At 41.6% G+C, this 459,628-nt stretch overlaps 12 protein-coding genes and 4 long non-coding RNA genes across 40 annotated transcripts; 9 read left to right on the top strand and 7 right to left on the bottom strand.

Annotated features, from left to right (window-relative positions):
• The first annotated feature begins 18,374 nt into the window (after window positions 1–18,374).
• CDKN2AIP (CDKN2A interacting protein) lies at window positions 18,375–24,103 on the top strand. The gene is made up of 3 exons (XM_053402702.1): window positions 18,375–19,226; window positions 20,551–20,678; window positions 21,146–24,103. Exons 1-3 carry the CDS (start codon window positions 18,940–18,942, stop codon window positions 22,282–22,284), a joined length of 1,554 nt encoding a protein of 517 aa, XP_053258677.1. The 5' UTR covers window positions 18,375–18,939; the 3' UTR covers window positions 22,285–24,103.
• A 5,140-nt stretch (window positions 24,104–29,243) lies between these two features.
• ING2 (inhibitor of growth family member 2) lies at window positions 29,244–32,757 on the top strand. 2 transcript variants are annotated; one of them, XM_053402587.1, is made up of 2 exons: window positions 29,244–29,693; window positions 31,465–32,757. In XM_053402587.1, the coding sequence occupies exons 1-2, from the start codon at window positions 29,429–29,431 to the stop codon at window positions 32,133–32,135; spliced, it is 936 nt and encodes a 311-aa protein (XP_053258562.1). In that variant the 5' UTR covers window positions 29,244–29,428; the 3' UTR covers window positions 32,136–32,757. The 2 variants fall into 2 exon arrangements, with proteins under 2 accessions (XP_053258562.1, XP_053258563.1); XM_053402588.1 differs by lacking the exon at window positions 29,244–29,693 and adding an exon at window positions 30,140–30,310.
• Window positions 32,758–33,468: 711 nt separating this feature from the next.
• Window positions 33,469–76,225, bottom strand: LOC128420733 (uncharacterized). 2 transcript variants are annotated; one of them, XM_053402585.1, is made up of 32 exons: window positions 75,684–76,225; window positions 74,122–74,184; window positions 73,195–73,314; window positions 71,524–71,601; window positions 71,348–71,443; window positions 70,014–70,575; window positions 69,187–69,386; window positions 67,871–68,283; window positions 65,845–65,999; window positions 65,534–65,742; window positions 61,833–61,972; window positions 60,353–60,463; window positions 57,912–58,070; window positions 57,365–57,488; window positions 56,098–56,307; window positions 53,663–54,534; window positions 52,443–52,582; window positions 51,365–51,493; window positions 49,366–49,697; window positions 48,729–48,862; window positions 47,199–47,327; window positions 46,163–46,410; window positions 45,635–45,803; window positions 44,865–45,066; window positions 44,568–44,698; window positions 42,319–42,479; window positions 41,591–41,748; window positions 39,902–40,108; window positions 39,338–39,432; window positions 37,119–37,240; window positions 36,443–36,700; window positions 33,469–34,877 (listed from the first exon to the last, which is right to left on the bottom strand). In XM_053402585.1, exons 1-31 carry the CDS (start codon window positions 75,732–75,734, stop codon window positions 36,462–36,464), a joined length of 6,159 nt encoding a protein of 2,052 aa, XP_053258560.1. In that variant the 5' UTR covers window positions 75,735–76,225; the 3' UTR covers window positions 33,469–34,877; window positions 36,443–36,461. The 2 variants fall into 2 exon arrangements, with proteins under 2 accessions (XP_053258560.1, XP_053258561.1); XM_053402586.1 differs by lacking the exon at window positions 33,469–34,877 and having other exon boundaries at window positions 35,801–36,700; window positions 41,591–41,745; window positions 75,684–76,223.
• LOC128420735 (uncharacterized) lies at window positions 51,949–74,332 on the top strand. The gene is made up of 3 exons (XR_008332107.1): window positions 51,949–52,065; window positions 56,752–56,841; window positions 74,191–74,332. It is a non-coding gene; the product is annotated as an uncharacterized LOC128420735 (long non-coding RNA).
• Window positions 76,226–80,361: 4,136 nt separating the features above from the next.
• RWDD4 (RWD domain containing 4) lies at window positions 80,362–87,895 on the bottom strand. Its single transcript, XM_053402826.1, has 7 exons — window positions 87,730–87,895; window positions 84,318–84,398; window positions 83,478–83,587; window positions 83,243–83,387; window positions 82,671–82,788; window positions 81,933–81,982; window positions 80,362–81,784 (listed from the first exon to the last, which is right to left on the bottom strand). Exons 1-7 carry the CDS (start codon window positions 87,751–87,753, stop codon window positions 81,671–81,673), a joined length of 642 nt encoding a protein of 213 aa, XP_053258801.1. The 5' UTR covers window positions 87,754–87,895; the 3' UTR covers window positions 80,362–81,670.
• Window positions 87,896–88,325: 430 nt separating this feature from the next.
• Window positions 88,326–162,008, top strand: TRAPPC11 (trafficking protein particle complex subunit 11). Of its 6 annotated transcripts, XR_008332086.1 has the most exons (31): window positions 88,470–88,759; window positions 88,970–89,198; window positions 90,748–90,917; window positions 91,811–91,881; window positions 92,618–92,732; window positions 93,498–93,597; window positions 94,338–94,411; window positions 94,789–94,885; window positions 101,361–101,494; window positions 102,307–102,454; window positions 103,735–103,828; window positions 105,014–105,093; window positions 105,169–105,247; window positions 105,331–105,385; window positions 106,778–106,923; window positions 107,861–107,922; window positions 108,013–108,145; window positions 108,969–109,099; window positions 110,047–110,199; window positions 110,837–111,024; window positions 111,881–112,029; window positions 112,572–112,693; window positions 113,178–113,297; window positions 114,912–114,977; window positions 115,066–115,222; window positions 115,892–116,003; window positions 117,569–117,660; window positions 118,701–118,834; window positions 119,845–120,012; window positions 154,701–154,827; window positions 161,904–161,983. XR_008332086.1 is itself a non-coding variant. In XM_053402506.1 (30 exons), the coding sequence occupies exons 2-30, from the start codon at window positions 88,995–88,997 to the stop codon at window positions 122,508–122,510; spliced, it is 3,399 nt and encodes a 1,132-aa protein (XP_053258481.1). In that variant the 5' UTR covers window positions 88,326–88,373; window positions 88,970–88,994; the 3' UTR covers window positions 122,511–122,622. The 6 variants fall into 6 exon arrangements, 5 of the variants coding, with proteins under 5 accessions (XP_053258481.1, XP_053258484.1, XP_053258483.1 ...); XM_053402506.1 differs by lacking the exons at window positions 88,470–88,759; window positions 154,701–154,827; window positions 161,904–161,983 and adding exons at window positions 88,326–88,373; window positions 122,466–122,622; XM_053402508.1 differs by lacking the exon at window positions 154,701–154,827 and having other exon boundaries at window positions 161,904–162,008.
• On the top strand, window positions 132,187–260,073 carry STOX2 (storkhead box 2). 5 transcript variants are annotated; one of them, XR_008332088.1, is made up of 5 exons: window positions 132,187–132,725; window positions 237,405–237,557; window positions 244,377–246,648; window positions 252,872–253,246; window positions 253,771–260,073. XR_008332088.1 is itself a non-coding variant. In XM_053402510.1 (4 exons), the coding sequence occupies exons 1-4, from the start codon at window positions 132,251–132,253 to the stop codon at window positions 253,065–253,067; spliced, it is 3,096 nt and encodes a 1,031-aa protein (XP_053258485.1). In that variant the 5' UTR covers window positions 132,187–132,250; the 3' UTR covers window positions 253,068–260,073. The 5 variants fall into 5 exon arrangements, 3 of the variants coding, with proteins under 3 accessions (XP_053258485.1, XP_053258486.1, XP_053258487.1); XR_008332087.1 differs by having other exon boundaries at window positions 252,872–253,645; XM_053402510.1 differs by having other exon boundaries at window positions 252,872–260,073.
• A 6,373-nt stretch (window positions 260,074–266,446) lies between these two features.
• On the top strand, window positions 266,447–269,053 carry LOC128420711 (uncharacterized). The gene is made up of 2 exons (XR_008332092.1): window positions 266,447–267,522; window positions 268,907–269,053. It is a non-coding gene; the product is annotated as an uncharacterized LOC128420711 (long non-coding RNA).
• ENPP6 (ectonucleotide pyrophosphatase/phosphodiesterase 6) lies at window positions 268,166–295,158 on the bottom strand. The gene is made up of 8 exons (XM_053402528.1): window positions 294,666–295,158; window positions 286,896–287,075; window positions 281,384–281,495; window positions 280,489–280,630; window positions 277,639–277,818; window positions 275,980–276,117; window positions 271,693–271,816; window positions 268,166–268,412 (listed from the first exon to the last, which is right to left on the bottom strand). The coding sequence occupies exons 1-8, from the start codon at window positions 294,904–294,906 to the stop codon at window positions 268,207–268,209; spliced, it is 1,323 nt and encodes a 440-aa protein (XP_053258503.1). The 5' UTR covers window positions 294,907–295,158; the 3' UTR covers window positions 268,166–268,206.
• LOC128420710 (uncharacterized) lies at window positions 293,359–312,703 on the top strand. 2 transcript variants are annotated; one of them, XR_008332091.1, is made up of 6 exons: window positions 293,359–293,579; window positions 300,175–300,361; window positions 307,688–307,831; window positions 309,350–309,514; window positions 311,099–311,149; window positions 312,220–312,703. It is a non-coding gene; the product is annotated as an uncharacterized LOC128420710 (long non-coding RNA). The 2 variants fall into 2 exon arrangements; XR_008332090.1 differs by lacking the exon at window positions 293,359–293,579 and having other exon boundaries at window positions 300,088–300,361.
• Window positions 312,704–312,796: 93 nt separating this feature from the next.
• On the bottom strand, window positions 312,797–347,804 carry IRF2 (interferon regulatory factor 2). The gene is made up of 10 exons (XM_053402523.1): window positions 347,459–347,804; window positions 334,559–334,644; window positions 323,830–323,922; window positions 321,165–321,264; window positions 319,743–319,919; window positions 319,055–319,092; window positions 317,903–318,017; window positions 316,910–317,074; window positions 315,481–315,527; window positions 312,797–313,222 (listed from the first exon to the last, which is right to left on the bottom strand). The coding sequence occupies exons 2-10, from the start codon at window positions 334,607–334,609 to the stop codon at window positions 312,899–312,901; spliced, it is 1,110 nt and encodes a 369-aa protein (XP_053258498.1). The 5' UTR covers window positions 334,610–334,644; window positions 347,459–347,804; the 3' UTR covers window positions 312,797–312,898.
• A 31-nt stretch (window positions 347,805–347,835) lies between these two features.
• On the top strand, window positions 347,836–351,581 carry LOC128420712 (uncharacterized). Its single transcript, XR_008332093.1, has 2 exons — window positions 347,836–348,740; window positions 349,763–351,581. It is a non-coding gene; the product is annotated as an uncharacterized LOC128420712 (long non-coding RNA).
• Window positions 351,582–357,649: 6,068 nt separating this feature from the next.
• On the bottom strand, window positions 357,650–373,760 carry CASP3 (caspase 3). 4 transcript variants are annotated; one of them, XM_053402525.1, is made up of 7 exons: window positions 373,661–373,760; window positions 370,189–370,270; window positions 367,474–367,598; window positions 366,398–366,526; window positions 363,069–363,244; window positions 361,895–362,012; window positions 357,650–360,863 (listed from the first exon to the last, which is right to left on the bottom strand). In XM_053402525.1, exons 2-7 carry the CDS (start codon window positions 370,260–370,262, stop codon window positions 360,637–360,639), a joined length of 849 nt encoding a protein of 282 aa, XP_053258500.1. In that variant the 5' UTR covers window positions 370,263–370,270; window positions 373,661–373,760; the 3' UTR covers window positions 357,650–360,636. The 4 variants fall into 4 exon arrangements, with proteins under 4 accessions (XP_053258500.1, XP_053258501.1, XP_053258502.1 ...); XM_053402526.1 differs by lacking the exon at window positions 373,661–373,760 and adding an exon at window positions 373,522–373,618; XM_053402527.1 differs by lacking the exon at window positions 373,661–373,760 and adding an exon at window positions 372,898–373,129.
• A 33-nt stretch (window positions 373,761–373,793) lies between these two features.
• Window positions 373,794–386,659, top strand: PRIMPOL (primase and DNA directed polymerase). Of its 2 annotated transcripts, XM_053402521.1 has the most exons (14): window positions 373,912–374,010; window positions 374,961–375,043; window positions 376,530–376,714; window positions 376,861–376,952; window positions 378,303–378,444; window positions 379,916–380,063; window positions 380,746–381,033; window positions 381,978–382,140; window positions 382,604–382,701; window positions 383,644–383,730; window positions 383,816–383,924; window positions 384,093–384,175; window positions 384,264–384,310; window positions 386,341–386,659. In XM_053402521.1, the coding sequence occupies exons 2-14, from the start codon at window positions 375,034–375,036 to the stop codon at window positions 386,641–386,643; spliced, it is 1,755 nt and encodes a 584-aa protein (XP_053258496.1). In that variant the 5' UTR covers window positions 373,912–374,010; window positions 374,961–375,033; the 3' UTR covers window positions 386,644–386,659. The 2 variants fall into 2 exon arrangements, with proteins under 2 accessions (XP_053258497.1, XP_053258496.1); XM_053402522.1 differs by lacking the exon at window positions 374,961–375,043 and having other exon boundaries at window positions 373,794–374,010.
• Window positions 386,660–387,069: 410 nt separating this feature from the next.
• Window positions 387,070–410,768, bottom strand: CENPU (centromere protein U). 7 transcript variants are annotated; one of them, XM_053402519.1, is made up of 12 exons: window positions 407,272–407,370; window positions 405,650–405,719; window positions 405,028–405,154; window positions 403,411–403,483; window positions 402,140–402,271; window positions 401,658–401,733; window positions 394,451–394,574; window positions 393,233–393,314; window positions 391,206–391,253; window positions 389,982–390,043; window positions 388,365–388,521; window positions 387,070–387,716 (listed from the first exon to the last, which is right to left on the bottom strand). In XM_053402519.1, the coding sequence occupies exons 1-12, from the start codon at window positions 407,353–407,355 to the stop codon at window positions 387,594–387,596; spliced, it is 1,158 nt and encodes a 385-aa protein (XP_053258494.1). In that variant the 5' UTR covers window positions 407,356–407,370; the 3' UTR covers window positions 387,070–387,593. The 7 variants fall into 7 exon arrangements, with proteins under 7 accessions (XP_053258494.1, XP_053258495.1, XP_053258490.1 ...); XM_053402520.1 differs by lacking the exon at window positions 402,140–402,271; XM_053402515.1 differs by lacking the exons at window positions 387,070–387,716; window positions 388,365–388,521; window positions 389,982–390,043; ... (1 more) ...; window positions 393,233–393,314; window positions 394,451–394,574 and adding exons at window positions 395,325–399,876; window positions 408,140–408,205; window positions 410,624–410,768 and having other exon boundaries at window positions 407,272–407,323.
• A 6,520-nt stretch (window positions 410,769–417,288) lies between these two features.
• Window positions 417,289–458,779, bottom strand: ACSL1 (acyl-CoA synthetase long chain family member 1). 3 transcript variants are annotated; one of them, XM_053402502.1, is made up of 21 exons: window positions 458,696–458,779; window positions 446,831–447,065; window positions 439,354–439,468; window positions 438,923–438,987; window positions 437,823–437,924; window positions 435,354–435,453; window positions 434,685–434,863; window positions 431,769–431,801; window positions 431,595–431,646; window positions 431,128–431,201; window positions 429,548–429,625; window positions 428,275–428,409; window positions 427,913–428,047; window positions 427,238–427,333; window positions 426,305–426,377; window positions 424,708–424,796; window positions 422,937–423,053; window positions 420,607–420,750; window positions 419,956–420,057; window positions 419,371–419,442; window positions 417,289–418,604 (listed from the first exon to the last, which is right to left on the bottom strand). In XM_053402502.1, the coding sequence occupies exons 2-21, from the start codon at window positions 447,023–447,025 to the stop codon at window positions 418,464–418,466; spliced, it is 2,097 nt and encodes a 698-aa protein (XP_053258477.1). In that variant the 5' UTR covers window positions 447,026–447,065; window positions 458,696–458,779; the 3' UTR covers window positions 417,289–418,463. The 3 variants fall into 3 exon arrangements, with proteins under 3 accessions (XP_053258477.1, XP_053258479.1, XP_053258478.1); XM_053402504.1 differs by having other exon boundaries at window positions 458,692–458,771; XM_053402503.1 differs by lacking the exon at window positions 458,696–458,779 and adding an exon at window positions 458,347–458,426.
• Between the last annotated feature and the right edge of the window lie 849 nt (window positions 458,780–459,628).

Genomic DNA, 459,628 nt, shown 5'->3' with positions numbered 1-459,628 from the left:
GTGGGTAAAACCTCAGCGCCTAGGACTTGCCGATCGCATGGTCGGCGGTTCGAATCCCCGCGGCGGGGTGCGCTCCCGTCGTTCGGTCTCAGCGCCTGCCAACCTAGCAGTTCGAAAGCACCCCCGGGTGCAAGTAGATAAATAGGGACCGCTTACCAGCGGGAAGGTAAACGGCGTTCCGTGTGCTGTGCTGGCTCGCCAGATGCAGCTTGTCACGCTGGCCACGTGACCCGGAAGTGTCTGCGGACAGCGCTGGCTCCCGGCCTATAGAGTGAGATGAGCGCACAACCATAGAGTCTGGCAAGACTGGCCCGTACGGGCAGGGGTACCTTTACCTTTTTATTATATTGCCTACTTCATACTCTTCAACATTTCTCCAACGCAAATAGAGAAATGCTACCATACCCTCCTGGGACATGGGTGGCGCTGTGGGTTAAACCACAGAGCCTAGGACTTGCTGATCAGAAGGTTGGCGGTTCGAATCCCTGCGACGGGGTGAACTCCCGTTGCTCAGTCCCTGCTCCTGCCAACCTAGCAGTTTGAAAGCATGTCAAAGTGCAAGTAGATAAATAGGTACCGCTCCGGCGGGAAGGTAAACGGCGTTTCCGTGCACTGCTCTGGTTTGCCAGAAGTGGCTTAGTCATGCTGGCCACATGACCCGGAAGCTGTACGCCAGCTCCCTCGGCCTATAGAGCTAGATGAGCGCTGCAATCCCAGAGTCGGCCATGACTGGACCTAATGGTCAGGCGTCCCTTTACTTTTACCATCCCCTCCAGGATTTCTCAAATGAAAATAGGGACGTCTTAAACTACTTTCTATGCCTTTTAAGAACAGATGTGTTGAGATGTTTGTGTGTGAAGCAGGGTCGTGCTACTAGCCCAACCACCAATGCTATGTGCCTCCCGGCTGTTCATGCATTAAGTATGGATGCCTGATTAAGTGGAGCCTTTGCGCATAGAGCTCTACCCATGTAGGCTTCCAGTTTATCTGAACGCCTGATTGTGCAATGTTCCAGATTCCCTTCTTCAGACATCAGGTGGCCAGCAAAGAGGCATGAAACATCAAGATCAAGGACAGCTGGGCAGCCCCACTCCCCCTTTCTACTTTTGGAGTACTCTTTCAGTGCTATTTCTCTAGAGAAAGAGGTTCCGGAACTCACCATGAATACCTCCCTTGTTCTCTTATAATGGCAATGGCACCCATCTGTTCTAACCAACAGTCAAGACAAGAAGTTGCTAAGAACTGGGGTTCAAATTCTCTAAACTCAACTGCGGAGTCAGCGCTCCATGCAAAAATCATATGATTTGCTGGTATAAAGTCATAGGTTTAATCTCAGCCATATCTATCTAAATATTCTCTGGTAATCAGGTTAGGGAACCAAATGGGTTAAGACCTGTACATGTGCTACTATCCCAATCTCCTTGGAAGATGGATGGGATTCAAGTGTGGTATGTATATATACAGACATATATCTGTTTATCTATAATACCCAAGCTATATAATACAAGTAATCCCTGGTCAGCTTTTCTGTGGGAGTAACAAAGTAGTATTAATCAGATGTTTCATGTCACGCTAAGGGGGGGGGAGCTAAGCTAGATACTATCACTGGCTGACTGCCTTGAAATCATTCATGGTTATTTAGTTCAGTATGTTTTTTATTTCAAGTCAAAGGTGCCATACATTGTAGCATTTACCCTGGGTTCTATAATGTTGTTTTGTGCTACTTTTATGAGAACGCCATTACCTATTCATTCCTATCCATGCTTTTTTAGAACAGCCTTTTTGTGGGGGGAGGGGACACGGACGGGAGGGGACTGATAACAAATAGTGTGGGAAATGTTTTAATTGCTTTGTGTCTGAAAAAGCCTTACTTATAGGAGGGGGGGGGCAAAATACTTCCTTGAAATATAATAAACTGGAAAGCATGATAACACACATGCTTAGAGATAACCCTCGAAAAACCCCTCTTATAAACACAGCTCTCTTATTGTTAGAGATTTTTTTTTAAGTGGAAGTAATGGAGCACTAGGCATCAACTTGTATGAATTCCAAAATCCATGACCAAGAAGGAAAGCTGATATATACTGCCTATCTATAGGAAAGGTAATCCCTTCCTCTAAACAAAAAAAAAACCCAAAAACCCACCCAGCCCTTGTTAATTGCTCTCAGAAGAGAGAACAGCCTTTTCTCTTTAATGCTGTCCTTGGCGGGGTGGGCATGTGTACATAGTAGTCCTGTCTGAATCATTAGAGATTAGATCAGCAAGATGAAACTCAGCCACGTGTCCCTCTCTAACTCACATCCACACCACACGTTGAAGCATGTTTAAAGCACATGGCTTCCTCCAAGAATCGTGGGAATTGTAGTTTACCCATCAAAGCGCTAAAATTCCTAGCACTGTTAATGAACTACAATTCCTTCACTTGCCGAGTCCACTTCCACACTGACACACACGCTGTAAAACAGTGAACATTAATTTCTGCTCTTAGGTGTTGAAAAATAAATACTGTTGTAGGAACAAAATATGACCAACAAATACATGGCCTGATTTTTCTTTATAATTAATAAATGACTTCATGCGATTCGCCACCCCATATCAGTGGTGTTATGTACTGAAGTTCTCACCCTGGGCCAGCAGGGGATACTGTAGATAGTTATGCAAATAAAGGATCAAAAGTGACGTTCAGTGATTGGATAGTTTGTATGCAAACGAAGGATCGAAAGTGACGTTCAGTGATTGGCTAGTTACAGAAAATGGTTATTGTTGCATTCTAGTGGAGCTCTATATAAGCAGGCTGACTGAGCTCCTCAGTTCAGTTCTGTTCCAGCTTACAAATAAAGAGCTGCTTTGGAAGAATCGCTGTGTCGTCTGATATGTTCGCCCACAACTTAACAAGTAACAATAGCCCGTTCCTGCCGGAAGTGACATCACATGAAACCTATACAGTGGTACCTCAGGTTAAGAACTTAATTCGTTCCAGAGGCCCGTTCTTAACCTGAAGCACCACTTTAGCTAATGGGACCTCCTGCTGCTGCCGCGCCGGCAGAGCACGATTTCTGTTCTCACCCTGAAGCAAAGTTCTTAACCCGAGGTAGTATTTCTGGGTTAGTGGAGTCTGTAACCTGAAGCATATGTAACCCGAGGTACCACTGTATTCACTTGATTTCAGAGCTCTGGACTGTCACTTCCGTGCTTAATGTGTCATCATGACCATTGGACACGCTGGCTTGGGCTGATGGAAGTTGTAGTCCCAAACTTCCAGAGAGCATCATCAAGTTGGAAAAGGCTGTTCTAGACCACTGACCGGCAAAATCGCAGAAGAGAAAGGTGATTCTCCCAAACTGTCATTGATTGTAGTCTAGGAGAAGAAATGGGTTGTCATTAGTACAGTGTTGTTGCATTGTATTGAGGGTTTTCCTGTGTGGTTGCTTGAGGATTTATTTGGGCATGTTGTTGTGAGTAAATTAAGACATTGCACAGTGAATTTGGAAATTTCACTGCATCTATCAAAGTTAAGCTTCTTTTAATGATGCAATTCAATATTTTAGCATTGTTGGTGTCTTGCTGCTTGCCTAGCAGATACAACCCAATACATTTTGGACCCTGAGGGAGAAGGTCAAAATGATGTCCCCAATAGTGTAAAAATGATAGCAAAATAAAAGTAAGTCATAATTTTTCTCCCCAATTAATAGCACCCCAAAAACTTGCCAGCTGACACTATCTACCTCACTGTGCCTAACTATAGAGCTGGCCCTGTAGGTGATTACAGGATAATGACCAGCTTGGAATCATATGAAGAAGGCCATAGTGTCAGCCATTTTAACTGGACAAGAGGAACAGACTGTGAGGAGCCAACTTTGAAAAAACATTGTTGTGTATCTAGTATTAGAATGCAGCAAACACTGAAGGAGACAAGGGAATTAATTTGTGTGTCTGTATGTGTGTGTGTGAACAGACACACAGTTTACCCAAACTTTATTATTATTATTATCCTCTGAAAACCCAGACAGTAGTTAAGGTAAAGCTAGGGTTTTTGTTCAAGAACACTGCTCTACCATAAATATTTTGTTTCACCTACATCATATAAAAAGAGCTCTTGTCCAAGCTGTCTAGATAGCCAGGCATACACAATTAATAATCCAAACACAGAGAAGCCTTATCTGACTGTAAAACAGACAACTTTATTTGCCTTTCATTGAAGACTCACAGGGACTACAATTTATAAGGCCACAAATTTACTACAAGACAGCCCTAATTGCTTGGTACATGTGGGAGAAGATCATACACTATGAAAAGGACTTTGCATAAAATCTGTTTTATTGTCATCAATCAGAACTTTTCATTTTCTTGAAAGTCTCTTTTTGGCTTTCCCAGTCAGTGAACAGAGCTGGGATAGAATCCCTCTTTCTTCTGACTTTATTAAACTTGGGGCCCACAGTTGACAACCATAAATTACCCAGCCATGGTTTGTTCTATACAACAAAACTGAATGAATTCAACTTAGGCCATTTTCTTGCTTATAATCAACTGACCATTCCTTAATTAACAAAGGAAAATAGTTCCCATTGTGCATTAATATTGTTGTTGCTGTTAATGAAAAGTTTGCAATCTACGTTTTTAGACATGTTTGTTCAATTAGTGTTATCAGTAATATCATAGATTTAAAACAGAAGATGCCACTGTGAGAGCGTTTGAAGGATAGAATACTGGCTTTATAGACTTCATAGAGTGATTGTATATCCTTTGATATCCTTCCTGTCTGCAGTGGCTCCAGAACATGACCAACAGATGTTCTTTCTTCTCAGTTATCCTTATCTGACTTTGTCCTTTGAACTGCTGTGGAGCAGGACATACGGTTAAAGACGGATTGGCTGCATTCTGCCTGTGCTAGAGATGCTTGCCTTCTAGAAGCAAGCTATAGCACCCAAGTGTCATGTGAAGGTGCTCTAACTGTAAAGCTTTGAAGAGTCATCAGCTTGCATAAGTATACTAAGACCTCTCGATTTGAGGATCTTCCACCCAGACAGATTCTGGTCCCTCCAGAATGTTCTGGCGCACACCAAAATGTATAGGGGTATACTTGCTATGTATTCATTGATACATTCTTGATTGAAGATGAAGTCACAGAGCTATTAGTTATGGCTGTGTACGCACTATGCATTTAAAGAACATTTAAAAGCACTCCCCCCTAAAAATAACCTGGGAACTAAAGTTTGTTAAGAGTGCTGGGAACTGTAGCTCTGTGGAGGATAAACTACAGTTCCCAGGGTTCTTAAGGGTAGGGTGTGTGCTTTAAATGTATTCTATGCACACCGCCCATGATTTCACTCAGAGGTATTAAGAGACAAACTGAAACTACCTTGTGAAAAGTTATGAAATCTAAGATGGGGGGTGGTACAAGAGTTTGGTGCAAATATTGTTTTTGACACAGAAACCCAAATTCCATTTTAAGGTAAAGGTACCCCTGACCATTAGGCCCAGTCGTGGACGACTCTGGGGTTGCGCTTTCATCTCACTCTATAGGCCGAGGGAGCCGGCGTTTGTCCGCAGACAGCTTCCAGGTCATGTGGCCAGCATGACTATGCCGCTTCTGGCGAACCAGAGCAGCACACGGAGACGCCTTTTACCTTCCTGCCAGAGCGGTACCTATTTATCTACTTGCACTTGACGTGCTTTCGAACTGCTAGGTGGGCAGGAGTTGGGACCGAGCAAAGGGTGCTCACCCCGTGGCAGGGATTCGAACCGCCAACCTTCCGATCAGCAAGACCAAGCAGCACAGTGGTTAAACCCACAGCACCATCCACATCCCAATTCCATTTTACAAAGGCATAAATATATTTCGTCAGGAGTGGGGTATGGAAAGGTGTCAATCTTTATGGAAAACAGGGTTTGCATGCCTTTGTTTGTGCAGTTTGATTTCTAAACCATGCAGGCAAAGAAAAGCGGGTAACCTGATGTCATTGTGATAAATGGCTGGCGCATGGTGACGCCCACCTGTGAAAGTTGGCCTGTGAAACAGGTGTGCTTTTGTGAGGTGAGGATTCAGCCTCTTGGCTGGATCCAACTGCCCACAGCTGTTACTGGACCCACCCCCTTTTTGCCATGTGTCGTTCCAGTAAAGGGTGTTAATGAGCCTAGGTAGAGCTTGCCTACATGTTGTAATTTCCTTTCTTCATATTGCAAAACTTCTTTTGCTCCTTTGTCTCACCCTTCCCATGTTTGTTATGGTGACTCATGTGGGTCCCCACTTGCCCTGAGAAAAAGAAAAAGGGGCTTCTGAAATGCCATGGTTAATTTCCTGGTAACAGACATTCCACTCGCTAATCACATCATATTTTTTTTCAGAGTCACAGAAGTGCCCTAGGTTGATCTACAAGCAGGTACTCAAATTTCTTTATTGGGATTTGTCTTGAATTGGGTATTGAATATACAGACCAGCTTTATAACAATCTGCAGTTTGGAGCACATGGAGGAAAAAGAATGGCTGCTGGTTCACAAAGCAATAGCAATTTTAAATTAATAAACCATAGTAGGCATGTGGAGAATCTTCTCTGCAGCAAAATAACAGTCTTTATAATTCTTTTCACAGTGCTGTTTATGTGGTGCCAATGACATTAAAGTTTGCCTTTTCTATGTTTTTATTATACAAATGCAGAAAACCAAACGTACCCTTTAAGCCTTGGGATGCTATTCCATTTTCGCAGCAATGTTGTACTTTGGGTTCATAGCTGAAGTAATTAATTATTTCCTGGCTTCCAGGCCTTTCCTGTATTGCTGTTTTCTAAACAACAACCTCCCATTTTTGTATCCTTGTTGATTATTATTTTTTCCCAGGTGTATTACCTTACATTTATCTATATTAAATCTTATTTCATTTACTTCCATCCATCTCGCTCAAAGTTTGCCCTTAGCACTATTCTTCAGACAGAAGAGATGGTTAGACAGAACTGGTTTGCTTTTGGGATACGTTGCTAGAAGGAGAGTTAACAGCTAAATTAATTGTTTTGCTCTTTAATTTTTTTTCCTTTATAAAGATTAACATGTAGGCTCTACTGCGTATGCATTTCAGCTTGTCATTGCCTTTGCTGAGCATGTAAATAAAGGCATTTCCAGAGCTTTCCCATTTTCTGCCCACCGCTGTTGTTCCACAGATTTCACCTGAACCATTGTTTGGATTAAATGTCACATTCTTCTCTCAACACAGGTGGAAGGTGTAGATAAGGGAATAAGCTGTGTCTTATAACACCCCGAACTTGCAAAAGGGCATAATTCCACATCAGGATTTCCAACTTGTTCCACTTGGATCTATTTCATTTTGAGTCAGACCAAATCTTTTGTTTAAATGCCTTGTTGCATTCATTGGCACATTGTTCAGTACTGCAGAACATCAATTTCACATACTGATCTCTCTAATCAAGTAGGATAGGACACTTTTCTTCCTTTGTTGTTGTTAGTAAAAATAAAGAAGCAGCAGTTTATATTTTGGATTTTGGAAAAGGTTTTGCTATTCTGGGATTTGCTTGAAATCCTGCTATTGGCAGTCAGTGCATGAGACATTGCAATATGAAAAATCCTTGGTTTCTTTGGAGAAAGATACTTTAACCATAGCATTTTCTCTCCATGGCAATGTCAAATCACAGATTTGCCTGTGTATACCACTAAGGCTTTATGCACAACCACACCAATGGCTGACTCCTTACATCCAAACTGGCACAAATCCCAAATCTAGACAAGACCAAAAGCCTGGCCAAATAGATTATTAAGGGAAATCACTAGCCATGGAGACAGAGGAAAAGCTATGTAATTAATCTGAAAATAGCTAAGCATTGGGTTGTAGCAAATGATCAATTTTCAAGAGATCAGCAGAACTGTGTTGACTGGAGATTTGACAAAAGAAAAAGATCAACGGGTGTTGATGAAATCTAAAAATCAGTTTCTACCTGCCTACCCTTGGAGGATCTGGAAGGGGTAAAAAGTATCCTAAACCCAATCAACAAAACAATTTTGAAACACACTCATTTTAATATATTATACTTAGCAAAATGCAACATTAAAATCCCTTCCACATACATACCCTACATTATCCATTTAGGCTGTTTTCACATCAGTTTGTGCTCAACAGCACAGAAAATCCCTCTCAGTCTTTCTCTGTGCTATTAATGCAGGACACGATGCAGAAATGAAATCGAATGTCCATTTTGGGCAAGGCAGATCTTACATTCACATTAAAGACCATTTTAAGCAGAAATCAGTGTCATCTTCATAGGTAAAAATATACTTCAGCCTAGCTGCCAAATGCCAAACCAAATAAAAAGCTATTCTGACTTCCAGTATAAATTTAATCCTTTGTAGGCTGAAGGAGCACCACAACCGTAGAGCACCAACCCCAAACTTAGCATACTTTTTGGTATGGAGGTTGGTGCACAGATAGGCAATGATTTAGCAGATCAGAATAAAAGCATAAGAGCTACTGTAGCACTTCATGCTGCCTGGGCCCTCTAGACATTGTTGGACTACAACTCCCATCATCCCTGGCCATGCTGAGGCTGATGGGAGTTGGAGTCCAGCAACACTTGGAGGTCTACAAGTTCCCCTTTCTTGTTTTAAGGAAATGCAGTTTTGAAACCGTCAATGCAAAATAACTGCAGTAGGTGGGTTACCTTTAACTATTTTGTACCACTACAGATACCATAACCTATATATCCTTAAACTAAATGAATAGACACAGCTAGGATACAAACTGAGCTGTGGCGACTCAGAACCCCTAATAAGCAGATAAAGAGATCCCACGCTGCTCTTTTTTAAATTCAAATATACATTTTAATTCAAATATAAATTTGAAAACCCAAAGGCAAGCGATAATTGTCAGGATGTTGGAGGTGGTACGGAACAAGCCTTCGCTGCTTCTGATGGAACTGATTCCAGCTGCATTTCAAATGCCAAAACAAGCAGGCACCATGTATAAAAAGGTGTTTTAAAATCAATCCTGTATCTCCTGAAAGTTTCTAACACATTAATTTTAAGTAGAAGTAAGGCACATACATAACATGCTTATAGATTGTGTTTAAAATTCCTCTTGTAATAGCCAGGCATGAATTTTCCTGGCAGATGCAATGGAAAATAACTAGCTGAAGATACCATCAATAAGGACCGAAGGAAAGAGATGCAAAATATCAAACTTCAGTTTCTTTGCTGAGCAGTTGTGGCTTTAAAAAACAAAACAAAACCTTCTGTTGTGTATTGTTTTTGACATACACCAAGTAGACAATTTACAGAAAAAGAGGAACAGCCATCGCAATACCAGGAAGCTATTAATTTTCATTATTTTCATAATTTCACAGGTGTCAAGCCTTAATCTGCTATGCCCAGGCATATTACATTGCACAGTTCTTTGCTGACTTGCCACAAGCTAATTATTGATGGTTCACTTCCTTCTAATAAAATCTCTATCTCATCTGCCTATCAAACGGAAGTGAAGGGTTGGAGAGGAGCTGCCAGAAGGGCTACTTGAGTTCCTTTCAAAAATAATAAAGAAGAGGAAACCTTGTTGTCGACCGTCACCCCTCCAACACAGTTCGTGCCGTCAGTACATTTCTTTTCCCTTTGTTCCTCTGTTTACTAATGTGCTGGCTGTTCCCTGAAGGAATTACAAATTCTACATAAATGCCACACTGATTATAAAGGCTACAGCTATGGTGGGGAGGGGATTTCATTTATTTAAAACATGTATGTACTGCCTTTCATCCGTTATTTCAAGGCAGTTTATCAAAATTAAAACGGCGATGAATACATAGGACTGGAGTGTCAGTGGAAGAGGGTTGACAGAAGGTGACTTTAGTTCCACCAGTGAAAAAAGATCAGTAGAAGTCTTCTTCATGCTAGAAGCACAAAGTCAGGGTGTGTGTGGTTGCAGGCATGGAAGAAAAGCCCCAGTGTGGACCACGGTATAATTTTAGAAATGTAGAAAATGTCATCTTAAAGATAGAACAGACACTTCTATTTCAGTGCTTGTGAAATTATATGTATGGGACTGGATCACTATGTTGGGCAGGGTGGAGAGGTATATTACAAGTTTGCACTGGACCCAAAAATGGTGCTTGGGTCCTGATTCTATTCTGTGTCTTTGGAAGACTTGGAGCACATCTACACTCGTGGTTTATAACATTAAAATTGTGTTATTAAAATGTGACACCAGAGGGTGCTACAGAGCAGCCACCCACCAGCGAAGGAAAACTGCCATTATAAATGTTATAGAACATTATTTTTTAATACCGTTTAGAAGATCAATGTAGATCCAGCCATAGGCAGTCACTGGAATAAGTTCTAACCTAAGGATACTCCTGTTTCAAGTAATCAAGTTTCACAAAATGTGTGTGTGATAGTCAGACAGAGACACATGTGTTTATCTCAATTTTCTCCTTCCTTGGACGCTTTGCTCCTGTGTCCCTGCTTTTGCATTTGGAGTTTGATAAAGTTGTGGGAGGATCACACTGCAGCAGAACTTCTCTTCATACCTGTATTAGGCTTCAGTCTGAGCTAAGGCTCCAATGTATCTAAGAGAAGTAGAGCTTGTTTCATTGGGAATTCTGCCTCCTACTATTATGGTTGAGAAAGCTAAATGGGCAACACAGGAAGAATAAGAAGAGACATGAGGCTGTAAGATACGCGCATGATTGGCCCACAGAGGCCTTTCCTAGGGCAGTGGAACACCACCATCAAAGTGCTGAGTTCTTGGCTGCTTCTATATTTCCAGCCTCATGCTGCTTCTGCTGCAGAGGCAATCTGCAACAGTGAATTTATTGACAATTTAGCCACAGGCCATTTCACAGTGAGAAGAAAAGGAAAGCAATTCATGAGAGGAAGTGAATATGAGAGGGATTTCTTTTCCCCAAGTAGTCCCCGGCAGGATTTCAGCACACAAAGCAATTGAAGATGTGGTGGATACTTTCCTTCATAATAGCATCCCATTATATTAGAAATAAACTTCCAGGGTATCAAACAATTGTTCCTCAAAAATGCAGGTGAAAGCTTGGTTTGTATCAACATTTGCCCCAGAGGCATTTGCCCCAAAGAGGCAAAAACTTACAAAGCAACAAGCTTTTAAAGTGAAGGATTGTTTGTCATTGCCAAAGGAAGAGTTTTTTTTTAAAGTTTACTGATATTCCAATCAGCTGTGATAGGTTGTATGACTGTGACGCTGTCATAACAGTGCTGCAGTGCCAATACAATACAATGTCTTTCAATGTTGCACTGACTGGGGGTAGCTTTTGATGCATCCCATCTTATGCATCCCATCTTATGACTGTTACTCTGGCTCTAGCACGCTCTCACTCCTGATGTTTGAAGCTGTACACGTGTTATTAGACACAGTCCATCCCGTGGCTTATTGAGAAATACGCCTGTTTGATGGACTTTCGCTCAAACCAGCTGCCATCCAATTAGAAAACAGAAGCTGGGGTTAAGCTGAGATGTGAACACTGGCGACAGCTGTTCCACATGCACAGATGACAACTTCAGTGGAGTTTCAGCATGAGAAATAAATCAGGTAATGCACATCAAGCAATCGCATCCCTCAGATGCTGATAGGTGGCAGACCTGCAAGCTATGGCTATCTTGGTTGATGGCAACTGAAACAGTGGAAATGCACAAATGTATGATGTGGTACAAAAAAAGTGGCCCAAGCTCCATCCTGTGCTTCGTTGTTTGGCACTGTGAACAGCTGCAAAAGTCGCTCTGACCAAGTCAAGGGTCCCCAAATTAAGGCCCGCGGGCCGGATAAAGCCCAAAGGACTCGTTTATCTGGCCCACGGTGACCGCCGCTGCCCGCTCTTACACTGCGCTGCATGGCTGCTCACTTCTGGGTCAGAGGAGCACCAGAAATAGCTTGTGCGCATGCGCGTTATTTGTGCATGTGCAAGCGTTGTTTCCGGTGCACATCCGGGTCGGGGGAGGGCCGTGCACACGCACACAAGCTATTTCCGGTGCTCCTCCGACCCAGAAGTGTGCCAGAAATAGCGTGTGCACACGCATATGGGCACACACACCCCCCCGCCGTCCGCGTGATCAGTGCTAGAGACACCGGTCCGAGGCGCAGTAAGTTTGCTGACCCCTGCAGTAAATAAACTGTTGTCACCATTTTTCCTCTCAACCTGGGAAGAAGAGTGGTCTGTCAAACTGCAGATGACTCAATAAAGAACCTAAAGTTTCCTAATGTGATATGTGAGTAATAAAAGTCTCATTGTGTGCTTCTATCTGCCACAGCAGTGAGTGTGGTGGATCGAAAAGTGTGGTGGATTTTGCCTATATGTCTTATGAGTACACACACACACACACACACACACACAGAGTGAAATGCTAATTGTGCTGCTGACAGAAATTCCTTGCCTTAGCGACAACATCATTCACACTTAACCTTTCCCAATTGCTTTTCAAAAGCCCTTCCCTTTATAGTTCAATGACTTTTCAGCTATTCTTTGGTTCTGAAGCCATTGATGCTCTTTCCTAATAGCTGAGCTCTCTCTGTACAAAGGTGGGACTCAAATCTCTGAAAAACTTCAGTTTCTCCTTTTATCCTAATATCAAGGAGTTGGACTCTCGGATTTTATAAATGCACTCACAGAATGAGCCTTCCCTGCTCCTGCTAACAGAAAAGGGAGGCAACTTGAGTTAATCACCACTTCCCCTGCTGCAGTCCTCCCAAATCTGCTGCAGGGGGTTGGGGGACCCTCCGCAGAAGGTGAGATTGGGAGATACAGAGGGAAAGCGAATCAACTAAATCTCTTCCCTCTGCTTCAATTCCCAAGAAGTGTCACATAGGGCACTTCCAAATGACCTGTTTATTGAGCATCATCCTGTTTTGTTTGCTGGAAGATTAGACGATGTTGGTTATCTATTAAATGCAGTTACTTTCCTTGTCGCAAAAAAAGTCTGACCTTTGGGAGAAATGGGGTTGTTGTTTTTTGCACCAATCTCCCAATCAACTATAATTGTACAATGTGAATTTGCTGGTGTGTCGTTGAACCAAGAGTCTGCAAGGGCTCACAAGCTACCAGGAGTTGGCAGAATCTAAGTAACCTATGTTAGGGACGCGGGTGGTGCTGTGGGTTAAACCACAGAGCCTAGGACTTGCTGATCAGAAGGTCGGCGGTTCGAATCCCCGCGACAGGGTGAGCTGCCGTTGCTCGGTCCCTGCTCCTGCCAACCTAGCAGTTCAAAAGCACGTCAAAGTGCACGTAGATAAATAGGTACCGCTCCGGCGGGAAGGTAAACAGTGGTTCCGTGTGCTGCTCTGGTTCGCCAGAAGCGGCTTAGTCATGCTGGCCACATGACCCGGAAGCTGGACACAGGCTCCCTCGGCCAAGAAAGCGAGATGAGTGCCACAACCCCAGAGTCGGTCACGACTGGACCTAATAGTCAGGGGTCCCTTTACCTTTACCTTTAAGTAACCTACCTTTAAGTTACTTCTGAAAACTTTTTCAATGGCTTGATATAAAGGAATTTCTTGGGATCGTGTCAGTTTGGGATACCTAACATCCCAGCTTTGTCAGGCGATGCAAAAAGATGTTTACCAAGGAATCTTGCTTGCATTTACTTACTTATTACATTTGTATACTGCCTTTCATCCAAATATCCTAGGGTGGTTTACAGCATAAAAATACAAAAATTTGTATGCATTGTTCCAGCTTTACAAGTATTTCCTGAAAACATACACTCACCAATATGGCAACATTGTCCGTGACTCTCCCACTGGCCTGCTTGTGCTAACTGCTACGATTATGCTATTAAACATGACAACACAATGATTGGGACTTTGGGTGGAGGGTGGAGAAAAATAAGACATCTCTGACAGCAGGGTCAGTTTTCGAAGTGAAGGCAGAGACATGCATCTTTTTGTAAGTGTTGGACCTTTGGGGTGGTAGGGGAGGCAGTCTGGAGCAAAGTGAAAAAGCTGGAGATGTTTCTGTGATGCATGGAGAGTATTTCTAGAAGTTCTAAGAGGAAGAGAGAGAATTCATTATAGGGGTGTCGTTTTTCTGCAGCATCCCATGGGCAGGCTAGGCATAATGTATAGGCTGGCGCTGAGGAATGGACTCTAAAGTTTCTGACAGATATTTGAGCTTTCAATGCAGCATGGAATTACTACACAATATTAGGCAATGCTCTACTAATCTTTAAACATGAATCTAGGCATTCTGCCAAAACTAAATCCCAAAACTCGGCACTACACATTCTTTGATATACTGGAGGCACACAGTCACATAATGCTCCATAATACTGCTTCAGTTATGTTTATGATTACAAATCTAACAGAATTACAAATCAGGTAGCATTTGCCTGATATTTGAGCAGTGATGCAAATCAAGTATAACCCCTGAATTCACTTTCAAAATTATATTAGGCTTGTAGAGCTATTTACATGTGATCTAGCCTCCTTCGGTGCCATCCAGTGGAATTAATGTGAATATCACAGCTATACAAGGGGAAGTTATAAATTATGTAGCATACAAAGCATCTTTTTATTTTCAGGATGCCAAAGTAAATAAAGGTTGTCAGGGTGACAGCTAAAACAACATTCAAAACCAGTAATTTTTTTTTATAGCAATGCATTCAAATTAATGCTTGCCTGGGGTACCAACCAAAATACACACACACACACACACACACACACACATATAAATATATATATATATATGCATACACAGAAAGAGAGAGATATGTAGCTCTCACTTCTGCAGGGTGATGACAAAAAATCAATGCCATTAATTTGTGTAAAGCAGATATTACCAATCAATGGCAATGTATTTCCTTCAGAAATATGGCTAAAATAATCCCTAAGATGATCCAGGACAATAAGGGAATGTTTTCACATTACCTTAGCAGAGCAATGATTGTTCCCCATAGTAACCTATGCTATGGGGAGATGATGTGAAAGCAGTGCATGACTTAGTTACCCCCGTCACATAATTCGGCCCTTTTCTGGGGGATGATAGCACTCATGTAGGGAGGTAGTTACTTTGGAGGTGTCATTAGATCATTGTATTGTGGGACTAACATTACACCCATACTTTCTCCAACACAGTGTGAGTATGCTAGTCCTTACGTATAAGACAGCTGCGCCTATGAGAAATGGAGGGATGAGCTATACAGTGGTACCTCGGGTTACATACACTTCAGGTTACAGATGCTTCAGGTTACAGACTCCGCTAACCCAGAAATAGTGCTTCAGGTTAAGAACTTTGCTTCAGGATGAGAACAGAAATCGTCCATTAGCTAAAGTGGTGCTTCAGGTTAAGAACAGCTTCAGGTTAAGAACGGACCTCCGGAAAGAATTACCAGTAAGTACTTAACCCGAGGTACCACTGTATTATAATACAGTCAGTGGGACTTAGTTGTATGTGACTAAAGTTCAGTTCATTTAAATGGGTATGGGAACCAAACAAGTAATTGGCAGCCAATGCAGTTAAGGCCAGGATTGGTGTAATATGCTTAAACCGTATTGCACCAGTGAGCAAAATGGCCGCTGAATTCTGCACCAGCTGAAATTTCCAAATTGTTTTCAGTGGAAGACCCACTGCAGTAATCTGACATAGAGGTTACCAGAGCATAGGTGACAGGAGTTAGGCTATCCCCGTCCAGATAGGGGCACAGCTGGGCCACCAGCTGAAGCTGATGGAAGGCACTCTGCACCACTGAGACCACCTCAAGTGACAGATAAGGTAAAGGATCCGTGGATGGTTAAATCCACTCAAACGCAACTATGGGGAGTGGTGCTCATCTCGCTTTTCAGGCTGAGGGAGCCAGCGTTTGTCTACAGACAGCTTTCCGGGTCATGTGGCCAGCATGACTAAACTGATACTGGTGCAACGGGACACCATGCCAAGTGCCAGAGCACACGGAAACGCTGTTTACTTTCCCACCGCAGCGGTACCTATTTATCTACTTGCACTGGTATGCTTTTGAACTGCGAGGTTGGCAGAAGCAGGGACAGAGCAATGGGAGCTCACTCCGTCGCACAGATTCAAACCGCCGACCTTCCAATCAGCAAGCCCAAGAAGCTCAGTGGTTTAGATCACAGCGCCAGAATTGTTAGAATCCAAAACTAAGAACTTGTCAAAAATGTATAACTTGCTGTTGGAATGGAATTCCTGTTGGAATGGAATACACAGGATGAAACAGTTAAATCAGCTATGATCAAGTGGGCACAAGATATTGGTCATAACATTATGTTTGAGGACTGGGAACGGTTGTGGACCACTGGTATAAAATTTACGGCATGTAATGCCTTAAAAGAAAATATTATGAAAATGATTTATAGGTGGTACATGACCCCAGTCAAGCTCGCAAAAATTTACCACTTGCCTGATAATAAGTGTTGGAAATGTAAAGAGACTGAAGGTACATTCTTTCACCTTTGGTGGACATGCCCAAGGATTAAGGCTTTCTGGGAAGTGATTTATAATGAAATGAAAAAGGTATTTAAATATACCTTTTTGAAGAAACCAGAGGCCTTTCTCCTGGGTATGGTCGGCCAATTGGTGTCAAAGAAGGACAGAACATTTTTTATGTATGCTACAACAGCAGCAAGAATACTCATCGCAAAGTATTGGAAGACAGAAGATCTACCCACCGTGGAAGAATGGCAGATGAAGGTAATAGATTATATGGGACTGGCAGAAATGACCGGCAGAATCCGAGACCAGGGAGAAGAGACGGTGGAAGAAGATTGGAAGAAATTTAAGGACTATCTTAAGAAACATTGTAAAATTATTGAATGTTAGAACGATGTTGATTTTGAAATTAAGTGGTTTTTAGCTGTAATGATTATGTAATTAAGAAAAGAAAGGTCAAAAATTATATAGAAATTAGGGGAAGGATTTGCTGAATTGAACTAATTAGAGATTGGAATACAGAAAGGGGAGGTATGAGGAGGTCGGGAAAGTAAGTTTTATGAATATAGGGGATTGAAATTATACTTGTTGTTGCATGTGTTTTGTATGTATTTTTATTGTTTCTGTTTGCTCTTTTGTTTTTTCTATTTTATATAAATCTTTAAAACCTTAATAAATATCTTATTAAAAAAAAAAAAAGATCACAGCGCCACAAGTGATAGCAAAGGATTCAAGAGCACCCCCCAAGCAATGTAGCAGCTCCTTCAGAGGGAATGTAACCTCCCATCTATCTGGTCTAGGGTACCAAGGCCAGACAACCTCCCATCTGTCTGGTCTAGGGTACCAAGGCCAGACAACGGTACAGCGTATCTACCACCACACCTACAGATGTAAAGAAGTAGAGCTGTGTCCCATCAGACAGAGTTGTTCCACCTGGCCTTTGGCTTGGAGCCAATTTGATTCCCTCCCTCTCTTTCTTTTTTCCTTTCCTTCTCCTCCTGTGATGAGGCTGCATTTTAATATTTTAATGTTTCAATATTTTAATGTTGTATTTTAATCTTGTTTTTAAGTTGTATTCCTTCAACTTGTTTTTATTATTGCTTGTTAGCTGCCCTGAGCCCGGCCTTGGCTGGGGTATAAATAAAAATTATTATTATTATCACTGTGTTCTAAAACTATGGATGGCACCACTCAGTGGTTTCATGTAGATGTTAAACAGCATGGGGGATAAAATTATACGTATTTTATGTTGCCAGCAGTCCTGAGATCTACTGATGAAGGGCAGTATACAAATTTAAAAAGTAAAATAATAATTATCTCAGTATTTCTTACAACAGTGCTCAAAGGTAAACCTTCACATTATTATCCTAATGTTACAAATGGGAGGAACGTCCTGCAAATCCATGATTGACAGCTTACGCTGTTTCGCTGTGTGCTGCTAGCCCCAACTCCAGCCTATCGAAGAACCCGTGTTCCCATGAGACTCTCAAGTAACGTTAGGATTGGACACATCTTCCTAGCGCAGGACCAGGATGGCTTCTGCAACTGAGGCTGGCTATGCTGCTGTAGCAGCGCTTTGGCGCTAAACGAAAAGCTCAGCACCGGCCAAGCGGCTGCACTTGGGATTTCAGTCTGAAGGCGACGGGTGCAGCCGCCGCGCGCCCGCTGGCTCCGTTGCTGCTGGGCTCCCGTGTACCACTAGACAGCAACGAGAGCGAAGAGCCTCCTCATTGGTGAGAAAATGGTCCAATGATATCTCGCGCCGGAATTCCGGAGGGCGAGAAGGGCAACGACGAACCAATCGCCGAGTGAAGGGGCGGGGCAAGCAGCCATGAAAGTATAGAGGCACGGCTCTCAGTTGAATGCGACACCTACGTGACACTCAACGCCTTTCTCTATCTCTGCGTGTGTGAGGAGCGCGTTGATGCAAAGAAAAGAAAAGAAAAGGCAAGGCACCCTAGAGACTTGGTAACGTGAGGCAGCCGTGTTTGTCACTTTAAGGCAGTGATGGCCAAACATGGCCCTCCAGCTGTTTTTTGGGACTACAACTCCCATCATCCCTAGCTAACAGGACCAGTGGTCAGGGATGATGGGAATTGTAGTCCCAAAACAGCTGGAGGGCCAAGTTTGGCCATTACTGCTTTAAGGGGATAAAGGAGCCCTTCCCAGTTTGTATTACGCTCCTGCCTTGCACGCAAGAAGTAGCCGTATGAAAGCCGGAAGTGGTGATAACACCCTTGCCTTCCCCACCCTCTTGGATCAGCAAAGGGCTATGGGAAAGAAGCGCAGCTTTTTATCATCATCCTCAGGGGCCGGCGGTCGGCGCGGGAAATGAAGTCATAATGGCTTGCCGGAACTGGGTCTTGTGGGCATGGCCTCTTCTGATACGATCATCTCCGGTGAGGGGATTTTGAGTGTCCGCCACAGGCGCCGCAAGCCAGTTCGGGCGGAAGCTGGGGCCTCGCCCAGCGCTACTTCCCGGGCCTGCCGTGAACAGTTCCCTGTCGCAGAGAGCGAGCAGCGGCAGTAGGCGACTTCCCGCCGAGCACCATGGCCGGCGGGGAGGCCGCCCCAGCGGCGGGGCCCGACTCCGAGCCCTGCCGAGGGGGCGAGGAAGCCGGCGACGCCGGGACGGGCTGGGTGGAGAAGCTACGCGCGGAGTGCGAGCCCGAGGGGCATTGGCAGCACCGCCGGGAGTTCTTGATTCGCAACGCGGAAGGCCTGCCCTTGTCGCCGGGCGGGAAAGACGGCGGTGCGGGGGACGGAGACAGCGTGGAATTACGGCGACTGACCTCCCTGTCTATGGTGTGGGCCAACCATGTATTTCTGGGATGCAGGTGAGTCGCTGGCAGGAGAAGTGAAACTTAAAAGCGTTTCGTTTGCGTGACATTTGTACGTTACTTTAAGGGTAATTAATTTCACAATGAGGAGGAGTTTCTTAAGATGTCATAAACCTAAGGAGGAAAATAAGGCATTCTCCGAATATTGTTGTAAGTCTTTTGTTTTTTCTTTACAAGCCAATGCACATATTTTTGCAGCTGGCTTATGTGCTAAAATAACATTACTCTTCCATTTTTGAGCAAAAACTGCAAGATCATTTTCTGCCTAATCATATTAACTGTATTATCATATTCATATCCCATGTTTCTTCTGTCATGAAGCTCAGGATGACATACATGGGATTCCCGGGTGATTTCTATTGAGGCACTGACCAGGACCAGACTTGTATACCTTTAGCAAGGTAGTTGCCTGGTGTACCTGTTGTAGTCCCACAACACCCTCATTATGTTGATCATGTCCTGATTTTACCATATAGGCCAATTGTGCTAAAGCCTGTAATTACTTTCATTTTGCTACCTGTTGTTCTTCAGAACTAGTCTTATAAGGCTTTGTAATAGCCAGCTAAACCAAACAAACATATCTTCTATTTTGACTGTTTCCCCCCTTTTTTGTTAATCTATATTCTGAGATGAGAGGCAAGCTTGTTACTCTCAATACACATTCTGTGACTAAACGGTGCTAAGACTCTAATAACCTTAGAGCGTTGAATTCCTCTTGTCTAGATCTCATTGTTCTGTCTTTCCTCAAGTCACCCTGAATGGCAGATAAATTGCTCTTTGCTTCTTGAAACATTTTTTGAGCAGAACATAAGAGGTCTCCAGTTTTACACAATCAACTGGATCCAGGTGGAGTTAGTCACATTTAGTTGACACTGAAATCAATAAGATTTAAGTTGAATCATTATCTTTTCACATTGGGCTTAATGAGGCCTAATTAGAAGTAATTTTGTATTGATCTGATCCATTCTTATATCAATGCATTGAAAAATGGAATTACTATTCCACAACACAGATATCTGGGGTTTGGAGAGTGCCTCAAACTCAGAGGCATCAAAAGTTTATTTAAAGTATTTTAATTGCTTTTTAGAGCCAAGCACCCATGCAGCCAGACCCATGTCTGAAAACATTCTGACCCTGAAAATAGCTACCCCCTTTTTCTTCTTCTCTTGAGTTCTTATAGCACTAATGCTTGGGGTGTGTGGAGGTGGAATTGGCAATATCTACAATCCAGACAACATGTGTTAGTAGCTGTCTTGAGGATCAGTGAATATGAACTAAACTTTTCCTCAAAATGCTAATTGCAGTTGCCTTTTCCCTTCAGGTATCCTCTGCAAGTGATGGAAAAGGTGATGGACATGGCTGCAGGCATCACAGTGACCAATGCTCCAACCCACACTCTGAGAGATGAACTGGTTGCCAAGGTGAAACGAGGCATATCCAGTAGCAATGGTTAGCAGATAATAGCTGTGCAAATACACATAGGAGCATAATAAATGAATACATGTTATCCTCTCAAAAATGTCAGCCAACATTCTTTAAATTGTCAGTTATGTTGATATTATTATTAATATTTGATCTAACTCATTTTGCTTTGGTAAATCTTACAATCAAATAAGTGTAAGGTGAATTTGATTTAATTCATGCAGAAGTGTTAACTGTCAATTTGCCTTCCTAGTAGTTTTATGGCAGTAGTGAGCAAGGAATTTGATCTAAACTATGATACTTTAAATGTACCTCTTCAAAGCAGACAGTTATTAATTCTATGCCTATAAAATTCCTGCAGAGGCCATTAATTGTAAGACTTTAAGGTAACTCAGTTTCCTTGACTCTGTTTCTAAAGTGTGTGTTTGATTGTGATAAGGACAGTTACATTTACTCTGAATTACAGACATAATTTGTTTTTAACTTTTTTTTAGAAGGGCCAGAAGAGCCCTGCAAGAAGCGTGCTGTTGGCACAGAAAAAGCTTCTGAAATTACTGGCAGTGATGCAGAGTCTGCAAAGCCAGAAGAGCCCATGGAAACAGATAGTAATCCTGTGAAGAACCCAGGAAAAGAGGCAGCAAAAAATGCAGAGAAGCCACTGTCTTCGACTGCAGCCGAAAAGGTAGCACCTGCAGCATCTTCGACTGTGGCTGAAAAGGAAGCACCTGCAGCAGCATCAGAAGTGGTTCAGAAGGTAACGCCTACAGCTCCAGTCTCTACAGCTCAGAAGGTAGCACCTGTAGCCTCTTCGACTGCACCTCAGATAGTAGCACCCACACCATCCTCAACTGCAGTCCAGAAGGTAGCATCTGCAGCGCCAGTCTCCGCAGCCCAGAAGGCAGCGTCTGCTGCATCTTCAACTGTAGCAAGAGTAGAAGCCAGAGTTGCTAATTATGAATCTACAGCAACCACCAGGCACAAATCAGCTGTGGCTTCTTCTTTGCCTGGCCCTGAATCAAAGCTGAATTACTGTTTAAATAAACCTTCAGAATCCAAATCTGAAAACACATTAGCATCTGAAAAGAAAGGCACATTGGAAGATACGGCAGCGTTAGCTTCAAAAAGCAGCTCACACACGAGTGTGGTTCCTGCCAAAGTGCCATGCAAATTATTAACAAGCGAAGATGCAAAAGAGAGGCAGCCATTTTTCAATAGACTATACAAAGCTGTTGCTTGGAAGTTGGTTGCTGTTGGAGGGTTTAGTCCCAATGTCAATCATGTCGAACTCTTAAACTCATCCATTCAGTCTGTAAAGGCAACATTAGATGTTGAATTTGTCCCACTGAAAGAGCTGGCGGATTTACCTCAGAATAAAAGCTCTCAGGAAAATGTGGTGTGTGAACTGAGATGTAAATCGGTGTATTTGGGAACTGGCTGTGGAAAAAGTAAGGAAAATGCCAAAGCAGTTGCTTCAAGAGAGGCACTGAAACTGTTTCTCAAGAAAAAGGTAATTGTGAAATTATGTAAAAGGAAGTACAAAGGAAGGGAGATTGAAGATTTGGTGCTTCTTGATGAAGAATCAAAACCATTAAATTTACCTCCAGCTTTAAGAAATCCTCAAGAAATATTATAAAACAGTGAAACAGTCACTGTTTATACTAGCAAATAATGTTCTATCGCAAATAACTCGATTACTTTTTTTACACTGTATTAGACTCCCATATATTTTGTATTTTTCAGTTTTGAGGAATTGTTCTTTTCACTCAGTAGCAAATGTAAATAATTTGTTATAGATGTAAAGCGTGCTGAGGTATGCCTTAACATATATAGCACATTAGTGTGCTGTTTTATTTGCTAAATAGTATACCAGGTCTTCTATTTTTTAAGGAACAATTAAGGTACAGTTTGCTGTTCAGTCTAATTTTCTAAATCCTACAATTTAGTATCAGTAATGCTCACTTCAGAACTCATCCTTTTTAGCTGTGAACAGATTTGTAGACAAGAACCATTGTATCTGGATTGTAGAAGGTTGTCTAAAAATTTCAATCAAACCTTTAATCACCTGCTTCATGTGTTGCTCAGAATGTTCAAAAGCCTGTTTTAAGAAAAGAAGATAGTTGATTTGACTCAAGATAGTTGATTTAAGTTTTTTAATGAAGTAGTAATATTTTAAATTTTAACTAAAATGATATGCTGGTCCTATTTAATATCATACTTGCAAATTGTCTGTCAATAATCACCAAATTACTTCTATCACTAAACACTTCTCTAAGCAGCTTTGACTTATATTTTGTGAGAAATACCATCTTTGCTTTTTTCTAATAAATGCAGCTTTCTATATTCAGCAATTATTTATGTCTGTGTAATTTGGGATTATTTTTAAAGATTTTATGAAATATTCTGCTACCATTTCATTTAATTAACGATATATGCTTATAACTTAGATATTTGCTCAGTCTTAACACACTAGTATTAATTTGTAAGTTCAACCACTCAAATTAAGTGCTAATTTTATTAAAACCTGCATTGCATTATGACTTGGAGTTGTCAACAAGTATTAACTAAAAGGTGTTGCATTCACACACTGAATCTCATCTAAAGTTCTGCACTGCTGTGATGTCTGCACATAGGTCTACATGTACAGGCATCCTTCTGTTACCTCCATGTTAGTAAATGCTCTCTGAACAGTGAAATGTTCTCACAGCACTGATGGAGCATTTCCCATCGTCTGTTAATTTTCTTCACACAGCACTGCTTTGAGTGTTGCTGTGCCATTTAATAAATATCCCAAGGCAACAACTAGCTATGCTAATTCCAGGATCTGGACCAAAGCTGTAAGATGGGAAGCAAGACAGCATTTCTTGCAGCTGAATGAAATACAAGTAGTAAATTACAACAGAGCCCTTCCTGAAGTTGCTTAAATAATTCCATTCACCTCAGCAACAGAACACACAATGGCTTAGTTTTAAGGAAACTTAAAGGAAATTTATGGAAGGAACATTTCTGTTCCTGCGGCCACCTGCCTCACCCTTTGCTAAGTCTCTGGAGAGTTGGAGAACCCATCCTGAACTGTGAGATGGGATACCAAGGAATGATAGGGGGAGGAAGAAAGGAAACACTCCTTTCACGAACTTCCTTACGTTGACTTAGGATCCAACTCATTCAAATTTTTGCAAATCGATTTCAAATGCATTTTAATAGAATATTGTGTAGTAGGGGTTGCTGACATCTTAGGGCCCATAACCACATTTGCAAACCTGAGAAATGAGTGTGGGTTCTGTTGAAGGGAAGGCCTTGTTGAGCACATCTGCACCTGCAGGTGCCATGTTGGTGACCCCTGTTCCTGAGCAAAAGTGGGTAAAAATGAATATGTGGCAGCTGATTGTTTGTTAAAGAAAGGTAGACTCCTTTGTAAGAAAAAAATACTCATTCAAATAAAGATATTTTCAGTTGTTTGGCTCCTGTTCAAATTTAATGGGTTAAACTTCTTGCAAAAAGCTATTGGGAAAACAATTTTGATTTCAGTTTTTATTTGTACAACATGGTAGATTGTACAATCCACAACACTCATGAGAAGAGTGACAGAAAAAGTAGCATCAAATGTGTATTTCTTTGTGCTTCTTTAATTTGGCCTTGTATAGTAATATGTGCTTGTTAAACAAAAAGCACATCTGCAGCCAGCATTTTGCTGGGGAGGTGAATAACCTTTTTCAGGTCACATCCCCTTGTGGCTACCATTCCTGTCCAAGGTCATCCTGCTGGATTCGGCCACTGATCCCTCCAATCCTGCAGCCTGTCCTTGCAGCAGCCAACCAGATACCTGTAGGAACCCTGCAAGCAGGACATGAGTGTAACAACACACAGCTCATCTGCAATTCCCAGCAGCTAGGGGGTTGGACTCGATGGCCCTTGTGGTCTCTTCCAACTCTATGATTCTAGTATTCAGAGGCATGCTGCCTCTTGTGAGTAGAAGTAAAACAGTGATTGTGGCTAGTAGCTATTGACAGCCTTATATTGCCAGCAGCAGGCACAGTCACCCCACACACTTCCTTACACACCCTTCTATTCTCTGACCAGGCATTCTCTTTCACTTGCATATGATCTAGCAGTTTCCACTTTTTAAAAAAAAGTTTTCGTTGGTGAGAACTGCAGTATCAACTTCAGGTAAAGCTTTGGCTACTTGCATCATTCTGCCCATAGAGATAGCAGTTTTAGACTAACACATTCCTTGACTTCCAATTTAATTCGGGGTCTCTGTTTTACACTGCTACAGAAAAGTGTAACGCATCTCTATGGAAGTGAGTGGAGCACAACCCTGTCCTCTGGCGGACTGAAGTAGCCAAGGTAGTTGGCAGTTTTAATTAAATTTATTGCTACAACCTGAGGTACTTTTTGTTCTGAATTGATTTTGCTGGAAATGCATAACCACCTTCAGCCAAGCAGAAGTAGTGAGGATGCATAATACCCACTATACATTTTTTAAAGTACAATGGTACCTCAGGTTACATATGCTTCAGGTTAGACTCTGCTAACCCAGAAATAGTGCTTCAGGTTAAGCACTTTGCTTCAGGATGAGAACAGAAATCGTGCTCCGGCAGCGCGGCAGCGGCAGGAGACCCCATTAGCTAAAGTGGTGCTTCAAGTTAAGAACAGTTTCAGGTTAAGTACGGACCTCCGGAACGAATTAAGTACTTAACCTGAGGTACCACTGTACTAGTTAACAATTCTGGTGGTTGTCCAGCTAGGGTGGTTGTACTGTGTTAAGAGCTACAGAATTATTGTAGCTCTTACTAGACGCATGAGGTGTGCCCCCACATCCAGGGTGGGTGATGTCCTTTTTACCTTTTTGGACATTTCGATTTTCATATATGCTGGACTAAACAAGCAGTGCAAGGGCATTGCTAGCAGATGGTGTATGATGTACAGGCAAATTACCTTTTGACCTTAAAGCTGGTGTTTGGTTCAGCAAGAAGTCAATACAAGACGCAGCTGGCTCCAGTGTTTGCTATGTGGGACATCTTCTGGGCTCCAGTGTCTGCTTCTGCTACCACATTTCAAGTAGAAAGTGAGGAAATAACTTACAATCACTCTTCACACTCAAGCAGTTTATGTTTAAGGGCAAGCATCTGGTCAACAGGTTGAGAGGGATTCACCTGCCAGGACAACATACACATACATCCTAGCTGTGCTGCCTCCCGGCCTTCCCTGAGCGCTACCACTAGCTGAGTGCTAGCAAGAGAAGGCAGCGGCTCCTCTTTGCTCCTCTTCGGTGCACTCTTGCCTGCACTCTCCCTTTGCTCCCCCCAAACCCACCCCTCCCATCCAATGCTGCTCAGTGGGTGGGCAACAAAAGTGACTGCTCCTTGCTGCTGCTCCACCAAAAGTTGCAAGGTAAGACTGCTGTTCTACTGCTGTTGCTTCAGATGGTTATCTAATACATTAAAGGTAAAGGGACCCCTGACCATTAGGTCCAATCGTAGCCGACTCTGGGGTTGCGGCGCTCATCTCGCTTTCTTGGCTGAGGGAGCCGGCGTACAGCTTCCGGGTCATGTGGCCAGCATGACTAAGCCACTTCTGGCGAACCAGAGCAGAACACGGAAAAGCCGTTTACCTTCCTGCCGGAGCGGTACCTATTTATCTACTTGCACTTTGACGTGCTTTCGAACTGCTAGGTTGGCAGGAGCAGGGACCGAGCAATGGGAGCTCACCCGTCACGGGGATTTGAACTGCAGACCTTCTGATCTGCAAGTCCTAGGCTCAGTGTTTTAACCCACAGCGCCACCCTCGTTCCTTATCTAATACACTGGAACAGTGGTAAATGGAATGTTCCATTTACAAACAAACGAGGGGTCCTCAAGCTTTTCTAGCACTTATGCTTTCTGAGTTCCCCTCCCTTTCCAGTAGTTTTGGGGGGTGACAATTATTTAATGAAGCATGAATGGCACTTTGCACATGCTCAGAGATTCTCTTTCTAATTTCCACAGCGATAATAGGTGTAATTTTTTATATGCAAAATAAGCAAAACCACCAGGATCTCGAACAATATAACCTTGTGAGCATGGATTCAAATAAGCCCTGCAATGGGAAAACAGCAGGACCAGCCCAATAAATTTTGGCACCGGATTGGCGCCGTCCAACCCGGCCCCTGCCAGGGGAAATGGGGTGAGGGAAGATGTGCCACAAGAACATCAGGATCAGGGGGGCGGTATCTGACGCCCCGTGGATCCTGCCGCCTGAGGCAGTGGCCGAACTTGCAGCGAGCTCATCTCAGTCTATACAGCCACAACCTAGAAGTTTTCAGCAGGCGGAATTCTTCCTCCGCTTCTTACAATTCCAGTTAGTCAGTAAAGGGCGGGGCGATGAGTTATATTTGCATACTATCTGCATGAACGTTTAGCATACGCACCCAGAACTTCTGTAGTAAAGAACTGCCGCCCCCCCACAATCCCGCACATAAAAAAGAGAGAGAACCTCCGCACTACGATTTTATATAAAATAGAAAAGGTTTTCATGCTCGCCATGACCTGGAAAAAAGGCGCTTCTTCAAGGCTTTATATACCCGCTGTCTGCGTCGTTTTTCGTAGGGTGTTCTAAAGACCTGCTCTCTAGGCTACGCGCGGAGAACGCTTGTTTCTCTTGGGCTCCTGAGCCCGCCTAGGGGAAAGTCCCCGGACCCTGGGCAGAGAGTGCCGCGTGCTTTGCAGCGCGCAACAACCCGTCTCGCGAGCCCACGTTGATTCCGCCAAGAAGCCCTCAGGGCCGAGCGGGTGGGCGCGGGAGGGGCCTCTCGTCACCTCCATAGTCACGCAGGTAGTGCGCATGTGCATCTTTCACAGAGATCGCCGCACCAACAGAACGGGGCTCATTCTCAGAACGCCTTTTTTATATATATAAATGTTAGACCTAGTCCAACGTATGGGGATCGAACCCGTGACCTTGGCGTTATCAGCACCACCAATAACAGCATCCGTATGTTACTCAGGAAAAAAGCCTTACTGAGTTCCGTAGGACTGACCGCCTGAGCCTCCCAACCATCAGCAGTAATTTGTCTCAATTCCTGCTCGATTGGGGCAGGCGAGCTGCAGCACGGCTGGTTTGATTTTGATTTTTTTAGTATGTTGTACTTTACTTGTTTGGTTTGGTGTGCTCTTTTGTGCAGTTTATAGTCGGTTCACTCGAGTTTACATGCCTGGACTCGCAACTGGAAACTTCCAAGTCCCACTCATTTCAGGTGCGGGGTAATTTCTAAGCCACCGTAGCTCACGTAGCAAGGCGAGCAGCACACTAGGACCAAGTTACTTTTCTCTCTGCATAAATCTGTGTCGAGAGCATAAAACGGGAAGTGGGGAAGAGTCCAGAGACCCTTGAAGCAAGTGCGATGGACAAATAGAAGGGGAAGAAAAGGAGGCAGTGAGAGATTTTTCTTGGGCTCCATGATCACTGCAGATGTTGACAGCAGCCACGAAATTAAAAGACGCCGGCTTCTTGGGAGAAAAGCAATGGCAAACCTAGACAGCATCTTAAAAAGCAGAGACATCACCTTGCCAACAAAGGTCCGTATAGTTAAAGCCATGGTTTTCCCAGTGGTGATGTATGGAAGTGAGAGCTGGACCATAAAGAAGGCTGATCACGGAAGAATTGATGCTTTTGAATTATGGTGCTGGAGAAGACTCCTGAGAGTCCCATGGACTGCAAGAAGATTAAACCTCTCCATTCTGAAGGAAATCAGCCCTGAGTGCTCACTGGAAGGACAGATCCTGAAGCTGAGGCTCCAATACTTTGGCCATCGCAAGAGAAAAGAAGACTCCCTGGAAAAGACCCTGATGTTGGGAAAGATGGAGGGCACAAGGAGAAGGGGACAGCAGAGGACGAGATGGGCGGACAGTGTTCTTGAAGCTACCAGCATGAGTCTGACCAAACTGCGGGAGGCAGTGGAAGACAGGAGTGCCTGGCGTGCTCTGGTCCATCGGGTCACGAAGAGTCGGACACGACTAAACAACAACAACGTTTGGGAGCACACTGTTATTGGCAAAGTGGTCCTGAAGCAGAACATTCCATCCCCCCCACAAGCCCCACGTGGGCGCTCCAGTGTCACTTTCCCTCCTCCCTCCCCCGCGCCAACTCCCTTTTGTTCCCCCAGCCCTTCTCTCCTCCCTTCCACGCGCCGCTGTCAACAGATTCAGACACAAGTGAAAGAGGGAGGCGGGGGGGGGAGCGTTCGGTTTCTCCGGCTTCATTTCCGTCCCTCTCGGCAGCGGATTGGCTGGAGGAAAAAAAGTAGGCGGGTTCCGATAAAGAGTGTGTGTGTGTGAGAGAGAGAGAGAGAGAGAGGGAGAGACTGATCGTTCCGTTGAGAACAGGCACCGGCAGGAAGGGAAGGAGGGGAAACCGTAATTCCACGGAGTGGTGTCTCTTTAAAGTTGAGACCCCGCCCTTCGTTTTCCGCGTTGGCCTCCTGACGTTCCATCCGTCCGGACCAATCGCGTCGGGTGTGAGGGGAAGGCGGGAGAATGCGAACCGGCCGCTCCTTATAAGGACAAGGCCTCGCGCATGCGTGCTCCGCGATACAAAAAAAAACCGAGGAGGAGAAGGAGGGGGGGCGCGGAAGGGAAAAAGAGGCGGGGAGTTCCAAGTGAGGGAGGAGGTTTTCTTTCGCCTCGGCTGCCCGCGCCGATTAACAGAAGCGGCCGGAGGGGCTTCCTTCCCCTCCCCCCTCCCCATCGCTCGAGGGCCCCGGGTCCGTCGAGGGGGAAGCGGAGTCGCTGTCACGTCGCGTAATGATGTTGGGGTCGCCGGGGCAACAGCCTGGGGGGGCGGGGTCTGGGGCGGCGGCGGCGGCGGCTGCCGGTTCTGCTGCCACTGCAGCCGGCGGGGCCGGCGGCGGCGGCGGAGTGTCCGGCTTCCCGTGCGGCGGAGGCGGCGGCGTGTCGGAGAGGATCCTGGCGCGCTACGTGCAGGACTACCTGGAGTGCGTCGAGTCGCTGCCGCTGGACATGCAGAGGCTGGCCTCGCTCCTGCGCGAGATGGACACGCGCTGCCGGGGTAAGCGGGGGGGGGGGGAGAGAAAGAGCGGGGAGGAGGGGGCGATGGCGGCGGAGGCAACGGCGCTGCTCCCACCCCCACCCCTCCAGTCCAACCGCCCTTGCTTTGAAAGGAGGAGGGGCGTCCACGCCTCACCAGGCGCCCGGAGGGGGAGGAAAATGGCCACGCTCCGCCAGCCCCCCACCCCCACCCGCCTTGGCCCTCGGGACGAACTTGAGGCGGTGGGCGCTGAGGAATGACCCCGGCACTGGGGCCCCGGCGGGGCTTGGACCACCCACCCCCGCCCTCATGACCCTGTGACGCGAACTGGGAGGGGGCGGCGGGCGGCGGGGCATGCCCTCTGCCACCTTTTTTTTTTAAGTCCAAGTTCACGAGGGAAGGGGGTTCAGTAGCAGGACCCCTGTGACGCCCGTGACGCCTCCGTAGTGGGGGGGAGGGTCTCCGGTGGGATGCATCGCCCGAAAAGTTCCGAGATGCGAACTTCGAAATTGTTTGTTTTTCCCTTGGTTGCACAGGGAGACGTCTCTGCAAAGTTGAGTTGTTGTTGTTTCAAATGCAGTGCAGTGATCACCCACGCATGCACGCACCTGCACAGTTGCACACCACCCGTTTCCCAGGTAGGGCTGACAGGGCTAGATTAGCTAGGTTTGGGGGCTATCATTTGTATCAACAGACTATACATGTGGTAGGTAAAGTGCTATTTTTCTTTTTAGTGTTTGTGGCAGATGGGTGAAGAGCATATATTCAAGGCCGTTTACTACTATTTGTTCTACTTGCAACCAAGGGATCCCCCCCCCATCTTTTTACATGGTTTTAGTCTAACACCTCCAGGCAAGTGAAGCAAACAAGATGATTTCTGCACTGCAGGGGGTTGGACTAGATGATACTCTTGGTCCCTTCCAACTCTACAATTCTATGATGTTTTGGTCTCTTGTGTATGATGTTAGAATGCGGATGGAGGTGTTTGGGGAATGGTGTATTTTCTTCAATATAATTTTTTCTCCAACTTCCCTGCAAAACGGAGCTGGGAAACCTGTTTTGTTGTGTTTTTTTAGCCTGAGGGCCACATTCTTTTGTAGGTAACCTTCCAGGGGACACACAGTGGGTAGGGCCAGAGGCACAAGTAGGTAAAGCAGTGGGCATGACTCTTGCCTTTGTACAGCAGGCTACATTCTAGCCATACAGACTCTGTATGTTTTACACAAGCGTTTCTCTATTCGCCATCCATGCAAGCAAAGAGGCATTGCCATAGTTCTAGAATGCATTCCCACTAGGCAAAAGCAGAACAAGGCTGATGAAGAGTGTGGCCTGGGGAGAGGTTTGAAGGGCCACATTTGGGCTCTAGACCTGAGATTCCCCACCTCTTGTAAATTGACAGAAATAGTATTTTTCAGTACTTAACATGTGAAAAATGCACCTTCCCATTTCAAGGTAGGATGTCGGGAGAGGAAAGTACTAGAAAAAACAAACCTGCTTTCCCACCTCCCCTATGATACACCAGATTTAATTATGTCACTTTATAATGCTGACATGCTAAATGACACATCTCTAGTTGCTTTTAAGAAACTTCCTTGTATTTTGGAAGAGGCCTTGGACAGATTTGTTTTTGCATCTTAATGTGTTACTATCCTTTGAAAGTATATGCTTTATTACATAGCCTCTGATATGTACTATTCACATTTTTAGTACAAGATTAGCATTTGTCAGCTTGAAAGGAGGGACTTGAAGGATTGTAGTTCATAATACATTTATTCTGACTTCTTTTTAACAGAAGCGTTAAAAGAAATCGACGAAGTCTATGAAAAATACAAGAGTGAAGATGATCCTGCTCAGAAAAAGCGTTTGCAGCAGCATCTTCAGCGAGCCCTGATCAACAGTCAAGAGCTTGGTGATGAGAAAATCCAAATAGTCACTCAGATGCTTGAGTTGGTAGAGAACAGAGCCCGGCAAATAGAGTCCCAGTCTCAGTGTTTCCAAGATCTGTCAGATACAGAGAAGCCCACCGAAAAGTCAAAAGTGGACCCTTGTCTACCAGAAAGATCTTCACGAAGACCACGTCGACAGCGCACCAGTGAAAGCCGTGATATATGCCATATAGCAAATGGAATTGATGAATATGATGACCAGCCCCCTAAAGAAAAGAGATCCAAATCCGCTAAGAAAAAGAAACGCTCTAAAGCTAAACAAGAAAGGGAAGCTTCACCAGTAGATTTTGCAGTAGACCCTAATGAACCAACTTACTGTCTCTGTGACCAAGTGTCTTACGGGGAAATGATAGGGTGTGACAATGAACTATGTCCCATTGAATGGTTTCATTTTTCATGTGTTGGACTTACTTACAAACCGAAGGGGAAATGGTATTGTCCTAAGTGCAGAGGAGACAATGAGAAGACTATGGATAAATGTACAGACAAATCCAAAAAAGATAGAAGATCGAGGTAGTCGATGCTCTGAATACATTGAGAGCTGCGTAGTTTTTATTAAAAACTGTTTAATAGGCAGACCCATATTTTAGAATAATGCATAAAACTATGCAATATTTTTTACAGTCTGTAGTACTAATGGAGTATTAATCGATGTTAGTACTTTTGTGCTTTTGAATATTCTGCACTAAAAAAACCAAATTCTTCGAACAGGGTCACATGGGAGTAGCACAAAGGGGATTCAAGAGTTCTTGGTCCCTCACTCTTTTTAATTGCAGAATTATGGTGATGCCTGATGAGGACGGACTGGAGGGATAATCATGTTAAGACTGGTATTTTAACATCTGTTGCAGTTGTAACTTTAGTCCATTATAGCTCATTCTGCTGAGAACACTTTCGTTCTATGACGCTTTTAGACTTCAGAGTCTTAAAAGATCATATTTAATTGGGGTTAATCTAGTGTTACATTTTAAGTCTTTCGGGGTGAAAAGCCAACATTCTTCTTTATTGCTTTCCTTGTGATTTCTGTATATGTCACTATGTTAATCTTGTGGTGATGAGGTTAGAAGCCTTTTTAGGGACGGTATATTAAACAATAAAATACGATGGCTAGAAGAGTTCTACTCAGCATTACAAAGACAGTCCTGAACTGAGGCTACTTGATTTTCCCATTCTGTTCCTTTCCATCTTTTAACTCATGTTGTGCCATCTTGCCACTGACTTCTTGGATGATGGCAGGAACATACAATCATGTTGAAAAGTTTACAGGTACAATGGATGCGTAAGTACTATAATATCTATAAGTCTTTGGACAAGTTATAAGAGTTTGACTGGACTAGTATGTTAACTGACTTTCATGCTTTCTAGGCTCTTGGAGCTGAGGAAAGTTCAGTAGTAGTAAAAAGCAACTGCCCTCTTATAGAAGAGGGATGCAATAGATGTAGATGTAGACAGAAGGAACTGTGTTCCTCAAAAGCGTAGTGCTTTTTGTAAAACCTTATACATAAGGAACCAGGACTTATTTTTGGAGCAGACAGTAACTGAAGGTGTTCCAAAACTAGATATTATTTCTTTAATTGAGTTCTACATGCCAAATTTGATGACAAACAGCTGTAACCTCTGTCTAGCTGTCTAACATAAACAAGGCTTTTTTTCTCTCTAGCATTTGAGAGGGATCTATTTGCATTTCACAGAGGTTATAACGTGCATGTGAGGCAATAGCAATGTGAATGAAATGGAATAAACAGCCCGATAATAAATTCACATATCTTCAAACTCTTGTTTCTGCAACAACAAACTGAAACATTTCTGTGGCAGTTAAAGTTTTTGTGGTTTAACTGGTCTTTGAAAAAGTTCTGGATACTTTCACACACACAAAAATGTTATCACAAACTCTGACCAGATACTTCACTTAAGGTGGACATTTTTCATTTTGTAAGGGTGAGTAGCAGCATCTCTGGGACCTTATATATTACCTACTTTAACTGGGAACTGCTGTTATTGTTAGGTGTCGGGTTTTATCAGCTGAATTGTTACTTCTGTATTCCATAGAGGAATGGGACACTTGTTTCAACTGATTCTGAAACAGTGTCTCACAATTTCATGGGGCAACATTGATTGTGAACTATCCCCCAGGGGAAGAGAAAGTCTTCTTCCATAAATAATATGTCTTCTGTTCAGGATTTTTGGGAAAAACAAAATGCAAGCACAGATATATGTATTTATTTTGGATGTCTAGTTGCTTCTCCCCAGTGTCCTGAACAAAATAATGCAACGATTAGGAAAATTTAAGTCCCAAGGTACTAGCATGTTGTTGAAATTCTAAGAAAGAGGACATATTTTGAACAGTGACTTGATCCCAGCTGATTGAAGGAGACTGGGAACTGGTTTTGGATGTATTCGCTCCTGTGTGCTTAACACCATATTCAACACCTTCCACTGATTGTAAAACTACTTGTGCATTTCAGATCTGTTTCTAGGCATGATAATTCTGCAACCAGGTAATGGTGTGCATTAAATATCTGCACTATTCCTACACTGGGAATGCCCAGACTAGCGTCTGCAATTCCTGTGTCTCCTCTGCTTCCAATTGACAACCTGACTCTTAGCCCTATCTTAGCAAAATGATAATGTTTCCCATTTTTAAGAAACTGTCATTGCTATGAACTTCTAATGATTTTAAAATAAGTTTGCTTGCTGTGGTTTGACAATCTCCCTCTTGGTTCTAAATTTTGTAAGCCTGGGCACATGCAAATAAGAACTGTGCCACTGAAGTGTATCAATTACTTGGATCTAATATTTTGCATGCTATGTTTTATGAATAAAAACCATTTTGGTTGTAAAAATGGAACAGAACATTTTTATATTGCCGCCTTTTTCAGTAATGCACACACAGGCTGGGATCCAAAGAAACATGTACATGTATAATAAAAGTTTTTGTGCATGTGGAAAGAAGTCAGTTTTCCCTTTCACACTGCATTCTCCATTTGCCTCACAAAATGTCACTCCAGGGGTACCTTGACACAGGGTGGAGTGAGACTGAAAGTCCCTAGTGCATGTCTGGAACACCCCACACAGCTCTTTAGCTCCTAGGTTTTGTAATATTCTTTTATTTGTATCTGACAAATGGTATTGAAATAAAGCTATAAAAGTACTGGAGTTCTGATGAAAACCATAATAAGTATGAATGCTGAGATTCCTTCTGACTTGCTTGGCTTATATGCTTGAGTAAGACAAGTAGTATTCTTCCCTTTGAGTGTCCCTAAATTTAGCAGCATATAATGACAGGAAAGAGGGAAGTGGGAACAGTAAGCAATAAACGTAATTTCATAATTGAAGGCATTCTATGCTGTATCATGTTGCACTTACCTCTTAAAACTGCATCTCAGAATAACTAGGGCATTGATGAAACAGGACATCTGAATGAATTCCTAAACAGGATGATTTTTTATCTCTGCCTGCTTGATGTTAAACCAATCTAGCATGTCCAGAAAGATGGGATCCCCACACCTCTCTGCTACATCACAACAAAATGAAGTTGATCGCCTGATTCAAAATGAGCTGGTAGCATATGCCATCAGAAATTGTTGTACCAATGCTTCCTTATAAACTGGTGTTCTTCCACACAAAGCTGACTTAAGTACAGTATGTGCCAAAGAGAGATGGTTGAGGCTAGTGTTTGTCAGTGCCTATATGTAAGGAATAAGCTGTGCCAACCCAATCACACAAAAGCCAAGCAGGGATGAGGACAAACACAGTCCTGTTTAAAACCATACTTTGAGATATTCAGATGGAGCAAAATCAGCTGGACCCAACTAAATTAGTTAACAGAATTCCTCATTGTTAGTAGCACTAAGACAAATGTATTGCTCTAGCTTATTTTAGCTTTAGATTAGTATGATATCAAATGCATATTCATAATGCAATAGCCATTACCCAGTATCATCCAAATGTTTGCTATCATTTTAATTTATCAGTAAATTTCACAACAGAACATCAATATTTCAATTGAAACATTCTGATTATATTTTTTACAAAATTGCTGAAATCCATTATCACTGTCATAACAATTGTTAAAGTTGATAGATAACCCCTTTCCTACCTTTATGAAACCTAATCAAACACATGAGCGTCACCATGTGTGTAGTATATATGTATCCAAATTACTTCTTGCTGCTCCTAAAGAAAGGGGAACCCCCTTCCTTCTACATATTCTGTTAAAATTTTCTGACATTTAGGGCACAAAATATCTTCTAAATCAGCCTTGAGACCACAGATATTGTTGGGCTGCAACTCTCACCAAACCTCAGCCAGCTTAGCCAATGGTCAGGGATGATGTGAGTTTTGGTCCAGCAACATTGGGAGCTCAAGGCTAAATAAAGCTGCTCTATATAACCCAACACAAATGGAACTAGTGACTTGGGTGTTTTATCCCTGATAATCTCTGTTTGGATCCTTAGACAATGCAACCAATATAAGTTCTCACTGATGCAGAAGGCCAGGAAACATCTTCCAATATCAAACTAAAAGTAGGTATTTTTGTTTGGGCAAGATTATAAACCAACTAAGTTACAGAGTAAGGTAAAAGGTAAAGGACCCTGGACTATTAAGTCCAGTCAAAGGATGGGGTTTGGCACTCATCTCGCTTAGAGTAGACCCATTAAAATCAACACAAGCTCATTGATTTCCTTGGGTCTACTCTGGGTGATGATCCAACATCACAGAAACTCAAAAGTATTTTGTACCAGTTCTCCCAAATCAATGGATATCTTGTAACATACTCTCTAAAAAAAAAACACTATTCAATTGTGAATGCTAGCTTCTTACTTGGTTAAAATTTTGGCTTTTAAATAACTTCAGGTTCTTCTTCACTGCTTGAGGATTCCTCTCCAAACAAATTTTTTCCTGTTGAACTTGCAGCGGTGTTGGTGCTCAGCATTTTCAAAGTAATGAGAGTAGGGTTGTCACTCAAACCCAAAAGAACGGTGTTTCTATCAAACGCAACTGTCATGCAGGAGATTTTGCTGTCTGGTGTAAAGACTGATATAACTGTACCACTTTCCAAATCCCAGATACTGACTTCACCTAATGGGAAAAAATACGCATAACATCACATTATGTCCTGCTAAGGCACAGCATTGTGCATTCTCCTTCCTTTTCCATCAATCATAATAGCAACCCATTCATGTTGGTTAAATCTGTGGATGCAGAATAGAAATCAATATTTCTTTCTGCTTTCCCCCTTGTTCAAAGGGTTAGGGTGGCTGAAAAGTTAAAAATCATGCCAACAATCAAAGGCTTTCCCCTTTTTCATTTATAAAGTACCCGTTTCAGAGACGGCTTTTACCTTTGCTTTGCCATTAAATGTTTAAACTAACCATTGTAAGCAAATAAAGCAAACCGTGGGAGAAAATTGCATTGAGTTGATTCCCAGCTTAATGTAACAAAAATATTCTAGCCCTACTGCCTCCAACAGCCTCCACAAAATAAATTTGTCACAAACCTGCAAGCAGAACAGCCTTTGCTCCATCTAATATGTGTAGTTTGCTGCACACAGTTAGATGAAGACCTTCGTAACCTTGAATTAGCTTGTGCTTATGCTTAAACGGATCCCAGATCTTTATCCTAGAAATCACAAAAAAAGAGATATCAGTTCTGTAGTACTGAGAGTGACAGACAGGGCAATAACTATTTGTATGTAAATGGTGAGCAAATGTTTTTTTGTTTTGTTTTTTAAAGGTGTTGAGCTTGCCCTGCAGTATATTGGATGTTTGTAAATTGGGACATCTGGAATACAGTGGTACCTCGGGTTAAGAACTTAATTCGTTCCGGAGGTCCGTTCTTAACCTGAAACTGTTCTTAACCTGAGACACCACTTTTGCTAATGGGGCCTCCCTTTGCTGCTGCTCCACCGCTGCACGATTTCTGTTCTCATCCTGAAGCAAAGATCTTAACCCAAGGTACTATTTCTGTAACCTGAAGCGTCTGTATCCCGAGTTACCACTGTACTGGACAACATATTCTAATATGTAGGACATAATGTTCAACAGTCCAGATGCAGATTAGATATTCTTTCACTAAAGACTACTGTACTTAAAAGGTACCTGCCCAAAGTAGTTCCAACCCTTACAGAAGGGATGAGAGACCTTGGGCTGAATAAAGGTTTCCAATCCATGACATACAGCTGTGGATCACTTCTTCATGCCCCCTTTGCTTCTTTCGTTGCACCATTTTAAATTTTTGTACAAAAGTATTTGGAACCTAAGCATCTCTGCTCCAGGAAATGCACATACAGTGGAAGCTTGGTTCCAAAACGCCTCTGATGTTGTATGTTTTGGCTCCTGAACATCGAAAACACAGAAGCAAATGTTTCTGTTTTCGAACATTTTTCAGAACCCAAACATGTGACGAGGTTTCTGCTGAGTGCAAGAAGCTCTTGCAACCAATGGGAAGCCGCACCTCGGTTTTCGAACATTTTGGAAGCCGAACGGGCTTTGGGAACGGATTTCATTTGAGAACCGAGGTACCACTGTATAGGTGTTACAATGTCATCTCACTATTTAGTTACCCAAGCTTACACAAAGTCATGCCAAGTAATGAAACCTGGCAAACGATTGCCCAGAAGTTTAGCTAGTTAACAGCTGTGCAGCTGAATGCTGGACAGTCAAGCCTTTTTTGAGCATGTAAATTAAATATATCTAGTCTCTAATACAATTTCTGATGTGATGTAGATACAAAGGATATACTAAAATTTTAGAAAACAAATAGGATTGGAACCAGGGTTAGTCATGCTTGGAACAGTAGAACCATTGGACTTATTTCTTCTCAAAATGAATAGTGGTCTATAAATTATTTTAATAATATTTCCCCCGTGGTACACACTTAAACTTTGTTGATAAGGGCTGTATGTGACAGGCCCTGCATGTTCATATGGAAGCTCCACCTTGTGTTCAGACAACAAGTGGAAAGCAGGAGAATTTCAACACTCTGTGAAGCACAACGGAGGAAGACAGCTTGAATTGGAAAGTTGTAATCCCTTGTACCTGCCCAAAGTACAGTAGTTTCCAATCTTAATGAAAAAATTCCTGTGTTACTAAATCAAGCATAGTGTCTCAGCAGATACAGTGGTACCTCAGGTTACATACGCTTCAGGTTACAGACTCCGCTAACCCAGAAATAGTGCTTCAGCTTAAGAACTTTGCTTCAGGATGAGAACAGAAATCGTGCTCCAGCGGCGCGGCAGCAGCAGGAGGCTCCATTAGCTAAAGTGGTGCTTCAGGTTAAGAACAGTTTCAGGTTAAGAACGGACCTCTGGAACGAATTAAGTACTTAACCTGAGGTACCACTGTACTAGTAATTATATGGAATAATAGAATTGTAGAGTTGGAATGGACCCCAAGGGTCATCTAGTCAATATACTATTGATATCTGAAGAAGGGCTATGTGGTACTTGCAATCTCTTCCACCAGGAGGGAGAGAGGTGAATCCAATGAAAAATAGGCCTCTGTGTGCTTAAATTTCGCTTCATTTAAAAAGGCTTGTCTGTGTGGGTCATGAGGTTTTGCTTCCAAAAGCCTGAAATCAGAACCTGTTACAGTTGTGTCCAGCTGTGACACTCTTGCCAAACTGTTCCAGAAAACAATTAAGAAGAACTGAGTGATTTGGGGAGGGGGCGGGACCTACTGTAGGAAAAAAACTACTAAACTTTGGCATTTTGCTTACCTGTTTTCCACCATCACTCCAAAAATTATCCTACTAGCATCAGCAGCAATGGCTGTACAGCAGACATTTGGCTCATTTTTCAGTCTTTTCCTAACCTGCATTTTTAGGGGAGAGATAATCCATTTTAAATACGTTGGTTATGTACTTACACTTACTTAGCACTTCCTAATGTGTAGCACTGCCCTTTCTCCCTTTAGGTGGCAGGCTGGAGTAGTGTTCCAGTACATTGATGGTGTTCTACTCTACAGCTTTGGAAGAATGAGGTGTGAAGATATAATGAAGAGCCAGCTGCATCAGGAAACAGAGAGCAGGAGTTGCAGGTCTAGCTTTGGGACAGGAGGGAGGGCAGACCAAGAGGACATCAAGCTCAGAAATCCTAGAACTGGGAATGTTTTCTATCATTAATTTTAAACTGCTATAAGGAGAGCAAAATCCCTTTAGTTTGCACACCATTTGTGAGGAAGCTGTGGCTGTTCATTGACCTCTTTTTGGGGGGAGGGGGGACATACTCCACAACTGCAAAGCTGGTTCTCTGCCACCTCAAAAGAATTTCAGAAAACATACCTTTCCCGTGGCTAAATTCCATAGTGTTACATAGCTGACTTTCTCCTTCTCGCTGTAATTGGAGAGCACCAGATAATGGCCGTTATAGGTCAAGGCGGCATTGTGTAAGAAAAGCATGGATTCTCTGCTCTCAAGGGTGTGGAGATGGGACATGCTTTCCAAGCTGAACACTGACAGGTGATGTGCATAGTAGGAACACACAGCAACCTAAGAGAAGATAATGGGATGTGTGGATTAATTTTTAGATATTGGGCCATAAATACTTGCGTGAAATAAAATGTTGGTGCATCTGTCCTCTCTTGCAACTAGCAGTCGTATGAAAGGCCTTTGGTATAAGACAGCTGCGCCTATGAGGAATGGAGGGATGAGCTATACAGTGGTACCTCGGGTTACATACACTTCAGGTTACAGACTCCACTAACCCGGAACTAGTACTTTGGGTTAAGAACTTTACCTCAGGATGAAAACAGAAATCACACGCCAGCGGCACGGCGACAGTGGGAGGCCCCATTAGCTAAAGGGGTACCTCAGGTTAAGAACCGTTTCAAGTTAAGAATGGACCTCCAGAATGAATTAAGTTCGTAACCAGAGGTACCACTGTAAATGTTTACTGCAGGGACTGGCAGAACTACCAACTCCTGTACTATATGCTGCCAATAAGGTACCTCTTCTGCAACGTGTGGAGAATCCCATTTCTTACAACTGGAGGAGTGCTCTTGAAGTAATTCTCTCCTTAAATATCTGGTGCTCCATTTCACTACAGGAAGACTATGATGACCCAGGGTGTATCAAAGCTACTTCAAGACTGAGTTATGGGCTGTGTACATGCCATGCATTTAAAGCACATCCCTCCCCTCCCACCTCCGAATCTTATGAAGTATAGTTTGTGTCCCCCCCCCAAGCTACAATTCCCTGGACTCTTAAACTACAACCCCCAGGATTCTTAGTGCTTTAAATGTATGGCATGCAGGCAGCCGAAGTCCACCCACAGTGGACTCTAGCTGCAGTGCAAGCTTCTTAAAGGTATTCTTTTGCAGGATGGTGAACAAGCCTACAGTGTTTGCTTGCTTTTTGTTCTTCCATTTAATCCACTGCCATTTCCTGTACATGCATAATTTGAGATGCAAGAGAGGTCCACGCATCCACTCAAAAGTATGTGCATGTTACACACACGCATTGTTCAAGCTATAATATCAATTTGAAAGCAATCATTTAAGCACCTAAAAGGGGGTATACATCATAAAACAATTAACAACAAAAATCCTGGGTTGTATCCAATTAAGTCCTACTCAGAGCAGTTCCGCTGAAATTAATGGGTCTACGTTAGTTGAATCCATTCCTTTCAAGGGTCTTCTCTGAGTAGGATTAATAGTATATTCAGTTATGTACAAAAAAGTACAGAATTAGCTGGGCTAGGCACAAGCAGAAATCCCTCCAGGAAATGTTTAATAAATAAAGTTCATAAGTTATGATGGAATTAAACATTCTCTAGGTTAAAGGACACAGCGTCTTAATTCTAACTCATATATTTTTGAGAAACCATAAAATGGCACAAGTTCATTTCTCAAGAGAGTTAACAATCTGGTATGGGTTAGAAAAAACAGGATTGTGAGGCACTAAAATAAATGCAAACTATTAGCACATTGGCACGAGATAAACATAGGGCGCTTAGGACACATTGCCTCTCACCTTCTCGTCTCCACTCAGGAGGAACTGGTCAATGGCATTGCTCTTTTCATCAGCAAGTTGCTGCAGCATTTCCCTCTCCATTTTCGCTGCCTTTTCCTTCTTCCGTCTCTTTCCTGTCATTGTTTCATTTCGCCTTTCCCATGGAAGCTGTAACACTGCTATAGAATGCAATGGTGTTGCAAATAACTTTTAAAATTGAGATTTTTAACATATGCGTGGGTGGATATCAACTGCTGTAAGCCACTTTGTGTGTTTTGGTGATACAACATCAGGCCATGATCCAAAACGCTCCTTCAAGGTCCCCCTAATGGCTGACCTATGCTCTGCTGAATTTTTCATTTTGAGCCAAAGGTCCTTAATGGCAGGCAGGCAGGCAGGCAGGCAGGCAGGCAGGCAGGCAGGCAGGCAAGCAAGCAAGCAAAGAAACAAACAAACAAATAAATATAAAAAGCAGTTTGCTCTGCAGCCATATGTATGTGTAGTGCTGAATGAGGAGCAGCAAATGTAAACACCTCTTGGCTATGCTAAACTTGATAATTTGGAACCTGGCTGTTTTTTTGGTCCTGCCTCACTGAAATAATTATCTAACACAACTGAGAACAAAACCTCTGATAAAAGGTTTTTGAGGCAACTGGGGTGTGGTGGTGGTTGAACAATATATGCACTGTAAGATTTAAGATCTTGTGTAAACTGAAAAATGGAATGAATTAGAACGAAAAGTTTGAAACCTGTTGTTCTGTTAGGCAAGACTCCTTTGCATTGTTTCATGTTTTCCCTGGACAAGGAACGGTTAGGTTTCGCAGCTTGCGATGAAAATTTGTCCTTGTATTCTGGCCTTAATCGATCCTTAATAAATCCAGTTTCCAAGTTCCAAGTAATAAAATGGTCTCTGAAAACAGGAACCAGAAAAGCAAACAGATAATAACTTTCTAGAACTTCAAGGTGACCAGTTGATGTCAGATGGGCACAAAATTGAGTAAAATCTCTGATTCAGTAACAGAGCAATTCAGGAGATAAAGGGTGGGGGGGTGAGAATCAAAGACAGACAAACCACCTTTTACTATGTATGTGCTGCTAAGCTCACTCTCTGCCCATCCATCTCATGTCGGAAGCTTGTAAAGAGCGCTTTTGTTGTTGTTGTTTAGTCGTTTAGTCGTGTCCGATTCTTCGTGACCCCATGGACCAGAGCACGCCAGGCACTCCTGTCTTCCACTGCCCAGTGGAGTAACGTGGGCTGTCAGCACCCGTGGCAAGGCAAGTAATTTGCGCCCCCTAACCCGCACGCCTGGCACCCCCCCCACACAGTGGGTGGCAACCCGGCGGCTCGGATCGGATTCGCACAGCCAGCACTGCAGTGAGAGAGAGTGAGTGAGCCAGGTAGGGGCAGAGAGCTGTGAGTGTGAGTGCGCCCCCCCAGATGTTGCAGCCGGTGCGGCCGGCCCCCCCTGCACCCCCACGCTACGCCACTGCCACTGCCTCCCACAGTTTGGTCAGACTCAGAGCGCTAGGCTTCAGAAAGAGTGCTAGGCTTCGGAAATGAAGCAATTCAGACTTCACTTTATGCATGAGCAGGACATTCTACCCCTTCCTGGTTCCATACTATCATAGATCTAGGGTAGAGTCTGCTAGTGAATGGTAGAAATTTTTAGATAATATTTGGGATATGAAGGGAGAATACAAGCTGCAGAATTGTACCAGACAAAAAAATCCTGGGTGAGTTTATGCAAATCTTCCTGGCCCTAAGTGCAGAGCCATTGATAAACAATGGGGAGCCAGGTAGTGGGCCATTAAGGGCCATTGGCAATGCAAAAAGCTACTGTATGTTTCCCCCTTTATCTGAGCAGGAGCCATGACTGACAGCTGCTTTGGACCCAAGCTTGCTGAAGCTATGATCCGGACAATCAGTATACTCTTGGAGTATACAGTTCTGCATCCTCTCCATTGAAGACGTTAGGTATAAATATGTGTAAAATAAACCATATTTCTTAAAGATATTAGCCTCCACTGTGCCTTGATTTTCCCAACAGAAAAATAACCCTGGAACCTCCTAGAATCTTTCGCTTTTTAATCTCAGTGTGTTGCTATAAGCATGACTTGGTTGAGTTTGGAAACTTACGAGACAGCCTTGTCCAGTGGTTCCCAATTAAGGGCAGCTGATTTCAAGGCACTGCTGATATTGCACAATGATCTCAGCTGATAATGCTGCTGAGCTGAGCTGCTTTTCCTCACTTTGAAGGAGACCAGGGCAGCCGATTACAAGGCACTGCCTTTTCCTCACGCTGATGGGGAACAGGGCAGCTGATCACCCTCACTTCAAGGGACCGTGGCACTACCTTCCCCTGACACTGAGGCATAGCAGCTTTTCTCAGTCAGCAGGAAAGCAGCAGCAGCAGCCACAGTGGACTGCATCTTCGCTGGCTGCCACCGCTGGCTGCCCCAATGACAGCAGCTTGATGTACCTCCCATCCCCATCCCCATCCCCATCCCATCCCACTCAAACCATGCAGTGGAGGTGACTCCACTTCCTCTCCTCCCCCCAACCATCCAATCTCCACAGCTGCTCCTTCCTTCATCCCCATGCCTGATCTGCATGCACCCCACCCGCCTGATTTCCAATTTCAGACATCGTGATATATCGGAATATCCCCATGTTTAGCTGCTGATATATCATGATTTTGAAGACTAGATAGTGCTCCACCCTAGTTTGTTTTTTTCATATACCTAAAATCATTTACTTATTTGGGGCTTATTTTGTTCAAAAAAATTGCTTTTCAGAGGTAATTATAAAATTTTTAAAAAGTAGGGAGTCCGTGGCTTGGCTTTTGAAAAAGAGGGGGTCCTCAGTAATTAGCTAATTGGGAACCACTGGTCTAGTCAATTCATGTCATACCAATATTAATAGCTGATGGTGACTATTCCGTTCGATTTGGCAAAAAGAAAACAGCCATATTATCTTCAATAGCTTTAAATATATTACCTGTTCTCTGAAAGTCCAAGTAGAAGTCCTCCTTCAAGGATCTTATACTCATTATTTGGGCAGGGAATGATGTAAAGGCCAGTCTGCTTCCTTATGTACTTTTTTTTCAGGAGGTCATAAACTAAAAGAGTCTGGAATGGCATAAAAACGTTTTTCGGTAAGCAAATATACTGTACGTGCAAATCATTTTCTTAACAGCTTTTTCTTACAAGGTTCTTTCTGAACAGCCTCAGCTTTAAATGCCAATCACTAAAAAACAAACAACCAGTATTTACAGGACAGAGGTGCCTTCAATACCTGGAAAATGGGTCTCGGAGGATCTGCAAAAGAGGCCATTCCTTTGTCTGTAAGGACATAAAGTTTCATGTCTCTGACCAGAACTATATCCGTATTCTCTAGCAATCCCCTCTCCACTCTCACAGCATTGTGTTTACACTTTGATTTCATGATGTTCCACACTGTTATGACCCCTGGACTTGTGTTTCTGCACATGGCATACCTTGGGAAATATTGAAATGAATAGCCTTGTTATTGATTTATAGCAAAGGTTGTGCAAATGTTGTTATTTCTGCGCTGGTAAAGAGTGTGGATAGGAATGATGGGGAAAGAAGGGTGTCCCTAGAGAAAGGAATTTTCCTATCCTCCATGGTACTTTTCTCTGTTCTTGGTCAGAAGTGCAAAAGAAACCAATATATACAGATTCTCTTTGTTTTGCTTTTCTTGATGGAGAACTGGAATTAATTTCACACAGAATTTCCCCATGTCGTCATGCCCCCCCCCCCCGCAGCCACTTTTTAGCATACAACAGCCCTGCCTATAGTAATGCACATATTTTGGAAGCTGTTCAGGGATCAAGTACCTTAGATGTCTGCTATCACTGAAACACAACAACTCTGTCTTTTGCATTTAAATCTCTGCATTTTCCTGACTACTTTTGAAAAATTGGCTACTTTCAAAACCTACTTTTGAAAAGTGCATAGCTAGAATTTTTAAAAATGATGTTTGTCAAGTACAATATTTAAAACAGCAACTAACACATTTTTAGGAGAGTCATGGGTCTTTCTTACCTAGGATAGTTCTCCATTGTTAGAATATCACGAATACCATTTGTTTTCTTGGCTTTACTTGCAGTGACTGTCAATGACTGGTCATTGATCTTGGAAGCTAAATTCCAAGATTGAAGATGATTGTCTCCATCACAGAATGTTAAACAGTACCGAAGGTCAGAGCATACACCTACATATTTATCATAATTTAAAAGAACCATTAGTCATAAAATCTCAACATTGCGTAATAAAACTCTAATCATGTTACTAGAAAAACATGGGTTGTCTAGAACTATGAAACTCACAGATGTTTCACTGAGCCACATGCTGTAGGTTCCCCACTTGTGGCATATATACTGGCTTCAATATACAGATACACTCTGTATTTAGAATTCCTGATAACCTTATTTGGAGTTATGTGCTGGTGAATGTCCTCACTGAGAATTCCTATATTTTTATATTTCCACCTTGTTTTCTTTGTACAAAACTGCATGTTTCTCTTGTGGCTTTTTCTATAGAGGTTTTGAACTTCCTATAAAAGTTACTCACCACCAGCTGGGACTGAAGGAAACTTCACCAAGTGCTTGTGGTCTTCAGATTCCAGGTTCCACGACACTATTTCAGTGGTATTGGTGTTTGGGATGGGGCTGAACGCCAGCAGGTGAGAGCCCAAATGATTCACAGCAAAAATGTGAATATAATCATTGCAGCATCCCTTCAGATTGTGAGCATAGGCAAAAGTGTGGACGTTGTAGAGCTCTATATGCACAATCTCACGCTGTTTCATGAAGGGACACCTGGAATGAAAAAGCTAATATGGGTGGGTTGTATGATGTACGTATTGTGATTTCTGGCTATCTAAAAAGCAGTAATGAATGAAGAGTGAAGGAAAACTTATGCTCAAGGACGGTAGTGTTGTGAAAAGTATGTTAATGTACCCGGTATCTATGATAAACAGAGAATCCAGGATGGCATTAAGCAAATTACTTACTTCTCTCACTTCGTGTAAAATAGAACCAATAGTTACCTACTTGAAAGGGCCAATAAACTATATCTTCAATGTTATAAATTAGAAGTGAGAATTAGTAGTGGTAGTACTAATTAAAAAAGTGAATTTTGCAAAGAGGCTGCAATGTGGCAGGTTTCAAACAGAGGTTTTCAAGCTTTGTCCCAATAAACCTCCTGAAGTTATAAATATATATATTCAAGGCTTTGCAAGATTAAGTTAAGGAAGAACTCTGTGATATTCACATTCATCTCAGGTATAATCAAAGGTAAATATTTTAAAAGGAGAGGCATCATAGGTTTGCAAAGAAGTATATTTGAAAATTAGACAGGGATGAGGCCACCCTAACCCTAACACTTTTTTTTTTGTCAATTGCCTCTGCTTTCCTCATCCTGAGGCTGAAATCCTATACTCATTTGGGAGCAAATCCCATTTAATTCAACAGGGCTTACTTCTGTGTAGACATGTAAAGTTTTGATGTGCGGGTGTGAGTGATTTTATGCCATATTACCGGAATGGTCAACTAATAGTCAGTTGGAAGAGGGTAGAAAAAGTTGTTCTTTCATTTCCAAGTACTACCTGAAGATCACTAGGAAATATTCCTTAGTTACAGCAACATCCTCAGCAGCTGCCACTGGTTCTTGGCTTTTCAGCTTAGCAACTACTTTCCCCTTTTTGCCACTAAAGACCATGGCTTCACTTCCACTCCTGCAAAAGAGAGGAGAGAGATTTACGGAAGCCACAATGTTACAGAATCAAGACCACACAGGCAATGATCATCCTCAAAGTCACATTTTGTTTACAATAATGACCATGTGACTCTCTAAAAGTGGCAATGTTGATTTTACATCCAAATCCACCAAGAAGAAAAGATAAAAATAAAACCCTAGTTTCTGAGGCATGTTGCTGCTCTCCTTTTCAGAAATTATTAAAGACAGGAAACATTAATTTTCTAAAGACATACATGCTTATCTTTCTCAAGTCTGACTGGGCCTAAAACCAGTGGGTTGTATCCAATGGGTGTTCCATTCATGCAAGATCTCCCCCTTGTGCAATGCAACTTCCCCTCCCCTGCACCATTTGTCTCCCCCCCAAAAAAACCCCTGTTCTGCAACCCTCTGGATTCGGGAGGCACATGAAGTGGGGAGAGGGAGACAGTTCCACCACAAAAGGGATGACTTTGCACAAAAGGAATGACTTTGTCAGCTACAACCCAGTTTCTCTACTAATGTATTCACAGGAAAATATTTCCCTACAACAGAGATCTTCCTTGTAATAGCCACATATCTATGGCAAAGCATAAGATCATTAAAAGAGCTTGCTGGAACAGGCCAATGGCCTACCTAGTCCAACATCCTGTTTTCCCAGTGGCCAACCAGATGCCTGTGAGAAATTGTATTGCTTAATTGCACAGGAAGATGCACCAGCTTGTGAATGTTCTTGCCCCAACTTCTGGGGACTTATGTTAATTTCTCTTTAGCCCCTGTTTCAGACCATTTCCAAAACTACTTTCCCCTGTTAAGTAATTAGGAATGTGGAGGGAGACATGTAGTTTGAGACTGAAACATTAAGGCAGCTGTTTAGGCCACAAACTCAGTCAGCATGTGCAATGGTCAGGAATGATAGGAGTTGTAGTCCAAAACTAGATGTGAGGGGTACCAGGTGGAAAGATTGCATGAAGGCATTGTGGTACTGATGGGGAGAAATAGCGAGAATATTGTGTTGGAGAGCATAGGGCTGGATTCCACCAAGCTAGTGCACTAGCAGAAGCCAGTGCAAGGACTTTGGATAGCACAATGTTTTCTTCTCCTAAATTCCCCCATGCCTTTCCCAAATCCACTCTGGAGAGTTTGGAGAATCCGCTGAACAGTGTGTGAAGAAGGAGAGGGGAGGTTCCATTTAGCAAACAGAAATGTCTTTGTTGCCTGAATTATTGTATTTGTGCGATGTTTAGTTCCACCCATATAGAATACATTAAAGTAGTGACTAAACAGTTTTGTAGTTGATCTGCAAGGCTTTTCTTTATGAAAGATTTCTCAAATGCATAGGGTCTTTCTATAGAGAGGAGTTTACTATTTATTTTAATACAGTAAATTACATTCTACTAACCTAAAGGCACAGAGAACATAATCTTTTACTGAATTTTTGGATACCAAAATGGAATTAGTCTTGCAGATAGGCTCTTCCTCTGTAGAAAGGTATACCTCATGGAGCAACTGACAGGAATGAGCAAGATCAAAAACCTGAAATATAATATAGTATGGAAATGAATTGGTTTGAGCTGGTTGCTGACCACTTTGTATCTATGTAAAGCCATGCTGCATGCCTTTCCTGCTCTCAGTACTGAGCCCAAATTGTAAAATCACCAAGAAAAGTAACTGTAAAAAGTGGTTATGTAAGGCCACTTGGAATACAATTAAAGGCTTGAATCCTGTATCTCTTTCTTCTGATCCCAGCATCAGTATCAAAATATCTATTAATGTCTGCTGATCTACATAAGATCTGATTCAAAGGTTAGTAATCCTTAAGTCTTGTTTGCTTTATTATCGATTACATTTATAGTTTCCCCATATCCAAGATTCACAGGGTGACTAACAGTTCCAAACAACTTAAAGACTTAAATTCAATACAATACCAATGAAATAACAGCACAAAAATCTAGCAAAACGCAACCAACCATGTCAGTGCACAGAACATAATTCTACCCACTGTCATAGATGTGATTTTTTTAAAAACAACACCTCACCTTAACCATGTGGCTGCCATTAAAAAACACCAGTAAGAGGTGCCCATTCATTGCAGATGTTAGTATTGGAGTACCAACAAACTCGCCAGTTGCATATACCACTTTTTCCAGGGAAAGATCCCAGATTTTAATGGTGCTTTTGTCAGACACAGCCACCAGTCTGTTCTCCAGACACACTGCAATTGCACTGATATTATTCCCAACTCCATGCAGAGTGAAGACAGCTTTGCCGACCCTCAAATCCCACAATTTCAGAGTGCCATCACTGGAGACTGTTGCAACAGTGAGTTCTTCCTGGGTTTCTCCAATTGCTACAATTCTGTCCAAGTGACCTATGGATCCATGGGAGTAAAATGTTAGAATTCACTCTGGGGGAAAGCAGCTTCTGTAAAATCAGTTAGAATTGTTTACCTTCCTCCGAAACTCAGATAAATGGGTAGCTGTTCATCATCATTTATTAATTTATACCACTTACTTGTCAAAATGGTTTCTTAGCGGTTTAGAAAACTGATTATAAGAAGTTTTTTAAGGCAGAGGCTGGATGGTCAGCTGTCATGGATGCTTTAGTTGAGATTCCTGCATTTCAGGGGGTTGGGCTAGATGACCCTTGAGGTCCCTTCCAACTCTACAATTCTATGATTCTATGATAATTAAAATGCACACTAAAACAAGTCCATCAAACCATTAAAATAAACATCCAGTTAATACAATAAAGAAACCCATTAAAACAACATAATAATTAAAAAGAGAACATAAACTATATTTAGGAATAATTACCATAATAATTTAAATGTAAGTACATATCACCATGATGGTGGGGGCTGGGGAAGACAGGGCCTAGGTTGATCATCATGCTTGCTTGCTCAGCCTACAGTCCAGGTCCTAACTGTTGATGGGCAATTTCAAGGGCTCTGTTTTCCCTTCTTTTAGATCTCTATTTTTAAATCTGACTTGGACTGGACAGACCTTCAAATAGAAGACATCCTTCAAACAGAGGACTGCCCTCTGTAGAATAGGACACATGACCACCCTACCCATTATCAAGCCCATAATCACTTAGCCCAGAATATGTCTCACGCCACCCGAGCACAATATCATGAAACATGATATTACTTGGCATTGTATTGCAGCAGCATAGAATAAAATAACACCTGCAATTGACAGCAACTGGGGTGCCTATTTAAAAATAACAGCAATGTTTTCAGCCCCCCAAAGTGTGTATTAGGAGTTTGTTCCGCTTTCAGAAACGCTTAAGTGTCTCAGTAGAGACTGTAGGTGGGATTCAACACATTTGTTATGTCAGTGCAAGGACTTTAGGCTGCACACACTGGAACTTCCCCTCCCTCTCCGCACAAATGTAGATATAGCTGTATTGCTTCTGGCCCAGTCACAAAGCTTGCCATGTTAGCAAAAATATTTTTAAGAAGACTAAGTGCCAATGACCAGGGGCAGTCTTCTCATCAGGAAAAGTGAGGCTCAGGCAACAGATGCTACAAGGCAGGGAGCAGCAGGAAGGTTTTGGAGTGTGTGTGTGCGTGCCCGTGTGTGCCCTGTGTCCTCTATGCCTGCATGCTGTCCTCAGGGGTGGTGGACAATGTTGTCCCATTGCCAGCACTGGCATGAGATTCAGCTGCTAGTCACTTTCTAAATGGGGATGGGCACCATCTTGTATTTTGCCTCAGGCAGCAAAATGTCAGCAAACAAGCAGAGCGGCCAAAACACAACTTATAAGAAACAATGTGATTATTTTCTCTCTCTATCCAAACCATAAAGAAAGGTCTGATTGCTTTTCTGGTGGTGCGGAAGGGACTGAATGGTAAGAATTATAGATGCAATGCTAAAATGATATACATAGGGAATAGACATCAAGCAAAAGTTGCTAGAAACTTCGTAACTTCCGGTCTTTAGCAAAATCTTGCAAAGGGCTTAGAAGGCTTAGAACTTCAGCTCAGATTCACCATTAAAAGGTTTCTAAAAGGTTAATATTATTCTCCCTTACCTCTCAGAAGGTCGCAGAGAAGTCTACCAGGTTCTATAAGGCAGGCTGTTGAAGGTAGAAGAACAGGAATAGAAGATTTCCGACACTGGGACAAAAGAGCTGGCAGATAGGGATATTTTTTGGGATCACCTGAACCAACACAAAATAATATATGTTAGTCATTCAATGAGCTGGTTTTAAAACAGTAATAAATATGAAATGGGTTTGTTTTTTTTACCCTGTTGCCTTGAATTCTGCATTATTTCAAATGTTTTTAAATGTATGCTTCCATCCCTACGGGTGGAGAACCTCAGGCCAAGGGGCTGAATAGGGGGCCATCCAGGTCTCTTTCTCTCTGATCCTCAGAAGTCTCCTCAGGCCACAATCCCCACTGTGTGTGTTTCACACCTCTAATGTTTTTTGCCTGACTGGAATGTGTCCTTGAACTCTGAAAATGAGTCAGTCTTCCCTGGATGGAGCACAGAGAGGAGTGTGTGTGTGTGTGTGTGTGTGTGTGTGTGTGTGTGTGTAGAATCTAGACTACAAAGGTAAAATTTACATTTGTTCTGCCCACTTTTACCTCTGGCCCCATCACTGGCCCCATTCCTCAGAAGGGAATGCAGTCCTTAGACTGAAAAAGGTCCCCAGCCCTCAATTACATCCTTACATTTGCTCCAGTATAACTTTCTGCCTCTGGTCATGACTAATCCTCCGGGAAACATGTAAGTATAGTTTGGTTCTGCCAGGGCCATTTCGCCGCTTGAGGCAAAACAGGAAGTGCCACCCTGTCCCGTGGAAAAGTGGCGCATGGAATCAGCGATGATTTTGGGTGAGATCTCATGTGCCCCCAAAGATTCTAGTGCAAATTTGGCTCCAGTGGCAGAGAAGGTGGGACGTTTGCAGAGGCACCACTTTAGGGGTTTCCACTGCCTGAGGCAGTGGCCTCACTCTGCCAAATGGCTGGGCTGGCCCTGGGTTCTGTCTTGGATGCTTAAGTCCCCGTAGTGACAAATAATGGTTGGAGCTCAAAACAAAATATCAAAAATATAGAAAATGCAAAATACTTGCTTAAAAATCTAAATCTCATAATTTTCAGTACCTGGGGCCACTGGTTTATCTGCTGCAACAATACGATGAAGGCGGCCTATAAGCTGTGAAGCCAACTGACAAGGGTCTTGTAGTAAAACTTTCTTGGATAACTTGAGCGCTTCACTTAATAAAGTTAAGTCACGTATAGTCCTGTGGAGGAGGCAAGGGGGCAGGAATCACATCCCATTTGAGTTTCCTTGCTCTAATATCAATAAAACACTAGAGGGGTTTTTACAGAGAAGTGGTTTTTACAGTGAAACACTGTGGGACTCATCTATTTATTGTTAAGAAATGAAAGGCCAGCTGAGGGGCAGGATGGAAACTAAACTCATAATAACTTGATTAGCATGTAACTAGAATCTTTATTTGAATGTAGCTTTGATTGTTAAACAAAATGGATTGCTGAACAGTGCTATAAACAATGAAAGTGGTTTGGAAGATAGAGCAATATGTGCCCACCTTTCAGCTAGCCTGCTGCCCTTAGGTGGCATGAAGATCAATTTACCTGTGTTAAAGTAAGGCCCCATCTGCACAACACGTTGAAAGCAAGATCATATCACTTTTAAGCAGTCCTGACTTCACTCAAAGAATACTTAGAACTAGTTTTTATAGTGCTGACAGTTGTTAGGAGACCCCTATTTTCCTGTCAGTTACAGTTCCCAGAGTTCAATGGGAAGAGGGATTGGCTGTAAACCATCCTGAAAATTATAGTTTTGTGAGGGGAAGAAGGGTCTCTTAACAACTCTCAGCACTCTTAACAAACTGTAGTTCTCAGAATTCTTTGTAGTTACCAGAATTCTTTGGGATAAGCTGTGGCTGGTGGAATCTACACACGTATTAAAAACTGCTGTGAAAATCCCTTTTAAAAAAAGTTTTTAAAAATACGTTGAATTTGGCATAGCTCACTGTTGCCATCTAGTGTCACATTTGTATATTGCACTTTACAACACATTTAAAGCGTTTTATTCGCAGCTGTATAGCTGGGTCCACTGTTAAAAATGGTATCAAACTGCTCTAAATGTATAGCGCAGATGAGGCCTAAGAGTCAATGGCCACCACATAGAAAAATGGAGTGCACCATTTTGTCTTTCACCTGAGGCAGCCAAATCTCTTGAGCAGGCCCTACTATCATACCAGATTAGTTGATGACAGGCTGTAAGTATGAGGGTTTGTGATTAAGTAAAACAAGCCCTAGACATTCACAGTTGTGTTCTACTGCTGTAAGCCTACCTGTCTGCATCGATAGCTGCTCTTAGATCCGCTTCAATGCTGATAACTGATGAAGCCCAGGCTTTGTATAAGAGAAACTCATAATTAAAGAGACATTCTTTGATTAAGGCAGTAATATTCTTAGATTTGATGAGGTGATACGGAGCCCCAAGGAGCTTACGAACGTTAAAGGTGTAGCTGATCTTGGACTCTTTTTCTAAAGTCCAGGCCAAAGGTTGAAATGCAGACATTTCAATGAGTTTATGTGGAATTCTGTTCAGGTAATAATCTGCAAAGATGGCATGCAGCGATGCCTGGGAATCCTGTGTTCTGAGATATCTGTCCATGCAAACATGTCTCAGAGATGTATGAGCCCAATTAAAAACATAAGTGTGGTCAGTTCTTTGCTCTTTCAGGTGGTCTCCAAAATCATCCAAAAGTTTCAACCACAGCACTAGCGGGAATGCTGAAATTGAGACTTTTTGGAATTTAGCTACTTCCTTAATAACCACATCATCCGTTGACATAAGGTGGAGCAGCTCTTCCTGAGTAATGCCATTTCTTGAAAGTGTGGTATAAGCTGCCATCTTTTTTACAACTTGTTCTCCGTGGGATTTTTCCAATCTGTTCAGTGTCCATGAATACAGATCAGGTATATTTTGAGGAAGACGCACCTCTCCCTCTGGTGTGAAAGATGTCCATAAACAGGTCTCCTTATAGGCACAGTATACATAAAGTGGTACTGGGCAGGCTGTGCATGCTTCCATTAGGCGATCATGCTGTTGCTGGGAAAGTCTTCGGCAATCCTTTTCTAACCAGGAGCTGACCATCTCACTGATTTCTCCAAATGTCAAAGGAGGTATTTGTAAAATATTCTCTTTCGCTGTTATTTTCTGGGGAAAAGAAGCATATCTCAGTTATCAGATCAGAGGCAGATTTAGGGCACTTGCAGCATTGAAACTATGATGTAGTGCATGCGCAAAAACAGTAGGCAAAAGATGGGGGAGGACCAAATTCTGGCCTCGCACAGGGTGCTGCTGAAATTTGAAAGACCAAAGTCTGCCCCTGATCACATTGTCTCCAGGCCTGATTGAGTTGGTGTCACTTTGCCAGCCTAATACAAGACAGCCTATTTACCGTAAAATATAAGAACCAAAAAAGGATTTAATATTTCTGGATTTCTGCACTTCTTCATCTAATAACCAGATTTGTGGGGCAGATAACTATACCTATAAATCTCTGCCAGGATTCCACAGGTTGGATCTTCAAGTTTTGAATCAAGACTCAGGGTTAATACTAAACACCTGTGTGGCAGTTTGACTATAAAAGATAGGTGGCATGTTCTCTTTTAGACTAGACAGATCAGAGAGGGACTGGAGCAAAATCTGACACTCTCCTGTGTCTTACCTTTCTTGACTCACATCTGATATCGGGAAAGGGCTGGGGTACAAAACACAGACGTAACTGACCTTGGAATTATGGCATAGACGTAGAATGGCTGCCTTAAATGCAGGGATTTTTGATCCTGGTCTTTGTTGGACTTTCCAAGGACAGGGGACAAAAAAACCCACATTTAAAGGGGGAAAGGTACAGGACGACACTGGGATGGGGGAAGTGTCATGTAGATGCCCCTTTGTTAATGTAGAGACAGGCTAATGCGAATCCACATTTTGCTCCAGTGTGGGAAAACCCATAGAGGAAAAAGTGTATACACACCAAGAAAGTGAAACAGAACAGTTTCTATATGGCCAAAGAAAGAAAGCTTTTACAAGCTAAAGTCCTCCCTTTTCAGGGTGCTGCTGTTGCTTTGGGGTGGGTGTTGTTATAAATCTAGCACTCTCTTACCTGTACTTTCCTATTTGCCCTGGGCTCCTTTGAGAGGAAAGGTAGAATATAAATTCAGTAAATAAATTACTCAAGCTTTAAATAAACAGATACCACAAAAGTACCATGGGCTTGATCCAATGGGTCACTGTGGGTACAGCAACACTCACATTTAGAAAGGTCTGCATAGTGCATAACAGAGTCAGGATGCACTCTGAGGCCTAAGCCCATGAGCACTCAATATGCTAGTCTATTATTACATGGAGTGGGAGGTCTGGGTACAAGTTTCATATCCCCATCCAACTTACCTCTTCCACTTCCTCAAGGAAAGCAAGATTAGGGCACGACTCTCACTTTTCCCTAAGGATATGGGATGGGGCACAATGTTCTAAGCCCTATGTGGGAATCCATAAGCATTTGTGCTCATGGTGGACTGGATCAAGGCCCTTAAGGTTGTAATCCTGTACACACCTATGTGGGACTTAGACCCATTGATTTCAACAGGACTTTCTTTCAAAGATAGGATTGTGCTGAAAGTGTCCAGTACTGACCCTACCAAACTGCCCTGGAATTTCCCACTGTTTGAGAAAGTGTGGAATAAGAAACAACAACTGAATAAGGTATCGCTTTACCTCCAGTTTTTTGAAGACTGAAAAACTTGATTCGGTGCATGTGGAAACAATAAAATACACATTCTTTGGTAATTCAGGAGGTATCCAAGGAAAATCTGCAACATGTTCCTCTGATAATTCATCTATGCCATCCAGACATATTAGAAGTGGTTTGTCTTGTGTGGCAGACTCCAGTAAAGAGAGAAACTCTTCCACCAATCCTTCAAAATCCTTTTTGAGAAAGATAGCAAACATTTTAGCCAGTCCCAAGTAGCTATTGATACTGTGTTGGGTCACAGGAACAGAGATGCCTGAAAATTTCGTTCAACGTTTTTCAGCTAATCAATTTGATTTGCATTCATTGTTATCCTTTAGCTGACATATCCCAGAAGGTTGTTACCTTTTCCAGATAAACCTTTTCCTTCAATAAATGTTGCAGAAGTACTTCATAGAGGAAAAGATGCTTCAAAATTACATGTTCCAATGAGCCAAGTGATATGTTTCCACAAAAGTTCATAGTCCTTATTCATTTTTGCTGCTATATCCAAATCAAGCACATCTTCAAATTTTCGCAACACTGTTTTCAGCTAAAAGCTATGTATAAAAATGTGTATATTTGTGAAAATATATGTGTGAAAACAATTTGAATTTTCATGCACTTAATAAAATTCACAGGTTGATGTGGAAATGTGACAAAACAGACTTACGAATGAACACATAAGAAACTGATATGGCGTGGAAATAAACCAATCTATTCATTCCTAGGTAAGAATGATTATTATTGTTAAAGACTATGATTGAGTAAAGAGCGGAAACGAAATGTCAGCTCAGCAAAAATAATGGATACCAAGGGATTCCTAATAGCTTGCAGAATATTAAAAAGGTGTTGGCAATAGAAATTGTGGGAAATCTGTCTTAACTTTGGAGATGTTCTCTGACATGAGTTGGCTGTAGACATGCAACACATTACAGTGTTTGATGATGCAGTGATGGAGATGTGCCTCAGGATCCCCTTTGCTTCCCCGTGTTGAACTGATTATAAGCACTGTCAGCTGTAACAGCACTGGTCATTTACTGAAAAGTGTTTCTTGGTTTCTGACCTTTCATTATCTGAGCAGCACTGTCAGCATTGTGCTTGAGCTGTTTTGTCATCTTCCACTCCTAACTTTTATTTCTTGCTGAATCATGTGGAGGGAAAAGTGTGTGCATGTAGGTGCTGCTGCTGTAAAAATGCAACAGTATAATTTTTTCTTTGAGCCTTAAAAAGAAGGAAAATTTAATTCATTACCTTGGATAAATTAACCGAGACCTTGTAGATAGAAGCTATCTGGTAGCAAAGGCTGAAGAGAGTCAGTCGGATATTTCTGCTTTCACCACTAACACCAATAAATCGAATTACAACTCTGAGGTTCCTGAATGAAAAGGGGGGGAAAGCAAATAAAATAAAATAGCTTTTTACCTTGCTTATGAAAATGTTTTCTTTTTAATACATGTGTTTAGCTGTTAAATCAATGTATGTGTGCTGTTACTGTATCATCTAGTTGAAGGTGGACTTAACGTTGTGAACAGTGAATGTTGGGCTCATTGTAAAATATGCAAATATAAAGGTATTAATTTAGTTTATATATTGTTATCAATATGGAATAATTTTACATTTCACAGAATTCACAGCACTCTGTGATACCAGCTAAGACAAATCAAAGGGGGCAAATATGGTAGCTAGTAAGCAGCAGTTGGGAGCTGGGTATGAGTGACACTGGGTTTATCTCTATTGTCTTTATTCAAGAACTTTTATCTATGTTACAAATATGTGTGAGGCTGCGAGAGGCCCTTACCCAGATATCCAGCTAGGAGCCAAAGAAGCGGCTTTTGCTATGACGGCAGTTTTCCCGCATCCAGCCTCTCCACAAATTACAACTAGCTTTCTGTTCGAGGATGCAACACGATTCTTCAGTTTGCACAAAAACATTTCTCTTCCTATTAGACATTTAACCCTGTTTTGAGAGGGGAAACAAAACACTATTTGTGTTTAGTCACCACTGTGTACTGGCTGATGCTGTGCACACACCATACCTTTAAAACACATTTAAAGCTCATATTCCCCCACAAAGAATCCTGGGAACTGCAGCTTCTTGAGGAAGCTGGGAATTGTAGCTCTGGGAGGGGTAAACTACATTTAATATGATTCTCGGGTGCGAGTGGGCAGGGGAATGTGCTTTGGATGTATCTGAGAGCTACAGGTAAGTGGCCCAGCACTCCTAGGAGATGCTTGGAGGACGACTTATTTTTATTCCTCCAACAAGGGGCAGAAAGTGAATTAGGGTTACCCATTTGTAGCAAAAAAATAAATAAATGTAGTTTTTCTCAATCTAGAATCATTCATGCTCTTCCACAACATGCTACTTTCAATCTAGATTTAGTCAATCCAGATAGATCCATCCTGCTGTTCACAAAGGATGGTATGATTACTTGATAACATGTTTGACAACTCTCTCCTTTGTTATCAGTGCCTTTTCCTTCCCTACATGTCCCAGGTGAATGAATAAGGAAGTGAGTGAACAGGTTTCTCAAGAAAGACAAGAGCTGAGCAGTAAGCTCTTGCAGTACTTTGGGATGCTGGCTTGGATAGTGATGCATGTGGTGGGGCTTAGTACCTCCTACTGACACCAAAGCCACAACAGTTTACCTGGACAGGGATGGGGCAGGATGGGACTGAGTTCAGGGCCACAGGGATGCACCAGCAGGAGAGCTGAACTGCTGCCAACCCCACAGGTGTACCCATGCAGACCTGATTTCCCTGCTGCCTGTCCCAACCCAGCCTGGTAGTTAAGTAGCAACAGCAGCAATGTCAGGAGAGTAACTCTGCCCTAACACACGTGCTGCTGCTGGCTGGCTGCCCCTGTAGATATGTAATGTGGGGCAGTAGATTTTGCTGCAGTGTTTTAACTATTTGGCTCCTCCTATGCTTAGCCTGCATGTTTCCAGACAATATACAAATACTCATAAAGAGAGATCTGCAATAGTGTGGTGAAAAAGAAATCTAAGATGAATTCAGTGTGCGCTACCCAAGTGTGTGCAAGACTGGCTTGCCATAGGTGACAAGAGGCTGACACAGGCCAACTGACAACCATGATTTCCAGGGGCTGAAATGAACCTGTGAATAGGCAGCCACCACAGCTAATGTAAAGTTTTATAGACTGGTTCTATAACTCCTTTCGCAAGGATGGAACAAAGCCCCAGACAATGAGGATCCAGGGGCCAACATGATGCTATATTTTGGGTATCATGCCAGACTGGTGTTAGGCTAGTTGCCACCACTGAGATTGCTGTGTTGTGGAGTAGTGCCATTCTAGGGATAGGGGACCAAGTGATGGCCGAGACCTTTTGGAGCCACGGCTTTGGTCCTGTATACCTTAAGGAGGATCTCCACCCCACCGTTCAGCCCAGACACTGAGATCCAGCTCTGAGGGCCTTCTGGAGGTTCACTCATTGAGAGAAGTGAGGTTACAAGGAACCAGGCAGAGGGGCTTCTTGGCAGCTGCGCCTGCCCTTTGGAATGCCTTCCCATCAGATGCCAAGGAAATAAACAACTATCTGACTTTTAAAAGACATATGAATGCTTCCACAGATAGGGAAGTTTTAAATGTTTGATATTTTACTGTGTTTAATGTTTTAATTAGCTGTAAGCCACTCAGAGTGGCTGGGGCAACCTAGTCAGATGGGCGGCATATAAATAAATTATTTGATGATGAAGATGATGATTGAAGAAAATCCAAATGGTGCCTTTTATGATGGTAAAATTTCAGTAGTAGAACTGAATATTTGATAATATGCTGTCCATTAATGGTACTTTTAAATCCACCTTCCCCAGAGTGGATTGTCTCACCTTGCCTAATGAGCCGGCCCTTCAAGGGCACTGGAAAACCTTATATTAGGTATCATCTAACGTCCAGAAAGCACTTTGGTGGCATGTTGGTAGCAGAGAAGAAGTGATTTACAAGAGTACAAATTTTATTTCTCAAACATGTCTATGCTCTGGTAAGAGGCAGGGGTGTGGATGTGAGTAGGAATTGGTATCATTTAATTTTCCTTCATATACGCTCTTATTGAATGACTAGAATGCTGCTCAAATAAATGGGTAGGTCAGATTTTCACTTCAACAGAGGCTGTTAATAAGATTGTTCTTAACTCACAACTATCATATCAACTCTTCAACTGTTCTCCATCATGAAGCCTGGCTAAAGTAAATTAAGCAACCAAACATCACCAAACTCACAAGGCCTGACAGTGCTGGATATGTTCCAGAACCTCATCGTCATTATGAGTTTCAAAAACTTGCTTTCTTTGCTTAGGTAGCATTTCTTGAATATTCTTCAAATGGATTGTTCTGGTCAAATGAAAACATGGAAGGGAAAAGTTTTAATCCACATTTCAACATTGTGTATAGGTTACAGTGACTTTTGGACAGTGTTATTTATTTTCTTCCATTCATATCCCAGCTAGATGCCACCACACATGTAGTTGTTGACAACCATGTGAGGATGTGGAAAAACCTAGTTCCTTTTATGAATGTCCAAATATGAGGATATACATGGAATAATGCTGGTGATTATTTAATCACAATTTCCAGCATTCAGAAGTGACAAACAAGGGAAAAGACTATCCTTGTAAAGACATGCACAAAATGTGTTTGTGGTGTCAACATTCTCATATGATTGTTGGCAACCACATGGCAAGGGTTAGCCAATGTGATGTCCTCCAGTCCTCGGCTGCAACTAGTTAGGACTGATGGCATTTATAATCCCCAGCCTCTGGAGTATGCCTTATTAGCAACCCCACAGCATAGGATCTATAAGTGCTCATATTTGAATCATTTTATTAATGCTATTAATCACAATATTCAAAAATCGTATGGCTTTTTAGCACCATCACAAGTGACTAAAACAGCTTTATTTTCTCAGCAGTGCCAAGAATTACCATTACCTCCTCCTGATTTAGACACACACACACTTCACATAGTATTAGGTGCCACTGGGTACCCATCTTCAAGCCCTTATGCCCACTTGCTAGAAATGGCATTTTGGAAAGACTTCACCTGAAGTCTAAAATGCAACTTTGGACCACTGGATCCTGCTCCCTAACCATTTCCACTGACCCTCCTAGCATTGTGCCTGCATGGGTAGCAATTCTTAGGGAAGGTCTGTCTGCACTGTTTTTTGACAAGGAAGCCAAACCATACTGTATTTCTTTATTTGTGAAAGTACAAGAGGGTTGGGGGGGTTTTTGTTTTGTTTTGTTTTGTTTTTGGCTTTCTTAAATCGTGCACATCCTGCCTCTACTAGAGACCAATCAGACAACTTTGGTAAGTTGTAAGTACTGTATGATGGAGAGAGTTACCCCCTGTAACTACAGGTCCTCCCAGGTATATTATCTCTGAAAATGAAGTTCTATTCTTAGCTATAATGTCTAATAGCCATACAGGCCTATCCTCATGAATCTGTCAAATCCTCTTTGAAGCCACCTAAGTTACTGTCCATCTCCTCCTCTTGTGGTAATTACTTCCGTAATTAACGTGAGGAAGTGAAACAGAGCAAACAATACATCAGAAATTTTCAACTGTCATATTTTTTAGGCTTTGATTATTTAAGGTGCCATGGGAAAACTACTTCTATATTGAAGTATAATGGAACGAACCTTTACTATTAAGTTATGTATACATTAAACTGTTTCACCAAAGAAGCAGTTATGTGGCTGACCTGTTGAAGTGATTGATGACAATTTTCTGAAAGTCATTGCAAAGGCACTCAAGGTAGTAAGCATGGGATCTGTTGGTGGTGGGGCTGATGCCATCTCTTCCCCAGTTAATGCTTTTTCTGTAGATATTTGTGTGACGAAGCTGTAAAGGCAAGCCTATAATGTTGGCATCATCAACCACCCAAGCAAGCAAACAGCTGACTGAACAATACTGAAGAGGATAACTGTCTGTATCAGAGAAGTTTTGAATCTTAAACTGAGTCTTTGTGCCAGAGTAAGATCAACTTAAGGGTGGCGCTGTGGGTTAAGCCACAGAGCCTAGGACTTGCCGATCAGAAGGTTGGCAGTTCGAATCCCCGCAACAGGGTGAGCTCCTGTTGCTCGGTCCCTGCTCCTGCCAACCTAGCAGTTTGAAAGCACGTCAAAGTGCATGTAGATAAATAGATACCACACCGGTGGGAAGGTAAACGGAGTTTCCGTGCACTGCTCTGGTTTGCCAGAAGCAGCTTAGTCATGCTGGCCACATGACCCGGAAGCTGTACGCCGGCTCCCTCGGCCAATAAAGTGAGATGAGCGCCGCAACCCCAGAGTCGGCTATAACTGGACCTAATGGTCAGGGGTCCCTTTACCTTTACCTTTAAGATCAACTTAAACCTGCTTAATCCTTTTGTAGTAAAAGTTCTTCATACTTATAGTTCAGACCCTCCAAGTGTCCCTATTTTCCAGGGAAGTCCCTGATTTAGAGAAGCTGTCTTGGTTTCTGATTTGATCCCAGAATGTCCCACATTTCCTTAGGATGTTCCTATTTTCATTGGAGATATGGTGGAGGGTATGGAATTATCTTTGTCAGGAAAGCATTGTTTAATGTTTGGATTAGATATAAGGATTTATTGGAAAATAAAACCCCAAGGTGGTTGTCACCAATGGAGGCTAAGGCTCAGAAAAAACTTAACATGGAGGCCAAATGGCCAAAATATTGGGAAATTTTGGAGCAAGAAGGGGACAGACTGAAATTGCAGAGTTTTGAGAAATTAAAAGATAAAGTGCGAGACTGGCTTCATTATTATCAGATAATGGAGGCTTACAATTTGGATAAGAAAGTTGGCTTCCAGGTGGAAAAATCCAAATTGGAAACAGAACTGTTAGAACCCAAAACTAAGACTTTGTCAAAAATGTATAATTTGCTGTTGAAATGGAATACTCAGGATGAGACGGTTAAATCTGCAATGATTAAATGGGCACAAGACATTATGTTTGCTGACTGGGAACAGTTATGGACCACAGATATGAAGTTTACGGCATGTAATGCCTTAAGAGAGAATATTATGAAAATGATATACAGGTGGTACATGACCCCAGTCAAGCTTGCAAAAATCTATCATTTGCCCGATAATAAATGTTGGAAATGTAAGGAAAACGAAGGTACATTCTTTCACCTTTGGTGGACGTGCCCTAGGATTAAGGCTTTCTGGGAAATGATATATAATGAATTGAAAAAGGTATTTAAATATACCTTCTTGAAGAAACCAGAGGCCTTTCTCTTGGGCATGGTCGGCCAATTGGTGCCAAAGAAGGACAGAACATTTTTTATGTATGCTACAACAGCAGTAAGCATACTTATTGCAAAGTATTGGAAGACGCAAGATTTACCCACTCTGGAAGAATGGCAGATGAAGATGATCGACTGTATGGGATTGGCAGAAATGACTGGCAGAATCTGTGACCAGGGAGAAGAGTCGGCGGAAGAAGACTGGAAGAAATTTAAGGACTATTTACAGAAATATTGTAAAATTAAAGAATGTTGAATGATGTTGGATTGAAATGAAGGGGTTTCCAGCTGTAATGTTTTGAGATAAGGATTTGCTGAGTAAATAATTTGAATTGGAATACAAGAAGGGGAGGTATGAGGAGGTCAGGGAAATATGTCATTGAAAATTAAGGATTGAGAACTGTATGTGTTTTTTTTCTTTTTTCTTTTTTCTTTTTGTTTGTATAAAATTGGAAACTCAATAAATATCTTTATATATAAAAAAAGAGGGTATGGAATTATCTGACCCCCAAGCCGTCTGAAAGCAATCCTGTACGGGGAATTTTTTTTTAAATGTTTCATGGTTTATTATGTTTTTATATATGTTGGAAGCTGCCTAGAGTGGCTGGGGCAACCCAGTAAGATGCGTGGGGTATAAATAGTAAAATTATCATTATGGAATGGGACACCCTTATTTTCATTGGAGAAATGTTGGAGGGTATGGTAGGTTATGTCCCCAGGCGTATTTTATAGGAATTAAGTTTCATTTAAACAGAACCGTTTCATTAGGAACATGGCCATCCAGTGTTTAGAATGCAGTATGAGATTTTGAGTAACACAGATCTAGCTGATGCTATTTCTTTAAGGATAAATTGAATGCAAAATAATAATACACGTTTCATTGACTATAGTTTATTTCAGCCTAGCAAATGAAGATGTTTCTTTCAAGCTTTATTATGTTGTAACAGTGCAATGTTCTGGTCTGACATCGCACAGAGACATGCTGGGAAAGGAATCAATGAAGACCTTTCCTTTGAAAATAGTAAGCCATTTCTGTCAATAGCATAGTTTGAAGCTCATGCTGAGAAATGCAAATAAATGAAAACGGTGCTTCCTATTCGGTTCCCTCAAGTGTGTGGGGGGTTAGAGTGTAGGTTTATACATAAAAGATGAAGCGATGATATTTATTTTGTCAGGTTTTACATGTTCATTAAAGGTTCTATTTTGCTTCCATCATTTTCAGGTCTAGAGCATGGCTTAAGAAAGTCAGTGACTAATGACAAGCAGAGGTAGCAATAAAGATAGGAAGAGGAACAAAGCTTTAAAAAGTGCATATTGTGGGATAACTGAGAAAGATTACAAATTCAGATAACAGGATTAAAATAAATTAAAATCAAGGCCAAAAGTGTCTGGTGGGGGGCAGGGTGAGGTGGTGAAAATGTATATAATAGTACTTAGAAATGGTTTCTGAGAAAGGTCTGAATTGGTTTACCGAAAGCAGGCAGAGTATACACTTGCAGATCATTATGTAGAATGCAGTGGTAGACAGAGTGGGAAATGTTTTCTTTATTTCCTCATGGATATTGTGGACAGCTTAAGAAAAAATATTTCTTAAGTGATGTTCAATACATTTTGCCCGAAGCCCCTGCACTGCACAGTTCAAGATAGAGACCCCAGGATCCCCTATGCTATGTTATAGAGCAGGGTGGGTAATCTCAGGCTCGGGGGCCAAATACAGCCCTCCAGGCTTATTGATCTGGCCCTAAGAAATTTCCCCAGGCCACACTTACTGGCTCTACTGCACCCCCCTACCCCCAATTGTTTTGCCTGGCTGGAATGTGCCTTTGCACTCTGGTGGTTCCTCTTGTATGTCTGGATGGAGGATAGAGAGAGATGTGTGTAGAAATTTGCCTACTGTACAAAGGTAAAATTTACATCTGTCGCCCTGGTCCCACCCACCACTGGCCTATGTCCCTAGAAGGGAATATTGCCCTTGCACTGGAAAGGGCTTTCCACCCTTGTTAAAGAGGATGATGTGGTACAAATCTCATATCCCATGATATGTCATCAGGGCATCTTGAGATATTTTCAACCAGAATATCCATTGAGATGCTTCTATAGGTAGCCCAGGCCCTATGTGGCTGACAACTACCAATGATGTTGTGAGCAACCTACCCTAGAGTGAATGCTTTTCACAAAGTTCTGATGTGCTTCATACGTTGTTTTGTTGATCTCTGGTCTTAGTGGGTGAACGTCAATATATTTTGGTGCATGGGGACTTGACAGACTGGACTGCAGATCTGTGATGTCTCTTCTGAAGCAGTGACAGTGATCCTCACACTTTCCCTGGACCTGGAATCCTTGATCCACTTCTTGTTGCAAAACTTGCAAAACAGAAATGATTCTATTTAAACTACTCAAATAAGCCACCACCCATATAATAAAGCAAAACAATATCCTGGTCATATATTGGATACCTTCCTCACCTGTTCTGAGCAGTGTGGTGGCAGCTTCTTGTCCAAGAGCAACTGCAGCATATTCTTGAAATATCTTATGCAGTTTCTGAAAAGACGCCATCCATTTGTTCTTCGCTTGTTGCCTGCGAGTAGGATCATTGCTGAGGATATCTTGGTACACTGTGCTGTGCAGACAACATGAAATGCATGAACCGTGAGAAACAGGCTAAAAACAAAGAAATATACAATTGCCCTTGCACTGGATGTACAAATGTACATCTTCAAAATGTACAATTCGCCAGCGCCGTGAAATGCTGAAGAGTAGCCCCACAGACATGTTCCATTCGCAAGTGAATTTTGGATGGTTGAAAGGAAGATGGGAGCACAAGTCAACAGATCAACGATACACACAGTGGCGTAGTGTGGGGGGTGCAGGGGGGCCGGTCGCACCGGGCGCAACATCTGGGGGTTAGGGGGCGCAAATCCACAGGTTAGGGGGCGCAAATCCAGGGGTTAGGGGGCGCAAATTACTTGCCTTGCCCCGGGTGCTGACAACCCACGCTACGCCACTGGATACACAAATGCCCATGATACACAGAGCATAGTGATTCATAGCACAGGACAGTGTCTCCATTTTATGGGAAGAAAGTTAGGAGAATCCTCAAATAAACACACAATCCAATGCCTAATTTCTCCTCATTTTAGCCATATATTATGGTCTCCATAAGCTTCCAAAAACAAATGGGGGAAAACAATGTGATTTTTCTAGAAAAAGAGGTGCTGGAACTTACCATGAGCACCTCCTTTGTTCTCTTATAATGGCAATGGCACCCACCTAAGAGGTGATGGAACTGAGTTCCTGCAAGTTCCGGCTGAGAAAAAGCCAGCACAATTAATAATAATAATAATAATAATAATAATAATAATTTATTTATACCCTGCCCATCTGGCTGAGTTTCCCCAGCCACTCTGGGCGGCTCCCAATCAGTGTTAAAAACAGTACAGCGTTACATATTAAAAACTTCCCTGAACAGGGCTGCCTTAAGATGTCTTCTGAATGTCAGGTAATTATTTATCTCTTTGACATCTGATGGGAGGGCGTTCCACAGGGCGGGCGCCACTACCGAGAAGGCCCTCTGTCTGGTTCCCTGTAGCCTCACTTCTCGCAATGAGGGAACCGCCAGAAGGCCCTCGGCGCTGGATCTCAGTGTCCGGGCTGAACGATGGGGGTGGAGACGCTCCTTCAGGTATACAGGACCGAGGCCGTTTAGGGCTTTAAAGGTCAGCAGAAAAGATGTCTCTGTCCCTCCATGATTCCCTCCTATGATTCAAGCACTGGCTTTTAGCAGATAAAACAGCAGATATTTCTGGCATAGAACAACTGTCTCTGGATGTAATATTCATGGAAGTAAGTGACGAGAATACGTATTTGCACGAGGAACTGTTTGGGTTCATTTTAATCTCAGACCAAACTGCAGTAGACATAGCCAACACATGCTTGTTCATGGACTAGAGCTCAATAAAGGCTCATCCATACTTTCTGTTAAATCCAGACCTAGTTCCATTTTCAATTTGGTCTCATGCTGGAGGTTCCGTCAAATTTTTGCCTCGGATTTTACTCCAGGACAGGCCCCTGAAAACCAGTTCTTTCCCATTCATTCTCGTAGTCTGCTGTTCAGATTGTCTCCACCTCCTGCTCTGCCCACTCATGGCAGCTGGGTTGAGCAATGACATTCATTCCCCCCCCCACAGGGGGGCATCTTTATACTAAACTCAAACATTCAGACCTGCACAAACACAAACAAAGCACCAGCATCTGTGAGGGGGAAATGAGTCTGCACATTGGTTTCCTTTTTCACGTTAAACTCCTTTTGCTGGCCAGCAATAGCCAATTGAAGTAAATGGCATGCAAACCTCTGATGCAGTACTAGAAAGGGAATTTGTTTACAAACAGAGCAAAATGGACAGCAAATGCCACAACAGTTGTCCCAACCCCTTTGGGTTTTTGCCAAGCTTCTGTAATTTAATAATGACAACAATAATGACAATAACTAACCAAATAGGTTGAAGTCTGTAAACTGCAGGGATGTAGTTTTCATCCAACCTGTACCAGCAATCCAGAAGTTGAAGTTCTCTCTCATATTCAGCTACAGTCTTTTGGGTGAGGAGAGAAGCATTAGAAAACTCCTGCCCATTTGAATTAATCATTTCATATTCCTTCTTGCTGTTTGTCTCAGCTTCAGGTTCTTCTGTTGAGACACTAGGGCTCAGGGCATGTTGATTAATATCACCTTGGATTTCATTCTTTTTATCTACTAGAGTTTCTTCCCTCAAACCACTAGACAAAGTATGCTTTGACTTTTTGGTACTCAGCTTCATTTGTTCAATTGTGGCTTTGATCGCCTCTAAATCTTCCTTGGCTATTACTGCTGGGAGAGAGGGGTCGTCATGCTTTTGCCCAATAAAAACCTGAAACAGAAAACCAAAGAAGAGAAAATTGGCTTACAATGGAACCAATAAAGCCTTGGTGCATTTAATGTTTTGTGAAGCCAGTGGCATTCCATACTGAGGCTGCATACACACATTCAAAGCACATCTGTTATCCCTTATAGAGTTAGAATACCCAAAAAATGACAGTGCCCAGAATTCTCTGAGAGTAAAAACATGCTTCAAATGTGCTGCAAAGATATACAGTGGTACCTCTGGATGCGAACGGGATCCGTTCCAGAGCCCCATTCGCATCCTGAAGTGAGTGTCTGCGCATACGCGAGCGGCGAAACCCAGAAGTAACGCACTCTGTTACTTCTGGGTCGCCGCGGAGCGCAACCCGAAAATATTCAACCCGAAGCTACTGCAACCCGAGGTATGACTGTAGTGCATAAGAATAACCTAATGAACTGAGGCAGCAGAACAGTAGCCTAATGAACTGACTGCTACTAGGGGTGATCCAGGTACAGGAGTGTAGCTAGCTGCTCTGGCACCCGGAGCGGTGGGGGTGGGGCAAGCTGTCCACGGAGTCCACCTGGCAGACGCAAGCCCCATACTGCCATTTCGATGCAACACGGGGCCCCCAGCCATCGCATCACTCCCAGGAGAGATGTGTGGCTTGGTTGCGCTGCAGGCCAGGCCCTGCGATAAGTGCTGCCCCCCGTGGTGTGCCATTTTGTCACCCCCTCAGGGATAACACGCAGGGTGAACTGCACCCCACACACCCCTTATACGTCCCTGTCCAGATATATCCATTTTTGTTTTGATATAGACTTCCCTCTCTCTTCCATCCAATGACTTACGAAATGGAAAAACCAAGCCCTGAAATGGCATTTTAAAAACTCTCTGTGTGCTTAACGTATTGCAAATTCCATCTGAACTTACAACAAAGGTTTGGAATCCCAACTGCTGGCATTTCCTTAATGTCTTCATATGGAGGGAAGCCATGTTGTGATTGTTAGTGATGCCATCTTTTATCCCCCACCTCAGGTCCACCATCTGGAAGTCGCAGCCTCTCTCTTTACAGTATTTGTACAGCCAAGGAAAGGACTTTTCCATTAATGCATTTCGTTCTACTTCTGAATCTGATTAAGATAATAAAGCAAGCATATTACCTAAACCAATTTGTTGATTAAAAGCAACATTTTTAGAGCCCGTGGAGATATAGAAGCAACTGGCAGACTTTCAGTATATGATTTATAGGCTCACTGCAATGTAAAAATAAGGTGCTTATTTGAATGGAAAGGGGACCAGGTTCTGGACTCTAGCACCACTAGTTATCATGACTTTTAGGAGCATAATTTATTTCACAGGCAATTGTAAATTCTCAGCACACACTTTTCAGATTAACTTGCTATGCAATATCTGGTGTATTTTTTTGTTATTTTGATCACTTACATTTGCAAAAAAAAAAAAAAAGCAGAAAACTGCACAAGCAAATTACATTAAAATTTTCTATAATGTGATTTGCTTGTGTTGTTTTCTGGTTTTGTGCAAATCTGAGGTATGAAACAAACGAACAAAAAAAGTATAGTTCAAGAGCACTCCAGAAATAGTTACCGGCATGGCTGGAAAAGGAATGAAAACACTGAGGAGATAGTAGGTGAGGAAAGTGACAATTTACCTATCCACCCCAAAACACCAGCTTATACCACAATAAATCTGTTAATCTTAAGATTTTTAACACAAAATTCTGGTGCTCTTGGTTGTACCTTGATAGGCTCCACAGATATAGATCATGAAGATTTTCCTTTTGGATAAACATGGAGAATTGATTTGTCCTCTAATGGCAGCTCTGTTTGTATCGCCATCTGAAGACTTGCATGGATAGCATTTGGTTTCATTAGTTATTCCCTGGTCTTGAAGCAAATGAGCACGAAAGGTTTTTACTTTTTCAGTCTGGGTTTTCAGGTGAGGTAGACTGGATGATGAGGATCCACAGACAGCAGCTCTGTCTGCTTTATCTTCTGAACTATTTACATCTGATAACATTAGAGAACCCGATAACACACTTCTCGATAAATCCATTATCCTTCTGTTAATTTTCTTTTCATCAGTTGTCTTGGTGTTTTCTGAATGGTGGGTTTCTTCACTTGTTTGCCTTTGGAGGAGCCATTTGTTTGTATACATTGATTTCTGGGTTTCTGTTTCTTTGTGTCTAGAAATTACAACTTTTTCAATCAATTCAGTAGTTTTATCCCCATCCGGTGACTCATTTGAACAAACACTAAAACTTGAATAGTGGCATTTCATCTGATTTATGTTTGCCTCCGGCTAAAAACAAATAAATGAACAAGCCCACAATTAGTTAGATAGCCTTTATAAACTGCCATTTTAATTGCATATATACTGTTGAGCATGCATTTCTCTTTATCTCATATACACACAAAATGAGCGTTGACTTCTGCAGTAGTAGTACATATAAGAGATGTAAGATTGGAAAAGGAGGCTTAAATCATGCTTTGTTGATTTTTAAACTACCTAAATTTGAAATGCTTCACATTACACCAGGGTTAGCAGACATGAAGCCCTTCAGATGTTTGACTCCAGCTCCCATCCGCCTCAGCCAGCATGAATAATGACCATGGATGATGAGAGTTGTAGGCCAACAACATTGTCCTCTGCAAGGATCTTGATCATACATGGACAGCAATGCATAGGGAGAGGGGAGACCAATACAATATCTGTTTTTGGAATCACCTGGCACTGCAGAATAATATAATTATAGAAACATCCTAGCGGAAGGCTGCAACAACCTACGCAGTGTTGGGGATGCTGCACAGGCCAGCACAACCTCACACCAGGCTGTGCTGGTCCCCACAGCGTCTCCTGACATGACACAGGAACACCCTCCCATCAGATGTCAAACAACTATTTGGCTTTTAGAAGATGCCTAAACAGCAGCCCTGTTCAGGGAAGTTTTATTGTGTTTTTATTTTGTTGGGAGCAGCCCAGACTGACTGGGGCAACCCAGTCAGCTGGGCGGCATATACATAACAAAATCCTTATCCGTATCATTATCATCATCTGGTGATTTGTGTCTTACCCTTAGAATAAACATCTCTGGGTTTCTCACATGTGTTTGACTTTTATCCTCTGATGTGTGTCTCAGGCTTTTCGCAAAATGGAAAGACGTGCAGTGCTAGGGACAAACAAAGCAAATGTTAGGGACATTTTGTTTTCCACCCCTTTCAAAAAATTTAAAGGCAAGTAATTACCTACCTTTAAGTGTTTCCTCACTTGCATGTCTGTTTCTTCAGTTATTTTCATATACGGTACATGCCAATGACATTTTTGTTTCTAGAAGTAATTTAATAATATAATATAAAAATGGTAAATGAGGGAATTTACTGATGGTGAGGTATTACTTTTAATGACTGCGCTTCCCCTTGCAGAGCTAATTTCTAGTGTAGTTTAACAATCAATGCCTATTCCCAAGGTACTTGGGGAATTGTAACTCTGTGAGGAGTTGGGGTCTCCTAAAACTCTCAGTACCCTTAACAAATTACACTTCCTGGAATCCTTTTGGGAAAGACATGGCTGCTTGAAGAGGTATGATACTGCTTTAAAGGTGCAGTACAGATGTGGCCAGAGAGATGTAAATGGGCCAAAATTTGTGAATCTTTCAAGAATGTTTTGACCCTACAAAAGTTTCTTTTTAATGCCCCAAGGGTCCACACGAGAACATTGCTGATGAATATATACATCATGTGAAATTTTACTTGTAGTATCATAGACTTGTAGAGTTGGAAGGGACCACAAGGGCCAACTAGTCTACACCCTCCAACATTTCTCCGATGAAAATAGGGACGTCCCATTCCATAATGATAATTTTACTGTTTATACCCCACACATCTTACTGGGTTGCCCAGCCGCCCTAGGCAGCTTCCAACATATATAAAAACATAATAAAACACTAAACATTAAAAAAAAACCAAAAACCTTCCCTATACAAGTTTGCCTTCAGACAATTCGGGGGTTTGATAACTCCATACCCTCCAACATTTCTCCAGTGAAAACAGGGACATCCTAGGAAAAGTGGGACATTCCAGGATCAAATCAGAAACCGGGATGGCTTCTCTAAATCAGGGGTGTCCCTGGGAAATTGGGACACTTGGAGGGTCTGCTAGGCCAACTCCCTGCTATGTAGGAATCTTTTTGTCCTACATTGGGCTCAAACCCATTAAGAGTCTCATGCTCTAGCGACTGAACTATAGTGACGGTTCTGTTCACATAAATGGGAAGAAATATATTTTCTAACAGTGATTCATAGCTTCCCTGGGATTAATGATACTCAAGCTGAAACCAGAGTTCCTACTAATTATGAGTACTTCTATTTAAAAAGCAGGAAAGTTATTGGTTCTCCTTTGTTTTCATCTTCCTTTAAACATATGTTTGTATCAGTGTATGACAACAAGGCTTTTTTTGCATGTCTTAAAGGTAAAGGGACCCCTGACCATTAGGTCCAGTCATGACCGACTCTGGGGTTGTGGCACTCATCTCGCTTTATTGGCCGAGGGAGCCAGCATACAGCTTCTGGGTCATGTGGCGAGCATGACTAAGCCGCTTCTGGCGAACCAGAGCGGTGCACGGAAACGCCGTTTACCTTCCCGCCGGAGCAGTACCTATTTATCTACTTGCCCTTTGGTGTGCTTTCGAACTGCTAGGTTGGCAGGAGCAGGGACTGAGCAACGGGAGCTCACCCCATCACGGGGATTCGAACCGCCGACCTTCTGATCGGCAAGCCCTAGGCTCTGTGGTTTAACCCACAGTGCCACCCGCGTCCCTTGCATGTCTTAGGATTAAGCTATTACTTAGGTTATTAAACCATTCATGCTTTGGGAATACACAGAACCTCATTAACCTCACCATCAATCCAGAGCAGTAACTCACCCCAGTCCATTTTGAGCAAATATCTTTGCACACATATTTCTGTGAATGTGACATCTGTGGGGAGAAGAACAATTCTTGGAGGCTTCTAGAGTGTCCTCGGCTATGCAAATTACCGGAAGGCTAAAAAGAAAAATAAATGCATGTGGCAGGTTTGGTATAATCCCTTTCATTTCATTAATTTATTACATTTCTATACAACACTTCATCCAAAGATCTCAGGGCAGTTCCCAACATAAAAATACAAAAATACAAAATAAAAACAAAAATACAAATTAAATAATTAAATTAAATTAAAGCACTACTGTATGTACTTTATTTGATTACCCAGCTATTCTTAATATTCCACAAGCTAACCGATGGTGTCTTCAGACTGACATTTTACTGTGGGAAGGGTTCAGTCGTATACTGGATGTTAGGTTGGTACAATTAAAGTGGATTTAAATGCTCTGTTGTCCTAGCACAACAAATCCACTTAAAAAGAAACCCAGATATTTTGCAATATGGAAAGTGATAAGGAAATGTATTTAAAAATGTGGGGTGTACGAAGGATGAGTGGAAATATGTGTAAAGGTCCTACAAAACAAATCAGGAAGAATGCTCATAATTACCCCCACAGAAACAAATCAAGAGGAATGCTTAATTAGATTGGGAAAAGTCTAACCACCACATATGCTTCGTGCAAGCAAGTCTGGATGAATGCTTAAATTTTTTTTTAAAAAAAAGTCTGGATGAATGCTGAATAAATAGGTTGTCTGGAGGAGCATCAACTTACATGCTAATCAACAGTGATAGAAATTTAGGTTGTGATTCCTAAAGGAACTTGATTAGGGAGTAAACCTCACTGACCACAGTGCAATTAATTTCAAGTCAGCAGGGCTAGAACTCCACCACACATAATGAAAAGTTAATTATTGTTAAAATACTTACAGTCACAATATTATCCAATCGTCTCTTATGAATTGAAGGTAAAACAATTGTTTCTTTTTCACCCTGTAGGAAATACAGCATAAAATTTTGCCGTGCCTCAATTTTGCAAACTACGCATTCAGCCAAAGCCAGATAAAAATAATGTCTGTTGTTGCAAGACTAGAAAAGTCTACATAGGCTCTGGAAATGGTGTGTACCAATTTTATAAAAATGAATCTGTATCTGTATACAAAATACATAACAAAATAATTTTTTATATAATTCTACGTAAAGTGTTTGGACCCCCCCCCCGAATCCAAAGGAAAGTGTTCAGAAACTTTAGCTGGCCCAGAATGCTGCAACCACATTTTTGAGTGGAGCAGGTTACAGGGAGAATTTTACTCTTTTGTTAAAACAACTTCGCAGGCTACTCGTCCATTTCCGAGCACAATTGAAAGTGCTGGCTATGACCTACAAAGCCCTATGTGGTTTGAGCCCAGGCCTTCTGAAAGATTGTATCTCCCTATAAAAGCTTGTGCAGATGCCAAGCTCCTTAGGGGAGCATCTTCTCTTGATCCTATCAACATAGGAACCATGGTTGGTGGTGACTCAAGAGAGAGCTTTTTCCATGGCTGCTTCCATACTGTGGAATTCCCCCACAAGAGAAGTTAGACTTGCTCCCCTCTTTGTTACCCTTCCCCCTGCAGGCTAAGATCTCCTTATTCAGGTAGGCCTTTGGAAATTAAGGTGCAGATGAGATCACTGGGCTGCTGGAAAGGCAAACTGATACCAGCAGATAAGTGAGAAGTGGCTGTGGTGCACAAAGGCCTCTGCATGATCTCACATGATCTTGCTGAAATCCAGAAGTTGCAGCCGTGCAACTCTGGTTAGCAAGGCCAGAGGCAAGGTCGTGTGTGTGGTACATGTGTCGGGCAGCCGCTTGCTATTTCACCTCAGGTGGCAAAATAGGCTGAGCCTGCTTCTGTGTCTGCAGGGGCCTAGGGCACATGCTCATTTTATGCTGGCTTCTAATGGTTTTATGTTGGCTGTATTGATATGTTCTTAATTGGTCCTGATGCTATTTGATGGTGATTCTGTATTTATTGATTCATAACTTTTGTAAACACCAAGATGACTTTGTTGATAAGCAGCATTAAAATGTTGTAAATAAGTAAATATGATATATTACATCTATTCTCCCTTTCTTAATCTCTGAGAATTTAACAGAAAGATTGGGCACTTTTAAACTGAAACAAAGTTACAGAGGAGGGAGTATAATATAAAAGCTAGCATAAAAATTCAACAGCAGATTTATTTTGAAGCAACAGTTTAGATAAGGGATCATAACCTTTCAATATTAATAATGTGTTGAAATCCGGTGACAGTTTTGAGTTGAAAATAATACAAGGGTTAGGTATCTTTCATCTATGCTTTTTAACACCGGGGTTCTTACACAGCCCAGATACCCCCTCCAGGAACGTGAGGGTGAAATACAAAGTTTTTGAACAGAAACCAACATAGTAAAACTAGTTTTAAATTACAGTTTTAATAAAATACCTAAGATTTACTCAAAAGGTACTTACTGTATGTAGAGGCTTCTGAGACAAAATTCCTTTTGTGTAAGCTGCCCACATGGTTTTTGCACAGATGTTTAAAGTCAGAAAATGTAGAAAGTCAGCTTAGAGGAAAGTTTTATTTCATTGCCTCTTGGGTATTGGCAGATTGTTTTAGCTCTCTCCTAAGAATCAGTTAGTTGTACTCCAAAACATATAACCGAACATCTTCTTATGCTTCCTTCCAAAGTTATAATTTTAGTAAGAAGAGAACAGATTTAGTAAGAAGACAGCAGGGCACAAATCTAATTACAGGTACTGCTGCATAACTGAAAGTATTACCAGCCAATTGCAAACTTATAATTTCACATTTCCTTCATTTGCCTTTGAGAAGTATAACACGTATTTACAAAACACCCATGACGTAGTAGGATTTTCTCTCCCACAGATGCTTCCAAATAGCAAACAAAAAACCCATCTCTCTTCCCAGCGCTATTTTTCTTCTCTGCCTCTTGGCGTATGGAAGTGAGTAAGTTTACTGATTCCCAGGCAGCGCTAACCCATAGCAACATGCAGTGGCAAAACCTGTTTGACTTGCCATTCAGATTTTAGCCTCCTTTAAGAGCTGTTGGCTAGAACAGTCAGCTCCAAAGCCAAATAAAAAAGTGGAAAGAGAAAAACAACCCCAATAGCTGAACATTATTAATGTGCTCATAAGAATGTGTTCAGCACTCGATATGAATCTCTACCTTTATTTATTATCTCACTTTATTACAATTACAAGTAGCTTAAAACAGATTCCTATACAAATTGTTGCGAAAAATAATTAAGCCAGTGTTGTCTGGAGTTTGTTAGGTGGCTGTTTTTTGCTGGTAAGTAACAATGAACGAATTTATTAATTATACAAAATCAATTGAGCTAGGTTGAGCGGCAACAATTGTTTCCCAATCAGTAGAGTTGAAATGACTCATCAGGATAGTTGACCCCTAAACCACAGCCTGCCTATCACACATGGTACAGCTTTATAGAAGACAATGATGCAACATGGGACCAACCACACAGAACCACTGTGAAATTATTTCAGTTGGTCTCAAGTTTGAGCAGTTTGGTGAGGATTGTTACAGTTGCCTTACTGAATGAGATAACTAAGTCTGTTGAAACCACAACACAGGGCAAATTCAGATAATTGTATTAGAAGTTATAATTGGAAGCGACTTCTGCCTGCACATTTTTTAAGCAAAAGAACACAGCTGGAAGACAGAGGTGGTTTTGCTGCAATATATTCTTAGGCAGCCTCCTGATGTTTTGGACTACAAAGTCCGCTTACCTTAAATGGTACAGCACCTCTTACCCCCACCATGATCCGGCAAGGGAAAGGGTATCAGAATTTCCACCCAGGCTGGTTGCAACCCCAAAATTGGTCCTCGCACCGTCCTGGGAAGTGGGACTACAACTCCCATTAGTCCCAGCTCGGATGACCATTGGGGTGGGCTATTTTAAGATATTTTAATTACAAGGAAAGTGCAGAAGCAGAGTGTGCCCTACAATGCAACAGGCAACTAAAGATCAACCAGTGTGTCTGAAGTATTCAGATATCCTACCTTTCAAGGTTTTCCTTCAAGATCCTACCAATTCTGACTTCATGTCAAGTGGCAGCAGAAAGGAGACAAGCAATTTCGGTTTGTTTGTTTCCCCCCCAACTGGTCTATTCAGATAAATTGTCATGGTAACTAAATTTCTACTCTGCATAAACTGAGTTTCCTCTCCCTTGGGGAGCTATTGAATGAAAGCACTCCATTTTCCATACCTGGCAGTCTCAAATGTTAGTCCCGTCCCCCCATCAGCAGAAATACAGGTGTTCACGACAAAGATGTTAAATGTTTAATATCTGGATTCCTTTCATAGAAATTACTTTTGTGTGAAAGGCGCAATAATTTATGTAGGTATTCACTGCCCTAAAAATCACATAGCCGAGTGCCTGCATATCCTGTTCATTTTTGTGATGGCTCTAATTAAATTTCAAAGAAGCGCAGATATAACATCTATTTGTAGAAAGGCGGGAGTTGTCAAAATATAACTTGGCCTGTGATCCAATCTGTTGATCATGCTATTTAATTTACTTATTTGGGAGGATATGTAGGTTTGGATTCTATATGGATTCCCCTGTGGAAGGGGGTGGGGGAGAACTCATGGAGCAGGCGAAACTGTTTCTGGAGCAGTCTTCCTCTGCTAAAATTATCCCGCTCTCATCAGTTTTCCTTGTTTGAAATTGTTATTTACAACAGAAACATTCCACTAGTTTGCTCACAGCCTCAACACTAGGACATCCCATGCATTTATTTTATTCTGTGTGCTACAAGCCAACTCACCCACTGTTGCTCTATCTTCCCCCTTCCATGACGGCTATGTTCTACCCACACTGTTTGAGGCAGCATGTTACTAGGAATCTCAGGTTGGTGGAGCTTTGTTGCCAGTGTTTTTTCTAGAAAAAGAGGTGCTCACCATGAACGCCTCCCTTGTTCTCTTATAGTGGCAATGGCGCCCACCAGAGAGGTGCTGGAACTGAGTTCTGGCGAGTTCCATCTGGGGGAAAACACACCCGACCCCAATCTTGTGCTCATGTCCTGCTTGCAGCCTTCCAGTTGGTCACTGTGAGAACAGGATCCTGTGCTAGATAGGCCTTTGGCCTGCTGCAACAGGGCTCTTCATGCGTCTTGTAGCCTATTGTTACAGAGACACATAATGCTGCCCAGCCAAATTGAAGCAGGTTGAAGTCACAAAGATTTTAACAGCAGACTGAAATATGTGCTGAACTCTGCAGTTGAAGTTTCTGCTTAACTTTGGCCCACTGTATGCACAAGGCCTAAATGCAAATAAACACACAACACAGCAGATAAATATATATTTATTTAAACCCCTCCCCTCCCACAATAAAAATTAGATGGCATTAAGGCATCTTATACTCTATTACTATTTAAACAGTAAAGAGAACTTTTAGATACAAGACGGCACATCTATGCAAAATTCCGTTTTATCTACCCATTTGGTGGTTATATCCATCTCTTTATTCATTAACATATACAAGAAAACATGACAACTCCTATTTTTCCAAAGGAAGAAAATAACGAACAGAAATAAATGGCACTCAACATTTAGGGCGGGTACTGTGCTACCTTTTGAGAGGAAAAATACAAACTACCATAAATCCATTTCCAAGAGAGAAAATGTACTGGTGGGTTAGTTCTAGTTATTTTTTCATCACAGTTTTTCTTACAGTGGAATTCTACGCAGGTTTACTCAGAAGTTCTGAGTTCAATGAAGTGTACTCCCCAGTGTTTTTTGGACTGCAGTCCTATCAGAATTCTAATTACCAATTAAAAAATAATAATTTATCAAAAGTGAAATTATATTTAGCCCATCAACTTTGTGGATGAGTGAGGAACAGTAACTTCATAGATAAAAGGTAAGATTCATTGCTGTGAAATAGCAGTGGCTCTGGATCGAATAGGATAGTTTCATTTGTATTGGGAAACAGCTTGGGATGTGTATCTTTCGTTATGCTTATAAAAGAGGTGGGATGATTTGGCTGAAACTGGAGGGAGTCAGCAAGTAAGCCTTGTGGATTTCAATATTCCCCCATAATTAATGACCTGACGAGGTCTGTGGCCACTAGAGTATTAGCTAGAGTAACAAAGTGTATCCCAACAATTCACTAGCTTTCTATGCTGTAGTAGTAGTAGTAGTATTTATTGAATTTATATACCAGCCACTTACCCTGGTTACATGTTGATGTAATAATAAATCAAATAGTAGAAGGGTGTGTACAGTAGCCTCTACAGTGGCTACCGGCAATCAACCAAAGGTTTATGGGAAAAGGTTCATGGCTGGGATGAAAGGAGCTGGGAGAAATGATGGCATTCTGGGGCATAACTTTATTTTATTTATTCAACCAAATTTGAAAACTGCTTGACTGTAGTAAAACCTCTAAGTAGCTCACAAGAACTATTAAAATTATCAACAAAAACAGTTAAAGTCATTAAACACATTTAAAGTTAATTAAAATCAACTGTAAAAAAGATTAAAATACCCCAACTTCTATGCAAGGCAAGCAAATATTTAAATGAGGCTATTGGCTCATGAACCGTTGACTCCCATTGGCTGTAGCACTGCCCTGCTTCAAGTATGTCTATACATGCAGCTCTTTTCCAGCCTCTTCTGCTAGGATATTTCATCCAGAGATTAAACTTGCAACCAAATGTCTATGGAGCTTCTGCTATCCCATTCCACCGAGTTCCAGCTCCAAATGCAACAGTCACACCTAGTCTATCCAGTTGTATCTAAACATGGTTTGGGGCAGTGATGGCCAAACTTGGCCCTCCAGCTGTTTTGGGAGTACAACTCCCATCATCCCTAGCTAACAGGACCAGTGGTTGATACCTTCTCTTTTGTACCTCATGATCCTGTTTTGCTTTCTAGGACTGTGACTATATTACAGCTGGGAAGCTGTGCTAGAGGGAGACCATGGGATTGGGTTGAAAAATGCATTTCAAGAATACCATGGTTCAGGAAGATCCAATATTTTTTCCAAAATTTAGCCTGTCATTGTAGATTTCATCTGAAAAGCTGGATCAGTAATGAATAGTATTTGAAATAACACTGAAGAAGCTATGCAAGAAAGAAATATAAAATAAGACTAGCAGCTAGAGCATTAGATGATTCGCTTTCAGTTTTGCATGATTTAGTACAGGGTCAAACAGTATAAAAGCAAATTACATATTGTTATATTCAGAGTCCTGATAGTTGACATCGAAATAGAAGCAGACAATCTTCAACCTAATTTCTTTAAAGGCAAACATGTGATATGAAGAAAGTGATTATGGATACCAAAAACATTTCCCTCTAGGTAAGCACACCGTTTCAGATTACAATGTGTGAGGAACTGTCATTTTATAAAATGTAAATGAAAAAAGAGAGAATATGGCAGTTGATTCCAAACAGTGTTGTAGTAAAAGCTGATGTTTTCCTATATCAGTGTCCTCCTATTCATCATCCTTGGAGCCAGTTTTGCTTAGCTGAAAAAAAGAATAAAAGATTCAGTAGCTACCATTTTTCTTGGCCCCAGTCTGCAGATTTTCTGTTAACTTTTTTCTTTCTTAAAGGCAGGTATCTGAGACTGGTACTGCTAGTATTTAGAATGTCACAAAATTCAGTAACGGGTGTAAAAACCGATTTACTGCCAAAATGAAGAGAGCTCCTTATATAAAAAGTTGCTGAAAGGGTTGGAGAGACATACAGTAAAAAAAGAAACCCTGAGAGTATGGACCTGGGACTATAGCATTGATCAGAATCTCAGTGCATGGAAACAAAAAGGTTTATCTTGGCCTGGGGCAGTTCATCAGATGCTTTGTGGCAACCTTAATGAAACTCAGAAGACATGTTTTACCACTTTATTAGACAGCCTGCCTGGACAGCCCTTAAAGTATTGTTTTTTTTAATTAACATTAAACTACTAAAAAGTTTTATTTGTTGTGATTCTTCTGTGATCATTCCTTCACACATGCAAACCATCACTTAGCACTATAGTCAATGGCCTTGTTTGCATATCACTTTATACCATGGTGAGCTTAGCTGTAGTTTAAAAGTGAATGTGCAGTGTGATGAAGTACAGGGGGGAAATTAGGCATTGGTTTAAGGTGATATGTGAAGCAGGCTAGTGTACAACATAATTACAACAATGGAGGAATGCAAGCATGCAGGGAGATGGCAATTCCACATGAGGGCATTGAACTTATTTGTAAACAGTTAACCTGTATTAATCACATATTTACAAACACTGGGAACATCACACAATATTTTGATTTCCACTTTCTTGCATATTCAGTATTATATATCAGATTTGGTTGAAAAGCTCTAACAATTACTATTCTTTTCATGAAAGTGGTAGGCTGGTTAGCCAGTACTTCTGAATTTGTTTAAAAAAATATGTGGACATAATTCAATAGGATTTCTTTTCATGTTTAGGATAAGTGCCCTAAAAACTTATCAAAAGGAGAAAGTATCCCAAATAACCTTGGAATTAAAGGTATCTCAAAACTAGTACAACAATTCAGGAAGACTGAAATACTTACATGCTACATAAGGACAAGAAGAGAATCCAAATGCCATCCATGTCCAAAATGGTTAACAAAAAGAAGAGAAAGGGAGAGAAACAGATTAAACACTGCTGAAGTCTCTTAAATATATATGTATTAAATAATTTTCAACTGCGATGTATGTTACCTTTATTACATCAACCCAATTCCATCCTCGAGGAAGCTCTCCTTTGTGATCTATTCAAAACACCACAAACAAGCTGTTAATTTTCAAATTTCAGATTTTAATTAACCACTTCCTGGTTTGCAGCAAACCACAGCTTGCTGCAAGATTCAAAATGCAAACTATTATTTGCAGCCACACACTAAATAATTAAATGGGGAGTGGGAAGGAAGGACAACGGGAACACAGGGATCATTCTCATAGTGCAGGGGTCAGCAATCTTTTTCAGCCGTGGGCCGGTCCACCATCCCTCAGACCATGTGATGGGCCGGACTATATTTTTGGGGGAGGAAATGAATGAATTCCTATGCCCCACAAATAACCCAGAGATGCATTTTAAATAAAAGGACACATTCTACTCATGTAAAAACACACTGATTTCCGGACCGTCTGTGATTGAGGAGGCGATTGGGCCGCATCCGGCCACCGGGCCTTCGGTTGCCTACCCCTGTCATAGTACCAAACCATGGCTTGATCTTTTTATGGGAGCCAACTCAATAACTACTGAAAGATTAACTGTAGTCACACACACACACACAGAGCTTTAATAAACATTATCCTGCACAAAAATATAAACTTAATATACAAACATTGGTAAAATCCTGTACTTTGACAAACATTTGTTAAATCTCCTAATTCATACAATAACAAAATGCATCTTTAAAAAAAATCTAAAAGAAACATGAACTACACCATACACACCTGTTTTATCTGCTAACTTTCGTTTTTGTGTTTTGGTCAATTGTTCCTTTTTCTCTTTTTTCTTACTAGTTTGTGCTGCATCTGGATGTCCTGTTGAGATGCAGTTGTTCAAAGCTGTCTAAAAAACGTAATTTGTTAATAAGATATTTCTGTAATTTATTGGCACTTTCTCTCATCCTTGGGTTCCCATTTAGTAAAGATCCAATTGCTTCAGATCTTCATCTATACTTTTCTACACTGGAAACTTTGCATTTACTGGCTGTGAAAGCTCATTATGAGATAAGTATATTTGTGTTGCGGCTTATCATAATCCTTGTTGACAATACATGGAGTTTTATATATTGTAGCCAGTGAACAATATACAATTCTAGGTATGATAATCAGCCATTTTTACTAACAACATCCAGAATACCGAATTGTACCTGAGGCAAACAGTTACTAGTTTACTATAGGAAAGTGAAGCTTTTCTAGAAATGTGAACTTATTCTTGCAGTGGCAGTTTGGCATTAACCTCTTAATATTTGGGGGAAAACACTAGTATTTTGAGATATATAAACAAGTTATCAGCTTACCGCAATATTAATGGGTTGGTTTTCCATAAACAGCTCTTTATTATCTTTGGCATATTCAAAAATTGTGTATGTCATAGAGGTACCAAGGTTAACTTCAACTTCTTCCATTAATTTGTTCAATATACTTTGCTTTATAGTGGAGGCTCTAGGAGAAATAATAGAACCTCTTTTAGGGATAGATGCAAAAGAAGGCTATTCCAGAAGGAATGCCACTATAAGAATCTGGAATACTTACATAGAGTTATTGAAGAATGCATCCATAGAGATGACTGGAGCAGTTTGAGGGTATGTTTCTGGCCATGATATTTCTATTAGGAAAGCTTTAGGGTCTCCATTTTCACCTATCTGGAAAATATTTATAAAGCATGGCAGTGTAAGAAGAATCCAGAAAATCCCCCCCCCCCAATTTTTAAACCAATGGAAGAAATACTGAAATATATTTGTTTTATAACAAGGATCCTTCACTGTTGATTTTTATTATTATCATCAACCATAGAATTGAGTCTTCAGATAAGACGACTGCAACACTAATCGATAGAAATGTAAAATATTACTTCACAGGAATCCATGCAGCTGCCATTAGAAAACAATAATAAAAAAGACATTTGCTCCATAGGTAACTTTCCTCATTCTGAATAAACACAGTATTATTACTGTTTAATTATAACTTCAAATTATTCTTAATTCAAATAATTATTGCTTAATTCAAATGAGATTGCTGGATAACAGCATGAATCTGAGCTCGACTTCACAAATTACATGCTGTCAATCCTATGAAAATAAATGTGGCTATTGAAGTTAAAAGTTAAATATTCTTTCATTCACAACTGTATTAGACAGGTGGTGTACTTTTTTCTTTAAAAAATTGTTACCCACTTTTCCTATAAAATAATCCCAAAGCAGAGTACAATAGCTAAATCACAGTAAATGCATGCAATTAATCAAGAAATCAATTTAAAAAAAACAGTAAAAACTATGAGCTACCTCAGATACATGCATATGTCTTGGAAGAATTGGGACTCAGTTCAAGTCAACATAGATTACTTTTCTGTAATAAAACCTCATGCAAACTCACCCTATATTGAAAGGAAATGGGGCTAAGTTCCCTAAAACACTCATCACCTTCATAAATAGAACGTAATGCTTCTAGCTCCATCTGAAGGAAAGAACAAGAAAACTATTAATATTTTTAAAAGCTAAAGAGAACATTTGCACAAATCTTTAAAACACAAAATAGTCCTAAGGGTAATGCTGCAGGAAAGGGCCAAAGATACTTAGCCAGTAGTGGTCTTGGTCTCCTATTTGCTTCTTAACCATTTAAATTGTGTACAATCTGTTTAAGTATTAATATTTGATATTAATTTCATCACCTTCAACCTTAGTTCAAAATAATTTTTAAAAAGAGAACATTAAATAAAAAAGGGTTTAATGCTACTACTACTGATGCGCTGTGGGTTAAATCACAGAGCCTAGGGCTTACTGATCAGAAGGTTAGCAGTTCAAATCCCCACGATGGGGTAAGCTCCCATTGCTCGGTCTAGCAAGCAATGTGGTCTAGCAAGTGGTTTAGCAAGGTCCCAGCTCCTGCCAACCTAGCAGTTCGAAAGCACGTCAAAGTGCAAGTAGATAAATAGGTACCGCTCCGGCGGGAAGGTAAACGGCATTTCTGTGCACTGCTCTGGCTTCACCAGAAGCGGCTTAGTCATACTGGCCACATGACCAGGAAGCTGTACGCCAGCTCCCTCGGCCAGTAAAGCGAGATGAGCGCCGCAACCCCAGAGTCATCCGCGACTGGACCTAATGGTCAGGGGTCCCTTTACCTTTACCTTACTAATGATAACACCAACCTAGCAGAGGTGTATTATGTTGGGTATGAAATAAAAGAAAGACGATAAACAATATGAATACTTTATAGGAACAAATGTTTTCAACTACAGGGATTATTATCCAAAGCGCACTACAGTCAATGATACAGGTGACTCCTAACTTACATGGGGGCTAGGTTCTGGCCACCTGCAAGCATAAATGAATTGTGTGTTAAGTGGGGAAGCACCCTGCTGCACTTCAAGCTTGCAAGGAGACCTGCCCCAAAGAGGATGTCCCCTTTGGGCTCTGGGGAGGGTCTCCTCGTGAGCTGGAGGCGCAGCAGGGCTTTATTGAGGCACTTCAGGTCTTTCCCCCTAATTCTGGTTTCCAGTGCCGTGCATATGCGCAGTCACACATCACTTGAATACACGTAACTGGGGTGGGTGGCTGTACTTTTTTCTGGACAGAACCAAAGCCCTATTTTATTTTGCATGTGCTTTTTTAAAAAAAAGCAGTTATGATTAATTTTCACTGTTTTGTACAAGACCTTAAAACGCATATACACATGGAGAAAGATTGTAGGAGTATTCTGTGCATGGTACTCCCTATACAGTGGTACCTCGGTTTACAAACTTAATCTGTTCCGGAAGTCCATTCTTAAACCAAAACCGTTCTTAAACTGAGGCGCGCTTTCCCTAATGAGGGCTCCAGCCGCCGGTGCCTTTCCACCGTTCAGATTCCATTCTTAGACCGAGGTAAAGTTCGCAAACCAGGACACTACAGTTTTGTGAAGTTCGTAAACCGAATAGTTCGTAAACAGGGCTATTCTTAAACTGAGGTACCACTGTAACTTTTTGATCCCCCCACTTATGGACAATAGTGCCTTGTGTCATACTTCAAGCTACAGTACTTTGAAAGTCTCCCCTATGTCCCTTGCTTTACAACCCATTTACTATGTGGCCTGGGAGACTGCTGTTTTGAGAAACAGAAGCCCAAAGTTCCATTAGGCATATGCTCTCGAATGCAGTTCTTTAAATCCAAGGCAAAGTTAAGAAAAGAAAACATGAAAATACATATTATATACAACAGATAAATTTGGATATTTGTATTTATCTATAGAATTGATAGAATTATTCAATATGAAGAATACAACAAAAATTATGATCCAAATCCAATGTTTACATCTTGTCGAAACTGAGTATGTAATGAACACCTAACTGCTGAGTTTTCTACTGTGTAGCAAAAGTAAAGATGGTAGCTTGTCTTTGTGAATGTAGATGTGGGGTCTGTGTGTCTGGTCTGCAGACTCTCCCACCAAGCTATGGTCCCACCAAGCTATGCTCCCTACCGGCTTTCAATCAGGGCAGAGGTTTTCAACCTTTTTGAGTCCACGGCTCCCTTGAGCAACTACATTCTTTCAGTGGTACCCCTGTGGGGCTCAAAAGCCCAGTTATGTCACCCCTTGCCTGCAGAGCAGGCAGACTCTCACCTTTTTGAACATTCTCCCTTGTGGAGTGTTCCCTCTGCTTCCTCTCCCCCTCTTCTTGGGAGTCCTCTGGGCAGCTAATACTGCTGCCTCTGCCCTCTGAGCTGCCCCTCCCTGCCCCAAAGAGGGGTGCCTCCACACACTGCCCCATAGGGGCCTGGGACTTGTCTGTCCATTCCCAACAGCAAGGGCTGGTGGACTGGCTAGCTGGTCTCCCTCACCCGCTTGCTTGCTTACTCTGAGGCTGCTTCAGCTCCTGGCAACCAGCACCCCCTGACCAGCCCCAGAGGCAGCATTCGCCTGCGGAGCTTGCAGCCAGGTCTGCCACAATTAACAGCTGTGCAAGCCTTTGGGAGGCTGAGACGCGAGAGGGCATCAGAGGATGAGGGAAGGAAAGAGGGATAGATGACAGTGTTGCACCCATGACCATCATTCAAGGCATCCCAGGGTGCCATGCCACACTAGTTGAAAAACCACTGAATCAGGGTATTGCCTACTTGGTGTTGACAACTGTAGTGAGTAAATTACCAAAATTATCCTGAGGTTTTTAAGCATGCTAACTTCTGTAATGTAGGGGTGGGCCCAAACAGATGGAGGTGCAAAACAGTGGTTTAGCAAGGCAAGTCTGTTCAGAATTAAGGAACAGGATGTCTCTGCACATAAGCTCTGCTCTAGCACTTGAGATCTGGATTTGAACCAAGCTCGCAAGACCCTTCTGCAAAGATGCCCACTCTTGCAACCCATCTCCCCCCGCCCCCAGCAGCCTAATTCTTGCTATTGTCAGGACACTTCAGAGTCAGGAAACCTTCCGGATCTTCTGCAAATTACCTAGATATCCATTAGTGAGTGCTAGTCTAAATTCTGCCCACCTCTGCTCTGTTCATAGAATTGGAGAGTTGGAAGGGACCACAAGGATCATCTAGTGCAACCCCCTGCCATGCATCTGTCTCATATGGGGATCGAAATTGCAACCTCTGCATTATCAGGACCGTTGCTCTAAGCAACTGAGCAATGCCCCATGTTGCCTGTACAAGCTTTTGGCTGCGGCAGGCAGAAGCTCAACAGGTGCAGCGCCTGCCCCCGAGAGGCAGAGCGGGGCGGGGGGAGAACTTCGCCTGTTGATTCTCTACTTGTGCAGCGGATGAAACTCTGCCCTTCTCCCCATCATCACTAAAACCTTTCAATCCTCACTCACCTCCTGGTCTTCGTTCGCCGTCATGGCGCGACACCGGAGGAAACAGGAGCGCCCCCCCCAACCCCTTTCACTGCCCACCGTCCCTCCTCCCAGGTGATCGCGACGCCCTCCTCTCCGCCAGGGCGAGATCCACGCAGCCCCGACTGATCCCGACAGCCGCCTACCCGTGCGCGTGCGCCGAAAATGACAAGGGGAGGCGGGGTCACGGCACCCGCGTCTTCACCGCCCTTCCTATTGGACGCGGGGGTCCACCCTTCCGCGTCTTGTTCCCGGCTGTCTATTGGCCACAGGCTCTTTCAGACACGCCCTCTGGCTCGCTTCGGTCCCTTATGCCAGTCCGGCCTCTTTCCTGGTCCTCATTGGCTCTTCGTCGAACTCTAACACCGCCCGCGCTCCAATGGTTTCGTCCCTTGATGAGTCTTGGCGCTCATTGGTCAGCTGGAGACGTCGCTCTCAGCTGGTTTCGCACCCCCACTCCCAACCCCCGGCTTGTTTGCTGGGCTCTTCAGTCAGGCCTTGGGCTGCTGCTGCTGGACCCTTTTCCCTTCTTTCCTCCGTGGTTCGGTAGGGCCTTTCCCATGGACTGCGCCGGCCGCCTGTGGCGCTGAGGGGAGCCGCTTCTTCCTCACCTTGCAGCGGCGCAGGTGCGGGTGGAGCGGGGCCGCGCAGGGCGTGGTGGGCTGCGAGGGGAAGGGGACGCGGGAGGGTCAGGCGCTGTCAGCTGTCGGGAGCGCCATGACTGGCTCCGGGAGGGGCTGCGGAGGAAAAGCGCCGGCCAGCGGCCTCGGGCGAGCAGGGACACCGCCGAGAAGCTCGGGGAAAGTTGGGCGAAACCTTCTAGGAAGCCGCTTGGTCATTCATGGCTAAGCCACAAATTTATTTCAGGCTGCGGAGTTTGCAAAGCTAAGCCGGGTCCGGTATGGTTTCAGATTGGTTGGGAACCGCGTGTTGAGATTCCTGGGTTGGACTGGATGACCCTTGGAGTTTTTTCCAGCTCTACAATTCTTTGATTCCATATACTGCTATTAAGGTGGGGGAAGCTACGCCTCTTTCAATCCTAAGATTTCATTTACTATTGCATGTCGTATCAGCTTGCATTTGGGAAGAATTTAGTCAGAAGTATTTTTATTTTTTTTAGCAGAGGTTTTTCTTTCTCTTTGACTATTGGTGTCCCAGCATAACGATAAATTTATCTGAGTAACAGACCAGTTCATTGAAAATGTATACTTACATGTTTCAGATTTCCCTGCAAACCAACCTTAACGATGAGCCCTTCACAATGGGATTTTCCTGTGGAACTATGCTGCCGTCCTATGGCCTTCGTTACACTCACGGGTTTGGATGTAGTGTATAATGCTGTTCATCGGGCAGTTTGGGACGCCTTTTGTGCAAACAGGAGAGCGGACAGAGTACCAATTTCTTTCAAAGTACTCCCTGGGGATCATGAATATCCTAAATGTAGGACAAAGGTATTGTTTTTTGTTTTATGTTTGGAAGTAAAGGATTATGTCTTGATTGTAAAATATATTTAATATGAATTACTTGCTATTTGCAGTGATTCTTGTAATTTTTTGTATAATCAGTTTTCCACTTGAAGGTTAATTGAATGCTGGAATCAGCTAAAGGGATACTTTCAAAAGGAAGCATATAATTGTAGCTTAAATCTAAAAACTGAGTTACTATATAGGCTAGAAGCCTTATTCTGTATCTGACACAAACCAAAGCATGCTTTGCAACTCTACTTGAGACTATTTTAGGAATAAATTGACAGTTCTCACAATGGAGGGATTTAGAAAGTGGAGTCACCCAAGAATCCATATTGAGACTTCTGTTTTTAACTTGTCCGTTTGAGTTAGGGGTGAACAGTGAAACAAACAAAAAAATTGTGAGGCGCTCCAAAACATTCTTTCCAGACTGGGTGAATGGGCAATAAAATGGCGAAAGCAATTCACTGTAAGTGAGTATAAAGTGATATACACTGAGGGACAGGAAGTCCTGATTTCTTATATATGCTAGTTGAGTCTGACCTGACTGACCTGGAACAAAGTCTTGGGGTTTTAGCGGATAGTTCTATGAAGATGTTGTTTCATTGTGCAGTAGCTGTTAAAACGGGAATATCACATTAGGAATCATTAGGAAACAGATTGGAAATTAAAAAACCAGTATTATAATACCATTGTACAAATCTTTGTTGAGGCCACACTTGGAACGCTATCCACAGTTCTGGTCCCCTCACCTCAAGAAGGAAATTGTAGAGTTGCAAAACAATTTGGAAAAGTGCTACCAAAATGATCAAGGGGTTTGAGCAATTCCCCTGTGAGGAAAAGTTACAACATTTGTGCCTTTCTAATTTAGGGGGGAAATGGGAATGATAGAGGTGTATAAGATTATGCATGGTTCAGAGAACGTGGATTGGGAGAATCTCCCTCCTTTATGGTACTAGAATCCAGGACCTTGGAAGTTTCAGAATGGGCAAAAGAAAGTGCTTTGCTCAAATGCATAGGAATATGCTCCCCAAGATGTGATGGGCACCTACTTTAAAGAGAGATTAGGCAAATTCATGGAGGATAGGATTATCAGCTTCTGGCCATAATGGCTATTCTCTGCCTCCAAAGTCGGAATCTTTTAATATCAGGTGCTGGGAGGTGTAAGTGGGTAGAACACAGTTGTGTTCATGTCCTGTTTGCAAGGCTTCCAAAGGCATCTGGTTGGCCATTGTGAGAACAAGATGCTAGAGTAGATTGTGATTCTTGCTTTCTTACAATGAAGCATGTTTACGTAAAAAGTCCTCCTAAGTATAATGAAACTTTCCCCCACGTGTATTCTGCTCTAGGCAGTAAGATTGGTGATTAGCGTAGAGAAGAGAAAGGTTTGATCCTTTATTGTACTTCTGGTAGCCATGATAGAGAAGGACATGGAATAAAGCAGAATGTTTTAAGTCCTGGCATAAATATATCAGTCACCCAAACTTGTGTAAGAACAGAGAGAACAGCTCACCTTGTTTGTCAATGCTTGCAGAGAACAACGTATGAATGGTACATTCCAAAAGGAATCTTGAAGACTGGCTGGATGAACAAACATCTGAACTTGGTGCCTGCACTTGTTGTGGTGTTTTATGAACTGGACTGGGATGAGCCACAGTGGAAAGAAAAACAGTCAGAGTGTGCTACTAGAGTTGAAATTGTCAGGTATAACTTCAAAAGATTTCTTAGGTATTAGCTTAGTAATGGCTTAATGCAAACATATTTGGGGAAAAGTCATCATTCACAAGCTCCTTTCTTCCTCTTTCAAGACAGATAAGCAGGGTGCAATTCTGAAGTCATTGGGGCTTACTTCTGAGTGTAGAATTGCACTGTAACTTACATATGTAAGGGTGCTTTTACAGCAGAAGTCTAACCATAGGCTGGATTTAACTTAATGAGTTCCACTAGTGCAGTGGTTCCCAAACTGTGCTCCGTGGAGCACTTGGTCTCCCTGAAACATCTCCAAGTGCTTAGCAAATAAATAAATGCACGCCTTTGGCATAAAGGCAACAGTAGTACTCTATGACGATTTTCTCTCCTGAAAAGTGCTCTGCAACTGAAAAAGTTTGGGAACTAGTGGAAGCCAGTGCAAGGACCTCTGGAAGGACAACAGGGTTTTCTCTTTCTCTTCCCCCTGCCTCCCCCCACCCAGTTGGTGAGATGAAAGGGGTCATCATTCTGACTGGCAAACTGAAATGCTTGTGCTGACAGAATGATTGCTGTTGTACTATGTTGAATTCATCCCCATGTTTGAAATGCTACTTTTTTAAAAAGCACACATACCATCTTAGTTTACTTAGTTTACACCTTTGGGAAATCTAATGTAAGTGGAAAGAGAGAAACCCTGCTGCTGAGCTCTATTGCTTTCTTTAAAACAAAAACAGAAAGCCTCCTTTTAGTTAAGATTGTACTAAACGTTTGGTTTGACTTTACCCCCAGAGGCACACTTCATTGTCTCTTGAGACAGGCAACATTTATTACTAAACGTATTTTGCAGTATGGTCTAAAGGCTTGCATGCTTACCATCCTCAGTTTGATGTTATTCATTGTTCTTACAGGCAGAGTTTGCAGGGAAGAAACACAAAAGTTGCTGTGGTTTTGATTCAGAAGAAAACTCCGTTACCTCCAGGTGAAGTACAATTGAAATCTAAAATAACCAGATTTGAAATAAATGAACACAGTAAACTGAAGTTGTGAAATACACCTGTTTTTCAATAGAAGGCAGAAATGTGTGCCATAAAGAAAGTGTGTGTGTGCGCGCGGGGGGGGGGGGGGACTTTGTATTACTATAGGTTGAAAGTTTTTCAGTAGCAGTTATTTTATTTATTTCTAAACATTTTCATATACCACTGTATCATAGAAATATATCACAGCGGTTTACAACAATATCAAAACACACAATAAAATAAAAACAAGTTAAAAGCAAAAGAATTAAAAGCATACAGTATATCTGTCTTAACCCTTCGCTGGAGACAGATGAGAGAGCTGAGACTGGTTTGAAAACCAGGTTTTCTAGGTTCCTTTTTATTTGTGTCAAAAGCCTTTCACGCTGTCCTTACGGTGCAGGTTGACGTGCTTTTAGGAATCTAGTGCACCACGGGTTCGGATATATTGTAATCAACTGCAACAGCAGTGTTGTTCCTGTAGGTCTCGCGGTCTTTGTCTTTTCTTCCAGCTCAGAAAAAAATTTACTCCACATTTGGTTCAAAGGGGAACAATTCACCTTATATGTTGTAGTGCACAATGAACTCATTTGCATGTCATGTAAACTATGGTTAATAGCGTACCGTGAATGTGACAATCTGTCGCCCTTTGACAGATTTTCAGAAAGTAGATGGTTCAGCATTTTTAAAATTTTATTTTAGGAGAAGACGTTATTGCATCTGAAAGGGCAGCGGCTTTATGCAATGCTTGTGACCTCTCTGGAAAGTCACTGTTCGTTTTGCCACATACTGATCACCTTGTAGGTTATATTATAAGGTAAGTAAATTATGTGAGAGGCAGGTTTTTCTTTAGTTATTTTTTTACCATGGCCGAAATCATCCTCATGCTTGCTTGAGAGTCACATTGCACTCAGTGGAACTTGCTTCTGAGCAGTGGTGACTGGTACCTTTTGAGACTGGTGGAGAAGAAGGCAGGGAACCCAACAGTAGATGGAGCCAGAGGCAATGAAACGCAGAGCAAATGCTTTTCAGTTTTGTCTGCATCCTCCCTGCTGAGTTCTGCAAGGGCAACACTGAGACTAAGGAGGAACTGTCAAGCAATGCTACCCTGTGGACTGGTTGCAGTTGAAAAGACAGACAAGTGAGGCTGGCTGAGGGCAGACTGAGTTTGGTGAGGTAGCGCCCAGTTTGCCCTAATAGAACGGCCTCTGCTGCTTCTGAGCAATTATAAGGCTAGTTTTTAGAAAATAAGCATTTTAAAAACCTCTCCACAATTTAACACATTTTCTTTCATGTGTATTAAATCTCTACCAAGTGTGGTTACATCGACATTTTATGGAACTCTTGAATACACCCATTACCTACATGTTACGTATTTCTGTTGAAACGTAATGAATCCACCACCATTTTTTTTCTGGAAAAGCTGTGTCCTCCTGTTCCATGCTGCTGATATACATAAACTTTAAGTTTTATGGGAGAGAAATTAGGGTGAACGTGTTTGAAGCAAGGCAGGTAGTTATTGATATAGTGAAGTATTAAGACTCTTACTTCATTTTTACGCAGTTAACCTTTTCTTTCATAGGTTAGAGAATGCCTTCTATGAACACGCACAGACATACTACTATACAGAAATCCGCAGGGTGAAATCTCATAAAGAATACCTGAACAAAACAACACATCAGGTATAACTAGCAACTTTATTAAACTAGTTGGGCTACCAGTGCTGAAGAATTTAGAAGCACCGTTGCTGCAAATCCTGTTTTTATTGGTAGTTTTAAGAATATTTTATTTATAAATATTTTATTTATAAATAAATAAGTTTATTTTAGAATAGACTTATACTTGCCAAGTCACTGTGGTATTGCTTTGTGCTATTATCATTCCTGTTAGACATTTGGACAATATTGCCATTACAACCTGTCACTTTGGGAACCTGTCTTTCACTCTATAGGCATGGAAAGCAGACGGTGGTGTTTTTGTGTGTGTGTGTGTGTGTGTGTGTGAGAGAGAGAGAGAGAGAGAGAGAGAGAGGGGTGGGGGTGGGGGTGGGGGGGTGGGAAATATTGTTATTTATTTATTTCTTAATCTTCTACTCTTCTATGGTATATGCAGTGGCATATACCATAATGTTACAACCATATATTCTATAAGAATACAGACCATTTCTAAAATCATACCAGAATTCAAAACAAATCAAAATGCAACTTTAGCAGTAGCAAGAATAAAGCAAGTTGTATGTTAAAATCAGCATTAATGACACTAGGTGCTACACATTTAAAAGCAAGCCAAATCAGTATCCTTAATTTATGATGAAATAAATTGATTTGGGATTCATCTGCATTAGTGTTGCCTAAAGCGTCATATTGATGGCTTTAAAACTAATACCACCTTTTAAAAATATTGTACGTTGGTTGTGTTGCAGCTTCTGTTTGTTAGACACCAGTTCAAAATAGGATTCTTCAGTGAATTGAAGCAAGACACACAGAATGCTCTAAAGTAAGTACTTGTATGCAGAGGCTGGAATCATGGGACCCTCCCACCTTCCCCAGTCTAGGAAGAGAGGCATATCTTCCATTTGTGGGTGGGATGGGAGACAAAGGAGTGGAGAGCACCTTTCTACTGCCATTCTTAAAACGATTTATTGCCATTCTCCATGAGTAAATATGCACTGAAGCATTTTATGAAGAATATTTAATATATTTCCTTTCAAGTAATTTTACTCAAGAGGAGAGGCAACAGTAAACCTCTTTAATTCCAAAAGGACTCTGGGCCTTGCTGTTGTGGTCCAAAGAAAAGAAAAGCAATACATTTGGGGCTCACTAATTTATTCTACAACAAGTGAACAACTTCTAACTTTAACATTTCTTACTTAGAAATTACAGAACTGCATATAATCTTGTACATGAACTGAGAGCTCATGAAACAAACATATTGGAAATCAAGACTATGGCAGGATTTATAAACTACAAGGTAATGACTATTGATTTAACTTGGCCCTTCTTAGGACATTTTGTAGCAAAAATTCCTGTTCTGAGTGATTTAAGGACAAGGAACACTTAGTTGAATATCCTGAATGGATGTGAGGAGGCAGTATAGGCAGAATGAGTAAGGTAAAGCAATGTTCCTACAGACCTTAATGACCTTTCTTCATGCTCTTTGTATAAAGTATAGAGGCATAGTGTAATTGGTCCTCAACATAGTCATAAAAAGTTATATCTAGTAAATGGACAGAGGGCGGGTATGTTGGGTCATGAAGGATGGCATTGAAATTACAGAGGGTACAGTTTGTGCAATGATGAATAAGTAACAAGACCAGAAATCATAATCCTTTCTTAAATTATTGCCTATGGTTTTGTGTTATCCTGGAGGCTAGAAACGCTAAAAATAGTGAAATCTTGTGTGTCAGGGAACTGCCATCTGAGGCGCAGGAGGTGAAAGGGCTCACGGAGGGTGAGAGAGACCATTCAGCTGAGGAGGGAACCAGCAGGGGGAGAAGCGGATTTCCAAGGGAAAGTGAGTCGGAGGGAGGGCTCAGAGACACTTCAAGCGAGAACAGTGGGGAGGTTTCAGGACCTCCTATAGGGACACCCACTCCTCGCCGGAAACTGTCACGCCGAGAGTCCAGAAGACGCGTTTCCGTTAAGGAGCTTTTATGCTGGAAGAAGTTCCGTAAACGCCCACTGTCCGATTCAACGAGCGACTGATGGAGCCATGCTTAAGGAGCTCCGTCACAGACAGAGGTTTGTGGACTTAGCCAAACTCTGAGGGACTAGGATTTTACGCACAAGCAGCTCACCATCCCATCACAGCAATCGGACAGTCCCTGAAAGCAGCTTGTGCAGAGAGGCATCATGAGCAACCCAGCCGGAGCCGGGGGAGCAGGAGGAGCTGGAGAGGGTCCAAGCCTGGAAGAAAGGTACAGGGTGTTTGAAGTCCAGCTAGCACTGCAAACGGCGAGGCTAGAGGAAAGGAGGGCGCAGGATGCAGAAAAGGCAAAAGGCGCTACACTAGCAAGAAAGATGCTAGGATTGGTGCTGAAGTTTGGGGGGGACCCCAGGAACTACCAAGCCTTTAGGACAGAGATGCAGTATGCTCTCGAGCTGCAGTTTAATGACTTTCCCGACGAGGCATCGCGAGTGGCGTTTGTGATTGGCCATCTTGAAGGGGGGGCGAGAGACTGGGTCAGACCCCTGATGGCAGGGAATAGTGAAATGCTGAAGGACACGAGGAAGTTTTTTCGCGCCATGGATTTGATGTTTTCCAGCGAGATTGAACAAGGACTGGTGCGCAGACAATTGATGGCTTGTAAACAGGGTAGCCGATCGGTTCGTGAGTACTGGACTGAGTTTACAATGTTGATACATAAATTGGGCTGGGACCTATCGGCGGAACCCATTCAAATGCTCTTTGAAGAGGGGCTTTCTTCGGCGGTGAAAGACGAACTTTCCTGGGCGCCCAGGGCGGAGTCTATGGACCAGCTGACCAAATCAGCGCTGACCATTGGAGCGCGCCAGGAGGCAAGAGCCTTGGAGAAGCGGGAGGGGAAAGGAGAGCGTTGGAGGGATTTCCGCATTCCAGAGATTCCGGAGCCAAATCTCCCGCCAGGAGAGCCGATGGAAGTTGGAACAGCGCGCGCGCGCAGTTTCAAATCTCAGTGAAGGGAGGAAGAAGGAGGGAAAGAGCGCCAAGAAATGTTATCTCTGCCAGCAGCCAGGTTACTTTGCCAGAGTCTGCCCGCAAAGAAAGGAATGGCAAGGGATGGCAGGAGCTGTTGGGGGGAAGGAGGAGGGAGTCCAGGAGCCAGTAAAAGCCAACGCCTGGCTGCCACCGTCAGGGCACTGCAGCCAGGCCAAGGAGCAGTAAAAGTGCCCACTCCAGAACCTCCAAGGCCAGCCCTGGTAATAGAGGTGTTGCTAGAGCTGGCAAACGGATACCCACTAAAGACAAAGGCGCTGTTGGACTCAGGCAGCTCCTGTAATTTTATGAGTAAGGAGTTTGCAGCTGAACACCAGATACAGATACTCCCTTTAAGCAACCCCCTGCAGGTGACCACGATCGATGGGAGGGAGCTGCTGGGAGGAGAAGTTAGCCTACAGACCGTCCCAATGGTTATGAGGGTGGCCAGGCACACAGAAAGGACAGCGTTCAATGTGGCCACCCTGGGAGGGGCTCCCGTCATTTTGGGAATGAGCTGGCTAGCGTTGCATGATCCGCTAGTGGGCTGGCATCAGAGAGTGGTTTCCTTTGGGTCAGCACATTGCCTGGAACACTGCAGGGAGGGAAAGGTCCCAGAAGGGGCAAAAGCCTTTCTAGCAGGGACGGAAGTGGCGGACAAAGGGAAGGTGCCCAAACAATACGCTGACCTGAGCAAAGTCTTCAGCGAAAGGGAAGCAGATAAACTACCACCGCATAGAGCCTTTGACTGCCAAATTAACCTGGTCCCTGGGGCCCAGCTCCCCGTGGGCAAGCTGCACGCCATGTCAGACAGGGAAATGCAGGAGTTAAGGGAGTTTATTGATAAAAACCTGAAGAGGGGCTTCATCAGAGAGTCCAGAGCGGTGGGGGGGAGCCCAGTGTTTTTTGTGGACAAAAAAAACACGGATAAACCCAGGCTTGTAGTGGACTACCGGAGGCTAAATGCCGTGTCAGAACCAGTGACTTTCCCCATGCCCAGGATTGATGACATTTTGACCAGGGTGAGGAAGGGAAAGATATTCACGAAATTGGACCTGAGAGGGGCATACAACCTGATACGAATAAGGAAAGGGGATGAATGGAAAACCACCATGTTCACCCCTTTGGGGGCTTTTGAATATCTCGTTATGCCATTCGGATTGCAATCAGGCTCCGCATGTTTTCAATCGCTCATGAACCATGTCCTGGGACCTCTGCTCTACAAGAATTGCGTGGCCTTCCTCGATGACGTGCTGATATATTCAGAGAATGAGGAGCAGCATGTAAAGGATGTCAGGGAAGTGCTGAGCCAACTGCAAGCAAACCAGCTGTGGGTGAAATTGGAGAAGTGTCAGTTTCACACCAAGGAGGTGGAATTCCTGGGGTACCGCTTATCAGACAAGGGATTAGCTATGGATCCAGGCAAGGTCCAGGCGGTGCTGGAATGGAAGCCACCGAAAACGAAAAAGGATGTGCAAAGGTTCTTAGGGTTTGGGAACTTTTACCGTAAATTCATCAAGAACTTTGCCCACTTAACGGCTCCCATCACGGACTGTCTAAGCAGCAAGAAGAAATTCGTTTGGACGGCGGAGGCGGAGCAAGCATTTGAGGAATTGAAAAGGGCATTCGCTTCGGAAGAACAGCTCCTGCATGTGGATTTACAAAAACCCATGAGAGTGGAAACTGATGCCTCAGACCGGGCGGTGGGGGCGGTGCTGCTTCAGCCAGGGAGTAATAAGTCGGAATGGAGACCGTGTGCCTTCTTTTCGCGTAAGCTGAACAAATCCGAGAGGAACTACACCGTATATGATCGAGAACTACTCGCCATTCACGAAGCGTTCCGGAGATGGAGACATTTACTAATTGGTGCACAGCATAAGGTGCAAGTGTGTACGGACCACAAGAATCTGGAGTATTGGAGAACGGCACGAGTGCTCAACCAACGACAAGTGAGGTGGGCCCAGGAGTTCTCCAAATTCCATTTTGAAATTTGCTATGTGCCAGGTCCAGAAAACATCAGAGCGGACGCTCTCTCGCGCAAACCTGAATATTTGGAGGGGGAGGGAGCGCCTGAAGAGAGACATATTATCCCAGAGGACCACTGGGTGTGTGGGGCAGCCTGGGTGGGGCAAAGGGAACTGGTAGAGGGAACGGTAAATGATGAATACGCCCAGAATAAGCTCAGAGGTTTAAGGGGAGAGGGAGAAGACCCCGGAGGTTTTGAAGAAAGAAACGGGGCATTGTATTACAAAGGGGCACTATATATACCCGAAGGGGAATTGAGGGGGAGAGTACTCAAACAGCTGCACGACAACCCCACAGCGGGGCATTTTGGGCAACACAAGACCATGTGGTTGGTGACCAGGGAGTTTTGGTGGCCCAAGGTGAGGGAGGATGTACGGGAGTATGTGAGAGGGTGTGACCAATGCCAGAGAGCCAAGGGAGAAAGGCGGGCGCCAGCGGGGTTATTAGAACCGTTACCAACACCAGAACGACCGTGGGAGGCGGTATCGATAGATTTTATGACTGATCTGCCTAAATCCCAGGGGAAAACCGCCATACTAGTCGTAGTAGACTTGTTAACTAAGATGGGTCACTTTGTAGCTTGCTCACATGCAGTCACGGCGGAAGAGACAGCGAAATTGTTTGTAGAACATATTTTTAGGCTGCATGGCGCCCCCTTGAGGGTGGTCTCCGACAGAGGGAAACAGTTCACGTCCAGATTCTGGAGGAAACTTATGAGCTTGTTGCACGTAGAGGTCAACTTTTCGACTGCCAGGCACCCTGAGACCAATGGGCAGGCGGAGAGGGCAAACGGTATCCTCCAACAATACCTGAGGTGTTATGTCAATGACAGAGAGAACGATTGGGTCGAAAAGTTGGCGCTAGCAGAATTTGCTTACAATAATGCGGAGAATGTGTCCACCGGGATGAGCCCCTTTTTGGCTAATTATGGGTGCCACCCCAGGGCGTTTCCAGGGGGAGGAGGGGAGAGATGGAGTGTCCCGGCCGCTGAACATTTTGTAGAAGAAATGGAAGCGATCCATCGTCAACTCCAACTCAACTTAGAAAGGGCCAAAGAAGAATATAAGAGGCAGGCAGACAAGAGCAGAAGGGAAGGTGAAACCATTAGGGTGGGGAGTCAGGTCTGGCTATCAACCCAAGGGTTGCCGTTCAAGGGGGGTTGCAAAAAATTGAGACCCAAAAGATTGGGACCATTTGAGGTCATCCAACAGGTCAACCCAGTGGCTTTCAGACTCCGGTTACCGAACCACATGAAACTGCACCCAGTATTTCACAGGTCATTACTGTCACCATATAGGGGGGAAGGTGCAGGGGTATCCACACGGGGGCCAGTCTTAGAAGAAAGGGAAAGCAGCAACCATGTGGCGGAAATCATCGACTCCAGGTGGAAGGGTAATCAGGTGGAGTATTTGGTCGCGTGGGAAGGGGAACCGGAGTCAGAAAACACCTGGGTGACGGCAGAGGAGGTCAGTGATGAGATCTTGATCGAAACGTTCCACCGAAGGTTCCCCAGGAAACCTCAGCCAGTAGCGAGGTTCAGGAGGGAGTACTTTGGCACCACCGATGATGAGGAGGAACTGGAAGGATTCAGGGAATCGGAGTTGGAAGTAGGAACAGACTCCGATGAGGAGGAGTACTTGGAAACCGGAAACAGCAACAGGTGGAGGGAAGTGTTCGAAACTTCGGAAGATGAGGGAGGTTCTTTCAGGGGTTTTGCTCCCTCGCCTCCCGCAGAGGAGGGGAGGGAAGGGGGTGAAGGGGGCCCTGGAGGGGAGGTGGATGTCAGGGAACTGCCATCTGAGGCGCAGGAGGTGAAAGGGCTCACGGAGGGTGAGAGAGACCATTCAGCTGAGGAGGGAACCAGCAGGGGGAGAAGCGGATTTCCAAGGGAAAGTGAGTCGGAGGGAGGGCTCAGAGACACTTCAAGCGAGAACAGTGGGGAGGTTTCAGGACCTCCTATAGGGACACCCACTCCTCGCCGGAAACTGTCACGCCGAGAGTCCAGAAGACGCGTTTCCGTTAAGGAGCTTTTATGCTGGAAGAAGTTCCGTAAACGCCCACTGTCCGATTCAACGAGCGACTGATGGAGCCATGCTTAAGGAGCTCCGTCACAGACAGAGGTTTGTGGACTTAGCCAAACTCTGAGGGACTAGGATTTTACGCACAAGCAGCTCACCATCCCATCACATTGTGTGTGTTTATTTGATTTTATTATATTGAATTCTTCTATACTGAATCACATGAAGTATATGGATTAAAACATCTTTCTACTTTTAACTTTTAAGTTCCATTCCCCCCCCCCCCCATTCAACTTATTCTTCTTTCAGATTCAAGTAAGTGAAAAGTTTTGGTAGAAATTATTCTTCCCAAGTTTTCATGTTAACATGGGAACGCACCCGTGAGAAGAGCATTCTCCTATAAATGCAGATAGGTTTCTCCTCATCAAATTTTTTCTGAGGGGGAGTCTGTTGCCCATTGCTGTCCTTGGCATCTTTGCGATGATTTGAGGTTACTTCCTGTGAATAACTGGAATTTGTGCTTCTATTACATTTTGACTTTTCATTTTGACTGTCTGTAGGAAAAAATGAAGTAGTCTGAAAGGGCAGAGAGGAACATAGTTAATATAAAACTAATGTGTATTGTACTGTTACTGTTCACCTACAACAACTATTCTGTTGTAGTTGTCAATCTGGTATACCATTGAAAAATATTTTAATCAAAGTGTTCTAATTTCAAATCTTTTCAGATTTGTCGCCTTTGTTTTCAACATAATACACCGCTGGATGCAATTGCACAGTTCAGAAAACACATAGATTTGTGCAAGAAAAAAATTGGGAGTGCTGAATTGGCTTTTGAGCATGCTGCCTGGATGTCAAAACAGTATGTTTTTACTTAGTAATTTTACTACTGTGATTAGTGAATTGGTGAGCTTATTCAAGCTGCACGGTGTTGCTTTTGGTTTGCAAGTTATTACATAAACCTTATGACATTCCACATCAGTTACAGCTGTAGCTCTGGGAGGAAGGTTGCCATTATACACATTCTACAAATGAAGAACCTGAGGCTTAAATGACTTGCCTCAAGCTACTGGGATGTGAACCAAAGTGACTGGTGCAAGCCTCAAATTCTTTTGTGCTTGTTACCTAGATTTCAGTGTTTTCTGTTCCAGATACGTTTCAGAGAAGAAATGGGGAACATATTCAGGGCTACACTAGAAATAAATATATAGTGAGCTAATCTATAGCGAGCCAGAGAATGTCCGCCAACTTGCATATTCTGTTAACAAGTTACCATCTGCATGCACCTATCGTACATGTAGTAGATAGTAAGCATTGCAGATGTTAATCACATGCATAATTCTGGGATCATTAGAAAGTTTGAAACAAATAATAGAAATCATGAGAGTTGAGACCTGTAGTGATATATTTGGTGGGTTCCTTTATTTTAAAATTATTTTGGTTTGAAGCAAAGGATGCCCTGGGTTTTCAGACTTTCTATTTCTCATGGCTATATAGGAAAGTTTTGGATTCTTTCCTTAAATTAAGATTCTTGGGGTCCTGGAAAGAGGTCAGGATTTTGTGTGGCCCATGAGTTAGTTGCCTGTTGCTACTCTGCTTAATCCTTCTGAAAAATCTGAAGTGTCTGGTTCTGAAGATGTGTGTGTGATTTCCCCCCCTTTTTGTTTTAAACAGATTCCAAGCTTTTGGAGATTTGTTTGATGAAGCTATTAAACTAGGACTGACAGCTATTCAAACTCAGAATCCTGGTTTCTATTACCAGCAGGCAGCATACTATGCACAAGAACGGAAGCAATTGGCCAATAGTCTCTGTAATCATGAGGTGAGTCATAGGCTGCCTTACATTTGTTTACCCTCCTTTCTGAGACCATATTCTTACAAGGTTTTCTGCAAGAAGTGTCTATAGCTTTTAGGGTTTTTCTAAATACTGACTTCTAGATAGCTGTGCTGACTCATTTGTGTGAATGGTGTTACCATGCACTGATCAGTTACAGTGGTGTACAAAAAGCTGATTCCTGTTCGTTCCTGTGTGTGATTCCAGTGCAGCAAAGAATCAACATGGGCTGCTATAAACCATACCTGCGGGACATAGGTTATAAAAATTAACCAAAAGTAAGGCTGAAAACAGAACTTATTTTGATTTATCAGTGAATTTCAGGTAAAGGTAACATGAATAATAAGATTTTTGGATTAGCAAGTTGGTATTTTTTAACTAATGAGTCTACACTCAGAGTCCTAAACTTGTAGAATTGGATCACCAGGATCATCTAGTCCAACCCCCTGTAATTCAGGAATCTTTTGCCCAACGTGGGGCTCAAGAGTCTTATGCTCTACTGACTGAGGTATCTCAGATCCTGTAATCTCTTCTGTAAGCTTACTTTTATAAGCCCATAACTTTTGGTCAAGAGGTTTATATGTTTACTTATAGACATATATACACACAGAGATTAAAAAAACTTGGTTTGTGTATGGTAAATTCATGTGTTGTATAGTCTAAATAATGCACACCTTTTAGAATCCTAGTGTATGTCGGCACTCTTACTCAGTTACAGGTTTCTAAGCAACTTTATTTGGGCACGGACTCTAATGATAGGTCATGCTACATTAGTATACTAGAATGCCCATAAAAGTGTTCATTTAAAAGTATGTGGGGAAAAATAAGAAAAAAGAACTTTAAATAGCAGTTTTGTAGTCTTCAAACATAATCCAGAATACCGGGGGTGTTCAGGTCTCCCTCTATTAGTTAGATCATGCAAAACATAAACATTTTTACTCTAATAGTTAGCTCTACAGAAGCCATAGTTAAGTGTACACGCATGCACAGTCCTGCGTCCAAATATATTTTCATGAATTTCATTGAATTCAAGAGTCTTAAGCAGGTATACGTAGGTTCAGTGTAATGCCTTTATGTACCAACAAGCATTTTTCTGTTTCCATCCTCTGTGCCAATACAGGTTTGGGTGTGGTTTTGCTTCTTCTATAAACACATACATTTTGGAAGTCTTCCCCTCCCCACCCCCAGCATTCAGTTGTGTGTTTTATTATCACACTGTGTCATAACCTTTAACAATATAGTTAAGGCTCTCTTTGCTTAATTTGCAGTCTTCCGTAATATATCCCAATCCAGATCCACTGGAAACTCAAACTGGAATGCTTGACTTCTACGGACAAAGACCATGGAGGCAGGGAATACTAAGTAAATATCTTTTCAGTTTCTTGCCTACAGAACATAAACAAAAAGCAATCTTAGTTAACAAACATTTATCCTAATGTGTGTATATTTCAAATTGTGTTCCTGAGAGCCTTATATATCCTGCCAAGCATATTGGGGAAACTTCTGTGACAGGAGTAAGGAACCTGTTACTCCCCAGGTGATGTTGGTTCATTCACCATTCTGGCTGCTACTGCTGGAAATCATAGTCCAACCACATCTGGAGGGTTTTCTACCTCTGCACTATGAGAAGACTGGTAATGCTAGCTGAGCTCCTCTGACTGACAGCTTCCCTGCTGCTACTGATCTTATCCTTCAGTGCCCAGGTGTGTACTTGCAGCTCATCCAGGGCAGTGATAAAGCCCAACAGACTTAACCTATGTCTCAAGTGAATCAAGTATGGCCTAAGACATATCGTATATACTGCAATACATGACAGACATGCTGAAGTTCATTAAGAGGCATATCAGTTCAGGAATGGTTCCGCAGAGTAGTAACATGTTCTGTGGAAGCTTGTACCATAATAAATTGGTTAATCTTTAAAGTGGCACAGGACTAGAGGAAACAGATGGGCTTGTATATTTCTGTTCATGTGGAGATCTACTACCTCTGTTGAAATGAATGAGGCAGCCTATGCTTGGAAAAGCAACTTCTGTTTGTTAGAGCCCATACAGAGATTTGGAACGGGATGACAGTGAACTAAGTCTGTGGTTTTAAACATTCCATTCAAAGGCTTAGAATGAGTTTACCAGATAAATGCAAACCCTCTCATTGTGTGATATAAGGCTTGTGTCATTATTAGTAGCTTCTATAATAGCAAAAATTAAATAAGTGTTGCTTTTCTGGAATCAGTCCTTTTATGGGCTGTTGCCAAGAAACCACAGATTGTGAGGTTTTGGCTTTGTTGCTAAGAGCAGTAATTTTCCTAGTAGGCTGACTTAGACCATAGCACTTAAAGGTGCTTTAGTTTTTAGTATGTTTAATTATTTCAGCCTATCTTTTTAAGCAGTCTACTTAAAAGAACAAAGAATACACCTGAGTTCTAAAACATTCCTTCTCCTACGATACAGAGCAGTGTTTAGAATCTGAACATTCTTGAACTGGAACTAGGCTTGTAACAAAAGAATGTACACTAGTTCATTAAGATGGATTTTTCATTGTCATATGCAGGCTTTGATCTCAATGATCCCGAAAAGGAGAAAGTGGGAATTTTGGCGCTGCAACTGAAAGAGAGAAAGGTTCTTCACTCTGTAAGTCACATTTCAATAGTATTTATAGTTTGTCATTGTAAGGGCAAATATAACTTTAACAATACTTTTTATTAGGAGCTAATAATCACCTTGCTGAGTAATGCAGTTGCCCAATTCAAGAAGTACAAATGTCCAAGAATGAAAAGTCACTTGAGTAAGTATAATATTCCTAACTAATGTTTAATAAAACACATTTTACAGTTTTTAATACTGTAAATAATATAATGTTCTTTTCAGTGGTTCAGATGGGTGAAGAGTATTACGATACTAAAGATTACACCAAAGCTTTGAAGTAAGTATGATTTTTATAAATGCCACTGCATGATTTTAGGTATTTATTTTTTAATTTTTGTTTAGTAATTTAAGTGAAAATTGGAAAACTTTTTTCAGCAGTGTATAGAAGAGGGTTGTGAATAGGTTGATTTGAAAGTTATTGAATCTATCATAAATTGTAACAGGACAGGTTATCCTGGCATAGCTTCAGTGAGTTCAGATATTGCAGGTGGTATGCAACTAGACAGTTCCACTAGTACAAGGACTTTTGGCTGTGCAGCAGAACTTTCTCTTTCCTCTGTGTGCCTCTTAAATATATTTGGGGGGGTTTCTCAAACCATCTGCAGATTTAGGGGGCATGTGGGGAGAGGAGTGGGAGGGAAAGTTCCTTTGCACAGTCAAAAGTCCTTCTGCTAATAAACTGTTTAGCTGGATGCCACCCTGTGGCTATAATTCAATATGTACAAATGTAATAGCTGATAAATTCTGTATTTTTTATAACTGTTTCTAGAGGAAATAACTTGGAAATATGAAGGTATAGGGGAAATACTCCGTTTCTAAAAATGCATTAACATAATGACAGTGCTAACCAAATTTGCTATTTTCATAGTGGTTTTCCCTAGGACACGTGTTTTTATTGCCTTAACTCAGTAGAGTGCTACTGAGTTGCAAATATTTTGTGACTGATATTTCAGTAACAATATTTGTCAAGTAGATTATTGAATTTCTTTTTGAGTATAGCATTTAATTCTTGTTAAAGGTGAAATCCTAGCGTGGGTATGCTGTGGAAGGTTTTAGAATTCAGCAACAGCCCTCTTGTTACCAGCATCTCTTGAGATACATCAGCCGGAAGTCAGAAATATATCAGTAGAATGGCCTACAGATGTATCATACCTAACTGCCAGAAAACACTGTTAGAGCAGGAAGAAAAATAGAGCATTGCTAGGGGAGAAATAGACTGATGCCATAGTCTGCACCCTCTCAGATACTGCTCCTAGACATTGCACTGCCATGATGGGTTTAGTTCCCCTATGCAGGGCTCACGTGTTTTTGACATACTCCCCTGTGGTTAGTGTGTGCCGGCAGTTTTCCCATGAGCACTGGAGGAGTAACCAGTGGGATTTCTTCATTCTGTTCAGCTATTAGAACAAACCTCCAAGTTACTTTTGCGGCATGTAAAATTAACCTTATGTACTACTTTAGCTTTGTTTGCTAAGTGGAAGTCAAAGATGTGAAATCGGATCCCAGTTGTCATAGGGAACTGAAAATGTTCAGATTAATTTCCCCCCTAGGAAACTCACATCACAAAGCTTATTTGATCAGGTGCATCTTCTATTTGGCTTCTGTGTTATTTTTATATGAACTGTCAGATTCATTTGCTTAGTTAAATTCTCTTTTAACCCTTTTCCAGGCTGCTAGATTATGTTTTATGTGACTATCGTAGTGAAGGATGGTGGACTCTTCTTACTTCTATACTGACCACAGCTCTAAAATGTTCCTATCTCATGGCGCAAATAAAAGATTACCTTACATACTCATTAGAGCTGCTGGGAAGGGGTAAGGAAGTGCACTTCATTTCTGTCTTCTTCTTTTTAACCATTTTGATTTGAATGTTTATTAGCACAAACCTGGGCAGATGAAAGGCATTTGTGGTGTATGGAACAGCCCTGCCTAAAAGGGTTGTTGTATCTTTAAGAGACCCCTTCTTTGTGGTTTTGCTTCAAATGTGGTTAGACAATCTAGGGCCAAGGAGTTCTATGTTCAAATCCCAACTACATTAAGAAATTCCCTGAGTTACCTTGGACTGTTCAGTAACTCTCAGCCTAACATATGTGTGTGTGGAAGGTGGGCACACATCTTGCTCTGAGATCTTTGTAGGATTGGGATAGAAATGCAGCAAATATGCTGAACCTTCTTTGGAGCTGGTTGCAAGAACTAGACCTTGATTTTGAGTATGAAGATAGCTGGGGAATGTTAAAGCATTTGCAGGTATTACAGGCAGTAACTCTTCATTATAAATTGAAGGTGGGGTATAAATATTATTCGGGACGCGGGTGGCGCTGTGGGCAAAAGCCTCAGCGCCTAGGGCTTGCCGATCGAAAGGTTGGCGGTTCGAATCCCCGCGGCGGGGTGCGCTCCTGTTGTTCGGTCCCAGCGCCTGCCAACCTAGCAGTTCGAAAGCACCCCCGGGTGCAAGTAGATAAATAGGGACCGCTTACTAGCGGGAAGGTAAACGGCGTTTCCGTGTGCGGCTCTGGCTCGCCAGATGCAGCTTGTCACGCTGGCCACGTGACCCGGAAGTGTCTGCGGACAGCGCTGGCCCCCGGCCTCTTAAGTGAGATGGGCGCACAACCCTAGAGTCTGTCAAGACTGGCCCGTACGGGCAGGGGTACCTTTACCTTTACCTTTTATAAATATTATTATTATTATTATTATTATTATTATTATTATTATTATTCCTTTTTTCCTAATTTGTTTTTGTATTTTCCATCAGCGTCTACTTTGAAAGAAGATCAAAAGTCTCGGATAGAAAAGAATCTGATCAAAGTTCTCATGGTCAGTAGGTAGAATCCAACTTCTCTGAGACAATCTCCAAAAATGTAAAATGTTTTTCATATAGAACTGATATTCTTGTTTTGGATTCAGAATGAGACTCCAGATCCAGAACCTGAATGTGATACTGCTTCTGTGAAAGCTGCCCAGAAGTTGTGGACTGACCGCGTTTCTCTGGCAGGAAGTAATATCTTTACAATAGAAGTGCAAGACTTTATTCCATTCGGTATGTATCAAAGCTATTGAAAATAAAAAAGTCACGTTTTGTGCACCTGATGGGTAAACATCCATATTTCATTTCTGAAAGTTTTATTTTTTATAGTTTACAGATTTTACTAGATTTGGAAGTAGGGACTTAATACAGTGCATTGATATATTTATGCAGAAATCTTCACTAAAAAGTTTAGCATATACACTTTAGATCTCGGGTAAAAATTTCAACTGCAAAATGTTTGTGTGGTATGTCACGTTCATTCCAGTTGCCACAGGGAACGGCATCAAATCATGTTTTAAAATCGCACAGATGCATAGCACACACAAAAAACTTGCACCTTGTCAAAACTTTTGCAGGCTTCATCTCATCAGAATGATTACTATTCCTGTAAATTTAATCCAGTGCTGCCAAAAAGAAACTTAAGTTAAATACATTTTCCTATTGTAGTCAAGGGAGAATCTATCCAATGCTTTGGGAAATATGGTGGTGTGAACCTCCACTTTGAATTCATGGTGAAACATGATGTTGGGCTGAGCTGAAGCATATTCTATTTTTTCTGTGCACACCCTAATATATAATAGATATATTATGATACATCTTGTACATATTGAAGATAAGTGAACGCAATAGAAAATCAGAAGCTGCTCTGCCTACTGCATATCTGCTTGGATTGCAGCTAGAGAATCTCACTTCAAGTGTTCCATGTCTTTAGCTAGGGCAAGAAAGAGAAGAAGACCCCACTTAACTGAACTACCATTGGTCTTCTGTGAAATATGACAGTCATACTTAATACTGTGTTTCTTGTCTTTTTTTTTTTTTTTGCTCCAAACTCTAGTGCAGTGCAAAGCCAAGTTTCTTGCTCCAAGTTTTCATGTTGATACACCAGTTCAGTTTGACATATGCTTGAAAGCTGATTGTCCACATCCTATCCGGTTTTCTAAGCTGTGTGTTAGCTTCAATAATCAGGTAATTTAAAAAACAAACAAACCTTGCATTGCCTTTGAGGAAGGTTAATACCTTCTTGATGGGCAGTGGATAAGATTTGCCTTCTGCTAACCATTTTAATACTACAAAATATCAGTACTTCCTTTTCCACTTATTTTTTTTTCTTTTTTAGAATCTGCAAATTTATTTCTGTATAGGTAGTGATCCTTGTAAGTACAGACCTGATTTAATGGTGGTTCCAACAATATCAGGAGGGCACCGTGTTGGCTATCCCAAGTAACCAGTTAAACTACTTGCAGTGCAATCCTGTTTGTCTGTACTTGGAAGCAAGCCCCATTGAGTTCACTGGGATTTACCCTCTAGTACAGTGGTACCTCGGGTCAAGTACTTAATTCATTCCGGAGGTACTTTCTTACCTGAAACTGTTCTTAACCTGAGGTACCACTTTAGCTAATGGGGCCTCCTGCTGCCGCCGTGCCGCCGGAGCACAATTTCTGTTCTCATCCTGAAGCAAAGTTCTTAACCCGAGGTACTATTTCTGGGTTAGCAGAATCTGTAACCTGAAGCGTCTGTAACCTGAAGCGTATGTAACCCGAGGTACCACTGTACCTAGGATTGCTGTATAAATTACAAATATTTCCTTGAACTTTTCTCATCTTAAATAGCTTCAAAATGCAATTGATAGTTCTTTTTCAACATACAGTCGTACCTTGGTTTTTGAACAGCTTAGTACTTCCAGAACAGATTCCGTTCGACTTCCAAGGTACGACTGTATACATCTGTGAGTATTTTCTGTTGCTGCTTTGACATGAAGTGCATAGTATGTGTAACTTTTATTTAGCTCTAAAAGGGTTGGGGGGCAAAACAGTAATCCCAGCAAATGAGATTTGGTACATTATTCTACTCTTGTAGTGGTGCTGTTTTTGAAAACCTGCCCACTAATTTTTTATTTTTTTTTTTGGCTATAGGAATACAACCAATATTGTGTGGTGGAAGAAGCCTATCAAAAAAGTGACATGGAACCACCCAGCCAGGGGACATTGTGTCTTATCCCTGGTAAGACAAAGAAGTTCACTTTCAAATTTGTGGCAAAAACTGAGGATGTGGGAAAGAAGATTGAGGTAAGCCCTTAACTGATATTCAAAACAATACATTAAAAAGCTCAGTGACAGGTTGATTATAATTCAGTAGTTTGTTAACACCAGCAGACTAATCCAAGGGAGTACTGTTTTAACAAACAGGAGATAGAATTAGATGCCCAAGGCCTTTGCACTAGAAGGACATTTTGAGCTGTGCTGCAGCACTGCACCAGATGGGACTCTGCAGGGCATTGCATTATTCAGAAGGCCAAAATTGCAGCATTGGTAGAAAGGGGACATGGCAGAGTTGAAGTATTTTCTAGAAAACCTAGGAATCCTAAGATCACAATCCTGCGCACATATAGATTGTTGTGGGACAAGTCCTTTTGAATTGACTTCTGAACAAAGTTTCCAGTAAAGGTGGCATATATTAAAAATAGATCCACACATAATAGGAAAATTCTGATGCTGGATATTTTTATGTCCAATGGGGCAGGCTGATTTATGCACAGACAGTTCAGAATATTGATTTGCCTCAGCATAATTTCATAGAGAAGGAGGTGGCACTGGTAATGTGAATTTTATATTAGTGTGGTTCTGGGTGAATATTGTATGTGTCATGGCATATGTTACATGGACTGGAGTGGAAAAGTCCCAATGGTATTTGTCTGTCTTCCAGATCACATCAGTGGATTTGATTCTGGGTGGTGAGAACGGCCGGTGTTTGATTTTGAACTGGCATGGAGGAGGGGGAGATGCAGCTTCTTCTCAAGAAGCACTGCTTGCAGCTCGTTCCTTCAAAAGGAGACCTAAACTTCCAGATAATGAGGTTCATTGGGATAGCCTTGCAGTTCAGACGAGCACCATGTAAGTGGAAATCGGCATGTGCAATGGCAAATTTTTAATGGATACATAGAATGGTCTGGTGTCTTAGAGGGAGTGTGTGTGTGTGTGTGTGTGTGTGTAAGGTAAAGGTAAAGGGACCCCTGACCATTAGGTCCAGTCGCGGCCGACTCTGGGTTTGCGGCGCTCATCTCACTTCACTGGCCAAGGGAGCCGGTGTACAGCTTCCAGGTCATGTGGCCAGCATGACAAAGCCACTTCTGGTGAACCAGAGCAGTGCATGGAAACACTGTTTACCTTCACGCCGGAGTGGTACCTATTTATCTACTTGCACTTTGACGTGCTTTCAAACTGCTATGTGGGCAGGAGCAGGGACCGAGCAACGGAAGCTCACCCTGTTGCGGAGATTCGAACCGCCGACCTTCTGATCAGCAAGTCCTAGGTTCTGTGGTTTAACCCACAGCACCACCCGCATCCTGTGTGTGTGTGTGTGTGTGTGTGTGTGTGTGTGTGTGTGTGTGTATATAAACTAGAAAAATGCCGAGTTTCCCTCTCTTCTTCCCATTTGTAAAATGGAAATGGTGGTAATGAAAATAGTATAGAGAAGTGCCTGAGTATGTGTTATGCTGGGCAGCTAATAGTAGTGCATTTAGCATTAGTCCACATTTGTGACATTGCAAAAGTATGTGGCGAGAAGAGAGGATATGAGGGGATTTGAAAGGCATGTGGAACAAAAGTCAACTGTTTGCCTTGCATAGAATGCTGCTGCTCTGTTGCAAGCAGAGGCTTGCGCTGCAGCAGCTAGAGGAGTGGATAAGACCAGGACGTAAGAATGTTGAGAGGTAGCAGGCAGTTGATCTTTCTCTTGTTTTTATTAAAGGGTCATTTCCAGAGTGCCAAACATTTCTGTACAGCTAAGTCACGAACCTCCTGCCCTGACAAATGAAATGTACTGTTTGGTTGTGACAATTCAGTCACACGAGAAGACTGTTGCCAAAGATGTAAAGCTCACAGCAGGCTTAAAACCAGGTATTTGTTACGTGCCATGGTACTTGCTCACATTTCCTATAGAGAGTGATGGACTTATTATGGAAAGGATTAAATCACTCCCTTCTCCTGTACTGTTATGACAAATAAATAGCTATAGACAATTTGGATTGGTGCTGGAAGACAACCAAACACAGGACTTTTTTAGCAAGGTGATTTCAAAGTGTAACTTAAGAAGCTTTCAGCAAACGATTGTTAATCTTAACCACAGTTTAGGATTCAGATGTAATGCTAAAATAGGATTAATCTAAAATGGAAGCAGAAGTTTCCATCCTCCTTGTAGTCTTGCTGGGAGGTGGGTTTGCGACAGGATGTTCAAGCTCAAGGTTCACAAATCAGCTCCACGACAATCTTTTATGTGAACTGGGCCAATGTGGTTCTGAAGAACTTAACTTTGCATGAGATCAGTGCTGCGTAAAGTTCATATTGACTGCAGTTTTGTAATACAAGTTACTTAAAAGCTTTCCTAGTTGTTGCTATTGTAAACCTAACAAATATGACAATCTACTACCCCCTTATTTTAGGTCAAGATGCAAACCTGACTCAAAAAACTCACGTGACTCTAAATGGAACAGAAATGTGTGATGATTCCTATCCTGCTTTGCTTACTGATATCCCTGTAGGAGACTTGCAACCAGGTGAAAAGGTAAATATGTCCCTTTATCAGTGTAACAAGTGTTAAAAAGCAGTGATGGAATTATGTTGCACATGAGTACCTCTGAGATACAGGCCCCAATCCAAAGAAGATTGATTACAGTTCAGTTCCCTTTTCACTCCAACAGAAGTTCAGGATTATGATATTTCTTTGGATCTGTGCCACGATACATGTGGGACAGTAAGCAGGGAAACTGTTTCAGAATTCAGAATTTGCTCAAGAATTATATTTGCACATAGTGCAAACCACAACTACTTGTTTTTCCAAAGTAAAACACGAAGCAACCTAGGAACACAAAATGTTTCTCTTGGTTTCATATGCACACATAGTTGAGATAGTCCTAGAAATGCTTTTGGATGTGATGATGCTTTAAAATAAGACTTCTGCATATTGTACTTAGAGGCCTTTGGTATTTGTTTTGTCTACTCACTTTTTCTCTCTCCCTCCCTCTTTCTCCCCCCTGATTGTTGTAAAGCTGGAGAAGACCTTATATATTCACTGTGGAACAGTTGGTGCTAGGATGTTTCTTGTATATGTTTCCTACCTAGTGAGTGCGACCATTGAGGGAAAAGAGATTATCTGCAAATGTCACAGGGTATGTTGGACTGGTTGGCAGTTGTTTTTTTCTTAGATTCTCCAAGTGTATCCCTGTGCACATGACTAGCTAAAGTCTAGGGTTTCCTAAGCATGCAGACTACATGCATAAGTTCTATTGGAATCCATTATGCATGGATGGTTCGACAAATGTCATCTTTTTAATTCTAATTTTTTTGTTTCTGTTGTTTATATTACAGCATCAATAAATTGAAATGAAGTAGGACATTATAAATGTATAAACAGTATCATGAAATGGAATATGTTTACAGTATAATATATAAATAAAAATAAATTGAGTGGCTTGTTTATAATGTGGTCAACCAGAAATGCATATTAAGAGAGACGTTTCTTCATTATCCACTTTGATAAGCTTGGCTATTAGTGATAAAAGTAGTAATTCCTCTGACAAGATGTTCAGAGGAAGAAGGGGTGTACCGTTCTATAACTGAAAGAAGGCAAACTTAAGAGGTGTCAGGAAATAGCTAGGATGGTCAGTGGCGTAGCGTGGCTTGTCAGCACCCGGGGCAAGGCAAGTAATTTGTGCCCCCTAACCCGTGGATTTGCGCCCCCTAACCCTAACCCCCAGATGTTGCGCCCGGTGCGGCCGGCCCCCCCTGCACCCCCCACGCTACGCCACTGAGGATGGTGAACACCCAGGTCCTCAACATGCAACAGTCTCCTTCAACTCAAGAGAATGTTTATATCCATGTAGCGCCAGTCTGCACGCCTTGTAACCAACTAAGCTGAATGTAGCCGCATGTGTCACTCAACTTTTGCATTCTGGCAGGCAGCGAAACCAGGAAGTGTATTTAGCCGCTAGTCAGCAGCCGCGCATGAGTTCAGCTTAGTGAGTGATGACTTGTGCAGACCTGAGCATAATTGGGGGGGGGGGGCTAAGGTGCCAAATGACTCTGGTGCTGAAATAATAGGACCAGTGGGATGAAAGACTATACAGTGGTACCTCGGGTTAAGTACTTAATTCGTTCCGGAGGTCCGTACTTAACCTGAAACTGTTCTTAACCTGAAGCACCACTTTAGCTAATGGGGCCTCCTGCTGCTGCTGCGCCGCCGGAGCACAATTTCTGTTCTCATCCTGAAGCAAAGTTCTTAACCTGAAGCACTATTTCTGGGTTAGCGGAGTCTGTAACCTGAAGCGTATGTAACCTGAAGCATATGTAACCCAAGGTACCACTGTAATTGGTTTTAATAATGTGTGTTTTAAGAATGCAACTAATTTGAGACAGTAGTTACTAGTATTGACCATGCGTCTTTTTTTGGTAAAAAATAAGATGCTGGTACTCGTTATCTTGATAAATGTGTCATTGGTGCTAGCACATGATGGCTTCCAGGGTTAACGAAAAAAGAGGTGGTGGTGCTGTGTACTGGTCAGTACCATTTTCCACACACCCACACCCTGAGTATGGATAAGATCAAGCTATATTTGGAAATTTTTCCTTCTCTGATATAGGAGGAGGTTTTTTAGAGTACCTATAGATGGAGGAGTTACTGTTTGCATGAGTTGCAGAGGAATGATAAAGCTTTTGCTACTTTTTGGATGTTGGCCCATGAAAATTGAAACTGGAAGATGATTTAGGGTTTCTTTTTTGTGCAGGATGAAACAGTTACTGTGGAGACAGTATTTCCATTTGAGGTAGCTGTTAAGTTTGTCTCAGCTAAGGTACGTTACTAAAACCTGATTGAAAACATTGCCTGGACAGACAGTATGAACGATAAAATGACCCACCTTTTGTTTCTCTTCCTGGCAGTTTGAGCATTTAGATAAAGTGTTTTTGGACATCCCATTTTTGTTGATGACAGACATCCTCAGTGCTTCTCCTTGGGCCCTCACTATTGTAACCAGCCAGCTGCAGCTTTCTCCTTCCATGATGCCTGTGGATCATCTAGAATCTTACGTGGAGAATGGTGAGAACCTTCCTGTGTATTCTTAAGCACCCTTCTGGGATGTTGTTTGGGAAGAAACCCATTGATTGTTACTGCATTATGCCAGGCATACAGTATGTGTTTTTATTTGAATAGGATTATTTTGATTTATATTGCATAGAATTAATAAACTTTTCTCAAAAAGCAAAATCTGGAGATTAATTTGACTCCCTTGCAAGTGTACCCTGTCTGCATTTCCTCCACCACAACCAACATTTTGACATAGTTGCTACACAGTGAAATGTCTGCACTTTTACAGTAAAGTAACTTGGCAGAGGTGGTGAAAGCCCACCAAGTCCTGTTTGACTCTGGAGATATTTGATAACATATAAGCCTATCTTTTGTCATTAAATGACTGCTCCTTCTGTCTTTATGTGATTTGGTTCCTCTGCTTTTGCTGGGGAACAGGAAAAAGTGAAACAATGCTCTGTACTGTACATATGCTTGTGTTCTTTATAGTCTTCATAGGTTAATGTTTGCTACACTTAAAGGGTAAAGGGGACCCCTGACCATTAGGTCCAGTCATGACTGACTCTGGGGTTGCGGCGCTCATCTCGCTTTATGTAAATAATATAGAGTATGTTCATATAAAACATTCATAATGATTTCTGTATCTGAGAAACTTTAGACTGAACCTGACTTTTCTGATAGTTGTTTTACAGACAGGTGAAAGTGCTAGTGAATGTTTTTGCCTTCGCTGTCCATCACTTCCTACTGGTCAAAGTGGAGTGGCTACTGGAAGTTACGTAATTTCCTGGAAAAGGTAAATATTCCCATCTGCCTCTTCAAAAGTCCCATAGGTTAGTCTTGTATATTTCTTCCTTATTGATGAATATCAATAAGCATTATCACAGTTCAAGCCTTCTGGCATACAATTTGGGCAGAACAGAGAGAAGCCTTGGCTATCTAATATTGTATTTTTTAGCCAGATCGAACAGTAGTCCATTAAAATAGCGGGGGGTGAAATAGACTGTGGAAAAACATTCACACAGATACCCCAGGCACAGGGCTGCTGAAGAAACCCATTCACACAAATTTTGAACACATGAATCTAGAGAGTTCAGATAAGGCAGATCAGCATTTCTCTGACTATTCAAGGCACACTCCCAGCCAAGGAGCTTGTTTTTTCATTATCAGCTCCTTAGTGAAACAAAGCATTCAGGGAACCAGTTCTTTAGCAGAATGCAGTAGGAACAACTTTCATAATATATTGCTGAAAAGAAGAGCTTGGAGTGAATGTTGCCCAAGGCAGAATTTTGTCTGGAGTCTTAAGTTTACATTGTGGACTCTACTTTGTAGTTTACCTAGGATGGGGGCTTGGAAAACTCTTCATCAGGTTTTTCTGGGCTTCTGAGGACCCACCTGGTGCCTTGAGGCCTCTGCAAAGGCTTTGGCCTGCCTGTCATGAATGGGGCTCTTCTCACTGCCCAACCTGTGTAGTTCTGTGTGTGAGTAACTAACAGCATGCAGACCAAAGCCTGCATATACGCCTCATATGCTTATGTGCTGAATCTGTGCCCATAATGCCAGGTGGCCATGAATGCTTCTGCTAGTGTGGTGAAGAGTCCACGGTGCAAACCTTCAGACCCAACACTTTAGAGGCTTCATGTAGCAGAGGTGGGGTTATGGATTCTAGCTAGGCTGTAGTTTTAGGCAGAATGCAAATACTTACCTGGTAGTAAGTGTTGCGGTTTGCAAACGTTTTTGGGAAGCTGAACATCCAATTTGGCTACCACTTGAGTGCAGGAAGCTCCTGTAGCCAATTGGAAGCCGCGCCTTATTTTGAATGGTTTCGGGAGTCAGAACAGATTAAGTTCGAGAACCGAGGTACCACTGTAGTATTTTATCAAATTCAGGAACATAGATCTTTCTGCAAAATTTATTTTATGTATTTCACTCATCCCTAAAATTTATGGCCATTGTATATTCTAAGTTCATATCTAGGTATTGCAACAACCTAAAAAACCTAAAACAAGCAAAAAGAATCTGAATTGAGTAGAAAGAGCCGTTGGCAAAATGAAAAGCTGAAAAACAAGGTCCCTATGCTTTTCTGTTCCCCTAACCATCTGCCCTTACTGTATTTTGGTGTTCATGTTTTATAACCTTTAATCATTCTTCACAATACTTACCTTGACTTATTATGCAAAGCACTGAATTGTGCAAATCTGTTTTTGTCACCTAGATCCCATATCCCTTTTTGTCCCATGCCTCTAATAATTAGATTTTCTTGTAGCTCTTTCCTCTTATCTTTTAAACTGAAAATTAAGAAGTCGTTTACTGCTGATTTTTTTGTAGTGTTAAAATATTTATCTCTGTTTTCTTTTAAAGGCGCACAGCTGAGAAGAGCATACCTGTTGTTAATACTGTGATCACACTCCCCCACGTTATTGCAGAAAGTATCCCACTCCATGTTAACGCAGGTAATGCAAATTTATGCATAAAGTCATGCTCGACCTCAGATGCTCTCAAACTCTTAATCGCAGTGCAAAATTAGATTCTGGTGTGTTGCAAAAGTGTTGCTTACTAACATAGTTTGTGGACAAAGTCATTTCCCCATTAAATGTAAAGGACTGGGTTGGGTCCACTTTGTCATACTTGGATTAGATCCACTAAAATCAATGCAATTTAAGTTAGTCATAAGTCCTATTGATTTCAGTAGGTCTGCTCTAAGTATGACTAAGTTTAGATCCAACCCTTTGTGCTGCCACAACTCGCTCCAGTTTCTAAAATATAAGAGGCAAAAAAAGATCACAGTTCACACAATTGATAGATGCAAATTCTGTTTGTCACCTGTTTCCATCTTTATAAAACTTCCACGAGAACACACACGATTTCTTGAACTTCTTTCCCCAGAAACATACAAAAGCAGACCGACTCCCAAACCTGTCCAATAAGTGTGACAGGCTGAACATCCTGGGTTCAAATCTTTGCTAGGCCATGAAACTGCTGGTGATATGGCGCATCTCACCCTAATTCAAGCAACCTCTCTTTGCCATTTCAAAGGCAAGATATAAAATGTAATAAATAAAAGTTTATTTGCTAAGTTGTTCCATCATTTTGTATGTTTCTGGGGAAAGAAGTGATGCTCCATTCGTTTGTTACAGATGTGAATTTTCATAAAAGCAAAAGACTGAAATAGGTTATTCTAGTTCCATTTTTTAAAAATCCAGACTGTAATGCACAATCTTCCCTTTTCACTTACTGCTGACAGATGGAATTTGCCTTGCAGCACTTCAGCAACTTAACAGTGTCTAAAAAGAGACTGGTATTTTCGTCAGTCCTACGTGAAGCTACAATGTTTTTATGGTTACTCCTGTGTTTAGTACATTTTTAATCTTCTTGGTTTCTGAGGTATATAACCCTAAATAGTGTTAATATATACTTGCAAAGTTGAGAAAGAAACAATAAATGCTATTTTTGCTGAAATACATGTAACTTCTGTTACACTTCCTTTACAAAGATTTGCCCTCGTTTGGTCGAGTCAGAGAATCCTTACCTGTAAAATATCACCTGCAAAATAAGACGAATATTGTTCAAGATGTGGAAGTGTTAGTGGAACCCAGTGAAGCCTTCATGTTTTCTGGCCTTAAGCAGGTATGGCTTAGACTCCAAACTTAAAAGAAATATTTTGTTACAGCCTCTTGCATACCTTCAAGCTATTATCTGAATCACACATAGGATAAATTGATTGTCCTAAACATGTCCAATTTTATTGTTCTGAATATTGTGTCTGTTTGCAAAACTTAGAGGTGGAGAAACGGGGGAATAAAAACCACAAGATATCCTTGTTTGAGGGAAGAATAACTTTTTACATAAATCTGAAATATTAAGTTTGTATATACAGATATCTAGGTACCTGGGAGAACTTTGCATTTATCTATAATTGAGAGAGAAACTAGAGTAGAGAGAGGGTAGAGAAAGAAAATAATGATGGTTGTAAGAAATTGTATGGTTCATTACCTTAAACTGTATGCTCCCATTCATTACATGGGCTTGCCAATCTGAAGGTCAGCAGTTCGAATCTGTGTGACAGGGTGAGCTCCTGTTGCTCTGTCCAAGTTTCTGTCAACCTAGCAGTTTGAAAGCATCCCAGTGCAAGTAGATAATAGGTACTTTTGCGGCAGGAAGGTACAGTGTTTTGTGTGCTCTGGCAATCATCACGGTGTTCCATTGCGCCAGAAGCGGTTTAGTCATGCTGGCCACATGACCTGGAAAGCTGACTGTGGACAAACACTGGTTCCCTTGGCCTAAAGCGAGATGAATGCCACACCCCATAGTCACCTTTGACTGGACTTAACCATCCAGGGGTCTTTTACCTTTTCCATGGGGAACTCTGATACGGTTGTGACTTCAGCAGCTGCCATTTAAGAAACAGACAACTTGTAACATTCACAAGATATACTTGAGCCTTTGCAAGTGCCGGTCAGGAGGGTTGAAATTACAAGGTTAAAGTTGAAAGAGCGAGGAGGTTGAGAAATTGGGAATAAAAAGAACATACTAATGATTAACTGTTTCAGACAAACGTTTAAATAAAATAGAAAGCCTGGATTGAGATTGTAATCCAAAAAAAAGGACTGATTACAGACTTTGAACTGTATTTTTAGATAAGATTGCGAATCCTTCCTGGTACCGAACAGGAAATGTTATACAACTTCTATCCTCTCATGGCTGGATATCAACAGCTTCCATCACTTAATATCAACCTGCTACGGTTTCCAAATTTCACCAACCAGCTGCTTAGAAGATTTATACCAACACACATATTTGTAAAGGTAAGATGTAATAATGACATCTGTGCTGTTTAGAGCTCTTTCAGTACATGTGTCATGCTTAAAGACAGTTGAATATTAGGCTAGACTTTTCAAGTTGGCATAGCATCTACCCAGAAATTGCAAAATGTAAGAAGCAAATCTATAATTTGGAGTATAGTCAATTAGAAGGCTCTTGTTGACTGCATTTTGCAATAATTTAATTGGGATTCTGAGGAAATATTTCCGGTTAAGACTAGCTTACATCATTTTATGAGAGAACCAGAGTATCTATTCAGTCCGTAAAATGTGCCAAAGCTTCTGCCTGTATTCTGTGATCCAATTTAAAATTAGGCAAACAATACCTGCTATTTCGTATTATATTCAGTACTTTGTAAGATGCTTAGTTGAAATAGTTTCAAGGTAGAGTAAATATTCTCTTTGGGTTATGAATTACCATGATGCTAAATCAAACCTGGAAATAACTGGAATTGAAAAGAGTCTAATATGAAGACAAAGCACCAATGGCTTCTTTGGCATTTGTTAAAAGTATTCATATGATAGTGGAATTATTAGGCACAGTCATACCTCGCGTTGAATGCGCTTCGGGTTGAGCGTGTTTGAGTTGCGCTCCGCGGCAACCCGGAAGTAACGGAGTACGTTACTTCAGGGTTTCGCCGCATGCGCAGACGCTCAAAATGACGTCCCACGCATGCGCAGAAGCGGCAAAAAGCGGCGCACGCGTGCGCAGACGTGCCATCGCTAGTTACTTTTGCTTCTCGATGTGAATGGGGCTCCGGAACGGATCCCGTTCGTATCTAGAGGTACCACTGTACTATGAAGTTGATTAATGAGTCGTTTCTCCCAAGCCCTTTTTTCATAGCAAGAATTGGTCTACGTTAATTGAAATATTCATACTCATTATGTTACTGTTACGCTGGTGGCTAGGAAGAGACATGTCCAGGCAGTGTTAGTGAAATTGTTGAAAAAATGTGATGTGCCTTTTGTGAACTACATTGTAAAAAAAACAACCTAATCCCCTCCCCTGTCATAGCTCTTCATTCTACTTGATTTGCATTACAGCCAAAAAGGATGGGTGTTTCCCTTACATTCTGACAATCAATATACTATTGAGATGAGCCACCTACACTTTTTGCCAGCTAGAGACATAAGCCTGCTGCCTCTGGGAAAGAAGCTCTAAGCATGTGTAGCATCTTGAGCTGTACTTTCTTCTTGCCCATACTCTCATACATGGCAATATTAGTTTCTCTTCCTAAAAGAGGGTGGGGGGCTTCCTTAAGGGATATATTTCATCCCCTTTCTGCTCTAAAGGAAAAAAGTTGAATAAACTGAGTCCCAGATTGTGTTAGACTTAATAATCCCTCAGCATACTTGCCATTATAAGTATTGTAGTTGCTTAGATGTAATAAAATTGTGGTCTTAAATGCTAAAGAATTGTCATTTTGCAAGTTATACTTTTGTGCATTGTATCTATAGAGACTGTTGGAGCCAGTGACGTCAGTTTAAAATTCATTCTAAGCTATTGCTACTAATGTTTTTGAAAACTAGGTGGAATTTTACAAATCTGAAAGAATGATAGGAGTCATCTTGCTCATGCTGTAAAGTTTCTAATTAGGTGGCATGTATTTATCTTCTTTAAGAGTAAAAAAAAATGCAGTATTGTTAGTCCCACAGAATGAGAGACATTAGATAAACATTTTTTTATTAGTGGAGTAGCTTGTTGATGGAAATCCGAAAAAAGAGAAGGATGCTCAAAGTGCAGGTGGCATCTAATTATTGCCTTCTTCTGCCTGTGTCTCTGCTGTAACTAACACATATCCAAACTCCTTTTCGTTTGGATTAGAAGTGATCCGACACACAAGAAAATTTGAAAAATCACTCTTAACATTATCTCCACCACTGAATGAATGTAATGCTCTTCACCATTATAGCCTGAACTTCATTGCTTCCTTGTAGCCAACGCCTAACAGTGTTTGTTTTAACAATCCTTCAGCGCTCACTAATCTCAATGGGACGTGCCTCCAATTAAATATTTTTAAGAGTGGAACCCTAGGCAACTTTCTCTACAATAAATATGCAGAGTTTCTAAGCAGCAGTTGCACATGAAGAGGGCTGGGGGTGGGGCAAGGAGGGGGTGAGGTCAGCGAAGCTCTGGTTTGGTGGTGAAGAATGCTATAACTGCAGGTCCCAGAGCTCCTGAACCTCGCCACTGGCTTGTTCCAACCCCACCCCAATGAATCCCAACGTAGCTGCTAGGAGGAGGATGCCACTCTAGCTGCAGCTGCTTCTAAGTAATATTAGTCTGTGCCATGAATTGCAGTACAATGGATTTACAGTTTGGGGCTGAGTAATTCTAAAAGACAAGAAACCAATATTGGTATGTAGATTTGTACTGTACTGCTGTATACTTGCAGATTAAACTTAAATATTAAATCTGTTCTCTCTTCCTTCTAAAGCCACAGGGCCGTCAACCAGATGATGCTTCTATTGCTGCTGCGTAACTGTGGATTCATGCACTTAAGGGGGAGAGTTTTGCACATACTTTATAGAACTCTGCTTTTTCCAAACTAATTTTGCTCAGTCTACAAATGAAAAACTTAGGAGCCAAAACAACTGCTTAAAGTCTTAATTAAGTCTCTTTATGGACTTGATTCGAACAAATAATATATGGGGGAAAGTCAGTGTTCTAATTTTGCGTGTGCGGGTTTTTTCTTGGAATTCACTGAAACGGAAGTGCTATTTATTATGTATATGGAATATTTTGGCAATATGAATGACGTTAACTTGGCTAAAAAGAAGAAGAAAATTTATTCTGCCTTCAGTAGCCAGTCTTGAGGTGCAACGCCTGTGGTGTTTGCTATAATAACTGATTCCACCACTGGCCCTCAATTTCTATAGCATTTAAGTCTCACTTGCTTTTAGAACCTCCTCTTTGTGCCCTTCTATGTTTCGAGTAAAGAACAGGATTCACTTCATATGCTTATTGTCTTATTAGGCACTAGCTACTTGATGCATGATTGATAATTTGAAGTATTCCATGAATAAGTGTCATTTTGTGCTTGCATCTGGTGATAATTGAGAGTTACTGGCTATTAATAGTGTTGTGCAAACCACTGGGAAGCTGTTTTGGGGGCCTTTTCTCATGAAGAGGCAATGATACCAGTATTGCAAAGCTGATAGTTCCTAATGGCAACTTTGCCACTGAACAACCCTTGGCTTTTTCAAGCAGCTCTTCAGCATCCTTTGACAGTCATTTACCATGGGAGAAGAGAAACCCTAAATACCACAATACTACAAAATGATATGGCTGGATTTTGTTATCAATGAGCCAAATGCATCTTAAATGCTTGGCCACCCTTGCAAAACTATCCTATTGCTATGGTAGGCCTTTTGGGAGAAGCTGAAACATTTGGCTAATGTGTGAAGCCATATGCTTAATTTTAGCAGTTCAGAGCCAAGTCTGCTACCATGGACTGGTTTAAAAATGCTTTCTACTGTAAACTCTAGTTGCTAACTGGAAGCCATTTTGTGGGAAAAGGCCATTACACTGCAGCAATATCATCCAGTCTTCACACTTTTATCCAGTCAATCTCTATCAGGGTTAACTCTCTATGCAGAATGTCAATTAGTTAACAGAAATTCATCCTATCAATGTTCATGTGAGCCGGTCACAGTAAATCATGTAAATAAAAGTGTTTCGTGATTTTTTTCATTGTTCAATAAATTAATTTAAGCTTTGGCTTTTGGATCTCATAGTGTGTCTCCTTTTGGATCTAAAGGAAGATCAGAGCCCAGGGTACAATGTGAGCTAACAATGTGAGCTGGGAAATTTCCCCGTTCAAATATCTCCTCAGCCATGAACTTGCTAGGTTGCCTTAAGCACGCTGCTTTTTTCTCAGCTTCAGTCCCTTCATCTGCAATATGAAGATAACAACTGGCTTAATTTCCAGCTCTGTTGACAATTGCTGGCATAACATAGGCAATGCACTTCAGAATGCTTGAACTGCGATCTAAGCACCAAGTAGTGCTATCCTGAATTTTTACAGCAATTTATGAGACGAATAGTGTCTTTATGGTATGATAAAAGTTTAGGAGATAATATTTTTAAATGGCATAAATGTCATCCGAAGCAGGTTTACACCTGTAACCTACTTTGGAGGTTTCCAAAGTAGCATTTGGCATTATTGTACTGGCTTTGTACTAATAAAAGGGTCACCCATGTGGTAGTATTGATGAGCAACCCAAAGTCAAAAAGTATACTTCCTCACTTTCAAACACCTAGTGGAAGTGGGTATGTCTTGATCATCCTTCTAAAGGAATCTAACACCATGGCAAGATCTGCCTCAGTGGCTACTATTGTGGCCAGCTGATTGGGTAAGCAGCTATCTGGAAATAAACCAAATGTCTTTTTAAAAAATAAATAAATAAATAATGACACAACTTTACTGAGGAACAAGGGAGAGAGAGAATATGTGGCTAACTTCCTCTAGCCTCATGAATGCAGTGAACCTCATTTTGATGAAAATGTGAATAAATCACAGTTGCTTTAAACCAGAAAAGAACAAATTGTGGAAATAAAATAATAATTGTAACAAAGCAGTGTTGATCCTGAAGAAGTATGTTGTGCAACTGAGATGGGATATACAAGCTTTAAAAGTAAACTGACCAGTTATTGCTGCAAGATCAGTCTAGCTTGATCATAAAGCTGCTCTTGAAACCTTATGCTTACTAACCATTGCATAAGTTGAGCTGCAACATCCCAGACATAACAATGCTGAGTTGAGGCTGAATTTTATTTGCTTTTTTTGCTGCTTTGAAATTTTAAATTTAAGACTTTCACAAGCACATTTATTTTCTTCAAAATTCTGGTGTTTGGTTAAAATGCAAGCTGATTATTTGCGGTCTATCACTGGGTGAGCATCTTTAAGCCATTCCTAAGTGGGGCAGCCTTTCTAGTCCACCAATCCAACATTGCTTTTCTTCACATAGTATTAGCAGCATTATAAATGCCACCTCTTGAGCCCTTAAAAAGCTTGCCTTTCATAAGGTCTGAAGGAAGGAAAATATCTGCCCACAGACGCTGTATAAAGTGCAACCTGGTGGACTTTACAACCAATGTGAGTAAAAATAGACCATAAGAGTAGAAAATAGATTAAGTCCTCGTGATTTTTCATTTGCATTAACAGTATAAGATCCCCTTTTTGCCATCAACATGAAGCCTGTACGTGACCCTGTCAAAGAGTCTTGGAACTTGACAAGAAAAAAATGGTTACAGTGGCACCTCAGGTTACATACGCTTCAGGTTACAGACTCCGCTAACCTAGAAATAGTGCTTCAGGTTAAGAACTTTGCTTCAGGATGAGAACAGAAATCGTGCTCCGGTAGTGCGGCAGCAGCGGGAGGCCCCATTAGCTAAAGTGGTGCTTCAGGTTAAGTACAGTTTCAGGTTAAGAACAGACCTCCGGAACGAATTAAGTACTTAACCTGAGGTACCACTGTATCTACTTGTTCAAGAACCCCCAGTCTCTTATATTGTTTGAAGGCTTTCAATATGTTTGATTGCATAAACAACAAAGGAAATATGGTAAATACCCCAGCATGTTTTCTGGCTATGGAAAATAAATACCTGAGCATATTTTCTGCCTTTGTACTTCAACTTCAACAAGGAGACGGGAACAGAGGTGTGTGCTTGGTAGCCCACAAGCAGAGGAGAAATAACATACCTAACGAACACCAAAGAATGTTGATAATGATCTTTCTGAATGATTTGAAAACAGTCAATTATCTGTGAAATAAGTTTCCCCAGCTGGGATGCTTGGAAGCAGCATTTTCCTGACCACAATTCCATTTTTTAAAAAGCATATTTAAAATCACTCTAAAATGGCTGCCTTTCAAAGAAAGGAATATAAGTAAATTCATCTTACGTTTAATGCATGCACTCTTAAGTGATTACTGAACAGCACTGGCTGAGACCGAAGGGAAACTTAGTCCAAAACAGCTGGAGGATGCCAGGTTGCTCATCCTAGATTACTACTGTCTCAGTTTTCTCCTGCTTCTCTCCAATCCTTACAATCTGAATTCTACCTTTTGTATTCCAATTAACTTGTACTCTTCAAAAGAACTCTCCCCATTTCAGATCTTCTGTCCTCGTCTATTACTTCTCTCATGCCGCTGAGTATATCTGCTGTTTGCTTATGTGTGTTAGGTTTATCCCTCTCTGTCCTCTGTTGGTTTTCCCCCTACTTGCCTAATCCCTCATTCAAAATTTCCACAGGAAATTTGCTGGTGTCTCTCAGGAATTTGTATTTGGTCATCTGCTACTCCATTTATGTACCCGAGTGACCTCATCAAATCTTGTGGCTTTCAGTGAGATCATCCATCTCTACTTCTTTATTCCACAACTGCATCCAACCCCACCAACTTTCTGTCTGATATTTCAGCTTAGATGTTTCATTCATCGCCATTACAAACTTGGTTTCTACTTGGGCAACTCTCCTTCTGGGCCTTTTTTCCTTCTTTGCCACCATCCACCCTGTTGACTAGGCATGTAACCATGGCTTTATCTTGGATCTCCTTTGTTTTCCTTATTTAGAGCATCACCAGGTCATGTTGCTTCTCTCCAGCAAACTCATCTTTACCTTCAAAGCATTCTTATCCCTTCACCATCCCCTATCTGTGACCTTTGTTCCTTCAGCTTCACCACCCTCGGCCATCTACAGGTCTCATTAAACTGTGCTCCTCTTTCCACCCATATGCAGTAATGGATGGCACGCTGGGGTGGCCTGACCACCTACCAGCTGAGGTTCTGCTATTTACTGGGAAGGGGAACCTATCTAGTGCTCCTGCCAATGCATTTGCACCACACCAACTTCACTGCTGCCTCACCCTCCCTCCCATTGCGTGGCACCGACTCCACTGAGAGGTCAGGGGAGTGTTGCTGCACCACCATGCCACCCTTTACTGCCCCATCTCTGGAACGCCATTTCAGAGCACATTGTGTTGCTTTAATTCTGTCTTCCTTCTAAAGCCACCTTCTTAGTTAAAGCTTTGGCACAACCCCTTAATCTTTAACCCTTATTGAAACTAAGTTTATGTGGAACCAAACTGAACACACATTCTTGCCCTGCTTACCCTTCCCTCCATTTTCCTTCCCTGTGTTGGAATTTTTTTATTGGTCCCTCCTCCAAGAAGTTTACAATCTCTTTTGTTACTCATGTTTCTTTTTTCTTAATGAACAATTCATGCTAAAACACAAAGCAGGTTTGGGAAATAAAGAACTGGGGTGTTCTTCAGTTTTTAAAAGACCAGGATCACAGGCCCATGACATAAATGTGTCTGTGGGCAAATTAAAATGTTGAATGGCTATGGTCTCATTGGCACTGCACAGCACAGTGTGCTAGCTCACCCTGTAAGCAAAGGGGGGGGAGAGTTTTTTTATAGTTATTTTGCAAAAGGAAGAGAGAGATCTGACATGAAGTGCTTGCCCCCTAACAACATTCCTGATACATTAAAAAAAAAAAGCAGCAACTGGGGGGGGAATAAAAAATCTGGAATCTTTACTAGAAGAATTTCCAAACATCTAGTGGGGGGATTAAAGACTTTTCATGCTGGTAGTCGCTAAGGAATTATGGCCTTCAGAAACCTTAAGCATGAACAATCTTGTGGCAAATAGTTTAAAATCCATACACACACCTAAAATAATAGCTATTGAAGAAGAGAATGAAAAAAATACATTGTGCTGATGGCATATCTTTTTAATATAGGTTAGTGGTTTCCTTTCCATTTTAAGTCAAGGTTATAGCACTTTTCTTTATTGATCTTGTCATTGTGATGGCTGAGTGTTGTAGGGTGTGTCCAGACCCGTAGGCTATTGTACAACGGAGCCGTCTGTCTTCTCTTACTAAAAGGTTATTATATAAACACAAGTGAAGACCCGCCAAAAAAAAAAAAAAAAACCATCACCACCCGCTGGTAGTGTATTTTGGTTTCAATTGTTTCTACATTCCATCCCTTTGTAAACTGTGCATTAAGCGCAACATTTTTTTAATTTGTAACTTTGCACATTACATGTTAAATGTTTACTCTGTGCAAAAAAAAAAAAGAGTATATAAATCCTTTTTATTTCTGTTAGATGTACATATGACCCACCACAAATCACTGGTACATTTTGTCATTGCAATATTAAAAACTGTTTTGCTCTTCCTATTTTCATTTGTTTCTAAGGATTCAATATAACATAAGTAGCAAGTCATTCAAAGGATCAAAATCTGCAACAGTAGTTCCTAATTAGCTAAGCACTGCAGATGCCCTGTTTTTCAAAAGCCAAGTAGACCCCCTACTTTTGAAATTTTTTATATGTCTATAGTAGTTTTTGTTACATGAATGGTGCCATTGGGTGGGTTATGCAGATACCCTGAGTTCCGTGGACCAACAATTGGGAACCACTGATCTACAGTATAAGGTTTTTCTCAGTGTTGTGTCTCTATGGCTTGCTCAGCAATTGGACATAATTGCTGAGTTACAAGGGAGAGAGAAAGTACTAGGACCAGTTACACTTCAATCAATGGGCCAAAATGGCCCCCCATCCCTTCTTTGCCACCAGCAAAGGTATGTCCCCACTTGTGCAAGACCAAAATTATCAGGGTCAGCTGATATTTACAGCAAAGTAACAGCTGGCGGTTATTTCCCACTTCAGAATTAATCGAAACCAAGTAACCCCGGAAGCTTCATACACTCCTTACCCATGTCTTGGAAAAATGACTAGGCCCTCAAAATCAAAAACATTATTTGATTATTATTTTTTAAAGAGGGGAGTAGCTGCAGTGCTGAACTCTTAAGTTTGTTTGGATGTGACCCAATAAGGATGAGGTGGGGAACTGTATCTGGGTGGTGGGCTGCATCTCACTCACAGGCCATGTTTGACAGGTTAGCCAGGCCATCCACCTATTATTCACCTGTCATAATTACGCCAGGTGACCCATCTTTTGTACCTCTGAGCATGGGAGCCCTGGCAATCAGCTTTTCACTGGGGCTTGCAAAGCACCATGCACTGTGCTTTGCAAGCCCCAATGATCAGCTGGTTATTAGCACTTGCAAGCCACTGAACAGACATTCCCCACTGCTGCAATAGGGGTTTACTACAGCACCAGGTGATTCCGGTCAGGTTACGGATCTGGCAAGCAAACTCTATAAATAGATGGCTAGCAGTTGCTTATTATCCATCTTACTCTTTCATTCAGCTGGCAAAAGATTTGGATCCTAATGTTTATTTTCATACCAGTACCCACATTCTGAAAGTGCTGGCAACCCTTATAGACTACAGAGGCACAAAACACTTTATTTAAGCTTACACCTACCTCAGTAAGTGTTTACATTTGCATTTTTAAAATGAAGACAACAATGAGAAGGAAATAGACTACTGCTGCAGTTGCCTTTTTGTTTGAGTGTAAAAAAAAAGAGTAATTATGTGTGTGGGGAAAGGAGGTATTTTGGCTGCCGTTATAATCCTAATTCTTGGGAGCCACCCAATCTATAGGAAAATCACACTGGAACAGCTTCAGTCAATGCTGAGTTGTGATGTCAGCTAATTATCTTTGTAACAGTACAAATGAGGAATCTAATCCTCAGTAATAATATAATTTTGTGTGTTTGTGTGGAATCATTTTGTTAATTTTAGCTGTGTCTTATTGATACACCATTTTGAGACTTGCAATTAAGGGGTTTGTAAACCTAAAGAAATACATAAAAATTAATATTGTGTTGGTTTGACATCAGGGATATGTTTCATTTAGCAGGAAACTTTATTTTTCCTTTATGTCTCCCACTGACCTTAAGCTCTTTGCATGGTGGTAGCAGTTAAAATAATAAATTAAAGACAGTTGGGTATTGTTTGGGCTTGGCCTACTATCTGTTTAGAAGCTGCAGGAAAAACAAAACAACCCAGAAGTGCTACTTGTTCCGGCTAATTCATGGGCAGTTTGTTATTTTCAGTGTATGGCACAATATAATGTCAACTAAAAAAGATTTATACGTACTGGCTTGATCAGGTTCTGTTCTAAGAGTATGCCTCGCTGCCCACGTGTGCGTGAAATACTATCCCCAGCCAGAAAACCTTTAGACAAATTACCTACAATTATCTCTTCATTTGCCTTGTTCTCAACATTTTCCTTCCCACATACATGCTTAAATTAATTTAGACTAGTTTCAACAAGTAAGAGTAGTCATCAAGGGTATTTTGTTTATCTGTTGCTAGATCCAGTGAAAAAAGGGAATGGCACAAAGCAGAGAAGGAAGAAGTTATATGATTGCAGCTTTCATGGCGGTGTTATTAATGTGGAACATGGCCACAATCCAGAGAATTCTGTGATACCCTGAAATTATAGCTGCAGTTAATACCTGCAGCTGGAAGACATTACAAGAGAACATGGACTCCCTAACAAGTCCATTCTAGGAAAGCACTGAAGAAAGGACACTAGAGTATAATTTACAATATACTTTTTAAAGCTTTTGTTAAAACAGTTATCATGGTGCCTAGGGCCTTTATCAACCATAGCCTGGTGCTATCAAGGGCATTAATGTTAACTGTAACTTTACTTTTGGTAGTACAGTTATTACTTTCCTTTCGAGTTTTGTCTCCTACATTCCTATTTAACCACAAATGAGTCAGTCAGTATTTAGAATTTTGTTTTACAGATAGTAGTTTTCCCTGAAGTCCACTGGGAAGAATGGACTCTTATGCACATCAGATCTGTAACAGATAATAGAAAGTAAAACACAACCTTATAACAGAAACAAAATGCTTTCACCATGCCATTATTTTGCATTTTTAAAAATAAATATAGGATGAAGTGTTGTGCACTGGGCTCGGTATTGGGATACTGTTCCTTTTTAACCCCTTTTCTCTGCTTTGGTTTGGTGGATTTTGGTAAAACTATTTGGGTGTTTAGATTTACTGGGCTTTTTGTATTTTAAACATTTTAAGCTGCTATGTGTTTTAAAAACCCACCCAACCCTTAAAGTTTGTACCTTTCAGAACCTAAAGTTTGAGATAGGTAACATGTTTCTAAAGTGATAAAAATCAGCAAAATTAAAACACTTCATCTTATTTAGATAGCAACAATTAAATTCAATACATACTGGCTCTCCAATGTAATCAATGATGCTTGAAGATAATACTGCAGTGGTTAAATTATGCCCATGGTGAGATATATGATAATTAAAATAATCCCTCAGTATTTAAATAGCTGTCAATTCAGAATTTTTAAAATACTATCTCTGGTCACAACATGACCAGTAATAATAGTGGAGGAGCTGTTGCCAAGTTTGCTATTCAGGTAGTAAGAAAAGAATGTTTTTTTTAAAATGTGTGTGTGGTGTGCGCGTGTGTGTGCGCGCGCGCATATTACATATCTTAGTGCACCGATTATACAGTTGTCATCGTTTATCTTACACTCTTTGTAAGAGAATGTTATGTAAGAATTAAAAAAAAAAGGTACACAACCATCATCTTGTACGGTATCTTGCTTATTTCAAGTGTCATGTAAATTGTGAGTAGGTTCTATAGGTTTGATTTCATCCTTTGAAGTTTTAAAGGAATTTACAATGGCCCAGGTGACTTGTTGAACTGGGGTGCGACCGGGAGGAGGGAGAGAACGCTTCCACTCTCTCGCTCTCTCGCAGTGGATCAGGGCTGTCAATTCCTCACAGCGCGCGCGCGCGCGCTTTTCAAGAGCTGCATGACAGGACTGAACAACCCCCAAGTTCCAGGCGGTGAATTAAGTTCCCTTTCCCAATTTTCCAGTAGCTAAAATACACAGCGGGGCCCTGTGGGTGGCAACCCTGAACTGGGGGCGGGCGAGAGTAGTAATTTCCTCGAGTGTTGTATGGTGCTGTGTGCCGCCCTTAAAACTTTTCTTTTGCTTTGAAAAGTAGGGCGCAAGTCCCTGAACCGCGAAAGAGCGGCTTTATAACCTGAAGCAAACGCGGCAAAGGAGCCCGCGGCTCAGAGAGAGGGCGGCGCTGCTGAGGGTCGCCCGGGAGGCGGGCCAGGCGTCCACGTGCAGCGAGCGGGGAGAAGGCGGGGAGACGCGGAACCTGCCGCTGGGCCGGCGGGGGCGGTCCTGGCGGAGCTGGGAGCCGCGCCAGGCTGGTAGCGCCGCTGGTGCTGCGCGCAGTGCCGTGCCCGGCGCTCCTGGCCAGGCGGCTGCTTCGACTGCTGCTTCTTCGGCGCTGCGACGCCGCGATGCCTCGCCGGATGGAGAAGTTCTTGCAAATCGCCCCGCACTCCTTGGCCATCGTCCTGAGCCCCTGCGGCGGGGAAGAGGCTGCCTCGCGCCCGGCCAGGCACCGAGAGGAGCTGCAGGAGGACGGCGGCGGAGAGGCGGAGGACGACGACGACGGGGAAGGTGAGGGCAAGCGGCGGCGGCGGCTGCAGCAGCAGCAAGGGGAAGGAGCGCCGCCGCCTCCGCCGCCGGGCAGCGACGCTCTGGGTCGCCACCACATCGGCTACGAGATCTTCGCCGACTTCAAGCAGGAGAACATGCAGCATTTCTGGAACAAGAAGGTGACGGCGGCGGTGGCCGAGACTTTCTTCTTGGGCTGGATCGATGAGCAGGTGCTGCTGATCCAGGGCAAGGAGGAGCACCTGGAGGCGCTGCGCGAGGGCTGGATGCGCAGGTCCCTCAAGCCCCCCGCGGGCTTCCGAATCAAGTGCCTGGGTAAGCGCGCGGGGCAAGCCGGGGCAGGACGAGGGAGGCAGCCGCGTCCCCCAGTGGACGGGAGCGGGGAGGCGCGGGGTGCGCCTGCGCGGGGCTGACGGATGTCAACACCCCCCCCCCTCCGCCTGGCAACTTGGAAAGGCTCTGAGGGAGCCCAGGTTACGTTTTTTTGTTCCCTCTGCCCCAAGGGGAGGAAGGCCACCTGGGCATCTTCCTGCAAAAGCCACTTTCTTGCTTCCCACTCAGTCCGTTACCCCTTCAGCGACCTCCTAATGATTTCTGCCTAACTCAACTCTTGTCAAATGCGTTTTCCTCTTGATTGACGAGGGGAGGGGTGTGTAAGTATAATATACTGTATTTATTGCTCTATAAGACTCACTTTTTCCCTCCTAAAAAGTAAGGGGAAATGTGTGTGCATCTTATGGAGTGAATGCAGGCTGCACAGCTATCCCAGAAGCCAGAACAGCAAGAGGGATTGCTGCTTTGACTGCGCAGCGATCCCTCTTGCTGTTCTGGCTTCTGAGATTCAGAATTTTTTTTTCTTGTTTTCCTCCTCCAAAAACTAAGTGCGTCTTGTGGTCTGGTGCTCTTATAGAGCAAAAAATACAGTCATACACGACGCAACCATCGTGTGATTTGAAGAAGAAAAGCGGTGCTTGATTCCTGAAAAGTGGTGGGACTTTTGATTGCGCCCATCCAGAAGCAGCCTATTATCTTTAGGGGGGGAAATATTGCCTCCTTTTCACCCCCTCTGGTATGTCAGCAATTGAATACAGGTTTGACAGGTAAACTGCTAAGAAAAGTTCCATTTCCTTAGCATTTTACCTGTCAGTACTGTCTCTTGTTTTTTCTGTCTTTTTGATAGGCAGTTCATGTAGATTAACTAGTGAGTGTTGTATAAAAAGTGAGAAAAATATCTCCAACACCCTCCTACCCCATATCAATTGGTCACTGTCTCTCCTTTCTCCATTTTTTTAACCTCCCCATCACATATGGTGCTCGAAATAAGCTAAGCGCACATGCCTAACATAATCACAAACTCTCCCATTGGTGGTTTAACTTAGCTCAGGAACCGTTGCCAACTAACTGTTTTGGAGGAAATTCCCTTAAAAATAGCTCCAAAACTTTATTGGCCAAAAGCTCAACAACTTTGCCAAGAAAAGCTCAACAACTTGTGCCTGAATCTGGGGCCTTGTGCATGAAAATCAGATGCTTTACCACTCAACTGTGGCTCAGTAGCTGATCTGCTGAAGTCTCCAGGTTTGATTTTTACACTGCCTTATACAGTATTCGTTTATCCTTTGGTACATCAGACATAGGTAGATACTCGGAACTTGAAGATGAAATGTAATGGCTTCTTATAGTAGGCCGGCCTTGGAAAAGTTTTTGCTTTTGTTGGATTTCCACCAGGATTTTGTAGTGTCTGTCCAAAAGTCTCCTGTACCTGGGATGTTTCTCAAGACTTATTTGTTGTTGTTTTAGTGTGAACTTGCCTCAGAGTCTGTGCCCTGTATCTTAGACATTTGGGAATTTTATTTATGGGACAGTAATGGTCACTCCCTGCAGTAATTCATGTTTACAATGGCAGGTGCATTTGTGTGAGCTGTTTTCATAGAGCATGCCAGAAAATGGTACCTCTTCACAGCACTGGCAGAAAGAAGCAATACTATTTAATTTGTGTTATGGTGTCTTGCCCACATAGACATTCCTGCTTTTGTTTCTGTGGGTGAACTGAAATAAACTGCAGATTCTAATCAACATGATTTAAAGGTGCAGAGTCCCATTGAATTCACTGAGACTTATTTCAATGTAGACTTGAATAGGATTGAACTGTGAGTGGAGCAAAAGGCTAAAATTCTGGTTTGTGGCACTAAATTATACAGTAATTGACATGGGAATAACTTTCTGGATTCTGTTTTTAACTGCTTACAACATTGATCCAAGTTCCTTATGGCTGTATTGTTAACAGCATGTTGTATTTTGTATTTCCATAATCACCGAGAACATTACATTAAATTAGTTATGGTGGGCTGGTCACAGTCTTTCCTTTTGAGATGTGGGGATCAACAGTTCAAGTAATATTTTAGATATTCCCCCAGCTCTTCTAATCTTAATCTGGATTTATTGGAAGGGTTACCCTAAAGGGCAGTCAGTTGTCAGTTTTTAGTTTGTTGTCTTTGGGTTTCTTTCACCACCTTGAATGCGTCATATTGTTTTAGTGCCTTGGGCAGCAAACTATATTGGGGTGAACCCAGATTGTCGTGCATTTCACTCTTTTCTTTTGAAAGGTTTTTATACCTATTTTTCTGCAAGCTCCAAAGTGAGATGCGTGTCAAATGTTCCACCTTTTAAATGTTTACCCCAAGATTCTATCTTGATATTTAAAAGAGAAGGTGGATGCTATTTATTTGCTTGTCACATTTCCATTTACTGCCTTACTAGAAACAAGCAGAGCTCACCTTCCTCATTTTCTGCTCCACAGTAAGTAAAGTGTGTACCTAGCTGGGGACTTTATAGAGGAGGAACAATGAGAAGTGTGGGGCTTGGTTGTAGCCTTCCAACCCATTTCACTGATACTGCAATTCAAGATTAGATGCAGTGTTGTATTTATATCAAATGCCCCACCTCCCTGTGCTACTGGCAGTTTTTAAAAAGAACAAACATTGCTGCACCTGCATATGCTTTCCCTGCTCTTTACAAATATCAGTTTTCTGGTTGCCCTTGCTATGCTGGCATCTGTGCCTGTGGATTCCCAAGCATTTGTACAAAATGGAGCTTGTTCACACCATGGCTTTCTACACACACCCCTCTGCCTTATACTGTGTCATGTAGCCCAGAATTTTCTCTTGTTGGCAGTGGCTCTTGGAGGTCTCAGAGCGGTTCTTCCCTTCACCTGCTGTGTGATCCTTTTAACTGGAGTAGCCCAGGATTGAACTTGGGGCCTTCTGTGTATTTATCACGTGCTCTGCCACTGAGGCATTGCCATTATTAGATGCAAAATGCCACTTTTATAATAGGGTGTACTTGATACCTTGAATTTGTATGTACTGCAAATAAGGATATGAAGGCTAAAGTGTTGGAACTCTAAACACTGTAAGGAATGGTTTACACAGTAATTGTTGAGTCAATCATGTTTCTGTGAGTGAAAGATATGAGTAATTGTGCAGTGCCCGAAGGCGAAATCTTTCTGCAGCTGTGAACTATCTTTGCTTTTAATCTTAGAATTAGTGTATCTTTTAATATTTGTAAACCATGTGTAAAAGAGAGAGAGAGAGCTTTGCTAACTTGGATATATAGCAGAAACATAGTATATTTGTTTCATTGTGACCTACTACACTGGGGCTCTTATTGTAAATCTAGTTGGAGAACATTAAGGTGTCCATGAACTGAACCTGGTCAATTAGTTGCTGCTGACAGCCCATCAGTGACCGAAAGTTTAGTGCAGGGCAAATAAGGCTGACAGGGCTTTTGAAACTCACGGAATGTGACATTATTGCTCTTCTCAGCCCTGTGTAACCCCTCTTAATATGAGTGGTAATGGGATTCTGTGATGTACTTTTTCTAGTTGCTTCTTATGCTATACTCAAAATAGTCTCTTAAGAGTTTATTTAGTACCAAAGTTGCTCAAGTGTTAGAAAATTGGAGGGTGTGTCTATACTTCAATGCTGGCTGGAGATAAAGCTTTGCATGGAATTTTGCACAGAAGTCAGCATTCAAAGGACGAGACTTAATGAGAATGGCATTTTTAAAAATGTTCTCCGTCAGAGGAAACTAGTAAAGAGTTATAGATGATCACTACTCTAATCTGTGGTTGATACTTCGCCTCTCAACCATCACATGTGATATACTTATCTGGAGCTCTTAGGCAGGAGAATTTCAAGTTAATTCTACAGCAAGCAACAAGAAGGCAGTTCTTTCCCCAACTTTTATTCTTCTTTATTGACAAACTTTGTCAGCTATGGATTTTCTCTGTGTCCGTCTGCAGCCAGTTGTTGCTGTTTGCTTTATTGTACGATGCTAATACTGCTTTAGTAGGTGGGTTTCAAATTTGCCCTATCCAACAGTTGCAGCTCTTGTTACAATCTTCACTTGCTGAATTAATGCTAAGCAAAGAGATTTGTTTGAAAAATGTCAGCATTATACAGCCAGGAAGGGCTTGACATTTGGCTGGAACAGGTCCACAGGTTTTATAAGTGATTGGTATAGTTCAGAAGGCAGCTTCCTTAATTGGAAGGTGACTTCACCAGTTTGTACAATAATTAAACAAAATATACCAGCAACAGCCTAGCAAGGGGAATTCAACAGGAATATTGTTCCTTTGTTCAGACGCTGCCATGCATAACAGTAGAGGGGCTATATGCTGTTCTCTTGAGTTGAAGCTGAGTGTGCACATTCTTCCTTTCCCCGCACCTCCCTCTCTCTTTTTCTTGAAATGAAATTAAGTCCCTGCTAATTTTTGCTCCCAGGAGTGGTGCTTTGTTGTAATTTTCTGGTCATTAGTAGATAACGGTAGAAACGTACAGCAGACATAGCACATGAAATGCTGTTAATTTGTTGATGGGCAACAAAGTAGGTATTGTCATGTTCAAAATATCCCTTTTTTACCATGAAAACTTCCTTTCACTGAAAAGTTGTTTTGGTTTCACAGTAATAGTTACTCATCTGTAGTAATACCTCCCCTAGAGGAGTAAGGTTTATTTATATGTAACAACTCTGTGTCTTTTAGAACAGTTCTGGAAGTTACCTTCATATCGTCCATATCTACAGCAGAGTTGATGCTCATTTGTTAAAGCATTTTCAGACATAATTTATTGAGTTATAGCTTCTATTGAGATGTGGTGCTTCCCAGCATTAGCATAGAAATATTTGGCTGCAGGGGAAGTGGTGATTTTCTCCCCAGCTTATCATTGAGATAATAAGTACAGTGTGAAGTGTGCATGTCTCATCATAGACACTGGCTAGATCGTTTTGTCAAGATACCACTGGCAAGCAACACTATTTCCTCCTGTGTCTATACCAATTTGGTGAGTGCTTTAAAAATACTGTGTGTGGTTTACACCATTCAAAAAAAATACCTTAGAATGTGTTTCAGCCCAATTTTCTGGAGGCTGGATTCCAGTGCTGGGCAGGGGACAAAGTGGGCAGGGCAAAACAAAACAATAGTCCCAAGAAAAAGAAAAACTGCACGTTCTTCTATCCCCCACAATGTTGTCACAGACATAAGTTCACCTGGCACATAGCACTCATCATCTACCTTCCAGGACCAGACAGCTGGTGCATCCTGCCACAAAGCCAGGCTCCAGGCCTGATGACATGCAGCCTAATCCCAGAAATATTTACTCAGAAGTAAGTCCCATTTAGTTAGACATTCCCAGTTAAGCATGCATAGGATTGCACCTTAATAATGCTTTATAAAGAAAAAAGTGTTTTTATAATGACTCTGGTGTGGCTGGAATGAAGCACCCAAGGGCATCTGCCCAACTGCAAGAAAGTTTTATGTCTTTTTAGTGAGATACTAACTATAGCTCTCTTCTCCCCAACTCCTGAGTTAAATTGGGACAGTCAATGGCTGGGCAGGAAAAAACTTGTGATGTCCATATTTGCCTGTTTGTGCTATTATTTGAGGAAGTGTAAAAATAAGCTGTCTGCCCCAAAACGTTTGCAGGCACAAACAGTATTAAAAATGGGATTGTGTATAACTCCCCTGACACCATTGTGAACACAAACAATCATGAATGCAAAATAAAAGGGACCTCTGGAGGGCCCCCAAAGTTTTATTGTGAATATCTTCAGTCACACATCAGTTTCCTACATTAAAGCTTATTTTAATTGCTTTTTAAGAGTATCATTAGGCTACCAAAAGAAACGAAACTGTTTCTTTGTCTTATGGGGTTGCATGTATTATCCTGCTATTGGGTAACACAGATAATAACTGTGTAGTAACTATGTAGTTTGGAGTGGATATTTTATGCATCACAAGTTTTTGGATGCAATTTACCCCTTTTCAGCAGAAAAACAACCACACCGTTTAATTGGTGCCTCTTTTTACAAAGAGTTCATATTAGGTGACTCATCCTTAATGTCATACTAACCAGCCAGAAGTATCAGTATCAGATGATGAGATCTCTAAAGCAATGCAGTAGCTGCTTACAGTAAATTTATCTTGAACACTGAATAAAGCAATTTGGACAGCCTTAGGTCTTGTTGTTACTGAACATTGCTTATGTTTTCCAAAACCTTGGTTTCAATGTCTCCACTGAAATAACTTTAAGTGAGGAGAAGAAAAGAGAAATATGTTTGAGAATCGAATATGCACCACTGTTGTACAGTGGTACTTCAGGTTACATACGCTTCATGTTACATACGCTTCAGGTTACAGACTTCGCTAACCCAGTGCTTCAGGTTAGGAACTTTGCTTCAGGATGAGAACAGAAATCATGCTCTGGTGGTGCAGCAGCAGCAGGAGGCTCCATTAGCTAAAGTGGTGCTTCAGGTTAAGAACAGTTTCAGGTTAAGAACGGACCTCTGGAACGAATTAAGTACTTAACCCGAGGTACCACTGTATCTGCTTGTTGTTACACAATTTTGTCATTTCTGCAGAACTTGGTGTTTGCCACTGTTCTGTTCTTTGAATTAGTGTGGTTCATAACTTTAAGTTAACATATTGAATCCTGGATGCTTTGGGGGAAATAAAGAAAGTCTCTACATTTTAAAATAAACAAACATGAAAAAGGTATTGATGTTCTGCTGTGGTTAGGGTAACCTGCATGAACTTTTATCTCAAAGCATTAAATATTAGTTTATTGTGTGGATTGGAACCAGGCTTATCATCATCAGGCCTTTAAGCAATAAGTACTGTATACTTCAATAAATAGGTAAACAAGGAGATATGGGTATTTGACATGTTTTATTTATTTGAGGTATTTTCTTAGGACCAAGCATTCCCAAGGTAGCTTCCAGCAAATAAAAATGCAAAATATATTAGCCAAATAAATAAACAAACAAACTATAGTAAAACTCCCCATTGAAAATAGCAGTAGGGCTCCACAACCATAAAACAGCCATAAGAGCAGCAGTCAACCCAGCATAATAAAACCAAATTTTCTCATTCAGTAACTTAAAAAAAAATTGCATAGCACAGTTAACCAGCAAACCAATTCATTTGCTCCTTCTCACAAAACAAATATTAAATGCACAAATCTTGCATTGTGTGTAACCTTGTACTTGGCAAATGATTAACAAGAAAGAAAATTTGTTATGAAAAGTTTACTCTCTTCCTGTATATAGCCCCACACTTGCTGTGCTTGATGTGTGAGTTTACAGCACCTACAAAGTACTATGTACTATTTTCTGTGGTAAGGCAGATCTTTGCGAAGTTAGCTAGCAGACATTCTAAAAAATGTGCTTTATATCCATTTACTTAACTTCAAGGAAAAGTGGTGACTCTGTGTTACTTCTCAAAAATGGCTGCTGCTAACTCATTTTTCATTGTGGTTTTCTTGGGGGGGGGGAGCGTTGCTCTTTGTAGTATTTCCTGTTCCAGAGCTTGTTTAGTTCTGGGCAGCTGAGGCATTTCAGTCAACCTCCAGAAACCCAGCAGCCATAGCGCTTGTATTTGTCTTCTCAGTCTTGGGAGTTGGGTTGGGGTGAGGATCACCACAAAACCTCCAGGACGCTTCCCACCCACCCAAGTTTGGGGATGCAGGCTTTAAAGCAGGCATCCCCAAACTTGGCCCTCCAGATGTTTTGGGACATTAAAGTTCCCATCATCCCTGACCACTGGTCCTGTTAGCTAGGGATGACAGGAGTCGTCGTCCCAAAACATCTGGAGGGCCGAGTTTGGGGGTGCCTGCTTTAAAGCTTGGAAGGAGGACTGTTCATTGTGCTGCAGAAACTTGCTTACCATGGTGAATGACAAGTCGGAAGGAAGCCTGCTCTCAGCTCTAACCCCCTGCCCTAACTCCTGGTCTGAGCTCTCTTTTCTGGCAACTGTCTACAGCTTACCCCCAACAACTGCACAGATAAATGCACATGTTAAACTTGCTCATTTCAGTGATGCTTAGTTTTTTGGGTGAAGTGTGCCACAAGTCAAGTCCAGAATATATGGTAGTGCCACAATAAACTACTAGTACCTGGGAGTAGGGACGTGGGTGGCGCTGTGGGTTAAACCACAGAGCCTAGGACTTGCCGATCAGAAGGTCGGCGGTTCAAATCCCTGCAATGGGGTGAGCTCCCGCTGCTCGGTCCCTGCTCCTGCCCACCTAGCAGTTCGAAAGCACGTCAAAGTGCAAGTAGATAAATAGGTACTGCTCCGGTGGAAAGGTAAACGGCGTTTCCGTGTGCTGCTCTGGTTCACCAGAAGTGGCTTAGTCATGCTGGCCACATGACCCGGAAACTGTACGCCGGCTCCCTCAGCCAATAAAGTGAGATGAGTGCCGCAACCTGGAATATACTCAGAGTCGCAAAGTGATTTCATGCTCTTTATTCAGCTCATAGTGGTGAGGAGGATGGAAGTCCCCTCAAAGTATCTGCTTTATATACATTATTTACACAATGGGCTGCATGTGATTGGCTAATTCTGGAATTCTCCTGTAGGCCAATCAGGTTGTGGATTCACTTCTATCTGGAGCTGGATTGGGTGGCTCCTGCCGACTAATCATACTGCTGCATTGTTCTAGGACCAATCAGACTGCTGCAGTTTGGATCCTATTCAACTCAGTACATAACACAACCCCAAAGTTGGTCACGACTGGACCTAATGGTCAGGGGTCCCTTTACCTTTACCTTTACCTTTGCCACTAATCTGCTGCATTCAAGAGCAGGCAAAAGCACATTGTTCGGGAGGAGGCAGGAAAGAGCCCCTATGCCATAGTCATTGCTGTCATCCAGGCCTATGGGTCCATGTGCTTCTATGAAAGTATGTCTCAAACCTCCATGATCCATGCTATATTTGTGCGGCATGTTGGCCACCCATGTTTTCTCTGCATTTATGGTGCTGTTCTTTCACCACCTGTGGTGGAAGAGGGACTGTAGATCCTGGTTAGAGCACATGTGTTGGTTATGTATCTCCAATACAGCGCTGGTCTTGAATGGTCAATGATTCAGTTGTTTAAGGCAGCAAGGTATGTCCCAGTGTGCATAACCCATCACTGTGCATCTTTGTTATTTTCTGGAGATGTTTATCTTGAAATAATTATAGCAAATGATGCATTACTTTTAATTCTGCCCTTTTAGGATGAATGGTCATTTTGGTTGCTATTAAGCTTGTTTTGCCTTTTGTCAAATTCTAGCTAATGGTGTAAGACATGTGTTGGCAAAAGCCTTGGGGGGAAAACCTTACTTCCTACTTCATCTTAAACGTTTTTTTCTATGAGCTTAATTACAGGGTTTTACCTTTCTTCTGTAATTAACCTTTCAGTTAATTCTGTTTGGTTTTTTTGCTTTTAAAAGCCTGTGATTTCTTGTAACAACTCATCTTCTCATTGACACATAACTGTAGACTGAGGACATGTTAGACAGCGCTTGCCTCCTCTAGAATATGAGCATCCTTCAGTCTCTGCTTTCTGCATTCTTTTTTTTTTATATCCACTAATATAGTAGTAGACAGCTTCTTGAGAAGTATGCTGAATAAAAGGTATGTTATCTGTTTGCTTTTGGTAAGTATGTCTAATAACTCTGCCCTAATTAGAGATAACACTAGGGGCCCTCCAGGCAAACTAGACAACCACCTGGGTTGCCCAAATTTCAGGTATCTCAGCCCTCATATGCCAGGAGTTGGTGAGAGCTGAGCAGTGTAGAGGTTGTCAATGCAAACCCCACCCCCTGCTGCATAGCTCAGTTGTGGATTGTGTCCCTAATCTTGAACTACATCACTTGCTTGCACTTTGTCACTGTTCTCTAATTCTAACTAATTCTATACTTGTAGCATTGTTCCTTCGTTCCATTATAACTGTGTATTAGTTACAACACTTAGCATTCTTTTGAAGGCACTTATAAATCCTTACTCTTTGTATTATTATTATTATTATTATTATTATTATTATTATTATTATTAGCATATTGGTATCATTTGTGGCCCTAACAACTAACAGGACTTTTGTAGCTCTTTGGGTGTCACTTGTGTTGGTTTCACTTTCTCTCCATCTCCCGCAAAACACAACAATAAGAGGGAAACATCGGTGGCTGCTTGTGCATTCCTTTCTTCTTGCTTTGCTATAAATACTTGCAAATACAGTAAGCTACCTATGAATAGTTGACTGTAAAATGCACATAATGGTGTCTGCAATATTCTTGGGTGATATTGTCAAATCCAGGCATTGGAACAGTAGAAGATGGCTTGGAGATGTCTATTGCCTCTTCTAATATGTGGACTTCCTTCCTGACATTTCAACCGTTTCTTGCATCTTTCTTCTTTGAGTGGTGCTAGCTTTTCAGAACTGTCTGTATTGAAACTGTCACAATGCAGTAAATATTGCAATGAACACCTTGTTGCAGCTCTCCTCCTTGCTGTTACTGCACAGTTCACTTGGCACTATTCAAAGCAGCCTTGCACCCAATGCCTGAAAACAGAAAATAAAACTTGGCAGTCATTTGTTTACTTTTGAAGTTTATACCTTGTCCTTCAATGGTCAAATGGCATTCCAAGAACAGCCTTTAAAGGAGTTAAAAATGCAAATATGATAAAAGATGAAACCAGGCAAAGGGCCTTTTCAGCAGTAGCACCCACCCTGTGGAATGCCCTCCCATCAGATGTCAAGGAGCTGAGTGATTATATAACCTTTAGAAGACATCTGAAGGCAGCCCTATATAGGGAAGCCTTTTAATGTGTAATGTTTTAGGATTTTTTTTGTATGTTGGAAGCCGCACAGAGTGGCTGGGGTAACCTAGTCAGGTGGGTGGGGTACAATTTACTTATTTATTTACAAAATGTTTCCATTTAAATTGTGGGATGATCAAAACGCAACATTGTGGTTCATATCAACTGTTTCACAGGAAATTCATTATGCCACAGTGTTTTTTCCCAGTTTTTTTCCCAGGAAACATTGCTGATGCTGATGTACTCCATGTATTTTGTATCTCTTCTTGCAAACTAAGGTAGAAATCCTGCGTTAGCCACTGGGGTCTCTCTCTCTCTCTCTCTCTCTCTCTCTCTCTCTCTCTCTCTCTCTGTGGGCCTTAAAGCAGTCAGAGGTTGTACTGTCCAATGGCAGCTGCCATCAAGAGAAAGAGGATATTACATGTCTATAGAACAGAGGAGGCTGTGGTTCCTATCCCTTGTAAATGTACTTCCAAGTTTACTTTGAACTACCTCTGCTCAAGTGTGAGCCTTGTAGCATTAGGCCAGTGATACAGCAACAGGCCAGTGATAAGCACAACTGCACTTTAAGGTCCAGTTCAGAAGTTTACCTCTACAACATGGCTGCTGCTGACAGTCACTTCTGCACATGGTTGAGCTGGAATGCACAGCAAGTACCCATGCCAGCACTGCCAGCCTGTCAGATGTGTGAGGCTCGCTCCCTTACTCACAGTGCGATTTGGCTGATCCACATGGAAAAGCAGACTCAAACTTCGCAGCTGGTGTATGGAGGAGCCCCAGCCACACGAAAGCGATTTTCAAGAGCAACCACAAACCCATAATTTTGTGAATATAAAGCAAATGTTTTTAGTATGGAGCTCAGCATGGTTTGTCAAATGCTGTAGCATTTTCTGAGACCGCTTCTATCTGTAGGTCCTTCTTGTCATTTGTGGGAGTAGATGAACTTACATTTCTGTCAGTTTCTTTGTATTCTATTTCTGAGCAGTAAAAAAACCACAGAGATAGGCTGAGGATTCCCCCCCCCCCCAGCTTTTGACAAAACCTGCCTCAATGCCAGATGAACAAGGAGCTAAAGGTGAAAATGTTCACAAATCCTAATGTTTCTTTGGCCACAGATGCTGTGGGAAGTATCCACGTAGATACTTGACAATATCTGCAAGCCCAGACAGTGAGTCTAAGACTCTCTAAACCCAGGATCAACAGCTGCCTCTCTAATACTCTGGTAGGGGCAAATCTAATTTCATTAAGCAAGGCATATTCCCTTTGATCCCGTCACTTGAAGCTATCTTTTTCTTATTAGCCAACAATGTCTGGACAAGTTAATGCATTGTTAGCTGTGAGCTACTTACAGAATGGACATTTTTGTGCCTTGCTGTGAAATCATTGTGACATACCTCTGTTCTGAAATATTTGTCAGGATCTTCACAGTCACTAATGGGTGTTGGAGGCAGGGGAGAAAAGAGGAGGAACAAAGTAGCTTAAAGCAACATTACCTAGCCAGACCATTAAATATGTTTTCACATATTGCTTTCTCTTGGGCAAAGGTAAAATCAACTTTCCTCTTCTCTCCCACGTTTGTTTGTTTGCATTCTAAGAAGGTTCCATTTTATTGCAGTTTAGTAGTCTTGAAGAATTGTTTACTATTGCTACTAATAATACGAATTAATGAAACATTCATTAAATGTGTTTTATGAATGCATAATAATATTAAAAGGCACCATTATTCATGACTAAGTAATGTTTCTGCAACAACCCTGCAAACTAGGTCAGAGTTATTATTATTCCCAGTCTGCATGCTAAGTGAATAGTGACTTCTAATGCGTACATGGCTGAGGTGAGGTTTTGAACATGGCTTTCTCACTCTTAGCGACCATGATTTGGCAGCCTATAAATCGTTAACACTTGAAGAGCACCAGCAAAATTCAGTAACAGTCATTGCTTGAATGAATGCTGAACTTACCTAGGGCGTTAGCTGGTGATAAATGCCTGCACCTACATACTCTATTTATTTCTTACTCTCTCCTAGATACAAAATTGCTAAAGGTAAGAATAGGTAATAACATCCCTGCAGGCTGCATCCTGCTTTCCAAGGCTCCTCCCTAGACCACACGCCCCGCGTGTGATGACTCATTTGCTGGCTGGTCCTTTTCCGAAGAATAAAGGGAGAAAAACTTTGATGGTGGAACAGCCTCAGCAATCTTAAGATGTGTCTTGCAAACTTCATTGATTTCTCCTGGCTGAACAGTCTTAACACTACTCACCTGTGGTGTCTTTATTGCTGGGCAGTCCATAACAACATGCATCAACGTCTTTTTCTTAACTGTCACACTGAACAGATTTCCTGTTGCTGTGGATAGTTTCTGTGGGATCTAGAAGATTGTTTTGCGTGGTGGTTGTTGTGTGTGGAAATCGCTTGCACTTTAACCAGCAGCCCTAAATTGCAGGCTTGATAATTATGTTTTTGTTGACCCATATACATATTAATGAAGGTGAATTGCTCTTTTGTGTTGGGAGCTTCACTGACAGACTTTAAAATTTGTTTGATAAGGGTGGACCCATTTTCTTCGAGGCCGTCCTGGCTGACTGCCTGGCTGACTGAATGTGCCCCTAATTGTACCGAGTTACTGTATCCAAGTCCTATGTCATTGATCACCATTGGCAGAAGCAAGAAAACTTGTTTTGATTTTTTGTCATAGCAGCGGTTTATTAATTATCCATAACAGTACATAATAAATAGACATGAAAGAGAACAATAAGTAAAGTTTTTTTTGGGGGGGGGGGAATAGAAGTTTGAAAAACAGATATGTCTTCTTTTTTGAGTGGATAAACTTCTAAATAAATGAAATAATGCCCTTGTTACAAAATTGGCCTTACGGAAAATATACTGAATTATTGTAGCAAACTATGTTCAACCATGATGGCTGGGGTGGGAAACTGCTGAGAGATGACATAATTTTATACATGTGTGAATTTATGGGATCAAATAAAATTCTAATTGAAGTAAATGGTTTCCTATGTTAAACCCTCGGGAAGGGCAAGTCTATATACTAACAATAATTATGTTTTATTGTGTCCAGTTGCTTACAAGTAAAAGAAACTTGAGTATATATGTTGTGTGGTAGATCTGTTAGGAGAAGCTGAGGAAAACTTTGTGTGAGGCATTGTATATTGATATGACACAGGTAAGCAGATTACCCTGGAGCTAGTCAGCTATTAAAACTGCTCTCGACTGTTTGACTTCTGTGGGGAGGATAGGAGCGGGGTTGGTGTAAATATTTGCACACTCTAATCTTTCTAAAAGATCTGGAGAATGTTGATGTGCTAGTTCAGATGTGCTGCAGCTTAATTTCTGTATAGTCCGGTTTCATGGGGTCAGTGCACTGGTATGCCAGAGCATTGTTTTGTATCGCCTTATGTCTTTTTTTTACAGGCACAGCTACTCCCAGTTATGCTGTTGTTTCAAAAAGAAGTGAGTGAACTTGTTGAGTTGTGTGACTGTTGTATAAAAAAACCTAAATTCACCTATGAGGAGTTGTCTCATTACAAAGCTCTTGGTAAAGCTACAACTTACTAATCAAGAAGCTGCTTGATGAAATATGTAATTTTAGAAATGCATTCATTTTTACCTGAGCACATGAGCAAGGGATCTTGATCCACAGTGTGTAAAAGTGCCAGGTTTATTTACTAGAAAGTTTATTTACCAGAAAGTCCCAGAAAGTTATACATACAAAAACTTCAAGATGTGAAAAATGTTTGGTTCAAGTCCCACAGCTGCTGCAAACTCACTAGAAGGATAGCTTTATGCAAACCACTATATCTTGGCTAATAATATTGGCCCATCCAGCAGGGTTCATATAATGATTACAGAGATACTGTGTGTGGAACTCTGTGTTACTGATGAAACTATCAAATTTGGTGTCACCTTTTAAAAAAACACCTTTTGGGTATGGAAAGTTCTGCTTCTGAATGTTGTTATGGAAACTGGAAGAGGACCATCTTAAAATCCAAATCACTATTGTGGACAGTGTTGGTTGCTTATTCAAAGACCACATTCAGACTATCATTTGGCTCTATAAATAATAGTTTATGAAGTTATGTATGAGTGCTCGGTCCCTGCTCCTGCCAACCTAGCAGTTCGAAAGCACGTCAGAGTGCAAGTAGATAAATAGGTACCACTCCAGCGGGAAGGTAAACAGTGTTTCCATGTGCTGCTCTGGTTCGCCAGAAGCAGCTTAGTCATGCTGGCCACATGACCCGGAAGCTGTCTGCGGACAAACGCCGGGTCCCTCGGCCTATAGAGCAAGATGAGCACGCAACCCCAGAGTTGGTCACGACGGGACCTAATGGTCAGGGGTCCCTTTACCTTTACCTTTATGAGTGCTGTAGCCATTATTATTTTATTATTTATTAAATTTCTATACAGCCCTTCATCCGAGGATCACAGGGCAGTTGACAATATAAAAACACAAAAATGCACAACATGGTAACAAACAAAACAACTGCTGCCGCCCCTCCCTGCCATAGATTTTTGAATTAAACCATATGTTTCTCCTTTGCCTCTTTCCATCTTGTGAGTTTCATTGCAGAGATCATTGCAGAGTTCCTTGTTAGTTCCAAATTTGGGAACCTTTGGCTTAATAATGTCTGGTAATAAACTAGAGGCAGGATTAGATTGAAGTGGGAAGAGAGGAGTAGTCTCTTGGGCCATCACCACCCTGAACTTCTGAGTTCAGTGAAACTATCAAGAGAACTCATTCTGCTGATCCTGAGAGGTTCTTTAGGGGGAAAGGTGGTCTCTCAACTATGTTTGGGGCCTGTCAATTAGCCCTTTTAAGCAATAGGCTGAGCATTTTTAATTGGGCCAAGAAACAAACTGGCAACCACACCTCTATGTTTTATTAGCAATGGTGGGGAAAAAACCCAGCTGGTTTGGGTCCAAGCCATACATTTGAGTATATCTAAAAATAAATCACCCCTTGACACACAATTGTACATGACAATTATGAGATGATAATTTTTGTGAAGACTGAAGTGTCATAAATATGCCACTTAAATAGGGTTGAATATTTGGTCATGGCTGACAGGAAAATGAGTTAGAAAATAACAGAGACGTTTTAAAGAAATCTCCAGGCTTTTTGTGCTATACTTTTTGCATAGATTCTGGAGGTTATCTCCGAAAATGATCTTTGTTCAGTATGTGAGAAAGCTCCGAGGTATGCAGCTACAATGAATGTTAGACTTAGAGAGCAGCACAGTGAGGAGTTTCAGCTGCTACTGCTTCCCTTCAGTTGAGCTGGTTGCAGGTGTTTGCATTACTGTACAGTGGTACCTCGGGTTAAGTACTTAATTCGTTCCAGAGGCCCGTTCTTCACCTGAAACTGTACTTAACCTGAAGCACCACTTTAGCTAATGGGGCCTCCCGCTGCCGCTGCGTCCCCAGAGCAAAGTTCTTAACCCGAGGTACTATTTCTGGGTTAGCGGAGTCTGTAACCTGAAGTGTATGTAACCTGAAGTGTATGTAGTCCACAGTCAACTTCCATTTTGCCATCATTTACTGCACTTATTTCTACTACCAAGTGCAAAAAAACCCGTTTGTTTAATTTTAAAAAGGTGTTGCATTCTTTGCCTGTAGAATAGTACAGTGGTACCTTGGGTTACAGACACTTCAGGTTACAGACTTCGCTAACCCAGAAATAGTACCTCGGGTTAAGAACTTTGCTTCAGGATGAGAAGAGAAATCATGCGGTGGCGACACGAGGCCCCATTAGCTAAAGTGGTACCCCAGGTTAAGAACAGTTTCAGGTTAAGAAAGGACCTCCAGAATGAATTAAGTCCTTAACCCGAGGTACCACTGTATCTGAAGTGCTTTAGAATTGTTTCAAAAGCCATAATATTAGCAGCAATAAAAACAATTATTACAAGCATGAAAATCATGATAAAACTAAGCTCAAACCATGGTATTTGTGCTGTGGCTAAAGTTACTTCACACATCATGGAACAAATCTGGTAGAAGCCGTTTGGGTACATAGGTGATCACCCCCCTTTTTTCCTTTTAGAAATAATCTCATTAGCCTAGCCTAGCAGTGCCATTTTGAAATGAGCATGTTTTTCCCTGAAAAATTGGGTTCATGGACCAGGATAGTTTGGAAAAGATTTATGGAGAATTAGAAAGCTTCTCAGAACTATGTGATATTTTAGTTGGTTCTAATAAAGGTATTGCTTTTTATTTGGAAATGTTTGGTAACAGAAATCTGGTCATCTTACTGGATTTTTTTGGGGGGGGGCGTTGTCTCCTAAAGTTACATGGGCAGAATGGCAAATTTTAAATACCGCTCCTGTGTTTGCTAATTGAGTTGTTTGAGGTTGTAGTGCTCAATATGTCTTGCCTCTTTCACTTATATTCTAATTTAATTCACCATGGTTTCATTCTTTCATTCCTAGAGACTGTTGCTTACAAACCTCACAGGCAGATTTCTCTGGTTAAAAATCAGTGGTTTCCTGTGATTCATTGTTTGCAAGTCACAGTGAGATCTTTAGGTGCAAAGCAGTATAGATATGAAAAGTGGGATTTAGACAAGAGTTGCTAAGACCAGCCTTGTCCTGATTAGCAGCTTAAAAGTAATGGAAAACATGGATGAGAGTATTCATTCAAAAGATTATTAGCAGGGCCAGTGGGGGTGGGGTAGGAGAGCCATTTTGTCCCAGGGTCTCAGGATAAAAGGGGTCTTCAAATTTATTTTTTCAGCACTTGATAAGTTTTGCAACTTCTTTTTTATGTACATACGACCCAAATGTTTGCTACAAAAGCATTTGTTAAATAAGAAAATGTATATTCAGATTATTTCTCAATCTATTTTTGGTGCCTTATGTTGTTTTTAGGTCTTGTCATTTCAATTTTTATTATGGCTAGGGAGTTTCAAAAGCTAGATTTGACCCAGGCCTTTCTGGACCTCTTAGGGGGCCTGATTATTAGGCAAAAGTTTAAGTATCCTTAAGTTATCAAGAAGTCATGTGTGTTTACTGAGAGAAAATGAAAAATAGATTGCCTGTGCCCAAGGATCACAACACTGGCGTTCTGCCAATTTTGAGTAAGGCTGTAATCATGAAGAAGTCCAAAGATTGATTTGGAATGAGGTCATATTTATGTAAATATGCAAATCAGGGCCACATTCTAGGAGACTAAAGCTTTTGTAATTATTTGAACAGAGGCCTGGGGCTCTTTTCATCTACTCAGCCGGAGTTAGACAATATATTACTTGGCTTGATGTGTGTCACATTCTCTCTATGCATAAGGCATAATATACTATCTTTCGCAGGTTATTTCATATAGTTAGGGCCACTTTGAATGTGGTAACAATTCTGTGGTCTTGCTAAATGTTAGTTTTTTCACTGAGAGCAGAGAATAATTAAAAATTCTGCCTGTGAGACAGATTTCATGGAAAACTTTGGGTTTTCAGTGCAAGTAAAAACTAGAAACCAATCCTGTCTGGTTTGTGTGTGTATATCACAGGAAGGAAACTAGTCTTGGCTGCAGAAAAAAAATATGTTCCCAGGGAAAGAAAAGGGTGTAACTTGTCCTAACTGAGAGGAAAGGGTGTGGATTTGATAATAATTTCAGGAAACAATAAATAATTCAATTCTTGTCCAACCATCCATCCAACAGCAAACACTGCTATTTGTTTGCTATTTGTTTTTTCAACTTCTTTAGGCTTGAGATACAAAGTAAATGAAGATCACCCATCTTCTTTTTTGGGACATGCAAAGCGAGTTCATGTAAATGTAAAGGATTCTGACATGGAAATCGTGTTTTCGTGCAAAGCTCCTCTGACACAAATTGCTATGTGTAGGTGCCCCCTCAATATATTAGTTGTTTGAGTAAGGGGAAAGTTATCCATTAAATAGAACACAATATGCTAGCAACACAATACAGTTGTATCTTGGATCCCGAATGCCTTGGAACTCAGATGTTTTGGCTCCTGAACACCGCAAACCCGGAAGTGATTGTTCTGGTTGGCGAACGTTATTTGGAACCCGAATGTCCGGCGGGGCTTCCGCAGCTTCCAATTGACTGCAGGAGTTTCCTACAGCCAATCAGAAGCCGTGCTTTGGTTTGCGAATGTTTTGGAAGCCAAACAAACTCCGTTCAACTTCCAAGGTATGACTATAGCAGGCTGTAAAAATGTGTGCTTTCCTTTTCTGGTCCATAACAACTGTATGAGCCTGTCTAATGAAGAGCCATCCTTTGTGTGGAAGATCCTACCCTATATTAGGGTATTACTTAGCCAAGATCAGTTTCAAGAAGACCTGAACTGTTCAGTGAAGGGGGTGGGGGCAGTGTACCATGATCTGAAAATACAAACACTTATCCCTTTCCCTGGGCTAGCCCTAGGGGGATGTGGAGCCAGGACAAATCACACTGTGTGTGTTCCCCACACCTTTCCTTCATCCACCGTCTACTCCTGCTCCTGGTTGTGGTGGCATCACCTCCTTCCACCTCAATTGCTGTTCAGGTGTTACTTTAGTGCCCCTCCTTATTTTCCTGTTGCTTTAGCAGTGGCAGTGCCAGCAAGGTCTTCTGCCACCTGCCTCCCTGCTCTAGGCATTGAGGAGGTGAAAAACCTCACCGGGTGGGTGGAAGACAGCTGGGCACCAAGCACCCCCCCTCCCAAAAGTAGTTGGGCTTGGGTCATCGCCCATTCATTCTCCACACACCCTAGTCCTCCCAGCCAGGTGCCATTGTAATTGGGGCAAAACATCTGTTCCTATGTTACTCACATGTAGGGAATATTTATTTTGGAGCAGGGCCACACTTTTAACATTGCCCCTGATGTTGTATCCTCTTCCTCCAGTGTGGCACTTGGTTGACTGTAAAGAAACCCCAGTGCATGAGCAGTGCAGAGGCTCCACAGGGAAAGGGAACACTGGGGATTGGCATTTTCTGTACCCTCCGGGTCCAGGGAGGGCCTTTTAATGAAAAGGCCACGCCACTTTGTCTTTCAACATGGTAGCTATAAGTCCCTCGCATAGTGAAGCATTAGCCATCCAAACAATATCTTCCTGCTAGATTTTGCCAACTGTAATGGGTAAGGGACCAAGAGGGTATGTAGTTGGCCTCACCAGTCCATGTCTTCAAGCCACGACAACTTAAGCATATCCCATAGATTGTAAGAAGACAGTGTTCCATGGAAGTGTGGCTTCTGGTCCCCACAATTTTAATTGCTGGGAGCCCACCGTAGCTCAAATGCTGAGGCTAGCAGTGGTTTCGCCATTGGTGACACATCCTCCCGAGGTGTTGCGATATTAGCAACTCTTTATGGTAGCTAAATTAAGTGTGGGGCTGTAGTGGCAAGCGTATTGTTCTCTCAGCTTGATATGAGAGAATCTGCCCTAGGGGATAGTACTGGTCTGTTTTCCGTGGCTGCCTTAAGGATCGCTGAGCTAAGGTATACAAGGTGCTTTTTACGCTTTTAAGCATGACGTATAAACACTAATTATTACTTTGCAGTATGCCAGACTAGTTAATAGCTACTTGCCTGGTTGCCTATATTTAAAGGTTCTGGAATTGCTTACAGTATCAAACAAACTTTGCTTTCTAAACCCAACCTAAAAGTTTTATTTAAGTTAACGGTTTCACAGCTCTCTGTAGCTTCTCTTCTCAGGCCAGAGGAAAGTGAATGTTGCCCCTAACTCTTCCTAGTTCCTCTCAGGAAGCACAACACATGCAAGCTGTATCTAGTGTATCTGTCATACCATTGCACCCAGTGGGGGGGGGGGGTTTCCAAAAAACTGTGCAGAGAAACTTTTTAGAAGCTGGCTCCTTTTTCATTCTGTTTTTAGGGCAAAAATGACTGATACAGGGTTTGTGTATGCCATAAAATGTTTTGCGCAGTAAAAAGCTATTGAATTTAAATGGGTTTTGCTTCGGCTGAATGTATTTAGTATGAGGATGTTCACTCCCTTTTATTTCTTACAATGTGTTTGTTTTAATCCACCTTTTCCCTCCTGGAAAGAGGAAATAACTGTCATTCTTTTAGAAGGGAAATGAACTGCTAAAGTTGTTTCCTACTGTTGCCCATCTTTTGACCCTTCCTCTTCCTCTTCCGAAACACTCCTGTGCCCTGACCCCTGTGACCAAAGCTGTGGTGAATTTTGGAATGGAAGAATGGACTATGTTTCAGTGTGCCGTACTTGAAAGCAGTAAAAGTGCAAGGACTTCATTTTTATTTTGGTACCCTCTGTACATACATTAAATTAGTCAATGGCACTCTGTAAGCTGAACCCCACGTGGAAAATTTACTAGTGATTTTACTCCTGTTGTTCCACTGTTGTCATTCCACCAATACTGAATTACACCCTGTTGCCTCATTCACATTTTTAATAGGATATGTATCAGATGGAGGACGAGGAGAGAGAATTGAGGTTGAAGAAAGAGTTGTGAGCGGAGGGGCGCCCTTTCCCCATCCTTTGGACCCCCTGGGAAGCTCAACAAACCACCTGTACCTGGAACTGGGTGTGGAGAGTACAGTTGAATGAGAGACAGCTGTGGGCAGGCTGAGGAAGTACCATTCGCCTTGGGCCTGCCCATAAAAAGCAAGTCTAGAGTGAGAGACTAGACTAGAGTTCCAGGAACTCTTCTTCTTGTGATACTTTTGTCGGTGAGGTGAAAGTTTGTTTGGGCCCTGGGTGAGAACCTGGAGGCTGAAAGGGAGTGTGCATCAGAAGAAGAATGACTTTATATTGATTTATATATATTAGTATCTTTGTATTAATATAACATTTTTATATGTAATTGTGTATTTTTGTAACATTTTGTTTAAGTTGTCTGTTGTTGCTTCAGTTTTCTGTGCACAGTTTAGAGATATTTTTTAGTATATTAAGACGTATATAAATTTTAAAAAATCAAATCAAATAGGAAGGGCACCCATCAGATTTAACATGTAGGAGCCGGAGTTTCAGCCAAATATTTCTGCAGACATTTCCACATTATCTAATAACTCCTGGACATTTTTAATTACATGTTTATAATTGCACATTTTAATTACAAGCTTAATATGTGAAAACAGAATTTACCTGTCTGTTAATGAACAGTAAGGTATTAATTCATAACCCAGTGGGGGATTCTGAGTATTATCCGTGTCAATATGTTTTGTCCTTCATAGGGAGTGACTTCCTTGACCAACGTGAACAGCTGAAGGACTCATTGGTTTGGTTATGGCAATTTCTTCAATATTGCATTTCACCTCTGGGACATATAAAATTATTGTATACTACTTTATACCACTAGAGGTCAGTATAAACAAAGAAATAACGGTAGTAAGAAACATTTTGTAAAGGAAACCCTGATTTCTGCAAAATAAAATAACATATTAAAAAGCTAAATAATATATATTTCAAAGCCAGCCTGTATTTCTTCTTCTGTGATAAATACTGGTTTAGGCAAACCTGTGATTAACCAAAGTTACCCATCTTATCCACTCTTTTAGATAAGGCTGACCAGTAGGTGATTATTTTGGTAATTATTGTGAAAATATATCTAGCATACTGTTACTAAGTAAGTGGCTCTTGTGGTGTTCTTGAGTGGGTTTCTGGTTATAACGTTAAAAGAGAATTTTAACATTTCTTTCTAAAATTATGTTCAGAGCAATCCTAACTGTGTAATACTGTAACCTGCCCTGGCAGTCGGGACTTTACGGTGAAGGGCAGGCAAGCAAGTCATACATATACATACACTTGCTTGCAGGATCATTGCCTTGTTGTGGTGAGTGGGCTTGCACGTTCCTATGAGCGAAGCCATCTGGAGTCTCATACTCCCAGCAGGGTCACCCAAGGGGGTACGGTCAAAGGGGAGGAGCTAGACCAAGAATGATCCAAGAAGTCCTCAACGTCAGAACAGGCGGAAGATAACAATGGCTGTAACGGCGGATGAAGGCTGCAGCACATAAAAATCTACCGGTCGTCGTGATACTCATGCCATCGGAATAGACTCTAACTGCGAAGACTGTGCATTGGTCAGCGTGCACTGATCTACACACACAAAACAAATTCACGTACAGGCGTCTTCCAAAAATCCACCCCAAACCCAAAAAAGTCCCATGGCGATTGGCAAATGGTAACAGGGGCAAGACCATGAAATCTGGAAGCCCCTAGTCGTGAACCAGCCTGTGGGCGGTGGATACAGATTCACTCGTTCTGACTCAAGGAATGAGGCAGTTGTGTAGCTCGGCAGCTGAGCTGTCGTATTTAGGATACACTCTGCTCACCATGAAAAGGGGGGGGGTAGAAAAGGTGCCCTAAACATAGTCTGCCTCCCTTTTTCCCTGACTGGATTACCACACCACCCAGCAGTTGTAAAAGACAATTGAACTTTGGAACAAGGAATATACGGACTTTGTTGGATAACACAGATAATGAGAGTTCCAAGCTCAGGATCGCCATCATTGCAAGAGAGTTGCAACAAATAAAAAGGAGGCTACACATTCTTCTGGAAAGGTCTACCTGAACAAGAACATCAAATACATGGAGTAGGTTTTGCTATCAAAAAGACCTTGTGAAGCTCTCGTCAGGAGTCCCTACTGGCATTAATGAGCGGCTTTCAACCTTTCGAATAAAACTCACCAAAAACCAACAGGCTGCTATTCTAAGCGCTCATGCACAAACACTGGATGCCGATGAAGACATTAAAGAAAAAAATTAGTTTCAGTGGATACCATCCTATCAGATAAAATTATCCTCCTGGGTGATTTTAATGCAAGAGTTGGGCGAGACTTTGATCTATGGCCTGGGACTGTTGAGAAAGAAGGAATTGGCTACAGCAACCAGAATGGAATCTTACTTTTGACGATATGTGCAGCGCATAACCTCATTATTACCAACACACACTTTCAACAAAAATAAATTTAAAACATCATAGAGGCACCCTCGGTCACACCACTGGCACCTCTTAGACTATGTCCAAGCTGAAGATCTCTGTGATGTGCCAGAGTTATGACGAGTGCTGATGACACTGAAAGGCCACTGCCAGTCAAGAGTAGATAATTATGGGATGGAAGGTACTGTAACTTACTGGCCAAAATATGCTTTGCAACTGGAGCAGATGGAAAAATGGTCTGACTTGTGTTTGGCTGTTTTCATTTCCCTATTCATGAGCTAAGAATGGAACTCAATATCTAGTACAGCTGTAATCTTAAAGGGCAGCATAAGGATCTAATCAAAATCTAAATATTTAAATCTAAAATTCAATCATTCAAACACTGTTTCCTTTAAAGTAAAATTTATTTAGCAAATTTTCAGGCTGCCCTTAAATTGACATCTGGCTCATTCATTAAAGGATGCTCAGCTTTTTCTTACAATGCTTGTCTACAGAACTCATCATTTTCTTGTCTTTTCCTTTTTCTATTTAGCTTAGAGTTCAGATATTTCTGTACAAAGTATATATTTTAATTCAGAATAGATTCTCGGAAGATGCGGTGAAGTCTTAAAAGCCAAAAATTGGCAAGAAGTCTGGAAAAATGAGGGTTGCGGCAGTAAACTTGAGATGTATAATTTTACCAATCTAATGATATTTGACAGTTTCCCCTTTTCAAGAACTTTCCTATGTAAACATTGCCGAACTGGAGTATTGTAAAAGCCACTTAAAAAAACATTCTTTACTGGCTGGATTTAAAGCTTTTGTTTGGCCGTGTTTTCTTTTTGGCATATATTACATCCTCTTTCCCTCTTCTGTCTGTTTTAGTTTCAGGTTTGTATAGTGGTTTCCTTTTGCCGTTCGTCTTCTTAGATTCTCTGAGGTCAAGTGGTTACTAGTGAAAGCTGAAATATGAGCAGAGTAGTGTTTTATATACTCCCCACCCCTCACTAATGAGTTCTGTTAGAATTTTCCAAGGCGTTTACAGTCATGGACCAAAACTATACTGCGGGTTGACAAGAGACAGAGCTACAGTAATATGTAATTATATATATATATCTTTATGTTTTATCTCAAGCATGGATCAGAGTTGAATACAGGATTAGGAATTGGTCAGGATAGGACAATATCTAAAGGCAAAAGCAGTGGGTTGTATTGTGAGGAGTGATTTGCTGCAAGGTCCAAATGGCATCAAATTTGGGGCAGAGTTCATGCACATTGAGAGAATGCAGGGCTGTTGTTAGGCTAGAGCTGGGCTCAAGAACAATCTGACTGACATGTTTTGTACCAGCTGAAATTTTCAAGTACCATAGTCTTCAAAGGCAGCCCCATATACAGTGCATTAGGGCTGGGTGGTATATCAATATATAGTCCAAAACTGGTTTGAAGTCCATATCGGAATATCGGTTTCATAGTTTTTGACCTGGCAATATATCGCGAATCATGATGTGTGTTAGGGCTGGGCGATATAACGTCCAAAACTAGTTTCAAGTCCATATCACTGTATTGGTTTCATCATTTTTGACCTGGAAATATATTGCAAATCATGATGTGTGTGTGTTATGTCAAAATCCCAATGTGGGGGAAAATGTGAAGCTAGCAAAAGCGTCTACATATCTCCATCCTTATTTAAGACATCGTGATATATCAATATATCATGATGTTTAGCTGGTGATGTATCATGATGTTGAAAACCAGATAGTGCCCAGCCCTACAGTGCATTGAGAACAGCCATGTTGGATCAGACTGTAGGCCTTTAAGATCCAGTAACCTTTTCCCTACACTGCCCAACTATATGCCTATAGGAATGTTCTAACAAGCAGGACCATGACTGCAGTAGCCCTCTCCAACTTTTCTCCAGTAACTTGAGACAGTATGTAGCTAACAAGGAGTGCTTGAATGCCTTGTCTTCCATGCTAGCAGAACATCTTGGCATAGAGAAGAACCAGAGGGAGTATATTTAGGCTGGTTAACCTAACTACCTTCCCTCTGCAATTCTCTGAGCTCGCTACCTTCTCCAGAGGAATGGGCAGCCTTTGGAAGTGTGTGACTGCTGAGGAAAGGGAGAATTTTTAAAACTCCTCTACCCCCCCTTTCAGTCACAGAAGCCCCAACTGCAGTAAAGAAGCACACAATTAGATATGTTCTATTGTTTTTCTTCAAATATTCACATTTCCAGGAAGTGGTTTTTTAAAAAAATAAATAAAAAGTTATGAGATAACTTCAACAACCCCCTCTATTAAACTTTAACTTTTTAAACTTTAAACTTTAACTGTTTTACTACAAAGGAATTTCAGAAATAGACTGGAAAGAGAAGCTGCTGAATTACAACTCATTACCAAACTTAAAACCATGGAGAGACCTGGTCTGAACAAAGACATTGGATTCTTATCTCATTATACATGACAAAGCCATTTTTCACCTTCTCACCCCTTGCTTTTTCCTGTAAGACCTATTGCAGTCATTAAGAGTCGTCAACAGGCTCATCACAGCTATCTGCCAATCACCCATTCCCACCACCCTTCTGAGTAATACCCCTCCCCACCTTCTCACTATATAGAAGGATCTGGCAACTTCTGTTTCAGTGTATCTGAAGAAGTGTGCATGCACACGAAAGCTCATACCAAGAACTAACTTAGTTGGTCTTTAAGGTGCTACTGGAAGGAAAAAAAATTTTTGTTTTAACTTTTTAGTACCTCTTCAAACATTTCATTAAAAAAAAATCAAACAAAATCTGATTTTGCTCGTGACATTAGAATTTGGGTTAAAAAGAAGAAGAGAGGCCTTTTTGCAAGTTGGGGGCAATTTTAGTGAGTGATAGAGAGCCCAAAATGGCTCAGGATTTTTCATACATTTAACAAATGTGTGAGAATTCAAGATGTGGTCTAAAGAAAGCAGTTTCCGAGTGTATTAAAACTTGAAAAAAAAGGACCAGGATTGTTACTTGTAATTCGATAGCAGCAGGCTGTGAAAAACCAGAAAGTTGCCAAAAGATGACAAAGATGTTTCTCAACAAATTTGTGGAGTGAGGTTTTTTTTAAATAAGTTTAATACAGGGAGGTCTATAAAAATTGTGCTGGGTGTTTGTTACTTCCAGTACATTGCAACAACTAATGGATGTCAGGCCCCTGTTGCTAATTAACCCATAATGCACCTTGAAGACCTCTTTAGTTCAACTTTCTTATAAATTAACACCTAGCCAAGTTTTGACATGGAATTTTGACTATAAGTAACACAGGCAGAAGTTTGTATGCAGTTTGATTCCAGTTGCCATTTAAAGTCTTCAAATCAAACACAACAGTTCTTGGGCTGCTCACTTTGGTGGCCCTCAGGAAGGCGGCTTAGCTGCCTCTAGTTTCAACAGTGTGTTCCAGCACTGCAGTTGGGTCTGGGCCCTTCTGCAAGGAACCACTTGTATCTTTGTCATAAGCTCCCTATGAAGAAGAAGAAGAAGAGTTTGGATTTGATATCCCGCCTTTCACTCCCCTTCAGGAGTCTCAAAGCGGCTAACATTCTCCTTTCCCTTCCTCCCCCACAACAAACACTCTGTGAGGTGAGTGGGGCTGAGAGACTTCAAAGAAGTGTGACTGGCCCAAGGTCACCCAGCAGCTGCATGTGGAGGAGCGGATTACGTGACTACCGCTCTTAACCACTACACCACACTGAACTGTATGTTTGCAGTGGCTCTTAGAATTGGGCCACTACTTTCTTTCGATGTTACTGTGACTAACTTGGCTTTAAATGTTGATGTGCTTTTTTAGGGGGATGGCAACAGCCAGAGTTTAAAAAGGGTCTAATGTACAGAATAATGTATACATACTTACACTGATTGAGTTAGATGCTAGGATAAGCTAATGCAACCCTTAAATCCTAGTCTAGACAAAGCCCTTGTGGCAATGTGAAGGATGCTGTGGAGAGCCAGGGGCACGCCTAATGTTTTTGTAAATTAATGGATTTTCTGGCCCAAACCTCTGTATGGAGGATGTGGAGTGGGCTGTAGCTGATAGTCTATGGCAGTCTGGCTGCGTGCCTGTCTCTGTTCTCACACTGGTTTGGAAAGGCCTCTTTGAGGCAACAAGTTTCATTTATTCAAGCATTTGGTTGTTTAGCATATTGAGTGCTTCTGTCTTTATTTTCTGTCAATTCAGTTTAGGATTGCTTCACCATTGAGCTAAGAGTTCTTTTTATTTGCTAATTTAAAGTCTCAGAATGTAAATTTATCTCTTTCTTTAATATATCTATACACAAAAAATATATAATTCCTAATCTATAGTTCAACCCGATTTAAATATTCTGCATACACATTGTATCCCAGACTAGATTCAGAGTAAGTACAGCCTAAATGCATATGAAGTTAGAATACATGAATACTACTCTGTTGTAAGCTATTAAGATACATCTTTCCTCAACATGCTTGCCTCTTTGTCTGTATTAGCACAATTGCTTTTGAGTAAAATTGTATTTTACAGACTTGCAGGTCCTGTAGCTTAAAAAAAAAGCGCTTCCACTTTGTTAGGCAGTCAGAATTCATAGTCTGCAGCAAGAGAATATATGTTAATCTTCTTAAAGGCAGCAGATAAGATTTCAGAATCAGATTAAATATTTGTGTTCCAATGTTAGCAGACCTCCGTGGATCTGTCTGACAATCAATAAATCCTCTTCAGATTCTTTGTTCCTTCTGTCTGCCTTTCACTCTTTTTCAAGTTGTGAGCATTTAAATCAACAACAAAATTTATGCCGTTTTAAAATGTTAAATTTTAAAACAAGACAGGTTAATGTTTTATTTGGTTCTAACTTGGATTTGCATCTCAAGTCTTTGGCTGCAGTAACTTTAGGGTGCCTCATCTATGTTTAGAGGAGGATTGTTTAGGACAATGTGGGCAGATTAATTCATGCACTTCCTTTTGAGCAATAAAGGGTGTCTTGTGACTAGATCTTTATCATTACTCTCATTGGTATTTAACATAAGAAAAGACTCACTGGTGGATGAATGGTTCAGCTAGACTTTTTCTGCTGTATAATATACTTTTTATTTCAGAGTTCCAAACTCTCTGTCAATAATACTACAATGCTACTCATTAGGTGTGGTTTTTTTTCTTTTTGTATTTTTGCGATCAACAAAAATGTAGTTGCTACCAGAAAGAATAAACTGTACTAGTTCGGAGGAGAAAATGTTAGTTAGCCTACTTTCTTAGCCAATGTTGTACAGTTTGTACATTCAATTAGCCTAATCACTGAAAAGTATAAACTAGGCACAGTGACTGTTACCACTGATTGAAAAGGTATTTAATGTTATTGCCCTTGTTAGGCACTGCTGCTCATTAGTTGTGCAGTAGAGGGCACTGTTTTTATGTCAAAACATGAGCCAAACATTTGGTTTGGTACATTAGATGAATGCTTTTTAAGTTGCCACTTTGAATTGCTTTCTAAACTATTGTTTCTGTCTTACTTTTTCTAGCAAAATTCTGGTTTCCAAGAAGATTGACTATGGGAAATGACTATGAAATAACATCCCCCACTGCCAGTGATACACATGCACATTGCTTTTTATGGGGTTCTTAAAATATTACAGGCTTTGTTGAAGTGATATACAGTATGCTTAATGCTTACATATATGGGGTGGATTTAATTGAACAGTGCAAACAGAACTGTCATCTGATAAAGAATTCCAAAGACTTGCATAGGTGAAAATCTCTGCCCATTAGATGTCATGTTACAGTGTTGTTTCTCGCTGTTCAATCATGTTATGATATTATTATGCTGCGAACGCAACATGAGCTTTCTTATGATAGTCTTGCATAGCCTCCACTTTGGTTTGAGAAGTGTCCCACCTCCCCCCACCTTTTATTTTGTAAGGAGGCACAGCTGGGCCAACCTATTCCTCAGAGCAGGTATGGAGTGGTGATCAGGCAGAATAGTATGGCAAGGGCTTATTTGTTTACATGGTTAGTGAGTTGTTGTTATATCCTGCTTGCTTTTCTTTAAAACATGGATGAGGAGCCTGGGGCCCTTGAAATCATGTTGGAGTATAACTTCCATCACCCCTAAACACTGGTCATTCTAGCCGGGACTGATGCAAGTTGAGGTCCAGGAACATCTGAAGGGCTACAGCTTCTCCCCTCCTGCTTTGAAACAATCCATTGAAGTCAGCAAAATATTACAGCAAACCAAAATACAATGCAAGCTGTATCAGCCAAAACAAAGCGCCCCAAAATAAAAGTGGGCAAGAGGCACATTTTATCATCCTAACAGGCCTTTCCCAATGCTGTATGAAAATGCCTGTTCTCAGAACATGGCGGACCAACTAGTCACCAACTAGGGGGCCAGGTAGTCCTTCTTCAAGAAGGGATGTGGTGCTGCAATTGAAATGTTTCTCCCCTCCCCCAGTGTACCTACCTGCCATATGGTGAGGAAATTCTGAGAAAGCCTCTGGTGTCAATTGAAGTATGAACAGGTTGTGCTATAGGTTAAGCACAATGTTATGGATGTATTGAACTTTTCTCTAAGCTTTTAAAATTTATGTTGTTGGTGATTTATATGCAAACCAAAATATTTGCAGAACAGTAACACTTGTTCAGTTCTCTTGATACAGCAACATAGTCTTAAGTGTCTGTAGCATGCAGTATCAATCCATTTTATGAACTCTGCTAGGATTGCCTACTCTCCTGTCCCTCTGTACAAATAATGAATTTGCAAGCGTATAGTTATGACAGTGTTTCAATGTTTGTGGGGGGGGGGATATTCATTCATTAGAAAGACTTTTTGGTGATCTTGTCATGCACTTTCCGTATTTTGCATTCAGTTTCAATAGTTTAAATAGAACCTTCTGAATTACTTTGGTTTCATTGTTTTTCTTCTTGAACAGCAAAGAACCTGGTAACTTGCTTTAGCTGAGTTATTGGAGTCTTAATTATGCAAAACCAAGTCAATGGCTTTCCCCCTTTTTGCCTCAACAATGCTTGCGGGCATATATGACATAGTGTATATGTATGCATTTATAAGTAACATATAAATATGTAATGAGTTATTGTAGCAGAAATGCATATAGATTATGGAGTTTCAAGAATACATTCCAGTTCCTAATTTAGAGTCATTGAAAGATACCAGACTTAATGTGGTTGAAACCTAAAAAGGCACCCTATTATTTCCAGGCAAGTTTGGCAGTGGTTCAATGAAAAGAGAAGAAGTTGGTTCTATGTGTAGCCCTCCCAGCACATTGGTAGCGGGTGACAGACAATTTGGCCTGGATCTGGAGAGCATAAAACACAGCCCAAACAAGTCAAACTGGCTTTAGCTTCCATTGTTTTCTCTGTATGTTATAAGGCTCATTTATTTAATTATTCTGGTAAAAACCTGTATTTGAAAGAAAAGGCAAACAGATGGTGTTCATAAATATTGCTTAGTATGTAACCTTTCTTATATTATACAGTAGTGATTAGTTCTCTTTTTTTCCTGATAGAGTATCACTAAAAGTCTTTTTTGGAGGGAAAGAATGAGTGTCACATGTAATAGGCCCACCTTTACTCTGAAAATGCATTACAATTATATTTCTGGATTAGGTCACTAAGGATTGTTTTGTACGTGCAAACCTTTTGTTGACAGTGTGTTCAGTCTCAGATTCTTGCTTTCAACAATGTGGATGTAAGACTATGTGAATTAAAAGCACACCTCTATATGGGATTGCAATGCACCTTCTGATCACTGTGGAATTTTTAGGAACTGTGAAGATATCTGGAAATGCTGCAGTCCTATGTAAACATGGACACTTCTTCATATGGGACTATCTCGAAAGAGCTGTGGGCATTTGTGAGCCATGATTATGCAAAGAGAATTTGTTGCCTTGTCACATTTGGTAACCAAGCTCTTAGCCTGTGATCCAAGGAGGGAATATATATGCAAATAGGGGAGCCCACCTCCTCCTGGAAGATTTATTCATTTCACAACAACAGTTCCATGTCCACAGAGGCTATACTCTTTTAAAACACTGGTAACAGACTTGCTGTGGCAGAAACACCTAGATTTTCATTTTTAAAAAAGTTTAAATAACCTTTCATATTATTTTCCATATTGTATTTGTTTCAATGTGTTGCTATTTAGCCACCATGGGCTTCAGTTTGAGAGAGAAACAGGGTACATAATTAATATGAAATAAAATTAAGGAAGCACCAGTCCTATAAACAATTCGCCATGTTCACAAGCAAGAAACTGCAGTTTTGAACTGTTTGGGATCCATGTAATGGCGAATGTTGGCTTGCCGCTAAACCAAAAGTGAGGCGAAGTCACAGTATGTGAGGGGAGGAAAGAGGGCAGGCAGAGCACAAACACAGGGTTCATTCACAAACCCTTTATTTATTTTAGATACAAAGAATATACAGAACAAGAACAGTAAACTTAAAAACATGAAAAGGCTCCCTATTTCACCCATTTGCCATTTACAAGTTGGTAGGTGGTTGAAATGGCAATGCGGGTAGAATGAGCATGCTCTTCCCTACTGCCATCCTCATCTGTTAACTTGCTGAATTCTTAATGCCTGGAGAGGGTTAATGGAGTAAAAGAAAGGAGCTCGTGAATCCAAAGATTGTCTGTGAAGGGGTCTCAACCATGTTCTCTAGTAACCTCCAGGATGGACTACTGTAATGCACTTTAAATGGGTCTGCCCTTGAAATCCAAAAGTTGCAACTAGTGTGGAATGCAGTTGGTGTCGATGGCAGTGGGCCAGATGATCACAACTCCTGTTACTAAACATCTGTACTAGTTGCTAGTTACCTTCAAGGCCCAGCTCAGGCTGCTTATGTTGAATGGCCTGGATCCAAATGTATGAGATAATGCTTTCTTCTGTACCACCCTACCTGTGTTGGTTGATCAGTGGGAGAGGCTTTCATGGTGGTTGCTGTGTTAAAGGAGGTGTATAGTCCAGGGACCTGCGGAAGAGCATTTTTGGTGTTGGATCTGTGACACTAGAATGGCACCCCCATTGACGTGCATCTTGCCCCGACTCTGTATTCTTTCAGATACTGGGCAAAACCACACCATTTTTGCCAGCTGTTAGTGGTTGACAGTTAAGTCATTTTTGGGGGTGTTTTTGATTATGCTATTTATATAAATTCTGAGAATTATTTTAATGCTTTCATTTAATATGTTTTATATTACTTTTTTTTTGTAAATTTGCTTCTGACCTTTTTTGTTGAAGGGTGGTATCTCTTAATAAATAATGTTAAACTGTTGTTTGATGCTATGTGTGAACAAGTAACTGGCCACGTTTGCGCACAACACTAAGCCATGGTTTGTTTTAATCATGATCTATTGAACAAAAGAGGATCAACTTTGCAGATGAGCAAAGTAACTGCAAGTTGTTTTTGTAATATTGGTTTTGTTTTCTTACATTTTGTGACTCATCCAGGTACATAGAATCATAGAATCATAGAATGTCGAACAGCTTTTACTGTCAGGAAGTTCTTCCTAATGTTTAGGTGGAATCTTCTTTCTTGTAGTTTGGATCCATTGCTCCGTGTCCGCTTCTCTGGAGCAGCCAGTGAGCATTTGGGCTGGGACACTGAAACAAATCAGAGTACCATTTTAGACCTAAAAAGGAACCATGATTAAGATGAGCTCAGATTTGTAAGCCAACTTTAAAGCCATGGTTTGTTGGTCGCATTCAAAACCATATTTTGTGAGCTTGGTTTGGATGTACAAATAATCACAGTGAAGCTAAACAAACCACGACTTAGCATCCTATGTGAACAAATCTTCCCCAGAAACTTCTAGTGAAAATAAAAATGTGGCAACTCTTATGTATGCCGACCTGAGCTCCTTTAATAAATTTTATTTCTCCCTGGTTTGGCATCTTACGTGGCTTTCTTCTACACTCAAGTCCACCATGTGATAACTGCTGTGAGATTTGTCGATAGCAAAATAAATAGAATCTTCTTTATGTGGGTTTCATTCTATATATAATTCTTCTGTGGTCCTTCTTTCTAACTTCCCATTCTTGTGAAATATTTTCAGTGCTACTAACCTGGAAAAACAGTTGCTGAATCTTGAAATATGCCTTGATCTCCTTTCAGTGCTTTTCTGTCAGTAAGAAAAGTTACACTAATTACTCTTAATCTTCTAGTTCTTTTTGTGAAGAATATTTGACTGCCAGAAAAATAATACGAAATTACTTGGGGGATGGGAAGCGCTATTAAATCATCAGCGCTATAGTAATTGTAATAAGAATAATAGCAAATAGCAAAAGAGTCAAGGCTATGCATTTATGTATAATATAGTTTGCCATAAGTGGTGTTAAAAGGAAAATATTTTTCTTTTGAAATTTGATGTATGAACGTGTATGTCTGTTTTATATCAGTTTACTTTCAGAAATGCAAGCTTCAGTTTAACTACTATAGATTTGTTCAGATACAACATTCACAAACTCTTAACCAAGGTTAAGAGCTTGGGATCAGGCAATGGGGTTGCATGCATTATTATCTCTTCTTCCCATATCTTCTTTCCCATGACACAGTTCTACATCTGGAGCAAGCCTGCCCATGGTTGCAAATCAGCTTTGGACTGTATGCTACAGTATGACGCTTTCGTTGGTACACTACAGAATCTACCACATATGGGAAATATAAGTTGCATGTACAAAATCTCTGCTGAAATACAATATCCTCTTACCCAGTGGAATCTCTGCTTGAGAGTTTTAGTTTCCTTTCAGAAGCAACTGCCTGTATCCCTTCCATTTTTCTTTATCTTCGAGGGCTAGAAACTTTATTTATTTATTTTTTTAAGATGACATTCAAGATCCTGCACTGTATGGTGAGCTTGCAGGTGTGGATGATCTGCATGATCCTGTTTGTAACTTGGAGGTGAGTGGGAATTCTTAGCATTTCACATTTTTGAAGGATGCAAGTAACCAAGGATTTAAACCACCACCACTGAAGCTTGGAACTGCAGGCAGTTTTTATCTTGGCAGTTTTAATCCCACCCTTTTATGTTCAGATTACATACATGTGGGGATGTGCTGAAAGGGTGTTAGCAGGAGGTTCTTTACGGACAGCTCAATAATAGCATCAATCTGCCCCTTCCACCACCCCCTCCTCCTCCTCCTTTTAAAGGGCTGTACATTGAATAGAAATCTAAAAAGTTTTAAAATGCTACTATTTGTTGATATAGATGTACAGCTTGCTAAACAATATAAATATTTTATTGGCAAAAAATGTTATCCGAAAACAAGATAACACTGCCTTCAGTGCCTACCCAAGCATTTTTGGTTTTTTTTCTTTGAAAGGCATGCATTTCATGTAGGTTATTAAACACACACACCATTTTCAAAGGTTTGCTTTCTGTCATAGCATGGATTGTTCCCCAAATACCTAGTTTGGTGAGTAGGTAGGAAATGGAAATCACATTGTGAGTTTGCAGTCATACCCAATGCAGACCAAAAGCGACCAATACAGTGGTACCTCGCAAGACGAATGCCTCGCAAGACGGAAAACTCGCAAGAAGAAAGAGTTTTCCGTTTTTCGAGGTGCTTCGCCAGACGAATTTCCCTATGGGCTTGCTTCGCAAGAAGAAAGCCCATAGGGAAATCTCCGGGGACCTCTTTTAAAATGCTGGTGGTCGGGAGCAAAGACTTTCGCCCACCGCCCGCCTTCAGAAGAGGTCCTGGACCTCTTCTGAAGGCCGGCGGGGGGCAAAAGTCTTTGCTCCCCCCCGCCTGCCTTCCCAGGACAGCGGAGACTTCTCCGCTGTCCCGGGGCGATCTTAAAATGCCGACCCCCAGCATTTTAAAAGCCCCCGGGACAGCGGAGGCTTCGCTGCCGCCCGCCAGCATTTTAAAATCGCCCTGGGACAGCGGAGAAGTCTCCGCTGTCCCGGGGGCTTTTTAAATGCTGGCAGTCGGCAGCAAAGCCCTCCTGTCCCCGGAGCTTGTGGGGCGGGAGGTGGGGAGAAGGGCTTTTCTTCCCACCGCCAGCCTTCAGAACAGCCTTCTGAAGGCTGACGGTGGGAAGAAAAGCCCTTGTCCCCCCCCCCCCAGCCTTCAGAAGAGGTCGGGGGACAGACTGTCCCCGGACCTGGTCTGAAGGCGGTTTCCATAGGAACGCATTGATTGATTTTCAATGCATTCCTATGGGAAACCGTGCTTCACAAGACGAAAAACTCGCAAGAAGAAAAAACTCGCGGAACAAATTAATTTCGTCTTGCGATGTACCACTGTATTTAAAATACGTGTTGGAAATATTGCATGGTTTGCTTTTACCAAATTCCAGTCTGTTCTTGAGTGAAGCACGTTTGGAGGGAAAACACATGAAAATGTGCACTCTTACGCACATAAAAGATGTGCTTTGTCACCCTTTGGGCAGCCCATGTGCTTCATTGTGCAGTCAGCACAAGGTAAGTCACTGGGTGTATGTGTGTGGGTGGATGAATAATATAATTATTACAGCACTGAATTGAAGCCAAGTATCAAATAGCATTATTGCAGAGCATGCAAAGCTGGGTATGGAACATAATAAAAACTTAATACAGGCCTGGCTCACAGGTTTATAATCTAAAAAAGCCAAACAGAAAAAAGTGGGGTACTGGAGGGAAAGGGTCATGCAAAGAAGAAAGAGAAGCGACGCAATTTCAGTCCAAATAGCCGTTCCCCTAGCAAGTTATTTCTATGTTCAAGCCTCATGGACTCAGGCTACAGTTTTGGCTACAGTTCTTGGGGGCAAGGATTACTCTTGAGCAAGTGTCTAAATAATAATGTCTGCCTCCTTTCTTTTCCCTTCTCTGGGCTTTAGGTGTGAGCCTGTTTTCTCAGCCAAATAATCAGTACTTTCTCTTTGAGGAATGCTTCTGTTTTATGGTGATACACATTACGTGTACAATGAATGTTTCAGGTGGTGGCCAACCCTTCATGTGCCCCTGACTCCTGTGTTATCCTGGCTAGGAGGTTTGAAAAGGGCTTGTTAATGCAGCCACTGGGTGAGATTCAGCGTCGCACTCTTTTAATCATTCCATCTGCACAAGCAGTTCAGTTTTGCCAGATGGAACAATCCCTCCCTCTTCCCCCTGTACACTGTTCTGGAGGTTCTCCCAAGCCTTCCAGAGCCCATTTTGGAGGGGGAGAGGGGGAGCACCCCATTACACAAGTGGAAGTCCTTGCTTCCGCTGATGGGTCTGGTTAGGTAAAACCCGCCCACTGTATAAGACAAACACAGAATGTTTGGTGGCATGGTTGCAAGCCCCCCCCTACACACATGTACGTGTTCTCTCTCTTCTTTCTTCTTCCTTCCCCCTTTGCCACTAGATATACAATGGCCTGGTTCACCTAAAATGATAAGACAAAGTATGGCTTAATAGGACTGCACAGATGTGTAGCCTCCCAGGAAGAATCCTGCGGCTGCTATGCTCCTCCCTGCTTGCTTGCTTGCTTGCTTGCTTGCTTGCTTGCTTGCTTTATTTATTTATTTATTTATTTATTTACTTACTTACTTACTTACTTACTAAGGCCTGGGGGCTGGATTCGGCCCAATCACCTTCTAAATCTGGCCCGTGGATGGTCTGGGAATCAGCGTGTTTTTACATGAGTAGAATGTGTACTTTTATTTAAAATGCATCTCTGGGTTACTTGGGCATAGGAATTCGTTCATTCTCCCCCCCCCTTCAAAATATAGTCCGGCCCCCCACAAGGTTTGAGGGTCAGTGGACCGGTCCCCTTCTGAAAAAGTTTGCTGACCCCTGAACTAATGTGTCATCTGAATCGAGCACATGACTAAATTCTCTTCTTGCCAACTATGAGCTGTAGCCAAGAATAAACCACCTAAACCTAGTTTGGCTTACTGTGTTGTTTGTATGAACCAACTAAATGTATTTCCAAGCAAAACAAGTTGCTCACATGGCTTTTCAGTTAAAGTGCATGTGTAACAGCATCTCAAAAGATGACTCTCATGGATCGTTTTACTCCTGCAGTAATAAGAATATTTATTGTAGACGTGGCATTTGACCACCAACCATATGACAATCCATTAACTTTCTATGTAAAATAAAACGTGGTAATAAAAATAAGTTACACAAACAAACCTACGGACAAATTAAATAGTATTTTGGGCTGGGATAAATGCTGGCCTCAACTTTTGTTTTCCACAGTTTCAAATATCTATAGCACAAAGGCCACAAGTTGACATATAGAAGCCAGCTGTACTGCATATTATTTTAAATGACAGCATGCTATAAGGGAAGAAGATAATAAATTTCCTCTAGCAAATGCCATTACACGGTTTATCTGCTGTCCAAATATAACAGTAGGCACCTGTTTGTCTCTTCCCCCATCTTCATCAAAGAGCTCACTGGCAAGCAGGGCAAGTTACCCTGTGGCTTTTTAAAGCTGCTGTCTCTACAATCTTGCCTGTAACAAGAGAGCAGCTGTTGAATGTTTCAGCATTTAACACCATGCCTTAGCACGGTTAATGTTTTAGTTGAGAAGCTGAAGGGAAATAATATAAAGCAAAGGGTGCTTAACAGGTGGCCCACAGGCCACATAAGACCATAATGCTATTCTCTCTGCTGCTTCAGCTGATTGGACCCTTCTGAGTGGTTGTCTGTCTCAACATACATCACTATAGTGATGGTTACCTCTGCTGTTGCTTTGCTGTTCCTTCCAAGCCACTGATATGTAAACTCCTGTGAAATGTATGGGTCACATGAATCTTGGCAGTACCAGTGCAGAGCAGTTACAATATGGATGTTTTCAAGTCTCCAAAATGAGAAGCACCTGTATCCTCAGCATGCCAGTACGGTACTGTCTGACACACAAGGGTTGGAGGAAAGTACAGTAAAACAGGATCCAGTCTTAAGTACAAGTTTGAGAGGACATCATCCCTGCCCATTGGCCATGCTGGCTGATGGGAGCTGGGGGTTGAACAGCATCTGGAGGGCCACAGGTTCTGTACCCCTGCTCTAAGGATCATGCCAAAATTAGCGCACTGTATTGGTAGCACATTTCTGCTAAATATGGCTATTTATTCTTACGAATTTCAAATCAATTTCAAAATCAAACAGCAAGACTGAGTATTGGGCAGAATCCTCACAGCAGTTTTCATGTTCTCATGCAGCAGTACCTCTCTTTTCTGAACAGCAAGCTCTTCCTCCCTATCACAACTACTTTTTTTTTCAAAGCTGAAAAAGTTTGAAATGCACCTTGTAGTGCTATGTGGAGATGCGCTGCTACCTGAGAAAAAGAAAATGGCCTTTGCCTTTGAGATCCTCCAGATTTCAGCCCTTGACTTGTGTACAGCCATAGAACATGGTTATGCAAAATGCATGAGAAATGTACTAAACCCTTTCCCCCTCTGCTTAAGCTCTGTATGATGTTGTACATATTATGAGAGCTGTGAAACTTGTAAAATCTTAAATCAACCAGGTGAAACTTGAGGATATTTATAATACCTGGGTTTTCCCCCCTGAAAACACATGCTCTGTACTTTTTTCATTAGTGAGGCCCTCAGTCCATCAGAGAGCCATGATGTGTTTTGGAGACGACATTAGTCAGCACAGCACAGCCCCTTGGTTTCAATAAGACTTACTCCCTGGTAAATTGCATTGCGTTTCAGCCTTAATCGCTTTCCTTGCTTTGGCTGTGTTTGCAACATGCCATTCTGCTTTTTGTTCTCCACACCTTCTCTACATCTACTTTCCATAACTGTGCCATCCCAGTTATCATCCCCCACTCTCCACTACTTACCCTCCTTTGTTATTTGACTCATTCTCCAGAACTGCTGTTTTGTGGTTCACCATATTTTAACCCAACAGTGTCCTTTACTGGTCAGAAAGAAATTTTAATCCAGAACTGAGAAACGCCTGGCAGGCAGGGGCAGCAACACTTGCTTTCCCATTGGCTGATTCTCATTCAAGCCAATATTCAGCGTAAAGGGTGCTGTGATCCCCCAACAGAATTTGGCAAAGCCTTTCCTTTAGGTGCCTTAGCTACTCCTGTTTGCTAGTATGTAGAAACTTGTATGCTGTGAACTGCTCTGAGATCTTTGGATGAAGGGCAGTATACAAATTTAAGGTAGGTAGGTAAGTAAGTAAGTAAGTAAGTAAGTAAGTAAGTAAGTGAATGAATGAATGAAGATGCACAATAAGTGGCATAAGAGGAAGAATTTTGTAATGAGTCTGAGCAAAAGGGAATTTTCATCATGAGAGAAAGTGGCTGAGGTGCTTGTGGGGAGAAGGTTTTTTGGGATCAAAGGCTCTGTTGGGAAGTGAATGAGAAGCTTTATTCATTTTCTACTGAATATGAATATGGGGTCCTGGGGGCCAAAGGCAGACCTCCAGGCTCCTCTCTGTCTTGGAACTCTCCCTAGGCCACACCTTTCACTGGCTCTGCTATACACTCCAAACAGTTTTGCCTAGTTTGGAATGTGTTCTTGAATTCTGATAATACATCTTGCTTCTCTGAGAGATGACTGTAGGGACGGGTGAATGAGTGTCTATAGAAACTAGTTCAAACTACGTTTCCCCATTATGTGCGCATGTGGGAGACAGGGAAGAAAGGTTAAATTTACACCCATTGCCTCTGTCCTTGCATGTGGCCCTTGAAAGGTTGCCTGGGAAAGAATGCATCCCTTGAACTGAAGAAGCTCCTCCTAGCGCCATCTTGGTGTGTTCAGCAGCATCCTAAGAACAGGTTATGTGACCTTATTCAGGTCACATTTGCTTGGAAAGCTTCTCTGGTTATGTCCGTGTGAATGGCAGTGACTGTGGGCCCCTCTCTAAGGACTCTGTATTCAGTCTTCCTTCTCACTGTCCCCTTGTCTGACACAGAGGACGGGGTATGAGCTGAAGAGGATTAGGATTTATTAAACTGAAGTAATTGTTCATGCAAGCATGGCTGCAGCTATTTCAAACTGAGGTGGTTTCCTGCTTCACTTTCAACTCTTTAAAAAATGCAGGGTAAGAATTATGAGCCTTGAGTCATAGGTTGCCACCTATGAAATGAGTATCTGTGGGCACAAGCCTTTGGATTAAAAAGCAGAATAGGATATAAGTCAGGAAAACCTTTCTTCTCTCGATGGGACATTTAGAGAATGGGGAATCTAACCAGACTAAAAGTAATTGTTTGTTAAAATAAACACATTGTAGAACAAAGGAAAACAAAAGCTGATGGAAGAGAAGCACTGCATTCCTGTTATTGTGCATCCCAGAACCACAAGAAGGGAGAGAAATGTGATCTGAAATAAGCTTAAAAGGTTCTGTAATTAAGCCTGGATTAGTACAATAGCATAATATACCTGTTGCCCTTCTGCAGGTAAGTGGCAGACTAGCCTGAGGATGTCTGAATGGCTCCTGCTTTTATATTTGGAAGATCCTGCTCTTACAACGGCAGCCTGGGAATCGCTTTGCTGTCTCTCTCTCTATCTCTCAAGTTTTTTAAAGACAAAATTTGTTCAAACATTGCATCTAAGAAGATAGACCCTGAAATGTGTCAAACTGGCAACTGTGGTGCTAATTCAATTCCATCAGTGGAGACAATCTTATACGTACTTAGGATGGAGACAGCCAAAAGATTGTGATTCTTGCCAACTGTTCCTTTTTGTGGCGCCCTTTGTATATCTGATTTGGATGATGATGAGCATTTTTTGAAAGGGAACGAATTAAATCAGTGGCAGACATCCTAAGAGAGATGCTGTACTGTGTCCTTTCTTCATGTTACTTTGCTTAGTGAACCTCAGTATCAGTGTGAGAAAGACAAAACGTGGGACTTCCTGTAACCCAGTATTGGGCCGCTCATAAAAGTCATTTCTTTTGAAAGTGACCTGAAAAGGGATAGAGGGGAAGCACTGCAGCGTTTGTAATTGCCAACTCATGTGTATAATAAACCCCAATTCCTTTTCTCCGTTTAAGAAATTCCAGCCTCTTTCCCCCTGCTATTAAGATTCAGGACTCTTACCAAGTGGTAATTAGTTGAACCTCCGTGCCTGCACACTCTCTGTGTATAACATCCACACTTGTTGGGGCATTTCTGCTATATCCAGCGTAGAACTTTAATATATAAATTTATATATAATATATAAATTTAAAATATAAAATATATATTTTATTCACTAAGTAGTCATTGTCCCCGAACTCCTAAACTTGTTGGTTTTGTTGTTGCTTACTTCATGTGGAAGAGATGGATGGATGCAGAACTCTGTTTTCATTTTTGAGCTTTCCAAACAAAACTTTTCACCATCTCAGCCTCCCCCCTTTGAACCCTTGAACTCTTTAAGGTTTCAATTAACATTAGCAGTTGAAGGCTGAAATGTGTACATCTTCTGATGCTTTTTGCTTGTTAGTCAAGAGGCGGCCTTGACCCCAGACCAAACTTTCCACATTTAAAGGCTAGAGAAACTGCTGGTGTCCCAGTAGTGCCAATCTAACACCAGCTTTTGGACTGACTAAAGAAGCTTGCAAGAACTGATCCAGTGTCCCAGGGATGAGCATTGCGTGTCAAGACCCTGCAGCCACCCCCTTGTTGGAAATAACTCACACAAGGACACGGATATTAGGTTTATGTTATTGGGCAAATTTTGGCCACAACTTTATTGAAATTACAGAATGTGAGCGGTATTGGCTTAGGCATTGATTGGACCTGACTATATCTGACTCCTGCCCATTGTGCAGGAAGTCCAGTAAGGGTAAGCCACCGGTAGGGGGAGCCCTGTCGATGCAAACCAACTCAAGCTCCCCCGGTGTTCCCGTCGGGGTCGTGTCAAGGCCTTAGCCCCCCAACCGGGCTTCAGACTAGATCAACACCCCCGGGTTCCTTTAACGGAATACCCTTAAACATGGAGGGGCAGGTGATGGCCACACCTCCCCTCCCCCCCACAAGGTCAAACAATGCCTGACCGCAACCCTAACAAAGTTGTGACAATTGCTACTAGGTAGGCGAAAACCAAGGCCCCTTGGACAATCAAGGCGACCAACCGAAGTCCATAGCAAGGCCATTGCCTAACCTGCAAAATAGGGAGGGAGGGCGGGTGATTGAGGAAGTGAGCCAAAGAGGAAGTCCTCTGGCTCGCTCCTCCATTTAAACGGCCCCGGCCACGCCCCCCCAGCCAGCGGGTTGGCTGGCCGGGCTCTGATGTGGCCGGGATCCCCGGTGGGGAGTGGGTGGCCACGCGGTCCACCGCAACTCCTCCCCACTGGGAAGTGGAGCGGATTTGGTGAAGCAAATTGACAATATCATCCCCCTGCTTCTTGTTTCTAGTATGTCATAGACAGAAAGAAGCACTTGAGCATGGGAAATACCAGTACATCTTCATCTGTCATGGCTAAATTCTACTGAAATGTACCCTCCACTAACTTGTTTAATCTATTTGAAGTCATTTGACTTTTTTGTTTCAACACACTGCGTTGACATTCTTGGTGGACTTTCTATTATGATCAGTTTATTAGGTAGCTGCAGCCAACCTATGAATGTGCATTGTGTAGTTATGATTGTTTGTCCCTAGCGTGCATTACTTTGCTCTTACTAGCAGTGAATTTTATTTGCTAGTATATTTGTTTATCCAGTCTGTGTGGACCTTCTGTCTTTTTTTATGACTGTTTTGAGCTTTGTTATTCTGTTTACTTTGGTGTTGCCGGTAAACTAAACTAGAAGCTTATTCAGTCTTATCTCCAGATAAGTAGCGCAATCCATATAGAACTTCCAGTATTTATTACTTTCTTTTTTAAGAAGCATCCACTTACTCATGCCTAATTACTTTTGAAGTTGCACCTTTCAAATCCATGACCTTTTAAAAATGTGAAATATTTTGGCAATAATGGATATAGGGTTTTTATGTATTCATTGCTACGTTACAGATATGCCTATTTATAATTATATGCCGTGAGAACCTTTCGTTGTTTAATATGGCTTTCAATGGGGAAACTGTTGTAGTCTTTCACAGATGGTTAGCAGTGTGTATATATAGCGTGGAAGTGCTTGTGGAAATGGTAGTTGTGTTCTTCTTTGTGTTGTACTGGAAGAAAAGTGGGGAACATTAAGATGGTGATGTCTTGAGTGGCAGAAGTTTGGCAGCTTAACCTGGAAACCTCACTGACTTTAATTTATTCCTGCTGACTTGTTTGGAGCAATGACACTGTGGTCCATTGAAAATGGTCTCCCATGGCTTTCCCATGTGACTTTTTTGTTTAAATGAACCCCTGCCACGTTTAGCCTTAGCGATATTCTCCAAGAGATGGCTGTGTAATGGATGATGCAATGACTTTTCTGCAGAAAGATTGCATCCACCACTTTTTCTCCTTTTAAGTCAAAGAGAACCATATGGTGGTTGTCATTGGTAAATTAAACTTGTGCTAATGAGCAAAGCTACTTCTTGGTCTCTGTGATGAATTAATAGTAATCTGTAAAACCAATGAAGGCAAAGCACCTCTTTACACAATCTGTTACCTTGGCCTAGGGTTAATGTTTTGAACTCACTTCAACCTCTGACTTGTTTACAAATCCATGGCCGAATTAGAAGTTGAAAGGAGGTGAAAGGAGGTCCACAACCCCAACCGTATCTATGGTCCTTAATTCACCTTTCTTACATTACGGTAATGATCAGCTGAACAGCAGCAAAATTACCTATGGAAGGTGATATTTAAAATTCCCTAGAGAAACATGGTGACCTTGAAGTTGGTTTAAGATTCTGACTTGCTCTCAACCCAGTAACCGCAGTTTCTCCATTTGGATGAAATGGGAACTACCATTTATATATTTTAAGCTGTTGAGAATTGCAGCATGGCAAAAAAAGAGGAGGGAAGAATGTTTAGCAGCAAAGTAATTTTCAGGTGGCGCTGTGGGTTAAACCACAGAGCCTAGGACTTGCCGATCAGAAGGTCAACGGTTCGAATCCCCGCGACGGGGTGAGTTCCCGTTGCTTGGTCCCTGCTCCTGCCAACCTAGCAGTTCGAAAGCACGTCAAAGTGCAAGTAGATAAACAGGTACCGCTCCTGTGGGAAGGTAAACGGTGTTTCCGTGTGCTGCTCTGGTTCGCCAGAAGCTTAGTCATGCTGGCCACATGACCCGGAAGTTGTACGCCGGCTCCCTCGGCCAATAAAGCGAGATGAGCGTTGCAACCCCAGAGTCTGTCACGACTGGACCTAATGCTCAGGGGTCCCTTTACCTTTAACTTAATTTTCAGGTGGCAACTTGGGTGACTAATTTCATGTATGTAACATTGGATATCTCTGGGCAGCTTTGAAGTATTGATGACATCTCAATGAAAATAAGTGGCAGGAAATGTGTTCTCAGGGACTAGGAAAGGAAGAAGTTCTTCTTAAACCTTTCTAGTCCTAGTGTGGCCTTCATTGGCTCTGGGGAGCAAAAGCTTTGTAATGACTAGTGAGCTCAGCAATGAAGGGAGAAAAATGTCCCTGGCTCTTAATCTGTTACTTTGCATATGAGAAATTAACCCTTTCAGGTCCACACTGAAAAGTATTGTTGGAAGTTCAATTTCACCACACTCGTCCATTTCCTCAGAGTATTGTTTATATAGCATAAAACGACTTTTTTTTTTAAGTGAACAGGTGAATGGCTAATGAAAGCATAGAAGTGCATGCGTGCATGCGCGCTGGAAGGGTAGTAGCCTCCAAAGAGGCTCTTTATGTCCTGACTGTGACAGAGGCATGATAAATAGGGACTAGAGAGAAAATCTTCTCTGTGGTCACACCTAAATTTTGGGACTCTGTGCCCTTGGAGATTTTATTGGCCGCCTCTTTTATGGTGTTTCGCCATGAGGCAAAACCTTTCCTGTTTTAGGCAGGTGTGTGTTTTATTCGAAAAGTTTTTTTTATCTGGAGTTGGTTTTTTTATCTAACACCTTACTTTATCTGCTGTTCTAGTCTATTTGTGTTATATTGTACCTTATAAATTTTTATTGTACTTTTTGGTTACTTTTGATTGCTTTCAGCTGCCCAGAGTGGAATGTAGGCACCAGATAGAAATGTTCCTATAGATAAACAAGGCCTCTGAATTGTTTGATAGTAAATAATGTTATTCCGAATGAAAATTATTGGCCTTAAGAGCTCTTGCGGTTAAAAACAAGCATAGTTAAAATTCCTTTTGGTGGAGAGGTAAAAGGGGTGGAGGGGGTGGGGTGTGTGTGTATCCCTCGAAGTCTCCAGACAGAACAGAATCCTACAGCCTTCCCACAGTCATTCTCTGGCTGCTTGGGTGCTCTCCAGCTAATAGCACATCCCAAACAGAACTGGACCTCTCTCCTTTTAGTACCCTGCATGCATTGTTTTCTCACAATGATTGGCTATTGGACTAGAAACAGCTTTGGTTTGCAAAAGAGATTACAGGCCTTTCTCATAGAGTCTGATTGGTTGGCAGTGTGTGCTGAGAGAGAGAGAAGGGCCAAAGAAGTAGTAGTAGTACTAGCTGCTTCTAGGCAGTTTGATTACTTTTGTCCTAGAGTTCCTCTCCAGCTGTCAAATGAATGGGTTCCCTCCACCAATCTCTCTCTCCATCCCTCCGCACCCCCTTTCCAACCTCAGTGATTGTTTGGGCAGGCTAAGATATCTAGCAGGCAGGTTTGGTTTCAAAAAACAAAACAAAACAAAAAAACAAAGGCGTTTCTGTTTTTTCTTTGTAAGAAAAGAGAGGAGGTAGAGGCTGGATTGTTATTTTAAAATTTTTTTAAAAAATACAACTTTGTATGTAAATACGCACAAGCTGATTATAGGCTGGGGCACAAACGAAGGTTCGGGTGAGCCCAGGGCTATTTTACATGAGAATGTGCAGCCCGACTGGCTGAGCGCGTCTAACTTAAGGCAGCTCCTTGATTAGCATAAGACTGGGTGGCTGCCTTGTTTCCTGCCTTCAATAGCTATTCACTGTAGTCGAGGCGGAGAGGAGCAGGGAGGCAAGGCAAACGCACCGGATTTGCAGAAAGCAAAGCGCGTTGGGCTTAATCTCGCGGTCCGGCTGCCCCCCAAGGCTGGAGGAGCTGGCACGGCTCGACGGGCGCAGACGTAGGCAAACACAGGCGGTGATGGGAAAAGAGGAATAAGCGTGCATGCGAGAAGGAAGGAAGGACGGCCGGCTGCAGGAGCCTGGAAGAGACGGGACTCGGGAGCCCTCGGCCATGATGACCATCTGCATCGAGCACCATCGCTGCTGCTTGTAGGTTTATGTACACCTTGAGTGGGCGCGCGAGCGAGGGATCCTTGCTCTGCCAGTGCGGCAGGAGGAGCTGCGAGAGCTGCTAACGGGGAGAATGGTCGCTGCTGCTGCTGCAGCCATGATTTTTCGGCTGCTCCATTGATGTTTTGCTCGGATTCTGATAGGTTGGAGGAGGGCGGGGGAAGCCAGCCTTTGGCCGCTACCAGCACTTCCCCGCGATTCCTATGGCATTGCAGACCCGATGCTGCTTTGCTTTGCTCCCTGCCGTCTTTCGGGTCAAGCCCAAAGGCAGCCTGCTTTGCCTAATTCGCCCGGGCCTTTTGTGTTGCAGATCACAGTTGGCCGAGCCTTTCTGTGCTGAATCGACCTATTGTTTTGGGACCCCAGAGCTTCCACGCTGCAGATCGCTTCTCTTCTCCCCTCCTCCCCCCTTTTTTTCGGTCGCTCTCCTCCTCCTCCTCCACCGCCACTACCCCCCCGCCTTAGAAGCCACATAATTTGCCTCTCCTCCACATGACTCTGGAAGCTACAAGCCGGGCTTGAGCGCCAATGAAGTGTAATGCATTGTGGGACGTGTGTAAAAGAATTGGATCTTTCCAAGGGGGGAAAGGAAAGGACCTGCGGTCTGCTTGATGGACAAGGTAGTGGCAAAATGTTGCTTGCAGAGCCGACCCGAGCGGTGCCTGTAAAGAGACGGGTGTAAAACGAGTGCAGCGAGCAAGCCGTGAGGCCTCCTGGCTCATGCCGCTCCTGCTGCTGCTGTTGCTGCTGCTCGTGGTGGATTAGACTGCAGGTAGCCTCAAAATGAAGAAGACGCGAAGTACAACCTTGCGGCGAGCCTGGCCTAGCTCTGATTTTTCTGACCGGGCCTCTGATCGCATGAGGTCCCGCAGTGAAAAGGACTACCGCCTGCACAAACATTTCCCCCCAGCTTTCCTTTCCCAGGCTTCACGGGGCTACATGACATCTGGTCAGTAACTGGCTGTGTGTGTGTGTGTGTGTGTGTGTGTATACATCTGTATGTTTGTTTCAAGGCATGGGCTCGCATGTTTGTTTATCTCCCCTGTGCTGTGTAAAAAAAAAGGGGTTATCTTGTGACTGATTAACATAGGTTGTAATGAATAATGCAATTTCTTTTAAAGCTCACATCCACCATTTTGTACCTCAGGAAGATTCACAGCAGGGCCTGCTCAATATGGTGTTTAAAGCCTTCCAGCCCCCCCCCCCGCTTCCCCCTAAAATAAATGGAGAGAAAAATGGTCAGATCAGTATTTTCAACGAATCAAAATGCCTAGTAGATGTGATCCCAGAAGTCTCTCCCCCCCCCCCCCACTCCCAAATCTGCATCCCTGGTCTCCTTCTGCTAAATCATGATTACCAAATCAGATATTGTCTCTTAATCCAGCTAAATGCAATTATCTCAATAGGCATTTCTGCGTTTCATTTTCTAAACAACAACAAAAAGTGTCGCTGCTGTTGGGGGTTCTGTGAATAGAGCCTTCGTGTCCCAGTTGACTGTTTTTGTCTGGGGAAGTTCTTTTTGGTTATACAAAAATAAGTATAAATATAAACATTTGTGTGTTAGGAGGACAGGGTGTCTGTGGATATGTATCACATGTGTATGTTCATCTATTCAATTGCTTCAGTGGAAGGTCTTTAGAAATAATGGACACTGCACCAACATGCTTGTGCATGCATGGCAGGATAAGAGCACAAACAATAAAGCTGTGGAAGATTATAACAAGGGGAAACAGTCATCTTTTAATAAAAATTATGAAAGGAAATGCCTCATCCCTCCCTTTTAATGATGCCTTTATATTCCATTCATTCTATGATTCCCTTTTGAGAGGTTCAGGAGGGAACAGGAAATAATGTTTAAGAGAATGTTGATGAGAAGCACAAAATATCTTGGAAGCCTCCTTTGTTGTTTGAGTGCTTCGTTAGTGTGACAATCCGACATAATGTTTCATGACCATGATGCCAAATATCCCATTTATCATCAAGGCATACTTTTCCCTGTGAGACTCTAGCTTAGAGAAATGAAGATTTCTTATACGTATCTAGAAAAGGTTTTCCATCTCCTTCCTGTATCCCATCCCCAGTTTCAAGTCAAACTTGGTGGTTATCAGCAATTTACATACCTAACTTATTCCTTTGCATTCTAATAAATAGGTCTCTTTAAACAGTACTGGAGCAGATTCTTATGTTTTAAGAATCTCTTGTGAACATTCTTTTGTTAGCAACCATAAACATAAAGAAGAAATCTTTTATGGAAATATTACTTGACTAAGTTTTGGTGAACAAGCTTATCTGTTTTGCTCAGAAGGTATGCATTAAATGAAATGACAAGTTTAATTTATGCTTTAAGGAGCTGAAAAGCAACTATATTGTTTATAGTTTGGTTGCTGCAGTACATTTAGCAACACACCTATGAGAAATCTGGCCTCACTGTATACACCTAGAATCTGAGCTGTTGTTCATTATCACAGTGCAGTCCCCCCCCCAAAAGAGACAGATTTGGAACATTTTAGATCAGAATGATTAGATAATGCCCAACAGAATAGTCAATTAGTTTTCTGCAACTGTATTAAGACTATGGAGGGGAAAAACAGGTTTCTTTGTTTTTCTTGAAAGCAGTGTTGTTGAAAGAGTTATCCTTTTAACAGATGTATTTCTCCTAAGAGTTTTATAGGTGACAATTAGCATGAATTAACTGCAAAGTATGTGTGTATTCATAAAAACAAACTCTGGAGAGTGGTTGCATGGTCCAGTTTGATTATCAATACTGAGTTGTCTGATTCCAGAGGTGTGTGTATGTGTATAAGTAATATAGACACATATATGAGTCTGTACATGTTTGGGGGATGGGAAGGTAATGCCTATTGTGTCTGGACATTCTAAAACAGAATGTTACATCTTTGAATATCCTAGAGGCAATAATCTGCAGTGCTACAATGCAAGAACGTATGGTGTGGGGGGTGGGAGAAGAGGGAGCAGGTGACATGTCCACTATGAGTAATACACTATAATTGTTAGGAGTATAGCACAAGTGGCAGTTGAAACAAGAATGATGTAAAGCAAATCTAGCATGTGATACTGTAGCTGGAAAAGTAATTTTGGCCTCTTTGTGGGTTGACTCTCTCTCTCTCCCTTTTTTTTTTTTAATGAACTCTGTCCTTTGCCTTTCCAAATATTGGTTTTGGGAGGAATGGGTACTGTATCTAAACACTTCGGCTATTTTAAAAGGAAGCTCTCTTCCTGACAGGAAATCTATAGGAAGTCGTCTTGCATAAAAGTAGCAGTGACTGTGAATACAAATGCTTTCTTTGTCACCCAAACTGTTTTACAGGAGAGAGGGCCTGGAAACACATGGGCTTTTCAAGAGGGCTGCATTCTGTTTATCCAGTCATTTAGCCTAATTACTATTAGTATTGTTGTGGTCCCTTTTAAATAAGTGCTGTATTGTTTGGGAGATAGGAGACCATGTTGCTTGCTTGGGCTTGATTGTTTGAGCCCAAGGACATTGAGGGATGCAAGCAAGTCAATTGTTTTCTTCTCCCTCCCACACTCAAAAGACCGTAAACTCATTAGTATGCACTTTGAGTCTTCGGGATTGGGCATGGGTTTATTAAGATCTAATTTAAAATTCTTTTTAAACGATTCTCTCTAACCCCTCCCCCACAATACATGTACACAAGATCTTCATGACTGTATCAGACCAAAGGCTACTGTAATCTAATATCCCAGTTCCTACAGTGACCAATCAGATGTCTTATGAGAGGCCCGTAGGCAGGACTGGAGCACAATGCCCCTCTCATGCTGTGGTTCACCAGTGACTGGTTTTCAGAGACATGCTGTTTCTGATCCTGGAGGTGTTCTACAGCCTTTGTGACCAGTAGCCATCAGTAGCCACATCCTACAGGAATCCCCTTTTTCGAGCCATCTGAGTTGGCGGCCGTCATTTGGTGGTAGAGAATTCCATACTTTTAAACATGCACTATATGAAGAGAGGGATGTGGGTGGCGCTGTGGGTTAAAGCCTCAGCGCCTAGGACTTGCCGATCGAAAGGTTGGCGGTTCGAATCCCCGTGGCGGGGTGCGCTCCCGTTGCTCAGTCCCAGCGCCTGCCAACCTAGCAGTTCGAAAGCACCCCCGGGTGCAAGTAGATAAATAGGGACCGCTTACTAGCGGGAAGGTAAACGGCGTTCCGTGTGCTGCGCTGGCTCGCCAGATACAGCTTTGTCACGCTTGCCACGTGACCCGGAAGTGTCTCCGGACAGCGCTGGCCCCCGGCCTCTTGAGTGAGATGGGCGCACAACCCTAGAGTCTGTCAAGACTGGCCCGTACGGGCAGGTGTACCTTTACCTTTTATATGAAGAGAAGTACTTCCTGTTGCCTGTCCTGAATCTCCAACCATTCAGCTTCTTTGGATGACCCTGAGTTCTGGTGTTGTGACAAAAGGAGGAAAAAATATATCTACCCACGTTCTCCGCACATGGATAATTTTATGCAGCAATATCATGTCCCCTTTACTCAGCTTTTTTTAAAAACAACAACAACAACCCATAAAAACCCCAAACAATGTAACCGTTCCATATAGGGGAGTTGCTCCAACCCTGATTATTTTGGAGCCAAAGGTCACTTTTCCTGTAAATGGCTGTAAGAGTTTTGAGTGTTGTTTAATTATTTCATTTCATACAATTTGCGTAGCACTCAATTGTAAAAGACCTCAAAGTGGTCTTAACACAGTTACTAAGAATTGTAATCTGACAGGGTATGTGCTTTTCAATAATAAAATGGTCCAAATAATGGGAGAGGGCTTCTTTTTTAAAAAATTGCATTTACTTTATGAATTAGTAATATTATGAATTTATAGTAAATAACACCAGTACTTAATATTAGCATTTTGAATACTATTTTGAGTGGGCTACTAATAAACAGTGAAATGTTTTGAAAAAGCTGATAGACAACCCATGAAGAAACTGTTCGGTAAAGTAGTGATATTTTCACGGTGAGTTTCTGTGCCTTTTGCTGATGAATAATTGTCTAGTGAATGGCCTCTGCTGAAGTTCAGAGTTTCTTTAGGCTTCTGAGCAAGTATAGGGTTCAGAGGCCATGCAGAGAGTTCATTGTTCATGCTGAAAATATACATATCCCATAAGAAAGCACACTGACTTTTATGCCTTTGAAATAAGTAGAAACTGCAACAATAAACATGTTTGACCTTGTATCTAGAGAGAAATTTTGACTAGGTCTATCCTAATAATTTTTATAACTTGAAAATGACAGTAACAGTAGATACTATAATAGTGATGAATTTTAACCAATAGGAAACAGTCCTGCTAAATAACAACAATAACAAATGCTAGTATGCTGCTTATACTTACTGAGAGTTTAGCAAGCAAAGTGTTAGAAAGTGCATTTTGCTACTGGCTTGGGTCCAATTGCAACTATGAGGAGATTTCTGGACACCAGGTTGGTGACCACAGTTTAAAAGCCTCTGCCTTAGTCCATAGTTAATCCCATTTCCATTACAACTCTTTGTGTTTCTCCTTCTTGCATACTGGGACAAGTGAATTGTAAGAGCAAGCTACAGTCAGTCAATATAGTTGAGATCATAGAATCATAGAATAGTAGCATTGTAAAGGACCGCAAGGGTCATGTAGTCCAACTCCCTGGCAAATAGACATTCCATTGTGACAACTGTATCTTAGCTTTAAGGTGCCATTTGGCACCTAACTAATATATCTGAGTTTCTAACACTGCCTCTCACTGTCTATTATGTATTTGCACTTAGCCATGTATTGAAAGCCCATTACTTAAATTCATTGCAAGAAGATGAGTTGTAATTAAGATAGCCCATGCATGTTTTGGTTTGTTTAGTAGATTTATATTCCACTTTTCTAGCAGTCCTCAAAGTGGCCAGTAATCCTTCTGAAACACAACAGATACATCAAGAACCACATCCTTAAAAAAGAAAACGGTTCTGGTGGGGTGGGAGCTGACATCAGATGTTCTATCCCACAAGGCAGTTGCTATGTTAGCTCTGTGGGGATCAGGGAGGGGACAGTCCAACTGGACAGGTCCTGACGTTGTCTTTACCTACCTGCCTGCCTGCCTCTTTTCTTCCTTTCCACAGGGCAGCTGGTGCCAGTTGGCCCTGTAGGAGTGATTGGGGAGAGGACAGGATTGCCATATGTCCGGAATTTCCCGGACATAGCCGGAATACTGCGGGCGGAAATTTGCTAAAATGTCTGGGAAAATGTGGACTTATGGCAATCCATTTCGGCAGTGTCGTTTTCTATAAAAATAGCTCAAAAACTTTTTTGCGGGTTTTGCCAAATAAGCTCAACAACTTTGGGGAACACTAAACAAACAAACAAAAAACCCCAGGGTGAAAAAAGCTAATCAACTTTGTGTCTGGATTCTCACTTTTTGAAACATGGCAACCCTAAGTATGATACACATACAATATTTGTTCCATCAGAATCTGATTAAGCAGGATGGGTGTGATTGAGCTACTTTCTGTACTGTCTGCTGTGCTAGCAGCGGTGGTATATATAAGGTATATAAAGTTTTGAACTGTCTGCATGAATGTCGTTAACTCAGAATAGATTAGTAGTGGCTAAATGTCAGAGACAGGCTGGATGCTGAGGACTGGTGAGTGGATACCGATGAGTGGTCACTGAGAGAAGCAGGGTTAGAAACTGACTTGGAAGAAGGGATCAGTGAATTGGGGTAACCTATAGCAGCCGGGAAACAAGAGTCAGGGGCAGGAGAAACTGCAGGATTGGAGAGTGGAAAACAGGTGTGGGAAGGGGAAGAGATAGGTCAGGCTGGTGTAGACGCAAGGGTTTCTATACTTCCTCCTCCTGCCCCCACCTCTCCTGCTCCACTGTCTCCCAGGACCAGGAGAGGATTGAAGGACCAGGAGCAGAAAGTTACATGTAGACAGTCTTTGCCTTCTTGCGTGCATCTCTGATAGGGGAGAGATATAAGCTGAAGTTGCGTTGGGAACTCTATGTTGCGGCAACTGCCTCATTGTGTGCACACCTAGGAGTAGCTGAGAGACATAGGACTGATGGACATGCCTTTCCCTAACTTGTAGGTGTGTTTTTTAATTTCCCCCTATTGCTACACCGATATATTTGTTTGGAATAGTGAGGATGTATTGAGGATACTTAAATCTAGTAACCTCCAGATTGGGGCTGCCCCTGAGTTTGGCTCAAAAGCTGCTACTGCTGCTGCTGAAAAATACTGTGACTTGGCTGCTCACTGAGGCAGAATATCAGCAATATATTGTGTCACTGGTGAAAGAATTGCACTGGCTGCCAGTTAGCTACTGGGCTAAGTTCAAGCTGCTGGGACTGGTGTACAAAGTCCTATACAGCTTTGGGACTAAGATACCTGAAAGATTGCCTCATTCTTTCTGTATCTAATCAGTTATTGTGCTCTGCAAGAGAAGGCTACCTGCAGATGCCATATCATCTGTAGGTCCATTCCTTCAAATGTAGGAATTGGACCTTTAGTGTGGTGGCACATAGCCTTTGCAACTCCCTCATGTGATGCATCAGATAGGTACCCTCTCTACCATCTTTTTGACACCTATTTATTGAAGACCTTCCTTTTCCAACGAGCATTTTAAGTTGAGAATTTTATCCCGGTTCGCATCTGTATTGTCAAAGTTTTGGTTGTTAAATCACTTCAGTATGTTTAGTGGGAAGCGGCTCATGTATTAAAAAGGAACCAAATGCAAGTCTTGCCACCAAGCAGAAGCTTCAGCACTAATTTTGTTAATGGAGGAATAACCTACTTGTTCATGTTACTTGATGAAATGCATTGAAAAAGCCATTTAAAAAAGAGATTTTTGGGGGGAAAGGCTGGAGCCTTTTCATACCTCAAAAGAGAAACTTCTACTGTATTGAGCTTCTTAATACAATTTCAAATAAGGGTTGGTTGGTGCTCAGATAAATGAACAAGGTGACTAACATAAGCATAGGGTCACTTGTGCTTCTTATATTTGGGCTGCTTATCTGAAGAATGGAAACACGTTGGCTTGAAAGACACTGTACTGTGATTAATTTAGCAACCCTGTCATGTTACTTCAACTCAAGTTGTCCTTCGACTCAATATTAAGAGTTTGTTTCCAGCTTCTGATGCAGTACATAAAATTATTGAAAAACCTGCCAGTGGTCCTTTAGATATTGTTGGACTTCAAACTCTGTTCAGTCTAAGCCAGCATCACCCGTGTTTGGGGATGAGGGGAATTGTGTTAGTCCAACAATGTTTGCAGTGCCACATATTCCTTGCCCATGTGCTCTGTAATAGAGGCTTGCCATTACATAGGGTGTGTAAGAACCTAGTGCAACATAGATATAAAGGTAAAGGGGCCCCTGACCATTAGGTCCAGTCGTCGCCGACTCTGGGGTTGCGGCGCTCATCTCGCTTTATTGGCCGAGGGAGCCGGCGTACAGCTTCCAGGTCATGTGGCCAGCATGACTAAGCTGCTTCTGGAGAACCAGAGCAGCGCACAGAAACACGGTTTACCTTCCCGCCGGAGCGGTACCTATTTATCTACTTGCACTTTGACGTGCTTTCGAACTGCTAGGTTGGCAGGAGGCAACATAGATATACTTGGCTAGAATTCTGTTCCGAAGTCTGAGGAGCAATATAGTATTTCAGCCTGAGTTTCTGACTAAGACCAGGCAGACCCAGGCTCAAATTCCTACTCAGCCCTGAGGTATATTGGGTTAACTTGGACCAATCACATGCACTCATTCTAGCCTGCTTCATAGATTGTTGTGAGAATAATAATAAAAAAGTGAGCATGAGGAAGTAATATATTTTTTGCCTCTCTTGGATGAAGGAAGAGATAAAAATTAGACAAGGCACAGTGGTTCTGCTCTTCCTTTTGCACCTGGCCTGTTGTCTAATTTTGTATATTTTCTCCATGAGAAGGTTTGTCAAGCCTCGCCATGTAATTTGCAAAGTGTCGGTCCAGCTATGGTAAGTTGCAACTGCCCTGGACGAGCACCCAGCTGTGACTTTGCTATGGCGAGATGCACATACATAATGTTTCTTTTTATAAAAAGATTATTCAAAACATTTGCGCTCCATCTTTCCACTAGAAGGCCCGCAAGGAGATCTACAATCCAAAATAAAACTCTGCCAAAAGTAACCCACTTAAAATAATTAACGAACACACTCACAATTGTAGCAGCTGCAGATAAATTGGAAGACAACAAAGGATACAAATATAGTTTTGTTTACTAACGCTTGAGAGAATAAAATGCTTTAACAATACTTTAAGAGGGTAGGAACAAAATGAGATCTCTGGGAAGATCTTCTGCATTAGCCACCCACCAGAGGCAAGACCTTGGATGATGACCTCAGTGATGAAGAAGGAAAGGCGTTTATATCCCCTGACAACTGCTTGAAGTAGTCTCCTACTCTTTCCTGTCTTAAATGTATCGATGGCAAAGAGAAATCATTTTATATTTATAAAGCAGCTTAGACCAATCCTGTACTACAGTTCTGTACAGTCCTGTAGATGTTTTTTCAGACATCCCACAATATACAGAGAGTCTTCATTTTGGGTAAGTGTATGTAGGATTAAAGCCTTAAGTTTGTGGTGTTTTTTGTTTATTTAATTGTTTGGGTAGTGGCATTGTTCTAGCAGTGAACTGGGCAGACATTTCTTGAGGACTATTTAGGTAAGTGAAGGATAAAATGGGCTGACATCTTCTTAGGGTAAAAGCAAAGAGACACTGCCTCTTGCTACCATTTTAAATATGGCTGGTGTACACATGCGGTCATTGTAGAATGATTGTCCTAGAACCACAACTCTTCAATAAAATCATGAAATGTCATTAGGGGAAACCTGGCTTTTATAAGAATATTCCAGAATTCATATTCTTTTAATGCTGCTGAGACCATTGATTGACCTGTAATCAAATTTGATTGGTTCTACTTAGCGCTAAGCAATGGTTTAGCACCATGTGGATAAGTATTGGCAAGTATGAGCTCTCATGCTTCCTGTCTCTTCCTTCCATGCACCCAGGAGGAGGATCGCTGCTGAGTTTACTTTTAATTTCAAAAACTAAACTCTAGCAGTATGTGTGAACCAAGAATTCTGGTTTGCAACCAACAATGGTTAGTTGTTAAACAAGCCAGATACAAACCATGAAGTTGGCATGTTTAGCATCTAACCATTGTTGGTTGTAAACTAGAATTCCTGGTTCACGGTTCACACGTACTGCTGAGTCAGGGGTGTCCAGATGTTCTTGGACTCCAACTTCCATCAGCCCAGCCAGCACAGTCCAATGGTCATGGATGATAGGGACTGTAGTTAAAAAGCATCTGGACGGCCACGGCTCCCATTCCTGCACTAAGAGTTGAAAGTAAACATAGTAGAAATCCTCATTGTTGTGTTAAGAGGAGGAGAGGAGACAAAGAGGAGTATGTGATCTCAATGGTTTTGCACAGACCTGAGATTTATCGACATACTGTAGTGCTGGATCATGGTACTAGATGTGAACTAACCAAGAGTGTTTTTATTGTGTTTGAAATGCAGGAAAGTTTTTATCTCCCTTTGTTATCAACTACCATATTTTTTGCTCTATAAGACTCACTTTTTCCCTCCTAAAAAGTAAGGGGAAATGTGTGTGCGTCTTATGGAGTGAATGCAGGCTGCGCAGCTATCCCAGAAGCCAGAACAGGAAGAGGGATTGCTGCTTTCACTGTGCAGCGATCCTTCTTGCTGTTCTGGCTTCTGAGATTCAGAATATTTTTTTTCTTGTTTTCCTCTTCCAAAAACTAGGTGCGTCCTGTGGTCTGGGGCGTCTTCTAGAGCGAAAAATACGGTAACTTGTGGATTGGCTTAGATAAGCCTAAACATAATTTAGCAGCTTTCCATTTTTGAAACATATATTTAGCAAACACGTCTGTGGGAATCATGGCATTGGATAGTGTACTGAATTATTTATAAAAAAAAAAACTTGAAAAGAAATTTTGTGAAATTCTAATGTGTTTTTGGTAACATGATGATCGGTTAGAAATCTAAAATACAATGCTTCATTGCCGGTTCAGCTCACTGACCAACGGCTTGAACTGGCATAACATGCAAATTTTCTTTTTCTTCCTACCTGATGACTGTATAAGATCCTTCCCTTTTCATAATACTAGCAGGAGATGATTTGGAATTACTGTTATTAAGTGGTGGTATCACTTTTACCATGTCAACCAATTGCTTACCAACCAAAAATAACACTTTGTTTTCATCACATTGTAGAAAATGTGATTCCTGTTATTTGAAAAGAATAAGGAGGGGTTCCTATTCAGCTCAGCATAAATGCCGTCTGCTAAGAAAAGCTGCAGCCTCTTAATAGAAAATTCAGGCAGAAGTTTGTTCATTTTATAATATATACCCCATGTTGCCAGGAATACTAAGATGACAGTTTTGTCTTGAACATCAAACAGATATTGGTAGTTCTAGCACTGAATAGGGTGTGAGTAGAAGACCGAGGAGAAAAGAAATACTCAAATATTTTTTGCTTAAATTCTTTAAACTTTTGAACTGTCATGCTAAAATGGGTATAAATACCGCAAATGATTTGTGAATTCATTATGTATTGGCCATATTTGTTTACATAGTTAAATTGTACTAATATGGATATGGATCAGATTAATAATTTAAGAACAGCCCTAATGGATCAGGCAAAACAGCTGTGTCTAATCCAGCATCCTACTCCTATACTGACCAACCAGATGCCTACATCAGGGATGGAGAACCTCTTGGCCTCCGGATTTTATTGGAGCCCAAATCCCATCTCATGTATTATGTCGATTGTGTCCACCAGAGTGTTCTTAAATAACAAAGTGATGTAAATTCTCCCTAAGAATGGTGTCTTAGAACTGGAAGGTGACATTTAAAAGGAAATCCAGAGGGACTCATTCAGAAAATTATTAATTTTTAAAAGTTGCACCCTGCTTTTCAGCATATTTGGGCCTCAAGTGGCTTACAAAAAAACAAAACAAAAACCATACAATATACAAAATTTAAGGCATAAAATTAAAGTGATCAAGCATCTTGCTAAAGAAGAATCAATGTAATTTTTGGAAAGGTAAGTCCTGTCTCAAAGCTTTTAGAGTTATTTGAGCGTATCAGCAAGCATGTGGATAGGAGAAATCTGGCAGACACTGTATACTAGGATTTTCAAACACCTTTTGACAACGTTCCTTACCAAAAGCTCCTGGGCAAACTTAGCAGTCATGGGATAAGAAGATAGATAAAGAACAGGAAGCATAGAATAGAAATAAAAGAGCTGTTCTCACAATGAGAGGGTCTAAGGTGTGGTCCCCAAGGATCTGATTTGGGACCTGTGCCTTTTAATTATTTACTGCTCACCCCTAAAGCCAGATCATTAAAGTAGCCAAGTTTGTGAATGATACCAACTTATTGGTTATAGGGGCAAAAATGGGATCCCAAAGGATCTCATGTCATGAAGTCTTCAGAACTAGTGTTACTGAATTTGTATTTAAATGAGAATCAGGACTTGGTAGATAAACTAGTAATTGGCTTTCTCTTAGTGGCTGCACATATGATTATAGCCATATTCTGGAAGGATTTAAAAGGTGTAAAACCGGAATGCCTGGTTCAAGAGAGAATGGTGCATTGCCCTTACAGAAAAATTGACTTACAAATTAAGAGGAACAAAGCACAAAAATACCCTTTGCAGGAGAATGGTGGAGCTTCATTTCATTTACAAATTCCCCAGGAAACCAAAGACCAGTTCCAAAAGTTTATAGTAACTTGTGGATCACTTATTAAAAACATGTTTTGCAGATGCAGAAAAAGAACAAAATCTATGGTGTGACCACACTTGAAATACTTTGTGCAGTACCCGTGGCCAAAATGAACATTGGGCTGGAGTAATCTTCCTGTGACAAAGGGTTTAGGTTTTGGGGAAAAGTTTGTAAGAGAAGACGTGAAAGATGCATATGAAATAATGCATAGAGAAAGTGAATAGAGAGAGGTTTTTCTGACTAGAACCTAGGGGTCATCCAGTGAAGCTGAATGGTGTGAAGTTCCAAGAGAAAGTTCTTCGCATAGCTTCCTCAAGATGTGGTGATGACCACCAACCTGGATGGTTTTAAAAGGGAATTAGCCGTATCCTCCATGATTTGCCTATCAGTGGTTACTAGCCATGATGGCTGTTTACAATCTCCTGAATCAAAGGCAGCATGCTTCTGAATACTTGTTGCTGGGGAACAGAAGTAGCAAAGGGCTGTTATGCTCACATCCTGCTTGTGGGAGTTCTGTAGGGACTACAGCTCCCGTCTTTTCTGTATATTAGCCATGCTGGCTGAGACTGATGGGTTAAGGGCTCCAAGAGAGTCTGGAGGCCAACAAATCCTCCCTGCCTGATGTAGGCCCTGTGGTCACTATAGGAGCAGATTGCTGTATTAGATACACCTTTCGCCTGATGCAGCGGTGCTGTTCTTAATATATTGATGGATTCCAATAGCTAAAGCTAAAACATGTGAAGACCAGAAAATGTTCGAATCTTCTATATTATTTTCTTCATACCAGTGGGGCTCATCTTGGAACAACGAAGCTGGTTCCAGAAGTGAAACCTAAAGCAAAATAGCTCTTTCAGCCTTTTTCAAGTTTTTTGTTGTTCTTTTTAAGTATGAAAGCAGCCCTTCAAGAGCCCTTCAGACTTTGATGATTTTGAGGCCTAAACAACTTGAAGGTCTGTTTTAGGCCTGAGGCTGAAGCGGCCCTTCTTAGCTTCATCTGGCCCCTTTACATTTCCAGGGACACATTCCTGAGGTGGGTACAGAGGCTGCTTGAGGCTGGCATAAAAGAAAAGAGACCCCTAACCCCCTGCCCTCCCTACCCCGCCCTGTCCCATAGCACTTCAGAGGAAGTGAGGCAGTGCCTGACTGAGGAAGGTGAGTCTGAACCAGGCCTGGTCTGACAACAGAGGGAACAAAACACAGAAAAAAAAATTGAAAAGGAACTGCAGTTTCTGTGGGGTTGGAGCCTGAAACAAAGGGTGCAAAGTCTGTAGAGCCCACAAAATGACTTGTTGCTCCTTTAGGCAGTGGTACAACCATTCCTTTCCCTTCTGCATGAAAGAGCAGAGATGGAAAGCCCAAAGTCATAGAGCCCAAAATACTTCAGGGGTCAGCAACCTTTTTCAGCCGTGGGCAGTCCACAGTCCCTCAGACTATGTGGTAGGCCGGACTATATTTTGAAAAAAAAAATATGAACGAATTCCTATGCCCCACAAATAACCCAGAGATGCATTTTAAATAATAGCACACATTTACTTATGTAAAAACAGGCTGATTCCCGGACCGTCTGTGGGCCAGAATGAGAAGGCGATTGGGCCTTCCCCTGGACTACTGCATGAGGCAGCAGTTCAGCATCTTTTTCCTCCATGATGCCATCACCAGCCACTGGTCAGGAGCTCTGCTTCTCCACTCGGAATACAGTATTCACAAAGTTTTTACTTCCCACACCAGTCCTGTCCGTGGCCCTTCTTTTCTCTGTTGACTACAGTTACATGAAGTGGCAGGAGAGATGTGTTAGAGAAGGGGAGACTTCGTGATAGAGACAGAAACACTTGGTTTGTTACTATCCCAAAAGAGAACCCCCCTTTTCCCATTTCCTGCTGCACCAATAATTAAAAACTGAAGCACCCAGCTCTTTCCAGATTGCAGGTTTCAGCCCTGTGCTTGGGAGCAAATCCCATTTGTATGTGATAGAATTACTTGTGGATTAAGTGCATAAGGTTAGGATGCTGAACCTAACCCAGGAACAAAATCCTCCTAAAAAAGGACAGCTATTGGTTTGCATAGAAACCAGTGATCGGTGCCACATACTCCATTCAAGAATGCTGGAAGGAGCAGGTATGCATTTTCTTCTGCCTCCCTTTCCAGGAATATTTATAGTATTGTAACAGTTAGTTTATGGGTAGGCAAACTAAGGCCCGGGGGCCAGATCCGGCCCAATCGCCTTCTAAATCCGGTCCGCACACAGTCCAGGAATCAGCGTGTTTTTACATGAGTAGAATGTGTCCTTTAAAAATAAATGCATTTCTGGGTTATTTGTGGGGCCTGCCTGGTGTTTTTACATGAGTAGAATGTGTGCTTTTATTTAAAATGCATCTCTGGGTTATAGTCCGGCCCCCCACAAGGCCTGAGGGACAGTGGACCGGCCCCCTGCTGAAAGTTTGCTGACCCCTGAGTTAGTCAATCGTTCCCCTCAGCCTAGGTAGCCACATCCCAGCAGCATCCCAGCACTATCTTCCTAGGTTTAAATATGTTTTTTTATTTTTAATACATTTAAGAACCTATGCTACAATTAATCATGCTTATGACACCTATTTTTCCCCCTGCAGGTCACTTGTGCTTGATAGAAAACTGGTTCCCCACCCCTGATTTTAAAAATTCAAGCACAATAAATAAAAAAAATCCTACACTCCTGTGGTTCTATAAAAACTATGCCATTTAAAACTAGGGCAGGTATCCACTTATTTGTTTGAAACACTCCTCTATGATAGATAAATAGTTCTTGATCCCTTCTAATGTAAGACTGGGGGGGTGAAACTGTTAGCTTCCTACTTTTCTTTCCCAAGCTTCTTGAAGTGTCTAAAGGAAATAAATTGATTGATGCCTGAGAAGCTAAAGTTCTGTATGTAAAATCTCAGTCATAAGGACACATTTCTTAAATAGTAGTTTTGTTCTCTCTAGGCTATTTTGGTACCTGCCTGGGACTTCTTCACCTTTCCGTCTTTTCCAGTATCCCACTGATTTCCATGTATGTTTATATTCTGGGATAAGCTGTGGTTTCTTTTGCTGTGTATGTAGCGCCTCACCACATACCATGATTAAAATAATAAATAGTTTTAGCTTTCTGTTATATTTGTAAGCCCCGATAGTCTTGCAAATATAGCTAACTGGGAGGTCAGTTTGTGGCAAGCAGGGATAGAATCATAGAACTGCAGAGTTGAAAGGGACCCTTAGGGTCATCTAGTCCAACCTCCTGCAATGTAGGAAGTGGAGGGGAAACTGCTGTTTCATGTGTGGGTGTGCTGGGAGGGCTGCCCATAATGACTTCTTTTCATTTTCCCAACAGATAGCTGCTATGCATTGGAATGGGAAAGGAGGAGGGCAAGTTGGGTAGAAGGAGGGGGTGTCTGTGAGGAACCAATACTCAGTGCCTGTCAAGGTAGTGGCAACATTCTGTGGGCTATTTTTGATGTTCACGCTACAACTTATTCAAAAACTGGTGACATTTTAGCTGACACATTTCCCCTTATTGATGCAGCTCTGTAGACGACCTCTTTCTTGATTTCCTGCTTGAATATCTACATATGTAAGATGTGTTTAGTCATCATGAAGGCTGTATATTTTCCGTGGCTCAAGGTTAGAAATGAGTACATTTGGCAAGAATTCTTTGTGATTGGTTCTCTGCATGGTAATTAGTGTCTGAAAGATTTTTTTATTTTTTGTCAATAAGGCTAAGGTCTCTGTTCTGTGCACACCTCAAGTGAGAGTAAGCTCCACAGAACTTGCATAGGAGTTCTGTGCTAAACTTGTGTATGATTGGGTCATGATGCTAAGTCAGCATAAAATCAAAAACCCTTGATTTAATTTATTTGTGTAGCTGGCTGTTGGCATTTGAAACACTCCGTCAAACTCGAAGGCTGCCAGATTAGCAACCAACTCTACTTTAAAGTATGCGAAATTCCCATCAAGTGATTTTACCCTTATATTTAAGTCCAGGTCTTTGTTTATACAGAGTTCACTGTTCTGAACTTAGTCTCAATTCTGGATGATGCTGTTGGCCTACAAACTTTATTTAGGTTCCTGAGTTCTATTGGGTTGCTGTCCTCTGTTTAATATTGTTTGAACTATTGGGACCAAATGTCTTTTCTGGTATTTGCAACAAAATTTGTGTGTGGCGCAATATACCCTAGTTCAGTGGTTCTAAACTTCCCACCTTCATGGACCATCTGGTAGTTGCTGATAGCCTTTTGTCTAGGTGGACCACTTCATGCTTTTCTGCCTGTTGTAGAAATTCCAATGCACTGTGCTAGATGCTGTATGATTGTAATTGAATTTTAATTCAATTTTTATTGCTTCTTTTTTTTTACACTGTATTTTATTGTATGACAATTTGCATTCCATAAAATTCAAGTAATGCAATAAAAGACAGTATAAGAAATAAAATAAACCATAAAAATATAATTTAATGTGGACATGCCGCAGACCAACTGAATGAAGCTTGCGGTTTGGGAAACTTTGTCCTGGTTGCTTTGCTAGCTCAGTTTCACATCCAACAATATCCATAGGGCCAATAATCCTTGCAAGATGGGTAAACATGAGTAACTGTACCAAATGCACCTCTGATTTCCTTCCAAAACCAGGTTCTGAGGCACAAGTAAGGGATATTGCCTAAGTCTTGTCAGTTATATAAACTGACCATAGGGCTTGACTTAAACCAGTGGTTCCCAACTTTTTTGGCCATGCCCCACCTAAGCATCTCTAAAATCCTGATGCCTCCCCCCAATGACATATAATTTTTATTTTTCAAAAAACCGAACTCCTATTCACGTGGAGGAAGCCTGAAAGGCCATTAACTTGGTCTAAACAAGCATCCAAGTTGCCCTCCTGTGGGGTGTGTGCCCTGCGTTGGGAACCACAGACTTAAACAATTAGAGAAATAGTATGATAATCAGAGCCCACAAAGTGTTGATGTTCTTTGTGCTATTAGCTGGCTGACACTGGAATATTGTGTCCAGTTCTGGGTGCCACAATTTAAGGATATTGGCAAGCTGGAACGTGTACAAATGAGGGCAACAAAGATTATCAAGGGTCTGGAAACCAAGCCATATGAGGAACAGTTGAGGAAGCTGGGTATGTTTAGTTTGGAAATGAGGAGATGGAGGAGATATGGTAGCCATCTTTAAATTTATAATGGGCTGTCGCATGGAAGACAGAGCAAGCTTGTTTTCTGCTAGTCTGGAGGGTAGGACCTGAACCAGTGGATTCAAGCTACAAGAAAGGAGATTCCAACTAAATACAGATGCTTTAGTTGAGATTCCCGCATTACAGGGGGCTGGCTAGATGACCCCTGAGGTCGCTTACAATTGTACAATTCTGCATTTCTATTATTTCCAATCCAAAAACTAGGAGATGGGGGGTACTGAGCAGAGGAAGCTATTGCTGTTCTCAAGAATAATCAAGAAACAATTTGTCCAAGGAAGAAGAGCTGAAATTGAAATGAAGTATCTTGAGTCTAGCGCATAATCTGCTTTGGTGTTGTGTAATTCATAGGTGAAAGATAGTTGCTTTCTATACTCACATTGTACCTATTGGATTTAGAGAAAAATTGTAACACAAGGGACATCTTCCCAACCTTGATGCATGTATTTGAGTCCCATTAGTTTTAATCACTAGTTATGTGTGAATACTGAGTTTACCAGTAGATTAACATTAGTCACAGTCAAAGCAGAATATTAATGTGGTTTTACAGGCCAAAGAGAACTTGGCCTGCTGAATACTTTTTGAGAATTGCCTTGCTAATGCCCATGACTGGTGAATATATAAGTACAGAACAGTCCTAAAACAAGACTTTGCCAGTTCTTCCCATATGAATTTTCTGGTAGGGCTGGACTGTCAGTTTTTGTAATCCTTGACATACTATAGAATACAGAATACAGTGCTAGAGTTATGACATGGGTGGATTGTGGACAGATAGTTGACAGCTCCCCTATATGTGAAACTCCCTGCAAGCACAAGAATGACACAGAGAAATGACTAGGCTAAAACCTTTCTTCCTGTCGTACTATTAAAAAGAAATAAATAGAGGGCACGATTAACGTGAGGTAAGATTTTAAAATGACATCTCCCACCTGCCTTCTGAAATAGTATGGTTCACTCTACCGCCTTGGGATAGAATTCTGTCATCTCATTCTGCAACATGTGTTCAGGGTTAACATACTTACCCTGAACTTCCAGTTGCCTCCTTTTTCCTTTGTGACTTCAGCTGAGAGGAGTCCCTCAGAAAGTGGAGATTAGGCACTAGCAGTTATAAGAAAGGAAATTAACTTGGGCGAGAGAAGAAAAATGATTTTTCAACACCAAAGGTTCTCTGTTTCCAGAGTTGCGCACTCTTCCTCCTCCCTTTTCAGAGTTTGTCTCCTGTTTTCCAAGTCCAAGCTTATTCTTTGGTGTTGGCCGTGTCTAGCCAGTTTCACACTGGGAATCCTATACAGCCAATCTGTAAATTTTATTTGGTCTCGCATCATATTCAGAACTTATCCAGAAGTAGGGTTTCTTTTTAGGGCAGGAAGCAGGGTCAGGGTCTATAGACTGAAGGGGAGGGGAAGAAAATAAATATCACTTGCACTTGCTGCACAACCTCTGGATACAGTCAGTATCCTTTCAAACTGAGAAAGTTATCTTATGCCTTGTTTTTCCAGAAGTGGTAATATTCCTTTTATTTTTAATTTGGAGTGACAATGGTGGTAGTCTATAACATTTCTCCTGAATTATTTTTCTGAGGAGGAGCTATTTGACACAGTGCATGCAAGCCTGCTCTCTCTGTATGGGAGGTGTTTTGGCTAAAGTTTCTAGGTGTTGCCCAGAGACTTGTTAATGTAATCCTCTAGTCAACGTAACTCATGAGGCACTGTATCCACTTGCTCATATTATTTTAGTTTGATTTCATCTGGTGCAAAAGTGCAGCAGAAGTCAAAATCATTTCAATTTTCTCTCCAGAGAACACTCCAAGATATTAAATACTTTTTTGTATCTTTTCAGGATGTTTGCACAGCAGTGTAAGTGAAGAAATTCTGTTCTGTGGGAAAAAGCACCACTGCTAACCATTTGTCTTTAATTTTTTTTTGCTCCTTACCTTTGTTGTTAAATCTGCAGAGGACAGATAGCCCTGGGGCTGCCATACAGCCGGGTTTCCCCAGACACATGCGGGATTCCAATGCTGGAAATGGCGCCTGGGTGGAATTTCCGGAAATTGCTAAAATGTCAGGGAAAACCCAGACATATGGCAACATGGCCATTCTGGTGAAAATCCTTTTAAAAGCTTCAAAACTCATTTTTTAATGGAGCTTTTCTCAAAAAAAAAAAAAAAAAAAAACCTTCAGCAACGGCTACCTGGCCTCAGAACTGCCTGACATCTGCAAGCATGAGAACTCCCAAGGACCTGAGCACCTACATCAACCATTTACTTTTGTGCCTTAGACAGGGAGCCCCCCCCCAACAACTTTGGCTTAAAAAAGAAAAGAAAAAAGAAGCTCAACTGTCCAGATTTTCACTTTTTGAAATACAGCAACCCTAGATAGCCCACAACTATGTTCTGGCTAGCAACTTTTATCTGAGGAATTGCATTCTACTGACATAATTGTGATATTGCAGCACTTCTGCGTTTAACCTCAGATCCCATAATCAGTTCTTGTCCTTCCCAAAAACTATAACGCAAAGCCTTCCATCTGACCATAATCATACATATTTATAGAATTCAGATAATCATACATTCCCTTCTAAATTAGTTCATGCAGATTCCAAAAGAACTCTTCTTCTGTGTCATGCAATTTTATTTCCATCACTCCCTTCAAGCTGCTTAGTTTAGCAGTACTAAGGTTTGCTGTGAAAATATATGTAGTTTTCTGGGGTTAACACTATGGACATTTTCATATTACATACTGTTAATTGTAGTAATAATACCTGTTATTTCACTTGGGAGGGTTTAGCATTCTTAATATTTCTGCTGTGTAAACCTGTGCAGTTATTTCTGCTTAAACAGCTGATGGTATTTCCCTGATATTATGTGAATTAATATACCTACTTGTATGATGGTGATAGGAACTATAGTTTATTTGCCACTGGTAGCAGTTTTGCTCCTTAAGTCACTATTAGTAGTAACTCATTTGATCCTTTTGTTTTGTGAATAGCCACCTGAAGATAACAGCAATGGCCAGGTGTGAGGTAGGCATTTGTGTGTGCGCTTTTGTAGCTTTCTACCTTGTCCTATCCTGCAGGTACTCTTGAAAGCTGCCTGTAGAAATGGCCTGTTTTGAAAGCATTGTTGAAAGGCTATAAAATGCTGCAACCATCCATATCAACTGAACGCTGCTATTTATTTTCAGGCAGAGGTAAAAGTGGTGAGAGAATTTATAGAAATGGGTTGCCAACCCATTCCAAATATTAGGTGTCACTGTGTGCTTTCTTTATCCTGGAATATTGTAATTTTATTAGCTTTCTGAAGCGCATCCGTGGAACTGATAAGTGTAAAACAAGCAAACCAAAAAACCCCAACCTATGTCTTTACACTCACTAAAAACTTATTCTAAAAACTTGGGGGGTGTCACCAAACCCGAACCTCATTGTTTTCCTTTTGAGGAGTTGTACCTGGTTCACATGATTAAATCATACACAGGAGCTCCATTCATCCATATGCAGCACTTTCATTCCCACTTTTCTACACTCTATAAGAAAATTTAACTTTTCCCAAAGATGTTTTGTTCAGATGACCCTACCACATTACATTTCTGATTTTCTCAAACCTAAGAACAGTGGTTATAAAACATTGACTCTCCAACTCTCTCCTGCAATTTCCTGGTTTGTATCAATTTATTTATTTCCTGGCGCCGTGTGTACATGTAGTTGCGCGTGAGTTGATCATGCGTAATTGGGGGCGCCTGTGCAGTGAAAGCTGTGCAGTGAAGATTGTAGACACACTTCTGTGGAGAGGGAATTCCATAGTGCAGAGGAAACCAAGCCGTCTCCCAGAAAGTTCGCTCTGCAGATCTTAACACCTAAAAGGGTTGGTGGGGATGGCTACAATCTTTCAGATATTTGGGGACTACCAGTAAGTCTTTTAAGGCTTGTGGGCACCTTGAATGGCCCTGCAAACAAAATGGCAACCAAATTATGTGGAAAGAGGAGGGTCTTAGTGGAAGGAGTGCACAATCTTGTAGAAAAATCCAGTTCCTTAGATCGGCCCTTCCCATTCTGGTGCCTCCCAGATGTTTTAGACTACAGATCGCTAAGACTGCCTTAGATAATACCAAAGCCAGATGTAGTTTTGCGCCAGCTCTGGAAGTGTGCAGAAGTGAACAACATGTAGACCTTAAATTTATTATTTCTTTCTCTTTTCTAATACTTGATAATACTGTTGTTTTATCTTTCTGTGTGCTATTTTTGTCAGTTTATGTTTTCTTATTGCATTGTACAGGTTCTTAATTTCACCAACTTTTAGGGCTTCACCTCTGATTCAGTATAATAATCTTTTTTTCTTAATGTCAAGCACATACACTTTTGAATGGACAACTCATTGAAATACATTGAGGCTACTTCTATGTAAACATGGGTGAGATCATGTTAAATTTGAACTGAAGAGATTTTTGCAAGTAGACATATCTAAAATAGTCTACTATTTTAAAACAAAAGCCTCCCAACACAAAGAGGAAATTTTGTGTGTACTGCTTCAGCTTGCTGGTCCCATCACTCAAATAACTGAGACTCACAGATCAGTATAGCACTTGTTATATTATGGATTTTATGTAGTAGGAATCCCTGCATGCCAATTGAACCAGTAATAGTTCCTGAATAAAGAATTTAACTGGCCCAAAGTAGTATTGAGTTCTGTGTGGTGTCTACTGCATTTATTCACCTAATCTGAGTGAAGCATGAAAATCTTAGGAAATAAGTTGGTTTGTTGGTCTGTTTAAGTACTTTTCTTGTTCAGTAATTAAATCAGCTTAAAATTGTTGTTGTTGTTGTTGTTGTTGTTTAGTCATTTAGTCGTGTCTGACTCTTCGTGACCCCATGGACCAGAGCACGCCAGGCACTCCTGTCTTCCACTGCCTCCCGCAGTTTGGTCAAACTCATGCTGGTAGCTTCAAGAACACTATCCAACCATCTCGTCCTCTGTCGTCCCCTTCTCCTTGTGCCCTCCATCTTTCCCAACATCAGGGTCTTTTCCAGGGAGTCCTCTCTTCTCGTGAGGTGGCCAAAGTATTGGAGCCTCAGCTTCACGATCTGTCCTTCCAGTGAGCACTCAGGGCGGATTTCCTTCAGAATGGAGAGGTTTGATCTTCTTGCAGTCCATGGGACTCTCAAGAGCTTAAAATAGCCTTTCTGTAATAATGCAGTGTTTTATATCTATACCTATATCTATATATATAATCTCAATAGAAATTATACTGCACATGAGAATTTCCCCCTTGGTCTCTAGGAGAATGACCCATAGCAACTCACTAGTTTGACCTCTACTGTCAAAGGCAACTGCCTAGTTGATACTTGAAATGAAAATCTGTTTATTTTTGGATATCAATAGTGCTCAAGATGTAGATAAACCACAGAAGAATGTAACTATGTAAAAAGCAATTATTTACTGCAAATATCCAAAAGAATTCACTCAGTTTTAAAATCGCATTTGTTTGTGTTGTTAGGAAGTTCTGTGCCTAAAGTGTTTTTTTAAAAGGTATTATGGTGAAAAAAGTATACTTCTAATCACATATGCTAAAGCTCAGTGGCTTAGAGGTTTAAATTGCTCTACATTTTTGGAAGTTAGTGTTGTAATGAGATATGCCACGCAGATGGCTTTTCTGTATTAGGCGTGCAGAACTGTCAGCTCTTAATTGCAGGAATTCTCATTTTCTCTCCCCACCCCCCCTTTGTGGTTCTGATGATTTTACCTTTAAAGACACAGCAGAAAATAATCTAATACTGTACTGTTTTCGTACAATTTGCTGCTGATAGTTGTGCAAGGTATTGCACATTGTAATGCATACTTAGTGATCAGTTCCGTTTAGTGCTTCACTTTCAGTTTTGTTACATGCAAGTTTGTATCACACAAAACAGGTACAGACTTTTCCTTCAACTAGTTTGGACAGAAATCTTGCTTTCCATAATCTTGGCCATTTATCATGTATATTCTCCATTGTTGGAATCATTTCTTTAAACAAGTCTTCTTTCTATGTTGTTACAAGCACAACTGTGCAACCATTTGTTTTTAGTGGGGAGGTGAAAACCCTGAGTCTGCATCATGACATACATACTCTCAAGGCAACGTGGGACACAAACAGGCATTTATCAACACCTCTTGTGCTGGGAGAGCCTAAAGCAGGCTTCCTCAACCTCGACCCTCCAGATGTTTTGAGACTACAATTCCCAGCATCCCTGACCACTGGTTCTGCTAGCTAGGGATCATGGGAGTTGTAGGCCAAAAACATCTGGAGGGCCGAGGTTGAGGAAGCCTGGCCTAAAGCTTCCTGTGTGTGTGGCATTTGTATTCGTTGACTTGGAGGACCTCGCAGTGGCCTCCTCTGTACTGTTTTATTGTCCCAGGAACCCTGTGATTGAGAAATTGCAACTCGTCCAAGGTCACCCCCTGAGCTTTCATGACTGAGGGGGGATTTGAACTCTGGTCTTTCAGGTCCTAGTCCAACACACTAACCACTACATCACACTGCCCCCATAAGGATAATAATATAAGAAGAGCCTTTCTGCATAAGTAAGGTCCATCTAGCCCCGGAATCTGTTTCTAACAGTGGCCACAAATGTCACAGTTTTGAAAAATGGTAATAACTTGAAATGAGTGTGACTGCACAAAATTTTGTATGTGATTGGGAGGAAGGCTTCAAAGTTCTCTCTGCTCAAACAGGAGGCTGCCCAAAGTGAGTGACCAAGGTGTGGGCAAGAGATCAAGTGAACAAGGAGGTTACCTTTGTATCTCTTTTTCTCTGTCCTCATTTCCCATTACCTCATTGGTTTGAGACTGATGGTATGACCCGCTTGTGTGTGGCTGTTCTAGCTACATAAGCAGCAGCACCAGAGAATCAGAATTAGAATGTAGGATGCGGTTTTGGCTTATCTTCTCAAAAGGCAATATGCAAACTACTATGCTTATTTGCAACCAAGATATATAGGCAACGGAACATTTTGCACGCATTCTAAGCATGCGCCACCATGCATGCAGAGGTGGTTTTTGGACCTAGAAGAGGGTGGGCTTATGCACTCCACCGATGCAGGTGATGATCAAGTATACAACCCCAGTGCAAATTGGGGGTTGCCTGCATGTAAAGGAGTGATGGCTTGTGATATGTTGCCAGCATTGCACTTGTAGCTGGAAAAGTTGCACAAGTTCAAGGCAGATACTGGTCAATCAATTGTCATGATGGCAAAGTATTTCCTGTAGAATCTGATGAATCCTCCTGTTTATTGCAAAGGCCTAAAATAATGTTGGCCTTTTCACATGACCGAAGGCTGCAGGGGATTTCCATTCCACCTAGTAAGTTTTTAAGTAGTTGCCATGTCATTAGCTATTGTCTGAATGCATTCTTCCAGTGGTAAGGAACTGGGACCAAAAAATGCTTCATCTAGAATACAGTGGTACCTCTGGTTACATACGCTTCAGGTTACAGACGTTTCAGGTTACAGGCTCCGCTAACCCAGAAATAGTACCTCGGGTTAAGAACTTTGCTTCAGGATGGGAACAGAAATCGTGTGGTGGCAGTGGGAGGCCCCATTAGCTAAAGTGGTGCTTCAGGTTAAGAACAGTTTCAGGTTAAGAACGGACCTCCGGAACGAATTAAGTACTTAACCCGAGGTACCACTGTAAATGTGAATAGTATCTAAAAATTATTTTTATAGAGCCTTAGACACAGTCTGTTGCGTTCTAGTGTTTAACATGTCAAATGTGACGCTAGAGTCATGCTTTTACATCTGTGTCTCATTGGACCCCATAACTATTTATCAGCCTTCCAAGCTATAAAATGGGCTCATTAGTATTTCATGGTGTCAGTGGCTAGGGTCCACAGTGTGCCTTCAGGGAATTACTTAGTTACTGATAATGTAAAAAGTTTCCTTATCTCTATAAATTTGTTTAAATAAACAGAGCAATTATCTTTTGTTGCAGATCTTGGGATGCCATCACACACATCCAGTCATCAAAACTACTGTCTTGTATTTCCACTTCATTGGTTACACCACTTTCAGTTTCTCAGGTAGATGAAAAGATTTCCTAACCAGGTGTAAAATTCCCACGGTGTCGTCCCCCGCCCCCCCCTTTCCATGGTCTGCATTGCATGAGTTGCTCTGCTGGAGAGTGATTAATCACTGGCTACAAGATGGAACAGAGATGGCTGGCATAACTTACAGAAGCAGTGTTATCTGCTGGCTCCCTTGCTGCAGGAGTGATGGTGTCTGTCTATTTTGTGTGTGTGTGTGTGTGTGTGTGTGTGTGTGTGTCTCAGTGTTGTTTTGTGCTGCCATGTCAACTTCTAATGGATTGTTATTCAGGTCAGTAGAGATACTGCATCTACCCTTTTCAGTCATCCTAATGTATTTTTCCTTTGCCACTGAAAGGGAAACAAACAGTAGCAGTTACTGGTCAATACACAGCTTATTTTGGACTTGCCATTGGTGTCACGTTTGCAGCTTCAGTGGCTGCTAAGGGTTACAGACATCCTAACTTGAATCCCTGCAATTTTACACAGAGTGGTTTCCACACTTGAAGGATTACTTATGAAAGAAAAGGGAAGGAGGTTAGTTATTAGTAGCATGGCAACAGAATTTTATATATGTATGATGCAGAATTGTGTTTTTGTATCCAAAATGGAACTTCTTAGTGAATGGGATTTTGTTTTATAAGAACAACTAATTATCTGCTATTGCTTTGGAATGTAAAAGCAATAATTTTGTCCACTTTGTCTTCAACGTCAAATAAGTAATATTTAATATAATGAGGAAAGGTTCTGTGGGCCTGAGTTTTTGTTGTGTGTGTGATGGTTTGGTTTTATTCCATTATCATTTCCATACAGTTGGCTGGGGGCGGGGGAAACCCTGGTCAGATAGTTGCCCAAGCACTTAAAATTTTGACAGTGTTTCTTGTCAGTTTTGACAGTCCTTTCCCCATCCCTTGCCCAATCCTCTGTAGAGCTGATGTCTAAAAAACCTGATTTCCTCCCAGTTTTGAATGCAGTAGTTTGAATAGCAATAGGGTGCTAAGGAAAAATCTAGAGTTCTTTCACTTTTCACAATAGTACATTAATTTTTGCAAGAATAAGGTTTCCATGTATGTGGGCTGCTAGGGAATAGTGGTGCTCTCAAGGCCTGATTAGTCTGGTCAGAGGTGATGTAGTTCCGTGGTTGCATGGTGACCCTGACATGCAGCCCATGCTCCCCGTATAGTCTGAAGGGAAGAAATGGGATGGGGGAGCTTCACAATACTGGGAAGAATACCTGGATCAACATACTATAGCAGACATGTCCAGCCGTTCGACTGCAATCAACAGGTAGATCCCTTGGTGTTTGTTGTCAATCGTGGTCAATTGTGAGATCCTTTTAAAAAATGACTTTTAAAAAATGGGAATGGATGTCTCTGCCCCCCGCCCTCTTGCTCCATCGTGTCAGTTTGGCACTCGTTTGGCGTTAGCATTTAGTGAGTGATTTAAAGGAAACTAAGAAGCTCAACAATGCTGGTGCCCCCCATAATGCTCAACAACTCTGGTGCCCCCCCAAAAAACTCAACAACTCTGGTCCATCCTCCCTCCACTGACAATGGGTAGATCACTGCCAGTCTTTTTACAGTGGGAGTAGATCGCAGTCTCTGGAGAGTTGGACGTGCCTGCATAGGATAAGTCAGTGGTGTCCAATTTTTTTTCAAAAAGGGCCAGATTTGATGAAGTGAAGGGCCGTGAGGGCCAGCCAAAGTTGTAAGTTGTTGAGATTTTTTTGGGATTGAAGTTGTCCCCCGAAACGGACTTTGGACATGCCTGGGATAAGTTATCTATGTGCTACTGGCCAACATTGTTCTCAAAAATATTTTTCAGGGTAAACTATGCAAATTTTCTAGTTGTATGTGTTGCCTTGGGGGGGGCAAATTATCAAAACCTCAGAAGTAGTCATTCTCATAAATGAGTCGATTTCTTATACATGTATCATTTCTATGTTGGGAGTTTAAGGAAATATATATCATTTAATGTAATTTTTACAGAATTTAATTTAATTTATATCATCATAAACTTTTTTGTGTTTATTTATACAATTGTGCCTTTCCTTCTAAGTCACTCTCCTAAACAGATCTACCTTCAAGGAGTGTTGGATTATTAATCTCCTTTTGTGTGTTTTGTTAAAAACACACACTCTTAATTATGGTTCTTTTTTAAAAAAAACACATGAATATGTTTGAGGGAATTCAGTGGTCTGGGATACTTGAGGTGGGATCCAGTGCCCTTGTTCTTGTTATCATAAGGATTTACTTTAAACTGGGATAGGGGAGGGACTGCTGCCCATATATACCAGGTCAACACTGCCTCTGTGCCAGATCAACCATTTGAATTTAGTATTAGCTTCAGTATTAAGAAAGTTGTTCGTATTTGTTTTTCAGTTTTTGTGGTGAATTGCATCAAACAGGTATTCAGTGGAGCCTTGGTTTGCAACCATTTTGGATTACAACCACGTCAAGCCCGGAAGTGCGTATCCCCTTTTTTGGATTACAACCCATTTTTTTTGGAGGCCCGCCTTAGGTTACAACCTGTTTTGGTTTACAACCGGACCTCCGGAACAGATTATGGTTGTAAACCAAGGTACCACTGTACTGGATCTAATACTGGGTGGAAAACTTCATTGTTGAAAGATACAATCAACACTGGTAGGGTTAGGAAGTACTGCTGTCTGAAACAGTGGCATTTGGATGACATTACTGCCAGTTAATACTAAGCACCTTGAGATGCTTTTGTACAGTATAAGGCAGCTTCCTCTCTCACCATCCTAGCGGTGCTCACTGAAAAGCATTTTGCTGCTTTTTCTAGCTCTGGAGTGTAGTTAATTACAAAACCTGATTTGTGAATCTTGTTTCTAATGTATAACTCATCTAAAAATCAGTAGTTATGCTGTACAAAATAAAACAATACAAATGCCAACCCAACTGGTTGTTTCCTCCTGCTCTGGAGGCTAGGATCTAGACCAGTGGATTCAAGTTACAGTATAAGAAAGGAGATTCTGACCAAACATCAGGAAGAACTTTCCAACGGTAAGAACTGTTTGACAGTGGAAGATACTCCCAGCAGAGGTGAGGTACTCACCTTCCTTGTAGGTTTTAAAGCAGAGGCTGGATGGCCATCTGGCATGGATTTTTAGTTGAGGTTCCTGCATTGCAGGGGGTTGGAAGGGATCCCTTGGGATCCCTTCAAACATTTCTATGATTCTATGAAAGGTGAGGTGCAGCAAAAACACGGTGGAGGAAAATCAGTTGCAGTAAGCCAAATGAGAAGTTTAGTTGCAAGCAGCCATTTAAATAAAGTAGATGATGAGGTTAGTTGTGTGTCACCTGGAAAGCAGACCTGGTGCTCAGGAGCAGAAATGGAAAAAAGTAGTATTTAACTTAAACTGAACAGCAATAATAAAAACCCATTAGTACAAATTAACTAAAAATTCCAAGCTTCGATAGGGCACTTTCTTTTTTCTTAATGTTATTGTGGTTGCTTTCCTTAAATGATATTCTCCCATGTATTCCATAATGTACACTGTATGATATCCAGATCCCAGAAGCCTGCCATCTGAGATCTGGTGTGTCCCTTCCCTTGTGTAGCAGCATTATGTCTAGGTCAGTGTTAATGGTGATTGTGGATCGTGTGAGCATCAATATGGACAAGTTACAAATCTGCATAGGCAGTAGAAGGGAGGAAGAGAGAAAGCGCAAGCTGAGAACACAACCCTGCTATTCAAACCATACTTAGGAGGTCAGAAATGTTATGTCTGCATGGGATCAAACTCCTGGTGGCATATGTGGAATGCATATGGGAGTTTGAATTAAGCAGAGTTTGCAAACCTGCTTTTAATTCTGTTTGCAAAAACTAACCATAGTTACAGTAGCATTATTGAAGATTTCACACTGCACCATGGTTAGCTCCAAAAAGGGAAAGCATAGGAAGATTCATCAACACGCATGAAGATAGTGGGAGGGAGCATGTGAGTTGAAGCATGCAATTAATCTCCTAGCCATAGTTAGGAAATCAGAAATGTTACATCTTCACCAAACCTGAGGAAAGGGGTTTTGTTTTTTTGTTTTTTTCAAATGGTGCCTGTAGTGATTTGTTGTTGCGCCTGAATGCAGTCCTCATGCAAGCACCTATTATTCTATATGAACTGGAAGACTCTAATAAAACAAATAAAAGGGAACATTATCTATTATAATTGTATCAAATGTATTACAACAAAGAAACAAAATAAAACTACTTTTCTATTGCACAACTGTCTGGGCTGCTATGGCTGTGCTAGAATGGGAATGCAAGATCTTTTCGGGCATAATCTGTTTCATGTAGGTTTGTCGAAATGCCAAGCAGTGCTGATACATTTTACATTCACCTCCTAGCCAGGTGTGATGAAGTGCAATAATTGAGTGCTATTAAAAGAGAAAAAGAATTGCCAGCACTCAAGGGCATCATAAAAAATGAATGGCAAATAAACAATCAAGGAGGTTACTATGGAAATTGCACATGTCTCAGTTAACCCTGTAGACGATATAATGGCTTTGTTAAAACCAATAAGACTTATGTTACATCTTTAAATGCAGCCAGGAATTTACACTAGTCACAGGGTCTGTCTAAAGCAAAGGATTTTAAAACAAACGTACAGTTAAAGATATATTTGTATTCTCTAAAAAGCAGGATGTATGTGGGAATTTTCTCACTATTTTAATTTCCTTTTTGCAGACATTAATCAGTTCTGCTCAGTGGCACACATCCTAAACATATGATGCCATTTAGTAAGACTGTGATTGTTTTCAGAAACATGATTTGAAAAACACACACCTTCTCCACAGAAGCTGATTTGTCTGTTTTTGCCATTACCATCTTCATGCTGTTAATTCAAGAAGGAAACTTTAAAAATCTTTCCTTGTAAACTTTAATAAATGTATTGTGTATCAGTAGGGGGCTAAAACACCGGCAGATGTTCAATGCAAACCATATGAGATGAAATTGGACATCTTTTGGACACTTGATTCCTTTCTAACACACACCACGGAGGAACAAACATGAGGAATGCTACAGTGACAGTGGCCAGACGATATTTTCCATTTCTGCGTCCTAATGTGCCCTTGCTATGGCGTGTCCCCCAATCATCTGAGTTCTGAGTCATATAGCATATGTTGTTGTTTTTCTCATTAATCATCTTCACTTTTTGAATCATCCAATAAACAACCTCCAACAGGAAAACTAAGCTCGACTTGGTTGCCACTTGCTGGAAAAATGTATATGATCCAAACCTGCATTTCTGCGACTGCAAGTCTCAGTCTGTATTTCATCTGTTGTCTTGATAGATGTCTTGATGCCTCAGTTCTTAACAGAGCTAAAATGAATTTGGTCCTGGAAGTTTTCCTTGGAACATGTGCTTTATGACTTTGGGTATTGTGCTGTGGGTGTATGCTAAATATTCATACCTGATACGTAGTAGCATATTATGGTAGTTGTCAACATTTCCATATTTAAAGAGCACTTTCCATTTTGGCTCCCATGTATCACTGAGGATTCCAGGGTACAATTATAGGATGCATACCCAGTCCATGCAAGTTATTGTTGAGCCTCTCCATTGCCCATCATTACATGAGTCTTTTCACTAGAGCACACCCAAGATTCCCTTGAAGATAATCAGTAGCGGTGGGAAAGCTGTCTCAGGGTAAGTATGTCTGCCTTAACTATTTCTTTCATTGCAAAAAACCTGATGATAAAGGTTCTGTAGAACTAAGGATTCCCAGGGATTTACCACTGGCATATAATGTTTTACAATGTTTATTAGTTGTCATGTGGCGGTACTTTAGTATCTGGCGTTATCTGGGAGAGCCCCTCCACTACTTATTTGTTTGTTATCGAGCGGCATCTTGCACATTAGTTTTTTTCCTTAGCTATTACCTATTTTCTTTTCTTTATTTTCTTTCCTTCTTTCTTTCTTTTATTTATTTGCAAAGTTTTATTATTAATTCATGTTTTAATGTCATAAAACGAAAAGAACAATTATAACAAAACACAAATTAAAAGTTGAAAAACAAAACTATAAAATAGGCACATAGAATAAGTAGTTGCACATGAGTTAAAATAACAAAGTCCAAGTAAAGATTTTCAACTTTATCAGATCATCAAGTATAGTTCCTGTTTTGCCAGACGTGATGAGGGTTGTCTTGGAAAAGATGGTTCTGCTGCATTACTTACATCTTCTAACCTTTTGTTACCATTGCTACTAAATATCTCAATAATACTAATTTTCTCTCGGTGTACGCTCCAGTAACTATGGATAAGCATGGGACAAAACAACACAGAGACTCAAATATTAAAGAAAAAGCAAAGTAAATTATATTATATTTCATTTTATTTTATTTACAATGGTTATTATTAAAATGCTGGTGTTTGTATAGGGTAACATGCACACTATTCTTTATTACTGTTGCTTTAAATAAATGTATTTACACTATATGGTTGCAATCACTTTAAATAATATAGCAAATACGGTTTAGGGTTCCTGTCACCTAAAGCCAATTTTCCCATACCACTCCTCCCTAGGTAACACTCAACTAGGTGCTGAGGATTTGCAGTCTTCAACCTGGTCTGTGGCCTCTTCTCCCTTGAATCTCTTGAGTGTCTCCCAGGACTTATGCTACAGTCTTCACTCTAGTCCAACCATCAGTGTTGCTCAACGTTCTCTGCAATTCTGCTGACTTTTGGCTGTATAACTTTCTTGAAGGCTGCCTCATTAGTCACAAGCTCTTCCCCACACGCCTTGATTTCAGCTCCTGGCTTTTCTCAGGCCTCCTAAGTCCCACAATGACCATTGCTAGACTCAAAACTCCAGCTCTTCCTTCAGCGGATAAGTGTTCTCTCTCACACTATTCTCTTAGAAGCTGTCACCATCTCTGTTCTTCTCCTTGGCTAGAGCCTATCCTTCCTTCTCTCTATAGTGCACCCATTTCAATTTGGGTAGAAATCTGTATGTTCACTGTGTTCTGTTTGGATCAAATACAGCGGTACCTCTGGTTACAAACGCTTCAGGTTAAGAGCTCCGCTAACCTGGAAGTAGCTGCTCCTGGCTGCAAACTTTGCCCCAGGATGCGAACTGAAACCGTACGCCGGAGGCCCCATTAGCAAAAGCGTGCCTCAGGATAAGAACGGTTTCAGGTTAAGAATGGACCTCTGGAACGAATTTAAGTTCATAATCAGGGGTACCACTGTACTGCACTTACCTGTTGAGTAAAGGAAGTTTGTTATGACAGTATATTATTGCTCCATGTTGCATTTGGAAGGGAAGATGCTTCGTTGCCCGGGTATTTGGATGCTGTGCTTATTTTAGACTGCTTAAGAAAGAGGAAGGGAAGGTTGTTCAGGAGTGATCCCCTTGTTCTTCTTGCTTCTGCTGCCTTCTTTGCCCCTGGAGCCCTAGTTGCAGCATTAAACTTGAAAGTCCCAGGGTTTAGTTTTTTTAAAAAACAAAAACAAAACTCTGGCATCCTGAAGCGGCATATATGTAACATAACCTTCCTCAACTCAGTGCCCTCCAGAAATTTTGCTCTGCAACTTGACCAGCTCCAGCCAGTACTATTGTGATGAGAGTTGAAGCCATAAGAGTAATGCATCTTCTTTCTCAACTTTATTGCTGGCCTTGGCTGTTTTTGCATAAGCAGCAGTGCCACTTCACCATGGATCCTGGCAGAGCCATAGCTATGTGGGAGGTGGGGCTAGCTGGGTGAAGCCTCCAGAGGGGCGCCATTGAGGCTCCCAGCCTGTGTGTGTACGCAAATGTGCAGGGGTGCGTGTGTGCCAAATTGGGTCTTTGACCTGGGTGAAATAAAGTCTATGCGCAGGGTCCTCTCTTATGTGCTGATTAATTATTTTGACAAGAGAGTAGAGTACAGTTGTTCTGTGATATGAATAAGTTCAGTTCCCTTTCTGGGTCTTCTCGATTCTTGGTGCTGTGCTTCACTGTAGCCAGAGGTTTTCTACTGTGACTTTGGGGGAAAGTCATCTGGATCTCTGGACTGAGTCCATTGGGCATGCTTTTCCTTACTCCACTTATTTGCAGGGCTTTTTTTCCAGAGGGAACTCACAGGAGCTCAGTTCTGGCACCTCTCTCAAGTGGGTGCCATTGCCATTCTAAGAGAACGAGGGAAGCGTTCATAGTGAGTTCCAGCACCTCTTTTTCTAGAAAAATGGCACTGCTTATTTGATAGATAATAACATTATGCCACCATTGGGATCAGAAGCAACCTCTGAGCAAGCAGAGGGTTCTGACAAGCCTTGGTTCTCCCTGACCATGCACCTACTCCATCCATTTCAGCATTTTTCAGTTCTGCCAGCTCACACCCAGCAGTGCAGCAATATCATTGTTTCCCCTCACCCCACCCCCAAATTCTGTCTGTGCAAGGGGATTTAGTAGTGATCTTATCCTCCATATTATCATGCACATGTGTGTATGGCATAAAGATTAAACTGAATTCATAAATGAGTGTGGAAGGTGAGCCAAGTAGTGTTAATTGATTTACCACAGGCACCAGTACACAAGTTTAGATTTCATCTGGGGAGAATGGTGTGAATTTCATTTCTTCAGTTGCTTGTGCTAGTTCCTGAAAATATTTGGCATGCATCCTCAACCGACTTTTCAGTGCATGCTGTAGCCTGCTATTTCATCTTGGGTGAAGACAATAGAGACACACAGAAAAGCTTTATATCTTTACAGTCTGATAAAGACTTCAGATTTCACTCTGAACTCGTGTAGCGACTGGCTTAATTTCATTAAGTTGAAAATTAAGGTGAAAAATCTGGACAAAAGCTTAACCTAATGCTAAAAATTAAAGTTCTGAATGGGGCTGAAAGAGAAATATTGCAGGTTAAGCTCCCCTCTCCTTTCTGTGTTTAGTTTAATTAACTGAAGGCAGCTTTGCACGACCCAGTTACCTTTTTGATGGATAGTGGCATCATTTCCCCCAACCTTGTGGATGCTCAGGCGTGTTGAGATTATGACCTGGTTCCATCCACTTCTGGAAATTTTCCAAGGTGTGATAAATTTATATGGTAGAACATCCCTAAGACTCACTTAATACCCCCAAATCATTTATAAGTGGCCACATAAAATGTTGGTGTGAATATGCTGTTATGTCCCAAAAACATAAATTAGAAATCTCCTTTTGAACATAACCTTTAAGCTGCAAATGTTCTTCCACATAATATAGACCTAGTTAGCTCTCAGCAATGGGAAATGGGATAGATAAAGCAACACCCTTAGCCCACTTGCCTATTTCTAAGAATTGCCAGTTCTGTAAGTTCTTCAAAGGATTTATTTTGGACGCTACAGTCACTAAATTATGCTCTTTGGGTTGCTTTACCATTTTAGGAATATTGCAGACTATTAACGACAATCCATGAATTCTTTAGTCCTTATTAAAAAATTAACCATGGCTATTTCCGTATCACACTTTTATAAATAGGCACTCAACTGTAGCGAGTAAGACTCTGTACCCATTGCCAGCTTTAAACATAGCTAGATTGTTCTTTTTCTCAATTTGGATTGAACCTGGTTTGGGGATAAATGCATCAAAAAACAGTGTATCACACGAAATGACATGACAGTTGCAGGATTGACTCCAGATTGAGTAAATGAGCCGTAAAATGGCAAATGAGGTTCATTGTAAACAAGCGTAAAGTGATAAATATTGGGGTAAGAAAGTCTCAATTTCACATATATGCTCATGGGGTCTGAACTGCCTGTGACTTGACCAGGAGTGAGACCTTGGGGTCGTAGTGGATACCTCATTGAAGTTGTTGAGAGTGTAAAAGTGTGAAATCCATGCTGGGGGTCAATAGGAAAGGAATTTAAAATTCAACTGATGTTATCATAATGCTGTTATACAGATCTGTGGCACAACTGTATTTGGAATGCTGTGTACAGTTCTGGTTGCCTTACCTCAAAAAGGATATTGTACAGTTGGAAGAGGTTCAGTAAACTGTGACTGCAATGATCAAGAGAATGGAGCATCTCCTCTAGGGAAAAGTTGCAGCATGTGGAACTTGTTAGCTGAGACAAAAGACAAGTAAGAGGTGACAGGATAGAAGTATTTAAAATTATGCATGACCTAGAGAAAAAGGGGATAGGGAAAGATGATCATATCCTGCAAGGGTACTGTGCAAAGTCAAAAGAAGGCGACATCACCCTACAGAAGATGCATGTACCGTAATTGAAACTGCAGCAAAACTTAACAGGAGTGGCATCACATCTCAGTCATCAAGTTTTAAATAGAGTGGTACCTCAGGTTCTGGAGGTCCGTTCTTAACCTGAAACTGTTCTTAACCTGAAGCACCACTTTAGCTAATGGGGCCTCCCACTGCCACCGGAGCACGATTTCTGTTCTCATCCTGAAGCAAAGTTCTTAACCTGAGGTACTATTTCTGGGTTAGCGGAGTCTGTAACCTGAAGCGTCTGTAACCTGAAGCGTATGTAACTCGAGATACCACTGTATGTGTACCCCCGTCTAAACAATTTACTGAGGAACAATTGCTTGAGTACCGGTATTTCCACAGAGTCAGAATCTGTTTATGAAGTTTATGTGTCAACAAAGGTTGGGCCACTTGGACAAAGCATGACACAAGCTGTGGGGCCACAAACTAGCAAACTACAACTCGGTTTAGCTACAGATCAGTACACATTCAGCTTCATTGGCTATTCACAGGTTTTAGAGTCATGAGAGGGAGGTAAAGCATATTTCTCTGTGTCACCTCATCAGCTTTACCACGTTCACCAATACTGTTCCCACAGTGTTCTAAGCTTGTGTTTGATGTGTCTGCTATCGTATGCTTGTGAATTTTGCTGAGTTTTGCAATACTCCGCTATTCTTCATTAGTTGCTTCTAAACAGCTACATTCCCTCAAAAATGATTCATTCTGCTGTTCTTCACTTGGGTGTCCCACATTTCATTCTTTGGCCAGATGTTCATTACTTGGATACTGCTGTGGGAAGTTTTCCCCACTGTGGAGATTTGTGCTATAGTCTTGATGATATACACAGTCTGCAGCACGAAGTCGTCTTCTTACTATGAATGAGCACTCATCGCAATGTCTCTTACATGTAGTTTTAATGGTTTCAATAAACAGGCCTTATGTTTACATGTTCTGCTTTTGGCTTGTGCTCTGATGAAAAATCAACATGAGTATCGCAAAATAAACACTCCGATTGACTGTTAAATGACCTTTGACTTAAACAAATATTTCATTTGAGATACTGTTCACATGACAACCTTTTTAAAAAAGCATGTCTTTTAAGTTGGTAAATAACTCCTAGCATGCACACACGTGCGCGTGCGCGCATACACACACACACAAAAATATGATTGCTTATATGAGAGATTCAACACTACTGAAATATTAACCAGATTTATAGCTTTTGACAGCAACTCAGTGAAGATACATGCAGGTATCTCCCCCCCCCCCCGCTCACCTTCACAGGTGAAGTTCAGACATTACCTCATTATTTTTGGGGACTGAAAAATCCTTAGTTTCCCATAAATAATTTTTAAAAATGTGAACTTCATGAGGTATCAACCATACTCAATTCATTATACTTACCTGCAAATGAGACACAATTTTGACATGTACATTTGAGGGTGTTCCCAAGCTTTGGTTAGGTCATATTTTTGATTTGTTATTTCCAGTCATTTCTGACTAGAAAATTATTATGTTACAATCTGTTTTCAGAGTCAGTACCTTTCTTCCATATTTTACCTAGGCTGCATGGCGAAAAGGCTTCTTCATAGTTAGGCTATCACTTAAGCTGTCAGAAGCTGGGAGTGGACAGGAAGATGGAGATTCAAAGATTTTGCCAAAATTGCTTCATTTATTTTGTCCTGGTCAAAAACATTACTAAAGCTTACAGTGGTACCTTGGTTTACAAACTTAATCCGTTCCAGAAGTCAGTTCTTAAACCAAGGTGTGCTTTCCCATAGCAGCGGGGGACTCAGTTTACAAATGGAACACACTCAACATGTTCTGCTTCCAAGGCAAAGTTCACAGACCAAAACACCTACTTCTGGGTTTGCAGCGTTCTTAATCCAAGGTACCACTGTATTTGTATACCAAAGGAGCCCAATTAAATGTTTACATAAAAATAGATTTCACAATGTCTAGGGCAGGGGGGGCTAATGTCTGCACCATTGGCCACATTCAGCCCTGCAAGAGGTTTTTGTGTGAAACTCAAATCCCCCTACCCAAAGTGTCATTTAAAATAATAACAAATAAAACTCTCTCTTTTTTTTTTACTGTTCCTCTGGGTTCTTTGCCGTGGTACCGTAATGCCAAAGCTTCCCTCACCTTTTTTCCACATTCAATTAAAAAAGAACACACTTTTGAAATCGTTATGATGTTTGTACTCCCTGCTCCCTTAGATACCCCACTGGAATGTATTCTCCAATTTTGTCTTTTTTATTTTTCTTACTTACCACTCCAGTGGGTCCCATGATGCAATTTTGTGATGCCAAACTGTTTTTGTGGACACCCCTCCAATTTACCCTATTTTAAAAACAATTGTCCATGCCCATTTTTGCACATCAGCTGTACCTCAGTTGACAAGCCTCTTCCTACCTCCAACAGTTGACGATGAATGAAAAAGGTTTGCCACCCCTTGACTCTAGGGGATGTGGGGACTTTCAGTCTCCTGAGCAGATGATGATGATGTCATCACTTCCTCCAATATTGAATTCAGATGCTGTCAACAGAATTGCAGCCAAATGGTGCCACTAGAAAATGAGAGAGGTATCTGCATGCTTGGGAGAGCCCCAAAGTTTGAAGTAGAAGAAAACCGAAGGAGGCAACCCCACCAATATTATTATTTATTAAAATTATATACCATCCTATACCTGGAGGTCTCAGGGCGGTTCACAGAATAAAATTGAAATATAAAACCACAAAATACATAATCAAACTAAAAATATAGCCCAATAAACACTGAGCCACATAATTCTGAATTGGTTGGAGGAAGGGGGTTGGAATGGAGTATCCTGGAAGATGTCATGAGTAATCCACACTAATGTTTTGTTGTAGGCCCCACTTATTTCCTCTAGTCAGATTGTCTAGCAGTTTCTATGTTTTGTGTGAATGTAGTCACTGTAGTTTGATCACTTTTTAAAAAAATAATATATTCTTATTAAAGATTTCTTGGTTTACAAAAGTATGTGCAGTGTCTCTTTTTTCAAGTTATATTTTCTACAGATCAGTTTCATTACTTGAGACATTAGTGTTACATTAGGAAGAAAAGGGAGAAAGAGGTGGAGGGGGGGAATGGTGAGTGGGGTGGGGTTGGGTGGCAGGGCTGTTCTACTTAGTGTACGCATGGGATTTTCTGTCAGCGTGTGGGTTTTCTTATTTGCTTGTATTCCTTTGGTGGTGAGAGAGGTTGGGGTTGGCCTAGGGTGTGGTTGGTTGTCTTTGATGGGCTGTAGTGAAATTTGTTTTCTTGTGTGAGGGGGGGGGTGTTTTTTGGAGCAGGTTAGCCAGATTGATTCAAATGCTGTTGGCGGGTTCTTGTTGTTGTCGTCTTGTTGGGCTGTGGTTTGACCACATGTTGAACTTTAAGATGACAAAGAAACAGGTGAAAGGATGGAACCATAAGTGATGGGCTAAAACAGAAGACACTGCAATCATGAACAGAGTTGAGATGAGGCAAGACTTTCCATGAACTCAGTTTGCTGCCAGAGATATCTGCTGTGCACAGAACTTCCTTCCTCCTCTTCCTTCTTGTATTGATGCGCATTTTAACTCACTGAACATGCTTTTTAAAATATTTATTGCCCCCCTTTTTATTTGAAAAGACCCTTGCTCTCTTTTTTCACATCTGAGGATCTTCCACTGTTGTATCCTGTATCCTTTCTAACGGCATGTATTCTCGATCTACTCAGGAGTAAGTCCCATTTTGTTCATTGAGACTCACTCCCAGGTTAATGTGTCTGTGGTTGCATCTTTAATCTCTGTTTTTGCTTGTTGTGCAACAAGGGAAGTCCACTGGAAAAGCTGCATGTTGGAAGTTTCACCTTGTCCCATCTCCTGCTTTTGTCTCCCACCCCATTGCTTCACTCACTATATTGACGGCTTAACTAGGTTCTTATCCCACACAATGCCTGATTATCCTGTGGGCAATTTGTAATTTTATTGGTCCTGTGTTAACACAGAGGACTCTCCGCAATCTCTTTGAACAGAAATGGTATCTTTAGAGAGAGAGAAAGCAAAAACAAATGTATTTCATGGAGGTCTGCAAGGTTTGAATCTGGGTGGAGTATCTTTAGGTCTGCGCGTGTTTGCTACAAAAACAAAGAGGAGATTTAGTGACAAGTTCCATCTGTCCAGGTCTGTACAGCTGCCCACTGATTGGCTGCCGCAAGACTTTCTGTTTGCTTTAAATGTGTGTTTTTAGCTCTTTCGCAGCGAGAGTGTGTGTTTTGTTTCTGTTTCCTTCCGACATGCAAAACATAGGCCTAAATTTTTAATTAGCAAAAGTGAGTGGTGAAAAGGGAGGAGGGGGCTGAGTAATGTAACAAGCCTCAGTGGAGAGCAGCTGGGATGTGTTGCCATGACGACAGGTTCAGCAGGCTGCCAGCTAGCATGTCAATGGGCAGTGTAGGGAGGGAGCTTTCAAACAGCGCCTGCTAGCCACAATGTGATTGGTCACACCTCTGTTGTCTTTGTGTGGACCAGGGAATGCTGGGTAGGACCCGGAGTGAATGCTCAGTTTGTCTCAAAGCGACGGTGAGGTAATGCTTTTGAATCTTTTGGGATTACGGACTCGGATCTTTTGAAAGGCTGCAGTGTAGATTATTTTCATTCCCGTTTGAACTGAACCCCCCCCCCCCCCCAGTACTCTTTATATGGTTTCTATGTATATTTATGTAGTGGGATGTGGGAATTTAGGAGAGCAATTTAAGATTTATCTGTGGGCAGATTGATTGGCAGTGTTTGGGATGAGCTGCTTTCAGCATAGCTACGTAGTGCTGGCATAATTGAAGATGCGCTGACAACTCCTTTGGCAAAGCGTGATAAAAGGGATTGATGTGGGAGAGAAGAAAGTTTGGAGTTACTTTCTGGTCACCTTTGGAAGAAGAGACCCAAGTTATGCCACTATTTGAATGATAGGATTTGGGTGGTTCAGTTATGTGCAGGATGAATTTATTATTTAACACAGATGTAAAATTGTGAATATGTAATCCCGGTGTGCAGTGAGAAACCCATCTGTGTAATTCTAGGAATTTCATAGTTTGGAGAAATGTTTAAGATGTAGGATGCTAATGGTTGTTTGTGATGATTTTTAAAACTAATCATCATTGTTTCAAAGGCTGAAAAGCATTGGAAATACTGTCATACTGTGTTTGTAAAAAAACTTGCCTACAGTAGTTAAGACTTGATTGAAATAATTGCTTGCTTTCCATTGCAGTTGCATTTATACTTTGAGATAAATAACGTTAAGGCATTGTTTCCTTGCATGTCTGTTTGCCCATGGCATCTACCTTGAGCACTTGCATAACCAAATCAAAGCAACTTGCTGCATAACGATCAGATTTGTATGTGCTAATAGAAATCCACATATTGCCCTCATTTGGGTATGTAGCTTTAATATGTGCAGGAGGTGAGGCCAAAGGAGGGCTAGCAAGTTCCAAGAAACAAAGAAGAATAGAAAGAAGCTGTTCTTATATGACAGGATACTTAAAACAAGCAAAAACCATCTGACTCCACAGCTTAGCATTTTAATGTGGCGCTCACTAGCTTCAGCAGCTTTCGAAACAAAAAATAAAAAAAAATCCTTCCAGTAGCACCTTAGAGACCAACTAAGTTTGTTATTGGTATGAGCTTTCGTGTGCATGCAAACTTCTTCAGATACACAAGTGTGCATGCACATGAAAGCTCATACCAATAACAAACTTAGTTGGTCTCTAAGTGCTACTGGAAGGATTTTTTTTATTTTTTGTTTCGACTACGGCAGACCAACATGACTACCTACCTGTAACTTCAGCAGCTTTGCCATTGTACTTTGGGCATGCTCGGTAGTGCATTTTGCCCTCTGTTAAGCTTATATACATGCATGTTCCCAGGTAGTGAAAGAAGCAGCAGCTAGGGCAAAAATAGATCTACGGGCAGGACATTCGAAACTGTACCAGGGAGGGATTTCTGGTGCGTTATGATGATGGTAAGATGCACTGTACTGTGGGTACCCACAATCCAAGTTCAACAGCCTTCCTCACAGTAAAGGTTGTGGAAACAGCCTAGGGGACTGGAGCCAAGAATTAGGGCTTTAACAGTAACTTTGGCTGGCAGTCTGAATGAATGTTGGGACAACTCCAGTTTACCCACAACGGGAGTGCTTGCTGGGACAATGCTGTCTAGCTGGTTCAGCTTAGAAAAAAATAATATATTGACACAACTCCTCCTTCCTGCAGTACACTGTCATCTGTCTCTGGAAGTGCAGTTCATGCCTTGCTACGCTTTCCTGACAAATAATTTGGCATGTGGCTACATTGATGCAAGAAAGCAGCTGAGTTGCTCCTCTTTTTTTCTTATTTAGGAGAAGGAATGTGTGACTTATCAGGAAGCGTGGCGAACGATCAGGAAAAGAGAGTGCAGCACAGTCAAGAGTGGAAAATATAATGCATTTGTTGCCCCCCCCCCCGGTTGGGGTGGGCATATGTGGTGTAGATACTGTGAAGTCCAGGAGGTTCTTAGTCTATTTTAGACATTGGGAGCGATAAATATGTCACGACTTCCCCCTTGATTTTGATTGCAAGCCTGTGATTATTATTGTATAGTGTCTAATACCTTTAGGCACTTTAAAAGTAAAGTATGACAAATACAACTTTTAACTGCCTGCTGCTGCTGTGGTTACTATTACTAAAGTTTTAAGTGTTGTGCAAAGATGTGAAAAAAGCAGAATCTCTGCCTGCAGGCTTCTGATCTAATATATGTGATATAAAAGTAACAGGAAAAGAACATGAAAACAAGCAGATTTGGGCACTAATTCTTCATAAGTTAACTTTTAAAAATAATTCTAATTTGGATATTGCCCTAACATGGATTTTTGTTGTTGCTGCTGCTGCTGCTGCTGTAGGCCAACACAGCTGCCTCTTTCTCTTTTTGAGTGATTTGGAAAACACCAACTTTAGCTGTTCAATGTCAGGATGCTAAACTGGGTAGGCTGCCCTAATCTGGTGTTACCTGTGTGATTAAAAACCTACAGACAGTCACTGAGGTTTACACACATGCAGTGCTGTGTGGGATTGTCACCTGCATGTTTCAGGATTCCAAGTTCCTCTAGCACATGGGTAGGTAAACTAAGGCCTGGGGGCCCAATCCGGCCTTCTAATCTGGCCCATGGACGGTCTGGGAATCAGCATGTTTTTACAGGAGTAGAATGTACCCTTTTATTTAAAATTCAGCTCTGGGTTATTTGTGGGGCCTGCCTGCTGTTTTTACATGAGTGGAATGTGTGCTTTTATTTAAAATGCATCTCTGGGTTATTTGTGGGGCATAGGAATTTGTCCATTCCCCCCCCCCAAAAAAAAATAGTCCGGCCCACCACAAGGTCTGAGGGACAGTGGACTGGCCCCCCGCTGAAAAAGTTTGCTAATCCCCTGCTCTAAGACGTAAGGCTTGGTTTTTAATCTTTTTTTTAGAAATAGCTTGGATATGCGTTTTTGTGTGTCCATGTAACAGCAGTATCATAGCTATTTTTAAATAGCAGGCTTTGTGTTTAGTATGCTTGTGAAGAACAGTAACAGGGCCACATTTTGCTAATGAGTTATACATAGGGTTCTTCAAATTCCCATTTAAATGTGAGAATAATATACAAAATCATGATTTCTTTATCACAGAAAGATGGCTGTATACTAGTTTTTTTCTCTGATTGTTATTACAATATACATATAACCACAGAAATGCAGAAAAGGGTGTTCTGACTACTACTCAGAACAACCTTGAATATTGAGCAGAGATTTTCATTTCATTAATTAAACTAAAATTCCTTTGCCTTTGGTTTAGGCCAGGGGTGAGGCATGCTTGTAATTGTTCTTTGGCTGTGGGGCTTTTAAACTGATGCTGAATGCAAGCCTCACCAAGATTGGTTCCACTTGGTAGTTCCAGGGTGCAGTTGACGCCTGCCAAAGTGGACACGATTCTACCTGACCTCACAAGGTACACTCACCTGTCAAAAGTGTTTCACAGAAGAGTGGTCAGCTTTGAAGCTGAAAGCGGTTCTCAGAAATTTCCACTGATAAACAAATCTTTTTAAAAAGTATGTATTTAAGAGTGTTGATTCTTTGTGATATCAAGTGAATATGCTATATGCTTTGATTTTTAATATCTTGCATTATGGTGCCTCTTTCTCTGCTTTCTTTAGAAAAACCTTCCTGAACTAGTCTGGGTTTTGAAGTGTCAGGCATTAGAAAACACTCTCGCGCAAGCAAATATGCTCTTTGCCCATCTCAAAAATCTGTGAGAACTTGCAAGTCAGCACATAATTAAATACTTCCTAGGAACAGCAGCTGTGTAATGTATTTCTATTGGCAGGTTTTTGGCCACAAGGAATACTCCCTCTAGTGGTTTATCAGCACACCAATTTGGGCTCCAGGTGCAGATCTGTGGCAGGTTTATTCTGGCACATTTTAAATCAGAGACTTTAAATGAGACCTGCAGCACAATCATATGCATGTTTAGGTAAATCCTACTGTAAGTAAAAAGCACACTGTAAGTTTATTTAGGATTGCTGCTCTATGCTGCATCATTAATAATACTGAGGTGCAACCATGGGCTGATTCAGGGCAAAGGTTAGTCAAATGCAAAAGAGCAAACAAGAAAACAACGCAAAACTCATTATGTTGTGCTTCTTTTTCATTGTTTCTTGAAAGCGACTTATTTTCTCAAATTCTTCTGTGCTGTCTGAACCGTTTTCATTTTGCGCTTTCCCCCACATCCTAAATAATGTGCACTGCATTTTGATCACTAGGGACAGTTTCTGATTTGTATGTATTTGGGTAAACAAACAATGGCTTGGTGTGATGTGCAAACCAGACCAGTATTTCCTAAAGTTTCTGAGCTGCTAAGCCCTTTTCAAGAGGTTGCTTTGATACAGATTAAGGTGCACCATTTGCCAAGGCCTCAAGTTGGCCTAAGGCAAAAAACTTCCAAGGTTATCCTAGCTCAATAATGTGGCTTTTCCAGATACCACTGAGGTCATCTTCTAATTTACATAGACCAGCCACCTACCTACTTGTAAGCAGAAGGAAAATTTGGGCTATTGCAATTAAGAATTAGGATTGGGGGCATGATACAAAGGCTGTGCTTCCACAATATTTCTGTAGGGGACCAGCAGTTTTTCTTGGACTACTGGATACAATGGTGAAACACAGTGGAGAATTTTACTATCATTCTCTAGGTAGACATACCTTTTTGATACAGAATACAAATCCCCTCAGCTGCAAAATTATTTGCTTTTTTTGTTGTAATTCTCAAATGGGGACATTTGCATGCTTTTGACTTGTTTTCTCCAACAATCCTACCTAATTTGAAGATCGAGATAATAAGTCAGTTTCTCAGGTTATTATGTGGTCAATATAAAACATGTATTATTTGTAAAACATTTTAGTATCAAATCTCTTTTTTTCTTTGGCCTCTCTACTGTTGCTTATTTCTAGGGATGCACTTAGCAATGTTCCTTTTAATACTGCAGATAGTTTGCTAATACTGACTACTGTTCTGTTGGCATCATAGCCTGTTACTTGATTAAGGATGTTACTTGATTAAGGATTTGAAAACTCAAAAGCATTTTAATGGGCTGTTACCTGGTATACTTGTTAGGAAGAATGGAATGGTCTGCAGTAATAGAAACTTTTGAATCTAATTTCTGTATCCAAATATTAGAGCCATTGAAAGTATGGTAAGCCAATTTGAAGTGTTAATAGGACTGATGGCTGACTAAGCCATTTCCGACCTGGGAGGAGAGGGGGTTGCGGGCAGAAATCCCTCCCACATCTCACACGCGGGGGCTGGCCCTTGCCCCCGCGTGGTTAGGGAATCCCCGGGCGTGTCAGCGACCCGGCCCGCCAATCAGCGGGCCGGGGAGGCGTAGCCTAGCCTATTTAAGACTAGGCACGGCCGGGGACCGCCCTCTTTGCCCCCTTTCCAGCTGAGCGGTTTTCCCATCCCACCCTCCCTTTAGGTTTAGCTAGCCTTGACCTTGCTATGGACTTCGGTTGGTCGCCGCAAGGGGCCTGGTAGGAATTTTTCCAAGTTGGCGCACTTCAAGCCTTTTGGTTTTTTCGCCTACCTCGTAGCAAACGTCACAACTTATTTTGGTATTGGCGGTTAGGCATTGGCAGGGGTCAATTGTTATGCAAATAAAGGGGGGAAGGAAGCGCCATCACCTTCCCCAAAAGTAAGGGTAGTCCGGTAGAGGACTCCGAGGGGCGTGGCCTTGTTCGAAACCTAGGGAGGTAAGGGCCTCCGGCACGCCCCAGAGCGGTGACACCCGTGGGATCCTAGTTGGCGTACTTCAACAGGACTCCCACGGTTTGTGGACAACCCTCCCCGGTCCCCATGCCGGGTAGTCGATAGGAGCCAATGCCTAAGGCCAATACCTTCCAATTCTGTAATCAATAAAGTTGTGGCCTTTTTATGCCCATTAACCTAAAATTCTGTGTCCGGTGTCTTCATTTCACATGGGGGAGGGGACTTGCCACGCAAACACATTTGCAGGGTTCTTCTCATTACCTTTGGTCTATCATTTTAGTCACGAGACACTGGTTCAGGGTTGACTTCCTCTAGATGATACAGAAGCTCGGCTTTGGAGCTCAGTAGGTATGTGTATGATACCTTCCAGTGGTTTTTCGTATGGCAGATGAGCTATTGTGCCAATAAAAACAGCTACCATCTCATCACAGAGAAGGCCTGAGAAGAACGAAACTAACCATATTTCAAACTCTTAACCTTTTAGCACAATTGTTTACTAGCCCAGAAAAGTTTTGAAAGCTGAGTTCCATTTAGAATGATACGGTCAAACTCTCTAGATTAGGTATCAAAATAGAACACAAGCTGCTATGGGCAGATCCTCTTGATAAAATTGTGTGTCTGTGTGTCTGTGCACACACACACACACACACACACACACACACAAACAACTAATGACTGGTGCAAGCTATATAATTTCCACTTCCCTCCATCAATGTCAAATTCCTGTTTCTTGCATGTGATAGGTGCTACACTCACCATTCCCTTAACTCAAACACATGGGATACAAAATACATTTTCATCGCTGCAATCCAACCTCTTATAAGCCCAGACATGCCTTGAGTTCTTTTTTTCTCAGATAGAATGTTACAGACTCTAGCGAAGGAAATACAAATCTCACGCTGAGAGCAACCTCACACAGTGACCTCATTCTGAATGTTACCTTCTTTGTCAGGAGCAAGAGAAGCAGCCGTTTTACTGGCTTTCTGTCTTAGGAGCTGTTTGACGTTTAATTGCCAACTTACTGGCATGGTTTCAAGGCTTCCTCTTTGGTGCATGCATAAAAAAGTGAATAGGATGATGAGAGGCAAGCTTGCAAGGACTTGTTCACCAGTTTGAATTATTGGCAAACAGCCCTTAGCAGCGAATTTAACACAGAGAATTATTGTAAAAATAAAATAAAATTTATGTTTTTTCCACAATTTTCCAGAACACAACATGAATAATAAATATTAATCAATCACATCAGTATTCATCCACAACAGGTGAGTTAGGAATGTTACAATAACAGGAAAATAAAACTTTACTCTTTTGTGTGGACACATCCACACCATAATGTTGCACGTGTGGCTGGAGGATAAATAACGTCTTTGCAAGCGTTGATGAAACAAAGAAACAGGAACCATGTTGCATCAAATTGATTGTGCTTGGACATTCCCTTGACTACCCTGTGGGGTTGTGTTAAATGTTATGAGAGGGTGCTGATTTTAAGCTGGTGATTGCTAGAACCATACAAATTCAGTATTTGTGTATTGTTTTCGGATTTTTATTATTCTGTATGTAAAATAACGCAAGGTCTAAACAAAAAAATTGTTTCATGATCTTGGCACATTCTCAAAGACCTGCCACCAAAAAGTCTGAAGTATTTCACAATTCCACATGTGCAGTAGCAACTGCATCCCCCATGTTCTTGTCAGCACAGAGTTGAGACTCCCTTAATCATAAAGCGCCACCTTAAAAGTAGTTTCATTGTGGTTTCTTGTATTTTAGCCAGGTTTGTTGGGGGGGGGGAGGTGTTGTTGTCTATATTCTGTCCCACTGCTCATCCTCGATTAGTGTTTCCAGGTCACCTTTCCACATGCTCTGAAACCTTACAGTTCATTTAATACCTTGTACAATTCAGAAGTCATGCTTTTGCAATACAAACTTGTTGCCACGCACTGATGCTCATCCAAGGTGAGAGAGCGAAGACCCTTTTCCCTTCTGGTTAGAGAATGAGACTGAACCACCCTGTGATCTTCAGATGATTGGTGGATACAAATAATAATAATAATAATAATAATAATAATAATAATAATAATAATAATAAAGCAATTAGTTGTGCTATTTGAAACCAGTTATGTTTCACTCTTGTAATTGATCTTGCAAAGAATGCTGTGTCATCAGGTAGCCCCTAATAATTATATATTTTACTTTGATTATCCCTTTAACTCCCCCTCACTTCAATTTATCATATTTTTCTGGGCAGCAAAACTTCAAGTAGTCCAATACTGAAATAATGGTAGACTGATTTTGAGCTAAAAAGGAGTTCCAGCATTTCCAGACCTGCAAAGATGTCCATAAAAAGGGATTGCTAATCTTATGTATTATTGCTCATGATGGGTTGAAAAGCAGAAGAGACAATACAGTAGGTATTGAAAGATACATCTCAAGTTGCACCTATTGTATTACCTGGGATCCCCATATAATATGAATAAGATGCTTCAGCAGGAAGGTTTCATAATACAGCTTTAGATTAGGCATTCCTAGAACCCCTGTCACGTGGTCTGTACAATGTGGCATTACTTAAGCTGCTCCTCTTGTCTCTTGTTGTGAAGCTATTCAAAAGCCACTGCTACTTTGAGAACCAATTATTTGGAATAGTGACAGGGAGGGTCTGGAAAAAGAAGTAGTGCTTTGGCAGTATAGCCATTTTAATGCCTGCTGTCCTCCCAAACCATGACAAGTTCGGGTTATGCCAGTTTTTCATCTCCCTTCTAATCTGCCCATACAATTTCCCACAAATAGGTTTCTCAACTGGGCATTGTTACCCCGAAGTACCTAAACCCACTAAAATCATCATCATCATCATCATCATCATCATTTTATTTGTATGCCGCCTTTCCATAGTTAAAACAATGCTCAAGGCAGCTTACAACATGACAAGATTTACATAATTACCAATGTAACAAAAGTCATAAGCAATAAATAAAACACATCAAAAGTACACAACCAAATGGAAAACAATTTCCACATAAATCATAAAATCTAAAACTAGGAATACAGTGCTACCTCGGGTTAAGAACTTAATTCGTTCTGGAGGTCCGTTCTTAACCTGAGGTACCACTTTAGCTAATGGGGCCTCCCGCTGCCACCGCCGCGCGATTTCTGTTCCCATCCTGAAGCAAAGTTCTTAACCCGAGGTACTATTTCTGGGTTAGCGGAGTCTGTAACCTGAAGTGTCTGTAACCTGAAGTGTCTGTAACCTGAAGTATCTGTAACCCAAGGTACCACTGTACAGCATTAATATCAATTACAATTTAAAATGACATAGATAAAAAAGAAAAGCAATTTAAAAAACAAAAACGGAGCCCTCTCTGCCCAGATGGAAGGAGGCAGGCAAGGCCCTTCAGGCCCTCAGCAGCAGGTGAGTCCTGCAAAGTGAAGCCTGAGGACAGTTCTTCTCTGCTTCTGACATATTTAGTGGTATTATATAGACTTGGAGTAGTTTATTTCCAGTCTGGCTACCTCATTGTAAAGTTGTAGTTCTATCTTTAGGGCAGGAGTGGGGGACCTTTGGCTTTCTAGATGTTGCTGAACTGCAGCTCCCATCAGCTCTGGCCAGCACAGCCAATGGATCCCCCACCTCCATTTTTAAAATGTCTACCTTTGCCTGATTGTCCAGGTTCATAGTCATAGCTTCATTTGCAGTATTATTTAACTCCACAATTCGCAAGAAGAGATCCTATAACTTAGCCTTGATTGACTTGAGCAGCTAATGTCCATCTAACCTTTGCAGTGAATTCATCGGTTTCACCCTTGTCCTTGGCCACATTTGTCAGTTTCACACCCCTTGATATTTTGCTGTTGCCATGCACCATGCTAGTTATGGCCTCCGTGTTTGACAGCTCAGACATGCTCTCATCAGTTACCTCTTCCCTGCTCAGTTTGGCCATCTTTGCTTTCCTCCCAAGGGTTCCTCACTGCATAACAGATTTGCTGTTGTCTAGTTCTCAATACAGCCATTGCCTGAAGCAATATAAGCTCAGTGGCGGTGGGAGACTTGATACTAAGCCACCATTAAGCTCAAAAGTGAGCCACGCCTCCCCCAATTCTGTACTGTTCAAGTGGACTGGAGTTTCTTTTTCTACGGTCGAAAGAGAGCCGTTCAGGATTCTGTGGTTGTATTATAAAAGCTGGTAAGTGAACCAGCCATCTAATGTATTATTTTAGAAGCTGATGCGTATTTGAATTATTAACACTTGACATGTTTTAGATCTTAATACAGTATCTACTCCTTCAAAAACTCTAGGAGTTAAAATGGTAACTAATTAGTGATTACTTGGTTATTTTGGCCACTGTTTTAGCTGTTTTGTTTCTGTTATACAGTGCACCTAGGCAGTTTTCCAAAAGCTTCTCTGGGAAACCTGGAACGCTGTGCGATAGCATTTTCCCAGAGCAATTACTCATTTCAGCTTACAAAGGATTCTGGGTATGGTGGTGAAGAGTGAGGTTGGCCAATGCTTTCATATGACTTCACTTTGCAGAGATCCAGGCGGAAGATGACACGGCAGAATCCTGAGGCATTGCAGCGCAGTGTTACTTCCCCCATCATTGTGAGTGCCTCCATTCCAGAAAGTAGAAGTAGAACTGGTCTAGAAATGCTGAGTTGCACTAGATACTGTAAAGCAAATTAATGAATGAGGAGCCACATTCCTAAAGTCCTTTCCAGCTAACTTAATTTTGCTTGTGTGCTCTGCAGTCTGATGAGTTGACATCTACTCTTAATTGTCCAGGCACTGCTGAATTATTTAACTGTGACCAATTTATAGGTAATGTGTTCTTGATCATAGCCTTATTTTAAAGGTAAGGTGTATTTGTCATCTTTCAGGTCCAGTGCAGTCTTTCAGAGAGTCCTGTGGACTCTGGTCTTCATCTATACTATGAAATAGATGTTTTCATAATAATATTGTATCTTTTTTTTGTCTGTATCTGGTGTGCTTGTCCATGCAGATGAAGGAAGCATATCTGCAAGGGGAAAAAGACTGCTCCATTTTAGCATGTTGTGTGGTTTTACTAACACATTGCTTTTAAAATCTTAGAATAGTATGATTTTAGCCTTTTAAAACTTTTTTTGTCTTTCGTTTAGGTTTTGTGAAGAACATGCTCTGTATTTTATATAGACTTTTTTTTAAAAAATTGTGCTTAGAAGATCTGAATTTATGGCATTGGAGTTTTGCCTAGCCGTTGAACGTGAGGGAAAATATATTAAAATATGGTTTTTTATCATTTTGGATATTTATTTCTGGCAAAAAAAGGATGTTGAGGGCGTGACTTTTCCCTTCCATTGAACTTTAGCCATTGTTCTGTACATCTGTTCACTCTACCTGAAACAGTGCATGTTGAGAATACTTCGGTTCTTGTTGAAAACAAAACCCAAATAGGAAATGCTGTAATTTTCTAATCTAATATTTTTAATCCAATGATGGCCTTTGTTTATCTTGTACCTAGATAGTCAGCATATTCTATCAAGCTATATTAAGATAAGCATGTATGAAGGAATGTTAGCATAAATAGAAATTTCAGAAGTTTGTTTTGGACAGGTCAAACTATACTACTAGCTTTAAATGTAAGCTTGATTGTTTGTTAAATGCACTCCCAGCTCCCTTTTGCAGTGGTTCAGTTAGGTAATTTTGCACTCTGGAATGAATAGTCTTAGCTTCTTTGGATGGTAAGGTGTATTACTTCAAAATGTGGTATGCCAACACTGCTTCGCTGAGTGTGAACTGGGGCCCCTGCCCTAAAGTCTTATCCTGATGGTATCACTACCCTTTTGGAAAATAATTTTGACTATAACTTGCAAATTTGAAATTTGTAATGCAAATGCTTATTGTCTTAATCTTCCACTGACCTAGTTTGCACTTACGCTAAGCCAAACCATGTCTTAGTGCAAGCAGATGGATGGGATATAAATTTAATAAATAGATACTAAACAATGGCTGGGTGCCACTTAACCAGCAGTAGAAGTTCTCCACACAGCATAGAATCTTTCAATATTCTGTTGTCACCAGAGGCCAACTGACAGCCGCATTGTTTGTGACATGAAGAGCAAAGCATTAGTATTAAGTGGAAATTATTGTGCATAACTGCTATTTTTTTTAGTAAAGTTGGAGTGTGTCTTCAAACAGGTTTTTCAGGTCTTATGTGTGCATATTTACCTGAGTTTGCTTTTGATTGGCTTATAGAGAAGGGGTCACCACTCTTTTTGGACCAGTGGGCACATCTCAAATTTTGAGAGAGTGCTGTGGGCACCACTCACAAAATTGCTGCCACGGGGCTTGGCATGATACAAAATTGGTGAGTGTATAATCATTGATGCTTCTCCATAGCTATATCCCCCTTTGCCTGATTGCGAAGATACACCTGTTTAAGACCTTGGTTTCCCCATTCCCGCTCCTAAACCAGAGTCTAGGCTGCCACTCAGTAATGCAAGAATAAGCCCCATTAAACTCAAAGGGACTCATTTATGAGGTTGGCATATATACCATTACCTCTTTAGGTCATTTGAGCAAGGGAAGCTTTTCATGGACTGGAAATTAAAAGCTTTCCTTGCTCAAAGGACCTAAAGAGGTGATACACAGATGTAAAGGGTAGCATATACTTAAAGGTAAATGTAGTATATGGGTGCTCTGGAACATAGACTTTACAATGTTGTGGGTGTTTTGACAGCTCCTGCTCTCCCTAAGCTCTCAGGTATGTCTGGTAATGGCTCTTTCTTTCAATGACTTGGGTGGAAGAACCCTGTCTTCTGGTACTTCCTTGGGAGAAGGCTTCCACTGTTTCGCTGTAAGATTGCAAGAGGCAGCTGTACACTCTGCTGTGAAACAGAAGTATTGCATGGGAGAAAGCATTTGATACTTAGAGCGTCTGCTGGAGCATGCCAAAACTTGCTGGGCTCTCAAGAGTGGCCTGTAGTGGCTCATCCCTCCCAGGACTTGGGAGGAAGAAAAACCCAATATCCAGGTCTCGCCAATCAGCATATAAACATCTGCTTCTCCACTATAAAGTTGCAGGTTGCCCAAGGCTAGGACTTTGAACAATCTAATAAGATAATGAAAGAGTTGACTTAGAGTGATGCAGTTCAAAAAGTAGAGCTAGAAACATGTAAGGCAAACTAGGAGAGAAATGCAGAATTAAAGTCTCAGGCATAACTTATATTTTGAGGTGTTCTAGAACACTTTGGTAGGTTTCTTTGACCAAATATTATTTGGATATTGAAAGCAGGGCTGCAGTAGGAATTGAGATAGCATTTCGAAGAGGATCTTGCATGTTTCAATTCTTAGAAAGCAGCAGTTATAGGGCATTAAAGTGACTTCCCAAATAGTTTTAGTTTTAAACCACAAGCAAAGCAAATGGACTGTGTTCCAAATATATGATATGTGTGGGTTTGTGCTTCTGTTTGTTTTTTTGTGAAGACTTGTTTTATGTTTTTCTTTTCTCTTTTTTGTTGTTGACATATGTATAGGGACAGTGGGAGGGAAGGGCGGAGTGGAATGTCAGTGACATTTGGGTGGGAAGAGAAAGGAAAACGGAGACTATTTCTAAGTGTATGAATTTTTAGAAAACTGACAAAGTGTTACTAAAACAGAGCAAAAGGTAGCATTATATAAGAAATAATTTATTTCCCAAAAATGGAAGATATGTGAAATTTAACTTGAAGTCAGGATACCATTTTAACTTATCAGCCAAAATATTATAAAATAGTATGGCACTATAGCTAATGCAGGATATGCCTCAGTTATGAAAGCTTGGGCTCTTTCTGGAATGACTACTTCCCATCTTAAAAAAAAGAGGAAAATTTTAATTTGCTTTAGAATGAAGAAGGTAATGTTATTAATACGAATCTAGAAGATGAATAGTTTAAGTTTAATATCACATGAAAATTCATTTATCATATTTTTTATTTTTTTTTAAATAGCTATGGACTATTTAAAAATACTGCACTGGTCCATCCTGCTCACAATTTTGTGCTCTGACTGCTAATGGTTCTCCTGGGTTTCAGACAGGAATCTTTCCCAGTTATACCTGGACATGCTAATGATTGAACCTAGAACTTTTTGCACCCAAAATATGTGTTTTACCACTGAGATAAGACTTTCCCATTGAGAGAGAGAGAGAGAGAGAGAGAGAGAGAGAGAGAGAGAGAAAGCAAGCAAGCAAGCAAGCAAGTTGCTGTTTAGTATTGAGTTGTCCTATGAAATGAAAACTTTCCCGCCAAATCAAATCTTTTTTTCATAGAGTGGGTACATCAGATGTATTTCATACTATCACTAAACAACTGACTAATGGACACTTACCAAATAGTTTGGTTATCCAAAGGAGCTCATGGAGAAGTCCTCCATCACCCCTTATCTCTTTGGTTTCCACAAAGTCCTGCCAGTAGCAAGAAAGGATAAGATAAAATGGGATGGGACATGAATGAAACACTTGCTGTTGTGACAAACAGAACTGTGTGCCCCCTGATAGTAGCACCCAAATTACTCCGCATGCAATCATTCTATATTATAAACAAATTTATTGGGGATTGGAAATGATGCATAATTGGGTTGTATTCTGTGAACTATATTCTGTGGTTAAATTTGTTCTGAACAGGACTTTTCCTTGAGGGAAGACATAGAAGACGCTTGCAGTCTTTTTCAAACTTAAGTCTGTTTGTTGGACTACACTTCCCATCATCCACTGACCACTGGTCCTGCTAGTTAGGGATGATGGGAGTTGTAGTTCAAGTTTGAGAAATACTGTTGGAGGAAATGGGTGGAAAGTATATGCTGAGAATCTAACTGAATATTTCGAATAACATTCTCCTTAAGAACCCATTCATTATTATCCATTTTTTATCACTTAGAAAACTTTCTTATTAAATTAATTTTTTTGCAGTTTTTTATGTAGCCATCTGCAAGAAGCATCTTCTCTACTCAAGCAAATTCTGTTTGGTAGCCATTTTCAGGTTGTTTTCTTAGTATGATAAGAAAGTAACAGGGAACAGCTTTGCTTTTTTTCAGTTGACTGTTGTTACTTTCAGTTAGTAGTAGTGGTGATAAAACCAATTGTTGGGCATTTAAACAAACTGGACAGTCAAATTGCAAAAGCACTCCCCCCACCCACAGCTTGCCCTTTAATTTGGAGCATAAACATTGGAAAGTTGAGTGTGGTAATTTAATTTTGAAGGAGAGCTGCTTTAAGCGAGCATCAGCCCAAGTTAATGGGAGCCATATGGTTGATTCCCCCTGCCTCCATGCTCCGTAAGAGTTGTGATATCCAGAAGAAATAAGCTACCCAACTTTTTATTAAGAAGAAAAATGCACTTTAAAATTGATCTGAAATAATGGAGAAGATAAGTGTTAGCAAATATTATTTTTAAGAGTATGATAAAACATGGCAAATTAGTACCTCTGAAGGTGAGATGAAGAGGAGCTGTCACTGGTTCTCTGTAAGCTCTACAAAAATATTTGAGATGAGGAGCCACAAAATGTCTCATAGACATCTGTAGAGTGCCTATTGTATTAACTGTGTCAGCAGTGAAAATAAATGAGAATTCCCCTGTCATGATAAACAAGAACTAAAAAATATTTTAAGAATTAAAAAGGAGTGGCTTATGTTATGCTTTTAAAAGGCAGTCAGCCCATGCAAATATTTATTCATTGTTTAGCTTGACTTTATAATAAGTTGTGTAGTGTCGAAACATTAGTAGTGTTTTCAGGTATGCAGAAGCATTCAGAACAATTTGTTTAGTAATAGTAAATGATTTAAATAGAAAATAATAGCTGCATCCTAAGTCATACCACTGAATGCAGTGTCCACAATCCAGTCCAGTGGTGTGTTGGTGGCTGTTTCGTGTATTTAACATGCCCAAGACCCTGTGTTGTGTTGCTGCAACTATTTAACACAAAATCTAGTAGAGTTTAAGCACCCTGAAATCATTGGGCTTAAGTGCATTTAGAGCAGTATTTGATTTTGTCCCATGCACTTATAATCATAAGCACAGCTTCAGTCCCGCAGAGAGCATGTAGACCAGCTGAGCCTCCACATGGGAGCCTGTGTTGAAGGTGAAATTCTTGATAACCAGATGTTTGTTCAGAAAGGGACAATAAGGGAGGCTGAGTCCATCCCCCTGCTCTCCAACTAAAACAGCTGATGGGAGGGTTTCATTTTTAAAAAATGGGTCCCACATGTGCAATTTCAGGCAGGGGAATTGCATATACTTCACTTCTCCTTCAGCTAGAGATATGGAAGTGTAGATAAATGAAACAAAGATAATCATTTGCATGAATCTAAAATCCTTTCTCATAAGAACCGGCTTTAATATTGCTTTTAAGTAAACAAGAAAGACCTTGCACTTATAATCAATGCAATACTGTGTGTAAAACAAATTCTCTTATTAGCCTTCGTATTTTTGTAAATTTGAAGCCCCTCATTACTTGAAAGATGTACTCATGGTTTACCATTCCTCCCCCCCTTCATTCCTCCCCCCCAGCCCTCCTCATCTCAAATTAAATTGTCGCCTTTATGAATCCCTGCCAGTGATGCTGATGCAAGTTCACCACCTCAGTGGGAATTAGGTTTGAAATAGTAGGTAAAGGGCAGACTTTGAAACATCATGCATATGGGATTTTTATAATCACTTATCACAGGGAACGGTTCCATATTTTTTCAATGCGGTATTTATATTGCTCTTTAAAAAATTCACTGATTTTACACAGATTTTTAAAGAAGATGACGAAGGGGTAAAAATTGGGGAAACGACCTAATAAGGTCAAATACAGATGCCAAAAACTTCCATCAGATTTCTCTGTCAGCTTCTTCATTCTTGACTGACAGTCCTCTCAATACTTGTGGTTTCATTCTACTAAAATGAGTAGTTAATGTTAGCCCTCTGCTAGAGTTTTTTTAATAGAATTGTCGAGCAATCTGCTTAAAGATAGAGAGCAGGGGGTTTTTTTATATAGAAAAATGGAGGCTGCCTGTTCCTAAAGATTTTTTTTTGTAGTCTTTCATGTCACCATACTCCTGAAGACTTGTACATTTTAACCCCCTCACCACCACCCCTATTAAACCAGACTTTCGGGATTGATATGTTTTAATAATGTCAATTCTGTTTTGAAAATAGTCTAGGGTTGTTGTTGTTTTAATGTTCTCTATTCTTCTATTGTCCAGGTTTTATTCCAAAACTACGTTGGAAACATCTGTGTCTATATAGTCAGCTTGCTTTGAGGATACTTAAGCAAAATATTTTCTCTCTGCAGGTGATGTATCGCCCATCAGTATGTCTCCCATCAGTCAATCACAGTTTATCCCACTTGGGGAAATCCTTTGCTTGGCCATTTCTGCAATGAACTCAGCACGAAAACAAGTCACGCAAGAAGCGCTAGTGGAACACCTAACAACCTGTTTCCCAGGTAAAATACATGCTAATGTATCTGTGCTCACATTGACCCAGATTTTCTTTTCCTTATTTTTAAACAAAGCATTTCAAATGACCTGTAAAAGTTTTACAAGCTTGCTGTTTTGAAATGATGTATATTCAGGTTATTTCACTTGCTTTTCTTGTTATATTGAATCAGGGCTTGTCTGTCACCTCATTCTCAATTATATGTGCATGGAAAGGATTTTCTTTCTAAATAGATGTGAGTGTGGATTTTAAAGTATGTTTCAAATACTTCCTCCATCTTCTCTAAAAAGAGTTCAAAATATTAGAGAATTAAAAATGCTGGGGGGGGTTGGGGTTGTTTTTTTTTAGGGGTGGGGGTTGGGAAGTTGACATGCAGCCTGATCCTGTTTTTGCAGAAGTAAATTCTACTTAGTTCAGTGGGGTTTACTCTGAAGTAACTTTGCATAGGATTGTAGCTGCATTCTGTAGCAGAGTTCTTTTATTGCTCTTCACGTGTGGCTTTATTTATAAGGTGAGTTGCCAGTGTTCTCAGAAGACTGTGAAATTAATGATCCGTGTTGGAGGTGGAAAGGCGGTGGAGAGGGCACATAAAGTTCACGTTCCTTTCTATTTTATTTTTTTTATTAAAAAAATTATTGAAATTTTACAGACAAAAGAGAATTACAGAATAAGAAAAGAAAAATAAGAATAAAAAGAAAAAAGATACAAAAATGCAAAGAAAAATACAAAATACATAAGGAAATAAAAAACAAATAAAAAACAAATAAATCTTTTCGTATCTTATATTTCAATTACTTGTTTCCTGACCTCCTCACACCTCCCTTTTTTGTATTCCAATTCACATGGTTAATTCAGCAAATCCTTTCCCTCTTTGTATTTATCTTAATTCTATATCTTAACATATTATAACTTTATATTTCATCTAATTATCAGTCCATTTTTACATATATTTTTTAAACCTTATTGCTAAAGCCACTTCATTACCAGTCAGTATTACCTAAGTTGGCAAAAAGACAGGGCTTGTAAAAAGCCAATCAAGGAAAGTTATCTTAATAAGAAATTTCCATCATGCTGATACAAACTATGTTGGGCAACTAATTTCTGCCTAGTAAGAAATGGAGAAAACCCGGGGGACAGGCAGACCATGTCCAAACACTTCTCAGAATGGCTTGTTATAAGAAAAATGTGTTTCTGGCCCTCCCTGCAAATATAGCAAGAGTAAGAAAAATAGCAATAATGTTAAAACAGATAATGTTAAAGAATAATACTTTGGAATCAATTAAAATGATGCTGTACGATGAGAATAGATCAAGCAAACATATCATTCCATAGTGTCCTGTGAGAAGCTGTGGACAGATGGTTTTTGTGGCTACCGGACCCTTTATTCTTAGAACTGTTTCATATTATAGGCCTTTTGTGGTGGTTACATACACATTTTCATACCACTGCTGTTTTGTTTCCATCACAGATTGCAGATGTTATTACTGGTGATAACTGAGTCCTTTCATATTATTTTTATTTTTGTTGTGTTTCTCTCCCCCCCCCCTTTTATGTAAACCACCCACAGAATCTTTACTGAAGGATGGTATTCAAAATACTTGAAAGTAAGAATAGATCACCTCTATAGTCATCAGAATTGCTAATAACTGCTCTGGCATTTGCTTGTGAAAACCGGTACCAACCCACAGCCCATCTGGTTCAAAAACTGGTTGCCCATCTAAAGCTGCACTTATCAAACTGCTTCTGCTACTTTGCTGCTTTTTACACAACTCTTTAAGGTTGAGTAATTTCAAAGCCCACAGCCTTAGAAGAAAAATGTGCTTCCTCAATGCAGGTTTTTACATTGCAGCATAGCCACCTAGTTTGCTGAGCAACAGAGCAGGTACAAATCTGGGTCATGGCTATATCAGAAATAAGGTATACTAATTATTTATAACCTCACATTGCAAGCACTGTACATCTTAAACTAGTATATCATGAGCAAAGGATGGTTTTTTTTCCTACCCCTTGTTAAGCCACAATGACAGTTTGGGGATGGGGAATCATTTTAGAAGCTTTAGTACAGTATTTGGAATTTGCTTTTCATAAATCTGTATTCATAGTGAATAAACACCAATTCCAGTAGAACATGCCTCCTTTATTGTTACACCTTAGGGTTAGCTTTATTTAAAAGGAAGGGAGAGGGAACATGTTATTACTTCATTAACCAAAGCATTTAAGTGGTTGTTATTATTATTATTAGGGACGCGGGTGGCGCTGTGGGTTAAACCACAGAGCCTGGGACTTGCCGATCAGAAGGTCAGCAGTTCGAATCCCCGCAACAGGGTGAGCTCCCGTTGCTCGGTCCCTGCTCCTGCCAACCTAGCAGTTCGAAAGCATGTCAAAGTGCAAGTAGATAAATAGGTACCGCTCCGGCGGGAAGCTAAACGGTGTTTCCGTGTGCTGCTCTGGTTCGCCATAAGCGGCTTAGTCATGCTGGCCACAGGACCCGGAAGCTGTACGCAGGCTCCCTCGGCCAATAAAACGAGATGAGTGCCGCAACCCCAGAGTTGGTCACAACTGGACCTAATGGTCAGGGGTCCCTTTACCTTTACTTTATTATTATTATTATTAGTACACAGTACTGTCTATTTACTGAAAGATAAGATTATGAGCCTATGGGCATGCACCATCTAACAGACATGATACAAAAGGAAAACAAGATGGGAAGGCAAGAAAGCATTTGAGTATTCTGCATCTTCACCGGCCAGTGGATGGGGCCAAGCTGATCTCTTCCTTGCTGTGATGTTCTTCCTATGAAGCAAGGCATGCAGCCTCCCAGTAACCTTAGGAGAACATCCCTTCAGCTCTGCGCTCCCAGCTGGAGCAGAGTGTTCTTCCGTGCAGGAAGTGAAGAAGCAATGACGCTGCAACTGTTCCTTTTCTGGCTGTTGGATAGGGCCAGGTTGGCCTCCACTTCTCATGCTTATCCTCATATATAGAGGAGAGAGAGATTCCACAAATCTCTTGGCAGAGCTTGACTATAATGATGAACGTAAAACAATTCTTCCTAATAGGCAAACACGGTGAACGCCTATTATCTTATTAAAAGAAATCGTTTTATGTAAAGTTATGTTCAATATTTGTTGGAAGGCAGATTGAATAATGCTCCCTGGGCCCAAGCTAGGGAAGGCAAATGGAATAGGTGCCAGTCATTAGAATGCAGCAACAAAAGGGAAGGCATTTTGGCCGTTTTCACTGTCAAGGTAGCTGCAAAATTAGCATAATATATGGGACTATCTAGGCACGGTAAACTGAAATGCAGTATAACTATTAATGCTGCTGTTACCTTGAGAAGTGAGGAAGTCATTTTCTGACAGCTGCCATGCTTCATTGTGGCCTCTTTCTAAAACTAGGATTCCTATACATTTCCTTTCTAAATTGCATCCAATTTACACACAGCAGCTTGAAATGTGTCTTACATTTAACTGGGTTCACCTTAGGTCAGCCTTCTTTTGTGGCCAGCAAACAAGACATCATCTTCTGTCTGGAAGCTCAGTGGAGGGCACAGCACACTTTCTTGAGATGTGGAAAATGTACATGTCTGATGATTCAGTGTCCAGACAGATTTTGCTTTTGAATTATTAAAGCACTACATAATCTTAAATAACACTACTGCTGTCAGGCAGTATTTTAAATTCCGGTTTCGCTGTGTTTTATTTATTTTTTATCATTGAAAGAATTTACTGGTGAAGTGTAGGAATGAGGTAGCTTTTGAAGATGAACTAGACATACAAATATATTTTAACAGAAGTTTCTCTAATCTGATTGCTAGTCATGGTAGTAACATGAATTTTGTGCGATCTTTGGGGTGCATTTAACCTATAAAGTTTTCTCTAACTTTAAAATGGGTATAATATAAGGCAATGGTTATAGGGTTCATTTGAATTAATTATTTTGCCGGTATGGAAGAGATAGACCTTCAGGTTGCAGGACCCTCTAAAATAGGGGTTTTGATTAATTGTAACCCTCAGATTCCCAGCTTCTTCTTTTTTAAAGAGCAGGTTTCTAACATTTTTAGAGCGTGAGATGTGAGGCAGAATGTACAGACAGCTTCTCATTTTGTGCGAGAAATTAGCCTGCTCCTGTCAGTATTTTACTTTGAACCCACCCACCTGTGGGGGCGGAGGAGAGAATGGGGTAGCCCCGGAAATTCTCCTCCTACCAAAAAAATCATTTGGATACCTATGCATGTGAGGGAGAAGTGCCCTTGGAGGAGAGAGACAGAGAGAGAAGTGTATGAGTTCTCTGTGGGGGGGACAGACGGACCTATGCATATACAGTATGTGTAGTCAGTGAAAGGGAGATGTGTTATTATTAAAGGTAGGTAGGTAGGTATGAATATGTGGTCTGCATTTATGTGTGGTTTGTGGGAGACACAGAGAGATGTTTATGTGGTGTGTGTGTGTGTGTGCGTGAGAGAGAGAGAGAGAGAGAGAGAGAGAGAGAGAGATATGCACGTATGTCTGTGGGTGAGTAAGAGAACTAACGTTGTCGCTGCCTTGTATATTTTTCCTGAAGTGGTGGGGGAGAAAACAATTTTGTGTGATCTCCACAATCGGTACCAACAGGACATAGCTGAGTTCCCATGGTAAGCCTGAGGTTTTTGGGGTGGGAGGAGGAATCAGCAAGGACTGTGCTCTCTCTAATGTTTCGTTACGCTAGGCCCCTTATGGCTGCTGTTTTGTGACTGCTGCCTGCAGCTCTTTCTCAAAATTCAAGGTACTTATGCTGGTCCGAAAAGGTTTGCAACCCCTCCTCTAAAACACAGTGGAAGGTAATACATTGGGCAAGAGGGTGCAGAGAGAGGGGGAGAATTGGCAGGCCACTGCACTAAAATGGATTGTACATTTGTAATAAATTATGAGGCTCGATTAAATTATGCTACTTAATTCTTGTTGTACTGTTAGGTCTTTTGAAGATGTTTCTGCAGGGTACAGAAATGTGGCTTTGAAATGGTATCCTAACATATTTGAGCCACTATGATATAGCGCAATGGTGGTGAACTCCAGCCTATAAGCCTCCTCCCCATTTGACTTAAACCTTGCCTACATGTTCACCACATGACTTCAGGCATGCTAAATTCAAAAGGGAAAATCGGGAGCATGCCCTAAGTGCCCTCCCAGTTCTTTCTTTCCAGCCAGTGCTTAAATCCAGCTCTTTTTAAAATTTGTCACCTTTTCCACTCACCCTCCAGTGACTGAAAAAGGTGACAAATTCAAAAAGTGCTAAGTTTAAATTAAATCTAGAAAGGAATAATGAGTAATGCACTTAGAGTGTGCCTCCACAGCTTGAATTTTTTCCCCAAAAGTATGAAAGCTTTTTCTTTCTTTTTTCAAATAACTGGATTTCTTCTCATGATTGCATGATGACGTTAAGATGGTGTTAAAAATTCTCGCACAGCCTAACACATTTTATAGCAAATTTTCTCACACTGTCACTTTTTCTTGTACTTTTTTCAGACATAAGCAGGAAAGTGATCTAAAAGCCTTCATTATGCATGGGGTGGCTGCAGCGCATGCCTTAGGATGTGTGGTGAAACAAGCTTGATTTGTTGTTGTAAGATTATTTTGGAATCTTGGTTTTGGTGGGCGTCGCCCTCCCATTCCCATTACTTTCCAAATCAATAGTGTATTCTATATCCATTCTATATCCATTATGTCTTCTTTGGTAACTAATGGTTTCTTCATGCCTTGTAAGTTTGCTTTAAAAAGTTAACATGTGCCTTTAATAGCATAGAAATTTACTGTATTTACTCAAATGTAATGCGCACCTTTTTTGGCCAAATTACGTTGCAAAAATTAGGGTGTGCATTAGATTTGATGGCGCATTTATATTTGCCAGCAAAAACTTTTTTGGTTTCAGGGTTTTGAAATTTGAGGTGTGCATTAGATTTGATGGCGCATTAGATTGATGTAAATACAGTAATTTGGGTAGCATCTTATGTTGCAGCTGCACAGTTTCTTTGGCTGCATATTCAGCCATATGGGATGGAAAAGAACAATCTCTTTAAGATACTTTGTTTGTCATCTTCATACTGAATATTCACTGTGAAGCTATTTTATTTGTCTAGCTTTTGCATAAAGCCTCCACGGTTTCTCTAGTCAACCTGTTGCGTTTCTGAATTGGTCTTACAGTTAGCTTTACCTCAAGTTCAAAATCTAATGCCATCTGTGTATTGTGTGAAAAATTTGACATAATCTGACTTTCTCCTGATATTGAAACGACACTTTCTTTTAGATTGAATTCTGCACCTTCAGTTTTCTTAAGATAATAGTTTGCGATATAATGTTGATCTGCTTCTTTAAGGTGTATTTCCCTCCCCATGGGCATTTGTTATTAATTTTCTGATATGATTTCTTTATTTAAATACATGTGCAGATACCAAAAACAGCATATTTATTCTTGCCTTGTTTTTGTGTTATATGCAATAACTTGGCTAATTAGGATTTAAATATTTATCAAGGTAAGTGGTGTGTGAGAGAAGAATCCACAATATTTAATAAAGATTTTCAGTTTGGGGCTTGGTGTGGAGGTGTAACTTTGAACCTTAAGGTTCGCCAACACTTTGAAAATAAATAAGGGGATTTTTTCACATTCTGCTAGTGCTTTCCCTTTTTAGTTAATAATTTAGAGACCTCAAGTGCAAGAGATAGGTTAAAAGCAAACATGCTGGAGGATGCTTGACCAAGTTTTGCTTGCTCAGCAGAAACTATCATGTCAAGGATCTGCATACTTTGGGAAGGGTTAAAAGGAACTCATAAATACATTTTGCTGTTGTTTTCAGGTGTTCCAACGCCAAGTCCAGAAATCCTTCGTCATACCTTAAACATGCTGGTACGGGAGAGGAAAATATACCCAACACCAGATGGCTACTTCATTGTGACCCCACAGACTTATTTTATAACACCATCCCTTATTAGAACTAACAGTAAATGGTACCATCTGGATGAGAGGATACCTGACAGGTCTCAGTGTACCTCTCCACAGCAAGGAACTATAACGCCTTCCACCTCGGGCTGCGTCAGAGACCGGACATTACCCAAAAACCACTGCGACTCCTGCCATTGTTGTAGAGAAGACATGCACAGCATGCATGCCTCCACTCTGCAGAGGAAGTCGGCAAAAGACTGCAAGGACTCCTACTGCCCCCCTTCCATGTGCCAGGTGCCACCCACTGAAAAAAGTAAAAGTACTGTAAATTTTTCGTATAAAACAGAGACACTTACAAAGCCTAAGGATGGAGAAAAGCAGTCTAAGAAATTTGGGCTAAAATTGTTTCGACTAAGCTTCAAAAAGGACAAGACCAAACAGCTGGCCAACTTTTCTGCCCAGTTTCCTCCAGAAGAATGGCCTTTGAGGGATGAAGATACCCCTACCACTATACCTAGGGAGGTAGAGATGGAGATTATTAGGCGCATTAACCCAGATCTAACTGTGGAAAATGTCATGAGGCACACTGCACTAATGAAGAAACTTGAAGAAGAAAAAGCTCAACGAAGCAAAGCTGGATCTTCCGCTCACCACAGTGGGAGAAGCAAAAAGAGTAGAAGTCATAGGAAGTCTCATGGGAAATCTCGGTCACATAGCAAAACTCGGGTCTCTAAAGGGGATCCTTCAGAGGGATCCCATTTGGACGTTCCGGGTGAAAGAGAGTATGATTTCTATGATCCCCTCACAAGGTCCCCACGCGAAGGCTGTTTCATAATAGAACACAAGAGGGACAATTTCATTATGCACAGCAGCCCTAACGTTCTTGAATCTCACTTTCCTATGACACCTGAATGGGATGTATCTGGTGAACTAGCCAAAAGGAGAACTGAAATGCCTTTTCCTGAACCTTCAAGGGGAAGCTCCCATTCTAAGGTCCACCGAAGCCACAGCCATACGCAGGACCGAAGATCAAGGAATGAGAGGTCTAATAAAGCCAAGGAGCGGTCTCGATCGATGGATAACTCCAAAGGACCTCTGGGTGCTCCTTCTTTAGGTACACCTGAAGACATAGCTGAAGCTTGCAGTCAAGATGACCAAACAACCAGCCAAACGTATATTGACGATAGCACCTTAAGGCCTTCTCAATCACTCAGTCATCAAAGGGCTCTTATGTCATCTGTAAACTACAAAGAAGTAGTTAAACCTGAAAAGACTGGTGGCAATGCAGAAACTCCCATTTCCTGTAGCCTCTTGGAACAAAGCAAGCCAGCCGAGAATTTGCCCCCGTATAATGAGCTCAACTCCTGTACAACGAAATCAGCAATTGATGATTATTTTCAGTGTAACACTTCTAGTGAAACTGTACTTACTGCTCCTTCACCTTTGGGGAAAAATAAAGAAGACCACGACACAGTGATTTTGACAGAAAGCGTTAAAAAAGTGTCTCCCTCAGAGAGGCAGTCTCAGCACATAGCCAGAGAGCCTGGGGTGCACAAAGAAGAGTCACCTAAAGGGCCAAACAGCAGTGGTGGACCAGTTGCAACTAGCCAAACCCCCGAAGTGATTGCAAATGGCCGACTGATTCAACACCACAACACGGAATCTAGTAGCCTTGATAAGAGGAAAGAAATATTTAGTAAAGACACACTTTTTAAGCCTCTCCACAGTACCCTGTCTGTGAACAGTTTTCACAAGCCTAGTGTGCCACTACTAAAACCTCATCAAAAGACACCTTCTGATGCATTGCCAGGCAGATGCGACAAACTCGAGCAAGCTATGGTGACCTCAGTAACACAAGTCATACCTGTTTCACAGAGACAGCAAGAAACAGCCGGGAACCAAGAAGCATCCTTTGACTATTACAACGTATCGGATGATGACGATTCTGACGAAGGGACCAATAAGAACGCTGAAGAAGAAAAGAACCGGGATGATGTGGGCACTATGCAGTGGCTTCTTGAGCGGGAAAAAGAAAGAGACCTGCAAAGGAAGTTTGAGAAGAATCTGACTCTCCTTGCTCCAAAGGAAACGGAAAACAGCAACAACCAGAGAGCCACACATTCAGCAAGACTGGACAGCATGGACAGCAGCAGCATCACCGTCGACAGTGGGTTCAATTCGCCACGGTAAGATCTTGACACTCATTTACCAAAACCTGTAATATTTTAATCTTAAATTATCGTGTCCTACATACGCATTAAGTATTACAAGGCTGGGCTATTATTCAATGATAGCATTTTATAGCAGGTTTTCTTTGCTAACTTTATGCTGGCTGGTTGGTTAGTCTTCCCAAGTCAGGCAGCCACCAGACATTTGTGAGGTTGTTTACACAACTGGGGATAATTGTGATTATTTCAGATGATGACCAGGTCAGTATTATTCTGCTAAATAATCAACCTTTAAGCTCACAAAGTTAACCAAACTCTTTCTGAATGAACTCCGTCACCGTACCGTCAAGTGGTAAAGGAAGCTTTTATCAGCCGAAAAGGGAGAGCATGAACCCAACAGAGCCAAGCTCTGCTTATACTTTTCCTTAAGCTTTGGCAAAAATGGATGTGATACAGATACTCAAACATGGTGCAGCAGCTGTGTGGTGAAATTCTTGCCTATATGGATTATCTGCCTAGGTTTATACACTCGAGCATAGAAGGGATCCTATAGGATTGCAGAGTCAAGTCATTCTTTGTTTTATTGAAATGAATAGTGAACCCTACCAGTCTCTGCACACTTCTGGTAATGATTGCAATAGTCTTTATATTATCAGTTATCCTGAAATGAAGATGAAAGTAGTGAGCAACCAGTGTTGGAAGAACAACTCATTGGGAAGAATGCCTGTGGAGCCCACGGTTGCTTCCTCTAGCAGTGCTAGACTAGACTTGTGTCCTCTGAGGCCAGAGAGCAGGAGGAAAAGAGAGCATGATCTCAACAAGATCAGGTTCCTCCCACACTGTTTCTTAATCTAAGGCAAGAAGTTGTACAGATAGTCTGATCTGGTGATCAGACTGTAGGCTGTGACATTTTTCCTACGCAGAAATGATCTTCTGTCGGAAATTTGTCATGCATGAAATAGCACTGTTAGCTTGATCTTGGTGCTCTTTGGCTCTGGAAAGAGAGCTTGCTTTCCTCACAGCTGCTTCTTGCTGTTAACTCAGGGAGCCTGTGCCTAGAAGGTTCAATTCCTGTGCCGGAGGCTCTAATTACGGGTTTCTCTGAGCTTCTGTAGACCTTGCTGTTGTCTTTGTTTTCTGGTCAGCTCCCACAGAGCTCTGTTGTTGTTTCTCAAATTGGCCTATTTTCTACTGGGTTTGTAGCTCTTGGAGACCAGACAAAGACGAGGATGGTATTATTGCACGTGTTTTGTTAAAAGTAAATTGCTTCTATCAAACTACCTGCATCTTATACTGTTGCACGAGGCCTGAGGAAAAGAAGTAAAGCTTTCTGTGTGGTGATGGCTGCCTTTTCCAGGGTGTGTGTGGAGGTGCAATTTTATTTGACTATTTCAACCAAGGCTTTAAAAAAAAAATATGTCAGTTTTATGGACATGCTATTCATATCATTATGAATGTAAGAGGCAGGCTTTTGTTTCTATCCTGCAGGTTCTGTAATCTAACCTCTCTGCCTCTGTAGCTCAGAGGGAGAGCATTTGCCTTGCAGGCAGAAGATCTTAGGTTCAGTCCTTGGCATCTCCAGCTTGAGCTGGGAGCATCTCCTGTCTGAAACCCTGGATAGCCACTGCTAGTCAGTGTCAGCAAAACTGTCACAGATGGTTCAGTATTCCAACTCAATAACAGGCAGCTTCCTGTATCGCTTCTCTCATAGACAGAACCTTTTTCATCCCTTCTTTTTATTTTATTTATTCTTCACTGGCTCAGGGAAGAATTTAGTGAGTGTTTTCCAAATCTCCGTGCATTACTACCCTGCAAAATGCCATTCAACAGGATTTTCAAAGTAACGGTTGGGGTGGATTTCTTTGCACTTTTCCTCTGTATGTGTGGGACAGGGGTTTTAGTCTGATAATGACTAAGGTTCTCTTCATACTATTTTCCGTGGATTAGACAGAGTGCATTCCTTGCTCTTAAGTATAATCCATAATTTACTGTAACAACAAAATCAGCAAACTATGGTTAGTAAGTGCCCTCAAAACCAGGATTGGAAACCATGGCTTGAAGTGGATTTCTGATGCTGGATTGGAGAACAGGTCTGTCTTGCCAGCTCACAAGTCACACAGCTAAGCAGGTAACTGAAAGAGAAGCCTCAGAGGAAACAAACCAGGATTTGGAGAAACACCTGAATTGAGCCAGTTCAGATTAATACCTCTGGAAGAACTACATATATGTATGTGGATTTAAATTTCTTCTGCAGTTTCCTACATTTCCCTCCATATAGCACTGTAGTCAACTATCCATTTGTATAGTTTCATACACATTTTATGAGCAATTAGCACCAGCAATTAGCAAAAGTTACAATCTAATTTTGGTGCAGATGAAAACCAGAAAATACAGTGGTACCTCGGTTTTCGAGCGCCTTGGAAGCTGAACATATCTAAGGAGAAATAGCAAATACCTTTAATTTAATTTGTAATATTAATGTATTGGGTTAAAAATATATATAACTTTTTTTACTTCCATGAAGTTTGTGTTTGAGAAATTTTATATGAAAATTGTTAAGGCCAATGGCAATAACAATAACATTGCTGCTGGTAATTAATAAAGTGCTCTACGTGCGGTTGGTTACCCTTGAAAAGTGTTCTGAAACTGCAACTGCTGCAAAATGCTGTAGCCAGGTTGCTGACAGGTGCTCGATATTTTGATTCTGTCATGCCAGTTTTGTGTGATCTGTACACTGTTTACTGGTGTGTTTCTGGCCCCAATTCAAGGTGCTGGTGTTGACCTTTTGGGCACTGATTACCTTGAGAAAGACTCTCCTCCCTGAAAGAGAGGGGAGTGGTTGTGGGCGGGAGCCCGAGCACCGCCCAGCCGGGGGCGTTGCCCCCTGCCTCCAGCTCACCTGGCTGGCGCTCACGCCCCCCCGATGGCCACCCAACCAGGTGCCGTGGAGGGGGCGTGTTCAGCAGCCTTTTGCTGCAGTGCCAGCCTCTCCCTGGCCTCATTCCTCATCGTCGTCCCATCGCAAGTCACCCACCCTCCACTCCCTTTTAGTTAGGGCTTAGGTCATTGGCCTTGCTATGGACCTTAGGTTGGTCGCCCTGGTTGCCCGGGGGGCCTGGTAGGAGTTTTTCCATTTGGCATTAGGCTTTTTGGTTTTTTCGCCTACCTCGTAGCAATCGTCACAACTTTTGTGGTATTGGTGGGTAGGTTAGGCATTGGAATAATGTGTTGTGTGTCGAAGTGCTAGGTGTGGCCATCGCCTATGCCTTCAATTTATAGGGGTATTCCGTTAAAGGAATCTGGCGGTCGTGTATTCTGTCCGATGCCTGCTTGGCGGGAGGCCATGGCACGACCCTCGGTGACAGCAGGGGTGAGCCTATAGTTGGATTAGCATCAACAGGCTCCACCTACTGGTGAATAAACCCACTTGTTTCGATCCAATGCCTAAGCCAATACCTTTTCATTGCTGTAATCAATAAAGTTGTGGCCTTTTCTAGCCCATCAACCTTATATCACTTGTCCTTGTGTCTTCATTTCACTTCACGGGGGTCGGGTCCTCGAACCACAACTGCCTTTTTCTGCACATTTCTTCCCGACATTGCCAGTCATTTATGCGAAGCCCTACTCTACATCCTTCAATCCCAGGAAGCAGGACTAGCAGTAAATACAATTTGGGCCTTTTCTCTCCTGTGCAACACATGTCGAATGCCAGCTTAGATGTGTTAGGTCCACACTATATTGTATTTGTGGCTGGTAAAAATATTAATTAATTTAAAAGATTGTTCTCTCTTTGCTGGTTTATCTTTGTCTTAATTTTAGTGGGATTTTAATTCTTGTTATTCTTTTTATTTATTTTTACATTACACCAGTATTTATTTTACTGGGGATTTTATATATTTTGTTCTTTGAGTTTATTTGGAAATTAAGTGAGGTATAATTTTTTTTTAGAGTTATACAATCAACAACTCTGTTCAGCAACATTTGGTGGTGATGGTGCTGTGAGCTCCTACCAATAGTCCATAATGCCATATCTCCCCTATATATTCAGTGAGAAGTGTGCCTTGGGTGTTCATTCTTACGGTTTTATTACCGATGTGATATTTCCACCATGATCACTCTCTAGTTGAAATGCCACTGCAGAATGATGGCATTTCAGGAATTGGCTGGCTATAACAGTCTATTTGTGGCAGAGCAATTGGGTTATCTGGGAAAGATTTACCATCGGCTAAACAATATGGCTTCATATGAGATATTAATGGCCTAAATATGAACTTGGAATTGAGGTAGGAATTGATTAGTTTGATTATTTAATTTCTATGCTGCTTAATATACTAAAAATATCTCTTAGGTGGCATGCAGAAAACTGAAGCAACAACAGACAAAAAATATTTCAAAAATACACAGTTATGTACAAAAATGTTACATTAATGCAAATATATACATACAGTGGAACCTTGGTTCTCGAACTTAATCCATTCCGGAAGTCCATTTGACTCCTGAAATGTTCGGAAATCAAGACACGGCTTCCGATTGGCACAGGCACCCTGGAAACAATAGCCGACAGGTGCATTGGACACTTGGCTTCCGAAAAACGTTCGGAAAACGGAGCGCTTGCTTCCGGGTTTTCAGCATTCAGGAGCCGATTTCTTTGTCATCTAAGCCATTTGGGAACCAAGGTTCCACTGTATATAAATCAATATCAGTTCATTTGCCTTTTAACTCACCCTTCCTCTCAGCGTCTGGGTTCTCACCCAGGGTCTAAACAAACACTCAGTTCACCCACAACAAGAAGAGCTCATGGAAATAGCACCCTAATCTTTCACTCTAGACTTGCTTTTTATGGGCAGGCCCAAGGCCCACTTCCTCAGGCTGCACACAGCAGTGTCCCATTGAGCTGCACTCTCTACACCAATTTCTAGGTACAGCAGATTTGTTGGGTTCCCCGGGGGGTCTAGAGGATGGGAAGAGGGAGTCCCTCCACTCACAGCTCTTTCTTCACACTATGAAAAATAAAAGAGCCACTGCTATTCTTAACATAAACATGAATGATACTTAACTATAACAGACAAAAGTGAATGTTGCTTTACACAGAAGGAAAAAAGGGAGGGTAACAGAAGGGAAAAGTAAAGAAATTCAGAAGGAAACTTATTACAATTGTCTTGTAGGTTCATGCATGCACATCATTTTTCTTTGCCCCCGCCCTGGGAGTGCCAAGCATCACTTGCTGTACCTGTAGTTACTACCTGCCGTCTACTACGGACGATGTTTTTGATATACAAAGGAATATTGGTAGCATGCCTAGGCCCACACATATTTTAGGCAAGGGTAAGGTCAGTCTTTTGTCATGGTTGCATGATAAAATTATGGAAAAGGTGTCATGCTGACAGCATGATATATATTAGAAATTATTTTTAAAGGCTTTTCAGATTTATCCTGAAATGTTCTGTATGCTACATAAGGAGCAGTAAGTGCCTGTGCTCAGTGGAGCCTGTGATACAGCAGTAATTCTTATATCTTAGTTCAGTCATGCAGCCACACGTCTGGTCCAGGGCAACCCTGTTCTTGAGTGCAGCGGTCTGGAATGGAAAGGTGCTACATTTCACCTGCAATAGGGATATATTGTTTGCTTCACTTGAACAACAATTGACAATATCTGCACCTTGACATGGGCTCAGTATTAAGGACTTATTAAATCTTGCGTAAAGTATTGAAATTATTAATTATAACATATACTAATATTCAATGTTGAATAATTTTGATCATGAGTTCAGAGTTCATAACATGGCTTGGCTTAGCACATCACAAGAGTTAAAAAGACAGAGGATGCGAAAAGCAACTGTGAGCTCTTCTCCAGGAGTCTGCATGTTTACACAGCTCTGATAAGCTATAATTTGACTTTCTGTGATGTGGAAGCATCTGAACCCAGGATTTTGGTTTGTCAGTCAACAACAAACTTGGCTGGAGTCTGGCTAGAGATCCTGGTTTTTTTAAGAAGGAAACAAACCATAATCGGACATCACACTAAGCTGTTCTTTTTTACCCACTGATGTCAAGGCAAGAGAGAAGTAGGAGTGATTGGGCTTGTGCACAGTATGGTTTATTAAACTAGGGTCCTTGGCTTACTGTTAAAATGTAAAAGTAGGAATTTCTTTATATAACCTTCTGTGTTACCTTTTCTTGCAGGCAAGTAGACTGTACAACTGTTATATGTGTGTTTGTTTCCCCCCCCTTCTCTCTCTAGTACTCGTGAGAGCTTAGCTTCCAACACGTCAAGCATTGTTGAAAGCAACAGGCGCCAGAACCCAGCTCTCAGTCCTGCACATGGTGGTGCAGGTCCAGTGTTCAGCTTCCGCGCAACTGCTGACCCGCCAACAAGCGAAACTGAAAAACTGCAGAAACCTGCTAATTGCCTGCAAGCTTCTGTTACAAGTGTTTGATAGTGCTTCTGCCTCAGATCTTCTGTCTCATCCTATACAGCAAAGTTTACGACGCTGGGACTGATGTTTACGTCTTTTGGAGGGGGGAAAAACCAGGCATCTCAACCGCACAGTTCTTGTGTCTACCTAAACTGTGTTGCTACATAGGCTAGGGACAACAAAGAAATCTTTATTTCAAGGTATTGCTTTTCACATTTTGCGGCTCTGTAGCAAGAGAATAGCAGTAGGGATAATATGTACACTTTTGCTTCACTTAATCGTAACTGAGCACATATATGAAAGTCTAGACACTGTAAGTGTAATCTGCATTTTCAATGTCATGCAGTTGCCAACTTCATTTTAAAATGCCACAGATATGTGATGCCCCCTACCACTGGTTAAACTATTTGCCACAGAGATGGTTCTTTTCCTTTATAAACTGAGCCTTTGTTGAAAGTAAACAGCTAAGGGTCACCTTGAGGGAAAACAATGCGAAATGAGTCTAGGAAAGACCTCAGCTCTACCTGTGAATTATTTATACATCTGTCATTTTCACTGTGAGTCTTCATGACATGATCTTGCAAGAATCCATAGCAAAAGTAAGTCAAAAGAGGTCGTGTTTTTGGGAAGAGGTGGGGAATAATGGAGATGTTATCTATTTTTACTTTGATTTTTTTTAAAGTATGAGATGTTTCCCTAAAACTTATTTCTTAATTTCCCCTAGTTGAAAGCAGGGATATAAGACTTTGAATTGAAGGTGAGGAAGGAGAAACCTAACTTTGATTGAGGCACATCACTAAGTGATAGAAGAGGTAACAGGTGTTTTTTGTTTTTAAAAATATAAAAGGCAAGTAAAGTGATCACTTTTTTAATGTGTCACTCCAGTTGTTACCCCAAATTATTAATATTATTATTATTATCAAAGTAATTTGGAAGAAGAAGAAGAAGAAGAAGAAGAAGAAGAAGAAGAAGAAGAAGAAAGTTCTTTGTGATACAAATGATGAATTATGGCCTGAAGGGTTGATTTCTTTCTATGGAAGGACATATTATATTTTTATTTTATGTAGCTTTTAGAGTGCCTAAATTAGGCTATTGAAACTAGCATACACTGTAGAGAAAAGATTTAGAGACTAATAAACTTCAGGCCTTTTATTGAATTACATTTCTTTGTGAGTAAACATTGTATGGAAATACTTAGTTTAAAAATAATCATGAGTTTTAAATGTGTCCAGGTGGATCGCTGATGAAGAGAGAGATTATTTGTTTGATCTGAGAAAATGAGATATTCATTGATGTACTCAAAAGCTTGCTAAGTTTTTCATCAACAAAGGTTAGTTCAATAAAAGACATCGCGTTACCTCTTTTGTGAGTCTCACAAAGTTGATAGCAGAAGTTCTGTATCCACAGGTTTATTATATCTAATGTGTATGTCCTGAAATTGCTAATCCAAAGTAATCTATTTTTTAAGAAAAGTATTCTAGATTAATGTTTAGAGAGACCTGCAATTTCAAGAGTAAACTTGAAAAGCATAAAGGGCCAAATTCTGCTGTCTGTTATTTATGCAACCCAGTACTGCATAAATTTTGTTTTCAAACAATCATAATGGTGGTACAAGTAGAATAATAAAATACAATAAGAAAGATCAGAAGCAGTGTAAATTGTTGTATGGATTAACATTTACACTTATCTGTCTTTTGTTGATACCCAGGTGATATAACCAAGCATACCATTAAAGACGGTATTTTCATCAGGTACTGGTGATGATTTGTATAACCTGTTCAAGCTTCACTTGTGTTCTGTGTTGTCTTCTGAAAGTGCACTCTTACCTTAAACAGTTTTAAACAGCTTTCAGGTGCTTATTAAATAGCTTTACAAACACTGGGCACAATTGGTTTCAGTTTACACCAGGGTAAATCAGTCCATTGCAGATCCAGGGCACCCTGGTACATATGCAGGGACTCAGATGTGTGTTTACTATTGAACAAACTGGAGCTCTTCCTTTAACTTTAGTGTTAGGAAATGCTCCATACATGAAATCCCATTGTTCACACTGAGCCTTCTGGGTCCTGTGAAGCTTTGAGTTGTAGCCCTGCTATCTGGAACAACCAGTGAAGGATCAGGCCTAGATACTTGCTTTATTATCATGTATACATTCTATTTGCTACAAGTAGTGAGATGGCTCAGTGCATATAATGGAGATTATTATGCTGCTTGGTTGGTTAGTTACTTGGCCTCCTGCCTTATAAATACCTTTGAAGCTATGGTATAATAACCTAGAAATGCATTGCCTGACAAATCTCATTTCTTACATAGGTAACTCTGGGAATATTTAATACATGCAGATTCCAGAGTTATTAGGTTTTGGGGAGGAAATTGCTATAACACTATACAGTAGCAATGTGTGGGGTGGTTTTTTGGAGAGATGCTCTGATATTTATAGTATGCATCAATTCACTACAATTGCTGGAATGATATCAGAATTCATAACTGAAAGTAAAAATTAAAATGTCATATAAAAATGTGAATGAGGAAGATATTACCATGTATGGGAAATATGCTTCCATTAGTTAAGATTATTGAAATGGATACATTAAGCAGTTATACAAAAGACATCATTCCAGTGTTTTAACAATAAATTCTCCCTTGGTTGACATTTAAAGGTCCCCAAAGACGAGCTTTTAAAAGGTCCTGTTAATATTGGCATGGCTATTGGCCAATAATATGTTTGTGGCATTTTATTAGCATTAATGTGACTCTTGGAACATGTTATATAAATGAAACTTACATAAAGAAACATTCTTAATGTGCATTCTTTTCAAAAAGAAATATAAAGAAAGTCCATTTTGAGATTATAGACATAGACTCACAGGAGTGGAGCTTGAGTGTTTTTGTCACTGTTATCCTGTGATGAAATCATGATGACCTTATATTGCATGGTTGATCATCTATCATCCTTCTAATGTATCAACTTAAAAGGTTTACAGAACCAGAATGCGTTGAATCTCTATGTTGTGTTCAACTTTAAAGGGTCAACACAAATCTGTCGGCATTTTGCACACTTGATATGTATTATTATAATACAACATGTTACTTTTATGGTAAAATTCTTTTTTACACATATAACTACCTCCATGAATTTGATGAAATGCAGCAACATGTCTTTTTTTTAAAAGGGTATTGTTAAGAGCGACGTTTAAAACTTTATGAAGAAATAGGCCATGACGTTCTCTTGTGTGTCGGTGCTTGCATATGAAGTCATTTTTCATTGCCATGATTTCCTGTTACTGTATTCAATTGGCTTTTGGCTTTAGTAGTACGAGATTTTATACAAGGGTCATAGAATCTTTTAGATAAACAAAGGGGAGGGGGGGCTCAAATTTGTCCTTTGTCTTTCCATTTCTGCTGAAGTTTCTACCTGGTAGAAAGTCTAGTGTTGCTTGTACTTTAGAAGCCTGTTAAATATATACAGTATATGGAATATGATTGGCAGTTTGGGGCTTAGCAGAAGACACACCGGGTATTTTACTGCCTCCGTTTAAACTCTTTGGGCCCTATTCTGCCTTCATTTATGGCAACATATCATGCCAGAGTTTAGCTTAAATCTTTGCATTATCTGCCTCCCAAGTGGGCCACTGGCGTAATACGCTCTCAGTTTTCTCAATCATGCGCATCTTGGGGGTTGAATACTATAGAGCCCAATATTTTTCACAATGAGATAAATAGTCTGAGATCCTGATATTAGTGTTAATAATAACAGAACCACCAAATAAGCCGTAGGAGTGTTTTTCCTTTAAACATACAGTAAAAAGAGCGAGGAACAGTTAAGAAAGTATCTTCAGAAGCATGCTTTGCGAGGGTGGGGGTGACAGAAATAAGCGCATTGAATGGCAGCTGCCCTTCAAGGCTATGATTGCTCTATAAATGTGCTAGGTATATTTTTAGGGGGGTTGTTCAGCTAAATCCATGCCATTATCACTCACACAGAAATACAAAACAAGATTGGAGGAGCGTATTGTTAGAACCTTTTAACTAGTTAAAATAATGCTGGCTTTATCGTAGTCAGGGCTGTGAATGTTCTGTACCTGAAAAAAAATCCCAATTCTACAGCAAAGTCATCCAGATTCTGTACCAAGAAGAGCCATCTCCTGAGAAATAAATATGTTTTCCCTGCATCAGCTACCTATAGAAGAAGGAGAGGGAGGGAGACGCACATAGGATTGAAGCCACACACATCCCAACCACTGGTAGTCGTGTGCAGAGCCATTTTTAAAATTTTAGATTTTCCCTTGTGTATTTTTGAGCCTCTGTTTGCAGAGATTCATGGGATGCTGACTCTCATGCAGGACCCAGATTCCAGTCCACACATGTGCGGTACCGTCATGGACACACAGAATAAATATAGTCCTGATTGTAATAGGCAGATTAGCATAAATAGCTGTGTGGTTTAAAAGCATTCTTGCCTTCAGTAAATCACCAGCCATATCTGTCAATTGGAAGAAGTAGCAATTATTCCCCTCACCACTTTCCGGGGGGGGGGGCAAAGTTTTGCTATAAAGAGCAGTTCATGAAAGATTGGCAATGCACTGCTACTGTACTTTTTCCTGAAAATCTCAAGCATTTTGCAAACTTAACTAGTAGAAATAAACTCCATTGCAGTCAAATGACTTGTTTCCAAGTCAATGTAGCCAGGTTCCAAACCCTCTCAAATACAGGGTTTCCCTCATTCTATTTGTTTGACTGCCTAGTGACAATGAACATTTGTTTAATATTTAAAATAAGTTCAGCGTTAACATTACGAAGTTAGTTTTTAAGCTGTCTAAGAAAAGAAACCGTTTTGGAGCCTTGAAGTGGCCCTTAATACAGTGCCAAAATATTTTAACTTCCAGCAACATAGCCATTCTCACTAGTGAAAAAGAACTAAAATTACTACACACGAGAGAAATACTAAAATACATATTTTGAACAAGCCTTTTCCAAATGTGAAATCGCTGAGTTCAGTAAATTAGAGACTGCTGTAGTTTATATTCCTCTCTGCTCCTCCATAGAATATTTCCCAACTAATTTCATTAACTTAAATAAATCACTTTTAAGTTATAATCCTACAGATAATCATCCCAATCTAGTTCATTTGATTTATACCCCTCTACTTCCAAAATGTAATACTCCTCTTTACCCATTAGACAATCAAGGCATACTTTCCGTTGCCTAACAAGTGACCATCGCAGCATCACTTTGAGAGAGAGCACACACAGAAACCAGTTGCTAAGTGTAGGTTTCTCCTATCTTGCAACTGTCTTTCGAGCTTGCTCTGCTGGGTTTGGGCAATAGGATGAAAATAAGTATAATGAGATGTCACAGCCATGCTAGTCTTTTGCAGCATAAGTGAAGAGTGTTCTGGTACCTTAAAAACTAATAAATGTATTGTGGCAAAAGCTTTCGTGGCCCACAGTCCACTTCCTGCACATTCCACAGAGCAGCTGTTAGTCTTTAAGGAGCCACAACACTGTTTTTTTCATTCTAGTTCCACCTTCGCTTTCATTCATGTGAAATTACTAGAAAATACTTAAGTCTCTGTGTTTTAAATTCGTTTCAATATTTCAGTTTTAAGAACATGTCGTGAAAATGGTCCCAGCCCAGCCCAACGGGGTGTGTGCATAGAGGTGTTTTGTGACTTGTATTCACAAAATTTAGCATGAGAGGGATTGATTATCTCTTAAACTAAATATGTTGTACAGCAGGCCTGTCGCTCACAATATTACAGTCTGCCTTGGATCTGCAAGGACATGGGGCTCAAATCTAAAGTGCCTGATAGGCTCAATACATGACTGCTGGTCCATCATTGTTCTGTTGGGGGTGAGTTAGATGGCTTGCTCTATAGTATGGCCACAGCCTAAGTGGGACTATGATGGAAGCATCCCATAGTTGTAAGTATCCCATAGTTCCCATAGTTCATAGAAAATACGGTGACAGTTCCAGCATCATATGACTGAGAAGCAGAGGCCGTGTTAACCACTTTAGAAAAGTTTAAAATAACAGTAGCCTATGCAGCATATACAGTTAGTGGACAAGAATAGTTAATGATATGAGAGAAGTTGTTTTGGTCCATCAAACAGTGGCAGAAGCAAAGTACTTCTGTTGGGAGATGGTTCCCAGGTCACAGTTTATCATAGAGCCATTGTGTATCATATTCTGCAACTGCCAGACTCCTATCATGCCAAGTATATGATGCACAAACACAAACTCACCAGAGTGCCTCCACTTTGAGTTGTTCTGCATCATAAAAGTACCCCAAGAAACATTAAGCAAACTGTTCTTTTCTCATTGACAAACTCTCTCACACACACCCCTTGATGCTATTCCATAATGATTCACAAGAATACTGTGATTAGAGGTTATAGACAGTTTAAAATACATCAGACACCCACCTGTGAGCATGAAAGATAGGGCCCGTTGAATAATTGGCACAGATGTTAACTTCTGTATGAACAGGAGACTTAGATTTAAAGGGATCATAATTCTGCAGGTAACCTGTGAGTGACTGAATGTGGTTGTTGCTTTAGGTTTAAATGAGTTAATAAATGCAAGTGGGACTTACTGTATGCTAGAAGGGAGTTTTGCAACCAAGACTGCCTTGTATAAATGTGTTTGCACTGAAAAAAAAATTTAAAATTACTTGGTCTCTGGTTGCTGTAAAGGTCATCCGAACTGGATGTTCTGTTTATATTGTATAGTATTTCATATGAAATAATACAGTTCATGAAATGTCTTCCCTTAACGTTACTGATTTATAACAGCACATTTGTGACATGGTTTTTATTGTGTCAGTGTACCATATTGTAAATGATGATAACTTGTCATGCTTAGTATAATAACTTAAAAGAAAAAAAAGGACAGGGATTTTTGTAAGTCTATATTTGAAAGTCCCTCCATATGGTAATATTGTGTTCATGTTGTTTATGTAGTGTTGTGTGAAATATCCATTTTGGATTGTGTTACTTTTTAAAATATTAAATAACATTTGGTTATATGTTACGTTTTCAAGTCTTTTTTATTTTATTTTGCAAATGCCACTGATGTGAGGAAAACGTGTATGCTAGTTGCGTTTTGTGTTTTCAGTCCATTTTATCATGTTCATGTTATACTTTTTCTGTGTTAGAAACTAAAATGATTTTTGAGCATATGAAGCTGCCTTATAACATCCAATCACTGAGCCATCCAAACATCCACAAGTATGCTGGGGGATAGTTGAGGCTTGTGGGGGAAGATCACCTCTGTAGAGTTTTGTTTTTACTTCTGCAAACCTTGGTGTCCCGTCCCCCCCACCATGATGATACCTCACTTTTGTTTCTTCTTGGACCCATTTTGACTCCCATGTAGCTAGTACTCATCAACAGAGTTCATCATTAGAAGGAGTGATCAGTTAAATTTTGCTTACTACCACACACCCTGAGAAGGCTAATAGAATCATAGAGCTGGATTATACCTCAAAGGTCAATTAGTCCAATCTCCTGCTGAGGGAATAAATAAAACATTTGTAATAGGTGGCCATTTATCTCTGCTGAGATACATATATTCAGTGAATTTCCTTCGGGGAGGGGGAGGGATACAAATAAATATTTTGAAAATGTTTGGTTTAAGAGAAGAGGTAAATTTACGAATGAACTTGTGCACAAGAAGCTTGGGAATTGGTTATAGGCTTAACTAATAACCCGTACACAAATGTTGTTTATTTATATCTTGTCTTTAAAGATGCAAATTCTAACCAAGGTGGCTTACAAGTAAAATGAAAACAACAATAATAAATTCACAAGACAGTATTGTTGCATACATCAGGACTGTTCCCACATGGAAGTTGGTGACGTGAAATTGGGTACCTTGAACTGACTCTGAGGGTTTTTGTTTATATATTCTGCAGTCACACGTATTATGCTTGATTCCAACTTAGCCTCCATAACCCCACAGTTTCCCTAGGCCTTCTAACCCATATCCTATATGGGCTGAGGAAACATTGAAATTTGGGTCAATGCTCTGTAATAGGGCATGTGCTTTTTATATTTTGAAATCTTAATTTGATAACAAACCTCTATCATAGTTTATCTTAAGCTGCAGAGCACATCATCTGGGATGGATGTAAAAAAGATTTGAAATTACTGTTATTCTAGAATACCGACTGAGAGTTTAAGCTCAATGATGTGTTTGTTTGTTTTTCTACCTCCCTTTGGAGATATTCTGTTCCCTTTTTCTTTTGTGTTGACTTCTTAACAGGCTGCTTCCAGTAATGAAAAAATATTGGACTGGGATGGAATGTGATCCACTCAGCACATCTGGCAGCTGATGCTGTCATTCATTTGAACCCAGTCTTTGTCAGTAAGTAAAATCTAGCAATGTGCTTGGATGGATGGATGGATGACTTAGTATCGAATTGGACCCTACTGTTGTAGGTACTGGGTGCACTTGACACAACTTTCTATATTTACAGGAATTAACCTTTGTGACCTATAACTTTAGAACAAAAACAGTGACACTCTTTTCACTGTGTACTGTTCACTGTTTATCTTCAGAGATTTGCAGGTAAGGAATCCCTTTCCCTCAAGTATGTGATATCTTTATGAAACTACAAAATATCAAAAAACAAACATCCTGTTTGTCATTAATAACAACACATTTTAGCTTTGGGTTTTATAAAATATCATTATAGAGCACAATGTTTTCCCGAACTTGTTTATTTCCCTTATGGGTGACTTATCTCGTTAGCTTTAGTTGAGTCATGTATTTTTTCCTCTCATATTTCATGCCATGAAGATGTGGCTTCTGTTAAATCACTTCATTGAGTTATTCTAGCTCTGTGTTGCCCAAACACATTATCTATTCAATGAGAGACAACTAATACCCTTGTCATTTTACCCAAGGTTTGTTATGACTCCTTTTGTAAACTGTGGGGTCCCATATGGATGTAGGAGCCATTTTGGAGAGCTACCACCATGCAGCTCTTAGGGCTGCCCTTCTACCTGCCTCTACTAACTGCCACCACACAGAACAGTCTTGCCCTGAGGGAAACAGGAAAGAAGTAGATAAGCACCTTCAAAACAAAAACAGTTGCCTTTTTTGTTTGATTGATGCTTACTGTTTTTTATAATTTTATGTAAACTGCTTTGTGAGGTGGACCTGAAAAGTGCTTTAAGGGAGGAGAACAGCAGGGAGGGGCAACAGGAACCTCAGCAGTATGAAGAAAAATTATGGTTTTAGCTACATTGGTAAAATTAGGTGGGAAATAATCTCGCCTCAAAAGTTGCAATGAGGGAAGCTGAAGAGAATGCATTCAAAGTGAGCATTTCATTCACCTCCATTTGAATCTGGGTAGCAGGAGGACAGTTGAGAGTAACAGAAAAACTGGGGGGGGGGCTTACCTAAAACAGACTGAATTGCATTGGACGGAAGGGAACATGTTCCAAAGGGATACACAGCAGACAATGGTCCATAAAAGAACAAAAAAGCTATGTTAAAAGAGCAACAGTTTAAAGTTTGAATAAATGTGGGAACTTAACCAAGAAGGGATGACAGATGTGTGTGTAAGTGGAAAAATTATGTGAGTGAAAGTGTATTGAGAGCAGTGTGTCTATTAAAGAAAAGGAAGAGCTAGTAATTTAGAAAGTTAAAAGAATAAACTCAGTGAAAGAACACATTCTGCAGTTCCATAGTTCTGTGTATTGAAAGTATGTTCACATATTTCCTTCACAAAGGCCCTCCCACATTTCCAATAACATTTGAGTGCCATATGTATACTCATACATGCGTATACCCTCTGCATACTCATGTTTATACCAGGTCCAGTAAACATTATGCATCCATTTCTTCTTAACAGTGAATAGATGCCTTAGTTGAGCCTAGACATGTAGGCCCCATTTTCACATTCAAGAGGAGATTGCTTAAGCCCAAGGCTCACTCATATGCTCTGCAATTTGTGCAGCCTAACATGTTGAGGCACTGTGTGAACCAGCCCCAAATCAATCTCAATATGCATTAAATATAAAGAATTGGAAGACATAACTTGGATGAGTGATGTTATCACTGGCTTCACTCAATTGCTCTGCTCTTAATGCCTCTTTTCCAAACTTCAAATAGTCCGGCTTTCCCCCTTCATGTATAATCACTGCTTTCCAACCAAGTTGAAACTCCCATCCCCACCCCCTGTTTTAAGTATGCCTGGTTTTCTGCATGTTAGAAAGTAAATTATGCTTCCGCTTGCCCTTGGTTCTTCATAGAATATACTGATGCCCAAAATTCCATAGGAAGTCTGAAAATGACTTGATTTAAATTTTGCTTTTATGTCCTTCTTGTTCAGGGAGCTAATATAATATCCTGGATATGAAAGTGTGTGTCTCTAGTTCAGGCTTCCTCAACCTCAGCCCTCCAGATGTTTTGAGACTACAATTCCCATCATCCCTGACCAGTGGTCCTGCTTGCTAGGGATTATGGGAGTTGTAGGCCAAAAACACCTGGAGAGCCGAGGTTGAGGAAGCCTGCTCTAGTTCCTTAAAAATAAACTGCTGAAACCAGACAGTGGTCATTCTTGAACTGTTATAAGCAGCCAGTCAGAGTCCACTTCCCTGTTATATCTCATATTGGCAGTGCTTCCAGTCTCTTCATGTTGTTATCCTCTCCCCCTCTCTAAAAGCATGTTGGTGCCAATAGAATAATAACTACAGTACTTTAGAGTATTGCTTTTCAGACTGCTTTTATCAAAGAGAGAAACCTTTCTTTGTGTGTTAGCTTTAAATGTATTTGAATTTTAAATATAGAAAGGTAGGCCTAAGTAAGGCCAGAAGAGGGAGCTCTGAGGTAAAAAAAAAAAGGGAAGTAGAGCTATATAATAAGCAAGGAAATTCTCATCTTGTCTCTGAGCACTAGCCTGACATACATACATACATACATACATATATGTAAGCAATATATTGTTGTTGTTTTCAGGACCTAATGCAGTTTTCATTACCAAAAGCAGGGTGCCCTCAAGCATCCCCCTTGTGTTTACCAATGCTCCCCCCCTCCTGTTTTTTAATTTTTAAATAAGGTGGGGTTTGAAGGTTTCTTCTGATTCTTTGATGGGGAGGAGAGTTACACACACAAAACCTACCATTCAGCGTTATTGTGAGGGGGAAGTGGATAACAATGTTCACTGCCTGTTTTTTACAATTGGGGATGTGCAGATATACTTTTAGAATTTGATTCTCTATAAAATGAGCACAGTGTCTACGATTCTATTTAAAACAGAGCAAAGCCTTTACCGCTACCCCAACCCCCCGCTGCTGCACACAAGAATTTTCAACTTGTTCATTTCATACAGCTGTAGAGCTCATCCATGCCATGGAAAGGAAATGGCAAAAGATTCAAAATTTAATTGTACTGTAAAGACTTAGGTTAACTTAAGTTATTTCTCATTTTCCACCTTTATGTCCTTGTTTGACAAAACAAAAAACAACCACAGCTATCATTCATTAAGCTGATGAATAATCAGAATAACCCTCCAACACTGTTGACAATTTATTTTCTATTAAGTAGGGTAGCCAACCAGAAAGAAAGAAAAAAAACCAAGGGGGGGGGAGGGAATCAGCATTTGATCTCTGGGCAAGGTGCCAGAATTATTTGTGTAGATGCTGCAGATATTGGCAGATTGCCTCCAAAAAATAGAAGAAAAGTTGCAGAGGGATCTTTACATTAGTGTGCATGCTTCACCTACACGCATACTAAGCTAGATGAACAGAGAAACACAGTAGCAATGAAGTGACAATTGCTCTGACACCCCCTTTTCTGGATATGCTCAGACAAGCTAAGCCTACCATAACTGCCGACACCAGAATTAACAGACAGCTTTTGCTACTCCTTCTACCTCCTTGTACAGTGCTCTGAAATTTGCCAGACTCTGCCTCTAAACTTGCCCTAAACTCTGGCTTCTGGCCACACCCATGTACCAGAAAGTTTTAAATCAAAACTTGGTAACCAATTTTTAATATTTCTTGTAAACCACTTACAGGTTTTAAAACAATAAAGCAGTGTATAAATTATAAAGGGGAAGGAAAAACCCTACCACTGAGGGTCAAAGTAGAAGTGATGCTAAATGTATCTTTACACTTCATATGCCTGATTTTTTAATAATTCAAATAGCAGCTCAGATTTTTTTGGGGGGGGGTCCTCATCATCATCATTATCATAGCAAGGAGGAAGAGTTTTTCCTCCCCTGCAGTGATTTGGATGAAAATCACTTCATTTTTCATGGGAGGACCTTCCTCTCCGCATTAGCCTAATGGAAGAGTCCTTTCTGGTGCAAATAGTAGCTTCAGAGGAACGAATTTTATTTCATCAGGAGTGCAGCAGGGAAGGAAAGTGTTAAACCCCACACACCTGCTGTGATTATGATACTGGTATCTTTTTTATTTAAAAAATGTATGTTAAATGTTTTTCTTGGCCCAGAGAAGTGGGCCAAGCTGGTTGCCTTGATTTCACCAATGAGACCAAGCTGTTTAGTGCTTCTTTATAAGCATATTGTATTTGCAATAATGTGTAATACTGTAGATATCAAGATCTTGCTGGTTTTTTTATATTAGTCTATTGTTTACCAGTATTCCAAACATCACTCATTGTTTCTTTAAACCCTGCCCCCATTCCTATTGTATCTATATGTTAAAAACACACATCCATTTGTGCTATGTACACATTAGAATGCTGCACTGCAAATCTCTGACTTTAAAAAAAAAGTATAACATCAATCAGTACAAAAGACACAAAAATACTGAGTGGTTCAATCAGTCCTCTTAAGGTCATTCAACATTAAGAATAGCTACTTCTCTGTTTCCTTTATGAATGACTGATATCTTTGGGGTGCGTGTTAGTGAGGTATCATGCTGTATCTATTTGCACAACCCCCCACCCATTAAACTGGGAACATATTGAAAACTCTGTCCCACCACAATTACTGTGGAAGAGGCTCAGCATCAGTCAATAAAGGCACTTCTTTTTTATACAGATACAATAATGGTTCAGTTCAAAACTCTATCCCTTCTGGTGCAAACCAGGATAATTCAGCTGTTATGAATGGAGTGTTATGCTAAATTCGCATTGTATATATAGAAAACAAAAGGTGCCATTCTGTGCTCTCACTTACTTGGGTGTAAGCCCTGTTGAACTTAGAGGCTTTCTCCTGAGTAAACATATATAGGATGGCACAAATGTATTCAAGTTTGAAGAAGATGAAAGATGAAAGGCAAAGCAGACAAAAAAAATGTTCACAAGAACACAAAGGACTTCTGTACTGTTTGCATATCCTAGTGCTTCCTGTTTGGGTATCTTCTTGAAAAATTGACTTGCAATTCAGTATTTTTTGTGATGGCTTTGAAATATTATTATTATTATTATTATTATTATTATTATTATTATTAGTGGTGAGGCATGGAGAGTGCTCCAAAGAATTCAAAGTGCCTGGTCTATTAATGAATGACACAGACTTTTAAACAATAGATGCTTGTTCCCCAGCTACTGCAAATGCTTAGAAAGAACTATATTGCCTTGTATACTCAATAGCTTGGTAACAAAAGACTGTTTTTCTTTTATTTATTTTTCCTTCGAATGGATTTGATGGTTCACTTGAACTTTAAAAAATTGCATAAAGGTTTACCAGTTACTGCAGAACTCTTCTGTCAGGGTTAATATGTGTGTCTATGTGACAGAGACATGCAGAGGCTCGTGCATAGTTGTAATCCTTGATACATCTTCTGTTTAAAGAAGCCAAAGCTATGAAGAATTTTGAATATTTAATCTTTAAAAAATTAATTTTACATAGAATTTTTCAAAAGTTGCTTTTAACATTCACACTGGTGTTTCAAGCTGTTAAGGGAATTTTTTCTCTTGCATTATGGTGAGCGAATGCACTCTTATCTCTTTAAAAGAGAGGAAGGGCTTGGCATCTCTCCCTTTTCTAAAACCTCAATTATCTGAATGACCTTAATGCAAGGAAATGCTAATCACACATGGTTGCTCTGGCATTAGGTTAAGTTGGAAACACATTTTAAATTTGGTTACCTGACTTCCAAAGAATAGGGACTCTTTATTTTATTTCCCACTGGAAATATTTTAAAGAAAGCTAAAGCTAAATAAAATCATACTGATCTGCAGCATTAGCACAGAACAGGAATGAAGAAGTGACTTGTGACATTTGTGAGGTAACTTCCATGCCAGGATAGAAAACTAGCACCTGGAACTTTTATCTGAAGCTGAGTGGCATTGCCATTACGTTCTGGTAAAACCAAGGAGCCTTTGTCTGATCTAAATGTTTACCATTACAGTGCCAGATGCCAAAGTCTTCAGCTTAAAGCAGAAATGCAGGGAAGGCCATAGACAAGTAAAGCATCATTGGTTTCGGAACAAATGCTTGGTGCCTATGGAGAAGGGCTTATGGCTCAAGTGGTAGATCTCTGGATAATTTGAGGTACATCAGCAAAGCTTTCTTGTTCCTAGCTGATCAATAGTAACAAAAATTAAGCATTAAATGGGGTGGGGACCCAATGGGGAGGGTAGTAGTAAACCATGGATCTCTTTTGTGGAAGGACTCTAAGGTCAGTTAAGTTCTGGTCCTACGCTGAGCTCAGAGTCTTTTGTACCAGGCTCAGGTTGATGGATCTTGATTTAAAGGTGGGGGATACAAGTGGAGTAGATCCTTCGAGCCTGACTTGTGCCCATACCTGGCTTAAGGGATAGCCTAAGTGGGGGTAGCTGTCTAGTCAGCAAATGGAGCTTTCCATATACCTGCTACATGTAGATAAATGCAAAGCCAGGAAGACTTCTAGGACCAAAATGGCTAGATTTCGTGTAGACCTTTTAGTCTTAAGCATGTGCTTGTTTTACCTAGAGGCTGCTTAGGGAGCTGGAGACGAATACCATTGAAAATGTTCCTTCTTTCCCTCATTGGTAGTGCATGCCCCAGGACTAGGAGCTTACATAATGTTTCTTAGTGCCTATAAACATGTGAAGCTGGGTTTGATGCTTTAGAAATGCATATGTATAATCTTCCCCCAGACAGCATTCTGTTAATACTGCTATTCAAATGACGAATGGAAAAAAAAGACTGGACACACTGACTGACATTGTATTGGGACCGGAGTAACAAGATCTGTTATACAAACAATACAAACAGAAGTAGTGCCAGCACAGAGCTGCTCCACTGGAATGATGGTGCCAAACTGGCATTATTTTTTAACATACACTGCACTCTCGACCAGGACCCATTGTTTGGCAATGGCTGTATTCCTGCAACCTTGCACATGACATTATAAACATCAACTGATCTGATTGGCGCGGCTCTGAAGTTAGACTTGAAATCTGAAACAAAATGACAATGAGGCATTTTAGATCAGTAGCGTACTTTGCAATGCTGCAAGCTAAATTAATATCACCTGAAATTTAACGTTTGCCTCGCTTTTGCATGAGGTCAGAAAGCCTTTAGCAACACAAACAAAAGTTAGCAAGCATGGTCCACATTTAAATGTTCACTTCTCCCCATAGTACTCTCATGAAGGCTTACTATACCAGTTAGTCAGCCTCAATGTGAAGTTGCTTTCAGTCACTACTGCACAGTTATTAGTGCATGTTGTGAATCGGCCCTCTGGTCCAATATCAGAGGATCTGAGAGAACATGGAAGAACCTCCTAACCTAATGACTGGATCTTGCTGACCGTGAGCAGGTGTGGGTATTTCCAAAAGTATTGTTTAAGCAACATTTTATTGTTGGTTTGGTATCTTGTATTCTGTGTTTGGCATTGTCTGCTACCCACTGTTCTTTTGCCTTTAATCACATCCCTGGATCTTGACTTCAGGTTATGCCGCAGTTTACTTTTCCCACTAGCAGAAGGATCCAATTTGGATGAATTTCACAGTAACAACTCTGCTGCAGTCCTTGCCATCCTGGATCAGTTTGGGACGGAATCCAGCTAAGGCTTATTTCTGCAAAGTAATTTTGACTGTATGTTCCATTTCTCCATATGTGGCCGTCGTGCCACATTAGCTCTGTTCGTATCCTTGATAACCTTAACATTTGCTTTTGAGATATTTGCTCCATTATGTTTTACTTCCTTTTCCCACTCATAGTATGCCCAGGTACAGGGAACAGTTACAGCTCAGTTGTTAAGCATCTATTTTGCAGTTTCAATTCCGAGCATCACCAGGCTGGCCCTGGGAAGGCCTACTGCCTAAGATCCTGAAGAACTGCTGCCAGCCAGTATAGATAATAATATGATTAAGATCCCTTCCCTTCACCATGATTTAGGTAAAACAAATGACAATCAAGAGAATATAGTGAGTCCTAAAGTATATCTCTCAGGTGTCAAAGGCCTAGGTAAAGAGTTGCATTTTCAGCTTACCACAAGGTAGGGTTAAGGTAGGTAAAGAACCCCTGGATGGTTCAGTCCAGTCCAAAGCGACTGGGGTTGCGGTGCTCATCTTGCTTTCAGTCCGGCAAACGGAGCCGGCGTTTGTCCACAGGCAGCTTTCTGGGTCATGTGGCCAGCATGACTAAACCGCTTCTGGCATAATGGGAACCAGGGAGGAAGCCAGAGCGCACGGAAATGCTGTTTACCTTCCCACCGCAGTGGTACCTATTTATCTACTTGCACTGGCATGCTTTCAAACTGCTAGGTTGGCAGGAACTACAAATCTTAACACCTCAGAGAGGGTCTGTTGACCTAGATGGACCAATGGTCTGAATCAATATAAGGCATTATGTTCCTATGTAAGACACTGAGAAAACATAGCAAGAATATATATGCATGCCCACATGATTTTTACCATTTTGTGTTTGGGTCCTACTTGATAATAAAGAACCAATTCAGTCCTCCCAATTATAATTATAGGATGTGGTTTTTCACAATGGTTAAATCAAAGACAGTTGAATATGTTGCTAGTGATATAGCCCTTTTTTATACCAGTTGAGGAAATAATGAACCTTATCCACCCCATTCTGTGAGGGGGAGATGACTTTGGATGTACTTTGGACTGAGTATGCTTAACAGACAAAGAATAGACCGTGAGACTTCATCTTAGCCTTGAATAATTTTGAATTGCTCTGGTTCCAGGAAATCAAAAAGTACTACTTGGAATACTTTTGTTGAGTTCAGTAGAAAGAACTTATTTCTCCAACAAAAGCTGGTTTTCAATGCTTTCACAAATAAAGATACTCCTCTGATAACAGACAAGTAACATGAATAGTTTAAGGATTGGGTCAAGGTGAAATGTTGGAAAAATTGCTCCTTGTTTACTGTGAGTGGAGAGAGATAATTTCTCCGTAAGGTTTGAATGATGGATTATTATTCTTTTAACACAATAAAAAGTACACAGAGCCTTGACTGTAGGCAGAGGGGTCCAACATTTGCAACTCCAAGAACAAAAACAGTTCACGACAAGCCAGACTTTTGATAAACACAGGGGGGCACAGCTAAATGTTTCCTTCTGCCAATATTACTCAAGAACATCCAATGTAGCTGATGAAATCTCAGACTACTGGCAACCTCTCAACCCAGCACAATTATCATAGCTTTCAAAAGAAAATTGCCTTTAACTATAATATATATCCTTGAGTGGCGGCTTACACAGACCTACCGTACTTAACAGGTTTACTTTTAACTGCAATGTCTGTGTATTGTAATATTAAACAAAATAAATATTGCCCTATTTTGCAGGGCGGGGAAAGGAAATAATTTTACAGCATTGAGAAACTGAGCCTTTAGTGTCATCAGCCTAGACCCTGCCAATAGAGATTCAGCGGTCACCTTCTGTGCCAACTTTTAAACCTTTCTATTCCCCCAGGCCTTTGCAGGCAATAAAGAGTACACCCCCCCCCCCACAATGGTATACTGATGCTTGTTTTTAATTCTTTTGGTTTTTAACTTACTTTTAACTTTAGGATTTCATATTGTTGCAAACCACTGTGATTTTTTTAAATAAATATTTTTATTAAAAAATACTGCGTATGTTGCTCTGGCTCGTGACAGATTTAGGATTAGGATTTAAATAAAATTCCATATTATGCAAGATTTACACTTTCTCATTCTGTGCTGTCTAAACAGAAAGACATTTTATTAGTTGTGCTCCCTTATGTAGTTCATAATGGCTAGGACAATATATTTTAACAAAGTTGCTGGAAATATGCTGGTAAGGCAAATTATACGCTATTTTCCCAAGCAGTTTAAAACAAGGCATAGAAGTTGGAAGTAGAGTAACTCTTGTTTCTGCTTCATTTGCACAGTGTGAGGAACCTTAGGCCCTCTAAAGGTAAAGGGACCCCTGACCATTAGGTCCAGTCGTGACCGACTCCGGGGTTCTGATCGGCAAGTCCTAGGTTCTGTGGTTTAACCCACAGTGCCCTCTAGACATTGCTAAACTGCAACTCCCATTGTCTTTGGCCATTGACCATGTTTGCTGAGGTTGATGGGAGTTGGAGTCCAATAACATCTGGAGGGCCACAGGTTCTCCACACTTGTTGTAGCAGAAAGACTGAATCTGCACAATTAACTAGTGTCCACATACACTCAACAGAGAGCACCAAAAACTGCATCTGTTGCAAGCAAGGAAGGAATAGGGTGATTATCTACTTCTCCAGTTGACCTACCTGGCCCATATGCAAGGAAGAATCCTCTCATATCCACCAGTTCATTATCATAGCCATGCCATCCATTCTGCCAGGCATCTCTTTTTCCAGTTCCATTCTCCCAGAATGGAAGCTTTTCTTTGCTCTGTAGGGGAAAGAAATTCTGTTCAACATGAACAGGCTTCAGTCCTGAACATAGTTATTGAGAAGAAGTTCCACTGTGAAACTAATTAAACTTCCTTCCAAGTAAAGGTGATCATCCAGATGAATGGATCTAAAGAATGGAATCGTTAAATCAAGTAATTGCATTTAATTGCTTTGACAAAAGGTCATACAGCGCTACAAATACAGAACCTACACATTAAATGACTGAAGCACAATCCTGTGCATGCCCACTCAGAAGTAAGTCCCACATTCAGTGAGACTTACCCTAGATAAGTGTGCATACTGTATAGGATTGCCATCCTAGTTTTAATTTTGCACTGCAGTTTAGTCCTCCATAGACATAGTGTTGGTAAAATCAAAAATATGAAGGGCATCCTAGATGAGAGCCCTGTGTAAATGTGTTTAACTGGTCATTTAGTTGATATAGATTAAATACCATTATACAGTATTATATTAACACAAACAGGTCAGTAGTGTTTCATGAAGTGACTGCCCTCATCTTTTCAAAGAGCAGGAAGAAAACTCAGGTATCCTTCCGAGCTGCATTCATGATTGCGAAAACAGTTCAGGATGACTCGTCTATCAAGGAGATATTTGTGAGTAAGCATCAAGGAAATTTAAGAAAAGGCCTTGGTATCTCTTCCAGCTACCCCATGAACCCCCATACTATAGAGTTCTGTTCTGTATTCTGCATCTTTTAAACCACAATTAAGCCATTGTTTGTCTCCCACCAAACAAAACACTACTGTACCAGTAAGCCAAGAACAAACTTTGATTATAACTTATGGGGTTTTTTTTGAGAGATACAACCTATGAGCCCAAGTTTGGACATAATGCTAAGCCAAATACTGGAGCAGAAATGGGAAAGAGAAAAGTGGCCCAATTTTAGCCCTGTGCACCAGCACACTGCACATTCACCTTTAAACAATAAACTGGTTTATCACTTCAGCCACAACAGCTGCAGCAAGCAATGGTTTTGAGAAGAGCTGGCTTTGATCCTTCTTTTACAGGAATGTATGCTTCACTAACACAGTCCCCATTTTCCAATGTCATTCTGATAACTCTGGCCCTGTTTTTTGACTTCCACCTTAGCTGAATTACTGTGGTGACATAACGGTTTAATAAGAAAACCTATAATACATTTGAATGTATTATCCCATACATTCAATATGTTTGATTTTATGTACTGAAAGTTGCTGTGCTTTTGGACTTCATTCTCAACAGGCACTGATAGGCATTTTCTTCATACGTGGACCTGAGCAGAGGGCACTTTTGATTTATTAGTTTTGATACACTGCTAGATTAGCCAACAGCAACGTCTAGCAAATTTTGAAAGGTTTTAACAAGTTATGCCATGCTGGCATAAGACTATTTTACAAATTAGGTAAGACTTGGCAGGCCATAGGTTAACGCTCGCAAACGTGGTAGACGTTGTGCAGACCACTGACAGCCTGGAAATGAATTAAACAGAGCAGGGGCAGGGGCTCTGGAGTTAGAAGGGGGAGCCAATTCCCCCCCCCCTTTGCTCACTCTGAGTACTGTCAGTAAAAATAGATAGAGAAAAGGAAACAGATTTAATTTGTCAGCTAGAATTGTTCAATTATCTAGTACATCTGCTGACTATTAAATATAGAGAAATGTATGGATACTCAAGGGGCTCCTGAGTTTTTAAAGGTTTTTATTTTTTTAATGACTACAGTGCTGACAGGCAAGGATTCTCATCATAAATAGAAGCAGATAAAAGTCAAAAGGGATTCCAGCATCAGTTTATTGTGTTACTAGCTCAAATTCACTGAAGCTATAAATTGGAAGGGCATCATTCTTTGGATCGAGCCCTTGCTCACTCTTGTTGGCATCACTCATACAGGAAGGGGAATTTGAACAACCCATCACTGGAGACAGTGGCAGATTTTATGCTGCAACTGTGTGTAGCAGAAATCATGCATCTCTCCACTGTATAAGCCTAAAATCCAACACAAGTGATAATGTGTCATGCCAGTGACATTCAAGTTTTGCATATTTGTCACTGGCAGAACCCAAACCCAAGGTAACTGTACCTATATTTTGTTGGGCAGTAATAAAAAATAACAAATCATAAATCAGTTCTGACAGCTCTCCAGATGTGTGTAAGGCCATTGTTTTAATGGCAGCCCCTACTACTTTTTGGAGGGAATATGGCATGGTGAGCAAGAAAGGAGACACCTACCAAATCAGCTATGTTTCCGCGTTGGAGTCCTCTAACAGGACAATCATAATAAGAACCACAGCAACCAAGGCTAAAATAGTCTTGAGTTGGAAATTCAGCTTTATTTATTTAAGAAGACTTCTAGGCCTGACTGCTCTCCTGGTGTCAACCAGCTTCTAATGAACTCTGCTTTGGGCAGTTGGCCTCCAAGACAAAAGAGACAGTAATGGGTGATACAGACAAACTGGAACAAGATAGGTGGCTGAGGTGCTCTACCAACTTCCCCCTACAGCTGGTGTGCCTGGACCATGTAAACTATGTTGTATTTTAATTTTTGTAATTTTTAAATGTGTGTGTGTATCCAAAATGGTGGATGATATGCTGATAATCTGTTAAAGTAGGCACACGCATCATCACACACTTTTACTAAAAAGAGTTAAAATTTTACTTTCATTTTGCACACTATTGTTCCTCCTGTGAGCTGCAAAACTGCATCCAACTATACCATGTTTCCCACATCTGGAAGACTGTCAGTCCCTCTGTCATGGGCCAGGAGTCAGCTTTGCCTGCTGAACAGCAGCCTGAAGGTGGAGAGACTCCACCTGCAGCTGATCAGCCTTCAATGACACAGAAGAGGAGGCACTGATGAGAACCAGCTGGCGTCAGCTTTCTTAAGCAGAGCTTCCAGCAGCAGTCAGGTGCTGGTAACAACCCTTGCAGTTCCTGGCCCAACCTTGCTGCTTCCTGCTTGTCTTGACCCCCGATCATCAGATTCCCTGATCCCTGGACTAGCTGTTTGCCTGACCTTAGGACTGGACCTGACTTTGGATGCTGACTCTCCTTCCAGGCAAGTACACCTCAGGGGCTCTTCTGGTTGGTTGGCCTCCCACTCCACTGAGCTCTGCACATAGTTGCTCAGCAGCAAGACTGGACACCCTCTCCCCACACCAAGAAATCTTCCACCATTATGTGCTACCCACAGTTTGAGGGTTACCCAAGAAATCAAAGTGAATTTAACCACTGGGCTATAATTTAGGACCAGATGTAGAATTGAAGATTTTCTCAAGCCAGGAAAATCATTACACCTGTAGGTGTTCTATATGGTAGGAAGCTTAAAAATGAGATCTGATTGTATGCAAAATGGTGCAGATGACTAACATGACAAAGACATTTCTGACATCTGTGTTCTGCTTATGCCTTTTCAACATGATGTGAGAAAGAAGAAAACATTTTGAGTTGCTGAGACATTTTCAACAATAACACCTTAAAAATATATTTAATATAATATTTGATAGGTTTGGCAGCCATTTTACAGTCCCTTTGATAGGAAGGAAATTAAAAATCAATTATTCGCTATATAATAAAAAGCCATTTTTGAAATTCTGTTCTGTTAATAATGAAAGTGGTTCAGGAATAACTGGTATAGTGGAAAGCTATTCTCAAAAGCTAGAAACAATAAAAAATTAAGAGTAGGAAGAGACATACTTACTCCAGAAGAACCTTACCAGTATCAGCAAAGTTTCTAACATTTAGAGAGAGAAAACATTTAATGTAAAATGCTAATCCACCCTGAACTAGATATTCTGAAAATAATTTTAGAATAAACCAGTTAATTAAAATAGATGTAAATATCTCCTTATATTCCTGAAATGAAAATGTGATTTCAGCTTTTCAAACAGTATATGTTAACTTTAATTTTCTTCCAAATATGGTTATATCGAAAAATAGCCTTAGTTTAAAACAACTCATACAAACTGTCAGTACAACCTATGAGCCAACAAGCAAAATAGAGGATATCAACCATGTATGGTGGCCCACAAGGGACTTATTAAACTTCCTGGTTTTGCTATAGAGCAAAAAAAAAAAAAAAAATAGAAGACTTATGAAGCATCAGACAGGCCACTATTCATGCCTGTCTTCTGTTTGATGGGTCACAACTTGTGACACAGATGATTTACCTCCACTATGAACCATCCTTCTTCAGCGACAAGTGTCAAAGGAGAGACAAATTTCCCTTCTTTATAATAAAATCGAGCAGGGATATCCTCTTTCCTGTAAACTGTCATATGTGGCACATTTTTCAGTTTATTGTATACCTGCAAAGAAAGAAAAGCTATGAAGCCACAATGCATATCATAATTGCTAGCATGGACGATCACACTGCCCTAAGATATATGGCCTTTTAAAAACAACTATTATGGGAACACTGTGGGCTTACTAACTTGTGCAGAAAATCCCATGAAAAATATTCCTTTTAAAATATTGAGCTTGGATATAATTAAAGGAGGGGAAATGGAACTTCTGCACCCCCATCTTGCTGAGAAGGAAATAATGTATTTGCATTCCTAGCTCAGCCAGTCACAAAGTTAGGTAGTAATATTTTGAAACACATTAAGGTTGCAGTCCTGTGCACATTTACTTGGAAGTGGTGACTGGCGAACTTGGTTTCTCAAGTTTTAATTTTTCTTCAGTTCTCCACATTCCCACATCAATTTACTACTACAAAAAATTGTCAATGAATTTTGCCTAATACTGCACACATAATTTTGCAAATCCTATTTCCCTAATGTAATGCGTTTTTGTATGTTATTTTCATGAATATATGGGTTTTTGTGCACACTTTACTATAGTGTGTGCATTTTTGTACATATTACTTGGCCAAACTATGGCTTGGCTGGTAGCATTATGAGAGCAGAAGGCACAGGAAGCAGCCAAGTGGCCACTTTTTGTTCCATGCAGCAGCCTTTATGCCATAGTTAAGCTCAATTGTAGTTTAAAGTGACATGTAGACCCTGCTGATAAAATCTGACCTATTGATGGGAAGGTGATTCAGAGGTCATGAAGACGCATAAAGGATGGACCAGTCTCTTAGGCTGAGTCCAGTTTGTTAAGGGCACTACAGCAGCATTGCCTTAGGGCAGGCTTCCTCAACCTCGGCCCTCCAGATGTTTTGAGACTACAATTCCCAGCATCCCTGACCACTGGTCCAGCTAGCTAGGGATCATGGGAGTTGTAGGCCAAAAACATCTGGAGGGCTGAGGTTGAGGAAGCCTGCCTTAGGGCTACGATGCATGACTGTAGGACGCTAGCAGACGATGTGTTTTATTTATTTGATTATGTGTTTTGGGTTTTTATTTTGTGATTTTTATCTTGTGAACGGCCCTGAGACCTATGGGTATAGGGCGGTATACAAATTTAATAAATAAAATAATAATACATTTGTACTTTGGAAGTCGAACGGAATCTGTTCAACTTCTGAAACATTCGGAAACCAAAGCACGGCTTCTGATTGGCTGCAGGAAGCTCCTTCAGCCAATCAGAAGCTGCAGAAGTGCCATCCAATGTTTGGCTTCCAAAAGAAAGTTCGAAAACCAGAACACTCACTTCTGGTTTTCGATCATTCAGGAGCCGGAACGTTCGACTTCCAAGGCGTTCGGGAGCTGAGGTACAACTGTAATAATAATAATGGACCAGAACTAGGTTCTTTCCTGTGAATGCACAAGTAATGCCAGAGTGTGGGGGCCAAGCAGCAGAACTGGGTGTTAAGTGGTACAGGAAAGCAGGGGAAAACCCCTGACTGGCACAAAGTGGGTAACGGAAGAGAAAAGGTCCCTTGCCTCGGACTGCTTCTCCTTGGCTGGCCACAGGCTTACAACAGGACCTCGGTCCTTTACTTGTATAACATTGCTCATGTTGATACAATTTCTCAGCTCGATCACTTTTTCCATCCAGTAAATGTCAGTCATCCCATGATCCGAGAAAAGAATGACATTCAGGTCATTCTGCAGGCCCTTGTCCTGTCAAGATAGTAAAGACTGTGATTGCAGCTTGGGAAAAATACACAATGCACTTCCCATTTTCAGTTCGGTAAGCAGATTCACCATTCCTGCCATGCTGATAGAAGAAAATGTGCTGTGGGGGAATAATCCCTTCACCATTCCAAGCTTAAAAGGGGCTGATATCAAATAACATTCTAGTCTTGATTCAGAGAAAATTGCACTTAAGTTGAAATAAATGGGTCTAGTTAGAGATGGAATATACATGCTATACAGTGGTACCTTGGGTTAAGTACTTAATTCGTTCCAGAGGTCCGTTCTTAACCTGAAACTGTTCTTAACCTGAAGCACCACTTTAGCTAATGGGGCCTCCTGCTGCCGCCGCACCGCCGGAGCACGATTTCTGTTCTCATCCTGAAGCAAAGTTCTTAACCTGAAGCACTATTTCTGGGTTAGTGGAGTCTGTAACCTGAAGCGTATGTAACCTGAAGCGTATGTAACCCGAGGTACCACTGTACACTGTGATGAGAATGCAACCATTGAGTGTAAGGGCCCTTCCAGATGTGCTGTTTTTTGGGTAGGATTCATTCCTATACTGGCAAATTCAGGTTGCGCAGTTAAAGTTGGTGTGGCAGTCTTGCACAGTCAACCCACTTCCCACAAAAAGCTTGGGCTTTGGGGGATAAGGAAAGTGATGGAGAAATGGACTGAATTGTTTGATGCAGCATCATACAGCCTTCCTGCAAACAATTCAGAATTCAATAAATAGCCAAAACTGTCTAGCCTCCCTGCAAACTTTCCACAAACAAATCAAGGTGCAAGTACAATAAACAGGTAATGTGGAAATGACCTAAGTCTCTGCATCCCCGGCCCTCATTCTTGGTGCCAATGGCTGGAAGCGGTAGAGATTTACAATTTGATGTTCCAAACCATCATCATCACCATCAATTCAATTTATATCCTGCCCTTTATCAAAAGATCCCAGGGTAGTGTACATCATTAAGAACACATTTTACAGAGCATCAATAATAAAAACATAATAAAAAGCATAACAGGCAGCATAATAATAAAATGATCATAATAACAATCATCCCCTCACCCAGTTTTAACAGGCCATAGATTATTTAATGGCTAAAGGCCTGAACAAAGAGGAATGTTTTTATCTGGTGCCTAAAGACATGTAATGATGTTTCCAGGCAAGCCTCTCTGAGTGAATACTTCTGCAACTACACATTCCTACCAGAGCAGGGATCATTTGCCAGAGGGAGGCTAGTCTTGGTGGCTTCCCCGTGGCTGTACAATAAATATTCCCTCAGAAGTAGCACAATGAGAGATTAACATCTGCTTCTGCTGTTAGTCACAACTAAGTTACTACCCTCTTGGTTTTCAGACTTTTTCTGATTCTTTATTGTTTCTTTAAAATATAACCATGTAGCAGGAACAACACCATAAAACCCTTTTGCTACTTGCACTCATTCTAACCTCTTGAGCAGTATTTTATATGTGTAGGTCTTGAAATATTGAAGTGCTGGTGGATTTAATGTTCAGGTGGATACTCTATGTGTAGGTTGCAAGCTATGAAAGGCTTTTAAAGATCAAGAGAATAACCTTGCAGTTATTGCAGAATCAATTAAATTTGCTTCCACCTTCCCACACCTATGAGCAGGCAGGCTGCAGTTTTATCTTACTACCTCATGCTTATTGTATGCTGTAATCTGGATGACGTGAATCAATCTGTTATGCGTGCTAAATGCGTCTACTACATTTATTACATAACTACAAAATGTCAGTGGATGCTAAGAAAGCGAAACAGAGCAGTCCTTGCCCACTGATTTTCTAGTTTAATATGGTAGATTTAATCATTCTTTGAGGGAACATGTGAATCTATGTACCCAGTCACCCCAATGTTTCACATTCAAGACTTCAGACAGAGGCTTCTCCCAGTTCTGCTCAGTGCTCAAATGGCAGGGGAGTGGGCAAATAGATTCTTCCCCCTTTCCTTTTTATGATGACTCCTTTAGTGGCTAGTTGGAAAGCACGATTTGGCTTAAATGGGGTTGGTGGCTGAGGAAGGGTTGTAGATGTTACAATTGAAGGTGCCTGATACTGAGCCTGAGGACCTGGGTAATTTAAGGGCCCTGAAGACAGGCACTTAGTTGTCCCTTTTCACTTGGAAGAGGTGGAACATACAAACTGACAATCCTCTCACTTTCTCACTGAATTTATTGGGTACTCCGTGCATACATTGGCATTCTGACTTTGCTGTGGTGGCAGTGGGCCCTCAGCTTACCTTGGAGCTCTGACGAAACTGGTTTTCTTCACTATCTGGAGCCAGCCGTTTGGGAACCATTGCAAGCACAGCATATACTATTCCCTTTATTTCCTTGTGTGTAAGCGGTAGCAGTGTTTATGCATTTTATGACATCACATCCAGCAATGGCCACCTTCACATCCAGCAATGGCTAAGAGTACAGCAAGTGTACCCTGTCACATTTGAAGCAGTTACGTGCATTGATTTGATCACAAGTACCTATGACTCACATCTGGAACAGGTGCATTTCAAACGATGTGTAGATGTATATATAAGGTATGATGAAACCTTTGATGAATAGTTACAAAGAATGTTTAACAAGGATAAGAAAAGGACTGTGGGGCAATTAATAGACCCCGTAGCCTCTAAGTAACACTAACCTTGATAAGCTTTGTCATATTGTGCAATACGTTATCCACTGCTTTTAAGGCATTCTTCCTCTGAATAGATGAGGGACCGTAGTGATGACCTTCTACATCAATCCGTTCATAATACACTGCTGCCATATCTGCTCTGCCCCTTCTAGAGTGGCAACACCGCAAAAGAGTTAGGTGTAAAACAAGTATAGTATGCTACTATTTTGAAGCATCTTTCAGAATCAACACTAAGACTTGGATTTTTTCATGCTATGTGTAGCTAAGTGTTGCAGAGAAGGCGCAGGCCATGCTTTTTAATTCCTCTACATTCCTGAATTTGCTAATTTGCCTCTTCCTCCCCCCATTGCACCGTTGTTTCTTATATTGTAAGCCATTTTTTTATACCCTGAATGTTTTGTCCAAAAGGCAGTTTATAGATATAGTCAACAAGTAAATAGGCCGTTCCAAGTGGAGCAGCTTCGGAACTAAGCTCAGTTGTTATGGTGTAATGCCAGTTTGTGTTGATGCTTTCAGTGGCTTTTAGCATGCCGAACTAATCTTCAGAATACTGTACATTGGGAAGACAGTTGTATAAATAGGTACAAATCTTCATTTGGAAAGTGCTACATTCATAACCATTATGGACTTCTTCCTCTTTCCCCGTCTGTGTGTGTCTGTGTGTCAAATTTAACTGGAGATGAAAACAAAGAGGGAACTGAGGGAAACGTTGTTGGTCTTTGCCCCCTCATCTGCCACCCCCTCCCTGCATTCTCTCAATTAAGGGTCCTTTCTTGCATCTCCCATAATGCAGAAAACCAAAATAAATTACCTTTGTCATCATATCATGCTGCTACTCTTATGGGGAGGAAGGTTTTACTCCTCAGATTAGAGAAATAAATAAAACATTTGATTACTTTACCTCAGAAGCTCAATAGCACTATACACAGCATTGGAGAAATTGCCATCTGTTGGAACACTATAATATGGTAGGCAGTAGGTAGGTCGAATTCCAAGGATTTCAACTTCACACCCTAAAGCAAAGTGTTTAATTAGTTTAATTCAGCTTCCGAATTTTGAATTACGAATTTAAATAATGTCATCAATATTTAGATAGGGATGGATATATTGAAAGGGACTCTTAACTCTTAGATTGAGATATACAAGCCTGCACCAGTGAAGTTCTGCTTTTGCACCAGGACTTCCTCTTTCTCTCCTCCCCCTGCACTCCCCTAAAATATCCAGGTCACCCCGTAAACATCCGTCTTGAAACCCAAAATCTGAAAATAAAAAATGTTGACCTTAGACATGAATTCTGTATATTCCTGGTATGTTCCCAAAAGAAAAGGGCTAATTTTGAACATTCAGAACTGGAATCTGAAGGATTTGCAGCCATTTTGGTTAGCTGCTTGTTAGAATTAAACTATTTTAAAATTCAACCATTTTTTTTCAAATAAAAACTCTTAATTTTATCAAAAATCAGTTTTGTTTGTATAGGACTAATCAGTTACACTGCTCCATATTACAAGAAATTAAGAACAGCAATAGTCTAGAATTCAAAAATACTTTTACCAAATATTTTGTATTCAGATGTGCAAAACCTCTTTCTGGAACTGAAATGTTGAATCTCTTTCCCCACAGGATCTTATGAAAGCATTTTACACCAATTAACTTTCCGTCACCTCTAACCTTTCCCAGAAAAAATGCACTGATTTGAGTCCTAGAAGCTTGTGGCAACTCCTAAAGGGGGGAACGTGAGCTCTGAACACAGGAGAACCGTGTTTTAGTATTAATATTTATAGCTGCTCTGCTTAGCAACAAAAAACACAAGCAATTTAGTTTTTCATAACCCAGACACCCTGAAATCATAGTTCTGTAATATGTATTTCCTTGAATAGTCCCAGGAGAGTCAAACAAAAGGAGGAATGAGGGGAAATGGTGGTGGCATTGGAGAAAACAAGTAATGTGGGAAGTCTTACACTGAAGAATCTGAAGAAGTGTGCATGCACACGAAAGCTCATACCAATGACAAACTTAGTTGGTCTCTAAGGTGCTACTGGAAGGATTTTTTTTTATTTTTTTTATTATTTTGTTTTGACTATGGCAGACCAACACAGCTACCTACCTGTAACTAGAACTGAGGAATGTCAGATGCCCTCTATATAAGTAATGAATTACATGCTTTCAAAATTTATGTGTTATCTAGTAACTACTAGTTCTCAGCAGCTGCCCTAAGAGGCCAGGTATTGATGGTCCTCGTAGCATTTTCTGCTCTTTAAGTAATTGTTTGGGTTTCTATTATTGTTCTTTTCCCGCTTTCAGGTCCTTTTTTTTTTTTTTTTGCTGCATTTTACTGTGTCCGTCTGACCTATAGAGAGCTTCATAAAGCACATTTTCCTAAACTTTAAAACCCACCTGAACATGGGTCTTAGTTCTATGGCATTGTGTATTTCCTCCTTGCCAGCAGGTAGAAACGGTTAGCAAAAGCATGGTTTTGTAAAGCATAGCTTGGTGGGCTCTAAGGCTGAAGACCAATTTTTCAAAATCATAGTACAGGTACACAGTCATTATTCTCCATTGAGCATGCACACATTTTTGTCCCACCATCATCATCTCCAATCAGGCAGGTTCTGCAGCTTCTGAAACTGTACAAAAATCTCCAAAACCAGTCAACAGAGGGGATGAGAGCCTACACAAAGGGCTATTCCCTTCGCTTAGTACAACTAACTGCAAAGGCTTTTGTCCATCTGCAGCCTGTCTGATTGCTCTGCCTATATCTCTTTTGGTATTTAGACCATTTAACTACCCCAGTTGCACTATTTTGTATTATAGTAGTAGTAGGTATCGTATTATATAGTAAGGTACTGTTTGAGCCTTAAAAAACTTAAATTTCATTTCACTTTCTTATGTATAGTATTCTGCATCTTTATATGTTTGACACAGAGACTTGAACCTCTATCGTTTTCCAATTGTATATCTAAACATTGGTTTAGCAATTGTATGCCGAATGTCATAACACAACTCTTTTAAAGGTTTCCAGATTCCTGCAAATGGTCTGGGAAATGTCTTGATCAGAAGGAGAGGGGTAAAAGGAATGGAATTTGTGGTTTTGTACTTTAGATTTTTAAAATTCACTAGTGACATGGTCATTCAACTTTAGTTGAAGTAAACACGTCCATATTCTTATAAACAAACTGAGCAGCTGCATAGTCACTTCAAAATGTTATTTGACATGACCTTAAATCAAGTTTTGAAAAAGAAGAGAGGATTGTAACATTTTATCAATAATAATCGGGAGCTCAAAAGCAGTCAATTTATTTGCATGGTTCTTTCACAACAGTATCAGTGATCCACAAAAGTGTTGATGCACAGATGTTAGTTATGTCATGTATTCTGAGATACCATGTGCTCTGAGGCATATAGTTGTTCAAGTTTAACAAATATTCTGACTGGAGTGTATGACTTTAGACTGCAGGTGAGGGGTTCCAATGGTTCAGAACCATGATGTACACCTGGCACAATACCGTCTTCTTCCCAACTCCTGCTGTGCTCATCCATGGTCCATTCTGGGCCAAGCATGGGCAAGGAAGTGTTCCCAGGTTGTAGCATTAGTTCCATGGAACTGTCATCTTTAAGAGCAAACGATAGTATTTTCTTGTGTACATTGCAAGGTCAGGTACAGATATGTTCTAAGTGGCTCCACTGTAACTGTGGAGTTTCCTTCCTCTTGAGACTCAACCATTTTTGAGCTTTTAGCATTTTTAGATGCCTTAGATTTTTATGCCTTGTTTGGGGTGGCTTTCAAATACAGGAGATTTTAATTAAGAATTCTGTAGTATTTAAAATGTTAATGCTTATTTTGTCCTAATTGTTTTAATCAGGGAATAATTTAAAATGTTGCTGCCTAACTTGTCTAACCATTGAAACAGACACATTAATTGAGTGCAATTTAACTTTTGAAGACAAAATCCTCCAGTAATTAATAGTTTCTACAGTTTTAAAACTTAGTTCAGAATCTGTTTTCTGATTATGAAATGATTCATGTTTTAAAATTTATCAAACGACTTTAATTCTTTATTATTCTGTACAAGTATTTATAAAAACTGGACAGGCTGACATTGTCAAACAATCATTTGGGAATTATCATAAGATGAGATTCCATTTGGATGGATTTGAAGAACATCTGACAGCAATAGCAATTTGTGTGCAAGGCTTAACGGGCTGTGATAGTTTAGCTGTTCATCAGGTTTCCTATTTAAGAAAGGAAGAATGGCTTGGCTTGTTTCTCTGCCTGTCAGAATTGAGCAAATGCCAACTTGTATTGTCATTATTACTATTATTATTATTGTATCTGTCTGTTGCTGAGACATTGCCCTTTCTGTTGAATGGTCTTATGCAGTATTGTATGAGGGGAGACGTGACTAAGTGCATACGTGGTAAGATGAGATGAATTAGCATAGAACATGAATGACTAGTTCAGCTCCCTCATTGGCATTCTCTGTGCATAAACAAACAGAGTCCTGCACATATATCAAAGTGCGCACACACATAAGGAGCAACAGTAAACTATTGCCATTACAAAAGCAATATTAACGTGGGACTCCATTTGTAGAAATAAAGCATAATATCCAGTGACTATATCTCAAGAATTTTGTCAATAGTTCCACATTCAATGTTACCTCCAAAGCGAAAGTGGTTTGTGGGTTTAGCAAAACTAGTGACTGACTAGGAAATACACCAGTATATCCTGGGATGCCCATGAATCTCTGGGTTATGGACGCCAATTTTTAATGGAAAAAGGGAATTGCTGAATTTTGCATATTTTGCATGTTGGCATTCCAGATACATAAGAGGCATGGCTTGATACATTGACAGTGTTGATCAACATACTGCTCTCATTGGAAAACATATTAGAAAATATTCATTGAAATAAATATGCTTTTTGCCTAATGAACAGAATTAACCGAATACTATTTTGGTGAGATTAATATCAAAAGTTTGCAGCTCAAATGTTAGGATCCATTTATATATGATAGAACATCTGTTGGTGACTGTAGATAAGTGCTAACATGGTTCTCAAGGCAGCTACACTAAGCAGCTGACATATGCAGGTCTTTTTTTCAGGGGGAACTCGCAGGAGTTCAATCCTGGCATCTCTCGGGTGGACGCCATTGCTATTCTAAGAGAACAAGGGAGGTGTAAGTGGTGAGTTCTGGCACCTCTTTTTCTAGAAAAAAAATAGCACATATGTATTTTCTAGATTAAACGATTTGCAAATTGCAGTCAAGGTGAAGATACTCCTGTTCATCTTTCTCATATGACATCCAATATCCCACAGTATTGTTGTCCTGGTTGTGGTAGCGCCACTCCAATCCCTGCCCAGTTGTGCACAGGATTCCAGGTGTCTTGGCCCTCAACAATGGTCTGTGCCCCTTTGGGGAATTGAAGACGTGGCGGAGGCTGTCGTGACTTTAAGAAATACTGTTTATTCACATATTTACACCTGAATTTAGATGGTGGGAGTCCAGATATTGCAGCATGGTCGTCTCAAGAGGGGCTCGTTCCCCATAGCAGTGCAGCACTGAAGTCTAATGCATATCTTCCAGCTTGCCTTCAGCCAGCCAGGATCATTCTGCCTTTTCTCAGCTATCCCAAGCCTTGAGCCAAAGGCCCAAAATATCCCTGTGCCATCATAACCAGTTACCCTGGTAGACACAGGGCAGGTGGGAAGGGCAGTTACCTTGCATTGCCAATGGCCCTCAGTGGCCTTGTATTGTTTCTTAATGGCCCTAGCTAGGCCAGATTGTTTTCTGTATAGGCTAGCCCAGGAATTCATCCACAGCTGTTGTTTTCCCTTCATATCCCAAATGATCAAAATCCTACCATTTATTAATTTCTAGCTCCCCCACCACCAGCCTATAATAATATATAGATAGCTAAGAATAGGTGTTGCCATCCACTTAAAGGCTTCCTCGTGTGCAGAAGTGTGTACCCTGCAGTGTACTAGCTCCAGAATCGGAGGCACTTTGCCTCTGAGTACCGGTTACCATGGAACAACAGTGAGAGATGACTGTGGGCCATTTGTCCTGCTTGCGTGACCCCCATAGATACACAGGTTCCCTTAGGCTGACAATGTACGAAATGGGATACTGGTTTAGATGGGGGTTTGGACTAATTCAGAAGGGTTCTTATTCCATTCTTAGTCTTACTATGCTAGAAGAGAAAGCAATAAGTGGACCAGTTTCAGTTCCCATCTGCTTGACTTTCCTTGCTGGTTGATGGTATTTAAGCTTTTTAAACAGAGTCTTCTGGTTGCTGTGCGTTGGGTCAGAGCCAGAGCGATCGATCTTGAGGTTGCATTTAGAGCAGTTAAAAAGTAGAACATGTAATGTTAGTCAGCAATTTTAAGAAGTGCAAAATTCAGCAACACTCACCAGGCCAATAGTACATGAAGACTTTCCTCTTTGCTTTCATCATAGTGACCCACAAGGGCTCTGATCCATTCCACCAAAGAGGCAGCAGGCTCTCTTGATTCACGCCGATATCAAAAGACATATTTGTACTTGCATCCCACATGTAGTTCCCAGTCATTTGATGGACATTGCAGTGGCGACCTAGAAGGTGAGAGGATTGCTTTATAGCCTCACTTCTCAGTTATGTTTAGCAGTCATAACACCCCCATACCCATTTCAAGGCCCTGTGGAAGTAGAATAAAGTCTCACTTCTCTCTCATAGACTAGAGGGCGCTAGATAAAGAATTACTCCAGCTCAAATCTTGCAAATAAGTAATGAATGTAAAGATGCAGTTTTGAAGAAAAGTATCTATTATTGTGCACCCCCAGAAGAGGTGCAGAACTCATGCTCCCTTTCTAGTATGGATGAATGAAATTACTGGTAAAACATCATCAAGTTGTATTGTCATAAGCCACCTAGACTGGCATTTGATATAATGCAAAATAGGGAGAGGAAAGTTAAAGTTGTATTGACTTAGTGTGAAGAAGATGCAAAGAGAAATTTCATGAGTTCTTCGCTTGCAGATTGTGGGGCAGATGTACATGTCAACGTGCTCAAACGGAACGAGCTGTCAGTCTTGCCCCTCCCCTAATGTTGAAGATGGGCTGCCCACCTTTTACTGTTTTTTATTTTAAGGGTCACCTATGCAAGCACCTGTTCTCTACTGCTCCTTCTTGTTCAATGGAAACATTACAAGAATAATGGTAAACTTATTCAAGGAATGAGTGTGTGACATGCAGATTAATAATAATAATAATGGCACTGAACCCTATTTAGAAAAAGTAAATTGGATGGAAAGCCAGTGCCAATGCTTTTCTTTCCATGTATGAGCAATTCTTCGACATTTAAGACCTCAGATCTCTTGGCTGCTACAGAGCACCCATGGAAATGTAAGTTATCTTTAAAAATCATACCACAGAATGAAACTAGAATCCAAGCAGTAAAATGTAAATATAAAACCCAATTATGATTTAGGCAGGGGGAGTAGTAGCAGGCATCACGTATTTCTCCCAAACATGATGGAACGGAACAGGAATGTTTTCAATAATTTTGTTCCATTTAACAAAGATATTACATAGCTGGATGGTCTACGTGGAGAAGTCATTACTCCATATGCCTCACCTCTATCTCGACAAATTTCTGTCAGTTGCAAAGCAGGGATGATTCATCTGTTGTGGGGCTTTACATGTGGCATAGTGTTTGTTACCTGATTGTTTAAGCCTTTATAGGTAAGCCCTAACAGCTTTATAAATAAATACCAGCACCTTCTGCCAAGCTTGGGTGCAAACTGGCAAATGCTGGAAAGGAAAGAAGGATTATATGCAAGGTTGGCCCAAGACAGCTTGCTGTCTGAAGTACTGCAGGTGATCACAAACAAGTTGAGATGCACAGCATCAAAGACTTGTCAAACAATTTTCCCACCTAAGGCAAGAAATAAAATAAAAAATCTCATAAGTGCTTTTACCTGTCCCCAGAAGTAATATAAAAAATAAATAACTATTTTCTGCCCTTCAGGATACCCAAAATCAACTGCCTGAGGTGACTTCCTCACCCTTCCTAATGGTAGGGCTGAATCTGCCAGAAAGCAGTAATATCTGGACAGTTTTCAAGGCCAGTCCCATGTAATAGATTTGTCACCAGATAGCGAACAAATTATCATATTCTCTTCCCCCCAGTTTCTTTCATAATTAAGTATTAACTGGACTCATTTTACGTCATAACAGATATATTCTTGAAGATTTAGGTAGGCAAAAATTACTGCACAATAAATTGCTATGCAAAACATTGTTAACAGTAATAACTGGCTATTCATAACCTCCCTTGCTGTATTTAACTACCCATTGTTGTGGCTCACTGTTTTTGTAGACACAGAGGAGGCATTGTAGCTGATTAAAACCATATAATAACAATACTTGATATTTTTCTTTTCAGAGCATTTCACATCCCTGTAAGATGGGTCACTATCATTATCCTTATATTAAATGTGGTATTTTATTGTAGGTGATAATAAAAAATGTTTTAAACAAGCAAACACAGTTGAAGGGCTGAGACGATAAGAATTTCCCTAAGCCTTCCCCATCTCTCTATGAAAATTTTTGTGTTTTCAGGAGTACTTGTGCAGTTCATGGAAGTGATCACAGAAGCTAGCTGTGTGATTTGTAGCATAGTAAGTACAGTATGTTGAAATGAGTGGTGTAATCACCACTCAGTTCTGGATTATCCCTTTTACTTTTACTTTTTGGCATTTGTTATCATATTTTGTTATGTTCTACAGTGGTACCTCAGGTTGAGTACTTAATTCGTTCCGGAGGTGCGTTCTTAACCTGAAAGTGTTCTTAACCTGAAGCACCACTTTAGCTAATGGAGTCTCCTGCTGCCGCCACGCCGCCGGAGCACAATTTCTGTTCTCATCCTGAAGCAAAGTTCTTAACCCGAGGTAATATTTCTGGGTTAGTGGAGTCTGTAACCTGAAGCGTCTGTAACCTGAAGCGTCTGTAACCTGAAGCGTATGTAATCTGAGGTAACACTGTATATGGGAATAAGACCTCAAATATGTAGGAATCAGCTTGCTGCAGTTGATCTAACCTTCTGTCAACAGTTGCCATGTCTTTCTACAATTGACCAAAAATTTCACAACAACTTTCTAAACCAGGGGCAAGCAACCTAAGGGCTGCGGGCTGGATGTGGCCCAATTGCCTTCTCAAACCGGCCCATGGACGGTCCAGGAATCAGCGTGTTTTTACATGAGTAGAATGTGTGCTTTTATTTAAAATGCATCTCTGGGTTATTTGTGGGGCATAGGAATTCATTCATATTTTTTTTCAAAATATGGTCTGAGGGATGGTGGACCGGCCCACGGCTGAAAAAGGTTGCTGACCCCTGTTCTGAACCATGGGGGGGGGGAGATCCCACTGGAGCATCCCATCACCACATTCCCTATCTAACTTCAGCACCAACAGTCTCTCCTTGCTCTTAGAAAAGTACTTTTTCACGCATCTTCCTGCTGCTGTAACCTTCCTGATTACACTTCATTGCCTCTGACAAGCTTCACATGCCAGGGAGTTCCCGTCTTCTAGCATCAGTCAGCCCAGATGTAATGCAGCGTAGGTTAAAGAGCTATTGACCCCCTTATAGAAAACAGGGGAAAGTACTTCCATATTACTTTCTGTATAGCACATCGGGTCTCTGGATGCTTCCCCCCTCAAAACTGTTCATTTGCTGCTCCCTTACTGGAGATGATAATCTTCTCTGGCAGTGCAGTGGGGCGGGGGGAATTTTAACAGCAATGGACTGTAAAGGTAGAGGGCTAGAAAATGGAATTAAGAAATGTTTCTATATTTGCAAATTATGTTTGCACACCTGTGAATATTTATGATTCAGGGAACCTGCATCCCTATTGGTTTGTTTACAGACTGCCCGATAACACAGTAGGCAACTTACTTTTTATTTGCTCTTGTTTTTATATTGTATTACAAGTGCAAGAAAAATCCAAAAAACCCACAGCAAATAGAACAAGCCTATGCTGATGTGATAACCCTTGATGGCTGGGGTTGATGAGAACTGTAATCCAAAGTAGCTAGAGTGCTTGAAGAAGGCTGAACTACACAATTTTAAAAACAGTAGAGGTATACAACTCCAAACCATCAAACAAATTAAAAACACATAGCAGAAGAATAAAAATGCACAGAGCTAAAGCAGTACTTAACTACCACAAAAATTAACAGGTCTGGGACAGCAGGAGTCTTTGCCTGGCATTTACTAGAGTGTTTCACTAATGAGTACAGACTTGGGGCTATAATCAAAATAAACATGTACCAGTCGTGGTTTTCCTGAAAGATCCTTCTTCGTACAGAATCCGGGTGGCCGACAATTAAGGCAAGAGTGGACCTTGCTCAGTTAAAATATATTAAAAGAATTGCCACTGTGCCAACTGAGTGTTTTCCTGCAATTGGGTGATAACCAACTCTGGAAAGCAGTGTGTCAAACTGTTTTAGACTATTATTATTTTCCAAAACTGAGCTCTGCTTTGACCTTGAGTAAGTGTGTCGACTAAGGGATTGGCTCTTCTGGATAGAATCCAGAAGGGACCTGCAACTAACTAGGAACACCAAAATTTCACCTTGGTACCCACTCCTGATAAAAGCATTTTAGCGTTAGTTATGCCTTTATTGAGCTACATTTCCAGACTTAGCTAGGTCACTCCCCCTCACCTTTTCTACAAGCCAGCCTTGTCTTCCTATACCTAATAATTTTGGAACTTTCACAACTTTGGAACTAACCTAAGTTTTGTTGCCTGTGTTTCCTGAATGCTGCATGGAAAAGCACATGAATCTGACCTTGGAAAAGTTTGTAAGTAAACTGTTTTTAACTTACCAAACATTTGGTCTTTTTCTGTGTTAGGGGAAATGGGAAACTCTGGAAGAAACTTAGAGGGTGTCTTTTAAATGTCTAACAGTCTAGCCACTGTGATCCACGCGACGGTCACCTCCAGACTGGATTATTGTAACTCGCTCTACGTGGGGCTGCCCTTAAGACTGACCCAGAAACTCCAGCGGGTGCAGAATGCTGCAGCGAGACTCCTTACGGGGTCTTCGCTGTGAGATCACATTCACCCGGTGCTATATCAGCTGCACTGGCTCCCGGTGGAGTACAGGATCAGGTTTAAGGTGCTGGTTTTAACCTTTAAAGCCCTATACGGCCTAGGACCCTCGTACCTACGGGACCGCCTCTCCTGGTATGCCCCACAGAGAAACTTATGGTCTTCAAATAAAAACATCTTGAAGGTCCCAGGCCACAGAGAAGTTAGGCTGGCCTCAACTAGAGCCAGGGCTTTTTCGGCTGTGGCTCCGACCTGGTGGAACACTCTGTCACAAGAGACTAGGGCCCTGCAGGACTTCACAACTTTCCGCAGGGCCTGCAAGACAGAGCTGTTCCGCCAGGCCTTTGGCCAGGGCACAGCCTGACTCCCTCCCTCGGCAATCTTCGCGGAGCTCTGGCCCAATGGTGGCCAGTGGCTTGAATTTAATTAATTTTGTAATGAATGATTTTAGAGTGTTGTTTGTGTTGTACTTTTGTACTGTTTTATTGTTGTTAGCCGCCCTGAGCCCGGCTTCGGCTGGGGAGGGCGGGATATAAATAAAATCTATTATTATTATTATTATTATTATTATTATTATTATTATTTATTTCCATGTTTTACTTTGCTGTATATTTTGTGATTTTTAAAATCTCTGCTGGGGTTCTTTTACCAAAGAGTACCTGCCCCAGATCTGGATCTTGGCATCTAGGAAATTCTCTTTTTATGTACCTATTTTCCCTTGCCAACCAACAGCCATGTGGTGTGCCATCTTGCTGGAGCACTTACAGGAGCACCACCAGCACCAGTGCCCTCTTTGCAAGAATTATTTATTGAAGAAATGCAGCCTAGGTGTGCTTATTGTGATTTTCCCGCCCAATCAAAATCCTCTAGTATGGTAAGTAGTGCACTGTGAGAATCATAGCCCTTGTTCTTCAAGTATGGCACAAGGAAGTTTACTGAATTTTTGTGGTGTGACAGCAGCTAAATAAGGAGTGTCTGTTGGTTCACTCTCATCTAGCAGCCACTCCTGTGTAGTGATGGGTTCATTCCCAGGTCCTACTCCTAGAGTAACCTGATAAACCAGATGTGACTGGGTAGAAAAGATGACCATTCCAATTGGTAATATGGAGCAAGGTGTGTAAGCAGTATGCTGATGACACTCCGCTCTACTTCTCTACTCCTCACATCTCTGAGGTGATAACAAGTCTCTTTGACCAATGTCTGGAATTATTAAGGGGCTGGATAAAGGCCAGTCAACTGAAGATGAATCCTGGTAATACAGAAGCCCTGTGGGCAAGTTGCTCCCAAGTTTGGGGAACTGGCAAGTTGTCTGTTCTTGATCAAGTTGCCCTTTCCCTGAAGGAGCAGGTATATAGTTTGAGAGTACTCCTATATCTATCACTGTCTCTGGAAGAGCAGGTGTCCTCAGTGGCTAAGAGTGCTTTCTTCCAGCTGCCCGACCTCCCAGCACCTTCTTCTCATCATTGCATGGCAGGGGTGATTTGCACTGGAAACTGCCTTATTCTGAGTCTGGTCCATTGGTCCATCTCGCCCTGTTTTGTCTACACTGACTGGCAGCAGCTGTCCAGGGTTTCAGCCCTATCTGGAGATGCCAGGGATTGAAAGCAGATGTTCTACTGCTGAGCTATGGACGCTTCTCAACATGCAGAGCAAGCCTATGCAGGTTTACACAGAAGTGTGTTTAAGATTACAGCCTTAGTTATCCAGGGGGTTCAGAGTGCTGTATGTATTTGGATAACACTTAAACTGTTGCAGATCCTCTCTTTATTTCAAGTGTAGTGCTTTGCTTTTTTAATTCCAGGATCCTTGCACAGTTTTTGGACCAGTTGCCCCTTGTTTATATTCTCTTTCTTTCTCACACATTCCTGCTGCGTAACCGGAATGGGAAGCAAAGTGAACTTTGGAAACGCTACAGAAGTTCCAGTCCACAACCTTCTGCTTCTGAGGGAGTCCTATGGAAGTGAGTGGGGCTTCTTCGGAGTAAGACATTTCAGTGGCTAGCCAGGTAAGTAGTTATCTGCTGATCATAGAGCTAATTGTAACACAGGAAACAAGGTACCTACCGCAGCACAAGCACGAAGTCACAAACCATGACATTATGCCGGTTTTACTCACAAGGGTTTTTATTATGCCAGGGTCACGTGTGTTGACGCTGGCAGAAGTGCTCAGAATGGGGAATATTAGAAGTACTCTAGAGAAGCATATAAATTGCAGTTTATCTAGGATGAAAAAAAAGGTTTATTGCAAAATATGAAAACTTGGAGAGTCCCTTAGATGCTCTTCAAGTTTACATACCTGACATTATTTACTATATAAACCTGCTGTGGAAGCATCTACATTCTCAACTGTGACAAGCAACAAACAAAAATAGAAAGAAAATACTGTAATGATGGGGACAACAACCCCATCCTGTCCTGCCACAATATTTTCGGTTTTAGTTAGAATTGATGCAAATTTTGCTTAATATAGTGAAATGATCCATAAAATGATTAAATGTGTTTACACACCCTCAAATAAATGAAGGTCTGTTTTCAGTAATTGTTAAATTATATCTTAACCAGTTATTCAGCAATGTGGGGAAGAACACTCAGCACAATCTAATACTGTATTCCAGTGAGGGAAGATGCACCAGCTGAGAATAGTATTCTGTATCCTAGAATCATTTAATACTTTTGCTAATGCCTGATATTCCCTGAGGCGAGAAGTTAAGTGGTTTACTATCGAGTCATCACAACTACAGTTAATAGTCAAAGTTTATTTTTATTTTTTATAAAAAATCTGATTGTACTGTTTGCTTTTCAGATGAGCCAACAAGGTCTAACTGTTTGACAAGATTATATTTGTGGGGGGAAAGTTTCTTTCTTGAGAATAAAGTGGAACAAAAACTTGACAAATTTATTGTTTTTTATATATAGTTCAGACTGACCTGCAGTCATTCCTTTTAATCTTCAGCGGGGATGAATCATTTAAAAATTTAGTCCGTATTCGTCCCCGCAGTGTTACAGAAACTACTGACTTTATGCAATCTGCAACAATTAAGGCTGCCTGCTGTTAAGAGCCCTGTAGTGAGAAAGTCAAAGAATGTACTCACCAGTCATCAGTGTGTAATAGTTTGGATAGGAAAGACTGGGGAAGTCTGGTGTCAGGTAATCCACTTTCACCCCCCTGTTCACAATCTCTCTGAAGCCAGGCAAGGATTCCAGCGCTTCATCGCTGATATAATCGTGGCGAAGCCCATCAATCAAGAACAGCAGGAGCTTTTTCCGATGTGCAAGGGATGAGCTTGCCAGGGTGAGGACAAGCAGGAGAAAGGGGGCCATGTGCTTTGCCATGTTGCTGGGTGGAGAGGAGTTTTGGCAGAGCCCTGTCAGCACCGCCTGTCCCTGTGCAATAACTCTCAATGAGGCATCTGAAGCTGCTCTGAAGGGCTGGACCTCACACTGCTTGCTCTCATTTTGCTGGTTTGATTCCAGAGTTTAAAGGTACAGCAGCAGTAACTGGAATTGCCAGACTTAAAAAGTTACAGGATAACTGCTATAACACGGTGGACTTTGCATTCTGATGTAGTGTAGCAGGATGCTGTGGGCTGCATTCTGGTACCGTGCTCTGACTATAGAAAGAAACATTGCATTGAAGCAACAAAAATCTAGTTCTCGGTGTTAACTCTAGTGGCGCTTCCACGACACTCAAAAGGTTAACACAGGAACAATGCAACTGCTCAGTTCCCACATGTCAGGCTTTTCAGGGCACTCAAAACAAACTGGATAAATCTGAGAACAAAAACATAATGAATTTTTCAGATCTTAAACCTTTTCTTTAAAGCCAGTGAGTCAATATAATTTTAAAGTATGAGGAGTGCACTTTTTATTTCTGTTTTTGACTCCTGCATTAGCTTCACCAGATTTTGGCACGGTATTGGATATTTGCAAATTTACAGAGGCATCTGACATCCAGGCTTGAAATTTTTCACGTATGTTAGTGACTTTCGATATTTATAGTCTATTTATAGTCTAGGTAAGTTGGTCCCTTACCTTTCCCACCCCGATCTGGCGACAGTGATCCATGCAACAGTCACCTCCAGGCTTGACTACTGTAATTCGCTCTATGCAGGGCTGCCCTTGAAACTGTCCCAAAAACTCCAGAGGGTGCAGAATGCTGCAGCGAGGCTCCTCACAGGGTCCCTGTCATGGGAGCATATTCACCCAGTGCTTTACCAGTTGCACTGGCTCCCGGTGGAGTATAGGGTCAGGTTCAAGGTGCTGGTTATGACGTTTAAAGCCCTTTGTGGCTTAGGGCCCTCGTATTTACAGGACCACCTCTCCTGGTATGCCCCGCAGAGGACCTTAAGGTCCATGAATAACCATGGTCCCGGGGCCTAAGAAAGTCAGACTATCCTCTGCAGGGCCAGGGCCTTTTCAGTGATGGCTCCAACCGGGTGGAATGCTCTGTCCCATGAGACTTGGGCCCTACAGGATTTAACCTCCTTTTGCCAGGCCAGTAAGACAGAGCTATTCCGCCTGGCCTTTAATTTGAATTCAGCCTGATCTTTTATTTCCCTTCTCTTCCTTTCCCCTTCCCTTTTATGAAGATTACCCGCTCTGAGATCCCACAGCTAATTCTCCCCTGGCCTCCTCACTGGCCCAAGTAGGACTAATTCAGCCAGCTAGCCCTGGTGACTATCTAATGTTTATTAGATAGATTTTCCTCAAATTGATTTCTGAACTTTGAATTTTATTGTTATTCATGTTTTTATACTGTATTTTATGCTGCGTCTACAATTAAGTATTTTAAATTTGTTGTTAGCCACCCTGAGCCTGGTTTTCTGAACCGGGAAGGGCGGGGTATAAATAATTATTATTACAGTGGTACCTCAGGTTAAGTACTTAATTCGTTCCGGAGGTCCGTACTTAACCTGAAACTGTTCTTAACCTGAAGCACCACTTTAGCTAATGGAGCCTCCTGCTGCTGCCGTGCCGCCGGAGCATGATTTTGTTCTCATCCTGAAGCAAAGTTCTTAACCTGAAGCACTATTTCTGGGTTAGCAGAGTGTGTAACCTGAAGTGTATGTAACCTGAAGCGTATGTAACCTGAGGTACCACTGTAGTATTATGTGAGGAAAGTTGGTGCCAAACTTCTGACATACCTCTTTGCATTTTACTGTTCTCTTCCTGCTGTGCTGTCACGCACATCAATTATACGTTAAATGTAAACAGAAAGGCAACTTGTGAGGAGGAATGTAGGCAACAGTTCAAGGGAGCAACAGGGCACTGATCGTCTAGGATGTGATGCTTGTTTTGACTCCTTTGTTTTGGCTGAGTATATACTGTATGGCCCTGTAACTAAAGATGTGTGCAGATGTCACACATTTTGGGGTGAGGACTCCTGTAATCCTTTGCTGATTGGAAGGGGGGCGTTTTCTATCAAGTTGTGCCTTTGTTGTTACAGAAAAAAACTATTGTACAAGCATGCAAGCCACAGATTGTGTCCCCTGGCGAAACTCAATTTCCCCTCTGCATTAGTGCTGACACAACACAGTGTATAATTGTACTAATGAATAATGCCTGTAACATCAGTGTTGAATAACTTGTACCACTCCTCATACGACTAGCAAGTTTTGAAACCGTTCTCTGTTTTTAAAATCATGTTAAGACATAGAGTTAGACTTGCCTGGGTTCTAATAGCTGCAAGACAGAGGGGGGTTTAGCCTGTGCATTTTTCCTTGGCACTGCAGCACTATGATGGAAGAAGTCGTGCCTGCTTGTGATCTTTCTTTGAAAAGGAGCTGGCATCCTTATGGATGGGTTTGCACAACTTTGTTTCTTCTACAGTAAAATGACTTTGAAAGTCACCTCTGTTTGATTTATAGTGCTAAGCTCCGTATCACTCTATCCCATCAGCTTGATAAAAAACATGCCACCTCAGAAAGCCACCCTGTTGCAGATGTTGATAATGCAATAGACTCTAGAGATCCAGAGGGCAGCAACATGAGAACAGGCCTTTTCTGTGGTGGCTCTCCATTTGTGAAATGCTCTCCCCAGGGAGGCTCGCCTGGTTCCTTCATTACATATCTTTAGGTGCCAGGCAGAAGCATAGATCTGTAACAAGGCCTTTGGCTGATTGAACATTCTGTGGCCTTTTAAATGTGTTTGTGGGACAGGAGTTATTGGTATGCTTTGGTTCTTGTTTTATTAAGTAATTTGTGTTCTGTTTTTTTATTTTTGTGTTTATGTGAACCACCCTGTGATCTTCAGATGAAGGGTGGTATAGAAATAATAATAATAATTAATAATAATTTATTGTGTCACGAAATAAATAATGTATGTGAAACACTTTGAGCACTTGAGAAAAAGAGCTATATAAGTACCATGCATATTATTATTATTATTATTATTATTATTATTATTATTATTCTGATTTTGTTTCAGTCTGGCTGAGTTAAGAAATCCTCTTGGTAAAAAGCAGCTCTTTATTTCTTGAACGGTCTTTGAGCCAAGTGAAAGGCCAGAACATATTGAATGTGGTTGGAGACTGGCCAATGCAAAGTCCCAGAATCCAGAAAAGAGACAAAACTAAGAATCTTGCAGCCAAGAAGTTAGATTTGGCAGAAATAAAGTTTGGGAAAATAAAACTGTTGAAGCCAGCACAGCAAATAGCAGGCCGGTGGGGTCAGAGCGGCACCACCATTCAAGTATGGGGTTAGGGCAACTTGTAATGAAAAACAGGAGCAAGGTCAGGTGCCAGAATGGCTGATTTCCTGGGATGCTCATGTGTTTTATTGGCAGCGTCCTGCTTTCTCAAATGCTTAAAACAGCATTCTTGGGCTGATGAAGGCGGTCCAAGCCTTCGGCAGCCACCTGCAGTCTCCAATCACCACACAGATTCAGTGAGTGGCATCTGCAAGCTGTGCTCAGACTTTTGTTTTTGTGGAGTGATGCAAGTGATTCTCCCCATTGCAACAGCACCGATACAACCTGGATAGCTTGATAATGGTGCAAGGAGAATGGAGAAGGAGTGCATGTCCATCACTCTGTGTGAGGGCGGGGAGAAGCCTGATAATACACAGTGCCCCAAATTCACTCCTATGATGAAGCCCATGGAATTCAAATTGTAAATGGCACAAGGTCGAACAATAATAAATGGCTTGCCTGAGGAAATTTTTCAAGAGAGCTTTGTGTCCGTTCCTTCCATTTAAAAGCAATGAGATGTGAACCCAGTGGGTTTTTTCCTGGGGGTATTCTGGCACCTTTTATTCTAGGAAAAAAGCACTGTGTGAACCTTTCTGATTTTTGCCAGTCTCTGTACAAATTACACCCCTCTGTGCCATTTCCCATTTCCAACTCTCAGGAGCATCTGGATAAATGCACATGAGATGGTTTGAATTGTTTAAGCAGAAAGCTTTTCAGCTAAGTCTGGTATCCCAAATGGAGCACCCATGAAAGTCTCCCCTGGCACTTGAGAATCATCCTTGTGCTCTTTCTTCTGTTCTGTCCCTTTGCCTCACAAGTAAGTGTTTCATTTTTTATCAGGGCGAGAACCTTCCTCAGCCATGCCAAACAATTTTAAGTTTCTGTATTACCTGATGCACTGGGGCCACCAGTCTAGTACTCAAAGCAAGTGTCTTCATCAGTTTCACCCTCACAATGTTCGCTTTCAAAGCCGTAACTTTTATTTGTTAGTAGTACTATGCAAAGGCAAAACTTTGCTAATTATTGAAGGAGCTGAATCAAGCTAACACCCAACCACAGACATCCCTCCCCTGGAAAAAATGAAACTTCATATCTCACACACACACACACACACACACACACCCCTGCCCCTGCAGACACAATAACGTGAAATAAACAGATCCCAAGGCAGGATAGATAAACACAAACATCAGAGAGGGGGGAAACTAAGCCAAACACTTACTTCAGAGAGTAGAAGTAAAAACTAAACCCATCTTTTCCCTTTTTTTTTACTCCAAAAGTTTTTCAAAATGCTTCCTTTCCCTCCCTCCTAATATCCTATCCGCTCAGTCTGGAAAACCAGGGAATTGAAGGAGGAAGTGGAAATGAGTGAAACTCTTACCACTTCCTCTCTCAATTTGCTTTAGCTTTCAGGCTGAGGCTGTTCTTTTCCCATTTCTAAGGAAAGCCCCTAAACTGCCAAAATGTCCCGTTTCACTCTTCCCATCGCTGACCTTTTGTTTCTTAATGAATTGCATGGTTTGCACATGATTTTAATTGCTGGATAATTAGAAAAACGCTGACTGAGAGCCAACAAACTAACTGCCATGCCAAATCAGTTAAAACAGTAGGCTGAACATTTTGACCTAAAGGAAAACTGAAGCCGTTTGGAAGTTTCTTCCAGCACAGAAATTATAGAAAAAATGATAGCAAAGAACACTACTTACATTTCAAATCCTCGTTGTTCATAGTGTTGAATAACAAAATCTTGCTTTGGATTAGCCTGTGTAATAGCACTGTTAAATATATGCCATTTGGGTGCAAGCTAAGTAAGTAAGTAAGTAAGTAAGTAAACAAGTATGTAAGAAAGAAAGTAAATGGTTATTCCAAAAATCCAAAGGAATAAGTTCCTGAAGTTTGATTGTTTCCTTACAGAATGCTTTTCCTGCTATAAGCCTGTCCATGCCCTGTGATCATCATCAGATATCCTTCTCCAGCAGCCGTCCAGAGGGCCATGTGGGAACAGGCCTTGTCAGCAGTGGCCCCCTGACATGGAATGCTCTGCCTGGTGCAGACATTGCTATCTTTTTGGCACAAGGCAAAGATGTTTCTTTTCTCAAAGGTATTTTGGTGTTTTTTCTTTGCAACAGTTGATTGTACAGTCATACCTTGGGTTGAATGCGCTTCGGGTTGAGCGCATTCGAGTTGTGCTCCTTGGCAACCCGGAAGTAACGGAAAGCGTTACTTCCGGGTTTCGCCACTTGCGCATGCGCAGACACTCAAAATGACGTCACGAGCATGCGCAGAAGCGGCGAAAAGGGACACACACGTGCGCAGACGTGCTGTCGCTAGTTACGTTTGCTTCTAGATGCGAACGGGGCTCTGGAACGGATCCCGTTCATATCCAGAGGTACCACTGTATTCCTACTTCATTTTGAAGGGTGTCTGTGGTATTTTGGCCTGTGTTTGAGGATGGAGGAATTGTTTTTACACTTTGATTACCTCGCATTGCACTTCATTTTAGTTGTTTTGTTTTTCATGTATTGATTTTACTATTACTTGCAAGTCCCATTAAGATGCTTCTGTAAAACAGTCAATAAGCTTAATAAATCACTGGGCTGGCCTGCCCATGAGGCTTCGTGAGGCAGTCACCTTGAGCAGCTGGCTAATTTGACAGCTAGGAAGGGCAGCAGATCTGGGTCCCAGCCGGGGCTGCCTTTTGTTGCCTCAGCTGACAGAACAGCAGGAAGGGGCTTTGGCAGGGGGCAGGAAGAGGAGGAGGGGTAGGCACCATTTTCTGTTTTGCCTCAAGTGGCAACATGTCCCAGGCCAGCCCTGATAAATCATGGTGGTGATAATAATAATATGCTAATGTTAACAACCATGAACTATTACTGTGATTCGAGCTTAGCCAGACAATCACAGACAGTAGATTTGTGTGTTGGGGTATAGCCCCGCAAAGTAGAGAAAAACTGTAATTTATCTTACCCATATAGAATGAATGTAGAGGTGGTAGCCTTGCCAAGAAGTGTTAGCATTTGCCCTTTGGGCACAAGTGTAATTGAGAGGCAGTGAGATTCAAGCCTGAAGAAGGGAGTAAGGAAATTTTAAAGAGAAAGGAAGAAAGAAAGAAAGAAAGAAAGAAAGAAAGAAAGAGAAAAACAGATAAGGGTTTACTGAATTCACTCCCCAGGAAATCAGTGGATGTCTGGAATGGATAAGCCTAAATAAGATATCTGTCAGTTTGTGGTTATGTACAGTATCTGCAGTCTAGTTTATTGTTAGGTCCAGATAGGTTGGAGGAACTGGACCATGGAGGAAGGGGTTACTTTCCTTCGTGAGCACAAATCGCCCCGTGGAGGAACGAATCACAGGTGCAAGGTCACTGCAAGCCAGTTGCCCTGGTCATGGCTAGGACAGGGAAAGGGAAGGAAATCCCAACTTGTAAATAGGGAGTCCTGTCAGTAAAAAAAAGGGGGGGTGAGCTACAAATATACTAATACAGTGGTACCTCTGGTTACAGACGCTTCAGGTTACAGACGCCTCAGGTTACAGACTCCACTAACCCAGAAATATTACCTCAGGTTAAGAACTTTCCTTCAGGATGAGAACAGAAATCGTGCTCCAGCAGCGTGGCGGCAGCGGGAGGCCCCATTAGCTAAAGTGGTGCTTCAGGTTAAGAACAGTTTCAGGTTAAGAACGGATCTCCAGAACGAATTAAGTTCTTAACCCAAGGTACCACTGTAAATGAATGAAGATCTATTTTCTTAAATAAAAGAAAACAGACAGAACCTCTATGTTCAAGATGCAGGCCAATGGAAAGGTCATCATCTTTATTTTGTGCTCCTTCTAGACGCACCTCCCTGGCAGGCTGTTGTTGGAAACCAGAGGGCTTAGGCTTTCTGCTGATCCTGCAAGGCACTTCTTGAAATTGACTGAGTTGTGTGTGACCACTAGGTGTCAGCATTGTTTAAACCTAAGTTCAAAAAAAGGACACTTGTCTGCATATCCATTGATAAATTGATCAGCCCCCATGCTCCCTCCTCCGTGTTTTGCTATCTTGATCTTAAAAGAGAAGTGATATCCTATCCAAATCTTTAATGTTGTGAAACTAGGCAAGAAATTAAACAAACAAACCTTCTCCAACCACACCTTTTTTGTGAAATTGCTTTCATTCTAAGCTACTTGGTTTGATTTATATCCCAATGACAGAAGAACTGGTACTTTCAGAATGTAAAGAAATAAATGGCTGCGTGTGAATGACTAATTATTTAAAAATATATAATTTATATATTTAAAATCAATAATATATGATAAATTTAATAATATATTTAAAATAAAGCCCAGCCATAACAACCAACTCACTCAGACCAGAATAGTAAATTCTGTTTAAAACCAGCTAAAACCTTATAGATACTACACAGCCAGCTGAAACCCTGAAGGGCCAAAGCATCTTTGCCCAAAGGCCATCTGAAACACATGATTTCTCTCTCTCTCTCTCTCTCTCTCTCTCTCTCTCTCTCTCTCTGTGTGTGTGTGTGTGTGAGAGAGAGAGAGAGAGAGAGAGAGAGAAAGCCTTGCAAAGAATAATGGATGGCATATGTGCCATAAGTAGTTATTTCGCCTGCCCCCCACCCCACTTTTGACATGGTGACAACCCTGTGGATGAGGTCAGACTAGGCAATAGTGGTCAATTACACCCAGTGAGCTTCACACTGGTTTTCTTTTTCCTTTAAAAATTATGTGAAATTTCATTTTAAAGAACGCTCGTGAGATTACTGGACATTTTAAATTTAGGTCTTTCTTGCATTTAAATGAAATATTATTGGTATTCTCTCTGTTCCCTCCCTTCCAAGTGGCATCCTAGCAACTGTTTATACGTGAATGACTGTTGTCATGGCTGCTGCAGGGGAAGCAGGAAATAACCCTCAGGGCAGTGTTTACAATGAGCAGAGTTTCCTTAAATTTCAGGAGACTCCCTCCTCCGTCAACAGCTCTTGTGCATTCAGATGCAAAACAATTGTGTCCTAGACTAGAGGATAAACAGACCTGGGAAGGAAAACACACACAAAAACTCCCGTGAACTCCTTAAAATCTTTATACATAATTGAAGTTATTCTGATTATATATGAGGTTCTGCTTGCTTGTTTTTGAAGGAAGGTACCTGATTTGACGCGGGTGGTGCTGTGGGTTAAACCGCAGGGCCTAGGACTTGCCGATCAGAAGGTCAGCGGTTCGAATCCCCGTGACGGAGTGAGCTCCCATTGCTCGGTCCCTGCTCCTGCCAACCTAGCAGTTCAAAAGCATGCCAAAGTGCAAGTAGATAAATAGGTACCGCTCTGGCGGGAAGGTAAACGGGGTTTCCGTGCGCTGCTCTGGTTCGCCAGAAGTGGCTTAGTCATGCTGGCCACATGACCCGGAAGCTGTACGCCAGCTCCCTTGGCCAATAAAGCGAGATGAGCGCTGCAACCCCAGAGTCGGTCACGACCGGAGCTAATGGTCAGGGGTCCCTTTACATTTTACCTGATTCTTCAAAAGTACTCATGGATTATGCACAGTGGGAATAGTTTGAGCATCGCTGTGGATTATTCCTTCCGAATGACATATTGCAGTGTAGGAGATGGTCAGTGGAATGGAATGTGTTAGGGCTATCAACAAGTCTGCTGCCTAACTTTTAATTAATTTGTCAAAATGTAAATCTGTATACTGAAAAAGCTCAACACACGCAAATCATATTACAAAAGTAATCAATATAGGGGACTATTAGAACCAGATATCCCTACTCAAGGTGGTGGGTGGGGGAGGGGGGACAGGTATTACCTGGGTGTCGGATTTAAGGAATTTTCCTTTCTGCTAGAGTAAGTGGAACAGGACCTTGTTCCATATTCTGTTCTATTTAGCAGAATCACTAGTGGAATCTAAGTCATGTACCTATGTTACTTTGAGGCTATCTAGTGTACCTGTCCTAAAAAATAATAATTCTAGAGCTGTCATCTGTCTGTCTGTCTAATAACAAAACCAAACAATTGAAAATGCTATGTAATAATTGGGTGGACAAATGGTATCAACAAATCTGCTTTAATGGAAAAGCTGCCTAAGAAGTTGAAGCAAGAAGAAATCTAATGATGATGAAAGGCACTTTTTATGAAAGTTGGTTTAATTGCTTATATTGCACATCAGGAACATGACTAGCAGCCTCTGTTGACACACAGAGTGCTTTGTTGTGTGTTGTTGTTTTATTTATTTTATTAAAAAGAAATGATACAACATAGCAAAATACACAGGTAGCATTCACTTTGCCAAAAAGAAAACAAACGCTTTCTCGATAAAACCTGAAACATTTTGAAAGGATAATAATGATAATCAGAAATAGCATGCAATCAAAATTTTGTTGTGCTTTATAATGCAGTGAACTGTATTTTGCTGGTCATGAAATGGTTTTGCTTGTTCTGTTGTTTTGTTTTTCATTTTGCTTGATAACTGTTATTATCTAAAAGCTCAATATGTGCCTTTTTGAGGACACTGAAGAAATCCTGAAAGAGGTTCCATTTAATAAACAAAAGTTCCATGGCTTTTCCTTAATATGTTCTTCTTTCTCGGTTACAGTAACACATAGGAGCCAAAATGGCTTCAGTAATTAAGTGTGCTCTTCAAACTTAGCCCCACTGATTAAAATTTCATCTCACCAATTACCCAATTAAAAGTTCTGTCAAATGAGGCCTGTATGTAGAATTCATGCAATGCATGAATCAGCCCAAATAGCAAAAATTAAATACTGATTTGCCCATTCCGTTTAACAGAGCTCTTTAACCAGCAATAACCTCCAATAAAAACACATATCTAATTATATGGAAGCAAGAGTCAGCTTTAAAACTGTCAGAAGCTCCTGCGCCTTCCATAATTCTTTTGCACAGATATTTCCCATGACTTGGCCTCCTTCTCTTTCTATGTTTGGTTCTGTCTGTTTATAAACAGTGCAAGTGAAAGTGAGAATAAAATTGTATTTACAACTGAAATGATTGTTAGGATCAAATGCTGAAAATAAAATAAATAATCAAACATAATAAAAAAATTAAATAGACAGACAGATGTACTGTGCTGGCATGGAAGGAAGTTAAATACAGCTACTCTGAGTAACATGTTAGATTTGGCCAGTCCTGGGGATGGAGAGCAGAAGTGATACAGGATTGTGTTTCTTGAAATAATATGAAATTTGAAAACTGCATCCCCATGTATGTGGGCAGTCATGTCCTCTCAGAAACACTCTGAGGTAGATTAGCCGAGAGAATTATACATTTAAAGCACAGGACTTACCACCACCCCCCAAAGAATTCTGGGAACTGTAGTTTACGCCTCACAGAGCTACAATTCCCCACACCCTTGACAAACTACAGTTCCCATGATTCTTTGGAGAGCGCCATGTGCTTTAAACATATGGTGTGTATGCAGCCTCAAGTGTTCAAGGCTAGTCAGCACAGGGATTTGAGTCCTTGTCTCTGTGGAACAATACCTAATGCTCTTTTCCCATTACCACAGATAGAGATAAATCAGGTTGGTTTGGTTTGCTTCGAAGTCAGCATTATAATAAAAAGGAAATCTGTTACAATGGATAATGTCGCCTTAGCATGCTAATGCAGTTGCCCCCTTTTACCAGCAGGGCTCCTGAGCTCTTACATTCAACACATCAGGGCAGGAAGGGGACAACTGCAACCTTCCCTTTCACAGTGATGTAATGATTGATGGGGAAAGGTACAGTACACTTGTTGATGTTTTTGACAAAGACATGGCTTTTAAGAACAAAGGAGCCCAGCCCAGGAAACAAAAGGGAGAAACCTCTTTGCATCAAACTCTTTTAAGTTCATGTAGATCAAAAAGATTATCATTGACTTGGTGGTTGATTTCATTCCTTTGTTTCCTGACGACGGCAAGTGCTCTAACATTAGTTATAGCTGGGTGTGCATGAAACAATCTGCTGTAACCTTTGGACTGATTTAGTGCAAGTATTTTGTGTTTTTTTATATATAAAATTTGGCATATTTCCATAATGCAATGTTTGATGAAGTTGCATCATAGTTGCTGTTTGTTTGCTCAAAGGGCCAGAGTTATAAAAAGGAAAGAGGTAAACACTGGAAGTCTGGGTTTGTTAATTTGTCACTATAAAGAATGCTGCAATCTCTGGCTAGCATTGATAAACCCTTTTCAACTTTACTACTACCCAAGAGCCTCAGTAACTGCTAGCAATGAAGGCAGGAGGAAGATAGTTAACTGATTGCACTAATATACGGAAACTTTATTATTTTGTTATCTCTAAACTGCTGCATAACTGTCGCATCATGTGATGCTCATATTGCAGTACAATGTGTACATATTCTGGTAATGACTTCAAGCCTGGAGCCAATGGCTAGGTTCAGATGTAACATGAAACCATGGTTTGTTTAACCATTTTTGTAACACCCCTTTTTATATGTCTGGTGCCTCTGTGTAGAAAACTTTCTGCAACATCCAGCAGCAAAAGGGCACTTATTGAAATGACAAGAAGCAAGAACAGGGGTCCCTAACCTTTTTGAACCTGTAGGCACATTTCCTCTATCACTTTAAAGGGGGGTGCTGTTCTTTTTGTCTTTCCCTTGTGTGTGTGGCACTCCCTACTTCCATTTAAGTGAATGGAGAGTCTGACATGAGTACCTGCAAGAAATTGCTGCAGGGGTACATATAAGTATACGATGTCCATACGTGAAACAGTTGTCTACCTTTTCTTGTTCTGTAGCTCAAAGGTCATTCAGGTACTAGGAAATAATATGCAGTTTCCATGGCAAGGCAGCCAAGTGAATGGTTACTATGGGAACTTGGAGCAGCAACTAGCCAAGCAGGTTGTTGTGTAAACTGAAAGTGCAAACACATTGTCAAAGTCAGTTATTGAGGAGCTGGAGTTTTGATTATACAAACATAGCTCTGTTTGAAGGAGTTTTGAAATGTATTTAATTAGTCATTCTTGGGCCGCTGTTTCATTTTAGCAGCTTAGCACTTTTTAAAAAAACCAACACAGCTTTAAGAATATAAGCTACAAATGGTTTGCACTGTATGTACTGTACTTTCAAAAGGTTTGCCTTGAAATCTGTCAAATCCATATACCGGTAACAACATGTACATTTTAAACTAGGGTTGTCACTCTCTTTAACTAGGGTTGTCACATGTCCAAAATTTCCCTGGAATACTGCAGTCGGAAGTAGTGTCTGGGCAGAAATCACAAAAATGTCTGGGAAAATCCGGACGCATGGCAACCCATGTCGGCAGTGCTCAACAACTTTGGGCAAAACTAAAAGCAGCTCCACACCTTTGGCCAAAACAACAACCACCACCACTTTTCTGTCTGGATTTTTACTGTTTCAAATATGACAACTCTATTTTAACTAATCCTGCTCTTGTGACTTTCGCTATCACTTCTTAGTTATCTAATCACCGTGCCCTGTGGTTGGACTTTTGGAAAGTTGTTCTACCTGCCGCACTTTTATCTCAAGGCCTTTGAGGTCATCCTTCCCACCTTTGGGTCTCCAGCTTCAGTAGCAGTGGTGAGATCTTTGGAACAGAGGAGGTAAGTGGAAAGGAAGCCTGTGATGTGGTATCGGGGCTTAACAAAACTAAAAGACCCTACCATGAAGTGTGGCAGTGCTGGCAGAACAACGTTATAAGGCCACTCGTAACCAATGCACTCTGAGGTTTAGCTTTTGGAAAGACGCAGAGCACAGACAGAGTAGGACCAGGGAAGGATCAGGGCCTGGGTGGAGCTGTGCAGTCGGCTGGAGGTTCCCAACCCCCATCACCTCAGTTTCAGGATAAGCTTCCGCTGATGAATTTCTGTCTCAACAGAACAGGGCTGCTTGAAGGATGCAGTCGGTGTGTGGGGTTTGGCAGTCCCAATTATTTAAAATTAAGGCCTATTTAAGTACAACTCAGAGTACTCTCAGAATTATCATATACCTGAAAATTAATACCTAAGTACTTAAATTAACAGCATAAAAAATGAACGTTCCTAATAGCCACTGGTGCCTCAAAAATATTGGGCTTGAGTGTTGGAATGAAGGTTGCTGCAGAAGTAATGACGCCATTCTCTGCTCCTATCTGACTACTATAAAATTTCACTGGCTCGTAAATTTTTGTATTTGTTTTTTAAAAAATATGATTACATGACTGTTGATAATTATTTGAATTTGCATAGAATCCTATCGGGAAAAGAGCATGGCTCAGAATATATTATTTGCAAATAAGAAGTTTTTGGTTTCAGTACTCATAATCTCCAGCTTTAAAAACTTGGAGAACAGAGCCATCAAATGCCCATCCATCTGTGGTCATGAAATCCTACAGAAGTGCTGCTGGCAACTAATATTAGCCAGTTGTTGGGGTAGGTAGACTATTGCTTTGATTCAGGGCAAGACTGTTCATTCACATATGCTGGGATTTGCTACAAAGCTTCCAGAGCTTATCAGTATTGCTGTGTCAGGGCAGCAAGGCCATAGTATAGAACCTAGAGCTGCACATAGCCCCCTCCACCCCCTCTGCAAGCCTGGCCGACCCAGGGACCACCCACCTTGCCCTGGGTCCAGCCAACAATTTGGGGTGGGGCTAACGTTTAATTAGGGTTCTGACAACTGCAACTGAGATACTGTCAGGAGGGGTCAGGGGGAAGAAACACTGCATCTCCTCTCCCAACCAAGAGCAAGAGGGTTCAGTCCTGCTAGGTGCTACTTCGCAAGCTTCAAAAAAGCATCCTGCAGGCCACAGGATTGAATCCTGATGCGTGGAGGATTCCATCCTGCTAAGGTTTGCTTCCCCAGCACATTCTCTGGGGAACATGCTGGCAAAGCAGACTCCTGCAGCCTTTCCACCCAATGCCCTGTCCCTGATGGCTGCAGATCACCCCAGATGGCCTAACCAGGGCTGCCCCAACCCAACTCAGCCCAAGCCCAGATCCCCTCTAATCAGCCCAATTTAGCCTGCAATTTGGCTGAATCTGGTGCACAGCCACAACAGAAACCCTAAGGGGTTTTCTTACTATGTTTCGGAGTTGGCGAATCCCTGAGGTATAAAGCAAGACCATATCCTTTTGTTCTAGGAGCGCACACACTCCCTGTGAAACCTGGGATTGGTCTGCCGTATAGAACTCTAATAAAAGAATCTCCAAATGCAGTTGTATCCTGAACCAAAAGAGCAATTGCAGCCGTGCCAAAGAAGGAGCTGTATAAACTTTCTGAAAGTACAAGCATTCGGACCTGTTATTGTAAGTAAGTGATTGGAACTACTGGTAGTTAAAATGCTGCACTGCAATGACGTTACAGCTAAAATATGAACAAAAGAGCACAATACTTGGGAAACTTCATTATCAGTAGCAGCCGTGAGTTGTGAGGCTTGTGTGCACTTTACTTGTGGTTTCCTAGTTGCACTCTGAAATGTCACTGTGTGATAAATTACCAACATTTAAGTTCATTTCAAAATGACAGGATAAATGTGTGCTACTTGAACACTTTCTCAAGGCCCTTTTTTGTGTGTGCATAAACTAGTACTGAAGCAGTAGAGCCATGGCTGGTGTGTGTGTGTGTGTGTGTGTGTGTATACATGCACTTTTAACAAATAAAAATACATTATAGAAGCAAAATATATATTTTCTACCCATACTGACATAGTTCAACTAAAGAGAATTCTCTGTGATATAATTACAGTACATACATTTTACAATTTCAATTTAGATTTGTATCCAAGCAGAAAAAGTAAAGATGGAATTCGCCCTAAGGCTCTGAAGCTCAATGAATAGCCTTGGGCTATCAGCCTAATTTACCTTGCTGCTCTGTCCTCATTTGGGTTGGGCAGAAATGTAACAAGCACATAGATTGATTTAGGCATAATTTGGCTGTGTTGCTAAGAAATTATCTGGGCCAAGTGGCTGATCTCACAATCTTTGTTGTTTCGCTTGTGCCACAACCAGCATCGCAGCTGCAACAGGTCCAGTGCAAAGATTGAACAAATGATATTGCAAGCAAATAAGCATTCTGATTGATGATAGGTTTTATTTTTGGAGGGTGGGGGGAACATCATGTAGCACAAAAATGCTTTCCGCTTCATGTGTGAAAACTTTGGGTTATGCTGCAGATTAATCTATACCTCAAGCAACTGACATTTTAGGGAATGCTTCATATATTATATAAACCATAAATGAATGTGGGTCTAACCTGTCCCTGTGCTGAATGCCTTTAAGTAAGGTGGCTGCTTCGTCATGTGTGAGAACTGCAGCCAGATTCATAATAATTTATGTATTGGTTTCATGGTTAAAGGTAAAGGTAAAGGTACCCCTAACCATTAGGTCCAGTCGTGACCGACTCTGGGGTTGTGCACTCATCTCACTCTATAGGCCGAGGGAGCCGGCGTTTGTCCGCAAACAGCTTCCGGGTCATGTGGCCAGCATGACTAAGCCGCTTCTGGCGAACCAGAGCAGCGCATGGAAATGCCGTTTACCTTCCTGCCGGAGCGGTACCTATTTATCTACTTGCACTTTGACGTGCTTTCAAACTGCTAGGTTGGCAGGAGCTGGGACCGAGCAATGCGAGCTTGCCCCGTGGCGGGGATTCAAACCGCCGACCTTCTGATCGGCAAGTCCTAGGTTCTGTGGTTTAACCCACAGCGCCACCCGCATCCCGGTTTCATGGTTAGTGATGATTGTCATAAGCCACCTTGAGAATTGCCTGAGAGTCAGATTCTGTACTTGAGTATAAATACGTTTTACATATATAGGACAAGCCTTGACTCACTGCCTAGAATCTCTTCATTGATATTATCCACAGTTAACACTAACTGGGATTCTCTGTTCCAGGGCTTTTCTTTCGGTGGGAACCTGCCAGAACTCAGTCCCAGCACCTCTCAGGTAGGCACCATTGCTGTTCTAAGAGAATGAAGGAGGCATTCATGGTGAGTTCCATCACCTTTTCTTCTTGAAAAATAGCACTGCTGTGTTCACCCATGTTTCTAAAGTGGTTAAGAAAGCCAGATCTTAAGAAGTATCCCAGTTATGGGATACCAAAACAGAAAGCCTAAGCAGTAGGATTTCCAGCAGAAATTATTACAGCTTTTATTGCCTCACTGCAAAATTAAACTACAATGCTGGTTTTTGGAAACAAGAGTTACCCATCTCCTTATAGATGTGCACCTTATAGCTCTTTAGCATTCAATTTGTTCTAACTGTATGTCTCAAGCAAATCTTCTGTCTCAAATTAGTAAAACTGGTCTGTGTGCAGGATTTCTTTGTAAGCATTCTGTGCACTGTAAATAACTTTTGACACCGAATGTACCAAGAAATTCCACTTAACCTAATCTAAAAAACAACAGCTATAATCCAGCAAAAGTTATCATTTATTCCTCCTGCCTCTGCTATAGCCTGGAACGTGCCCCAAAGCGCCTCTCAATCAATGGAACACACATCATATATTTTGGCATCTTTTGTTTTCAGAACATGAAAGTAATTGCCCCCTTAACTTTTTTACACGATCCCTTTATATATATATATATATATATATTAAATCCCACACACCAAAGAAAACGTGTTTATTTAAAAACTTATTTATATATAATATTTATTATCAATCCACAGGATAGTTTGATTGCTACATAAAATTCATTAAAAGCTATTTCACCTTTACAAATTGTAAAAAAGAAAAGAAAAAAGAAAAAAAAAAGAAAAAAAGAAAATGTGCCACAAAGATGCAATGGTTGCTGACAACCAAGTCACTGAATTGTAAAATTATAAATTTGCTGTAGAAAAGATAAAAAAAGTAAAACAATATTCACTTTAGAATTTTACTTTGAATAAAATATCCCACTGTATAAAAAAATAAAAAAGCTTACTCTGGTTAGAATTAGAGTATTTCTCTCTCTCTTTAAAACCTGGGAATTTGCATAATATATCTGTAATAGATTTTCTTCTATTGTACCACACAGCTTTCAAGCATAGCAGATTAGACAAGTATAAGGTAAGCACTCTTAAAAACAACCTGCGAAATGTACAGGAGGAGGTTTTACTTTCCTATTTGATTCTTTTTCCATACTCCAAGGCGACGTTAGCCAGAAGAGCCCTGGGAAAGAGCGGAGTTGAGGGTGGGGAAGAAGGGGCTTTAAGTGTGCCATTAATAAGAGCAAGATAATGAAAGGCCTTTTTTGCAAGTGCTTTTTCTTTTTTTCAATAAGGTGCGAAAGCAGTCTGCAGTATTGCTAGGACAGCACTGCATTATGTACATATTCACAACTGATTCTAGAAAAAAACAAAAATCAAGCAAGTTCACATTTTTCTTTCCATTCCGAGGTTTTCAGTTCCATTGTGGCCTGAACTGCAAGAAATGGAGGAACTTCATTAGGGGGCTCTTGGTCCTCTTGTTTCAGCCTTGGAATCTACCAGGGTGGCTTTCCTGTCCCTGGGCTGTAACCTTGGACCTCTGTCCAGCTTCACGTCTACATTCTGTTGGTTGGAGTCCTGAGTTTAAAATGCTCCAGTGCTGGAGGTGGACACGGTCGTGTTCCGCACTGTCAAGGCTCTTCTCTCTTCGGTTTGCTGAATGTACATTAGATGTGCTCCTCAAAGCCACAACAGAGAATCCGCCAAGAACGTGCCAGTTTATGTGGCTTAGCTGCTCTTGACTCTTGACTGAGTAATATCTGACGTTTTCTTGATGACGCTGGCCCGGTTCTCGTGATCCGGTGGCCTGTTGCTGTTGCTGTAGCTGGTGGAAGCCGAGCACACGATTTGTTGCAGAGGGAGCTCTGGGAAAGGCCACGAGCTGTTGTAAGGCAAGGGACAGGCTTCTTCCTTAATGGTGACCTGGAGGTCAGGCTTGTTGGAAGTCACAAAAGTAGCCATCCCAGGAAGCGGGTAAGGGGAGTTCCTGGTCCCCAAGTTGCTGTAGTATTGTTTGCCGCCAACGTTTTCCTTTTGCCAGTGAAGATGACCCTGCAGAGAAGAGACGAGGGTTTTATTCATCCCACATACAGCATAATCAGGACACCTCTTGCAATTGGAAAAGTCATTTGTTGTAGAGGAGGCAATAACCACACTTGTAGGATGACTGTTGTCATAGTGTTGAGGGTACAGAAAGGGACTCTTCACCACAGGATCTAGAATGCAAGGCAGTTTCCCCTCTCCCTCAACTGTGCTCCATATTGCAACCTGTTTGTTTTGGGCCTTACTGACTCCCTTCCTTGCACAATTGGCCCTAGGCTCCTTTGCTTGGCCATGCCAAGTGAGGTGCGATAAAAGGTCCTCCAGCTCCCAACTTAGCATGTGGCAGAAGTGCTCCTACACTGCCACATGCACTCTCTTATCATCCTGACTTTCATACATCTGGGGAAAGTCTGGGTGTGTGTTTGTAGCTTCTTTATGGCAACTGGGAACCCCCAATTGCCCAGGGTTCCTGACTGCCTAGGCACCCCATTCGAACCTGTCACTGGCTACACCCAGCGGTCAGGGAGCTGGTGCACATGCCAATGTCAGGGGTGGAGCAATGGTACACTCCCTCTCCTTGACCATCCAGCTTCTGTGTGGTGAAGGAGGAAAGTCTACAGAGTTTCACTGACGCAGTACACATTGTAAGCATACATAAACATACACACTTAAGACTTAACCTGCCCAGTTGCAGGGTTGACAACAAAAATCAGCTACAGAAGCTATAGTGAAGAATGTTCTTTCTCTCATACAAGAAGTGACTGTGAGGCTGGACAGAAATACTTTTGGTATTTGCAGGTACCACATGTGTAAGAAAGCTTTCCATCATGGCTAGGAGAACTTCCTGCCATTGTGTTCAACCACATGTGAGCTCAGGAAATCCAAAAGTGGCAGCTTGCAACCAAGATACGACAAACAAGCAAGCTGCAACTAGCTTTCATAGTCGGAAAATGTTATGCACAGTTGCTTGTTTGTAGCAGTACCCAACTGAAAGACTTCACTGCTCATTTTGAAGGAGAAAAAAGTGTCCTATTACAGATTGCTGCAGCAGTGCATTAACTTGCAAACACCATGACTCCTGAAGTGTGAAGGTAAGCAAAAAGACATGCAGTTTTCAATGATAATTAGCTACGCCTGGTGCAGATACACACCAGCCCCAATGGCTGTTCTGGGTTAAAAAAAGCACCCCAGAACACTACGTAAGGAAGCTTTGGCCTCTTCCAGCTTCTGCTGACATAGCACAGCAGTTGTGCAGCACAACTGTGTTGTGCGGGTGCTAGAGAGGAGGCCCCTATCCAGCAATGCTGGCACCCGTAGATTAATGCAAGGGCTCGCTCTTTGCATTGATACCAGGGCACCTTGAACTTCTACCACAACTTGGCCGAATTTGCAAGCCCAGCTGAGCTAGAATGCTTGGAAAATGCTGCCTTTGGAGTAATTCTAAGGTTTCTGCAGCAACAGGGTTGCTACTGAGAACCGCTTGTGTGCAGCTGGCGCTCCAGAGAAGTTGTGCTAACTTTGAGATTCCACTTCCCTCATGGAGAAGGAGCAGCTGCAACAGCAAAGTCCCCCAGGGACTTTGCGTGTAGAAATACCGTCTGCTGTGCTAGGGCCGAAATATGAAAACGCCTCGTCATGGCTGTATTTTTAGTACTGCTTCGGCAGTTCAGCATCATAAGCTGAAGCAAAGTGGTTATAGCCACTGGCTGAAACAGAGCGTTTATTTATTTACCACGTGGGTGAGCAACATGGCATGGTCGCCTCTGCTAGCAGCATACATCCCTGGGGGCTTTTGAGTAGAAAGCGAATGGCTCTTAAGTTAAAATCCTTAAATTTTACACCCCAAAACCATCTCAGTTATTTCAGTGGCCCTGCTCTGAAGTAGGTTCTGGGACAGCAGTCTGTGGAACTCCCTCCCCCTTAAGAGGCCTAGTTGGCTCCCACCATTTCAGACTTTAGGTGAATGCTGAATACTTTTATTTTTATTTTTGGCCAGGCATTTGGATTATTTTAATGGTTGGGTTTCTCTCTGCTATGCTAATGCCACACCAGTGTTTTAATCTTATGGATATGGCTTTAATTTTATTGTATATTTTTATTCAGGGCCTTTGTAGATGGAAGGAGGGGCAGAAATTCCTAAACCAGCAAACGAACACCTCTACCTTGCTACCATTCAATTCACAGAAGAAATGGACTGAAGCATATTAGGGAAGGGGGCGGGAAAAGGAATAAAAGACTTATGAAATATATTCTATTCCTTTGCTTACCTGTGCACTTTCTTCGTCACTCGGTATGCTGTCTGTTGTCTCACTTTCTGTGGATAAAAATATGCATACTGAAAACATGTGACATATTGATTGTCAATAAACCATGTAACAGGATGTTTCCTCTTATTCAACCATGGAGTCCATGTCAGCATTATGAGGTTTCTCCAGAACCAGCGACTCCATGTGGGGAAGGGCTGGGAGCATCAGATACCCCAACGTCCAATCCCTTGTATCTCCAGTTAGGGCAGGGAGAGGACCCCCCCCCCCCGATACCCTGGAAACTTGCAGCCAATTAGATTGGCAAATACGGAGGTTGATGGTCTCAGTGTGAGGCAGCTATACCTCTGAAACGCCACAACAGTGCCAGGCAAAAAAAGTCACGTTACTAGGACAAGATTATACTAGAATCAGAAGTTGGTAAAGAAGATGCAAAACTTTCTATTTGAGGGTCAAAAGGGGGACACTGCTAGAACTCAGCCTGCTGCATGGTCAAGTTCCCCTTCTCAACCACCTCTGGAGCTACAGACATACACGTACATCAGAGTCTTTGCACATTCCTCTGGCTGACCTCCAAGCAGCGCTATCGGCACCCACACCCAAGAAGCAACGAAACTTCTTTCACTTGATAATGTTTATCTAGAACATGCAGCCTCAAGGCCTTTTGAAAACACACACAAACTGGTAGTGTATTAGGTTTCCTGCTCCATTGTGTCCCCCAGAACCAAGCCTTTGCCTGTGGTATAGCTTATACACCCCACAATTTTCTCTGTCACATAACAGGATTTCATGTACAAGAACATGTATCAGCCTCTAATTCCTAGATGCAGCAGCACAGAGACAATTCAGGCAAACAATGTTCTCTTGAACCCTGTGTAAGAAAGCCTCTTGCCCTTCGGTTCCCATTTCTCACATCTCAAGTTATTTTATTTATACATGAAATGTATACTCCACTTTTCTAAGTGAAAGCCAAAATGGAGCTTTTCTTAAGAAGCCACATTTGCAATCATCTTGGTTGTGACACTATGCACACTTGTGTATTATTATTATTATTATTATTATTATTATTATTATTATTATTATTATTATATACTTGTTTATACCCTGCCTTTCCCCATGAGAGGGACTCATGGCGGCTTACAGATAAAAACAAGAACCGCTAAAAAGATAATTTTTGCACACAGAGTGCGGTTTACTGAACATATTTGTAAAGGGTAATTTTAATAGGTATTTCGTTTCTGTGTATTACAGCAGGTTTAGGTCTTTTGTTTCTCAGAAGAAATAATACCTGTGTTTAGCAGAACCCAAGCATTAAAAGAATCTGACAACTATTCTAAAATAGAATAGAAAAGCACCTACCTACCAAAAGTTAAAACATGGCACTGACTGAAACCAAGACCCCAAGTTCTTTTGCGAGTGCAATGTTTCTTACCTGCATAGGAGGAGACTGGGGAGATCTGTAGTGGATACAACTGACTCACACTGCTGGGTTGGTCATCACATTCTGTTGTCACTTCCACTACTTGGCAAACATCAGGTGGATTGGGAACTATCATATGATCCTCAGAACCACACTCAAAATGCGAATCTCCTACAACTTTGCATGATAACAAGAGAGAATTGTGATGATTACTCGTGCCTGCATTAATAAAGAGCTTACATTACAGTCAAGCAAAAAGCAGTGTTATGGACCGTAACTTCATAATGGCTGGAGATCCAGCCCTAAGATTAGTACACTATGTAAAGGCTTAAACTTAAGTTCCATCTCAACCGACATGTGAAACCAGGGTTTGAAGACATGGTTAAGAGGGGACTTGGTTAGGAATCAGATGGAAGGTTTGACTATGAGGAAGAGGGGGGAGCAAATTCCTGATTTGCAAACCTTGGTTTGCTGGGGCCAGCATCATGTATATACCAGAACATTCAAATAAGTGCATCAGTTTTAATTAGCCAGGGTGTGTGTGTGGAATCTTCCCTTGATATGAAGTATAATATAATTAAATTGAACTTTCATTCATGATGAAAAGTATTACCTGTTTCTTAGTTTAACATGGAAAATGACTGTCTAGCCACAAAAATTCTTCTATTTCATCTCCTTCCCTGTCACCTTGTTAGGGTGGTACGATGCTGGATTCCTACTTTAGCTGAAAAGTACTGTCAAAGTTCCTGTAGTGTTTTTTCACTGGTGACAAGGATTACTACTGAGACCCACTCGAGCTAAACAAACCATTAAATTTCATGTCCACGTTTGTTCTTAAGCGTTCTCAACTAAAGCAAAATATTATTAGGCCACATCAAAATACGAACTCCTGTTGCTGTAATTCTGCTGTGTTACCAACCATATAGTGAAACTGAACTTTAAAGGCCACAGTTAGTGCAGTAAGAGTTTACCAGATACAAAAAGGAATGTGCTGGGGCGACTTACCTACAATGTTTATTGTGCTGTCAACTTCAGCTTTTATTGCTGGAGATAAGCAGTAATCAGAAAACCCCTGGCATGTTCCATTACTCAGTTCATACGACGATTCCTCTGGTTCTTGCTGAAAAAAATAAAATATGGACATGTGTTAAGATTGTTGAGTATACGGAAGAGCTATCTCCTGACTATCCTTCGTTAACCTTTCCCTACCCTTTGTCCCTGACACACCCTTCTCAGCCATGATGGTAGGCCTAAATGAAAGCCAAATGGCCGTTTAACCTTCCCAAAATCAGACTGAAACAGCAACCTTTCCAAGCCCTTTTCATACATAAAAGCAAAGTGTGAAATTCACAAGGTGCCTTCTAAGAAATGTTAATGCATGGTTTGTAATGAAAAATTCAACATTACAGAGTTGCAAGGGTGAGGCGCTGCCTGAAACATTTATTCCTATTAAATATTCATTGTAGCTTTCCAAGTGCATTTTAGTGCTATGAGCAGAGATAATCGTGAGAGCCAGTCACTAAGTAAACACATCCTCTTAGTTCCTTAGAAAAGCACCTGAACTTTGCATCCACAAAATGTGTTTCAGCAGCACGTGTTCTCTGTTTGGAAAATCCATGCTCCCAGAGAGCAAGAGACAGAAAGCAGGCAAGGAAATGCCTTCTACAAGACCTGCTTCTGCTGGTACAAATGTATAAGGATTGGAGGCCCAATTCAGACAGAAACATTTGCGTTTTGTTTTGTTTCAGTGTAAGATTTGGACAGCTCTTCTGTTCCATATTTGGATGGAGAAGGGTAAGAATAAAATTAAATGCCCATCAACTGAGGGGAATCTCTCATTCCTAGTAGGTGATATAAAGGCTTTGTTTCAGCATGATTACATGGGAATACAAAAAAGTGCAGTAATGGTAGTCTGCACAAAATTTTTCAGCTTTCCTTTCTTTTTAAAGCAATTGTCTATCCCTTAAGCCTGTGTGTGAACATAGGCTTGAAAGAGTAGGGGCAATGCTTGCTGGAATCTCAGTTAACCCCATAAACCCACATGGACCAACCAGTAAAGCCCAATTTCTTCACAGGTTGGCAGACACTGTGTCATGAATCTCCATTCATCTTCCAATCATCAACCGTAATTTGTCTATGAAATGATGAGATATTTACCTTAATTTGTTTCATTTTGTCTTCCTTGGGTTTCTTTCCTGTAGAAATGTAAGGATTCATTTATTGTTTTACAATCATTTCCTGGTAAGACTGGACAATTCTGCCTAGCCCCAACATACTCCAACTTGGGGAGTCACTGGACTCAATGTTGATCATAATTATAATTTACGTGGTACTTGAAATGGCCTAGACTACCTATTCGAACCGTAATGAAATTAAGGAAACTTGGACAGCAGTACTGCCTGCAGCTTACCCTGCAAAACCGTCAACTGGGGTTAGGAGCAAGATGCCCCACTAAATTTGGAATTCAAGGAAAAACTGGTTGCTCCTAAAACCATGGAGCTACTGCTACATCTTTTGTCTTCTCATCCCTGTGAGTATCTTGCCTGACCTGACACATGACAGGCAGATATACACAGTCTTGTGCCAACCAGGTAATCTTGCCAAGTGTGTATTTATTTTGTATATATATTTCTCTTGTATTAAGAAGCGTTTTTATTTGTTAATGTTTTGCTCTTTTTGTGAGGCACAGAAGTGAAGACGTTGCACAATTTATTATTATTAGCGAGGATGTTAAAGACCAAGTGTGCCTGCTATAAAGGAGACAATCTGACTAATGTAGGAAGCAGCCCACTATCAGCATGGCTCTCTCGAGCTCCAGAATATCCGCAATGTTCCTCTCATTTACCTTTCTTTGAAGGCCTCTCAGATAATGGCAGCATCCGGTATACCCGGAAGGCATTATTTCCTTTCTTTATGCTTTTGTCCTTCACTTCTTCAATATCGGGTAAGGAGTTCATAGCACATCGAAAGTTTGCCTTCCATGTCTTTGGGTCTGGTTTATCAACTCCTGGCTGGAACTTCCCTAACAAAGAAAGAAAAACGGGATTCGTGGTATGACACACCTTATGCTAATAAATACAGTGGTACCTCAGGTTAAGTACTTAATTCATTCCGGAGGTCCGTTCTTAACCTGAAACTGTTCTTAACCTGAAGCACCACTTTAGCTAATGGGGCCTCCTGCTGCTGCCGCACCGCCAGAGCACAATTTCTGTTCTCATCCTGAAGCAAAGTTCTTAACCTGAAGCACTATTTCTGGGTTAGTGGAGTCTGTAACCTGAAGCGTATGTAACCCGAGGCACCACTGTAATAATAATGTTGATGATTATAATAATATCAATATTATTAATAATATTAATAATAATGTTATTTATACCCCGCCCTCCCTGGCCAAGACCGGGCTCAGGGCGGCTAACATCAGGTATAAAAACAATTGATTAAAATACAACTTAAAAACAGGATTAAAATACAACTTAAAATGCAGCCTCATTTCAGTGGAAGCCCAGATCAAAAACTGTTTGGGGGGGAGAAAACGTCAAATCTTCACCAAGACCAACCATCCAGACTGGTCCTACGTGGGCCAGAAAAAAGCCAGGGAAGTCCCCAAATAGGGGTCCCATCACAGAAGGAAAAGGAAAGAGGGGGAGGGGATCAGGCTGATTCCAAGCCAAAGGCCAGGAGGAACAACTCTGTCTTGCAGGCCCTGCGGGAACTGATTTCTTTCCGCATGAGACAGAGCGTTCCACCAGGCCGGAGCCAGTGTTGAAAAGGCCCTGGCCCTGGTTGAGGCTAATCTGACTTCCTTAGGGCCCAGGACCTCTAGAGTGTTGCTTTTTATGAATTAGGGACCCTTCATATTCAGGGATCCTTACAATCAGACCGAGAAGTTCTGGACAGCCTGTAAGACACACACAGCAGCTACTTGCTCAAGTATACTCCAAACCTCTCCGCATTTGGCCCATCAAATCAGCAATGAGCTGCCAGGCACAGAGGCCTCTGATAGATATTATGACCCTGCCACATATACAGGAATGGAGGGGGCAGCTCTGAAGAGGCAAAGGGATGCATGTGTGGATCTGTTTCCCCCAGATGATTAAATAGCTGCAGCTATATCCTTGTAGCTGCAAGAGCCCCACCTGCTCACTGCACTACAGCTGGGACACTGGGTAAAGGTGAAAATGTGGAAAAGCAAAACAGAACACTACAACGCTGAAAGAAGAGATAGAACCTCCACAATAAACCTGCCCCAATAAACCTGAGCTCCTCTTACCTGTGTGAATAGCCCAGTTCCTAAATAAAGGAGCATCTTTTTCAACATCCCACCCATGGCGTGCTGCGTGCATCCAGGGAATCTGAAAAATCATTTTTTCCTGGAACAGAAAAACAAGTAGGAAACAACCACAATTAACAACTTGCAGATACAGAAGTCTTAAAGTTTCTTACTTTATAAAACAGGTAGCATTTGTACAACCTGAACCTATTTTTCACTGCTTTCTCACTTTCTGGCTCAATAATGTTCTGCATGGAATGAAAGTCAAAGCTGTTGATTTTACTGAGATTAAGCAAAATTACTAAATGCTGCAAAATATTCAGGTGCCTCCTTTTGACTTAAAGCTGTGAACTAATTGAGGTACTATTGGATGTGCATTACTGTGATTTCAGGCAAACATTTCTAATTTCACTGGCCTCTTATCCTAAGCCTTTTGATTACTTGAATTACTTAACAGTGTGGACCCCTGGGAACAGAAAATGACTAAAACTGGCTCAGAGTTCATAGAATAAGGCAGGCTATAACACTTCCCAGAAAACCATGAATATGGAAACCAAAATAGTATGGGTTGCTTCACATGTCATATGGCAGGCATGTCCAACTTCCATTAGGCTGCGTTCTAGTATCCAATATCAAAAACTAACAGTGATCTACCACACTCTCCCATTGTCATTCTTCAACTTAAATGTATTATATTTGGCTGAGGAAACCCAGCCAGATGGGCGGGGTATAAATAATAAATCATGATGATGATAAAAATAATAACAAATTATTGCCCTCACACCAGCCCCCTCCTCTACCAGGGCTCTTGGTGCACGTGGGAAGTCAACATGCCCCAAAATGTCCAATTCCCCCTTTACCAGAGGAAGAGCTCTGTGGGGAGCGGGGCCAGCAGCTTACTTTCGAGTAAATGCAGCTAGGCTGGAGCTGAAAAAGTGAGGAAAGTTCAGCATCCCACTAGGAGGGAGAGGGCGTTTTCTTTCCACAGGAACCAGGGGGAGGGGGGAGAGGGAGGAGGGATACCATTGTCTCTCTCTCACACGGCCCTTCCTGTGGCTCCCTCTGCAGCACTGCAGTCTGTGCGGAGCCTGCACACCTTGTCTTTGCCTTCCTGCCTGGGGCTGCAGCTTGCAGGGGGCAGAGGCAGGCCTCACACCTTTCCAGGCCGGCCAGCTGAATTGGCGGGGTGCTTGAGGCAGCTGCGAGGCGGAGGTGATGCCAGCGCCAGCCAGAGTGCTTGCTGCGGCAGCAGTGAGCAAGCCTGGCTAAGCGGAGCCTCAGTCGCTCCAGCTGCAGCTGAGCGCATGCTGAGGGCACCCGGTGGCCATGGGAGAGGGTGGCGGGTCGTGATCTACAAAAATCCATCGCGCAATCGACACGTTGGAGATGTCTGTCATATGGCATTGAGCCCTGTCCTAACATGCTCACTCCTTTTCACTTGCATATGCCACATAATTATTTACTTCCCAGTTTACAGCTAACCAGGGTGGATAAAAATCAATATTTTTTTTAAAATAATAATAATAAAAAGTTTCTTTTATTTAAATTGGATTGTTTTGATTTAAATCGGATTTTTAAAATAAAATGCTTTTGGAGGAAAAACCTTTCTAAAGATAATTTTCTATCTAAGTTACATTATAGTCCAAAGGCTATTTATCAGGAAATAAGAATTTGTTTTAAGTTTTTCATGTGTGCTAAAACTCAGTCTAAGTTTTGTTTATACACATCAGTTAACAAACATGGATACATATGCTATAATGTTATTATTTTAGTTAAATAAATTGTTTAAATTGTTACTTATGATTATTTTTCTCCTTCCAATAAAGTACAGCAGAAACGTTGTCCAAATATAAAGAGTTAACTTATTAAACCTCACAAATCAAATCAAAAAATCCATTTATTGTGAGGACCATGCCTGTGCACAAACATCAACACTACAATAGTTAAAAATATTAAAATTCATTGCATACTATGCCAACAAAACCTTCTTCCCACAGAATAGAAAAGGAGGGAAAACGAGCAACGAGTTAAACAGACGATGAAGGGGTCTTTACATTGTCGTCCATAAATCTTTCCCTGGCTTTCATGGCCTTCATCACAAAAACCGCTACCACATGGGTAATGCGAAACCTCACAATAATTTCATAATTATCTGTCTATGTATTTCTAATAGTATAACCAAGTCAGTAATTTTTGATAACTGTAAAAACTACTCTGAAAATTTATGCAATAATGGGTCTTTCTGTAAAAATAATAATGATTTAAATCAAGTCTTGCTGACTAGTGATTTAAATCGATTCAATTTAAATCAAATCCACCCTGCAGCAAACCACAGTTTTGGGTTACACTCATTCCAATTTTGGTTACACTCAAATTAGAGTTTGATGAATGCTAATGCTGGACTAATTCCTCTAGCATCAAATCACTCTGTGGCATTATGAATGTACCATGTATCAACTGTCTACTTTATTGATCAGATTGGTTCTCCCTTTGCTTAGATTCATGCAGGCTATAAAAATGTTTTATTTCACCTGGCTTTTGATGGGTTTTTAATTCCATTCCTTAGTTTTGTTTAAACAATAGTTTGGTTTTAACTGGTGCTTTCCTTGTTTTTGTATCACCTCATGGGCCCATAATAATGTTTAAAAACACAGGCATGCCTTACCTCGTTTAGCCATTTCAAACCCGGTATTTTGTTTGAATTTATTTGTTCCTCCAGCCACGGCCGCATTCGCATTCTTTCCACTGGCATTGTTACCTTTGCAAGAAGAGAAAGCGGAGCTCAATTATTTGACAAGCCAGGTGTGTTTCCTTTACATCAGTAGCAGGGAAACTCTGGTGCATGGACCTTATTAGGTCTCACTGGTTGGGCTGCCATGTTGTTTTCAGCAAGACACGCACACCCTCCTTTCCTATTTCATATATGACATCAAGTCCAGAAAAGTTCAAGCTGCACTTTGAATGTCTAGACGTAGTTAAAGGGAAGAATTAGAAGCACACTTAAGAGTGAACTTCCAATTTCTTCCTTTGCAGTTGAGTCACATTATAATAATAATTATTAGTATTATTCTTATTATCCAACAGAATTAATGATAATGATGATGATAAAGTGATAGAACACCAGGCATTGAAAACTTCCCTAAAGAGGGCTGCCTTCAGAGCTCAGGATCCAGCCCACTCACCAAATCTTGATTCCCACCACTACTTTACATTATACACAGAAGTGAAATTAACTATAATGCTAATGTAAAAAATATCTATCTATAAACTTTATGGTAATATTCAACATGACACTTGGGAACAAAGGCTCTGCCTACAGCGCAGGCCCAAGACGGTCAGCAATGCATGGCTTCCCACTTTGCTGACCTCAAGAGAACCAGTCTCTAGGACTGCCTTGGAAGGCTTTAATCACAGTTTACTTCTTTGGAGGGCATTCTTGATAAGACCTTCCCGACAATTTATCTTACAAGCAATTGTTCTACGCTATATTGTATTTCATAACAGTTCATTGGAGATGATTTTCACTGCAACAACATGTACCTACGCTGAAGTTTAAAAATGAAGTACAGTGGTACCTCGGGTTACAGACGCTTCAGGTTACAGTCTCCGCTAACCCAGAAATAGTACCTCGGGAAAAGAACTTTGCTTCAGGATGAGAACAGAAACTGCGCAGCAGCAGCAGCGGGAAGCCCCATTAGCTAAAGTGGTACCTCGCGTTAAGAACAGTTTCAGGTTAAAAATGGACCTCCGGAACGAATTGAGGTACCTCTTGAGTCTCACAAGTTTTACTGAAAGACTTAAGCATCTGCTAAACTTTTCCCAACAGAAGTTGATGACACTTTGCCTGTAATCCTCTGCATGTCTACTCAAAACAAAGCCTGTCATGTTCAATGGCCACATGTGTAGGATTGGGGCATTACATTACCTGGGTGTAATGAGTCTTCTAAGTAAACATGCCTTGGATTGTGCTGTGAGTCGCTTTAAATTCAGGGGGATTTCTGAGTAAGCATGTAATCCTATGCACTCTTAATTTGAGAACTCGGCATGAGTCAATGGGACTCACTTCTCAGTAAACATGGAGTATCAGGTTGTTGTGCACTTTACACTTTGGATGAAATACACTCATCTATTTTTATTTGCTTTAAACTTTATGGAAGGCTGCAGTCATAGATTCAATATCATATTCTGTAACAGTGACTGATGAGCAAGTAATACCATAGAATAAATGATGAACCTGCAATGTAATATGTCAGTAAAATGAAGCCAATGTAATTTTAGACATCATATATTTCATGAATTAGGAATGTGTTCTGCCTCTAAATGGGTAGTAAGTCATACTGTAAGAAAGCAGGATAGTATGCTGTACTGGAGAGATCATGGCTAAATATAGAAGTGAATTCAGGCCTGATCAACAAATACAGGTGGGATTCAGTAGGTAGGATTGCAAGAGCCAGAAAAGCCTTTCGAGAAGAAATCAAATGTGCTTTCTTTGCTTACTCAAAGATGGAACTTAAGCAATTATTAAAACATTTCCCTATATATAGATATAACTGTTCTCTATGACCAAATCCTGATGGCTTCTGGAGGGGCTTGATTTCCACAAGAAATTAGTACCACAGCTGCTACAAAAAAATCCATCAAACATCATTTGAAATTGTGGGGAGGAAAATAGCAAAGAGGGGAAAGATCACTGTGCAGGTACAGGCCACTAAGAAATTAACTGCTTCATTTGCCTAAGAGAAGGAAGATATTTCTCTTTGACAGAATACTCAATCTTTTTTCAGTAGACATTTATTTTGGTTATAGAGTATGCAAATCATACATCAGGAATTAAAACCCAAGCAATATAGTTGTTGCGTCAACAATGGAAAGCAGAGGTACAGTGGTACCTCGGGTGAAGAACTCACCGTATTTTTTGCTCTATAAGACGCACTAGACTACAAGACGCACCTAGTTTTTGGAGGAGGAAAACAAGAAAAAAATATTCTGAATCTCAGAACCAGAACAGCAAGAGGGATCGCTGCGCAATGAAAGCAGCAATCCCTCTTGCTGTTCTGGCTTCTGGGATAGCTGCGCAGCCTGCAATCGCTCCATAAGACGCACACACATTTCCCCTTACTTTTTAGGAGGGAAAAAGTGAGTCTTATAGAGCAATAAATACGGTAATTCGTTCTGGAAGTCCGTTCTTAACCTGAGGTACCACTTTAGCTAATGGGGCCTCCCACTGCTGCTGCACCACCGGAGTACGATTTCTGTTCTCATCCTGAAGCAAAGTTCTTAACTCAAGGTACTATTCTGTAACCTGAGGCGTCTGTAACCCAAGGTACCACTGTACTCAGAAAGTGGGATCTACTGGTAGAGATCTGCATGAAGTAGATCAGCAAGCATTTCTGAGTCTTGATTATGGCGACAACAAAGAAAGTCCTCACTCCCAAACTATACTGCTGAAAATGAAAGATACCTAGGATTGAGGGAGGAGAGTTAACCAGGAGTGGTTTTGTGAGGACAAACAGTGAGCTCAGTTGAAGTTTGGCTAATTAAAACTAATTCCTGGGCTGCAGCATTCTTTAATTACACGTGTATGTCTTTTGCACCTGGCTCTGGTTGGTAGATCTCAGGGTGCTAGTAAAAAACAAACAAACAGCAGAACCTACAAGTCTGAAGCATGTCCTCTCTTGGCGTAAATGACTATGTAATTGCCTAGGCCTTCGCAGTTTCATTCACCAGCAGCCTCCAACAAACTCTTTGCATTGCAGTCGAAGGCAACAAGAAGCCAGAGCTTCACCTGCACTTACTTCCAGCCTCCAAACTTCACCACAAGCCATCTGGTTTCTAGCATTTACTACCAACCCCTTCCTCTAATACTCTGGCATTTTCTCCCATTTGTGCTGCCATGAAGAAGGCAAGGTGGTGCGGAGAAATAATTTTCTGTCTCCATAAATCAAACGAAGACACAGATCAGAATGGTCATTCTGAATCTCACTCACAACATTAATTATATGAATGGGTTAACTACCAACCGCCTATCAACCTATAAATGCAAGGTGGCAAGCCTTGCAGCAGGTCCTTCCTGCTCATGCCTGACCAGTTTAGGGTTACATGCAACCTCAGCAACTGTGGCTTGTGTACAAACACAAAAGAAAAAGAAAGAGCAGGACTCCAAAAGTTCAACAGCATGCTATGATGTGTGTGGAAAAGTGCCCTACACTGGGAAGAAACAGGATTGCCCCTTTTACCTGGCAACAGGGATGGTCACCACAACATGTTAGCCTCCTATATCGTAGCAAGATTTGTTAGTATTATTGAGCCAATCAAGAACCACCTGACTACAGTCTTTGAGCAGCATACTTCATAGTAGGCTGGGCACTATCTGGTTTTCAACATCGTGATATATCATCAGCTAAACATCACAGTATACCAATATATCATGATGTCTGAAATAAGGATGGAACTATGTAGAGGCACTGGCTGGCTTCACAGTTTTTCCTGCATCATAATCGGCACCTGCTCTTTTGATTTGCTGTCCTCTGCATGAAGCAGGGGAGAGCCGAGCTGGCAGAGTTAACAGGGGCTGCAGGAAACGAGAGATGCACTGACTGGCTTCACTGTTTCTCCCACATTGTGATTTTGGCATAGTGCACGCACGCACGATGATTTGCACTACACTGCCAGGTCAAAAATTATGAAACCAATCTCTTGATGTGGACTTCAGACAGATTTTGGATGATATATTGCCCAGCCCTAAGTCATACAGAGGAACTGCTCGGTGGCAAGAAGCCATACTGGAATTTAGAGGCTCTACAATTTGAGACGGATCCTTTATACTCAAGCATCCATTGCTTTTTTGAGCACCTTTAGGACCGTATACCTGTAACTTGGGAAACAGCCCGCATACATGCAAATATATTAGCAAGAGGATTAAGTGAGTTGTGTAAAGAAAGAAAGAGATGCAATCGTTATCCTCTACAGCCAGGAGCCATTCAGTTTCTTCCTGTTGAACAAAGGAAGCAACATGGAATTATATACAAAAGCCTTTTGGCACCTTCATGGGTGAATTCTTGTCACAAAATAAACAACGTGCTGACGTAAGTGAACAAAACGGACTAGCCTTCTATGAGCAGGTGCTTTCAAGTAAGCCAGGGATCATCAACATTTTTAGGACTCTGGGCACATCTGGATTTTTGAACAAGTGTTGTGGGTGCTCAACCCCCTCCTCCCCTGGATCAGCCCCACACAACAGAAAGACACACACAGAGAGAAAGTGTGTGCAAGCAAATGTTGCTTTCCCAAGTGATCCGAGTTTGTGTTTTTTTAAAGTCAGATCCTTTAGAATTAATCTGAGCTTTGAAAAACACATAGGGCAAAAAGAGGAAGCGGGAAAGACCATCCATCTTCTAAACCCCTCCTTCAGCTCTATATACTTTTCAAGGGAGAAAATGGCAACCATCCTTATGACCAAGGGACCAGTGGGTGGGTGGGTTCAGAGGCCACCAAGGAAAGACCTCAAGGGTACCAAGTGTAAACCCATGTGCTGCACTGGCATGGGTGCCACCGTTGCACCCCCCAAAAGGAGAGAAAGCCCTTATGTTAGACACTGTACCCTCCTCCAAATTCCAGGATCCTACAGCCGCCGGATCTGTCTCCCTCCACAGGAGCCTACCAGCTGTGGCACAACACTGCGGCCACCACCTTCTCTATGCTTTGGCAAGATTCCTTCCATTATCATGGCACACACCTGACGATGTGCGAGGATCTCTGCACATTCACCCCCAGAACAGATGGTGTGGTGGGCAGAAGATATAGTTAGGTTCAGGGAGGGAGGTCGAGCTCAAAAGGTCTGTGTTGGGCATATAGATATCCTCTCAAACCCTGGCCAAACAAACAAAACAAAGGCAAAGGTGAGAATTTCAAACAACTAGCTCTGATTTAGCCACCTTGCAAGCAATTGCAAGTTAGTGGGTGTGGCATAAATGCAACTGAGGTGCTATCAGGCTACAGCTCAGTCCCACACAGTTGTTTTTTTAAACAAAAGGATGCCCATGTATCCAGCTGGCCAAGAGCAGCACACACTGCCTGGTACACCTCTTCAAGGAGCATGGAGACGGAGACAAGGACAAGCTGGTGCCTCACCTGCAGCTGCCGCCCCATGTGGGTGTTTCCGCCCCTTTGCCCTCCTGCTCCCCGGAGGTGAAGGTTGCCACCTGGGCTACTTCACTGCCAGCCTCATCACCCTCCACCATCACGTCGGCCGGCAATGGGAGTGCAGCGGTGGTGGCCCTGCCATGCCCTAGCCTGGGCCAGCTGTCCTCCTCCAGAAATGCCACAGGAGCACCAGGGCGGCAGCGGCTCTGCCAATCAAACACCGCATCTGGTTTACCTTAGCGTGGCGCAGTCTCTGCCAATCAAACACCACACCTGTTTTACATCAGCGCGGCGCAGCGTTTGATTGGCAGAGCCTCTGCCACTCGGCCTCTTCCTCCCGTCACCATTGCCAGGAGTCTCAGCTTTGCAGTGGGTTCTTAAATGGCTGGGCGGGCTGGATTTAGAACCCTGGTGGGCCTGATCCGGCCCGGGGCCCGTAGTTTGCCGACCCCTGGATTAGATTCTTTTTGCCCACATGGATCTCCCAACTGTTTCCCCTACAGGTCCCAAAGCATTCAGATGTCTTCTGCTCCAATTGTCTGCACGCTCAATGAATGTAAGCGCCAATAGCTCGCCCAATTATTGCATCAGTCAATTGCCAGCAGACCTTGACACACCCACCATCACCCGCTAAAACACCGCTGACAATCACACGCCACACCCTAGAGAATACAGTATGAAAACAGACCTCCATTAACTTACGTATCTCGTCCAATCTGTAGTTTACATAGGAGCCTTTCCTTCAATGACTTAGCAAACAAACTTCACCAAACAAACAAAAGCACATGAATGAAACAACAGAGGACACATATATAAGCACATAAGGGAGTGTGGCTTTGAAATAAATTGTTCACAATTGTACAGTCTGAGATAGTACTTCTCCTAAACGGAGCATATCTATATGGCAAAACCTAAGTATCATGTTTATTTCTTCTAATCTCTATGAAGCAACACCCACACATTTTGTTTATTCTTGTACCTCTCCACAGGATCAAACAGTCCATGCTTCAGAAAGTCTGGCTCTAGCATAAAGATTATTTGTACAAATCAGCAGAATCAAATGGCAAGAGGATAGCTGCATTGCAGCATAAAGTCATGCTGGAGTACCTTAAAAACTGGAAGCTTTTCTGGACCTGAGCATACTTTGCCAGACAGAGTAAGTGCTATGCTCTTTTAACAAATGTATATTAGGGGTGTGCACTGGCTTGGGTCGAGGCCTAAGCTGAAGTGGGCATATTTGGAGGGCCTTGGACAGGTTGGGTACACACCAGGGCTGGGCAATATCTGGTTTTCAACATCGTGATACAGCAGCAGCTAAATGCCACGATATGATGATATATCACAATGTCTGGAATGTATCTCGGCTGCTTCTTTCTCCCCTCAGCTGAGTGGAGCCGCTCCGGCTCAGGTGAGCTAGAGCTGGAGGGTCAGGGGGCTTCCTCAAAGGCGCAGGCAGGCTCCATCTGCTTGCCTGCCTCCACCTCTGCTGTCTACAGGCAATTTGAACTGGAATACATCATGGCTCCCTGGCCACCACAATGTATTGCCAGCTCAAAATGTCTGAAACCGGTATTGCGATCTGAATGCCATACAGCAGGAGTCAGCAAACTTTTTCAGCAGGGGGCCGGCCCATTGTCCCTCAGACCTTGTGGGGGGGCCGGACTATATTTTGAAGGGGGGGGAATGAATGAATTCCTATGCCCCACAAATAATCCAGAGATGTATTTTAAATAAAAGCACACATTCTACTCATGTAAAGGGACGTGGGTGGCGCTGTGGGTTAAGCCACAGAGCCTAGGACTTGCCGATCAGAAGGTCGGCGGTTCAAATCCCCACGACGGGGTGAGCTCACGTTGCTCAGTCCCTGCTCCTGCCAACCTAGCAATTCGAAAGCATGTCAAAGTGCAAGTAGATAAATAGGTACCGCTCCAGCGGGAAGGTAAACGGCGTTTCCATGTGCTGCTCTAGTTCGCCACGAGTGGCTTAGTCATGCTAGCCACAAGACCCAGAAGCTGTATGCCAGCTCCCTCGGCCAGTAAAGCGAGATGAGCGCCGCAACCCCAGAGTCGGCTACAAGTGGACCTAATGGTCTGGGGTCCCTTTACCTTTACCTTACTCGTGTAAAAACACCAGGCAGGCCCCACAAATAACCCAAAGATGCATTTTAAATAAAATGACACATTCTACTCATGTAAAAACATGTTGATTTCCAGAGCGTCAGCGGGCCAGATTTAGAAGGTGACTGGGCCAGATCCAGCCCTCGGGCCTTAGTTTGCCTACCCATGCCATACAGGTTTCAGACAATTTACTGATATATCGCCAGGCTATAGTACCCAGACACGTTATCACTGGAAGTCAAATTGGATCGGCCTTGAGCAACAGGAGGCTGCTAGGGAGTCAGGCATTGGGAAGGAAGGAGGAGGAGCAAGCAATGTGTGAAAAAGGCCAAGTCTTACCAGACAGGCACTGGCATCTTTCTGGCAGAAGGCAGGCCCAAGACACGACTCTCCTCCCTGCCAGATGCCCTGCCCCACAGGATCCTTGTCCCCACTCAACAGTGGAAGGATCAGTCTTGCAGGGTGCTGCTGCTGCTGCTTCACAAACCACTTTCCTGCAGGAGAGCATTTGATGTTGGATAGATATTATAAGTTGGAGAAAGGATATTACCTTCTAGCAGATCTGCGCCCATTCATGCGCTATAAAAGACTGTAAAATCAGTTGGGACTGATTTTATATCTGGAATTGCTCTATCCCTGTGGCATCCACAAAGTTTTCATCAAACTGCTCTGAACAATTCAAGTAAACCTTAAGGTCAACTTTGCTGGCTAGCAACTCTTATGACATACAGAAAGTGCAACTTCTGGGGCTGAGCATGTTGTCAGAAATGGAAACAACACAGAAATTGAAACTGGTGTAGAGAAGAAATTAGAAATGAAACTGGACCTGGTATTTCGCTTATGTTAGTTTCAATTTTTGTCAGCAGCTGGAAAAATGTTATAAGTAGAAACACTGCAGTAACGACATCTATCTATATCCACCCTCCATGATAACGTAGTAAGTTTTGCCATCTTACGAGCTAGCCTCTAAGTTTTGTAGCCATTTTCACGCCATATGCCCTTACCTTAAAGCACCTGATATCTTCAGGTAGATGGCCAAACTGTAAAACTATGCTAGTGTGTAAGAGTTACAACTGGTAAAATATACACTAGGCCAGATGAGGCCCTTTAAAGCAAGGATTTGTGGGACTGGCACCACACTTTAAGCCAGTGGTGATGGCCAAACCTGGCCCTCCAGCAGTTTTGGGACTACAATTCCCATCACCCCTGACCACTGGTCCTGTTAGCTAGGGATGATGGGAGCTGTAGTCCCAAAACAGCTGGAGGGCCAAGTTTGGCCATCACTGCTTTGAGCTAATTGGTGCAGCATAGTAGCACATACTTATATCAGGTTCTTGCATTGCAAAAGGGTTCCAAGCCACATGCCTCTATTGCCCCTGTAAACACATTGCCATGGAAGGCAGTGTGCAATGAAAGCCCTCTGTAGCTTCCTGGTAAGAACTCACACCCATGACTGTGGCAGCAAAATCTTCAGCATCCCAGTAACAGGAATCGCTGTCAGGGCAGAAGCAGCAGCTTATACAAAGAAGGATCAGTTTACACAATGCAGTGTTTCTGTATTAACCTGTAGTATCCTCTCTCCCTGAACAGGCAGGTGCTGTTCTGTAAAGAGCTCTGCCGCACAAGAGTTTCCTTCACAGGAATCAAATGAAGCAGATAAGCTTTCTGTTCCTCAACCCCAAGCAGGGAAAACCCCACTTCCTCCTGGAGAAGACTTCCATAAGCTACTTTTAAGTGGGCCCCAATGAGCCTTGCCAGACTACAGGGCCGGCCCAGTTTCCTCTGGCTTTGCCTGCGATCATGCTGGATTCGTGAAACCTAATCTGCCCTGCAGTATACGAACAGAAATTCAGCAGCCAGCAAGCCTTTTACCAGTTCTTCTCTTGGGTTCCGTTTCAAGGTTGGAGCTGTTATATCACAAGATCCCCACCCATCCACTTGCTCCTGCTTAATGTTCCCCATTTGATTTTGCCTGGCCAATATCCTAGTTTAGACAGCTGACTCTAGTTGACATGACGAAGGGGCAGGTGCTGGGCCAAAGACCACAGGTGTTGCCAGAAGTCAGGTGAAATAGGAGCTCAGAAACCTGTTTCCACTGCTTTCCCTTGCCTCCACATCTGGGGTACAACTTTCTGCTTAACAGAAAACACTAAATCTACAGCTGTGAAACGTGATTTTCAAAATTAAGCAGCAGCAACAAACTCAGCCTTCCTCTCCAGATTCACAACCATTTCATAAGTCTGGATATTATCTTGTGTGACCAGATAGAATTGCTCAGATGAATCTGTACTCTAATTATAGGATTCAGGGAACTTGGATCTGTTCAGAAGCTGGAGCTATTCCAGGATGTAAAGCAGCACCAGCCCTATTTTAAGGAACACCAAATACAAGGAAGTTCTGGCCGCTGGATGTACGCTTGACCACGACTCTCCATTACATCCAAAATAAAGCGCACAGTTAAAATATATTGTATAGAAATTTGCAATGTTTATCCTAATTGCACACTAAAGAGTATGGGTTTCCAGGTTGAGGAAAGTTACGCCAAGATCTGAATATATGCTTTATGAAGCATATTTCCCACACAATGAGCCACTTGCCTAGGCCCCAGAGCAGGAGAGGGGAACCTTTGACCCTCCAGGTGTCACTGAACTACAGCTCCCATCAGCCTTAGCAAAATGGTCAATAGTGCCCATGGTGGGGCTGTAATTCAGGAACGTCTACAGGGCCAATGGTTCCCCAAACCTACCCTAGGGCAAGACGCTTCTGGGATCCTCATGGTGGTCATTGTGGCCAAAAGTGCCTCATACCTACTCAGGGTGGTTCTTTAGTTATGGTCACTCCTAGAATATGATGATCCGGGCACTATTGTAAATTCTATGGTAACCACTAGGTTGCCAAAACTGTGCAGAAATGTTAAGTATGTAGTTCAAAATGCAGCCAGTTGTTTAATTATGCAAGTGAGCTGGAGGATGGGGGTCATACCATCCCTTGATAAGATGTGTGCTTTGGATCCCAACTCATTTCCTGGTGCAGTTACTTCATTAACGCTGTGATCTTGCAAGCTGTCCTAGCAGCCCAGTCTGTTCAGATTACAGATACAGCAAATAAACCTCCAAAGCTGAGCTCTGCACTTACCTGTCTGTCTCCTGCTTTTGTCCTATCTACGTGATACGTCTCACAGGCCATTTAAGGCTAGAAGGGAGAGATGGAGAAAGAAGCATCTGGGGAGACAATAGAAGTTGGATTATGGTCCACCCCATCCCACTTACATGAGAGTGACCAGTGACAAATGTCGCAGGAAGGCAGGCCACCCCCCTGAACACTTATTTTAGCTGCTAGACTACATTTCTCACCACTTAAAAACTTAGCTAGCAGAGGCATTTAAGCATACTGAGATAACACCCTTGCAGCCTTCATTGTCTTAAGACTTGAAAAAACTGCCTATAAATCTTCTGAGTATATTTTATGGCTGGCTGGCTGGATGCATGCTTCTGAGCTCAGTTGTTCCACACATGGAAAATGCCCCAGTCAGCTGCTTTGAAGCACATTTTGACATTTCCCCCAATGTGGCCTTCATCTAACTTGACGCAGCTGGTGAAGATTGGGGGTGGTGGGAGGAACGGCAACACCCAAGGAAGAGGTCAAAGTGTGCAGAGAGATAAAATATACAACATTTCATATGTTTTCCTAATTCAGACAAGCCTCCAGAGCGCAATTTCCTCATTAAAAGTGGATCACTTTTCTTGCTCTGGCACTCGCATTAGTACTACAGAGAAGCTAGGCAGCTAAACGGCACTGTGTTCCTTCATGCTCATGCTCTTGGCGCATAAAATAAATTCTAAGTCAGTGCCTGTGTGCATTGTCAAGGAAAGAGAGACTACATGCACTCATTGATTCAAGGTCTTTCTCCAACCCTTCCTTTCTCATTTGAACAAAAATGAAGAGCAGCCTTCTACCACAAACAAAAGAAGACTTCCATCCCACCAAAAAACCTAGCAGATAATAAAGAAAAATTCTACGTATGTGAAGACCTGACCTTTTTTTGATTTCAGGGGGTACTCAAGGGTACACAGTACTGGCACCTCTCTTTTCTTGTTGTTTAAAAGTGTGGCACTCAGTGTTTTTTAGGGGTACGCATACCCCTAAACATTTTGTGAATCTAAGTCTGGCCTCATTGAGGGGCAGTATTTGAATATGAGTAGGAAAATGAGAGTACCCCTAAACATTTTTTTTAGAAAAAAAAAGCACTGGTGACACTTACTGCAACAACTTCACGGGCCCCTGGCCAATGAACTTTGGGCCTTCAAAGTGACATGTAAGAAGGATGGGCTAAACCACGTCTCTTGTGCATTATTGCCTGACCAGTACAGTCTATGAGGGAGGAGACTAAAAGCAGCAGAATGCAAACCAGCAGTTGCCTATCTATCACCTAGACACTGCAGTGGGGAATCTGTGGTCCTCCAGATAGTGTTAGACTGAGCCTCAGTCAGGACGGTGAATGGTAAGGGATGATAAGAGCTGTAGTCAAGCAACATCTGGAGGGCCACAAGTTCCGCTCCCTCATCTAACCCCTTTCTTATTGCTTCCAAAGGTAGCAAAAGGAATTTGTACTTGAAGACATAAATGAACCCACCAAGAATACATCTAACTATGACTGAGAAAGTAGACAATAAGGTCATAGGCAGTTACTAGGAAACTTTAGCTAATCCTCTAGTGAATGGCAGGCTATATTTCACATTAATTCTGTGACAAGATGCATGAAAGAAATGAGAGCTCCCTAAACCAAACAAATTACATTACACCTATTACTGCATTTGGGGACTGTGTCCCTGCTCCCTCTGTTCACCAACCACTCAGCCATTCCCTCATTAACCCCTTTGAACTTCCCTTCCCACCTCATGCGACTACAGTGGTACCTCGGGCTACATACGCTTCAGGTTACAGACAATTCAGGTTACACACTCCGCTAACCCAGAAACAGTACCTCAGGTTAAGAACTTTGCTTCAGGATGAGAACAGAAATCGTGCTACGGCGGCACGGTGTCAGCAGGAGGCCCCATTAGCTAAAGTGGTTCTTCAGGTTAAGAACAGTTTCAGGTTAAGAACAGACCTCCGGAACGAATTAGGTTCTTAACCTGAGGTACCACTGTACTAAGATCACTTTTCACCTTCCTAAGCCCATTTCTGAAGCCATGTTTCTCTTTTCTGCAGCCCCACTTGCACCCAAACCAACTCACAGTAACCTTCTGCATCTTCCTCCTCCCGCAAACTGCAACTTCTAAGCTCCCTGTGTCCCTCCATCCTTGCTGTATTCAAACCTCGGCTGTTGTTTAAAACTGTCTCTGTGTTCCTCCATCCCTGGTGCCGCTGTTCTAAAGCACCACTTCCTCCCTCTCAGTGTCTCCCCTTTCTCACTCCCATGCCATGACCCTGTTGTTGTGCACCCTGCCTTCTCTTCTGCTCACTTCCCCAGCCCTGACTTCATGCAAATCCAGGATTGTGATGAGGCACTACAAATCCTTCAGTGAAAAGAACTGTGTGATGACAGCCTTATGTTTATATGTATATAGGAGATCAGAGTGCTCCTTTCTTTTATCAACTCCTGCAAGGCCCTGGGGTATTGGGGAAATTTGGAAGCCAAAACTGCACAGAGGAAAAATTGCTGCTTACACTTACAACAGAATTAAATATTAATTCTTGTATTAGAAGTTTATATCACAAAGGATACTTTTAATAGGTATCACTTAAATCGTGTGTACTGAAAGCAGGGAGAATTAAAATAAATGGGCCCAATTCTGTAAAAGCACGTGATGGTTTTCAGAGATTTATTTGGTAGCACATTCATTTTTTTCAGGAGACTGTCATACTGACTCTCTCACCTTCAACAAACAAGAGCAGTATTCAAGCCAGTCCAAAATTCAAAGCAACACATTTGAATTTTGCAATTTGCAGTCATGGCAAAAGAAAAAACAAAACAAAACACTGATACTTTTATTGTTTATGGGCTCTTTTCTGATAGCTGCATGTTACAAAACGATTTGTTCTTGGGTTACAGAATGCACTCATATGTCAATTAGGAAAAGTATGCTAATATTTCAAGCACAGCTTCTCCCTTTAGAATACACAGAAGTTGAGGCTAAGAACAAATCGGTTCTTAAAAGACCATTTCATTAACCCCCTTTTATGTGGTATTATAAAAGGACAGGGAGTATGTTTTAATTTCTGAGTAGAAATCAGAAAAAAGGCACCAAATGTTTTAGTGTGGAACGTGCCTGAGCACAAGATTTCAAGTATCTGGGGTACAAGCTTCACAATCACAAGGTGTACTTGCTATTCATAGTAATATTTGTTTTTGTAAAACTGTTCTTTGTAATCATGAGCAACGTCTATTTGCTCAGTGCAATAAAGGTATGTGATATTTGATTAAAGAGTTTGTTTTATTACCTGGGCGGGGTTGTTCTAGCTGTTCATAAAAAACCTCTCCTATTTTGTAACCCTCCAGTTCTCAGCATGATTAACCCATGGCTTTGGGGTACAGACATTCCCACCTACAGATCACCTGTGCCTAGACAGATGACTGGAAATAAAGATGATCTCTTTAGAAAGTGAAGTTCCCCACCCCTATCCCTCTCTTCACCTTTAAGGACTTGGAAATTTCCCAAGCACAAGACTTTCCAAATTGGGCATTTTGACATTTGCTTGTACTTGCTCATTTGTGCTTTGTTTCTGTCACTCAAGCCCTGCTGTAATGTTGAGTTGCAAAGGTGAACACTCTGAACCACATCCAAAGGATAATGAAAGCATTTTTTTTGCAATTGCAAATAATAACAACAACAATAACATAATTAGCAGGAAATTACCATTACTTGGCTATTGCAAAAGCAGTGCCTGCCACTGTAGTATTGAACCCCACAGCCCCTGGCTGTTTGTGCAAACTTTCTTATGAGTTTTATTTTCTGTTTGCCGTGTGTGAATTACTTTTTTGTTGCTGGTTTTAGGTTTACATAAATGAAGTAGTAATACTCGGTCACATGTGCCAGGGGATATGTATGCTATTCAGTGCCTTTAACTATTACAGAATGAGGCTATTCCCCCCCCCCTAAAGATGCTCAAAAATTTACACGGCATGCCACAAACCAGGTATGGGGAACCTTTTGTCCTCCAGATGTTGAACTACTATCCCCACCTGCCCCAGCAAGAAAGGCCAAGGATTATGGAAATTGTAGTTTAGGAACATCAGGAAGGCCAAAGGTTTCCCGCACCTGCTATAAATGATTTAGTTTGGAGTTCTTGCACACATATAGTAATTTATAGTCAATGCTAAATATATTAATGTACCAGAGAGCTATGGCTTAATTTCTGTTGGAGCATGATTATACAGCTTCATCTACCAGTGCATCTCCCTGTAACACCAGGGTAATAGCCCCACAGTGTTTATACTAGTTACACATGATAACATAAGAACATAAGAGCCTGCTGGATCAGAGCAATGGCCCATCTTACAGTGTTCGAAATTAGTTGGGTGCCAGGCGCATTCTGCAACAGACAACTAGCCTTTTGCAAGGAAGCTTAGCATCTCCATCTGGCTGGCATGCATGGCTGTTATCAAGTCAGCTGGCACATGGAGTTATACTAGAGTAGGCTGCTTGCGATTACAGACTGGTGATTTTAATTTTAAGTATTACAATGAAGAACTTAACTGCACAACTGTCACACATATGGCAGGGAAAAGGGAAAAGTTCAGTCTCATACATTACAAAATTAATCCTTTTTGCAACCTGCCAAGGGGGATTTTGCCTGACAAGGTGTGCTGGACTTCCCCATGACTAAGCAGCTTTTCTATGAATGCAGCTTGTTCTACTGTTACAAACATTTGATGTTTGGGTTTCATCAGTGGAGATTTCTGCATGGGCTGACTGTGGGAATCAGGAGCTATGCTACAGTGTCACTTGGTGTTGAGTAGGCGTGTGACTGGTAGCCACACACTCTTTGAGATCTGTTGCCCTTAGACGTAATACCCACCCTTCTGAGTACTGTTAATCACAAATGTAGCATTCTGAGAAGGCAGAATGCCTTGCAATCTTCATTTCTTTAAAATGCCAATTCAACTTTATGAGACAGACCAGTTGTAACACCAACCCGATGGGTGAGAAAACAAAACAAAAGGAACTACTTGCTCCCCATTGTGATCTTAGAACCATACAAACGTGTGAGTAAAACAATTTTTTTAACTAGGGGTGGCAAGCCCTGGAAAAGCTTCCCCGTGCAATTCTTTCTGCCCCACCAGGAGGCCACCAATTTTACAACTGGCAGTAGAAAAAAGTAAAGTACAGCAGACATAGCGCAGGGTCTTTTTCTATTCCCCCCCATTTATTTATTAAACTTGTATACCGCCCTTCACCTGTAAATTTCAGGGCAGTTCTTTACCTAGCTCAGCACTCTGATGAGGATGCCAATTGCTCCCGTATTTGATGCACAGATATTTGTGGAGGGGCTATGTGTCCTATGTATGTGTAGACATGTCATAAATTTGGAAGTAGAATAAACTAACAGTGTTTCTCAAAATCCCTGCCGCCGCCTCCACCTTCAAATATCACTTGAAAAATTACTGGGGTCTCAGTGGACCACTTAGTAAACTTTTTTCCCTTCTAAAAATCAAAGCACATGCCTAATTTATGTTTTAGTAACCACACCTTTACCTTTCTAATGCAATGGATGCATCTGCTTTTGTGAGCAAAGCTCTGTGAAGTCACTCAGTCATCTCACTTTCAAGTTTGGTCACTGGAGTCATCGCTGTCACTGTCTTCATTATCTTTAGTACTGTTTATTTTAAGAGTTTTATAGGTTGGACATTTGATTTAAATATATATATATAAATATTTGCTCTTTATTTATATTATCAGTATATATGTTTTGTTTTGGGGCCCTTGGCTCTTTGTTGATTTAAGAATCTTTGGCTTCTTATTTTTATAAACCACTTTTGGATATTTTATATAAAGAAAGTGGTCCATACATGATTAAATAAACTTCTTGGATTTCTTTCAACATTCTGTTTTCAACCACCAATTTGGTCGATGACTATCCTGCCTACTGCTCTGACAACTAGGCCTCATCTGCACTACGTGTTTAAGGCGGTCATCTGCATCTCTCTGCCTCAAGAGACAATGGAGTGTGCCTCTGAGGGTGAAGTCAAACTGCTGCACTGGCAGCAGCCAAATGACATTCCTGGGACGCAAGCCTGGACAGTGTGTATGGAGGTCCTGGGCTACCCAGATAAGAAGACCTCCTCTCTGCCTCAGAGCAATACATTAGACACCAGTTTAGCAGCAGGAGTTTCCTCATCTGCACTATATGTTTAAGATGACATCATACCACTTTTAACAGTCATGGCTTTCCCCAAAGAACTGCAGTTTGTTAGGAACCCCCTATTCCTGTCACAGAGCTACAATTCTCAGAGTTCCCTGGGAAGAGAGACTGGCTGCTAAACCACATTGGGTTTACTTCCTTGAGGGGAATTGGGGTCTCGCCATAACTCTCAGCACTTTTAATAAAGATTTTTTGGGGTGGAAGCCATGACTGTTTAAAGTGATATCATACAGCTTTAAATGTATAGTGCAGATGGGACCCTAGTCTAGACCACTATTTCAGAAAATACTTAGAGGGAAATTAGTAGACTGCACCAGCATCTTACTATTTTATATATCTTATATATATACTATATATCTATATATATATACTATAAATATATATTAGATATATATAGATATATATATATATATACTATATATCTTACTATTGCAATTTCATTGTCCTGCATGGGACAATGACAATAAAGATATATCTATCTATCTATCTATGAATGAAAATCACAGCTCCTAGGCCAGAATCTTGTTAGCCTATTTGATAATCCAGCCCTGGTTCAAAAGGCCTCCATTATCATAAAAAATAAAACACAGGCACAGCCAAGAACAGTTATTCTTGACTGTACAACCTTTTCGCAGACCACAGAACAAAGTTCACAGACCACAGTTTGAACATCCATCTCTGTATTTTTTTTTTAAACTTCATAATCTGAGATATCTTTGCAAAGAAAAAGGTCAGTATGCAAATAATTGTACAAATAGTATTCTATAGTCTGGCTGGGGACAGGCTTTGAACTTGCAGACTTCTTTTACCTAAGTGGCGCATTTCATATGGCTACTCTTAAAATGTAGGGGGGGGGACTTTCCAAAGTAGTTTGTGACATGGCATGGAAATCTAACGTTGATACAAAAACACAAGTTTGTTTTTCTAAACCCACTGGCTACGTACAAAACCCTGGACACGCCACAAGTATCTTTTCAGCCGCCCAGCCTATTAGTTTCCCCTTTGCACAGAGATCACACATTCAGAATTGTATTGGTAGCCCTGTACCTCCTCCCCATTCATAAGCAGCATGGCAAAAGTGCCCTTAAACAGAAAACAAAACTCATAAGAAGCATTCAGCATTACAGCAGTAGGCAGTGTTTTAACAAATCATTGATGCTAAGAGTACCTTACTGTAAAGAACATCATGTTGAGAGCACATTTTGTTCTTGTTTAACACTGGAAGAATGACTCATGCTTATGAAGTAACAAACTCAGGCTGTGCTCCGAAAGGCACTTGTGCCAGTAAAGCAGAGCAGGCATCAATGCAGTTTGGAAGCTGCAATAGTTTCTAAAACTGCAGCCCAGCAGGAATAATGTACAATATGCCCCAACAAGAGAAGTATTTCTGGATGGAATGAGGCTTCTGCAGCTGGAGACTTTTGAGAATCAGTGCTCCTCTGGGTAAACCCATTGTGACTAGAATCAAGACCCTCTATGGGTGGCAATCTTATGCACATCTACTTGACAGTAAATGCTGCCAAATTAAACAAAAGTCACTTCTCTGTCTACACCGTGGGTAGGCAAACTAAGGCCCGGGGGCCGGATCCGGCCCAATCGCCTTCTCAATCCGGCCCGCGGACAGTCCCAGAATTAGCGTGTTTTTACATGAGTAGAATGTGTCCTTTTATTTAAAACGCATCTCTGGGTTATTTGTGGGGCATAGGAATTCGTTCATTCCCTCCCCCCCCCATATAGTCTGGCCCCCCACAAGGTCTGAGGGACAGTGGACTGGCCCCCTGCTGAAAAAGTTTGCTGACCCCTGGTCTACATGCAAGTAACACAAACCCGTTTCTAAAATCTGACCATAGTTCTACATGCAAGTGAAAACAACAGCCATAGTTTTTAATCTATATCCAACTCCATGCTACTTTGTGGCACAAACGATCCGAGTTTTCGAAGGGTGTCTCGCAACACCCTTATGTCCTAAAGGGAATTCTCAATTTGGTGTGACTTTCAGATGCAGGTGTATCCTTCTGATTCTCCCTCACTGTAAAGCAGGGGTGACTAACCTGTGGCTCTCCAGATGTTGCTCTCCAGGCTATAACTCTCATCATCCCTGACCATTAATGGGCCATGCTGGGTGAGGCTGATGGGAATTGGTTGGGAGTCCAACAACATCTGGAGGGCCGCAGGTTCCCCACTACTGCTTCCGAAAGTAGCAAATTACCTGAGATGTGACTATATGATCTATCGCCAGGAAGGAAGGGGTTTTTAACCAGGTGGCCAGAGAGATTGCATGTTAAAATAACATCCTTCTTTCTCCCCATAGAGCAGTGTCTGGAGGCACCAGATAAGGGGTCCACACATTTTTGCTGGCTTCGGTAGCTGCCTACCAACTGTACTGTTTTTAATGGTGTTTTGTGTTTTATTGTACTGTACACCACACTGATATTTTACGAGATGGCAGCTAGAGCTGAGCAATGTGTGGTTTTCAACAAATTAATCAGGACTATTATTAAATTGAGATGGGAAGGGGAGACACAATACATCCCTAAGTAATGCTCTTGAACATAGCCCACGGTGTTATTTTTAAATGGCCATTCTTCAGTACAAGCACAATTTCTGCCCCAAGAAATGTTGCGCCATTACCGGCGTCAGTGCTACAATATAGGAAGTTTAATTAACTGAAACTTGTCCCAGTGCCCACATTTATTTTGAGAATGTGGGAAGAGCCCTGTCCGACCAGGCCAAAGAGCCATCAGGTCCAGCATTCTCTTCCCCCAGTGGCCAAACAGACACCCACAAGAAAGCCACAGCAGAACAGTGCAGTAACAGCACCTGGGGCATCCTGACTGATACTGGTGGTAATATATAGTAATCATGACTGAGAGCCATCAATATGCCTTATCTTCCATGAATTTGCTCAATCCCGCTTTAAAGCTATCTATGGTAGCGGTGATCACAATATCTTGTGGTAGCGAATGTTTGCCCTGAATCTCCCATCATTCAGCATCACTGGATGACCTGGGTTTTTAGAGGAGAAAATGCTCTCCACATCACATATTTTATAAACCTCTATTATGTCCCCTGTTACTCATCTTTTTTTCAAAACCAGAAAGAACCAAGCATTGTAAGCTTTCCTTAGAGGGGAGTTCTGCTCTGCTGGTTGGAGGCAGTATGCTTCTGAATACAGTGGTACCTCTGGATGCGAACAGGATCTGTTCTGGAGCCCCGTTTGCATCCTGAAGCAAACGCAAGATGCGACTGCGCATCTGGTTTCGCCACTTCCGTGCATGCGCGTGACGTCATTTTGAGCGTCTGCGCATGCAGCGAAACCCGGAAGTAACGCATTCCGTTACTGCCGGGTCTCCACGGAGCGCAACCTGGAAATATTTAAGCTGAAGCGTATTTATCCCGAGGTATGACTGTACTGGAAAATACAGGAGGGGAGAGTGCTATTGAGCTCAGGTTCTGCTTGCAGGATTCCCATAGCCAACTTGTTGGCCATAGTGAGAACAGGATGCTAGCCTAGATGTTCTTAGGAGTTGGTCTAGCCCCTTGATTGTTTTTGACTGCCCTTTTCTGGCTCAATCTTGTGAGGTGAGATCAGAACTGCGGACAGTATGCTAAGTTTGGTCACACCAAAAGTCTGTAAATAGGCACTATAATATTGACAGTTCTATTTTCAAACAATTTCCAAAAAAGGAATTTGCCGCAACACACGGCATCAACATTTTCACCAACCTATGCACCACTGCTAGTTCACATTCAATCAGTGTATATGTGAAGTTTTTTTTACCCCAGTATCACTTCATACTAAACTGCATTTGCCATTTTAATACCCATTCCCCAGTTTGGAGAGATCCTTTCTGGGGTCCTCACAATTGCTTTTTGTCTTTTAATCCCCTGAATAATTTGAAGTCTTTAGCAAACTTGGCTGCCTCACTACTCACCCTACCTCTAGATAATTTGTGAACAAGTTAAAAAGTACTTGTCCCAAGACTCTGGCCATGTTTATATTTGCATACTAACTGAGCTGGTATGAATATCTGAATCTTAAGAGTTAATGATAGGCCCTTTTCCTATGCGATCTCTGGGATCCAAGAGAACCAGATTGAGATTTTCAAAAATGGTAGTATTTCCTCAAATTAGGAATTCTAGACTGCCCAACGCAAAGGATGCCACTCTTTTGAAGGGAATTTGCTACAATTTAGGGATAGGAAAAATCAAACCTGGACCAAACAAAGACTTAGAACACCAAAAATCCCCTTGTTCCAAATAACCTTTAGACCAGGACTTCCTTACACTCAGTAAAAGTCAGTTGCACTTAAGTCCATTTGAAATTAATGGGGCTTAAGTTTGCTGTTTAAAAACTTGTTTCATTGATTTCAATGAGTGACTCTCACTGGAATTGAGTTGTTGTGTTCCTCATAATAATAATAATAATTTATTATTTCTACCCCGCCCATTTGACTGCATTGCCCCAACCACTTTGGGTGGTTTCCAGCATATATAAAAACATAATAAAACAAAAACAAAGCCTTAAAAAGCTTCCCTATACAGGGCTGCCTTCAGATGGTTATATAGTTACTCATCTCTTTGACATCTGATGGGAGGGCATTCCAAAGGTGGGTGGGTGCCACTACTGAGAAGCCCCCCCCCCCTTACTTCTCACATAGCCTAGTCTTCATGCTGGGCAATTTTTGCAGACAAAGTACATTTTGATATTACAGGCACACAACATTGCAACATTCATAGCCAATATACTTTTATGCCCCTCACTTCAATGGCTCTTTTGTATTCAGTGTCATGATTCAGCGAAAAGTGGAAATGCAGGTTTACAGACTATCAAATTTTAATTCATGTAAAATTCTAGCGGCTTCTTTAAGTGTGGCAACCACTGCTGACTTCTAGCTGTCTCCTTAGAGACAGTCACATACAAGACATGCACAGAACTCTGTGCACACCGGGTTTTCACAAAAGACCTGCTCTGCACTGGTATGCCTGCTGCCTCTGCACATGACATTTACGGCTAAATCCCAGTGAGCAAAGAAGGGGCTGCCATGCCACAATCTAAGGTTGTTAGAACAAATCCTTTAAAAGTGGCAAAGCATAAACTGGGGCGGTAATGATTTTAGATTAATTAAACCAGAGTAAATCGACCATGTGGCACCATGAATTTGCTAACTAGAGCTTCTGTTCTAAGGTACACTTTCCTAAGTAAGGTAAAGGGACCCCTGACCATTAGGTCCAGTCATGACCGACTGGGGTTGCGGCGCTAATCTCGCTTTATTGGCCGAGGGAGCTGGCGTACAGCTTCCGGGTCATGTGGCCAGCATGACTGAGCTGCTTCTGGCGAACCAGAGCAGTGCATGGAAATGCGGTTTACCTTCCCACCGTAGTGGTACCTATTTATCTACTTGCACTTTGACGTGCCTTCGAACTGCTAGGTTGGCAGGAGCGGGGACCCCGTTGCGGGGATTCGAACTGCCAACCTTCTAATTGGCAAGCCCTACACTCTGTGGTTTAACCCACAGTGCCACCCGCGTCCCCAAGTGCATGTACCTAAACACAATGACCAACAAAGAAGGCCAACATAGGCAGCTGTGACATTCTAGAACCGCCTTTCTCAACCTTGTGTTCCTGAACCCCAACTCCCATCATCCCTGACCACTGGCCATGCTGGCTGGGGGGCTGATGGCAGTTGCCGTTTAGCAGCACCTAGAGGCCCACAGGTTCCCCAAACCCTGCCCTAGAATAATAACCATCCCTCGGCAAAAACAAAAAACGTCGGGTTCCAACCTATTCGGCCTGACTTCAAGCAAAAACGGGTAAGGCTAGCGCGCGAAAGGGGGTATATCTGCTAGCCCTTGCACCAGATAAGCCGAGCTTCCTGGAACAAAATGCACCTAGTCTCGCCTTTCTCCTCCCACGCCTCGAGCCGCAGAAGTATCCAGTGCCGCGTTCTATTGCCTCGAAGCCGGCTCCCCATTGGCCAAGCGGAGCATACACGTCACGGCTTGACCCGGCCGCTGAGGCGGAGGAGAAAAGGAAGTGGCCGAGCCAGGCTTGTGTAACCAACAACCTACTTCGCGGGGGGGGGGGGGAGAAGGGTCACGCTTGTATTTGGGGGAGGCGGGGGCTTCCCCCGCCGCCGCGGGCAGAGTGGCACCTCCAGGTGTGTCTCCCCCCCCCCCCCGCACAAGCGCCAGTTGCTAGTTAAGGGCGGGAAGTGGCCATTTCCTCCCTTTCTCTCCGGCTCCAGCCCAAGGCCGCCTCCCTGCCTGGTTCTTCCTCTTACATACAGCCTCTCGGGGAGGGGCAGGGGAGAGCGGAGATGGCAGCCGCAAGGCCTCTGCGGGGAAAAGCAAAAAAAGAGCACACGGCGCCCTTCGGTACCAAGCACACGTTACGAAACCACCCAGCCCAATTCCCCCCTCCCCGACCTCATTTCACAGCACCGAGTGGGAAAGGAAAAGCACATAGGAAGCGGCAGCCGCAGGGCCCCGGGAACCGCCCGGGTCTCCTCTCTCGGCAAAGCGATTTCTACCGGAACGGGCCTTGCCCCGCCATGGCTGGGTTCAAAGTCCCCGAGGTGGGAAGAGAAATCCTTCCCCCGCCCGCCCCTCGGCTTTATGCACAGCTCCCCTTCGTGCATTGCAGGGTTGGGGGCCCTGGCTCGCTCACCTAGCTTCCACGCCCGCGAAGAGGCTGGTCAGCTGCCAGAAATAATATCCGCATGGGCAACGTATCCCGGGATCGAAAACAACAAGTGTCCACCAGCTCAGCAGCTCCATTAGCTTCTTTCGTCAACCTCCGCGGGAGTGAAAATAAAAAGTTGCTTCCTCCGCGTCCCCCAAGCAAGGTGCTCCTGGGCTCGGTTCAAATTCTGTGCTCCTAAATCCAGATTATTTTCTCCCTTCCGCCCCGTCGCAATCGCTCCTCGCCTTTGTTTCTGCCGCTGCTATTTCTCGCCATCCGGCAACCCCCTAAGCAAACCGCCTGTTTCAGAGCCCCACAACCAGCGAGAGAAACGCGTCCTTCCAGCCGATCCCTTCCCAGCCTCTGCAAATCCAAAAGTGAAATTAAAAGCCCTGCATTCTCTTACCAGTAGCTGCACCTAAAATCATATGACCCGCAACGGCGCTGGCCTTTTATTTTTGTTTTCAATCAAGATCAATAGCAACATTTCTGGAAGCAAACGTCTCAAGCATGTGGGGGGCGGGGAGAGAAACGCCTAATCTGCAAAGGATTAATATTTGGGTTTTGGTTTTTGTTTAGAGAAAAATGCCTTACCAATAAGTTTGTTTCGCGTTATTTATGGCAGTTCCCTTCAAGGTTATCGCGGTTGCCAAGAGACGCAAAATGGAAAGGAAAACAGGCGGCTGCATAAATCGCGGGAGCAAAACTAAAAGTTATTCCCTCCTCCTCTGCTTTTGGCGGAGATCAGCCCAGATCGAAAGCAAAACAAGGGGAGGAAGCCGCGAGGAGCTGAGTCTTGGAAATCCCCCCCTCCCTTCCTCCTCCTCCTGCTCCTCTTCCAGGCCTGTTTGTGCAGAGAGCGAGAGAAGGGGAGGTGGGGGCTGGAAGGAGAGAAAGGGGTGCGGAAGTTTGCCGCAGCCGTTCATTGGCAGGCTCCGCTGCTTTCATCAGTTCTCAGAAAAGTCGATTTCATTTTCACTTCCCTCCAGCAACAGCGACATCAGCCCACGGCGAGCGGGTGGAAAGTGGCTGGTGGGGGAGGGGGAGGCGGAAATAGAGGTTTCGGTTCCTCGGTAAGGGAAACCAGGGCTTACAAGCAGCTACTGCTTCCCCCCTCCTCCTCCTCGTCTTCGCCTCCTTTTTCTGTGGTCGGATGCTGTATGCTGGGGACGGAATGGCGCCCGAGCATCTTCCAGAGCCTTGTGCGAAGAGACCCAGGGGGACGGAGAGATGCTGGATCCGACCTTGGGCGTTGCACGCCGTGTGTGTACGTGTGTGTGTGTGTGTGTGCGCGCGCGCTGTGGAACCGGCGGCCTCTGGCAGAACCGGGAGATTCGGCTTGTTTTGTTGCTAAAAAAAAAGAGAGCCAAGTTTCTAGTTGTCATTGTGAAACAAACAATAACAGCCTAAGAGGCAGTGGCTGCTTATCTAAGCGAGGATTTGAGAAGTCAGGGCATACAGTGCCGTGCCACATGTATAATTTTCTTTTCTTTCTTCTGAATTTTTATTTATAATGAGGTTGGGGAAATAACCAGTGGGATTGTTTTTTTAAGCAGCCAACCACTGTGAAACTCCTCCCTTTCCGAAAAGTCACTTCCTGTATAGCATGTGCTGTTGTTGAAAAAAACACAGGTCCAAATCCTTCTCTTGGGTGTAGAATTAGCTGCATGGTCCTTTGGTTCCAAGCCCACGCCTTGTGTTTCTTTTGGTGGTGGCATCCTGCCTATGGAATGCAATACCCAGGGAGGCTTACCTAGTATCTACTCTCTCCTCATTTTGATTCCCGGCAAAGATCCATCTATTTTCCATGGCTTTTTAACATTTATTGAGTCTTTAATCCTCTTTCATTGATTATTGAGGGCTTTATTGTTTTTACTATTTCATTGCTGTCATATTCCTTTTCATGGTTACTTATTAATACATAAATTCATAAATAACAATAATAACCTGCCCTGAAAATATTTATTGAAAGCCTGGGGAAGAAAGTGAAACAAACATGTCTCAAGATGGCTTAAAAGAATTAGAGAAATTATCTAGCCAACTTAATTATTAAATTAGTCTTCCTTGCCTACAAAACTTAAAACGTGTCTTTCAAAAGACTGGCGTCAGTCATAGAATAAAGCAGATACATCTCCCAAGTCAGCAGAACTTCCTGGCTGATGGTTTTTTGTTTGTTTTGTAGCCCACTCCTTTTCTGAGATGATTCAATGACATGGTGTATGATTTCTGGCAAAGATGAACTGGAATTCAGACATTAATGACTCATTGTCTTCGCTTCTTCTTTTTCAGATGTCACTTGTAACTTCCACCTTTTAATCTTTGTTCAAAACGCATACCAAAAGCAAAACTTTGTCTCACACACCAGAGAAAATAAAATTATTGGCAACCAGCACTGCAGCCTTTAAAGGTGGGATATTGCTGGACAAATACCAAAGTTAATTCCAGTCCACCTGTTGCTAGAATTCCCTTTTACATATACACATTGACACATATATTACACTTTCAATTTATCGAGTTAGCCGAATTTAATGGAGGTGTTTGGAGTCATAGCTCAGTGGTGGAGCATCTCTAAGTATAGCTGGAAAATATCCTGTGAAACCCAGGAGAGGTGCTGCTGGTCAGTATTGCTAAATAGTACTGAGCTAGAAAGACCAATGGGCCTGACTCATCATAAGACATCTTCCTGTGTTCCTAAATAAAGGGAAATTAGGGAATTAACCAGCTTTGGTTCATTTAGGGTGCCGGCTGAAGACACCTTTTCTGCCAGGCCCAATAGATGCTTGGCTATGTACTGAGTGATATACTAAATAGATGGAGATGGGTATATTTCAAATAATGTTATAGTTCTTATTCTTTATTGGGTTTTACATTACTGTGTCATGCCCCCTGGTCATGTGTGATGAAGCGAGAGGGAATGCAAAATCCGTAAGTTAGAAATACACATTCAAAACAAACAACAAAACATGCAACTCACAGTTCAAAAACAACCTCTCCTGGATCTGAAGGTAAGAAGTAAAGCTGTGTGGTACCAGCATACTGATGAACACTGCAGCCCAAACCTCCAACTTCTGCCAGTGGTTTCATGTAGCTGTTAAAGAGCATAAGGGACAGTATTGAACCCTGGGATACACCAGACAGCAATAGCCATGAAGTGAAACAATTGTCTCCCAGTATCACCTTCTAGAAAGGTTTCTCAGGAACATAAGGAGCCACCACAGGACCAGGTCTTGTAAAAACAACCTAGATAAGCAGTCCAGAAGGACACCATGGCCAATGAAAGGTCCAGGAGAACTAAGAACATGGCACTTCTTCAATCAATTCTCTGGCATAAATCTTCCATTGGGGGCTCAGGCTGTTCCTGTGCCAAAAGCTGGATTGGAACAGATCCAAATAATTCATCATCCAAGACCATCTGGAGCTGAGAGGTCCTACCACCTGGCCCATTCACCTTGCAGTGAAGCTTATTTTGGAAGCTTACAAAACCACCACAGTTAACGTCAGTGTCCTTTATTGGTAATGTCAGCATGTCCTGGCACTTCTCTCAGGCCTCTAAAATCTTAACAGATAATTTTTTACCATTCATCAAGTGTCTCATACTTATCATAACAATATTTTTTACCTCAGTCTAGCACCTTTCATGTGTCTTCCTCTGTCTTAGTTCACATAAATACTAACGTACATAATTACAGTGGTACCTCGGGTTACATACGCTTCAGGTTACATATGCTTCAGGTTACAGACTCCGCTAACCCAGAAATGTTACCTCAGGTTAAGAACTTTGCTTCAGGATGAGAACAGAAATCATGCTCCGGTGGCACGGCGGCAGCAGGAGGCCCCATTAGCTAAAGTGGTGCTTCAGGTTAAGAACAGTTTCAGGTTAAGTACGGACCTTCGGAACGAATTAAGTACTTAACCTGAGATACCACTGTACCGGGGAATCCCTTTATAGGTTACATACATTCTGCAAGCTTCTATTTCAAAGACTGTTTCACATCAGAAAATAATGCGCTGTGGCTTTGAGGAAGCTGCCAGAAAAAGTGGTTCTTCAAAACAGGAACCTATAAATTTGCCCTCTAGGCAAATTAAAAAACAAAACAAAACAAAACACGCACAGCTGGAACGGGGAACTTGTGGGCCTGCAGATTGGCAGTGCAGGGATGGGAGAAATTGTTAATAAATTCTGTTCTGACACAAATATATCTATATTTTAAAACCCTGATAACTTCAAGAATAATGGCAGTATCCTGGTGCCATCTTCAAAACCTGGAAACAAGAAAATATGCAGGCCATGCTTTTAACAACAGATCACATGTACAGATCCTGAAAAGAAACAATACAGTGGTACCTCAGGTTACATACGCTTCAGGTTACATACGCTTCAGGCTACAGACTCCGCTAACCCAGAAATAGTGCTTCAGGTTAAAAACTTTGCTTCAGGATGAGAACAGAAATCGGGCTCCGGCGGCACAGCGGCAGCAGGAGGCCCCATTAGCTAAAGTGGTACCTCAGGTTAAGAACAGTTTCAGGTTAAGAACGGACCTCCGGAACAAATTAAGTACTTAACCTGAGGTACCACTTTAGGTATTTTGATGCCTAAATGTAGTAAATGGAGGCAGCAGTAGATTTCATTATATTTTTCCTCATAACCAGGGAACCACTTTATTGGGTAAGGAATTAAAAAGCGGTACTCGTTTGTGATACAAATATGCTACATTAAGGTATTTAACTTTGGTATAAATGACAGGCCATTAGGAACTTAACAACTGAGTGCTAAGTATGTTGCCTTGGAAGCAATTCAGACTGTGTTCAGTGGGACTTACCTCATGGCAGAAAAAGAGTGAGGCCTCTGAGGAGAAGCTGTGTGCCCAGGAGGTCTATGCCGATTCATAGATGTCTGTCTCCCCACTTCCATGGGAACCTACTGTTTTAGCTTGTCTGTGTTGTAAGCCCTAAAAAGCCTGAAACACTTCTTGTCAGACTACAGTGGTACCTCGGGTTACATAAGCTTCAGGTTACAGACTCCGCTAACCCAGAAATGTTACCTCGGGTTAAGAACTTTGCTTCAGGATGAGAACAGAAATCATGCTCCGGTGGCACGGCGGCAGCGGGAGGCCCCATTAGCTAAAGGGGTGCTGAAGGTTAAGAACAGTTTCAGGTTAAGAACGGACCTCCGGAACAAATTAAGTACGTAACCAGAGGTACCACTGTAATAGATCCCCCCCCCACTTGGCAAATAGTTACATGGATCAGTACATAGAATACCACTCTAGCATTTGTCAAATGAAACTAAGAATACCACTTTTATTAGATGAAGACATCCCAGGAAAAAATGGTATAAGTTAGTATGGTGTAATGGTTACAGTGATGGGCTGGGACTTGGGAGGCCGAGGTTCAAACTGACTGTTAGGCGTGAAACAACTTGGATGATTGTGACTAAATATTCACAACAGATGAGAAGTATAGAAACAATATATTTAAAAGTTATGAAGATTACTGAAATAAGGAGAAAAAATATTTAAGAAAATATAAAACACAGGTTGAATCAAGTTAAGCTTGGGGAAATAAAAGAGGCTTGGAAATGATAGAACTCCCATATGACTGGTGGCTTTTGATCTGGTCTGTGATTGGTTCAGTTTGTGGGTGAAAGGCCTGATTGGACACTGAGTGAGGTTCTTAAATCAATTTGGCAGTTAGAAGCAATCTAAGTGGCTCTATAAATCAAACTGCACCCCAGCAAAATTGCTGCCAAGAATACTGGAGTTCTATAGTAGCCTGAACCAATAAGAATGGAATGTTTTCAATCTCTGCTCCCTCCTGCTTAATTTTATCCAATCTGTATTTTCTTTACATGAATTTTAATAGATTATTTAATTAACTAAATATATATTTTTATTCTGTTCTTCAGCCAAAAGAGGCTTCCACAGCCACTAATAGATCAAGACAAAGACAGTACCTGCCTTCAGTCTTAGAATCTGGAGAAACACAGCACAGAAGGATAATGGATCTAATGTTTGTCTAGGGATTAATTTTTTTTATATTCAGCTTTCATTTAAAGGTCACACCTAAGTCACACTTCGCAAAATAATATGCAAACCAAAACACAAGTATCCTTCAATATTCACACCTCTGAATTTCGCAGTGTAGTTTTCTAGTCAAGTAATATGTAAAAAATAAATAAATGTGTATACATCAGAAAAAATGAGAGGAAGGAGGAAGGATGGGGAAGAAATTAATTTCAGGTTGCATTTAAAGACAAACCTGCCAAATCTATGTTTTCTGAAACAAATACGCAAACATCCTTTGAAATTCACACTTCTCTGAATTTTGCAATGCAGTTCTCTAGCCAAGCAGTGTGTACAAAAATAAATGTGATGCATAAATTAGTGAATATAGCACAGATAAATCCATTAGATTATGGAAAACTGTTCTCCAAAACTGTGTACATTAGAAGAAACCCACACTAAAATGCAGATAAATTTTCATGAGGAATAGTTTTTTTGAAAATTGCCAGCTGATGTGGAAATATAGAGAACTGAACTTAAGAATGAGAAACTGAGAGGAACCAAAAAATGGCAAGATTTGTCTACCCCAGGAGGGAGAACTATGTATGACGATTAATATAATGCAATATAATAACAAAGAATTTATAAGAAAAACAACATCCTGCCTGCGGTCTAAATAAACATACCTCTTTAACCTCTCCTTTTCTTCCTTTGTAAGGGAATACAATGGAGTAAGAGAGACTGAATTAAAATACTTCATTTGGAAAAGATATGTGAAAATAAATATGTGAAGGCCCCTCTTAAAGAGTAGGAAGGACTAGATGGCAGAAATAGCTGCAGGCGGTGACTTATAAAAGTATAACAAAATAAGGAAAATGGAAATGTAAGAACAAGAAGCACTCAGGGGTCTAGAAAGAACGTACAGGGGAAACTAATAATCTGGAGCAACAGAATGCAAACATTTCAAAGTTAGATTTTAAAATCAATGCAATGAAGAGAGGAAGCCAATGTAAAGAGGTTTAAAAAAAGCAATATGAGAACGAGCCTTTTCAGTGGTGGCTCCCCATTTGTTGCTCTCCCTCGGGAGACTCACCTGGCTCCATTGTTACATATCTTCAGGCACCAGGCAAAAACATTATTTATTAGCCAGGCCTTTGGCTTTTAACTATCTGTGGCCTTTTAGAGTGAGTGGGATGCTTTTAATGTATTTCTTCCCTACTTTTAATGTATGTATTTGTGAGTTGCTTTGTAAGTTGCTTTGAGTTGTTATGGCAAAAAAGGGACTAACAAATTAAATAAGTAGAAATAAATAAAAAGGGGGAAATACTGTCATATTTATAAGCCAGATAAATGAAATAAGCTGCAGAGTAAATAGAACAGAGCAAGGCCACATCCACACCATACTGTACATTCTAAATGAATTTAAATCACTTGGCTTCACCCAAAGAATCCTGGGAACTGTAGTTTATCTCTCAGAGAGCTACTATCCATCTGTCTCGAGAGACAATGGAGTGCACCTCCGTGGGTGAAGTCAAACTGCTGTGTCATCAGCACCAAAGGGAACTCCCCAGAGGTCCTGGGCTGCTCAGACAACAATGCCACAAATAAATAAAAATGCAAGTATTTATGCTTTCTTTGCTGCAATTAAGTAAATTTGCATAAATCCTGAAAAGACACTGGACCAGGAAACATTTCTTAACTAACTTTTACTCTGTAGCACTGTTGTGGAAATATTAACTCTATGTGGGAGACCAAGGCTATAACTCCTGATTTCTCTGAAGATGTGGGTGGGAATTATAAGCAGTTCAACCATCTATTTATTAAATGTGAATTTGCAATATTATTGAACAGTTTTAGATTATTTACCTAGATATTAAGGCTACATACACACCATGCATTTACTGGGAACTTCAGTTTACTCCTCACACAGCTACAATTTATGGCACTCTCGACATTCTAAGATCCCATGATTCTTTGAGAGAAACATGCTTATAATGTATGGTGTGTACACAGATTGCAGCACAGTCCTTTGTATGTTTATTCAGAAATAAATCCCTCTGTGGGACTTATTCCCAAGCAAATATATATTCTAGATGATACTTCAATCAGGATTTGTTGGGTTCTTCTGGTTTTACATCAGATACTCCTGAGCAGCTTTCAGCCTTGGCAAATTATTTCATTATCTCTAGTGACACCCTGTGGCAATGATCTCATGCCCACATAGCACATTATAATACAGTGGTACCTCCGGTTGTGGATGGGATCCTTTCCGGAGTTCTGGTCGGATCCTGAGGTTTCCACAACCGGAGGGACCACTTCTGCGCATGTGCGCAGCATGGTAGAGTGCTTCTGCGCATGCGGCGAAACCCGCTTACGTATCCCAAAGGAGATGTAACTGGAGGTGAATGTAAGTAGAGGTACCACTGTAGTCTGGATTGAGATGATCTAGTACTGTACAGTGAAATTCCTTTAGACTATTGCTGGTGTTATTTCTATAAAACCATCAGTCTATAGGGAGTTTTACAGCATAACCCAGGAAAGAAGAGACCCCTGTCCCAGGTATACATAATATTTTTATCAAAGCCATGTAAATTCCAGTCGTTGGACTAGCAAAAGTAAATGAAAGTATTTTAGTTGGGTTTACCTTCACTTACATCTGGATTCCAGGATTAAGTCACACATCAAGTAAATAAATGCATCTGGTGGGCCCTATAGCCAACGTTGCTGCAGCCTTGCAGCATGTACCATTAATATGGGCAGTATTGTGTGAAATCAGCTTTCATACACAATTCTAGCCTGCAGTCCTCAGCACACATACTGGCAGGGAATAAACATCTAACATGGTGGGACTTCAGAATTCATAGGATTGCACTGCAAAGAGACCAGATTAAGAAGTAAAATCAAAGTTGCCATTATACTTAAAATGGATACTGTGTAAAATCTTGGTTGATTCTTCAGGACATAAGGACACTTAGAAGACTCCTTGGAGAAGTCATTTGGGGATCTGTACTGAAGGGAGGTTGTTAAAAGGTAAAGGGACCCCTGACCATTAGGTCCAGTCGTGACCGACTCTGGGGTTGCGGCACTCATCTCGCTTTATTGGCCGAGGGACCCGGCGTACAGCTTCCGGGTCATGTGGCCAGCAGGACTAAGCTGCTTCTGGCAAACCAGAGCAGCGCACAGAAACGCCGTTTACCTTCCCGCTGGAGCGGTACCTATTTATCTACTTGCACTTTGACGTGCTTTTGAACTGCTAGGTGGGCAGGAGCTGGGACCAAGCAATGGGAGCTCACCCCGTCACGGGGATTCGAACCACCAACCTTCTGATCGGAAAGTCCTAGGCTCTGTGGTTTAACCCAGAACTCCTTAATTGGTGTCTGGAGGCAATTTTTGGATGGATGAGGTAGACTTTGCCTTTGATACTTGAGAACTATATTTTAGGACACACCCTGTTGTTGTGACTATTTGTTTTGAGCAGTTTTTTTTTTTTATATTAGATTGTCTTCAGCATAGTGCTAAAGTGAACATTCCATCAACATATGGGTGGCGCTGTGGGTTAAACCACAGAGCCTAGGACTTGCCGATCAGAATTTAACAAAATTTAAAATTTGACTTTGTAATTCAGAATTTATGTGATGTGATTTAATCTGATGTGATTGGCCAGTTAATAAAAATTATTTTTTTTAAAAAAGGATGCATGTGAAGAAAGAAGGGGGGGGGGGAAATCCTGTTTCTTGCACAAGCACTAATCCTTGAGTTAGTACAAATATTTTGTTGAGTTCCACTCGTTGGTCCTGTCATGGCCACAAGTGGGGAAGAAGCAAAGTTGAGAATTTACTGCATGCTGCATGTTTGTCTTAACCACTGTTTAAGCTATGGTTTAACATGACACGTGAACAATGTCTCTTTTGCCACACTAAATTATAGGCAGAGTGACATTAAAGAGGAACAATACTTTTGAGGCCAACTCATTGCCTGAAATGGAGGTTGCATTGCTGTTAATAGTTCACATCTGTATTTGGCAAGTGTTCTTTAAACTTTACCTGTAGAATATTTTTTTTTCTATGTGGGTTAATATGATTATCTATACACTTTAAACAGGACCGAGAAACTGGAACTTGTAAGACGTTCTAAATGTCTAGGTTTTTTTAAATAAAAAAGTAACCAAAGCTAGTTAAACAATGCACATGGTTTATTAGGTTTTCATACAGGAGTTAAGATAGTCACAGTCACACGCATAAATTAATCATATCTAATAATTTAAACCTTTGCCAAAAATCTTGTTTGCAATGATGGGTGGTTTCAGATATTGCTCTGTATTATTCTTTTTAAAAGATTCATGCCTCTAAGCAAGAGACATAGTCAACTCTTCTGAATAAATTAACTGATTTATTTAGCTGACCATAAGTTCAAATGTATAGAAACTATTGCATATTATGCCATTCGAAGCACACTGCTGTGCTTGCTTCTCAAAGTTCAGAGTTATTTAGCAGGTGGTGAGTAGGTGGATGGATCAAATCCAGGAGCCCCCATGGCTGAATAAGGACACCAAAACTTCAAGAAACATTGAAGTGTGGATCTGCGACTCTATTCCAAAGAGCCATGATATGCACATACACCAGCGAATGCTGTATTCTGTCCCACTTGCTCCCATTTCCTATTTTGCTGTTGGCAAATCTTACATGCATGCAGAACCTATTTCTGCACATTTATCTCCCATCTGGATCAAGACGAAAGGTCTCAACCCGAAACATGCACAGCTATCTCAGTTACACTCACAATAATTTCTCCGAGTATTGCAAGCATCACAAGTTCACTAACACAAGCTTTTATCCATGCCTGAAGACATTCACTATCATGTTAATATTGAGCACAACATGCACAGGCACAGCAAGCCTTGGCTCATATCCTCCCTGCATGGCAGAGGAGCTCAGATGCTTTTTCTTCCACTTTTAGTTAGCTGCAGTTTGCTGTGCCATCTAGACCTAGAATTGTGTTTGACACGAACTACGAATAGTATAGTGCAAGCTAACTTTGTAACCCATGGTTTGAAAGTTGCCATAAGTAACATTAGCTACAGGTTGCCAATTCAGTGATGCAACAAACCCATTAACCGAAAATGGAAGCAAAAGCTTCTAAACTCTTCCTCCTGACCATGTGTGAAGAGGGCAAAGGGAGTGCTTGCAAAAACAAGGTTCACTGAACCTGCTTGTGCGTGTTGTGCAAAACCATGGTTTAGCATAAATTATTAACTACCATGTTGCCTGTACTTACTTATTTGTAAGCCCACTTGAAATCTACAGAAGTTCATATTGAGTGAAGGAAGGTGAATAGCATTACCTATCAAATGTGCACACCTAGAAAGTAATCCCAGATAGTGATCATGATAGTCCCTGTGGGAAGCCCTGGGTAAAAATAAGAGAAGCAAAACATCATGGTTGGAGTATACTACAGACTGCAATACCAAGGAAGATTGGGGAAACATGTCCTGAAACAAATTACAGATGTTTCAAAGAAGTAATAACGCTTCAAATGCCCTGGTATCTGTGGGAATACAAACTCTGCTAAGCACAGATCATGCAACAAATTTCTGACATACCTTGCTGAAAACCATCTCTTTCACAATGTGGAGGAAGCAGCAAGGGGTTGGCTATTCTTGACTAGATCTTAACCAGCAGGGAAGTGGTGAGAACTTCAGGGGGGAAAGTAACTACTGTACGTAATGATGACATTACATATGGAAAGGTGGAAGAAAGTGTAGCAAAACTTGAACCTTTCATTTCAGGAAAGATTTTTTCATGGTATCAGAGAAATACTAGGTGAGATTCCATAGCTATAGTACTGGGGGAAAGAGCCCCAGACAGGCACAAGTTGGGTTGTTGTTGTTTTTAAAAAAGGAGTTACTAAGGACACAATCACTAACGATTCCAGATGAGAAAGAAAAATGACAGATGTCTTAAAAAATAATAAAGACAATGTAGCTGCACAAAAAGCTGAGTAATAAGCTGAAAATAGAAGCAACCTTCAAAAAAAGGGATAAGGAAGGACAGGTCACCAGGGACACGTAGCCCAGACTTGTAAGAGCCATGTCAAGAAAGCTAAGAATGAGCCAATGCGGGCAGGACACAAAGTTGTATGAAGAAAGTAGTTAAGAATCTGCATGCTAGAAAGGGCCGAAGAAATATTTTAATTCGAGCTGAAGATGACCTTCTATTTTACATACTTGCTTCTAAGTCTTAGTATTTTAAAACATGCTGCTTTTTAAAAAAGGAATCAGAATCAGGATTGGGAAATGGGACATGCATTTTTCATATACTTCTTATCATCAAACAGAATATATAAATAAAACTAAGAACCACAAAAATGTGTTTAGGAACAGGCTGAATTTATACTCTTCACAAACTACCACTTGCACAACACTCCTGCCTAAACTGAAATGTGAATGTAAGCATGCAAAACTGCTTTAAGGCCTGGATCCAGTAAGGATCAGCGTTCCAAGAACCATTTGCCATCTATTAGAAAAGAAGCACCTCCTTTTTTAAAAAAAAATCTTAAGGTATTCTATAGTGGTCAAAAAGCTTTGAAAAGGCTCAAAAAGCATTTCATATAGCCATTTCTAAAAGGCTGAAGAACTACCTCACAAGTTTGATTGTGCTACATGATTGTATATGAAAGATAATAGTTTAGTCCTTACGCCATATTGAAAAACTGCACTCGTGTCATGACATTAATTTCTCCAATTCTAATGGTATTGACTTGGGGGGGGGGAATACCATTTCTATCAACAGTTTGCTTTCAGGTAAATAACCCCAGGATTGGGCTGCAACAGTTACCAACGTTAACTAAAAGTAACCTTTTACTGCTCTTCAGTCTGCGGTAACTGATACTTTATTTTGACAGTAATTGTTGATCTCTTCCTTCAATCTATTTTAGCAATGAGGTTAGAGCATAACTGCAAATCTACATATATTTTCATTTTCCAAACTAGAATTTCTGAACTAGCAAGTGATCCCACTATTCTAGTGATTGTAGTAATCCACTCCATAGGTCATAACATTTCAATACAACCTATGTATTAGAGACTGGACATCGGGTCAAGAGTTAAAAATAATATAAAACGCTAGTGCTCTTCTGCTAGCTTTCACATCACAGTGTAGGAAGCTAGTGAGGAAAATAAAAATCTTTTGTGAGCATAGACACAATACAAGGGATCTGCTTCTTTCCGTGGAAGTCTGGTCTGTTTGAATAAGAACTGAATTCTGCAACCTTGCGATTTACACGTGTCAGAATTTGCATAAGTTCAAGTTTTGTAGCATGCTGTTTCAGCATCCCGCACAGTGATTGTATAAACCAGGAGCCATCTGATGAGTTCCTCCAAGAGTAGTAGCCTATAAGGAAAAAAATGAATTGAATAAAATATAATGTTCTTCAAAATGAGACTACAAAAGCTAATCATGTTTGAGAATCAGAATTGAGAGGGACCCCAGGATCATCTAGTCCATGCAATGCAGGAATCTTACTTTTATTAAACTGATTAAGGTCACAATAACCCCACCACAACTAGATAACTTTGCCCCAGAACAAGGGTGTTCATTCAGTTTAGTAAAGGGCTTCACATTAATCTCATTCAACTTTTATTTGTCCTGCTGTTAAGCCTACCGCCCCTTAGTCTCAAATATTCCCCAAGAGAAGTGTTGAGATTAAAAAACCATCTTCATACATGGCCGTGTTGATTTGGAGATATTTTCCATTTAGGCTATCTAGCTAGTGCATGCGGGTTGATGGGCCAGTAACATTTTTGTACATGAAATGGTTTTACAAAAGGAGGGAGAAGTATTCAGGCACCTTTATTGGACTAGGACATGGGTCAACAAACTAAGGCCCGTGGGCCGGATCAGGCCCCATTGCCTTCTGGATCCGGCCCGTGGAGGGTCCGGGAATCGCCGTGTGGATCGCCAGCGCGCGTGTTCTTTCCCTCTCCCTCACACGGTGCCGCCGCCTCCTCCCGCCCTCCTGCTGGCTTCTCCCCACCCTGCCTAGAGGAGGAAGGGGGCTGGGCTTTATTGATGCCAGCAGCAGCAGTGCTCAAGCGGCCCACCATTTTAAGCAGCCCCTCTCCAGACCCCTTTCGTGCACCACTCATCGTCCCTCCACCGCCGCCAGGCCCTGCCGCTCACAAGACACAGGTAAGCAGCCACAAGGCGCTCGTCCGGTGCTGTGGAGAAGGGAGGGGAGAGTCGTGGGGGGGATGTCTTATAGTCCGGCACCCCACAAGGTCTGAGGGACAGTGGACCAGCCCCCTGGTGAAAAAGCTTGCTGACCCCTGGACTAGGAGATGCATTAAATAAAAAGTTATAAAGCCAACAAGCCATCGATTTATTTTGACCACAAGGCTGCATCTTTTATTCATTTATCTTACCAGGAGCAGTTGAATAGGCATATAAGAAGTCGGCTTCTACAGGTATTTTCTGACATGTGCTTTCATCTGTGCCACTGTCTGTTTCAATACCAGAATCAAGATCTGTTCCTCTACAAGCCTACGCAAAGGAAGACAGAAGAGTAAATGCTAGCCAGAAATATTACCATTATTGGCTCACTGAAAATGGCAACAGTCGGATACAAATGAACACAAACAAGGAATAAGAGGACTCGTTTATGCACACCTTGAAAGGGGAGGCATGCTAATCTTGATGAGGTATGAGTTTCAAGTTGAACTTTGCAGTTTTGTGACATGGAAAAGCCGTTCTGAGTCAGAGAAGAAGTTCACAGCACTTTTAGAGCACTCTGCTAAAACTGTGGTCACAGGTGAGAAAACCACCAACCTAAACTGAAACAGTAAGAAATGCTTTTCTGAATTGGTTATGGTTTAGAGGCATTGGTCAAATGCTTAGTTTTGGCCATTTTAGTTTCTCAGTGAAAGCCCTGACTAATGTTTCTGAAGGATGTCCAAGTAGACAAGCTTTTACTAATTAGTATAAAGCAGGCTTCCTCAACCTGGAGGGCTGAGGTTGAGGAAGCCTGGCATAAAGTAATGTGTTCTCATTATTAATGCATTATTCTGTAGGAGACCTAAAATTAAATGACAAATACAAAATCATCATACTGATTTCATTTCCTAATGAAAATAAACAGGGATCATGGCATTTGGGGCAGTTCTCTTGTTTTCCATCTGTTTACCATAGTCAAAAAAAGCAGGAAACTTAAAGAATAATCCTTAGCAGCTGCCCCACAACTATGATCCTAGTGTCTAAGCTTGTGCATTTTCTAAAATCACTGTTAAGATTTTCCTTTTGGGTTTCAATGGCCAGTGTTAAGGAAGAGAATTTTTAGTTTGGTTTTTTTTTATATTGCTGCTATCCTCTCTGAGCAGTAGGAATGGTATGGAAACTGAAATATTAACACTGCTAGAAAGCAAAAAATTAACACTACCAGACACACTGGATATATTTTATATTCCCAGAAATGTAACGATAGATATTATGCTTATAGTATAACGCAGACATAACATTTCCTTTTATCTTTGAGAAACTTTTTTTGTTTTTTTAAATGAAAGTCTTCACAGTATTGTCATCTGTTCAATTTTGCACAATTACCTGAATAAAGAAGAGCTTTGGCTTTCCTGCCAAGGACTTGCATCTGTCTCCTCTGAAGAGACTTGTTAACATTTTTAGCTCCAGAGGACCATCTGTACCATAGATGAGTCCATCCTCTCCATGGCTTAACAAGACACAAACAAAACTGCTTCTCTTGTTGTGATCATCCTTGGCAGCTTCAAAAAACCCAGGTGGAGGGAAAACATAAAGTATTCAGAAATTCCAAATACTCATTTGACATTTTTTCAACAAGAAACTTTTAGGCAATAGCAAAACTTCAAGCACAATAATGCTTCTCTCAAACGAACAAATAGACAAAGTGAGACAAGCATTGTCGATCATATAGCTTCTTTGGGATAAGCAACATAGTAACAGGATAATTTAACGTTCCTATGAATTTGTGGCAACTATAAGGCTACCTTAGGCTTGAATGCAGTTACATTCTCCCCAACGTTGCCCTGCTCTTGCCATACTAATATCTGAAGGATAAATCCTGCTGATAATAATAATAATAATAATAATAATAATAATAATAATAATTTATTATTTATACCCCGCCCATCTGGCTGAGTTTCCCCAGCCACTCTGGGCGGCTCCCAATCAGTGTTAAAAACAGTACAGCGTTACATATTAAAAACTTCCCTGAACAGGGCTGCCTTAAGATGTCTTTGAATGTCAGGTAATTATTTATCTCTTTGACATCTGATGGGAGGGCGTTCCACAGGGCGGGCGCCACTACCGAGAAGGCCCTCTGTCTGGTTCCCTGTAGCCTCACTTCTCGCAATGAGGGAACCGCCAGAAGGCCCTCGGCGCTGGATCTCAGTGTCCGGGCTGAACGATGGGGGTGGAGACGCTCCTTCAGGTATACAGGACCGAGGCCGTTTAGGGCTTTAAAGGTCAGCACCAACGCTTTGAATCGTGCTCGGAAACGTACTGGGAGCCAATGCAGATCTCTCAGAACCGGTGTTATGTGGTCCCGGCGGCCACTCCCAGTCACCAGTCTAGCTGCCGCATTCTGGATTAATTGCAGTTTCCGGGTCACCTTCAAAGGTAGCCCCACGTAGAGCGCGTTGCAGTAGTCCAAGCGTGAGATAACTAGAGCATGCACCACTCTGGCGAGACAGTTCGCGGGCAGGTAGGGTCTTAGCCTGCGTACCAGGTGGAGCTGGTAGACAGCTGCCCTGGACACAGAGTTAACCTGCGCCTCCATGGACAGCTGTGAGTCCAAAATGACTCCCAGGCTGCGCACCTGGTCCTTCAGGGGCACAGTTACCCCATTCAAGACCAGGGAATCCCCCACACCAACCCGCTCCCTGTCCCCCCAAAACAGTACTTCTGTCTTGTCAGGATTCAACCTCAATCTGTTAGCCGCCATCCATCCTCCAACCGCGTCCAGGCACTCACACAGGACCTTCACCGCCTTCACTGGTTCTGATTTAAAGGAGAGGTAGAGCTGGGTGTCATCTGCATACTGATGAACACCCAGTCCAAACCCCCTGATTATCTCTCCCAGCAGCTTCATATAGATATTAAAAAGCATGGGGGAGAGGACAGAACCCTGAGGCACCCCACAAGTGAGAGCCCAGGGGTCTGAACACTCATCCCCCACCACCACTTTCGGGACACGGCCCAGGAGGAAGGAGCGGAACCACTGTATGACAGTGCCCCCAGCTCCCAGCCCCTCTAGACGCTCCAGAAGGATGTTATGGTCGATGGTGTCAAAGGCCGCTGAGAGATCCAGCAGAACTAGGAAACAGCTCTCACCTTTGTCCCTAGCCCGCCGGAGATCATCAACCAGCGCGACCAAGGCAGTTTCAGTCCCATGGTGAGGCCTGAATCCTGATTGGAAGGGATCCAAATGGTCCGTTTCCTCCAGGCGTGCTTGGAGTTGTTCAGCAACCACCCGCTCAATCACCTTGCCCAAGAATGGCAGATTTGAGACTGGGCGATAGTTGGCCAAATTGGCCGGATCTAAAGATGTTTTTTTAAGAAGCGGTTTAATGACCGCCTCTTTCAGCGGGCCTGGGAAGGCTCCCTCACAGAGGGAAGCATTCACCACCCCGCAGAGCCCATCGCCCAGCCCTTCCCGGCTTGCTTTTATCAGCCAGGATGGGCAAGGATCAAGGAGACAGGTGGTCGGTTTCACTTGTCCAAGCAGCCTGTCCACATCCTCGGAGGTAACAGATTGGAATTGATCCCATGTAACAGGACCAGACAGAACTCTAGCACTCTCCCGCCCTGGCCCTGCTCCCACGGTGGAGTCTACCTCCTTCTGAATCTGAGCGATTTTATCTGCAAAAAACTTTGCAAAAGCATTGCAGGAGATCTTGGGGTCCCTACCAGGCCCCGGTGGTACAGGTGGTTCCGATAGATTGCGAACCACTTGAAAAAGTCTCCTGCTGCTGTTTTCTGCAGATGCAATGGAGGCGGCGAAGAAGGCCCTCTTCGCCGTCGCCATTGCCACTTGGTAGGCTCGACGTTGAGCTCTAACCCGTGTCCGGTCTGATTCAGAATGAGTTTTCCATAGAATCCTTTTTATAGGTAGGAGGCAGTGACAGCAGTTATTAGCAGGCTTATTATATAAATGAGTATTGAAAAGAATCTTATTAAAGCAAATAGTAGTGTGGGAGAGCATTATAAGTGGAAATATTTAAAGAAAGTTGGGTCTGACAAATGAAAGGGTAACAAAATCAGGACTGAAAGTGGCTTCTATTCTAGAATGAGCTTAGTGTCTAGACTGAAATATTTTCCTGAGTGAAGAATATATATCTTGACATTCCTAATCAGGAAGGAATATTTTTAGTTGCCAGTTCAGACTCTGAAGTTATCCAAGTTAGAAATACCAATTACACTGCTTAAGGCTTAAGCAAAATTAAAATATAATTTTAAAATCTTAACCTAAGGAGAGTTCATGAAAGCAGACACGGAGGTGGGGCACAACTTCCAAACCTTGTTGCTGGGCCTGCAAACACATTGTTCCATGATGGACCTGGTCCACATATGCATTCCCTCAAGGTGGTCAATTCTGATCTCCAGCTGTTGAGGGGACTGTATCTAGACTTGCCCATTTCCAACAGATGACTTAAGACTGTCAGAGCAGACTTTTTGATGGTAATCTATGCTTTCAGATCCTCCTACTCAGTGGTGCGCATGTAGCCTGCTGCTACACAAAGGGACCCTTAACCCTTCTGCCACACCAGGTGTTCTAATTATTATTTAATATCAAAGTTCCTCATTGCTAAGAAGAGTGGACAACACAAAAACCCAAGAGTTTATATTTTATATTTTGGCACAACAGGCAATACATCATCCACCAAATCACTACTTACCATTATGCAAAACTTCAATAATCTCCTTACATGTAAGATCATTATAAGGCTTGACTGTGTACCCCAAGGTCCTGAATGTGTCTACAACATGTGCAGCATCTGCATCTGTACCAGATCGATATGCCATCCCTTTAGATAAAAAAGAAAATAAGTTGCATTGACTTAATTTTTGAAAACAGTGTATGCCACAGGCAAATTCTGCTCAGTTATATGAAAATAAAATATGGGAAAGCACAGCTGGAGCCTGAAGACTTGTGCCTATATGAAATATATCAGGATTTATGGAAGACATTCCACCCTGTAAACACAGAAAGAATGGAAACAATGGGTGCACTGGTTTTATTGCAGATGAACAATTAAACTTGGCATCACCCGCTGATCCATGGAAGGACCAACCTTGTATATAAATAAAACATGTATAGAAAAAACCTTGTGGAGTTGTACCTCGGAAGCTGAACAGAATCCCTTCTGGAAGTCCATTCGACTTTCAAAACATTCGGAAACCAAAGCACGGCTTCTGATTGGCTCCAGGAAGCTCCTGCAGCCAATCAGAAGCCACGGAAGCCCCATCAGACATTCGGGTTCCAAAGAACATTCGCAAACTGGAACATTCACTTCCGGGTTTGCGGCATTCGGGAGCCAAAACATTAGACCCGCAGGGCGTTCGGGATCTAAGGTACGATTGTATCGAGCTTGGAAGTAAAAGGAACAATATTGTCAGGCTTCATTTAGGTGTAATGAAGTCACCTAACTGTGTGCTTAAAGCACAGCGTTGCTATTTAAAAGGGGTGTTGGAAATCTGTGGTCCTCCACATGTTTTGAGACTAGAACTCCCATCGTCTCTGACAAATGGTCATGCTGCCTGGGGCTGATGGAAGTTGGGAGACCAATGTCTGGGAGGCCGCAAGTTCCTCTCTCCTGATATTAAGACCAACAGCTCTCTCCTAGGCAGATCTAGGCATGTTTGAACTTACAGACTTCCTTAAGCATACAACAGCCAACTTTGAAAAAGACTAAGCAGTAGATATATTTCACTTTTGACAGTTTAAAGCAGGTTACAGGGAGGGAAGCCTTACCAGTAGCTGGATGGAAGTTTTTATTGTTGACTAAAAGACACATTCCCATTTCAGGGTGATCCATTCTGTAACTCTCATCTGCCGGTATCACAGAGTCCACAGATTTGCTAATAGGTATGCTCTTCCTAAGGAAAAAATAAAACACAATGTAAAACTAAACTCTCTCTCTCAAATTTTCAATTTTCTGATCCTGAATTTAAAAAGCAGACTGAGGCTACAATTCTACACACATTTGCCTACAAATAAGTCCAAATGAATTCAAAAGGACTTCTGAGTTTGCATGTATACAATTATACTGCAAATTTGATATCTTTTGGATTTTGCACAAGTTCAGAACAGCATGAATGTTAATGCTGAATGAGAAATTGCTAGCAAAACAACAACAACCTAGTTATAAACAGTTCCCTCAAATATCCACTATTAAATAAATACAATGGAACAAAGAAAATATTTCATGTTTTTATTACAGTGGTACCTCGGGTTACATACGCTTCAGGTTACATACGCTTCAGGTTACACACTCCGCTAACCCAGAAATAGTGCTTCAGGTTAAGAACTTTGCTTCAGGATAAGAACAGAGATCGTGCTCTGGCGGCACGGCGGCAGCAGGAGGCCCCATTAGCTAAAGTGGTCTTCATGTTAAGAACAGTTTCAGGTTAAGAACAGACCTCCGGAACGAATTAAGTACTTAACCCGAGGTACCACTGTAGTATTAGATAGACTGGATAATTGAGAACAGATCTGATCCTTTGAGCACATGAAATAGATTAATGAGATGTAAACTCTCCCCTGCACTGCTGAGCTGCATTCAAGATGTTTGGGATGAAATAAATATGACAGAACCATAGTAGGAAGAATGAGAGAAATGTGCAAAGATTTTTCACACAAGAAGCTCAAAAGAGGTTTTATGACTGCAAGACCTCCATTGAGCATTTTGTATTCACCTTCTATACAGCAATACCGCTATTATCATTATTATTAGTTAATGTGTTAACTGCCCTTCAACAACATATCCCTGGGCAGGTTACAGCAATTTAAGATTCAGAATTAAAACAGATTATAGTCACAGGAATAGGGTCTAACATCATAGCTATGCAATATAAACCACGTTTTTGTATTAAATCTGAGAGGAACAACAGTAGTCCTTGAAAAGTACAAGTGAATTTTAAAAATAAGCTTTTGAGTGCTTTTTAAAAGTGGGATGGTGAAGAAACTAGTATACACCAAGTGAGGATCCTATGAACAGATCTCAAAATGACTAAAGTTACAAGAGTTTTTAGCCTTAATTCTGTGAATTTATTCGCATAGTCTCTCTTACAGACCTCATTATGCATGGATTTTACAATAAAATATGAAGCACAACAATACAAAAGGGCAGGCAAGGTCTCTGAAAACAAGTTGTTTTGGCACATAGCTGATTATAGTCGTACCTTGGTTGTTAAACGCCTTGGTACTCGGACGTTTTGGCTCCCGAACGCCACAAACCCAGAAGTGAGTGTTCTGGTTTGCGAACGTTTTTCTGAAGCCGAATGTCCAACACAGCTTCTGACTGAGTGCAAGAAGGTCCTGCAGCCAATCAGAAGCCATGCCTTGGTTTTCGAACACTTTCAGGAGTTGAATGGACTCTGTGAACAGATTAAGTTTGTCAACCAAGGTACAACTGTACATGAGCACATCTCCTGTGTATGCTTTTTCTTTGGAGCAATCTTCTAGTTACAAGAGCAACTAATAGTCCTAACACCAAAACATACTGGGACATATTCAGCTAATAAGCTGTGATTCCTGAATTGCAAAGGTTTGAACTAGATTACCCTTGGGGTCCCTTCCGATTCTACAATTCTATGATGCTATGACATGGCTGTGCAAGCAGAAGCCAACACAACAGGACTTCCCTTTCTCCTTCTGCAAATATGCTCTGAGATAGGGGACAACCTCCAGAACAGCATGTGTGGGAGATGAGGGGAGAATGTGATGTAGGAGAAGAGGAACTGGAATGGTCTCATTAGTGCTACACTGAATAAAATCCACTGATTATTTGCGATTACAGTGGTACCTCGGGTTAAGTACTTAATTTGTTCCGGAGGTCTGTACTTTACCTGAAACTGTTCTTAACCTGAAGCACCACTTTAGCTAATGGGGCCTCCTGCTGCTGCAACACCACCGGAGCACGATTTCTGTTCTCATCCTGAAGCAAAGTTCTTAACCTGAAGCACTATTTCTAGGTTAGCGGAGTCTGTAACCTGAATTGTATGTAACCCGAGGTACCACTGTAATTGAGAGCTCGTCTGCATTTCCCTCAATGATTACTCCATCAATGCATTATGAATTAAAAATCGGAGTCCTAGTTGTTTAATACACTTGTTTTCTTGATTACTTGCCTTTCTCAACTTATTCAAGTGGCATTCCTAAGATTGGTACCCTTCTTGTATTTTCCTCTCATTTTTACATAAGATTAAGTCCAGGGAGTTGCTGCATTTTCACTGCTGTTTGCTTGCCTTGTCTTTCCATGTAGGATAATGGCTAATGGCAAGGAGGAGTCACAACTCACCATCAGTTGGTGCCAGGCCCATGGGAGGAATGGGTATATTATGGGGTGGACACTCCATATATTTTGAGGGAGATCTAAACTAAAGCCGAAGCCTACAGTGGCTAGAAGAGAAGAAAAAGACCACCACAAAGAACCAACCAACACCAATAGCCAAAATCCCCACTTACCCTTCAGAACCAGGGATTTTTTTTGCATCTGTCACAGTTTGTGAGGATTTCATAATATGGTTTATGTCTGCCATAGTTGTTTCTGTAAACAAAGGATAAAGTGTTATCATCAGAATTTTTTAATGCCAATCAATGCAAGGAGAAAGCAAAGCTTCTGGAAAATAAAATTGTGGCCTCCCATGTATCAAGAGAACAGATAAAGAAAAATTAAAAATGAGCTGCCCCCAACTTCCCTCAGACAAGGAGAATACAACCCTGAGGCATAATTATTCTGAAGGAGCATAAATTTAGCTGAAAGCTAGGCATTTTTAATAAACCCACTAAGGGGAAATGCAAACGGGTAGTTTATAGCAATTTACAACACTTGGCTACTTGTTCAGGTTTAAAGTCAAATACAGGGTAAAAAAAATACTGCTTCAAAAATAACTTTATACAGTGGTACCTCGGGTTACATACGCTTCAGGTTACACACTCCGCTAACCCATAAATAGTGCTTCAGGTTAAGAACTTTGCTTCAGGATAAGAACAGAAATTGGGCTCCGGTGGTGTGGCAGCAGCAGGAGGCCCCATTAGCTAAAGTGGTGCTTCAGGTTAAGAACAGTTTCAGGTTAAGTACGGACCTCCGGAACAAATTAAGTACTTAACCCAAGGTACCACCGTACCTGAAAATCAACAGTCTGTTAAAATTAAGCAACTTGGCCACAAAAAGACCCATCCATCAGCAGACATCTGTTTTGATTTTGTGCAGTCAGACATATGCTCTGTCACTGACGGTTTGTTTCTTTTCCACAACACCAATGCTAACGTACTGAAGCATCGAAGCTCTTGGGAGGACAACACAGTTACTAGCTAGCTTCACCGGAGTACTAAAGCATTACCTCATCTTGGTTAGCTAATGCATTGATGTCATATTCTGTCAAGCAGAATATACATCTCTCTGGGGAGGATGATCTCATTCTACAAAGGATGAAAGGAAGGCTTCTAGGAAAGTTAACAGATATTCTGCTTTGAAGTTCCTCCTCCCTTAGGTAAGAAACATTTTAAAGGGCACATAAAGTTCTGAGGCTTCTAGGAAAAGTCAGTAACAATACAGCTGACATGACTGGTCTTTTTACCCATTATATGTGGGGTCATTATAGCATCATGGAATTCTACAGTTGGAAGAGACCATGAGGATCATCTAGCCCAGCTGCATGCAATGCAGGAATCTTTTGCCCAACGTGGGGCTCAAACCCAGCCTATAGGTGTGTGTATACACACCTTTCTGACTTTAATGTGGCTGGAATGAAGCCAATCGTGCAAAGATAAGAGTCACTTTCATTGCTCCATCTATTTTTTGCCTCTGGTCCTGCTCACCACTGACATGGTAGGCTCACAAGACATTCCCGTAATGTTGTTGCAATGGGATCTGCTCAAGATGTGTTGCTGTGAAAGCCTATGATAAAAGTGGCTACTATGCATCACATAAAAGCCCTTTCACTAGTTGTTGGCTATGGTGCCTTTTCTACCATTTGCTACTTGATGCAATAATCACAAAAGGAAACTGCCATCTAGATGCAACCTAAATTGATCTGCACGTTTTCACATGTCAATTGCTCCTAACGAGCTTTATTTCTACATATATCTGTTTATGTTGACTTAGCCACAAACATTATAAATATGGAAAATGTTTTCTGGAGCTCTTGACACTAGTGACAAATTTCATAGACTTGACTGAGAACATAGATAAGCAAAACTAGCTAGCCTATTATTGTGAAAACTGTACTTCTCCTCTTTAACCTTGTTTATCAATCCATACACTCTTATTTTCACTTTTAACAGGAAGATACAATGAACTGCACAAGGCTGAAAAGATCAAGGCGCCTATCTGCAACTGTCAGTATAGTGCCATAGTGTGTCATTCCTCCTTGGAAAACTGACAAGGTTAATTCCGAATAAAGTTTAGTTTCTAGTACAGAGCGGTTAGTGCTGATGACATTAAGACAACAATGTTTTCCTTTGTTGGAAAATAATCATTTGACTCTCATGGACTTTGTTTTCCTCCTTTTTTGAGAAAAAAGGTGCTGCTGCTTTATGATTGTGAGAGTTCACATTAATATTCAACTGCTTTAGTCTCAAGCTTTCCAATTTCTCCATCCACAGGCCAACTGACTAATTCTTAAGTTACCAATGAAATTTTACATAAAGCCAAAATCATATTGATTTTGGTAGTTCTTCCTTGGGTAATAATTATCACCAGATTTTGTTCAAAATGAAATTCAAAAATTCCTCCTCAGGCAAAACACCAATTTCAAGGGAAATCTAAAGCATTCCTGCAAGACTGGCAACGTTTTCCAGATACTGTTGTAGTAATTTTTTGTTAAGACTGACAGCATAATTTCATATATTAATCTAAGCCATTTGAGTGAGGATTAGTTCATGGGTAATGCTGCCATGAAGTCTTTGGTGGAAGGGTGATAAATTACTATGTTCCCATCTTGGTCTCCAAGCAAAACCTATGACAGGAAAAACTCAGGTTTTAAAACTGGCAAGATTGCTAACTACAGAAACAGACAAGATGGCATTATTAAGCAACCCTTTCGATATGCCAAGTACTCCCATTGGGCTATTGATCAATCCAAGTGCAGCATACACAATCATCACAAATTTTAATTGTGATTCAAATTAAACCAAAGTAGTTTAGCTACCATCCCCTGCTTTGGTACTCACAAACAAGATTATATCCCTTCCCTTCTGCAGAAACTAGCATACTAATGGGTGTTTGGGGAGTGGTGTTTGTTTTTTTTAAGCACTACTTCACTAATTCTTTCATATCCAGTCACAGAAGGATGCCACATGTCTGATGAGCTGAAAGAATATTAGAACACAAACAACAGACAGTGAAGGGGAGATTTCTCAACTCTACCACCAAGCCACATGTATGGGGGGTGGGTTCAGAGAAAACTTGCTGCACGCTGCTGAAGTAAGATCTCTCGGTCTGCTTCCGCCCTGTAAAAAAAAGAGAGAGCGGGTCTCCTCTTGTTTGCACCTCAGCGAACACTGGGCTGGATTCAGACCTGCCAGCTCCTCGCCTGGTTCCTAAATAAAAGGCTCGAGGGCATCCGTGATCCGCGCCTCAGATGCGCCGGGACGGAAAGAAGTGGGAACAATAAGCAACTATGGCGCCGAGCAGCTGCAACAGCAGCAGGGGCTGCCGGGGGAAGGGGAAAAGCCGAGCAGGAGAGAGGTTGGGGGGTGGGCGTGGGAAGGCGGGCGGGGACCGGGCTTCCCACGCGGGTGGGGCTCGGCTGGGGAAGCAACAGTTTCCCGCAGAGAAACTTTTCTTTGTTTTACCTTTGCCGTCTGCTTTCCCCGCGCGCTTCCTGCTATCAAAACAAGGAGCGCCACGCCGGGCGGGGAGGGCGCCTGCAGGCAGGCTGGCTTCCCTGAGGGGGAAGAAAAAACAAGCCTGGGCGATCCGCGGGCTACTGACCTCGGACGCCTCCTCCGCCTCCTTCTTCGGTGCTGCTGCGGTTGCCCGTTTCCCTCTTTGGACCCAAGTGCCTGGTGGAGCGCGCTCCCTCTTTCCGCCGCACTTTGCTCCTCCGCTCCGTCTCCCACCCCTCAGCCCCGCCCCAAGAGGAGGAGGAGGAGGAGGAGGAAAGGAAGAAGGCGAGGAAGCTGCCCTAGCAACGGCGACGGCCCCAGCAACAAGGAAGTTTGTCCAATGGAAAGCGCGGGAAACCGCCCGTCGGCTCCCTCTTTTGCGCGCGCAAAGCCACTCCTCTTCGGAAGCGGCTGCGGGGCTGCAGCTGCTCTCCTCCCCACGCTCTCTTCTTAGAGGTAGGTAGGGGGGCAGCTGCGATGCGGTTCACTCCCCATCAGTGCCGGATTGACGTATAAGCTAAACAAGCTATAGCTTAGGGCCCCACTCTCTTGCCCCCCCTTTCACTTCTTAATTGTATTTCAGTTCAACAATTACTTTGATATAATACATATTTTGTTATGTGCAAATGGCTTTAGATACCTATTAGTAGGTATGTAAAAACACCAGGCAGGCCCCACAAATAACCCAGAGATGTATTTTAAATAAAAGGACACATTCCACTCATGTGAAACCACGCTGATTCCCGGACCGTCTCTGGGCTGGATTTAGAAGGCGATTGGGCCAGATCCAGCCCCCGGGCCTTAGGTTGCCTACCCATGCATTAGTGTGTTGGCTGCAGTGTGTCGTGCGAACGCTCCGCACGCTCCTCCCGGGGCTGGAAAGGGGTTAGTTTAACCTCCGGTTTGCTAGTAAAACTGAATTACTGTGTCACGAAATGATGCATGTCTAAACAGAGTGTCACCAACATGAAAAGTTTGGAAAGATCTGGCTTATAGGAACCTGAAACCCTTTGTGTGTGTGTGTGTGTGTGCGCGCGCGCTGGAAGGCCTATTTGCATTTCCTTTGCATATGGTCTGGGTGCCAAGTGGATTTTGGGCCCCGTTGCACAACGTATGTGTACCGTGTACTATATGTGCACTATACAAATGAGTACTACTGTATACAAATACTTTGTATTTGTATAGTACACATTGCTCTAAATAAGTCCAGCACTGGACAACTAACAGACTTTACTACTGAGCTGATGTGTCAATCACAGATATAGTTGGGGCACTGGGTCTTTACCATAGCAACTGGCTTGGCTGTTTTTGCACCTGCAGTTAGCTCAACCATGGGGTGATTTACACTTATGAAGGAAATTAACCATTTCTCATATTCAGCATATTAATAGTCTACGTTTTTACAGGTATTTTCCCCTCAGTGTGTTTGCTGTCTCAAAGTAGGATAAAGACTGATTACTTCTCTGCAAGAAAGGTATCATGAGCACCAGTAAGTCCACTATTCCAAGTTCTGAAAATATTTACATTAAACTTAGCAGTATTAAGCATGATTAAAACTTCTTGCAGATAAAATCGCTGCTGATTCAGAATAATTTATTTGATTCAGTTGACATTAGTGGTTCGTTCCAGAATTCTGTGAGGAGACATCACACGGAATTAGGTGGTCTTGGTGCCTCATTTTTCCTGTGCCCCTTGAAAATCTGCTTCAGAGGGTTGGAGGACTTTCTGGGACAGGATGTTAGGGCTGCAAGTAGAGGAAATCAGCAAAAGTCCCTTCTGTTTGTGGAAGAGCTGCTGGGTCCAAATTCTTTGGATCCAACCCAGTAAATATATGTGTATATTCTGAAATATAAGGTGGGAAATGCAAATTGAGAACATAGGATACTGGACTGAATATATGATGAGAATGACATGATCCATATATATACACAGACATATTTGCATCATATCTGCATCACTGGACTAATGTCCTGTTTCATGATCACGTGTATTAATACTTCCACCTTTAAAACTGATTTTCTGGTGGAACATGACATGCTTGCTGAAGGATGTAATGGCTTGACATTAAAATATGTACTTTGAACAATTTAGTGTTAAGAGTGGTGTGTCAAATGCAGCCCTATTTTTAAGAAGTGCATGTTTATATACACCAGCTTTCTGTCTTATACATGAGCAGCAACCAGCAAAGGACTGAATCCCTGCTTAATGTATATTTTAAAGTAGAAAGTGTGGTCTATGTGCACCTTTCCCAATATGTTTGAGCTTTCTAATAATATCAATACCCAGTAGCTAAATAAATTGTAAGAAGTGGGTTGTGTCCTCTGTTGAATGTACTGCTGATGCTAGACATATCGTTTGCATGTCCACCAACCCAGTTAGCCTGTGAAATATCTATCTATGCACTTCCCAAGTGTCTCTTAAGATACAGGATAAGCTGAAACTTCAAAATAAGCAAGCACCTTGTCTTACTGGTCAATGGTTTCAATTGATTCTGGAAGTGGTTAAGTCTGTACAGTGGTGCCTCAGGTTACATACGCTTCAGGTTAATGACTCCGCTAACACAGAAATCGTGCTTCAGGTTAAGAACTTTGCTTCAGGATGAGAACAGAAATTGTGCAGCAGCGGCACGGCGGCAGCGGGAGGCCCCATTAGCTAAAGTGGTGCTTCAGGTTAAGAACAGTTTCAGGTTAAGAACGGACCTCCGGAACGAATTAAGTACTTAACCCGAGGTACCACTGTACTTGCATGCTTCTTTGCTTATTTGCACCACCCATTTACCAATGCCACAATTTCATCTCTGGTCAAGAAGACAGTAAGAGTCAATCCTGCATCCAACCTCTGGGCTATGTTGTATAATAACTATCTGAAAATGATCATGAGCTTCGCTTGTTTATAAATGGTAAATTTATAAATGGTAAATTATTTATAAATGGAACTCTTGGTTGAATACAAACTTGATATTTTGATTGCTTTAGAACAGACAAAGAGAAAATGGGAAGAAAGGCTAAAGGATATTGAGGAGCTAGCATCTTCGTATAAACGACGGCCTCTCTGTCCACGTTACAAACCGCAGTTGTCCAAACCATGGCAAGCAACCCCAGTTTGGAAGCTATTTCATCGGCAAACTCAAGCATTTAACTTTGCCAAAACTTGTAAACAGGTATGATGGTTAATGATTAGAATGTGGCTTTGCCAGCAATGTGCCTTGCACATGTTAAGTTTTTGTTATAGCACATTTATAATTGAGAAATGACTTGGCTTTGGGTACTTTGATTTGTTGATTGAGTTTTTTTTTAATTTTTAAAGGATGTTCATGTATTTGCTTTGGAAAAGAATGCAGAAAACAAGCAAAGGATTTATCTTGTGACAACATACACAGAGCTTTGGTTTTATTATAGGCAAGTATCTGAAAAACAAATACTGTACTCAGAACGATTTATGTTCCTATATTGATGTAACCCAAACCTTTGTGTGTTTACTTTGAATAAGTTCCCCTACGTTCAATGGCACTTACCCCCATGTAGATGTGTGTATGGTTGCAGCCATTGCAGTTTAGAAGTTGAATCCAGACTTTGCCTTTGGGAGATGGAAGGGCTCCTACCTTACACCTTTGATCCAGCAGTGGGATCACACTGAGAGAAGACAAGGTGAGGGGGAACTTTTGCTGAGTTCCCCAGAAGCCCCTAGCATCACTTTTCACAGTGTTCCAGTAGGTCCCCCAATCATGTGAAGCAGATTTTTGGAGAGCACTAAGGATTGGAAGGGGAAATGGGATTCTGTAATAGTCTGCTTTCCTTCCTCTGCTGACTAGAGCACCTCCTGAGTGGAATTCTGCTTGGGATGCTCCTGGAACCAAGCCTATGCAGTGGAACCTTGGTTCTCAAACGCCTTGGTACTTGAACATTTCGGCACCTGGAAGTGTTCCGGTTTTCGAACGTTTTTTGGAAGCCAAACGTCCGATGCAGTTGTCGGCTATTGTTTCCGGGGTGCCTGGCCAATCGGAAGCCACGCCTTTTTTTTAACGTTTCGGAAGTCGAACTGACTTCTGGAACGAATTACGTTCAAGAACCAAGGTACCACTGTATATTCATTTGTGTTTCCCCCCCAGTGTGACAGAACATTCAACTTTTCATTAGATTTTTATTAGATTGAGGGTATATTTTCTTTTTCTTCCAAAAAGGAAACTAAAAATAAATAAATAAATATGTGGGCGCATCTTTTGCACCTTTGACCTCACTCAACAACATGAGTGCTGGTGTAGCGCCTGACATCTGTTGCCACATTAGTTCACTTCTGGTATAAGCTCCTTGCAACAGTTATGCAGCTTTACTTAGATAGGCTCACTCAGCCAGCACATCTTTGTGCTTTTGTGTTCTTCAACTGTGTAGTGGCTTTCTGTAAAACCATACACATAAAGAACTGGGACATATTTTTGGAGCAGGGGAAAACTCAGAGTGTTTCCAAACTATATATTTTTTTATAGTTTAGAGTTCCTCGTTCCAAATTTGATGATAAACAGCTGTGTTCATCAATAGGATGCTATGGGTTTTTCCAGACAATAAGGGTTCTTTTCTGTTTGGCCTTTCAGAAGGTTCCATTTGCATTTCACAGAGGTTATCTCCTGCATGCAAGGCAATAGCAATGTAAAGTAACCACAATTTTATTTAAAATAATTTGGAGTTTTTGGTGTAATCTGAGAATTGTACTTGCAATGAATATAAATTATTGTGATCCTCCCTTTAATCTAGAACATATAATGAAACAAGCCTTATGCATTGTTATGAGGTTATTCCAGAAGAAGCTGTTTGCAAACTTTACTTTGATTTGGAATTCTACATACCAGCTAATCAAGAAGCTGATGGGAAACAGATGGTAGCAGACTTGATAGAGGTAATATTAAAGTAATAAGGAATATAGATTTAGGCAAAACATTCGGGGAATATGCTCGGTATAATGGAATTTTAACAATGAAATAAGCCACTAAGGGAGGCAGTAGAATCTTGTTCTTTGGTGATTCAAACAAATGCTACACCATCATCTGTTAGTTTAAAATCTAATCCTGCAAGGTATTGGGCAAGACATGCCATGACCTTTATATCTAGTCTTAAGCACTTGAGAAGTAGTAGTATCAATTGTGAGGGAATTTAGTGTGAGCAGACTTTGGTGTTGGTACTTCGAAATTTCAAGTAACATATAATACTTTTATTTTACCAAAGAAGAGTGCCTAGTCTTAAAGTTTCAAAAAAAGAAGTTTAGTGGACGGTATGAAAGTTGGAGCACACTGGGGGAAATAGCAGCCGTCTCTGTTTCAGTACGTAGTCATAAGATGTGCCCTTTTGACAGAAGTGGAAAGTCTGAGTCTTTCTGAGGCTGGGTGAAGAGGGACAGTGTGGTTGATTTCCCATGCGCTGTGTAAAAGAGGAAGGTCTGGAGATGAGGCCTAAAACCTTTGAAGTGTTGCTTGACCAAAAAGGCATTTTTTGGCCACAGTATAAGGGACTATCAATCCATCTGAACTGGACTGGCCAACAATCAAAGGGCTATGTGTAATGTACTACATATGCCCAGGGCCTTTTCGGCTCCCACTCACCTGCTTGCTGTACCCCTTGCAAACTCGCTCCCAAAGCCCAGGGGTTTCTCAAGAGCAGCATTCCATGAAACAGAAAGGGCTGTGGCTTAAAGGGAAAACTGACCACTGTCTCTCTCCCCATGACCAACACATAGAAGTAAGTACCCCTGAGTTGGAGGAGGGCTTTTTCTACCAGATGTCTTGGATGGGACTATTTATTTGGCTTTTCATCATCTTTGTAATCAATGAAAACATAAAATAACTATATTTTTAAATACTGTTACTGCAATAGGATACTGTTACAGAGTACAGTCGTACCTTGGTTTTCGAACAGCTTAGTTATCAAACGTTTTGGCTCCTGAACGCCACAAACACAGAAGTGAGTGTTCCGGTTTGCAAAATATTTTTGGAAGCCAAATGTCCGACGGACCTTCCTGCAGGAGCACAAAGTATTGTGGCTTAAGAATGCCCAATTTCAGTGGAGTCAATGAGCTTAAAGTCATATACCAAGTTAAATCTTAAGTCATAAACATACTTACTTGTATTTTGCTGTATTTGAAATTTTCTGTGTTAGTTTTTCTAAAAGCTATGAAATGAAGCCATTTTTTGTGCCGGTTAATTTGGCATATCAGGTCTTTTAAATATGTTTATATTATCTTATGTTTTTACTTATGGCAATGTTTAAAATATGTTGTAAGTAGTGTGGATACTTATTGGGTAATAAGGCATTAACAAGTTTAATAATTAATAGGAGACAAAATGATAAAGGGAGAATTTCACTGTGTCTTTCAGTTCATTTGTAAAAAAATTGATGAACACTATGGAATAAAATGTTCAGTTGAAGATGTTTTGAATCTGGATTCCAGCACCAAAGAAAAATTTAGTTGCCACTTAATATTTTTGCTCCACAATGCTGCATTTAAGAATAATATTCATATAGGTAAGCACAATTTATTTCAAATGCATGCAAAATTGATTTGCAACCATTTTAAGGTAGTGGATATGAATTTATATTATCAATTTTTTATATCTAACAAGTTGGGCTGTATATACAGCCAGTTGGCAAGTGTGGCTCACATGCTTCATTGGTTAAAGTGTCTGACTAGGAGCAGGAAGACAGGTTCAAATCCTCACTCAGCCATGAAGTTGACTGAACTTGGACCAGACTGTCTCTCAGTCTAACCAACCTCAAGGGATCGTTAAGAGGATAAAATGTTCTGGAAGAACCTTGAGCTCCTTGGACAAAGAGTGTAAATAATAGTAACACGCAGACTCAGTACTTCCAGCTTACAGAGGTTCATTGTGCAAGTTATTCAACTCTGCACTGGTGCCCTTGCCCTCATGGCTGGTTTGGTGTGGGTTGTGTATTGCTAGCTTCCTGCAGCATGCCAGCTAATGTCATAGGGTTATTTCTATACTTTTGTTTGTATTCTAACCACCAGCTAACTGGATAAGCTGTTAGTAAAATCTTGGAAAAGGGAATTCGTACAGTGCATGCTGTCCCCCCCCCCCATTTATAAAGATTCAGTATTTCCTATTAGGCAAGCAATTGCATGTTGATTCTTAGATTGTTTAACTTTCCTATTGTTGATCTCTCAAATTTCCCCATTCTATTTTTTTAGGTAACTTTTTAAGAAAAATTTTGCAACCTGCTGTTCTTTTAACTAGGAAAAGAGACACAATGGTTCCAGAGAAACAGGTGGTTTCTCATTCTCAGAGTTGCAAAGCTGCCACTGATTTGCCCAGCTCTCTTGAAAACCAGACTGTCACCAAGGATGTGTCTCATAGTAGGCAACTTAGCGCAAACGGTTCTTTGGGAAATGGTGCATCTCAATGGAAAGAAAATCCAGATCTTTCTTTTCTAATAGTGAATGGTAAACATGGAGAAAAGCAGTTGTTCGTAGATCTTGGTAAATATAAATGCACATTTAATACACAGCTCTATGGTAATATTTTTGCATATGTGAAGAACCTGGGAACATTTTATTTATGCCTTAACAGGAGAGCTGGCAGGTTTTTCTGAAAATCTGCAGTAGCTGGGGCCCTTTAGGTATTGTCAGGCTACAACTTCCAGGAGCCCCAGCCAGTATAGCTATGGATGGGGATGGTAGATGCTGTACTCAGACAATGAAAGGATGGCGCCATGTTGACCACCCCTGCTGTAGCCTTTGTATGTATTTCAAGGTTGACAGCATAGGGTAGATGGGTAATGCTTTAAGAAGCTTATTGCCAATTGGTTATTTCAGTACGGAGATAATTTCAAAATTACTCATTGTGAATTTGACCACTGTGTGCTGATTAACGCTGATATTAAAAATGGTGGGCCTGATCTGGTCCTGTTGTATGTATGACTTTGGGTATGGGCAATTCTCCGCCCATGTGAAGAGTGCCAAAAGGGAAGATGAAGAACAGCTGTCAGGGACTTCACATATGGGGAGGGAGGATGCAGTAAGAACACAGTCATTCTTTATTTATAGATGTGATATGCAGGGACATGGGCAAACATTTGCTGCATAAAGTCTACCTTCTCTTGATAAGTGTTTTCTGGCTCAGGGTGTTTGCGTATTTTCAAGCATACTTCATCTGACAGCACAAACACAAGTATTGTCAGGACTCTACATTCTAATCCCCTCATATGTTGGAAATCTCATTTGAGATACAAAAACACCCCAAAAAACCCGTTAGTGAGATCCCAGCTGTTGTTAAAAAGGTATTTAGTGATAAATTAAGAGCTTCATTCCAAGAGAGTTTATGGATTGAAATTGGTGGCCTTAAACACATTTAATTGTTGATTTTTTTTTATTCCAAAAAGCATAAGCAATTGTAGATACAGCCAATAACCTTTTTTCTCTAGGAGTATATACAAAGAACAGAAACTTTCGCTTATACAAGTCTTCAAAAGCAGGAAACTCTGTTGTTTTGGACATTGCTGAAGATAACAGATTTGTTCCTGAACCAGTAAAGAATTCTTGCATAGAAGAGCAGTATTTCCTTTCCTCTTTGATCTGTAATGTAAGGTAACAATATCACTTTATTGAAATGTTAATTTCCCTAATACTTTTTAGTGATTATTGAGGATGTTCATTATTTCACTTGCAATAGCAATGGCTGATTATTATGTATGCTAGTCCCCCTCTGCTTGGAATCCTGGAGGATTTGGAGCAATGTTGCCTTATAGAGTCATGATAGACTGAGGTGTGTTTAAGCCTCTTGGCTTGAGGAGCTGCCCTCTCATCTGGCTATCAATCTTGGAAGGTGGTTGGTATAAAGCAGAATTTTTCCTGTTGTCTTGTTCTATTTCTATCTGTCATTTTATCCATGATTTTTGATTGCTTCTCCAAGCACTGATATAGCCAAGTAAGTGAAAATAATGAGCTTTTTTTTTAACATGGTTTAAAGCGTGGCTATAGATGTGTGGCTGTGGAAAATATGCTTGTATCCTGCAAGTATTAAGATTCTTCCCTCTGTGTTTCTTCTCAGATATTCAGACAGTTTAAAAATTTTGTCCAGTGACAACCCAAAGGAGACAAAAGAAAAATCTACGGATTTAGATGGCAGTGTTTCTAATGGCTGTCTGGGTAATTGTGTTAAAATAAATTTTAATTCATGTTATGGAAATGATGCTATGGCATTTAAAATTTCAAAATGTTTTTATTTCATCATGTGGCTGTGAAAATGAGTATGTCTGAATTGTGAAATTTATGTCTAGCTGTGCTCCTGAAGAAGTTTATCCTGAAACATTATTATGCATAGTAAATACTTCAAATATTTACAAAAATTTTGTAAGCTGCTGACAAGTATTTGATTAAACCGCTCTGTCGGTGGTCATTGCAGTGTATTACACACACACAAAAAAGGTAATCCAAAAATTTTCAGAAGTGTTACGTTATTAGAAATTTTAAAAATGGAGGAATGTGAAGCAGGATTAATTTGTACTGCTGCTGACTAGGCTAGATATGAAAAGCATGTTAGATTTTATTACTTTCTCAGTGCAGACTTGAGGAAAGGAGACTCGGAATTCAGCTTTCTTAGGTGAAGTTCATACCATTTCAGGCTCCATTCCTCTAATATGCGAAGCTGGCGGCTGCATTATTCCATCCGGCCCAGAGCAGCTCCACTGGAATCAGCTGGTGGAGTGGTGCTAGCATTATTCCAGCCTCTGGCAGTAGCCTGCTGAAAGCCCAAACCAGGGGTGGGTGGCCATTGCTATGCCAATGCTAGAATGCTGTAGCCTCGAACAGGTTTTTGCCTGCTGCCTCAACTGACATAAGCGACGTGGATGCAACAGTGGCTATGTTTCTGTTATGCCCTGCTCCTGCCTGGCCAAGTTTTAGCATCATCTGTCAATGATTGCTTGTGTACTATGACAGGCAAGCTAGAAATGGTTTTGGTATGGAGCTTTTTGCTTTTTTTTACCATGGCAATGAGGTCCTAATTCTGTTCCTAACAGTGTTCATATTTTATTTCTTAGTATGTGCTATGGAAGAATAAGTAATTAACATTTGTAATTTTTTTTATAGACCCCATAGGAGGATATCAGTGCTCACCTTATCCAGAAATTGATAACTTCGTTCTCTCTTTGGTCAATAAAGATAATGTTCAAGGAGGTAAGGAATATTTTTGGGCCAAGCAGAGGTGGTATTTCTAAAGATAATGAAGTTGTTTACAAAGTGGAACATCTCTTTTTTTCAGGGATAAGAAGATGGAACTATTTTTCTCTTGAGCAACTTCTTGTATATGACATCTCCAAGTATCGCTGGTGCATGAATATTGGCAGAGCTCACAAAAGTAACAATATAATGTATGTATACTTTGGTATTTTCCTAATAATAATTTGTTCAATAGGTTAATAAAACTAGGATTACCTTTTCTGCAAAGCATTTATCTGTAGCAAGGCTATAAAATAAAGCAATTAAGATCACTCTCATTGACTGAAACTTACATAAACTATTAAATCTATTATTTCAAGGATTGTAATAGATTTGAAAAGTGAGAATTGGTATCAAAAATGCCATGACCCTGTTTGCAGAGCAGAAAACTTCAAGTCAGAATGTGAGTACTTTTTTGTATTACCTACAATATTATAGCTACTAATGTTAAATGGTTATAATTCAATATAAACTCTCTTTGTATTTAACAGGTTTTCCACTACCAGCTGAGGTATGCCTCCCATTTCTTTTCAAAGAGGTATGCTTTTCTCACAGTGCAATATTGAAATGTTTTGGTTATATCCTGGCAAGACCTATTTCTGTAGCAAACAATAGTTTAGAAAGTGAGTTGTGTAGGTGAAAAATGAGCAAACATAAGAGAGAGAAAATTCCAGGCCTACTTTTAAAAATAAAACCAGTATTTCATTAGCACAGTCTTGATGTTGTCATAGGCTTGCATTATTGAGGTTGTGCAAGTGCATAACTCCTCTCAATTTGTGTACAATATGCCCATAGAATTGAAAATTACTCATTGTGAGTTGGGGTTGTGAATACTGTAGTACTGCTTGTGTTTCTCTCATTAAAGTCATGCAAGCCCACCCCTGATCTAACTGTGAATTCCTTTAGTCTGCACAGTTGTGCAACTGCTAGGAAGCACATCCCACTAAAGCCAGAACTTCATAATAAGACCTTCTCCATGTGTTATTTTGGCAGAAGTATTGTTAATGAAAATGCAAGTAGACTGCTCCTGCTCTATCATGAGCTAGGTTAGAAAGTACAGTGGGATCTTGGTTTACGAACTTAATCCGTTCCAGAAGTCTGTTCTTACACCAAAGCATTGTTAAACCAAGGTGTGCTTTCCCAGAGCAGCAGGGGACTCAATTTACAAATGGAACACACTCAACAGGAAGCGGAACATGTTCTGCTTCCAAGGCAAAGTTCACAAACCAAAACACCTACTTCTGGGTTTGCAGCATTCTTAATCCAAGATGTTAAAAAACTAAGCTGTTCTTAAACCAAGGTGCCACTGTATGGTGCCAAAATATTGTTGTCTAATTAGTAAAGTCTGAGCAGAGTTGTGTGTCTTAACTTTTTTCTTACCAGCAATAACAGATGACTAAATGTGCAATATAGGGTCATGTTGCTGGGACAGAAATCGCAAGAGTGCCCTCTATTAACCTCCTAATAAAGGAATTCCTAGCTTTTCATCTACCACTTTGAAAATATATCTGAGCTACACTACAGCTCTTTGACCATGTGGAATAGCACCCTTTCCACTTGAATTGGTGGCTTTTTTTCTAAAAAAATGTTTAGGGCTACTCTCATTTTCCTACTCTTATTGAAATACTGCCCCTCCATGAGACCAAACTTAGATTCACAAAATGTTTAGGGGTATGTGTACCCCCAGAAAAAGCACTGGCGGCAACCACCTCTTCATAACAATTTTTGAACATATAGATTAACTATCTGAACAAAAAGTAGGCCTCTGAGCTGCTGCACATATGTGACATCATTTAATCTGTGAACACTCAATCTGGTAACTAATTTGCAAGTGAACTTGCATGTGTGGCCTCTTAGCTTTGTGCATTCAGGATCTTTAAAAGACTAACCTGTTAGAAAGTCTCCCACTGAGGCTTAGCTCTTTCCTATTGAAGGAAAGCTTCTTCAACAGCCATGAGATGTTGTGTTGGGCAGCTGCAGACAGTTATTGGCTTATGCCTCTAAACACCAAAGCAGGCAGTATTTAAGAGTGTTTGCATCTACTGTATATGAATACTTGTTGGAGCACATGGTGCTCTACTGAATTTATAAAAATCACCAACTTTGATTGGTGCATGACTTAAGGCCCTATAACAGCTCAGGACCGGGTTACTTATCAGACTGCCCTGTCACCCAGTAGATTGCTGCCACCTGAGGGAGAGTTTTTCCTGCAAGTTCCAGAGATCTCAGAAGCCCATTCCACAATAATTCGGATCAGAGTTGTTAGTGGGGCCCTGCTCTGTGGAATAGCATTTCTTTCACAATACAACAGGCACCCAGTGTCTGCACTTTCTGAAAACAATGTTTTAGATTCATTTTTTTGTTTTTCATGTTTAACTGTTTTTCATTATTTGTAAATTGCCTTGAGACAATGGTTTAGAAGGCAGGCAAGCAATCAATGGTAGTAACAATAACAAAAAAATAAACTTGTATCTGGTTGTATGAAATATATAAATATTTTAAAACCTGGTTAAAAGTTATAATCCTCAAATAACTATTTCTTTTGAAATCACTTGTTTACTTTAAAAGGATGAAGAATATGTGTATATAATGGATGAAAATGGAAATATTGAGGAAAAAGCAAACACACACCACAACCTTACAGAAAGAAAATCTTTAACGACAACACATGAAAATAGAGAGCTGAACACCAAGAAAAGCTCAAGTATCACAGGAGATAATGAAAATGACATCCGCTTTTTGGAAGCTGCTGAGGATATAGAACTAGCTGAAGCTGCTGAAACATTTCAGCCTTGGAGTACAGATGAAATACCTGATGAACTCCTAATAGAGGTTTCAAGAAAACACAAAGGAGATGAAACAAAAAAGTAACTCTACTTTAATAAATTAGGTATGGCTGAATAAAAAGCATTCACTAGGGTAGTTATGTTGGCAATAGCCAGACAAGCTAGCCAACAATGTGCTTTTACTTGAGAAATCATGATGGTTTCAGCTAGCTAGTCCCAAGAGTTCAAACACCAAAAAACATTAGTACCCCTTACAGGGCTGAAACAACTTAGCAACCACCAAGATGCCAGTTACTGAAATATGCTCTCTCTTAATTCTAGAAATGGATTAGTACAGCTAAATAGTCAAATGAATAAAGTTATAGTGTAGAAAGTGATTTGTGTAATTCACATACATGTCCAACTACACATATATTAATTGTTTCGCACAGAGTGTGAGATTGGCAGAAGAGGGGACAAGCCACCTGCTTCATTTTAGAATGTTTTTCTTTGGTATGTTTTAATTATGTTAGTGATGGAAAACAAAGTAGCTTAATGTAAATTATACTACCCCGTGGGCCACAGGTAGCCAACATGCTGCTGTTCAGATGTTCTTAGGGCTTGACAGCAAGCAGTGAGGTCACTTCTCAAGCTTGCCATAAAAAACTATCAAGGCTTATCTTGTTTATATTCAGCTTTCTGTCCTATTCCACTACTTCCTATTTGCCTCCAACTTAACTGGCAATTTAAAAAAGCATTTATTGCTTTTTATGCTGAGTTCAGATAGCAACACTAAAAGTATGAATAGTTCAGCCACTTGAGAAAAATCTCTTCAAAAAAGGACTAATCTTCCAATTTCCTGCTTCAACTACAATTCTATTAGAGGTGTCAGTGGGGTGGCATTCAACTGTGTTTTACTCCAATTAGACCTAGTGAAATTAATTGACATAACTTAGTAATGTTCATTAATTTCAATTGGTCTCTGCTGTGTAGTTGTATTTAAAATATGGCAGGGTATTCGTTAGGCAGTAAAGTGTAAATTATATGTATATATGTCTAGTCCTCCGTTTGTGAATCTAAAACCTGTTGTAATTTTGAGTTGATACGGCGAACATGGCTTTCAGCTCCTAAAATTCTTCGTGATTCCACCAGGAGTGCAGGAAGGCTAGAGGCACCATACTATGAAAGAAGAAAACGGGGGGGGGGGGGGGGGACAATGTTTCTAAGAAAGGCAGTATTAAAACACTTTGTGAAATAATCCAGTCACAGCCCCACCCACCCATGCAGTTGCACCCAGATCAACACTAACCACTCACTGTAGTTTGGGGACTATTCAGAACCAGGTTTGTCAAATCGAGTGGAAGCCTGGCAAGGCATTCCAGGGGCCATAGGATATACTGGATCTCCCTCTAGGTGGGCAGTGTCACTTTTGTATGCCCCAAAAGTAATAGCACCAAGGGTGGATCAGGTGCCTTTGGATCTGCTGGATCCAAACCCCTTCTTTCCCTCGGCATGCCACTGGGACTGCTGAGAGATGATTGAATACACTACCCCTGGAGCTGGTATACCAATTTTTCCCTCCCACTGGATGGGAGGCAACTACAAAAGAAAAGGCTGGAGCAGCACAGAATTTGGGGCGGGGGGAGGTTAAATGTTACCACCACAATAAGCCCTTTCAGAATGAGCACAACAGGGTTTGGGTGGTTTCTCTGCCATGGATTCTCCCACCCACCCAGCTGCCCAAAACAACAGTAGCAACAATGAGGATTTCTCTACCAAAGTAATGAAATACTGCATATGGCATCAAACTATTAAACATATACTTACTACTGTTTTTTCTTGTGGGTTTTCCTTTCTGACATTGACATATTTTTGTTTAAGATCCTTTAAATCAGTCACCAGCTGAACTGCATTCCTGAGAGTGGATAGTTCTCCTTTTAGTTCAGCATATTCTCTTTCCAGTTTCTTTAGCTGTGGTTCAGTTCTGCAAAACACAAATGTGTAAGCGTTGTGCCTTGATGAGCTACTTGGTTCTGCTAAAAAGTAGTTAACTGTAGCTAACATTCAAGTGATCTTCTGTTCAGTCACACATGGGTTCTTCACTTCCACAGAACAATTTTTTAAAGAAGCTCCTGAGCCAAAGATTACTGATTGATTGAATTTCTAAACAGCCCTTCAGCCGAGGCTACCTTAGTGCATTAAACAAAAAGTAATAAATACAATAGAATGGGAGCTAGGACTTGTCCTTCCCTTCAAAGGTGCAGAGCCCACTCTGTTTGCATGCCTCAGTGCTTTTCCATCTATCTCCTCAAGATGAGCTTCTAAGAGCCTACAGCAAGAAAGAGATGTGTGACTGTACAGAAGATCACTTGAAGAACATCAGTTTAAAGTAAGCAACCTGACTTCCTTCATGCTATGTGTGTAGATGCAGAAATGGAAGTTTACCAAGCTGGCCTCCCTGGAGGACACAATCCTGCAGGATGGTTCCCCCAAAGATTTCCTGGCTCTAAGATCTAAAGCATAGTGACTAATGATGGCACAGCATAGGCTAGATGGTTACCTAGCGAAAGTCTGTTAGCAACACACATTGAAACAGTTCAAATCCATAAGACGGCCTCAGTGACAAATTATCAGCAACAATGGACTAACATATGTGTAAGTTTTAACTACTAAGACAAACTTCTAGCAAAAAGCTAATGGAAAAGGTTGACTGAATAACATGTATCCAACACTGCTGCTCAGCTGTCAGTTGAAAAAGACCTGGGCAGGAAGGCACTTGCTTCCACTCATTTGAGAGGAGGCTCTAGAATTTTCCAAAATGTTGCTTTTGCACAAAACCCACATGTGACTCCACAGAGACCACGAAGAATCATCTTTAAAAAAACACCTTGAAAACAGGTTGTCGCAAATTGTGTTTATGAAGCTTCTCGGTGTTTAGAAATGCATGTTAACAAAGAAGAGAACAGTGCTCTAACAATAAAATTATTCTCTGTCAACATTGATAATTGCACCAAACAAGTGGAATTTATGATTCACGATAAAATACAAAATACAGTGGTACCTCGGGTTAAGTACTTAATTCATTCCGGAGCTCCGTTCTTAACCTGAAACTGTTCTTAAGCTGAAGCACCACTTTAGCTAATGGGGCCTCCTGCTGCTGCTGCGCCGCTGGAGCCCGATTTCTGTTCTCATCCTGAAGCAAAGATCTTAACCTGAACCTTTCTGGGTTAGCAGAGTCTGTAACCTGAAGCGTATGTAACCTGAGGTACCACTGTACTACAGAATATAAAAAAACATGCACAAATGAGCTTATGAGAGGTATATCATAAGAAAGCATTTTAAACTTTAAATATAAGAAGTGTTCTGGACTATGTCTAAAACTTAAACAAATTTAAAATGTATTTCAAGTTATTTCATGAAACATTTTAACTGATGAGAACATACTTAAGTAGTTCTCCTTTGACCTCTGTCAAACGCTGCCTTTTCTTATTTGTTGCTCTCACCATCTGTAACGACAATAAATATATTTTAAGACTGAAAAGCAAAACATACAAAGGGTGATATCTAGCTAAGTCATACCTTGAGCAGACCCACTGAAATCAATGACCTTAACTAACATGCCCATTGATTTCAGTGGACCTACTCAGCATATAACATTGGATATCACTTCAGTCAGTCCTTAATCATTTGTACACCTGCACTCTACAAAATATAAAGTGCACATCATTTGTACACATGATCCTGCTATAATAAGTACAATGAGTGACAGTATAAATACAATTAATGTACAGGGGGACAAGTGATGTTTACTGAAAGGAAATCCAATTGATTAATTGGTATAAGAGGACAGAACATTCATTATATAAAATCAATACCTGCCAATATGAATACAATGGCATTAATGCCAGTGGTTTTATTTTTAAAAAAATGTCCACCAAAACTAATGTCTGCTTTTAGAAAAGCTATAGCAAGAGAACAAAACAGTTGTAATAAATTCATTTTCTCATATAAGGCATACCAATCTATTTGGGCTCTTTATCACATAATATAGTGAATATAATGCTCCTTAACATCCAAAATGGCAGGAAGAGAGCCAGGAGTTGTATGAAAGCTACACATTTTGGTCTAAGACACACACACCTTTCATAAACTGTCTCCAGCAATGAGTACTGAATGCAGATTTGCTTCTTATCCTGGGGAATGTTCAGTTGCAGACGGCAGTACACAAGCACTACACCTGATCAGGTTGATTATATATGTTAACTGAACACATTTCAATCAATACAATTAGCCACAGAGACAACATGCCCTCTGGTGTCCTGTCTCATGATTCCAAACATTCTCCCTCTAACAGCCACCTCGGAAGCAGAAACCTAGCCTTCCCATTCACTCCAAAGCAATCATGGATGAAAAACGTGGGCTTCAAAGCAGCACACCTCTAAAACTAGCATGTCTCAGAGCCAAAATCAACACGAGGGCATAAATTCTTGCCACAACAGTTGGATTTAATCATTATTGGAAGGAGAGCTTCTCCCTCTGGTGAAATTCACAGGGCACACTGCGAACTCCAGCTCTTAATTCACTGAAATGTCCTAATCCAACATGCATACTCACTTCTGTAGTTAGACAGAACCCATACAATTAATGAAGATTCATGAAATTGTTTACCTTTGCATTTTTCAGTTTTGTTGTTCTAAGTTCCTCAGCACCTGCAACCTAATGAAAATGTGCAGGTTTTAGTAATACAGCATAGCTTCTTAATTTACTCTTTTATTCAGTTGTTTTATTATGACACAGCTTTTATGTGTCACTGTATGGGTTACAATTCATTGGTTTCACATTTTCTAGCCATGGGGTTTCTGGAAGTAAATATCCAATTACAAGTAATCTGAGAGGTTTTTTTTAAGTTGAGGTCTCTGACATCACCATGCCAACAAAGGTCTGTATAGTTAAAGCTATGGTTTTCCCAGTAGTAATGTATGGAAGTGAGAGCTGGACCATAAAGAAGGCTGATCGCCAAAGAATTGATGCTTCTGGAGGATGGCGCTGGAGGAGACTCTTGAGAGTTCCATGGACTGCAAGAAGATCAAACCTATCCATTCTTAAGGAAATCAGCCCTGAGTGCTCACTGGAAGGACAGATCGTGAAGCTGAGGCTCCAATACTTTGGCCACCTCATGAGAAGAGAAGACTCCCTGGAAAAGACCCTGATGATGGGAAAGATGGAGGGCACAAGGAGAAGGGGATGACAGAGGACGAGATGGTTGGACAGTGTTCTCGAAGCTACCAGCATGAGTTTGATCAAACTGCGGGAGGCAGTGGAAGACAGGAGTGCCTGGCGTGCTCTGGTCCATGGGATCACGAAGAGTCGGACACGACTAAACGACTAAACAACAATTCTTTTAGAGTTCTGTGATTTCCAGATTTCTCCCTTTAGCATATGTCTGTTGCAGCTTTGGGATCAAGATGGCTGGCTAGAAGGCAGGAGTTGGCTAACCATAACATAGAGTCAACAAGGGAAGCTCAAAAGGCATGGTTACTCATATGAGAGACAACCAAAACTGTGACCATTACTTTTTGATTTCTTCTCCTTTCTGTGCTCTTTCCAAGGCTCTAGCTACACTATCCTACTGTAGCCAACTAGGATGCAGCTCCTACAACTTTTAAGTCCATGAGTAAGTCCATGTCAGAATCCCAGGTGAATGCCAACTGTTGGGACATTGTCTTGGCTCAGTCCAACATTAGGGCCTAAGCAGGTAAGTTACAAAGATTCTGTAATTTGTGGAAAGTTACTTAGTTTTCATAGTTCTGACTTTGTATTTATTATCCTAAGCCAAGAATCTTAAAGGATCAGTGCTCACCTGGGGAAAATATGATTCAAAGTTTTATTTAAAAGATTTATCCCACCCTTCATCTTTCTTTCCTGGTTGTTTTACAATACCTCTTCCATTTGAGAAACATGGCTGGAGTCCTTTAAAAATGTTAAATCATTAATTGCCACAAACATTTTTCATACTAAGTATTATTTTAATTTTGCTGTGGGCACTTTGTTAACACTATCGTTTCCAAGTTTCAGAATTAAATAATACAACAGGTTTCAGTTCAGTTTTCAAACATTCTCTGTCATTTGAAAAACATGTTTTCAAGTCTGCAGTTGGGAAAACAGCAGAGGAAAAATCATGTCAGATAAAACAAAGCCTTTGTATGTATAACAGTAGAAGGGAACCTTTTTTTGATGCGGGTCACATTCTCTCAGGTGCAATTTGTTGAGAACCACATGGTGAACCATCCCCTTATCCTCCTTGTGAAGAACAGATCACTCTTGCTACAGCTCTGAACAGATAATTTTCAGAGGGCTTTCCCCCTTCCACCACTCCATCCATTTGAGCCCCTCATTTCCCTCACTGGTCTAACAAATGCAAGTCTGTTTGCATTTTGGCAGCGCTGCACCCTCATTTCCATTTGTCAGCCTTATTCACGCAGAGCATTTCATTAGCTGGCATGCCATAGCCAATAAGCAAATTTTATCATTGTAGGCTGTTTTCGGGCTTTCCCTTTCCGAGGGTTCCCCCCCCCTTTTTTAATGCTTCTGCAAACTCCAGTACCTCCCTCTTGTGCATGGATGGTGCCGTTTTGGTAACATAAGCAATGGCACTTACATCTGAACAGCAGAAATAAGGGAACAACTGTACTTACATTATTGGTGAGTTGCTCTCTGAACGCAAAAGAAAAGCTATCAATAGCTTTCCTACAATAGCTTTTCAGCTCCACTCCTTGTCTGAATAGGGAAGAATGCATATAAATCAGTATATTAAACCTAAAGAGAAATGCTGAACTGATCAGTATATTGAAAAACATTCTAGGTATTGAACTTGATACTTTGAGTGGACAAAAACTGGAAAATGCCATCAACTATCTAAATTTCTCCTACTGAATAACACGTGGAATTATAACTTCAAACACTGAAAGCTTAATTTAGTTGCATTACATTTAGTTAGTTCATCCTCATTATGGTTTAAACTTGAGGGATGGGAATTGTTTTAGATAAGCACCCATTTGTTTTGTTCTAGTGTTCTTTCTTCCTATATACATAAAAATGTAAGGTTGCCATTGCACAGCGCCCATTGGAGACTTGTAGTGCGTCATCACAATACTGGATTTGCATGAAGTCAGGACGGGGCAGAGGAACAGAAGAGAAGGCAGGCTGCACAACAACAGCAGTCATGACATGGGAGTGAGCACAGAGGGACACTGAGGGAAACTGCTGCTTTAAACAACATCAGAGGATGCGAAGCCCTCAGATATTCCACAGAATCTTCCCACAATCATATATTTCATTCATGGTACCATTTGTTGTCTTTGACAAAATGTCTCAGATTGAATGTAGTACTTTATAAGATGTATTTAATTAACAAGCAACTACTCATATTTGTACAATATTCATCAACTGAACTTAAACTGACAAATTTGCTCTTAAGATTCTACTGCTCTTAATCTGCCGTAAGATTACTGTATCTCTTCAGATTCTACTAATCTTAAGAGATACAGTAACATATCAGCATGGGGTGTTTGTGCAAAGAAGGCTGCAGAGGAAGAAACATGACTATGGGGGTGCCCTAGGGTAGTAATGTGTGGGGAGGGGAATGGCAATGGCTTGGCGAGTTGAGTGAGCAGGGGCAGAGTTCCTAGGAAGTAGTATCAGGGGAAAATAATTTCATAACAGAGTAAAAATGGCTTGGCCTTTTGGTTACAATCATATGACAACATTCACTATGTTTAAACAGCACAGCTGCAGCAAACCAATCTGTAACAGAGAGAGCACATAGTATTGTGGCTTAAGAATGCCCAATTTCAGTGTAGTCAATGAGCTTAAAGTCATATACCAAGTTAAATCTTAGTCATAAAGATACTTACTTGTATTTTGCTGTTATTTTCTCAAATGCATCCAGAATAACATCAGTTTCTTTGACACGGCTGGCAGCCTTTTTCATGTCTTTGGAACCCCAAACCTTTATCAAATCTGGCTCAGCATCTGAATCTAAATAAATGGTGTTTTTGAAGCAGCTTTTGAGATTATAGGTCTCAGCCAACCCTCAAAATTTATGATTTAAAATGCCTCAAAATTGCACCAACTTTTAATAGAAGAAATAAAATCCCTAAATGATGGCATTATAAAACATTGTCTTTCAGTTGTGAAATTGAAGACAGCACTGCACGGTAGCACTAAAAAACAATGCTAACACTTATTGTTTCATATATTGGCAGGCAAAATAGTGACCATTAGGTCACCTAATAGGCAATGGTCTGATAATATGATGAGCCAATGTGGCATAGCGGTTAGAGCGTCTGTAGTAAAGTTAGGAATTCAATCCCAACACGCTGCCACCATGTAGAAATGTTAGGGGGCACAGCATCCCGCCACTACCCCCTTGTAGTAATGTTACGGACACATGCCCCTTCCTCACCTGTCCTACAATCCAGAGGGACCAGGCTAAGAGAGGGAAGGTGGTGCCGCAATATATACTTTTTACAGGACCAAACACATTAAAAGGGTAGATGCGGCCACCACTCCCTTGTAACCCAGGATAGCCATGAAGATTAACCCAAGGGAGAAGGTTGCTCTTCCCAGTTACCGGCTGTCCCACCCTGCAAATTGCTTCCACAAAATACAGGCAGCAATTCAACAGGTTCCACAATTACAGGCAGAAATTCACAGGTACAGTAGGGGCTAAATGGTCAGGCTCTGGTTTCAGACTTCCCCAGAATGGCATACAGAACAACAAGGAAATCCTCTTTTCTTTAAAATTTATTTAAAAAACAAGGTTAAACATACTTAAAAGTAGGCACATCTCTCATAACGTTTTAGACAGAAAAACAACAACATTGTAAAGCATTGCTAGCTAAACATAGTTACAAAAAAACGAGAACATAAGAAAGGTTAGAGCAATTCAAAAAGTCCTCGGTTGCATCCGCATCTCAAGAAGACAATAGGAATCTTCATCACAAAGGACACGCATATGAATGTAGCAAGTTGGAATGTCAGCATGGTGGTATCTGACAGAAGGGCGGATGAGGTGCGCGCACAAAACCCCTTTCCTAGGCTTTTTTTTCTGTAAAACCCCACGTGGAATCGGACCACAAAACCAATAAGAACTCTTGATTAATTTAAAATTTACCAATGTTCAGCTAGTTGGATAATAACTCAGCTTGTGACAGCTGAGGCTTGTTGGTTCTCAAGACCTTGGATCAAAAGTTTCCTCCCCAAATTTCTCAGAGACACACCAGGTCCTCCTTCTCCTGTAATGAGGCTTGATAACCCATGTTCACACCGGGAGGACACTTAGTAACCAGGAGTTAAATCACTACTAATCAACTAGAGGTTTTTCCTTCCTGCAGATGCCTGAGATAAGCATTCACACTCCCAGAGACAGCTAGTCTGCAGCTTAAGGACACATTTCCCATAAATCCTTTGGCCTTTGGTCTTCCCACAGTGCTTTTCTTCAGCTTGACCAAAGTTTGTCTATTGAAATTTCCTAACTTCACTACACCCTCCCCTCCAAGATGAAATTACAGGGTTAAGTCCCTAAATTTCATCAAAACAAAATATTTACACATTTTGGAAATACTCAAGTGGAACATCATTCACACGTCAACAATTCACTTTACAGACTGGTACATACGTGACAAGAGTATCAGCAACCACATTCTCCTTTCCAGGGATATGAGTGATCTTAAATGGATAATCCTGTAAGGTTAAGCTTCACCTGAGCAGTTTTTGGTTAGAGTTTTTACTCTTTCCACCCAGGAAAGGGGGGGGGAGTGATCGGTCTGGACTTCAAAGGTGTTACCCCACAGATAGGGACGGAGTTTAGTTAGAGCCCAGACCAGAGCAAGACACTCCTTTTCAACAGTAAAATAATTTTGCTCCCGGGGTAGCAATTTCTTGCTCAGATACACCACCGGTCGCCAACTCCCCTCATTGTCTTGTTGGAGCAAAACCCCTCCCAATCCTGTTTGACTGCCATCGGTTTGCACCACAAGGGACGCCACTGATCAGGGGCTAGCATCACCTGCGAACTCACAAGAGCCTGTTTTAACAACTCAAAGGTTCGCTGACAATCATCAGTCCAATCCACTTTGATTGGCAGAGCTTTCTTACACAGGTTGGTCAAGGGAGTAGCTAGAGTAGCAAAATGATTAACAAACCTCTGATAATAATTGACCAATCCTAGAAAAGATTGTACACCCTTCTTGGTTTGTGGTTGGGGCCATTCCTGCACACACTGGATTTTGGCTTCCAGGGATTTGATGTTTCCCGACCCCACTCTAAATCCCAAGTAAATCACTTCTCCTTGAGCAAACTTACATTTAGACACTTCTCTCGCAATCGTGCCAAAACCCTCTGCACATGCTTAAGGCGTTCTGGCCACGAATTGAGAAAAATTAACTCAATCTCCTCCCATCTCCCTCTGAGCATGGACAAAGGATTATCTAGGAGCTTGGCAAAACCTGACTGGTTTGACACAAACTCTGAGCTCCTTTGGTAAAGCTCAACCAAAGTTTTCAGCAGATTTTGAACAAAGGGGTTGGGCAGGCTGATGATCCCACCAGACGTGAAAACAATTTTACTCATAACACAACCATGCTGTTTCCCAGGACTGAAATGTTGTAAAGGACCCACCAATTTCATTCTCTTTTTAACAAAACCACTTACATTACAAAACATATTTTGAAAAACATTAAACATATCGACTGGGTCTTTAAAGTCCTTGAGCTGTGGATAGAAAAATTCTTTTTTAGACACAAAAAAAGACAGAGTCAGTCTCGCAAGGAGGGCTTTCCGCAGCTTCTAGGCAACCTAGGAGAAACTGACCAAATCTCTGCTTTACTTCAAACAACAGAGAATCCCCCGTCATGGCAAGAGTCTCACAACTCTCGAAGGGTTTGGCTAGGCTGAGGTGGCCCCCTTCCTCTTCTTGACTCTCAGCTATCAGGACACGCTTGCATCTTTCTCAGTCTGCGTTGCAAGGGGGCTTGCTGCAAGCTGCTGGAAAGGAACTGTAGATTTCAAAACACTTTCCCCCAAAGTAGGGTTTGCACAAACTTGGGGTTCGGGGACTGGAACAAAATGATCCCCCTTAAAATCCTTGGAGGGAACTGGATCAATGGCTGCAGGTTGGGGGATTAATTTTCCACCACTAGAATTACTTTTCCGAAAATCGGACTGAATCAGCTGGGACAAAAACTAAGTCATTTGGTACAGTCACAGTATCAGAGTTTTTGCCTCGAAAGGAAGGCACAGCAATTCGACGAATGTGAGCACTGGGGGGTGCATTAGACGCTGAGTTGGACCAATGAACGCAAGGAGTGGCGGTACTTATTAAGCCAACTCTCTTCCCCAACCGGGTTCTCAGGAACAGCAGTCTTAGCAGTCCCCGTGGTTGCGGGAATTGTAGCACCAGGCGCCAAACCTCCACCCATCCCATCTGGGACAAGGCTTCCCTCAGCCCTCAAAGCTTGAGGTGTCATTCCCCAGTTTTCCATCACCTGTGCCTGGGTGGGTGAGACCTTAATTGACAAAGAGTTCACCGATATTTGCTGTGGGTGAACCTTAAATCCCAAATCATTTCCCACCAGAACAGGGCTTTTACACACTTCAGGATCATGAACTATAACAAGTTGATTTCCAGTGTAGCCTTTATAGGACACTGGAACAATGGCGGTAGGTTGGAAAATCTCATCTACGCCATATGGGCTGATCTTCAAGGGGTCAGGCTGCATCTGTATGGGCAAAACCAGATCTCTAGACACGCTGGTGATATCAGAACCCGTGTCTCGGAAAGAGTTCACAGCAATTCCATTGATCTCAATGGGTGCTGTAAATTTTAAATTAGCCCAATTAACATGTGGCACCCTCGGTCCTGCCCCTGTACTCAGTGGCCCCACTGTAACAGCATTAGAAGTGGTTCCAGCAGTCTTGGGAATTATAGCATCAGGCGCTGCCCCACCCCTCCCATCTGGGACTGGTTTTTCTTCAGTTCCTGAACTTTGCTGCTCAGCCTCCCAGTCCTCCGCCGGTCGCTGAATCATACGCACTGCAGGGGTCGATGTCAAGGCTGGGGGCTTTTTACCATTCAACTGAGGGCAAGCTGCCTTCACATGGCCAGGCTTTTTACAATAAAAGCACAGTCCCGAACTAGGAGCAAGTTTCGAGCGGTCACCCCCCGCTATGGAAGAGTCTTTTGTAGGCATGGGGGTGGCTTTACTTTGTTCCTTAGCTGGGGGAGCAGATCTTCCGGCTGGAGCCGACGCCGCTGGTCTGTTCCCTCCCGGCTGTCCCCTGTTCGTCAGATGGGACCGCTTCAATTTAAACGATTCTGCAAGCTGGGTCGCTTGCTCCAAAGTAGCTGGATGCTGATTTGCGACTAGGCTTGCAATCTCAGGGGGCAATTGTTGCATAAATTGTTCTTTTAACAGCAATTGCCTTAGTCCTTCAAAAGTATCAACGCCTTCAGCCAAAAGCCATAATTCAAAATTTTGAGCCATTTTCGAAGAATACACAGAAATACTGTCTGAGGGGTTGCATTTATCCACCTTCCGGAAAGCTCGTCTATAATTTTCAGCATGAAACCCAGGCCTCTGCATCACCAGCCTTTTAAAACGCTCATAGTCATTTGCCTGGGACAAAGGGAGATGGGCCATCAGCTCAACTAGCTCCCCACAAATTAAGGAGCGCAAAATAGTCATGTACATTCTCAAGGGCACCCCCATATGCCGACAGGTCACTTCAAAGAGAGTTAAATAACTAAAAACGTCTGTGGGGGGCTGGTATGTAGGAAACAAACGCAAGTCAAAGTTGCTCAAAGGAAACCCTTGAGGAGCCTGTCTTGGAATTGCTCCCTGCAGTTCTGGGCTACAGTCATATCTTGAGGCATAACGATAACAGGGCACCTGTCCATCCGGATGCTGAAGTCCCTCCTCTGCGTATCCACGCGAGGGTTGGGGGTATGGTTCTACCTCCTCCTCCTCGTACCGTCGCGCCGACCCACAGGTTTCCCAAGCTCTTACTGGCGAGTAGACCCGGACTGGACTAGGCGAACGACGTCTCACTGGTCTGCGACTTTCACGGGACGGACGCTCCAGGTCGTCGTCCTCCACAGATGCTTCCCGCATTTGTCGTGGCAAGTCTTGATACTCATACGCCATCCGGCTGGTTCTTGGGGCAGTAATGATGGACTGGCCCACTCCGGGAAATTTTTCCTGGCACCGAAATCCTCCCTGGACGGGATCTGGCACCCGTTTGACAGCTTCGCCGGCTGAAAACTCCATTTCTCTCGGTTCTGCATAAACAAGATAGCTTCCTCTAGGAGGTGTAGAGGCAATCACAGCTTTCACTTCCTCGCGAGGTGATAGCTGTTGGTTAAACGACGCACCAATTGTGCTCTGAGAGTTGCACGACTCTCTTCCACCCCTCCGAGAAGTTCTTAGTTCTTAATTGGTTGGCGTTCTCTTCTCCCTCAGAATGCTCCAAGAACAAGGGGGAGGAGTCTGCTTTAGAAATTGGTTGTTGGGGGGGGGGGTTCTGCTGCAGTAGGAAGGGAGCTACTCTCTCCACCCGGCCCCCATTCACCCACCGTTCACATTGTATTCTTATGGGGGACTCTGCCTTCCATGATTCCTAACTATCCATCAGATAAAAATAAAATGTCTGCAACTTATAAGAGATACGTGCTCAAATTAAAATCAAAGTGCCTTTCTGTAGGGAAGTTCGATCCCGCCACGCTGCCACCATGTAGTAATGTTACGGCCACTCACCCCTTCCCCACCCATCCTACCGTCCAGCAAGACCAAACTAAGAGGGAAGGTGGTGCCGCAACATATACTTTTTACAGGGCAAAACACATCAAAAGGGTAGATGCGGCCACCACTCCCTTGTATCCAGGGCTAGCCAGAAGATTACCCAAGGGAGAAGGTTACTCCTCCCAGTTACCGGCTGCCCCACCCTGCAATTGCTTTCCACAAAATGCAGGCAGAAATTCAACAGGTTCTGCAAATTACAGGCAGTAATTCACAAATTCAGTAGGAGGCTAAATGGTTAGGCCTGGATTCAGACTTCCCCAGAAAGGCACGCAGAACCAATAGGAAATCCTCTTTTTAAAATTTATTTAAAAAACAAAATTAAACATACTTAAAAGTAGGCACATCTCTTATAGCGTTTCAGACAGAAAAACAACATTGTAAAGCATTGCTAGCTAAACGTACTTACAAAAACGAGAACATAAGAAAGGTTAGAGCAATTCAAAAAGTCCTCGGTTGCATCCGCATCTCAAGAAGACAATAGGAATCTTCATCACAAAGGACACGCATATGAATGTAGCAAGTTGACTGTCAGCATGATGGCACCTGACAGAAGGGCAGATAGCTGCACCCACAAACTCCTTTCCTAAGATTTTTATTCTGTAAAACCCCACGTGGAATCGGACCTCAAGACCAATCAGAATTCTTGTTTTATTTTAAATTTACCAATGGTCAGCTAGTTGGATAATAACTCAGATTGTGACAACTGAGGCTTGTTTGTTCTCAAGACCTTGGGATCAAAAGTTTCCTCCCCAAATTTCTCAGAGACATACCAGGTCCTCCTTCTCCTGTAATGAGGCTTGATAACCCATGTTCACACCGGGACTACACTTAGTAACCAGGAGTTAAATCACCAGTAATCAGCTAGAGGTTTTTCCTTCCTGCAGATGCCAGAGATAAGCATTCACACTCCCAGAGACAGCTAGCTAGTCTGCAGCTTAAGGACACATTTCCCATAAATCCTTTGGCCTTTGGTCTTCCCACAGTGCTTTTCTTCAGCTTGACCAAAGTTTGTCTATTGAAATTTCCTAACTTCACTACAGCGTCAGACTAGGATCTGGGCGACTCTCAGCCAAACCTACCTCACACGGTTGTTGTGGGGATGAAATTATGAGTTGGTGGGGAACCATGAATACCACCTTGAGCTACCACTATCAGGGTAAGTGCCCCAATTTTAAAATTCCTGTGCAGTGGAGTGAGTGACAAGCTATCCATGGATCCCCTCCACTGTAAACAAAACAACACCACACAACCTCTTTCTCACCTGAGTAATCTGTCTCCATCTCTGGTGAACAAGCCTCTTTCTGATTCTTGTGGCATTCAGCACTCATAATAGGCATCTGTCAAATAAATATACATACATTTAAATGCTTTTATTTTGAAATTTTAGATCACATTAGGCAGGAGCAGCAGCTATGAAGTTTGTCTGAACTCACACTTTTTCAACAAGTGTTTCTGGCTAGTTCTGACCAAGGCATGTTGAGGAAATACAAGGAAACGGTGTCAAGAGGACACTTGCCCATTTTCACCAGCCCCTAACTAATTTACACACACATAAACTGCACCAGTGAAAGAACCACTGTGGAAAAAATACCAGAAACTAAAATATAGGAAGCACTGTGTTTTTTCACTAATGCTTTCTGAACACATTTTTAAAAAGAACAAGACCCAGATATGTGCCAAAAGGCATCATTCTTAGGACAAAGGTTCTCACAGCTATGGTGCATAGCAAAGTTTATAGTTAACCTTATCAGTATTCAAGTCCTCCACAAGATCTGGAATGTTATCTGATATTCTGCATTCTGAAGAGCTGCATCTTACTGGCAGCGGAGATGTTAATCTATAGTCCTCTGTGCTGGATGTAGACTCTGTGGCTCTCTAAATGAAAACAGTCAGGCGATTATTCTCAGATTAAAGAGAATACAAATGCAGTGCCTTTCATTTTATAGGAACGGATGCAAACTTTCCCCCCAGTATAAAAACAGCTTTACATATTATGGAAACATCACTTATAAATCTTTATGTAACATGCATCTGCAATGATTTCTGCAGTCTGTGAGAAACATATGAATACTTGCTGCAGGGAGCCACAATTTACCTTGCTTTCCCACAGCAAACATAATTAAAAACTAAATGAAAGTAGGTTACATCCAATAAAGGTACCATGAAAATTTTGTAAAACAGGTAGCCATGAGGCACTTGCAGCCTCAATAAAACAGCCTCAAGTTGTTACCATATATGACAACTGTGATCACAACTGGACCAATATAAGCAGCTATTTATAGTGAGCACATGGGAAGCAGCTGAGCTGTACTGTAGAAATATTAGACTAAGAGCACCACTATTTAAAAGCCTAAGTGTCAACTTCCATTAAAATAAGTTTCTAACATTCATAATTTCTGTGTAGTCTGAAGACATGCAGACAATTACCTCAACACAGAAAACAAGAGTCTGCAAAAGCCTATATACATAATGTGCCTGCAAAGATACAATGCTTTGTGCACCAAACATACAATTCCTGGTATATCTGCCATTCCTCAACTATCATACTTGTGCTAATCTTCTTTTCTGAGCACTCAAAAGCTGCATTTGCTAGATTGGGGTAAATGCATTTAAGAGCTTCAGCTCCTAGAAGGGAAATTATAATATAAAAGGGAATTTGTGTATGTATATATATATATATATATATATATATATGTGTGTGTGTGTGTGTGTGTGTATGTATATGATTTCTAAGGCCAAGTCATGACTTTAAGAGCCATGCCATGTGAAGATAATATTACCGATATTCATTCTTCATTACCTTAGCTAGCATGAGATTTCAGCTAGTAGTAAATAAATCATACTTGCTTGAAATCTGGAGAATTAATTACCCAGTTATAATAATATATATTTAAAACATAGATATCCAATTATTTATTTCCAATATATTGGAAATATATTGGAATTTTCAATATATTGTTGTCTGTTTTCCTGAAGTAAAAGTAGGACACACAATCTTAACTTCATTTCTTTACCATATTCTCTTGCACAGGTTCCTCTTCAGAAACTTCTCTCTCTGATCTTGATTTCAAGATATGCTGACATTTGCTAGAAAAAGATACAAAATAATGCAATACAGTATATTCTGGCATGTAGCTTTAAAAATCAAAAGGTCACTTCTTTTCTTGCTAAGAAGTTTCATTGTTGGCACACAGGATTTGTCCAATGCTGACAGTAAGAATCAAAGAGCCAGCAAGAATATAGTGGGGATCAAAAGGGTATGTGAATTGAATGGTATGTAGATGTGTTCATGCAAGGAAAACAATAAGGATGCGACTGTTGTGTATATCTGAGTTACTCAAAAAGCTATATGGCTTGTGTTGCATAGTGTCGTGTTGCATAGTGGTTAAGAGCTGAAGGAGCCGATACTGCACAACAGTATGTGCTGATAGGAATTGAAGCTTAATTCACTGAGACAACTTACAAATCTCTAATATCTCTTACAATGTGTTCCTAGGAGTCACACAGATGTGCCACTCAGAAAGGTACTGCAAGAGCTAACGGTTCAGTCTTGATGACACAGTAGAGTACAAAGAGCCAAAGAAAAATAATGCAGTATATTTATACACTTTTGCTACATAATGTATTGATTGCAAATAATAATCCTGTTTAGACCTTAAAGTTAGGAATACTCCTACAGTCATATTTTTGAAACATACAAGTTGGTTTAGAACACACGTGGGGAAACGTTTTGGCTTCACAGGCCAGATCCTTTGCATCATAGGCCTCGCAGGGTGGATGGGGCTGCCCACCTATCAAAACCCCATCTGTGGCTTTGCAATGTGCCCACTGAAACATTCACTCCTCTCCTCTCATTTCAAACAGTGCTTTGCCCTGCCTCCCCTTTAAGCAAAGGGACATTGTTAAACCCATGTTTAGTGCTTTGGGAAGTTCTGAGCTTGTTTCTCCCCTCTCCACCATTGACAGGCATGAGAGAAACAAGGCTGAAGTTTGCTGGCAACAGCAGCAAGCTGGCAAACACTTGGAACAAGCCCTCTTGTACACCAAGCCCAGTGCTTAGGAGGATTGCTCTCCCTTCCCATCAGCTGGTATGATCGGGGTGTGATCCTGCTTCGTGCTGGGTTCCAAAAGCACTGTTTGAAGCAGCTTGTGCGTTTCTCTTGAAAGCAGATGGCACACAAGCTGCTTCACATAGCGCTTTTGAGCAGGATTTAATCTCTGCTTATCACCAGTGATGTCAGCTGATGGGCAGGTGGGCATGGTTTGGGGATAATGGCTTCGTGGGCGAAAGTGGACTCCTAACAGACCAGATTGGCCTGCAGTTCCGCACCCTATATTTCAAATAAAAAGGAAGGATCATGCTTGTGTTCACTCCTCCATATCCTTAGTTAAAAGTTTAAAAAGGAACAATCAAACCATCCAAGCATTTCACATAGTTTGGATGCTATCTTCTCAATTGCATGAAAAGGCACCTGAAAATTAGATGGGAGTTCTGTAGTGTGCTGAATGAATGGCCAATGTTAGTATGCCTAGCATATTTTAGTCAAGCTAACAGGTGTGTGAGTGAATGAGGAATGGGTACATGATGTTTTACAAGGATAAACATGTTTTCAAATTTACATCTGTAGTACCTTCCTCTAGTATCTTTCTTTTTTGGCTCAGAATCTGATGAACTGCTTGTTGACCCATCTGAATACTGATCTTCTTCCTCATAAGCAGACACAGCGGTGCTATGTAAAGGTTCTTGTGAAGGTTCACCTAGATAACATAGACAAATCTAGCATTAATGAACTGCACCATCGTGTTTGTGGTGAGCAATAAAAACACAGGTCAGTCTTGGGCATTCAGACATTTGGCCACCTCGAATGTAAACATATACATGAAGGGGAGCAAGGGCACACTATCAGTGACAACTGTCCCTTCCAGCACAACCACTTTATTAAATTAACAGTCGTCCTATTTCAGAACTTCACCTTCAAAACTCATGGAGGGCTAGTAACATGATAACAGTAATGTGTCAGAAGAGGTGGGCTTGACAGCACATTCATTTCTCCTCATGGGCTTGTTTACATGTGAGGAGAACATATTTTTATATTTCTCACTTCAATTCCTTGTAATTTTGGACTACTCTGATGCCTCAGCCCTGAAACTGTTCACAGGATTCGGGGCACGACTTTCACCGCTGAAGCAGATTCTATTTTATGTTCTGTAACTATTAGTGTCAATTTAAAAAGGCAAAATGCGATCACTAACCAAATAATTCATCAGGTTCCTCTGCTTGGTCAGTTTGGAGAACTTTCAAAATACCTGATACATCTGGTTCCTAAGGAGAAAGCAGTTTAAAATGAAAGTGCAACTTGACATGGTATCCCTGGGGAGGACCCTCAAAAAACAGAATCTGTAACAAATAGCTGAAAATTGAGATTTATTTCTTTCAGCGTAAGAAATAGAATTCAAACAAATTCATATACTGGATTAGAACAAGAAAGAAATGTTCTATCAAAATACTATTTCCTATAATAAAAAACCCGCAGAAAGCAAAACAAGACAAGAAACCAGGGGTTATGTATGTATTTTTTTTTAGGGGGGGGGAAGGGATTGGCCTTTGGGGTAGGGTGAGATAGATAGGGGTTTATGTTTGTGTGAATGACAGACACTTATTTCATCTGTGGAGTGGATTTTCTGGATCTGTGCATGCTGTCTGTGTGATTGATAAACAGTTGGACATAGAAAGAGGAATAGTGGTGTGATGGGGGGAGAGGGAGAGGCGGGCAGGCAAGGTATGTATGTATGATCTGTCAGAGAGGGTGAAATGTATGCAATGTGTGTGAGGGAAGGTACGCTAGTATGTGAGTGGTCTGCTTGTATATGTGGTCTGTGAGAGAGAGAGAGAGAGAGAGAGAGAGAGAGAGAGAGAGAGAGAGATTTGTGTAGCTGTGTATATGTAGTGTATGACATACATATATACATACAACATTTTACTTGCATGCTGGCTTTCCAAAGTTAAAACCATGCTCAAGGCAGCTTACAACGTGAAAAAAATACAAATACATAATTACAAAGCCAAAATTAGCCATTAACAATAAATAAGACGCCAAAAAGTACACAACCAAATTGAACAATTTCCACATATATCTTAAGATCTAAAATAAAGATCCTTTTTTTAATTAATAACAGAAACACCCAGCCAAACAAAACTTCCTAAACAATAGTCCAGCCCAAGAGTCTTTTCAGCAGCCTCAGCTTTCATAGCTGGAGTCAGTCAGGGCCCTCCCCTCCCAGGCCAGGTGGGAAAAGGCCTGCAAGGCAGGGAACAAGTCTTCCAAGACTCACAGCCAAGCTGTATGAGTGTGTATGTGTGAGAGATGTGTGTGTCAGTGAGCAGGATGTAACCATTTTGTATATTTTTTTCTGGTACTGGGGAATTCTCTATGATTTGACAGCAACAGCACCATTGTGTGCATTTGAGGAATCAATACTGTGTTATCTCCAATCCAAAAGTGGCAAGCAGCAGATTTTCTGGGTAAGGGGAGGAGAGCAGCAGTGACTGTACTAATTTTGTGTCATGCCATGCCACTGAATGTCAGCCATTCATTATCCCATTCTCTGTACACACGTATTTTACATATTCTGTATACTTATAGTGCCCCTAACGGAGGATGATTCTGTAGTGCATCATGCTCTTTAAGCACTTGGGATATCATGTGTCACCTCTATAGTTGGAAGAGCGAAAGGCTTTTTTAAAAAAAGTTTAAGTTCAAAATTCCCCATAGAATTCCAGTATGGATTATCTCAAGGCTGTGAATCAAATAAAACTAAACAGAAGTGGAAAATGTCTCATTTGTGTTTGAATGAAAAAGATATGTGCCACTTACTCCCAGTTTCTTTCTGAAGTCCCTCCTTGATTTTCTCTTTGGCATCTTTTTACTAACAAAATAGGGGGAAAGAAACATTACCATAAAGGGGTATATTATATTTTACATTTATGATTTTTTTTCAGCAGGACCTTTATCAACTCTTCATTGCACTTGTATCTGTGAGTTTCCTAAAACAGAATCACACAGTCCTAGGTAGTCTCCCATTCAAGTACAGAACAAGCTCAGTCCTATACAGCTTGAGTATTTCAGGTGCTTGCAGAACATCTCTGGAGTTCAATCAGTCAGTATATTTATCTTGCTGTTCCTTATACAAACACATTCCATCACTGTTCTGTCCATATGTGTATTGCATATTAATGAAATTATTATTTTGTGGAATGCCATTGTGAAAGTTAAAAGATATGGTGGGAGATGAGAACTGGAAGGCACAGAGGGGCTTAGATGCTATGTCTGCTGAGAGAAATTTAACAGCAGATCTGTCATTGCTGCTTACTGTAAAATAGTATTTTTTTGAAAAGCACCTATCTCAACAGTAGACATACAGACTCAGCCAGATGATATTTATTGTATTACTCCTTTCAATTAAGAAGCCAGTATGATCTTGCAAAAAATGTAATTTCCATATAATAGGTCAAAATTCTAGAAACTTCTAGAAGCAAGTTCTTCAGTTATATGCACACCTTCATATTCTTATAGCTGACTAACACTCCCTTGTAATCTATACACTCTTTTACCAGCACAGATGTTGTGATTTACACTTGCTTAGGACAAATTAATCTATTAAAAAAATGCCAAGGACAAGACTGATGTAAATTTTGTTGAGAAAAGTGGAAATGAACTTATACTTTTTTTCATAGTTACTAACCGAACACCGTTTTCCATATTTTGCTCGTCTTGTCTGTACTGCTAATTTAAGATGAATTTATTTCTTCTGAAAAGAGAAAAACACACACACACACACACTTCATAATCACATTCAGGTGGAACAATAAGACATACACTTTCCACTTTTTATGAAGATGAGTAAATCCACGAACAAGTGTGGCTACCAAAATCGTGTCTGGTTTGTTTCCCACTATTCCTCCCTACTTCCACCTTGTGGATGACAGAGATACAGGAATGCTATCTGCCTGTCTTACAGGGATGTAAGATTAAAGCATGTAAAGTAACCGGCCGCCCCCCAAGCTAGTCAACCTGGCGAGAAAGCTAGAGGTGTTTTCTCTCTCTTTTTTGGCTGCTAAGACTAAAAGCGGATTATCTTCAACTCTTGAGCCAGCAAAGATTGGCACTACAAATGATGTAAGGAGCGAGCTGCAGCCCATGATAGGAAAAGTAGTAAGGGAACACCTAGCTACTTTAAATGAATTCAAATCTCCAGGGCCTGATGAGCTGCATCCAAAGGGTACTAAAGGAGCTTGCGGATGTAATTTCAGAGCCTTTGTCTATTATTTTTGAGAATTCTTGGAGAACAGGTGCAGTCCCTACATACTGGAGGAGGGCAAATGTCCCCATCTTCAAAAAGGGGGAAAGGAAGGTCCAGGTAACTACCAACCAGCGAGCTTGACATTGATACCAGAGAAGACCATAGAGAAGACCCTAGAACAGTTAATTCAACAGTCGGTCTGTGAGCATTTAGAAAAGGATGCTGTGATTATTAAGAACCAGCATGGGTTTCTTAAAAATAAGTAATGCCAGACCAACCTGATTTCTTTCTTCTTCTTTTTTTGATGGAATTACAGACTTGGTGGATCAGGGAAATGCTGTGGAGATAGTGTATCTTTATTTCAATAAGGCTTTTGACAAAGTTCCCTATTATATTCTTGTGAGGAAGCTGTTAAAATTTGGGTTGAACGAGGTAACTGTTAGGTGGATTTGTAGCTGGTTGACTGACCGAACCCAAAGAGTACTCATTAATGGTTCCTCGTTCCTGGAAAAAAGTTCCTGGAAAAAAGTTCCTGGAAAAAAGTGAAAAGTGGGGTGCTGCAGGGTTCTGTCCTGGTCCCATTGTTAACGTCTATATAAATGACTTGGATAAAAGAATTGAGAGGATGCTCATCCAATTTGCAGGTGGCACCCCTACCGGGAGGAGTAGCTAATGCCACAGAAGACAGAATCAGAATTCAAAATGACCTTAACAGATTGGAGAACTGGGCGCAAGCTAACAAAATGAATTTCAATAGGGACAAATATAAGGTTCTGCACTTAAGACAGGAAGAACCACATGCACAAATATAGGATGGTGGACACCTGGCTTACTAGCAGTACAAGTGAAAAGGATCTAGGGGTCCACAAGCTTAACATAAGTTAACAGTGTGATGCAGCAACAAAAAAAGCCAATGCTGTTCTAGGCTGCATCAACAGTAGTGTCCAGATCAAGGGAAGTAATAGTACTGGTCTATTCTGCCTTAGACCACACTTGAAATACTGTGTCCAATTTTGGACACCACAAATTAAGAAGGATGTTGACAAGCTGGAAGGTGTGCAGAGGAGGGCAACCAAGATGATCAAAGGTCTGGAAACTAAGCCTTATGAGGAGTGCTTGAAATATATGTTTAGTCTGGAAAAGAGGAGACTGAGAGGAGACATGACAGCCATCTTTAAATATCTTAAGGGCTGTCACGTGGAGGAGGGAGAATGCTTATTTTCTCCTGCTCTGGAGGGTAGGACTCGAACCCATGGCTTCAAGTTGCAAGAAAGATTTCGATTAAACATTGGAAAAGACTTTCTGACAGTAAGAGCTGTTCAGCAGTGGGCTCCCACCCGAGGTGGTGGACTCTCCTTTCTTGGAGGTTTCTAAACAGAGGTTGGTCAGCCACCTGTCATGGATGCTTTAGCTCAGATTCCTGCATTGAAGAGGGTTGGACTAGAGGACCTTCGGGGTTCCTTCCAAGATTCTATGATTAGCTTCTGGCTAAAATAAAATAAAATGCCAGAGCCGCTCCCAAGAGCTCCCTCGCTGAGCTACAGCGAATTCAAACCGGAAGAGCAGCCGCCCCTCAGAACTCTTTTCTTTGCCTCAACGTTCACGCGGCGCGTCCGCTGGCACCGTTGACAACCCGCGCGCGCTTAACAACGGCTCCCATGCCCCGCCCCCGGCACGCAGCCTGGGGCCACGGCCTTCCTCTGTTGCGCTCTACCTTAACGTCCGATAAGCCCCACTCCTTCTGGCCACGCCCCCTCATAACTCCTCTCGAGCCCACGGCTCCCCCTCCCTGACTAGGGCCCCTGGGCCTCTGCACCTAGCGCCCCCCCCCGCCCAAAGTGCCCCCTTGAGCTGAACTATTCGGCTGTGGCGCGCGCCCCCCTCAGTCGCCAGGCCCGACAGCTTCCGCGAGAGAAGCGAACTCACCGCGAGCTCCCTTCGGCTGTTTCTTTCCCGCCGTTGTAACTCAAATGGCCGCGCCGGAACTGTCCCACCGAGCACCCGGAAATGGGGGGAGACGCAACTATTAGGACTTCCCTCAGGGTACAAGGAACAAGGCTTTTGAGGGAGCCCCTGTTTCTATCTCGGCAGTTGGTTTGGTCCGTCGGCTCAGAGCTAAGAGGCGAAAGAGTATGCAAAGAGCTTTAGGAGACGAGCGGCGTTAGCTGCTGGTAGCTGTGAGAACAGAGGAGCAGCGCCATCTAGTGGTTGGAAGGGAGTAGGTAACCCTTATTTTTCCTCAATTCTGCACAGTTCATTACCGTACTGGCGTTCTTCAACCTTTAGTTGCCAGATGTTGCTGCGCTACAACCCCAATTACCGCTGGCAGTTGACTAGGGAGTTGTGGGCCAACAACGTCTGTGCGAAACCTTACGCCCAGAAGACAGAACGGAGTGGCTGGTTAGGAGTAGTGCAGCTAGGGCTTCTTGGCATCCATCCATTCATAGATGGCTCTTTGATCTTCAGTTAATGTATAATAATAATAATAATAATAATAATAATAATAATAATAATAATAATAATATATTATCTATACCCCGCCCATATGGCTGAGTTTCCCCAGCCACTCTGGGCGGCTCCCAATCGAGTGTTAAAAACAACACAGCATTAAATATTAAAAACTTCCCTAAACAGGGCTGCCTTCAGATGACTTTTAAAGATAGGATAGCTGCTTATTTCCTTCACTTCTGAAGGGAGGGTGTTCCACAGGGTGGGAGCCACTACCAAGAAGGCTCTCTGTCTGGTTCCCTGTAACCTCATTTCTCACAATGAGGGAACCGCCAGATGTAAAGGAGGAGAGGGTTTTATTTTTATTTTTTAAGAAAGTCATGGGAATGCATTGCAAACAGTTTCAAATAGAAACATGTTCTCTGCTCCATCAATAACATTGATTCCAACTCAATGTTGGATTTCAATGTCCCACCTCAGAGCTTGTTGTCATCTGTATGTTGCTTCTTTTACCCATTGGCTTAATGTGGCCGTTAGATAGATAGCTCTGGGATAAAATAGAACTCTAGAGCAGAAAACCTGTGAGGCAGAGCAATAGCTCGTCATCTAAGGTCTGTCCATCAGCAGAGCCACTGAAGCATGGTGCATCCCACGTTCATTCTAGACAGGTGATCCTGAATGATATTGTGGTCAATCTCTGAAGGCCACTGAAAGATCTAGTAAGAAGCAACAGGGATACGTCCCCCCCCCCCAGAGCTTTGTGGCAACCAAGATTAAGACAGTTTCAATTCCAAACCTAGGCTTGAAACCACATTGAAATTGATACAAATGGCTGCCCCTTATGTTTCTGGATCTTACCAGCCACAGCCTTGACTCTAGGGACAAATAAGATACAGCACAAGTCAATAGTGTGACAAACCATCCTGGAGCTCCAAGGAGGCACTCAACACTTGCAGTCACACACTCTTCCAATGGTAGCTGTTAATTGTCATCATGGGCAAGGATCAAGTATACAGGTGATAGGCCACATGTCTTGGATCAACCTGCCCATAACGTCAGGCTGTCTCAATAGAAAGCCATCCAAATAAAAAGGACCAAATGACATTAAGGAGATGCCCAGCATTTGCAGTGCAGTCAGCTTGGACTTCCAAGTGAGACACAAGTGATTTTATCCGCAAAGTACTTGGCAACAATATCAATGGACACCTGAGGGTTCATTGTACATCCTGCAAGAAGTGCCTCGGGACAATACTGTACAGTGGTACCTCGGGTTACATATGCTTCAGGTTACAGACGCTTCAGGTTACAGACTCCACTAACCCAGAAATAGTACCTTGGGTTAAGAACTTTGCTTCAGAATGAGAACAGAAATCGTGCTCCGGTGGCGCAGCGGCAGCGGGAGGCCCCATTAGCTAAAGTGGTGCTTCAGGTTAAGAGCAGTTTCAGCTTAAGAACGGACCTCCGGAACAAATTAAGTTCTTAACCCAAGGTACCACTGTACTGACAAAGGCTTCTGTTAATGGAAAGGGAGTAAGGTATTTTTTGCTGACTTTTCCTTCCCTGTCTAGCAGGCATGGGGAACCTTTGGCCATCCAGATGCTGTTGAACAACAACTATCATCCCTGGCCATTGGCCATGCTTGCTGGGGCTTATGGGAGATGTAGTTCAGCAACAACTGGAAGGCTAAGGATTACCTCACACCTGCTTTACAGCCTCCTAAATCTGTTGCAGAAAGATTGGGGGCCCCAGAACAACAGGAGATTGTAAAAGAGGTGAATTTGCAAAAATTGTCTCCCTTTTTTATTCATGGAAGCCTTCACTGGCTCAGAGACTCTTCCACTAATGGAAGGACACAGATATGACTCAAGGTAATTCTTTGTCAGATCAAAGAACTTTCTATGAATGGAAGAATACAGTTCAGTACTACCATCACAGCCATGCTAGGGCACTTCAGTTCAGCCTTAATCTGTATTCTTTTCACTGAATTTGGCATATTATGTGCTGCCTTTCATGTTCTGCTTCCATCAGGGTTACTGAATGTCCTGCTCAGTACAGCTGAGGCTAATAAGAAGATAAAATATCCACATTTAAATAAGAGTGGTGTGTTACTACATCTTCAAAAGTGTGAAACACTGATGCATAGTGCAGTATATTAGACTAACTGGAGCTTATTGTGAACAAGTCTTGACTTGATATTGCAATGTACCTGACAGTGCAATTAGTCTAAGATACTTCTCTAGCTTTACTACAGCAGTAAGAAAGATATCTATGCAAATGGAGAAAGAGCTCAATTTAAATTCCTGCAGTCCAGACTTCATGTGTTGACCATTTGCTGAACTATTCTTCTAGACTCAACCACCAAGCTTATAATTGAAGCTGTCCCAGAAACTCCAGCGGGTACAGAATGCTGCAGCGAGGCTCCTCACGGGGTCTCTGCCATGGGAGCATATTCACCCAGTGCTTTTCAAGCTGCACTGGCTCCCGGTGGAGTACAGAGTCAGATTTAAGGTGCTGCTTTTGACCTTTAAAGCCCTTCACGACCTAGGACCCTCGTACCTACAGGACCGCCTCTCCTGGTATGCCCCACGGAGAGCCTCAAGGTCCATAAATAGCAACACCCTAGTGGTCCCGGGCCCTAAGGAAGTTAGATTGGCCTCAACCAGAGCCAGGGCCTTTTCAACTCTGGCTCCGGCCTGGTGGAACGCCCTGCCTCATGAGACCAGGGCCCTGCAGGATCTGATTTCTTTCCGCAGGGCCTGTAAGACAGAGTTGTTCCGCCTGGCCTTTGGCTTGGAGCCAATTTGATTCCCTCCCTCTCTTTCTTTTTTCTTTTCCTTCTCCTCCTGCGATGAGGCTACATTTTAATATTTTAATGTTCCATTATTTTAATGTTGTATTTTATTTTTGTTTTTAAGTTGTAATCATTCATCTTGTTTTTATTATTGCTTGTAAGCCGCTCTGAGCCCGGCCTTGGCTGGGGAGGGCGGGGTATAAATAAAAAATTATACCCCGCCCTCCCCAGTATGTTCCAGGTGCTACTGAGAACATACAGGTTGGCACACCCACCTTGGACACACAGATTATGAAAGAGAAAAGGGCATGGGAGAGAGCTCCAGCCTTTAATTTGAGCTGGCACCGACTTGTTGACATGTTCACCGGGAAGCCCTAGCACACATACACCGTGTGTAGTGAAACAAAATAAAAAAATTCCTTCAAGTAGTACTTTAAAGACCAACTAAGTTTGTTATTGGTATGAGCTTTTGTGTGAATGCACACTTCTTCAGACTTCAACAAACTTAGTTGGTCTCTAAGGTGCTACTGGAAGGAATTTTTTTATTTTATTTCGACTACGGCAGACCAACACGGCTACCTACGTGTGTGTAGTGAGAAATGAGGAGGAGCTATGAAGCTAAAGGACAGCCTCTGCATCCTTTGTAAAGGTGATTGATTTGTCTTACTTCATCCATGCAGACAGGAGGGGAATTGGAAGGTGTTTGTTTATTGGTGGAAGACACTGGGCAGAAACTGAAAGAAACAGGTGGATGAGGAGGTCTAAGAGTGAAGTCTTGCTCCTGTCCATCATAATACTGGACAGATTACTACAGGGTGTTGAGAGGGGTTATTTTTAACTATTAAGTGAGAAACAGCGGCCGTAGTCTAGGCTAGAAGTGTTTCCCTTGGTGACCCCACCATGCTGAAAAGTGTGTGTGTTTGTGTGGTGTTTCCTGTCCTTTCCAGAAAATCACTGTGCTGCATGAAAAGGGGTCTAGAACTTTTAAAAATAAATTAAATAAAGCCACTTAACTCACTACAAGATTTTTTTTAAAAAAAAAGAATATTAAGGGGAGTCATGCCCATAGTTAAGCAAGGTAGCTAAAGCAACGGTGTCATGTCCTTGGTTGTGACACGTCCCCCTGCTGAGTGACTTGGCTGAGGACTTTGGGAGAAGCAACTATTTGAAGATAGCTGAGGTGAGCAAAGGTGGTGGCTAGTTTGTGGTGGTCGTTTTTGAGAAAGCAATTATGTTTTGAGAAAGCAAGAAAGTTTCTTCATCTAAAGTGTAAGTAGGATTCCTAATTCTTTCTGCATTCTGCTTCTTTTGCTATCCCTCAAGATTTAGAAACATAGGGAACCCATGTCAAGGTTAGATTAATTTTAAAGAATTGTCCTCAGGGCCCCCTTAGATGTTTTGAGGGAAATGGCTCGCCTTCTCTCTTGTGGGCATCATCACAAGAAGGGCATCTCCCAATTTTGGAGGGTCTTTTGACAAGATGCCCTCCTCAGTGGGTTCAACTGCTTGCTGCATTCTCCATGAGATGTTTCTGAAGTTCATCTGCCAGGTGCCCCAAATTCAGTGCAGAGTATTTGCTAACAATAGTACTACCACCTACAGAGTTGCCAGGCTGCTTATCTGAAAGCAACTACAACACACTCTAAACTACAACAAGCTCTTTTGCTAAAGTTTTACTGCATGCTGTGGGCATGTTTCTGCAAGCATCTGAGATGTCAAGATAAAGCGAGATTGCATATTTCTGTCTCTTGCCAAACTAGGTGAAAGGGCAGCAGTAGACACTTACTTATGGTGGTTGAATTGCAGAAGCAATTACAGAGGGGTGGGGTGAGGTAGAACTTGGTGTAATCTGTAGGGTGGACCAAGAGCCAACAGATGTGTTTCTGAAGCGTGAAGATAAGGCATAAGCAGCACAACTAATCTTAGATTAGCAGAGTACTGCTCTATTCTTTTCACTTTAATGGGGAAAGGAGGGATCCTGGCACTTCTTAGCCTGTAACACCTCATGTCACTGTTTTTCAAGTTAATCAGACAAACAATTTGTTAGAGAAGACATCCATTCCACCATTTGAACTAGAAAGAATCAGGAGTATGCTTTTAAAGGTGATCTAATTTTCAGTTCCACACACACCCAATATTGTAATAAAGGCCGTGTTCTTCTAAGCGCTTTTGGTCAAACAAGAAGCAGAAATGTTTGTAAATTTTACATAATTTACAGTAAGCAGGACTATAATATAGATGGCGCTTCCTCAAAGCAAGCGAGTATCAAAAGACTGTTAAGGTATCAGAATATTACAGAGCAATTTACAGCTTCCAAATACAGAGTACATACATTAAAAACTTACAAAACAAGACACCAGAGTTAACAGTTTTGATTCAAATAGGGAAAGAGTTGAGGATACATCCTGCGTTTTCTAAATCCATGTCCAATAGGGATATAAAGCTGCAGCCTGAGTGAAGTAGGGATCTTATTTCTTTAAATCAGGGGTGGGGAGCTGGTGGCTTCACAACTGTTGCTGGACTTCCAGGTCCCATCGGAATGGCCAGGTAATGGGAGTTTTAGTCCAACATATGGAGGGGCATAAGTTCCCCATCCCTGCTTTAAATTGTGGAGCCAAACTTTTTGCAGATATAAGAGCTACAAACAAACAAACAAACAAACAAACACCCCACGCTAGTCAAAGGGTTTTGGTAATGGAGCAGCAATGGGGAAGGAGAAAGCCATTGTATGACCTCAGGTTATTTTTGTAGGAGCAGTCTTTTGAATAAGGCAGTTGCTGGGAAGCTCAAATGCATGGTTGCCTATGGGAAACTGAAAGCAGGACCTGAGTGCATCTGGGTGGTTACTGAAAACAGGACACTGGATTAGATGAGACGCTTTGGTCTGATCCAGCAGCGCTCTTCTTAAGTTCTTAACAAGCTTTTTTCAGACCACTGCAGATGTTAACTGTACCACAAGCTCCTCTTATGAGCTACTGGTTTCCTCTTGCTCATGTAGTAAGCTATAGCCCATGATTATTAACAGGCTGAGCACTCTGAATTTGCAAAGAGCTCTCTGCAATAGGTGTACACAGAGTTGTGTGTTTATTGTTTCACCATAATTGCAGAGAACTCCTGCGAGAGAAAGCAAGAGTTGAAAATCCAGCAGAGCAACTTTAAGGATCCTACAATTTCTTTTTCTTTGGCTTCATTTGGAACATGATTAAGTACTTCAAGTAACTCCCCTCACCCCATAAATAAATTAGTAATACTCAGTTTCTTTTAAACTACATTTTACCATGCCACACTTTTCAGACAGTGGTTCCCATTGTTATGAACATTTGATGCAATTTCTTAAAAAGGTTTACTCAAATTAAATGCAGAAATATTTATTTTGGTTTCCTTCATTGGTTTTTTGGAAATTTTGGTTTATAAAATATAGAAATAGCCAACACTAAGCAAACATTCGAACTCCAATGTAACAAGTGACTTAATACTCTATGAGTATTGGCTTGGCTGTGCAATTAGGGTACATATGTATGAAATTATACAACTGAGTAGTGCATTACAGTTACACAATCTTTAGTGCAAACTTCATTGTGCTTGTTTACATATACTTAAACAGGAATTTATGACTTGCTATGTGGAAAAACCCTCAAGCATGGATTATTACAAGGCATCTCAATTTCATTCCCCCCACCCAATGAAATACAGGTGCAGATACATGGTAACTGAAATATCTTTCCCCACTTCATGCCTAATGAAAGAATGTCCCATGTTAAACCACATCCCAGTTTCTGGCTTTTTTGTATACTGGAGATCAGAAAGTGAGAATAGTGTGAAGCAGAAGCCAACTTTGCACAAAGATAATCAAGTTAAAAGTGGCCAAGGTTAAGCCTGCTCTGGCAATCTAGTGGCCAACAATGAATGAGCATGACAGTTAGCCCCAGCACTGGAATTCCATCCACATGCATGCTACAGCATGATGTTGCAATGGCCCAACCATCTCTGGAGCTCATGAAGTCAACATGTATTGCATTGGTAGTTTCATCTAGATTCCTAGGGCATAAGACACACCCAGAAAAGCTTCAAAGGAGTCAACAGGAAACCAAAGTAGCCAAGTTTCTGCCAGCGTCCTAAGGGACCTGCCTTTCTCAATGTGCACTAAAAATCTCCATGGGGCAGAAACCACCAGCTGCACAATATACTAAAGACAATAAAATGTGCTAGCAACACACACACACATCCCTTTACATGCCTTGGAGAGAGTCACATTTTTGGCTGAGGAAGTCTTAAATAACTTACAAATCACATAGATACCATTTACAGTTTTAAGGCGCATTGAAGAAGTTGTATGTCACCATAAAAAATGGTCTGCAACACAAGTGGACAGTAAGGCAGTGTTCCATTTTCTTCAGTTTTCCTATGTCGAGTACCCTTTGCGTACAAGTTAATGATTGCACTGTTTCCTTCCCTATATTTGCTGTAGTCAATTTAGAGATATGAAGGTCAATAGCAAATGCCATTCTCTCCAACAGTTTCCCTCAGTTACATCTGTATATTGGCATAGAGTTCTTCTATCTGGGACTTGAAGTATTTGCGTAGCTCTGGTCTCTTTGCCTTTAATGTTGGTGTTAGCAGGCCATTCTCGACAGAGAACATTTCAGGGTGAAGGGTAATGCCTTTGACCTGGAAAGATAAGACAGGAAGTCAGATTTTGCATACTTCTTTCATTAACTAGTATTAACAACAAAATTGGCATTTTGAAATATATGAGATAATGTTCAGAACAGTTTGTTCTAAGTGATTTATGTTAGGAATACTCAGCAGTACAACTCTGCAAAGTAGGATTTAACAATGAAAACTAAAGGAAAAGTTAGAAAATAAAAAATAAACCAATAAAATATGCCTAGCAGATTATTTTATATTGTTCACAAGCATGCTGGTTGATGAGGCTGAAATTTTTGTAATATTTTGTGGTACCACTGAAGATGATCACTTGGGTTGAAACACATCCAGTTATTATAGCATTTTCTTTGAATTTATTACTATTTGTACATTACAGCATTTGGCTTATTATTGATACACAAACACAGTGCTAGGCATATTCTATTGGTTATATTTTGTCAATTTATATTTTAAACTTTTGATCTTAAAACTGCTTTCATTACTTGTTTGCAGCATTAGGTTTATTTTGTCTTCGTGATAAAATTACATAACTGACACTCAAGAGGGAAAGAGAAAGACACCTCTATTCTATTCCCTATTGCAGTAGAAGTGGGAAGAAATTAAGATGTATTCTCAAAAATCAGCCCCACAGATTCAAGTTTGTTCTAAAAATAGAGCTTTGATTTAATAATGAACCAGTTAAAGTTTCCAGCTGCAAAACTATGCAAATAAAGCAGTTTAATATGAAATCAAAGTATTATAGTTGAAACTTCAAAGAGATACTCACCTGTTCAAAGGACTTCAAGCCAAACTCTTTCCCAACTTTCAACAGGTCTTCCAGAATATATTTTTTAATGTCCTATTGGGATTCAGAATAATAAGAGTTATAGAACAATACTGAGAAAAGTATTTCTGAACTATTTGTGGACCAGCTATCAAAAGTGCACGTTTTATTGTGGATAGTTAACCACCTTTATCCACCCCTCACCTGTATGTGTTCATTGAAGATCTAAAAGGGAGGAGCTAGCTGTACATGCATAGGCTCCCCCATGAGACTGAATGTTTCAGTAATCCAGGACTCTCAGTTGCTTGAGGGAAACATATGAGTAGAGTCACCACATCCTTTAGACCAGAGGTTGCTAAGCTTTTGTGGACTGAGGGCCACATTGACCCCTAGTCAACCCTCTAGGCAATGCTAGCCAGAGCACAAAAGCAGACTGCGATGATGTGTAGACATTGTGATGAAGCTAGCAGGTGTAACCCCCGTTCACCTGCCACGCTGTGGTCTCAGGAGCAGAATGGATGCCTGGATGAAGCTTATGAAAAGGGTGGGAAGAATAGACTTCTCTAAATCACAGATCCAATCCCTTACCTTGCTCCTGCATAGTTCTTCATAGGTGCCTCCCAGTCCTTTTTTCTTGGCCCAGCTACACAAAACATCTGGATCTGGTACTACAATTCCTATTAGGAAAGCCTAAGTAGAAGTAAGGGAGCATGTTAGAAGCTGCCCACTGACAATTCATTTTAGAAGTTTCTCTGAGAACCCCCCACCCCACCCCGCAAAGTACAGTCAGGTAGCAAGCTATGCTATTGTCAATGCTATTGAGGGGTTTGTTGCATCACTGCAGGTAGGAGAAGACACTATGAAGAGATTCGAATGGCCTTTCAATGACAAAACATAATATTTTTATTCCAGCAGGTTTAAATCTTGGTGCTGAGTTATTAGGTTTGGGTCATCATTTTTAGCTCATTATGATGGTCTCAAATTAGGTTGCCCTTCTTAAAGGTCTCATTGCAGGTTTGAAAATGGGATGTAAATATTTAAATAAATCTGCCCTAAAATTCTAAGGACTTCACATTTAAGACTCAACATTTATGGAAGAATGTTTCCTGGCATAGATTAGACATTCATCAAGTCTGGCTTGTATCAGGTAGCCTAAATATACACATTAGTACTACCACAGAAATAAATATCTTTTAAAAAATAGGCTTTTCCCAAATAAGCAATATAAGGTAAACATACCTGCAAACTTTCACCATAGACAAATATCTGGGCAACAGGCTCACTCCTCATATAAACATTCTCTATTTTTTCTGGTGCAATATATTCTCCTTGTGCAAGTTTGAATATATGTTTTTTCCTATCAATTATCTTCAGTGTACCATTCTGTAACACAATAATAATAGTTAGCTTACTCCTAAGAACTGTTCACGTAATGAATTCAGGACCACATTGCTCCATGAACAATAACACAAGTGCTAGCAGAAAACTCAATAGAAGGAATAGTTCACAGTAGCATTTGACCTTGCTCATTATCTCTGAATCATCTGGAACAACTATCTCTCTCTCTCTCTCTCTCTCTCTCTCTCTCTCTCTCTCTCTCTCTCTGATTTATGCCTACATTAGAACAAGCAGTTCTAATGTATCAGTTATGAGCATGTTACAAGCAAGTGTCAAATAAATCAAAGATTCGTTCATTTACATTCATTGCATAATACACTGTCCCAACTTTGTCAATGGTGATGGGATGAATGCCTCAGACTACTTAGAATGCATCCCCAAGTTCTCCTAGTAAAGAGGCCTCAGCTGCTACAGTGGTATATTGTCGCCCTCCTCCATTCGTTGGCTGGGTACTAAATGTTCTGGGCTGCTTAATCATCTGTCTTGGGGAAGAGTCTGAAATGCCTGGCATTCTATGTATTAAGGTTGGTATCCCAGGAGAGATACTATGCAACTTAGCTTTGCAGTTTGAACCCTATCAGGTATACTGTGCAGCTGTGTTCTGGTGGCAGCACACTCTATTACAGCAATTTGCTGCAGTTTATCCACTGTAGCAATCGGGAACTCCTGGAGGTGCAGTTGCTGTGACTGATCCACCTCTTCCTGCCCCTACAGGTCGCAGGTAATCAGAGGGTTGCACTGCTAAATCCCTGGACATATTCATCCATTCCTCATGTTGTTGATATATCGATCCACAGCTGGGCCTTTCTACTAGTTGTCTAACAGTTGCAGATGGCATGTCAACATAAAGAAATGTAGTAATTGTGGTAATATGAATTTTGCATTGTCTTAACTCCACTGAAAGGCCAGCTTCTACATCACAATCCTGATGGTGGTGTTGACTGACCCTTAAGTATAGTAGCTGGAAGAAACGGTCTGTGTAAGTCAGAATGAAACTGGTTCAGTATTTAAAAAGGGACATAGTCTCTAGAATGTACATTGCTGTCTCCAGTGTTGTTTATTCTCAGATTCCTCTTGTCTAATTAGAAGCTTCACATTTCTGGCATCTGTTGCTGTTCCCTTATTATTTGACTATTTCCCTCTTTTCCATCCCTTGTAGGATTAAACCAAGTAGTCACCCCTCCAGTCTGAATGCTGTTTCTGTCATTAACTTGGGTTGTTGTTTTTTGTAATTAACTGCATATTATTCAGTACTTTGGCTTGCCATCTTGATGACACTTGTACAACAGGCAATTTGATCTACACATGCAGACAAGGACATGCTTAAGTTACTTCTAAAGGCTTAGCAGTATGATGCTGCATCAAATCACAGACTTTTTCTGTGAGTGAAGCTTAAGAGAACATTGGGTTGTTTTCCACTAAGTCCTACTTGGAACAGACCCATAAAAATCAATGGATTACATTGTGTTGTTGTTTAGTCATGTCCGACTCTTCGTGACCCCATGGACCAGAGCACGCCAGGCACTCCTGTCTTCCACTGGCTCCCCCAGTTTGGTCAAACTCATGCTGGTAGCTACGAGAACACTGTCCAACCATCTCGTCCTCTGTCATCCCCTTCTCCTTGTGCCCTCCATCTTTCCCAACATCAGGATCTTTTCCAGGGAGTCTTCTCTTCTCATAAGGTGGCCAAAGTACTGGAGTCTCAGCTTCAGGATCTGTCCTTCCAGTGAGCACTCAGGGCTGATTTCCTTAAGAATGGATAGGTTTGATCTTCTTGCAGTCCATTGGACTCTCAAGAGTCTCCTCCAGTACCATAATTCAAAAGCATCAATGGACTACATTAATTGTATCCATTAACTTCAATGGGTCTACTCTGAGTAGGATTAGCAATCCATCGTTCTTACTAACTTGCATTAATTTTTGCATTTTAATTAGTTTCTGATTAAAGGACTGAAGCAGACCTCTGGTACCTTTCTTTCCCATTCTAACCTGAAACACTCTTAAAGGAGGATAAAGTATGTTTGTGAAGTTCAAAAAGAATGCAAAGAGGAAAGAAGATATGTAGGGCAATGGAAAGACTGGACTTCTCTATCTGTGGAATTAAAGCAATGGCAAGCCATCTTGATATTTGTTCTTATGTCTCAAAATGCTCGATTTACAGGTTTACTTACTGGTAACCATTTCCCGATATCTCCGGTGTGTACCCAGCCATCTTTGTCAAGAACTTCTGCAGTCTTTTCGGGTTCCTTCAGATAGCCTAGGAACACATTTGGCCCTTTTATGCAAACCTGAAATAGAATGGAACACACGCTCTGTAAAAAAATCTGCAGGACAGGTTTCTCCTATTAAGTGTTTCAGTGTTAGGATGGAGTGGGAATAAAGCTCATTTACTGTAGCCAGTGCATCTCACTCAAGAGCGATTCTCTCTAATCTCATGCTTTAGTGACATTACCAGAGCATTTGTCTCTGTATGACAAACTGCATTGATCAAGATCACAATCCGAGGTCATTAAACTGAATGAGGTTTTTTAATGGTTTCTTTGGATATACCGTATTTTTCGCACCATTGGACACATTTTTTTACTCTTAAAAGTAAGGGGAAATGTCTGTGCGTCCTATGGAGCGAATGTGTGGTCCCTGGAACCAAATTGCCGGAGTGCAGCACACTCTTGGACTGGTCTTTGGTAGTGGTGGTGGAGCCGCGCTCCCCTGCCGGCAGCCTCGGCTTCCCCCTGCAGCCCCGGGAAGCTTTGGAGCATCGGGAGGGCTGTGCGCCCATCCCCTGCGCTTCTGGGCTGTTGAATGGGGGAGGTGGGGAGAGCCTCGCTCGTCTGCCGGCAGCCTCGGCTTCCCTCTGCAGCCCTGGGAAGCTTTGGAGCAACGGGAAGGCTGTGCGCCCATGCCCCATGCTCCAGGGCTGCTGAACGGGGTTGGGGGGGGTGCTGCTCTGCCAGCAGCCTGCCCTTCCCCTCAAGGTTTGGAGCAGTGGGCAGGCTGTGCGCCCATGCCTCACGCTCCTAGGCTGCTGAATGGGGGTGGGGGTGCTGCTCTGCCAACAGCCTGCCCTTCCCCTCAAGGTTTGGAGCAGCGGGCAGGCTGTTCACTGAGAGAGGGGAGGAAGAGGACGGAGAGGAGGGGGACCAAGAAGCTGGGTGAAGGGAGATAGGTTGCCGTGAGTGGAGAGTCATGGTAGAGAGCAAAGGAGAGGGAGCAGTGAAGGAGAGAAATTGTAGACGTCACCTGAGGAGTTTGGGTGAAAGGGATGGAGAGGAGGAGGCTGGAAAAGGGGACTGTCCTGCTTTGGGGGGGGGGGAGAAAAAAGTGGGGAAAAGGAAAGCCTCCCAAGCCTGCCGCTGAGAAGCTCTGCTTGGCTGTTTCTTGACTGTAATTCAAGTAAAGGGAATGTTTGCGAGCAGCTGGCAGGCTGTTCGCTGAGAGAGGGGAGGAAGAGGATTGAGAGGAAAAATGTGGCATTAGCAATGCTTTGGATGGATACGAAGATGGTATTTTACATGAAGATAGCGAAGAAAGTGATGTCAGTGACTGTGAGCAACTGAGCTTCATAAATTCTGACTTTAGCAGTGATGAGTTCTTGGGGTTCATAGAAGACTAGAAGAGTACTCAAACCTTAAAGTCTCTCTTCATTTGTTAATGACAGTGATGATGGTTCTTAATGCCATTGTTGACTGCTGTTCACTTTACATGGCTGTAATGTGATTCTGATATACCGGTTGTTTATTAAATACAGTAGTTTATACAACATTTGATTCAGAATATTTTTTCCTTGTTTTCCTCCTCTAAAAACTAGATGCGCCCTATGGTCGGGTGCGTCCAATGGAGCGAAAAATACAGTAGATTGTATTTATTTTTAAACAATGGGTACAATTTGAGACGGAGGACTCCTGGCATAGGTCCATTGCTTGGATTTAGAGTGCTACTTACCTCACCCTCTCCTTTGGCAGCAAAATAATTCATTTCTTCAACGTCAACAAGCTTTACAATGTTGCAAGGCATTGGGGCACCAACGTGACCTATTTGTTGGATAAATAACGTCTTTAAGCATGTGGCAATAGTACTCACTTTATAACTGTAGCTCTATATAAGCAGAAGTGGCGTCATTCAGACTGCAGTTTTATTGTTTTCTCATGGTCCCAAGCCTGAGTTTTGAATGTTTCAAAGGGTACTTTGACCTCAGCTTTTTAAAGTTGTATTAAGGCTCCCAGCCATGACACTGATCAAAACAAACTCTTCTAGAGTCAACTCATACATACCAAATTTGCTCATGGTCATTGACTATAGAGAGAGATCCATGTGACCTAAATGTTACACTGGAAACTGCAGTGTATGGTATTGCTTCAGTGATGGCATTGCTGTATCTGTATGTAATGCCCAGTGCTTTTTTACCACAATGCCTTATTGCGTTACACAGGGCTTTCCATGTATGCATTTGCATCCAAGGCTTACTTTCATTAAAGTAGCTAGATCTGTGATTAGCTACTGTGTTCGTCTGGTCTTATCAAAATAACCAGTGGGAACCCGACTTGAGTTCAAGTGCAGCCAGGCAAGCTGGTACTTAGTGCGCAAATTTTATTTTTATTTTGTTTATTAAATTAGCATACTGCACTTCATCCGTAGATCTCAGAGTGGTTAACAACATAAATATATAAGATTTAAAAAACACAAAATACATTGGAAAACAAGGACAAAAACAACAAATAAATAAAACCCCTCCCCTTCCCACAAACATTTAAAAAGGAATAGGATGTTAATCAGCCAAAGGTCTGGGGCCTAAAAGTGTATCATGAAGGCACCAGCCAAACCTCCTTGGGGAGAGCATTCCACTAACAGGGAGTCACTGCAGAAAAGGCCTTTTCTCACATTGCTATCCTCAGGACCTCTCAAGGAGGCGGCATACAAAGAAGGACCTCAGAGGATGATCTCAGGGTCTGGGTAGGTCAGGCTTCCTCAGCCTTGGCCTTCCAGATGTTTTGAGACTACAATTCCCATCAGTCCTGCTAGCTAGGGATCATGGGAGTTGTAGGCCAAAAACATCTGGAGGGCCAAGGTTGAGGAAGCCTGGGTTAGGTTCATATGGAGAGATGTGGTCCTTGAGGTATTGTGGTCCTGAGCCATTTAAGGCTTTATAGATCAAAAACAATACTTTGAACTGGGTCTGGAAACTAATTGGCAGCCAATGTAGTCAAGCAAGGAGCGGTGTAATATGAAGATGGCTGGTTCTGCTATCATGAACTTCCACAGCCGATCTCCACCAGATATATGGAATATACTATCAATTCCAGTCTAATATGGAAATTAAATGCAAATTGAAAAGCTCCACCCTCTGTCGGAATGCACAGAGCAGAACAGCAAGACTCCCTTTATTTCCAGAACACCAGGTATGTGGACCACTACTGGAAGCAAGACAATTTTCCTTTCCTTGCACTAACAATCCATAAACTTCTTTGGAAGGCTCACTTCATGCTTGAGTTACCATGCCATCTTTTTAACAACGTTTCAAGAAAGAACACAGAAGCCCTACCAGCAGTCCAGTCACCAGGTACTGTTAGGGAACATCCAGCTGTGCATTCTGTCTGTCCATAGCCTTCATAAAACTGTTAAACAGAGTATACAAATTAGCCATTGGAGCTTTTATAGCCCCTCTCCTATTCTGTTGTTTCTTTAACACCAAAAAAACAACACCAGAACTATAGGCAATATGCAGGCTAAGCTTTTACAAAAACCCTGTACGAATGTAGGATTCATTTTTGCTAAGCCATCCATGGTCTCTCTACCCTCCTGCACTACCAATATTTTCAGTAAGAATTCCAACATATACAATCATTCCTACAGAACTGTCTTTAGTGAGTAATCACAAGTCTCATAGCTTTTGTTAGAACATTTGAACAAAATCCAATCTGCTTTCAATTTGGAGCGTTTTCTGAAATACATTCTTGCAGTTTTAATAATAAACATTAGCATCCAGCCCCTGGCCTAACATTATACCTAAAGGCCAAACACACTGAATTGTGGAAGCACATCTCTCTCTTTTAAGTGTGCATTGGGAATGGGAGATTTCCACTCATGGGCATAATGCCTTCAGAAGGACAGGCATGTAAGTCTGTTGCAGCAAAATCAATAAGTGGCCTTGTGTCACCTTACGACAGACCAATTTATTATGGCATAAGTTTTCGTGGACCACTGTCCATTTCATGGAAATACCGTGCTATCAAAAAGAGAGCTAGTTTTTGGTAGTGGGGCATCTAATGACATGTTACTAGAAGTGATCCCACCCCCCAAATACATCCTTAGAGTGAGACAACCTGCACATTAGCTTCTCTCCTACTCAGATTCTACTCTTTTTGGTTATACTTTAACACTATGAGGAAAGTATGGCATTTATATTCTTGACATAAAAAAAAAATGCTTTAAGGAAACTTTACGAAATAACAAGTAGAGCACAGTCCAAACTCACCTGACAACCAAGAGCTGCTCGTAGGAAGGTCAGTACATTGGCAGAAACAGGAGCTGCTCCTGTTATCATTAGCCTGACTTTTCCTCCCAGATTTGCCTGAAAAGGGGGGGGGGAGAAGTGTCCACAATTATTTTCATAACAGTAGCATCCAACAGTAGCATCCAGGAAAAAGCTATGGTGGTGGCACTTGGATATACATCTCAATGTGACTCAAATGTGCAAATCCCATTGATTGTTTCTATGTACATGTGAGTTAAGTGAATAAAGAGATTATTCCTTAGAACAGTATTCACTGTACCACTGGCTGCCTTGTTAATTCACCATTTGGAATTGTTCCATGGCACAGCAATGAAGATCAGTGGCCATTCTAAAACCAAGCATGTACAGTAGAAGGCAATTTTCATTTATTTAATTCATTTATTAAAAGTATATCCTGCCCTTCCTTCCAAAGGAGCTGAGGGCAGGATGACTGCATAATAAATTAATGTGTAAGTGGGCCCCATTTGGCAATTCTATGCCAGGAAAAGAGGAAGGCTCTTTATTGGGATTGTTTGAAGCCATCCCCTCTTGAAAGTGGATGTTTCTGCCATGCAGGGTGTACTTGTAACCCAATTGCTTCTGCCCCCTCCAGTGAGCACACTATTTTCATTTTTAAAAATGCAGGGGTATAGTTACCTGTATTTTACGGAAAATCATTTTATCCCACAGGCTGTTATTTCTAATTATGCCACTTCTAAGTTCCGCTTCTTTCCTCTTGGAAGCAAAATCCAATATCCACCGCTTAAATGAAGTATTTGCTTGGCCAAAGATCTGAGAAGAGAGACCATTTTTTATTATGTTTGCAGCAAAAAATTGCACGGGTCATTTACTGGCTTATTGATACCGGTTCACTGAGCAAATCCTAGAGGCAACTTTGCTTGCGATGTCCGTCCTGATGGCTACGGGCAGGTTCACTAAGCTGCAAAGTGTGCTCTTCTGAACTTGTAAGGGGAGTGAGAAGGAAAGCACGGACTGGATTCTATTGCTTGTGGACTTACTTTATCAAACATTCTGTTCAGCAGTCTTGGCACAACTGGAAACACTGTAGGCTGCAAAGTTTTTAAGTCATCCATAAGTAGCCTGATGTCTCCCTGGAAAAATCCTATCCGAGCTCCATGACAGAGAATCACGCACTGTTGAATGAGACCATATAGATTATTAAAACCAAACCCACCTGGCTGGACAAGTAGATTTGCCCAAGTTAAAAATTAGGGACATTCTGCATATTTTCTAAGTGTAGTTTAAAGCATTCTTTACACTCTTTTGGCATATCACAAGTTTAACTGCTTAGCCATAGCTAGACTCTGACCAAATATCTTTACCAAGAAAAACAGTGCTGTCTAAGAAACTTATTTCTATCATTTTTGCCTCACACACCCAACTAAAACAAAAGTTACGGTCCTCAATATGTTCCGCACCCCAATGCCAACGAGCATGCAAATGTTTGACTAGTCTGGTTCGTACTGTGTTTCCTGCCTCACAATCTAGCACCAAGATTGGTAAATCTCATCCTTAACTCAGTCAGCAAGTTCACTGAATTTCTTGCTGGGTAAATGCTGTAGGAATTACACATCTTGCTTGGTGAATTAGCCTGGAGACATATGGCTAAAGAGATCAGCAAGCACACCAACGTTTTTTCACTGGTCTACAGTAGAGCTGTATGTTTCAACTTTTGGAATGCACTGAAGGCATTCAGAAAGCATTAGAGACAGAGGATGAGACAATCTCACTTAAAATACACAGAACAGTGTGGTGCTTCTCAACCCTCCCCCCCGAGGGTTGTGGCTATCAATCTCTGCAATGTAGCCTGTCTCATAATGGCGCATCCTGATTAAAAGCTGTGTCACAGGAGAGCCTTTTATTTTCTTTCCAGATATTTCAAAAAAGAAAGGCTTTAGTTGATATTTTTATTTCCACACAGTTTATTTTCCCATCTCACTTGCTATAGGTTGTATTGACGGTTCTTCTAGGAGGGGGGTTGTTAGGCAGTATCGTAATAAAAAAAGAAAAAGTTTTATCCCCCCCCCTTTCTGTTCCGTTTCAACATACCGGCTTAGATGCTCTTCTTACTTGTTGACAGGCTTACTTACTTGTTGACAGGCTGACAAAAAAATTGCTTCCCCACAAAGAAAGAGTCTTACCTGCATAATTCTTTCAAATGCATGCGCAAGAGGCAAATAGGAAATGTGTGTGTCTCTGGCACTCATTATATAGCCACTCTGCAAAAAGAGGACACTACTCAGTTGTTACATAGAAAATACAGGTTCCTACCTCCACAACTCTCTCAAACATGTGGGCCAGAGGCAAGAAGGATATTAAAATATCTTCTGTAGAAGGAAAAACTGCTTTCTGTCAGTGGAAGCACCATAAGAAGGAAAGAAAGAGAAAAATGTAAGAGTTAAATTTGTTTAGTGCAAGAATAGATACCCGAACACATATTTATCCCAAAGTCCATCTTTTTAATGGTTAACCTTGAATTTTTAAAAAGAGTTGAAACAAAGTTTGGTCTTTTGATTACAGTATTTTTTAAAAGTTGCTGATGTTGAGAAGTTCCAAGTCACCAACTTATTCCCGCCTGTTATTCCATGTCAGTTCCAAGTCACCAACTTATTCCCGCCTGTTATTCTATGTCAGTTAAAACAGAACCAGTACACATGTCCACCAAAGCAACTGGAAAGAATGCAAGCTACAAATTAAACAAAAACCCAAGTTAGCTGATCAAGTTAATCTGGAGACTATTTTTTATACCACATTGCCCTATCAGCTGCAAAATGGGGTTTGAAAGTTGTGTCAATCATTTCCAGTGTGGCTTTCACAGCTAACAGGGTTCTCGCGTCTAAACCTGGGTTATTGATAACAAACATATTAGAAAAGTTTTTTCTTGCCTCAAGTTCACAAGAAAAACTGGATAAGTGAGATGTTCTATCATATGAAAAGCTAGATAGGAACATCAGATATAAAGGGCTGAGTGCGTCATCCAATCATCCCTCGATTGGATCCTCCTTCTTAAACCGACTGATCTACTTGTTATTTTTTTTAAAATCCAGATATCTTTGATACTGTGCTTTATGTGAGAGCTCTTCGAATCAGGCAAGTAGAGAAGCAATAATACAAGTAGCTATAGAGTTAACACTAGGTTACGTTAGCTAGAATTAAAATATGTGGGAAAAACTGGTGGAACATTTGTTATAGAGATAAGCTTCATGTCAGATAGCATCTGGCCCAAATACCATCTCAACCATCAAATGTCAGTGGCCTTAGGAAAGCCACTCAGAGCACTATTCATGTGGGAGCACCGGCCCACTTTATATTATCGCAGTAATTCTTACAACACTGTTCTGAGCACTACAGCACTTAGTGCCATAAGGCAATCTGAAGTATTAAGAAATTTAGTAGACACACCTATGTTCTGGTTCCCCTTACAATTAATTTCAGTGAACCTTCAAGACAGGGTGCATTCTAAACCCAACTATAATTAAGATTAATTCACAAAGCAGCCTTTCCCATCTACTACCCTCCAGGTGTTGTTTGACTACAACTCCCATAATCCCTGCCAACCAGCCATGCATGTTGCAAGTAGGAATCGAAAACATCTGGAAAGTGCCAGGCTGGGGGAGACTGCCACAGTGTCCAAGTATTAAATAATCATTGGGCAGCTTTGTGTTGTTGTTGTTGTTTTAAAAAAGAATGCTAACAAAGTTTTAATTGTGCAATGCAGTTGTCTATCTCCAACAGTTTGGTTATATAATGTTTCAGAAGTTCAAGGGATAGTACATTGTGGAAGGTTTAGCTGCTTCCATTCCAAGTGAGGTACACGCTAAGCTTTTAAAAACTCTACCATCACACTTTACCTCTGTAGCTTTCACAAATGCCGACATATTGCTCACTATATTTTGGTGAGTAATCATTGCTCCCTTGGGGTTTCCTAGAGGAAAAAAGGTGTTAATATATGTAATAGTGAATACATCCAGTTTCTAACTAAGCTGCTGAAAACGCTTGTATACATATGCAAGAGCTTAAGAATGATAGGTTATACAATGAATACACATAATCCATCTTGCTTCCTTAAATGTCCTACCAAATGTGAAGAGAAATCCAGGATATGGGCAAGGCTGGATAATTTCCCCTACCTCCAAAACCTTTGTCTTTCTCAGCAGCCTAGACATACAACTGAAGTTTCTGTGACCCATCAAAAACTAGGGCTCATAGCAGTTTAGTATAGAATCTGCTTTTATAGCACTAAAGTATCTCAAAATTCTAATCTCACTTCCCCAACCAAAGAATGTTGTCTCCCCATTACAGTACTTCTAAGGTGTACCTGTAGTTCCACTGGTGAAACAGATTATGGCTAGATCTTCTGGTTTTGGAAGCTAAGAAGAAGAGTAAGAAATTAGACTATCAGTCTGTCTTTAACAACTGATCACACACACAGTTTGAAAGGTTAAAAAAAATGTAAGCTAGATTTTTATATTAGAATCTGCATGATACTTACTACAGCTTTGTGTTTGTGGACTCTTCCCAGTGCCTTTACGGAAGACAAGAAGGAGAGAGAGAAAGAGATGGCAAGTTAGGAAGCTAATGATGGTTGGGATTTCCATAGCTCTTACTTTAAGCTCTCTCAGGAGCAGCAGTGAAAACTACTTTTCATTCATAGGTTTCTAACCAAGGCTCAACTATTTGGAAGGGAAAGCACAATTATTCACCTAGCACTTAAAACAATGACAGCTTTCCTCATTTACAGGATATACACTTGGACAGGTTTTAAACTCAATTAAGTTTCGGAAAGCTGGCAAGGCTTATGCTCTGTACTCATCAAATGCCTGCAGGTTCTGACCTTTCCCCTCCCTCAGTGAACTAGAATTGGAGCACCTCCAGTGGGAGCTGTTTGATTGCGTGCAGTTGATTCAGGACAGATCTGAACTGGCACAACATACAACTAGTAGTAAATTCCACCTTGGTATATGCATGAGGTAACTTAGAAACACTGCTTGTTGTGGTTTTCAAATTTGTCACTTAAAACTAAATAAATAAAGGAAAGCTCCTTCCGTGAATGAAGAAAGGCTCATGCTGGTAATCAAGCATTTGGAAATCCACACCCTAAACTTCACCTCAGGGCACAAGCCAGAAATTATTAAACTGGTTTAATATTAAGTTTAACAGTGCTGCCTCTGGCCTCTTTAGTTTTCTGAACGTTGCCATTTGGCTGGGGAGCAGAAACGAAACAGATGCATGTGGTATGGCTATGATGAGTGAATTTCTACCAGTAATGAAACAAATAAACCTGGTGATAGTCTGGAGGCAAGAGCTAGGACTCAGCTATACAGCTGCAAATAAAACGTTTTAAGTGTGTTTTAAGTGCAATACACAATGTGACACTAGATGGCGATCGTTATGGAATTCAGTGTATTTTAAAAAACGCTTTTAAAAAAGCATTTTCAGAACTGTTTTTATATGTGTGTAGATTCCACCCTAGTCTGAACAGGTTCCCGTGAAGAATAAACAAGTAGATTAAAAACAAAGCCATCTTTCCCCCAGGAAAACGCTTCAGTGATATTACTTTAGCAGCGTTGAACTCCAAATTATTTATTTAACAAAATCTATAGACAATTTAATAACAACAGCTACAACAACAATAACAAACACTAAGCCAGCTAAATATTTTATGCATCAAAAACTACAGATCAACAGAAATTGAAAACAAGTGTACCTAATGCAATTATGTATTTGAAAAGGCATAAAGAAACAGAAGTTTTGAGAAGGCACTTAAAACAATACAGTAGACACCTTGCCTGATGTTACCAGGCAGGAAGTTTTGCAGCATGGGTACTGCCACAATAAAAGGCGGACTTCCTCATAAATGTGAAATGAACATTATATGGCTTCTGCAAAAATGCAAGTTCCACATATCAAATTGATCAAGTGGGGACATATGGGGCAAGTTGACCCTTTGAATAATCTCATTCCAGGCTATTGAGGATTTTATTTACTAACACCTTGAATTTGCACACATCTTTGAGCACAGGTGTAATATATTGACAAGATTTCATTCTTGTCAGCAGCTGTGCTGCAACGTTCTGCATTAACGGAAGTTTCTGGATCAACTACAAGGGAAGCCCCACATGGAGTTTGCTGCAGTAATCCAGTCTTGAAGTTACCAATGCCTAGTTTAACGGTAGCCAAGGTATCCCAGTCCAGAATAACTGTGGTCAAGGCCCCTAGTGACAAAGTGGGATTCAGAAGCATCCCAAGACTGTGTATCTGTTCTTTCAGAGGGAGTTCAACCCGGTCTTTGGACATGTTGTTGGCAAATTCAGGAATTCTTCTGCAAGTGCAAGCACTTTTTAAACACTTTGGTAACCAAAACATTGGCAATAGGATTCTGAATATGTAGGGTAAAGTCCAGGCAGAAATGGACATCCCTGAGCCTCAGCACAAAATAATATTGCAGATGCTTCAGTAGAAAGCCAGTCACCTAAAGGAGGATTTTGCCCTTGTAAAACAAGAACTCAGGTACATTAAGGATGCGGAATGTTGGGAGATTCAGGACACACAAAAGAAAGTACTTCACACAGCAAATAGTTAAACTCTGCTGTTTGCCTGCATAGGAGGCCATGATGTCCCAACCTGGATGGCTTTACATAAATTCATGGTGGATAAGGCCATCAATGGTTGCTAGCCATGATGGCTACGTTCTACCACTACTGTCAGAACCGTATACTTTTGAATACCAGTTCCTGGGCATCACAGGTGGGGCAAGTGCTGTTGTGCTCAAATTCTGCTTGCAGGACTCCCACAGGCATCCGTCTGGCTATTGTGAGAACAGAAAAACTTGTCTATATGGGCCTTTGCGCTGATCCAGTGAGGTTCGTCTTGTGATAGTCTCAATTGACTTGCCTAATCCTAACTGGGAGCACATAGGCATCAGCGCTAGACACTCGGAAGCTGGATCTTTTTCATGCCATCCAATTAAATGTTCAGGCTCCTCAAAAGTCAGACTTGAAAGCTTACTGGAGAACTACATTACAGAAGCACAAAGTACATTTGGAGTATGGATTTGCGCACAAGACCTCTGATCTTTGTTGCAGTGACACTTTATAAATCAGGACTACAGGTTCTCGTTAACATTTTTCAAGTGTGATTCCCCCCCCCCAATTGACACAACCTTTGAACCAGTTATACTAGGTTGTGTATCTTTAATCTTAGCAAATGTTTAGTGCCATGTTGTGAAATACTAATTTGTAAACTGGCCAGGAAATCCAAGCTTTTACACAACGCAAGTCCAACCTTTATTCTTTACCCTGTTGGTCAAAGATCAGCATTTTGTAACTTGCTAAACTTTGCTTCTTTCTTCCCTTGATTTTGATGTATCATCAAAACTTGTGGCTGTCCCATAAACTACTTTGCTCACCTCAAATTCTTTCATGCTGATTACATCCACTCCACATTTCTTTCCACGAGTGGCAAGATCACTCTCAAAGGGATCCATAATCACAATTGTCTTGAGGACAGATATTTCTCCTTTCTCGATGTTATCCAGCAGAAGCTTCGCCTTTTCAGGCTTATCACAAAAAACCAATGCTAAGTCAGCTAAAATTGGGAAGAAAAGGGGCAAAGTTAATAAAATTTGAATAATTATAATCAGCTTACCCTCACCCTGTCTAGTCTACTTCTGCACAAAAGACTATGTCACCAAGGTTGGGAGTAAATTGCATATTGTACACTTAAGTTTGGCGCTTTCATTTTGCTACAGGGATCTCATTGTATGTAGGCCATTCCAAGAACGCTCTTCAGGCTGCTCCTTCTCCAAAGCCATTATACCCCCAAACAGACTGTCTGAATCGATGGATTCACTTCCTATAGTCAGCAAGTCCCTGTGTCTACTCAGCTATTAAAGGCTACTTCATCTTACCTACTGCAATTCTGTTGCTGTAGCAGCTTTCAAAAACAATTCTGCAAAGAACTCTACAGCTGCAAAGTTAGTTGCATTCTGTGATGTTTAGGTTATGGTGGGTAGACTTTTTAATAGTGATTGTATTACAGACAAGTGTATTCATTTGTTGAGGAATGCAGAATATACCTTTATTTACAATGTAAGTAATAGCTTCAGTTCCAAGGGTGTCGTAGAGGGGTACAGCCACCATAGAGTAAGAGTAGCATCCTTGTTCAATGATAACCCACTGCAAGAGAAGCAGAGTTAATGTAGTGCTTATTTGCCAAGCACAGATGCTACAGCCAGCTGGCCTGGTTTAGGTATTTTCACACTAGCATTCAAACAGTGACTCAAGTATGCCAGTGTCAGCCTTGTTTGTTTGCAAAGCAAGCTGCTGGCATCAACCGAGGTACGCAGCAGTAAGGAGAAAAGTCAACGCTTTTGCAATTCAAGTTTCCTTTATGAATACTGTCATGGAAGCTAAGATGCCATTCACGCAGCTATTTCCAGCTTGTGATCGGTGCTGTTTAGCCAGCCCATGCATGCGAGTGTTTGGCACAGATTTGTTGTTATGATAACTTACAAGCCAGCTTTTGCTGATGCAGTTTGTTGCATTCTGCATGTGCATAATAACCAGTTCAGTCACAAGCTGAGAGTCTGAACAGACACCAAGATAAGGAAGAACTATTACCCCCCGACACACACAAACAGTCCTGGAACAGTCTGTTAATATATCATTGGAGTTGGACGTACATATTCGTGTTGAAATATTTTGAAGTCTGGAGTACTGAAAAAAAGAACATTACAGTGGAACCTCGGGTTGCGGACATAATCTATGATGGAGGCATGTCCGCAACCCACCACGTTCGTAACCTGCAGCGCTGCATCTGCACACACGTGTGACGTGATTTAGCGCTTCTGTGCATGTGCGAGCGGTGAAACCCAGAAGTAACCCTTTCTGGTACTTCTGGGTTTCCCGTGGTCCGCAACCTGAAAACATGTAACCCGAAGCGTTTGTAACCCAAGGTACCACTGTACTTCTGCATCTTGTTTCTCAGGGTTACTTCACATTGCCCCGGTGGGAGGAACTGGACATAGTAAACACAGGTCTGCTGCTGAAAATGATATAAAGAGTTTCCCTCTCCTCTTCTTTGTAATACAGTACTGGAAAAGTGTGGTGAGATCACATCATACATTTGACAGCTGCAAAGGCATGGAGTGGTTAAAGAAGGGATATTGCTCCACAACAGTCGTATCTGCTTCCATCTTATATACATGTGTTGCTATCAAATCCAGTTCCCTGCCACATGAATTTGTTCAATACAAGGATTTAGAAGAACACATTACAATTCCTTATGCATGTAAAAAGCAACCACTTGTACAAAGAGTATTTTAATGCAATGTGCATCAGGAAGTGCCATAGGAGGGCACTTCCATCATTATATGTTGCCATGAACCTAAAGGATAAAGCTGATTTAAGCAAGTAATACTATAATAAGCAAGCTAACCAATGGTTAAAGCTAAGCCATATGCTAATGCTTTCTTAACTAAAGTCCCAGATATTTTCCACACCTATTTCTCTATAATGTGCTGTATTGTATTACTGGATCAATCAGTTCAATGGAACACCTTTCCTAAAGAGTAGCACATTAGATTAAGAGATAATGTTGGAAAAAACAAATGCCAACAAAAACAATGCAGAAAACAAACTCCCTGAACTAGTATTGAACTGAAAGAAACGTTTGGTATCTTAGCTACCACAGTTGTTATGACTCAGTTTTGTGGTCTGTTAGTATCAAGTCTTAGAGGCTTGCATTGTCTGCAGTTCACAATTCAAATTTCCATAAAGGGTGCATATGAAGGAACAGTCTCCCTCTGAAAAACATCTCAGTTATAAAGCTATGTACGTACAAAGGATTGCTGAAAGTTAGCTAATGAGCAATTAGTTCCACCCTGGTATGAGCCTGGTATGAGCTTGGTAGGGCTTGGTATGAATTCTTCTTACACATTGTGCAAGTTTATAGGTGCACTGCATTACAATACTTTTTGTACAAGTTTTTTGTTTTCTTTTACACACATAAGAAACTTCAATGCATTCTTAACAACAGAATTTGTAAGTGCATATCCAGGTGTGTAAGAGTTGATATTGCAATTTAGGGCTCGGCAATATCTGGTTTTCAACATCATGATATATCAGCAGCTAAATATCAGTATATGCTGATATATCACAGTGTCTGAAAAGTATCTTGTCTGCTTCTTCCTCCCCACCTTAGGGGAGGAAGAAGCAGCCAAGATATATCACCCAGCTCCATATTGCTCTGGTGTCTGAAAGTAAGAACAGTATGGGGGCTTGATCAGCTGAGGGGTGGGCAGCTTCCTTGCAAGGGGAGACCAAACCCTTGATTCTGGCTCCCAGGTGAATTGGTTTCCTAGTAAGATGTGATTTTTACGGACGATGGCAACCTCCCAACCATTCACTCTGTACTGGTGCTGCACTGTGTACAGGGCTGGGTGAAATTAGGATCATGGAAGCTCATCTTCCCAGGGACGCAAAGCTATACAACTGGACTACCTTATTCCACAAGCGTTATCAGCCTAATGATGGCCTTTGATTACCTCAGGTCTGTTCTGTGAAAAGATTCCTATGAACTGATCAGGAGATGGTTTGAAGCCTCTGTTCAGAAGTGCTGAGCCAACACATTCTGCTCTTTCTGCAACCTGGGGGAAAACACACGTCTGTGTAAAGGTGCACCACTTACCAATTCTGTGAAAGCATGTAGGAGTTTACTGTTCAATTTTCCATTTTATCCCGCTCAGCCTCTTCAGTGACCTTAGCCACTTTACACATTTCGCACAGGTACTGGCCAATGCTTAAGGGAAGCTATATACCATTAATTAGTAGGATGGAAGCCTGTTTTTTAAAAGCCAGGTATCTGCTCTAAAAAATTATGCCTAGGCAGAGCTAAGAATAATTCCACAACTGCCCTGGCCATTAAATTCACAAGCCACATAGAAGAATCAGATTTTAAATGAGCTGAGACATACTCAGTTTGAATACGTAGGTGGGAATGCTGTTAAGTCTGTTTAGCTAAGAATACAAAAGCTTAGTATATGAAATATTATAGGGATCACACACAGGATCAATATTTCCAACACGTAATATCTCTCTTGTGATATATATTAGCCAAGTTACAATGAAACACGGTGGCTTAGATTCTAAGATAAGCTGACTTGAGAAAGTTAATTGAATAAAGTCCTCCCCCTCAAAAACAAACCAATCAGATGTCTGCTATCGCCCAAAGTTCCCACCCATTCTGGGTAATTTCCCCATTGTGCACAGGGTCTGGAGTCTCTGACCCCTCCAGACAGGCTTTTTAGGGATTGAAAGAGAAAGGAAGGGACAGGAAATATAAGGAAGTTAACAAAAGGAAAAACTGATTAGAATTCAAGTTTTGAAAGATACTTGAAAGTGTCTGTTGAACTATAGATTAGGCAAGTGTGTAACACATAAAGCCTGGATACTAGTGAAACTTAACAACAATTTTGTATTAAATATAAACATAAAGAACATAGGCCACTTAAGTATGCACCCAATAATTGTGGCTGTTGAACTTCCCTCATCCCAACATTTTTGAAAGGAAATAACTTGATTGCTGTAAGCATCAAAAGAACCAAACACCAACCTCATCAACATACACAAAGTTGTGTCCACTTACCTCCTTGTAAGAGATCCATTCATATGGTTGATTTGGTTTCCTTACACCCAAACAAGGGCCATTGTCTACAGTGATAAAAGTTTAAAAAGTTTAAAAATTTTAGCAACTAAAAAGGAAAAGAAAGAAAAACAGGGGAGATTCTACATCACTCCACCACCAGATGGTTCAATCTAGTCCCCCCCCAAAAAAAATGATTCTAAAGTTAAAAATTCATGTGCAAGGCTTAATTACTCACAATGTCAATATTGCAACCATCATGATAGACAGTTCTCACTTTAAACTTCAATCATCAGGTTCTGAAAGTTTAGCTGATTACTATTTGCTATTCCAGCAGACAGTGTTTTACTGCACTATGAAAGCAGTCAGCTACTGTTTCTTTCAGGTGACTAGAGCACTGTTCCAGTTTGCTTTCCCAAAGCATGAATACTCACTTGACACATGCATTCCTCTTTGGAAGACATCATAAACTGTCTTCACATCATCATAGTAGTATGACATTGTCTCATCACTATCAAGTAGTGATGATCTTCGGGCATGGTCTTCACCCTGTATATAAAAGAAGGTTAAATTACACATTTCTTTCTCCAAAGCGTCCTGTGTGACACTTGATGTCAGACAGTAACAGCCAAGTGACTAGGTTGTTGCAACAGTTGATTGAATTAGGAAGCATGTCAATGAAAGAAGCAAAACTCTGGCTAAAATGTGTGACAGATATAAATTCAGATCCTATCTCATTTCATTTCTGCTACAATGCTAGGGCATCACAGATAGTTAAATCTAAGTTCAGCTGTATTTGGTTGATACAGACATAAAAACAAAAATTAGTGCTGATAATGTAGTCTAGTTGCAGTTTGCAGAAAGGAAGTGCATTCTAGAATTAGTCATCCTATGTTTATAAATTTGCTTGAATAGAATAAAATGTTGAACTTAAAAAGGGGCTGCCTGCCTTTTTGCAGTCATGGGCACATCTGCAAACTATTGTGGGCAACACACACACACCACAACCTATTCCATTGCTAAACAAAATGCTTCTTTCAAGCCTAACATCAAAGGGGATGAGGGACCCAGTGGGAACATGTGTGTTTGTGGACATCACATTGGCAACTCCTGCTCTACACACTACAAGGTCAATGAGTCACTGCAAAAGGTTGGTTTCTCGTTTCCACTTAAACTAGACCAAAGTTGAGAAAAGTCTAACATTATGCTGCAATAACTATATCATCTTTTGCAATTGCCTTGTTCCAAGGCAGTGGTAGCCAATGTAATGCCCTCCAGATGATGCTGAACTACAATTCCTATCATCCCTGACTACTGGCCAAGCTTGCTGGGGCTGATGGGAATTGTAGTTCAGCAACATCTAGAGGACCAAAAGTTTCTCACACCTGCTTTAGAACCGCTGACAAAAACTTTCTCAGAAAACAGATTTCTCTTTAGTACATTATTGAAGTATAAGAATTGCACCTGTGCCCTAAACATTTGTACAGCATGTATTTTAACCCCTTTCCACTGTAATACACACTGCTCACCTTGCAAAGAAGGTAATTGTCTGGAAACACCTTTTTGGTGTGTTTACAAACAGCTCGCTCGGGAAAAGAATTTTTCATTGTAAAACTGGTTCAGCTGGTTTCAAACTAGTTCTCACACAGTTTCATATTCAAGAACAGACATCTATATAAAATACTACTTGAGTTTTACATGAAAGTTTCATTGAAACAATTAGTCAGCTGATCAAGTTTTCAAAGTGACATTTTATGAACTAAAAGCTCCTCGTCATCATTACAGAATACTATACGCTTCAGTGAAGGCCTGCTTTGTAAGTGGACGTCTTGTGATCATGATCACTCACTATCCCAGCAACCAAAAAACCCCAAGATAAGAAATGCCTCAAATAAGAAATGCTTTATTTGCATCTTTCCTATCTAACACATATGACTAATTGATGGCAAAGTGCTCTCTAGTCAATGAGAAGCTTACAGGCTTTCTTCCTATGTTCTCATTTACCTTGCTGCTTAGGGCCATTTCACACATTATTGTGAGAAGTGAAGTTACAGGAAACCAGGCAGAGGACCTTCTTGGCAGTGGCACCCTCCCTGTGTAATGCCCTCCTATCAAGATGTCAAGGAGATAAATAACTACACAACTTTTAGAAGACATCTGAAGGCAGTCCTGTATCAGGAAGCTTTTAATGTCTGACATCATATTGTGATTTTATATGTATTGGAAGCTGCCCAGAGTCGCTGGGGAAACCCAGCCAGATGGGCGGGGTATAAATAACAAAATGACGAAGAAGATGAAGCTGCAATAGCAAAACCTGAGTTTGTCCCAAGGTGGTAGAAGTGGTTGTGGTTCCTTGAAAGAGCACTATCTGTATCATACACATGTGCTGTATCCATAATTTTAAGATGTAACTGTACACAGTACCATAAAAAAAATGCCTCAGGTCTGCATGGCTTTTTATCTTAAAATATAAGCAGGATAATCAAAGTTAACCACATCCCATTGTTCTTTAGGCAGAAGCTTGCATCCATACAAGCTAGCTGGAGAATAACTGCCCTACAGACTCTGGTTTATTGCACGAAGCAGTGCTGCTAAGGAAAACTCTCTAGCAAGTGAATACTTGGCATTTAAACTTCCTAAGTCCAGTACTTCATACAGAAATCCTCGCTGCCACCTTTTAAAGGTGTATCGGTAGTATTTCCTGTAGGAGAAATGGGGGTGAGGTGAAGCTCAGAAAGGATGAGCTTTCATAAGACTACCAAGCGTAGTAACATAGGAAGCCACCTTATACAGTGCACACAAGGCTATTTACTCTACATCCAGTGTGCTCCCACTGCTGGGTTTGTGAAGCAGTGTACACACGTTAGCCACAATCCACATCTGTCCTGAAGTTCCTTGAGAGATACTGCGTTTTTCTGTTGTTTCCCCCAAACCAATTTCAATCCAATTTGCAAACGTATGAGGACAACCACTCCCCCTCTCCGCCCACTGGTGTGGGCAGGCAGCACTTGACTTGGAAACACATCCAACTGTACAGATGTGTACAATCATGTGCAGATTTGATTTTAAAGGCAATGGGAGGTGGGGAGTGGACCTTACTGCGTTTTAATGCATACACAACATTAAGTCAGACCCTTGGTCCATTAGTTCAGTACTGTCTACACTTACAGGTAGTGGCTTGCCAGAACTTCAGACAAAGGATCTTATTTGGAGATGCCGGCGATGGAGCCTGAGACCTTCTACACTCAAAGGAGATGCTCTACCACTGAGCTATATACCCTTCCCCTAAAATTCATAGCAAGAGGAAAAATCTAAACTAATTCCCAGCTCAGGCTCTTGAGAGACCACTGCAACTCTCATTGTGCACATGGAATTTTGCATGCTGCTTTACAGCATAATATTCCAGTGCCTAGTTTACTGGCAGTGGAAGGAGGGAGGGGAACTACAGCAGGCATAGGCGGGCCAAGTTTGCCTATGCCTGAACTACAGCAATTGGCCTGCTGTCAGCCAGCGGCTTCACTGAAAGAGGTTGGGAGAAGAATGGCAGAAGTGCCGGTAGTTCTCAAGACTCTTTTGTTGCAGGCACACTTCTCTGGACTGAAAGGATCCTTGGATGGATGCCTGAGGAAGCTATTGTGTTGTCAGCTGTGAGCAAGCTCTTGTTGATTTAAGGAGAGCACACAACCCCAGCCAGCAGTGCCCAGATTGCCAGCCACCCACTAACCATCAGAAACTTGGTATTTTGCAACAGCTATTTGCCAACTACCGGTTTATTAGGTTATGGAAAGAGTGTCAGCATTACCAGCCGCTCTTTTGAAAGAATGCCATGAGGTGGCTCTGTTAAAATCAGCACCCCAGTTGCAAAACCATGACAAGGATGCTGGGAAGAGGAGGTCCAAAGGGACTTCAAACTAGGATTTATAGGAACATTAGAGCACAGAAGGGCAGGCTGTCTTAACAGCAGCAATTGTGAAAAAGGGGGATTTTAGAAGATGTGGCTTTGTTCTCTCTCTTCCATTAGGCTATGTCATGGTTTAAAGTAACAAAATTCTGTGTTGCATTTCAGACATTTTCCCAAAAAAACCCCCAAAGACACCAACTGGTTGCAATAACAAATATTGGTTTGCAGCTTGGAGGACCTAGAAAGGAAGGAAGGAAGGAAGGAAGGAAGGAAGGAAGGAAGGATATAATATCTATGGATATAAGCTAAAGCCTTTAACCCTGCTGCACACATGTCTTTCATATAGAGTAACATTCTGCAAGCAGATCCCTGTCTCTTCCAGCCCAATTGGGGAGAGGGCAATTGGTGGGCAGAAGTGGGAGCTTCTGCAGGAAGCACTGGCTGGTGCTTGAATTGTAAGCAGTGAGAAGGGGAGTAGCAGCTCAGGAGGTGGTTGAGGAGTATGGCTGCACTTTGGAGAGTATGAGGCAGTCCCTAAGGTCCATATGCTTCTCCAGACTTTGGAGCAGAGGATTGTCTCTGACCCTGGACCACAGAGGATGTTGCCTCTGAAGTTCAATGTGGCATTAGATCCTCTGGAGCAGGGTTATGGTATGCACAAGCCGAAATTCACAAGCTCCTGGAGAAAATGGTGAAGCTATTTCTGTTTGGCCATATGTGTGCACTAGCATTAAAAAAAATCAATTTATTTGCAGCTAAGTTCCAAGAATTTTCCAGAAAGAATTGGTAGTTACTCCATGGAAGCAAACACAAATATGCTTCTTGTTTGGCTAGTAGAGTCAAACATTTACATCTGATCACGGTGTAAGGTCAGTACAAGTTGGGCAAGTGAGTGATCCTGATGGGATATAAGGTAATCCTTCCGGCCTGTGATGACTGGTCACCCTGGACCCATTAAGGAAGTGTCACCTAGTAGGAGCAAGAGTTGCAAAAACCAAGAACAGCCAGATTTTCTCCAGGTTTTTCCTTTTGTTTTACATAAACATTGTCTGATAGAAGCTCATTATTTCATTTGATACTACTAGTGATGGCTTTAATGTGCATGCCTTAAAAACAGGATTTCCATCAGATGTGAGCCTTTCTTTTTTAATGACACTAATAGGAAAAGAACGGAACCTGTCAAAATTCATAATTATTAGAAGTGCAAGACCTACAGCCTCATTTATTCCTTGCCATCTACTGAAGTACTTATTCAGATATACTTAACCTAAACTTGAAGGAATTATTGTTGAAGTCTATGAGGACTAGAATCAGAAGCAAGCACATACCCACACCTCAACTCAATTATTTGCCCTGCACTCAGAAATAGTGGTCTTCTCAAGCACAGTGACTTCCAGACCAATCAACTGATAAAGAAAATGAAGTCCCGATCAGAGTTTAATTTCAAGGTACAAAGTGTACTCAAAATCCATAAACCAGATGTACTTTTCCATACACATCAAATTGGTTTTGCAGCAAGTACAATGAAATAGCAACAGATAATAATGGATTTTCATTTGCAAGAATTATTCCCAAGCACGCTGGAAAATATAATGGGCAAGATCTGTTGACTTTTTGAAAAGGACCCTACTAATACCTTATCATACCTAAGTTAGCAGTTCCTATTCAGCAAAAACAGCCCAGTTTATCCAGGATAATAGTTTGCTAGACAAAGCGAAGTATGAGCCAGTTCAGCACAGGTTTGTTTTTTTTATAAACACAATCAGTTTTAATGCCATGAGCCTGAAAAGTATTGCTCCAGTATACTTTGATTGCTGTGGCAAGAGATCAAGCTCATTTCAATTAGGCTGTTTCAGATTTATTTTATTAAAATACTTACAACATTACAAAACATTACAAAATTCCTCTTTGGCTGGTCAGGGTATGGTGTTTAAAAGAATAGTGTAAAAATAAAGATCCACACTACACAGTGACCAATAATTAATGACCAATATCATTAACATGAAAATGAATGAGTGAACCAAAAAATTTAATAGCATATGCAGAAAACAAAGTCATCAACACAATGAAACTGCACATGGATCTAACTAAATGCATATACTGTACAACTAATGACAGGAGAGTGTTTAAAGAAATTCAGTACAGCTAATCAAGTATAATTTTCAGGTGCATTGTCTAATCACAATGTTTTGCATCTCTGTGTTCAAAATGTTTTGGTACCTGTGATCTGGGGATTGCCTGTATCACAGTGTGACAATGCTGGACCCCCCCCCAAAAGCCTGTAGGGCTGGAAGAAATCCCCACAATCCCTGAACATGTACTTAAACAGAAAAGGGAATACCAGAAGGACCCTGTAGATGGAAAATTTCTGTCTATATGGAAAGACGGCCTCCTAATTCACAAATAGCTATGCTTGGCACAAGATGTAGAAAATGCAAAGAAGTTTGCCAAGGGTCATGTCTGGGGCAACTAGGATAGTGAAAGCCTACCCAGGCCCCTTGCTCAAAGCTGCTTGTTAAAGTTGCTCATAGAGGAAATTGCTACTGACCTTTATTTCACACTTGTATTGGACTGTGTGGGATATTTTGACTGCAAGAATGAGCCTGGATTGGAGCCAGGTCAGACAGCCAGGGAAGGAGAAAGCACAAAGAGAAACTATACTCTAAAGCAGGGATGACCAAGTCCCAAAAGACTGTGATCTACTCACAGAGTTCAAAACTGGCATTGATCTACCCCCTTTTGGGGGGGTTCAGGTCAAAGTTCTTGAGCTTTTTTTAAAGAAGGAAAGGCCTGTTTTGGGGGCTGCAGGGCAAAAGTGTTGAGGTTTTTTTAGGGGAGCCAAAGTATAAAGTGATCTACCGGTAGATCACGATCTACCTGTTGGACGTGCCTGCTCTAAAGTATCCAAGTACGACTGTGCATACTTGGTTCCACTCTCTCCAGTGCTGCAAAACCAAAGAACAGTTACAGTCTTGCCAACCTGAGGAGGCCAAATCCATCTTCATTCTCTGTACTAGTGTAAAAGGACTCACCACCTGCCTAGCCCAGAGGGAGAGAACAACACAGAAGAGGCACACTTTGTTTTGCATGTGGTTTTATTAGCAATTTACTATTAATTGTGTTATTATGCAAATGCACTTAAATAAAATGAATAATTCATGAACCTCAGTTACTGAAACTGATTTGGTGAGACCAGCTGAAAGTGAAGTTGTCTGGTGCAACACAGTTGTTTTAACTGTATGGTTGCATTATCTGAATTGCTGATTTATTAATGGTATTAATGGTTTTAATGTGCATGCTGCAAATTGCCCTGGGATCCTGGAAGACGGAGGGAGATTTAGAGATAAATTAAATAAACAGTGCACATTATCCCTGTTCAACTGGAAACTAACCATCTGTGGTTACTGTAGTTGGCCTAAGGAGGGCAACACAGTGCTACAGCAGCACTGTGAAATATCAGAGGGTACATCGACAACAGTACCAATATAAGCCACCTGCCGAACTTTGCCAGCAGGGGTAGGGAGAAATAAGGATCTGGTACACCCAGCCAGAAAGGTTCCTCATCATTGCTTTAGAAAAGTATCTGTTTCAAACCTACATGGCTGCAGAAAAGGTTCTGAGCTGTTTACATCTCAGAAATCAATGGATGCTTTGAACCAAGCCTACTCCAACACGTAGTTTTTCTGCCTTGCATAGCTCCCTAGCCCTCGCTCCTGAGCACATGATGCAGTCATTCCCTTTGCACACTTCCTAGACCTTGCCAGAATAGTCTGCTGCAATCAATATGAGAAAGCTATATAAAATGCTGCAATAGAACTATAAGTTCTGGGGACAAAAGGAATGTGACTGGTATGTACTGTGGGTGGCACGTTGGCACATGCAACCAGATTCAAAGCAATGCCTTAATCCAATAATTGCATCACAGAACAGCTTAAAAAACTCTTTTATGAAACATGCTATGCTAATCTTGCAAGTAAATACGCAAGGGATGAAAGACGGCGATTCCTTACCTCCACCTCCACAGACTGCATTGCTAAATCACATGGTGGCTTCAGAGCTCTGGGTCTTGTGGCGTACCAGTAAGTTGTGAGAGCTGCAAAAGCACCGAATCCCATCAGCGTGTTTGTTGGGAGAGTGCGCACGTACTGCCTTACGTCACCAAGTTCTGGCATTCGCAGATGCCTAAACAATTCATGAGCTTGCATTGTGATCTCTTGTCCTTGCTATTTTTTTTAATGCAGCAATCTGTTGACAAAAAAGAAAAGTTGTGAACCCAACGTGTTATCAAAGAACCCCCTTCCCCCCCCTAGAGAGGGAGATGCAGCTATTCCCATGCTCTACCACCATACAAAGCTGGAAACATCTGCATTCTTGCCACTTGCCCTCTTCCAGAAAGGCAAGAGATTTTGAACAGGCAAAGACACTACATTTAACATTTCTGTTTCTTTGTTAAGGCAGCTGTTGGCAGGCGCCACACTTTGTTAGCCATAGTGCCCAAAGTTTGCAAAATACATTCTTGCTGTATTTTTGTGCTTTTGGAAAATGGAGAATTTGCTGGAAGAGCCAGGCCGTAAGACAAAAAAGCAACAGTAGTTCCTTTCCCTTCTCCTCCATGGCAGCTATTTTTTTAAAAAGAGCCTGTGTGCAATTGTTCCCCCCCCCCCCCCCGTTTTCCTCCAGTGCTTTTAGAGTGCAAGCTAGCCTAAGTTGTGTATAAAAATTCTCTTAACTAAGCTTGTATTGTTATCCTAATGGTCCCTTTAAATCCCCAGCAAACACTGTAGAGTAGGAACAGCCCTTTCTTTCCCCTTTTCCTTTTCCAAAAGCCCTGCTGTGCCTGCTCAGCTGACGCTTCCCTCCACACCAAGGTCCCTCAGGACACGATTCACGTGACTACACTTAATAAGTTTCTGCCCACTAGGGCAAAGGTAACTAGCAGGCACAGTCCATACTTAGCTCTAAGAGAAGGAGGGCCAATGGAAAGAGAGCATAGAGTCACCCCACTGAACACAGAGGGTGGCAGGCTAGGAAGCAAACAATGTTTGCCTCAGAAACTCACAACTGGCAGTGACATTCATTAATGCCCATCACCAGCTCATTCCTATCACCAGAGGAAGGCTGACAAAAAGGCTTTTCAAAGGGGGGGGGGAATGTGTCAGCGTGGAGAGTTTGTTTGCAGAAGCTGGTGGGGTTTTTGGAACAAGGCAGTGAAGATGAAGACAGTTTCACTATACCGGGAAGGAGATACAGTATTAGGAATGCAGTTGTGGGAAAAGGCAACGCAAGGTGGTTTCAAGCCAGGCTCTTAAGACTGAGCTCGTGAATGCTGGACCCATTTGTCATTGCGTATCAATGCCTTTTCCGGCTGTAATAACCAAGGGCAGTTATAGAGTAGCATTGTCAGCTTACCTACTAATATACCAGGGGGGGAAAATCACTCAAATAGGACAGAGCTGCAATTGGGTTTGAAGCTAAAAAAATATCGGGGGGGGGGCAATAGTGGGGAGAGACAGTGGAAAGCTTCCTTCATGCAACAATTTTATCCGGCAGTTTCTCCAGTGTAAGGGCGAAGCCTGCTGATCAGCTCTGCAGCCCTAAGCATGCAGTGGGCAAGTGCCAGGGACGAACTATCAATGTTTATGAGCCATGCTCATTAGCTCATTTAAGGATTTTTGTACTACCTTTTATTTACGGTCCCGTTTACAAAATTTAATATAGGGCACAATAACAATGGTTCTGAAAACAACAAAACAGTACATAAAAGCATCAGTTAGGCTAAGACTTCTGAAGACTGTAAAAGATTCTAAAAGGTCTGGAAGGGTTTATCTGGGTGTCAAAAATATGGCAATGCAGAGGGCCAAGCAAGCCTTGCAAGAGAGAGTTCTCAAAATGGAGCGCCGCAACTGAAAATTTTTGCCACCCACTTCACCTCCAACAAAGGGCACAGTGTATGGGGCAGGCTGATACGGGAATGGCCTGCTCTTTGCACACAATAAAAGAATTTCAGTGTGACCATAGCCAACTTGGTTGCACAACTACTTCACGCAGGTCGTCAAAGAGGCCCCTTTTAAAGGCTTACTTTAACCCTGTCTTGCCACCTAATCTCTCTACTGCACTTGATAGGAGGAAGCAATCAGGTGTTTACATGCTGCCTTAACATTCAAAACCAAGGTCAAAAGGTAAGGGTTGCTCTAAATAGAATTGCCTCAAGGAGGTATTGCTCTTTTGGTTTGCTTCTAGAGTACAGTGGTACCTCGGGTTACAGACGCTTCAGGTTACAGACTCAGCTAACCCAGAAATAGTACCTCGGGTTAAGAACTTTGCTTCAGGATGAGAACAGAAATCGTGCTCCAGCGGCGCAGCAGCAGCGGGAGGCCCCATTAGCTAAAGTGGTACCTCAGGTTAAGAACAGTTTCAGATTAAGAACGGACCTCCGGAACGAATTAAGTTCTTAACCCAAGGTACCACTGTACATGTTTTAAATATCTGAGGGTTGTTTGTGTGTGTGTGTTAGCACTAAGCCAGCCACATTGGGGTGTTTTGGTAAGTAAAGCCGAGTCCAAATAAAATATGCAAAACAATGCTGTTCTTTTTACCACTATTTTGTTGCTTTGTTATTCTTAAGCTAGGGTCGGCAACCTAAGGCCCATATGCCACAAGTGGCCTATGGGGGCTCATTTAACCGGCCCATGGGCCCCCCACTTGGTCGGCTCCTGTGCGCCGCACTAAACCAGCGCAGAGCAGAGCAGGGACCGCCTTCTGCAACACTGGTCAGCTTCCCATTGGCTGCAGGAAGCTCCTGCAGCCAATGGGAAGCTGCGCATGCCTCCTCCGCGCTGGAAGGAGCACCAGAAATAGCGTTTGCACATTCGTGTGTGCGAGTGCACTCCGGCTCACTGCGGGACCGTGAACCGGGCCAAGCCACAAAAACTTTGCCGACCCCTGTTCTTAAGCATGCAGAAAGCTATTTTCCTGTGCATTTGAGCAGCCCAAGCTTCTGCACATAAAAATACCATAGATATGCTTTATCAGCATACATTGGTGGTGAAGTAAGTGTTGATTTGATTAACAGGAGACATTCACTTTTCCTCTTGATTCATCTTTAAATAGTAGCTGAGTTTCCTATCTCAAATTTTAGCATGTATCTAACTTACAAGGCATGGATACCTCAGCAGTTATGTAGTCCAACAAAGCTTATTTGGCACATCACTTTGCACACCTTGACAGCTATTTGTATGCAGTAGACAAAAATATGCTACTGACAGTCTTTCAGCTGAGAGTGTGATAAATTGTACTGTGGGCATTTGATGCAGGCATCTAATCTTTCACTAGGGCAGTCTTTTTCAGACTGCCTTCAGTGAACACTTTCCACATCACTGCTGCCAGACCGCATGCAAATTGCAGAGGATTCTGCTGACTGTTCTAGGCTGCATATTCCAAGTGTTCAAGTGGTGGCTGACTAGACTACTCAGCCTAGCACAGCCTAGAACACACATAACTCTCTTCTGCAGCTGTTCAGTACAGTGGTACCTCTGGTTGCGAACGGGATCCGTAACGGAACCCAATTCGCAACCTGAAAAGAATGCAACCCGCATCTGCGCACGTGGCTCACGATTCGCCGTTTCTGCGCATGTGCGTCATGTCATTTTGCGCGTCTGCATGAGCAGCGAAACCCGGAAGTAACCCTTTCTGGTACTTCCGGGTTGCCGCGGGACGCAACCTGAAAATGTGCAACCTGAAGCAAACATAACATGAGGTATGACTGTAGATCAGAAGATCAATAGTGGTGCACAGTCTTTCAGAAAAACTCATTTGCCACCAATGTTCTCCATAAGAAGGTGCTGGGAAACTTCTGATTAAACTGAGCTTCTCTGGCACAATTTATTGATCTGATGGGAGCAGGGTCCAAAGTGATGTGTACAACTTAAGGTCATCTGCTTGCTGTGCCTTTCAGACTCTGCCTCCACCTACCTCTCCAGTCTATAATGCCTTTCCCCCTTAGTTCAAAGGCTGGCCTAGCAATAATAGTGTCAGCAAAATGAGCAGATTAATTTGAAAGCCTCAGAAGGCCAAGACGGTTTGCATAGTGCAGGAGTTAAGAAGCACAGGCTGTAAGGCAGGATGCTACCAGCTGAAGCCCCCCAGGCTCTTCTCTTCTCTAATAAATAAATATCAAGCCAGTATACTCGAAGTCTCATTGCTGTCCTCTGCAATATGGCAAGAAAACCAGTCTAGCTTGCATCATAGTTGGGAAGGTTTACAGAAACAAAATATGCTTTGATCGCTACATGAATGCCAAGTTATTCTTATACATACTGTAAAGACTTATCACAGTCAATTTACCCCCCCCCCATTCACCAAGCTCTTTGATATTTTGGGTGCGAGGTCTTTTTTCAAAGCCTTCAAATCAAGCCATCATATCCTTCGACTTGCACCCTTTTGTACATGCAACATGCCAAAAATCTACACCAACTTGTTTCCTGAACTGTACATTCCTCATTAAAAGTAAGCCCTAGTTCAACTGGTACTGCTGCTGATTTTGTTTTCGCCCCACCTTTTTGTATGTGGGAGTTGGTGTGCAACAGAACACGCTTGCCAATTTGCCATTAAAATAACACTTAAGACCATATGATAAAGAGCAATGTGACTTTTTAAAAAGAGATTAAATACAGTCAACTTATTTAGCGCCTGTAAAAACCACGCCAATAAGCTAGATGTACCTTATGCAGAGACAGGTCATCTAAGGATACTAGACATGGCAAGAGAAAATTAAGATAAGCAATGAGGTGTTATATACTTCCTTTATTTTGAGAAATATTCTCCTTAGCCTACACTCCATTTGGAAGTATAGCTCATTGAAATTAGCAATTCCTATTTCAGACTTAAGGTTAAGCGTATTATGAAATTATTGGGAAACCTTTTTACATCTAAATTTAGCTCCTGTTGTGTCAAGTTTAGGAGCCAATAAGATTTACTAGCACTTCAGTCAGAAAACACAAAGTCCAACTTGCCGTGGATAAGTCAGTATCCAAAGAGCTTCTGTGATATGCGAACTCTAGATTAGACTGAAGCAGCGTGAGTCCATGCTGAATTGCACTCCCAGGTTTATAGTTTCTACTTGGGGATGATCTTCGGTGGCCTCATGTTGTAGAATTAACGAGTCAAGGGTACATTGTTTAGTATGTTGTATTAGCATTATAATATACAGTACTTGATATATAGCAAACGGGATTATACTTCAGTTCTACACCCAAGAGCTAAGGAAGTAAAGCATTTTTTCAGGCATATGTAATATTGAAGTCCATTGAGGATAAGGACAATATCCTAGATATTACATCCAGGTAACACACACTTTATATGTGGGACAGGACATCTTGTGTATATGGTAGAATTCAACTCTCCCTTTAAATATAATATGGTCGTTACTTAGAGAGTAAAGGGTGCTATCTAACCTAGTCAGTTATGACTAACTTAAGTTCACTGATCTCAATAGGTCTCCTCCGAGTACTAATTAGTCAAATGCCACCCAAAATGTTTAGCTTTAGAAGAGAGTGCTCAGTGAGGGAGCTGTGCATGCAGGTTTCTGTCCTTGTCTTATAACATGCTCAGTTAATAAATGCTAAGCTTCAAGCCAGCCAAAAGCTCCTTGACACATGAATAAGGAAAATACTGAATCAGCCAAGATGTGGTCTTTCCAGCTGAACTCAGCTTTGTGGAAGTCAGCCAAGTTGGCTGAATGCAGCCATTCCTAGCTCCTCCTCCTCTACCAGCAAGTACAATAATCTATTTACAGAAGGCAGAATGTTCTCCTTTTGTCTGCCAATAGGCAGACATCGTTCGAGGGCAACTGTCAACTTCTTCATTATAGCGTTAGAACCCAGGAGCCAATAGCCTCTCTCCCTCCCACTCTGCTGTTTGATTGAGGGGAAAAATAATCGCATGAGTTGCTTAATCAGAGGCATTGCTCTGTTACTGGAGTCAGTTCTACCTACATGGGGCTACTAGAAGCTGTGCAAGTCCCCCATTTAAAGTTCCAATTTAGCCCATCTTATCTTTGGGGTGAAGAAATGCTTAATCAACATGAATCTACTGATTGAAATGGAAACTTTTGCTCATGTTTTGGTTCCCTTCTTAATCTTTTTAAAAAACAAATGCAGGTGGTCATATCTGAGAAATCTGCTCTAAGCCACATTAAGACACTGGTGTGTCTTAAGACAGGCATCAAGCTAGCTAAAACAATTCTCAGTATAAATGAAATAGTTTTTCTATTACTTCTGCAGAATGTAAGTCAGGAAAAAAACATCCCAATAGTCTGGCAGAAGTCCATTTATTGCTTAAAAGCACAATAGGGAAACGGAAAATGAAACAGATAAGACATTATTTTGACAGTGATTAATGAATCAGTCAGTGGTACTCAATTTAAGTTAACACTCAACAAAGAGCAGCAGCCAAGCATTCAGGTCCATGGTCTGGAAGGCTGGTAAAAGAGCAGTTTCAAGTAGCCATTTATGGTTTGGTCTACACAGGCATTTTTTCAGTTGGTACCAAGGCATTTGGGTAGCAACAGTGGAGTTCGTATCTGTGGAAATTTAAGTGATATTTAAATAACATATATAGATGTTCCAGCATTCACAAGATGGAGCAAGAAAGTTAGGATTGACTGTGGTCAAGTTCTGCCTTGAGCAGGGAAAAAATCCACTGCCCTAAAATTCAATGAAGACTTAGCAATGGAGCTTATGAAACAATGCATTGCTAAACACTGAGCATCATCCTAGCTCATGCAGATAGTCTTAAAATAGTTTCACTGGAATGCGTAATCTACCCGAGCATTTTCAAGAAACATAAAGTCTAGCTTTCTGAAGCAGAGATCATTCTCAAAAAAATACGAAGATTTCTGTATTCCATGTAACTTTTCTGACACTTTTCTTTCTTTGCCAGGAGAAAAGTGTGATAAGCACACCCTTGCGCTATGCAGAGGGTTTGTATTAATAAGCTACAAATGCCCCAACCCTCAATAAGGTTCAAAAAGTCTGCTGTTCAACATTGATATACTTGTTCTCAGAAGAGCCCCGGGTTGTCCCTGTGTGATTTCTTTCTTTCTAGTTTTGTTACCATGTGCAACATCTATAGAAACATCTATAACCAAGCAGAGATCTTAGCCACAAGGTTTCTTTTTGCTTGCCTGAAAGCAAGTATAATCACTATTGCTGTTGAAACAAAGTTTGGAGAGCACTTTAAACCTTAGTTTGAGGATGAATACATAAGTTAACTTGTTTTAGTGTCTTACAGATTCATAACCTAGATACAACCTAACTCATTTCTTCATAGTTCCCAACAATTTAAAATGGCAGTAAGTCTTGTGTATCTTTACAGTGACTACAAGTGTTTCAGCAAACAGCACAATCAGACCCTGGCTGTGCGTTGCTTCAGACTTCCAGGTTACTGAGCTGCAAATTATGTTCTCTCAAGCCAGCATCTGGACAACACCTCATTAGGCACAAGCAAACATGACTTCTAGAGAATTAATGTCATAACCTTGAGAAATAGGTACTTCAGAGTCAACATCATCGTAACAAAAAAGGCATTACTTGTGAATGAACTACCTGCCCAAATGCTACTCCACTCATCTTAACATTCTGCACATTTTCTACAAAGAGATCAACTGGTGCCCAGTTACACAGTTAGGACCTTTTGCTCTGCATGTTAGCTTGCTAAATGTAGGTTTATACCCTACCTGCAGTCTTAAGCGGTATAGTCATGCAACAAACACATAGTTAAGGCCACAAGTCCTAACCCTCTTACCTGGGAGAAGCTCCATTGAATTCAACAGGTCTTAAATAGGGAATTCAATAGGGTGGGATTGCACTGTTATTTTCATGATACATTTTGTTTTAGTGTATTCCTACTTTTAAATGTTTTTTCTCAAGTAATCTATTTGTAACTTAGCTGTGGATATATTTGAGCACCTATATTGCTACAAAAAGGCTATGAGTATACAGTTCTTGATGGGCAAATCTTGGTCTCCTGGGGCACATTTATATAGCACAACAATTTAACAGCTAGTATAATTTTGGTTTTCACCAAAATTTTGGTGGTCACTGGACCTGGCAGGGCATCTAGGAGGTCACTGATTTCTCCCCATCCTCCTCCCTTGCAAATCCTTGAAGTTTTACAAACACCTAGGGTAACTAAACTGAAAAATGTCTTTCTTTGGTTCAGAAGAGGTCCTTTCTGTCGCAGTTGCTTCTCTAATGGGAGAAAAAAGCCGCGTGTCCATTAACTGTTCTGGCCCTCTCTTTTATCCTCCTTTTCAAGGAAAACTAGACGCTCAAACACCACAGTTATATAAATACTGAGCACCTAACCAAGCAGCTTAACTTGGTTCAGAATTGTTTGTGCAGATTCATGCCACAGTAACTGTATGTTACTCAGAATCCCATAGGGTTTGCTTCCTGATAGGTGTTTGCAGGATTGCAGTCTGAATTGGTTAGAAATGAAGGCTGGAATTGGTGATCCACACAGGACTGCTAAAAAAGGGACCCCATAAGTTTCCAAACCTATGGAAATATATTATTCTCCTTTCCCAGCTTATTCATTTATATGTTCCACATTCTTTCCAGAATGTGGAATAAAGTAGAAGGATATTAAATGGACTAAGACCTGGGAGATCAGGGTAAAAGTCACCCACTCAGGCACAAAGGTTCCTGTGTGACCTTGGGTCATTCACAGTCTCTCAATCTAACATACCTCACAGGGTGGTTGCAAGAATAACATGGGGGAAAGTGGGTGCGTGAGTGCCACCTTGAGTTCCTTGAATGAAAGGTGGAATGGATATAAATGTAAAACTGATAAATAAGGAACAAGCAAAATAAAATGTGTCTCCCACCTGCTTACTCCCAATTTTTGAATTGAGAAAGGGGTGGCCAAGTTTGGAATCTTGGAAAAAGTCTATCTGAAAATCAAAGAGAAAAGCATTGGGAACACAATCAGCATATTCAGACCTACAAAAATCAGACTTTACATGTGGGTCCTCAGCAAATGCAGTATGTGGCTATCTGCTAGGACAGGTTTGCCTGGGTGGAGGGTACAGGCAGGGTGCTATCAATGACCCTAAGTATACTACATATAGGCTCTGCACACTGAGTTCTCATCTGGACCATTCTCTGCACCATTCTACTTGTTTTAATAGCATTTTAAGTTTGGCAAAGTGTTTGATAGTTGCTTTATCCTCACAGCAATCCTGTAAAGTAGACCACAGTATGATTTTATCAGAACAACCAAAAACAAACATTAAGGATCAGAGGTGAAGCGTGGGAGGGTGTGTATGTGCTGTGGCCCCAAACGCAAAGAGGTGCCCCCAGAGTAGGCTCCTTCATCGGATCCTGGCCGGAAGGAGCTGCACCGAGGCTGCAGCGCTTGGGCCTGGCACAACTCCAGCCCCGGGTCAGGCCTGACCTGACAGTGGAGAGAAAGAAGAGAGTGGGCAGCAGCTTCCTCACCCCTCTCCTAACTCTGAACTGTGGCACGCGCCCCCCCCCCTCAGGGGCACGTCCCATACGCCCACCCATACGTTCTGCCACTGTTAAAGACCAATTTATTAGGGAATGAGCTTTCTGGGACTACAGTCCTTCATTCTTGGTGACTGATGAAAATTTGTGGAACCACATATTTGTTAGCCTCTAAAGTTTTATTTCTGCTGTAAGTGATGGCTAAGCTGGCTATCCTTTCAACTGAAAGTGTATCACAACACCCATCATCCCTGGCTGTTTGCCTTGCTGGCTGAGGCTGATAGGAGTTGAAGCCCAACAACATCTGGAAGGCCACAACTGTAGTCCTATGGCAAGCAAACAAGTAGAAACAGTACCAGAACTTCTGGCACCATAAGAGCATTTAAAAGCGAGGAACCCAAGGGGCATAAGGCCCTCTAGCACAACACGACTCTTAGTAATGATAGTAAATGTTAGTTCGAAAAGCATTCCACTAAGAGATCAAAGACTAATTTTACCTTACTAAAAGTATAGTATATTTTGGATTATCACTACCTTTTTAGTGTGTAGTTAAGAGCTACCTAGAAAAAACCCCCAGCAAGAGTCTCATTAAGCTGCTTTTGGAGCCACTTTGCACTAAGCAATACGACTCAAGCAAACATCCACTCAGAAGGTATCTACTCCATCTTTTACTCTTAGGCAAATTTGTGATGCTACAGGGGTTACGTCTGCCTATTCCTTTATCATACTCCCTCCTTTTCCCCTCTTCTACCCGCCAAAGTGTCCTCTCTTCTGCTTTCTACATACCTGTGAGAAGCTATCCAAGCACCCAAAATAGAGGACATTATTATTATTTTTTTATAAGATATTTATTAAGATTTTTTAAAGTATTACAATAAAATGAAAAAAAATAAGTAACAAAAATACAAAATAAAAATAATTAAAAACACACAAATTTTCCATTGCTTATTTTCCTTTAGCTTGTTTCCCAGACCTCCTCATGCCTCCCTTTTTTGTATTCCACTTCAAATTGTTGGTTCAGCAAATCCTTACCAAACTAGAGGACATTAAACCACCACAGCAATAATCTGACCATCAACCAAAGCTGACACATATCCAACAGTAAAACACCATGAATATGCTTCCAAATGAGCTCTGGTTAGCCTGATCACCATTGTTCAAATATTGAAATGAAGCCACAGCCTTTTATGCTCAAGGAAGAAGATTCCTACTTCAGTTGCTAAACCTGTTGAATATTCTGCACCTATCTGTCACAGCATTTCAGTGGCTTCCTAAAAAAAAACCAAAAAAAAGCTTGACAACTTTCGGGGTGTCCTGGTTTTTTACTTTTTGAAATATGGGAACCCTAAATGGGAACAGAATGGCCTGGTCCATAATAAATTACTATTTCTGCAGCAATGCTACCATTAGACGCTTTTACCTAAAAGCATTTCATGCCTATCCCAACTGCTTGGGCAGCTGTCCAAGGACCGCTGCAAGGCAGATCCCACCTCCAAATAACAGTATCGTTATACTGAGCTGTTCTACCAAACCCTGATGGTGCTTGAGCAAGCCAGGAAAGTTCCATCATGTGATAAGAAGCCAGCCCAAGGGAGAGCAAGTTAGTGGTAAAATGGGCAGCACTGTTGACCTCACTAGCTGCACCTTTTTACAGGCCCATATGCAAAAGCTCTCCTAGTTTTAGCGGGGTGGCAAATAATAATAATAATAATAATAATAATAAAATGACACACATTCCAAGTGCGGTGGAGAAAAATGGATACCTCTCCCCTTTCCTTTCCCTGCACTGACATTCAGTGCCTCGGAATGCAGCAAACGCTTGTCCAAAAGACAAACCACTTCCCCGTCACCATAATGAGAAAATCTGCGTCCATCTGCGCCTTCAGACTCGCCGGGGGCGGCATGCGGAGGAGCCCAGTGCCAGCCATCTCCAGAGCCCTAGACAACCTGGAACATCATCTCCCCCAAACCACCTCCCGCCTTTGCCTCCCCCTCCCCCCCAAGATGCTGCGACCGACCTCGGCTCGATGGCAAGGCTCGTCTGGTCCCCGCAAACCGTGGCGGCGGCGCCTCTCCAGTCGGCCTATGTATGGCGAGGAGGCCCCTTGCTGAAAGCTTCAGCTTCCTGACGTGCGGCTCTCGAGCCAGGGCGACCCCCTCTTCCCCGCCCCCTTTCCCGGCAGCAGCCACAGAGGCGGCGGCGGCGGCGGCCGGGAAGGAAAGGTCCGCCTGGAGGAAAGCGGCTCTAGGCGGAGGAAGAAGCGGGAAAGTCCCCGCGGGCCGCGGAAGCTTCTCCCGCCGCGCGCCGGGCTCAACCCTCTCCTTGCGGGATGACAGGCGCCGGTCTTGGCGGGCTGACTCACCCACCTGCTTTCGTCTCGCCCCTGGCCAAGTGGCGACGGCTGCGGCGACGGCTACGACGACGAGACGCTCTGCAGCTGGAGCGCCCGGCCCGTCCTATTTAAGCGGCCCGCAAAAAAGAAAAAAAGGAAACAAAACAAAACACCCCCGGCCGGAGCTGTGGCGGCAGCGGCAGCAGAGCGTGTGGCTACGTCGCGTCGGGCCCGCCTTTCCTGCAAGCGCAACGAGAGCTGGGGCACTAGGACCCTCAGGAGGCTGGCCAGCCAACCAGACGGCGTCCTCTCCTTTGCGCCCACAGCCAATCGGAATTTGGGAGGACGAGGACGAGGAGGAATGCCGGGCGCAGTCAGTCACAGGGCGCCACGGGGCAGAGCCAGTGGTTCGGGGTTGGCCTGGAACTCGGAGTTGCAGAGGAGGGAGGGACTGCGCGCGGGCGGAAGGGCTGCGCTCTGCGCATTCTCAAGGGACCCACGGCGTGCGCTCGCCTGCCCGCCACCTACCGCAGCTCGCGCCACCTAGCTGTGGATGGGCATTAAGGATCGAGGGTCTGGTCCGCGAAAGCTGACGTCGCCATAAAGCGGCTAATAATTAAAAGGCGGCGTAAGACTCAGCTGCGCGCCCCCTCGCTGCTTGTTGTTGTTGTTGTTGTTGTTGTTGTAGTAAGGAAGGGATTAGTTCAGCGCAACTGCCCCCTGGAAACTGATTTATTGCATCACATGTTCTGTGGAATGAGACCGGCTCAGGGGAGAAAACAGGTTCTCTGGAAGAACCAAGCATCCATCAAAATTAAGCCCTTTAAGAAGCAAGAGCAAGCCAAAACAAACAAAAACAAAAACGTGCGCACACCCCTTACACCGTCAAGCACCCGGCTTAACAGGGCAGTTCTACACGGGTCTACTCAGAAGCATGTCTCCATGAGTTCCATGGGATCTGTGGCCT

The sequence above is a fragment of the Podarcis raffonei genome, chromosome 9 (assembly GCF_027172205.1).
Source record: "Podarcis raffonei isolate rPodRaf1 chromosome 9, rPodRaf1.pri, whole genome shotgun sequence".
NCBI classification, from domain to species: Eukaryota; Metazoa; Chordata; class Lepidosauria; order Squamata; family Lacertidae; genus Podarcis; species Podarcis raffonei.
Note: the sequence above shows the minus strand (reverse complement) of the source record. Positions and strands in the feature narration are given on the sequence as shown.

Coding starts and splice junctions, on each gene's coding strand:
- CDKN2AIP (XM_053402702.1), top strand. CDS start 18,940: ATGGCCGGCGGGGAGGCCGCCCCAGCGGCGGGGCCCGACTCCGAGCCC. Junction 19,227..20,550: donor CATGTATTTCTGGGATGCAG/GTGAGTCGCTGG, acceptor TTTTCCCTTCAG/GTATCCTCTGCAAGTGATGG. Junction 20,679..21,145: donor AGGCATATCCAGTAGCAATG/GTTAGCAGATAA, acceptor ACTTTTTTTTAG/AAGGGCCAGAAGAGCCCTGC.
- ING2 (XM_053402587.1), top strand. CDS start 29,429: ATGATGTTGGGGTCGCCGGGGCAACAGCCTGGGGGGGCGGGGTCTGGG. Junction 29,694..31,464: donor GATGGACACGCGCTGCCGGG/GTAAGCGGGGGG, acceptor TCTTTTTAACAG/AAGCGTTAAAAGAAATCGAC.
- LOC128420733 (XM_053402585.1), bottom strand. CDS start 75,734: ATGTGGGCAGCTTACACAAAAGGAATTTTGTCTCAGAAGCCTCTACAT. Junction 71,444..71,523: donor AAGTGAGGAAACACTTAAAG/GTAGGTAATTAC, acceptor GTTTGTCCCTAG/CACTGCACGTCTTTCCATTT. Junction 58,071..60,352: donor ATCCAGCACTGTCAGGCCTT/GTGAGTTTGGTG, acceptor CTCTCAAAACAG/GGTTAAATGTCTAATAGGAA.
- RWDD4 (XM_053402826.1), bottom strand. CDS start 87,753: ATGACGGCGAACGAAGACCAGGAG. Junction 82,789..83,242: donor ACCAACCCATTAATATTGCG/GTAAGCTGATAA, acceptor TACGTTTTTTAG/ACAGCTTTGAACAACTGCAT. Junction 81,983..82,670: donor AAAGTTAGCAGATAAAACAG/GTGTGTATGGTG, acceptor TGTTTTGAATAG/ATCACAAAGGAGAGCTTCCT.
- TRAPPC11 (XM_053402506.1), top strand. CDS start 88,995: ATGAGCCCTTCACAATGGGATTTTCCTGTGGAACTATGCTGCCGTCCT. Junction 89,199..90,747: donor ATCCTAAATGTAGGACAAAG/GTATTGTTTTTT, acceptor CAATGCTTGCAG/AGAACAACGTATGAATGGTA. Junction 113,298..114,911: donor TTATCTGCAAATGTCACAGG/GTATGTTGGACT, acceptor TTTTTTGTGCAG/GATGAAACAGTTACTGTGGA.
- STOX2 (XM_053402510.1), top strand. CDS start 132,251: ATGCCTCGCCGGATGGAGAAGTTCTTGCAAATCGCCCCGCACTCCTTG. Junction 132,726..237,404: donor CTTCCGAATCAAGTGCCTGG/GTAAGCGCGCGG, acceptor TTCTCTCTGCAG/GTGATGTATCGCCCATCAGT. Junction 237,558..244,376: donor CCTAACAACCTGTTTCCCAG/GTAAAATACATG, acceptor TGTTGTTTTCAG/GTGTTCCAACGCCAAGTCCA.
- ENPP6 (XM_053402528.1), bottom strand. CDS start 294,906: ATGGCAAAGCACATGGCCCCCTTTCTCCTGCTTGTCCTCACCCTGGCA. Junction 281,496..286,895: donor CTTCATGTACTATTGGCCTG/GTGAGTGTTGCT, acceptor ACTTTGCTTTAG/GGTGTGAAGTTGAAATCCTT. Junction 271,817..275,979: donor AAGGATGGTTCATAGTGGAG/GTAAATCATCTG, acceptor TTTCCCCTACAG/AGCAAAGAAAAGCTTCCATT.
- IRF2 (XM_053402523.1), bottom strand. CDS start 334,609: ATGGCCTGTGAGACGTATCACGTAGATAGGACAAAAGCAGGAGACAGA. Junction 319,920..321,164: donor GAACTGGGCTATTCACACAG/GTAAGAGGAGCT, acceptor TTTCTTTGTTAG/GGAAGTTCCAGCCAGGAGTT. Junction 315,528..316,909: donor CCCAGTCTCCTCCTATGCAG/GTAAGAAACATT, acceptor TTTTATCCACAG/AAAGTGAGACAACAGACAGC.
- CASP3 (XM_053402524.1), bottom strand. CDS start 370,298: ATGATAACACTTTATCCTTTGTTTACAGAAACAACTATGGCAGACATA. Junction 367,599..370,188: donor AAAATCCCTGGTTCTGAAGG/GTAAGTGGGGAT, acceptor TTTTTTCCTTAG/GAAGAGCATACCTATTAGCA. Junction 360,864..361,894: donor TGCCTATTCAACTGCTCCTG/GTAAGATAAATG, acceptor TTTTCCTTATAG/GCTACTACTCTTGGAGGAAC.
- PRIMPOL (XM_053402521.1), top strand. Junction 380,064..380,745: donor TAAGAATAATATTCATATAG/GTAAGCACAATT, acceptor CTATTTTTTTAG/GTAACTTTTTAAGAAAAATT. Junction 384,311..386,340: donor TCCCATTTCTTTTCAAAGAG/GTATGCTTTTCT, acceptor TTACTTTAAAAG/GATGAAGAATATGTGTATAT.
- CENPU (XM_053402513.1), bottom strand. CDS start 407,355: ATGGTAATGTTTCTTTCCCCCTATTTTGTTAGTAAAAAGATGCCAAAG. Junction 405,720..407,271: donor ACTTCAGAAAGAAACTGGGA/GTAAGTGGCACA, acceptor CTTTCTCCTTAG/GAACCAGATGTATCAGGTAT. Junction 405,155..405,649: donor GGAACCTGATGAATTATTTG/GTTAGTGATCGC, acceptor TATGTTATCTAG/GTGAACCTTCACAAGAACCT.
- ACSL1 (XM_053402502.1), bottom strand. CDS start 447,025: ATGCAAGCTCATGAATTGTTTAGGCATCTGCGAATGCCAGAACTTGGT. Junction 429,626..431,127: donor CATTTGTGAAAGCTACAGAG/GTAAAGTGTGAT, acceptor TTCCACTGACAG/AAAGCAGTTTTTCCTTCTAC. Junction 427,334..427,912: donor TGATTTTCCGTAAAATACAG/GTAACTATACCC, acceptor CCCCCTTTTCAG/GCAAATCTGGGAGGAAAAGT.